At 39.5% G+C, this 484,142-nt stretch overlaps 38 protein-coding genes, 3 long non-coding RNA genes and 1 other non-coding gene across 80 annotated transcripts; 25 read left to right on the top strand and 17 right to left on the bottom strand.

The window, feature by feature from the left end:
• Positions 1 to 8,249: 8,249 nt before the first annotated feature.
• Positions 8,250 to 16,919, top strand: LOC112562165 (collagen alpha-5(VI) chain-like). 2 transcript variants are annotated; one of them, XM_025235228.1, is made up of 11 exons: positions 8,250 to 8,526; positions 10,259 to 10,319; positions 10,836 to 10,883; positions 11,164 to 11,300; positions 11,951 to 12,186; positions 12,422 to 12,618; positions 12,979 to 13,047; positions 13,493 to 13,626; positions 13,979 to 14,188; positions 14,732 to 14,917; positions 16,121 to 16,919. In XM_025235228.1, the coding sequence occupies exons 1-11, from the start codon at positions 8,482 to 8,484 to the stop codon at positions 16,169 to 16,171; spliced, it is 1,374 nt and encodes a 457-aa protein (XP_025091013.1). In that variant the 5' UTR covers positions 8,250 to 8,481; the 3' UTR covers positions 16,172 to 16,919. The 2 variants fall into 2 exon arrangements, with proteins under 2 accessions (XP_025091013.1, XP_025091015.1); XM_025235230.1 differs by having other exon boundaries at positions 16,055 to 16,919.
• Positions 16,920 to 19,402: 2,483 nt separating this feature from the next.
• Positions 19,403 to 25,098, top strand: LOC112563129 (cartilage matrix protein-like). Its single transcript, XM_025236884.1, has 11 exons — positions 19,403 to 19,696; positions 19,997 to 20,027; positions 20,155 to 20,199; positions 20,406 to 20,536; positions 21,121 to 21,356; positions 21,734 to 21,927; positions 22,303 to 22,338; positions 22,673 to 22,806; positions 23,308 to 23,520; positions 24,221 to 24,403; positions 24,852 to 25,098. The coding sequence occupies exons 1-11, from the start codon at positions 19,652 to 19,654 to the stop codon at positions 24,855 to 24,857; spliced, it is 1,254 nt and encodes a 417-aa protein (XP_025092669.1). The 5' UTR covers positions 19,403 to 19,651; the 3' UTR covers positions 24,858 to 25,098.
• A 466-nt stretch (positions 25,099 to 25,564) lies between these two features.
• LOC112562691 lies at positions 25,565 to 28,803 on the top strand. Its single transcript, XR_003098902.1, has 4 exons — positions 25,565 to 25,698; positions 26,194 to 26,599; positions 27,827 to 27,893; positions 28,788 to 28,803. It is a non-coding gene; the product is annotated as an uncharacterized LOC112562691 (long non-coding RNA).
• A 6,499-nt stretch (positions 28,804 to 35,302) lies between these two features.
• Positions 35,303 to 46,502, top strand: LOC112561882 (pre-mRNA-splicing factor ATP-dependent RNA helicase DEAH1-like). 3 transcript variants are annotated; one of them, XM_025234709.1, is made up of 3 exons: positions 35,303 to 35,408; positions 35,776 to 35,929; positions 38,387 to 46,502. In XM_025234709.1, the coding sequence occupies exon 3, from the start codon at positions 38,406 to 38,408 to the stop codon at positions 43,497 to 43,499; it is 5,094 nt and encodes a 1,697-aa protein (XP_025090494.1). In that variant the 5' UTR covers positions 35,303 to 35,408; positions 35,776 to 35,929; positions 38,387 to 38,405; the 3' UTR covers positions 43,500 to 46,502. The 3 variants fall into 3 exon arrangements, with proteins under 3 accessions (XP_025090494.1, XP_025090493.1, XP_025090492.1); XM_025234708.1 differs by lacking the exon at positions 35,303 to 35,408 and having other exon boundaries at positions 35,682 to 35,929; XM_025234707.1 differs by lacking the exons at positions 35,303 to 35,408; positions 35,776 to 35,929 and adding an exon at positions 36,217 to 36,392.
• A 318-nt stretch (positions 46,503 to 46,820) lies between these two features.
• Positions 46,821 to 57,791, bottom strand: LOC112561906 (ATP-dependent RNA helicase DEAH12, chloroplastic-like). Its single transcript, XM_025234755.1, is given in 3 exon segments — positions 46,821 to 54,057; positions 56,844 to 57,054; positions 57,681 to 57,791. A coding segment is annotated over 1 exon segment (6,078 nt). The 5' UTR covers positions 53,833 to 54,057; positions 56,844 to 57,054; positions 57,681 to 57,791; the 3' UTR covers positions 46,821 to 47,754.
• Positions 57,792 to 58,846: 1,055 nt separating this feature from the next.
• LOC112561898 (protein ABHD11-like) lies at positions 58,847 to 63,943 on the bottom strand. Of its 2 annotated transcripts, none has more exons than XM_025234743.1 (6): positions 63,805 to 63,943; positions 63,036 to 63,183; positions 62,475 to 62,648; positions 61,006 to 61,176; positions 60,476 to 60,660; positions 58,847 to 60,191 (listed from the first exon to the last, which is right to left on the bottom strand). In XM_025234743.1, the coding sequence occupies exons 1-6, from the start codon at positions 63,885 to 63,887 to the stop codon at positions 60,041 to 60,043; spliced, it is 912 nt and encodes a 303-aa protein (XP_025090528.1). In that variant the 5' UTR covers positions 63,888 to 63,943; the 3' UTR covers positions 58,847 to 60,040. The 2 variants fall into 2 exon arrangements, with proteins under 2 accessions (XP_025090528.1, XP_025090529.1); XM_025234744.1 differs by having other exon boundaries at positions 60,476 to 60,539.
• Positions 63,944 to 64,006: 63 nt separating this feature from the next.
• On the top strand, positions 64,007 to 75,532 carry LOC112561902 (ras-related protein Rab-35-like). Its single transcript, XM_025234750.1, has 6 exons — positions 64,007 to 64,142; positions 64,898 to 64,948; positions 68,651 to 68,774; positions 68,994 to 69,118; positions 69,329 to 69,453; positions 71,023 to 75,532. The coding sequence occupies exons 1-6, from the start codon at positions 64,091 to 64,093 to the stop codon at positions 71,155 to 71,157; spliced, it is 612 nt and encodes a 203-aa protein (XP_025090535.1). The 5' UTR covers positions 64,007 to 64,090; the 3' UTR covers positions 71,158 to 75,532.
• Positions 75,533 to 79,284: 3,752 nt separating this feature from the next.
• On the bottom strand, positions 79,285 to 84,269 carry LOC112561896 (AH receptor-interacting protein-like). Its single transcript, XM_025234739.1, has 6 exons — positions 84,134 to 84,269; positions 83,390 to 83,572; positions 82,664 to 82,829; positions 81,777 to 81,963; positions 81,186 to 81,328; positions 79,285 to 80,264 (listed from the first exon to the last, which is right to left on the bottom strand). Exons 1-6 carry the CDS (start codon positions 84,230 to 84,232, stop codon positions 80,050 to 80,052), a joined length of 993 nt encoding a protein of 330 aa, XP_025090524.1. The 5' UTR covers positions 84,233 to 84,269; the 3' UTR covers positions 79,285 to 80,049.
• Positions 84,262 to 117,764, top strand: LOC112561883 (GATOR complex protein DEPDC5-like). Of its 3 annotated transcripts, XM_025234711.1 has the most exons (40): positions 84,262 to 84,330; positions 84,610 to 84,700; positions 85,280 to 85,329; positions 85,711 to 85,796; positions 86,247 to 86,330; positions 86,724 to 86,773; positions 86,922 to 86,991; positions 87,465 to 87,675; positions 88,625 to 88,697; positions 90,033 to 90,226; positions 90,543 to 90,677; positions 90,850 to 90,911; positions 91,235 to 91,308; positions 91,642 to 91,720; positions 92,011 to 92,053; positions 92,408 to 92,513; positions 94,148 to 94,380; positions 94,675 to 94,890; positions 95,080 to 95,189; positions 96,115 to 96,206; positions 96,824 to 96,894; positions 97,705 to 97,815; positions 101,293 to 101,409; positions 103,969 to 104,101; positions 104,537 to 104,630; positions 105,190 to 105,312; positions 105,551 to 105,636; positions 106,114 to 106,288; positions 106,581 to 106,666; positions 107,452 to 107,569; positions 107,896 to 107,948; positions 108,172 to 108,243; positions 109,169 to 109,301; positions 109,894 to 109,999; positions 110,240 to 110,485; positions 111,567 to 111,593; positions 114,074 to 114,237; positions 114,500 to 114,665; positions 115,357 to 115,417; positions 115,777 to 117,764. In XM_025234711.1, exons 1-40 carry the CDS (start codon positions 84,288 to 84,290, stop codon positions 116,249 to 116,251), a joined length of 4,719 nt encoding a protein of 1,572 aa, XP_025090496.1. In that variant the 5' UTR covers positions 84,262 to 84,287; the 3' UTR covers positions 116,252 to 117,764. The 3 variants fall into 3 exon arrangements, with proteins under 3 accessions (XP_025090496.1, XP_025090498.1, XP_025090497.1); XM_025234713.1 differs by lacking the exon at positions 101,293 to 101,409; XM_025234712.1 differs by lacking the exon at positions 111,567 to 111,593.
• LOC112561900 (meiotic nuclear division protein 1 homolog) lies at positions 116,274 to 121,878 on the bottom strand. Of its 2 annotated transcripts, XM_025234748.1 has the most exons (6): positions 121,783 to 121,878; positions 121,224 to 121,289; positions 120,387 to 120,560; positions 119,887 to 119,994; positions 119,559 to 119,718; positions 116,274 to 118,847 (listed from the first exon to the last, which is right to left on the bottom strand). In XM_025234748.1, exons 1-6 carry the CDS (start codon positions 121,783 to 121,785, stop codon positions 118,741 to 118,743), a joined length of 618 nt encoding a protein of 205 aa, XP_025090533.1. In that variant the 5' UTR covers positions 121,786 to 121,878; the 3' UTR covers positions 116,274 to 118,740. The 2 variants fall into 2 exon arrangements, with proteins under 2 accessions (XP_025090533.1, XP_025090534.1); XM_025234749.1 differs by lacking the exon at positions 119,887 to 119,994 and having other exon boundaries at positions 121,783 to 121,873.
• Positions 121,879 to 125,163: 3,285 nt separating this feature from the next.
• LOC112561895 (mitochondrial ubiquitin ligase activator of NFKB 1-like) lies at positions 125,164 to 129,161 on the bottom strand. Of its 2 annotated transcripts, none has more exons than XM_025234737.1 (4): positions 128,874 to 129,161; positions 127,546 to 127,745; positions 126,962 to 127,169; positions 125,164 to 126,519 (listed from the first exon to the last, which is right to left on the bottom strand). In XM_025234737.1, the coding sequence occupies exons 1-4, from the start codon at positions 128,982 to 128,984 to the stop codon at positions 125,995 to 125,997; spliced, it is 1,044 nt and encodes a 347-aa protein (XP_025090522.1). In that variant the 5' UTR covers positions 128,985 to 129,161; the 3' UTR covers positions 125,164 to 125,994. The 2 variants fall into 2 exon arrangements, with proteins under 2 accessions (XP_025090522.1, XP_025090523.1); XM_025234738.1 differs by having other exon boundaries at positions 126,314 to 126,519; positions 126,958 to 127,169.
• A 142-nt stretch (positions 129,162 to 129,303) lies between these two features.
• On the bottom strand, positions 129,304 to 132,510 carry LOC112561894 (mitochondrial E3 ubiquitin protein ligase 1-like). The gene is made up of 4 exons (XM_025234736.1): positions 132,230 to 132,510; positions 131,402 to 131,601; positions 130,933 to 131,131; positions 129,304 to 130,607 (listed from the first exon to the last, which is right to left on the bottom strand). The coding sequence occupies exons 1-4, from the start codon at positions 132,413 to 132,415 to the stop codon at positions 130,074 to 130,076; spliced, it is 1,119 nt and encodes a 372-aa protein (XP_025090521.1). The 5' UTR covers positions 132,416 to 132,510; the 3' UTR covers positions 129,304 to 130,073.
• LOC112561884 (DNA excision repair protein ERCC-6-like) lies at positions 130,502 to 146,528 on the top strand. Of its 2 annotated transcripts, none has more exons than XM_025234715.1 (22): positions 130,502 to 130,556; positions 133,354 to 133,453; positions 133,829 to 134,097; positions 134,216 to 134,403; positions 134,676 to 134,801; positions 135,202 to 135,367; positions 135,968 to 136,093; positions 136,240 to 136,332; positions 136,624 to 136,793; positions 137,068 to 137,173; positions 137,353 to 137,468; positions 138,607 to 138,820; positions 139,486 to 139,599; positions 139,996 to 140,044; positions 140,325 to 140,514; positions 141,913 to 142,061; positions 142,388 to 142,509; positions 142,814 to 143,051; positions 143,353 to 143,597; positions 143,805 to 144,774; positions 145,033 to 145,114; positions 145,365 to 146,528. In XM_025234715.1, the coding sequence occupies exons 2-22, from the start codon at positions 133,375 to 133,377 to the stop codon at positions 145,492 to 145,494; spliced, it is 3,942 nt and encodes a 1,313-aa protein (XP_025090500.1). In that variant the 5' UTR covers positions 130,502 to 130,556; positions 133,354 to 133,374; the 3' UTR covers positions 145,495 to 146,528. The 2 variants fall into 2 exon arrangements, with proteins under 2 accessions (XP_025090500.1, XP_025090499.1); XM_025234714.1 differs by lacking the exon at positions 130,502 to 130,556 and adding an exon at positions 132,554 to 132,629.
• Positions 146,529 to 148,910: 2,382 nt separating this feature from the next.
• LOC112561502 lies at positions 148,911 to 166,505 on the top strand. The gene is made up of 19 exons (XM_025234036.1): positions 148,911 to 149,465; positions 151,666 to 153,066; positions 153,335 to 153,534; positions 154,225 to 154,350; positions 154,586 to 154,742; positions 155,399 to 155,524; positions 155,724 to 155,816; positions 156,264 to 156,430; positions 157,003 to 157,108; positions 157,317 to 157,432; positions 157,975 to 158,188; positions 158,451 to 158,564; positions 158,979 to 159,027; positions 159,432 to 159,621; positions 160,124 to 160,272; positions 160,722 to 160,855; positions 161,408 to 161,605; positions 161,907 to 161,939; positions 162,594 to 166,505. The coding sequence occupies exons 2-19, from the start codon at positions 151,678 to 151,680 to the stop codon at positions 164,142 to 164,144; spliced, it is 5,112 nt and encodes a 1,703-aa protein (XP_025089821.1). The 5' UTR covers positions 148,911 to 149,465; positions 151,666 to 151,677; the 3' UTR covers positions 164,145 to 166,505.
• A 2,987-nt stretch (positions 166,506 to 169,492) lies between these two features.
• Positions 169,493 to 174,159, bottom strand: LOC112561904 (RWD domain-containing protein 4-like). Its single transcript, XM_025234752.1, has 7 exons — positions 174,042 to 174,159; positions 173,645 to 173,779; positions 172,472 to 172,552; positions 172,080 to 172,189; positions 171,500 to 171,545; positions 171,072 to 171,176; positions 169,493 to 170,507 (listed from the first exon to the last, which is right to left on the bottom strand). The coding sequence occupies exons 2-7, from the start codon at positions 173,666 to 173,668 to the stop codon at positions 170,301 to 170,303; spliced, it is 573 nt and encodes a 190-aa protein (XP_025090537.1). The 5' UTR covers positions 173,669 to 173,779; positions 174,042 to 174,159; the 3' UTR covers positions 169,493 to 170,300.
• Positions 174,160 to 174,313: 154 nt separating this feature from the next.
• Positions 174,314 to 180,980, top strand: LOC112561903 (uncharacterized protein C1orf50 homolog). The gene is made up of 5 exons (XM_025234751.1): positions 174,314 to 174,416; positions 175,321 to 175,436; positions 175,777 to 175,863; positions 176,078 to 176,209; positions 179,941 to 180,980. The coding sequence occupies exons 1-5, from the start codon at positions 174,395 to 174,397 to the stop codon at positions 180,193 to 180,195; spliced, it is 612 nt and encodes a 203-aa protein (XP_025090536.1). The 5' UTR covers positions 174,314 to 174,394; the 3' UTR covers positions 180,196 to 180,980.
• On the bottom strand, positions 180,758 to 192,316 carry LOC112561891 (replication protein A 70 kDa DNA-binding subunit-like). Its single transcript, XM_025234732.1, has 18 exons — positions 192,173 to 192,316; positions 191,546 to 191,593; positions 190,762 to 190,840; positions 190,221 to 190,323; positions 189,931 to 190,028; positions 189,355 to 189,399; positions 187,732 to 187,788; positions 186,706 to 186,844; positions 186,255 to 186,426; positions 184,380 to 184,572; positions 184,046 to 184,185; positions 183,477 to 183,546; positions 183,205 to 183,348; positions 182,871 to 182,998; positions 182,261 to 182,374; positions 181,631 to 181,738; positions 181,407 to 181,493; positions 180,758 to 181,228 (listed from the first exon to the last, which is right to left on the bottom strand). Exons 1-18 carry the CDS (start codon positions 192,197 to 192,199, stop codon positions 181,127 to 181,129), a joined length of 1,854 nt encoding a protein of 617 aa, XP_025090517.1. The 5' UTR covers positions 192,200 to 192,316; the 3' UTR covers positions 180,758 to 181,126.
• An 11-nt stretch (positions 192,317 to 192,327) lies between these two features.
• On the top strand, positions 192,328 to 199,303 carry LOC112561893 (protein pelota-like). Its single transcript, XM_025234735.1, has 12 exons — positions 192,328 to 192,635; positions 192,870 to 192,962; positions 193,354 to 193,504; positions 193,980 to 194,070; positions 194,659 to 194,822; positions 195,238 to 195,298; positions 195,500 to 195,540; positions 195,668 to 195,788; positions 196,027 to 196,147; positions 197,514 to 197,585; positions 197,803 to 197,909; positions 198,897 to 199,303. The coding sequence occupies exons 1-12, from the start codon at positions 192,598 to 192,600 to the stop codon at positions 198,977 to 198,979; spliced, it is 1,143 nt and encodes a 380-aa protein (XP_025090520.1). The 5' UTR covers positions 192,328 to 192,597; the 3' UTR covers positions 198,980 to 199,303.
• A 291-nt stretch (positions 199,304 to 199,594) lies between these two features.
• On the bottom strand, positions 199,595 to 213,591 carry LOC112561885 (uncharacterized protein YMR196W-like). Its single transcript, XM_025234716.1, has 16 exons — positions 213,287 to 213,591; positions 210,378 to 210,546; positions 209,790 to 209,964; positions 209,147 to 209,319; positions 208,434 to 208,656; positions 207,709 to 207,908; positions 206,875 to 207,099; positions 206,384 to 206,500; positions 205,959 to 206,110; positions 205,638 to 205,758; positions 204,993 to 205,352; positions 204,405 to 204,554; positions 203,805 to 203,934; positions 203,031 to 203,210; positions 202,729 to 202,825; positions 199,595 to 201,756 (listed from the first exon to the last, which is right to left on the bottom strand). Exons 1-16 carry the CDS (start codon positions 213,412 to 213,414, stop codon positions 201,645 to 201,647), a joined length of 2,712 nt encoding a protein of 903 aa, XP_025090501.1. The 5' UTR covers positions 213,415 to 213,591; the 3' UTR covers positions 199,595 to 201,644.
• Positions 213,592 to 214,083: 492 nt separating this feature from the next.
• On the top strand, positions 214,084 to 223,295 carry LOC112561890 (sodium/nucleoside cotransporter 2-like). The gene is made up of 13 exons (XM_025234731.1): positions 214,084 to 214,440; positions 217,123 to 217,312; positions 218,145 to 218,365; positions 218,813 to 218,985; positions 219,238 to 219,379; positions 219,992 to 220,183; positions 220,382 to 220,543; positions 220,896 to 221,021; positions 221,116 to 221,270; positions 221,384 to 221,555; positions 221,932 to 222,090; positions 222,466 to 222,646; positions 223,140 to 223,295. Exons 1-13 carry the CDS (start codon positions 214,291 to 214,293, stop codon positions 223,199 to 223,201), a joined length of 2,085 nt encoding a protein of 694 aa, XP_025090516.1. The 5' UTR covers positions 214,084 to 214,290; the 3' UTR covers positions 223,202 to 223,295.
• LOC112561907 lies at positions 222,708 to 263,897 on the bottom strand. 3 transcript variants are annotated; one of them, XR_003098741.1, is made up of 6 exons: positions 263,759 to 263,897; positions 261,709 to 261,842; positions 256,560 to 256,656; positions 224,965 to 225,009; positions 224,407 to 224,664; positions 222,708 to 223,227 (listed from the first exon to the last, which is right to left on the bottom strand). It is a non-coding gene; the product is annotated as an uncharacterized LOC112561907 (long non-coding RNA). The 3 variants fall into 3 exon arrangements; XR_003098743.1 differs by lacking the exon at positions 261,709 to 261,842 and having other exon boundaries at positions 263,759 to 263,887; XR_003098742.1 differs by lacking the exons at positions 261,709 to 261,842; positions 263,759 to 263,897 and adding an exon at positions 256,934 to 257,420.
• On the top strand, positions 236,440 to 253,811 carry LOC112561886 (protein unc-93 homolog A-like). Of its 8 annotated transcripts, XM_025234720.1 has the most exons (11): positions 236,440 to 237,054; positions 242,301 to 242,730; positions 242,998 to 243,051; positions 243,234 to 244,188; positions 246,432 to 246,555; positions 246,945 to 247,073; positions 248,241 to 248,427; positions 249,060 to 249,165; positions 249,361 to 249,552; positions 250,021 to 250,288; positions 250,650 to 253,811. In XM_025234720.1, exons 4-11 carry the CDS (start codon positions 243,523 to 243,525, stop codon positions 251,435 to 251,437), a joined length of 2,460 nt encoding a protein of 819 aa, XP_025090505.1. In that variant the 5' UTR covers positions 236,440 to 237,054; positions 242,301 to 242,730; positions 242,998 to 243,051; positions 243,234 to 243,522; the 3' UTR covers positions 251,438 to 253,811. The 8 variants fall into 8 exon arrangements, with proteins under 8 accessions (XP_025090505.1, XP_025090504.1, XP_025090502.1 ...); XM_025234719.1 differs by lacking the exon at positions 242,998 to 243,051; XM_025234717.1 differs by lacking the exon at positions 242,998 to 243,051 and having other exon boundaries at positions 243,231 to 244,188.
• On the top strand, positions 260,331 to 266,115 carry LOC112561888 (protein unc-93 homolog A-like). Its single transcript, XM_025234726.1, has 8 exons — positions 260,331 to 261,156; positions 261,702 to 261,825; positions 262,141 to 262,269; positions 262,490 to 262,676; positions 263,314 to 263,419; positions 263,826 to 264,017; positions 264,142 to 264,409; positions 264,758 to 266,115. The coding sequence occupies exons 1-8, from the start codon at positions 260,473 to 260,475 to the stop codon at positions 265,480 to 265,482; spliced, it is 2,415 nt and encodes an 804-aa protein (XP_025090511.1). The 5' UTR covers positions 260,331 to 260,472; the 3' UTR covers positions 265,483 to 266,115.
• A 1,432-nt stretch (positions 266,116 to 267,547) lies between these two features.
• On the top strand, positions 267,548 to 286,054 carry LOC112561892 (zinc metalloproteinase nas-13-like). Of its 3 annotated transcripts, XM_025234734.1 has the most exons (12): positions 267,613 to 267,789; positions 267,954 to 268,020; positions 268,557 to 268,656; positions 269,349 to 269,449; positions 269,797 to 269,914; positions 270,664 to 270,730; positions 271,087 to 271,290; positions 272,016 to 272,139; positions 283,844 to 284,026; positions 284,428 to 284,553; positions 284,786 to 284,920; positions 285,570 to 286,054. In XM_025234734.1, the coding sequence occupies exons 1-12, from the start codon at positions 267,733 to 267,735 to the stop codon at positions 285,686 to 285,688; spliced, it is 1,401 nt and encodes a 466-aa protein (XP_025090519.1). In that variant the 5' UTR covers positions 267,613 to 267,732; the 3' UTR covers positions 285,689 to 286,054. The 3 variants fall into 3 exon arrangements, 1 of the variants encoding a protein (XP_025090519.1); XR_003098739.1 differs by lacking the exons at positions 283,844 to 284,026; positions 284,428 to 284,553; positions 285,570 to 286,054 and adding exons at positions 272,774 to 272,967; positions 273,213 to 273,338 and having other exon boundaries at positions 267,548 to 267,789; positions 284,786 to 284,921; XR_003098738.1 differs by lacking the exons at positions 283,844 to 284,026; positions 284,428 to 284,553; positions 284,786 to 284,920; positions 285,570 to 286,054 and adding exons at positions 272,774 to 272,967; positions 273,213 to 273,338; positions 274,052 to 274,208 and having other exon boundaries at positions 267,548 to 267,789.
• LOC112561899 lies at positions 276,920 to 280,762 on the top strand. 3 transcript variants are annotated; one of them, XR_003098740.1, is made up of 6 exons: positions 277,020 to 277,034; positions 277,197 to 277,382; positions 277,624 to 278,047; positions 278,740 to 278,806; positions 279,365 to 279,464; positions 280,597 to 280,697. XR_003098740.1 is itself a non-coding variant. In XM_025234746.1 (5 exons), the coding sequence occupies exons 1-5, from the start codon at positions 276,923 to 276,925 to the stop codon at positions 280,745 to 280,747; spliced, it is 663 nt and encodes a 220-aa protein (XP_025090531.1). In that variant the 5' UTR covers positions 276,920 to 276,922; the 3' UTR covers positions 280,748 to 280,762. The 3 variants fall into 3 exon arrangements, 2 of the variants coding, with proteins under 2 accessions (XP_025090531.1, XP_025090532.1); XM_025234746.1 differs by lacking the exon at positions 277,197 to 277,382 and having other exon boundaries at positions 276,920 to 277,034; positions 277,815 to 278,047; positions 280,597 to 280,762; XM_025234747.1 differs by lacking the exons at positions 277,020 to 277,034; positions 277,197 to 277,382 and having other exon boundaries at positions 277,735 to 278,047; positions 280,597 to 280,762.
• On the bottom strand, positions 286,052 to 308,966 carry LOC112561881 (transcription elongation factor SPT6-like). The gene is made up of 37 exons (XM_025234706.1): positions 308,812 to 308,966; positions 308,068 to 308,241; positions 307,631 to 307,845; positions 307,120 to 307,327; positions 306,706 to 306,787; positions 306,029 to 306,119; positions 305,743 to 305,835; positions 305,525 to 305,611; positions 304,979 to 305,080; positions 304,083 to 304,196; positions 303,848 to 303,937; positions 302,658 to 302,797; positions 301,922 to 302,154; positions 301,352 to 301,481; positions 301,000 to 301,150; positions 300,372 to 300,467; positions 300,007 to 300,105; positions 299,661 to 299,804; positions 299,065 to 299,198; positions 298,210 to 298,327; positions 297,852 to 298,064; positions 297,320 to 297,457; positions 296,909 to 297,076; positions 296,397 to 296,524; positions 295,967 to 296,174; positions 295,347 to 295,494; positions 294,893 to 295,041; positions 294,517 to 294,657; positions 294,140 to 294,246; positions 293,695 to 293,783; positions 291,870 to 291,985; positions 291,170 to 291,292; positions 290,590 to 290,747; positions 289,917 to 290,107; positions 289,604 to 289,672; positions 287,635 to 287,774; positions 286,052 to 287,401 (listed from the first exon to the last, which is right to left on the bottom strand). Exons 2-37 carry the CDS (start codon positions 308,237 to 308,239, stop codon positions 286,850 to 286,852), a joined length of 5,337 nt encoding a protein of 1,778 aa, XP_025090491.1. The 5' UTR covers positions 308,240 to 308,241; positions 308,812 to 308,966; the 3' UTR covers positions 286,052 to 286,849.
• A 193-nt stretch (positions 308,967 to 309,159) lies between these two features.
• Positions 309,160 to 313,322, top strand: LOC112561905 (coiled-coil domain-containing protein 86-like). The gene is made up of 4 exons (XM_025234754.1): positions 309,160 to 309,367; positions 309,646 to 309,775; positions 311,026 to 311,100; positions 312,321 to 313,322. Exons 1-4 carry the CDS (start codon positions 309,294 to 309,296, stop codon positions 312,384 to 312,386), a joined length of 345 nt encoding a protein of 114 aa, XP_025090539.1. The 5' UTR covers positions 309,160 to 309,293; the 3' UTR covers positions 312,387 to 313,322.
• A 3,568-nt stretch (positions 313,323 to 316,890) lies between these two features.
• On the bottom strand, positions 316,891 to 320,155 carry LOC112561501 (ubiquitin-conjugating enzyme E2 L3). The gene is made up of 4 exons (XM_025234035.1): positions 320,129 to 320,155; positions 319,498 to 319,593; positions 317,383 to 317,569; positions 316,891 to 317,045 (listed from the first exon to the last, which is right to left on the bottom strand). The coding sequence occupies exons 1-4, from the start codon at positions 320,153 to 320,155 to the stop codon at positions 316,891 to 316,893; spliced, it is 465 nt and encodes a 154-aa protein (XP_025089820.1).
• LOC112561897 (probable serine racemase) lies at positions 317,553 to 329,403 on the bottom strand. 2 transcript variants are annotated; one of them, XM_025234742.1, is made up of 11 exons: positions 329,182 to 329,403; positions 327,851 to 327,892; positions 327,350 to 327,516; positions 326,784 to 326,868; positions 325,397 to 325,523; positions 325,001 to 325,051; positions 324,355 to 324,482; positions 323,494 to 323,544; positions 323,024 to 323,203; positions 319,498 to 319,593; positions 317,553 to 317,569 (listed from the first exon to the last, which is right to left on the bottom strand). In XM_025234742.1, exons 1-9 carry the CDS (start codon positions 329,269 to 329,271, stop codon positions 323,066 to 323,068), a joined length of 879 nt encoding a protein of 292 aa, XP_025090527.1. In that variant the 5' UTR covers positions 329,272 to 329,403; the 3' UTR covers positions 317,553 to 317,569; positions 319,498 to 319,593; positions 323,024 to 323,065. The 2 variants fall into 2 exon arrangements, with proteins under 2 accessions (XP_025090527.1, XP_025090526.1); XM_025234741.1 differs by lacking the exon at positions 329,182 to 329,403 and adding an exon at positions 328,139 to 328,380.
• On the top strand, positions 329,361 to 339,561 carry LOC112561889 (coiled-coil domain-containing protein 157-like). 4 transcript variants are annotated; one of them, XM_025234728.1, is made up of 13 exons: positions 329,390 to 329,499; positions 329,647 to 329,703; positions 330,167 to 330,449; positions 330,628 to 330,796; positions 331,167 to 331,477; positions 331,927 to 332,173; positions 332,800 to 332,956; positions 333,431 to 333,621; positions 334,249 to 334,425; positions 336,617 to 336,785; positions 337,143 to 337,300; positions 337,586 to 337,961; positions 338,151 to 339,561. In XM_025234728.1, the coding sequence occupies exons 3-13, from the start codon at positions 330,202 to 330,204 to the stop codon at positions 338,303 to 338,305; spliced, it is 2,358 nt and encodes a 785-aa protein (XP_025090513.1). In that variant the 5' UTR covers positions 329,390 to 329,499; positions 329,647 to 329,703; positions 330,167 to 330,201; the 3' UTR covers positions 338,306 to 339,561. The 4 variants fall into 4 exon arrangements, with proteins under 4 accessions (XP_025090512.1, XP_025090515.1, XP_025090514.1 ...); XM_025234727.1 differs by lacking the exon at positions 329,647 to 329,703 and having other exon boundaries at positions 329,361 to 329,499; positions 338,151 to 339,560; XM_025234729.1 differs by lacking the exon at positions 329,647 to 329,703 and having other exon boundaries at positions 329,362 to 329,499; positions 330,177 to 330,449.
• Positions 339,562 to 347,905: 8,344 nt separating this feature from the next.
• On the bottom strand, positions 347,906 to 354,207 carry LOC112561795. Its single transcript, XR_003098725.1, has 3 exons — positions 354,126 to 354,207; positions 353,471 to 353,712; positions 347,906 to 348,656 (listed from the first exon to the last, which is right to left on the bottom strand). It is a non-coding gene; the product is annotated as an uncharacterized LOC112561795 (long non-coding RNA).
• A 229-nt stretch (positions 354,208 to 354,436) lies between these two features.
• Positions 354,437 to 369,702, top strand: LOC112561793 (fibroblast growth factor receptor 4-like). 4 transcript variants are annotated; one of them, XM_025234516.1, is made up of 16 exons: positions 354,440 to 354,910; positions 356,249 to 356,381; positions 359,831 to 360,009; positions 360,375 to 360,489; positions 360,703 to 360,893; positions 361,274 to 361,406; positions 361,632 to 361,831; positions 362,405 to 362,523; positions 362,741 to 362,856; positions 363,062 to 363,181; positions 363,559 to 363,776; positions 364,020 to 364,133; positions 364,533 to 364,603; positions 364,789 to 364,926; positions 365,099 to 365,207; positions 365,870 to 369,702. In XM_025234516.1, the coding sequence occupies exons 2-16, from the start codon at positions 356,249 to 356,251 to the stop codon at positions 365,900 to 365,902; spliced, it is 1,989 nt and encodes a 662-aa protein (XP_025090301.1). In that variant the 5' UTR covers positions 354,440 to 354,910; the 3' UTR covers positions 365,903 to 369,702. The 4 variants fall into 4 exon arrangements, 3 of the variants coding, with proteins under 3 accessions (XP_025090301.1, XP_025090302.1, XP_025090303.1); XM_025234517.1 differs by lacking the exon at positions 354,440 to 354,910 and adding an exon at positions 354,990 to 355,615; XM_025234518.1 differs by lacking the exons at positions 354,440 to 354,910; positions 356,249 to 356,381 and adding an exon at positions 357,964 to 358,155.
• Positions 369,703 to 369,843: 141 nt separating this feature from the next.
• LOC112561794 (organic cation transporter protein-like) lies at positions 369,844 to 382,985 on the top strand. Of its 5 annotated transcripts, none has more exons than XM_025234519.1 (12): positions 369,844 to 370,770; positions 371,327 to 371,451; positions 371,967 to 372,203; positions 373,623 to 373,773; positions 374,860 to 375,090; positions 375,526 to 375,722; positions 375,940 to 376,173; positions 376,766 to 376,900; positions 377,244 to 377,332; positions 377,643 to 377,763; positions 378,456 to 378,528; positions 378,810 to 382,985. In XM_025234519.1, exons 3-12 carry the CDS (start codon positions 371,992 to 371,994, stop codon positions 379,047 to 379,049), a joined length of 1,683 nt encoding a protein of 560 aa, XP_025090304.1. In that variant the 5' UTR covers positions 369,844 to 370,770; positions 371,327 to 371,451; positions 371,967 to 371,991; the 3' UTR covers positions 379,050 to 382,985. The 5 variants fall into 5 exon arrangements, with proteins under 5 accessions (XP_025090304.1, XP_025090306.1, XP_025090305.1 ...); XM_025234521.1 differs by having other exon boundaries at positions 371,327 to 371,551; XM_025234520.1 differs by lacking the exons at positions 369,844 to 370,770; positions 371,327 to 371,451 and adding an exon at positions 370,794 to 371,238.
• A 2,212-nt stretch (positions 382,986 to 385,197) lies between these two features.
• Positions 385,198 to 401,334, top strand: LOC112561317 (ABC transporter G family member 21-like). Of its 4 annotated transcripts, XM_025233722.1 has the most exons (18): positions 385,198 to 385,256; positions 385,744 to 386,093; positions 386,380 to 386,505; positions 387,146 to 387,377; positions 388,671 to 388,840; positions 389,095 to 389,200; positions 389,636 to 389,736; positions 390,090 to 390,251; positions 390,589 to 390,682; positions 390,870 to 390,933; positions 391,302 to 391,411; positions 391,735 to 391,922; positions 392,582 to 392,731; positions 393,121 to 393,178; positions 394,626 to 394,840; positions 395,019 to 395,109; positions 395,297 to 395,414; positions 395,941 to 401,334. In XM_025233722.1, the coding sequence occupies exons 4-18, from the start codon at positions 387,161 to 387,163 to the stop codon at positions 396,134 to 396,136; spliced, it is 2,040 nt and encodes a 679-aa protein (XP_025089507.1). In that variant the 5' UTR covers positions 385,198 to 385,256; positions 385,744 to 386,093; positions 386,380 to 386,505; positions 387,146 to 387,160; the 3' UTR covers positions 396,137 to 401,334. The 4 variants fall into 4 exon arrangements, with proteins under 4 accessions (XP_025089507.1, XP_025089509.1, XP_025089508.1 ...); XM_025233724.1 differs by lacking the exon at positions 385,198 to 385,256 and adding an exon at positions 385,344 to 385,546 and having other exon boundaries at positions 385,744 to 386,505; XM_025233723.1 differs by lacking the exon at positions 385,198 to 385,256 and having other exon boundaries at positions 385,344 to 386,505.
• Positions 401,335 to 402,117: 783 nt separating this feature from the next.
• On the top strand, positions 402,118 to 406,963 carry LOC112561321 (N-sulphoglucosamine sulphohydrolase-like). The gene is made up of 8 exons (XM_025233730.1): positions 402,118 to 402,298; positions 402,687 to 402,813; positions 403,310 to 403,443; positions 403,761 to 403,911; positions 404,754 to 404,986; positions 405,462 to 405,637; positions 405,795 to 405,971; positions 406,363 to 406,963. Exons 1-8 carry the CDS (start codon positions 402,205 to 402,207, stop codon positions 406,762 to 406,764), a joined length of 1,494 nt encoding a protein of 497 aa, XP_025089515.1. The 5' UTR covers positions 402,118 to 402,204; the 3' UTR covers positions 406,765 to 406,963.
• A 177-nt stretch (positions 406,964 to 407,140) lies between these two features.
• Positions 407,141 to 413,166, top strand: LOC112561320 (N-sulphoglucosamine sulphohydrolase-like). 2 transcript variants are annotated; one of them, XM_025233728.1, is made up of 9 exons: positions 407,141 to 407,297; positions 408,608 to 408,753; positions 408,885 to 409,017; positions 409,517 to 409,650; positions 410,355 to 410,505; positions 410,885 to 411,123; positions 411,315 to 411,490; positions 411,832 to 412,008; positions 412,475 to 413,166. In XM_025233728.1, exons 2-9 carry the CDS (start codon positions 408,654 to 408,656, stop codon positions 412,865 to 412,867), a joined length of 1,503 nt encoding a protein of 500 aa, XP_025089513.1. In that variant the 5' UTR covers positions 407,141 to 407,297; positions 408,608 to 408,653; the 3' UTR covers positions 412,868 to 413,166. The 2 variants fall into 2 exon arrangements, with proteins under 2 accessions (XP_025089513.1, XP_025089514.1); XM_025233729.1 differs by having other exon boundaries at positions 407,158 to 407,297; positions 408,628 to 408,753.
• Positions 413,107 to 421,696, bottom strand: LOC112561319 (collagen alpha-6(VI) chain-like). Its single transcript, XM_025233726.1, has 12 exons — positions 421,401 to 421,696; positions 420,648 to 420,663; positions 420,230 to 420,515; positions 419,748 to 419,892; positions 419,255 to 419,399; positions 418,676 to 418,786; positions 416,810 to 417,019; positions 416,158 to 416,379; positions 415,497 to 415,631; positions 414,934 to 414,954; positions 414,168 to 414,749; positions 413,107 to 413,773 (listed from the first exon to the last, which is right to left on the bottom strand). Exons 1-12 carry the CDS (start codon positions 421,437 to 421,439, stop codon positions 413,751 to 413,753), a joined length of 1,935 nt encoding a protein of 644 aa, XP_025089511.1. The 5' UTR covers positions 421,440 to 421,696; the 3' UTR covers positions 413,107 to 413,750.
• A 5,063-nt stretch (positions 421,697 to 426,759) lies between these two features.
• On the top strand, positions 426,760 to 437,864 carry LOC112561316 (zinc metalloproteinase nas-36-like). 2 transcript variants are annotated; one of them, XM_025233721.1, is made up of 17 exons: positions 426,760 to 427,020; positions 427,516 to 427,555; positions 429,270 to 429,368; positions 429,863 to 429,912; positions 430,255 to 430,330; positions 430,457 to 430,574; positions 430,915 to 431,090; positions 431,449 to 431,664; positions 432,062 to 432,280; positions 432,644 to 432,937; positions 433,213 to 433,386; positions 433,621 to 433,814; positions 433,932 to 434,103; positions 434,458 to 434,658; positions 435,302 to 435,460; positions 436,330 to 436,589; positions 436,695 to 437,864. In XM_025233721.1, exons 1-17 carry the CDS (start codon positions 426,958 to 426,960, stop codon positions 436,776 to 436,778), a joined length of 2,595 nt encoding a protein of 864 aa, XP_025089506.1. In that variant the 5' UTR covers positions 426,760 to 426,957; the 3' UTR covers positions 436,779 to 437,864. The 2 variants fall into 2 exon arrangements, with proteins under 2 accessions (XP_025089506.1, XP_025089505.1); XM_025233720.1 differs by having other exon boundaries at positions 429,267 to 429,368.
• Positions 437,862 to 444,383, bottom strand: LOC112561323 (collagen alpha-1(XII) chain-like). Its single transcript, XM_025233732.1, has 7 exons — positions 442,686 to 444,383; positions 442,234 to 442,249; positions 441,718 to 442,003; positions 441,346 to 441,491; positions 439,899 to 439,913; positions 439,149 to 439,727; positions 437,862 to 438,166 (listed from the first exon to the last, which is right to left on the bottom strand). Exons 1-7 carry the CDS (start codon positions 442,722 to 442,724, stop codon positions 438,144 to 438,146), a joined length of 1,104 nt encoding a protein of 367 aa, XP_025089517.1. The 5' UTR covers positions 442,725 to 444,383; the 3' UTR covers positions 437,862 to 438,143.
• A 146-nt stretch (positions 444,384 to 444,529) lies between these two features.
• Positions 444,530 to 454,425, bottom strand: LOC112561322 (putative transporter SVOPL). The gene is made up of 14 exons (XM_025233731.1): positions 454,273 to 454,425; positions 450,782 to 450,984; positions 450,308 to 450,406; positions 449,839 to 449,910; positions 449,213 to 449,337; positions 448,850 to 448,913; positions 448,263 to 448,388; positions 447,794 to 447,925; positions 447,408 to 447,555; positions 447,044 to 447,121; positions 446,386 to 446,579; positions 445,832 to 445,921; positions 445,586 to 445,699; positions 444,530 to 445,145 (listed from the first exon to the last, which is right to left on the bottom strand). Exons 2-14 carry the CDS (start codon positions 450,911 to 450,913, stop codon positions 445,113 to 445,115), a joined length of 1,407 nt encoding a protein of 468 aa, XP_025089516.1. The 5' UTR covers positions 450,914 to 450,984; positions 454,273 to 454,425; the 3' UTR covers positions 444,530 to 445,112.
• Positions 454,426 to 456,582: 2,157 nt separating this feature from the next.
• Positions 456,583 to 456,654, top strand: Trnad-guc. Its single transcript has one exon. It is a non-coding gene; the product is annotated as a tRNA-Asp (tRNA).
• Positions 456,655 to 457,241: 587 nt separating this feature from the next.
• On the top strand, positions 457,242 to 483,573 carry LOC112561500. The gene is given in 34 exon segments (XM_025234034.1): positions 457,242 to 457,508; positions 458,425 to 458,634; positions 459,421 to 459,513; positions 459,800 to 459,922; positions 460,247 to 460,413; positions 460,680 to 460,937; positions 461,310 to 461,569; positions 462,167 to 462,500; positions 464,729 to 465,074; positions 465,240 to 465,550; positions 466,494 to 466,637; positions 467,020 to 467,619; positions 467,966 to 468,270; positions 468,462 to 468,606; positions 469,446 to 469,697; positions 470,016 to 470,219; positions 470,434 to 470,979; positions 471,356 to 471,506; positions 472,653 to 472,909; positions 473,409 to 473,594; positions 473,926 to 474,348; positions 474,594 to 474,721; positions 474,723 to 474,838; positions 475,235 to 475,440; positions 475,802 to 476,074; positions 476,570 to 476,907; positions 477,343 to 477,665; positions 477,863 to 478,115; positions 478,259 to 478,559; positions 478,974 to 479,497; positions 480,030 to 480,331; positions 481,312 to 481,485; positions 481,598 to 481,697; positions 482,640 to 483,573. Coding segments are annotated over 32 exon segments (8,343 nt in total). The 5' UTR covers positions 457,242 to 457,508; positions 458,425 to 458,432; the 3' UTR covers positions 481,696 to 481,697; positions 482,640 to 483,573.
• Positions 483,574 to 484,142: the final 569 nt, after the last annotated feature.

Here is a 484,142-nt window from a genome sequence, read left to right as displayed (position 1 = left end):
ACTCGGCAGACACTCCTTTACCTACCTCCCCTACTGCCACCGAGAAAGCTGTTACAAGGATGAGAATCATCTTTCCGATTTGATCACTGTCATCGCCACTTACAGGTTTGAAGTCGATAAGGGCTCATTCACCTTTGATAGAATCGTATCCTAGGACAAAGAACCACAACCAAGAGTATATGTAACCTTTAATGATGCATGGGGTGAAGACATTCGCGGTAGACAGTGAGATGGATGAGAACGAAGAGGTCGGTGACGGTTTCACAGTTTTAACTTTAATTTCTTCGAGCTCTATTTTTCAGAAGAAAAAGGTAACGAAGAGAAGCTTTTGTTCGCTTTATCTCTGAAAGACATGGTTGGTTTCTGTGCCTCCGACGGACACCCGGGTCTTTCTCTATCAACTCTGCCGTACTCACTCGGTTCTATCAGCCTTCATTAAAAGTCTCACAGCACTTTTCTCCCATTTTTTCGTTTTGCATCTTCTCCTTGCAAACCGTAAAACTCTTGTTACTAAATGCTCTTTAATAATTGTTCCAATCCTAAGTAAGGGTATCCCGCATCTTCGTTATTAGAGACGATGTGTTGGCATGCGAGTTCTCGCTCTTGCTGTCTGGCCGCAGATACGCGATCTACTGTTGTTGCTTGTGTGTTTGTGTGCGCGCGCGCACATGTGTGTGGATATATTGAAAACTTTATTTAATGTATGAATAAACATATCTGCACTTAGCCATATATTGCTAGCGCATGTAACCTGTAAATCGTGCCTCGAATTGTTCTTGCGGACTACTAAAGTTGTATTCATCTATCATGAATTTGGCGTGACATGAACAATGTGTTGTAGCCAAGAAAAATCAGCACAAGATTCTCTTGAGTTATGTTGATTTTTCTGATAATAACAATAGACACAAACAGAATACAGTAGAACGGTTTGAGAAGTGAAGATTGTATGCATGTGTGTGTGTGGGGGGAGAATCGCGGAGATACAGCATGTACTTGTTCCGATCCAAGTGAAGTAATTGTGAGCTGCAAAATTACGCGTTTATGTAAGACAATTAACTGCTTACTCATAACACGAGCATGGTAAAATTAGCAATCCCTGGCCCACTCGAGTGATTACTGCCAGCACTGCCGGCCATGTCGCATCAGGAGTTCTCCAGCACCACCACTCCTTACTTCTACCCTCGCTCCACAAGCAGCTCCGGCCGTAGGGTCAAGCCTGTGGAGAACTTGTACAGGACAACTTCCTTCCCAATTTTCACATGTTCATATAGAAACTATCACTCTGCAAAATATATATAGGCGAAAGAGCCAAGAAAAGGGCGTATACATATAGTATCGGTACTAAATGTCGGGGACAACTGCTGTTATTTCTTCCAGCTGTGATTTTACTGTCAGCTTTTAATCTGTTGCTTTGTTAAGTCCATATTATTAATGCACGGCGTCAGTGTAACGAAATAATGGAACATTACATGTACTCTTCAAGTTCTTTAACCAAGGTTGACTGGCTGACACCTCAGGTTTGGCAGCGGGGTCACGAAGTCTTGAGCAAAGGGGGAAATACAAATTGCTGTGGTGCCATCCGTCACGCAGTTTACTGCTCGCTAGCCTTCATCCCACCCACCCCCAAACGCACACACATACAAACACACACAAACGCACGCACACACATTAGAGATTTGAATTCCGCTGCTGCAGGAAGTAGTACGTGCCTCCCATTAGGTGTGTTGCGGCAGCATCGACTAATCTCTAAGGAAAAAAGCAGTCGAGAGGCGAGAAGAAATAATAATAATAACAACAACAATAATAATAATAACTCTTGTCAGTCTACTAAAGCGCAGACGCAGTGTGAGCTCATTAGTGTTGCAGGCTGACAGGGGATTTTCTCGGGCAATTAACACCACCCGTAGTTTGACCGTCCTTTGACTGTCGTAAACAGGAGTATTTAACAGCACATAAAAGCTACAAACGGAGCTGGGATAATGTTTTTCTGACAACGGACATTTAATACTTCATTTGACTAATGATGCTAATTACCTCCCCTGTTTCCAAACCCTGGTGATTAATGGAAAAGATATTCAGGGAGAAGTAGGGGTACATGGGAACTGCAGTGCATTGCATCGCTGACAGAATGTTGCAGACGTGACTAACAGTATTTTTAAAAATTTTTTTTTCTATGAAACTCGCGAAGAAGACACGATAGTATTAATGTACGTTGTAGTCACTAGCAGTCATAGAATGATTTATTAATTAAAAGTATTTATGTACTGACGTTATTGACCTCTTCTGGTTCTCGGGTAAAAATCTGAATATTATCATGATTTTTATACATCTCGCCAAGCAAAGATGATTAATTACTGAAATGTAGGGAATTAGAATCGTTTAATGAGCTTTTTTGAAAAAATGCAGTTGGGTTAGAACTTACACTGAGCATAAAAGCGTTTAAGAATCACTGAATATTGTCGGGTCAACAATGTTGTTCATGTAGTCAAATAATTTAGTTTTGGTTTTTTTTCTCAGACCGACAACTTTACGGTATCACTTTACAGCATGTCTTCACTTTTGTTACTATGTCGATTGTTTAGTCCTTGATTTAAAATCCCGTTTATCAAGTGTTTATCTGCGGGCTGCGGGTGTGAAATGCTGCGATATCTTTTAGGCTCGAGCGGTATTTCCCTTGAAACTGCACAGGGGCTCAATCCTGCGACACGACTTTTGACATGCGAGTTCCCTTCGTGCGCCGATAAGACAGAAATTCCTATCCGGTCTGTATGGTCTGGATAACTGGATACTTGAGCAAGACACGAGCCACAACATGTTGTCATCTTCCGCCACATTTCCGGCGGTCGGATTTAGGCACATTGCTACCAGAAACCTGTGGTTACTACCTGGCGTCGTCGTCGTCGTCGTCGTCGTCGTCGTCGTCGTCGCCGCCGTCATCGTCGTCGTCGTCCTCCTCCTCCTCCTCAGACTAAATGGCTAATGTATTTTACTCCTCATTATTTTAATTCTTGTTTTACGAATTGTTAGTGTCCTATTGTTCCATTTAAGTGAAAAACCAGCATTTTTTTCAAAAATGTCCACTGATATCAACATTGTTTTATGACATCATTTATAGCGACCGAGAGAGATGAATTTCGGGTATTGAGTACTTTTTGTTCAGGCGATCATGACGAATGAAACGAAAATGAGCTGCCAGCCTCAATCAGTTAGCCAAGACCAAAAGTTGACGAAAGTTTACAAAAGAGCTGCAAACTGAATGGCTAAAAGAAAAAGAAAAAACAGACTAGCAGACGATGCAAACGTTCAACGCCGGATACCCCCTGCCCTTACCCAGACAAAGAGGGATATATAGATATATGGTAAGACCCGATACCATCAAAATGCTTGATAGGCTGTCAAATCCAGAGAGAAGCAGCAATATAAACTTGCCGACCATAATTATTGTTTCCCCCGTTTTCACTAATGCCTCCCTTCCCAGTCCCTCTACCACCTTGAAGTCGCCCGCCGCGCCGGATTGGCGCCGGATAGGATTGTCTACAAACTGACAGCTCTCATCAACAGCTTATCACCAAGCTCATTATTCAGTGTGCACGCATGTAGTGTGTTCGTTCACATAGTCAAACAGCTTATCACCTGAGAAGGTCACGTATACGGGAGTACTGCAGTGCGCGTGGGTTACGGCGTGACGCTGCAAGTGCAAAGGTGCACTGCTTAACCTTTCGACGAGAAGTCAATGATTTTAAATGCTCTTTAATTTACCAAGTATGAAGTCACACTGGAATTTAAGGTGGCACTTCAAAATTAAGTCAAACTGTTTGTCTGGTATGCAAAATATTTTGCTGTTGTAAAGGCGCATGTGCTGTATTTGTTCACGCTGCCATCCAACCCCTTTGAGGCCTTATAATGCGCGCGTGCTCCCCACCCCCTGACATATATTTATATATAAACACGTGCACTCATCTACACATATGTGTTTCACTGAGACTACGAAAATAACAATAGTTCAGGCTGACTAAAACGAAGTTGAAATGTCAATGGGCTATCAATGGTCATGAACTGATAGGAGCGCCGCCTGCCATTCTGCCGCGGTATTTCCTGCTGACCCTGTCTGTTGTCCCTCACTCCCACCTTCCCCATGACTAACTGCCTGTTCCTTGTTGCAATGATCAACATGTAGAGACCTGTGCCCCTGCTGTCATCTGGACGTGAGGACATTGCTCACAAGACATGAAATTCATTAAGGTTGTTCCACGAAGTCGGGGAATATTTACTAATGACCCCATCACACTATAACACAGATATTTGCAGGGGCCCATGTATTAACTTCACAGATTACAATCCATTTCAAAAGCTAGGCTGAAAAAAGAAGTGAATTAAAACTGAAAGTTTCTGTACAGTAATTAAGAAGCTAAGAGATTTCTGTTTTTCAAGACTTAAGCCAGAAAGTAACCACCTCCCCCTCTCCACACACACATGCGCGACATTGTGACGGTCAGTACTTTACGGTGTATTTTGTATACGTTTTAATGTTGGATTTATTGATTGTTATTTGGAGATTAAGATGTATATGAATTTGAACAAAACTTTGATTTCTACATTTACCTCATTGGTTATATAAAAAGATGTACCACTATATCGCTGTGCCGATGCTACTTTAATTCTTTCAGTAAAGCACTTTCTCGTAGGCACGTATGGCTTCTGATCATACAAACATACATCAATTGTGTGCGAACAAAAATAGTTTGTAGGTCACGTTGTGCGCTATTACTGGACATCTTGTCACCTTTGACCCGGGTGATGACACACAGATGACCTACCGTCCGGTCCAGCGACTCAGGAAGAAAGTTGTTGACCGTAGAGAGTGTGCAACTGATAGCCAACCTCCATTTGTTTGTTGTTATTTTGATAGGAAGAAGAGGAAATACCAAGGATTTTCCAAAATTCTTAATTATTATGCTCCCGTGTGCATGTACGTGTGTAAGCGTGTTCGTGCTCGGTGTGTGTGTGTGTGTGTGTGCTATGGGGGTTCAACGTGTCAAAATAAAATGTTTATAAATGTTTTTCAGATAAATATATTGAGTTCTCTTCTCCTTTCAACAGATGAAAAAAAAATGTTTTTAAATAAGTAAGCGTTAAAAGTCCAAGTTTTCACTTAATCTTTAGTTTGGTTGGATTATCAGGCGATTTTGCACAATAAAGAAGAAGACAGGAGGGACGGGGGATACGACACGTGCTTGTCAGCTAGGGATGAGAGGGTTAATTACTAATCAGCTGGTAGTCAAAACTTGAGTTTCTAGTACAAATCGCAACTCTCTATCTCCCTGTTATGTGGCCTACAATGTAAGCCAGGAAAAGTTCGGCTGCTACAATCTCAATTTCTTATCGCCTCCTCTTTGCCTTGTGTCCTCTACCTCCCCCATCACTTCATCAACGCAAATAGCGCTGTTGTCCACCCACATGCTCCCATCTTTTGGATATTTGTAAAATGGAAATGACTGCTCACCAGTTTGCTCGCATTAGGATATTCATATCTACTGCTTTTTCCATTGTGTTTTAATAATGTATTTTTATCAAACTTGAAACATTTTAACGTTCACACGCATGAACGTACTAAACCTCATGCTAACGTATATGCACGCAACTGTAACTACACACCCACACATACTACAAGGGGTGTCAGTGACACAACTTTATCTCGCTGCTGCTAGGGGTTACTGTGACGACAGACGACCGGCGGTTACAAAACAGGTGTTGGAGGATCTTTATGGTGGTCTGAATCTTCCTCCATCCTCCGATGTCTGTTGTCAGTTACAATGGGTGTGAGCTAACATGTTCCTCTTTGTCATATATTTTGTTGAGTTTACATTTTTAAAAGAGGAACTTTTAACTGAGACTGAAATCTTGTGCAGGAAAGCGTTGTAGGCAACAGAATGCGATGATGCTGGAAGGCATGAAAACACATTTGTATTAACTACATCTAAACTAGCCAATAACAACAGTTGACAATAACGATGCCGGAGAGGACAAGGAGAAGTCCAACATAGTTATTTTTGCACGAGCTGCATTGTGGTAAGTGCTTGCCAGAATCATGTTTTGCTCCACGGTCTCTCGTCAGCCAGACGAAGGAGCGGGGGTGTAGTCGTGAACCCGAGGTACGTGGCTGCTCCCAGGTTTGCTTTACTCCGGTCCATAGCTTCAGCCAAAAGAGCTCTTTGAATCCCCATCATAGACTGCGACACAAGACGTGGACCTCTAGGTTGTGTGCCGACAAACTGATTCTGGTTTATAGCTAACTTGAGATTGTGTGCTAACATGATCAACACAGTTGTAAGCTAACACTCTGTGAAAGCAGCAAGTGTTTAGAGATATATTTCCTCGCTGACCACTTACAAGAGGCCTGCGTTTCCTCTCTCCAACGTATGAAAGCGGCCATGAACCTTTCTGCTGAAGCCGCAATAGTAACCAGATCGAAGTCACGTAAGGCATAAAGATGGAGGAATAGGGGAGGACTGGTGTATCTAATTAGCAGTGGAATTTAGAATAAATTATGACTCTGAAATGATTATCAGCTCCTCGGAGTGGAGAATGAATGTCACGTATATTTACCTCCTGTGGCCCGGATGATTAGGTGACAATTATGAGTAGATGATGTCCCAATTATGTAAGGAGACAAAAAACATATACAGAGGATATCTCTTATGTCAGTGTGTAATAATTACTGTAATTTCCCGTGCCCTCGTTGTTCAGTATTGTCGTAAGTAACATAAGTTAAAGGAAATATTTACGTTTAGATAGTAATATATCTTCTACACTCAGTAACTGTCCTGTTGGAATCTTTCACTTTGCAAACATTTTATCTCCCTGTTGGGTTTACTGTGACGAAAGACGACTGACGGTTACAAAACAAGTGGTGGAGGATCTTAATGGTGGTCTGAATCTTCCTCCATCCTCCAGTGACTGTTCATAGTCACCTGACATGCCCATCTACTTCTGATGACCAGGACAAAAGGGTTATATTAATTTGTCATCTGAATTCATTACACTGCTGCGGAGACGTACATACGCACCAGAGGAACTTTTACTGATCCGCGTAATGAGGGTAGCTCATCAGTAATGACATAACAGTACAGCCCGTCCTGTATTTACTTATTCAATATAACACATAAAAGGTAACCGACATTGCCCCTGGTAGAACCATCTGTTCTCTAGACTATATATAGTATCAAGATGACTCGTGAATAAAAGACTATCTTCCAATCCACAGAAACTAATCATATCAAACTTTCATTTTAAAGAATAAAATTATGTAGAAATCCCTTTTGTTAGTCAGGATGGAGTGACTGTTGTATCTCTTAACCTCTGAATGCTCCATGAACTTGACCTCTTCAAAAACTCAAACTCGCTGTTTTGATGTTTGATAAGTCAAGACCACTTGCCTGCGCCAAGGGTGTTGTAATCGACTACATCGAGTAGCCAAGGGTCGGTGTGTGTGTGGTTGTATGTGTGTGTGTGTGAGTGTGGTTGTGTGTGTGTGCATGTAATTGCTGCGTTCCGCTTGTCCAAACCTCCCCCTCATAGGGTATCTACCTCCTGGCTGCATTATCCAGGACTGGGTGCCCAGCACGCGTGCAGCACCACAGGAATGCTGATTACAGTGAATATGGATTCACTCACACGCTGTCTTTCATCACACGGAAAATAATAATCTGACAGTGTTTAAGAGAAGTTAGTTACGCGGCATTCCTCAAATGACAGCATGGCTAACTCCGCATTTAGTGCCAGCAGTCTCTGAAGTCTTTGTTTTATCAACCTTGTTTAGAGAAAATGATTCTCATCAAGGATTGCCTTAATTTCTCCACTAATTGTTTCAAAATATCACGACTTGTTGCACCAATGCCCTGTAACAGATGCTCCGAACTGTCGCGGGCGGCTTTTTGTCTGACCGACTCTAAATGGTCAAAAGCTTTCCGTTGCCCGGGGTTCGGAACTTTTCCGAGGACATGCATTGGACGAACATTTCCATATGTGGCTCGGACCCTTCCGTACGGACGACGATTGACAGGAGAGTGACGGGGGTTTTGGGCCCAACGTCCCACCCCTTGTCTCTAGCCGCCGTCAGGAAGGGTGTCCGTGATGAGAGAATAGCGCTTTGTACATGATCTCATGTGTATTATCGTGCTGTTCCCTAGCGCTATAGATGCGACAGTGGCGCGGGTTGTTGAAAAGCGTATAAATACGAGAGTGATCGAGGTCTGGTTATCTTGCTGGCAAACAAGCACATCCATCTATAAAAGCAAACAATATCGTGTTTGCTCGATCCTCCTTGCGAGCCTCAGAGTCAACAGATCCAGGCACGAGGGGTATCGTCGGAAGGCACAGCGCGCCATCTTACTCCACACAGGACACAGCGGGTCACTCCAGGGCGAGGGGTGAGCTTTTTTGTGAGTTGGTGCATCGAAGCCAAGAAGTGGACGGTCCATCATGTCGCTTCCCAAGCTACTGCTTCCACTGTTTCTTTTTTCTCAGGTAGGACCTTCGTTTATTTTATGAAAATAAGAACAAATGTTGCAGGTGTGAGATGCCACACCTGTTCAAGGCCTGGCGTCACCAACGCACGTCAGCCTAGACTGATGTACTTTTATGATTCAGGTAAATCAGCGCTCACCTGAGAATGCGCTATTTTAAGACTGATGTGCACAAATCAAAGTTTTAATTCTAGCATAACCATTTGCTTTATTTTGGTACTTGAATGTGCAAAACTGGCCTTCAGGTAAAAACAGCAACAACGAGTTTTTAGGGCGCACACCCAGACAGTCACTCCCAACACCTGGAAAAGAACATGTATCTTCGGATTTGCAGCTTCTCCCTTTACCTGGTGATTTTAAAAAATCTTTATGTTGTTCTTCCCTTTTTTTTTTTTTTTTCTTCTTGCACTTTTTTCTTTTTCGAGCAACGAATTTAATGCGGACGTGACCTGCACTTCAAACCATCTGCTACCTGACGCTCTGTGTTTACCTGGCTAACACTTCAAATGGCAGGTTCATATTTTGAGACTGCCAGCCCCGCCATACTCAGACTACCTATGCTGTGGCCCCCATAGACAATAGAAAAGTTATCGTCTCTGGTTCCACTATGTCAGTCAGGGCACGTGCTGGGCTGTACGCCATGTGGTCTTGCCTCTGAAGTTCCCCCTGATTTGGCACCCCTGGCCACTCCCCGCCTGGCGCCGTATTTGAGTTCAGAGGCTAGGAAGCTGGAGGCGGCGTGGGCGGTTCCACAACGGAAGTGTATATATAATTTCGAGATTCCACTGACCCTCGCTGAGGCAACAGTACAAGTGCATGGCGCGAGTACAGCCCGCTGTGACACAGTTTGCAATCCAGGCCGGATGTGAGGACTGGCCCGGCCACTAAGCTTGTCGAAAGGCCTGTTATTATTTGCCTTAGCAACAATCTCCTCTTGTCCGGGGGTTAGTGGTAACACTCTGTCGCCACTGCAGTGGGGATCAAAGTCTTGTGTTCATGCAGGTAACATAAAAGTAACTTAGCACCTGTTCTCAGGGCTCGTCGTCAGTGGTTTTCGCCATTCACCCCTCTCCTTAGATGGAAGCTTTCTCTTATCAAACGCCAGACATGTTTTCAGAACCAATTTTTCAGGATTAAGTCCCTAGAAGGAAGCACATAAAAATTGTTTCATCCTATGTAAAAATAATTGTGTTTTAGTGACAGCACTGTCTTCAGGATGAAGTGGCTCTTGCATCATGATGGCTCTTTTTTTTTTCTTTTTTTGTCGTTTCCTCGTAGCTAGTTCAGCTTCGAGGATCATCTGCCGTTTGCTTCTTCACCTTTGTGAGACACAATCTGGAAACTTGTGCATGTGCATTATGATTTAGAGTTATTCCTCTATAAATGTTAGTCTACGCAAGACATAGATAAATGTTAGTTGCATTCAAATACCCACTACCCTTTATCAATGTTCTTAGGTATTTGTTGGGTGTTTTTTTTTTTTAAAGACGGTGAAGGTAGTTGGGTTGATTGTTGGGGTTTGAGGTGTTAGAGACCATACTTACATGTCATCGACAAACAATGGAAAAATACTTCTCTTTTAAAAGACTATTCAGCCATTTCTATAAAATGTCAATAAACACTATCGTCCGTAAAATATTTATGAGTAGCACGTCGATGAAAAACAATTATTTTATATGAGTACTGAAACGTGACCGCACCTCACTGCTAGTAATGGCCCGACTATGTCTCAGGTGATTGTTGCGAATCCATCTTACCGTGAGTTGGAGGAGCTGGCGGACCTGCTTGCTGTGGGTGAGTCACCCACATTGCTTCTGTCGCTTATGTTGTTATTTACTTATAACAACAGCGTCTTTTGTGAATTAAATATACAGGAGACCTTTGTGTCGTCAAAGAATGCATTTGATAAACAGACATTTTATGTTAAAGGTTAAGAAAGGTTAATGAAAAGAAAATATGTGCTTTAAGGTGGAGATACATACATAAAGGGAAATGCTGAAGGTGTCTAAAGGTTCTATGGGTTTTTTTTCTTGATGAGACACATTATTGGGAAAGACACAGTTACAGAAAACAAAGCAAAAAACTGCAGATATTTAACAAAAATTCTTCTTAGAAAAATAATAAGAAAAAAAATGTTGCCAAGCTCAACATGGCACAAAGATAATCTGATTTACCAAGTGTTTCGTGGCGCTGTCATCAGACTTAATATTAAAACTGTTCATATTAATGTGAATTTCATAATGTAAAAGGTGTATATTGTCCATGTTCTGATTGATTGATTAATTGATTGATTGATTGATTGATTTTCAGAAAAGCGTCTCTTGCTTGCAAACACAGATGACGACGATTTCATAACAGGTAAAGTGATGAGCTCTTCACTCCAGACTTGTCTTATAAAAATTGTCGGTTTTTTGTGCCATGTCTTCATCACGATGGTGCAGTCCTAGGAGTCAATGCATAAACTTTTTCACAAAGATTCTTTTTCGAGAAAATCACGCTGAAGGTTTACTTTCTGAGTAGTCTGTATGGGATATCCGTGGTTCAGCTGCCTGAGTAGACCTTGGGTGTCGCACGGAAGGAACGAACTTCATGCTCGTTGTATAGTTTGTACACGAGGGAATCTGTTTGTCATGTGCAGTGTGTACACAAGAACCCATCGAGCTGGCCCTGGTGATTGACGCCAGCAGCAGTATTCACCCGAGGGACTTTCAGTTAGGGCAGCAGTTTCTTCACGAATTCTTGAACCAGTATGACATCGGCCCAGGCAGAAACCAGGTGACTTACTAGACCGTGAAAGTCAGTTGTCGTTATTTGTAACTTTATAACAGGTGGACGGTGAGCAGAGAGTCGTCTCCCCGAGGCTTTACTTCATCAGACAACCTAAGTCCTTGGTGTCTTTGTCAATCCTGTATTACTTTTCCCATTACTTTCTAAAAAAATATTTATTGTTCTAGGCACACAGTAAATGAAAAGAAATTAGGTTAATGTCGAATTTGTTGATGTTTAGTCAATAGTAGTGTATATAACTTGAAAGAGTGTATGAAATGGCCCTCCCGAAAGAATTTGAATATAGACAATATTCAGGCTTTTTCCAGATTTTCTTTTTTTTTTTTAATTTATAGACATAATACTGGTGTTACGAAGTAGAAGTATTGGAAGTATTATATAGAAATTCATGCATACTGCATTAAACTCGGGGAAGGGGTTGAGTAAAAGGTCAAGAATATGAGAAGATTGTGTGAATGAAAAGTACTATGCACAGTGATTCATGACTGTAAGGTGGGTAACCGTTATCCAGTAGTTCCTGATGAGCAGTATATAAATAGTGCGAATACAGCTTTGTTAATCATCAATCAACCAAGATAGATAAAGCAAACACTTAGAGGGATGTTTACCGCCTGACGCTTAACCCTGCTTGTGGGCAGGTGCGAGTGGCCGCGGTGACGTTCGGGTACGAGGTGTATGTGAACGACGCCTTCTACCTTAACTCCTTCAAGACCAAGGAGGAAGTGCTCAATGCGGTCCAGAACATGCCCTTCCGCGCTGGCCTGAGGACGGATACCGGAGATGCCATCAAATTCATGCGCGAGAAGCAAATGGTCAAGACCCGGGCCTGGGCACCCAAGTTCGCCGTGGTCCTCACGGACGGCAACTCTCAGAGGTGAAGTGGTTTACAGATGCTCCTGCAACAAATGACTGTTGGGGCTTTTTACATCTTTGTTTTCTTGGAATGCAGTAGAGTTTACGGAAGTGAATTTCAGCCCAACCTGACTAGGTATGGCTTCTATGTTGCTGTGCATTCAGAACCCACAAACCCACCTCTTCCCTCTACCGGTGTGATGCTCATTGGTAAATGATGCTCATGCTCATGACCTATGATCTCTGAACTTGTGCAGGACAGAGTACACGAAGCAGCAGGCCGCCCTCGCGCGTGCCGAGAACATCACGATGTTCGCCTTGGGAGTGGGCAAGGCGGTGAAGGAACAGGAGCTGCTCAACATCGCCGGCGACCCAAGTCGCGTGCTGCGTGCCGATAGCTACAGCGAACTGGACGAGGAAAAACGGAAGGAGCTGACCAAGCAGACCTGCGTCTGTGAGTTCAAACATGGCCGGGGGTGGGTTGGCGGCAATGGGGAGTTACTAAGTTACTTCAGCTGTTAAAAGCAATAACTCTCAACACTTTATTTCTAAAAAAAAAACAAAACAAAACATAAAGACGAAAATCTATTCATCGCTTTTAATGTTCAATACAAATGGTATCTACATGCATGCGCAGTTAGGACTTTCTGTTCTTTGTTAGCAAAGTATGACTAAGGCAGGTTTTGCACAAGCAGTACAAAGAGTCAATATAAGAACATCGTCTTGACAGTTTACTATGACGGCAAATAAAATTAAACACGTGTTTTCTTCAAAGATATTAAATAGTTTTTAATACTAAATTTCATTATTTCAGCAAAACCAAAGCCTACAACAACTACTACGACGACTACAACCACAACCCCACCCCCACCAATGGAAGAACGTAAGAAAATCTTGTTATTTTTCTATTTCAACGCTTTCTTAATTTGGTAGTTTTGGACAAATTTTATGTAAGAAATATTTTTAATTAAAAGGAATACTGCCCTAAAAAACGTTAGTAATATTTTACATGACATCATTCAGATTTTAACATTTCAAAGAAAGATTTTTAAACAGAAAAAAACTGCAGGCTGCGTCGATTGCTCCGAATAAGATATAGCATTTCTTGCTTCATCTGGGACTGGATGCACCACCTGTTGCTTGGGACAAACTGGGCATAAGCTTGGACGCCAAGCAAGTCAGTAGCCTGGTAACGAGTTGCCAGACAAGTAGGTTAGGCCTCTTTGTCTGCCGTGAATGGCGAAGGCGTATAGACCTGGTGTTGTACGCCCAGCCCACAACTCAAAGACAATCGTGATTTCATTTGAACACAACTTTCATGTGTGCAGCTTGCAGTATCAAATACCCGAGTGACATCAACTTCATCTTCAGCCCGGCGGCCCTGGGTGTTGATGCCACAGGCTGGGTCACCCAGTTCATCTCCCACACCATCACCAACGAGGAACTGGAGAATAGTTTTCAGGTGCAGTGTGATGCAGTTTAATGGAGTTTTGCAGAGAGTAGTCAATCTAGGATTAATTGATAAACAACTCAAACTCGCATTTCGTGTCTGGCGTCTCTCTTATATTTTTCCTTACGCCATCAAAAATTCGTCTGGCAAAGTTTTTAACAAATCAGATAACTGAACATTCTTATCACAAACTACTCCAACAATATACCACAGTTCCAAGGTAACACGGTGCTCATTTGTAATTAATTATTGTTAATAATTGTTGTTATTATAATTCTGGTGACAATTTCGTACCTTTGGTTAGTTATACCTAAGACTGGTTGTGTCTACATTCTAATTCGTGAACTCTGTGTCTGCCCACCAGTACGGCGTGGTCAGCGGAGATTGTCCCGACGATGAGGGCTTCCGTCTGAACCAGTACACCGATATCCCTTCCATCCGAGCCCGCTTGGATCGCTACGACCGCAACAACCTTCCAAACCTCATCAGAAGTGCTTCCAACAAATTCTCCGCAAGTAATGGTGGGCGGACCGATGCTGTGAAGGTGGCGGTCATCTTCCTCGGCAACGCCAAGGTCAGGGGAAGGCGATGTCCATTTGGTTCTCATCTACCGAGACTGGGACGAATGTATTTTGTGCACATAAAACTACTGTTTATCACAGAGCAAAAAGAGTTCATCATAGACTTATCCTAATAAATGAGTATATTATCATTTTGGTGCAAATAGGATATATTTAAAAGCTTTGTCACACTTTACATGCATAATGTTTGTTGGATCTCACAGAAATTTTGTAAAACTCTGCATGAACAATATGATTGTTTTGTCAAAAAACATAATTTCTACTGTCTGCAGTTATATGCGCAGTCAATAATAACATTTGTTACACGTACCACTGTTCGTCAACAAGGCCATGAAAGTTTGCTAACGGAGACATAGGCAGAATTTGATAATACTGGAATTTTATTTAAAATCGTTGTGGATGTTTTAACGCTAACTGCATGGAGTGGTCTTAGCATACCGCCCTAGTTATTAAAGGACATCCGTGATAATGTAACTACGGTGACAGACGGTGTGCACGTACATTGCAAAGAAGGTTTGTCTTTTGATGGTGATCAGGTGGACTCCAAATACCTGGACTCATCCATCCAGGAGTTGCTGGCCTCAGGTGTGCAGGTATTTGTGTCACGCACTGACCCCGGCATCAGAGTCAACCTTCCCCCCTCTGTGCGTCTGCTGGAGGAGGGCTCCTCTATCAGTCAGGCAACGGAACTGGTATCGCACATCTGTCACCTGGACGACAAGGTACGAAAACCTTACACCCTCTCCAGACTCGAGTCTTAGAAACTCAGTCTCCAACACAAGTAACCCTCTACTAATTTTAATATATTGAGAATGTCCACGATGGTGCTGACATACAACAAAACTGCCACATGTGCTGTTTTCGTAGTCAACGGATAAGTCTTGAAGTTACTCCTATTAACAGATTGGATTAACAATAGATATAATCTTAAACAAGCGTTGTCTAAAAGGTTTTGTAGTCATTCTATCTAAACATACATGGGGCGTATGAACGCAAGCGAAGCGGATAACTGAGTGGTTAGAGCGTTGGCGTCTGATGGTTCGATACCCGTGTAGCTTCTCCCAGCGACTTAGCTGTTGAGAACGGGTGCCTGACTCCATAGAGTGCTGGTGCAGTTAAGGCAGCGAGGGAGAGGAGCCAGGCACCACCCCTAATTAAAGGCTTACTCCGCGAAAAGCGAGGTCTCTAGTACCTCAATCCTTTTTACGAACGAAATGCGGGGAACTTTGTTATTTGTTCAAAGAAAAATAAATAAGTCTGTAATCACAAGTTACATAATGTCTAAAATCAACAACCATAAATGTCTAAAATCAACAATCGCAGAATGTTTGTAGTCAACAGTCACTTAATGTCCAAATTATATGTTAGACGATGTTTGTCTTTTGATGCTGCGTATAGACAAAAACATTACTTACCTAATGACTGTAGAAAGATGGGAGGGGGAGTCACTATTGGACTAGGATGGATTCTGTCTACCGGTTCGGAGCAGAACATATCAAGCTGCATAAACTTGTAAAATCGTAACCATCGTAAAGTCTAAGTTCACATTTTTGTAGTCGCTGAATGCGTCTGTAATGATATATGTAGCACATGTTGTCTTTCGTGTTATTTTAACATCTGTATTATCAGGTTTTGTGCCACCTAATGTGTGTAAATACTGTGTGATATTGGAAGTCAGATGTTGTACAACCTCTGTATTCAGGTGTGTAAATATTTGTAATATTACACGTCAGGTGCTGTGTAATGTCTCTAGTCAGAGGCTGTGAGACAAACATGTAACGACTGCTGTGTCTTGTCCCCCAAACCCAGTCGTTGCTTCGTTGGTTTTGTGACGTGCACTTCTTTGTCTTCCGTTTCAGGAGTGGTAAGGTCTAGGACCTGTAGCATTTAGGATTTGAACTAAACATCAAGTTTTCGTTTTCAAGGAGAAAGAAAGTTCACCAGAAAATGAAGAAGAAAAAAAACCAGACTGCTGAGACTTGGAAGTAAATATCAACAACATCGCCATCTTCGTCACAAGAACTAAGAAAAAGATCTGTGTGAATGTAGTTGCATACAAAATGTGTTGTCCAGAGCACAATAGCATGTGTCTCGTAGGTCCTAGGAGTAGCCCGCATCACGTGACCGTATCGTCCATTCCTACACCATTACACTGGCATCACTAAACTGAGATCCCAGTCGTGTATGTTAGAGAAACTCTGTAAAGCTTTTTATTACTCTATTTTAGTGCAATACTACACTCCCCTTAATGCATTTACAGTTTTTTTAAATATATAATCTCTGTGTCTTAAGATTTAAGATCACCCGGCAAAAAAAGCGACTGTGAATTTTTTTTAATTCGAAAAACAGTAGTTCGTGTCAGCTTGAGCACTAAAAACTTTGGAAAACGTAGTTTTTGTCAGGCTAGAGTTTAATTTTTTATGTATAATTTTAACGAACATAACGACGGTTAATATGTCCACCTAAAATCTTATATAAGAACTGTGGTGACGAAATGTACATTTATCACTGAACCCGTTTCATGTATCTCGCGAAGCTACTGTAACCACATGTATTACAGCCATGTAGAGAACGGGGTGTTACCCAGACTGAACACACGTCGCACACTGAGGAGGTATGAACATAACCGGCCTCAATGTGTGCAGTGGCTGACCAACCAAACACCCAAGCTTCGTGGCTCCCTGCTAATGTATTTTCATATCAATAAAGATGCTATCTCGTGGATTCTCGCTTGAAGTTGTGAAACAAAGAAACGTGATCTGTCTGTCTGTCTGCCTGCCTACCTGCCTGCCTGTTTGTCTGTCTGTCTGCCTGTCTTTCTGTCTCAGAAAAGTGAGGTTTTAACAGGACGTTGAGGATGGATGCCTCGAGGGACGCTACGCTGTGGGGTTCGCTTCATTGTCTCCCAGGGGCTGGAACCAATGGCCAGCGTCCACAACACCCACGTGACGCTACAGCGCGTGAAGGCTTTTGGCGCCAAAACTGCGGACAGGTTTGGGAGGGGTGATGAACAGTGAACCCCCCCATTGGTACAACAAGCAGCAGACTCAGCATCAAGCAGACGACACGTGACGTAGTATGGACATGACGTCAGGCGTTGCTACAGTCAGCGGAAGAAGGCCTCGACCTTTCCCCACGCGACCCGGATAAAAATAGCCTGGAATATGACGTCAAACGTCGTCTGCTGTCAGCCTTTCTATTTCCGGTGTCCCCAGCGCTGAGAGGCAGGCACAGAAACATGGCTGACACGTGACAACAATAAATAAAATAAAGTCAAACGAAATAAACACTACAATTTGACAAGTAAATTCAGCGTAATACACACATTTAATGGAGAATATTAATAAATTACACAATTAAATAAGAATGTGAAATATTCACGAGCATGAATCACAACAGTAAGTACAAAACTTTTGTGTCACATCTCCATCCTCAGTACACAGCCCTGACGAGAGACCAGGTTCGTGACAGCGAATTAAATGAATTATGAATGGCATAGGTGGGTGGATGGAAGTTCTTTGGGGTGAAGACTAACATTGAGTAGAGCAGGGGCTAGGTACTATAGCTACCTCCAGTTCTGCTTTACCTGTCTGTCAAATTCGCTTGAAACTGAGCCGCCCCACCTACGGGATCTCAATCTTTGTTCTCGTCACACAGGAGCACGAGTGAAGGTGTCGTCATACACACAAACACACAGCCTGCCCCCACAACTACACACACACACAGACACATTTTGTATGTAGTTTATTCCATGTTGTACCTTTATTTCACGTCATACTGTTACACCTTTGATGCTGTGGTGGTGTTGTTGTTTTTGTTGTTTGTGCGTGATTCTTGTTTGCTTCATATTCATTGCTGTTAACAAGTCTCTATATTTACTGATATCTTTGGTTTATATCAGAATGTACGCTTTATGCAATTTGTGTTTGTATTTACATGTCTGTTTTTGTTTGCATACAGCTGATTGAATCTACTCTCCTATTACACTTACTGTATGATTATTTATTACTACTACTGAACAAGAGCTGATCAAGTCTCTCATCTAACATCCTGCTTTCTGATGATACAGCCACACCTGCTGAAGGCCAAGTTGCAGTGATGGTGGTCACTACATAAGCCCAGAATGGATTTGTTGCTGATAGTAAAAAGAAACCCAAACTGCTGTTGTATCTGTTTGCTAACAAACAGCAACTGTCGCTTTTCGGCTGCTCGTGCATTCATCAAGTCCTCATAGCGACATTTGTAGGTCAGGGGACTGAACACAGCTCTTCTCTTGCTTCAACTCTACAGCACAAACCTAGCAGTCAACACTCTTTCTGATGTTACTTATTACCAAATGTCTCTGTTTACAGCGAAAACACACAAACAAACACACGCACACGCACGCACGCAACTACCTGCGCACAGCAAGAAACGCTGACATTTTGCTTTGCAAATGTAATAGGTAATCAGAAAACCTCGCTTACTCAGTTACAAATTTTATTCTTTTTGTTCCACGTCTCCCCAACCACCCCAGCCCTATCGTCGGAAGGATCAAAACGAAAAAAAGTATTCAGCGTACAGAGGCATGGCGTGGGGCCTGTGTTGCTCCCCAGCATATAAATTACAGTCCACTGGTGGCACTACACAAAATGGCCAATTACTGTGCTATTCCCTTCACTTTATTGTAAATTAATAATTTCCCCTGCTGTAAATCACCTTTCCAGCTTCGCCTAAAAGCTTTTCGTCAGTTTTTTTTCAATAGTCCTTTATGCATATTTTTATCAGAAAATGTCTAATACAAACCTTATCATGAACTTTGTATATGACATTAATTTGAAATTCTAACCGGATTAGCCACTAAAGTCGAGCACACGAGGTCACACTGATTGTCCAAATGACATCTTTTCAAGTTACATGCTTCTCTTCCATGCCATCTCCTTTGCTTCGCGAGCCCTCCTGCATCCCCGGTGCTTGTTAATTAGGATTTGTTACTAATCAGAAGAGAATTTTTCTAATTGCCAGCGGGAGCACAATCAGCCACCCCATTAAATTAGGAACAGGGTAATTAAGAGGTGGCGACTGTCGTGATAAAAGTAAAATAACAAGATAATGATAACAATATTTCATTCATTCCTGAACACGCCTGTGATTTTAGAATTAACTGGGTGGGGAGTGGCGGTAGCGGGAGGGTGGGAAAATATCACTAATATAAACTCGCAGATTTACTCCGGGGTGTCACCAGTTCCTGCAGTGTCCTCAAAGAGCAGGTGACAGCTGAATGCATTACTTGTGAACCTGGAGCGACCTCAGCCCACACGCCGACCGAGAGAAAGATTGACAAAGACCAGAAGTTTTCTGTAGAAAACGCCGAGGACAGAACCAAACAAGTTTTCCACCCTCGGAGAGGACACCCGAAGTACTAGTTCTTTGTAGAACCAGTGTTGAAGAATCAACACTCGCCGTATTTTCACAAAATGGAGATTTTCATGTTTGTTCTGCTGTTATCACTGATGTCACAGGTAAGTAGCCGTTGCTCGGTGATGTCGTTAAGCACAGATGCTGCTCGTTGTCGTTAATTTACTTATGAGGCCGTGTCATTAAAACTTGATCCTAAAAAACATGCATACTTTCGGATTTGTATCAACATTTAGCATCTACAACAGTGTGACAATGGTAAATCGAGGTCCACATGTCTTGAGATGATTAAGGGTGACCGAATGTATCAGCACATTTGGCGAAAGGTCCTAATTCTATATCCGAGTTTTATTCATATTTTTAGTTTTATTTTAGCTTTTTTTAAATTTTCCCCTTTGTTGCAGAATGCGGCTTCTTTGGGAACAGCTTCACAAGGTAAAGTCTGGAAATTCGTTTCCTACACAGAAGTTTTAAATGACAGAACATTTAGTCTGTAGTGGAATGAGGTATCCATGTTTTGTGCAATTTTCATGCAACGACTGAAGTCTGACTTACATTGCAGGGAAACGTGATTTGGCGGTTGAGGACATGGGAGACTATCTCAAAAGTGAGTGATGATCTTAAAACAGTAAATCATTTTTTTCAGTCAGTAGTCTACCGAACTGTCAGTTATTTTTCTCTGTTCGGTCTCGATCACTGAAGTCGGAGTAAACTTTATCGAATTGTTTATCATCTCAGGAGCTGAAGCCGTGGCCTTATATTCACTGCTCCGGTGCAGAATGTATGAAGTTTTAAAGTGGTGTTTGGTTTCAGCTTGTCAGCAGCAGCCGGTAGAGTTTGCCTTCGTGATTGACTCCAGTTCCAGCATCCATCCCTCAGACTTCCGCAAGGGCCAGAATTTCTTGATCGACTTCCTCAGCGGCTACGACATCGGACCTGGAAAGGTTCGTGTTCATTTTAAGATACTGAGAGAATCGAGAATAATAATAAATGTCATACCATATTTAAATCATAAAGGGAAATATTTAATACCATGAATCACAACAGTAAGTACAAACTATAAATTAAAGTTTAAAAAGTTAAATATAAATGAAATCTCCATCCCCAGTAGTGTCACCGCTGTACACAGTCCTAAGAAGAGAACAGGTTCGTGACAGTGAATTAAATAAATTGATTTGAAAGTTGATAAAATGATAGACATATTTGATTTCAACTGGCTCTACCTTGATATTTGTTTCTTAAACACTTTAATATTCTCATTAACTGAAAATGCGATTGTAACATTAGTGCCCTCTAGTTCAAAGTTCATAAGTGAAAAAAATATTAATCTTAAAAAAGTTATCAGAAAAAAGAAACACGCGTGGCAAAATGAAGTCATTGTTGTTGTCCCTGAACGAACTCATCTGCAGTTTTTCCTATCCATAAGTGTAGAACTTCTTCCGACTTCCGGAAAGAAGAGAGAAAGGTGAGGCTGGCATCCTAGGGGTCTACCCCGACCCACCATTTTCTTCCTTGGTCATTTCGGCAGGTGAGAGTGGCTGCAGTGACTTTCGGCCAAGGTGTTTACAAGGAAAATTCATTTAACCTCAACACGTACCAGGACAAGGAGAGTGTCCTGGAAGCCGTGCGCAAAATGCCGCACAGGGCGGGCTCCACCACAGACACCTTCGACGCCATCAAGTACATGAGGGAGAAGCAGATGGTCGTGACGCGCCCGGGCGTGCCCAAGGTGTGCATCGTGGTGACGGACGGCGAGTCGCGAAAGTGAGTGAAGCCATCGCCATTTTGATGAGGCTGGCAACCTGGGAATTGCACGAACTTCTGTAGAATAATAATAATAGTAGTAGTAATAAATGCGAAATTTATATAGCGCATACTCATAAGGAGCATGTTATTAGAGAGTCTGCAAACAATGACAGATCATTCTTGAATGGACTTGAAAATGTTATCTCATTTTCTTAATGGCGACAAAAATATCTGTGCACTACGCAGCTGGTTACATTAGTTTTCTGGTGTCTTTTATTTACACTTCAATTTCTTGTAGAATTTCTAGCCTTGTCTTCAGCAACTGTGGCCTGAAGATTGAAGCGAGCTGGTGTTGTTGTTTGAAGTCACGTGTCACATGTGATGTTGGTGTGCAGCACCACGCGGACTGCCTATGAGGCCGAGCAGGCTCGCTCACGGGGCATCACCATGTACGCTGTGGGCGTGGGCCCTAAGGTCAATGACCTCGAGCTTCGCAACATCGCCGGCGACGAGACCCGAGTCCTGAAGGCCAACAACTACGACGCCCTGCTGGACCTTAAGGACTTGTTGGCCTTCAAGACGTGCGTCAGTAAGTCAGGCTCACTGCGCATGCGTCTGTCGCCCTAGTCACGTGTCACCCAGTAAATCCAGTAAATCCAAACACTCTCTGCTTAATAGATGCAGCCGCCACCTTTTACAAAATAGTCGCAAATATTTGTGTATTTTGTAGTTGCTTTGTTGGCAACACTAGCTACAAAGTGCTGAGCTGTAGTTATTAGACATAGACAGTTAATGTAAACAAATAAAGGTAGACATTTATAGGCTTGACTATCGAGTTTCCTAATATGTTTTCTTATGCTGTATAGGCTTAACATTTATGTAACGCGGGAGACTAAATGTTAAATATTTCAATACCCCGAGAGGATGAAAGAATCTTGAATTTTAAACCTTAAATCTGTTGCAGTTGAAGAGAAAACAACTCAACCACCCATGACGCAACGTAAGTACATGCAATCAAGCGACAACAAGCGAACAATTTTGATTAAAATAATCCCCATAATGAGTCCGTGTATTCCAGTCAATGTAATATAATCGCGTGTTTACGGAACTACGCAGTACGATGTAATTATCTACATACGGAACAACTCAGTCTGAGGTAATTATGTATTGCGGAACTACTCAGTATCTTGTAGTTGTTTGTTTATGAAACTTCTATGATAGCGTTGTGTATTTGAGGAACTACTCACTGTGATATAATGATGATGGAACTACTCAATGCGATGAATGGTAGAACTGAGAGACTTGATCACGGCGATGTATTTTGTTAATTGCAGCCTGCAGTGTAAAACATCCGAGCGACATCAACTTCATCTTCAGCCCGGCGGCCCTGGGTATTGATGCCACCGGCTGGGTCACCCAGTTCATCTCCCACACCATCACCAACGAGGAGCTGGAGAGTGGTTTTCAGGTGTGGTTTTCTACGCAATTATGTAAGGTTTTATCCAAGTCGTCAAGGCTACAGCCAACCAGAGAGCTGGAATCGCATATTAATTATATTAACTGTAGATGTGCGCTACGTCACTCCTTTCTGTGCATTGTATGTGTGCAGACATATCTCGCAAAAAAAGAGTTGTTCATTTAGATTCCAGGTTGTTGTATCATGTAAAACTTGCTGAAATGCTCCATACAAAAGGAAATTTTTACAAATAATAACTTTTAAAACTCATGAACTGTAGCAGGCGAACCTTTAACATATTTATTTATTGCATTGTAATTGTTTCATCCATGTTCCTTCATCAATTCATGAGGATGCCTTTCAGCTGCTCACCAGCACTTTCTGTCTCCTCACTGATAATGTGCCCCTTCATTAGTAATGTGCCCCTTCACTAGTAATGTGCCCCCTCTCTAGTAATGTGCCACCTCACCAATAATTCGTCTTCTCACCAGTGACATTTTGTCTGCTTGTCAGTATGGCATGGTCTGTGGATCGTGTCCAGCCGATGCTGGCTTCCCTCTGAACGAGTACTCCAACGTGGCAGACATCCGAGCCCGCCTTGACAGCTTCGACCGCAACAACCTACCCAACCTCATTTCCCGGGCTACTGCTTTGGGGTACTCAACCCAAAATGGCGGCCGTCCCAACGCTTCAAAAGTAGCAGTCGTATTCCTGGGCAAATCCAAGGTAATTTAAATGATTCAGAAAGAAAAACAGAGGGGAAAGGTTTGAGTCAAAGCCAAGTGGTAGACCTACACTGGTGAACTGGCAGAGGGATTGAAAGTTAGCACAACAGTAAACAGAATTATCCAGTAAGGTTGCAGTCAGTTAATTAGCACGCCAAAAACAGAGAAGCAACAATAACAAAATAAATGAGGAAATTTGTTAACAGTTTACTTGAGGAAAGAACAAAAAAAAAAAAAAAAGGGAGAAGAAGACGGGGCTAGCTTGCAAGTCCTGTCCTCAAAGTGCAGATGTCAGCCCTCCACCCGGCAGGTCCTTTCCACTCAATCAACATCGAAAAGCCGTTGTGATCAGAACACACAACCAGTCATAGTACTGTCTGGAAAAGAACCTTACCTTGGAACAGGTTCCATCAATTCCACACTGTTCATTAGTGATGCAACAGAACTTTGGATTCATAGGTGTCGCTTTCCAACGCCTTAACGGCGCTTCGATCAGTGTGATGAGACACTAATTAATCTGCTGTGAATTTCTCGTATGGGAGGAACTAGCGGCTCCATAGAAAGCATAGACTGTGACTGACATTCCTCTACTGGGTAGAGACAGATTAACATTTAATTGTTCTCGGTGGATTACGTTGGCAAAATGTGATGTTTCTTAGTCTCCAGAGCCCTAGTGACCTTTGTCACTGCCAATCTTGCAGGTGGACCAGCGGCAACTTGTCGAGAACTTGCGAGAGATGGTGCAGGGAGGGGTGAAGGTATTTGTGTCACGCACCGACCCCGGCATCCCCGCCTCCCTGCCAGCTGGGGTTCGTGTCCTCGACGAGGGCTCGTCGTTCAGTCAGGCCACTGAGTTTGTCAACCTGCTCTGCAATCCAGAAGAGGTGAGCGGTCTGCCCTCAACAACTTCCGCTATTCGGTTATGAAATAGAAACAACATATTGCGATAAAGCTAACAATAATAGCGCATATCTCATTCCTTTTTTTTTACGAATAATAGCTATGAGATGGTAGTTATGTCACTACAAGGGTTAGAACGATCGGTAGTAAAGAGATGAAAGACTGAGCAACATTTTCTGGTGGGGGGAAAAGAAATACATAACATTAGTGATGAGCTATGATCTTTCTCGAAAAACTCTTTCATGAAATTCTTCAGGACGATTAGGCCAGTTTCAATGTTGACATTTTTAAGGACAAAACAAAAATGAGCGAGCTAGTTGGCTGTTTCAAAAAAAAAATAACCTGACAAAGCCCATTGATAATAAGCTTCCCATTTAGTAGGAAGTAAAAGGGGCTTAATCCACGTGAGTTATTACATTCTTTGTTTTGCAGAGTTAAGCACCTTGATTGCCTTCAGCGTTGGTCATCGTGAGCAGGTCATCGTGGTCTTCTATCGGTAGCTGTCGTGCAGCTCTTGGGATTGTCTCAGGGAAAAGCCTTATGGAGAAAACAGCTACAAGTATATTGCTTCATATGCAGCTCAAGAAAAACTGCAAAAAAAAAAAAATTGTACTTTTGATGTAAACTTTTTTTTTCTTGTGCTGTTGTCAAAGAAATTAAAAAGATGTACAGTCACGTGTCTGCAGTTTTACGAATTTCCTCCTTCAGCTGACTGAGTGTTGATATGTTTGTGTATTGGCTTGCTTTTCTATTTGATGCATCTTGATAAAGATAACAAAAATTCAGACAAATTAAAATAAACAATTTAAAGCAGTTAGAGGCTAACCATGTTTTCTTCTGTTTTAATATATTAAATTTTTATATCTGTATTTTGGAATGACAACATACCTTAAACGCTGTTCATCTTGTACGATACTAACAAGTGTGCTCACATGCAAAACTAAACAAAAGAGTAAAAAGTAAACTAAGCAAACAAGTGCTAGTGACAAGATGATTACAAGATAAGGATAATGTTGTGTGTCTTATTTCTCGTGTAAGCGTAGTTCGCGAGTGTGTGTACCGCGTAGGAATAAAAGATAAAAAAGCGTGTAATTCGTACACCCGTGCAGGAGCACAACTGATGGCACGTGACACTAGAGACGACAGCTCACCTCCACGTTTTTCGCTCAGTGAACAGTGTGTGACATTCCCACCGCAGCCGCCGAGACGCTTGGTCCTACCTGTACAGGTGTGAATACAGACAGAGGAATCTGTGCATTTAGTTCCTTGCCCAATCAAGGTAAACAAATATGTTTTATATTGTCCTGAATTCTAAATTCTGATTTCACGGCAAAAGTATTCTTAAATTGTTTCATGAAAAAAATCTTAACGTCCAATAAGAAATCACGTGATGAGTTTAACTCAGGGAGACTAATAGTAGCAGTGAATGGTAGTCTCATTAATCATTAAGTTACAGAAACTAATGTGCTGATGAGTTTAACTCAGGGAGACTAATAGTAGCAGTGAATAGTAGAGTCTCATTAGTCATTAAGTTACAGAAACTAATGCGGTGATGAGTTTAACTCAGGGAGACTAATAGTAGCAGTGAATGGTAGTCTCATTACCAATTAAGTTACAGGAACTAATGTGGTGATGAGTTTAACTCAGGGAGACTAATAGTAGCAGTGAATGGTAGAGTCTCATTAATCATTAAGTTACAGAAACTAATGTGGTGATGAGTTTAACTCAGGGAGACTAATAGTAGCAGTGAATGGTAGTCTCATTAATCATTAAGTTACAGGAACTAATGTGGAGGAACAGTTATGGAAGACCCGCTGAAACAGATCCCTAACTACAGGAGGGCCTGAGAACCTTCTTCCTACACCGGACCCACCCAGGGGTGACTGTCAACCGAGGGAGGACTGGGTGGCTCGATTTTATCCGGGTAGCCCTGGAGTTTCTTCCCTTGTGGGTCGTCGAGGAATCGAACATCCTGTCAACGTTTCCACTGATGTCCAGACCAAAGAGTGTGGAAGTGTCTACCAGCATTTGTGTTTCCATGGAAATATGTGCAGTGGCTTGTTCGTGTAGTTGCTAGTGTGACAGCGCACCTGCCTGGCAGTGAAAGGGTGGGAGAAGAGCATTCCTGGCGCTGAGGTTCGTGAGAGTATCCTACATCGGGACTGCAGATGTCGGGAATGGTAAGTGTTATCTTCGACTTACTCTAATTTTTCGATTTTTCGATTTTTTATTTTTTTATTATTTAATTTGACCACTAGTCATCGGACATAGTTCCATGACGATATCCCATTCTTCTTATCAGCAAGTAGACAGACGTGAGGACAAATATAAGAAACTTTACATTTTTGGCGAGGAGCTAAGAATTGCGAGATGGTATAGATAGCTTTGAGTTTTCTCTGTGCGAGAGTTATTTGGTATTTGACCGTGTGTTGGGGCAGAGGGTTTGTGTTGTTGGGATGTGACCTGAACCAGCTTAAAAAATACATTTGCCATCTGCCATCGTCTACCATCAACTACCATCATCTATCATCATGTGCCATCATCTATCTGCTATCATCTATCTGCCATCATCTACCATCATCTATCTGCCATCATCTACCATCAAGTGCTATCATCTGCCATCATCTATCTGCTGTCATCTATATGTCATCATCTATCTGCCATCATCTGCGATTGTCCGTGACAATTGGTGACCCCGAAGAGATTGCGGGGCTGTTTGTCTTGTACAGTTGTTGTGTGGAAGGATTGTCCTTTGAGGAGTCTAGTGGTCTTCCTGTTGATGTTTATGGTTAATTTTAACATTTTATTCCCTGTCTCCAGCTCCAGAGGTCTAGTAAGGGCCTCTGTCTCTACTGTATTCTGTCTTTCTTTCCCTGCTACCTTCACCTTACCCCTGAGTGTTGCTTTTATTGGAAGAAGCTTGGTAGTGTCTGAGCGTGTGATTATCTCCCCATTAGCTACTCCATTTTATTGTTTTAAGAAAAAAATTGTTGGCTGTTCCTCAAACCTATATTGAACTTTAAATCTTGATGATGAGCAGTGTTCACATTATTACATTTAAAGAACTGGATTGCTCTTTGTTTGCTCGTTAGGATTGCTTATGTGTTTATTGCATCTCTAGAGAGAAATTGCCATTGTGGACTTGTTTGTGTTTACTGAGATGTGTGTACACTGACTGCTTTGATTTATGATTGAGTATAGTTGTTTCCTGACTAGCCTTGATTGAACGAGGGCTTACACCTGTGTTTACATCTGTAGTTGACTTACATAATTTTATTCCTTCTTTTATTTTGCGAATCATTGTGAAGGCAAGTTTTGATGCTGTGATTACATTTCTATCCCGACTGTATTTGTGAGATAATTTTAGGTGATTTTATTTTATTATTTTTTGCTATCTTTGTGTGCAGCATGGACCGCCACTAGTGTGTGATGTGATCTCATGTAAGAAAGAAGGCGAAATGATAGGATTAGAAGGTAAAGCTTTGTCTTTGACTACATACATACATAATGCACAGTGTCGATCGTTATGATAGAAATGTGGAAAGTAGAGCAAAGAAACAAGCAGACAGCTTAGACATTGTCAAGAAAGGGGAAGCTGATAGAATTTTTACTTGTTAATAAATGTTGTCAATTGTTGTAAGCTGTTGATAGTTGTTGATGAGAGTTGATGATGGTTGTTGTTGATGGTTGATGTTGATAATTGTTGATGATGATGATGATGATGATGATGATGGTAGTTGTTGATTGGTGGTGGTTGTTGTTGGTGGTTATTGAAAGTTGTTGATGGTCGTTGTTGATGGTGGTTATTGAAAGTTGTTGATCGTTGTTGATGATTAATGGTGATGAGTGTTGAGTGTTGTTAATTGATGGTGGTGGTTGTTTGTGGTTATTAAAAGTTGTTGATGGTTGTTGTTGATGATGATGGTTGCTGTTGATTGATGGTGGTTGTTGTTGGTGGTTATTGAAAGTTGTTGATGGTCGTTGCTGATGGTTGATGTTGATAATCGATGATGATGATGATGATGAGTAATGTTTATGATGGTAATTGATGTTGATGAGTGATTGCTGTTGATGCTTGTTTATTTGGTGGTTGTTCTTGGTGGTTATTAAAAATTGTTGATGGTCGTTGTTGACGAATGTTGATGATTAAAGGTGATGAGTGATGAGTGTTGTTGATTGATGGTGGCGGCGGTTATTTATTGTTGATGCTAATTATTGATAGTTGTTGATGGATGTTGATGATTGATGATGATTGTTGTTAATCATTGATGATGATAAACGTTAATGAGTATTGATTGATGATGGTTGTTGGTTAATGTTGATGAGGATTGTTAATTGGTTGTTGCTGGTTGTTCTTTGTTGTTGCAGTAGCTTGTTGTAAACACAACAGAACGCCAACAGCAACAGCCAACAGCCAACAGCCAACAGCCAACAGCCAACAGCCAACAGCCAACAACAGCCAACAACAGCCCAACAGCCAACAGCCAACAGCCAACAACAGCAACAACAGCCAACAACAGCCAACAACAGCGAACAACAGCCAACAACAGCCAACAACAGCCAACAACAGCCAACAACAGCCAACAACAGCCAACAACAGCCAACAACAGCCAACAACAGCCAACAACAGCCAACAACAGCCAACAACAGCCAACAACAGCCAACAACAGCCAACAACAGCCAACAACAGCCAACAACAGCCAACAACAGCCAACAACAGCCAACAACAGCCAACAACAGCCAACAACAGCCAACAACAGCCAACAACAGCCAACAACAGCCAACAACAGCCAACAACAGCCAACAACAGCCAACAACAGCCAACAACAGCCAACAACAGCCAACAACAGCCAACAACAGCCAACAACAGCCAACAACAGCCAACAACAGCCAACAACAGCCAACAACAGCCAACAACAGCCAACAACAGCCAACAACAGCCAACAACAGCCAACAACAGCCAACAACAGCCAACAACAGCCAACAACAGCCAACAACAGCCAACAACAGCCAACAACAGCCAACAACAGCCAACAACAGCCAACAACAGCCAACAACAGCCAACAACAGCCAACAACAGCCAACAACAGCCAACAACAGCCAACAACAGCCAACAACAGCCAACAACAGCCAACAACAGCCAACAACAGCCAACAACAGCCAACAACAGCCAACAACAGCCAACAACAGCCAAACAACAGCCAACAACAGCCAACAACAGCCAACAACAGCCAACAACAGCCAACAACAGCCAACAACAGCCAACAACAGCCAACAACAGCCAACAACAGCCAACAACAGCCAACAACAGCCAACAACAGCCAACAACAGCCAACAACAGCCAACAACAGCCAACAACAGCCAACAACAGCCAACAACAGCCAACAACAGCCAACAACAGCCAACAACAGCCAACAACAGCCAACAACAGCCAACAACAGCCAACAACAGCCAACAACAGCCAACAACAGCCAACAACAGCCAACAACAGCCAACAACAGCCAACAACAGCCAACAACAGCCAACAACAGCCAACAACAGCCAACAACAGCCAACAACAGCCAACAACAGCCAACAACAGCCAACAACAGCCAACAACAGCCAACAACAGCCAACAACAGCCAACAACAGCCAACAACAGCCAACAACAGCCAACAACAGCCAACAACAGCCAACAACAGCCAACAACAGCCAACAACAGCCAACAACAGCCAACAACAGCCAACAACAGCCAACAACAGCCAACAACAGCCAACAACAGCCAACAACAGCCAACAACAGCCAACAACAGCCAACAACAGCCAACAACAGCCAACAACAGCCAACAACAGCCAACAACAGCCAACAACAGCCAACAACAGCCAACAACAGCCAACAACAGCCAACAACAGCCAACAACAGCCAACAACAGCCAACAACAGCCAACAACAGCCAACAACAGCCAACAACAGCCAACAACAGCCAACAACAGCCAACAACAGCCAACAACAGCCAACAACAGCCAACAACAGCCAACAACAGCCAACAACAGCCAACAACAGCCAACAACAGCCAACAACAGCCAACAACAGCCAACAACAGCCAACAACAGCCAACAACAGCCAACAACAGCCAACAACAGCCAACAACAGCCAACAACAGCCAACAACAGCCAACAACAGCCAACAACAGCCAACAACAGCCAACAACAGCCAACAACAGCCAACAACAGCCAACAACAGCCAACAACAGCCAACAACAGCCAACAACAGCCAACAACAGCCAACAACAGCCAACAACAGCCAACAACAGCCAACAACAGCCAACAACAGCCAACAACAGCCAACAACAGCCAACACACAACAACAGCCAACAACAGCCAACAACAGCCAACAACAGCCAACAACAGCCAACAACAGCCAACAACAGCAACAACAGCCAACAACAGCCAACAACAGCCAACAACAGCCAACAACAGCCAACAACAGCCAACAACAGCAACAACAGCCAACAACAGCCAACAACAGCCAACAACAGCCAACAACAGCCAACAACAGCCAACAACAGCCAACAACAGCCAACAACAGCCAACAACAGCCAACAACAGCCAACAACAGCCAACAACAGCCAACAACAGCCAACAACAGCCAACAACAGCCAACAACAGCCAACAACAGCCAACAAAGCTGGTGCCGACCCACCCACCCCGCCTTGCAGCCGGGGTGGTGCTCCATCCCAGTGGTAAAGCTGGTGCCGACCCACCCACCCCGCCTTGCAGCCGGGGTGGTGCTCCATCCCAAAAGCTGGTGCCGACCCACCCACCCGCCTTGCAGCCGGGGTGGTGCTCCATCCCAGTGGTAAAGCTGGTGCCGACCCACCCACCCCGCCTTGCAGCCGGGGTGGTGCTCCATCCCAGTGGTAAAGCTGGTGCCGACCCACCCACCCGCCTTGCAGCCGGGGTGGTGCTCCATCCCAGTGGTAAAGCTGGTGCCGACCCACCCACCCCGCCTTGCAGCCGGGGTGGTGCTCCATCCCAGTGGTAAAGCTGGTGCCGACCCACCCACCCCGCCTTGCAGCCGGGGTGGTGCTCCATCCCAGTGGTAAAGCTGGTGCCGACCCACCCACCCCGCCTTGCAGCCGGGGTGGTGCTCCATCCCAGTGGTAAAGCTGGTGCCGACCCACCCACCCCGCCTTGCAGCCGGGGTGGTGCTCCATCCCAGTGGTAAAGCTGGTGCCGACCCACCCACCCCGCCTTGCAGCCGGGGTGGTGCTCCATCCCAGTGGTAAAGCTGGTGCCGACCCACCCACCCCGCCTTGCAGCCGGGGTGGTGCTCCATCCCAGTGGTAAAGCTGGTGCCGACCCACCCACCCCGCCTTGCAGCCGGGGTGGTGCTCCATCCCAGTGGTAAAGCTGGTGCCGACCCACCCACCCCGCCTTGCAGCCGGGGTGGTGCTCCATCCCAGTGGTAAAGCTGGTGCCGACCCACCCACCCCGCCTTGCAGCCGGGGTGGTGCTCCATCCCAGTGGTAAAGCTGGTGCCGACCCACCCACCCCGCCTTGCAGCCGGGTGGTGCTCCATCCCAGTGGTAAAGCTGGTGCCGACCCACCCACCCCGCCTTGCAGCCGGGGTGGTGCTCCATCCCAGTGGTAAAGCTGGTGCCGACCCACCCACCCCGCCTTGCAGCCGGGGTGGTGCTCCATCCCAGTGGTAAAGCTGGTGCCGACCCACCCACCCCGCCTTGCAGCCGGGGTGGTGCTCCATCCCAGTGGTAAAGCTGGTGCCGACCCACCCACCCCGCCTTGCAGCCGGGGTGGTGCTCCATCCCAGTGGTAAAGCTGGTGCCGACCCACCCACCCCGCCTTGCAGCCGGGGTGGTGCTCCATCCCAGCTGGTGCCGACCCACCCACCCCGCCTTGCAGCCGGTGGTGCTCCATCCCAGTGGTAAAGCTGGTGCCGACCCACCCACCCCGCCTTGCAGCCGGGGTGGTGCTCCATCCCAGTGGTAAAGCTGGTGCCGACCCACCCACCCCGCCTTTTGCGCCATTAGCGTGGGGCACGTCTGTCTGAACAGGTCTGGGCCATCGTGACAGCGGATATGTTGAAAGAGAAACCCCTCTGCACCAGTGATTTTTTTAGGTGGAGGCTGAAATACACGAACTTTGTGTAAGCTGAAGATAATTTGTTTAGATGTCCGCTGAAGCTGTAGAAAAGTGACTGGACCTTTTTGCAGCATGTAGCAGCAGTTAGTTTATGTCTTACAATGAAATCATATATATTGGATTTATTATTACAGCTTATGCTCTTGTAAAATAAAGGACTTGTAAACAATCCCTAATTCACTTTTGTTTCCCATTGAAAGAAAATTGTTGTTGTGTGGTATCCTCATAAGGGTTTTAGCGAAACAAAATCATGTCATGTCTATTTAACTTGTGTTTGTTTCCCGTTTCTGTCTTTTCTTTCTGTGATAAGTGCGTGCTTCTTTGTGTGTGCGTGCGTGTGTGTGTGTGCGTGTGTGTTGTTATATATTACAGTTAAGAACCTAGGTTTGTCGGTAACCATCAGGTGGTGGTGCTCTTGCCCAGTGGTGAAGCAATGCCAGAATCCCCACCCCGCCTTCAGCTTCTCGCCGCGTGGACAGGGCTGGGCCATTCTCCAGCTCCTACTCTTCCTCCCTCACCCCTCCCCTTATCTGCCATCTGCCATCATTGTCAGGGTGATGCCAGCGGATACATTACATTTGAAAACCAGGGTTGTCAGTGACGGTCATCCCTTTCACAATCATTGCGAATGCCCGAGTCGATATCGAAAATTAAAAAAAATTACAATTAAAGACATCATTATATTTGATGTAAAAGTAACTTCTTCTTTCAATAGAAAAGCTTCAGAATGGAAACGGAAAGACTAGAAGACTAAGTGAACAGAAAAAGTCACCTCGTGCATTCTTTATTTTTCCTGTGTTATATATTTGTGTAGTAAAAGTTACATCAGGATGCATCTTGTTAAAGATAACAAAAACAGACACATTGAAATAAACAATTTAAAACAGTGAGAGACTAACAATTTTCTTCTTCTGTTTATTGATTTAATTGTTTATATCTGTATTGAGAGAAACTTTGATTGCGGATAACGTAAGTACCGAAGCGTACAACCGCCAAGACCGTAAACCGTCTCCACCTGTCAGGCAGGTGGCACTAGAAAGCTCGGCACAGCAGTCAGGTGGTCCAGATGCTAACAGTTATATCAAAAACAAGATCTTCCGCCCAACCTTCCATTACGCAAAGTGAATCGTTACAGTCCACTAGTCTTGATCACGTGACTGACACGCTAGGTGTGGTCTGTAGGAGGGAGGGCAACGGGTAAAAATATGGTTGGATAAGTTTGCCACTGCTTTAGTGTGAAAGTAAGGAATTTCACACGTTAGACGTGTTAATTTGTCATTAGGAAGTTTCTTTACAAATCGAGCTAGAGAAAACTAGCTAGAGAAACAACTTCCTCTGGTAGAAGAAGTGAAGCAGACCAGGCAACTGTGACGGCGGTGGAGACAGCCCCAAGACCAGCAGCAGACAGAACCAGATGGAGATCCCTTGTTGTCGCCTCGCTGCCAACGGCACAGAGAGGACAGATTGATTAGACTACTGGTTACATTAGGCAACAAAAGTAAAATTTATTGTGCACAAGGTCATTAAGAATATATGTAGTATCACACAGGAATTTCCTGAAATGATTCTCATTTTCAAATGAGCTTCATCGTCCTTTAAAATGACAGTGTTTGATAATCAATTCTGATTGCCACCTTGGCTGTCTGTTTATCTGTCCTTGTACGTGACCGACATTAAAGTATCTATTTGATCCTTTGGATATAGGACAAGTGTTCTTTTTATCTCCCATGTCTTATCTTTAAATTTAGTCCTTTGTAAATATAAACGCGCACTGATTTTAAGCAGGAGAGCATTCAATTCATACTTGTCTCAGACCTTCTCCATGTGTAAATTAAGAATGTTTCCAATAAGAATCTGTCCCCAGTAAGCTACGTATCATACATTTAGTAGTATACAAAGCATACTTTTAGAATGATGTCTGGAAACAACTGGCTAAAGTAATGATTGGCAGGTGTTTTACCCTGAAGAATCCCAATAACATAATATAAAAGGTGTATCCTCTCATGGATGCTTTTAATGGCAGTCAAAATATGTCTGTTGTGATACTGGTTAAGGACACATAGCACATCTATGTTAATTGCAATCCTCTCTCTCTCTCTCTCACACACACACATATGTGAACAAGTTCACAAATGGACACAAAACATGATAATAAAATTATGCATAACATCATAATCATTCGTTAAAAACAAAACAAAGTAATGTTCAAGGTGTTCTGTGCATAGCTGCTAAGCTTCGTACAGAACGGTATCTTCTCCCATCTGTTGACAAATTATATTGAGACAGAAACATAACCAAAGGTAGGAGAAAAACTAAACCTTTACACTCAAGGAAAAGTATATAAGTACATTCTTGGAATTTTCTTCATGTCTTTATCAGTAAATGTATATGGGTAACTGGGGCGTTTATAAAAATACTCAAGAAAAAGAAATCCACCCACTAGCTTGGGCTTTTGGAACACAACAACGTCGTGCCTTCATCAGCCATCACCGGCCGATGCGACAACGGCAAGAGTCTATTCGACTACGTCATCCTTTAATCGGGCAAACTGCAAGTCTCCACCCAAAAATATTCCTAGCAAGTACCTGCAGGTGGCCAGCTAACGGTCGCCATAACTATACCAACAATTAATGTACGGTCACGCGCTAAGTGTTATCAAAGATGATATATCAGAAAGATCGCTCAGTCGGTCGATTGCCTTCTTTAAACATTCAGTCTGGCAAGCGGCTATATATCTCCCTTCACTTGGCTGTGGATGAGTCGCACATTTATTATACTAGTCTTCATAGATCACAATTATAAGTACTGTTCCATGCAAGAGTGTATATTTAACTGTGTTCGTTACTTGGGTATGTACGTACCATTTCTGTTTGGTGTAGTTTGATACTTTTCTACACATTTTTCCACATATTTCTACACATTTTTACTTTATTAACGAAATGATTTCAGACACATTTTAAAATTCAAATTTTGTTCTTTTTTATTTTTACATTATTTTGTTCTTGTGAGCTTAATATAGTTTTCATATTTGTTTACTGCAATACTCAGAAAAGTAGATTAAAAGATGACGAAACGAAAGGACACACACACACGCACACACTGGAGAGAGGGGAGGGGGAACAAACAAACAAACAAACAAACAAACAAACAAACAAACAAACATGGATTTGCTGAGGTATGAAGTCGGTCCCTTGACCGCCACGCCTTCTCTCTTAGCCTTGAGCAGATCGTAAACAGAACGAAGGAGCAAAGGACTGAACTCTGATCTCGTGCTTACGAAATTCCCCAAGCTGGGTGGTATCGTTGTAAAGTCTTTGGTGTTATCTTCGCAAAGTGAGCCGTGTACGAGGCTACCTGGTTCCTAACTAAGGTGAGTCTCGTCAGCCGCTGTGTCTGTCATTTTGTTCCCCGCGACCGGTGCCTGCACCGTTAAAAGAAATACGTTTAAAAATTCCAGTTTTGCGCGAGCAGAGAAATCTATAAGTCTAAAAGGAAGGCTACTAGACAAAGTTTAGCCTATGCGTTATTAATCAGTTATATTAAACACTTTAAATTTATTTAAAATGTGTTTTCGGATGTTTCGTTGGAAAAGATTTTCTCGGGGATCATTTAGCGTATGGCCTCTGACCTCGTAGTGCGCGCGCACCTCATGTGAGATAACTCCATAAGCAAATCGAACGAAACCAAAAGTGAAAGTTAAAATTCTTGTCAGGGCGTAATTTTTAAGGAAAATTTCTCAGAAAATCGTCATTGATTTCTTTAAAAAGCCACGAGTACGCTCAGACATAACAAATAATCTACAACCATTCAGTCTCTACTCAAGCAACTGTCAGGTAAGCAAGTGTCGCACCGAGCTGACTGAATTTATACGTGATATAATTGGAAGGTTTTGAGGTTTTTTTAAATACATACTAATAAATCTTAGAGTATTTTTCCTTAAGCTGTATTCTCATATAATTATGATGCAGTATAAAAAAAGATATATGTTCCTTTCCAGAAGTTTTTGACCGTAAGGCCCTGCAAATATAAAGTAATGAGGGTTCAACACAGAATATAAATTTTGAATTATTTCCTGAAAGAGAAACACACATACCTATGCACTTTTTAGCACAGTGTTGTTGACGAGTCATATGGCAGATGGCATTGAGTTATTTGTAATGCATTTTGACCTTCTCTTTATGGCAATGAATGTATTGTCTGACCAGAATCACTGAAAGAATTGTGATAGGAAGTGGGAGTAATCCCTGGGACATTTTAGGCTATAGTTTTCTTTAAGAGCAGATGGAATAATGCCTTAAAATTTCAGCATAGAACTTTTCCTACCATGGCTGACTATCTTGTAGAGCCTGGCTCTTCTCCTTTCATTCTTGTTGCTGAAGTGTGCAATGAAAGAGCATGTGGCCTGACTTTGAATGCCTTTCATGATATTTTAGAACCTTCATTTTTATCCCAATTTTCTGAGCATAAGCATATGACTTTAAGATCTTCTAAATATTTGTAGCAGAACCTTTTCTAAACACCAAGACCTGTAATCTCTAGTGGGTTAGGCTTATTTAAAGTTAGAATTACATGTAATGTTGTTAGATTTTAAAATGTTTTTTGAAAATATTTTTGTGCTTGCCTCTGAAGAGGCTGGTAGGATTAAACCACTCTGAGCATCTTTTTTGACTGAGGATTACAGCTTTATATAAACTTATGTAATTGTGTTTTATTGTAAGTACATTTTTATAGATTATATGTGTGTATGCATGTTTGTATTTGTGTGTATTTTTTGTGTCCTTGTTTGTGTGTGGATATATCTGAGAGTGTGCATGCACAAGAACATGTGCATACATGTGTGTGTAAACAAGAAAAGTTTTCTTTCCCCCTGCCTCTTGTCGGGGAAGGGGGGGAGTGATGTTGCATGTGTGTGTGCGTGCGCACGCATATGTGTACATGAGCATATATACATACCTTTTTGCAAATGGTATGTATGCCTGTATGCAAATGTCTATTAAATGTAGCACATTAGGTTTGTTTACTCTGATGAAAATAACCCATGACTGAACCAATTTATCAATCTGCCTTTCTCCATCCCTTGTCAGTACAAAAGACTAACCTTGTGCATCATCTTCACAAATACTGTCAGTGTGTGCCCCTTGTACTTTTTCAAATTAAATTTCTTTCCTGTGATGTAAATTCAACTAGCTATAAGATTTTGGGTGTGATTTACCAGTTTAACTTTTTATGAGAAACAAAAAGGATCAGTTATTATGCACAGTCTCTTTCTCTACATTTTCCTTGTTTGGTATTCTGTTTTTATAAAAACATGGTGTATTTTGCTAAGTTAGTACCTTATTTGCATTTTAACTTGCCATTTATTATATCGTAATGAGTGATGGCACATTTAAACATCATCAGCTCACTCTATCCTATATAAGCTGGCAATTGTGTGCACAACTGAGTATCTTTATTTCCTTCTCATAGATAGTGTAAATCACACCAGGATCACATTTACTATTTCTTAAGCCAGCAAGATACAAGCACTTTTTAAAAACAATACACTCACAAGTTAGTAGTATTTTTCTGTTCAGTTAGCCATACATCATTAATTAGTTTTGGTGTTGTTCACCAAATCCCTTTTCCTACACAACTGAAATACAAATAACAAGTCATGTCTTTTTCATTTGCTGTTCAGGAAGTCATAGGATTAACCCTAAAACAAAGCAGTAAGATTAACATGCAAAATATCATTTTTTTTAACCTTGGCTCAGTAAACACATAACAACTTGGGGGATTTTAATTTATTTTTTAAAAAACTTAAGTAAGCTTAGTGTTGTATTTTCAGATTTGACTGACAAAAAAAGATGAAGGAAGAAGTAAATCAGAATCCTTGTGGTCAATCTTGTCAGCCAATACCAAGAAGAAATCATGTTAGTAGGTCAGCAGACCATAGAGACAGCCAGAAAGAGTTGTGGAAAAAACCAAAGACCAAAACGACTGAACTTTATGTCAAAATCCATGATTTAATTCAGGATGTGGCACTGCTGGAGCAAGTCCTCACAACAAAGGTAAACCTGGAGGGATTTCAGCTTTCGCTTCTTAAAAAGGATGTCATGAGATCAGACACCTGCACATACTGCAGTGTGATCTGTCCAAGTAAAGATCTTGCCAAGAGATTGAAACATCTACTGCTGAAGGATCGGCACATGTTTACACCTCTCATTGACTGCAACTTTACAGGATTTGACCAGAGCGAGGTCTTACAAAGTCGAGCAGAACAGCGTAAAGAGGAACTTAGACAGCAAGCACAGTTTGAGCTGGAAAAAAAGTCTACAAGAGCTTTAAAAGTCCATGAAGAGAAATTGCAAGCTATTATGCTTCAGATTGACCAGGCTAAAGGTAAATTAAACAACCTTTACACAGCCACACAGACTAAAGCTGAGATTTCAGCTCTGGAAGCTAAAGTAGATGAGAACATCAGACAAAAGGAAGAGTTTTGTGGTGCTGTGGATGAGTTTAGAAAACGTGTGGCAACTGCTCTAAACGGCACTAATTTTGAGAAAACGGTAAATGAAGCTCGCAAGCAGTTTGGCATTGAATGCTGTCGGTTTGAAAAGTCTCTCCCAATGTATGCCAGACGTCGGGACATCGTCGATCTTGTGAGAAGTAACCAAGTGTCCGTGATCCTCGGTGAAACAGGTTCTGGGAAAAGTACTCAGATGGTGCAGTATCTTCTAGAGGCAGACTTCTGCAACAAGGGTGCTATCGTGTGCACCCAACCGCGCAAGGTTGCCGCCATCTCCTTGGCGACGCATGTGTCATCAGAACTGGCGACCAATGTAGGTAAAGAGGTCGGGTACAAAGTCGGCAGCAAATGTAGGACCGGGGATTTGACCAAGGTTATATTTATGACCGATCACTGTCTGCTAAACGAGTGCCTTGCAGACCCCACCTTGAAAGCCTTTTCTTGCATAGTTGTAGACGAAGCACACGAAAGAAGCCTGTACACCGATCTGTTGCTGGGCATGATCAAGCGGTGTCTGCAAAAGAGACCGGAACTCAGGGTGATCATCACCTCGGCAACGATCGACCCAGAAGTATTTGTAAAGTTCTTCGGCAACTGCCCGGTCCTGAAAGTTTCGGGTCGCACATTTCCAGTGGATGTAGTTTGGCTAGATGACAATAACGAAGAAGACGAGTTTGAAAACTACATGCAGAAGGCCGTGAAGAAGGCGGAGGAGATCCATTTGAAGGAAGCGCTCGGAGACATTCTTGTGTTTCTCACGTCGCCCTTGGAAACAGAGAAATGCTGTGAGGCTTTTCAGCAGAGTTTGGCAGGACGGAACGACTTCCAGTGCTTTCAGCTACACGGCCAGCTTCAGGCTGATGAACAGCAGAAGGTTTTCGAGCCTCTGGGTAAAAACAAACGTAAGATAGTGTTTGCCACGAACTGTGCTGAGACTTCTATCACGATTGACGGGATCAAGTATGTGGTAGACACCGGTGTTGCCAAGGAGATGCGATATGATGCCAAGAAAAACAGCAACTGCCTAAGCGTGACCGTGGTCAGTCAGAGCTCGGCGGAACAGAGGAAGGGGAGAGCAGGTCGCACTGCGCCGGGAAAATGCTATCGTCTGTACTCTAAATACAGTTATAATGCCATGGACAAAATCACTCTTCCGGAAATCCTTAGAACTCATCTGGGACAGGCTCTCCTTAAACTTGCAGAGTTGGGAGTTGGACCGGATATGTACGACTTCGTTCAGTCCCCTAGCCAAGAAGCCATTGAAGCTGCCTTGGAGTCGCTGGTGCAGCTGGGAGCTTTGTCTACAAACCACCGAATCACGGAAGAGGGGCGTTGGATTGCAAAACTTCCCTTGGACCCACGGTTGGGGCTGATGACATTGAAAGGCAAAGCGAATGGTCTTTTGTTCGATTCTATTGTCCTTGCTGCCTTAACGAACTTCGGGAGTGTTTTCTACAGGGGTAACACCACCAAGGAACAGGAGCAGCATGATAAATCTAAAACCAGATTCAGCCAGACCACTGGAGATTGCCTGACCTCCTTAGCCGTGTACAAGGAATGGCAACATGTGCCTGAAAAAGAAAAAAACAGATGGTGTGTTGCCAACAGCATCAATGCTAAAGCCATGAGATCCACCAGGGACATGGCAAATGAAATAATCAAGACTCTTAAAAAAGAGTACAATCTGGAAGTAGCCAATGAGTTTTCTGACAAAGAAACAACAGAAAACTGCCTGAGACATATGATTTTTGAGTGTTATATTGGCAACCTGTGTCACTATTTAGGCATGGAGAAGGCCGGATACTTTGCCGCGCGTGTTTCAAGGCAAGTTCACGTGCATCCTTCGTCTTGTCTGACCTCCTTAGCTAGCAACCCTGAATGGGTCGTTTACGAGCAGCTGATTAAAACATCGAGAGATTTCATCACAGGAGTCACGCCAGTCGACGAATCGTGGCTTGCTGATGTCGCTGTAGAAAATGTCGGCCTCGATGTTGAAGACATCCGTAAGAAAAAAGTGATGAATGTGTTCACACAGGCGGCAGGATCTCATGCCTTCTTCTCGATGGTAGGTCCTCGCTTTTGCCGGCTAAGAGAGTATGAAGATTTGGGGAGTAGCCAAGGCAACTTCTCTGTTGTGGTGGTAGAAGCTAGTCGTGAAGTAAAAGAAGTGAAAGTTTTCTCTACAGAAAAAGCGAACGAGCGTCTCGTGAAACTGGTGAAGGAGAGAGTGGAGCGGTCGGCACGAGAGCTTGCACGTGAAGACACCGAGCAGCCGGTCGGCAAAGAAGAATCTAATCTTCGAGTTGTTCTTGGGACTGGAGGAAAGGTGGTTGAGCTACTGATGCCTGATGAAAGTCGAAAAGTTTTCATTCATCGCGTGACAGAAAACAGCACGGAAGAACATATCTTGGCAAAGTTCCAGCAGTTTGGCGAGATCCGACTTTGCAAAAAGTTCGTCGAGGGCGAGAAATGGGGTTTCCTGATATTTAAAACTGTGGCAGAGGCTGTCAACGCCGCGAAAGAGACCGGAGATAACGAGGCTGATGCTGGTGAGCTAGAACGCCGACGTCCACTGAAGCAGAACGCAGACTTCAAGGCTCGCCTCAAATGGTGCCGCAGACCTTCCAGCGGATTCGGCTACGCCTCCATTTCGCCAGCTGAGTATGCCACGTGCTTACTGAAGAGTTGCTTTTATGTCGGCAGTAACCTCATCACGATAAAGCCAGCACGGAATCGGGAGAATTCCTTATACTTCCCCTCATTACCGAGAGCATTGAGCGAGGACGTGCTCAGACGTTCGCTTTTGCACGAGTTGGGCTATGATGAAAATACGAAGGGGATTGTCGAACGTGTTACAATCGTTCGCCAGAAACCATACCAGACGACAGATGCTGAGCTCAGGGATCTCGAGATGACAATCGAGAAAACGTTTCAAGCTTATCTTCGCACTTCGCAGGTGAAAGTTTCTGTCGAAAAGCCGCACAAAGAGACGTCCGTCATGTTTGGGAGCGAAGCAGTATTCACCGACCCCATTGAAGGAATACAGGCGTGCAAACGTCTTCAGACAGAATTTTACATTCACGATCAGCCCGTTGATGTGGTGCCTGTAATATATGCTACTCTGACTGTCCCAAACCAGGTACTGAAAGTAGCAGACGCAAAGGTGAAAGATGCCTTGAATCACTTTTCTGGTCTTGCAGAAATTAAGTCAAAGCCGGTGCACAATGACAAACACATTTTCTACATCAGGGCCTCTGAAGTGGAGGACATGGTAAAAGTAAGAAAATGTCTCAGCGATATCTTCAAAGGCGAGGTGTTAGATTGCAGGAAAGCTCCTGCACTTGCTCATCTATTGAATGCTGCGGGCCTTAGTTTTCTGCGAGAAACTCAACATAAAACGAGCACTTACATAAGTGTCGACAGTCGTCTGGGAACCATTGCTATACACGGCACAGAGGCAGCCTGCACCCAGGTTTACATTGAAGTCAACAACTACCTTGACTTGGTGCAGAGTGGTACAGTGGAAGAGATGACACTGAAGGGCGGAGACAGGCCCGCAGGTGTCTTGAAGGCGCTTCTCATGGAGTACGGAGAGGATCTAGACAGGTTCCGAGCCTCCTCGGGTCTCTTCGTTGTCTCAGTCGACTACCGAAAACACAAGCTGCGACTGACAGGATCACCCGAAAGTATCGAGAAAGCTCACGACATAGTTAATAAAGTTGTCGAGAAGATGAAAAGGTCGTCGAGAAAAGATGATGAGGAAGACACCATCGACTGCGTGATCTGCCAGTGTCCCGTTGAAGCCAAGGAGCTGTACCGCCTGGAGCTGTGCGCTCATCCTTACTGCCTGGACTGCCTGAAGCACCAGGTGGCGGTGGCCGTCACGACTCGCTCCTTGCCTGTTGTCTGCGGACGCGAGGGGTGCGAGCGCGAGGTGGCCGTACGCGATCTGACCTTCTTGACCCGTCGAGGTGACGTCAACATGTCGGCGCTGACCGCTGCTGCCCTCTCGGCGTTCGTGATGCGTAGCGGAGGCGCCGCCCGATTCTGCGTCACGCCCGACTGCCCCGTGGTGTACCGCACGACGGCCGAAGAGCACGCCAAGGTGTTCGTTTGCCCCGATTGCAGCGTCCGACTGTGCACCGCCTGCCACCAGCAAGCGCACGACGGCATGACGTGCGCCATCTTGCGGGCCAACAAGGAGGGCTGGCAGGACGTGGAACTGTGGGCCAGACAGGACCCGACACGACGTAAACCTTGCCCTGGGTGTTACACGCCGATCGAGAAAACTGGCGGATGCCGGAGGATGTTCTGCACCGTGTGCAAAACCACCTTTTGTTGGATGTGTTCTAAAAAGTTTGCGTCAGAATGCGCCTGTTACGAGCACCTTACGATAGAACACGGGGGGATCTTTGGTGAAAATGAACTCTAAGAAGTATAGATCGTTGAGCGAGAAGCCGGTGTGGTGGGGGTTGTGTGACGACAACAAACCTCCGACACTCGATCAAAGGCAGTAACAGTCAGCAGGTGTGCGACCCTTTAATACCTGGGCTTGTACAATGGCCACGGTTGCGTCGCATCGCCAGAAGCGATTAAAGTCCGGGCTGTCTCTTCTCTGTCACTAGTCTGTGCTCCCTCTCTCATCCGCCGACGTCTCTTCCCTCATTTCGTCTCAGCCGAGTATCCTCTTTCGCCATGGCTCAGCAGGTCCCTCCAACGACAATCATCCGCGGGCCCCGCCAAGAACTAACTACTAACGCCGGCCTGCCGGCCCTCTGCAATTATGTTTCTTGTACTTCTGCATACACATGAGTTTTTTTTATTATTATTATTATTTAGCTTTGTTTATTTCTTGTTACTCCTCGAGGAGCATAGTGCCACAACACTTTTATTGTGTGTTAATGCAATTTTGTTGTTATTGGGGTTTGGCCACTCCATTATAAATGCATGTGATGTGCTTTTGTAGACGTGTTTACTTTTTTAACACGACACAGCTGTCTATAGGTGACTCAAATGTTTTTATCCCCCCAAAATTCTAAAGATGCACTTGTAAGGTACATATAAAAGACACTCACTAACTGGGAAGCACCGTCTCTCTTGAGATCAAGTCATATTATTTGTTTGTTTACAGCTATTTGCTGGAACATGTTACATTTGCACGTCAGTGTATGTGTAATATATATTATAATTTGTTGTTTGTGTGTTGTTGACTGTTTTAGCTTGTTTTCTGAAATTCAGTTTTCAGTCCCAAAATGATCGCAAATTTCATTGTCTTCCTGTCTAAATTTTCTGAGTTATTCTATATCATTTTTGGAATCTGTCATCTTAATGTTAAAATAAGATGAGATGTGTTTATTTGCAAATTTTGGAAAATGTTAAAAAAAAAAAATTTAAAGTTATTTGAAGTTTTGGAAAAGATATTTAACATTCAGTTTTGGCATCGAGAATGGACGTCCCTAGCTACACGCCTTTTGTTTGTTTGTTTGTTTTTTTAATGTTTCTCTAGAACTACGAGCTGTCGAACTGTATCTCATAAAAATCTTAATCAATGAAAAGATGCTTCATCAGTGCAGTTGCCATTTTGGATTATTGTGATCTGTTGAATTGATTTGGTGCTCATGCAAGAGATTGATATAATTTTCTACAAAAGATTATAGCCGTGTTTCGACAATTCATAAAGCACTAGACCTAGACCAAAACAGCATACGTTAATATATATATATCTGCAACGCATGAAGAAGGATAAAAATTTATACTTTTGTCGAAAATATAATATGGGTGTATTTGCATTGCTTACCTTCCAATAGTTTGTAAACATTGGTTTTTGTCGGTTTTTTTTAATATGAAGCATTTCACGAGCAGCAAAGAAATTAGTCACCCCTGTATGGTTTTTATCTAGGATTGAAACAGTGGTTGTGGATACAAGTATTTGCAGCCTTGATTACAGTTTTCTTTATTATTTATAAAATGCTGTGAGCAAGTTTGTCAATATGTTTACATGCTGGTTATATATACATTTACCAGACTGTGTTAAACGTTGATCCGCAATTGTTCCGTTAAGAGGTGGGTTTAGAGAGTTACTGCCCTCAGAATAAACATCATTTTCTTGTCAAACTGAAACAATAATTTTGTTCTGCGTACTGCCAAGTTTTCTGATGCCTGTTACCTTTATGGTTACTGTAAAAACTGACCTAAAGAATGCAGTTTGGTAGGGAATGACTTTGACCTTAACGAAATGTGAGCGAAACGACTCCGAAGACAACAAACTGTCAAACAGTTTTATTAATCATGGTGATAATTGCAAAGCCTAAAAATCTGAATTCCAGAAAATGCTATATATACAAAATAGACGTCGTTCCTTTATATAAGATGGGTGGATCGGTAGAGAGATAATCATTGTGGGCAAATTTATAGTCAAGGAAAATGCTATTTATGTTGACTAAAACAAATATTAAGTAAGCCTGCCTTGCTATTCTGTACATACCAAAGATTCTTCAGCTGTAACGTGAAATAAGTTTGGCCGTGCGTAATATCATATATATATAAGTTTATCGCTTTTTTAAACAGTTTAATAAAGAGTAGAGCTTTTCTCATGCTTGAAAAACATCATTGGACAGAAGTAGGGGGGAGTAATCCATAGAATATGCTATCGTTTCATCAAACAGTATGATGATTTTAAAATGTTTTTGATAAGAGAAAATTTTGCTGTACGTGCAAGTTTTTTGTAAACCTGTTTAAACTTTCAGTCCTTTTCAGATTTCATCTTACGCTCGATCGTGCATGCACGCACGTGCGCACGCGCGATCACACACACACCATAGATATATCTGTCTTTGAACATGGCTTTTAACAATTTTAACACTATTAGTCCCTTTTCTCTGTCACATGTTCTTTCTTTATCTTTGTAAAACCTGTTTTCTTCCTGAAGATATTTACTTCTTCCTGAATGGGTGTCGGTTTCTTATTAAATTACAACGTTTTTGTAAACTATAAGTTATTGATTGGTTTTACAAATAGTTATGTTCCATTGCATATATACTACATTAAGCGACTGAAATGTAGCATGCAGACCTGTGGAAATTGATTTTATATGGATAAAAATTTACATAATGGGTAGATGCGATTTATTTATGATTTTGTTATGATTTATTATCATTACTAACAAACTTTATGGATAGAAAACACGATGATCGAGAGCTATAGAATAGTTAAATGTGCTAAATAAGCTTATTCTAAGGAAGTTTTTAATGGTTGGTTATTTTGAAAAATGCATTGTAATCTGTTATGGTTTAGGGTTTAAAACCTTAAATGTATCTGGAGAAACATTATTATTATTATTACCAGAAACTGTATTTACTTCCTGCATATTGTTGCTGTCATCAGTTGCGTTCGAGTTAGCCTATCTTATAAATTAAAGGAGGGTGTGGCAAACTGGTAATTTTGTGTTTTGTTCTGTGCGAGACCTGTGCATATTTTCACCGTTTGTTCGATGCTTCCCAAACGTGGCAGGAATATTTGCTGATCACTAAAATTTCTTCTGTTTTTCTCACATTGGCTGCGACCTTCGTTGGCCTCGATAGTAAGAACTGAGGTCAACACGCGTGTTTTTCTTTAATAAAATTAAATTGACTACGAATTATAGTTTAGAAAAAACTATCATGGCATTTGTTTCTGTTGTCGTTAACTTGCCAGTATCATGTTAGACTCAGGTTAGCGGGTAGGACTATTAAACAAAATTCAGAGAAAGTCAGCAAAGAACATTGACATTTAATTATTAATGATGAATACAGATAATAGATTACTCGTCACTGGATTATCTTTTCAGACTTTTTTAAATTTTCAGTGCCCACCTTTGGGCCAAAGAATAAAATATCATGATTACTAGATCACTTTCAGGAAGAAAGAAAACGAGATTGCAAAGCATTAATTTAAGGAAGTGCCTGCATATTTTTAATTTGTTTGTCTGATCCCTAGAAAAGGGATCGCACACAAAAACTGTATACAAATGCTATTATTGTTATTATGTGGGCAGCTGTTTCTAAAATTTGATTGTTACAAACATTTTATGACATGAACATATTTAGTTTGTTTGACATCACTTAAGCAGTTTACAGAAATAAGTTTGCCTGTTGGCATTAGGATTTACAGCATATGGAACACTGCAAGTAACGAATGCTAAAATAGCGAAAAACTTTGCTCAGTAATACTAACATCAATAAGATTAAAATAATAATCATCATAAACAACGTTTCAAAACAAGGGAGAAAAGCATTCCACTTTAGGAAAAAAAATCCAATGTCTAATATAATGTACACAACCAAAAAGAGATCAGGGATCGCAAACAATAATAAATCATCGCAGATGCCAAACATTTCGAAAATCATTAAAATGAAATTAAGAATAAATAAATCCAGCTAACAAATGTGAAGCAGTCATCGAGATCTCTCGGTCGATTTGAAGCAGATTTGTCCTTAATTTTATTTGTTTCAAACATTAAAGCATTATCTCCCAATACGAATTTGCCAATCAATAGGAATCACAAAGCGACGAAGAAAAGCAAAATAAAAAAACTAATTTAAAAAATTTTTAAACTATGTTTGCGTGCGTATGTGTTCAAATGTGAAATAACATTTCAGAGACAAGTTTTATCCTCAAATTTCAATCCTCCTCTGTTGATATGTATTAATCTAATTGTCATTGTACAGGAGGTCCGCCTCGTTGTTCCAAAAGCCTCCATGCCTACGTTTGAGATGAGCGTAGCAGGTTTCATAAGACGGATAAACTTTCCTGCAGAGCCAGCAAAATATCGTTTTGCATGCTTGACACACCATCTTGTTGCAGCCTTCAATCTTCTCAATTGGCATCTTGCAAGTGGGACATGCCTTGCGTCTGTGTGGGTCGAGGCTGGCCCACTTCTCTATGTCCTCCTCCTGGTTCTTGGCGCTGCGCAGCATCGCGCACGTCACGCCATCGTGAGCCTGGCTGTGGCACGCGCTACAGATCCGGACACTGCACTCCGGACACTGGAACACCACGGCTCCTTCCTCGGGGGTCACGCGGTACACCATGGGGCAGTCGGGGGTCGTGCAGAACCGCACAGCGTTCCTCTGAATCATCGTGAAAGAGGAGAGAGCGGCGGAAGTGAGCGTGGAGAAGCTGAAGGCTCCGCGGTGAACCAGGCTCTTGAAGTCTCGCCAGACCAGCGGCCGCTCACAACCCTCCTGGCTGCACAGCACGGGGAAGCTGTGGTCGGCAATAGCGACTTTGACCTGGCGCTTGATGCAGTCGCGGCAGTAGGGATGTGCACAGTACTCCAACCGGTAGAGATCGCCTTTCTCGATCGGGCAAAAGCAAGCTACGCACTCTGGGCAGCTTGCTTCTGGTTTGGGAAGCCGCATCTTTTGACGCACTTCTTCTGCTAGTTCGTCGATCATGGTCTGGGCCGTCTCCACACTCTCCACTGACCCGATCATCTTGACCTCGTGACGCCTGTAATCCAATACGACAGATCGCAAGCCAGCAACAATGCGAAATCCTTCCGCGTCCTCGCCGTGCCGCATGATGAGGGTCTTCAGGAGACCTGGAGGCTTGTCCGCGCCTTTCAGGCACACCTCGGCGGAAGTTCCGGTCAGCAGCTGTTCAATGTACTCGTTCATCTTTGTCCTCATGCGCGTGCACGCAGACTCGCTGCCATACACGGAGACGGTGCGAAGTCTGTTGTCTACGCTGACAAAAGCCTCGACTTCTTTCTCGGCCCGCCTCAGGAACGCCCGGCCTGCTGGAGCCAGAAGGTGCATCAGCACGGGGGTGGCCGAGCACTGCAGCACGTCTCCTTTGAAGACTTGGTTCAGACAGGTCCTGGCTCGGACCACACCCTCCACGTCGAAAGCTGTCACTGCCACTTTCACCATGTTGCTGCTGCCCAGTGGACTCAGTTTAACGTTGATCTCATCGGTTGACAGCATTTCTACCACTTTATCTATTTCCGATCCACAGACATCTACGATGCGCTTCTGTACGATAAGATTGGCAGAGATGTCCGGAACAATCTCCACACGGGAACCAATCAATTCAAAATGTCTGCCTAAAGATGTGCACGCACTGACTCCTTCGATGGGATCCGTAAAAAATGCTTCAGCAAAGAAAAATTAGTCTTTGTCATTTGGTGGCTTAACTTTAACCTCGACGTCTGAAAATTTCAAGTGGTCTTGAAACGCGTTCTTTATTTCTGTCCGAAGCCTGTTTCGTTCCCTCTCGCTAGTCTTTTCAACATTCCTTCGATGTAAAAACGTGTCCTCCACGATGCCTTTCTTGTCAGGCGGTAAACCCAATGCATGCAGCAAGCAGCCTTCTACCAGTTCCTTGGTTGCGCTTGGCTTAAGGTCAGAAATATAAAAAGAGTCATCCTTTTTTTTGTCTAGTCTGATCTTCACAAGATCATTTTCTACATAAAATGACTTCAGGCGACAAACATCGGCCAGGTATGCCGGCGACACGCTGATACATCCTGTGCCACTAAGTGGTCTGCGACACCATTTTAGACGAGCTTTCAGGTTGGCTTGATATTTCACTGCAGGTCGCCATTCGACTCTAGCGACATCGTACTTGTCGTTCTTTGACATCTCTTCCGCCATCTTGGCCTCTTCTCTCGTTCGGAAAATCAACAATCCCCAATTTTTTCCTCTGTCGAACTTTTTGCAAAATTTAATTTCTCCAACTTCGCTAAATTTGGCTCTAAGACTATCCTCTGATGTTGTATCTGAGGGCTTGCTGATGAAAACTTTCCTGCTCTCTTCTGGCATCATCAGGTCCTTGACTTCTCCGCCACGCCCAAGTATCACACGTAGACCGGATGTCTCTTTTCCAACAGTAAGTTCCATGTCTTCGTCGACCAGTTCTTGCGCGGACTTTTCAGCAGTCTCTTTCAGCCTATTGACGAGAGTGCAAACATCGCCTCCTGTTGAATACACTTTGACCTCTCCTTTCTCCCTGGATGCTTCCACAACGACAACGGTAGAGGCTTCTGAAGAAGCCATTTCTTCGTATTCTGCAAGCTTGCAATAGTGAGGACCTATCAGGGAGAAGAAAACATGAGATCCCGCCGCCTGTGTGAAAATGTTCGTCACTTTCTTCTTGCGGATTTCCTCCACTTCAAAGCCGAGGCTGTTGTCGTCGTCATAAAGCCATGATTCCTCGACTACTGTCAAACCTGTGATGAAGTCCCTCGATGTTTTTAAAACCTGATTGTAGACAACCCATTCTGGAGACATAGCCAGAACATTCATGCATGATGATGGATGTACATGAACTTGTCTTGAAAGCTCTGCTGCAAAGTAGCCTGCTCTCTCTAGTCCAAGGTAATGGCAAAGGTTTGAAGAGTAACATTTGAAAAGCATTCTCCTTAGCAAATCTTCTGCGTTCTCTGAATTTGAAAATGTCTGCCTAACCTCAATGTTTACCTCCTTCTTTAAAGTATGCAAGATTTCAGCAACGGTTTCGCTGACGCCATTCAGGACTTTGCTGTTGAGGCTGTTGTCCATGCACCATTTACTCTTCTGATTCTTGGGGATGCTCCACCATTTCTTAAGCACGCTTAAAGCGGTTAAACAATCACCACCACTTTCACTGAACTTGACCTTTGCTTTGTCATGCTTTGCCTGTTTCTCGGCAGTCGTTCCTCGATAGAAGACGTTGCCATCAGCGTTCATGACTGCAGACAAAACAACAGAGTCGAACAGAAGGTTGGATTTTTTGCCCAGTGACGTCAGCAGTCCCAGTTTTGGATCAAACGGTAACCTAGCAATCCACTTGCCTTCTTCCGTGATCGTGCCATCTTTTGCCAAGGCACCTAGGCGCACGAGAGAAGTCTGGGCCTGAGTGATTGCATCTTCGCTTGGCGACTCCACAAAGTCGTACATATCTGGACCTATGCCAAAGTCTGCCAGCTTCAAAATGGCCTGGCCTACATGAGTTCTTAGGATTTCTGGCAAGCTAGCTGGCTTCATGGCCCTGAAGCTGCGTTTAGAATATAGCCTGTAGCACTTACCAGGAGCCGTTCGACCAGCGCGACCTTTCCGTTGCTCTGCGGAACTTTTGCTGACTGGACTGACAACAAGACAGTTCATGTTCTTTTTTGGATCAAAAGACATCTCTTTGGCAACCCCGGTATCAACTACAAACCTTATACCATCAATGGTGATGGATGTTTCTGCAAAGTTAGTGGCAAAGATAATTTTTCTCTGGTCCTTGCCAAGAGGTTGAAACACTACCCGCTGCTCGTCTGGTGGCAATTTTCCGTGTAGCTGAAAGCACTTATAATCATTTCTTTGACCCATTTTCTGCTGAAAGAACCTACAGCACTTCTCCGTCTCCACCATTGACGTGAGAAACACCAGAATGTCGCCGGGTTCCTTTCCCAGATGAATGTCTACGGCTTTCTTGGCAGCTTCTTCAACATAATTGTCAAACGCGTACTCCTCTACGACGTCATCTTGCCAGATGACCTCCACAGGGTATGTGCGCCCAGAGACTGTCAGAACTGGGCAGTTTCCAAAAAAAGCGACAAACACCTCCGGGTCAATGGTTGCCGAAGTAATAACAACCCGTAAATCAGGTCTCCGGGGTAGGCATCTCTTAATCATGGTCAGCAAGAGGTCAGTGTACAGGCTTCTCTCGTGAGCCTCGTCCACTAATATGCAAGAATACTGCGAAAATTCTGGATCTTTAAGACACTCGTTAAGCAAGGTCAGGTCCGTCATGAAGATAATTTTGGTATCGCTGCAATGTCGAGACTTGCTGCCTACTTTGTAGCCGACCACTTTTCCAGTTTGGGAGGCAAGTTCTTCTGCCACGCGGATGGCGAGCGAGATGGCGGCAATCTTGCGAGGCTGCGTGGAAGCTATGAAGCCTGTCTTTGCGAACCCTGCTTCCATGAGGTATTGGACCATCTGCGTACTTTTGCCTGATCCAGTCTCCCCCAGGATAACGGATACCTGGTTATTGGCAACTAGATCCACAATGTCTCTCCGCCTTGCATACATGGGAAGAGGCTTCTCCAGTCGGCAGCATTCCACGCCATACTGTTTCAGTAGGTCTCGCCTCTCTTTCTCAAATGTATCTCCTTCAAGAAGACTTTCCAAATTTTTGGCGAAAGCAGTCCGAGAATTCATAAACTCAGCCTTCTGTCTTTCCATTTCTACTATTCTTTCCTCCAAGACAGCTACTTCGCTTTCTTTTTGCTTGCAGTTAACATCTTTTGAAAGTTTTTTCTTTGCACTATTCAGGCTCTCTTTCATTGCTGTCATGTTCTGGTCATGTTTGGCAAGAACTGCATCGGCTTTTGCATTCAACTCGCATCGTGTTTGCGCTATTAGAAAGTTCCTTTCTGTTTTTCCTGTTTCCAGTCGTCTTTGTCTACAGCTTGTTTCTTCATATTCCACAAAACTGCAATCAATGGCGGGCGTAAATTTATCCTTGTCCTTTAACAGGAACTCTTCCAGCTTTTTGGCAAGATATTTGTTTAGACAGTATATTGTGCAGTAAGTGCACGAATTAAATTTCTTCACGTTTGTTTCATCTGGTCGAACACTGACTCCTTCAGGTTTTAATTTCTTGTTCAGAACCTCCTCAACTTTGCCGATACCATCAAATAGTGCATGGATCTTAACGTACAAAGGAATGTCCACACGAAGGGACTCGTTTTCTTGTAATAATTTAGTTCTGTCTCCTGATATTTTTTCTTGGTAAAATTTAGAACGTTTCAGATTTTCTATTTTCCGCTTGGAAGAGTTTTTACGATCGGTTTTCTCTGAGTTCTTGGTAGTTGATTTTGGTATTGCAGACTCAGGAGAGGGACTCTGATCGTCTGTAGAGTGGAAACTGTCTGTGCTTCTGAACTCTCTACCACTATCTGGTATTGGAACAAAACCTTCTCTACCTCCTGTTTTGACTGTTGGACGTTTGAAGTCCTCATCAGGGCCACTTAGAGTTTGAGACATGCCTTGCTCTGTTTCTTTTCCATCAATGCTAACTTTTTTGTGTTTTCTACGTGGCTTCTTGCTCTTGGTTTTCTGGGGGTCCTTACTTGTTGGTTCTGAGCATGTAGTCTTCTGGGTCTGATCATCTGGAGTAGGTGAACTGTGTTTCTTTGTACCTCTAAACTCTCCGTCACTCCCTGACACATGCACAAAGCCGCCTCTGGTTCCTGTGACGACTGTTTTCTGATATCTATAATTTACCTCAGGGTGACCTGAGAGATCTTGAGACGCCTCACGCCCTATTTCTTTCTCTTCATTCCTTATTTTTTTCTCCTTTCCTCTATGGCGGGCTCGACCATTTTCCTTATTACTCAATTGAGGCTGCCCATAGAAATCTTGTAAAATCTCAGCTTTACCGGAAGCTACGTCAAGGGTCTTACCACAAGCTTTTGCATCAGGTTGTGACGACATTTCCATCACATGACGTTTCTGATGACGTCCGACAAATTTTATCTCACTTGGAGTAAAATTGTTTTGATGACGTGTCTTCTTGTTATATTCAAAATTGTTGGCCCGGGTTCCTCTAAAATCTGAGGACTGGTTATCACATCGTGGTACCTGGAATGATTCTCTTTTCTTCCTGGTGTTTACTACTTCTGGCTTCAGTAGTAAATCCTCAACATGTTTTAAATGTTCTCGCCAGTCTGATGAACAATTTTCATTCTCACTGGAGCTCAAATGATTGTGATTTTCAAAAACATGATTGCAGTAATCTGTTTCTTTCATCATTCTCGGTTCTCGTAATCCCTAGTACCTGTGCCACACAGTAGATGTATTTCAGAATGTTCAATACTCATAGTATTCCGTGTTAAACTGTCAATCTCCAAAACATGAGATCAGTTAAGCTGTCATAAATTTTCTGCAATCTTTTTGTCTGATAGTTCCTTCAAGTAAATTTAGGGTGTAGTACCAAGCCAAACAAAGTACTTTTTCTTGATGACTTTGGGGGCATCGCTGTAAAAAATCAGAAAGAAATATTTATAATAAATACTGCATTAAAGCTGCTCCAAAATTCACTTTTACTATCAAAAAAAAACAACAAAAAACAAAAAAAAAAAAACCTCGAGAAACATAATACAGTATACGATCAATACTTTTTCAAAAAAAACAACAACAAAAAAACAAAAAAAAACAACAACCTTGGGCTAAAAATAACCAGAGAGCAAAGTATTACTTAAAACTGAGATTTATTATAACCTGCTAGCCTAGGTGTCTCCATTGTTACAAGCGGCATACTGTATGTTAGCGCGAATGTTTATCTCTGGACTGCTTGCAGACGAATTTTGCGCGCTAACTTCTAGAATGAAACCAAAGCACAAATTCGCTTCCGGCTTAACTATTAACATCAAGAGAAAGAGCAAATGATGCGAACTCCAGTGTTGATGGAAGTATACAACTCGTTGGAAGTGGAGGTCAAGGACTTTTGCCAAAATGAAAGAAAGAGGAAATACTTCACTAGTACCTTAATTGCGAGTCGATTGCTGACTTTAGGAATTTTATCATGGTTCCCGATATCAAACTGTTAAATTGCTTCGGCGAGACCCGACAGCCTACAACTGAAAGAGAGGCTACGAGTTGGTCTCGGCAGACAGCCAGCAGTTCAGATGGTAAATCCGTGGGTAAATCGTCTTACTGGGTCATCTGGGTAGATAACACGGCTACGAAAGCAAACGCCTACAAGCAAGAAAACCCCACTGTATTGTGAGCAATCTCCGGAAAGATAGAGGCTAAAGGAGTAAACCCCTACTGCCGAAAGAATCTTTATCTGTCGTGTCCTGATTGAAAAGCATCTATCTGGTTAGGATCTTTTTCATAACTTTATCGACTTCAAAAAGGTTTTTGGCGGAGTTTGGAATGAGGCTTTGCCATGTGATGCGAAAATTCAACATTGATAAGGGTCTCTTCCAAACCCTTGAGGCATTACTGTGCTGAACTAAGATGGCCGCTCCTAGCTGTGCGACGTCTGCAGCTCTCACTTCTGATTCAAATTTATTTCAATTTTTCATCGCTTTCGTCTCACCCTGTGTAGGTTAGTTGTCAAGTTATAGACTTAGGGTGTTGCGTCTGTGTCTAGTGATGATGATTTTTACGTTCATCGTGTTAGGCATGCGTTTATCATTTTGGATGGCTGTGGCCGTTACCACTAGCCGACATTATTAAGATGGCGGTCAGCTTATTTCATGCTGGTCCACGGCTTCTCTACTCCCGCGAGCTCTTGCTCCGTCTTCGTTCATCTCCCTCTGTTACCCGGAGTTTTTGGGCGCTGCAAGTCGACATCGCATGGCTCCCTCCACTTCGCAGATCAAGAAGGAGAGGACGCAGAGGCGGTGTGAAGCGGAGACTCAAGAAGTTTCGTCTGGACGATCGACGCAGATCTCCACCTCTTCCTTCTATCCTGCTCTCCAATGTCCAGTCGATTCGTGGCAAGATTGATGAGCTTGAGGTGTGGATACACAACTTTCGATTGCACAGGGATACTTGTTTGTTGGCGTTTACGGAAACATGGCTACACGACGGTGACGCTGATCTAGACATCGCTGGCTTCTCTGGCCCGTTTAGATCTGATAGATCTGCTGCAGTTACTGGCAAGGCGCGTGGCGGCGGAGTGTGTTTCTATGTCAACAACAGGTACTGTACAACGGTTATTCTTCGTGAAAAGATGTGTACTTGTGACCTTGAACTTCTCACAATTTCGCTTCGCCCATTTTACCTCCCGAGAGAATTCCCCCAGCTGTTTTTCACGCTTGTGTATATATTTGCTGGGATCACCGCGCATTGAGCGCATCTTTGTGATGCGGATACTGGCGCGCTATAAAACTACATCATCATCATCATCATCATCATCATCATTCTACAAGGGTTTCAGGAGCTCACTTCTCTTTCAGAACCAGCTTGGAGAGCTCTTCCCGACGACGGCATGTATTCGCAACAGTGCTGTTCAGCATCTTTAGATAATATCAAGCGCGATACACTCCAAGACCATCACACCTCTGTATCTGTCTGACGGAGGCCACTATGTCACCTACGCTTTGCAGATGACACCGATGGCAGGAGTTAACAGCGAGTTGCATGGTCTCACAAACAAGTTGCGCTAGCGAATTAGGGATGGAGATCAGCACAGACAAGAATGAAATCAGGGCGAACACCATCGGGCAGGTGCACAGCTCGAGGAGCTAGAGAGCTTCAGGAACTGGAACGGCATGCTCTGGAAGGACGGTAGCAGCGCTGCAGATGATGTGACTATTTTATATTATTTTGCTTCGGCTGATGTAACTGCCAGGGCGTGGAGTTGTCTGTCGTTAATAAATGGCCTTTAATGAATTGGGTGATATGGATATTTTAGTTTCTCGCATTGGGAAGCGAATGGCTGAAGCAGACGACGTGATTCGGAAGGGTGCAGCTCGTGATTGGCTATACCTTGTGTGTGACGTTGAGTCCCGTGACTATATTTCACTAGCAGACGAGAAAATGGCGCTTACAGCTGTATACGACTGTTGAGAAGTTGAAGGCTGTGGAACAATTAGTAACGCTTAGTTGAAAGACATTTTCAGCAGAGGAAAATGTGGTTAGGTTATTTCTTATGAGTCTGGTGGCAAAGTGTGACCCGTTTGTCGCGTGTAATCTAATAATAACAAAGCAGAGAAATACTATTGAAGATGATTGGCAGTATGTGAAGCTGCATATTTTCTTCAGGTTGTTCAACACAGACAGAATCTTTCAACATGTGACAGCGGACTTACCGTTTAATAAACTTGTTAAATCGTCTGAGGAGGATAAGTCGATCTGTGCTTTTCTGGACATCGTGTCCGGTACCGACTGGGGTAAGCAGACGACATTGCAGGTGCAAAGTGACGTCAAATTTAAGCTCCGCCTACTGGTGATTGTATTTTTGTTTTGTAATGGCCGGCGATCGATGTCGCTCTGTAGAGAAGCTGTGCCGCTGTTCGTATGCTGTTTAGAAAATACAGTAATAAATGACAATTAAACGGCATTCACGAAATGAACTTACAGGGCTATGGTTATACCATTCTAGGTCAGCAGGCTAGGCTAAAACTACACATTTTTGCTGTTTGTATGTTTCATCTGTAGACAGGATATAATTAATACTCGATTTGTTGGGTCACTCGATCCGTATGGGTAGATATAGTGTCATGACGTTTGCAGTGTTCGTAGATTCAACTATAGCAGGTATATAAAGTGTAAAGCCCGTGCTTAAATATCTGTATACACATGTAGATTTCTTGGAATGCTTTTTTTCCCACCATACTTTCAGAGCTTCGAGGTGGTCTGGGTTATCCTGCATCCTGCTCAGGTCAGTCTTTTATAACGGGACATCTACGCTTGACCAGGTTTAACGAACTATTTATATAACCCTATATACACATTGCTCAACTTGGCCAACCTCAATATTTGTTCTCAGTTTAATAGATACTGGCCATAGAGAAGAGTCACTTGCGAGACGGCCGTGGCAATGAACCCTTATTTGCCTTAGTGCCAGAAGAATTAATTTGTATCTACACATGCGCTGCCACGTAACTCTACAAAACATGTCTAAATGAGCAAAAACTTAATATTACCTCAGTTTGTGTTCCTTGGTCGTTTCAACTTGACGACACTGTCACTAGTTTAAGGGATCCTCTCTCCTGATGGTACGTACACGTCAAGCGCCGGAGGGAAGTTTGTTGTGCGTAGAGTTCACGGAAGAAATTGTACTTTCGCTTTCGGATTAAAACACGTACGTTATGTCAATGGCATCATTCAATGCTGTTACTGTTTGTTATTTCTCGGCTGTTAGACGGCCATAGATAAAAGTATATGCTTAGATTCCTCTTATCCATGCAGTCTGCACGCCCACTTATATGTCTCCAATTCACATTATACACGTGAATGGTTCTTATCACTGAAGCGGAAATGTCAGAACATTCGTTCAGGTCACCTATATATACATGTAGAGGTTATAGTTTGGTTGATTTAAGTGCTTTTATAGGAAGTACTAATTCATCATCTTTGCTTCCACCTTAATTGAGGGGATTTCGCACTGTCGGAGACGGAAACCTGAGCACCCGGAGAACCAGCCCTACAAACAGGTGACGACATGCGAGTGTTTTAATTACGAAAATGCATCGTATATCCTTATAGACGCATAGATATACATCCATAGTTGGTTGGTTTATTCAGTAGGAAATACGTGCTTCCACGTTGCTGCATTTCGCACTGTAAAGTGGGAGGAAAGCTAGGGAAGAAACCGGAGAAAAGTCCCAACGCTCAGCCTTGTGGACAAGGTGTCACATACATAGAGTGTCCCGAGACGAGATCTGAACCCTGGGCCGCTGACTGCAGTGGTGATAAGCGAGTGTTTAAACTACTACACAACTGGGCGCCCCTTATATACATCCATGATTAGGGAAATCTGTAATTTACAAGAAGTTTTCAAAGGAAATCTTAGTGTCGAATTATAAGAAGAAATAAGACTTTTTGAGAACTAAAATGCGTAATTTACGAATTCGCAACAAAATTTGAAGTGCTTCAGAAAAACACTTTTTTGTCTCTCATACACACTGACAAAGAGAATATAGTAAGTGTAAGGGCAGTTGATCGGTGTGGATTATCTCTGAAGTGTTCGTATGCATCACCTTGATCTCTTGCTGATATAAAATCGACATGTATGGTAAACGTGGCTTGGCTTGTTTTGTATATCTTATTTTGCTCAAAATTTGTTGGGTTTTTTTGTGTGCTTTCAGGGTGGCGATTGCTTGTTACGTATTCAAGATAGTGGCAGTCCTGTTAAAAAATCAGCAGTGATAGCAAAGGTAAATATCCAGACTTTATCATCAAAACCATACCGTGCTGGTAATCTGAGGTGAAGTTTTACTGAAAATATACTTTTGAGTTATTAATGCGTGCAATATTTTATCATTGGACATATTGCCCAGGACTAACTATTAAGCATTGACATTGTACTCCAGTCCTGCAGTCAGTCATGTTTAACAAATAATTTTAGATGACAAATTTATGTATATTTTGAACATCAATGATCATATATTACAAAGGTGAGTTTCTGAGTTTAACCATGTTGAATTCTAATTATTAAGTGGTAAAATTATACATAGATCTCAAAGTAAGAACTGAAAAAAAGATAATATCAATAAAGGTGTTCATTCGACTGATAGGTATATATGCCTGATCAGAAAGTAATTCTTGAACAAGTCACTAATATATTCAACCTGTTTATCTCCTTCCAGACAAATTTACATTGGTAGTACAGAAATACTAGAAGTATGAATGTACACACTGAATTATAATAAACACTATAGCGTGCAGGGTAAGGTAACTTGAATCAAGTCAGTGACATAACGTAAGTGCCATATGTTGAGAGGGCTTGGCAAGAATGAAAAATAGCACTAACATACAAGAGTCATACTTCTGTAGGGTCTGAGTATGTTATGGGATTCACTATAATAGCATATACAGACTGCAACAGGTTATCCTAGCATTGAATGATTTCATTACATTTGTCTGTTTTTATATATATATACTTTCAAAGGATAAAATTATCAAAAAAGTTCAGTTTCTGCATGACTGCCCTGTGCTGGGAAAGTTGTTTGTTTATGCTTCAAGGGAGAAGGCATGGCGTAAATATCTTGCTGCCTACATAAAGAATATGAACTCTGGTGAAATTCACAAAATCTACATTTGCTGCTGCATGGCTTTGCCTGAAAACGTTTGAAACGTTTGTGGCTCTGAATTATACAGAAAATGCAGAGCTATTAAAATGGCCAGAGACCAAGTAATATGAAACAGTGGCAAACTGCAAAGTATGAAAGGTCAACAACACTTTGTGTAAAATTCTTTTGAAATGAAGTGTGGGTAACTTCAGCTGAATTTCTGGAATCAGCATATTTAAATAAATTTATCCTATCACAATTCTTCAAACAAATTAGCTTTCTCCATGTGTACTATGAATAAATTCTTTCACTTTTTGTAAAAACTCTTCTGGCTTGTCAGCATGTACCCAATGACCTGCATTTGAGATATATTCAATTGCTGCTGTTGGAAAAAGCTTTCTGATGATTGGCTTAGCTGACTCACTGCAACAGAGAATTAATGTATCACCTACAAAATGAAATTAAAACATATTTTATTTATTCTTGCACCCACCATCACAATAACAATGCAAAAATGCTGATGTTAACAGTACATATACACAACCCGAGGGCCAAAAGATATCAAACGTTAAATGATGGAACTCACAACACTTGGGATAAAAAAAAAATTGTGTCTGAATTATCACTCCAAGAGAGAGATGAGCTCATTGTGTTATTATTATTTGTTTAAATTATGTATTTTGTCACTACTTATTAAACACACTCACTGTATATGCTCTGAATCTGATCCTCCAATGAAAAGAACTTTCCTGTCATATGTGGATGCAAATTCTGGAAAGGAACAAATGTCATCAACATTGTCAATGATGGCATCTAAATTGACTCTCCAGGCTATGGTCTTGTTCTCTGACTGTGTCAGATTAGTGAGAAGGAATTGTTGGATTCCAACATCCTGATTATGAAACAGAAAAGAAGAAAAAGGGCCATTATTTATGTCTAAATATTAATCACAATTCTTTTAAAACTCATAACAACAGGTGAGGATAAGCAATATCCTGGACCCACATATAATAACTTTTGAACTAGTTTCACAACTGGTGAAAAAAAAATTATATTTAACATATCTTTTTTTCCACATTGCAACATAAATTTTAAAAGCAACATACTGACCAATTATATTTTTTTTAGCTCTAGCTAAATGTATATTTGCATATACTGATATGTGAAGAAAAGACACAGCAAATTGACGTTTATAATCTTATTATAACAACACCAAAATTTTTATTGAACTACTTACAGAAACAACAGCTTTTAGTGCATTTCCAACTTTATTTCTTGCCTCTGTCAGGGAAGAGATGGATGAGATGTCAGCATTTTTCATTTCCTCAGCATAAAGTTTGAACATCTTACCTCCAGGGCTGATCACTGGTGCAGTATCCACAACAATTAGGCTACTCACTCTCTCTGGCTAGTGGAAAAAAAACACAGCAGCAACAGATGATCGAGTAGAAACACAGCACACTGCACATATGTAAAAGACAAGTCAAAATAGTGTATATCATATTATTATTCCCCTCATGTACCTTACTGACCTCTAACAACAAGAATTTGTAAGAAACAGATGTTTGTATTGTTTAAGTACTCTTGCATATGATTGTCACTTAGTTTCTTTATTGGAATATTAAATTACAGATCTCAGTACTTTCATGGCTCTTGAAGGCTTGAGGTATTGGTGCTTATGACTTAAAACTGGTAGTTTTTCCCTTATTTAAATCTCAAGCTTGTATCTTGCCCATGCTTTTGTATCAGCCACCGCTGCCGCAGTTTTTCAACAAGTGGTATCTTGTTCAATGATAGCTGTTTCTTAAGCTTATTCTTATGACACTTTTGAGGGCTACCATGAGCAGTGTTTACAGCTGTCTTTAAGCACTTGGCATTTTCATGTTCACTGCTTCCTCTCCTTATATGCAGAACTTTGCATTTGTAGCAGAAAAGAAGTAACTGCTCAATCTGCTATGCAAAGCCTGAGGAATTTAGCAATGACGATTACAAGTCAGCAGGCCTTGGTATTAAATGAAGTGATATGTGGTACCTTCCTTACAAGTGCTTTTTTTAAAAAAAAAAAGTGGTATATTTCCAGGTTGTTGATTTGTTGAGAGAGAATGCAACAAAATGGCTATAAATGTTAAGCAGTTTAGTGCTGACATCATGGGGGAGGCCAGTACATCACTGATAAAGAGTGCATACAAGAACCTTTGATGCACAACAAGTAATTTATGGTTGAGATGATGCGAAACGGTTCTTTCAAAAGTGGTTCTATGCTTTACTGGATGAGTTTCTAATACATGTGGAATAGGCTTTCATCTCTCAATGGATATAAACATATATGGATATAAAGTATCTTTGTGCCATATGACATCTTGCCAGCATAGGTTGAGGAATAAAGTTTTGTGTGCAAGAGACAGTAAAAGTTTCTGTGAAGAAGAGTATTCGCAAGTCTAGTCAAAGGAACCAGTTCCCCATGTCCTCACAGGGCAGGATACAGACCATCAGCTAAGGCTGAAGTAATCTCAAGCGCTGTAAAAGGTGCACTATGTTTATGTATATCTTTCCACTGAATGTATCGTGCTTCTACTCCCTCTTTTTTTCATGCTACTGCTCTGTTACATTTTGCTATTGTTTACTAATAATTGCTCTCCTATATTAGTATAGCCAAATAAATCATTTTCATTGTAACTATCCTCTTTTTTTATCCTCAAAACTTACCTTGGAAAGAGCAAAACACATAACCGTTTTTCCACCCATGCTATGACCAAGAAGTATTGCTTTCTCAACACCCATTGCATCCATCATTCTCAGAAGGTCATCTCGCATAAGTAAGTAGTTTATTTTAGGGTCATGGCCACTCTCTCCATGATTTCGGGCATCTAATGTGACAACCTGAAAATTAAGACATTCCATCATAACAACTTCAAAGAGTACATTCAAAGATAAATTAATTTACTTAATAATTAGGCTCCCTTCAATTTAAGATTTCTTTAGTTCATCTTAATGCCATAAAGGCCTTTGAAAATATTGTATAAGCTTGATTCTGTTAGAAGATAATACTGATGTGTAAAATGTAATTAATCCTTTGTGCAGCGCAAGCAGCAACAGAAGTTTTGCTCTTTATTAAACTTTTCTGAGTAGATCTACTATTTATGCTTCACAATGACCTCTAAAAAGCTATGGAATGTAGGTATGAACCAAAACAAAGAGCTTATATTTTGATAAAACTTTAAGTTTGCATTAAGGACACTGGCATTTAAGAAGTGCATTTTTAATTACCTGTCTTTTAGTTTCTAAAGCAATTCGTTTAGCAAGGCTGCGCCAGTTAGATTTACTGCCAAACAGTCCATGGAGCACAAAAACAGGTGTGGGTTGATTTTTCACTAAATTTCCCTCGGGATAAATGGTGTAAGCTATATTCACATTTCTGAAAAGTAAAAAGTGCATGGTATTAAATGTTGCAGCTTTGACATGACGTTGCAATGGACATAAAATATTGCAGCTAAAGATTCTAAAACATATTGTAATGTGTTAATATCTAGATTCAGAAGAAAAACTGGGCACTCAAATCTAATGTTGGTCTTTGTGAAAAAGTTTTTTTGTGTGTGACGAACATATCTGCCATTTCATTTAGTGAAAAATCTACATTTGGGCCTCACAAGGCATATATATTCGATGTTTTCCCATTTGTTTGATTTATCTATTTTGCAGTTTCCCTTCAGGCTACGTCTGAAGAAAGATGTTACGATGTCCGCATTATATTTCTGATGCTGCTTTAATAGGCTCGGATCACAGTCGATCTAGTTTAATGCTCCCTTGCATTCCTTATTCACCTAAGAGAGGTAAGAAGTGAGGGAGAGAGAGCGACAGACAGACCATATAGCGGCCGAAAGACTTGATCAAAACAGAGAAATCATTGATATGTGTCCATGTCTATGGTTGCGCGAAGCAAGCCGAAAACCAACGAAGCATGCCATTATCTCTTTTGTCCCACGCAAAGGACATGTGGTTGCGAAATACTGCAGATCTCAAATACCTCACAGGTTACCTTTGATAATCAGAAAGATTTCGCCAGATGATCTGCACCTGCGATATGTTCTGAGAACGTAAAATAAATCTTCTAAATATCATTACGTTTGATAATGGAAACCAGATCAAACTTTAATCGTCGTAGCAGACGACGACCTATGCATCACTTCGAGGTTATCTGTGCGCATGCGTGGCAGCATTGATCAAGCGCGCAAGAACAGTGGTGACGAAGGTTTGACAAGTTCCGGTCGCCTCCTCTGCTTGACTTCCTGGAGTGCGTTTGTATAATTTGCCGATAGAAGGCAATGGCTCGCGAATACGATCATTTGTTCAAATTATTAATTATCGGAGACAGTGGTGAGTTCCTATTTCTATATATTATTCTTCTATGCACGTTCATACATGTAGTACTGATGTTCACGCCCCTTTCGTCTTTGCTGATACAAGTCGAAAAACCCATCATATTCATAGAACGTACATCTCTCTGTCTACAAAACTCTTTGAAACTTACAATCTCAGATTTTACTTTCCCAGTAATTATGTCTGCTTCATCGAAACAGCGGTACATAGGCTGTGACTCGCCCAAAGATACAAAGACTCGGGCTACATCTACTCCAAATAATACACAGCGTCGTGTGCACAGTTCTGTGAACGAATACTGATACAGTCAGATACTGTAACACTTGTTTTACAATATCTAGGAATAATTGAATAATTAAACTGTACATTTAACAGTAAGTTTATGAAGAATTCCTTCTCTTATTTTGTTCCTTGGGAAGAGGATAGAGTAATTTGTCTATTACAGTTAATATTTCACTATGTAGTTAATCATTGTTTTTATTGCAGTTTGTTATATTTTCGGTATTGCAAATTGATGTGCAGTGTGTATGTAAACTAGTTATGTTTCTTCAGATTTCTTCTCATTAAATGTTAGGATTAAATAGTCAAATATAAATATCCATTAACAACTTTGTTTATGAAAGCTAACATTCTCTTATAAAGCTGGAGTCTGAAAACCACAGGCACAGAGATTGAAATTTTGTTAAAACACAGTTTTATGATACTCCTTTTACATTTCACTTTGTGCTTTTCATTTTGATCTTAACCAACAGGTGTGGGGAAGAGCAGTCTACTTCTCAGATTTGCCGATAATATATTCTCAGGTATTGAAGCCTTTGTTGGTTTTTTTCTCCTTGTTAAACTACCCTCAGAAGTATGTGTTTAAAACACTGAAAGAATATCTTTCAAAAACAGCAGTAGAGGTATTTTTGATTAAGCTGTGCCTAGAACCCTGCTTGTTAATAAACTTGTGGGCATTGGTGTTCTTGGTGGCATTTTTAGTGAACACTATTCAAGGTATCACTAATACATATTAAATGGGTGATTTGTCACTCTCACATGCAACACCTACTTCTAAATTTATATAAGACATAAGTACAAAAGAACTAATTTGCAGATTTATTGAATTAATTGCAGTTTCTGTATAGCAGTTATGTTTGAAAGAGTTATTTGCACAAACTGATATTTGAAAATGTTATTGGCACTTAAATTGATATAATCATGGGCGTAATACAAGTTCATGATATAATACTCCTGATAAAGGGAGGCTAATGCCTCAGCTTAAAAAAATGAACAGTAATTAATTATCTTCATATTGAAATGCTGATAATAATAAGAATGGGAACTTATAACGCACAGCATCACAACCAAGATAGATCGCACTCTCTGAACAGACCAATAATGATAAATGAAAGATAACCAGTCAGTGGACAGTGAGGTACGTATAGGCATACCAGACAACATAAGGATGAGGTACAAGAATAAAGCAATGGATGAAGGTATGAAAGGATATAAACAGTGTAAGATGGAATTGTTACATGACGGTTAGCATGACAGACAATATTGCCAGGGAGTTAAGAATAGTAATTCAAGGATAGTACTTTGTGAAAAGATATGTTTTTACAGAGCATTTGAATGTAGTCTTCGAGTTCGAATGGTCAATGGGATGTGGAAGAGAGTTCCATTGCTTAGCAGCACAGAGGCTAATGTTTCAATGTCATAAAAATGTCATACTCTAGATTTTGACATTTAAAAAAAAAATTATTCATATATTCATTCAAATCAGACAGGTCAGAAAACCTGTCAAGTGTGTGCTATTAGTAATATAGATCTTGTCTATTCATGACAAAATCTTAATAAGCTTGAAACATTATCCTTTCAGACAAGTAAATAAATCTGACTGATTTATTTTTCTAACTGGGATCTAAACCAGATCATCTACTTTATAAATAGGAAACATTTATTCTGGTTTATAATCAAAACATATATAGAAAACATTTTATTCTGTTTTATAATTAAAATAGAATAAATTTTTTTCTATTTAATGTTTGAAAATCTTTACCCATTCAGAAAAATAGTACAAGACTGCATTAAAATGGTGACTTGGAACAGGAACACTAACATGATTGCTGATTCATGCTCAAGAGTTTGCTTTGTGACCCTTAGAGTGGAGGGCAAACAATCAACTTTATTCAGTACATGTAGAATAATTGTGACACACAGAGCATGCTGTCATGTAAGTTCTTTAGCTCTCCTTACTCATGCCTTTATTGCATGCTGCTGGATTTTTTTTTTAATGACTATATTCTCCTATTTAGCTATGAAAATAATCCTGAATATTTCATATACTTAGCAAATTTGTTTGTGTAATGAAAATCATATGTGAACTTTGTTTTACAGGTGATATTTAATTAGGGATTCCTTAAAACTTCAATTTGCAAATTGATTTCTGAAACCTATACAAAGGGCTTGAGTGTTTTTCTGAACTACAGAGCAGTGATAATACTAAAGACATAACATCAGAACACTTTAGAACAAATGGCTGCAGTTTAAGGTTGAAAATTGCAGCAGTATTTGTGATGAAGAAAGCACCATAGTTTTTGTTGTTGTTGTTGTTTTTAGCATATTCCTATTCACCTTGAAGAAGACATTATGAGACCAATGCAATGATATAATGTATCAGTTACTGATGAACTGAATTTTGCTGATTTTAGATAATAATGTCATGCTTGTATGTTTTCCTGTCTTATATACAATTCCAGATGCATGCATGTAACATGCATACTTGCCTTAATTCCTGTTTACCTCTTTTTATTTTCATGATTGGTAGAGTTTGTTAAGACATACTTTTCATCAACTGCATACACAAATACAATGCTTTCTTTATCTCATGTGATGTTTGGGACATAAAAGTAGGATGTGCTACTATTATACTCCTATCTAAACATTTGAAAAATTGAATAACAATAAATGCAAGATTTGTATAGTACACATTCTTACTCATAAGGAGCATACTCGTAGCACTTCAGAATAAGAACCAGACATGGACAACATACAAGGGACAGAAGAACAAAAAAATAACATAAGAATGACGGAAGGATAAACAACAGTACTAATGACAAATGAAAGACAAATACAGAAAATGCAAAGAGGAACAAAGTAACAAGGACTGAAAGTTTCATGATTTGGGAAGAATAGTAGGGAAGTAGCAATAGGCAGAAAAAAGGGGAGGGGGTATTACAAAGGACTAGCATTGTGTGGACTGTTGTTGGGAGCAATGCTTAAAAAAAGAGGTGGGTCTTTAGTGCACATTTAAAGGATTCAATTGTGGGTAGGCTGCGGATATGGAAGGGGAGAGAGTTCATTTGTTTAGCCGCACAGTAACTAAAAAGTCTGTGACCATATGTTTCTGTTCTGATGACAGGAATGTTTAGGAGACAGTTGTCAGATGAAGGTTGTAGTTGTCTGGCTGGAACATATGGGAAGAAAAGTTAAGAGAAATAGGGCAGGAGCCAGCAAAGAAATTAAAACATAGTATGCATAGTTTGTACTGGATACAAGAGCTGATGGGTAGCCAGGGCAGAAAACAGAGACTTGCAGGGGAGTTTTCTGTACCTCCTGGAATTACTTTGCTGTGTGACCTCAGATTAAGTGGACAAGTAGAAAAAGGTCCTCAAAGTAACTAGTCAATACTACTTGTTTCTATTCACAAAGATTATATAAAATTCTTGTCACATTGAAGAAGTTGTGGTTTTTTTAAAGTGTACAGTTTCATGATAAGTAGTTATTATATAATTATTTTGGGGGGAATTTATTGTTGCCTAAGGTTCCTCACTTTTGAAATTTGTTGTGTTCTATCTCCCTAGATCAAAATGTAATGAGATTGTTGCTGCTGAGCATTAGAAAACTGTGAAGACTAGAGGTCAAGCACCATAATAAACATGAATTGAAGGAAGTTAAATGAGCAGAGACAGGTTTTATATGAAATAATGCCTAAAGCTATGGTTGAGAGAACTACACAAAATTCCAGTTATAAAGACTATCCTTGGATAAAGTATGATATTTTTGTATTTGAAAGAAGACTTTTGGAGCACAGAATAACAATGAAGTTGGAGGAAAAGTTGACATCAGAAAACACAGAGCTGTGCTTCTTTTAAAGGAGGCACGAAGTTAAAATATAGAAAGCATTTAATTTTAATATTTCAACCCAGTCACAGACTGCTGTGCATATGATGCAACAGAAAGGAAGATGTGCAAGTGCATAACAAACTGTCTACACTGAACAACAAACCTATGTCTACGCATTCCATAATAAATCTATGTCTACACAGTGCATAACAAACCTATGCGTACACAGTGTGCAGAAATGCATATGCACACACATTTACCTTAGCACAGAGAATAATTGTGAAAAAAAATATTGTTTCGCTGCTGAATGTTGAGTGTTTCAGTTGCTTTGTTGTTGTTGTGGTCCAAGACTATTAAAATATACAAAGAAGCTTTCATAAATATATCTTACTGTTTAGGAACCTACATTACAACAATTGGAGTAGATTTCAAGATCCGTACTGTTGATGTGAATGGAGAGAAAGTCAAGTTGCAGATATGGGATACGGCAGGACAAGAACGTTTCCGAACAATCACATCCACGTTTGTACAGTTTTTTCCATTTCTTGTACACTTCGAAATGGTTGTGTAAAAGGAGATAAGAAGCTATTCCAAAATATTAAATATATTTCAGTTGAATTGGAATATTATAGAAATATTTCTGAAGATGATGAATAAAATGTTAAGTACAAAGACAAGAAAACAAGGCAATACTGTTGAAATGTTATCATCAGTTGTAATGATGATTCTTATTGTTATCAGGTATTACAGAGGCACACATGGTGTGGTGGTAGTTTATGATGTTACAAGTGGTGAATCCTTTGCAAATGTAAGGAGGTGGCTGCATGAAATTGATAACAACTGTGATGTGGTTAACAGGATATTAGGTAAGATCAAAAAGCTCTTGTTTTCTGCTAATATAAGCTTGTCATTTTCTTTGAAAGATATTTATTGAGCAGGGTTTTTGATGAAGTTAGGAATCTTTAATACTCTTTGTATCTGGTTCAAGTTCAATTTAACTGAATTTAAAGTCCTTTTTTTCTGTCAGTTATAATGCACAGTGTTTTTCAAGTGTCATTATTTTTGCTTTGGTTCAGTTGGCAACAAAAATGATGACCCAGAGAGAAAGGTAGTACTCACAGAAGATGCACAAACCTTTGCACAGCAGATGGGTATCCAACTGTTTGAGACAAGTGCAAAAGAAAACATCAACGTGGAAGAGGTAAAAAGAATGCTCTTTCACAAGCAAGATGCTATATAAATTGCTTATTTATTATTATTATCATCTCCATCCTGAATATTTCTTTCATCAGCTCTTGCCTCACATTCCCTGCATTATACTCTGCTTGTCTGATCAATGAGCCTTCGCCTATGCCTGTCCTTTTACTTGGAACACTGTCCACTTGCCACTCCACTGCACTGCCTTTTTGAGCAGTTTCAAGAGGCAGCATAATTAAAACTTGCCTCTGACTTTCAGAAACTCACCCACACCTTGAGCTGTTAAGAGGATTAGTGTGCTGTACAAGTCCCCTAAACTTGAAAGTTATGATAGTAGATCATCTTTCTGAGGCTGAAATTTTGCAAGACTTACAAATTAATGATTAGGGTAATGTGGGTAATGCCAATTTACCAATATAATGAAAGAATGAACTTTTATTATTTTCTTTTTGAGGAAGAAACATTTCTTAGTCTGAATTATTATTAGAAATTATTTGTATTGGTGGCCAAGACAGGAGGGAAATTTGACCTGGTTTCAGAAGAGATCCTATCAGTATGAGAGGAAATAACTAAAACATCCGGATAATTTGGCCACAGGTGATGCTTGAGTGATTGATTCTGAGGGAGACTATAGGGTACTAGAGATAAAACTATTAATAGAATTAGAGATAAAACTATTCTTTGGGCTGCTTTTATAAGAGAGTCAATTAAAGTTTTTCCTTGTTCAGTCTCAAGATTCTGTTAGTGATGCCACTGTGAGTATTTATATAAAAATTGACATTTACTTTTGACATTTATTTGGGGACTCAATAATTTCATTGGTCACATTTGAGTAAATGAGTATATAACAGAAATAACCAGAAACTGAATAAATGACTTGTACATTGTTATCTGTCAAAAGCTAAGGGTAAATAGGCCTTGCGTAATCTTCACCTCTTCATAATTACACATTTTTGCCAGGCTAAGTATTCATAACTTTTTTCCCCGGTCTCATATTTTTTTAAAAGTCTTTTCTTGCTGTATGTCTTAACAGTTGAAAACATTTAGATTAGTTAATAGATTTCATTTGAGATTGTTAGACCATGTCTTTAATTAGAGGTGCATTTTCATGTATTTTACAAATTTTCCAGTGCTCCTGATTGACCAATATTGATAAAAATATATTGATTTCAAATACAACATTTTATGTCATGATTAAGCTTCATATCCACAAAACATTTGCTTTCTTATTGGATATGAGTGCTAGTGGTTGTCATCACCCTTATGTGTACTGTCGTTATGTCCTGTCTGGAAGAATACTAAAACAATGCAATCGACATGGAGACATGGAAATTAATCTTTGCTTAAAAGTAGGAGCAATAAAGTGGGCTACTGTCTAACATTCTTACTTCCTAAAAAAGGGGATCAGTTTTGGTGTTTTTACAGAATGTAAGTTCCAGTAACAACCATTATTGCATTCTGGGATGATAGCTACCAGTCATCTTGTTCTTTACATATTTTTCCCCCTTCTTGATTCTACAACACACTCCAGTTTACAGTGCAATATTGCATAATTTGTGTCATTTTTTTTCAGATGTTCCTTGCCATTACAAAACAAGTACTCCAAACAAAGAAAGAGCAGCAGAGAAAAGCAGCAGAACAGCCAGTGAACACGATCTCACTTACAGACAAGTCAAGAGGAGGCAGGAAAAATAAATGTTGTTCATAGTAACTGTATAGTTTAGATGCTTGCATTTCTACTTTTGTTTTACATTCTTTACCACTGACATTTCCAAGCAGGTACTTTGTGAATAATACAGACATAAACTGGACTAAGCCCCCTCCTGCTCAAGATTTTGTCTTTATAGCCACTGAGTCGTGCACTAGTCTTGTGGGAGAGAAACATTCTCTGCAAACATGTTTAATGTGTTAATTTTTATGATTACTCTGTGGTCATTGATTAAACTGTTAATAGATTGGAACAGTGTAAGCATTGCTTGGAATAGACAATAAAATCATCCTTGAGCTGTGAAGGATTTCCAAAGTGTATGCAATGATAGTCTACATACAATACAGTTTTACTGTCCTATTAAGACTTTTTAAATTGTACTTAAGATATGCATTCAGAAGCATGCAAATACATAATACAAGCCCATATGCATACACTTTCCTGAAATGGCTATTTTGAGAGCACTTAATGTTCCTAGTTTTTCCTAATCGCCTAATCTTCAATTTATATCATTTTTAGAAAGAGTTTATAAAGGCATATTCCAGTCTTTAAAAAATGGACTGCTAAGAAAATAGTTCTTATAGACACAGCTACTTTAAGGTACTCTATTCCTATCAACTTCGTATCTCCAGGTTGTTGGCTACATTAATCTGTTATTAATCTGTTTACATTGTATAGAAATCATAGCAAATAGAAGCTGTGTATAACTTTTACAGAGTTGATGTGTTGTCTTAAATAGAGATGTACATGCTGATATCCCTTATTACATTTTTGGCTATATGTGTGTAAGCATGCATGCATGTGCATGATTATGCATAAGTGGGAGAATATGATATGTTGGGAGGGGGAAGATAAGTGAGAGATGATTCTGTCTTAGTAGCAAACTATTCAGTTCACAAGTACCACATTCTGCTTATTCTTTTTTGAAAGGCCATTGTCTTTTACTTTTACTGGTGACTGGCCACTTATGAAGCATTCATAATGATTGTAAAAACCTATTCAAAGTAAGCATCGTTTCTGTTTAAAAGTATGAAATCACTAGCTTTTAATTCTTTAAATAGCTTACAGGCTGTACTAACAATGCCCCAGGACATGCATTTAAGAGAAATGTAAAAATACCACAGTAGAATGTTTTGTCCTTTTTAATTTTTTTCTTTTATGATGCAAAGGCTTGTGCTAATTGCTTATGCTAAATCGCAGATGCAGATGCTGGAAAGTAAAATTACTTAAAGAAGATGGAGTCCTTAAGGGATATAAATTATGGGGCATTTGTTATTTACAGGCCCCTGTTGCTTGAGAGATTGGTGATCGTGTATTCAGGGCTGGCAATGTGTCCTTTAATCTGTCAACCAAAATGTCACTGACAGTGGAACTTGTTTTCTTAGGCTATATCCTATCCTCCCCAACCCCTATAAACTTGTGGTAACCGTCCATCAAAAATTTATTATTAGGTCTATGATATGGTGGATGTGATGTTAGATGTTGTTTTCATTTTTGCCACTCTTTGGAACAAAAAGAATTCTTGAAAAAATTGCTGCTTGAAGGGTTTGGTTATCCACTGGTCATGGTGCACAAAACATTTTGTTGCATTTAATATTAGAACAATGCAAATTAACATTTTGCGTTTATGTATAATTTGGGGGTGGGGTATAAAACAGTGGGCCGTTGGAGAGTTATCATTTTCTCTGCAGTTGTTGAAAAATTGTATTTTCTTTGCTACTCATAACATAATGTTGCATTCTGGTGGTGTGCAGGTATGCATTAGATAAGAGTGTCAGTGAGAATCATTATCATTATCTGGCCATATAACTAGGGGTTATATTTTTGGTGATTTATATGTATTAAGGTTTCAAGACCTGTAGAACATGCATGTGAAAAGATGTATTCTTTAGCGAGCTGTGTAACTTTCATCATTAGAGCTTGTGTGTTTGTGAGATATTTGTGACGTAATAAGTAGAATGTATATCTTTTCGCTCTTTATAAATTTGCTCATGTTTCAGTGAAACTTGAGAATTCAGTTAAAGGGACCACTATCATATTCTTTTTCACAGCCTCTCATTGACAAACCTTGTGATAATAGAGTGGGACACTTCTGTACATGTCGATGACGAATGCATGCTTGCTTCACTTGTTACCATTTCACATGTTCAAGAATGGTGCATTTCGTTAATAGCTAGAAAGAGAGAAATTAATTCACTTAAAAAAAACAACATGCTTTTATGTCCAGTCTGCCTAGGATTGGAAGAAGTTTTCATCAAGAAACAGTGCTACATTCTTTAGGTTGAAGGTCATAATGTTAATGCCTGTGGTTACCACATTGTTTAGTAATCTTGGGGTGTAATCATTGATGCTTTGTGACAATTTTCTGTGGAGTGTTCTGCAGGGACCGACTTCTTCCTAGATATAAGTTGTTTTCTTGCAGATTTTGCTGTGTATTGCATGTTTGTTGCATTTGCATAAATACTTTGTTGCATTTAGTACTTCTGAATTTTTAAAACTAATTTCAGTTAGTCATTTGCATCTGTAAATATTTTATACCACAAAAAATGGTTCCTATCTGTTAAAACTAACAGACTAACAATAATTGCAGCAAGATTTCAGTGCAAATTAGTTATTATGCAGTAGGCTCTTTAATTGTAATTTTTATTTCAACAAGAAAAAATTACATTCGGTCTGCTTTTTTTTGTTTGGTTTTGTTTTTTGTTTCTGTTGTCACCCTGCCAATAGCAAACTTTTTCTTCTTGCTATCTTGCCTCTGTAAAGCTGAAGACTTGGCTACTAGTATTTATCTTTACTTTCATCCCTCCTAATGTTAAATTTAGAAAGAATGTCTCTGTCATAGTCTTATACTGACTTGTTTAATCTGTTTTATGCAAATGAAAGTGCTCATTGTAGACACATCTTTAAAATTTTGTGACTGGTCTCCAGAGTGTGGAGGGTTTTTTCCTTCAAATTGCACAATAAGCTTGGTAAAGAGTTTATATTGAAACATATAAAGCATCTGCTCTGACCATAGACAAAGCAAGAAAATTTGGCACTGTTTTCCAGACTGGATTTTATAACTGTATACAGTGAATTTCGCTTCTGTTTACAGAGCTTCTAATCCCAAACAACAAAGTATGAAAAGGCAAATTCTAAAAAGACTCTTATTCCTCTGTTGATTACTTTTTGTTGGCAAAATCTGGTAGTTAACAAGTGATGAATAAACACATTCAGGCTTTCTTGGGATTTTTTAAAAGTCAGACGTACTAGCAGGCAAAATGTTCCATTTTGAAACCAGTTTTGGCAAGTCTAAGATCGTTGAAGCTGAAACAAAGTGATCATAAATTAACTTCAAACTTTTTAGTTCGGATTATAAGAAATACTCGAATGCATTTAAACATGCAGCTTTTAAATAAGCAAAGAACATGTGATAATTGATAGAAGTTTGCTACTCAGAATTAGCAACAATTACTCGAATGTCACTCGGTAGTTTCTCTTTTTATGTCAGTTTACATTGTGATATGTTCACGGAGGTCTGGGGGATTTTTTAACCACCTCCCCCTTTTTTTTATGTGTGTGTACTTGCATGCAAACTCTTTTCCTTTTTTCATCCTTCCATCCCCCCTGCCTTTTTCTCTTTCTTTATATGACCTCAGATTAAAGCCTAGCCAGTCATCGTGCTTCACATTTTTAGAAAGAATTGACGGTTGTTCAAAATACTGCAAGCATGCATTATACGTATATTACAAAATTCTTGTTTATAATTTATCTTGACTGATACTTTTATCCTGTGAATGATGCATGCTTGCATATTTTAATTAGCCCTACATGTCCATCAAATGCACTTGCTATATTATTGCAGTCTGTTTGCTTTGCACACAAAGTTAGCTTACGACTAAAGCAATAACTCTGAACTACTGAAATAAAAGACAAAAACATATTTTAGTGTGTTCTTTTAAGAGCATTTTATGTAACTGAACTTAACAGCATATTTTTATAAAGGCAACAAGTCTCACTGCCTTGTTAACATTTCTGTAAGATAATCAGTGTGCAAGATATAGATAATGGATTAACTGAAAATTTAATGTTTCTGTTCAAAATAATTTTGTTAATAAAGAATTGAATCTATAGTTAGTGTTTTTAGCCTATTGACCTACTGCTGTTACAATGATGACTGAATACATCCACTTTGATATGACAATGGATTTTCTTAGTCTCAAAGATTTAGGACACTGGTATTAGCTAAGCTTCTTGCCTGTGCTAGATATTAAAAATTTACTGATGCACGTTGAGTTCTGCAGTTTCAGGCTTCCTGGATGTTAAACAGTTGAGTCAAAGAAGGCCATGCTATAAAGTGTTTTGATTATTGAAAATAGAACTGTGTTTCAGGCAATGTGCAAGTGTTCAGGGTATTTTTATGAGAGGTGTGCATGCCAGAGATGGTATTGTGTTAATCTATGCTTTCTAATGGGGATGTGTATTAAGGGGATGGAGTTTATCGAGTGCAAGTTGGAGGCAGTCATCTCTAAATGAGGGTGGGGGGATTTGGTGTTTTACGCCGTGCCAGCAACTGAGGCTATATTACGGCAAGGCAGCCAGCCCTGTAAACAGATGCCACGTGCAGAGAAAGAACAGCATGCCCGAGACGAGAAATGAACTCAGGGCAGCTAACCTTCACTGTATTGGTGACAGGCGCTAACTGTTGCGCCACCGGACCGCTCTCTAAATGAGGGTGACCAATGTTTTGAGAAGTAATGTTTGTGAGCAAGCATGTCTAATTGTGTCACATGATAAACTATCATTTGGTGCGAACAATGTTTGAAAGCAGGCATGTTTAAATGATCGTGATGTAATAATCAGTTTGGGGTAGTAATATTTATGAGCAGGAATTTCTAAATGAGGGTGACATGATGAACCACTGTTCTGGGTAGTAACCTCATGTTTCTGAGCAAGCATAAGGGTGCCATACACATAACACAGTGATGGATGACCCAAAACAAGTTAAAGCTAAATGACAAAAAAAATAGAAGCTTAATTTTTTTTTTCAAAGAGGAGAGCCAGAGTTTACCCTCAATTGCCTGTCTCTGTTCGGGTACAGGATCCCAATGTTCCTTTTGTAACTTCAAAACGTAACTTAGGTTACATAATGTCTGCTGACATGTCTCTTGAACATGTTTCTCACATCTTTCGCTCTGCATACTATGAGCTCTGAAAGATCAGCTCCATTCACCGTACTCTGTCCTTCTCAACCATCAAAATGCTCATCTGCTAATTTTTTTCTGTCTAAACTAGACTGATGCAACTCTCTTCTTGCTGGCTGTCCACAGTCTCTCGTTGATAAGCTTCAGAAAGTCCAGAACTCAGCTGCTCCTCTCGTTTTCTGGACTCACAAATCTGTACATTTCACACCACTTCTTCACTCTCTTCTTTGGCTACCAGTTAAAGCCAGAATAGACTACAAGCTCTCAACTCTACGCTACAGAATCTTTGAAGGTTCCTCCCACAACTATTTTACTGAAATCTTGTCTGTCCACACCCCTGCCCGAAACCATCAATCCTCATTAAGATTCGCGCATTCTTTCCCTTCCTCCCACAAAGACAATCATATATGGACAATGGACATTCTTGCTCTGTGCTGCTAAACAGTGGAACTCTTTCCTACATCACATTCATCACTCTGATTCCAAGGCTACATTCAAACATTCCCTGAAAACATCTCTTTTCACAAAGTACTATCCCTGAATTGCTATTCTTAACTCCCTGGCAATACTGTCTGTCATGCTAACCATCATGTAACCACTCCATCTTACACTGCTTATAGTATCTGCATCCAGGCCTGACGAGAGGGGGGGACAGGGGGGTCTGGTGTACCCGGGCCCGCGGCTGTCAAGGGGGCCCGGCCTTGGTCAGTGGATATATTTTTCTTCTTCTCCTTTTCTTGTTCTTTTAAAGAAAGGTCTAAGGACAGAATACCCAAAGCATTACACATGCAGAAGTTGAGTTTCAACTCTGTAGAATACAATTTCGGGGTACTGGGGCCTCTGATCCTTTAACATCATTTGTCCTCATTTACTAACCACTCGCATGTAAACAACTTTATGTTCAAGTAGTGATGTAGATCCTAGTGCACTTGTCCTATTGTTTGCAGTCTATATTTCGTTACTGAATGAAGTGTAGATATTGAGATTCGAATTGTAAACATACATTATATACTGGGAAAATAATTTATGATTACAAGTACAAGGGGCCCGGAGAGGTCGTCTGTCCCGGGGCCCGGGCTGGCTCTTGGCGGCCCCGTCTGCATCCCTTCATCCATTGCCTTACATTCTACTCCTGTACCTTATCTTTATGTTGCTCGGTGTGCCTATATGTACCTCACCATCCACTGCTATCTTTTATCATTATTGGTCTGTGCAGAGAATGCAATCTATCTTGGTTGTCATGCTATGCGTTATAAATTTCCATTCTTATTATTATGTATAAATGTAAGGAGTATCTGTGGTTGGGACACAATGTGTGTACAAGCAAGACTTTAGCTACTGCATCAAGTGGGAACCACAATTCAATACAATTTCTGAAAGAAACACAACTGAAAATAGTAATTGACCTCCTTGGTGTTAGCCCCAAGCATTACCCCGGCTTATAATTTTGAAGTAAAAACACTTCACCAAGAGCTTGGATACCAACACTTGGAGTAAATGTCAAGGAGCTGAAAGTAAGGAATTTGATCTTGTCTTCTGCTAGCTTTAAGAATGTTTAAGATTTAATGTGAGCTATAATTTGAATGTTGACAAACTTATTTAGAAGAAAACTTTTGACAGTGTCAATACTACAACAAATTAACAACTTCAAAAAAGTTTAAAATGATTTATCCCTTGTTTTACGATACTGAGATTTACATGCAAGTTTAGGAAGGTTATGGCTAGCAATGAAAGATATAAATGACAGATCATGGTCTTCAATTGCCCCAAAAAATAATGATGCAGATCTCATGTAACAATTTCCAGTCATTTTGGAAAACATATTTCAAGCCTCTTCGGGCTAAACATATCTGATGTTATTTCTTCCTCATTTGTGCTAGTTGATGCTTGATGCATGCAAACATGAAATTCGCATAGATACGTATGCATGCTTATACACTAAAGAATGTATAGTTGTGTGTGAGCATTTATGCACACCCCTCTTCCAAATACACATTCCAACACCTAAAGATATATTAATCGTGACATTTGAAGCCCTCGCTGACTTCTACCATACCAAGGAGATAAGCTCCTACATATGCTGGATGAAAAACACTCCATAATCTAAAAGCAGCCTCACCTTTCAGTCCAGATTGTACATCTCATGTTTTTAACATTTAAGCAAGGATTTATCTCATTTATTTTTAGGTTGAATACAAATGCATGTCTCCGGTCATTTCCCATTTGCCTTTTTTTTTCTATTTGAGACAGAGAAACTGGAGCATAACTTTCCCCATTACATTCATTTCCTTAAGTCTCCACTAAACACAGGGTTCCCAGGTCCTTGCAAGGTCCTTTTAAGTCCTTTTATATTGAATTTTCGCCGAAAGGCCTTTTAAGTCCTTTTATTTGCCATGCGGTCCTTTCAAATTCTCACACAGGTCCTTACATTTTCTCTGTGACCCTTTTAAGTCCTTTTATCGATAAAATATTACCTTAAATTTATTTCCGGAGTCGACTTTGGCGCAAAATACCGACGATTTTTCGCTGCATGTTTGGTCTACACATCTGTACAACACTAGTTGCCCTTCCGTATTCGCAAAAAGCACTCTTTTTTCAAAAGGTCTTTAGAAACTTACTCTTTCTTGAACTTTGATCTTCTAGTACTACTGTGCATAGCTCTATCTCTCTCTTCCCGTTAGAGTGTGTGTGCAAGAGAGAGACACGTGAACTGACTTTTGTATTACACCAAAGAATGGCTTTCAGGTTTTGCAATTATTATTACTTAGATTTCTAGAAAACTTGGAACATTAACGGTGTTAGTTATCAGCGCGCTAAGGACACTTTTTAAGTTATCTAATCTAAATATGGCAGACAGGCATCAAAATTAACTCTCTGATTATTTATTACTAGAAATACATGTATTTGAGAACATAGAGAAGACCACAGATTCATAAATAATACATCTTGCCGACCACACAAGAGAAAAACTTAAGCATTGATGACTGTCACTTAGGTCCTTACGAATGCATGAAAGGTCCTTTTAAGGTCCTTTTTTTGGCACCATCCCTGATCCCTGGGAACCCTGTAAACAACCCTCCTAGGCTTTAGTGCAAGACATACCACAAAAGATTCAGAGTGGCAATTACTCCAAGTGCTCCGCAGAAGGAGAAGTATCTTTAGAATAGAAATCCTGACAGCTGACAAATGAGGTTAAAACATTTGTGAGATTAGATGAGATCAATGATGAAGTAGGAGCAAATACATGCAGATTATGACAGTGGGTGCAATGCAAACATAATTTTCAAATAAGATTTGCTGTTATTAAAAGTCATTCATGTTCCTAGTAACAGTTATTAAAGATGTGACCACAAAGACAGTGCACTTGGACTGTGTTATCTGTAGGTTCGTCCTAAGTGCACTGTTCAAAAGACCTAACAATGACCCTCAATTAATAAGCTCCAATGCTGTTTTCATCACCCTCTTTTGGGTTGATCACAGTCATATAATATCATCCAGTATAGTCTTAAGATCTGAGTACTGTCAACACATTCACATACAGCAGTACTGTACACCATACTACTATTTGCAGGCAGTATTCATGGATACTCTATATCTCTAAAAAGATTGCACCTTTTCAAAATTTTCTTCCTGCCTCTTAATATTATGCTTTCCAATCCAACCCTCGCCACTTTATCACAGTCCTCTTCATTGATAAAAGAAATCAGTGCTATCCAAATATTCCTTTAAGAGATGCTTTTTCCAATTGTTCTTTCGCCTTTACGTTCTCCTCCAGCTGCTTGAGTTCTTTGCTAACTGCTTTGCTGAGGCTAGGGTCCAGCTCAGCTACCTTGTTTAAATCCAGTCTGGCCTCGGTCACATTCCACACTGCACCATGAGCTTTGCCACGTCTGAAGAGGGCCTTCACATGATCACTTTCTGTTACTTCGGACAAAAATAAAGAAAGCAGAACAACAATCACATGCCTGATTATTATTATTTTTTTGTGCATTAACATTTACATCTAAAATAAAGCTACTGTAAGCTAGCAAAGGAAGCAGAGAAGACTGCCTTAAAGGTCAACAGAAAGAAGACTGAAGTGATGAGGATCAAGAACAAGCAGGAACTTCCAATACAACTTCAAGGAGAGAACATCCTGGAAATAGACCGCTTCACGTATCTGAGGAGCATTAATTGTCAACAAGGACGATGGAGCGGACGATGAGATAAAAAGCCGCATCAAGGCTAGGCATGCTTTTAACAGCCTATGCCCCATCTAGAACTCCCGAGCATCGTCCTTCTGCAGTAAGACCTGCATCTTCAACACCAATCTGAAGGCAGTCCTACTGTATGGTTCTGAAACCTGGAGAGTGACAAACACCATCAACAACAAGCTCAGACCTTTACCAACCAATGCTTACGCCATATTCTGGGAATAAGACGGCCTGAAAAGAGCTCCAACAGCAGCCTGTGAAAAAGAAGCAACTAGAATGCCACTAGCAAAAATATCAAAAAGCGCAAATGGAGCTGGATAGGACACACCCTGCGCAAACCAGCTGACACCATTGCCAAGCAGGCACTTGACTGGAATCCTCAGGGGAAGAGGAGAGTTGGGAGAACAAAGCATACTTGGAAAAGAACAGTAGAGAGCGAGGCAAAGGATGTCGGAACCACATGGACCCAACTGAAGGGGGCTGCCCAAAACTGGGTCTGCTGGCAAGGTGTTGTTGCACCCCTATGCTCCTTGAGGAGTAACAAGGACAACTCTAGTGCTACTGAAGCCCATGAAAAATAACTCCCCAGCTAGCCTATAATTCACCTGCATTTTCTTTGCATTTTGACAACTTTTGATTAAATGGACCATACCATAGTCTTTCTGCAGAACCTCAGTGGTGTGAGTAATAACCGTGTAGTAATCGCCTGCTATGAGCTTGCATTGTGAGTAATTGAGAAGAAGTGGGATCTTCAGCTTGTCAAGCTCTATCCACTCAGCATCACCAGGTTTCTCCCTGTACAAACCAGTGCCAATCAGTCTAAACACAAGTAGCACATGACACAGGAGTCTGAAGTCTGTGCACATCCAGTAAATTGTACAGGCCTTTATAGTCAATCTAAGCACATATAGCACACAGACAAGTATTTCTCCATAACTATTACAATAAGATGCTGACCTTCAGTATGGCATGCAACTATGTGAGCAATTAATCAAACTGGTATTTTTGTTTTGATGGAAACATTATTTGCATAAGTGTTTTTCTAGTATTATAAACTGTTTTAAAAGCTTATTATGTAAAGAAATCCATAATCAGAGGTAATTGCATACTCACAAGGACCAGACTATAAAAGCAAGCAACTGTACAGGGACAGAACGGTGGTACACATACACAGGCAAACTTTGTTCATGCAGACTTTCATTGAAATAATATTAAGAGACCTCTATTTTAGCTGAATACTTACAACATTAACAGTTGTTCTAGAATACCAAGAGCTTCAGCATATTTATCTGAAGCTTCTTCATACTGTCGAGCTTTGTACAGTGTATTGCCAATTTCCTTCAGTTTTGGGACTACAGCAAGCTTTTCAGCAGGACTCATAGTCCAGGTTTCTTTTTCAAAGTCATTTGGTCCCTGAAATTTTAAGAGTTCTGAAAAGCAAAATCCAGCAAAGCACATTGAGTGTTTCATAACATGTAACAAAATAATACGAACTTTGTCATATGCAACATCCATCATCATGACCAGTTTGTATGCAAATATCTTCACAACTTTTGAAAGACTTGTTTCAGAAAAATGCTAATGTTAATGCAGCACATCCATGGCCATAGTTATGAAGCAAGGATAAGTCTAGAGAAAACAGGGAAATCAAAGGCAAGTCTTGTCTCCATAGTTATTAAGTGGTTTTTAAACTGCCCTGCAGAATTTTTACCCCTAGGGAATTATGCATAAAGCTGTAGCAAAAATGCCCTTGGGTAAGATAAAGCAATACCTGCTGGGTATGATCCCTGCTTTATACAAGACACTTGCCCTTGATTTCCCAATTTTGCCCCAGGGCAATGGCTTCATAACTAAAGCCACAGAAGGGCCCTTTTATTTACTTTCTGAAATTGAGGGACTCATTGTAAATGTAAAGTTGTCTTTTCCTGCAATGTTTTTTCTGGTATGCATGGTTCACCATTCCTGTTCAGATTTGCAAGATACACAAAGCAGGCCTGTTTTACTCCATAAAAATTCTTTCAATATGATAAGGCAGTAATATGTTAAATAATAAAATACATCAACATCAGTCACCTCATTGAGATGTGTATAAGCTCTCTCATACACCCAAGCAAAACAATCAAAACGTACCAAGCGTAAAGATAAGAGGCTGTGGGTTTTTCAACAGTTCATTAAGGTCATCGTAGCCAACTCCAGTGTCTGCCATCATCCCACAGCAGTGGCCAGTATGGTGATGAGCATGTCCTTTGTTAATGTCTCGAAGGCTTTTTGCAACCATGGGATAGATAGCTGTTTCCTAGAGACAATTAAGGTAAATTAGACAAAAATAATAATTTCGTTGTTAATAAATTATGCATACATTACTACCACTGATTCTTGAAGTGAAAATTAGAAAACACAATCATAAATTTTGTGAATCAGAATAAGAAAACTATTAAAATTAAATTAAGATCTGTTTCAAAACAATTTTCATATTAAAAACCCTTATTTAACAATTACCCTTCCTTACAAATTTGTCTTAAAATGTTTATTTTCCTATGCAAATTTCAGTGTTGTTTCACGGTACTTGGTAGGGACCAATTTGTGCTCAGTGCAGCCAAAGCAAAAAGATATGCTTTTTTTCAATTTTACAATGTTTTCATGCATAAATCATGTTTAGGACATGAAAAAGCTAAAACAATTTGCATATACATGTAAACATATATATATTATGTGTAAGTATAAAAAAGCATATGTCTAAGCATTTTGACCTAATTAATAGTTATTCAGTAAAATTGTTAAGAATAAAAAAACTGACTGAAATAAATTCTTCAAAAAACATTGATGCAAAATAAAAAAGAAATAATGGTATCTTACCCGGATGTTGGTGCACAGAAATTCTGATGTTTCGTTTACCTTCATGGTTTTTAACAATGTCTCCCATATTTCTAACTTAAACTTTTTTCCAATGATAATTTCAAGGGGCTTGTTAATGGCCTTACTGTCATCAAGGACCGTCTTATTATCATCGCATTTAGTGGTACGATAGTTAAAGAAGACCTGGAGAAAAAAAACCGAGCTTCAGTAATGTCAAACTGACATACATCTGGTAACTAGAAGATGTTACCTTAAATATTGTATTCTATTTGATCATTTCCCTTCCAATACTATTATATTAATTACACAAATAGTAATCCACTGACATTGTTACTTTCTGACCTCTCTGTTAATCTGCAGATTATCCCGTCAGCAATAATGCAGTACTTATGTTTTTATTACAGCATGCTTCTTTTGATTTCATTTCTTTAGCACATTCTGTAAAGATGAGTATGCGTGCATGGATGTGTATAGGTAATACAATTACGTGATGCGTGTGTGCGTTCGTCTGTGTATGCATTAGAGAAAGGGAGAGAGAGAAAGACAACATGAGAAGAAAACAAGGAAAGATATTACTCAACACCGTCAGATACCGGTAATTGGTGAAAATTATGTCAATATTAATTTTTTTTAACCTGAAAAAATAGACATTTACAGTAAGTAGCTGAAATTGGTACTCAAAGAATTCCGTCAAAAACAACCTTACAGTAAAATCTTAGGTTTAATTATCTGAATCGTGCGAACCTTTGATCCGTCTATAAAATCTGGAAGATTTCCCGTTCCAGCGTGTAATATTTTTTTGTGAATGCCTCGTTTTTGAAGCTGTGCGAAGATATCTGCCATGTTTGTTTACAATGTCAGACAGTGGGAGTGGCTTCCCTTGGTGTCGACGACAAAGATGTCAAAAACATGTAAACTGTGGGTCCACAGAAATACCAAAAGTAAGTGCCTTATACTTCATATGCCATACGGCCAAAACTGCTTTACAAACCAGAAACATACCATTAATAAATCTGCTCCATAAAATGATAAATTTCATCAGAAAAACATTACTTCTCAACTATATTTTATTATGTGCTCCACCACCATTGCAGAATTGGTAAACTAGTAACTGGTCATTTTTATTATGTATTATATCTTTGCTGCTACCTCTGAAAACATTGTTTTCCCAAAGGTATTTAATTTTGTACATTTTTAAAAATTTCATAATGTAATTTCAGGTCAACAGGATATAATTATCCCACCTAAAGATTTTCCTGGTGTGATGATTGGAGATGTGCTTGAAATCTATCATCCAGAAGAGGAATTCAGGTATTGTACTTATAAACCAATCATATATGTTTTTGAGAGCATAAGATTTGACTTAAATTTTAATATGACTGGATGGATAGGATAAATATATTAGTATGTGTGATGCTTTTAGTGAGGTATTGACTGTTAAGCTATATTTCACTTCATATAGGCTTTTTCTTGCTGTTGATATATATGAACCAGTTAAAGCAGTGTGGTGGAGCATTCGTAAATTCTTGTCACCAACACAGGGAGAAGTGGTTGTTATGTCATTTGGATCTAATTTTGAGTTCACATATTTTTTCCCCTCTGCATGTGATATCTGTTTACATGCCCAGCTGTTGTGCTATGATGTTGCGAAAATAGTTGCTGACTCAGCACAAAACACTAATTTCTTTCCAATTCCACCCTCATAGATACTTATTAGAGCTCTCCATGATAAATACAAGATTTTTCCATCATGCTTTCTTGGAATAGATGAAACTGAACCGGGGATTGTTTGACCTTTAGGTATTCAACTCTAGTCAACAGTTTGGAGATTAATAAAAGTGGTTTATATAATTGCTTTCATGAAAACAATTAATCTATTTTTTATTTCAGCCGTTTGCTTTTACAAGTTGATTCACTTCCAGAGGATTTTCAGCAAAAAGGTATTTTATGTTTTTTATGGCTTCGAAAAGAACGTTACATTAAGAATTTATTATAAAAAAAGAATTACTGTATACAATATATGTATGTGTATATAAATATAAATAAATCATTTTATAATAATTTGTTTAATGTGTGATAATATTTTGGTAAATGTTCTATATATATATATGCTATGTTTTAAGACAAATACTGGAAAACATTGCCAAGTATTCTCAAGTGGAATTCTTACTTTTTTAAAACCAATTGTCAAACTAGAAAATTAAGTAAACTTTATTTTTCCTCCAAAGAAACATATTTTCAGAATTTCACATTATGGATTCACAACATAATTACAATCAAGATACAGACTTAACGTTGATGCTTATTTTTTTTTAAACCAGATACCATCAGCATTGATCAATCCATTGCAAATACCTTCAAGCTTAGAGCTTACCAAGATGTAGTGGTCACCAAAACAGAACCACAGGTATATGAATCAGATGGCTTCTTTTCCAGAAATTGGCAAAAAAAAAAATAGTTGACAAGCCTATTTCATGAATATTTTTTAATAAAGTATACAGACTCTATTATTTGAATTTTGAAAAAAAAAATTTAACAAATGGCTAGCACATTTATTGATTCAACTGTGTTTCAAGGATTTCAATGTTTGCATGCTTCATTTTTTTTTATGGGAATGGGGGGGATATTTGTTGTCCGAATGCTTCATTGTGTAAAAAAAATATTGTGATACAAGATATCTTTCATCATATATCTTTAAGATTATTGTCTGAATGCTTCACTATAGGAAGAAAAGATACACCTGATATCATCCAAGCATATTTCTTATTTTTTATGCTTCTTATTGATTGTTGACACATTTAATTGACACAAATAATTCTACATGCCAAGTTTCAAACTTTTTTTTTTGCACTTTTAGAATGTGGCTTTGGACATGGTGGAGCTACTTTTCAAAGAACAGTATTTTAATCGTAGTGATATGTGGAGGCTTGTTAACTCAGTGGTAAGTATTATTGATCTAAGAGAAATATTGGTTTTTTTTACTTCTGACTTCAGCAGCCTATTTCTTTCTTTTAAATTGAAGCTCACCCTTCTTTTTCAAATTTAATTCAACTTCAAAACAAAAATTGATTACTGTTGCCTGTGTTGCCCTCAAACTGATCACACCTTGGTATACTCCAGCAGTGATTTAGAGATCGTGCTTAAGGATTGCAAAGAGCACTAAGCATGAAAGATATGCATTGAGCTCACCTCCACACAGGAAAATCCTGAAAAAGTTGATGCTGTTGTTGTTGTTTTTATGATAAAAACTGGTAGATGGATTAGGTCTATTATGGCCAATACTACAGATTTGTGGTCTAATTTCATTTTGCTCAGAAAAATTTCTTTTTTCCAGAAAAATACCTGTGTGTACCTGAACAAAAAGATAGAGTTTTCTGAAATGAGGTATGTTTTGTTCCACAGAATTTTAGGTTTGTTTTCATATGTATGTACACATACATGCAGGCATACAGATTAATAAACATAAACAATTCATAAAGTGCGGGAATAACCATAAATAATTCTAAATTTGAGTCTAAATCTGTTGGATTAGGTGTCAGGTGAATGAAATGTGGTCGAAGGGAGACAAAGTCACCTGCGGAGTTATTACTGAAGACACACGGGTATGTCATGATATTCAGAAAATATGGTTGTTAATAAACATGCTAGCAATGGACTAATAGTCTTTTTTAAGTACTTTTAGCAATTTTTATAAAATTATTTTCTTCAGACATGTAGGTATGTTTGTATGGATCAGTTGTATGGATAACATCAACAAAGAAAACTATTTTTTTGGTGACTTAATCTAAAGATGTTAATCTTAAATGCATGAAATAAATATAACAACTTGGTGTTGATGTTTTACTTGATAAAATCAAATGTCATCATTTTTTTTAAGAGCTATATTGCAGTTGGGTCATGCATGAGGGGTAGATGAGTGCATTAAATACTACAATTAGCTGATCTTTTCCAAGAATTTAATTTAACTAGAGGGTTTGCACAAACACTTATTTTAAATATAGTTAAACTATTTTGATGTTTTGATGTAATTCAGTTTTGTTTATGTTTATCAGAAGAAAAGATTTTTTTGTTACAGGTGGTCTACCGTTCCTCTACAGCTGTGGTTCAGATCTTTATCCAGATGAGTTCTGAAATGTGGGAATTTGACTTGAATGGAGATCTTTACTTTGAGAAAGCTGTCAATGGCTTCCTGACAGACTTGTTTGCAAAATGGAAGGAACAAAACTGTTGCCATGATGTCACTATTGTTTTGTTTTCACGCACATGTTACAGTTCAACTTCACTTGGTGAGTGCTTCGAATTCTTTTATTTTGTTTTGCATTTGGATGCATTTGATAGTATTATCTTAATAATCTAATTGGCTTTAAATGCTGTAGAACAGTGATGCCCAACCTTTTTCGGCCTGGGGGCCATATACATTTATGACACTCGTGTCATGGGCCGCTTCACCGCAAAAATACAAAAAAGAATAAAAAAATAGAGCAGATACCATTTTTATTAGAAACAAGTTGTACTTTCCATTAATTATGTAGTAATTAGTGGGATATTTGAAGTTTTTTTTCCCGAAACCAACTTCTGAATGTCTGGCTGCATCGTAGAGACACCAAGTCAGAGCACTGAATAGAAATGTTCGTCCATCGAAAAAAAAGACTGAGAGACGCCCCTACGTAGGGATAAATACTACTTCTTCCCTTTTTAAAAAATTTTTTTTTTTATTACTAACATGCCGATTTTCTGCACTGTAGGCAGAAGTTTCGCGGGCTGGATGGCACCGCGTCGCTGGCCGGATATGGCCCGCGGGCCGTAGGTTGGGCATCCCTGCTGTAGAATTCATGTTGTAAAGTATTGAAATGCCCTACTTACCTATTAGTCTTATGTGAGAGTTTGAGTTGGAGCTATGTAAATTAAGTAAAATAAATCTTGCTTTTAAAACAAATTAATTTTTTTCTATTTAATCACACAATATATAATGTGTCTAAATGAACAGAAAAAGACCTTCCTTTTGAATTTGTCTTATCCACAGTCAGTTGTACATAGAGAAACTGTAGTTTGATAAGCTGTAAGTGTGTATGCAAAGCAAACTTTTTGATTACATAATTCCCGTTTGCAGTTAAAATTATTCAGATCTGCAAGCTATATTTGCAATAAGTGAAGGAGGTCTTTTTTCTGGTACAGCAAAGTAATTTATGTATTGTAAGGACTGGTGATGGTTGCAACCTGTATTATCTGTTGCAGATGATTTTCCCAGTGATATCAGAGAGTGTCTGCAAGTAGATGACTTTGGCAACATCTATGAAGACTATTACAGGTATGTTTCTATGGCAACTACAATTATACATTTTGATTTATTTTTAGAATTGTAGTCAGCTTTATAACTTAATTTTATAAATTATTATATTAAATTGTTAGATTATGAGATTTAAGATGAAACATAGTATTTCAATTTTTTTTAAAAAGTAAAGCAGAATTGCATTTTTTGAAAATTATTTGAAACATATCATCAATTTTCTCCCTTTCAGTGGGGTCTGTAAAGCCCTGCAATAGCATATCAAAAAGACAAAATCAGCCAGTCACATGACCAAAGCAGTAGCTTGTCCCTTAACTGTTTCTAGTCATTGGGTTTGCATCATGAATTGCAGCAAATTTAGTGTAGGCATGCCAGCTGGGCCTATCCTGTGCCTCTTCCAGAATATCCTCCATCTGACATTCAGTTCACTTCTTGATATTACTGTCACCATTTTTTCTGCTTGCCTCATCAAAGTCCTCCCTCCACCCACCTCTGAAGAACTGTCTTGGGCAATGCATCATGTTGAGTGACATGTCCAAACCAAACCAGCTTTCATCTCTTGACTGTGGTAAGCAGGGGCTCCTTTGGACTGATTATGATAATGACAAGACTGCAAACAGTTCCATTTGACTTCTGTTCCATGTAGTAGGTGTGGAACAGTCTCTGAAGTCACTTCATCTCAAATCCCTGGATCTTTCACCTCGCATCAGTCAGTAGAGTTCAAGTGTTGCAGCTATACAGCAAAATGGAAGTAGCCAAGGACTTGTATAACTTGTACTTGTTCTTGAAACTGATACTCCTGCTGTCCCATATTTTGTTAAATCTCACCGTTGCTACCATTGTTGCTGCGATTCTTTGATGAATATCCTCTCTGAAACTGCCATTCATTGAGAGCATCATTCTCAGTTACTTGATACTCTTCAAGTTTTATCCACTTGGCTGGATCTCTGGTTTTTCCTAAACAATAGCATTCACCATTGTTTTACTTTCATCGGTGCTGATGTCCATGTCATATGCACTCGCACTGGTCACGAGACTGTCTGTGAGAGCTTGCAACTCACCATTGCTGCCCACTATCAGATCGATGCTGTCAGTGCATTGGAGGTTGCTTAGTGGTCCTCCTCTGATGGACATTGAGGTGTAGTGTTCATGCATCATGTCTCGTTTGATTTTTTACAGATAGATATCTATAGTGTTGTTAAATACTTGGACTTCATCATAGGATTTTAGCCTTAAGATTTAAAAAAAATATTTCAGTAAATAAATAGAAAACACAGCTAGGGGATAAATATGATATTTGTAATATTTCTTCTCATTTGAAGTCTTCTCTAAGCTGTGTCACCATGCTGTTTCCAGAGTGATTGTGCAGAATGAAAGGTATGAGGAATGGAACAATACTCTCAGACTTCTTCGCAAACTTTTCAATGAGTATCCAGAACGTGTTCTACGCTACCATCAAAACCAGTGGCCCAAGTGGAAATTTCCAGCAGCACGTATCTCTACAGCATCACAGGGAAATTTTCTTGAGACACTGAACATGTCTCTCAACCGTAAGTTGACTCATAACCAGTGTGCGTGCATTTGCATTTACATGCACATATGCATGCATTCACATGCACACACAACATGCATATGTATATATGTGTGTATAGGTAAATACACACACACTGTAAAAGCATTTGCAGGAACATTTGCATATTTAACAGTGACTTGCAGATCTATAGAATCTTGTACAATTGTTAACAATGTTAACCACATGTGACATATCAGCAAAGCTCCAAATTAGCAATGTATCATGAAGAATACATTAAATGACCTGGATGTCATAACAAAATAGTCATATTTATTTCTTTTCTGCCTTTCAAGTGTTTGAAAACTATTACCTCGACCGAAATTTTGACCGGACCGGAAAAGTGTCGGTTGTCATCACACCTGGTCCAGGAGTGTTTGAAGTGGATCGTGAACTGACATTCATTACAAAACAGAGAACCATAGACTGCGGTTGGTAAACCTGTAAATCTAATGATTTCAGTCTGATCCTACTAGTAATTATATGTATGTTTATATTTATATCTGCTCTGCTCTCTTTCTCCTTTTTACTTTCTAATGTCCAACTGGAAAATGTACATGCACATCTGCTTCATTATTTCATAAGCTTATGAATGGTTTTCAGGTGTTGGAAGTGATCTTGTTTGTATGGGTGAGCAGCCTTTGCATGCTGTTCCTCTTTTCAAGGTAACAACAAATTCTATGCTTTTTTTGTCGGTATACAGCTTTCAATAATCTGTCCAATTGCCTGTCTAATGCTTAGAATGTTCCCTGTTTGCCTAAAAAAAAAAAAAAAAAAAAAAAAACCGAACTAATAAATGTTTCCTTTTAATGATTCCAGTTGCTTTTTTCCTATATTTTGACTATACTATGCTTGAACATTACAGTTTGCTGCCATTAGGATGGATATGGCAAATAAAAATGATGATGGGGTTTTTAATAAATCCTCAAGGCATCCATGTGCCTTGCATGAGCGCATTGCTTAACAACATTCCTTTTTAAAATTTCAGTTTCGCAGTAAAAATTCACAAAATTCTGTGGAAGTTGGTGATGATTATAACATTCCTCATTGGATGAACCACAGGTATGACCACTGCTCCTAAAGCCTTTTGCCCTTGTTGTTGTATTTATATTTAGACTTTATTTCAGTCACATTACTTAAAATTACAGCTTGAATCATGCACACCAAATTCATCCATAACACAAGCAGTACAGTGGATGAAAATCGACCTAGTTCCATAGATATGTGATTTGTGAACTTCTTTACCACTTTTGAGAATGAAAGACAGCATTACACTTATCAACATATATCAGTTGTCACTTGTGACTCAGATCATTGATTTGTGTACAAAAACTACAATCCATAGTTGTCATTAGTTCATCTGGCTGTGACAGGAAGAATTATTATTCATTTCAGCTTCTACACATCCAAGAGTCAAATTCAGAATCAGCAGAGTGCCAAATTCATTCCCCGCATAAAGCCACCACCAGAATTTGTAAGTAGGATTTTGTCCTTACTTTCAAACAGGTTTGAACTTTAATGTATACTATTAGCACAAAAAACAAATGTGAATTATTTTCCCCTTAATTAATGTGAATTATTTTCCCCTTAACCAAGTCATTGCTTCCAGTTCACAATATAATCTTTGCATTAAGCTGTATGAAATAATGTTAGGACAGTGTGTCTGGAAGGGTAATGTCATTGATTGTTAAGAGCTTATGCTGGTTTCTGCTTAACATGTTTCATTTTATATTGACTTCATCTTCTTTGTTTTGATTTGTTCAGCTGAAAATGCTGGAGAAAAATCTGCCCCGATCTGAAGATTCAGGTAGTGCATGTTCACTCTTGTCAATTTTTCTCAGTGTATATCCTACACCTGTAGTGTGAAGGTTGGCTGTCTTGCCATGATATAGCCCGATTTGCTGGCACAGTTTAAAACACCAATTTCCCCCCTCCCCTCCTGTATATCCTATGTAGATTTTTCACGACTTTCTTTGCATATTGGTGAAAGAATTTTATAAGAATTTTTTGTAATTGATAAGAAATGCATACATGTATTGGATGAGATGCAAGTACTTTACAATGAGCCAGGTTTTTTAAGTATGAAATTTTTGTGCAAGTTGAAATTTTCTTCAAGTATGACCTTGTGTGGAAACTAGTGTCATTGTTTGATACATTGCAGAGTTTTTGTTGAAGACTGAGGGTCGAGAAGACAACAATTTTCCGTTTGTTGATTATGATGAATACGATGCTCAAGTCTTCAAGCTGCCATCCCGAATGTTCCAAAGGTAAGAGGCACCAACTTTCTTGCTATAGTGTCTTATGATTAATTGCTGCTTTGTGCAAACAACCACCACCATTTGGCACAAATTACCTTGTAGTAGTGTGGTGGCTTGCGTGCCTTGTCGATCTACAAAGCTATATAGGCAGGAGCCTTGTCAGGTCTAACCAAGCCGAACAGATCTGTCAGGGGAGAGGCCAGACTAAAATGTTGCACCCTGGCCCTCCAGGTTGGGGGTTGTGCTTTGGGCTAACAACCCACTCATGTAAAATAAAAAAAAAGGTATTACAGAAACTGCAACAGAACCATAAGGGCCTGGTCAGGAAGATTTCTGTCTAGAAGAGCTTATGAAGTATGCTGGTGAAAGCTTTAGGGAAGCCAGCTTGCCGACTCATCTTTTGACGACCAAGGCAAGAATCAGGATAGGGACCTGGAACATCAAAACCCTCTATGAAAGTGGCAAGTCACCTCAAGTGGCAAGAGAAATGAGAAGATACAACATCAGGGTTCTCAGATTATGCAAAACCGGATGGAAGTGGCCAGACCAGACTAACATCAGGAGAAACCATTATTTACTCTGGCCACAAAGACCTGGACCACAATCATACCCAAGGAGTAGGTCTTCTGATATCAACAGAGGCAACAAAGGCACTGATGGCCTGGGAACCAGTCTCACCACGGCTCATGTCAGCAAGATTCAACGCTAAAGGAAGGAAAATTACCATCATCCAATGCTATGCACCAACAAATGCAGCAGATGAAGAGGAAAAAGAAGACTTCAACAGTTCCCTGCAGTCTCTGCTTGACCGCACACCAAGAAAAGATATGAAAATCATTATGGGAGACCTCAATGCCAAAGTGGGAGATGATAACACTGACAGGGAACTCATCATGGGAAGACATGGCATCGGCACCTGCAATGAAAACGGGGAGCTCTTCACAGACTTCTGCACTTTCAATGACCAGGTCCAAGGTGGCACTGTGTTCCCACACAAAAATATACACAAGACAACTTGGATTTCCCCTGATGGCCAGACAGAAAACAAGATTGACCATATAACAGTTGTTTGAAAGTGGAGAAGGAGTCTTCAAGATGTCTGAGTGTTCATGCATATTGAGGTCTTTGACTATGTCAGATATTTGGGACATAAATGTAAGGGTCATCTTATTATTGATTGCATCAGGGGTTTCACAATCAGCCCTTAGAATCTCAAACAAACCGCAAAGTTTGATTTGTTGTTTTGGTAAACTTTCATTGTCTTGCCTGTTAAAAGTAGCCTCACATTGTTAGGTAATTTACCATTTCTTCATGCACGGTGATATAAAGTCCTCTTCAGTTATAAATCTTTACTATCTACAAATAGCTTGCACATGTCCTTAATAGGTTTATGAGCATCATTTGTATGATGTAGGTCATCATGGCTATTTCTTTTTCAGTTTAAGCAACTTAGGCCATACAATGCAGAACTTCTTATGAGAGATGGGACCTTTTGAAAGTTTTTAATTAATCCCCAAAGCGATGCTTGTTTTCATCAGGAATTTTGATTTTACTTCTTTTCTTATTAAATAAGATTAAGATCTTAAATTTAGTAAGAAGGATTCTTTGAAACAATAAATTAAAACTAAATTTCCTTTCCTCAGGACATCCCGCAGTGCAAGCTGTTTTACCAGCCGACTTGCTGCCAAGCATCACACCTTTGCTGAAGCCCGAAGGATGTGTGGTCCTCGCACTCGTCATGTTTCAGATGACTTTATGGGAGTTACTGTGGATTCTTCAGACAAAAAAACAAAAATGTCATCATCTGCCATTGCCATCCCAAGTACACTCACTAGTCCTGATACCTCCTATTCAGTTGGATGCTATCCTATTTATGGTAAGCAGAGCGTTCAAATCCTGTGCTAATTGCGTAGTTCTTAAATTCATAGTAAATGTAAAATTCACCTTGTTATTGCAAGAAAACCCATCTTTTTACAGTAAGGGTGCAGTAGAAATTGTGTCATGAATGTAATTTATTAAAGCATTTTTGGTAATAATCATCACTTAAGTGATATTGCTTTTATTCAAACTGTATCTTAATGACAAAAATGTATTTAGCTTCCTTTTATTAACATGCTTTTTTGTTTTTGTTTTAGTTCTGAAAAAATATATTGCAAAATATTGTTTACAGAGAAACATATAAGCCAAGAATCATTTGACTCTTGGGGAAGTGATGACATACCATTCCCAAGACCTGTAGTGGGTAGTGCTGGGTCTCCAGTTGGTCACTCACGGCCATCAGGGGGATTTCCTCCAAATCGTGCTCTTATAAACCCATTTGCACCATCTCGCCTTCAGTTTAAGATGACCTCCAATCGACGTCGTTGGGTTCATGCTCTCCCTACAGGTAGGTCTACAATTGCTAACAGTTTGAAGATTTCTTGGGTGAGAAAGTTGAGTCCATGGTTCCAAAGAGAACTATAGCTGTATGGAAGAATGGTGGCTGTGGTGGAATTGAATGGGAAGCTTTTATGCTGATGACAATAATGAGATAATGATGGTGCTGGTAAAAATGATGATTTGATTCTGCCTGAAGATGCCAAGGGACTGACAGTGCAGCCTCACCATGTCAATTCAACATTGACTTCAGTCAGTCAAGAAGCTGAGGAATACACTTGGTCCATACCTACACCTGAAGTTGTTCAGGTAACAGAATTCTTTCTGTACTGTGCTAATGCTGGGTGATGTTTCTTTATATTGTATGTTAAAGGGATTCTAAAGGCAAAATAAAACTGCTTAGAATCGCGTAAAGAATATGATCCATTTGAATCTCGTCTATTTTCGCATCTGTTCATATGGAAAAAGTTGAAGGTTTTGTAGCATGTTGTGTTCAGTAAGAGAAATTACATAGGACTCTTTAGTTTACTTAGACGAAGTCTTGTTCTCCGTCACGTGACCTTATGACATATGACCAAGACTGCTTACCAAGCGAGACAGACTGTTTTCTATAATTTTTAAAACTGTGCTTTGAAAAGTTCACTTTAAAACCTAAATAAACTCACGAGACACCACCAATGACGACGTCAAATCTTCGCAATGACCACAGACACTTCCTGTACGTCTGTGACTGACGTCACAAGCAGACTCGTCTGCTTGACCATCTCGGGAAGCTATTGCTGTTACTCGGCGGAAGGACACAAGGGTCAATTTCACTGGATTTTTTCGATTTTTATAAACATCGTCAACCGAAATAGTGCTAATAAGGGGTAATTAAGTGAGAAATGAATCATTTATTTTTCCTGTATTGCTCTCATGCTCTGTAATTGTAACTAAATATATTTTTGAAACGTTTGACTGTCGCCACAGCCTTATCACAAGCCTTGAGTATCCCTTTAATGTCAAGGAGGTATCAAGATGACAACTTTCTATATTTCTTATATTATTTTTGTTTTTGGTTGTTGTAGGTCACCTGTATTTATTTGAAAGAATGTCTTATTGAACATACTTATGTGTATGTGATGCGCAGGCATTTATGCACACACACATACCTATATGCATACATATGGATACATTAATTCATGCACTCAATTATTTGCATGCATATAAAGAACGAAGCCTTAATCTTATTTAGGCAGCACAGCTGGCAGCAGTATCTCGTGCAAACAAGTCACTCAACTTTGGCTTAAATATTGACAGTCCCGACACAGGACAAGCCAGTCATAGGTTGGTGCTTTTAGGGTCTTCCTGCCTTCACTTGCCATAGTCTTTAGTTCTGTACAGAAAGAATTTCAAGTACTTAACCTCACTGGCATTAACCCTCAGGGTTACTTGGGCTCAGAGTTTTATTTAAAAACAGTTAACCCTGAACATTACTTGGACTTGAGTTTTTTAATTTAATTTAATTTAATTTTTAATTGTTTAACCCTGCACATCAGACAGGATAACCTGATTTGAATCCAGATGCAGTGTTTAGATAAAGTATCATTTCTTGTTAACTGTATTTACATAAAAATTCTGAGCCTGAATATTGAGAAGGAGGTGACTGCTATTTTGACAGTTTAACTAAACAAAACAAGTATACTCTTTTAGTTATGTGTTATGCAGACTGTACCTATCTGTCGTCAGGCATTTGCATGCATTCCTCAGTTGAATAGCATATCACTTATTCCATCTTGAGCATCATACAAAATCTCAAGCAAAGAGCAAATATGCAAATGTACAAATGGAAAATAAAGAAATGAAAAGGCTAAAGAAGGCTTTTTATCAAAGGTATTTAGAAGTATATTTTTAGGTCTTGTGTACCTTTTCTTGGTCTCTGATGGATTGTATATTATCTACAGCGACAGTGATAGCACCTCCAACACATTCTCCAAATTAACTTCATGGACCAGCAGTGGAGTAAGCATTGCAGGTAGGCCATTCAATTAGCTTCAAAAACATGGGCCCCGTGTCCTGGCCAATGTTTCATCATAGAGGGAGTTTGCACAGTAATTTTGTGTTAAGGCATATTTTGTTGTAGTGGTTAACTCTCTTTTTAATTCTTTTTATTTGCCAAGGATAGCGCAATAAGGCCATTGTCCCATGATATGGGGTGGTGCATTTGTAGCAGGAACCTATTGCATGAGTGAGGAGAGTTCTAGACAACTCAAACATCTGGGCAATGTGATCTACTTAAAGCTAATTTTACCCTCATGGGATGTACACAGATTGCAAACATCACCCTCCAACCCCCTTTGAGCACTGGCACAGGCAATTTGCTCATTTGCAGAAGTTCTTAACTATTCAACTACTGTGGTTTTTTAAGATATCTGGTTTGTGTATTTATTCATTATATTTATTTTGTTTTTTTAGAAATAATTTAGAAATAAACCAGGGAATGCTCTTGTCAAATATGGTGATCTGCAGATTCAATTTCATGTTTCACCACTGCCCCTGGTCTCTTGTAAAGCTCTTCAAGCTTGCCTCTATGTGGGGAAATGTGCAATACAAATCCTGTTGTTATTATCATGGAAATGAAAAGATAAGTTTTAGAAAAAAAAAAGTCACCTTCATGTATGGTTCTTTCTCTGAATTTGATCATGCTTATCATACTTCTTTTGCATTTTCTCTTAATGTCATTAGCACATTCTAATTTTAGCAGAAAAGTTTCAAGACAAGCAAAACCATGTCCATTCATTTGAAGTTTCTGAAGATGCATCATTGGTTTTTTTTTTTTTCCCAGGTACACAGAGGTCTATGTCAGTCATGCAGAAAATTTTCAACCAGTCAAAGGATAAACATATTCCATGGGCTCCAACAGGAGATCAAGAATGGACACCAGATCTGACAACAGGTCAGCTCATCCTTTTACCTTAAAATGTCTTGAATGTTATACTAGAATTGTTTATGTGTAAAAAAAACCTTTAAACCTGCGCAAACATGATTTGAAGTATATGTGGGTTTCCGCATCAACCCTGACAATGACATTCTGATGTTTCACTGGACACTGAAAGCTGCAAACCTATATGCTCGACCTTGGTGTGTCACACACTTCAGATTGCATATGTGGGACAGACCATTGAGATTCCAGACCATGTCTTCCTGTATTAACAGAAAATGAAAAGACCCAGGCACAACTGTGACTTATAGAACCACGTCAGCTGACATTTTGTGGGGCTCAGAACAAAGTCTTCAAAAAATTTTAAGTCTCAGTTTATAAGCTAGTATCTGAGGCTCAATCCTGGAATGTAGAAAAAAACAGGATAATATTCATAAATATTTTTAGATTTTTGTGATCCTCACATTTCAACTAATTTTTATATACCTGATCTTCATCTGAAGTAGAAGAAAGAAAAAAAAGAGTTTAATCTAGCAAAATAAAATGTTGCTACAACAGAGTCAAGTTCCCACCTTTCCAAAGCAAGAATTATTTGGGTCTACATGTGGCATCTATGAATGGTTGCTATTTAAATAATAAATTTTCATTTCATGTAAACTATTACCTTTTTATTTTTTTATATCATTTATAATTTTATAAATACTGTGGTTTAGTTTCTTTTCCAGCAGGCAGAAAACTGTGTGTACTACCTAAAAAATTAGTTCTTTTACTTTTTTTAAAGGGAGAACGAGGTTGTGATACCAAGTAGTTGCAGAATAATTCTTGTTTTAGCTTAGCTTTCAAACTTAAGTTGCTGTGATTCCATGCCTTGCATAGCTGCTTGGTCCTTGACCATGAAACTGCTTACAATGCTTTGTTTAACACACTTTCAGAGCAGGAATCTATTATTATTACTGACATTCAGATTTAGGTATTGGAATCCCATGCATGCACACAGCGGCACACATAGCTACACGTGATTCTTTGGCTTTCATTTATTACAATGTGCAAAGAATGCGACAGATCCATTTGAATACAAGGAAAGGGTACCTTCCATCAGAACTGAGAATTTAAGATTAACATTTAAGATTACAGATATCTGGGCATGCACACATGCACCCACAAAAAAGCACATTGTGGGAATCACTTACCAGTTTAATCTGTAAAACTGACTTGCTGTCTTCTTGTCTGTGCATGTACTTCCACATAAATCCTTCTTATTGTATTGTCAGAGCCAGATTAATGTTTGTGGACTTTTTGTAAATCTTGTAGATAAAAATCGGTGGTGTTACTTTGTGTGCTTGGAAACTGTTTTATGGCTTTTATTATTATACAGAAATCTCGCTATTTTTTATGCATAGTGTGGCCTGGCTTAACTTAACAAAATTATTTTAATAGAACTTTGAGAGTGTTTGTGTTTTCAGAACTGAGGAGCACTTTAAGTAGTTATCTAACAAATTGCCTATCGATCTTAACAGAATTGCGTTATTGATAAAGGTGCACTGAAGCTTGTGGCTAATCTCATAGGCCTCCTGTAAAAGTAGGGCACCAACTGCCAGAATCTCTTGTTCACAAGTATTACAAACAGAATCATACTGAAAGTACAGTACTGTGGAATTTCTGTTAACTGGAACACTGACTAGAAAACTGTGGCCCAGTTGCATTGTCTGTGTTATAAAATTTCTTGTAAAGATTTGATGGCACATTAAACAAAATGAACAGATGCCTGTTTCTTAAGTACTGTAGCAAAAGAATTGAATTGAATGATTTTAGCAGAAAATGATACAAGCCAGAGAGAAATATTCTCACACAAAACAGATTCAAATTGAGTACTCAGCATAAGAAAAGAAAATTGCTATTGAAAATAAGAACAGTTTCAGCTGCTGAGTAAGTCACAAGCCTGCCAACATAAAGTTTTTTGCATAAGGTACTCGATACAAATGTGTTTGCCAGGGAGTAAATCATTGATGACATCCTCACACATAACAACACACCACTTATCTGTTTCTGCTATGCTATTGTCTTACATACTTCTGTCAGGGGCTGTTCACTTTGAAGAGATTGTGTCCCATTAAAATATGCAAGTTTCTTATTGTGATTTTATTCTTTATTCTTCATAATATTTTCAAAATAAGTCAGTGCTCCATTTAACTAGATTTCTACTGTATTTTTAAACCAGCTTTTCATAACAGAAGATCGTTTTATATTTGTTCTGATATTCTGGCAAATGTGTTTTGTCATAGCTGCTGTAAAAAGATTCAGGGTTATTGTATTTTTTACTCCAAAATGACTTTGTCAAATAATTATGCTTGTGGTAAATCACATAAAGTCAAGTCAGTTTTCAGTTGTCTTAAACTTGTTTTAATTGTAGATTTTATTTTGTGTGTGTGTATATATATATGTATGGTGCTCGTGCTGCTTTTTTGCTGATTGTATTATAAGTAACTTAATGCTTGGGTTGTTTTGGTTGCATGTATTGCATTATGCTTTTCAACTTTTAATGGTATGGTTTGGTGGATAGGCTTTTGCACTGGCTTTGGTTGCTTCTCTTGATTTTTTTTTAATTTGCTGACAGCTTTCTTGAGTTGGTTGGGGGATTTTATGTCATTTGTGACCAGTGTGTGAGAGAGAGATTGATTCTTCTATTGCTTCAAGAGCATAGCCCCAGCAAGTGAAAGGATCTGTCAGAATAACTACATGAGAGTGTGTGAGAATGAGAGAGTGTGTGTGGTGTTGTTTGAGTGACTATATAAGTACGTATGTGCATGTTGGTGCATGCATATATTTGCACATATGCATGTGTATGTATGCTGACATATAAACTTAGAGAGCTCAAGCAGAAAGTTATCAAAAAGCATTATTTCCTACTCAGAGAACCTATCATTTCTTGTTTTTTATGAGGATAGTTACTGAAACAATAATATGCAGTCTTTGTTTTATATACCTTGTACTTGCATCATTGTGGTTTGCTGGTTTTGAGACAGAAGGGTTGTGGCTTTGGTTTTAGTTTTAGGTTATTTTGGATTTATATGTGTGACTTTGTGTGAAACATCTGAATAGTTTTAACACGTACAAATTTATAAGTTCATAAATCTTCTGTAGAGCATAATTTTATAATGTTTATTGTGAGAGCTAATGTTTATGTTAAAAAGACTTTGCTGTCACCTGTTTGTAACTACTGATAAGTGTATATCTTAAGTAGAGCTTATTTATTAGAATATTTGTAAGAGATGCCTAGAAATTTGTTCATTTCGCTTTTATATGTAACTAATGTGTGTTTTGTCACCATTTTTACATTTTTTTGCTTCAGAGTATCAGTCTATTGTGGTTGTCAGATTCTGAGCATGTCTGCATGTTATATGCTTTTTGTGCCAGGTTTTTTTTAAAAGAAATGTCTAGCCATTTTATCTTTTTTCATTAATTCAAGCATGCCTATGTTTCTTTGCGTTATAGTCGCAGGGTGGGACTGGCGCCCACTCGACCAAAGGGAGGTCAGCAGCACAGAATCCAGACTTGTCAAGCCCATTTTCACAGCAGGCCTTGATTCTGACAATTTCTGTCAAGGCATAAGTACGCTACCCCTTGTGGTACCTCATTGCCTTCGTAGCCCACAGCATCTTTATTGCAGTTTTATTTTGTTAAAATTGTCATCCAAGTGTTTGTTTTCTTTGCAATATTGTTAGAAAATTTAGTATGGTTCTCTCCTTTTTGTTTTATTGTTCTTTTTTCCTTCTCAGAATAGTTGATGTTTTACTTTATGTCAGTCTAAATTTGTTTAATTTCTTGTGGGATTTTGCATACATGGGTGTATTAACTGTGTATTAATACAAGCTACTACTTTCAAGTTTTTGAGAAATTCTCAGTTTCATAAATAGCAATACTTCATCAGTTGATAAACTCTTAAGCAACAGCAGTTGGTTCTCCATCCAGGAACATGAATGAAAGGACGGTTCTCCATCTGTCTGTCTCTTTTTTTTTTCTTAAATGTTATGTTATAGAAGGCCAGATTGTGTGTTAGTCTAAAGAGAAATTTTTGTAATTAAGCAAAAGCTGTTCAGAAATAATTGGCTTTAAAGTATAACATGTCTGTGCCAGTCTGCTTCTCTCATATAAACATCTTAGAGCACTGCAGAATTTTCTGTTTTCCTGCATTAGAACCTGTGCTTCTGTAATAACTTTTGTCAAATACTCTTTTGGCTGACTGTGTGGAAATGTGTGGGTGTGCAAATTCTTCTTTGATCCCTTAGACCATACAGCATCCAAAAGAATTTAATGTTTCTAAATTTTTTAATCTTCTAAAGCAATAAAAAAAAATGGCAGGATGGCTGTTTGGTCTGTATATATTGCTGGCATGTTGTTTTTTTTTCTACACTTTTGCAAAATGGTTGAAACATCCTTTTTAAAGTTATCACTTGACTGGCTAGAGATCTTTTATATGATCATATGTACATTAAATCCCATTTAATCACATTTGTAAAACATGTATATATTGCCATAAAAATTACTACTTGTTTATGTTTGTGTGTGCTTTATTTTGTATGTTTCCACTTTTCACTTTTTCTGTGAGTGTTCATCAGTTTGTTTTCATTGTACTCATTCCCTCTGTTATTTTCTATTTCTTATGATACTGGTCAGTGCAAGTTTTTAACAGCACTGCTGGTAATTAAGATTTTCATCACAAGGCAGTTGCCTTCACAGTTGAACAGAGTCACAGGAGAGGACACAGAAGTTTATAAATAAAGTTGCTAACAGCTAGAGATTGATGGTCATGTATATGCAAATTGAGCTTATTATGTTTGTTGGTTTTCTTACTTCATCTTAAGCACCAGAAAGCTTTATATTGTCAAGAGGTGGCTGCAAGTAGAATCAAGAAGTCAAGGGCTGAAAGACTGTCTGACCTTGTACTGAAAATGTTCAGAAACATCCTTCAGAGTTTTCCTTTTTTGTCTGTGTCTTGTCTTGGGTATATGGACATGGAGTCCGAGCAAGGGATATAGAAAGAAAAATGAAAATCTCTCTCTCCAAAAGCTTATAGTCGTGCCACATTTGAGCTGATTAAAGAGATTGTTTTATTTTGCTTTTTGAATGCAGATCAGGACTGGGTCGGGCTCCTCCCTGAAATATGGTGTGCTAATGGTTATTAATCACTGATAGTGATTTTTAAATTTTTTTTTATCCAGAAACCAGTAATTAATGGCATGATTTGGTTTTGATGGCTACAGTGACTTAATAGCCATCATGCCCTTTGACTTTTCCTTCAACTCCTGGACAGGGGCTTGTCAAAGCTGACCTTAAGAGTCGAAGATCTTTTGATCATGAACATTCATTGATTCAAGTGCTACCACAAAGGCCCAGACTGTGTGTGTTTTGCTTGTAGCCAGAAACTTATGATGTGAAGTTTCCTCTTACCTTCCACATGCTGTTTTCTTTAAATTGCATTTAAAGATCTTTTCTGATGCAAAAACAACTAGCTCTGTGAAATGTTTGGTGAGATGCATGCAGACAGGTGTGAAGTGATGGGAGATGTAGACTGTGGGAATATCTAGGGCATAGACTGTGGGAATATTTAGGGCATAGACTGCATGAGGAAAACAATTGTACATGGCAGCTGAAGTAATTATGAATGAATCGGTGTTAAGTGGACTCCTGACCAATAATTTTCTGATGCATGTGGTGAACAAAAGGCATGCAGATCCAGTAAGCATAACCTTTATGCACTTACCTCCTCCTTGTGTCAGTATGATTTCTCTTTTTTCATTACTGCTACAGGCATTTAGTGTATATTACAATGATTTGAGTAAATATGTCGGTAACTGGTGGTGCTGTATATGCATAAAAACATTAGACAGTCTAAGTGTTATGAGTTTATGAAACCTTAGAAGGAAACTGTATAAGGGCTTACTATTTGAGAAATATTCTTGATAAGTTTTGATGTTTGAGTAAAATTTATTCTCTTGTTCTCTTGCCTTTCATAGTCACAAATGCATTCAAGAAGATTAAAGATCTAGTATTGTGGATTTATAAAAGGGAAACATTGAAAGACCTTTTAAGAATAGGTGAGAGTGGTGGCCATCTATTAGCTCTGGCAGATTAAACATTGTCAGCAAGTCTGTGTTGTATTGTCTGCAGGCGTGGATTGGAAGTCACTCACTATGCCTGCTTGCCTCCCTATCACTACTGACTACTTTCCAGAGAGTGGAAGTTTGCAGTATGACTATGTCTTTGCTGATTATAGCTTGCTGCCAGATGATATCAATGCTGAGTAAGAGTTTTGTTTTTCTCTTTTTTTGTGTGTGTCAGTTTCTTTTAAGCTGTTAATGTCTAGTTGTTTGGGTTTTTTTCAACTGATGATGGGGGATAGTCTGGAATAAAATGTTCCATTGATTTTAATGTTTTACTGTTCTTAAAATCTTAATAGTGAGTGATTTTTGCTTAAATTTAATTAATGCTAAAAATGAATATTGAAAGTATACAAATTGTAGTTTGCAGCTGCATTTTGTTCTACACATATTTGTCAGGAACATAGTATCAAAGATGATAAATAAAGTCTGATAGCATTTTACTTTTTTATTTTTGTGGGTTTTTTTTTAGTCCCATAATGTAGATGTCTTGATTATGTACATTAATTTTTTATGTGAGGATGATTGTTACACCTATCAGTAAAACATACTGTCTCTTTTCCATTGTATGTCTTTAGTCAACTATATGACAAAAATTTGAAGTTTTACCGCCGACCTCCACTTACAACGCATGAGGTTTTCCGGGAGCTGATTTCCCAGCGTTTGGGACAAGTAAGGTTATGCAACTAGATTTCATCATCGTCATCATCATCATCATCAACTTTAGAGATTTGAACACCTAATCTTTTTGCTCTGTTTATATTATTCCATAATTACCATGTGTTGTCTTTTTTTTTATTAATGAAACAGTTCTAGGAAAAGTGTGAGAGTTTGCGTCCTATTTTACAAAGCACCTCTTTGGACTTAATCATTCAAGCTCTTTCTTTCACTATTTCAAACTGTTCACATAAAAGATAAGATAGTATACCGTTCACAAAGGCACTTTTAGTGTCTCACAGGTGCAATACATATGGAAGGTAACTGGTAGCTATGTACTCCCTGCTTGTATAATTTTTTCTTGTGTGTTAGTTGAGCAGTAAATCTCAGGGACAATGATTTCAATGACTCAGTAACACTATCGAAGTTCATATTGCTGATATATCATTAATGTCCAGGCTCAGTGTGAAAAAATAACTACGGCTCTTGATGAGTGATAATTGGTTCTTAATTTTTAAGCATAATATCAAATAAGGCTTTTTGTGGTAACATTATTTCATCGTTTTCATTAAAGGGATTTCAACTAATTGTGTCCAAGAAGAACGGCAAAAAGAGTGACACACCATCAGTGGCCAAGTCTCAGCAGTTTCAGCATGTTACAGGAATGATGCAAGCCCGTCAGAAAGAGGATTCAGAGGTGTTTTTCAGCCCAATTGTCATTTTTTTTGTTGGGTTTTTTTTTTAGCTTGGCTTAACATATACGATTTTTGTCTCTCTTTTCTGACTTACTTTGGTACATTATTATATTATTATTGTGTCTGGACTGATCTTTTTCTCTCTATATATATATATGAAATAATTTCTTTAACAGAGGGTTACTGTTACTGTATAAGTAAAAAAATGTATCGTGCTTTTATCTTTCTGTTTTCCAACAGGAAGAATATTACTTAAGCATTGGCCGTATCTTCCACAACCTACACCTGAAAGGTTCCACCATTACAGTGACAAAATCCTGGCCCCGGTGAGTTGTGAGCCATTTTCTCATTTTAGAAATTGTGAGATGTCAAGGGAATGGCGCACTGACCTGCATTTCCACACTGCAGATGCATACCTAACTAGTGAGAATGAGATTGACTTGCTAAACAGCTGCGGGGTATTGCTCTCTCATCCATGGATCTACATGGAATTTTGGTGTCTTTTGGTGTTCTTCAATGACTGTATAGTCTCCCAATAGACATCTTCATCCACTAATGGCCTATACATTCTGTTCTTTGTTTTGCCATCGTGCTTAATTCTTTTTTTATGTACCTTCTTCACTGCATTTTTTTTGTACTTTTACGGCATTGTGAACCTTTTTTGTTCTATCATTTTCTGATTTACAAACCATGTACTTTCTTGCAGTAGTCTTTTTGCATACATTCATTTTCACATAACACTTAGAGGAAAAGAAAAATCGAGAGATAGTTATGATGGAGGAACCTGGCTTTCATGTCTTCAGGCATCCTCAGCCTAAGCGGACCTACACCTACTTCTACCGCTTCCAGGCTCCTGACTCATACTGCTATGATGCTTCCTCCACCGAGTTCTTTAATGAGCAGTTGGAGAACTACAACTGGAGTTACCTCGATCAGTACATCTGCACTCGTGGTGAGGCTGACCATGGCTTGGCTGATGTAAGTGCTAGTACTTTATTATTACCTTTGGGACTTAAGCAGAGGTGATCCAAGTAGACATCTGTCTCGTGTTTGAGCTTTTAAACTGAATGAATGAATAAAACAGATTCAGGTTAAGCAGTTGTTTAAATTTATTTTACATTATTACAGTGCTCTGATACGATCTGTATCCATCCTGGGAGGATTTGGCCTATCCCAAGTAACCTTAGGTCAAATTATTTAAAGGGCAAGATATTTTCTATTCTTGGAGCACAGTAAAGGTGAAAATGTCAGTCTGGGTCTATTCTTGCAGTTTCTGAAGTACTGGAGAAGTCGATTTTTCTTGCTTCCCTCCAATAATACAGCCACCAAGAAGATCATAGATGGACAGAGCTCAAGGTAAAAGTGATTCAGTTTGTACTGAAGAAAGAAAGATAGACTTGTGGTAGTGTTATTGTTCATAAACAACTTATTGATGCTAACTTGTGAAAAGAGTTGTACGGTGCTGCATACATCTTTGCCTGTGATATATTGAGTACATTGAAACTGATGTTTTAAATGCTGAAGGTGTAGAAACACATATTTCTATTTAAAGATAAGATAAGATAACTTTATTGTCCAGCAAAGGAGATGTGTCTTCCAGCATGCAAGCAGTCAGAGAGAAAATCAAAAACATCAACAATAACATCAGCAATGGCAGAAGTGAGCACACACACCCACACACACACGCCCGCATCAAAAGGACAATACACCAGTTTCCATGACTACATAATAACAGTGATAACAGAGATGGGATTATGTCATCCCCCTTGTGTGTAACACGTCAGGTTCGGTCTACTAGTCGCTTATAGTTTTTTGTTTGTTGAGAGCAGAGATGGCCGATGGAATGAATGACCTTCTATAAATGTTCTTTTTCGCAAGAGGGGCCCTCAATCTCCGTCCTGAGGGCATAGGCTCGAAGCGGGGGTTGAGTGGATGGGTGGGGTCAAGCATGATTTGTTTTGCTTTCCGGACAAGGGCTGAATCGTACAGGTGGGAAAGGGTCAGCTGTTGTGAGCCTACGATTTTGCTGGCTGTGTTTATGACTCGCCTCAGTTTGTTCTTGTTTGATATTCAAAGATATTCAAAAGCATTTTTTTCATCATTTAGATTTGTGAGTTTTGTAATTATTTTTATTCCTTTAGATGTGACATATATGAGGAGAAAACGCCAGCAGAGTTAAAACAGCTGACAATGAGCTTTGTTCGTTTTTGTGAGGTCCTCAACAAGCTGAAACGCCTGCCTCAATCACGACGTACTAAAGTCAGTAAATTGATGGGGGACACTTTTTTTTAAATAAGTGTAGTCATTAAACATGCCTAAAAAGGTGTGAACTTTAAAAAGTAAATACACATGCAAATATTTGCATTGATCATGCTAAGGAAATGGCACCAGCATACACTTAATTTGATGCATTTAATAAATTGGTGAATGGTTTATATTCAGAAAACACTCTGTGTTTTTAGCATTGCTTTTTCTTTGGGGCTTTATGAACATTGTTTGATGCTAAAACAATGGCCATGAGTTGAGTGTCTGCATTTCACCAGCACAGAGAAGTTATCACTGACTGCATTCTGTTTGTACTACAGGGTCAGTTAGCAGGAGAGAGCCCAGAGATTGCATCCAAACAGGAACAAGAAAGGTGAGTAACAAAGCAGCTAAGCAGAAGAACAAAACTGTGCTGCAAACCTCACATTCAGAAGGCATCTAAACATACTTCAAATAAGCCCTAGTATTAGTTATATTCAAGTGATCTCTAATGGTTGATACATTTAAGTGAGCTCTAATGCAAAAGGTTTTAGTAAAGTAATATACATGGGTGCATCCAGCATCCTCAGTAAAGTTTTTGTTGTTTGGGCTTGCAGTAAAGAAAAGGAAGACAGACTAACTCAATCCTCCCCTTCATCTAAGATTGTAGAAGCCATGCTTGATCCACAGTGAGTAACAAATTTCCAGCTGCTGTAGTGTGTCCTCGAGTAACATCAAGACAATGAAAATCTTTTTCTGTACTCTTTGTATTGTCCTTACAAATTTGGGGAATTTGTATGTTGTGCTTATCTTCATGTGATGTGCTTATGACAACATCAGTTTTGGTTGTATGTGCTGTTGAATTTTGTTAAAGGTTTTTTTAAGTATGAGTTGTATTTTTTACTTATAAGAAATATTTGAAGGAATTTGTATCATTTATGCATATCTTCCCATATTGTTTACTAATATTTGTTGAAATGTTTATGCATGTATGAAGTATGTTGTATGAATTTTAATCTAATAATATTAAAGGAAATTTATATAGTGCATTTTCCAATTTAGCAGAAGGCTCAATGTGCCCTACAAGAGAAAGGGTAAGACATAAAATAGGAGGGACACAAAATGTACATAACACACACATAGGAAAAACACAAAGGAAAGATCAAAGACTAAAATCCAGCTGTTCTGTCAGTGACATTAGTGGAAGGCTTGGATCATTGCTCTGCTATATGATATCCTCAATGTAAACCAAGATTATGAATTGTTACAGTTCAGATCTACAGCTCAGAAATCCATTGTGTAGGCCAATGAAGATTAAATCGCCAGAAGACTGCTGGTATAGATGAAATCACAAAGCAGAGAAAACTGCATGAAAATGTTAAAGCAGATGACTGATCCGCCATTTATGGAAGGTCCATAGTAGTGACGACTTGAAACCAGTCTGGCATTAGGCAGAACAGATTGGCAGTCGATGGGAAGTGTGTTAGTCATAGAGGAAAAAATATAAACTAAACAATATTGCACGGCAACAGCGTAAATGAAATTACAATCTGAATATAATCATTGTACTACCTGTGTAATGTGAACAAGAGAATTATTCTTTGATATTACAAGGACTGGACTAAGCTTCATTCAAGGTCAGCCAGGGTTGCCAGGCAACACATTTATCTCAGCAGAAGCAGTGGCTTGGTGTCAGCAGCATGTGTCTGGGGCTCAGACAACTGCACAGGCCACTATGGTGATACAGGTGAGCAATAGGTAGTGTTGATGTAGGCCATCATGTATGTGTTCATCATCAGTGTAATATAATGCTATTGTAGGTACATGTATAACATTGATGTAGGTCATATACATACATGTACAGGGATGATATAGATTGTCAGTAGACTCGTAATGTAAATGATGTAAGTCATGTAAATGTTTGTGTATGTGAGAAAGATTTGCAGTGTTCATTGTTTTCTTAACGGAGACATGTAGTGTATGTCAGACATATGTACAGTGTTATGACCTTTATATATGTTTCTTGTGTAGGTATGAAGTGTGAACAGCAGTGAAAACAAATACATGTATAAAGTTGATGTTTAACAGAAGTGTGTTTTATGTTTGTGGCAGAGGTTTGTATAGTGTTGATGTGAGTCAAAGTATGCAGTGTATTGCAGGTGGTCAAAGTATACAATGTGTTGAAAGTGCTTACTGTAGCAGAGGTTTATAGTGTTGAGATGTTATAAGTGCACACAGTATTCATGCCATGATGTTGATCCAAATAGGACTGCTAAGATGTTACATAGTTTATATTGAAACATAGAAAAAAGTGAAAGGTTTAAAGCACCGTTTTTCAGCGTTTGGTGGACGACCAACTCGTTCTTCATGCCTCAGGCAACCCTCGGCACATGTTTATTTATGGCTTCTATCTGTACTATGTAACACAAGGGAGAGGAAAGACAGGTAAGACATAGGTCATACAGACATGAATGACTATAATACATAATGAATAGAAAAGAACAGCAAAACCATGTGAGATACACTTTGATGGTACACCTATTGCACAAATTCTATGTTCTTAAGTGATTTGCCAAATGAGAAAGCTTGTTAGACTCCAGCACGATGAACCATCTAGAATTAAATTTATTATTCACTTTTTAAAAATCTCTTAAGTTTTTACTACACTTTAATATTTTGTCTCAGAGCCCCATACAGTATACCCGGGATATGGTTATAACACTCTTTTTCAAAATGAGTGGCTGGAGGTGTCCATCTTGCCAGAGCCAGATGAAGAGGAAACAGACACTGAAAAAGCTTGCAAGTTTTTCCTTCCTGCATCACGTGAGACACCTGAGCGCATCATGAGTTCAACACCTCCATCAGTTCTGTTTTCAGAGGATTGGAGAAAACAGACTGGACTTAGCAATCAGGGATGGGGGCAGCAGTCAGGTAAGTTCTCCCCCAGGTACCTTGCAATGGGGTGTTTTTCTTGTATTACAATGTCCTGTGCTTCCAGATAAGTTCCCAGAGACACCAGGGACAAGATGATGCCACTTAAGCTCTTCTCTAAGAGTGACATGGACAGTCTTTGGCATCAAAGCTTGTCATATAATCATGTATGCTAGGAAGAGTTTAAATGAACTGTCAGAGCATGATCACTGCATTGGGAAAGTCATCAGTAATAGCCCTATGCTGCCTGCTGAGAACAAAAGCAGATGAAGCAGAAAAGTGTTGCATATTTGAACTGCTCAGACATCTGTTTTCAGAATTTTCTTAATTCATGGCACCCAGTGGGTTTGCCTTTGTCTTTTTAATTCCTTATGTTTATTATTTTTTAAGAATTTGGTTTGCTTCTTGATGAAATTAGAAGAATACTTAACATGCATGATAGAAAAGCATCTTTACTGACTGCATGAATTATCTTCCTACTCATTTTGAGTAGCTTTGTCACATGGACACATGTTATGTACCAGGATATGCTTTGTTTTGTCATAAAACAGCATTTGATGGGTGGAATGTCAATATCAAGTACAAAATCAACATCTTCTGTGATCTTGTGTCTTTGGCTCTAGTCTGGGATTTATCGTTTTGGTTACCTATGTTTGTTTCTCAAAGCTCTTGAAAAACATCTATTATTTTTACTCATTGCAGTTCAGGGTTTTTTGCTGACTTTATGTTGGAGTGAACTGTAAAGTGTTAATATGGATTTTTTCTAAAAACTGAATTCCAAAATATGTTCTATAAATCAGTTGAACATTTTTAAACATAACTTCAGATAAGTCTTGTGAAATAGGGGTAAATCAATACCAGTAAAAATATTTATCATCATTCTATTTGTAGTCAGTTTCATGTTTATTAGAGCAAAGATATTTATTAACTGATGTCGTTTAGATGATGATTATAATGTACACACGCGTGCAAAAATAATCTTTTTGGAACATTTAATGCATTTATTAGAAATTCAAGAACACCAGTCTATTTACATTAAATAAATCTGATGGCCTGATTTTATCCTGGGGCTGCATTTCAGGAAAAATCAATGTTTGTGCTAACAAAGGTAAGCTTTTTTCCACCCTTCGTCTCAGCATTGTTAGACTTCACTGTGCTTCTTCATTGGGAGGTTTTTTTTTTTTTTTCTATTGCCTGTCATCTTTGGATGAACATTTAGTTCAGGCTTATGTATTAGGATTCATAATTTCTCACTTGCTTTCTTATTGGCACAGTCCTTTGCTTGAGCAGAAAATTTCTGTTCAACCTTAACAGTTGTGGTGAGAGTCATATAGCTGCATGTTTTTAAATGTGCACCACCACTGTCAACATTATTTGCTTACCAGGTTTTTATCATTCTGTTGATATAAATTTGATGCACACATCTGGCACAGTTTATTTTTACTTGTTATTGTACATTTTGGGACTTTTTTTGAGGGGGGGGGGGAGACACTTTCTTTTGGTTGCAGTGATAGCAGACTTGTCTGATGCTAAAGCTGGCTTATTTTTTTGCTCAAGGCCTGCCTTCTAATGCTACTTTTTGTTCCATTGAACACACTGCTGAAATAAAGAAGACTGATAAATGCTGAAGTGTGAGATGTCAGCCAAATTCAGATTTCTTGACTTAAGCAGAAAGTACAATTTGTAACCTACTCATCACATCAACACACACGCACATATGCACACATGCATTGTTATAATGTCATGTAAGCCTTCAATATAAGGCTTAGTCTTCTGGCTGTGTGGCTAAGGACAGTCTACAGTCTAGTACAGAGGGCCTGCACTTTTGGTGCATGGATGCATGCTAGACGCAGAAGCTAGTGCTGCTACTTTGCTGTTTCAGTGCTTTGCTGTGCTGGTTCAGGATGTCTCACACTGGGCTTTAACATGTTGTAACAGTTCATCTTCCTGTCCAGTGTTTCTGCTTTTGTGTTGAAATGCAAGACCACAAGACAGAGCACTTAGTGTACATACAGTGGTCCATGTAGAATGCATGCATTACTCATAAGAGCTGAAAATTACATATGCCATTAAACTTTATTTCTTTTTCCCTGTTACATCCCATGCACTGTTTTAGTTTTGTTTGTGTTTGTTTGATTTCTGCTTCCATGAGATCAATCTCCCAATCTCCTGGTTTCTAGTTTATTTTAAATTTTAAAACATTTTTTTTATAATGTGGTTCGTTCATGGAGAACATGAGTTTGCTCACAGTTTAGATCTGAAGCTTGATGAAACACTTAAGTTTGCTTTGCATTCATCACCCTAAAAAAAGTGGGAACATTGGTTCTGTTTTGTTCTTTTAAAAATTATCTTTCACCTTTTGGATAATAGTTGTGCTATTTCTCCCTTCCCCCCATCATTGGTGAGGAAATGCATAATCGGCTTGTATGTTGGTATGAATTATTATTTCACACACACATAGTTGAATAATGTTTTGTACTGCTAATGCATGATGTATTTTTTAGGCTTCTAGCTGACTCCGCTAGCTTATTTTATATCTCTTCATTTTTTCATAGTTCACTTGACAAGGCTTCATTAGACTCATTTTTCATGGCTGCAGTTTGAGATTGTAAGCTTGTTGCAGATTTAATGCAACATTTAAGACTCCTTTGAACCATGTCGGATGTACTGAAGCATGCCTGAGTCTCTCAGCAGCCTCCATTGAACCTGCACATACATCTATACAGCCTTGAGTTGTATCATTTTCATTATAATCTGCTAAACTGGTGCTGTGATAATAAGGTTAAATATGCTACATTGTTAAACACATACTCATCTTCATCTACAGAACCAAATGTGACTAGATAAACCAGTGACAGAAATCTTTAACCCCTCCCTCCCCTCAAAAAAAATGATGAGAAGAGAAAAGCTATCATATACAATGTATATAGAAAACCTAGCTGTTATCCCTTGTCCACACATACCTTTGTGCAGCACCAAAAAATATATAGAAGAAGCGCAGTGTGAAATAATTTTCACCTTTGTATGCAGTCCTATGTCACACTCATATTTAGAAGACAATAAAGAATGTCTACAATAACTTGACATAACATGCATCTTCATTATCTTTTTGAAACCCCTTATGATCAGGGTGAAGAGCTGCTCAGATTTTTTAACTACAGTATCATCTACACTATCACATTTTTTTTAGCTTAAAAGTTATAAAAGCTGCTGTTTTATCTGTCAGTATGACAGAGTCAGCAGTAAATATGATTTCCATTATCTCTTATGTCTTAAGCATTCTTTGGAAAAAAAATTTGTTGTGATATTTTAGTCTGGGATTGTTGTACATTATAAGTTTTTAGTTTATAAGTATTGTAAATATCAGCAGAGAAAAGTAGAAGTATTACTTATTTTGTTTTAATACTCATAACTTCAGCTTTGACTTAAGTGGACATGTTGCTGTTAAACGGTGTGTTGATGTCTTAGTATTAGTTTTTTGGTGGGGTGTTTGGGTATTAGTCATTTTTTGCATCTGTTTATTGTTTCTTACCATGTTTCATTATTTACAATGCTCTCTTAATATAATGGTATCCTGCTTGTCAACAGCAACTCTGCTGCATAAGTACGTGAATGTGGATGTGAACCCTAGTGGTAAAAGTGATCGGCAAGAGTGGGCCTCAGCCTGTTACAATGCTTACTACAGTCCACTGTGCGCTTTTGAGATCCAGATCCAGTGGATGGTAGCTACTGGCTGTATCCTTGGAGAGACGGTGAGTCAGGCATGAGTATAGGCATGTTTACTGCTGATGACAAAGATACTTTTCTTGGAGGGAGAGATATTTGGCCAGTTTGAATGACTTTAGAGTCCACATGCCTTCAAATGTTAGTTCTCAGCAGTCTTATTATTTTTAGTAAAGGCAGAGACAACTTTTGTATAAGTTTAATTTCAAGAAGAAATTTTTTTATTGTTTTCCATTTTCAAATGACCATGATAAAAGTATCAGTAGTATTTTAATTGTTTTCACTTTTCAGATTTACAGCTGGGCTAGAAAAGCTGGACCATGTGGATTTCATTTGATTCCTGTTCCTGTTGACCCTTTTGCTTTGCCCAACTGTGTCAACTCTGATCCTTTGCGTAGTCCTATTTTTGTGCCTTTGGCCGTGGATGACGTTGAAGATAGCGAGAGCATTTTCACTGGTAAAAGATTTGATGTGCTATGAAGTTATTTTGGTCTAGTAATGGGTTTCTGTAAGTAGTTGTAACCTTTGCCAATATTTATCAGTTATTTCATGTCTCTATAGTTGATGTCTAGCCAAATCTGCTGAATACTTTCCTCAGACTTGTAATTTCTCCCAGGCTCTGTATAGCAGTATATAACTTAAAATGTAAAGATAGGAAAAATATTGAGTATGGTGCATGTATGCAAGGTTTTTGTTCATTACAACAGCTTTATTTGACATTTCTTAAAGAGATCCCCGTTTTTTGTGTATGGTATAGATCTATATGTTCTTGCTGCACAGTTATCCAAGAAACTGCATGTGTAAATTTAATTATGTTCATGTTGCTGTGTGTTTGTTTGCCTACGTGTGTGTACATATTGTAAAGTACATTGAGCCTTAACAGGAATTGTGCTGTATAAGTGCTTTATTATTATTGCAATATGCATATGCTCTGCATGAGTTTATTGTCTACTGGAGGCATGTCCACTGCGTTCAAATTAAGGTGAAATCTCATTTTTGGATGAAGTTTTTAGCTCAGATTTGAAATCAGGATAATAGACATACCTCTTATAACTGATCTACTATTATCAGATTGTTTTTGTAAACCTTAATTTATGACAAACCTTTATCCCTTCTTACGAAATTTTGTCTTTACGTTGTTCTGACAGATTGTTCTTCAGAAGTCAGGCAGGAACGTCTTCTGCTGATACAAGATACTATCTTGAAAAGGTGTGGCTCTTAATTATTTTGTAAATAAATATACAAGATATTTTAAAATGTTACAAAGCCATACTGCTTTATTGTTAGAAGAAATATTCTACCTCAAGATGGTTTAGATGACCATTATAGGTTGAAATATAATTAAGTCCAATTGCTGATATGCATCTGAAGCTTGTTTACAAATATGGTATCAGCTATCCTTAAATAGTACAGAATCAGAATATAGGCAGCTCTCTTGAAATGATATGAAATAAAGACAACTTAAAACAAAGTTTATGTTTACAAATAGTCTAATACATCATAATGTAATTATTTTAATTTTAATGTTTGTATAGCATGACATTGAAGAAATGACATTGTGTCCACAGATATGGATTTGTACGAATCAACGTTCCAGTCCCTGACCCAGGCAAAACTGACAACTCTTCATCCAAATCATTGTCTTCACAACACCTGTACATGCAGGAGTACGTACATCAGTATGTTCATTGCACTGCTGGCATGTTTGTTCTCATTCCAGATCTCTATCCATCCCTTCTTTCAAATGCTCATGGTCCAGCACGGTATCCTCCATCACCTACAGTGTCATACGTGGCCAAGAAGTCCACATCCGACATGCATAAGAACTACATTGCAAGGCAGCAGTCAAGCCAGAAGATGATTCAAAACCATCATGTGGGATTTCTCTGGTCCTGGAACTTTATGTCTTCAAAACGCTGGCGTTCAGGCAGCACTGGTGATGAAGCATTCCAGGACAAAATGCTGGCTGACTTTCGTGAATTTTGCCAAAACAAGGATGGACGCTTGGAAGCATTTCTGAAAGATTTTAGTCTGAAAGTTTGAGCAAAATGGGACAGAAGTGTGCTTTTTTTTTTTTTTAAAGAAGACTGGAACTGGTTAATTAAAATTCCCTTAAAAAGTGAAGATTATCATAATATTAATATTATTGCATTAAGGCATGGCATTAGTCAATTTAAGAAGGGCATTAACATATAATAAGGGCATGACCACTGCAGTTGTGGTTTTTTTTTCTTCCATGTAAAACTGGGGCTTTCTCATGCATAATATTGTTTTATAATCTTTGATATAAGACTATAATTAGCACACACTTTGCTCATATCTTTTAAATTTTTGGCAGTTTAATATGAAGTTGTCTATCCTCATGCTTGTTTTTCTTCTGACCTGGCAAAGGCATCATTTGAAAAAAAATCCCTTACTTTGATATATTATTTTAGCTCTTTACAGTTCAGAGTTTCTTCCTTAACCACTAAGGCCATGTTGTTTTTCAACTGTTTATAATTGACAGAACTGTAAAGAGTTAATGTTTTGATGTTAGATACAAAGTGTATACACTGTGTAAACAATGTAAAACCTGATTTATGTTGTAAAGCAAAACCCATGATTTATGTGGTAAACTACAAAAGATGATATTTACACTTTCAGGTGTGTGATAAACTGTAACTAGGTACTTGTGCAAGTTTTGTGTAGGAAAGTGGGCATGTGCAAGCCTGATCTGTACACCATGCAAGTGTGTGCATATCCCAGGTCCTAAGGGATAAAAAGATTGTCATGATTTGATCTTGAGGTCAAATCACAGGTAATTAGTATTGTGGTAAACATGACTTGTCTCAGGATCAGTGGTAACCTGAGTTCCGACCACAGATTTCTTTATAGTTTTTTAAAATACTTTAATGACATGTTTTCGTCATTTTTTTTGGATAAAACAGTGATTTGTTTTTCATTTCAAAGTGTGTCAGTAGCAAGTTAATTTATGCATTTTAAATTACCATGAAGTTATATTCCAAGAGAATATAGAATAGTTTGTACAGCAAGTAGAGATGCTTTTTGACCAGAAAACCATGCCTTTGCTCAGCTCACCATTTGCCTGGTAAAAGTTTTCAGAATTTAAGAAAATTCTTTTTCAGATTTGCAGACATCAGCTCAGTATTAACTGAATGTTCAGATGTACTAATAATTATATTAGCCTGCTTATAAACTGACCTGGAGATGTTTAATAGCTATTAAATCTTTGGAAGTATACATAAGGAGAGCCAAGCACTGGTAAAATAGAGACTGTCCCAAGTTCGTACTCATTTTGTGTGAGGATGGAATAAAGAGGTAATTATGTAAGCTGATTCTAAACTTTAAAGTACCAGTAGCTCATGAATTTTGTGCCAATAGTTACAACACTGTATATGTTTACCGCTGTGATACCTAGGTGCCTGGCTGGTCTCACAGGACAGCACACCACTGGTTGTCTGTGATAGCGTGAAACTGAGATTTCTTGGTGAATGCACTCTCATGTAATTTTTGTTCAATATACAACAAATAATAAAAATTTGTCAGTTGTAAACAATTTTCTTATCTTAACAATATATTTTGAATGCTTCATCTGTGGTGTCCCATTATTCCTCAAATGTTACACTAATTGTTAATAAACATGTACTTTCACAATTTCATTCATTGCCAGTTTCACTCATGAACTAATATCCCTATATACATTCGTGGTTTCACTTATTCAAGGCATTCACACACTTAACTTAGTTCTAATGGTTGCTATTGTTAATGATGGTTTTTAAATGTTCACTTCAGTCTTCCTCGGATGTCAAAGCTTATGAATTGACTTGGCAGAGGTTGCTGCACTGTCTTGCCTCCCTTCCATCAGAAATTACTGTTGTGACAACTGCACCATCTGTCATAGATCTCCCATAGACTCTGTGGTCCATGCATGCGTGAGCAAAAACTTCTTACATTTGGTATAACCTGTTAGGTCTATGTTACCTTTGTTTCTTCGTGAGAAAGACACTTCAGCAACACTCCTACTGGAGAGTTAAACAACTTGATGGTGGGGAAAGGTGCTATAGAATCAATACTATTATTTCTTCTGGGGTTTTTATTTTTGTAGTTTGTGAACTTGTACTTTTAATGCTTTTGTTTAAATACACTTGAGTTAATACCAAGTGGAAAAAGACTTTTATTAGCATTAATACTGGAGACAGTGTCCCAAAATACCTGTAGACATATTTAGCTAGAAATCAGAGGTAATGATAGAATAATGTACTATTGTTTCATAAAATTATTAAAAGTAAACTCCAACATCTAACAAGAACATATAATGATTTTCGTTAATTATTTAGGACTGAGTACACTACGCACAAGGAATAGGGATGTTTCTCAATGAAAATTTTAACATGCCAACTGCAAGTACTTTCAGTGACAAACATTGACATTTTGTAAGACCCACAAAATATGCTCGCTCAAACATGCTCACAAACACACATGCCATCTTTTACACACATCTACGAACATATGCTAAGAGAAGAAGCTTGTGATCACTGAACATAGTCAAAGTCTGAAGGAATGCCAAACTGTTGGTCAATTTGTTTATCCTCAAAGGAAAACTTTTGTTTGATCCATGATTTTGTTGAAAAAATGTTGTCTGAAACACAAAGAAGTTGATAAAGGCACAATAATAATCAAGTTTTAAAGCTTTTAAACAGCTAAGGGAATGTAATTACTGAAATTAGCAGAGCTCCTTACTGACTGACAGAAAGGAGTAACGTCTGACTGCTTATGACTGAAGTGGCCTCCTGAGCATTTGTAATATTCCCTCTGTGAGTGTGAGTTTCAGTGTGTGTTTGCATGATTGAGTGCACACACACACACACAGACCTGCAGGATATCATTATAAACAGATGAATGGCAGTGACAACTTCCAGACCAGTGGCATAAGATCATTCATCAAGCTTGCTTTTTGCCCTCTTATGCTTACCCCGAGTAAAAAAAATCTAAGTATAGTTATAGGCATGCTCTCATTGGAGGCCTTGGACCTATTAAGGGTCTACAATGACAACAAACTAACCATAGGACTACACTTTCCCGTGTGCTTATATTTATGATAAAACATGAATATAGTATGCCCATCTCAATGCAACCTCCACAAACCTATCGAGAAAAAAAAATTCATGGGGAATTGTTGATTTAAAAGAAAAAACAACTAAGAGTCCATGATTACTAATAGTGATACAGCGTATATATCATGTGTATAATAACAGAAGTATTTTATATTTTCAGTATAATGGTTGCTCTTATTTTATATTCTGAATCATGTATAACAATTTTTATTAGTTTAGCTAAATATTTAACCAACCTGTCCATCGATTAGCAGCTTCGTGTGCCATGTCTGCCTCCTGTTTTAACTTTTCAAGAATCTCAGGGTCACTCTCTTGATATTTTTCTAACTCCTTTCCCAGCTGCTGTTTCTTTTCTTTCTGTATCTTTAGTTCAGTTAACAGTAATGTTCTTTCTTCCTGAAAAAGCAAGATCTAGTCTGAAAGTGTTGTACTTCTTAATACCTCTGCACAGCACACTGAATAACAATATTTTATGAAAAATTGTTTCTAAAATGAACAATTCATTACCCTAGCTTGAAACTCCTGGCTTAATATTTATTAGCATTTCTCAGTAATGCAACTTACGCAGTCTTCTTTTCCTATTTTAGCTTTCACAATCTGTGACTGTAGGTCTTGACTTTTTGCCTTTATCTCCTCCAGCCTAGATCTGATGTCTTGTAGTTTCCTTTTTCGCTGTTAAAAATATTTTTTTTAATCTTGATTTTTTTCCCCCCTGTGGCAAATCTCAAAAAACGTTACATGTTATATCAAATAACTAAACCTTTATCCTTTTTAAAAATACTTTATATATGCTACATGTATGATTGGTTGCATTCATCCTTTACTGCTTACATGAAAACAAATGTGCCTCATTACTATCTTTAACACCTCTTGGCTACATTAATCTGCCATATCTGGTGCCATATAAACTAAATGAATACAAAGGGTAAAGAATGACTATATAATTCATTTGTGTTACTCAAACTATATATGGTCATTACTTATTCTTTTCATGAATCTGCAGCAATTTAGCATTAACTATTAGTATTTCTCTTTGTTTCATTATGTAGCTTTTTAATACATACACTTTGGCTGGCTTTGCTAGGAAAAGACCAGAAGTAAATGGAAGTGCCAATTTTTTCAGAGTCCACTAGTCCATCATTAACCAGACTTTGTAGCACTTCCTTCACTGTCTGGGCTGTGATGCCCTTCTCTTTTGGGGCCATCTTCTCCAAGTCTTTCAACTGGAAGAAGTCCTTCTGCACATTACAGTTTTTGAGTCAGTAACACATGCTCTTTCTCTCTCTGCATCACACACACACACACATATTCATGTGACCAAAAACAATGCTATATGCAGGCATGCACTTACACAACACACATATGGATAAAACGAACAGTTTACACTAAATGTGTGTAAACATGCACTTTCAGATGCACACACAGGTGTGCATATTTGCAAATGCACACACACATATCCATACAAATATATGCCTTATTTTACAATTTACAAGTTCATGAAGAGAGGTTTTTGATGTTTAATAACAAGGATGCACTTTACTAAGCAGATGTCACTGCCAGTGAATTTAGTGTCAAGCTAACATGACACATTTATTATCTTGAAACCAACATTAACAAGTTTACAATTCCAGAATTCAAAGATCAAATTCTCTTTTAATAAATATTTTAGTACTGCTTACATCACTTATGCCTCATTTAAAGCAAAAAGGAAACATGCAGCTAAGATCTTTAGTTACCTTCCCCTGCTGTTTCTTTAATGCTTTAAGTCTGTTTTCTAATGTTTGCAAGTGATATTGCATATTGCCCCACTTGTTTACATCACATTTGTTTCACTGATCGGTAATTTCACCTTCGAATCACCGGTAGTAAAATTATGCAGCACTGACTTTAAAAGCACTTACCTTCTCAAAGAAAAGCTCAATCATTCTGTCCCTTTTTTCGTCAAAGCTTAAACCCTTTTTCTTGGACTGGAATATTGAAAAACAATGTTCACTGTGGTTTTATGTTACTTTTGAATCATTTTCTGGTAAAGATTCCTTTTAAGGTGCTGAAGTATCGATCCCACTGAACAGAGGGGAGTAGATGTGTGCCATTTATAAACTAATTGTAATAAACCAAGTGAGGGGATACTTCAGTTTGATTTGTTATCATCGGCTGCTCAGCAGGTAACGCCTATTGCATGCCACCACCAGAGTAACACATCTGTTCCTACTTTCTTAGGTACCATTTTATGAAAGTTTTGGCAATGTAATCTATGCAGCAGTTATTCAGTTCTGGTAGTGCTTATATAATTGAAATAGAAGTTAATAGAAATTCCATTTTAATTGATGCAAGTCGTGAAAAATTCGTTTATATTAAGAGTATTATGTACTGAAATTCATCTGTGAAAGAAGAAAATGCTCAGATAAGGCAATCACATTATGAATGTGTTTCTCGTTTTCTGGCTGTGAATGATCGTACCATTTCAGTTGATAGTTACAGCACGGACTTGTATCACACGCTCCTGTGGTTGCAGACTACATCGCCTTGCAAGCTCAGAATTCTAATTTGGCGCCATTTACAGTCATACTATTTGGGAATCGTTCCTTTTAAGTCGTTGTGATCTTCATCATCAGCGGGAGCTGAACGTTTTCGTGTGGACAGAAGATCAAAGTAGGACAATTATGCAGACATCGATTTTTTTTCAAACAGCCCTTTTTACTTTTAACTAGAAGGGCTGCATGGTGTTTAGTTTAATAATAATGTGAACTTATCATGCGCAGCATCACGACCAAGGTGGATCGCACTCTCTGCTCAGACCAGTCATGATAAACGAAAGGTAACAGCCAGTGGACAGTGAGGTGCGTGAGGGACACTGAACAACATAAATATGAGGTATAAGAGTAGAATATAAAGCAGTGGATGAAGGGATATAAACTGTAAGATGGAGTCGTTACATGATAGCAGAACCATGGACATGTAATACAAGTTCGTGGCATAACAGACATATTGCCATGGAGTTAAGAATAGTAATTCAGGGATAATACCTTGTGAAGAGATATGTTTTCAGAGAACATTTGAATGTAGCCTTCGAGTCATAGTAGCGAAAATGATGTGGAAGAGAGTTCCACTGCTTAGCAGAACAAAGGGAGAGCGTCCGCTGTCCGTATATGACTGGTTGTGGGAGGGAGGATAGAATGCGGGAGTCTGAGGAGCGAAGGTGTGGACAGACAAGATTTCAGTAAAGTATTAGGGGGAGTACCCTTCAAAGAATCCATAACAGAGTTGCAAACTTGTAGTCTACTCTAACTTTAATTGGTTGCCAATAAATGGAAATGGTTTAACATATTAGAGTGATGCTATCTTGTCATTGTTGCTATATTGTCGGAAAATATAAATAAAAAAATTATGAATATGTGCTTTAAGTTATCTAACACTTAAATATAAAAAAAATAACTAACAACCAATGTCCTTTAAAACTAAATGAACTCACAGTTGGACAGGAAAGATCAGGTGGCTTGCACAGCACTAAAGTCATCACATATTTTCAATCTATACACCCTTAATTGACCTGACAAAAGTCTTTGACATGGTCAGCAGGAATACCATCTGGAAGAAAATGGGGATGTTTAGGTACCCACACAAGTTCATTGGATTCTTCTGGCAGTTCCACAAGGGTATGTTGGTTACAGTCCTCGACAATGGAGAGGAATCCATCCCTTCCCAGTAATCCAATTGTGTCAAGCAGGGCTGTGTGTTTGCCTAAACAGTCTTCAGCAGGTCTCCTGCCTTGACAACAGATGCATTCAATGATTGCAACAAGGGGCTGGAAGTCAGTTATCAAATGGACAGCAAACTGTTCAAACTACGGAGGCTATAGGCAGCAACCAGATTTAAGATCAAAATAAATAGGAAAATATTGTTCACTGATGACTACGGCCTACCAAGTGTGAGATACAGTCTGACATGGACTATCTTGTGATGATTTCAGTCTGACCATCAGAACCATGAAGACTGAGGTCATGCTCCATCCTTCCCCTGGCAAGCCTTACCAGGAGCTGCACATAACAGTAAAGGGATGCAACCTCAAGGCAGTTGAACACTTCACCTACCTGGGCATTCTTTCAAACACATCAAATGAACGTCGATGTGGAGATCAACAAAGATTCATCAAAGCAAGTGCCGCTCTGACGAATTTCTCAGAAACATCTGGGAGAATAGTGGTCTCAACCTTAACACCAAGCTGAAAGTCTACACTACAATAGTTCTCCCTGCTGTCCTTTACACTAGTGAGAACTGGACCCTCTAACCCAGACATGCCATGCAAATCAACCAATTTCACATCAGATGACTCACATCTGCTGGCAAGATAGGGTCCCCGACACGGAAGTCTTGAGGCATGCAGTATTCCCAGCATCCACATCCTTCTGCTGAGATCATAACTAGATGGGCTGGACATGTCTTCTGTTCTATGGAGAGCTGTGCCAGGGTAAGCCCACAATTCGAGAACAGCAAATGTGCTGCAAAGATTACCCCAAAGCCACCCTAAAAAACCTTAGCATTGATACTGTCAACTGAGAGGCCCTTGCCCTTTGCTGCCTATCCTGGCACAGCACCCTCACTCAGGTATGTCGGCAAAACATGGACATGCAGCATGCAAGGCCAGTATTCCAACCCTGGTAACAACCCCTTTTTCTTGCTTATGCTCCACATGTAGGATTCGCTTCCAGGCCTGGATTGGGCACGTCTAAAACCATCACCACTGACACTAGACCAGTGGTTCTTAACCTTGTTTGAGGTACCGAGCCCCCAAGTTTCATTTATGCACATTCACCAAACCCTTCTTTATGTCATCACGAATTGTGAGTGTGTCTTGACCTCCATGGCGGAGGCTCCGCCAAACCCCTGAGATCGACTCACCGAACCCCTAGGGTTCGATCGAACCCCAGTTAAGAACCACTGCACTACACCCTTAAATTTTTGTGTGAAGTCATAGTCATCATCAGCACCCAGTGGACAAACATCTTTGGTAGACTTAATAGTCTGAATGTACCATCCCAATCTGCTGCTATCATATCAGATTTAACTCTTGTAGTATTTTAATCATGAAGCTTTTGATCATGTCAGCTGTGAATTATTGTATGCCTACCCTACCCATCCTTCCAATTAATCTCATCAAAAATGATCACTCCAATTAGATGATTCCGTCAATGCAGAGGAGTATCATTGTGGTTATGCTGCTGCAGGATTCAAGAACCACTTCAGACGTCATTTTTGTGAATTGTCTAGTTACCATTCCAAAATTGATAGATCTCTGTTAGTATATTAAAGTAAGATGGTACATTAAACAGGCTGCAATGTCTAGGCAATAATAGTCAGTCCCTGTTACTACTTGTTATGACATTGTCTTTAAGCGAAATCTGTTGAGTTGGGCATTGCAGATATTGTATTATTTGGTTACATATTTTTGTTATTGCCAGCCTTGCTAAACCTCAAACTTGTAAGCTTTTGAATGTCTCAGCCAGTCAGTGAAAGAAAATAGATTATGTACTGGGAGGTCTTGTGGAAACCTGTATTGACTAAACCTTACTGGGTAATATGCCTTAGCCTCATGATTAGTGCGCTAGAGAGCAGATCACCTGCTTATTTTTGAGACTCACATGAGCCTATGGAAAACTATGTCTCCTCCCTCAGTAACTGAGTACATGATGATTAGGGAAGATAAAACAGAAGCACTAGGGTTAGCCTTCCATATTCTATGCCCAGGACACAGGAGCTACTTTAAGTCACTGCCCCTATGGTTGCTGGATTATGAGACTCTTTGCCTTCACACTGACATACATTGACAATAAAACAAATATGTAATTTTCAGATTCATGTTTACTTTGGTGGCATTAAAAAGTAATACATCATTTACTTTAAACGCTGCATCAGTTAAAAAAATGCCATTATAAAAATATTCTTTGTTGGTGACTTAGGTATTAATCATTGAAAGAATTACAGTTCAGAAAAATTCTGTTATGCAAAGTTATAGGTGTCACCTTTTCTCGTGCTCTCTCTCACATGCACACACAATTCTAATCATATACTTCAATAACTGCTTTCTAAGCCCAGGTGCAGAAACTTACAAGCAGATATTCATTGATACTTTTATCATAGTCACAGTTTCGTGTAACCAAACATCGAATCTACTAAATATGACGTTCATCATATTTATGATGGTTTTTCTAAAGGACAAACTCATCTTGATGTTTACGCTGCATTCTTTGAAACAGTACAGAATTACTAGGTAATGGTTAAACTGTAACAGTCACAAATCCAACATAACACTTGCCTGAAGGAAGCTTGTACAAAAGTGCTTACCAAAAGCTGAGCTGTATCTTCATAACAAATCTGATTTGATCCACTCTCACAAAGGCAGAAAACTCACTAGACTGACACAGCTTTTCAACAAAAGAGAAAACCATTTACCAAAGCATAGCATACATGGCAGATGCAGCCTATCAGTGTTCTCTCCACAATGCTATGAATCAGTGCAGCCACACGGTCTTAGGTAAAGTTTGTCACCCATGATGTTCTACAAAAGTGTTTTATGCTGTTTATAATATATGAAATTCTTGTCAACACATGACAGAATGATTCAGTCCTGACATTTGATTACAGAAATTTAAGTTGATTCCACTGGTATTTGCATTATGGCCTATAAACTGGAAGAAATCTTTCAATAGGATCTCGACAAACAGGGCAGACTTTTGGTTCAGGCAGCCTTTGAGCACAATCTGAGCACAAAGAGATGTGACCACATTCTAAGGTAATTACTTCCCTAGGGTTAGCCAAGCATACAACACACGTTTCATCATCTGAAAGTCCATCCCCTGGTGTCCTGCTTTCTCTCCTTCTTGCTGCCAGTCTATGAATTTCCTCGAACATTCTCTTCATTTTAAGGCGATACCAGTGTCTCCTGGCTACTCTCCAGATAACAAAAACCAGCATACCTACTGCAACATTGCATAGAATCAGTGCACACACCTTATAGAATGTGCCCTTTGATAGGTACTGCCTAACAAGCTGATTCTTCGTCTGCTTGGTTAGAATGTATGTCAGGCCATGTGGTGGCCCTAACTTTATTCGACCATCCTGAAGGAAGATCTCACCAATGCCCAGCATGCCAGTGCCAACCAGCAGCATCCTCTCTGTCTCTTGGATTCCACGGCAAACCTGCAGCAAATGAACCAACAGCATCTCAGACATTTAGTGTCAGAATATTTTTATTCAAAAACATTCAGATCATATCTCTATGAAATACAGGTTTTGTCAGGAATGAAAAAGAATCTTCTGCGAGGAAAGAAGCTGGTAAGGTTTTTATCATGAGGTTAATGCAGTCACTATAAAAAGGAAAAAGAAATATAAAAGAAGAGCCATAATGGTATTAAAAAAAATTGCAACACTTGATTGCATTGATACAGATATTAGATTCAAGGATGAGACACTACAGACAGTCTTACACTTCAAATACTTGGGATACATCATCTCAGGCTGAAAGCCAAAAAAGCTCTTCAGAATAAAGCACAGTGCTCCCTAATTCATTTGGGAATGTGGTAACCACAGACCCACATTATCATGAAAAAATATAAGTAGTAAAATGAGAAGTAGTACAAGCCTCTCCAAAGATGCGGTCTATGCTGGCCTGCACGATGTTTCTGGTTTGAGGAGTGAATTCATTGTGCGTGACCTCCAATTCCTCCAATAGGTTATCTGCTTCTGTTGGCTCAGTTACTAATATCTGACACCCATTGGATTTCTCAGGATTTGTCAGAACAAATGGTGCTGCATCTAAAGTGTGTCTCAGAATTTTTTTAACATCAGACCTGCAAATTCCAATTGCTTATTGATGACTGTTTACTAAAGGGTTTGATTCAATATACTCTGTAACTAAACAGGAACCTGCATAATAAATTTCTTTAGAAAAATCTTTACAAGTAGCTGAAAAAAACCTACAAGCAAATGCAAAAAGCTGATATGCAATAGCAAAAATCTACAAACATGCCTAATCTATTAACCAATAAAATAAAATCAGAGCTAGCCAAAGAAATTTACTTTAGCAAGAATTATATAATGGGTCTGCATAGTTTATACAATGAATACATAAAAATATAAAAAATTAACACCGTAAAAGTACATGAAAAATCATAAATACAAGAACACTTCATGCTATTATATGTGGCATATAAATAACACCATTACCAAAATCCCTGTGTTCTCCTTGATGAATGCTCAATAAGCTGTGATTCAATAACAACTCCTTGTTTGTCCCCAGATTTACTTGTAAATACTTTTCCAAGATCCTTGACAACCCCTTCCACTGCAGCATATGCAATACGATGATCATCTAAGGAGCTGAGCCTTTCTTCTAGTTCTTTACCCAATTTCACTGTTTCTGCTACCTGAAAAAAATCAGTTGTCACAAATTTATAAAAACTGTTCTAACTCAGATACTCAACCACACAATGCACAATTAAACACTCTTTCAAACTAATAAATGAATAAAAATCATATTTCCATTATGTACTGGATGGGAATCATGCTAGTTTTTGGATTCTTTTTTTCACTAATGACTTATTTCTTGAACTATTACCAATTTACAACAACAACAAAAATGTGTATGTAACCAATTCCCTACCTAAAGTTATCTAGACTGTCATACAGTTATAAAAGGGTGAACTTTTTAGCAAAGCAGCAGCATCTTTTGTACAAGCGACTTGAAACTCCAGAGGTAGGCAAACTTCTAACAAATGATATACTCCAATGCCAATTTAGATCATATCTTATGTAATGCAAACATATGGGATATTGAATTTTTAACTAACTTTCCTGGGTCTATCTCTTCATCAAGGATTTGGGAGGCAACATGCAATATCGCTGGGTTTCTAACTACGAGAGCTATATTCTGTCCATCATCTGAGAATGTTATAGAGTCTTCTTGCCTCATTTGTCATGGCAGACTCTCCCCGTGTTTTATTCTTCTATTTCACTGTTTGATATGCTTTCTTAGTGTCTTTTTTTTCAATGTTACAATGTTGTTTCTCTGTCCAGTTCTCCTTTTCTTACACGCTTTCTGCTAACTGTTGTGCAACATTTTTCCCCATCAGTACTGTTTAGTTTTTCACCTCATGTCACATATATTTAATGTCAGCAGTGAACATGGGTTTCTTGACTACATGATGCTGACAAGAGATCTCATGCCACTATTTTGGTATTTTTAAGTCACTCAAAGTCAAATCTGAGTCGTGAGTTTGGGTTTGCGACCATCTTTAGATGCAAGTGGGAGGTCATCACTAGTAGAAATGTGGTCTCTTCCATAGTCTGCTCCAGTAAAGCTTCATACACTTCAAACTGGCATTAACAAAGCAAACAGTGCACATATCGAAACTATAAAAACTCCAACCAATGCCTCAATGATATGATACCATTCAAAAAGACGTGTTATACTGTTGACTACGAGAACGAAAGTTGACAACAATGATTTATATTATGATTTCATCACAGTTCATTTTTTCTTCTTAATAATTTACCTTGATCTGATCTGCAGTTTCATTACTTTTCCTGTACATCCAGTAAACTATAAGTGCAACAATTCCTGAACAGGTACCACTTAATGCAATAATTTTCTCAGTTAGATCCATAGTTTTCCGCTGGTTATTCGTCAGCTCCAAACCACGACCCTGTATTACTGGACTGCTGGCACACTACTTTCTTCCAGTTAACTACTAAAACGAGGCAAATGTATAAAAGCTTCCGGTTTATTCGCATTTCAGATTAACTACCTAGACGAGGCAAGTTTGTACAAAGTTTCCGGCTCAGTCACATTCATTGTTAAGGCTTGCCGAGACTAACAGGAGAACTTCGCAAGAGGCTAGTTAGCGTTGGTCTCGGCATGTCTGCAGTCCACCTACACACTTCCGTATCCAAACGACACCTCCCCTTGTTGTAGAGGGGCAGGTAACCCCCAACAGCTTTCGAGTTTTAATTTCTTTTTCTGCCTTTCTTATTTTTAGCTAATTATCATGTAGCAATTAGATTATGCCAAAGTCGTGAAATTTAGAATTGGAAAATAGAAAGCATTTTACTTTCGCTTTTTTTAAAACTTGCGGATTAAAATAAAACATTCGTAACTACCGAGGTGTGGTCCGAAGCATTGAAACTGAATGTGCTAAGTAATGCTTGAAATTTGGAAATATTAAATCTGATTATTCGGTTTTTTTCGATGGTAGTATTCATAGGTTAATTATGGTTGAAATAAATAAGGAACGCTGTACACTTCATCTGCTTTTTCGATCATTCGATCGTCTGTAGACTTTCTAATGTCGACATTCCTTTACAAACATTATTTTGCTGTTTGTTTAATTATGTTTTTACTGCGATGAACATCTTTTTAAAACGCGCCAAAACATTTAATCATATACTGGTGATATACTGGTCATACAACTGCATTATCTCCAAAAGCGCAAATAGAGATTTTGACGGTTGTGAACGATAACAGTTGAGTCGATGGAAGCAGTGTTATCACAAGTTCGTAAAAGTTTTACTTGTCTCAAGTTGCATCAGTGCTGTTTTTATATTGCCTTCTAATACAAAAGTTTGTGTGCATCTCATTTCTTTATCCAGAAGGAACAAAGTGATTTTTCCCCAAAATAAACTTTATTAAGCCAATAAATATAAATTTGTTGGGCTACAGGAACATATTGCTGTTCATAATGTTACTTTTTTTTTTTTTAGACTGGAAACTCAAACTCCACAGGCAGAAATCTTTCAATATGTTGACGACAAACAGGACACCTGTGAGGATAGGTTAGCCACTGCACACAGCTACTACACATTGCAATATGGCCACACTCCAAAGTGACGACCTCTCTAACATTAACCAGGCATATTACACATATTTCATTCTGCCTCAGATCTTCTGCACGAATCATGCTTCTCCTGGCCGTGAGTGCTAAACGCCGTATTTTTTCAAATCCTCTTGTCATTCTGAACCTTTGGAGACAACCATGAATAACTCTCCACAGTGCAAATCCAAGAACCACAGCAGTCAAGGCACTCATTGCATAACAGGAAAGTTTAAAGGTCGTGGCTTGATATAAATATTGTCTTATAACCTGACTCTTCGTCTGTTTAGTAAGAATATAGACCAGGTCTTCTGGAGGCTGCAGTCTAATGTGGCCATTTTCGATAACTAGTTCACCTATTCCCATCAGGTATGTACCTACATGCAGCATTTTCTCTGTTTCTTGAACGCCTCGAAACACCTGAACATTCCCAAACCCAGAGTAAGGATATTTCATAAGAAAAAAAAAAGCTCTAGTCTGAATTTGTATGTGTTTTATTTCCTTTTCATGTAAATAATATACTTCAGGGAAGCACATAAAACACATACATAGAAAAATGAAGTAACAAGGAAAATACTATGAATGTTATAATTTGTCTTGCTAAGTGCTGTAAATTACTTCTTATTCTACAGAAAGAGCAAAAAATGTACAGATAAACACATGCATCTGTTGTCATTAATATAACATAGACATGGAAACTTAATATTCATTTTTGTTAAAGAATTACACAACCAAGCATTATTACCTCTCCAAATACCCAATCTTCATCATGTAGTGATGAAACTGTGTACGGAATGAAGTTACTGTGCGTAACATCTAGTTCCTTTAGAATATTTTCTGCTTCTATAGCCTCAGTGACCATAATCTGATAGCCATTGGCTGGGTTTGAGAGTGCAAAAGGGACAGAATCCAAGGTATCATGTAATATCTTTGTTACATTGGTCCTGTAACAGAGCATGCAAATTATTGTTTTAACAAATAGTTCATCCATGCTCTGAGATTTTCATGGTTTGCAGCCAATCTGTATCTTCATGCTTTTATGCTACATACAATATTTTTGCTAAGCCATGAAGTTATATATATATATGAAATTTTAAAAAAGGAATTGAACATTTAAAATTACCTTGAAAGATTGAAAAAATATGACAAATATATATAAAAAAGACCTTCATTCCCAACATCTATTTAACTCCAGTCTACACAAAAAGATATACCATATGCCATGTGTTTTTCTTGATCTGTGCTCAGAAAGCTGTGTTTGACGGATTACCCCTAATCCATTTCGTGTGCGACTTGACAAAGTTCTTCCCACACACTGCACTTTTCCTACCACTACCGCAAATGCAATGCGGTGATCTTCTGCTGCTCTTATTTTATCTTCTAAACCATTGTTAAGTTCTACAGTTTCTGCTCGCTGCAAGCAAAAAGAATGCACACTTGGGCATTTTTATCTCAAAATAGGATTGGGTCAGTGCTAACTAATAAAATGTGAATTATTCGTAGCAACTGATAAATGCAAGTGATTTTAATTGTGTGAATCTACAATACTAATTCAATTTAAAATAATGACACATCACATTGTTATATGTGCTTAGGAATCAAGTGCAGGGAGACAATTTTCCAATGCTGTAGACCCTGATATGAAATGGAACGCATCCTTAGTAAAGAAAATAAGGACAGGGTAAAGTAGACAAAAAAGTGAACCACTTTTAACCGATACAAAAAACAAAAAAACAAAACAATATTTGTATGACGCGGTAGATTGCAGATTAATGGGATCGTACCCTATATCTCATGCACCTTAACATGATGCATACCTCTCCGAGGCATAAGTACCAGAAAGACATTTTATGATTAATGTATATTCCAACAGAAACTATCAGTACAGTAGCCATACACAAATGGTTTGTTGAAATTAGTTTTAAAAAAAGAAAATCCAAATAAAACGTTACATCAGAATTGACAACCGCTCTACTGCGTTATCTCAGTAAATTAACAGAAAATGAAGGTTGCTATATTTGTTATCAATGTGTGAAAGACACCTGGATACAATATGCTGCTTGTTGCCAATGCCTGTACTTCCTGTACAAATAAATACTTAGTGTACCAGAACATGCTCCGGTCAAAGCTAAAAGCGTGTCGCACACGTTCATCGCTAAGCTCCCTAACCCAAACAATGAGTTGTCTTTCCCTCGGCAACTATCTTCGGAACAGCTATTGTGAATCATCACTAAAATATTTTTTACATGATTTCATTTTTATCTTGTATAAAAAATCCAAACTATAATATTTACTGAAAATTATAAGGTCAGATGAAAAATTTTAAGTGAACAGTTATTACCAATCGAAATCGTAATCAGTCGTGACTCGGACATGCAGCGGGATTTTCAATTGGAAACTGTGATATCTTATGTCCTTGCCTAGATAATCGCATTTTATAAGGTATCTCATGTTAATACAAGTTTTTATCAGACGTTGTAGTACTACAAGACGCAAATGTTATATATCTATATATATATAAACTTTTCGAATTAAAATTAAGGGAAATTTATAACCGTATTCATTACTGAGTAAGTGTATAAGTATCAAGTATGTTGTGATGTTCATGGTCATTTAGGTTCACTGTTCATTTAAACCATAACATAGCGGAAAAGTTTTATTAGAATTAAGATAAAGATTCATCAGACTCAGTTAACTGTTTATGCCATTTGACGTGTTTTGTTCTTTCGACGATAGGCAGTTAATTCTTGTACTGTCATAATTGTATAATCTATAACATCTATATAAAAAAAAATATATATATATATAAGATCTATATCTCGACATTTAATTTAGTATAAATAGCTAGCTTGAACAAAAAATACGAGGTGCAGCCCGATGGCGCAACGCTTAGCGCCTGTCACAAATAATGAAGGTTGGCTGTCCTGGATTCAGTTCTTTTTCTGCATGGGACATCAGTTTTACAGGGCTGGCGTGATATAGCCTTAGTTGCTGGCACGACGTGAAACACGAATCCATCCCCTTGTCCCCCAGGTCTTTTGTGCACGTGTTTAATTGTTTCTTTTTCTTGTAGTTGTGAATGTGTTTTTGGATATTGATAAGGATACTGACGCTCACACAAGTCTGGACAAGTTGAAGGAAACCAGATTTTTTTTTGTTCTTAAAGGAAATTGTAAAAGAACCAGGAATGCAGTCCAGTTCTGACATAGAGTATGCAAGCAGGAAGCTTGCTAACTTAAGTGTCAGCCAGGCTAGCCCCTTAGAAGGTGAGTTTTAGGGGGTGTTAAATTTATGTTGTGTTGATACTGCTAAGTTGAAATGGGATTATTTTGTTATTTAGATAATTGTGTATAAGGGCTTTATTTCTTTCCCTTTTGGTGAATTCCATGAGCTTTCCCATCAGAGGGAGGCTTTTATATTAATCTCTTTGTCTTGATCAAAGCAGATATAGTTTTATCCAGTTTGATCTTATCAGGACAAAGACTTCATAAAAACTTGTCAAACCACCATACATGCTTGCTAGTAACGAAAAACAAATCTATGAATGAGTGTACAATTAAAAATGGTAAAAATGGTTCAGTTTACTGCAGTTTAGTTTCTTTGCAATAGATCAAGAATGTGATTTTTTTTTAATTTTTCAGATGTATCTAAAAAAGATAAAGAAAGGACAGCGTCAATTTATTCTTCATCATCTTCTTGCTATGACCAGCCATCAACAAGCACGTCTGTAAAGACATCTGGTTCAGAGTCAGAGCATGAACAGGAAGACAAGATTAGATTCAATAAGTTGGTCAAGAAAGCTAAATATCTTGCTCAAGATGGACAAATTACAAAGGCTTTGGAGCTCAACAAGCGAGCTCTTGCCATACATTACCATGAAAAATTGGCACGTAGGATAGCCAAAATGGAGGTAAGTCTTGTATTTTTCATTTCTGTTTGTGGTGAAATTATAATGATGCACTGTTTAGTTTTACTTTCTAGTGCAATGACATGCAATGAACCATATGATTATTAAATGGTGTGTGCAGGAATACCTCAGAAACTATGGTGAAGATGAAAAGCAAGAAACTGATGATAACATGGTTGAAGTGGGGTCTGGATTCTACCTGTACAAGGATCTCCATGCCAAGTTATACCAACATCAGAAGGAAGGTGTCCTATGGCTTTGGGATTTGCACACAAAAAACAAGGGGGGAATTCTTGGTGACGATATGGGGTGAGAGTGACATTATAGTAATCAGTGGGATGCATTAGAATGAAATTATTATAGAATGATGTCAGCACACAAGATTGCATTAGTCATTGCAAACATTTAACGATAATTGTTCTACAGTGACAATCATGGTGGTGTTCAAATTATAATGTTCTTGTCTGTTTCTGTTCTACAGCTTCATAGCAGTTTTATTTACACACACATTTTAGAGAAAGAATTTGAATCTCGAGTCCTTAATTTCTCTTACAATAGGAACTTTTGATTTGCTGTCATAGACTTGGCAAGACCATCCAGGTCATCGCTTTCCTATCAGGGCTTTTTGACATGGGAAAGTTACAACATGCTCTGATTGTTGTTCCTGTCAGCGTCATTGTCATCTGGGAGAAGGAGTTTAGCAAATGGTATGTAAAATATGAAACATTTATTAAGAAAGCTTTGTGAACTGATTTAGATGTGTTTTCTGTCATTTTTATTCTGTCATATCTTAGCAAGCTTTCTTTGGTATCTTTTATTGCTGCCATGCACATGAACTAGCAGCACACGATTTTAGTATTTGAAATCTTTTTGTGTTTTTAGCAGGAGTAGTGAATAGAGTGCACTTGCTAGTGGGGATCTAAGTTTATTTCTTTGATGTAAAAACATTTATAGAGTTTGGCAAGTGCAAAAGTGAAAACCAGAGGCCTGTTATTGTCAGCTGTGCCTAGGATACAGTTCTTTAGAAACTAGCAGTGAAATATTGTGAACTATATTCTTGAAGTCTTTAGGAGAGATTCTCATGAAGTAGTTTATTTTTATGTTTAGGGCTCCAGGCATTTCTGTACATGCTTTCCATGGAAATAGCAAGCGTGAGCGAGAGCGTGCTCTTGAGCGAGTTCGCTGCCGTGATGGTGTTCTGCTGACAACTTATGGCATGGTGGTGACTAGCTGGGAACAGCTTGGTTCTAAAGATGGCAGAGACTTCTTCTGGGTAAGAGGTCTTGTTTCTAGTTTATGTTATGGATACATGCTGACAGGCAAAATGATTCATCTTGTTTACCTGTATGATGCAAGCTCATCAACTGTTATGGCTACCATACCACCCATTACTCATTAGGGAAAATTGCTCTCCAGGTTGAGTGAGTTAAATGCTAATCCAAATACAAATTCAGTTTCATGTGATGAGATTTTGTAAGGTATTCATTTCCAAAATCTAAACAAAAATTTCTGTTCTGTACATATGATACAAGTCTTTAAAAGTTGCAATTCTCACCTGTGTTTGAGAGCGAGGTCAAGACCTTATTTTCAGTTATGTTCCAAAGGCACCTTTCTGGTTGGCATATCCTCATGAACATTTTCTTAGATTATGAAATGCTTACTTTTTTTAACAGCAGTTGTCTCAAGAGTGGAAACAATGATTTTTACAAGCTAGGAAATGGGTCCATGTCTCTAACCGTGGTGAGATTTGGTCAGTTAGATAGAAAAGCATTAACATTATGAAGTCAAATAGATGGTAACATCTAGCAGCTGTGTAAAAGAACTGCCTATGAATTTGTGGGTAGTAATAACAGCTGACTTTATTGTATTACAGGATTATGTTATACTTGATGAAGGGCACAAGATAAAGAACCCCACCAAAACAACAAAAGGTATCAATGCTGTTGGGGCCAAACATCGCATCATCTTGACAGGAACCCCAATCCAAAACAACCTCAAGGTGAATTAACTTCATGTTGTGACCCTAAACAAACTGAGTAAAGGGACATGCCGAAAACTTTACCATGCATAAAATTTCTTTCTTGTGTTTTGATATCTTCATGATATTTTTATCTTTTCTTTTGTTTTCTTTTTTGTTTTCTTTAGGAGTTATGGACACTTTTTGATTATGTCCATCAAGGATCTCTCCTGGGCACACTGAGAACTTTCAAAATGGAGTTTGAGAACCCTATCATAAGAGTGAGTGAAGCTGAAAAGTCTTCGAAAAGGAAAAATCTGCAGCATACTCACAAATTTATGATTTTCCTGAGTTTGATAATAGACGAGGGTTAGAAAGATGGATCATATTTTAGGTACAAAATTATGAAAGTTCAACTGTGCTTAAAGCCCCTCAGATTCTGGTCATTAAAGTGTCACTTATTTCATGGCCTGCTGATTGTTTTGGACTAGTTTAATTATTTTATGACTTATTGTTCATCAAGGACTATGCTTTATTGTTTTTTATTTGGTGTTTATTTTGATTGCCAAAAGGCCAGAGAGCGTGATGCCACAGGAGGTGAGAAAAGACTTGGCATGGAGATGGCCAATATCCTCAAAAAAATAATTAACCCTTTTTTCCTTCGCCGGACAAAAGCCCAAATCAGTCAAAAGGAGATGGATGGTGAAAGAAACAAAAATGAAACCAGCAAGAAATCATTAAGGTCACACAGAATTGGTGTTAAGATCACTTCTTTTTTAATTTTCACAAATTCTTAATTGAACAATGAAATCAAATATCAGATTGCTTTGAAATGGTCATAAATTAGATATCAAAATATGGGTCAAATTAATAATTTGAGATGCTGCCAACAAGATCTGTTTGATAGTAAAGACAAGGTGGGGACGTTCACTGAATTTACTCAAGCAACTGAAAAATGTATAGCTTATCTATTCATTTTCACTTATAGTTATGTTGTTTTACTCTTTGCCTTGCAGAATGCCAACAATGAAGTGCAAAAATGATTTTGTAATCTGGCTTTTCCTGTCTGACACCCAAATAAAGATTTACCAGGATTTCTTAGAACTTGAGAGTGTTAAAGAGGTATGTGACTGTTTGCCAGAAAATACTGTCAGTACATAATTATGTCATGAAAAACAAGCATAAAGGATTTGGTATTAAAAATGGTTCATAAAATAAGCTTATCGAGATATTTTGTGTCGATCCTTCACGTATGCATGACCATAATACGATTTGGATTTTTTTTTCTGTTGTGTATTTAGTTGCTGATGACCTCTAAGTCCCCTCTGGTAGCTCTCACTGTTCTCAAGAAAATTTGTGACCACCCACGCCTCCTTTCCCTCCGTGCTTGCCACCAGCTGGGTCTCCATGGATACAGGTGAAGTAGGGTGGGGCTGGAGAATGTTATGGATCTTCTGTTTCCTGTTACGGATTTAGTTGACAATAGAACTGTGTTAGCGCTTAAAAAAAAACAAAAAACTATTGATTGAAACTATATGTGATAGTGAGGGGAAAACAAAGCAAACTTCAGAAACAATGCTTGAAACTTACTTTTTGATTTTAACATTAAATTATTGGGAAATTAATAAAATACTACTTAAGGTGAGAGTGTGTGAATACTGACATTTAACAAATCTTTGTTGCCTTAACCCTCACCATGAAAGATATTTAAAGGAGGATTTACAGCAAAGACCCATATCAAAAGATTGACAGGAAAGTTTAGATGGACCTCAAATCAGGCAAAATACAGCGAGTCTTCCAAAATGTGTCAAAATCTAAATAGAAAATGCTGTAAATTGCAAAACGTGTTCAGGCATTTCTTCTTTGTACTTTACAAGATGAAATGAGTATATGGAGATTGCCCTAAAATCCAGCTGAGGTAGCTAGAGGGTAATCTCCATAGAGTCATGTCATCTGATAAGTACTCGAAAGAAATTTTACTATCAAAAATGGTATTTTTCGGGGTAAAAATTTCCTCAGATTTTGTGTGCAACTATAACAAAGAGTGGTCGGAATTTTTCAAACTCTTCCTGTCTGGATTGCCCACACTAAGTCCTTGGAACAATTTTGGCTTTCACCTCTGACTAAAATGCGTCAGTTGATAACTTTTGTCAAAGGTAGAACATCAGGTAGATTGAATGTTACAACTTAAAAAGTTGAGCAAATTAAACAATACATCTGTCAATACTTGACAAATATATCTGACAATAGACAAAAAATACTGAGCATGGCAGTAGTCTTGTTGCTACTAATAAAATGGTAAATGCTGCTGAACACTGTCATTTTTGATGGAATGCTACTGATGACAAACTTTGGCTGTTGGTAGGTGTGTATGTGCATTCTGTTTACATTAGGTGCCTGTGATATACCATTTCCCATCCCATGCTATTACAGTTTCAGTAATTACCATTTACTGATTATACATACTAATTATAAATTGTATATAAATTAATTGATTATGAGTTTTATGATTGTATGTAAATCCCATAGTATTTGGACTGGTTATCTCACTACAGAATGAATGAAGAGGAACTAGAGCTGCCATCATCCCTGGAGAGTGCAGTAACCAAAATTGAAGAACTTTCTGATGCCATTCTAGTTGAAGAGTCTGGTAAAATGGGGGTCCTGATCACACTGCTGGATCAGCTGAAGAATGATGGTCATCGCAGCCTAGTTTTTTCTCAGTCTAGAAAGATCCTGGATATCATCCAGAAGGTGCTGAGAAAAAGGGTGAGAGCCACAAACCTTCACTGCAAAGTTGTGTGTAGTCCCATGAGCATGGGTGGTGTGTATGTGCATATACATGTGCACGTATACAAATGTGTGCATGCATTTACATGCTATCGTGCAAGCATGTAAGAACAGTTTTCTATTACTCGTGTATCATTTTTGGTTTCTTGGAACAAAAACTTCGCTGTGATATAACCTGAGTTGCTCGAGTGGTGTAAAACACAACCAACCAACCATTGGAACAAAAACTAGATTCTGATTTTTTAAAATTCTTAATGGATCCATGACTGGCTGGTTGTTAGTGAGTTGGTCCTTAGATAGGGACTAAGACTGATCTGTAGTCTTTAGATCTAATCCATTGAAGCAGTTAATTTTTAGCCTTGGTCATCCCTTGACATTCTGGTTGGAATAATAACATCTCAGTAAAAATTTTCTTTCAAGACCATTAAACAGCTAATGACTTCCTAGCAGCTTTCTTTTCATTGTAACTTATTTCTGATTTGTTTGACTCCTTAATTGCTTCTTGTTATTAATGGCTGGTTATTATTTATTTTGCAACCCTGTGCTTCTCGAGGAGCAACATGGAATAAACTATTACTTAAATTTTCTTAATAATGTTTTGTATATTGCATAGGGGCTGTTAATTCCCTCTGTTGATTGCCTAGGGTCACAAAGTCATGCGGTTGGATGGCACTATAACACATGTATCAGAGAGACACAGTCGCGTCCAAAAGTTTCAAGAAGATGAATCATACTCTGTGTTCCTCCTTACCACTCAGGTTTGAATTCAGAATACTGCTTTGTTTTCCCCCTTTGCATGACGCAGGTGTATTCTTTTCAGCATTTTGTGGAGAATAGTACCAGTAAAGAGTAAAGAGGAGAGACAATGAACAAGTTGGGGCCCATTTCAGGCTGGGCTGCTTAGTACACAATGTTCTTTGTTTAAAGATTACTTTAGACAGTATATGCCTTATTTTGAACTACAGCTATGAAATATTACATATGCTAATTTTACATCTGACACACTGAATGAGGGGCAAGAAAAAAAATGGCCAAATATTGCTTGACAGTTGTTTTTACTTTTGCATGTATCTTCTGAAATATATAATCAATACTCAAAAGGAGTTTCTGTGTCAAGATGCCCTGTAATGATATTTTGATGTGATGTGCTACAGGTTGGAGGTGTTGGTCTGACGCTTACTGGTGCTGACAGGGTCATCATTTGTAAGCAGCTTTTCCTATGCTTCAGTCATATTTTGTCTGATGACACATTTCTCTGACATCACTTCAAGAAGCTGTCTTTAGTCATAGTTTCTTCTTGAAACATTCACACTGATACGGTTAAATGCTTTATGGTTGATCATGGATGTGAAGTTCAAATTTTTTTTAAATAGCTGGAAATATCCAAAGCTCAACTTCTGTAACAGATATGTATTTGTTTAATATCCATAGACAATCCAAGGTGAATCCCAGAAACTGATGTATACTCATTTAATATTTATAGATGATCCTAGCTGGAACCCAGCAACTGATGCACAGGCTGTGGACCGTGTCTTTCGCATTGGCCAGATGCGAAATGTTGTGGTTTACCGCCTCATTACATGTGGCACAGTAGAAGAAAAGATCTATCGTCGTCAGATTTTCAAGGATTCTATCACACGACAGACAACTGGCAATGCACAAAACCCATACAGGTTAGAAATTTTACGCTTACGATCTTTTTTTTCCACACTGGGTGTCAAATAAGCTCAGTACATTTCATCTCTTTATAATGCGAATAACCTGGTGTTCAGGTACTTACCTGTTATCTACCAAGGATTAGCATTTCAGTCTATATATCTATATTCGTGTAACTTCAGATGATGGAAGATGATTGTGTGTCGCTTTAATCTCCAATTAGTGGAAGTTACAGATAAGATTATGTATTTCTAGAATCAGTGGAAGCTACAGGTCATATATTTCTGGAATCAGTAAGACTTAATGAAAGCCTTTCCCCTTCCATATCCCATTATCCGCCACCTATCTACCATTGAATCCTTTAAATGTGCACTTAATACACACCTCTTCCTTGAGCATTACTCCTAACAACAGTCTACAGAATGCTACTCCTTTTTCAACCCCCTTTCTGTTTCTTGCTACTTCCGTACTCGTCTTTTGCAGAATCATGAAACTCTTATTTATTGTTACCTGATTCCTGTGTTTTCTATATTTGTTACATTGTTAGTCATCAGTACTGTTGTTTATCCTTCCATTGCTTCATATGTTGTCCATGTCTTATTCTTGTATCAAGCACTAAGAGCACACTCCTTACGAGAGTAGGTATCTGTTATACAAATCATGCAATTATTATTAAGTTACATAGGTTCTTGGGACCAATGAGTTCTGGCATAAATAAGGATCATTTTCAAACAGTGAAAAACAAGATTTTGAAGTAAACATGTTCAATTTTCATTTGCTTTGCATGCATATGACTCTTTTCTATAAATAATAATAATATAATAATAATAATAATAATAATAATAAAGTTGATTTATATACACTTATCACCACCATCAAAGGCAGGCTCAAAGTGTTTTACTTAAAAAAAAAAATCCAAACACAGACATATTAATAATCAACACTGATCTCAAAAAAACAAGATTATTGTGTGTCCATGCAAATAACACCATCAGTACATATGCAGTCTGTAACCTTGCCATTGCATGAAATCTTTGAAAGTCAACAATCTGATTTTTAAAAGGTAGTTGAGAGTTAGTACGATATTTTTATGGAAGCTCAAATGTCAAGCTTTGGTGGAGTAGCTTAGCTTTTGCAGACAGAAATATGATTCCATAATGACAACTCTTGTTAGGGCATCACACTAACAGTCACAAACTAGTTTCAAAGAGAGGCACAATGTTAGCCTATCAGAGCTTAGTTTGCTGTACAAGAAGCTTACTGTGATAGTTCACCTTCAAAACTTAAACTTTAATTCTAGTGTTTTCATTTTTTAAAATTATTACAGTTTGAACAAATCTTTTGCGGTGTGAGTTTTTGTTATCTCTTGTTTATATTGATTATCTTTACTTTGTGGTCTTTTACCTGCCTGCCAGGTACTTCACCAAGCAGGAGTTGCGGGAGTTGTTCCAGCTGGGAGACACACATAGCTCCAGTACACAACAGCAGCTGGAGGAGATGCACGGCATGGACCGGCGACGTGACCCTGAACTGGATGAGCACATTGCATTTCTCTATTCTCTGAGTAGGTTGAGAGAATTTTGTTCCTATCTTACGTCTGTCATATTTTGGTGTGCAACAAAAATCAATGTATTTATTCCCAAAGATTCACTGGTGTTTAAATAATAAATAATCATGACTGAATAATCAAGGAACTATGAAGACTGAAAATGGGAAATTACTATGTACAAAAGACCTCAGTTGCATAGTTTAAGATTCTCTATATCTTGCATCATTGGTTACAGTTGTTTACATGTATTGGTCTTTGGAGAGGTGCCCGTGGCCACAAGTATGAACCACTTGATTCATAATGTCTAACTATTTTTGTGATGCTGTTTTCTGTTGCTGCAGATATTTTTGGCATTAGCGACCATGACCTTATGTTCTCCCATGAGTTGGATCATGAAGAGGAGTTTGAGGATGGAGTCATGCCTACCATGGACCCACGCAATCAAGAGTACATCCAGCACAGGGTGGGTAAAGAAAAAGTTAAATTTTTTGTTGCAACAAGTCTATCCTTTGGCAATAATAATTTTTTTTGAAGAGATTTCATCCAGTTTTTTGTTTATATATTTATAATGTGTTCAAACACAACTAGGAATTTTTTTTAGCATTAATTTATCCATTTATAAACTTTAGTAAAGAGTTAAAAAAAAAAGTCTCAGCTTCTTCAGGTCACCTGTCCTTATAGTGCACTTGTCTCTTAGCATGTGTCTCCCAACCTGCCATGTTTCTCCCAACCTGCCATGTTTCTCATTCTCTACTACTTTAAAACAGGCCCAAAAGGCTCAAGAAATCATTCAACGCGAGTCCAGCATCCCAGGCACAATGGAGCAGCGAATGGCTACATTTTCCAATAATTCTGCTTCAAGATATCATGGGATCTCAAACGTCCCAATGGCATCTCAGTCTGACCTCCATACAGTCAACAGTCATCTATCAGCTTCCTCTAATCTTCATGTTTTCATTCCAAAACCAACTGACACCCATCGCTCCATGACCAACAGACTGCCTGGTTAGCGTATACAATTGCAGATTTAGAAACCTTTATGTTTAGCTACCATCCACATGTGTATCTAAAGCTGTTTAGAAGCATATACCATCGCCAAACTGTGATTATCTCCTAAAGTTGCTGCGACTGACATAAGAATTTAATCATGGTTTCTCATTTGTGGTATTACATTTTGTAAGTTGTAATGAAAGTCTTATGAAATTTTGCAGTCTTTCATGTCTATTTGTAGTGACCGTACAGCTGAAAGTAAAAATTAATTTTGTTATTTGTTATTTCTGTCTGTGCATTGGTCCTTTACCAACAGATAAACAAAAGCCAGAGCCAGTGAAGACAGGCATTGTCATCAAAACAGAATCTTCACAGCCCCAAAATCCACTCAAGTCAAGGGCTGTAAAACACAGTTCTCTCCCTGAGAACGGTAGTTTAAAAGATATTAGTGATGACGTGGTGGAGGTGAAAGTTGCTGCTGTGGTTCCTGAAGTCATAGACCTGACTGAAGAGGAAGAAAGTGAAGGGTCATGCCAAACTGAGTCAAAACAGCTAGATAAGGTACCACCTTATTTCCTGTGGTTTCTCATTCCAACATCCATGTACACACATAACATTCACCTATCCATAAAGAGAAAGCATGTTAAGTGCATAATTAAGGTATAAAAATAATTGACCATCATTGACATGATTTTTTCACATTTTTGTTGGAGAAATGTTAGGTGTTATGGATGCTGTAGGCTAATCAGCTGTTCCTGTTTCATCTAGCCTAAACCTGAAAGAATCCAAGAACCGGCAGTGGATGCCCAAGATCTTGGGTCTGTCATGCAAAACTTAAGCTCAGAAGATAACCTCCTTGTCAACTACAACCACTCTTATGCTAGTCCTTCACCGCCAGCACAACATCACCAGCCACCTACTGCTGCCAAAAGGCTCATGACACCTAGAAGAAATTGTCAGCGCATTGTGGAGGAGGAACTCATCATCTCGCCAACTGCTTACACCCCGCTGATGGAGACAAGAAAGAAACGCCAACGCAGCCTGCCTGAGGGCAGCTCACCTGCTGCTGCTCTGAGCCGAACCCTGGCATTCTCCTCTCAAGAGGATGCAATCACTGATGCCAAAGAAGCACCTCTGGTTTTGGAATCTCCTGAATCAAAAATATCCTCATGCTCTGGAAACAGCAGCAGGGGGAGCTCTTGCCATAAATCTGAGGGAGAAGGAGCAGACTCCCAGGATGAGCTTCACTCATTTTTGGACAAGGAAGACAGGAGCTGCATAGAAGAAAGCTTTGTAACAGAAGAAGAGGCAGACAAAAACCCAGGCATTCATTCTAACGCACAACTGCTGAGTACTGTAACAGGTACACCTATTCATCCTGATGGTGACCTGTCTCCTGATGTAGGTGTGAGAAGCCACCGAAGACGCAGCGTATGTCGCCGTATAGCCAGAATTGAGAGCTCTGAGGAGGAAGAAGAGGAGGAGGAAAACAAAGAGAACATTCACCCAGCATATAGCAGTTTGGTGCAGAAGCTAGGAAATGATAGTAATGATGATGGTGATGACGGTGACAATAGTAAAGATAATGAAGAGGAAGGAGATGATCTGTTGGAAGAAGACAGTGAGAGTGAAGGAGAAGAGGGAGTGGCGGAGACAGAGGCTGAAGAGGTCAAGGAAGTAATAGAAGGATCTGTTGAGGTGTTTGATGAAAGTATAGTGGAATCTGACAATGACCAAGGTATATAGCTTTTCTTGAATAATGAAGGCATAATTTACAGTATCAGAACTTGACAGCCTTTGGTTTTCCTTAAATTTTAAGTTGACATAATGTACTTAATTTTAATTAACAGTGTAATTTTTAATGGTACAATTCTGTAGTTTTCTGTGGACCAAACAGTGGGGAAAAAAGCGGTGTTGACAGCTTCTTAACAATGAATTTAATGAAAACCCACAAATTCAAAGCCTTCATATACTTGTATCCTTTCCATTTATCTAGATGAGAAAGGGGAATCGGAAGATGAAAGTGGTGATGAGTCGGTAGATGTTGAGCGACTACAAATGCTACTTCAGAAAGGAAAGTAAGTGACTGAATAGATTTCTTAGTCTGTTCTTTTTTCACCTGTCTTCAACAGTCTTGTCTGTTGTGATTATGTTACTGGAAATACTGACCAGGACACATGCATTTCCAGCTGCATTGAAGGTCAAGTTACAATCAGATTAAGGCGTGTTAGTGTGATGTCGTGTTAACACATCAACTTGGCTTTTAAAAGCTAGGAAATTGTTGCAAGCATGAATGTGATGCACTATGTTTTGTGATGTTTTCTGCAGGTTCCTGTACAAACAGAAACGCTATGGCGAAGCCATCCAATACGTGAAGGAAGCCTTGGACGTGGTAGATGATCCACATTTGCAAGCACTATCTGAGAAGATCCAGAGCAAGATTGATGCTGGCTTGTAATCTGAAGCCTACTTTGGATTTCTGGAGAGAAATCTCATCAATTTCTGACACAATGCTATTCGCCTTTTAGTTTGGGAACATTTGCTGTTTTTTCCGCATTCGGAAAAGTGAATATTTCAAATTTCTTATTACTCTTAGCTGTTTGTGATTACTGGACTGCGTTTTGGCCGTGCCTTCTCTCAGTGTAGTTTTTTTAGAAAAGAAAAATACACTCTTGCTAAGCACAAACTCACTTTTGCATTGTCTTGTGGTGGTGTTGGTCATAATCAATTTCAGGGATTTTTTTACGGAATCTGAAGCTCTTTTTTTTTTTATATATATATATTGTGTAGTAATGGAGAAAACTTGTAATAGATAAGACGACTGGCTCAACCTAACCTAAAATCAGAAGCTGAATGTAATTATTTAGATTTTCCTTATAAAAGGATGCAACCATTTTACTAGCTTACTGGTTTCAGTGTTTTTGAGAATATCTCTTGAGTATCAGAATAAGCATCGGGCAATAATAATGTGACAAAGAAATGACTTGATGTTTGTGTGTGTTGAGGGAAGGGGGGTCTAGTGACCCTAGATGTGATTTGATCATAGCAGTAGAAAATCGTAATAGAGGTGTATGTAACATATTTACAATTTTATTTTCCTTATATCCAAATCTAAGACCAAAGACAACATTGCACATAGTTTTATTTTGTTTTAAACGTGTGGGTGTTTTTCACTATATACTGCTGTTAATTGAGAGAGAACAGCAAATTGTTTAAAGACTTTAAAGGTTGGGATCACATTCCAGCTTTTGAACGGGCGGCCCTGTGACAGCGGTTAGCTCCTGTCACCAACACAGTAAGGGTCAGCTGTCCTGCCTTCAGCTCTTGTCATCTGTTTACGAGGCTGGCTGCCTTGCTGTGATATAATCATACTTGCTGGCTCGGCGTAAAATACCGATTCCCCTCACCTCACCTCTTCCAGCTTTTGACCAAATATAAAAGTTTGCTATATGTTGTTGAACGAGCATACAAAAATAAAACGCTCTCTACTTATGCAAAGACGAGTAAAATGTCTTCTCACATTTAAATTTACAGCCCAGCCTTGCGGATTCTCTCCCTTTCTGGCGGTAGGTGCGATTCAGTCACTTGAAAGCGAAGGTCATGAATAACCTGACCGTCTACATATAATCTCATGGATTTCCACGACGAAATCAGTTTTTTTGTTTGTTTTTTGCAGTTGGTCTAGTTCTTTGTCTCTTCGAGAAGCTATGGTCATACCCAGGGTCTCCTTCCCTTTTTCTCGTTGTCTTCGTGTCCTCTTCCTCGTCATGTATCTCCTCCACTTTATCCCCTTTCTTTTCTGCAGTTTTGTGTCGCCGCCTCAAAGTATGGTTTCCAACTGCTGCCGTTGATGAAAATAATATGTACCGCTAAAGCTGGCCAGCGAACAGCAGGCATCAGGATTTTGTAGAGTGGGCATCGCCTTAACAATTGTAACAACTATTGGCTGCGACTATGGCATATCTTTGGCCAGTTGAGGACAGCTTCACCTGCAAGGTTTTAAGGTTTATGTGGGGTGGCACTTAATAATAAAAATAGGATAGAAAAGGTTTGTAGTGGGACTTGAACAACTCGAAATAAAAGGGCGTTTCCCGTAAAGCTGCGAGTCATGTGAATTCTTTAGGTCGCTAGAAACAGTCTGGGGTTTTCCCGTGATGATCTGTAACAGTTGCAGCTCATACGTACAGAGAACATGGCGGGGCTTTAACCTGCTGGCTGCTAGAGGATGTTGCGGGGCTTGTAGAAAGTCTAATCTGCTTCAAGTACTTAAGTCAAACCTTGACTAAATGATGCAGTGTGGGGATCAAAATCCAACCTTGAGAATTGCCGAAATGTTTTTATTATTCTGCAAATGTTAGCCATACCATGAATAAATGTTCATGACTATTGTGATGGTCAAACTATTTTTTTTTTTTTGTTTATCTAAATTAAGCATTGCAACGTGATTTTTTTTTACAGTTGTAAATAGTTTACTGAGTTCTTTATTCAACCTTCACAAAAAGTAAGTGAACGGTTATTGATTACAATTTTCTAAAGTTAATCTATAAATCAGCATCTACATGGTGGGGCTCTTAACAATAGTCCGCCTCGCCTCAGTCTGTGATAGGAGGCGAGCTGCTTTTTGTCGTCCACCCTGTATAACTCAACCGAAAGATCGAATAACTGCGAGAGAGGATGTTTGGTTAGAACTGTCTTATAAGCATTTGCGGGGTGTGGACACTCTTTATAACTTCAAAAACAAGAGGCTTGTCCTTTGAGTCCCTCGTGTTGCCCCAGGGCAACGATTTGTCCTTCAGAACTATGCGGATGCAGGCCGCGTGTCGGGGAGTCCTCATGTGATTCAGCAAACATAAAAGGATAAAGCTTCAGTGCTAGATTGTGTCAATCAGAAACAGAGTATTCATCGACAAGACCTTAGCCCCCACCCAGATGATCACAGGACAGGCACTCAACAACTTTGTGGGTGTGTGGGTAGAGCTATGTCACCATCAACACAGGTCTGTCCTGTTACATGTACCCGCTATTTTTGCTGCTGATGATCTTAGTTTTATTTTCCCGTTACTACAGTTTTGCAAACTTTAGGATAAGGACTATGAACAGCAGCTGTTGAAACTCTCAGACCTCTAGAATTGTAGAAACGAGGAGAAGAAATGAAACAATCAATCACACCGCGGCGTGTGACACCTTGCAAGCTGGTATTTGTAGGTGGTTTCCAGTCTCTGCCCCGCCAGTGGACAAGGAAGTTAGGTATGAGTAGAACGATATTGTCAGCCAGTACAAGTACTCGTATTTCAAGGAGTTTGCACAACTAAGAAAACTGATACATGTGTGTACGCATGACAGGTGGCACGCTACCCTCCGACGGAAGGGGCGATACACTGCTGTCCGTTTTCGTCAGTTAAAAGGTGATACAAAACAAAAGCTAAATAATAAAAAAAGGACGATTTACTTATATTTATAAATGTTTAACAGATTCTTTGGCAAAAGATAAATTTAACGTTCCCCTTCTCACTTCTCTGCAACATTTCTCTCTTCTCTCCCAGTTTTGTCTCCACTACAATTAATTTTTCGCCACCTCCTTCTTAAAATACTTCGACTCAGTCTGTGATGCTGACTATCGCCGTCTGTACTTCCTGAATGTAGGCTCAGCTATCGGTACGATTCATCCTTGTTTTTTTCTCCACCGCTCCCTGCAGATAACATTATTCTTGTGACATTAACACCACCTCCTCCCTTGTAAAGACGGTCTCACGCACTGGCTCACTGCACGCACGCACGCACGCACGCGACGATGTAGCAACTATTCGTAGTGTAGGCAGCACGAGGCGGATGTTATACACACCCTAGCTCGCTCATTGCCTACTCTAATCTTACTCCACATCAAAGCCAAGCTGCTGGCTTTGGTGTCACATTACAGGCAGCACAAATTTGCCGACATGGATCACTGTGTTTGAAATGTGAATGTCAACGACTGCCTCTCGTTTACTCCGAGGATATTTCTGGCAATGTGTTGCTAGATTCTATTTTTAAAACCGGGAATTCCCGTTGCGTCGTGGTTCTGACAGGACGAGTGGGTGAGATTAGTCAGACCTCGATATTAGTGAGGTTCGTGAGGGTGAGGGGCAGGCTTCAGTCTGGAGGGCTTGGGCCGGATAAGCCTAGTCGTTTGTAGCCTACTCAGCTCGTGATCTAGTGAAGTATACATTTCTTTTTGGAGTTGCTGACTTGTTTTCTCAACCAGGAAGTTGGCAGGTTGGTGGTTTACAACGACAGACACACGGATGTATTCCTAGAAAGTTTGCTGCCTGTGCTCTGGTCTGGGTCTTCGAGCAACAAACCAGGAACAAGTTGGTTTTTACTGAGATTATTGTGAAAAGAGACGATGGATTATGGTGGTTGGCTGGATTCCGTGTGTGGTGTGTGATCAAGGTAGGTTTTGAGTTAATGAACCGGTCGGTAACTAGTTTGAGTAATATTGCCAGTTCATCAAAGAAATATGTCGATGTCTCATTGGCTTGAATTATCGTCAGCGAATCTCAATGCGCAGTTTGTCGTGTTTGTTTTATTATTATTTATTTTCCTTCCTCGTAGACTGTATAAAATGAGACTGTAGGCTTTTACAAGGCTTCACTGTACAGTCTGTTGGTATATACAACTTGCTTCACAACCTGCTCATGTTTCACGACATGTGGCGACAGGACAGTTTATAGTGTCTGTGTAGTACAATCCGTAGATTGAGCCTATCTTGACCCTATAGTGTCAGATTGACCTGGGAAACCCAGGCCGCTGGAACTACAGAAACACAATGACAAGATGTTTCCCGGAAAACGGGATGACGGGATGGAAGGTGTGGGTGTAGACAACAGTTTCTTGAAAATTGTGTCGAACACGAGCACGAGTGGACAGGTGAGGAAGGTGCGAAAGGCCGTCAGGTCCACAACAGTCTGTCATGTTCATCAGAAGATGTAGGTTTCGACGACAATGGCAATCCCCAAAAGTTTTGTAACCAGAGTAAATTTTTGTTAAGTTTTGGACGATAATATTTTAAACTTTCGTGTGGCGAATTGTGAAATTATCAGGTGATGATTTTACTTATCGATTTTTTTATTTTGATGATCAATTAGGTGTTTGTTTGTCACAGACACAAACTACGCCTAAACCGACATTTTAATATCAACAACAGTTACAATAATAATTCATATTTTAACAAATGTACATCCCTGAGATTATGTACATTTTGTCCACTGATTTCACTGTAATATTCTGAGATTTAAGTGTGTGGGTTTTTTGTTGTTGTTTTTTTTTCTGTCCGTCCTTTTCTGGTCGCTTGGTCACACCCAGAATCACATTAGGGTTCGTCATGGTAACAAGAAAGGATATTCATTGGTAAATGTTATTTGGCCTCAAATATGCTAGAATGACACAACAGCTTATTGTGAAACTGCGATGTGAAACTGAAAATAAGAAATGTCCATTACCTTTATAAATAGAAGGTTTAAACATATTGAAAATACAAAGAATCTGTATTTTAATTAGAAAGTAAGATGCTGCTAGAAGATGTTCAAACCCATTCATCCAAAATAAGTGAAAGGAGAGAGAAGACAGTCTCGCAACTACATTTTTCATTTTTACATCCACAGACCATAGAATGACAAAATAGTCAAACACACACAAAGACACAAAGTAGTCAAACACACACACAATGACACAAAATAGTCAAACACACACACACAAAGTAGTCAAACACACACACACACATTCACACTCACACGTACGCACGCAAGCAAACATACATGTATATCAATAATTGTTTCGAAATCCACGCACACGAACTTCTGTGTCATATAAATCTTTTTCTCCACCCTCTTTCTATCTGACCGGGTTGGTGTATCCGGTCTGATGTTTTGCTGTTAGGCTGTTTTTTTGTGGGGAAAACCGTTGTGAGAGGTCTATTTTTTTAAGCGTTAAGGATACATTAAAAATAGCTAGCGAGCGTCCAGACCTTTAAAGATATCTTGTCGCACGTCCTCATTTAGTCGGACCCACTTCGGGCCCGGAGTTGTATTTTTTTTTTTAACTTTATCTCCTTTTCTTTCTCTCTCTCTGTTGGAGGGTGGGGACTATTATAAACCACTGAGTGGTGATATCAATAATATAGATATTTATTTAGCTTGCAACTGTTCACCATTTTGTATTTAGATTGTCGATGGTCCTCTCCATCTGTACAAAAATACTATTTTACCCTAATTTGGAAATGTTGACCTATGAAATAACACACTCTCACACACACACCAGTCGTTTTCAGGTTCGTGTCATTAATTTGTGTTCCTTACGATATAGAGAGCACCTGGCATCATATTACTACATTTTACAAAAGATAATGTGGGTGGATACCACACACCTGCAGGGGTTGGCCCGGTGCATATCAATGATTTATCGTGAAGTTATGTCTCTTATTTCTGTTCTCTTCTTTTTTCTCTCCCCTCATCTGTTTGATTTTTTAAATATTTTAATGCGTTTATCTGGTTTTAGCTGGAGTGTTTTGTTGGCATATCTCTCAGAGAAACTTCGTTCACTTAATTAGGTTGATTGCTATCTTATTTCTTTTTTACTTTTTCCCATCGTGTAGAGGTCGCAGTTGATGGCGGGAGTGTTCAGCCATTTTCCACAGCCGGTCAGCTGGTTGAAGTGGCCATCTTCGACAATGAATATTCCTTTAGGGTTTGAGTCAGAGCTACAGTTTGATGGCGATTTGGAGGAGAGTTGTGGCGACGATTTCACGGAGACATCAGACGATGACAGCCGCTCGCACCTGGCAGACGCCACGCGCGTGAGTGAAGACAGGAAAGAACTGGAAGCAGAGAGAAGCACGGACGTCACCACGTCTGAGGAGGAGGAGGTTAAGACGTCTGAGGAGGAAGAGGAGGAGGTTGGGACATTTGAGGAGGAGGAGGAAGAGGTTAAGACGTCTGAGGAGGAAGAGGAGGAGGTTGGGACATTTGAGGAGGAGGAAGAGGTTAAGACGTCTGAGGAGGAAGAGGAGGATGTTGGTACATTTGAGGAGGAGGAGGAAGAGGTTAAGACGTCTGAGGAGGAGGCTAGGACATTTGAGGCGGAGGAGGAGGAGGCTAGGACATTTGAGGAGGAGGTCACGACGTCTGAGGAGGAGGAGGAGGCTAGGACATTTGAAGAGGAGGTTAAGACGTCCGAGGAGGAGGAGGTTAAGACATCTGAGGAGGAGGAGGAGGAGGAGGAGGAGGAGGAGGAGGAGGAGGCTAGGATATTTGAGGAGGAGGTCCCGACGTCTGACGAGGAGGAAGAGGAGGAGGAGGAGGAAGATCTGCATTTACAATGCGTGACAGGGGAGGCGAATCTCAGCCAAACTGCTGGTCAAGAGGACGAGGACCAACTGGATGTTTTAAGGCAGGTCGCTGCCTCGGTGGATGAAGAGTCGGGGAACAATTCAGGATCCGCGCTTTCTTATGACGAACAGGAAGCAGAGAGCCCTCGAAAAGTCGTTTGCCATGAGGGCGAAGAAGAGGTCGAGATCCTCATACAAGCCGCCGCCTCTGCGGACGAGAGCAGAGCGACCTATGGATCTCTTGCTGCCTCTGCTGGTGAGAGTGGCGAGTCCTATGGATATCTTGCTGCCTCTGTGGTCGACAGTAGACAGACCTACGGGTACGTCTCCGCCTCTGAGGACAACAATGGAGAGACCTTGGGGCCTGCAGCCGTGTTTCAGAACGACATGGAAACCAATCTAATCCAACAGACTGAAGAGGATGAGGAGGTGGAAGAAGAAGAGGAAGAAGACGAGGAGGAGGGAGAAGAGAAAGTAGAAATCCTAACAGAATCTAAATCTTGGGAAGACGACGAGGTGGAAAGCACCAGCCAAAGTTCATCTTCCACAGACGAGGCACCCGCGACCCCCGGACACCTCGGGGGTCACGAGGATGGGGAAGAGAGTGACATCATTAGGCAAGCCTCCTCGGACTCCTCCGAGGAGTCGAACAGTCTCTCCAGCGAGATGGTGAGTAGAGTTATGTTTCATTTGTTTGTAAGCATTGTTCTAGTGGGAGCAATAGCCGGGCGTTCAGTAGTTTCACAATAAGAACGTAGACATATTTCCCTGTGTGTGTTTATGTGTGTAAAATCACCGCTCATATAAACAGTAACAGAAGACGCAGGCTCAGCAGCAGCAGTGTAGACAAAACAAAACATTCATAGACAATGTTACCAACACTAGTTAGACAAGCCATCAAGAAGAGTGAGCGCCTCTCACTGAACTATATTTCCAGGAGTCTGACGCAGACCATGGAGAAGAGGAGAACGAAGATGCAGACGGCGATGATAATGCGAGGGTGCCTCTACCCGGCACTGACTTTTACTTGAACCAAGATCTCTTCAACAACCTCTACAGTCACCAGAAGGAGGGTGTTCGCTGGCTGTGGGATTTACACCATCGAGCGGAAGGGGGAATTTTGGGAGATGACATGGGGTGAGAATCACAGCTTTCTTTTTTTTAACTGAGGAGAGTGCACAGTGCTGTCAAAGCTGTAAGCATGGCTGCATGTGTAATGAGCACTGTGGTGTTGTTACAGTGTGGATGTGATGAGCAGAGTGTAAATGTTGTGAGCACAGTGTAGTGCAGCAAGAGAGGTGTGCAGTGTGAATATTGTTAGTACAGTGTGGATGTTATGACCAGAGTTTATATGTTTCGAGCTGAGTGTGAAGGAAGACTCAAGCTCAGAAGTGTTCACACATGCAGGACTACCTTTGATGGTCCTAAAGTCAAATTACACATGGATTCGTAAAAAGAAAGACTATATAAATGCTAAATTACATATGATTCCTTTGAGTCTTATCTGTCATTTATCACTGTTAGCCATTGACAAGTAGTGCATTTTCTAGATGTGCTGGCTCATGTAATTACACAGCTAGAGTTACATTTAGTGCTTGGTCAGTTCTAAATACTTTGCCTGCCTTCCTTAATGTCTCATCTACCTGTCGTCACAAGAAGCCCCGATGTTAGCTCATGTTGACATTAAAAGCTAATGGTAGTAGCGTTCTCTTGTTGCAAGCTCTTGAAGCAGACTCTGAGAAGTTAATGATTAATAAGTTAATGATTAAGTTAAATTTTTGTGGAAAAGCCATGATCATATAATAAATTCTCATAATAAATGTGTAGGTTGGGCAAGACAATACAGATCATCGCCTTTCTGTCAGGCCTTTTTGGGATGAGGATGCTCAGGTGTGTTCTCATTGTCGTGCCCGTGACTGTTATGGCCAACTGGCAGAAGGAGTTCAAGAGATGGTGAGTATGGCAAAGCCTTTTGCCCCGACCCTTTGCATCCCTTCACCAAGATTTATGGTAGACAGCCGAGAGTACTCTTACTGTGTTTAAGATTAATGGCGGCAAACATCACAAGCATGTCAGGAAGCAGTATATATATAGTCAGGAAGCAGTATATATATATATGGGCAAGACCTTGAGGTCACAATCTAGAACAGCAGACCGGTCATAAAACATGTCCTTTGACCTTTGACAGGGCTCCGAGAATAGCTGTGATGTCGTTTCATGGAACTCATCGTCACGGAGCGCTGCACAGTGTTCACCAGCATGGCGGCGTGCTCCTCACCACATATGGCACCGTGGTCAAAAGCTGGCAGCAGCTGTCTAAACGAAATGAACAGGACTTTGTTTGGGTAAGAAAAAAAACAGTTGTTTGGTTTTAAAAAATCGTAAATAAACTACTATTTACTCTGTCACTATAAACTGGGAAAATGAGTAAATATACATGTGCACTCTTTTTGAAAAGGTCCGAAGTAGCGCCAACACACTAACCACAGTCTATGCATGTGTGTGTGAGAAAGAGTTTGTGTGTGTGTGAGAGAGAGAGAGATTGTGTGAGATAGAGTGAGAGTTTTGTGTGTGTTTGTAGTCAACATGTGACAACATGTCTCATGTAAGTGTTCCTGTGTAATCCAAAGTTCTGGCCTTTACCCTATACAGACTATGACGATACAACAACAACAACACAACAACAACAACAACAACAACAACAACAACAACACTCCTAAGGAGCATGCTCTTAGCGCTCAAGAACAAGAACGAAACATAGACAGCATATGAAGGACAGAAAAACAAATAACACATGAGCTATCAAAGAATAAACAACAGTACTAAAAGAAGAATAAAGTCAAATACAGAAAACACAAGATCGATTGATCAGTCGTTTGATTGATTGATTGATCGATTGAGACTGCGTCCAAAGACCTCAAATTATATGATATCTAAATCATGTGTGTCTGAGTGAGTCCATGTGCACGCGACTCAGTTTATGTTTTCGTGACTATTCCAGGATTATGTTATCCTCGACGAGGGGCACAAGATCAAGAACCCCACGAAGACCACTAAAGGTGTCAACGCTGTGATGGCCAAGCATCGTGTCATCATGACAGGAACTCCAATCCAGAACAATCTTAAGGTGATCCAACCTTTCTATTTTTAACTTTTTCTTCGGCAATGACTGTTGCTGATTTTGCTTCATTGTGTGAAAAAAATCCAGAAACACCCTTTCATTGATTGTGACTAGATATGTTTGTGGGCGTGCTGTGTGTTCATTAGATAATCATGCTTTTTTTTAAAGAAACATTTGTTTAACACAATTATTTGGCATTGTACAGGAACTGTGGACACTTTTTGACTACACCCACCAGGGTAAACTGTTTAGGTCACTGAAGTCTTTCAAAAGGGAATACGAGAGCCCCATAGTCAAGGTAAAATATTGGAGCTTTCATTTCCGTGTATTGCAAGAAGAGATAAAATTTATATGAGGGAGTGCTTTGCGGTTGGTGGTCACTAGATCACCCGTAGTAATAAAACAAAATGATTGATATGTCAGTTTTTTTCATTTCGTTTATGATAGAATCAAAAGATGCTTCACTGGTTTTAAAAAAACTTTTAAAAAAAGTATAATAACAACAATAACAACAACAACAATAATAATAACAATAATAATAACAATAATAATAATAATTCCTCTTCACAAAGTTGCATTTCGGTTCTGATTGCCCCTGGAAATATCTGTAGCAGTTTAGTTTTAGGTGGCTTCGTGGAACACCAGGACTCGGGCACGCCCTCGTGCTATTCTGAGAAATGAAAGTTGGTGAACAAATCTGTTCCTGTGACTAGTGCAATGTATTTCCTTCACCTGATGGTTGCAGTCACGTGAGCGAGATGCTTCTCAGAAGGAGAGGAGACTGGGCATAGAGAAGGCCAACAGTCTGAAGGAAAAAATAAGCCCTTACTTCCTTCGCCGAACTAAAGCTGATGTCTCTGGTGATAAGAGTGGCGAAGGAGAGAATGGCCAGTGTGATGCGCAGACTCTCAAGTAAGCCACAAATGAGTTTTTAGCTGAAAAGTCCACCACTCAGCGAGCGTGAATTGTTTGTTCTGCTTTGAATTAGCGGTTTGTTTAGTTTTAACATTCCTTAGTCCTGCACTAAGAAATGTCGCCCTCTGTCTGAAATCTTTTGTTAGACTAGCAGCCCTTGTGTGTTCTCACGTGCTTTCCAACCTTTTATACTAGTTGTCTGCCGGCTACAATAGTTTAGTGAACACGAAAAGACCCAACATTTGTAGGTTGCTCTCAATACATAGTCTGTGATATCATCATTTACTGTTTTTCTGTAGACATCGTGTTTGTAAAATTCATTATAATGTTAAGTAAAGTACTATAACGTATCATGTAAAAATGGTCGATGGTATGTTTACTGTGTGTGTTTGTATGATTGATGCGCTTCTCTGTCATGTGGCATCACTATGGTCTTTACATCTGGTAAAGTGGACTGAGCTCACCTCCGTGTAGTGAAATGTGTTTTATAAATCCTATTATTACTACTACTACTTCTGTCCGCTACATGTACGTTCATGCACACTTCTGCTCACTATGTTCGTGTGTAGAATGCCGGAGATGACTTATAAAAACGACTTGGTCATCTGGCTTTACCTGTCTGAAAACCAGGTGAAGATATACCGGGACTTTTTGGAACTTGACAGCGTTCAAGAGGTAGGTTAGACTTAGTGTAGTAAACTGTACAAACTTGAACTCAGTACAAGTGTGCGGATTTTCTTTTTCGTTATTTATCTCTTTCTTTCTTTCTCTCCAGGCCTTCGTTCGTTCTGTTAATTTTTTCCGTATTTTTTTCTCTCTTTCTTACATTCTTATTTTTTTTAATACGCTTTGTGTCATAAATGTTTTTTTCATTGTTCACCAGCTGCTAATGAAGATTCACTCCCCGCTGGTGGCGCTCAATGTACTGAAAAAAATATGCGACCACCCTCGCCTCCTGTCTGTGAAGGCCTGCCATCAGCTGGGTCTCCATGGATACACGTACGATACATAAGTCAAGCTATTTGGACTTGTACCTAACTTGCATGTATTATTATTATCTACTTCAAACATTGATAATTACTCTAGGCATTCCAGTACAGAGAACATGTATTAAATGAATAGTGCGCGCGCTGCAACAAAAGCCATCAGCTATGAGGGCAAAGGTCGTGTGACGAGAGTGAGTTGCCATCGTTTTACTTCCTATACTTCTTTCCGCCGGATAGCGAGACTATTCAAGTTTGGCTAGAGGGGATAGACAAGAAATTTACGAATACACTAACAAGCGCATGCACGCAGTACTAGTCTATGTTCGCGTCTATAGAAACATTCAAGGATTTGAAAATATTCTCAAAGGGACAAACAAATCTAGAAGTGCCTGTCATCAGCCGTCGGCCTGTAAATAAATTAGGGACAGCTTTCGGTTATTATTACAAGGTCTAGACGTGTGTGTCTGAGAGAGGGTCCTTAATGACAAGCGCCTTTTGATGGAGGGCCTTGAAGATGTTGGCATGACGGTGACTTTGGTCTGTTGCCTGGCGCAGGCTGGACGAGCAGGAGCTGGAGCTGCCGGCGGCGCAGCAGAGCGCGGTGACGAGGCTGTTGGAGTTGTCTGACGACCTGCTGGTGGAGGAGGCCGGCAAGATGGGCGTCCTCATCGCGCTGCTGGACAACCTCCGGCAGGACGGCCACCGCTGCCTTGTCTTCTCGCAGTCTCGCAAGATGCTGGACATCATCCAGAAAGTCCTTCAAAACAGAGTCTGTAGTCCAAGTCACTTCTTCGTATTGTTATTCCTCACCCATAGCCTTAACATTCACTCTGCCTGTGATTTAGTTGTTATTGTTTGAGAAGTGATCTCACTGACTGGCATAAAAAAAAGTATCCAAGGAAGGAGAAAAAATACATTGCAGTCTATCTCTGAGAGATAGTGTGTGTGTGTGTGTGTGAAAACCTGAGATGTTTGTTGTTAGAAAATATACATCATGTAAAATGTCAGCCATCGTCCCTTACACCGAACAGGGTCACAAGATAATGCGGCTGGACGGGAAGATAACTCAGACTTCAGAAAGAGAGAGGAGGGTACAAGAGTTTCAACAAGACCAGACGTACTCTGTCTTCCTGCTAACAACTCAGGTAAGATCTGCCAAACACTTTACACCACGAAACACAACCCAGGTAAGATTCATCAGACACTTAACAACACTAAGTACTTCCAACATGTTTGCTACCCATTATCAAAAAATGTGGAAAGCATCAATCGATGTACACCACTCAAAACAATAGAATCAAGAAGAATCTTTTCTCTTTTACTAAGTACATTTTCTAAGAAGTAAGATCAACTAATAAATGTCAATCTCTCCATCTATCTATCCGTCCATCACTGTCTGTTGGACTGTCTGGCCTTCTAATTTGCCGCTTGTGCTTGTGAGAGACCTGAGCAAAGCCTATTTTTAACAGCTGCACATGTAATTACTAGATTATAGAAAAGTTAGGCTACCTCCGTAAGTAATTCACACAGGTGACAATTTTCATTTCATAATGTTTCAGGTTGGAGGTGTTGGACTAACCCTTACTTCAGCTGACAGAGTCGTTATTTGTAAGTGAGATTCGCTGTTTTTACTTAGCTTTTCCACTTAACGATAATTGAGTTGCTGCTGAAGATTTCTTTACATTGTACACACAAAGAGTAGAGGTACTTTAAGAAAAATTGTCCACTTACACAGTTTTGTGTTGAATTTTTTTTTTAAATGTTGGGGAACAAGTCACTAAGCATGTATGTGTCATATTAAGAGGATTCTTAAAATCATTAGCGCACCTGCAATTATCGCCTTTGTCCACTCAACTAAAACTTAATTAACTAAGCAAAAGAATTAAAAGAACTAAAGATAGGAGTGGATAGAAGCAGGGAAGAGAAATGAAAGGAGAAAATAGAAACAGTTAACATTGCTGGGAAAGTTGTCCATTCCGTTGTACGAGTCTTGCTTGTGACGTAATGCGCAGACGACCCCAGCTGGAACCCTGCCACGGACGCCCAGGCGGTGGACCGCGCCTTCCGCATTGGACAGACCCGCAATGTGGTGGTGTACCGCCTGATCACGTGCGGTACGGTGGAGGAGAAGATCTACCGCCGTCAGATCTTCAAGGACTCCATCACGCGCCAGACGACCGGCAACGCCAAAGATCCCTACAGGTGAGACATCGCCAGAACTTCACCTGAAAGATCCGTACAGGTCGGACACCATCAGAAGGTGTCGCTCAAAGATTTATATTACATACACATTCAGGTGAGACAGCGCCATGCTGAAAGATCCGTACAGGTCGGACACCATCAGAAAGTATCTCTCAAATATTTATTCAATTGAGACAGAAAATCTCGCCCTTATATTCCTGCATGGAAGACACCGTCAGAACATTTATACTCGAAGATTCCCACTTTGAAGACACCATCAGAAAGTAGTTTTCAAAGAAGCATACATGGGACACCCAGTCAAAAAGTTATGTTTGAAGATCATTAACAAAAACATAAAAATATTCATTAAACATACTTTTTTTAACAAAGAAAGTAAAACGATCATTAAGAGTCGAAGCAAAATGTGACTATTGGGCGATGGATTGGGAGGGACAGAGAGAAGGAGGTTGTTACAGTTGGTGTGAAATGGCGATAAACCGGGGCTGGTGACAATGTTTTTCAGGTACTTCACCAAGCAGGAGCTGATCGAGTTGTTCAGCCTGGGAGACCCGCTCAGATCCACCACACAGCAGCAGCTGCAGGGGATGCACGGCATGGACCGCCGGCGAGACCCTGAGTTGGATGAGCACATCGCCTTCCTGAGAACACTGCGTAGGTTACTTTCTTAGTCCTCTCCCTACCTGTGTGTACATCAGGCAACTAGAGACCCCCACTGTGGTGATTACTTAGTCCTCTCCCTACCTATGTGTACATCAACACCCACTAGAGATCTCACCTTAATGGAGTTGTCGTATTATCAGTGGTTCGCTGACTGGCTTCCATTCTATTTCGGAGCTCAGTCTGTAAGTCGTGGACGAATTTGAAATTTGTTTTTCATCACTGGCCAAAAGACGTATGCAACAAATAATGGAAAATATGTTGGGAAAAAAATCACTGAAACCCAACTGCATTCTACGGAATTTTTCATTTTTCAACTTGAAAATAACGCAGTTGTACTCTGTCTTTTATTACGTGGAATATTATTTTTTAAAACCCGCTGATGCTAGCAGTCGGTCAGAAATACCAGGTGCCCATAACAACACCTTTCAATTGTGTTTCAGCTATTTTTGGAATCAGCGACCATGATCTGATGTTCACCCAGGAGGTGCCACAGGAGGAAGAGGAAAAGGAAGAAGAAGGGGATTTCCAGAATGGCTTTGGTTCTGTTTATGATTACAGCGTTTACAGAGATAAGGTAAGAAAGCTTCATTGTAAGAGAACTATTACAAGAGAAATTATCTAAATCTTTTAAAGAGAACAAAATACTGTGATTACCTGAGAAACAGTTTTTATGTGAAAGCAGTAACCTCACTGAGCTCAGCTGTGACACGAGCTACAAGTGAATATTGAGTGTCTGTGGGGACTGTGAGTAGAGCAGGTGAGTGAGTGTCCATCATGCGTGTATGAGTGCTCACACATGTCTGGGTGTGTCTTTGTATATGTCTATACAGTCAGTGCTGGAACTGATAAATAAAATCATCTTATGTGTTTCATTTTTAAACTTACATATAATAGTGTGAGCAGTGGCGTCTGCGAATGTACATGAGAGATTGGTACTTGTCCAGGAAGTGGTGGTCATCAGTAAGACACGGGAAATGTCCCTTGACAAATACATTACTTCTTCAGAGAAGAAAACGAGACAGCTGTACGCGGTTTACAGAGAAGTTCAAAGGTTCTGTGATGTGAAGGAAATTTGTTGTAAAGCTTCTCATTTTTCTTAAGGCTGATGTTGTCTTTCTTGCTACAGGCAGAGTTGGCTCGATTGCTGTTGGAGACAGAATCTACAAACCAACCAGAGAGATCGAGCTACGGGGGCTACGGTGCCACTTATGGTATCGACGGTCTGACAGGCAGACAACAACATGCCAAGGATATTGTTGATCTCACTGGAGACGACGACAATGTTATTGATCTCACCATTGAAGATAACTTGACTGAAGTGAAGGTAAAGTGGACTTTAGTTTACAAAAGACATTCACTTACTTTCAGCCTTCAACACCAGCAAGTCACACTCCCCCTACCCCTTCAGTCAGTGGCACTGAGAAACTATCACTGACATTAGCACTAAAGGCATTTGCAGAAAATAGTGAAGAAATACAGTGTATGTGCCACAGAAATTCCCAGACTTACCTCACTATGGCATTGTTCTTCCAACGATTAGTGATATCGAAATGTGTAAAAATGTGACCGAGATTTTAATTATCGTTCGTTTTTGATGGATTTTTTTCTCTCTTTTTTGTTTGCAGCAGGTCAATCATCTGAGTGGCTGCCACTGGAAGGTATGTCGACCCCGTCGAGGGCAAAGTTTTTGCAGTTTTCCTTCCTAAATTTTAAAGACTGCACCGGGTGGTCAGAGCTATAAACAGATCCTGGGAGGTAGAGACAAAATAAATATATTCTGTAAATTTCAGAGTTTGAAACACAACCATTTATTTATTATCTAATTTCAAGGCTGGCGACTTGCACCTGTAATCAGCAAGTCCTGCAAAATCTCCCTCCCTCGAGCAGATGTGCTACATCCCAGGTGGTTGATGTGTACTCTGGGCTCGTAAATAATGCGCAGTGGTGTGTCAAACCCCTTTGAAGATCCTAATTTATTTTACTCGGCCAGCGAAGAAAAATATAAAATTTTTATAGTTTTGAAGTACATATTTGAGCCTGAGGAATGTAGGGATTCGGATACCCAAATACCAGATGAAGATGTCGAGGTAGCCGACGACGAAGAACGACTTCACTATTGTTAGCACAAGTCGATGTTTGTGAACTTTTGCTAGCTGCAGTTCGCCATTAAGTAAAGATGACAATTTTACAATAATGATTTTAAAATCCCAAAGGTAAAGAGTAAAATGTTGTGTCATAAACTTCAATTTTAAACATGTAAAATTTTGCCTAAATGACAGATAAGCCCTTCTGATATAAAGTGTTTGTTGCAGAAGCGGTACACGGCGGAGTTTGATGAACCGCCCTTAGAGGTTGTGTCCCTACCCCCCAGTCTGCAGAACTTTTTTTCCTCTGGGACTGTGGGACCGAACTCCGTAGACAGGACGTACTTCCGGTCTCTCCCGTTCCAGAATGTGGAGGATCAAGAGGGAAAGATCGGATACAGCTCAATCAAAACCATTTTTGAGGAAGGTATGAACGAAGGCCCGATTCAGTGGGAGGAACTGATCAATGATCTGTCAGAGGGGGCGTCTGGAGTCAACACAATGAGTAACGGTAGCCCAGAGGATTATGGTCCATTCGACCGGTTTATTTCTGCTCAGGATACTCATAGTGGACCTGTGCGAGATCCAGGCAGCGAGAATTTTCAGACCTCGGTCCATCGTCCTCTTGATTTAAGTCTTGGAGGCCATCTTCCTCACAATCCACTCCAGTACTCATTTACTGACTCACTGAGTGAGAGTGCGTTTGACGATTTACCGCAGCACACGGCTGGTCAACATGTTGCTCAAGAGACTCAAGCCCATCAACTCATTGCACAAAGCAAAGACCTGAATATTTCCGACAACCTACCCGTGTTCAGGCCAGTCGACAGTCGAGGCCAAAATCCTCAGACCAGTGAGGAAAGTCTAAACTCTTTTACAGGCTTCAGCAGATATCCTTCTTTTGCCGAAAATGATAACAGGCTTTCTGAAAATGGAACTTCAGACCAGCAAGCTTCATACAGATGGCACAGACCACTTGTCCTCAATACGGAAAGTCATCAAGACCGTCGTGCAGACTGGCAAAGTGTGTCTGAATACCATGACCAGCATCGCCTGCATGAGAATGAAGAATCGCGGGTTGGATTTCAGAACCCAGATGAGCACTCAGGTTTTGAGAGTCGACAAATCCCGACCGCTCTTGTGAACCAAGACCATACCTCCTTCACCGATGGTGAACAAAGTCAGGATATCCTTCAGCACTTAAGTCAAAGAGCTGTGCCAGAGAGCAGACTACTTCAGGGACCCTTTGATGCCTCAGACCCCAAATCTCTTATAGAAGTTGGAGAGAGTCAAGATGCCTTTGAAGACCCCAGCCAGCAGTCGGTTTTAGAAAGTAAACAAAGTCAGAATATAACTGAAGACTCTGATTACCAATCTGCCGACAGTGGACGAAGTCCGTTTGTCGGTGAGAATCCAAGGCGACAGTCTGTTCTAGAAGAACAAAGCGAGGATGTTCTTGAGAATCCAGACGATCACTCTCTTGCAAACGGCGAAGAAGCGCATGTTGTTCTTGAGGTCCTCGATGAGCAACCGACTGGTGAGCGAAGGTCTCGTCCTCTGAAGAGGAGTATATTCAGGACAGAGACAGCGGAAGTCACAGAGGAGGAAGCTGTGTATGTGCCTAAGCGCATGCGCACTTCCACTTGTGCTGACACTGATATATTGTTTTTGTCTGAAGACAGTATGTTCAGTTCAGACAAATCGCCTGAGACAGACTGTATAGACAGTTCTATGCCCCTGTACGATGGAGGTCCTGTGGTGTCACAACACGTGTCCTAGGAAAGATTTAGCACCGCGTTGCTATAGAACCCGTTGCTAGGAGTCGTTTAAATGTATGACTGCTCCGAAGCACCAGCGGTTAAAGGTCAACCCGAGTACGAAAAAAAAGTATTTTAATACCTTAATCTGCCTCATTACAAGATATTAGTTATCCTAATCCAAACTCTGGTCCGTTCAGTGCGCACCTTTAAACATCGTAGTTCTCATCAATGACTTCTCTTGCCCTCGAGTGATGGAAGCTCACCGTTAGCATGACTTCGAAACATTGGCAGTGGCAGCAGACTTCAATACAATAAGTCAAAATTTAGATTGTTCCAGTGTTAACATTTGTGTGACATATTAATCAAGGAGACCGATATTTTCGATGTTCAATATGTTTGCAACTCGAAGCTGTGTGTTGCCTTCAAGTGTCGAGACAGCGTGCTTCCCCCACATAGATATAACGACAGGATGGAATTGATCACAACTTACATTTTTATAATGCTGGATATAAATATTTTTACAAAAGTGGTGTGAGGTAGTGTAATGGATGACAGATATTCCTGGCATCAAGTTTAATAACTTTTGCAGTAAATGTTTAACGGTGCGAGAAGAAACTGGCCCCTTAAAAAATCCTTGATGTGTGTGTGTGTGTTCCTAAGAAATCCTTGATATGACATTCAGACGCTATGCTTTCTATTAATTATTGTTGTTCCTAATGATAAAAAATTTATTTTCAAAACTCTTGAATCTAAAAGTAGACAAAATGACAAAAGGGACATTTTGGCTGCTTCCTTCATTTTTAATCTTTCAGCATAATAGACCTTTACTCTCCGCATGCTCAATAATTTTGTACTCTTGCTCACAGCGCAGTCTCTTATATTGCACTTGGCATATATCAAAGTTTATGAAAATGAAAGTTTAATTCCAATAATAATAATAATAATAATAATAATAGAGTATACTATACTATTTTACAGTATGCTTAGTGCACTTTCTAAAAAACAAAACAAGTACACAGGTAAAATGCAAATAACATGCATATACGCATTGACCAACTCATATCAGCAAACAAATTTAGTGACATTTCAACAGTAATAAATACAGCAGTGAACAAGATGCGATACGATATGATATTTTTAATGATTCAGGCTTCTGGCTTAATTTCATAGGGGTACAACATGATAATACATAATGTAAAATGCATGTATTTAAACTTACATTTGTGCATTTATGATACACATGACTTTGTTTACTTTCAAACATGCATCAAATCATCCCAATCACAGATATGTATCAAGGCAATAATACAATTATTTATAAGCACAAATATGCACAGGTGCAAGTAAAGATATGCATTAAGTCATTCAACACCATATGTCAGTAAAAACACAGGTACAGAGATTAATATTTATCAAAACATCAAACCTGAACAAGAGAAATACAATAAGCAAGCCGTAACCACTCGGCATTAAGATTATAGCAGTGAAGTTCGATAGTCAAGGCGAAGTGAAAATGTTGATTTAGAAAAAAACTTTATTGTGTTCATTACTATTTTTGATTACTTGTGCTCACACTATAAGGTTAAACAATTTCTTGCGTGTCATATCATCGTATGCTATTCTTAAAGTGAATGAATAAATCCAATATCAACGACAACTTTTTCAGACGACGGTTACAAATAAACATGTTGTTATTGTCATTACAGTATAATTATGTCCATGTATACCCGGGCAAGAATGTTTAGAGCCAGAGTGAATTTGGACAGGGGAGCGGAGGAGGGGTAGAATTGAATTGTTGAAGAAGGCAGAGATTTTGACAATGTATTATGTGTGTGGTTGTGATCAGGAATGTCTCTTGCAGTCAACAGGAGCCAACATGACAGCATTGGCATTGTATGTCGCACATGACAAATCTCCACAGCGGAAGGTGCGTTTAGTTCCAGACTAGCGTTGCTCTTCTGTGCTGGAGACAAATAACGTGAAGATGGTGCAGACGACAAACGGTTTTTGTGGATTTTGTGCAGGACCCGTCAACGCCTTGCTATCATTGTGTGATAAAATCCGTCCAAGCGACATCTTTCCGAAGCAGGCATTATTGTCAAGCTAAGCCATTGCTTCTTTTGTATAGATCGCAGTAGCCTCTTCCAAATGAAATGTCGATTTGATGTTTAAAAATGACTAAAAAAGATTTACACTTGTTATTCCGTTGTTTTCAAGCAGTCGCATCGAGACTTCCTGTCTTGTTGGGGGAAGGGGACCACATCACTGCCTTGTTTCTATTTTGAAGACACAATATTTTAAAACCATCTTAAAATAAACAGACTCAAGCCTTCTGTTTAATTTATAAGCGGAAAGTTTGAAATAAATGTGCAAGCATTTTTCCCGTTGTTGACTTTTCTTTATTTTTCCTGACAAAATGCGTCAACAGTAAGATTTTTATAGAATTATGGCAGATAATTAAGGCACACAGACAGACAAAAAGACGCACAGACAGGCAGACTAGGTCCAAATTGAAAAAAAAGTCTTTTTGTTTTGAAATATGTTTTCTATAAAAACAGTAAGTTGTATATAGATATCTTTTTTAAAGAAAACAGGCCTAAGATACAGTTGTTAATAAACATATATTTGCACTCATATTTAAATATTTTTATAAAGGTGCGAACAGTAGTGCTATATTTTTCGTATAAAGGAACCACGTGATCGCTCGATAAACTGTTCGCTCTTCAAATTGCATTAAACACAGGACAACACCTCTGTACAGCAATCCACAGGTTTAGCGAAAAAGGCAATAATAAAACCATTGTGTTGTTAATTCATTTTTCTCTCTTCTATTGTTCACTTAAATAAAATATCAAGTACAATAGTATATAATATATTATCTGTTTTACAAATTGTCATATCCAAACACATGTACTTGGCAGATTTATTTAGAATAAGGTTATACATATTTGCTTCCTTTTTAAAGCTGTTCGAAGCTATTTCAACCATTTCACAGCGCCAAAAGCAGTGTTCGAATGTTTCCTTGTTACGAAATGTAAGTGATGTTTTCTTCTTGAACGACTTATTTATGTTCGTATCCAAATTCTTTGAACAAGTTACATTGAAACTATTTTAATTTATGGTTTTTATTCCCTGGATTTGTAGAAATCGGATGCCTTGGAAGTTAGGAGACAGGATGGGATAATTTTAAAACAAAAATCTGAATGCAGAAATACTTATGAAGGGTATCAGACGTCACAGGTGGTGTTGCAGCATTCAGAGCTGTGGGAACTGGATGTCAAGGTTTGTAAGGTGTGATGTCACGTGTAGTCAAGTACAGCTGTTGGTTTTGCTCTGTCACGGACATGGCGTGCTTGTTTCGGTAAGTTGTGTGGCAGCCTCACTCGAGCCGCACGTGCTTAACGAGCGATTGTGAAAACTTGTGTGTGAAATACTTTTAAGAAAACAAATATAGGTTCTAGAGGGGTTATGGGAGAGGAGAGTGCCTAAATACACCGGCCAGCTCTTCACTTCCGAGGCACCCGATATGGTAAGGTTAAAACACTCGCTCATCACCTATTCACTGAGAGGCCTTGGGTTCTGTCCGTCGGAGGTTTTCTGGTTTCCTCCACTCCTCCCTCCTGGTGCGAAATCACCTCTAGGTTTAAACAGTTTCCTGCCAAACCAACTCTTCACTTCCCATCGCAACGCGGCAGCTGACCAGACGAGATACATCTGCCCAGCAGGTTCAGTAAACTATTTTTTTTTCATTACGTTTGAACTGTTGGAATCGTAATTCGAGTTTTATTTTATTTTGTTGAGACCATTTTAAACGATTGTAATATTAAATGGGTACAGTTCTTGAGTAGTCAGAAACAAAAGCTACACGGGGGAGTTCAAGCGATGTGAAAGCACCGGTGGACAGAGACGGCGCTGTTAGATTGACCTAGGTAGCCAATTCCTATTGTGGAGGCGCCTACTGAGTGGTTAACAATGTAGAGGAGGCACTTCCTTTTTGTATTGTGTGATTCAAGGGACAGGGATTCCAGCTTAAACTAAAAATTCTTGCACAAAATTTTCTTCGCTATAGAACGTTCTTTAAACAAAAAGTACTGCGAATTATGACGATGCTAACATACAAGAAAAATCGAGACATGAATGGATTATCTTTTTTTTTTTGTTCATACCTCCGTACTATCCAGAGAGTTTGAAACGGCTGCTTTGAACTAGTCCACTAAAACTCGCGACCCTTCTTTTGTCCACAGAGAAGCTTTGTTAAGATCTGGTCTTAGTTCTCCTGTATGTAGCCTGCATGACAGCATAAACATGTCCATATATCATCGTGATGTCTGAGCCTCGTTCCGTATACGATTGAATTCTATAATTATAGATATCTAATTTGATAGCAGCTTCTCACCATGATATAAATAATACTTGGTATTACCGAATTCTGGTGTAATTTTATAATGAATTGTATAGCTAGAGAGCAAGTTATAGTTATTTACATAATCCCCTCTTGGCACTCATAATAAACTGTCCTCAGTTTAGTGAGTAAACAGTCAACGATTGGTTTCTTTGTGAGTACCAGTACAAAACAGTTTTCGTTAGGGTTTTATTCCGGGGAAAACTCGGCACTAGCTTGTAACTGAAGTGTTTTTGGTTGAGGCTGTGATTAAGTAACTTGTATAATCAGTGGCGTGTTTCCGTTCCTTAATGTATATTAAGAGAGATCTTTTTATGGTTTGAATGCAGTAAGCGAGTGTTTTATTTTCTTTTTCGAGTGTAACTGTGTTGTACATTTATTAGACAGCGCCTGCACGAGACAAGTGTAGTTTCTCTTAGACATGATCTCAACTGTTCCGTACAATAAAACATCCATAGTGAAGTATTTGTGGATGATTTTGCGAAGTCTTCCGTTTGCTGTTACACGTAAGAAATAGGTCATTGATCCATTTAGAGTTGGGGTCGACACTTCGGCCTGTGGACGTCTTTGTACCGGGCCCGTCTGCCAAAATGTAAAATGCAGTGGTCATATTTTCGTTCAGTCTAGGTTAATTTCATTGAAATTTATCGACTACAACAGCGTTAGAAATCGGTAGTCCGTAACATTCTAACACATAGTACAAAGGTAACAAATAACACTGCTGACATGTCTGATGTAGTTGTTAGAGAGCATCGGGGGCGGCTGCCTTCAAAAGTTTTATTGTAAGCAAATTCAAACAGCTTAACTTTCCACAATAAATTCGGTAAGTGAACGCCAGAGAGTGCGATCTATCTAGATCGTGATGCTGCGCGTTACAAGTTCCCATTATTATTATTTGCTCATTTGTTGTCTATTCCATTTTCACTAGGTTTGTTGTGTAGTCACGTGGTGTGGGTTTTTTTTTGTGGATATTTTACTGGCCCGCCGCATAGCTTAGAATTTTGAGACCGGCCGCAAAAAGAAAACTTTGCCCACCCCTGATTAACGGAAAATAAAATCTGACTACATTATTCCCCGTGTGTTTCTCTCCATATTTGATGTTTCACAGCAGAAGAAGGACGGCAGGCATTTTTATTTATACCTTTTCAAATATACAAACATTCAGTTTGAGAACAAGACTGCGGGTGTGCTATATGCGCACATTCCTTTTCCCCCATCAGTACGCCACTGACCATGCCCACAAACTTTGTACAATTATTTCTCCGGACTGCATAAAAGCGCGTGAAAATAGCAACAGCTCTTGCGTTAATATACTTATCGGTTTCACTGATGACAAGAAAATCTCATTAAATTAAGATATGATAACTTTCATTAAGGACAAAAATTGAAGAAATAAACAAAGGAATAACACTTAATTCAACATTTTTTAAATTGCATGGTTACGTTTGTATGCACGAATCTCGAGAACAGATGGAGGGTATTCAAACAGATTTGGGAAAATATTTAGAACTAAGAATCAAACAAAAATTGCACCCCATCCAACTAGACCTTTAAACGATGGATCGCACTAAAAACATTCTTTAAGTTCCATCTGTTACCAGAAAGTAAAAATAAGAAAACTAATTAACGGGGGAAAAACATCCATGGCTTGCATAATTTTCATTTAAAACGCGCCGAACAAGAGGTTCATTTTTTTTGTTTGTTTTGTTTTTGTTGAAACAACAGCCAAGAACACTCCATCTCGCGCTACTCAGCCATGCGCACTCGTCTTCTTCAGCCGTCGTCCGGCTTGCCGCCTGTCTGGGACAGGTGTTTGATGACGTCCACCCAGTCCCAACCACGCGGTCGCTCTCCCGTGTTGGCGCCGAACTTGTCGAGCATCCGCCTCTTCTGCTGCTTGGACAGGTGCTCCTTTTTCTCTTTCTTTGCTGCAGGCTGGTCGCCATTGGCGCCGTTTTCCAGACTGACCTCGCTACTGACCTGCCAGAATATAAGAACAAAAACCACCGGTATCAGACGTAAGGAGCTGAAGCCAGCTACTGACGTGAGTTCCCTTATTCTGCTATAGGCAGGAACTTCACGTTTTTGATGGACTGCGGATTCATGCCACTTGATCCAGCAAGTCTTAAATACTTAACATTTGTTAGTGTGTGTGTGTGTGGTTGGGGCTGATCTACGTTAATAGACCGCTGGATGTATTAAATACATTTTCCCTCCACCATATTATATACAGCTGTAGATATCAATTAAGCTTTGTTGTTGGTTTTATATTATATATATAACTGTCATTTGCCTTCTTTTTTTCATTTGCCAATATTTTTTATGTTGACATCTTTTAACGCAGCACCTTTCAACAAACTTTATTTCTTATTTTTATTTCTAATTTACTTTTGTAACTGGAGCACCTTCCCGTGTTCCAATTGCCTGCTGGGACTAATAAAGTTGGTCACTGTCATTGTCAGAATACCCAGTCACCTCAGAACATACATTCTAAAATGTTATGTGTTGTGTGCATATGACTTTCTAGAACACAAAAATGTTTACCTGTGTCAAAGGGACATCAGGCTGATTTGTCAACAAGGTGTTCAGATTGTCCTTGATCCACTCAAATAATGTGAATGTCATTGGCATTCCACATAGGTCTGCCATCTGAGGAACATGGCATACAGACATCTGAACACATTTTAAAAACACTGACAACACCGCGGAAATAAAAAAAAAAACTCAATACAGTAATAAAGAGCTCTTGCTGCCAACAGGACTGTGCAACATAAATTTTGTTTTCTTATGATGAACCTTGAGCTGACATAATATTCACATTTATATAAGGTGCATACTTTAATAAATACAGTAGATTACATGCAGTTAAAAGAAATCTAGCTTCAATGATTAGTCTGACCCATAAAATGCATGTCAATACTAGGAGTAATATTAGCATAATAAACATTAAAAAAACCAAAAGAACTTCATACCTGTTCTTCAAGACCACATTTGATAGCTTCCTTCACAGAATCTACACTGAAATGAGTTTAAAATGTCTTGCTTTATTAAAAGGAAAAAGAAAACAAGAATCACTAATCTTTTGTTACACTGATCTTATGCAAATGGTAATATGTCAGAACATCTTTCTTAAATAATAAACTCAGTCTGTCAGACAGTTATTAAGTACATGAAACTCCTCAGTCCCAACACCAATTCTATTACAGTGAATGTTTTATGCTATGCTAAATGCTGAAACTGCCTCATTAGATTAACCGAACTTCTCTGACTTTTCACTTAAGCATATTGTCTGTACTGGAAAGGATGTTAGGGTCTCTTCCACAATTTGATCTTTAGATCTTTTTGCACCTTTGTCCTGGATCAATAACAAAAATAGTCACCTACACTCAACGGACTGTAATTTTACTGAAAAAAAAAAATATATATATCTACAGAAATGCAAGTTTCTGACTATGTAACTAGTGAATGAACAGTTGATTTGATAATGCTTCATCAAAATAAGATGCTTGCTTGTTGCTAAATCAGCTGAACATAAGAGACAAAACTGCTCACATATGCTTATTATAGAAGAGATCGAGGTTGATAGCTGCTGGTTCTTCTGGGTAGTTATCACTCCACTGCAACTCCACCAAGAAAGACTGATGGCTACCATCCTCACCAAACTGAACACACAGCATCAAAATAAAAGTACATGCAGGAAAAGCTGATCAGAAAAAGGACATTAATCTTTTTAAGATAGACAAGACTGAGCAAATCTATATTTCTCAACTAATTCTTGATAAGCAAAACAGGACATCCTTATTTGGTAAATGCATTAGAAACTGCAGAAGATTAATTACAAATTTGGACACATGATACTCATGTAAGCATTATAAATAAAATCAGATTGTGACACCATGAGACTTTTCATTGAAAATAGTTAACACTTTTGCACAAAACAATACCTTATACTGAAAGGTAGTTTCACTAGTCTGCTTGAAGTTAACATCCCCATCATAAATAGACTGCAAGACTTCTAGTTCCTCCTGCAAAACAAAAAGCTCAAAGTAAATTCAATATGCTTTTCCATACATTATTTTTATCTATGCATACATCCCTAGTGCAGTCATTCCATATCCATCACCTACCCACTATTGAATCCTCTAAATATGCACTGAAAACATACCTCTTCTGTAAACATTACTCCAAACGCCCTTTCCCACCAGGCTAGTCCTTTTTCACACCCTTCCCTGCTTGTCTTTTGCAATATCATGTTACTCTCAGTTGCTTGTTCTTGTTTTGGGTTGCTCTTTGCATTTTCTGTATTTGATTTTATTCTTTTATATTTAATATGTTATTTTCATGTTTGTTTTACTGTCCCTGTTTTGTTCTTGTTCTTAGGCGCTAACAGCATGCTCTTTAGGAGTGTGAATATGCGCTTAACAAATTTTGCATTTATTATTATTATTCATAATTTTCTATTATAAAGTAGAAATACCTTCGTGTACATAATAGGAACAAATATCTTTTTTGGAATATCACCTCTACCAAAACAAAAGCATCAGTATCAAATGTTTGGTATTGTTTTGAAGGAATATCACATAATAAATAATTTTAGCCATCGTCTTAACAATGCAAATGATGATTTCCTAAAGTTAAGTATTTAAAGAAAAATGCAGAAATTATTTTTTAATTTGCATTGGAAAAAGACATTGTAGTGTTTGTACTGTGATGGGCAATGGTCTGCACTGGTGTATACATGCCTGTTCAAGTGATGGCTGCATTTGGACTGGGGTGTTTGGCAAGTTTTGACATTTGTATCATTCATGCAGTAGCTAACAATGTTTTTTTTTTCTTCCTTATTTTGATAAATTGTACCAGCATCCACATGCTCCTTAACCAATATTAAAGTAGTAGATAAATTTTTTATATGAATCAAACCTCTCCCTTTTCACTTCATCGTTTATCTCCATGGCTGCATAGAAAGATGTCAACAGCAAAAATGGTGAAAGTGTGTAGGTCAAGATGTTTATCATTATGAGTGTTCTTATAAATTAATGTCCGAGTCAGGTGTATGCTATTTTAAAATATGTTCCCTTTATGTAGGAAAAGGAATAAATGACTAAGTGATTACTTACCTTCTGCTGTTCTTGACAAGCCATCTTTCTGTGTTTTAGACATTACACACAACAGGCCATTTCTATGGTGTTTATAAATATGCTAGGCAATACCGCGATTGCATCCTGCAGCTGTATCAATGTTTTACTGTCTTCCTGTTTTAAAAAAAAAACAAAACCACCCAAATTAAATAAAAGAAGTTTTGAAATCTCTCAAAGAATCTTTTTAATCGAGAAGCGTCAATTCTAAAAATGCTTCGCTCCTTTTTTTTTCTGTGGTACATCGACTATCTCAAACTTCACGATGTCACAAGTGTGGCACACTCGCTAACAGATCATCGAAAGATTATTCTTTGGGCGCAGAAACATGCAGCTAAGAATATCATATCACAATTCTATATCTTAAAAAAATCATCACCGGAAAATGCGATTTAAATCTGTAAATCTGCAAAACTGTAATAGTATTTTTTTTAGATGATTCCCACACGTTTTAACACTGGAACATGGCAATCCCAAACCATTCAGGGAGTACGCATTATGTCACGTACATCATTGCGTAATTAATTATAATTTATCAATTACAGTATTGTTACATAGATAATAACATTAATTAAGTACTATATTGCAACTTTTTATGATCTAATCTTATTGAAAACTAATTCTTCCGTTAGTTTATTACTTCACGCAAGAAGCGATCCCGTCCAGTCGTGACGTAGTCAGAGCTATATATAGGTTGACATACTCCTCCAGCGGCCTCGTCCATTCTCCGTTATGGATACGCCAACGTCGGATGGTAAACTTCCGCTTTACAGTTCTTTTTGTTTTGAAAATAGTGATATGATTGCTTTAGTCTTGTCTGCTATGTAGGCATGCGTTTTTACATTAATTAAGTAAGGTTCTTGGAAAAAAAATTGGTAAGAAAATGTTAGTGGTTATGTGGAGATTCCCCATCCCAAACACTTCTCTGCTGATCGCTGTGATATGTCTTATTGCTGGCACAGCGTAAGCTCAACCAATGTACTATTCCTCTCTGTGAGCTCAGATATCCATTTTGCCAGAGGCGATAGCGAAACAGTTGTCTGTGGAGTTGTTTTTTGACGCAGTAGCCCTCTCTAAGAAAATTTAGTGCCTTATAATGCGTGGTGGTGGTGGGGGGAGGAAGGGAAGGGGCATAATATACACAGAAACAGCTGACTGGGCGGCCTATCGTGGTATGTCCACAGGCTCAGTGTGGCGCAGCAGGTTTGGGGTATCTCCAAAGGTCGACTTTTTAAGTTTTTGTGTTGCTGCACATTTCTAAGTAAACACAATGGGAGAAAAAAGGCCCTATTAGATGTTTTTACTTGTTTGTGCATACAGTTAATCGTGGGGTAGGTGAGTGGATTTAGAGGCAAGTTGTTGCCCCAGCAGTCAGATGAATATAGTTATTTTTTTTTTTTAGCCAACAAAGATGGCTGTATTCCCCCCAAAAAAAAAAACAAACAAACAAACAAACAAACACAACTAATCAACAACAAATTTTGAACCACAGGCTGAGCTGTTTTCTTTCTTTATTTTGGTGACGTGATCCCCACTTCATCTGTCCAAATGCATATGAAGTCAACAGCTGAGTTCAGTAAGATATTGTAACACATCCTTTTGTCTCAAATGAAAGTTTTATCTGTATACCTTTGTTTGGCATCATCTAATATTTGCAGTGGCCTTGGTTGAAAGTAACAGCTGTCCTTTAGGAGTGCAGCTGGTTAACTGTGTGCAAACCAACAAGACATCAAGTCCAAATGATCTTGTAGAGCTGGCGAAACAGGTGCAAAAGGTATGTCATATTTCAGCACTGATTTTTTTTTTAAAACCCTGAGTACCTCTTCAGTATCGGGGATGAGAGGGTCCTGTGATATTGTTTAGTATTCTTATATCAAAGTGGCTAGATTTATTGGCTAAAGCCCTAAAACAGTGTTTCATGATTACATATACAGATCCAGTCTCCTGCAGACCACAACATATAAATCTCATAAAACCCTGTTCACCTGACAAGAAATATAGTGCAATTGTTAGACCATTTATACTTTTTTAAGAAAGAAATGCACTTTGATGCAAATTTCTTGTAGTATCTATTTAAAATTATAAAAAGCTCATGCTGTAGTTTCATTTCCTAGGCAGATGAATTCACAAAAGCCACTGCCTGCAGCAAGCTGACAGTTATTGCTGACCAAATACGTTATCTTCAGGAGCAAGCTAGAAAGGTAATTCTTTGTTTCCATCAATTAAGGAAAAGTAGAAGTCTGCTGAAATAATATTTTTACTTAACCAACATTACAACTCCCTTTTAAAGCTGAAATTATTGAATTTAAACAAAATATAGTATAGCACTAATAACATTAGATCTCAATGACAAAATACAACAGATCTAAAAGTCACAAATTACATAGCATTCAGTAGACTAACACATAATTACAGGTGTTGGAGACAGCTCAGAGGGACAATGTGCTGCACCATGCTGCCTGCAACCTGGTGAAGAAACCTGGCAACATATATTATCTGTATAAGCGAGACACGGGGCAGCACTATTTCTCAATCCTTTCACCTCAGGTTGGTCCTTCAGCACTTCCTGCATGACACAACTTTCTTAGAGAGTCACAGTATTTCAAAGGTCAATACTAGTCAACAGAGGGAAGCAAGTTACGAGTATGACCCATTGTTTATGGGTGAGTGTGAGGCTATTTTCCTGTCGTCTTTTATTTTTTTTTCCAATTTACAATAAACGATATATTTCTGCAAAATGTTTTACCTAGGAAGCACAGACCATCACTGTTTATAGAAATTTAAACTACCAGAACACTTTTTAAATATTTCATAGCACCTCTACACTGGCACATACCCCACCCTTTCTTACACAAGAGGTGACACTAATCTCAAATCTACACAATTTTTTAAAAAAAATTATTATTTTGAGAACAGTTAACAAAATATATCCCCACCTCACTAAAATATTAATTTCATCAACAAAACACTGTTCTGCTGTCTCCTAGTTTAAATTTCCTTAGCAATGGCTCATGCTTCTTCGGGCAAAAATTTTGAAGGAATGTGATATTTTGTGGTTTTATCAGGAATTGAAAAGACAGGAATATATCTTGCAAGTTTTATGCTTACCTTATGAACTGGGTGATAGGAATATCTTAATTTTGTTTTTGCTTCAAGTGAAATGCCTGATTGGGGCAAGCAGACTACAGAAGCAGTGTTACATCATAGCATCTGTGTAGCTCCACCTAGTGGTATGCTATTTTTTTTTGTAATGGCCATCGACTGTTACTCTCTAAGAAAGCTAATAATACCTTTTGTCATGGGTGGGAGCCAGAAATTTTCCTGGGACTGAAGATTTTTCAAGATCCATTTAGTACTAGAGCATATGCATATAACGTTATATGACACATATGGTTGCATACGCGTTTCACGTTTTTCACATACATAACACACATATGTCATACAATGTCTTTAGTAGTTAACAATGACAAATGTCCAACTTTATTAACCCTAATGGGCAATTATAACTTGGGAAGTGTGTTCTGTTACAAAAGTTTAAAAAAACTGCTAGTTACAATATTAGGCTAGTGGTGCATTATAAGAACGTGCATTCTTAAATATAAAACATTCTTAAGGTACACCTATATCACACACCCATGCACACATACAACTGACAATTAATCTATAATCTATGGTTGAGCATGTGGACTGCAGAGGTTGTAAACCATTTCAAGTCCCTATTGCTTTTGCATATAGGCATAGTATGTTTGCCTGCCTGAACTCAATATAACAAATTCTCCTGCTAGGACATGTTCTGGTATGGACAAAATGCTGTAAACTTTTCTGACAATTTGCTGATCATAAAAAGGAATCCAAATTTCTGTGCTTAACACCAATTATCTTAGAAAAATATGGACAGTATGGTTCAAACTGTTCATATCATGGACAGAAAAGTGTAAAAACCAGCATATGAAGGAAAAAAGTGAAAGACTTTCAATGAATGACTGATAAAAACAGCTCAATGTTGCTGTGCTGACTGAAAAACTATTCAGCTATTGAAGGTACACATGCTGATCATGTTTACATCCCATTTTAGCCTGCAATCAAAAACAGAGCCTACGTACCTGAAGGAGTTAACTGTCTCAACAGGTACACAATAAAACAAAATTTTATTTTCCTAAAGTCTATGCCTATCTCTTCTGTCTTATCGCCATTTAATTTTGATAAGGCAAATAAAAACAAGTAAAAACTCCAATACCCACCAAAACCTAACACTTCTTATTTTTTTAAAAATCCAGTGATTGATGTTTGCATTGGCCTGCCTGACATTCTGGGAGAAGGCTTTTCGGGGTATTTGTCAAAATGTCAATTTGTCCAGCTACTATGTTGGCAGGCTGTGTGGTTTCTGTTGGTCTCTTAGCTGTCTGTGTTGATGGCTCAGTTGCTGGATGAGGTAACTGCTGCTTCTTAGTAGGCTGGAAGCTGATGCAGTCCTCCAACTTCCTTTTTTGGACAGCATTCTGGCAAACAGTGTCCTGTTTTTTTGTTGTTGTTTTTTTTTAGCCGGATGAGCCTCTCTTTCCAAATGCACTGTATATGATGCATGTGCAGAAATCACATTTTTTATCATTTGGTCACTGGGGACCATCTGTATGGCTCTCGGTCCTCTGGCCATTAAATCATACTTTATAAACCCAATGGCTTCAACATTTTTAGGTGTAAGGTTGGTTCTGTCTTTTTCAACAATGTCATCCTAATATTAAAGGTTCCCGCTGCCCGGCATTTTATTCGCTTCCAGTAATCGTTTTCTTTGAGTACGGATCAGTGACTAAACTTATGTCGGTGACGATACGAACATCGCCAGTGAAAAGACAGTTAAAGGTGGAAACACTGAAAGGACTTTTAATTGTGAAGTGCAACTTTGACAGAGAAAATTCACGAAATCCTTGTGAAAAAATGTATGACACAATCTTGCAATAGCCGAAACTTTACAAGGAGATTAACGGAGATTACGCAAAGTTGGCTGAGCGGGAGATAAGGCAGGAATATTTTAATTTAAATTTTAAATACCGGTTTTCTATTTAAAATGGAATACTGTAGTGGCGTGGACAGATCTACCGTTGAAAGCATCACTGCTCGGTAAAGTCAGAGGAAAGTACCCCCCCCCCCCCTATTTATCGGCGTTCTTTGTCGGCGACGACACCTTCATCGGCACGTGTCCCGCTTTCGCTCCCGAAACGTCTGGTCACCTTACCCTTATCTTTATGACTTATTGCTAGCTGTGTTATACATGTTATGACAAAAAAATGATGATCAGAAAACACTTCTAAGTTCTAATTAAGCAAATTATTGAACCCATATCTTCACGTTAAGCCCGACAATAACAACAATCAGTTTATTAAGTTATCGTCACCATATTATTTCGCTGTAAGAAAAAGCCGGTACTGTCACAGACGGTGGGAAGGTTACAAACAATTAAAACACTAAATTCGTGCGTTATTTCGCGAAATTAATCCAACCTATCTAACTGTATATGTATCAGTGCTTCCGGCATCATATCAATAGGAATATGGATACACGTACTCCATTACCCGGCCCCTCGCACATGGTCGGCCCCAGGCCCGCGTATTCCTAACGCCGCCTCTGCCTATTACCACTAGCGTATGGTATCGTTCACGATTCGAGAAATTTTCGCTTTTTTATTCATAGTCCCTGGTCCTTCGTAATCAGTGAAAATTTTGAATTTTACTTTCCGTCCCAGTTCCGTCCTGAGATTTTTTCTCAGGACGGAAATCCGTCCCCCGGACGGAGAACTCCCATCCCTGCTTTTGTGTTCTAAATCATGCCAGACTTCCACCTTCTGGCAGGAAAGAATGGTTCAAGGAGAGGTTAATTTTCAAGGTTAGATGGAAGCAGTAGGGCAGCATTTACTGTGTGCGCCTCACATCTTTACCTCCGGGTTAAACCTTTTTTTCCTGCCCTTGCCCTAGATCGAAGTTTGACTTTTAACAAGGGTGTCCAATATCTACATGATTGTCACATAGAGCAAGAATGTTTCTTAGGTAGAAAATGCATTTTGTTTTTGTTTTTTTTCCGGAGCCTCCAACAAAGAAAAATTTCTGTCTCTTGCGACCATAGACAATAAAGATGTCTTGTATGACCACAACAGAAGGGCATCACTTATTAAATTTTTCATTAACTGAAGTTATTTGGAATGTTTGACTGGGTATATTTATTGTATTTGCTCACGTGTAAGTAAAACTATCATCATTTTGCATGTGTTTTGTTGCTTTAATCAGGAATGGGGAGCATCATGTCCACACAAGTACATAGCTGCTTACCGTCTTGAGCATGACATGTCCTGGACATCTATTGAAGATCTTGACCAAAGAAGTACTGATATAGCTGTGGTTGACAAGATCTATAACGCTCGGATATCAGCAAGTGATCCATCAATCACAATAGTAGATGCAATCAAGTCTAGCGAGTTTCTCAAGATTAGAGACATCTCTGACCATGCTGAATGCGAAAAGCTGCATGAACAGACCATGTGAAATGAGGAATATGCATCATGTTGAGGAATGGTTAGAGATGCTTGTCGGCTTGGAATGGGTAGCACAAACTTGCAAGACACCAGCTGCATTTTACCATGTTGCCCATTGAACATGATGTAAAGGTCAGGTCCAAATGATAAGATAAAGATGAAGCCACATGCTGATCACCATCAAAGTTTAGAGCAAGGAAGGTTAGAACTTGAGAGTGAATACAATGGTGCAGATTTGCCTTCAGCTGTGCCAAAATTTCAGCTATCAAGTCATATATGACTGCAAATTAGCTGTGAAAATGACGGCCAGCTCGTGTTTGTACATTTTCATGGGATCCAAGACGAAATTTCCTTTAGCTATTTAGTGCACAATGTTGATGCAACTCATTGTAAACCATTCTATTAGCAGCAAAAACCATTTTGGTGCTTCAAGACACCTTTTAATTCAAAACCTGTACTCTATTAATATGCTTTGTCTTCAATGCAAGTATCAACTGACATTCATGTTTTGAGAGGATGATGCACTTGTATTTTTAATTCGCACCAAATCTCTCCAAAAGCAACACTCAGAAGAACATAAGTCATTTTTAATATGACAAACGCATGACCAATTGTACATTTACATTTATACAGCAAGGCTACTTTACAGATTCACATTTTAACCAAAAATGTGCAGAATGAAAAGTCAACTTTATAAGCTTAAAAAACAAAACCCAGCAAATACCCAGATCTGAAACCACAGAAGTACCCCAAGATTCAAATGGTGTGCAGTTTCACCATCCCACCCCCACCCCCACAAAAAAAAAAAAAATCATTTATCAAAATGAGGCACTTTTCTCCTTCTCCCCAGGCAAGGGTACACATTTGTTGAGTACTATTAAGAAAGGTTGGCAGAGTCCAAAAACTGCTTTGAACATGATTAGTGTCATGATTAGTTAGAATTAATGAATAAAAGACTTGAGCTGCTCTACCAGGTGATTTCCATATTCTACATAGTTGATAGGAGTTGCAGTCATACACACAGTCTTCAAGCGATTTTCTTCCTGTGAAGCAAGAACACAAATTCATGTTAAAAGAATGTTTATGAAAATTATGTTTAACAGGGGAAAATGTACACCAGGGTTTCCCAATCCATAAAAATGCAAGTTTTTTTATTTTTTTTTTTAACCTTTAGGTAAAAATTTTTTTTTAAAGTGTAACTAACAAAAACCATACACTTACATTGTAGGTTTCCACCTTGGCCCTGAGACGGAAAATATACTGCTTGAAAACTGCCCTCTGGAAAACTTCATCAAAGGCGGTTTCATTCTGATATAAGAAAAAAAAAAAATTTTATCAAATACTTCTTGTGTCGTCTTCTCCATTGCAATGAAGTCAATAAGTTGAAGAATAAAATAAAAAGAAGAAATAAAACTTACAGAATAAATATGGAATAATGCACTTACAGATTCCCTTAAATTTCCTAGATCATCAGCTTTAATGCCCAGCATTGCCTCTGCAGATTCCTGAAAACTTGTGATCCACTGATTATCACTGAAGTCTGCAAGATTGGCCTGCATGGTAAAAAAACAATGCCCGTTATCACAACCTAAGATATTCTGGTCATTTTGATGGCTCACTATCTATTTTCAACACCTCTTGTGCCCAAATAACTGACTGTTCCAAAATCATTTGCATGCTTAAAATTTTACCCAGCATTTTCCAAGATTGTTGATTATAAAAAGAGCTTTTTTTTTTTTTTAAATTTGGTACGGTTTTAACTCTCACTATGCAGCTTCCTTGATTTGAAAATATAACCTTGAACTCTATCAACTACAAAATACCACTTTAAATTAAATGTTACTTTATTGCTCTAGGGGTTCTTAAAACTTCTATAGAATTATACTCCAATTCCAAAAAAGCTTTTAAAATACCAAAAATTTACTTTTTATATATTTAGTACTTTCCTTTAGTTTGCTATCAGCAAGACTACATATTATTGATTTGCATTTTCAAAGAAATTGCTACAAGCCAAATCAAAGAAGTGAAAACAATCACTGTAACGAGGCCAGCCATTTCCGGTTGGAAAAACTTACACTCAGGATCATTCTCCATTTATAGTTAGGGAATTCTCGCTGACACTTCTCACAGCGGTACATCCCATTGCCTTGGTCAATCATCTTTTTGTTACAATTTTCTGTTGGACAAGCCTGTAAAATAGTTAACAGTTAATGAACAAAGTTACATGAACAATAAATTTATGTTTTACTAGATAAAAGATGGTATTCATCAAGGAAAAAAAAAAAGTTTAATAATTTATCACTAGATCAGCTGAGAAAAAATTAAGCCAGACATAAAACCACCAAGATTTTGCCACCAAGAATTCCAACTACAGGAATGTACACTACGCGTGTCACTGCTTAAGTTTTCTGAAGCAGATTCAAATTTTAGTGACATTCTAACACTTCCCAAACTCCGCACGTCAATAAAATTTAAGTGCTGTAAGAACACAAAGCAGCATTTTTTGTCTGATTTTTTCAAGAAAACTTCATAAGGTAAGAATTTCACAATACATCACCTATTCTAGCATTTGCAAATTTTTAGAATTATTTTTGTTTTTCTGGATGATGGGTGCTGGTTATTAAACCAGATAATTGAGGCTCCATTGTATTTGTTTTTGATACGTCATAGATGTCTCCAACCCACCTTATACATGCAGTTGTCTTTCTTCATAAAGATGACTGTGGCCTTGCTTGTGAAATAGTCAGGTTTATCACCCTGTCCAAGGTTTTCTCTCTTAGCCTGTTCAAATATTTTCCAGTTGGTTCCAGACCCTGTTTTCAAGCAAATCAATTTTATCAGGAATATTTCTGTCAGGTGACTCCTCTCTGTTTTTATTGTGTTGCATAACATATTCTGACTCATGAAGGTATTCAGATGATGCTTATACAACACTTAAAAAAAATCATACAGGTTCTCATTTTAACAATGCATCCTAAGCTACTGCAAACAATATAAAAAACTATTGTAAGCATCACACCTGATCCAGATGTTCCCTCTCCACGAAATGATGAAAAATCCATGGCAGCACCCTCTCGGTCATACCAGCCCCGAAGAAAGTGTGCCTCACGAACATCAGGGTTTAGAATCAGCTGGCTGGATGCCAAAACTGAAAGGGACCGTCCTATGAAAGACAAGTAAATAAATTATAGTGATTTAAAGTATGACTATTGAACTCATTGACGCAGTGGGTTGTTTGCATCAATTTATAAAACACCTGCCAGAAATAGCATAAAAAGAAAAATTGCATACCTCCAAAATCGGATAGTTTTGCTCCCTTAACAGCAATAACAGGGTGACCATTCCCATTAAACTTGACAGCCTATAAAAGGAAAAATGATAGAAGCAAACAACAAAAACAGCACATTTCAGAAAAGATGTTTATGTACAATGTCTAACTGTTCAGTAATCCCTAAAAAGTTGTGTTTTACATTCCTTATTTCTGGCCTAAAACCAATTATTGAAAACTGATCATAAACATCTCAACACAACCACCTAAAGATAATCTTTGATGTTAAACCTAAACAAGCTTTCATGTGAACCTTTACTGGAAGTAAATAATTATAGATTCTAAAAGTGAGCAGTTTAATGACAGGGAGTATAGTCTTCTGGCAGCACATAAAAGAAGGTAACACATCTTTTTTAGGTGGATGTAAGAAACAGTATTGTCGTACTTTATATTGAATGAATGACAATGATACCTTGAGACTGGGTTAGGGGTGAGGGTGGTGGTAAAAGTATACAGTTAATAAGCATCATAAGATGTAAATGTAATGTATAAAATACGCTTACTATCTTGTCTTTATGTATGTTTTACTTACTTCATCACCCCAGAGTGTAAGGTTAATTGCAACACCTGACTGGTCAACAATCTGCAAGTCACGTTTGGTGATTTCCTTTTGCGTCTGGCGTCCTACCACAGTGCTCACATCATTGCACACCTTCACCACACCAACCACATCTAAAAATTAGAAAAAATTTTTTGCCTTATCAACCAGTCCTTTCTGCAGAAGACATGTTTTCATTTCGAACAATCAGGTTAAGTGGGGTGATGCAATTCTTTTTCTTAAGATGTCTGCAACATGTTGCCAATGCTGTATTGTGAAGATAGCATGCATGCTAGACTTGAAAACTAAAAATAAAAAGCACCCAAACCTATTACAGAATTAGGAGCATGTTTCTCCATCTGGTTGATGGGTACAAAATCAAAATTCATGGTGGGAAGATCCACATTCTCACTGCATGGTTCTATGATGGTGTCATTATTGAGACTCATTTCATAGTCATTTTTGAGATTAGAATATTGTTTGTTAGCTGTCTTGAGGGACCCTTTGCTCACATAGTATACCTGCACATAAAAGAACAGTAGATATTATGGGTGGAAGCATAAATTTCTGGCTTTACTGAAAGTCATATGGCCAGGACATATAAAGTTGAGTGTTAAGAGCAAAATATACTTCATGCCTACACTCCCGTAAATTAATAGGCCAGCATTTAGCTTTTCATGAACTAATCACATGGTCCATACTATGACAAAAACAAAATGCTGACTTTTTCCAGGATAAACTTCATTCCTTCAGTCCATGCACTGATAAAACAGAATGATTTGGAACTTTCATGAGTAATCAATACATACTTCTATATGTCCAAAAATAAAAAATTATTCAAATGCACACCTTAACATTATGAAATACCACACAAAGAGTAAAGGTAATAAAAAACACTTCATGCAGACTTTCACTGCCAGGTGGTTTGTGACAATAGCAAGCTAAAAGACAATTTCAATTTTACTAATGGTGTTCAGCAAGGACTAAATAACGAAGCATTCCTTAAAAACAAAATCATTTTCAGTTCGCTTTCCACAGCTTTAGTTCAACTTTCTTTTCAGACTTCTACATCAGAGTGTTAGACTGTGTTATAAATGACAGTTTCTCTGTCTTTTCATATGTCAAGACATTCTTTAACCCCCTTGTTTAAGGCCTCATTGTCTTTCTCGATTCTGCTCTTTTAACTCATGACATCAACTTCTGCTTTCCTTTTTGTTGTTGTTTCTGCTTCTCTTCTTTCGGAATTTGCAAGTGCTGGTGGTAGTGCTATCTAGAACTCCTTACAAACTGGTCAATATCCTTAGTTACTGTTACCCCTTTAGATCCCCCCAGCAGAAACGATGATGTTCTTAACTAACCACCTTGCTATCAGTGAATTGTGCTGCTGTTTTCCAACATTTTTTGGTTAAAAGAAAATCCTCTTTCCACAGTAGAATGACCACGTCAACAATAGTAAATGTTGGACCACCTGCCATATATATCAAATTAATCAGAAAAATTAAAAATTACTCTAAAGGGTACAAAGCTAATTATAGTTGTTGTTCATGATTTTTCTGACAGGAGTCTTTTGTGTCTGCTGCTTCCTGCTTGACTAAGCGTGGCATTTAAACCTATGTTCGAGTTTCCCTTTCTCGCCACAAATATAACACTTATATTTGGCTTTGTCATTCTTTGATTCTTGACACCACAGCCAAAATTTTTATATTATTTATCTGTAAGCCAAAGCTTATTAAAGTCTGCTTTGTCAAGGATGATGATGCTAGTGAAAATGGCGATAGTCAAATCAGAAGGGGAAATTATTCTGCCACGTATTAATTTCCGGCTCATACAGAAAAACAAAGTACATTAAAAAAATTAATGCCTCACAAATATAACACTATTTTTAGTAAATATTTTTCACGGTCCCCTGATTTTCAATGAATTTCTTAAAATAAGAGTTTTCCAGGGACTGGAACTTTTCTGACCCGTACAGACCCTGTTATTGGAAATTAGCCTAATTTATAAACATAGAAAATAGCACAATATTATCTATTATTCAAACTCATTCTAACGAATGGTGGGGCAATTAGATGCAATTCCATTCACTACACAGGAATCCAAGGTATATCAGTTCAGTTATGATAACAAAGAAGGTACACATGGTTACGTACAACAAAGAATTACCCTACATATGCAATCAGCCCCAGACTCGCTGTGAACTTACTTTATTGACTTCTAGCATGTCGTAGAACTTGTCAACAGCTTCGTTGAACCCTGTTGCACGAATCTCTCCACTTTCATCCAGGAAATTTACATTAAAGAGGCGACCTTCCCCACGAGAGTTACTCCAAGTACGGATGGAAGATTTCTGAGTCACACGTGCCCTGATTCGCCACCTACAGCCATATTTATTCATTAACTTAAGGCAAAAAGCCATCTTTGAATATAACTGACAACAAATGGGTATATTTTAAATACTAGAACTGTAAAGACTCTTCCCCTTTAATGATACAGAAGTTAAAGACCTCATCTTTTTGCCTTTATTTTTAAAAAACTGTTACAAGAAACTGCAAAAATTACTTTGTACAGGTCTGAAATAGATTCCGTCAAAAAAACTCTTAGACAATTGGCAATACCATTAAAATCAGCTCCTTTGAAAAACAAGGTAACAGCACCTGTTCTGATAAGGTGTAAGGGAATTAATTGGATGTACTCGGTTTGAGCCTGGAGTGCCTGGAGTGCTTGGACCAGTAGGAGCTCCCTTGCCACCAAAACTCTTTGAAGTTTGTAAAGTTGGTGTTGGGGTGTTGCTTCCTGATTGTAAGACATTTTGCATTTAAGTACTCTACTTCCAAACTTTTATACAGAAAGCCAATGAGAAGCAAGCACCTTTCCTTAAAGACATTTTGTTCATGATGCTATCCTACATTCCACTTAGAATATGAATTATAACATCAGACTCTTAAATAAAATGTTTTAAATAAGGTTTGAATGTAAGAGATTGAAAAAAAAAATCGCATTGGAATTAAGTACTGCAAGTCACCCCTAGCGGGAATCAATGCATACAAACAGAGAAAAAAAAATTAATTTTAATGATCTCATTCTACCATTTGATAAAAACATTTTTCAAACAAAATACTGCTAAAAGTACTTTCTCTTGTGAGTCAGTTGTGGTTTCATTTTGGCACAATTTGAATATATATCTTTTCTTTGCAAACACTACCACATCATGATCAACCACACACATGACTCACCGCTGATCAAATTTTGTGATGCATGTATTTTATATTTGTTTTCGGAAATTAGAAGTTTGATTGACACTGTATTTCAAGGTAATCTACTTTTAACCTTTTTTGATAAATTTCAGGGGTTTTTTTCTCTCTAAAATATCCCTTTAAGCAATTTATTGATACACTATACAAAGGAATTAATATGCACAACAGAAGTTTAGTATTGTACTGTAACTGTGTCTTGAACACTCTTGGAAGTGATACTTAATGCAATGTCTGAATTTTTTAAAAATAAAGCTATTGAGTAAAATTAATTTGTTGCAGGCACTTATAAACAAATCTATATTGATTGTTATGTTATTAACTGTAACATAAATGCCAACAAAAACTTACATCAAATGGTGCTTTACTACATTTACTTTGCTCTGTGGGCTAAGGCGTTCTTTAATATTTGTATGACTGACAACTTACCTGAGGTAAATGTACTAGAAGGATTCAGGGGTGGCCTTTGTGCCGGTCTGTTCATATCTGGCAAAAGAAAGGAGAGGAGTCACTAGCTGGAAGATAACAGCTACGATAAACAATCTAATGTCCTGAAGGAGTAACTATGCTCATTATTAGATTTTCTAAATACTAATTTGAATACTCAGTTCAAATTTACCTTGATCTTTATTTCCTGATTTGAATGGTACTAAAATACACTTTCCAGGTTAATGAGAGCATCCAGAGCAAATTCTATCTCCTGCTAAGGCCACTAGCTAACTACAGAATACATAAAGATATCATAAACTGAAATCAGGAAACTTTTAGATTTGATTTAATGTTTTTTAGTTAATTTTCATTTAGTTTCAGTACTTTTGAAAAGGTTTGACAGTTTTTTTATGACTGTCTGTGGTCTTAAGAGCGTACTAAAAGTGCAGAACATTTTTGCAACCATACCAAAGGTTCACCCTGAAAAATAAGAACCAGGGCTCCATTGCATAGGTAGTCAAGTTAAAAGTGTGGTTAAGCTAAGAACCTAAGACACTTAAAAAGCGTATTACATAGGCCATGTTAACTCTTTAAGCAATTTCTTTCTTAAAAATTTAAGACAGCTTCCCCCTGGCCTAAGTTCTTGCTAAGAAGACAAGTTGCTTACACATGCACAAATGGGAGTTTCTTATGTCAGTGCTTCTCAAAGTATTTCGGACCGTGGACCACTTTACTAAAGTAAAAACTACTGTGGACTACCAAGGCCTAAAATCACTGGATCTGTACCGCAAATTTCAAATTTAAATTGCCACATTTGTTTCATTGCAATTCAAAAATGGCAGAAAAGAATCGTTTCACCTGTGTAGGTGAGGAGCACATGTGGTGTCAGGTTACCTAGTCACTCTTTGGTAATCGCTTCAATCTGGCCTGTCATGTTTTCTTTCTTTTAAGTTATGATTAATAACAATAGTTACGTCCCCCTAGATGCAGATAGGCCTATGATGAGTTTTTGAAATGTGGAGTAAAGGAATAATGTGAACACACTTTACACAAAAAAGCATCTCTCTTCTCATAAGAACCTAACTGAAATTTATAAGGACCTATTCACTCAAAATAAGCACTTTTAAGACCACGAAAGTAAAAACCCACCCCTAAATCTACAAATCTACAATCACCTTGAGGGTCCGTATGCACACATAACATTTTTTAATTTTTGGCTTCACTTTTGCTAAGGTTGCTTCACTAGCCGCACTAGTGAATTCACTCAACTGCAGTCCAAGACTATGCAGATACATTTCCCACTGATGCAATTCAACCACAGTGCAACCTTGTGAAATCTGACCATTATCTAAGTCCTGACCTCCATAGACTTACCACTGAAAAGCATCAATTTGGGATGTCAATCACTAGTAAATTTTACTTCATGTGATTTAATCTTTAATGGATCTTTCATCCAATCTGAACTTAACAATGTTCTCTCCCAACAATAAGACTTTGGCATTTTGCAAATTATGTATCTTAACTTGACTCTGATGGGTAAACACTCTGAAGATGACAATTAACAATAAAGATGTACAACAAAACAAGCCTGAATAAATCAAATAGGTTGCTAGAAATACACACCTTGAATAGCTGCAGATGAATTATGCACTGAGGGTTCTGTTGAAGCTAAGTTAGAAAATAAATATAAGCAATCAATATGTAATCAATTGACTGCAGTGATGACCTTAGTAAATATAATATATAACCAGCCTTTTCAACAGTAGCTCTGCGTCATGATAATATTCCTATTACAGACTTATTAGCACTAGGTAAACACTGCTTGTTTATCTCAGACAAATTTTCTACAGAGACGATGGATGTTTATAAAATTTTAATGATAAAAACTGCAACAGAATGCTTCTGTAATGTTTAGGACATCCATTCTAAGCTAGTTTCAAGGCATCAACATACAAGTAATTACAGCAGCAATAATATAAACAAAACATTATCATTAATAACCTTGTCTTGACTATGTGAAAACTGATTTACAACTCATGCCAAGTTTACATCTTTAGAAGATCCAACATAGCATTTGTTTTCAGTTACAGTGGTTGAATCCATTTGTATAGCATCTCCACTCTGAATTCTTAATGTAGCCAACAATTTAATGTAATAACTTTTCAATTGTCAATTTCACATCTCAAAATGGTTTCTAACCTGGTCCATCTGCTTTAAGAGGCTGGGGATTTCCTAATTTGTGTCCAATGTCAGAACCCTTTTTCAAGATCTTGACATCCAGCAAAATGATGACTCGTCTGTGAAAACAGGATAATCACAAAAGCCAACCATCACATCACAGATCTGGATGTTGCTTTCAAATTCTCACAGCTGTCTCAATAGTACAACATTACATATTACTTAATTTTCTGTTTCACAAGCCAACTATAAATTTTGCAAAGTCATATTTAATGCTTTGGCTCATTACCTGGCAGGCAAGTCTAACTTACTTGTCTCCCTGCATTCTGTTGCACATGAACTTATCTGCCTGTACAATACACAGAGGGTCAATCTCTTCCATCAGATGGTTCAGCTGGCTAGCCAGCATGGCATCTGGAAAAAAAAAAAAGCCAGAAAAATGTTTCATAATGAAATAAACATTAAAAGTCATTTAATTTTTTTCTGGACACTTCAATACTACGTAGTTGTTTATAAACCTTGCAGTTTGAGAATCTTCACCAGACTAAATTTGTTCTCAAAATAAAATATCATGGTACAATATGTTTTTATTTATGTCATCAAGATGCTCCTTACTACAGGAAAGAAAACACTCTAGAATACATGCAGCTTGGTATATGTACTTTACATTGCTGTTTATAGCCAAATACTAACATACATGTTGTTTCTTCCTTCAATTTAAAAAATCAAGATGCTACTTCAGGTACAGGTAAAATGGGAGTGGAACGATTAGCGGAACTGTTGCTACTTAAGCCCTAAAGTAATGGTGTTTATTAGCATTCTTTACTTTGCATTTTAAAATCTATTACTCACAAGATGTGTGTCTTTGCCCATCAGACAGGATAAGTCTGTAGCGGTCTGCAGTGCCATTTGAAGGTACTTTTTTTGTATTCTGGGGGGGGGGGGGAGGGTACAAAAATAAATTTTAAACCATCAAAATGTAATTAACATATTATTAAAATAATCACCAATGTGGAAAATGAATTATCATCCTGTTTAAAGACTAACCAACCTACTTTTTCAAATGTGAGGTTATTTTAAACAAAAATCATGTAAAGTGAAAATAGACTCAAGTATTGGAAATATTAATATAAAGTCATTCAAGATTCATGTTGATTGTTGGCAACGTTATAGAGTGACATTTTGTATCATTCAGACACTCAAAGTCTGTATTTATCTGCAATTGTAAGGTTTTTTCCAGAAACTGAGGAAAATGAAGTTTTTTTATTTGCGCAGTTTCCTCTTGTTCTAAAAAGCTGCTGCTATAATACGATAAATGCAGCCTTTCATAGTCTGTCTAAATAATCCAGTGTCGCTCATTCTATCTCTAGTGTTGACTTCTGGCAACATTGTGAATGGTGTACTAGTGTGACCTAGTACACTGTTGGTGGTGCTCATTGATCACAGGTACAAATCGCTTACTTTGTTAGTGGATAATTAACAGATGGGTTTTGGAGCCTGAAATTTACAGATTAAGTTTATATCACCTACATCTGTCAATAAATGTAAAAGCACAAACTATTCGAATTAGTCTTTGAATCAATAAATGATTGTGCTATTTAATGACTAATAAATGCTGGACATCAGCCACACTCACAATTATTTGAAATACCGGTGAAACAGGATTTCCTCCATTTAAAATAGCCTGCAACAGAGAATAAAGAAAGGTAAGCTAAGCACGAATTATTAAAAAAAAGGTTTTCAATTCATTTAAGACTTAAGAGTTCTGATCCAATTTAGCAACCATGGAAACTCTTGCAACAATTCACTAATAACAGAATTAGCAGAAGTTCTTACTACAGTCCTTTTCTGGAACTTTTCGTCTCATTACAGCTTTTGTACTCTTACATGAACTATATACAACAAACTTTTTTTTCCCAAAGAAAGGATGGATGGTCACAAATATAAAATCTGTTAAGTTTCACTTTCCAAGTATTACTCCTAGACCTTGCGAGGCATCACTGCAATAATTTACTGAAGTGTGCAGAGAAGTGGTCAGCAAGGATTAAACTGTGCATGTATTTTCACAAAATAATTACAAATCCCATTTTTCAAAAATAATGCCAAAATGACCGGAGACAAGAGTCTATTCTCACCACTGCGAATCAGAATAAATCATTGCATACTCTTCACACTGGGCGAATGAGCAAAAATACGTTAACAACAGGTTCTATTACTCACAACTGTGTTTGTTAAAAGATATTATAACAAAAATATAAACAACCTCCAATGCTCCAGCAGTCAAACTCATTTTGCCAACTGCGAGTTTCTTGACAATTGCGCCGAGCAAAATTCTTCCCGCGTTTTGCGATGAGAAGCTGCGTCTGCTGCGCGCTTCCCTTCGGCGAGAGTAGCGGCCCGCTTCAACCGTCGTCGACGTTTGGCGAAACAGAAAAAAAAAATCGGTTACATTTAGAGTGGCTACTATTTAGGTTTGCTTCGTCACAGCACCAGAAAAACAGAAGATAAAGCCTTGTGGAGTCGCCTTTTTCTGATCGGATTTGGTTGTTGCAGGACTGTCATGCAATCACGGAGATACCTGTCTGTGATGTCATGTCTAGCAGAATGTTAGACCGTGAATTTTCGTGGCCAGAAATTTTAGTTTGTAAATAATATGGTTCAAAACAAGTCGAATTAAAGCCTCACATCATGAAGTTAGTCCATCGTGATATCGACAAAGGGATCGGGTAAGTATGTATTAAATATGTGAAACAAATTTTATTAGTGATGGCTTTACGCCTCGTCAGCATGAGCCGAGGAGGCTGCTTTTGTAGTGGGGTCGCAGTCCATAATTATCAGAAGTAATAAGACAGAATACTGTTACTGTTATAGAGAAATTTATATACACATATGTCCGCGGGAGTTGGGGTAGGGGTTGGGATTCACAAGTTTAGTTGATTCGATCTTGTTATCATGTGTAGGTCTGTTACTTTGGTACCCGATGAAGCAGAAGATATGTGGCACGCGTATAATCTAATTCAAGTTGGAGACACTCTTCGATCTACAACAATAAGGTGTGTTATGGCAGTTTTGACTATTAGAGATCACACTTTGTTAGCATTACTATTTGCCCAAACTTACACATGTTAATTGCCTCTTCACGATTTTTCTTCAGATAAAATTTATGTTAACAGTATATAAAGCTGCTCATGAGCAGTTATGTCAACACGTTTTTAAAAAAATGGCTAGGGAAATGGTAAGTTTGACTTAAGTGATGTAAATACTGACATGAATTGTTTGAATGTAGGCTGCAAAACCATATGCTTACTTACAATTGCAGCAAACAAAGAAAAACAGTAGGTGATATGGATTTTAACATTTTTTTTTTTTCTAGACGTTTGCCAAGTGCTAGGGTATGAATACTTTTCCATTTTAAAAAATGTTTTTGTTTTGCATTGTTTTCAGAAAAGTCACTACAGAATCGGCTACAGGAAGTGTTAATGCCAGTAAAGTAAGAACAACATTGACCATTCAAGTAGAGACCATAGATTTTGACACACAAGCTTGTGTGCTGAGGGTCAAAGGGCGGAATGTATGTGAGAATCAGTATGTGAAGGTAATAAGAAATCTCAGCTCTTAGAAAGTATTATCATTCTTTTGAGTGCTTTGCTAAAGACATTAATGGTAAAAATGTGTGTTCGATATTTTTTATAATAAGTTTTAAGATTAAAAGTTTTAATAAAATCCTGATGCCATATGAGAAATAAATTTCAAGGTACCCTGCTGTTTTGCCTTGATATAGCCTTAGTTGTTGGCTTAACATGAAATGTGAATTAAAAAAAAAAAGTATCTCAATAGACAACTTATTACCCTTTTGAATGCTTAGTTGTTTTACATTTGATGGTTTTTGAGTAGAGAATTTTCAAGTCAGTCCATCTGTTGATCAAAAGCAAATGCTGAGGCCCTACTGAAATTGACAATTCCATATATCAGGATTGAGTTAAAGCCTGTGCTAAAAATCAGAGGATAGTAAGACCATTATGCAGAAATTAAGTCCATTTTCATATGCGTTATGTTACTGTTCTAAACAGATGGGAGCTTATCACACCTTGGATCTTGAGATGAATAGGCCATTCACTCTTTCCAAACAGGAATGGGACAGTGTGACCCTTGAGCGCATTGGTATGTACAGATTTCTGACAACTTTTCTCGGCTTTTTTTTTGTTGTTGTTGTTGCTTAAGTCAGCAAAAACATTGTTGAACATTTAAAAGGGGCACAAGAGTCAAGATGAAGTTAAACTCCCCTGCAGACAATCATGGATTTACTAATTACTAAAAATCATTGACTAATGTGGTATTAACCCCAAGTATTGTTCAGTTATATTTAGATGTAAAAACCATTAACACCGAGTGGCACATAAACTTAATGCTACAGCTGGGGTCACTCTGCATGATAATTATGGTTAACCATTCTGACATAAAGGTTAATGAGGTTAATCCACTCTTAGAAGAAGATAATGTGGTAATGCACGCAGAATATTTTGGTGGCACAATCAGAAACTGCTTGTCATTCCGACATTGAAAATCGTAAGCTGAAGGTTTTTATCTCACCAGCACATAATTTCTATAAATGCATGATGAAAAGAACTCTGCATGATAGTAGGCTTGTACATCAGTTATAGTTTGTTTTGCAGAGAGTACATTACCACATTCATAATGGGGCTTACAGAGCTTCTGTAGTGATCATTTCTATTTTTTTTTGTTTTGCAGATAATGCTTGTGACCCCACACAGACAGCTGATCTTGCTGCTGTGGTCATGCAGGAAGGCATTGCACATGTCTGTCTTGTCACCAGCAGCATGACATTAGTGCGTGCTAAGATAGAAACTGCCATACCGCGTAAAAGGAAGGGGCTTTGCGATCAACATACCAAGGTTACTTGACTGAAACAGTGTCTTCCATGTTACAGAACTCTTTCTCTGCTATTACATCTTAAGCAGATGTGTATATTAGAAAATTAAGGTCACTCGATGATGACCTGAATAAGCCTTCAGTTTCTGCTGCTATCAAGATGACATAGGTTCACAAAAAGTACCTTTTCCCTTCCTTCGTAAGCTTTGCTAGATTAAGAGTGTGGTGGGACAATTTTTAATGTGAATTATTTTTTAAAAATGTGTTTTGAATCAAGACTACATATGAGTATACATCTATGTGTGTCCATTGTGAAGATTTTGTGGAACACATAGCAAACTATGTGCTGTGGTTGAAATATTTGCAGTAAACTTTTATGGTTTTTTAGTTGCATTTTCATGGACTGATATTTCAACAGAAGTCTCTTTTTTTTCTCAGGGCTTGAATAGATTTTATGACCAAATAATCCAAGCCATCTTGAGACATGTCAACTTTGATGGTAAATTTTCTGTGTACATTATTTGTGAATTCATATGCATTCTGTCACACATACATATGCACAACTATAGATAAAGATTTCTTATGGAGTTACAAAACACAGATAAGTTGTTTATATACATCTTATCATTCTTAAGCATTATCATGCAAGACATGGGTGGTCTTCCATGACTTTAAAGTTTGCTTGTTGCTTATGTTGCAGTTGTCAAATGCGTGTTGATTGCAAGTCCAGGCTTTGTCAAGGTAAGATTTTTTTCATGGTTTTCTCAAACTGACACTGTTTTTAGAAGCACAAAAGCATGCCTCTTCTATGAACGTTAGTTACTTTTTCCCTAGACAGGAGCAAAATTTCCCTGGTTTCATGTTTCAGGATCAGTTCTGTGACTACATGTTTGCTCAGGCCATCAAACAGGACTGGAGGATCCTGACAGACAACAAGGCCAAATTTCTGCTTGTGCATTCTTCCTCAGGCTTTAAGCATTCGCTGAAAGGTGCAGTCTCATACCAGACAGGTCTCACAAAGAAATATGCAGACACCGAAGAAGCTTTGATTCTATATATTATAAATGTTGAAGCAGAAATCAGAGTAATATGTAGAAAGGAAGTAGAGCTTTGTGTGATAAAAACCAAGATTTTTGTCTACCACTAAATTATTTTTAATTTTGATGTATGTATACACACACACATGCAGGTATATTTGTGTCTGTTCATGTGTGCTCATTTGTTCAGAGGTTCTGTCAGATCCCATGGTGACTGCTAAACTTGCCGACACAAAGGCTTCAGGAGAAGTGAAAGCTTTAGATGACTTTTATCAGATGCTGCAATCTGACCCTGACCGAGCATTTTATGGGTGAGTTCAATACTAGTGTTGAAAAGTTTGCAGGTACATCAATCAAACACATGCAAATGGTGGTGTTCAGTCTCTTCTGCCATGAGTGACAGACTGTGCTGAAGCACAAATGTGAGATGTTGCAGGCTGATGAAGGACTCACACCTCTTCACTCTTTATATAAAACAGTAGAGCATCAGAAATATTCATATGTTGTTAGTTACTAACAGATTTTAGGTGCTCTAGACCAGTGGTTCTCAAAGTATGGTCCGTACACTTGTAGTCCATGGGTGACAGTCATCATATATCAGCAAAGTGATGTTTAAATCGCCAGATACGCTAATTAGTCCAGTATTGATTTAACAGGAGTTTTAATTTTATCGACGTCCGCTCGTTAGCATAAAACACTTGCTTACCAACTAAGTCTTTACATCCTAGCGTAATCATTGCATCATTTACCTGCATCATCCATTACCCTTAGTAATGCAGTGCACTTCCTTATTTTTAATTTTTATGTTTATTTTACAAAGTATGTAATTTTATGTCAACTTATTACTATACTACTTTCACAAAAGTACATTTAGTTTTGAATTGTAATGAAACAAATGTGGCAATTTAAATTTAAAATTCACGGTTCAGAGTGACTTTTAGGTTTGGTGGTCCGCATATTTTTTTACTTTAGTAAAGTGGTCTTCAGTCCAAAATACTTTGAGAGCCACAGTTCTAGACTATGGTCTATGCTCTTGGTCCATGCTACTTTGTAAGTTCACTAGATGCCCCTTTGCTTTGTTAGCTTTAGTACCCAGGGTGTGAAAGAGTGGAGAAGTCTTTTGTTTCTGACACTTTTAGCTCTCTCTCTCTGGTGTAAGGATTTAGAATGGATAAGTTTTGGGCTTATTGTAAAAATTGTTAATTTACCATTGTAAATGCCTAAAGCATGACCTAAACTTTGACTGCTTTGTTGACAAGTTAGAAAGTTAATTTGCAGAAAAAGTCCTTTATTATACAGACAAATAAGTTTCATCGTTTATGGAATCTGTTTTGTCATGAACATAGAGGACCTTAAATCATAAGCCTACAATGTTATATGCTATAAAAAATATTTCACATGGATATTGGTAAATATTTGTCTTTTATTTTATTTTGGCTTGCAAAAGGACTGAACAATTTAATTATTGCATTGTACCTATACTAGTCCTGCATATTGTGAGTGTATTGTACAGACAATATATTGTTGATGTCCCTTTTGAATTAAGAAAATAAGTCTCTTTGTTTCTCACTCCAAATGTGATGGAAGCCTTAGTTATTTGCATCACGTAAAAACTAGAAAGACTTTTTTCTCATTGATAGCATCAATTATTATAACTCATGATGGTTGTGTGCTCAGGCTTAAACATTGTGAGAGGGCTGCTGAACTCCAGGCTGTGGAAACACTACTAGTGACAGACGAATTGTTTAGGTCAGTGTCCACAGTATTACGCTATTTGTGTGTGCATGCATGCACACGTCAGCTTTGTGAATGAGTATATTATACGCATACATTTACATGTGTTCATAAATGGTTGAATTCTCATCTTTGTTTTCTTGCAGAAGCATTTTCTTTTTTAATTAAGACAATGCTTTAATGATTCAGCCATTTCTGCATAAGTGTGACTTTTTTCTGTTTTATTTTTCAGATCCCAAACTGTTCAGCAAAGAAAGCGTTATGTGGCACTTGTAGACAGCGTACGTGAGAATGGAGGGGAAGTCAAGATCTTTTCAAGTCTTCATGTATCAGGAGAACGTAGGTCTATCTACAGTGCCTGGATACTGTGTGTGAATGTGACCTCCATGTATTAGGAAAATCCAGATTTCTGCATGTGCATGTATGTGTTCAGGCATTTTCCATCTCCTTCAGAAGAGCATCTCTTCCTTCTGTTTTGAAATATTCTCGTTGGCATCATTTTGATTATCACAATCTGGCAAGATCACGAAAAATAAGCAGGATTCCTCCCAATCCACTGTCTAGGTATTGCCTAGAGCTTCACACCCCTGGAAATTTGTTAATACAGTGTTCCCTCGTTTATCGCGGGGGATAGGTGCTATGATCAGCCGCGATAAACGAATTTCCGCGAAATAGGGACATACATGCAATAATAATATATACATGTAAAACAATATCATGTGAGTGTAAAGTAATATAGTAATCATGGTATTAATACAGTACAATAAAAAATTAGTGTAAAAAAAATTATAACTGTACTCAAAGAAACCCAAAAAACTGATGCGAACTGGTTGCGAGATGGGAGATAACAATCATGGCTCGTCGCTTACGAATAGCAATGGATTTCTCATACACAATTATTTCTTTCTTTCTAACTACAAAATAACCATGGTATTTTAATAGAAATACTAATATAGCTACATTTTTCGTCTTTTTCCTGTTGAAATATCTGTGGTATTTTGTAGAACGATAATTCCCAGCACGAAAATATCGATCGATAATTCACTCAAAAAAAACCGCGAAGTAGTGAATCCGCGATATGTGAACCGCGAAGTAGCGAGGGAACACTGTATGCCAGTCATGTGCATGATTGAAATTCTCATAAAAAAGCACATCTATGCATATCATGGTTTTGAATTATGCCTTTTAAGATGACCTTTTCAACCCTATCCCATCACTGAGACCTTGTCTTCATCCTCACTCATCCCCATCCATATCAGTGGTTTGCTTTTGTGAATTATAGCTGCCTTGACCTCTATGAACAGTCCTCACTTTTGTCTTTTGCAGAACTAGGACAGTTATCGGGCATAGCTGCCATCCTGCGCTTTCCTATAGCTGAAAATGAAGAGGAAGATTCTGATGAAAACTGAGAAACGGGATTTCAGCTGCCATGTGTTGTTGACTGTTGACTGATATTATTTCTGGCAAGTGTTCACACTTATATGGCCACAAGTCTTAGTATACATGCATTGAGATGAAGACCAGATACAAGTCCTGTTCTTTATTGCTTCTGATTCTGCATGCTGCAGCAAATTTGAAAAAAAGTCTGGGACATTTTTAATCTGTTGAATGGCTAGGAATTGAGGATTCAGAAAAGTCTTTGAATAGTTGTTGCATCTCCATGAATGACATTATTTATAAAGGATACATTATGGATAAATCTGGACTTGTGGTAGTACAAAGTATTTGAAATATCAAAGTTTTTAAATGCACTACTTTAAGCAGTGTGAAAGACAAGAAAAAATGTCTGTGTGCATGTGCAAGCCTGTGAGAAAGAATAAAAATTCCATAACTGTTGACTGATGAACAGTTTTACTACTTAAAATTCTTACTAAGTATAAACATCAGACTTTTGTCAAGATTCTGGCAAAAAACCCTTTTTAAAAACAAAATCAAGCTATATCACATACAAATACAGTAAAAAAAAATTGCATGCATAAAAAGCAATTCAGTCAAAATACTGAGAGAATTTTTTTTTTTTTTTTAAGAGGGAGGGGGAGTCCACTAACTTTCATGATAAGTTTGAGAGCCTCATCATAATATTTGGCATACATAATACAGCATTCCTGAAAGACTTTGGATGAGATGTAAATGTGTGTGTGATGAGGTGAATTTTGTGATAGTGTCGTGGTCATGGGTAATTTTCATGCAGCTGAAAATCAGTTCGATAAAGATGGTAGCAAGGCACGCATTTCCACTTAAGAAAGTTACTGTGCTGCAGAAGCATAAACTTAAACATCCAATTGTAGAAAACCTTTGTCATATAGATTTCAAATGCTAAAACATAGTACATCATGGTGAGGGCTTTCACATGATGCAAGGGGTGTACCTCTCCATTCTGGTGATTTTGGCATGTTAATCCTTTTCTCATCTGGAATCTCAAACTCAAATTGTGACATCAAATCAGAAATAAATGTTAAGTTACATGCCAACATATCTGCAGCTATGACTGCCAATGAGATCTTGTTGAAGGAGTGAGATTATAACAGTTTATGTCATACTTTGACACAAGTGGAATGATGAAGATTTTATAATGTATCAGAAAATCATTTAAATGTTACAGCAATGCCCAAGGTGGCATGAAATGAAAAGTGCAGTGATACCACAAGAGTAATAATATGTATTTAACAAACAGATCATTTTCTTAAGCAATTATATGTAACAAACAGGTCATCTTCTCAAAGCAATTAAGCTCATGCATAATACTGATAATACATTTGGGGTATCTTTTTTTTCACAGCATAAATATCCACAACAATTGTTGCAGTAGAAGACACTTTTCTTGAAAGAGTTCCAAGGAAATGGCTAATGGAGTTTCCCTCCTAACTAGGTTAACACTTTCTTTGTTAAACTGCATAGTGCAGAACAGCTGTATGTTACTACATATTATAAAGTACAGTAAAAGACAACAAATCCTGTAAAATGTTCCCTTTTGTTGAACAGATAAATATTGCACTGCACTGTAAAGTACAGAAGGGTAAGGTAATGCTGGGGCAACTAGTGATATGTTCCCACCTTGTCACAAAGTAAAAAAAGTACAGGTTGTCCCCTAGCCTTTTCAGATCGTTTAGGGGCTCAAGTGTTAAAGACGTGCCCATCTCTCCCTCACTGCCTTACCTTCCCCAACCCTCTATGGAGTCAGGTACCCATTCCCGCCAGGTGGGGCAACTGGTGGAGGGAAAGTTTGCTGCGCTACTCAGGTACTGAACCTGCGCACCTCTCGGTTCTGATGTCAGCATTCTAACTACTTGGCTATCTGCTTCCCTTGTCACAACCACTAACGCACATCATTAGCAAATGAAGCTAAGCCTATTTTGGAACACCTTTTCCCCAACAAGAATAAAAACGTGACCACTGTGATCACATAACTTGGAGGGAGTGAGGGGAAAGATATTCCACAGATTTAAGTTAAAATATTTTGTGAATACAGCACCAAATAGAAAGTATTTGTTTTTATAATAACAAATTGCAGGGGTGAAATGGCAAAACAATGTTACCAATATGTTTTTATAAATAAATAGAATGCTATATGAAGGTCGAATCATGAAGCCGTCATCATAAAAATATATGTGGTCCACCTTTTATGGAAGTCATGACAAAAAAGTTTATCAGTAAAGTCCATCTTTCCTAAATTCTGGCACACTTTTGGCAATCCATAAACAACCAGCAGTCTTGGTGTGCTCCTCCAAACGTAAAACACTAGAAGACAGCAGGCAACAAAATACTGTACATGTTCACAGTTGCCATCAGGAATATGAATGGCACAAAATGATATTACGATATGAACCAGCAACACTGAATAAAAATCCCTCAGTCAAAAGCTACCCAAACAGCCTCAGCTGTCAATCTCAAATGATTTCATTTAAATTGAATCCAAACAGCAGCAATTTTAAAAATCTAAAATTAAATGTTTTTCATCCAGAGCTTTGCACCATGATAGATAATTATCACCACCCAATGCAGCATCCACATAACCATCAGATCACCAGCACCAAATGTGCAAGCAGTCGTGTTCAGAACTATTATTATAGCAAATCAAATATTGCTGGCAGCACACAATGAGCTGGTACTGTCCCCTGAAAGTGATTTGCGGTGACGTGCACTCTTTAGCAAGTTGACTATCAGTGCTGTCCAGCCAGTCTGGTGGCTGCCAAAATGAAACAAAACATGTCAGCCAAATAATCACACATCTATGGATTTATATATGTATATCTGTGAAGCCAAAAAAATGTGTATAAACAAAATAAAAATCTGTTCATATCATTAATAATGAGCATTTATTTAACACTTTTCCAAAGTAATTTGCTCAGAGTACTTCACAAATTTAAAAAAACTACAAATAGACGAATTCTAAATAAACTTGCACACTAATGCCCATACACATATATGCACTCATTCAACAGACACCCACAGAGTAAATACAGACATGTGCCAGTGCACAGTATGGACATAGAAGGGTGAAATCACTAATTTGAAAAAGCACATAGTATGGATCTGAAGGTTGTTAAAAAATTAGCATGACAAAGGCTGATGGGTTATTTCTTTCAAGTTTGATGGGGCTTGATATGAAAAAGACCTTTGTCAATATATCTTTGTCTACGTTAATGAGACTCAAAGAAGCCCTGTGTCAGAAGAACAGAGCAGTCATGAGGGAATATGGATGGAAGTGAGTTCAGAGACCAGTACCAGAAACAGTGGAACAAGAGTGGAAAGCTTATCGACAAGTTTAAGTAAAGTAACAGATTGACATCTGTCTTGAAAGAAAAAAGTAGAGACTGGTAGACTTTTGCAGCAAGTTAATAGTTTAAGGAAAACTCCTTTTTATTCTCATCAGTTGTCCAGAAGGAATGGTTACCTGAGGTTAAAAACAAAGGCAGAGAGTTTGGCTCCATTACCCTAGACATAGTGAGCTACTCTTGCTCTTTGCCTCTATGGTTACTAGGCTATGGGAAGCTTTACCTTTTTTTTTTTCTTTCTTTAAGAGGAAGATATTTTGGACAGGAGTTATCATGCTATTTTACTTTGATTGCATACATAAAAGCAGAGACTGTGCAATGTCATCTACCATTTTTAAATTATTGCAATTTAAGGTGAATGGGGAAATAAAAGTTACACTGACCTCGCACCACACCCACGACCAGTGTCTCCATCAAAGAATTCATAGAACAGTACAAGATCTCGGAAGTTTGGATCCTTGCTGTATCGCTCTTCTAAGCCTGACAATAAAACATCCAAATCAACCAGACATCGTCAATGTTTATCAACATTTTCTTGTAAAAATCATTTCTCCATTCTAAATCTGAAGCCATTACCTCTAGCACCATTTACTGGAACTTAAAAAAAAAAGAGCGAGACAGGAATAGAGAAAACTATTCAGTAAGAAATAAAGTCAGTATGTCAATCTTTTAACTTAGTACACACCATGGCAAGCACGACTCCCATAGATGTCTGGCAGGAAGAGTCGAGAGAGTCTGAGAGACAGCTCTGCAGCCACATCTTTTAGCCGCATGTACTTTCCAGATCCTGTAGGACACTCTACCTTCAGTGTGTCTTGATAAAAGTAGTCAAGACGTTGAAGGTTTTCAATCAGCAGATAGTTCACTAAGAAGAAGAAAAAAAATATCTGCTGTAATTATTCATAAATTTTAGAACAAATGACTTTATTTATGCTGCTGTCATACAATCTTAAATGTGCTAACAATGTACTTTTATGCAGGAGTCCTATACACAAAATAAAACATAATATTAAAACTAAATTATGTTTGTGTATCTTGTGGAAGTCAAAACACACAAAATTCAGTTTCAAAAGTTTCCTCTATAAGGTTAGGGTAACCAGAAAGACCATCCTGCGTACATTGTAAGCACTTTCACAGTGTTCAGCTGCCATAAAAAATGCATGTTCTGATTCTATGCTTTATGTTTCAATGTGTCCAACATACTGGTACAAAACAGTATACCTTTGCAACAAATATGAGAAACTGTGAAAGCAACTTGTCATCACTTGATATAAAGGGAACAGAACAAATCTGAGTGAAGACAAACCCCTTGTAATTCAAGCAGCAGAAAACTGCTCTGTGGTTAGGTATTACCAGTATGCTAAAAAAAATACAAGCCAAATGTAGATCGAGTGAGCAAGAGAGCAAAGTAGGACAGAAATGATGATCCCCTTGTGTAACATCACAGAAAAAGACTCACTTGGGATCCAGATGGGGCCCCGCCAGTTGCTGTTTCCACCAAAAAGCTTAGACTGTGACTCAGCTGGCTGGTACTGCACAAAATGTGCTTGCTCTCCAACCTCAAATTTAAAGGGGTGCTTGTAGTGGTACTGGAAAAAAATTACCACATTTGAGGATCTACACTTATTTTAAAAGATGCTGCTTTTGTGCATATATATTTTGCCCTGTTGAATCTTCTGGAACCTGAACAGTTGTTAGATTCACAAGATAAAGTCTGTGATGCTCACACTCTGTTCTTGAAACTCTGTATTATTTACTAAATATTCTGTAGGTTCTCAGATTTACTTTCATGATCTAGATTTTTTGATAACATTGGAAGTAAAAGATGGAGAGTATCTGACATTTACTATGTTATTTAGTTTTGCCTTCAAAATTAAAAAGAAACTTAAAACAAAAAATTACAAATAAAAGATGTTTATACTACATATATAATTTATGAGTAAAAGTGATGCTGAAAGATAAGAAATTGTCAAAAGTTATGACTGTCTTGAAGTGTGTCTTGAAAAAGAATGCCACATGGGAACTCACTGAAGTGTCTGTGCCTATATAAAATACACACCTTTGAGAGAGAGCGAATGCCGTAAGGAGAAAGGAACTCATCTTCATCCAAGATATAATGAAGCATGCGCACCAGCTGCTCTCGAGTGACGACCGTCAGCAGTAGGGTGTCATCAGCATTGCCGTTGTCCTCTGAAGCTCTGCACAGGATCTGTAAAACATTTGATACACGACTTTCACTTCAAGCCATGATCACTAGAGAGGTGTGACAACATTGTCAAGATATGATAACATTGAAAAAATTTCTTCATAGATGCTATTTGTTTGTCATCAGAGAGGTAATGGCAAGCCAGAATAAAAAAAAAAAAACCTGGGATGATCCAGAGGTTCAATGTTTGAGCTCTTTTCACCTACACTTTAAGAAACTGCTTCCTGGGTTTAAATTGTTAGTATGCTGTTCTTTCTCAGACATATTCACAAAGCCAGCAGCTTGGCCATGAAATAACCTTCACTGCTGGTTTATTGTAAAACATCAAATTTCTTCTCACCACTTTGCACTTAACAGAGCCTTTAGTTGCTGGTTCAGTAAAAAAAAAAAAAATACCAATTCTATCCTCCCCCAACTCAAACTAAAATGACATCTACTAACTCTTTGTGCCAGATCCTTCTTATGTTCTAAGAACCACTTCGTGCGCTTGTAGAAACCAGGGTGTCGCTTCATTTCCTGGTCATGCAGCACCATGCTGGAAAATAGAGGCACCATGCCAACCATGGAGCGAATTTTGAGAGGCAGGCTGTGGTTGTTGCCGTAGATGTGGTCATAGTAAAAGCCATCGACATCATTCCACAAGCCTTCTCCTGCGACATTGTTGATGGCATCCAGGATGAAGACAAAGTGCTCAAAGAACTTGCTGGCCATGTCCTCATAAATTGGGTCACGCCTAGCAAGAATGAGACTAATCTCTAGCATGATGACACAGAAGAAGGCCATCCATGCTGTGGCATCTGCCTATAAAATGACAAGACAATATTATTATAATTGATATAAGTTTAAACATGTGTAATTTGTTGAAATTGTGTGTTCTAAATATTTGCACAAACCATGAACTCATCCAACACTGTATTTCTCAGAATGCATCTACATGTATGTCATTAAGTGGTGCTTTCCTGTACAGGAGATTGGCCTATAAATATGGTGACCCTACTACAAAAGATTGGGGTTTATAGCCACAGTGATCTTACAAAAGGGACTGCCAAGCTACTACAGCAGTAGTGAGAAATGTGACTAACTTACCTGGGCCAGCCTGCCCCCAACAGGTAAGGGTTTGGAGCGATCAAAAACACCAATATTATCAAGGCCAAGAAAGCCTCCTTCAAAGATGTTTCTTCCATCAGGGTCTTTGCGATTCACCCACCTGGAACAGGATCTCTATTTCATTACTTCTTAAAATTATTCTTTTTTCTTCTTCCCAAACACATTTTTAACCTTCTTTCTTTTCTACCCACCACCCCAAATCTACCACTCTGAATCTACTTTCTAACATCTTCTTGGTTAACTGACTATGACAGAATATGTGACCAGTTTCAGCCACAGATGGTAACAATGACAACTCACCAGGTGAAGTTAAGGACCAGCTTGTGAAAGCACCGAGCCAGAAAGAGAATGTCCCTGTGGTCTTTAGGGCCTGAAGCCTTGTACACCTTAATGACGGCATATGCATGTACTGGTGGATTGACATCTGAGAAAGCAAACTCATAAGCTGGAATCTGCAGACAGTTAAAAAAAAAAAAATGACCAAACGGAGTCCATTTCAACAACACGTTAACAAAACAAAGAATTTAAGAGGGGTTTGGGGAAGGGGATAATTTAATCCAAATAAATCCCTAAAGTCTCAAGAAACACTTGTCACAAAACTCTAGTAGTTATTATCCTACTCTAGGAAGGGTTCATAACAATTTGTGGAAAATGATTTGTACCTCATGAATATCAGTCATATTGCAAACTAAAATATGAACGAAAGGTTCATATATGAAGCTCACCTGTCCATTGGGATGCATGTACCACTCTCTAAGGAAAAGGAGAAGCTGCTCTTTGGCAAACTGTAGGTCGATGTTGGCAACAGGAATCATATGAAAAGCAAGGTCCCAGGAAGCATACTGCAATTTCAGTGTCAGAAAATTGGTGTTTGGCACCCAATATTTGTGACAGCAAATTATTGTTAGGCATACATCTGATGACTGGGTGCGATCTCAGATTTACATGCATGTTATAGCTGGTGTTAAAAAGTAAAGTGCTGTAACACATTTGGTAACATTAATAAGCTAATGCTTATGATAGTAAACAAAATGGCACTAGCTATAGGTATATAAAAGGTGATGGAAATTTACCTCACCATCTGAAGCTCACAGACACGAAAGGACGTTTCTAACATGTGAATATAATTTGAAAGTGTTATTAACACTTGAAGAGTTGGCAAGAACACCGCACACAGTAATAAAGAGTACAAATCATGATAAGAATGTTCTCCTACCCAAGGGTATTCCCATTTGTCTGGTACAGAAATGACATCCCTGTTAAAGAGGTGGATCCAGGATGTGTTGCGACCATAAAGACGTTCTGTGGGTGGGGGAGGTTGACCTTTGTCCCCATGTAGCCACTCTTGTACAACGTAGTGATAGAACTGTTTGCTCCATAAAAGGCCTGCATATGCCTGTCTAGCTACCAGCTGCTCTGCCACTGACTTCAACCCCATTACCTGCAAGCAAATGACATTTGTTAGGTATGTTCTCCCATCTGAAATACCATTTTAATAAAAGAATTATTTTTCACCTCAAGGTCAGTTGCCAGAATACTATTTCATGCCACTCTTTAATTCCTTCTACTTATTAGACTGGCCTGACACATTTCAAGTTGCAGCAAAGAAGTCCCTTTTTCAATTCAATTCTATGTACTTTAATAAATTCTATGTAAATTCTGTGTTTATTAATTAAATTAATTCTGTAATTTTATGTGTCAAACAACAAAGTTGTCTTTGATTGAGTATAGAATATAGTTCTGTGTAGATGGTCATTACAACAGTGTAAACCTCATTATGTTCCTGACACACATAAAAAATGATGATTATATATGTATAAATGCTTTAATTGTTTGTATGAATACGTGTATGCGTGAGCACACACACACTCTCTCTCTGCTTATCACACATTACCACACACATGTTCAGCTCTTGAGCTTCCTCTTCCTCTTATAATGAAAACAGTTTACTGCCTCCTTCCTTGTCTTCTTTCTCTTTTCTGATTACCTGATAATTACAACCCATTATTCAATGCTAGTATGTTGTCAAGGTAACAACAGCTGTACGTACCTCTTCATAGAAACAATCTGCTTCGTCATGTCTCTGCACCATGACTTTGTCAAAGGCAGGTCCAAAGGCTGAAATTGGCTTCTCTAGATGGTGGTAGAGGCGAACTCTGATGGTGACTGACTGCTCACTCCCAACTGTCAAAATGTAGTGAGCTGCACATTTGGTTCCCTCCCGATTGGGGTTGACAGCAGTTTTGTCCCCTTCAATTGAACGTAGAATATAGTTTATCATTGTGCAGTCAAATGTGCGGAACGACACAAGGCTCAAGTCCGTGTTTATGCAAGATAAGACTATCTTTCTGGAGAAAATCCACAAGATATCCGGCATGTATCATTGCATTTTCTCTATTCTTAAACATCAACGACATAGTGTGATTGACCTTATATCTTATGACTTTTCTTCACTAACACTTTTTTGCCACAATCCCATTGCCGTGATATAGCCCTAGTTGCTGGCACGGCATTAAACACCAACCAACAACAACAACAAAAAAAAAAGCCACAATCACAGACTTGACTATTGTTCCCCTCCATACATTTGACCTCTGGGAATAAATATAAACTGTTTGTGAATAATACTTGTTTTAAACTATAAAGGATTCATATAATTTTTACATGAACAAAGTAACTTATTTGCAAGGCATTTTTTTTGTAGATATAATCTCACTTATTTATAAGCAGCCATCTGCAGCTAGCTTCAGCAGAAACTTTATAAACTTTACTGACCTTTCACCACATAGTTGTGGAATGCATCTTTCACATAAGGTGATTTATTGACACATTTGAACAACAATTTGCTGTTGGTGTCATTCTCAGTAAAAAGAAGGGTTGGTACGGTTCCATCTGGTCCAGCATCCACCTCAAATATCATTTCTCCCAGGACACAGTGGTTGAGCAGAACTTTACCAGGTGCCACCTGCCTTAGGTGTGGTTTTTGCTCCAGCCAGGCCTTTTGAAATGAAACAGAAACAGAAATAAAAATAACACAAAAGACTGATGTCCAGAATTTATACATCCCACCTGCCATCAAAATAAGAAAGTCTACTGTCACTTTCACTGCCCTTTGATTATGCCTTGTGCAGTTACATTACACTCACTGACCTATGATAATGCCTAATGGTTAGGCACATAATATGTAACAGGTTCTGCTAATATCTAATGAAAGTTCCTTCACCATACCGAGCTATAAAAATATCCATCGTACCTACTCTTTATCATTCTGAATGATGATGTCTATAGCAGTTACTCACATCAAGCAGAACTGTAATAATGATTTCTAGATCTACTCACATCACACTGAACTATTACGTACAGCATCTACTGTAACTACTCACATCAGTATCTACCATAGTCACTCATGTCACACCGTACTACTACAGCATCTACTGTAACTACTCACATCGCACTGAACTATTACAGCATCTGCTGTGGCTACTCACATCACACTCATCGCCCCAGGACCACACATTGCGGAACCACAGCGTTGGCATGAAGTGAATTGTTGCTTCATGTGGAGCTCTGTTTGTGATGGTGTAGGCACCTAGTACATCGTTTGGTGTTGCCTTGGCATATTCTGCTATGATATCCCAGTAGCAGTCATTGTCAAAGATGCCTGAAGTGACAGCAAAAATACAATGAACAATCAAGGAAAATGATGACCATCAGAAGCTATCACCTTAAAAAAAAATTCACTAATTTTACAAAAGGATCTGTGAAAATACATAAGCGTAAACTGTCACGTAATGCCTTTATCAGAAATAGAAGTATAGTACATTTATACAGACAAACATGGTATGCAGAGCGTAGCCTATAACTTGTGTTTATAATCCACAATCTCATTTTACTGACAGAAATGTTTGATAGGTGTCAAAAACGTTTAGAAGGGTCTATAGAAGTTTGTCGCCATGTGAAGCTTACAGGAACTTAATTTCAATAATTTCATAAGGTCTTGATACTTATAACCTTCATATACCCTAAGAAATTTCAGAAAGGCATAGATGAAAAAGAGACACTAACACAACAATAATAATAATAATGAGAAGCAAAGGAGAAATAGCTCAGCCAACTATACATTCTATATACCTGTGTCCAGAATTTCATACTCAGGGTCCATTACTGTGCGCTTTCCATTCTCTTCAACCAGTTCCTCATAGGGGTATGCAGTTTGTGGGTACTTGTATAGTGCCCTCATGTAGGTGTGGGTGGGGGTGCTATCCAGATAATAATACAGCTCTTTCACATCTTCTCCATGGTTACCCTGCCAAGAAATATATACAACAGGCAGCTCTTCATCCTTTTGTCTCTAATGTGTACATACAGTTTTAACCAGCAAGATCAGATATAGTAACATATAATATAATAAAAAAAATTGTAACGTTTGGTTTTATTTTAAAAAGAGTGTTCTGTACATTCAAAGAAAAATACTGCATATATTTGAAAAAAGAAACCCTCTCATTTTCACACCTGTATCACAGTTGTGAAAGGTGTTACTAAGTGAAGAACAACAGAAGTAAACAGTATCGACTTCCCCAGTAAGTTTAAAGCTTTCCATAATTATTTTGCAAGGTATTTACTACAAACAAAACTAACTGGTATTTTTAAAAATGAAAACAACCTCACAATAGTGCAAGACAAACAATCAATTACAGGCACATACAGCTCTGAGCGTACCTGATGACCTGTGAGCCCAAACAGACGTTCTTTCAAAAATTCATCTTCTTCATTCCACACAGCAAGAGCAAGACAGATTCGGCACTGACGATCAGTGATACCTAAAAGGCCATCTTCCCCCCACCGGTATGCACGAGATCGGGCATGCTCATGAGGAAAATAACTCCAGCTGCAAAGAAATAAAAATGGTGAAGTCTTGTTTGTATAACATACATATTATACATCTTTCCCATTTGTTAGAACTGCTCATGACTGTGATATATTTCTTACATGCTTATTGCTCAATCTGTTTATTCAGCATCATGCATAAAGTGCACAAGAACTATTTGAGAGTAAGATTGAATTAAAAAAGGCATAAAGACATGAAAATTTTTTTTAAAATGTATGATGTGCTACAGCAAGATATATATATATAAACGATGAAAATGGTATTATTTCTAAATGATCTCTTCAAACCGTCTGCTTTAAAAGAAAAATTAGAAAGACAGTTAATCAAAAGCTTACATCATCTGTAATAAAGAGATGAAAATACATGAATCTGTTACATATAAACAAATTTACTAAGTCTATAAAGTTCTTAATATATAATTAAGCTGGTCCCCAGCCTGAGCTTGTTTACAGTCAGCCACCCACATGCCAGCCATCTGGCTCCAAATGAGACTTACGAAAACCTTTCAGCCTTGAATTCATATTGTGCTATGGGTCACATTGAGTAAGACAGACCATAACTTGTCTAGTACACTTGTTTTCATTGTTCTCTTGTTTTTCTCCTTTTGTGCTAGTTAAATGAAGGGTGTAACAGAGGGAGGTGATGTGAAAGTAGAATATGGTAACAAAAAATAGTGGCTGTACACGTGTTCAACATATTTGTTGGCAGCCATGGAGATGTTTGTTAGAGATGATGTTAAATAGCAGTGATGTTGATCTTTGCTGGTACCTTGATGGCAACATTATATTTGTTGGCAGTGGTGATGACATTTGCTAGGAGCAGTACTCATAATCACTGGTACTATGACAACATCATTTATTAATAAAAATCAAGGTTTTTATTGGTAGTGATGGTGGTGTTAGAACTATGGTTATGATGATATTTATAAATTGCACCAGATCATAGCTAGAAGCCACTCCCCATGCACGCACACAAACAAACAAATGCATGTGAAAGAGAGTCAATCTGAAAAGTATTTTTTGGTAGAAAAATGCACTTTAAGGTTTTTTTTTTTTTTGTTTTGTTGCATTCATCTGTGGATATTAAAAGTGCATTGGTAGGGAATTCCAAGATACAGATCACTTGTCAAAGATGGAAAGGGATAATCTTTGGCTTGTGAGCAGAAAGTTGCCCTGGGATCTTTTTGGCAGGCACTGCATGTAAGAGTGCCAGGGCACAGTTCAGATAAAGTGCTGTCTGAAAGCTCTAGAGGAAACTGAATTTGGTGACTTTATTGGCAACATGTGCAAGCCTTTCACTTGTAACAATAAACTCCTGGAGAAAAACCATGGTGAACCGCCTGCTGTGAACTGCATTGTGCTTAGAAACACATGGGTGCTGTATGTAGAGAAAGCATATTATCTCATGTTACATCAAGAATTCAACAAAGAATTGCAACTGAACATGCATTTATTCAATACTTAATTCAATACAATTCCTGACATAATAGATTAATGTAAACGTGATCAACATTCACTTCCTTTTATTAACAAATCAATGCAGCTACAAATGATGATAAAATAAACAAGAAAAATTGGCCACAGATACACCAAAGAAGGCCATGACCTTAAAACTTAGTGGGGGAAAAAGCATACTCCATACTACAAAACTCACAGACTTGTGACAAAACTATTCATAGAAGGGGTGACCCATAAATGCAAGAATGAGAACTTCTGCTAAACAAGGGCACATAAACCGCAGCACATGATAACAGCAGATGTCCTGAAATGCTGGATGAATAGTACATTTTGTAATCTGTCCATCAAATGGCAATAATAGTTACACCGGAGCTACAGAATACAACAAGAATACTACAAACTTAGATTGTATCTCCCCTTTTATATTCACTTATGTTCAAGTTTAGTATCTGTACTTCTTCAGACGTATGTTAATAACTATGAATGTTTGCCACATGCTGAATAGGTCACACCTTACACTTATACACAAATCTCTAGGATTGCATACAGTTTGTGCAGCTAAGCTAGCTATGCATCATGAAGAAAGGTAACTCGAATGAAAGTGTCAAGTCAGCACTGTAATGTGCTTTCTGTGTTCTGTTTTGAGTAACCGGAGCATATATAGCCACCTCCAGCTATCATCAAACACTGTATTCATGAGTGTGCACTATATTCCTGCTGATAAGCATCTTCTGAAACAATTGTTACTTTTAAACACCAGTCTTAATACATAATTATTTGAAACTTGCGCAATTAAACAGTAAGAGCACCACACACACACACAATCTCAGAAACACCAATATATACCCTCTCCTTCTCTCTCTCACACACACACACCCATGACTGGTATGTGTCATCATGCATATATGTTTGTTTGAATGTTCATAAACACTAGTGATCACAATGGTGATATGCTTACCTCGCTGATACATGTGCACACACTGGAACGCGTGTGTGCGCGCACACACACACAAACAGATTTGCACATACTAACACACATACTAACACTGGCAAGACTCTATGACTAGCTTTTACTAAACTCACTGTGGGGTGCATGCGTACTTTTTTTTTTTATTCTGGCGCACGTGTGATGTGTATGTTTTTCCCAGTGACAAAGCCAAGCATCTCGATCCGCCCTCCCCCCAAAAAAACCGCGCGCGCGCACACACAAGTACACGATCCCCTTTGCATTTTTGAAACTACAGTTCAAGCGCTCTTTAAAGAATTTAACTGTGTGCACCTACCAGTCGCCGTCAGCAGAATAATCCTCCCGAACTGTCGCCCACTGCCTCTCCGACAGGTACGGACCCCACCTCTTCCAGTTCTTCGTCCGCAGACGATCCTCCTTCAGACGCTTCTGCTCAGCAGCCATGCTTCAGCTGCGGCAAGAAATTCAAACACTTCTGCTGCAACTGGACTGCAGAATGTAAGAGAGTCCGGCTCCAAGACACCGGAGCCAGAGAAAGGGAAGACTCAGTGGCCACTAGTATCTGCTGCTATAATTTCTCTGGGACTTGTGTGCGGCTGCAGGTCGTCCTCTCAGCCTCACGTTCTGCACGTGTTTCCCCCTCTTACCCTGCGAGTTATAAATAGCGGGGTCGGCGCACATTCGCAGTTTTAGGGATGTCAGGATGTCTATAAAGTAGTTCTTTAGAGATTAACCGACTTAATTGTCAGGTTTGAAGGATGTCTTGCGAAAATTAGTTGAGTAGGGAAGTTTGGAATCATATTACATGCTACACCACGTTAAAATACGAGTCAAACAATGTGTGCAAAATCGGTCAACGATATCTAACAGCATTCTGTCCCCCCCATGACAAATGTAGGTCAAAGCCAAGCATCCCCTACTGTAGTGTCAACAGAAGGCTGGGGCAAGGCCGGGCTCCATTCCACGCTGTGACAAGGAAAACACTGTCCGACTTTTGTATTTTTAGTTGTTCGATGTCTGTCTTTACAGTGCACATCCTGTGTGAAAGTCGGTCACAACATTAGGTCGACCGCTGATGAGTTGGCTGTAAGGCTGCAGCGCACCCTGATGTGACCGTTGGTCACATATCTAAGGTCAATGACCTGAGGGGATCAACGCTGCAGTCACGACCCTACAGCAAAACTGCTGAGCAAGCTTTTGAGGCTGGGTACATTGTATACCCTGTTCCGCAGCCAGGTACTCGGATTTGGATGGGAGGGTGAAGAGAGATGGTATGTTAATTGGCACCTCACCGAGTCGTTGGTCTTTGCTTATCTACACATGGTGACAGCTATACTCGTTGTTAGTATGTCATTATCTCCTGTTAACTTGGTCACACCAGTTCCGCCTGGTCTGCTCAGGCCTGACGAGAGGGGGGGACAGGGGGGTCTGGTGTACCCGGGCCCGCGGCTGTCAAGGGGCCCGGCCTTGGTCAGTGGATTTTTTTTTTCTTCTTCTCCTTTTCTTTTTCTTTTAAAGAAAGGTCTAAGGACAGAACACCCAAGCATTACACATGCAGAAGTTGAGTTTGAGTGTAGATATTGAGATTCGAATTGTAAACATACATTATATACTGGGAAAATAATTTATGTTTACAAGTACAAGGGGCCCGGAGAGGTCGTCTGTCCCGGGGCCCGGGCTGGCTCTCGGCGGCCCTGGGTCTGCTATCGCAGCTTGTTCCGGGTCACTAACGGGAAGATAGGGAGAAAAGAATATGACAGTGTAGAAAACACACCAAGACAAGACTTTGTCTAGCTCAGCACAATTTCATTCAGAGGAATGGAGAATACAATTGAGTAATCAGGCAAAATACGGAACAGAACAGTTCTGTCTACCCTATAAAAGATCGAAAGGGGTAGATTGTTTCCCCAAATATTTTAAATCAGCCGTGGTAGTTTCCTCAGGCACAGCTTCCATATCTCTGCTGGACCAGCACACATCACCACCGGTCCTCTGCTACCCGATACGGAGAGGAGAATCTGGTTTGGTTCAGCCACGTGACCCGGCACAACACTCTCAGGGTACCACGTATAGGGGGTCATCACCCAGGTGGTCAGAGGAAGAACTAGATTGCAAAGGTGAAGGAGTGGACTGAAAGTTTCACGCAGGACTTGTTCATCACCTGTCAAGACAGGTTCGAGGGGTGGGTCTTGTTAGTTACCCCGTGTGTTCCCCCAGCACTGGCGGACCAACTTATAGCTGGTGTCGGTCAAGGGATGAATGAATGGGTGGATGCTGGACCACCTGCCTCTTAGTGCAACATTGATAAATGAACTCTGTAGAGCTCTGTGCGTTAAAATAGACTCATCAATCCGTACTTTCACATGTTTTGACTTCTTGAACAAGACGAAACAAGTTGACCTCACGAAGCCAGCCCTCGCGAGAGTGCGCCAGCCCAGAGGTCACTGTGCTCTCCTTGAATGGCGTTTCTGGCTCGGTATACCTGTAATCCATGTACCTATACCCACCTGGCAATGATCGGTGACCGACATTTGCGCTGTCTGCACCTTGCGGCAGTGGGTGCTCGCCCTTGTGGCGCCCGTGATGCACGCTGACGTCATCTGACGTCCGACGCGCCAGGGGCGATCGAGCGGCTGACGCTCAAATGGCGGTTGGGTGTTTGCGTGACGAGGAGGTTAAATCATTGACAAGAAATAGCCCAAGGGAATTATGCGACCCAGCAGATAATAATGACGATAACTACGACACGCAGGTGTCTAAGAACAGTAAAGCTCAAAAATAGACGGTATTATTTCCCTTTAATTCAAGGGTGGGGGAACCTTTTTTTCTACCCCGAGGGCCGTTTTGATATTTATAGCATCATTCGCGGGCCGTATAAAATTATATACCTACATAAAAATTAGTCTGGCCAAGATGTTTCGCCACAGTGTGTTAACACTTTTGCAAGGTGTCTGATCTCAGCCTGCCTGGAGACAACTCGGTGTCAAAGCACGGTCAACGCTGGGAGAAAATGGTTTTGTTGTACTTCACTTTGCTGTACTTGATTGTTTGTAGTAATAATGTATGATAGTGGGGTGCATTTGTTTCTGACGATATACAGTTCTGTACAAGATACTGTTTCTCACGATACAGTTCAGTACAAGATACTATTTCTCATGATACAGTTCAGTACAAGACACTATGTCTCACAATACAGTTCAGTACAAGATACTATTTCTCACAATACAGTTCAGATACTATTTCTCATGAGACAGTTCGATGACACAAGACAGTTCGATGTACAAGACACTATATTTCCCCAAATGTGAGTGAACAGAGGTAAGACATGCCCAAGAAGTTAATGGGAGACAATCCAATCTCCTGCGCATGGTTGTTGGGCCAAAGGATTTCTCTTTCATGTAAATTTAGTAATATTTTAGATACAACACTTGGCAGTTTATTACTGTTATTTACATTAATCAATTTAAGCCCAAAGAACAGTCTGATTTTGATAAAAAGATTAACAGGGGCGCGGCCACACTCTCCAAGCACTATTCAAGATGGGGTGGACTTTCTTACTTACTTTGACTGTAGTTTAACACAAATATAACTAATTCTTGACATCCATATTTCACAACCATAAGTAAGAAGTGGAAGAATAATTCTGTCAAAGATATCAAGCTGTATATCTAGTGGCAGTTGTGACTGTTTACATTTTTTAAGTAGAACAAACATAACTCTTCAAGCTCTGTCATAAATCTTTTTGTGCTAACAGAAATTTGTTATTATAGTTTAGTTTCAGACCAAGATAGAAAAAATGATCTACTATTTCAATTTTTTCCCATTTATGTATAAACATCAGTGAGTGAAAAGTCTTTTCCTACTCTAGGCAGCATTTGACACGGGTCAAGAGCTGAAATCAGGGCAGCCTTATACCCCGTTAACAGCGCTGGTGGATATAATAAATTCACACCCCTCCCCCTCCACACACACACACTATCACACTATCACTGTCCCCCTAGCCCCTCAGAAACTCTGCTTTTGACAATCTAAAAACAACAACAACAACAACAACAACAACAACAACAACAACAAACCACAGTTGCCGTACCTACACACGGTAGGGTATGTCCCCCACCCCTAACTTCTATCTCTTTCTTGTCATCTGTCAAGTCATCTTCAAGGGCTTGGTGTGGAGAGTTTGCGAGATTGCGATCGAGTGGCTGCTGTGCTCGTGGGTCCAGTTACCGGCCTACTTGTGCGTTGGTCCGTTTCCGAGCTGACACGTGCTTGTTGGTAGCAGACTGGCTGCCAGGGGAAGAACTGATGGAATTAGAGACTGTCAGGAGCGACAGCCTGGCGGGTAAAGTACAGACACAATGTGTCGCACGTGCAGAGCATATGCGCTTTCTTGGCTTTTTTTTTCCTTTGTCCGCTGCTGAAGTACAGATCATGTAATGTGTGGTACATGGAGACGGGTATCCGTCCCCATACCCCATCTCTTTTCTTGAGTCTGTCTTTTAGGTTGCTCACCTGTTTCTCTTCCTTCCATGTCTCCATGCCTAGACGTCATGTTTCTGTCTTGTCTGCTTGCTATATCTATCTACGCTATATCTATATCACACATTCTGCTTGCACGTCACATACCAGCAACTGATGTACCTGCCTGTGTACCTCTTTACCTTTTACACATCCATCTATCGCTCTATCAGTCTCGATCTCTGTGTCAGTGGTGTCATGAACAGCTTTTACTGTTGCTGCTTGTAGATTAAGGTGAAGCTTTCCTTTCTCTCTTTTTTTTTTTTTTTTTTTTTTTTATTCTGGAGGTGTATTGACATTATAAATCACGTGCTATCTTGACAACACAGATCTCGTGTATCGGTCACCATATCAAGTGAGTTTATTATCTACTCGATGCTGCTCTTGAAAACTGTCTTCAACAATTATATGTAGACTTGTTTATAGGTTCATTGTCGACAAGTTATTCTTGAGATAACACAGAGAGTTTCATGTACACACAACACAGAAATAAGCTATCCAAGAATACACACCCTCTAGCACTTACCTAGTTCTCATAGCTAGAGCAGGACTAGCTGCACAGTATACATTGAGCTAAACACACATTCGGTGGCCTGATTGTGTTTTTTCATGTCATCATCATGTGTCCTTTAATCAGCTGTCGTATATTTTACCAGGTCGTAGGTTGGATGAAAGCCTCGTCGGTCAAAGAGAAGCCGTGTCCAGTACCTGTGATAATATTACTGATGGCAACGGTGATGATGCGGAGAAAGGTTTGGCGGCTCGCACTGATGTCGCAGGTGGAAGGTTCTGGGCGAGGAACTTCCGCAAGAAGACGACTGTTGTTGTGTACGCATTGCTTGTCATTGGGTACTTCGTGTACTTCACACTGGCTCTGGTGAGACTAAACATCATTTGTTACAGAGCAGGTCACTCCACTTCTACAGTGTTCCTCACACTGGCCTGGGGTGACTAAGCTCACCTTAGTCTACATAGAGGTTCTAGTGGCTGTAGAGGCGGTGAACTGAGTGGTTCACCATGCCTAGGACATGACATGTGAAAGGAGAGCCCAACCTTTCTTCTCCCGCTACCTTTTACCTCTCTGACAAATTTAGGTACCACCAGCTAGTCATTTTCCATGAGCAAGCCTTGAACTGGAGACCTTGTATTCAGAATTCAAGTGCATTATCCACTAGGCTACAGTGCCTCCTCCCCCCCCTTACCTGTCCTCCTCCCCCTTTGTTCCCCTCTCCACACAAAAAAGTCTGTCGGAATTGTCCTGTCTAGAATGTTCCTGATCAGTGATATAGTGCCAGAGGTTTCTTTGTGTTTGTTTTTTTTTCAGGCCTGGAACTTTCCTCGCGCCATCCCTCTCCTGTGTCTGACGGTCGTCGTGGTCTGCAGTGTTACCTGCTCACAGGTGGCGCAGGTGGACGTCGTCCTACGAGGTCGTGACTTCATCCGTCTTGAAGTTCGAGGTCGTCTGAAGTCTCTGCTGGAGCGGAGGGCAGTGCGGCGGTGAGTGTGTGACCTCCAGTGAACAGCAGCGACTGTCAGTAACCTTTAGTGAACACCACTGACAACAAGAGGCAATCAGTGACCACCAGTGACCACCAGTGACCACCGACCACTAGAGCTAGCGACTACTAGTGACCGTCAGTACTTCTAGTGACTATTAGTTCAAATAAAACGAGATGTCCATCCTTACTGGAACTTTCTATTTCACACACACAATGCTAAAACACAGCATGTCCTATTCCTGTTCCTCAGATCTTGCTACGGACTTGCCGCAGCCGCCATGTTGGCGTACAGCATTGTCATCAACACGGGGCACCCGGAGAACCTGGTGTCGCTGGCCGGTTTGGTCATCTTGGTGGTCTTCTGCTGGATCATCTCGTACGACAGGCGCAATGCACGTATCTACATACACCCGTAGATGTGTCCGAGGACACCCGTAGTGCTAGTGCTTAATGTGGATCTATTGATGCACCTGTAGTGCCTTTGATGCTTGTTGTTAACCTATGTATACACCTGTAGTCCTGTTTTGTAGACCTACTTATTCACTTGCTGGCCTTGATGCATGATATATGTGTGATGTATCCTCGCGATGTATCTTTGATGTATTCTGAACATACAGGGTGGAATTCTAGCACCACCCAGAGGTTCAAGCACGTTATTTTTACTGTCATCTCGTTATGTCGCCACTTTTGTTCCAAACACAAATGCGGGGCTAGCGAGACGGGTGGCGATGTAGAGAGGGTATATGATCCATAACTAGAGGTTATGAATGAGAGTGGGGGGACCTGCCAAAGCTAACTAAATAAAAATGTGGCGAAGCAGGGGTTAACCAGATGACACGTGGCGAGATAGCGAGTTCAGACTAGAAAAACGCCTCGACTCGTGATTGTTGTTAGTCATCTACAATACAAAGCAGTGACATTGTCATGACATCACCTCACTGCCACTGTCCGGTGTCTCGTCTTGTGGTTTGTCTCTCCAAGATGGCTGTCTCGGTGTGGTGCAGGTGTCACTGCGGCCCGTGGTGTGGGGGCTGGCGGCGCAGATGGCGCTGGGTGCAGTGGTGCTCAAGACGAAGGAGGGTCGAGAGGGGTTTGCGTGGCTGGGGCGTCAGGTGGAGATTTTCCTCGACTACGTTATCGCCGGCGTCGTCTTCGTCTTCGGCGACAATTACAAGGACTTCTTTTTCGCGCTGAAGGTGAGTCCATAGAACTGAGTGGTCTAAAAATAGACTGTGGAGGAGCCGCTGTGTCTGATGTTCCTGACATGCTTCAGTGAATGGTTCTTCCTGACTTTCGTGAGTTTCAGCTGATTTTCTGCCGAATGTTTACGACCTGTTCTAGCTTATGTTTGCGACTAGTTGATGCTCTGCCTGATGTTCGTGATTCTGTTTCAGCTGATGCCGACTGTCATTTTCATCAGTTCTGTCATCTCCGTTCTCTACTATGTGGGCATCATGCAGAAGATTGTGAACGTCATTGCCATGACAATGAAAGTTACCATGGGAACCACAGCTGCAGAAACAGTAGTCACCGCTGCGAGCATATTTCTTGGACAGGTAAACATTAATTAGCTCTTACTCTTCGCATAAAAATAATTTAGCTCAGTGGACATGATCATAGTCCATGCTTCTGCACGTTACGCCAGAATACGACAGAAATTCTCGAAGGACTCGTCTATGAGGCATATCGCTTCTTATTGTCCGATAAACCATGTTACTGAACGGAATTACATCATAGGCACTACTTTTTAATTCTCCTTTTAGACTGGACCGTTGACTGTGTTACTGCATTGTAATAAAAATAAAATCTTGACCTGTTCTAGGAGGAAGATCTGAGTACGTACTTGTAGGTATAGTAACCAGTTCTCTCCTCGTTTGGTAATGTGAGTGACCTTGTGACCTTTGGCAGCCGGAAGCCTCTCTGACCATCCGTCCGTACCTGAGCAAGATGTCAAGATCAGAGCTACACGCCATCATGACGGCAGGATTTGCCTCGGTGTCAGCCGACATCTTTGCCCTCTTTGTCAACTATGGGGTGAGAAATGTCTGGAATAATTCTGTGTGTGTGCGCGTGCGCGTGCAGATAGACCCAAAATGCGCTGATGACGATTATTTGTACATTACAACAGGTGTCGTCTGCTCACATTCTAACGGCGGTGCTGATGTCGGCACCTGCAGGACTGGCTGTGTCCAAGATCGTGTATCCGGAAGTCAGGGGAGGAAAACTCACTCGAGCAGAAGAAATAGAAGAGGAAGAGAACACAACAAACAAGAGCCAGGACTCGTGAGTTTAAGTGAATAAAAGCGAACATTGTTAGACAATAACGTCTTACAAGGTTAGACAGACAATATACGCAGATAGAGAAGGACAGAGATAACGTAACCTTTGACCTGCAGGCAGGAGGCGCAAAACATTCTGGACGCTGCGGCACGCGGCGCGCAGGACGCTGTCGCCATCATCTTCGCGGTGGGCGCCACACTCATCGCCTTCCTCAGTATCCTAGAGTTCCTCAACGCCGTCCTTAAATACCTGGGCTCCCTCGTCAACATCGAGAACCTCACGTTTGAGGTAATTAAGTCGCCTTCTCCTTCTCAACCAACTAAAACTGAGCAAGTGTTTTAAAGGGAGTTCCTCTCAACCAACCCCACAGGTTTCTGTGTTTGCTGTTTCGACTTCAGTCTTTTTGTTTTGTATTTCTTTATTTTTGTTTATGTGTTTTTTTGGAGGTGGGCATAATTTTTTTGCACTACTTGCGAGTCAGCATTGGGAAGGGACATAAACACTGTATATTGTTGCACGGTGAGCAACGGTTCCCTCCCTTGAACCATGTTTTATCTTTGTCTACCCCACAGACTTCATAGAGATAATAGAAGTCTGTGGTTAAGCTTGCGACTCTTTGACGACAACTTTTAACAAATGACTTTTTTCTATATTTTTATGACAGTTAGCGTTGTCCTATGTGCTGATGCCTCTTGCTTTTGTGATGGGCGTGCCATGGAAAGACTGCCGCGTTGTAGGGGAAGTAATCGGTCTGAAGACAGTGCTTAACGAGCTGGTGGGTTATCAGCGCTTGGGAGAGCACATCAGTAACAACGCTCTGTCGGTAAGCTGTAAACTCTCATCACCACTGTCATCACTGGTCTCCTCACCAGTTTCTTCACTAACCTTTTCCTCCTCATTATCAAAAATAAAGGCCTTGCACGTAACATCGTACATCCGGGAGTAGTGGTGGTGGTGGTAGTGGTGGGTGGTCTGGCAGTCAGGGGTCACATTCTATGCTGATACACACTTGTTCGAGGACATATTTAAAAAATCATGTAAACAAAAATAATAGAGACAGTCAACAAGAAGAAAGAGATGATGTTAATACTACAGGACATAATCGGTCTGAAGGCAATATTATTGCATTGATGTAGTGACAGCCACCTAGACACTGCTGGACATCAAGTACCTGTCGTTTGTTTGGTGTCTGTGGCAGAGAAAGTCTCAGGTGATCGCAGTCTACGCCTTGTGCGGCTTCTCCAACCCCACCACTGTCGGCGTCACCCTTGGGGGGCTGGGGGCGCTGATACCCAGCAGACGACAGGATCTTGCGTCTCTCGTCATATCCGCCTGGGTGGCCGGCTGTGTGGCCTGCTTCATGACGGCCTGCTTCGCTGGTAGGACGTCTTTTTGTGGTCCGAGGATGCTCGTTCGCACTTAGCTAAGTTGACTGTTGTGCACAATGACGGCGCGGATGATGATGATGGTGGTGGTGGTGGTGGTGGTGGTGGTGGTGGGGAGTGATCTCAAGGACATATTATGACTTTGTGACGAACTCCAGTCCATGTAAGGATCAAGGGAATGAATGAGCGAGAAAAGATAAGGTGGTGGGGGTTGGTGTTCTTTTTATCTCTTATGTAGGAAAAGCATAATCTCTCCTAAGAAGCTGGATACTTCGAATAAATAAAATAAATAAAGTCGTGTGGTTCATATACTTATACTGAGTAATCACTGAACGAAGCCTCTCACAATACACACATCATCTATCCACCCTTACCTTACTCCACAACACTCATCACATTACTACACAGCATCCCACATCGTACACATCACTACACTGCTTGCCATACCCTCCAAGTCACGCTTGACCTTTGTGCACTGTCTGCCCAGGGTTGTTTTACGAGGAGGAGGTGACCTTGACACCAGTAACCAACACCACAACGTTTTTGTAGCCTTTGCAGCTCAGGTAGCTGTCCAGCTGGGATTGCAGTGGGCAAAGTGCAAACTGATTAGCCAAATGGCATTTATAATAAAATTTACAACTAATGCATTGCATCATGTACTAAATATTTACAATGGAATGCATCATGTACTAATATTGAAACTGTTTAGGAATAGGTGCTCCAGGACCCTAGTGTAATTAATGAAATAGAAATGAATTCATGCACTTCATTAAACTTCATGTCACTTTTAACTAAATACAGTCGTTGATACCTGTTTTATGTACAAACACATTCTAAATCATTGAGCACACTCACCCTTCCCCACAACCATCACACAACACATTCACACACACATACATAAAGACCACATCGTATATCTTTTCACACAGTATGATATAACTCTGTGCGCTCGTAGACATGTACGTTCATGCCGACAACAAGACAATAGCAAGGCACCTAGAAAACAAGTCTGTTCGCGCTCGTGTGTGTGTGTGTGAGTGAGAGAGGTTTTATTTGAGTTTGGTTTGCATTTAACACACAGAACTGAACGCCTTCATTTTAGTCTTTGCAAGGCATCTTCACACACGTGTCTCGCTCTTACATAACGGTGAGTCAGAGGGTTAGACGGAACAACGGTTTCAAATGTCATCGCCCCCTGTGCTACCCACACCAGACACTCGGAGGCTGGCATCTAAAGCCCTCATATGCAAATCAAGCTTTGTAATCCTTTGTCACCAAAACTGTAATGGATCTTGCCAGAAGTGACAACAGTTCCTGCTAGCCATCAGTTGACAAATGCCAGTTTATCAAATAAAGGCTTGCACCTCAAGAGGAGATAATGCCGGTGTAAGCGATTCAAATTATCGCCCCCCCCCCTCCACCAAATTTCTCCCTGGAGGTGGGAAAAGCCTATTGTCTGAAACCAAGAACCCTTACGCTGCCCACCCATTTCACATTTGACACTATATGTTTATATATAAATATATTTTGTACAACACCAATAACTACTAACTGCCTGTATATGCAAGTATGTTCGCTGCGAATAACTACAATATCTGAGCAAAGTAACTATCAAATGGAAGCCAGTCAAAGATAGAAGAAATGGATGTTAATACACAATATCAAAGTGATACAAAAGCTGAGGAAACCTGGAAAACAATACATTAAAAAAAATCAAAGATTACAAAATACGAGCAGCAGGGTGGAGTACTTACGAAACACGCGGTTTAAGTGCACGCTGGGAGGCTCCATATGAATACACCCGAAGGCTGCACTTAGGTGCAAATGTGAAGGTAGATATCAGTGGGGGGTAGAAGCTGGGGGAGTACTTTGGCGACCTCTCAGTCACTTACGGGGGTAACTGTACATCAACTCACACGTGGCCCCGGGTGGGACTGCAGTCAACCTGCGATGCACTGTCCTGGACATCCCATGATGCAGCACTGAAGGGTACCCCTTTGAAATAACATTGACTGTGGCATAGAAAGACATTTAGATAGTTATGATATACAGCGACACTTCAAATCGAATGTTTGATATTTCAAATAACATCGAATCGAATAGCCGACTGATGAGAAGAGTGTTTATAGCACGTGACTAAATATTCTCATAATACAGACGGCAGTACTAATGCTGATCATGAAGCAAATGTCTCTGGGTTTCTTTCCATGTTTTCTGAGAATTTCTAAAGTTCTGTTCCGATTGAAACAATTCGTCATCAACTCTTAATTAGACAAATTAAGTAGTAAAATTAGTAAAAAAAAAATTCTTACTTGTTGTCGTCTCTGTATGCAGTGGTATCATTCCAAACCGTGAATCTGACAAGGGACAAGGGAATTAGGAACAGTATTTTTTAAACAAGAACTAAGTACAAACGATATGTAAGTCCTGGTTTTATTCCTGTACAGGTCTTTTGTTATTGTCTTTCAAGTTGTGTCCACTGAAACTTTCTTTTATGCTCTTGATTAGCCCAACATCTTTAATGACTAAATGAAGGTTGCTCGGATGTTTTACTTTTCCTGTAACTTTAAAAGTACACTAAATATAGATTCATATAATTTGTCGCTTTTTTCAACGACCCCCAAATCGTGATTTTTATTTGAATAGCAACAGAAAATCACACATCGTCGTCAAATAAAGGAGGGAATGGCTACATCCAGAGTTAACCCCTGCTCTTTAATTTCAGACAGGATCAAGGGCCTACCCCAATACTCCCTTACTGAGGTAGTTGCAGCACAATGCATCTGAAATGTGAGAAAGTACAAAGTGTAACAGGTGATGTAAGAGACATGTTAACAGGTACAATTATTTCCAGCAACATTTGTCTTGGAGCTTGCTGGGTGAACAGAACAGAAACCAGACAGAGAGGAGAAACGCTTGTTTGTGTAGTTGTGACGATCACCAGTCAAGTTGTGCACAGAAGAGACAGGTTTGTTTGAAAAAAACTCATACTCATACTCATACCTTCCCTCCAGTCACCTTGTCCTACCGGAGTGAAAGAACGGGGGGAGGAGCGGAAGTGGGCCGAACTGTAAGGAGGTCGTCGATCCCCCCTGTCGTCACCAGTCAGTACCAGCTTCAGTTCATGTCTGAATAGCTTTCTGTACCTCTAAAATAAACGCTTACACAGCGAAGTGCACCTTCAATAAAAGGACCTCTGTTTGCGCATAGTCATGAATTCAATTACAGCTTTTAACACTAAGGGAACAGCCCCTGGGTGGGGCCGTGATTACAGGGCCAGGGTGGACGTGAATCGGAGTACACGTGGACGGAGCTGTCGAGCGTTACTCGACTGTTAACATCGCAGGCAGAATGGAGACAGTCGCCATACCTTCTGATGGCCAAGGCTTGATGAAGTTGGATGTTGCTGTCTAGACTGCGTGGACATGATACCTGAATACAATCTTACTTGCATCGTCAGTTGCCACCATGTTCGAACTTTTCTTTGACTGGCTCCAGGCCATCATCAGTTTTTTTCCAGTTGGCTTAGTTTGCGTCAAGAGGCGAACCTCAGTGTTTGTGACTGGTGGCAGATTGTGCTGCATGGGGTTTTCAATCTTTTGTAGGACCAGAGAGTGGGCTAACAGAGTACAGTGGCACAATTAGTCCTCTTCAAGGATCTCCAAGCTTTTTTTATCACTTGACAATTTTACTGATCTCCACGCCTATATTATTACTTTACAGTTTCTCAAAATTAAAAAGTGTAGTCACTTAGCATATCAATGAAAGTTTTTCTACGAGAAAGATTCTAGGTTAAACAGGCGAGATGATGTAGGCCAGAAACAGCATTTAAGATACCATTTGGCAAGGCCTGAAGGAAGAAAACTCACGATTTTGAGAAACCATGACCTGAACAGCTTGATACATCCCCACTACCGAGAGTCTAGACACGACACTTCATGATCAGAGAAGGTTGGGTTTACACCCCATCAGTATTTAATTTAAAAACTCATGTTAGCACAAAACCAAACTTTTTGAGCATTACAACAGCTGTCAGCAATACCACAGCGTCCATGTGTCCTTCAACTTAATGAGAATTTCTTTCAAGACCTCTGCTGGATCCCTAAAGTACTCCTGTCGTTTTCGCATTTATATGGAGAAAGTTGTGGAGGAAACAACTTTTAATTCAACCAGAAAGCTAAACAACAATAAAACTAAACACAAAAATCTCCAATCAATCAACCAATCCAAACCACACCAAAAATCCCAAACAAACCATTCCCTCCCCCCACCCACAAAAAATTCAACTGAGACAAACCCCAACTCAGCCAGCTAGCCAAGGAAGCAAGGAAACAGAAAATCAACACACCATTTATTAGCCGTTCAAGCCAAAGAGTGAAAAGAACTTTATCATCTACTTCGTACATTCTGATTCATTGGGGCCCATAATTATCGAGAACTTTATCATTGATTCTCTAAGGAGGATGACAGCGGCTTATCTTGATGGTCTACTAACCTTTGACATCAGGGGGTCCATCCGCAACTGGTTTAGCCAATGCAGCTTGTAAGGGACTCGGTAGTAGAATGAATGCACGACTTTTATCACAGCTTGTTTATATACATCCAGCCTGTCAAACCCGCAAAAATATTAACTAATTCCACCACCTCAGCCGGTAGTTTGCTGGAACTATGGGCGAGGCCATCAGCTGACGACATCCTCGATACCAGGACATCCTAAAGGCCAGGAGTCGAAACAACTGTTCTACCCTTGTACCCTGGAGCTACCATGGTGCGGTAGAAGGGGTTCAGGTCATGAACCAGTCACTCTAAACATTATACATCTACACGGGACACACACCGAGGCAGCGCACAATGCAGCCAATGTGCAGCCAACGTGCAGCCAACATGCAGCCAATGTGCTGCCCACAGACTCCTAAGCTTGACCTCAGAACTCATACGCTAGACACCTCGTCATCATTTTTTTGTTTGTTTGTTTTTGTTTTCGTTTGTGTTTCATCGCTCTAGCTACTGACAAACTGAGGGGTGTACTTGTCTGTTTATCTCTCCATTAAAAGAATCAATCAATTATCGAATAATTTTTTGATTATTTTAAAAAGGTCGACCATACAGTAAGTGCTCTGTACGTAAGACAAGAACACTTGTCACTTGACCTACCTTAACCCCTTAAGTCACTTTTAATAAAACTGTCTCGCGGACTCCAAAAGGCTGGAGTGCATTTACAGTGTGCACCATGCATGAGTTATTTTAACACCAGACCACAGCCATTGCCTTTTGGAATGGAAAGAAATATGCGCAGCTGACTTCAAAGGCTGAGGGGTCATTAAACTTTTTATGTGTGATACACAATACACAAGCCACAGCTTCAGATTGCTGCCATTGAAAAGGTGTAATCAGAGCGTGATGTCACGTGGTGAACAGGATATCAAAACAACGACTGACAAAGAGCAATAACCACCATTATTTAAAGGACTAGTGGGGTGCAAAACTCACTTTCATGATTGGGTAGAGCAAAATACCATTTCCTCGCATCTGTATGACTACACCCTCATTGTTCTCGAGATTCAGGCTTAAATTATCAAAGAGGTCAACAATACAGACATCAGGACTGTACATGGATAGGTTACATTGTGAAGACCTCACCCAATGGGAGAGCTTGTAAATATGTTAGTGAGGCGATTCTGTGTACAAACGTGACGTCACGAGTTTGCTTTCTGTGAATGGCGACGTTTGTAACATGGTAAGTCGATAACGCAAGGGTGTGTTCACCTAAATTTGTAGAAATAATCTCTTTTAAAAAGTTTTGTTCAATCTTTTTACACTCCACGAGTTCTTTAACGAGTAAAGTCAGAGTGCGGCCACTAATCTCGTGTAGGAAATCTTAATGAGAGCGCTTCTCACACAGCGGAGTTGAAAGCAACAGCTGCCGTTTGCTCCTAAGTGGTGCGAGCCACTCACAAGGCTTGATTACACTTGGAATACCTGTGTAGGATGTGAGATCTCTCTGTTTCGAGATAACAACTTACACTTACGGATGTTTTGATCAGCAGATCTTACTTAAGGAAAATAAATAACGGTCTACCTTAATGTTCGTGCTTGCCACTTAACGACATCAAGGATGGGGGAGTAGTGGGGACATAGTTTTGAGGATTTCAAAAATAACTTCTAAGTCAATCGCAGTCAACAAGTGAAAGAGAGAAAAGGTTGTTGAGAGAGTGAGAATGTATTAATACCAAACATGACGAAACAATCTATTTAGGTGGAGAGATAGATATACAAATAGATGGGAAGGAGGGACAGAGAAAAGAGATGGGTTGGGGATATAGAAGGAGAGGAAGAAAATGAATTCTTGCTGTAACTAGGAAATCAAGTCTGTTGTTGTTAAAAATATAATCGACAGCCCAGTAATATCAGTTAGATGAGCAAACTCATTCTCTGACACTTAAAGTTTTTAAAGAATGGAAAAGAGATGTGTAGGGTCATCGACGTAACCCTTGACATACAAGGCGTGCGCATGTGCGTATGTGTGTGTGGTTTACAAAATTGTTGGCTGGTCATCTCTAACAAACAACAGTTTTTTGTACACACACACACACACAAAGATTCACAAACACATACAACAAAGAAATACACACATACACACAGAACACAACACACGTACGCAATAATAATGAAACATTACAGATTATACTACGAGTCTTTTTAAGGAAGCTTATAAAAGATGAACTGAGGATGAGCATGAAGATAAGACAAACATTAAGTCTTGTTCAGTGGAAATCAGGATTTGCGTCGGAGGTTCTCGAACTTCGAATTTTACAGCAATCAACTAAGTCTACCTGCAACTTGATGATCTGTTCTGTATAAAACATAACGGTTTATGAAATCCTTATTTCCTACGTTGAAAAATACTTATTATTTTATATTTATAAAGCTTGGGGTGGAGTACCGGATAGAACTCATTATATGATTCTTTTATAGAGAGTTTGCTTTAATGAGACAGATCATGGGACATTAAATTTCCTTTTATTGCACATGTTGTGAAAGGTTTAACATCTCTCTTTTCTTATGAGCACTAAAAAAATTAAGGGGTCAAAGTTTTTTTAACATTGTTTTTAAATATTGTTTTGCTGTTTTTACACGTGGTCCGACGCACAAACGCTTTCAAAATACTCTGTTATTCAAGCAGCAGACTTGACAAGCTTATCTCTGCTATTCTTTTCTTTTGAAAGCAAGGTATGATGGTCTTTACTTTATTCTAACATTAATTCCATCCCAACGGTAAGGGATATTCGTGCACCTGGTCTTAAAAGCACCCTGGTATTGTGGGGCAGAGAAAGCTGCACTTCTTGTGCTCCAGTCTCCGACACCCAGCTCTTCACGGACCTGTCTGTCTTTATGCGCATGTCAAGGAGGGACAACAACACAAAGCTCATCGTTAATGGACCAACTGACTGTTTCAGCCAGTGGCACTTGAAGAGCTTAATTTTTAATCTTTATGTAGTCATAGTCTTAAGCACGGAGAAATATGAAGAGGTTAGTATTAGTTATTTTGGCCTGGGGTTGGAAGGCAAGTGTTTTGTTTGAGTTTCAAAGAAGAAGAACCTTAATATTAAGATCAACTTGAGTGCATTTTTAATGTATGAGTATAAATCACTAAAGTATAATACAGTTATTCCCCAGCACCCTAAAACAAATCCCTTATTTTGGCAAGATGTATGTCTGCACTTGTTGCCTGTCTCAACTCTGACGATGAAGACAAAGCAAAGATGCAAAGATGACTGGCACATTCTAAGGATGATAATAAAGCAAATTAAAAACCGTTAAATAATATCAATCATAGATAAAGAATTAACCTATAGCCGTACAGTTGCCGGTTAACTGTGCATTGTGTGCCGCGCAAAATCTTCGAGAGGCCATTGAGAAGGCCATCCACATGAACATGCACTACACACCTACACAAACAGACTCTGAATTATATTTTTATATATATATATATCATTTTTGGGGGGGGGTGGAGGGTATTTTGTGAGCTAGATGTTCGAATAATGGGGTAAGGTATTTTTTAAAAAAAGTTGTTACAAACTTTGGAGAATGAAAATTCTGATACTGAACTTCGATTGTAATGAGCTGAACATATTCAACCAAGAAATATTTTATACTCGAGTTGGTCTTTAAGATCTTTGAGGCTCGTCTGGCTGAGAGAAAATTGATCAACAGGATGTGGGTTGGATTAAGAGCAGGTGACATCCTAGAGACGGATAAAGTACATCAACAGATTAACTTGATTCAGAAAATGTCTGCCGAAAATGTCTCCGTTTGAAAATAAATTTAATGGATTTAACAAGTCTGTGAACCTTATCACAACATACACGCAGACACCTAAGTTCCAGGTGAGTGTTCCAAAACAGACTTTGCCCTTCCCTGGTGAAAAGTAGAACACTAGATAAGATATTCGAACTTTCCTGTTCACCCAAGACTTATTTTAACTGAGACTTTTTTGGGTGGGGACGTAGAGGTCGTTGACAGGCTGAGGTTGAGGTGGGTCGACACCGAGGTCAAGCTATGATCCCAGCAACGGGCTCTCGCTGATAGCACAGGGACCTACCTTGACCCTCCGCAACACCCTCCTCCACTTTTAGTTTATATCATCATTATCATCATCATCATCATCATCATCATCATCATCATCATCATCATCGTCGTCGTCGTCGTCATCGTCGTCGTCGTCGTCGTCGTCGTCGTCGTAGAGGAAGGGAATAGGAAAGAAGCGTCAACAAGCGTTTTAAAAAAGACTAGGTTTTTTTTGTACCTGCTTCCTACAGCTTGTGGCATGTCAAACACAGGACAACAAGATCGCAGTGATGAATGCAGAAATGATTGACCTGCTCTGTCACCACCGCTCCCGCCATTAAAATTAGAATTGCTTAACACCTGTCGTCGGGCGCCCCAAGGGCTGCAACTTTCTGCTGTGTCTATGGGCTGACAGATATTTTCTCTCAGGCTAGTCCTAAAGTTGATATTATTTGTGTTGATTATGTGTTTTCCATGTAGTTTGACATGACATTTCAGCTATGGACGGGTTTCCGCGTTTGATGGCAGTTGTATGTGTTGCTAGGAATGACTGTTACGATGAGAACTTCCGTTTCAGTTATAGTGCTGTTGTTAGATACTACTACAGCAACATGTTCAGACTAATTTAATATCGTCAGGCATACCATGCTTATTTAAGATATAATAAGCAACAATTTATGACCTTCACTAATATGCTTGAGGCCATTATATAAAATGTAGCAGCAATGTAGGGGCACAAAGCTGAGGACTGTTTTACATCATCATAAAAAGTTACACTATCTCCAGCTAGTTCATTTGTACACCCTCTCTCTCTCTCACACACACACATGTTGCTTGATGCAAACCACTCTGCAGCGCAGCTATATCTTAAAAAATTTTGAAGGCATACAAGAAAGATATAAATGAAATTCAAACATAATAGTCTTTGTCAGAGCCAAAGGTCTCACACACACACACACACTCCTTGAACAAGTGAATGTGTTGACTGTGATGAAGGTGCTGTGGCATTTTATTATTAAAATTTGGTTATAATAAAGGGCAGCATGTGAATCTACTTAGGTCAACGAAATTTCGTTCATCTTTTGCACAATACTGCCAGTCTAGTCTTCCATGTATCGTCCGATATTTTGATAGTATTTTGTGTTATGATGTTACATGCCCAGGTCTTGGTACAACAGTAGGATCTGGTAGCCTTAAAGACCCAATAATGGTGGTAAATATCACCGTAACCTTTGACCACGTCTTCCAGCTCCTTGACTCTAGCTTCATGAACTGTAGGCTTTTCATTAGAAATTTGCATTAAAATTCCATCAAAATGCTTCCATTAAAAATCATCAAGAACTACTGTACAATACTTGTATAAAGCCGAGAGTAAACATACAGAGCGAAACAGACAACCGGAGACTTGTCTTCAAAATTCTCAACGGCGGCCTTCACCTTATCTTAAATATTCGCAAAGGATCACAACAACCGTCCATACACGTAAACAAAGGATGTAGATGGTGGACAGGATGGTCTTCACTTGATGTCAGTCCTCTGGCAGGCCACCTGGTGTGACGGTGACGTAATGTGACGAAGCCTTGGTGATAAATAAACTCGCTTCTACGCTCGGGTGGTTTCTAACCACCTTTGTTATTTCAAATTTCCCAGCATGTGGCATCTGTTTACAGGGTTTGCCGTGAAATGGCCTTAGTTGCTGGCTCGGCGTAAAACACCAATCCCTTCTTTTTGTTATTCAAAAACTACATAAAACACTGGCTAAGGATTTGCAACCTCAGGGTCGGCTACAAACGATCATCTCAGACCGGCGTGGATGCCCGCCATGTCCTGTAGTCAGTTCTGAATCATGAGAAGTAGATGGAGGAGGGAGGGCAGCACAGACAGTACAGCAGAACCTTTAAACTCTCTGCGGCAGAACCGTTAAAGGATGTGAGACGGAGGTTAGCGTGTGCATGAGAGCAACTTTAGAGTCTGTGTCACCGCCATATTAGAGTTTACATGAAAGAAACATTAGAATCCGGGGGCAAGAAGCCGTGGAGCCTGCATGACTAGGTGTTAAACACTAGAGCATGGGTGACAAACCCGCGAGAGTATGGATAACAACACAGTACAGTCTGTGTGACCGCGAGAGCCGGGTGTTGGAAGTTTTACTGTCGTTCGTCTAAAGGTGAGATGTTCTGTCACTGGTCGTCTCACTACAAACTATTGCTGTGTCAGGTGTGTGCTGCTCACTTTATTAACCCCGTGTGATGTGCTACAGGAGATGAGTGTGTTTTTCTAATCCACGAGTATGCACTTGTGACAGCGTGCTCGTGTGTGTGTGTGTCTGTGAAATAGAGAGTTATTTTCGGATGTTTGTGCATGTTTGCTGTGTTGCTAAGGTTGCTACACTAAGAAGAAAACAAGATTTTAGTTAACCAATCAAACATGATGATAGTCATATTCCGTTTCCAGAGGCTAGCATCATGTTGGTGAGTCATTCCACATCCTTGTCATCCTCTCCTCGACAGCGACGCAAAATCAGAAACAAAACAAAACATAAATGTTTGAATCATTAACGACCGAAGCAAAGTTGTTTATTAAAGAAAAGACTGATACAATCAGGGAAAACCATCATCCAAATCGGACACTATGGTAACAGCATCCTACTATTCTGTTCATACGAGACAGAGAGATAGAGCGGGGGATAGTGGGGAAGTGAAGGTGTCAGTTCATATGGTGTAAGCTTACCGAAACCAACGAGAGAACTGTAGCCGAGACACCACGAGACGTCGCCATGTTGGTACCTGACGCCATCTTGAGATCAAACCGTTTTGTGATAAAATACTATTAATACTTCTTTCCTTGGTTTTCACTGACATTAAGCGACATGGTCTGGGCGTTCTTACAAAACTGAGCATAAAGGCGTTTGATCAGTATGTGGTCACGTGGTCTGTCAAGGCATCCACTGACCCTTTCAAACTATGTCCTGTACCAACCCACCCCCAACGGCGGGGCTTTCCTGTTATTTATTTGGAACTCACTGCTCCGTCTTTTCCCCTCCGTTGAACCGGACGTAATGAAGGCTGTGTGACGTAGTCCCCACGTGAAACTGTTTGCAGGGAGACATCAGGATTTTCACTTCGTGAGATTTTTGTGGCTTTTTTGTGGTTTCTGGGTTATTTTTAGCTTTGCAACTCATGAGTTTGCCTCGAGCATTAGAATTCTACATCATGGTACACAGTACTGTGCTCCTCGGCCTGAAATCGAAAGCAGAAAATCTGGTTTTTTAGACAACTTTAATAGAACTTTTTTTTTCTGTTTGCTTCCTTTGACTACATAATGTGGATCCTTATTTGTGTTTGACAGTCTATTCGCGTTTACGCTGCACTAGAATGACTAAGCTTTTATTTACAAGATGGCGGTGGTTTTGTCTGTCCCAGAACCGCAAAGTTGAAACGACTTGTCTCTCGTGAAGTCTTGAATCTGTTCACTGCTACTTCGACCTTTACCTCTAATCTTTGTGCTTCCTTGTACTACAACAATAGATAAAAGAAAAAATATATTTCAGGAAAACTAAACAAACCCTCAGCTTACTTGCTGTCTGTGTGCGTGGGCGCGAGCGCGTGTGTGTTGTAATACACTCTTATGTTAAACAAATGTTTTAAGAAAAGTACAAAAGTGAAAATAAATGATTTTAAAGTGAGAAAGTGGACTCAGTTTCACTTAAACATGGACCGAAGGTTGAGGAAAAGGCAGAGGGGGGCTCGACCATCAGTTCAGAGCTTTGAGGCGAGCTGTGGTTGATGTTTTTGATGTATTTGCTGCAGTTTTCTCGTCCAGCCTGCTTTCGCAAAGATAATCTGGCAAATCCCTTCATTCAAATTCGTTCAGCTTAGCTTCTCATTCAAGGGGTTTCACAATAAATCCCTTTGTTGAAATCCCTGCTTTGTTGTTGGCTAAATCGAAGGTCAAAATAAATGTGCGTTTGCTTGTCACACTTTCATCCTTTCTTTCTCTCGTCTTCACTTTTAAAACAATATTTGGGTGGGTTGTGGATGACGTGTGCGTCGTGGTCACGTGAGCACCAGTATTTTTAAGAATCAGTCGTACATAAAGTGTTTTGCTAGACTGACACACTTGTTTGCACAAGCACGCTTGGATGCGCACGCAGCGATGCATTACACTGCAAAGAAAACAGGATGAGCAATACCCTCCCACGAGTATACCCCTTGTCTTCCCCCTCAACCTCTCTCTGGATGTGAAGGTGTTTCCACCACGGACACGAGCTGTCTCGACTAAAGAACTGCATTATTTAAAAGAAACATCAAAGTAATACACAATAACATTCAGATTTGGTTAAGGGATAATTTTTAAGATGTTTGTATTCACAGAACACAAAGTGTTAAACATTCCTGTTTTGTGTGTTTGTGAGCAAGAGGCAAACTTTAAATTAAACTCCTGCCTGTCTGTTTCCCTTATTCTTTCTCATTCTTACTTGTCACAAAACGTGGAAAATGTTTACTAGTGATACAACAGCAGCAAACACCTGTCTAGTCACACGGCGACATTTTCGTGGTGAGTTCTGGAACTTTCCTCGAATTCCGAGGACTAATTACGGAGAGTCAGTCCCACCAGTCTTCCCCACCCCGATGTACACTGTCTCCTAGTCAGCAACCTCCCCTCCCCTCCCTGTCAATCCTCCCACAATCGTGATCTTGGGGAGCAGCATGGCCGCCATGGTAGCACCGCATCTTTCAAAACATTTGCAGCTTCTTTGTTCTGTCTGGCGGAAGGCGGCTGGCGGATGACAAGCGTGACTGCGAGTTGCTACACCCTGGTTTTGTAGCTCAGTGGCAGCTTTGTTTAAACGCACTCAATCGCCGTTAAGGCCGGTAAACTGCCAGGTGTATTGAGATGCCGCTCGAGAAGAAGGCACGTATTCGCGCGACAGACAACGCTGAAGAACACACCGACCGCGCCAAAAAAAAGTTATTCCCCCCACCCTCTGCACCTCCACGCCCGTACATCCCATCCCCCACCCATACCCTCATTGGAAACAGGAATTAAGACCACAACACCGACCGTGTGTGCGAGCGATTTCGACTGACAAGCGATGCGGACGACAGATCCGTTAAGTTTGCGCCGACAAAACGCGACACTTGTCAGCGCACGGATGCGTGCTGACCACCCCACACCCACCCTTCCTTCCCATGCCAACAGATATGTCACCAACCACACAAACATGCGCCGATGTAACATCACCTCTGGTGTGACTACAGCATTTGCCTCCGTTTGACTTGTCGTCACACCTGTACAGGTGAGCGATGAGCAAGGTGCGTGGGGACCGGGGTCGAGGATGAGCCGGTGCAGATGATCAGACAGCAAAACAGACTTCTCACCACTTGAATTTAATTAATGATCGGTGATTATCCCTCCCACACCTACAACCTCTACCCCTCCGCATAGGTCACGGTGACGTTCGCCGACACGGAGCCTCGTTTTCAAAAGCGCTTGTTTAATAGCCGATACGTGTAGACTGTGCCATATGGCTGGCTGCACAGCTGAAGGTCAGGTCTGTCGAAATAAATGAATGGGGAAGAAAAGAAAGAAAGAATGAATGACTCTGTGAGACCTACAGATGTGCAGAGACAAGCTTGTGACATGCTGTGGTCAAGGTGTTGGCTGCGCGAGGTGTAACAAAGTTTAGAATCGCATCCACTGGGAGACAAGAGATTATCCACCGACACTCGGTGTCACCCACGACAAGACATTTCTTAACTCTCTTGTTGTTATTTGTGTGGAACACTAAGAAAACATCAAGGTGTAAAGCTACAACTTTCAACTTTGGGAAGGTAAGAGCCGCATGCAATGAGTTATTATTTTGTATTTATATAATATTATTATGTAATATGTCGACGATTTTAGTTTCTGGTGTTACAAGGAGTGAGTGAGACGAAGTAAAGAGAAATTACTCCTGCTATTTCAGTCAGAAAAACAGTCGAAAAAATATGATACTTTGGCTTTTAGTTTTCTCTTTTCATCCAGAAAACTTCTGTTTTTCAAATTTGAATTCAAACACTGACAGACTAAATTATTATTAAAGTAATACGCAGTCAAAATTTTTGATAGAAAATACAATCTTTTAGTTAATTTTCAGAATTTCCTGAAGCAGCAGCTAGATGAGATGGAATAGAAACCGCTAAATTTGCAACACCATTTATTTGTACAAGCTATTTTAATAATTAAATCCACAAAACACTTTTTTGTGAGTAACCGCCACGAAAAGTTTTCAAGTGAGTTTGTTTCCAAGTTAAGTTCGACTGGCGTTGACAGGTGAGCCAGCTTTGCATTCTTGGTTGTTTTTCAATCAAAGCAGGAAGCTGCTGGCCTCATTAATCTCTTCTCAGACTCTGACAGATGATGAGGGGTGCGTCACGAACTGCACAGTTAATACATCCCATCCGCACAGAAATCTGTTGAAGGGAGGATATTCCTTCTTTTAACGGCCATCTAGTGCCCGGGGCGCAGAGACTAGATTTAGTGATGTACTCCAACACCCCCAACTCCTCACTCCTACACTCTGGCCATCCCCTACCGCCCGGGAAAATCTCTGGTCTAGTTAAAAGGCCTGCCACTGATGAATTCATATCTGGTCCATTTTGTTGGTTTTTACCCAATTGATGATTTTTGAATCACGTGGTTTTAGCGATCATGGTTTGAACTCTCCTTACAGACGCTATGACAAAGAAGACTGGACATTTATACAACATCTGTCTGCAAATCAAAATGTTGTTTTTTTTTACCAGCTAATGTATCTTGCTTTATTTTAAATAATAGTATATTACCTACTGCAAAATCACTCGTAGTTTCTTTTTTTGTAGGAGATTTACTGAAAGTTTGTTTTTCTATCGCAAAGTCTGTGTTAAACGGCGATCGGCAATTGTTTCTCTGAGTTTTAAAAGTATTTTGCCCACCAGGTCAGTCTCCATTCCTCGGCCTGTTTTATGACATATAGTCGCCTGCCTATACTATGACATGACATATAGTCGCCTGCCTGTACTATGACATCATTTTAGTTGCCTGCTTGTACTATGGCATGAGTTTAGCTGCCTGCCTGTAATATGACATCACATAAGTTTCTGATTGTACTATGACACCAATTTAGTCGCCTGCTTGTACTATGACATGACTTAAGTCGCCTGCCTGCAATGTGACATTACATTAGTCGCCTGCTTGTACTTACATTTATATTATTTAGACGCCTGACTGTATTTACACTGACATCATTTTAGTCACCTGCTTGTACTATGACATGACTTTAGTCTCCTGTCTGTATGATGACATCATTTGTATACTATGACATCATTTTAGTCGCCTGCTTGTGTTATGACATCACATTAGTCGCCTGCCTGTACTATGACATGACTTTAGTCGCCTGTTTGTACCTACATTTACATTATTTAGTCGCCTGCCTGTAAAGTCCTTGGCTTCGAGAGCCAGAGAATGACACGTTGCCTAGTGTTCACGACTGTGCTCCCTTCAAAAGAAAGGGTTCAAGCACCTTTTCCTTTTTTGATTCGAGCTCCGGTTGCTGGTTCTTTGATTCAGAGACCAGCTTGACTAAAAGATAATAAATAATTTTCTTGTCTGGGCAAAATGCAAGTGTTTGCCAACAAACGTTTGTTTTCACAGCTCGGGTGAAAAATGGAGTCTTTTCGGACGTGGCAGTGATTGTGATTGTGGTGCTGGTTCTGATAATGTTTGATCCTGATACCCTCCAGACTTTCAGTCATTGGCTGGTTTCCTGGATGTCAATGTGGGCCGTACTCGAAAGTTCTGATTGACACACAGTCTACCTTTACCTAGCACTTGACCTGATGGATTCCATCCAACAGTTTATTACAATGTTCATCTTTATCTACTCCCTTCCCAAAACCGTGACCATCAGTTCAATCCTTCGAATTAGGGTGTGGACTATGCTCTTGTTTTCAGAAAAACCCTTCTTCAATCGTGCGATATAATTTGTTTGTGATGAACACAACTGTAACTAAACGTTCCGAAACTGTTTGAGACGAGTGTTCCTGTGGTCGGTGTAGTATCTCAGACTCTCGGGACTGTAGTAATGGACACGAAAATCCGGCAATGCTCGAGGTTGATGTACCTCCAGCCCATGGCTACGACCCCAGACAGCAAACTGAAGTAGTGGCTGTGTCCTAACCCCAGGTTTCGGACCTACCTTTATCTGCTGACCTCCAAGGTATGCTTGCAGTTAGAGAGTCCTGCATTGTTTCCGGTTCTTAGCAAAGTTTTCCCTGCCCCCACAAACGATCCACGCGTTCCTGTGTCGCCATGATGAAGGCAAAGGGTGTTCCGCAAAACACACAAAATGAAAGCTTGCAATATTGACATGAACATCGAAGGGAGAATAGAGCGATGCTAAAGTTGATAAGCTAGGCTGATTCGCTGGGTCACTGTCGGGGTAGCTGTCAACACCCGCTACATTTGTAACTTGAGCAGAAACATTAATAAAAACACGTTCCTAACGATCGTGACGTTTGTATCACGTGGTGCGCGACGTACCCGCTTTCAGCTTAGGAATGACGAGACGTCACAGCACTCGATTCGGGTGCGTGAATTTTATTTACTCCTGCCTCACCTGTTCTCAACACTTATGTTATATGACACGTGAGGGTGTAACATGTCTCGTGGTACTTCGGTGTCGATTTTAACAGCTGTATGAGAGACGTACATGTCGTGACCTCATTTCTGCTTGTTGTCTCAGAACGAGGGTACAGTGCTGCTTACGGGTGAGATGGGGTGGGGTGTATGAGTAATATCACCTTTTCTTCACTGCCTTTACCACCTAAATACTTCATCACGCGATAGACTCGGGGTTTCATTTTACTAACCACACACTTTGAACACCTCGCGCCACCTGTGCCGGTTGAAAACCAGTTCGTCACATGCGCAATTAAGTAGAGCATCATGCGCGAGAAACAAGCGTTCCCATTGGCTGGTTGACGACATTCCACTGACGAGTGCCTTAACTCTACCCGAGATCAGTTTCTTCCACGTTAATCCGTTGTGTAGAAACGTTGTTATGTCGGGCTTGAAATAATAGTCAACAACAACGAATTCGACATCTCGGAAACGTAGATTTGCGGAGACTAGAAGCAAGAAAAACAAGTGTAAAAATGTCATCAACAAAAGGAAATATTGGAGGAGGTGGAGGAGGTGGAGGAGGAGTGGGTTGAGGAGAAGGGAATATGGAGAGGGGGGGGGGGGGAAATCGTCATTGAGTCTTTTTTAGGCGGTTTTTTCGGAATGTCTTTCCCCTAATCCAGATTGTCAAGTGTTGTTGTTGTTGACGAGATCGGAACAAAAGCAAAAAAAAAAAAAATAAATAAATAAAAAACCCCAAAAACAAACAAAAACAAAACATCAAATATGTGTAGCACTGTGAACCTGTGGCGCTGTGGAACTGTGGGGCTGTGGCGGTGCTGGCGCCGACCTTTTGGGTAACGAGTTAACGAGTTGGTACAACATTGAGGTGGGCCGACACTGTTTGCGAACGGTTGCGTGATACGTCACGCCAGCCCCAGACCAAACACACGTCACGGAAGGCGAGGGGTGGAGTGGGATAGAAAGAGGACGGGGAGAGGGTCTGTGGTTACCCCGATCGCTCGCTGTGCTGCGTCACTCCTGGCGGCAGAAGTGGAGGTTGCCGAAGCTCTTGGTCGGAGTTCACTTCCCCGCTTGCTTCTCTTGCGACCAGGAGTCACACCCCAAGTGCAGCACCGGAAATACACACACAATGTAAGTACAAAAGCTGCTCGGATGATTTCCTCTGCACTGGCAGTTGGAAAATGATTTGAATTTCACAGTTGCGTCTGATGACGGTCGCGCGGACGACTGCACTAGGAACTGTGGCAGGTTAGGGAGGGCTTTGTACATCTTGATCGTTGCCGACGCCGCCTGTTGTCTCTTTACGGCTTGGTTTGATAACCCGCGGTTGCCATGGTAATCTGCACCATCATAACTGTCATTCGCGGCTTGCTGCTGACGCAGTTGTGAAAAGCACACTGCACGCTGCTTGTGTGTCTGAAGAAGGCAGATGTAGGGTGTTAGGGGTATGGTGGTGGTGGTGGTGGTGGTGGTGGTGGTGATGGTGATGGTGGTGGTGGAGGTGGTTGGGGTGATGGGTTGTTGGTTCAGCGCAGTACCTGCGCACTCATGACGCCATTACAGTTACATATTGTCGCGAACTTCGGGGTGAGGTCGGTGGTGGGTCGGTGGAGGGGAACAGGTTAGGATGGGGTGGTGGACACATCAGGTGAGAGATAGGAGAGTAGTTGGTTAATTTATTTTCTACCCTGTCACGGGAATTCGAGCCCCTAGATGACATGCTTTCAAACAGTTTTTTTATATATAGAAAATACACTAACAAACAGTTAAACGTGCTCGCTTGTGCACACACACACACACAGAGAAAGGGAATTGCGAGAAAGTAGTGAGAATGCCTGAAAAAATCGTGTGAGTAGCGGCATGCAGAATGGATATTGCTATATTTTCTACACAACACCTCGCCAGACTTTAAAAACGAGTTGTCTGTGGCATCCTCCCTAACCTGATTCGCACTCATCCTCCTGATCAGCTGGATATCTACGCGTAGTCCCCCTCCATCCTTACAGGCAGTCATCAACTTTTAAATGCTATTTTATAGCTTTTCTATCGCTTTTCTTTCTCCACTGTGTGTGTGTGTGTGTACGAGTGTGTGTGTGTGTGTGTCTCAATATGCAATCCGTTTCGACTTTGATGTAAGACATTCTTGTGGCACTGGCGGCTCGTTTTGCTATTCCAGTATCTAAGACTCACAAAATGTTGGATCTTTGTAACGGAATTACCTTTTCAGGTTAGCATCACTCATTTCAACATCCTAAAACGCTGTATTGTAAGATTAGAAAGTGGCTTATTGTATCAAACTAGGAAGCGACTTGTTTTGTTATGAGATTTAACATGTAAAAAAAGTCACGTGGCGTGGAAGAAGGAAAAACAGTTGATGTTCTCCAATCACAGTGCAGATCTCATTTAATTTCAGGTCACTGGCTGTCATATTTGTATGCAGAGTTTTATTGACATAGCGTCTGCTTCACCCGTCTCTTTTTGAGGCCAGCAAACTCCGTGCATCATGCCTGTCTTACATGGAGCGATCAAGTCGAATGAAAAGTGTTGGTCAAGAACTAGCTTTTGATCGCCTGCAACAAAGCTTTCAACCACTTTAACTCCACAGATTTCTATTATAACCTCTTCGCAAAGGCCGTAGCTAGTGATTACATCTGCTCTGGTCCTCTTTGGATGAAATCACATCGCAAGTTGGACTCATCTTTGTCACATCTTGGACTCAGTTGACTTTGTCGCACCGTCTGAGCCCGGCTTTACCGTCGCACTCGTGACTTCCCCCGACGGCGCGCTCGGCACACGGCAGGAGATGACAATCGTCAGCAATAATTAACCACTAAAACGTAAAGGTATTTTATGACAGTGAAAGGGCAATCGCTTATGGATGAGTGTTTTTCTTCTTTCATGAAATAAGATTCTTTCTCAATTTCCTTTCGCTTGACACTTTACCCTCTCTTTCTCTCCATTTTTTTCTCTTTTGCCACATTTGCATACATTGGCTAGGTGTTTATAAGTCTGTGTGCATTCTAACTGAAATAACTGAATGATATAGTGTGTTTATACACTGTAACTGACAAATTTTGAATTTAAGAAATTCTTTCTGTCGGTCTGTTTAGTGGGTGATGATGTCTGATGACTATCAAAGGGGAGCGCTGCAGCTTTTTTTCAGTGTCAGTGAAGACAACATTACTACATTTCTCCCATTAGTCATTCCTTGATTCTGATAAAACATAAGCCCACAGCTCATTCGTATGCGTGTAATAAAATAAAAGCTTCAGTTTTTTTAAGAAGTTAATCATGTACTCAGTGAACTGTAATGATAGGAATCAGGCTCTACCCTTTTTTTCAGCAGCTGCCTGATTGATGTCAAAAGAAGCTGCCCCCCCGTTACCATGGCGACACCTAGGTAAAGGACACCTGCTGTTCTTCGTTGACCATTCAGCCCACGCGTTGGCGACAAACGAAAATAAAAGAGAGAGGACCCATTCTAAAAAAATCTTTTCAGGAAAATCATCGACCAGATACTACAAGCGAAATTTCTAGAAACAGTTCTTGAAAGTCAGAACCTTGTTCTGCTGACACTCACTCGATCCCCTCTCTTGGCAGGGGAAAAGTCAAAACTGACATCTTCATCAAGTGTGATGGAAGCTTCCGACACAGTCCATGCAGTTGGAAGCCAACCAATGACACATTTCAGTAACAACACGACCACGAATGCCAGAGACTCTGGCGATCAGCAGTCAGGCCACCAGCCCAGTCCCCCCAAGAGATCCAAAGGAAAATCCAAGAACAGAAGGTCTGCCGAGACATCCGTCCAAGATGATCAACAGCCTGGCCCTCAGCTCAGTCCTCCCAAGAGGTCCAAAGGAAAATCCAAGAACAAAAGGTCTGCAGTGACAACCGTCCTAGACGCACAGCACTCCGCTGCAGAAGCACGCGGTCGTTCAGGAAAAAGTCAGCCGTCGTCGTTGCAGCTGGCCTCCAACAGATCGTCTCCTCATGATGTCAGCCAGCCAGACATTGTGTTGGTTGTGCATGCCAACGGTGTGACGGGAGGGGGTTCGTCGTGTCCGGCCTCCATGAATAAGGCGAAACGGTCTGGGCTTCAGCTGCACCGCAAGTCGCCGGCGGCGTCCTCCAAGAAGCGCTGGAGCACGGACGGGGAGTGCGTCCTGGGGTTGCCTCTGCCGCCGAGAGTGAAGAAGTGGCTCACGAGGGACCACAGCATCGAAGGCAAAGAGATTCGCAACATCCTCATCCTGGGAGCCTCCTTCCAACTTATGTTCACCGCCTACTTCGCCATACAGGTGAGCAGGGCTGTCCACAAGCACCGCGTTCTCTACATGCCCTCCGTTCTCCAGCTATACTCCCTTCTCCCTACAAACATGTTGCCCGGTGCAACCGCTTGCACAGTCACCGGACATGCGGCTGTCGCTGCTGCACTGCTCCACAACAGTTACTTTCTTTCGCACGGCCGTGCTGCAACTCTGTCAACTGCTTATTAAATTAAATCTTATATTAATTTCTGCCCTCAGAAAGATGGATGCTGTTTATCTTAAAGAACTTCTTAATTATCTCGGGGTTAGCTTTTGTGAGGGCAGTGCCTATCCCTTTCCAGTCGGGTACCTTCTCCACAAGTGTCTCAACTGGGGGAAGTAGGGTGGGTCACACGGGTACCGACCCCGCTAGTGAGCACCTGCAGGTTTGGACGCCGCTGCTCTAATCACTATGTTTATATCCCCCTTTGAGAAAAAGATGATTGCTTCTCCGTATCTTCGAAGAAAGCAATTACAAAACTCAAGTACGCGTTAGAACTGGGTTAGAAGTGTATCCCAGAAGCCTTGCTTATGTGTTTGTCCTGACAGGCATCACCAAACATTTGACTAAGACCAACAATTTAGGTCGAAACATTTCTACCTTTCCTGATTTGAATAGAGTCTTTGTTGCAATAACACTTTAATGGATGGTGTCAATAGGTAATGGCTATTTGCAATTTTCTTTCTCCTCTGTGTGAGTGTGTGTGAGAGAGAGAGAAAGAGATTGTGAGTGTGGGTTTGCATGTGTTTCTGTGTATAAGAGAGTGTGTGTGTGCGCGTGAGAGAGAGAGAGAGTGCTGGTGTTTTATATATATATATACACATTCAAAATAATCGTGTTCACATATTAAATAACATTATGAACAAACTTTAAACAACAACAATATACAAATAGTAAACAACATCGGACAGAAATACTAAACAAGTACGAAGGAAAATATTAAATACCAAAGTATTAACTATTGCACAGCATCATACGCGATATCAAATAACATCGTATGAAATACTAAATACAATCATCAAGAAGTCACAATATAAAAACAATAAATGATATCACAATGTAAATTTAAACGATATCGTTTGGAAAAATTAAAATACACAGTCCGCGATGTTGCGTACACACACACACCCTGTGTCACGCGCTGTCTGCGAATGTCTCCATCTTTGCCGTCTCATGGTTTGTGAAATGTGAGACTCTTCATACTTCAGACCCTGTCTATCATCGTGCTTTTTTTTGTGCTTTGTGTTCACATACTTTTCCTACACGACACGCTGTTTACCAAAACTCTTACTGGATTCTTTCTTAAAATCTGACAACAAGACGAAGTAGAAGTCGATACCAGATAGACAGACTCGACATCTTCATGTCCTGAGTGTAACGAGTCAATGCACACGTTTGCGGTAAAATGTCTCCAATTACAAAAAACTAAATAAAACTAGGAAAAAAGGTTTGATAATCTGATGTAACATTATTATTTTATAATTTTTACGACAAGGTTCATCATCATCATCCTCATCCTCATCATCCTTATCCTCATAATTCATCAATCATCATCCATCCATCAATCATCATCAATCATCATCATCATCCTCATCATCATCATCGCCGAGGATAGCCAGCCAAGTTACTTGTGCTTCTTTTTAGCTCATTCTACAGAGAAAAAAATGACTTGATAATCAGGACTGATTAACATATGGTTAAGTATGAACTCACGACACATTGTCTGCCGCAGACGCTTGAACAATCACTACGCACACATACTTATGCACAGGAGAGCATAGACAGGGAAGAGAGACAGAAATGTCAACAAAAAGCCTGTTCATCTTACATGCCATTTATGCTTGCACAAATACTCTATTCATGTTCGAATGAAAAGAGATTTTTTTTGTCCTACATTTCTGGGCTGAGTCAACTGTTTGGAGATCTCTGTCAAGGAAACAGTATTGAAGGCGGGCCTTTTCGGGTACACTTCCAACCCAGACCTAACGCCCACCCGAGTCCTGCAATTAGTTCTGACGATTGTATAATAGTTTGTGTACACCCTTTCTGAAGACCAACTCAGTTAATTAAGCCGTTAACCTTAACTTGTGTTAACCTGTGCCGCTGCTCCTACACATAAGCAAATGCTATAGGATCAACCTTCATTGATAGAATTCTCGTGAAGGTCGCCAGTCGCCCCTGTTCTGACATTTTCATCGTCCTGTCCTTTTTTCTATCTCTAATCATAAAAAAGAACCTACAGAGCAGTTTGCACGAGGAGGAGGCCCTGGGAGCCAGTGCACTGGGCTGCATGTATGGCATCTCCATCGTCTCCAGCCTCTTGGCACCTACACTCATCGGCCTCATCGGCGCCAAAGGTAGGTCACTTTTCACGACATGTTTCATTTACAAACCTTTATCATTTGCAAACTGTAAGTTTCTTATGATTTGCGGGTTGGTTGGCCGATTGTGACAAGGTATCACAAGGAGAGAGAGATAGAAATACGATGTCCAATGAAAGTACAAAGAACACTTTTATTAAAAGGAATAAAAAACTGCATTTGGAGTGAAGTCAATTTCTTTTGCTTATTTGGAGTTTAGTAATGACCAGATCAGACCATTCCATGTCTGTTTTGTTTTTCTTCAATCCACAGTCATCGAGTTGGAGGCCGTTAGGTTACAAAAATAAAATGTTCAGACGAAACGATAACTCTTGTCACCATATCTCTTCGAAATGGATTTTATTTGTCGAACCTTCTTTGTGCAGGTTGTTTAGTGGTGGCATGGATCTGCTACATGCTATACACCCTGTCGCAGTTCCATCCGACCTGGGGGACACTAGTTCCTGCGTCTGTCCTGCTCGGGGTGTTTGTCGGGCCCCTCTGGACAGCGCAAGGTAAACGGCCTTGAGGGCTTGTCACGTGACAGTTTCGCAGTGTGTGCATCCTCAAGCCACTCTCCAAACACATCCTAGACATCTTCCTTATTTGTTGAACCTCATATGACATTAGTCAGTCCTACATTATACAGCAGGGAAAAGAATCACCATGTGACGATTGCTTGTTTGGTGTTTCCAGTTTTAATAACAATAAAAACAGGAAATATTTATATAAGCGCACAAAATGCTTCTTTGATGAAGTAGTTCATGGCATTTACAAAACCCACCCACCCCATTCATTAGACCCACACAGCTAATCAGTTTTTACATTTAACGCGCGAACACACACAAACAAAATGAAAACACCTTAACTCTTAATTTGCGAGAATTAGCCGCTGTCACCATATGACTGTTAGCACAAATGGAAAACCCATGCACGCTACCCTTTTTCAGAAATTCTTTTTCTTTTTTCAAAAAGATGTTAACGGCTACGCAACTTCCTTTTCCTGGAACAAAATCCAAACTGCGATCTGTCAGAAACAAAGTTTATACTGGACAACCGCCTATTCTTGAAGACAAAGGCTTAATGTTGTACTCGTCACTAACAACACGCAAAAATTAGTGAAAGGAAAAAAACTATTCGCCTAAGTCTTCGCCAAATAATCCTTTAAAATCCTGCTTTGAAGTTAAAAAAAAGAATGTTTTATTGTGTTCACCATCACACATAATAAGCGTCGTATTAGAGATAAGGACATTTCCACAAACTAAGACAATGGTTGAAAGCTTAGTCTCTCTTCAACTGTCATGTTACATAACTTTGTTAGAAACATTTGCAGTGATGGTTCTTTAATTGAGATCTTGAAAATTCCAATCATGTAGACACGGTGGTGCATTTAAAAAAAAATGATAGTATTTTAATGTGCTCGTCGTAGTCATCGCTAACATCATCAATAAATTCAGAAAAATAAAAGTGCGATACCTAGAATATAAAATCACTTGTCAGTTAAAAAAAAAAATAGTTTACGTCAATGATTTTTGTTTTTAAAAGACGTGAAATACTATTTCCAAACTGTTTAGGAGTAAGTTACTTGCTCACAAGTGTAGAAATGTAAGCTGGCGACCGTAGGTGTTTGGTGTAAATTATCTCTCGTCTGTCAGGTACTACAGGTACTGTGTGTTTGGCAGGTCTCTACGTGTCTGCCTGCGGCTTCTCCTTCTCCAAGCGCTCCCCCCACTCACCCTACGTCATCCTGTCACGTTTCAACGGCCTCTTCTTCACGTTGTACGAGACTACACAGATCGTCGGCAACCTCGTCTCCTCCCTCGTCCTGCAAGACGGCGTCAGCAACAAGTCGGAGGCCATCGTCTTCAAGTAGGTTCCGTGGCGCCCTGGCTGACCCCATCTGTCCCACCCTCCTCTCATGACCCCACATATCGTCTTTTCCCTTACCACTTAAAGCACCCTCTACACCTGTCCTCTCTAGGGGAGGCAATACAACTATAGGAGAGGCAATGCAAAATAGCCAAGCACCGCTGAGTCTGTCCAGGTTCACGTCTTCCCCAATTTCTGGCGTCTATATTTTTGCTCACATGCATGACATTGTTTTTACCTTTATCAATTTTCTTTGAAGTTATCCAGTGAACCCTTAGACCTTGCCAGAGATCCACCAAACGGAGATAAAAAAAATCAATACTTTCCTGTCTGGTCCTTTCCTCATCTGGTACACACATCCTTAATCTATAAAAGCTTTAGGAGCACGCGCGGAAGGAAATGGAGGCATTTGTGTAAAAAAATGATTGAATTAAAACTCATGTTCCTCGCACTCTAAACCCTTGAAACCCATTTCAGAAGGATGGCACCTTTCCCCCACTAAATGCTCACTTGCCTTGAAGGTAGTATCATAAATGTACCCGGATGGTTACATTGGCTTAGTGACGTCACCATAGAAACTGCGAAAATAGGTTGCAAACCTGTTAGTGCATTTATTCTCTAATGTCCTGCAGATTTTGCGGACCGGACGACTGTCCAGGAACAGAAAACGTTACAGACATCGAAGAACCGGATGTCTGGGTGCTGAACACTCTCCTGGCCATCTACATGGGACTTCAGGTAAAAATCATTTACTACACCCTGATTTATTACACATTATTCTCAAGTGTATGGGTGTAGAAAAACGTTCCTAATCCACAAAACATCAAACTCCAGTATTCTATTGAACTTGCTTTGGAATGACTCGTAGACCTTGTTACATTTCTGTAATTTAGTGAAATGAGTGTTGCAACTCTTCTGTGGTTTATAAACTAGGTGATCGGTGTGGTGCTGACTGTTTTCATGGTGACTCCGCTGCCCAAGAGCGAATGGGTGGCTAAAGTCAGCATCCGCGACACAGCGACATCTTGGCTGACCACCCTGATCGGGACGGAGATGTTATTTTTGGTGCCTTTCATGATCTTCCAGTCCCTGCAGCAAGGCTTACTGCTCAGCGAGTACACTAAGGTAAGGACAGAGGCACTCCCCGCGTTGTGATAAAAACAAAGAAGCAAAACAACACATTCCTTAAAAATAAAATAAAAAATGCCCCCCCACCCACTAAAAAAATACTGATAAAAACCTGGAAAGTATATGAATAATGATTTTGATTAAAAATTTAAAATTGTATCCTTTTTGTTTGCTTCCTGATTCCTCTTTGTGTCTTCTACTTTCGTCTTTTATTACTTCTCTGCATTGTTGTTATTCCTTCCATTCTTTGTATGTTGTCCATGTCTCCTACTTAAGGGCTGAGAGCATGCTCCTTTGTGAGCGCGATTATGCGCTGAATAAATCACGTTTGTTATTATTATTGAAGAAGGACTACTCCACCATTTCCTGACAGCTCATCTGTGCCATTTTCTGTCCAATTTTCTAATTTCGAGATATAAGAAATGATTGTTAAATTCGATTGATCGATTTACGTTTTTCGTGCAGGCTTATATCAGCTGTCCCATCGGGATCCACATGGTGGGTTTCGTCATGGCGACATACGGAGCAGTGACAGCCACCTTCGTCTTCATCTTCAGCCGCTTGGCCCGCTTGACAGGTCGCCTGCCCCTCTTCCTGCTGGCCGCCGCCATTAACCTGGTGGTGCTCATAGTCCTCTTCAGCTGGACCCCAGACAGCTCCATGGAGACAATCATTTTTCTCATACCTCTCTTGTGGGGCGTAGCTGAAGGGATCTGGCAAACCCAGACCAGCTGTGAGTACCATGGCGGAAGGTCGCATTTATCTCACACAGCGAGCGTGAAGTTTTAGATGCTTAGAGTATCATCACACCCTCCTTCGCCCCCTTTGATGTCACACGTTGTTCAGGAAGAGAAAAATTAAACATACAAAAAAATTAGATACTTTTAGGGAAGGCATTTAGTTCAGAGTAAGGATCAAACATATTTCAACGGTCCTTCTTCTACTCACGGTAATAGACTAAATGTGTGGGTGGTGCGTGCTTGCATACATGGTGCATGTGAATGATTGTTTGTCCATAAGTGCATGAATGAATAAAATATGCCTAAAACCTGTGTTATTGTTGTCGCACCTCATACTTGATCCATACTTCGCAGCTATGATTGCCGTGGTCTTCGCTAACCGGAAGGAACCCGCCTTTGCCATCTACCAGGCATGCCGCGCGGTGGGCTACACCCTCACCTTCTCTTACCACGGCCATCTCTGTGTCTCCACAAAAATCGCCACCGCCTTAGCCTTCCTTGTGCTCGGGATCCTGCTGTACCTCGGGGTAGAATTCCGCTTCAGATTCCGGCAGACCATCAGGGGCCATCATTCTCATCAAGGTCCCAAAAAAGCAGAGATTTCGTGCCTTTCTGGCCGAGAGGGAAATGCTGGTAAGGACAAAAGTGACGGTTGTGCAGCCAGAGAAGGGAAGTTTTCTGGTGGTCAGCAAAACGATCAGATGCAAACCGGAAGCTTGTCGATTATACAAAGACAGGAGAGCGGGTCCACGAAGCAGCCAGCGGGTCAGGATGGTGCAGACAGCAGCTGTTCTCCAACTGCGCAGACAGTGTTCTCGAAGGGAGATGCCTACAGACTTGGGGAGGAGAAGCGCGAGTTGCCCAGAAGTAACAGCGCGCGGCTCGAGGGCGAGTCGGATCGCCTTCCCAGCGCCATGGCCAGGCACAAGCCGAGTGTCTCGCGCTACGCCCGTTCCATGAGCCTCGAGCGCCCCGCAGCCAAGGCCGGCAAAGAGGGCGAGGGGTCAAAAGTGACCTCCCGGTGCCACAGCGTGCAGGAGATCTACGTGCTGGAGGAGATGGAAATGAAAGCCGAGTGGGAAGCAGACAACTACAGAAGCCACAAGGAGCGAAAAATGAAGGATGAAGTATACGTTTACTGACAGTGAACGCTGTTCATTAATGATGCGAATGACCGCAAGAAGTGTTTTAATATTAAAACAGCTTCTTTAGTCTTTTAGTCTTTAGCTCTTGACCAGCAAGGTCTTGAAACACTGCGTCCTAGACCTGCTTTGGTCGATGATGATGTACTGTGTAGAATTATCGGTAACAAAGTTCGATGGATCACCTGCCCGAGGTTTAGTGTGAATCAAGTAGCATGGACCCCTGAAAATCAGGAATAACATGTCTGTAGCTCTGGCAATTCGTGGGTAAAGTTCAAGGTATCCGTGGTAACCATAAACAGTAAGCTGTATAGCTCTGGTAACCACAGATAGTGTATCCTGCTCATGTGCTATGGCCTGATGGTTATTTTAAACACAATACATCATAATGATGTACAGTATACTATGTATATCAATGGCGTAATTTTCATTTGTAGTGATGCTGGAAATGTTGGACAATCCGCTGATTACAGCTCAAAGTTTGTATAAGCAATCAGCGGGAACAGACATGAAATGGTGTGAATAGTAGGTGAAAATGTGAATGTGAAGAAAAAAACAATCCTGAGTATACACACCATCCCTGTAACAGCCTGAAGTCTGTGATATGTGTCTTCACGTTTAGAGACGCAACTGTATTAAGGAATGCTAATGACAGTTAAAACTGTTCATATATGGTGCTAATGACACTAATAATTGTGTATATAAATTATGACTTCTTGAGTTCCTGCTTCCTCAAGCTGAGTGTTACACCCTAGTCAGGGATCAATGTATGATGGACCAGCTCCTGTTTAGAAGATATTGCAGAACAATTTTTAGGCTGATATTAATAGTCCTGGCATAAATACAAATCACAAAATGAAGACTCATTATTAAGCATAATGTCTTAATCACTTTAAGTTAATCTAATTTAGGCTTAAGTATTTGTCTGATCTTAATATCCTCTGAGGCCCTATCTTTGTAAAAATTTCACATAAAACAAAATTTTTTACAAAAATTGATGATTGACAGCTGCAAGGATGCTAACTCGACACAGACGCTTACTAAACAACTAAAGGGTCAATAACTAAACACACAGATACTTTATTCATGAGCATAAAATATATTTTCGATTTGAAGAAAGAAATTTCAAGAAAAGATGGTTTCTCGGAAACTTCTGATATCAGAGGAGCTAGAGAAAACAAGACATTGTTCTGCACCAAGTGCTTATATGTATGTTTGTTGATTTCTTGCTAATTCCTGATCAGGTGCATGATACCAAGTGCAAAACAAAAAGTAAAAATAGCTTCTTTGGTGTTAAATCAGAGTCGGGTGGAGTCAGTATCCCAAGATATCTATATCTGGAAAAATCTGTTCATGAACTGTAAAGTAGTAGTCAATGGTGGTCCAGTCTATTGCAATGCATCTGATAAGAGATAAGCACGTGGTGTCTCGTGCGACATTTGGCATTCTTTTATGAAATAATCCGGTCTAGGAGCAAACTACAAACCTGTATTTTCAGCCTGTCGTTTCTGTGTGCACTGTATTATCACAGGCTAGTGTTAGGCATCATAAAAGGTAGAAGGGGCAAAATAGGGTACAGGAAAGTGGGGTGGGTAAAAGTGGGGAGCACTTAGAATAGCAGCGTTGGTCCAAGGTTACAAGCATCAAGGCAAGTGACAGTGTCCAGTGCCGGTCACCGAATATACAGACCGCCCGAATGCGGGTAGTCAGATAGAATTACTATGTCCTTGTTAGAAATTAGGGCTCTAGCGGTAGATTTATTTAAATCGAAGCGAGAACGGGTGTTGTTTATTGAGAGCTGCCCTGTTCCTCCTTTCCTCTGTCACCCTTTGACACTCTTTCTCGAACGGTCAGCACGCAGCTCCGTGGTAGTGGGGCAAGTGGCACCCGGTCGTGGTAAACGAGAGAGTCAACTGAAACCTTAAGGAAGCCGACATCAAACAGACGACAGAGTGGTCGCAGCTGTACTTTACGTGAGTCGTGAGCTTATCGTGCAGGGGGCAGCACAGGTCGTATGAGCCGTCTCACGTGAGTCATAAGATGGCAGCCCCACTGCAATTTTGCACGAAGAAGAACCGCCCTGCTGAGGCTATTATCCATTGTCTTTTTTTGTATTCAGAAGAAACAAAACATTGTGTAAATCAACAGGACTGCCTGTGAGGAAGCCAGGAAGCTTGCAAAGCGCGTGACAACTGTGAGTCAGTAGGATGAAGATGTGCTGCGCGTGTATTGGTACACGAGTTAATGGCAAAAGAATTTTTATTTTCTTAAGAGGAAGAATCCATGGAGCAATTTGCGTTGAACAAAACTGGGATTATTTCGAAAATTATGCAAATTTGTAAAATTCTTTGCAATTAAAACAATGCAAACTTGATGATTTTTGTTTAGTTCACCTTCCCTCTTAGTTGCAAAATAAATGCGTTGTGACTGCTACTCGAATCTGGCTGTGAAACTGACAAGAGCCTGGGTGTAAGATTGACTGACAAGAGCCTGGGTGTCAAACTGACTTACTAGCACCTGGATGTCAAACTGACTAGAGCCTGGATGTCAAACTGACTTACTAGCACCTGGATGTCAAACTGACTAGAGCCTGGGTGTCAAACTGACTGACTAGAGCTTGGGGGTCAAACTGACTAGAGCCTGGATGTCAAACTGACTTACTAGCACCTGGATGTCAAACTGACTAGAGCCTGGGTGTCAAACTGACTGACTAGAGCTTGGGGGTCAAACTGACTAGAGCCTGGATGTCAAACTGACTGACTAGAGCTTGGGTGTCAAACTGACTAGAGCCTGGGTGTCAAACTGACTGACTAGAGCCTGGATGTCAAACTGATTGACTAGAGCTTGGGTGTCAAACTGACTAGAGCCTGGATGTCAAACTGACTTACTAGCACCTGGATGTCAAACTGACTGACTAGAGCCTGGATGTCAAACTGACTGACTAGAGCTTGGGGGTCAAACTGACTAGAGCCTGGATGTCAAACTGACTTACTAGCACCTGGATGTCAAACTGACTGACTAGAGCCTGGATGTCAAACTGATTGACTAGAGCTTGGGTGTCAAACTGACTAGAGCCTGGATGTCAAACTGACTTACTAGCACCTGGATGTCAAACTGACTGACTAGAGCCTGGATGTCAAACTGACTGACTAGAGCTTGGGGGTCAAACTGACTAGAGCCTGGATGTCAAACTGACTTACTAGCACCTGGATGTCAAACTGACTGACTAGAGCCTGGATGTCAAACTGACTTACTAGCACCTGGATGTCAAACTGACTGACTAGAGCCTGGGTGTCAAACTGATTAGAGCCTGGGTGTCAAACTGTCTAGAGCCTGGGTGTCAAACTGACTGACTAGAGCCTGGATGTCAAACTGATTGACTAGAGCTTGGGTGTCAAACTGACTAGAGCCTGGATGTCAAACTGACTTACTAGCACCTGGATGTCAAACTGACTGACTAGAGCCTGGATGTCAAACTGACTGACTAGAGCTTGGGGGTCAAACTGACTAGAGCCTGGATGTCAAACTGACTTACTAGCACCTGGATGTCAAACTGACTGACTAGAGCCTGGATGTCAAACTGACTGACTAGAGCTTGGGGGTCAAACTGACTAGAGCCTGGATGTCAAACTGACTTACTAGCACCTGGATGTCAAACTGACTGACTAGAGCCTGGGTGTCAAACTGATTAGAGCCTGGGTGTCAAACTGACTGACTAGAGTGTGGCTGTCAGCTCCTTACTCGACTAAAATTCTCAACACACTGATGGTACACTGCTTCTTTATACAACTGTCTGATAACCGTGCAGTGATCAACCCATATTCACTGATTTTAGTTGTTTTACACGACGAAGTTCTATAGCACTTTGCGAGAGAGAGAAGGAGAGAGAAATAAAGTTCTAGACGCGCGAGAACGAGTGAAACTCACGGAAACCTCGAATAACCTATGGCAGTGGTTCTTAACCGGGGTTCGATCGAACCCTAGGGGTTCGGGGAGTCGGTCTCAGGGGTCGGGCGGAGCCTCCGCCACGGAGGTCGACACACCCGCAATTCGTGATGACACTAAAGAAGGGTTCGGTGAATGTGCATATGAAACTTGTGGGTTCGGTACCTCAAAAAAGGTTAAGAACCACTGACCTATGGTGTGGTGTACAAAAAATAGGTCGCCGAGAACTTCGGAACTGCGGCGACCTGCTAGTGCAGGGGCTACAAATCCATTTTTCCACATTAAGAAAAGCCCAAATTTTGGAGTTCCGTCCCTTTAACAACCAACTTGATTATAAACGGCAATTACAGGAGAAAAGTTATGTCGTTCATCATAAGTCACCATCATTTCGAGGCAGGTAAGTCAGTTTGTCTCAGATGTGTTCCAGATCACTTACCTGAGGGTTTCCAGTTGTGTCCTTAGGTACCCGCCCATGCATCTCTTCTACCCATCGAAAACACACACACCCACACACACAAATAGCATGTCTCCGTACACAAATACATCTTGCTAATACATTTCCGCATACAATTAATGTTGTCTATAGTTACCTTGTCTATATTTATAAATCCTTTCATTTTTCGTTCTACTGGCTGACGTGCCTGTCCGTCTGTATGTAGTCATTTAAGCAAAACTATCCCGTTTCCAATTTTCATACAAACGCGTGAATTTCTTCATATACAAATTTGCAACAGAATAAACTGAACTTGATGTTTTAGATGAGGCAGCAGGATTCTTTAGTTCAATCGTTAAAGTGATACATTTTTCACTGGTGACACTAGCAAACGCGCTCCTTAAATTTCTGCTGTGTATTTTGTCAATTAAAAAAACGTAAAGCACGTTAGTTGGTCTTTAAATATAATCTTAGGAACTCTTGTCCCAAAACAATAATCCTTATCATACCCGTCACAAGTCACATTATTTTCTAGGATATTTAAAAAAAATGTATGACAAAGATTCTTCTCCCGTAAACCTTATGACAATAACTGTGCATGCTCTTGCTAAAAAGGACATTCATCTTCATTTATCAGTAGACAATAAAAATACTAACATAAACGTGTGAAAAGGCAATGTGGAGCTTTGTTTTGCAAAGACACGTGTTCGTTTTAATTGTGTCTCTTTTTAGTAACTCACATACCTGATGCAAATTAACGATGACTTCACTCGCCGCTCATCAGCAGGTACCTGGACCCTATGTTGCTATAATTATGGTGTCTCGCGTGAGTGCTCGGCTTCTGAAATCAGTTTAAAACATCGTGAGGCGTCATTCAAAACAAACACTGGACATCAAACAATTTACAAACATTTCCAGAGGTCAAACTATTACAAATATTTGTGTACGTCAAAAGTTTATCAACATTTCTGGCTGTCAAATCGCAGCAAGCATCAGTGGGCGTCAAATGAACGTAAACCGGTGTCAAAGTCCAACAGGCACATACAGCGGTGACGTTCGTTCTGTCTGTGCTTTACTTATTCAGCTGCTTTGGAAAAAGAAAAACGAGGACAACTCACGGGGACCTCCCCCTTCGCGGTCTGTGCTCAATGAAAGCTCGCGCTCATCTACTTCTCCCTTGGTCAACGCGGTCGTCACTGCCACTGTCACTATTTACGGACACCCTTCAAGGCCTGCTTCTACTGTATCTCCTCGTTAACGCTCGCTGCTGGCACGGCGAAAAACACCAACCAGCCGAGTTCGTCCACGCTCCGCCCCCAACCCCTTCACACGCCAGTGCAAGAGCGGTCTACCCGGGGTACGGGCACTCGAAGATTGTTGATAACGCGCATTTTCTCAGACGGGGGCCTCTGAGGGCTTGAGGGACTTTGATTAACGCCGCCCCATGGCAAAGTGTTAAATGTAACATTGGTAACACATTTTCACAGTCACAAAGTGTCACAGCGACTGATAGCAGACTACCCATTTCATTTACCTGTCATGATTTACACCTGTTCTTTCTATTTTGCAAATAGTATTAAATGTACCATATGCCAGATAAGAAGTCTACCCGCCCATCTTGCCAGAGTCTTCTGGCGTTGGGTACACGAAGATGTCCGTCTGTTTCGTCTGCTTCTTCAGAGTTTCAGCTGAAACGTTTTTATTTTAAATGTACCCTACTTATGAAGACCAATGAAGTCTAACATCGGACAGACGGGTGCCATGAAGACATTTTTAACAGACCTTCTGTTACTAAATAGCAACACCACAGTTGCTAGAGAGGCTATTGTGGGGTATGCTGTTGATAACATTGTGGAAAGTTAACCACGCAGTCATTATTATAAAAACGCTGTAAGAACGCACTTCTTTCAACTGCATACATTGTTTCTTCGTAATCTTCTCAATACCTCATATTCAGTAAACGGGAAGTCTCAAAATATCTCAAACAGCCAATCACCAAACACTAAACCCATTAAAGAAACGCGATATGGTCTATTTTTATACAAGGCACCGCCTTTTAATGCAAATATTAATATCTGGATTTTAACTTTATGCTGTATTAAATATGAGATTAGCAGTTAAATGCCGTTGCGAACTCGCTTTTGATTCACTAAAGCTTGATTTCACAGCCCTATACAACGTCTGTTCTTTCGGTGTGAGACGTTGACGCCGTCTTTTTTTCCCAGCCTTGACCTTCTACTTTCAGGGTTCCGATGCACGTCCCTCTCTGTGCAATGTGCGTATTTTAGTCAGCATGCACAGTGGGTAATGTGCAACTGCGTCTTAACTAAGTTTTAACCGCAATTTACGAGGATTTCAAGGCCTGAGATGCAGATGGCGACACAGTGGCAGAAAGCACCCGACCTCAGCGGCTGTAATCACGACAGGCTTGGGTCTAAGCGCGGACAAAGCCTGTTACCTGAAACAGCGGACAGTTTCTCGACCCAACTGTCACTGTTCCTTCACTGTCTGCTCTTTCACGTGATCGGCTTGAGGTCTAATCTCGCGAGGTCCTCCGCCTCGTCATGACGTCAGCGGCATACGTCCGATGCTGACGAGGAAACAGAAGCACCTGTCGACTGCTACGTCATGTAACAGGAATAAGGTGGAGGCCGTGGGAAGCACACCTTGCTTTTTAACCGCGGTCTCTACTTTGGACAGATGCGACATCTAGAGGCAGTTAATGTCACGATGACTAATTCGATCTCGGTGGACGTTAAATGAGGCGAGACATTTATTCACAAGTTAGAAGAATTCCTACTCACATAGTAACCTCACCTCATCACTAAAAAGTTGACGACGTAGCTTGTGTAGGGAAATAGTTTTGTCTACATGGATTGGCACGTTTCAAAGAACAATAACAAGAATATAATAAATAAAACAAATGATGAAACACTTTTATTTGAACTGTACTAAAAAGATTAAGTCAACTTGTAGCAAAAGACCCATGCAAGCGTGTGACAGGTGCACATAATTTTTTTTTTTTTAAGTTAACGACATGCGCAGTTTTACACTACTTTGATATCTTAATATGTTCGCTACAACCGGGAAATGGAACCTAATCGCGAGCTGCTGGGTGGAAGGTGTGCAATGCTCGCTGCACGCTGAGTGCGTAACAACCTACAGCAGCCTATTCCAGCAGACGACGCAGATGAGCAGGCTTGATGACAGAGGCTTCTGTATAAATTGTGGATTAAATGGAGGATCACACCCACGGATACTCCAAATTACTGAGTCTTGACTATCATACGACTTTGACACAGTCGTTATTGGCTTTCTCTTGGACTGTCTACCCAGTCATCCTATGCGTGCGAAATCTTGTCAAAACAATGTACAGGCACACGCCTTCACGCAGAAACAAACAAACAAACAAATACAGGTGAAAACCAGAGTTCTGGTCTCCTTTTCTACTAAAATTCTTGAAAGACAAATATTCATTTCAGCGGAATTTCATTCTGAAAGCAAAAACAAAAACCAGTCGACTCATGGTAAGCGCATTCCATAGAATCCATTGATTAAATATCAGCATGTTTTAAAATTGTTTCTTCACCTGAAATATAAAGTTGTAAACTATTTAGCTGCTGGTGGCAATTCTCTCCCAATGATTATTCATTATTTCGATCTGTTCTCCCTCTATTTTAAGTTTCACACCAACTGCGCAAGTCAACTCCAGGACACTCCCTCTAGTCTCGGTGATAATTGTTCCCTGATATTCTTACGTCCTCCGAGGATCATTTGAGAATCCACCCGAAATGGCTAATAATTGGTGGTAATAATCTCTCCAGTATCCCAGGACTCCTTTTCCTTGGCACGGGTAGATTGGAATGCAATGTTCACTGTGATAAACCACCGGAGTTATGAAACTAAGGGCCCGTGTCTGCAGCCTTGGGCTCTATTACGCATTTGGCTGACAATCAGCAAATCTCGCAAGTATTTATCTAAGACGGGAAGCAAGCAAGCAGAAAAAAAGGAGATAAGTGTGCCAAAAAGTCTGTCAGTGTCATTTTTCTTGTCCCATTCATGCATAAGCATTTTCAGCTTGCATGGGTATTTTTGTTTGTCTTGTAATAATAAAATAAGTGCATAATGTACTAGCTGCGCCCTTTGACAATCAAAATAGTCGTATAATTTATGCAGTAAAATAAAGAAAGTTTTGCTTTAACTAAACTATACGCGTGAAAATTAACTGTTAATGGCTAGAAATAAAACTCTCCAGAAAGCCATATATATATATACACACACACAGAGATATATGTGTAATGGCATTCGGGTACGCATCTTAATGTCTCTGTCGGTTTCATCATGCGTTGCTATTTCTTGTTGTTTGTGGCAGTTGGTCGTGGTTTAATCTGCGATGCAAACCGTTGTATCCTGCCTGAACTCTGTATGATCCCCTCCCTTGTCCCCGCCGTGGTTTTGATCCTCTTGATCAGCTTTCGTCTCGCGCTGGCGGCGACTATAAGCCCGACTATGTCACACTCTGACGCAGAGCCGTTCAGTTTCATGTTCCAGCTGCTGATTGTGACCAGGACTCACCTGGCCATGCTAGAACAGGTGAGGTGCGACGGGAGATAGGTGACGACACAAAGGCGCAGCCAGCAGGAGAAAACGTCTAGTGATGGAAAAGATAATTATGGGGGAAAAACTTTTTTCCCGATCAGCACCGGGTGCTTTTGAAAAGGTTCTTGCTGAAGCTGCAACTGTCAAGAATAGTTTATGCCACACGGAAGCTGTAGAAAGTTGGACACAAAGGCATGGTAGCTCTGAGCTGTCACCGAATAGCCACCATGCGAAACTAAAACACAGTCCGAAGCCAGCGTCGAAGACAAAAAAGTCTGACTCCAGAACGAAGCTGCCGAATGTTTTAAAACAGCGCACGATGGTGGAAAGACGAAAGCAACTCGCTAGTTTCCTCCAGCCACTGATGTCGCCCAAACACCCGAGGAAAAGCGAGAAACAGGAGAGGAGGGAGCGGCAGCTCCACACGAGCGTCAGCAGTCCGGACTTCCGACCGTGGAGGGTCAACGGCCATCGGAGCACCATTGGAGGTTCAAACTCTCTCTCGCACCTGGCCGATCCGTACTTAGCGTTACGAATTTCTCCGAATGCCCGGCCTCCTGGCCCCAGCGCCAGCCCAGGGGACAGCAATAATGGCGGCGACTTTAAATGCCCCCTGCCCTTGTTGGATAGAGTCTGGAGATGGATCACGAAAAGTTCCAGCATTGATGGCAAGGAGATCCGCAACATTCTGGTGCTGGGCGTCTCTTTCCAACTTATCTTCACCGCTTACTACGCCACTCAGGTGGGTGTACGGTGTTTGTCTGGGGGAAAGGGTGGTGAGAGAAAAATAAAAATGGAGTTTTAGAGGATTGGGCTGGAGGAGATCATTTCATATTCGTTGTCTGTGATTAAGATACGAGTTAAGGTTTGGGTTATTTTAAGGTTTTGGTGCAGTCGTTATTTTGGACAGAATGATTTAGCAGACAAAACGATTGAGGTCACGGTTTGGCTCCTTGCGCATGTCAGTCGCCCAAGTCTGTGCAAAAACAGTTACATCTTGGAAAGGATATTTGAAGTTTTTTTGTTTTCATTTGCCACAATAGTCAGTCTTTTTTCACCTATAATTCCTCACAAATATTTATTGTTTAAAACTGATGTAACTGTTTATGCGTACAATGCAAAGCGAAATGCTCTCGCCAAGGTGTCTTTTGTAAGGATGTCAGAGACCAAGTAATGCAAAATATGTCCTTCGATCCAATTGGATGCACAGTGAGGATGGTTGCCCCTCATTAGTCGAGACATTGATCATGCTAATAATCACAATTTACCATCTGTTCTCTTATAAAGAACCTACAAAGCAGTCTGCACGAGGAGGAGGCCCTGGGAGCCAGTGCACTGGGCTGCATGTATGGCATCTCCATCGTCTCCAGCCTCTTGGCACCTACACTCATCGGCCTCATCGGCGCCAAGGGTAGGTCACTTCACTGACTTCAGACATGCACAGAATGAATAGTGCAGATCTAGTATTTTAGTGTTGTATCCCAAACATATCGAGAGAAGTAAACAAATTAACAAATCATCACTTAACCGGTCATAAAATCGAGTTCATAACTGAAAAATTCCTTTGTTCACATTTTAATTAAAATATGCAACCGCCATCTTCCGGGATCAGATGGAGCAGAGATCGCGCCAAGAAAGACGATAGACAGAAAAAAAACAAACACTCCCCTCCCCTACAAAAAAATCCCTCGTGCTTCATGAAGAATCTCGCTGTCTGTATGTGCAGGTTGTGTGGTCACCGCGTGGTTTTGCTACATCATCTACACCCTGGCGCAGTTTTACCCGCAATGGGGGACGCTAGTGCCTGCTTCAGTCCTACTGGGAGCTTTCCTTGGACCGCTGTGGACTGCACAAGGTAGCATGACATCACGAGACTTATTCAAGCTGACATTGATCATAATAACTTGCCCAATATCTTGCAGTTCTGCTACGACTCTTTATGGAGTCTTTACTCTTATGAAGTAGTGAAGTCAATATTCTACGATGAATCACGTCCGCTAACAATTTCAGCACAGCAATAACTGTCTGGCTAGAAGCATCACTGTCAGGTACTACAGGTACTGTGTGTTTGGCAGGTCTCTACGTGTCTGCCTGCGGCTTCTCCTTCTCCAAGCGCTCCCCCCACTCACCCTACGTCATCCTGTCACGTTTCAACGGCCTCTTCTTCACGTTGTACGAGACTACACAGATCGTCGGCAACCTCGTCTCCTCCCTCGTCATGCAAGACGGCGTCAGCAACAAGTCGGAGGCCATCGTCTTCAAGTAGGTTCTGTAGACGACTATAGAGCGACTCGCCAGTCCACTGTTGTCAGTGGTGGACTAGTATCTCCGCTGTTATACGTGTCTCTAGATGATGTAGCCCTCGACTGCCCTCAATGTCCTATCCATTCTCTTGCAGTCGTAGTGTTCTTGGTGCTAACGGCTGTTTGAACAGGTAAAGGATTGCAAGTGTGACACCCTTACTGAAACAGCACCACTGATCCGAGGAACTCTTAACTCCTGTTAACTTCCAATCATCTTTCCCTTCTTGTTCGTGATCTTATCATCATCATCATCGTCGTCATCGTTGTCGTCATCATCATCACTGACCTTGTAGCACCAACATAATTTGTTATCTAGATGAACACTATGTACCTTCTGTTGAATGCCTCACAATGTATGTCACATGTTGTCTCAGGCATTTTAGTTGACACTAAAGTATCAAAGGCTGTCACGGCCACTGTTGTTAACCTTCAAAGGGCCGAAACTGCTGTGCCCACTTGAATTGCCGTCAAAGAAGGTTCTTTTATCGAACCATTAAAAGTGCTTACTTTCTGCCACGTGATCAGACAACATTCGAGCTGTGAAGATGTTTTGCCAGCAGCGTTAACAAGGACACTGCACTGTGGGTATCTTTCAGATTCTGCGGACCCAATGACTGTCCTTGGACTGAAAACGTGACTGACATTGAGGAGCCAGACACCTGGGTGCTGCACACTTTACAGAGCATCTACATTGGGCTTCAGGTGATTAAGCGCCCTACCTGGATGTGTAACTAACAATAACATTTCCCAAATAGCAAGCAAACATAAACATGAATAATACTAACGTACTCAACTAAATATCAAAAGGGACATGTCTGCAAACAGCACACAATGTCCAGTTATGTGTGCAAATAGTACGACAGGACGAAACCTACTCTCTTAATCCATCTTCCTCTCTTTTTCAAACTCCTCTCTCTCTCTCTCTCTTTCTCCTTTCTTTCTGTCATTCACTATCCCTCCTCCATTGCATCTTATTGTAGTGCCTGTGTGGATAGTTTTGCTTGTGAGTGTTACAGGAGTGCATTTCAGTTCATTACTCACCAACTTTCTTCTCACTACATTGTGATCCAGTAAATATGACCTCCATTTTTTGTAACTACTTCAACAGGTCTTGGGACTGGGTCTAACGGTAGTCTTGGTGACACCACTGCCCAAGAGCGAATGGGTGGCCAAAGTTCGCATCCATGACACAGCGATATCTTGGCTGACCACGCTGCTCGGAACAGAGTTACTCTTCTTGGTGCCCTTCATGATCTTCCAGTCTTTGCAGGAAGGGATCCTGCTTGGCGAGTACACTAAGGTAAGTTGCAAGAGGTTTCATTTATCACAAACCGTGGTATGGTGGTAGTATTCTGTAGCGAGATGTGGTAGAGGTGGCTTGTGTGTGTTTTCCCTTCGCTGTAAAAGTCTGGTGTCTGTGACAGGCTTACATCAGCTGTCCCATCGGGATCCACATGGTGGGTTTCGTCATGGCGGCGTACGGAGCAGTGACAGCCACCTTCGTCTTCATCTTCAGCCGCTTGGCCCGCCGGTCAGGCCGCCTGGCACTCTTCCTGCTGGCCGCTGTCATTAACCTGGTGTTACTCATCATCCTCTACAACTGGACACCAGATTCCTCCATGACAACGCTCATCTTCATCATACCTTCAGTGTGGGGCTTGTCACAAGCCATCTGGCAAACCCAAACCAACGGTAAGTGTTACCTCTTCAGTTTATCTGTTGTCATAATTTACTTTCCATATATAAATTTCAGGCTGTACTTTCCTAACTTTGTGTTTGTTGCATTTTTAAAGATTGTAGACCTGCCTTTATCTTCTTTTCTCTGATTCGCTAATTCTATCCCTTAGTCAGCTCAGTCATGAACATATAAACACGGCTTTTATCTATCAACTTTGTACATTAAGTACAGCTTTTAAGAAACGATGTTACTATTTATAGAATATGACTGTATAGATACAGTGTTATAGATGTAAAGATGTCGTGACAGCACTAATCAGCTTGTATATATTTTTTAACAAAATACTGTTACTGTCATGGCAGCCATGATTGCCGTTGCCTTCTCTGACAAGAAAGAACCTGCCTTCGCCATCTACCAGGCGTGCCGGTCAGTGGGCTTCACCTTGTCCTTTTCGTTTCACGGCCATCTCTGCGTCTTCACCTCAGTTTCCATAGCCATCGGCTTCCTCGTCGTCGGCATTCTGCTGTATATCGGAGTCGAACTCCGGCAACGATTTAGCGAGCGCATCGACGGGCTCAGCAGACGACACTTTCCCAAAAGCGACATCTCCCGGCATGAACCGGAACAAGCCGCTAATGAAACTGACGAGGATGACAGCGACAGCAGCAAAAGACGACCCGAGAAACGACAGAACATCCGTGGCGACAAGGTCAGCGCAGCAGAGATGAGGAGACTTTACGCAGAGGAGGACGACGAAGAGGAAGAGAGGAAAAGAGGGCATCGGCTGACTGTTGACGGCATCTACCTGGCCTCTGGGGAGAGCGCGCAGATGAACAACGACATCAAACGTTTCCAAACGGATTGGCAGCGCGTCAGTGTCTCGTACTACGCACGTTCTCGGAGCGTGGACCCATCCAATCATAACGTGAGGTCGAGCGAGGTCAAGGCTTTCCAGGTCATGCCACGGTCGCAAAGCCTCGACGAAATAGAAATGTTTGACGAGGCGGAGATGTGGATGCAGAGGAACGACGATCCTTTTAAAAATTACAAAGTACAAAGGAAAATGGGAGAGACATATGTTTATTGAGGTTCTGTCCTCGACAACAACGTGTGATAACCTAAACTCGACAAGTTTGCAGCATGCACCAGCAAGAAAGATTGCAATGTCTGTCTCTTATCATGTGATAGTCTTGAGAACAGGGCCTACCTTTATTAACCTTGCCTTGACTAGTCTAAGATCTGCGACAGTACATGAGAAATAGACTAGATATACATTGATTCATAAGTACTATCCTCTTGCGGATGTGCTCTCGCAATGGGGTTGTTAAATAAACACACCGCCCAAAAAAATTGCGCTTACACGAGGAGGTAACACAAGGTTTACATGTGAATTCTTGGGACTTATAAGTGTGTGTTAAGTGATAATAAACACGGTTACACGTGTGGCACTGCATTAAAATGAAAATACACACACACTCACACACACGCACACAAACACACACGCGCGAGCGCACGCACACACACAAACATAGACAAACACGCACGCGCACATATACACACTTGTGTAGGGGCTTGCATTTCGGGTCCATTGGCTCTGTGCTGAGACCAGGAAGGAAAAAATTATTTAATATTTAATATTCTGTAAAGAATGAAGACATAGAAAGGCATTTCCGGTGAGGTCTGTATTTAGATGTCTGCATGCAGATATTTAAACATGTAAATTTATATTATGTTGTTAAATAGCAATGAGCTTGAGGAGAAGCTGAGTGTGATATATAGTATTTGAACCTTTAAAACATCACCATCGCTGATGCAGGCAAGACTTACCCCAGAGGCAAGACTTACCCCAGAGGCTGTGTGTAGCCTTACAAACCAACAAATTACGGTAATCTTATTTTCACTTGTTTTAACACCCAGATGTGTTTTCGTGCTATCATTACAATATTAAGGCAGCACCATATAAAAAGAGAATTAATTTCACAACGAAACTAGCCCTAGTGATTATTTATACTGAAGGTTTTTTGCTTACAATGTTGTTTCTGAAGTCCTAGTTAAACATTACTATTACGATCAAGATTTTGTTTCAAGCTTCAATTTATTCTGTGTATTTTTTGCTCATCATTTGCTTGAGCACCCAGAACAATTGCCTGATTACTGGTACTTCTTACTATTGTTATCATTTTGCCATTCACCAATACGTGATAAAATCAAGATAACTTTAATCTATAGGACAATATCAGTTACATGAAGCCAGTGGTGAATGGATGTACTGTTAATTTGTATGCCTGTATATCAAAGCCTGAATTGTGCTGACCTGTGAATATTGTTATTAAATATGATTTTTTAAAAGATTATGCTTGTTTGTATACTTATTTGAACTGTAAGTAGCTTCAGTGTCAACAGATACTCAGCTCAGCATAAGCTCGAATTTAGATGAGTGTATATGCACACAAACACTGCTTTGAGGCAGCAGCAGCAGCAGAAGAAGAAGAAGAAAGAAGAAGAAGAAGAACAACAACAACAACAACAACAACAACAACAACAACAAGCCTTTGTAAAGCACCTAACCCAATAATCGAGGCTTGGAAACGCAGTCACGTGAGGAAACACCAGCTAACGGATGATAACTAATGAAAATAACGACGAAGAAGTCTTCTATTGAGTGATGATTCGAAATAAAAGAAAGAAAATGGCTATGACTTATGTGAATACAAAGAAAATTCCAAAGTTGAAGTCCATAAGCAGAAAATACGCTATAATTATGTCCGGTGGCTTATGATTTGCTTCCCCTTGAAGAAGTCTGTTATCAAAGGTAGAGAACCCAGAAAGAATGGCAATGGACCGAGGTAAACATGTACTAAACTTGTAACCATGACATTGTGTAGCAGTCTAACGCATGCTGAACCGCGGTAGACATTTCTTGCACATGACAGACTGATGCGTGACGGACCTCTTCAAATAAATTCTCGAAATGGGCCACCATCCTATTATCGTCCGGAAACAGTCACTTGTCCCTAGGGCCTGCCGTTCGACGAATTCTCTTCAACGTGATTTGTTTGTCTAAACGAATGAATGTGATCTATTGTACTTTGGTCCGTTTGACTAAGATTATAGGATGTATAAAGCAAACTACAATATATATATATCATAGATGGGGACAGGAAGGGGATCCTGTTTTGTACCCCCGATGACAAATTTAGATTGGTCGTGTCTGTGACTCACCCTCGCATTTTCCTCGCGCCCGGTCAGATCTCGTGAGACACTATATACATCGCCATCTCATACCCTGAATTCGGCCGCTGCTGTCACCATCTCCATTCGCGAGACTGCAGTTACCATGACGACTCCAGGACGGCTGTCCTTACCGGCGCTATTCTTACTGACACTTTCATCGGTAAAGTTTTGTATGTGAACGAACGTGCATTTCACATGCACAGAACATTTAGAAAAGTTTACAGATAGATGGGACATGCGTGTGTAAAAATGTATAATTGTTCATCCCCTAGGGGAACACAGATTTTATATATTTTTTGTTTTAATACCATTATTTCTATTCAGATTGCATACTCGGATAATGAAGAACACAAATCTATCGACCAAATCATAATGGAAGCAGCTCCAAAAGGTAAAAAAAAATCATAATTAGTAAAATTCAGTACGATTATTCACGTATTTCTCTTATACTATATCCATCACAGTCCTACTTGTCTTCTGCTTTGTGATAAATTAGGTGACGTGCGCCATTTTGAAGGCACTTGTCTTCTCACTTGTTTAAAAGTGTAATGAGTGAGTATTTCAGCGATTATTAGTGGCGTTTCGGAACTTTGCTAAGGACATCGTCTGATTGGGTTTGTTGTAAAAAAAGAAATTTTTCAATCATGCAAACATGTCAACTATACGGGGAAGTAGCGAGACAAATATCTTAAGTCCCCAGTTGTTGTGTTACTTGTTGTTCTTTTGCTTTACTACTATATTTTGAAAACTTACTATTGGGATCCTTTGTCGTATGACGCCCGTTGTTACAATTTCCTTTGACGAAATTTTTCCTTTGCCCCTTGATCATGTGACTTGTTAGTACTTTCCTTTATCTGGCGCTCTATAAATAAACATAATGATGATGATGACGACAACGACGACGACGATGTCCTTTGTCATGTGCAGCGGAAATGTTCGACGTGCTTCACCTGAGTCCAGAAGGTGACGTCATGATGATGGTGGAGCTGGACATCATGATGAGCCTCAAGCAGTACATGGAGTTGAAGTGAGGCACCGCTTTGTGAATGTTTACACTGTACATGTGAAATAAACAAATAAAATTAGTAGAAAAATAATTTAATACCCTTTTATTTCTAATGTACTAAAATGGTTCAAATATTTTTTTCCTTAGGTCTCGGGATTTTTTTTAGTACACATAAATTAAAATATAAAAGTGTGAGGGGCCCTGGAGTATTTCGAGCTGTTCTTTTAACAGTTTCGTGAAATTTTTTAACAAGTATATAGACTTCATTGTACTTTCACTAGTATGGGGTTATCTTAGAGTAATACCACACTTTGATAGCTGTAATAAAATGAATGTATACCTACCTTGCATACGCACGACATATCACACAGACACGCTTGACGAGCCCCCTGCAGATGACGATGAGGATGAAGAGATTTGTTTGTGAATTGAATCAAAGAGGCACAAGTTCAGAGGAATGTCACAGAGAGTTATAAAGAAGATGGCGGACGAAGACCGTTGTTTTTTTCCCGCTCACTTGGCCATCAGAGAGAAACTCTTTTATTATATATGACGTCTTTTTCTGCTTGAAGTGACGTGGTACAAATGACGCACACAAGACGTCAGCACAAGACAATACGAGACGTACACAACTCACTACAATCGTGTCAATCGTGTACACAGGAGCGTGTAGACTTGCTAACAGATATTATTTATGGCCATGCTGGTTCTAGAAGAGTCCCGGAAGTGACGCGCAACAAGCGCAAAGCGCTGAGGGCGACGGACATGAGATGGAGAGACTGCACCGTGTACTACGAGTTCAGCAATGACCTGCGTGAGTATTCCTCCTTCACAGCGTCAGACAATGAGTGAAAGATGGCGAAAGAGGGTGAGTGGGAGGAAGGAGGTAAGTAGGGATGACGACAGACGGGTGGATCGACACCCTAAAGCTCATCTTCAGCTCAGATTGACAGTAGCGAGGCTGGAAGCCTCTCACACCCTGAAACGGTTAAGCCGGCGACTATTTTTTTTTTTAAGTCTATACAAATTTTGGATGAAAACAGTGAGTTTGTAAATATTCTGTTACGCTTATATTCGCACCAAGCCTGAAACTGTTTAACTCGCTTGACGCTGGCCAAGTTAGGTTTATACTTATATTTCTGCTTGCATATTCTCCTTTAGAAGGTGACAGAAATGTGATACACGAAGCAATAGCAGAGTGGGAAAAATACACTTGTTTGGACTTCAAGCAAGCCAACTCCTCCACCACAGATAAAATCATCTTTCAGGACGGCAATGGGTAGTAATAACTGTTTAACTGTTTAAGTAGTACTACAGTTTGAGCTAGTAATATGTTTGTTATTATTATTATAATATTATAATATACATAATAATATTATTAATATTATTGGTCATGTATGTAATATATGATCTATGTGCACGACGTGCAATGTAACAATTTGTTAGTTTATTACTAAGTAAGTTAAATAACTAAGAATTAAATGATGTAGTGAAGTAAGTAACGTCACTCAAGGGTTAAGAAAACTATTGTCTAGTCCGGATGCACAACCTACGGCCGCGGCCATATCCGGCCGGCGACGCGGTGCCATTCGCGCAAACTTTACCCACAGTGCATGAAATCGGCATGTTAGTAATAAAAGAAGTTAAAAAAAACGAAAATAAAAAGGAAGAAGAAGTTATTATCAATCTCTCAATCGTTTTTTCGATGGAGAACATTTCAATTCAGTGCTCCGACTTGGTGTCTCTACGATGAGGCCGGACATTCAGAGAGTTAGTTTGGGAAAACAACTTCAAATATGCCACTAATTACTACATAATTATGGTAAGTAAACTTGTTTCTAATAAAAAATGCTCTATTTTTTTTCCTTTTTGTATTTTTGCGGTAAAGTCGACACGCCTGTCCGAAATGGATATGGCCCGCAGGCCGAAAAAGGTTGGGCATCACTGGTCTAGTCCTAGTTCTTATGGCAAAGTCTGTTTAAACAAGTTTAGTCCATCAGGGAAGATGGTCGTAAATTCTCTGTTCAGGTGCTTCTCTCGGCTTGGAAGAGTAGGAGGGCCGCAAGTTATCGGACTTGGTAGGGGCTGTTTTCAAGTGAGTCTCAACGTTTTTCTAGCTCTGTTTCTAGTTGAAAGAGGCCAGCCAAGCTCTTAATTCCCAGTATTTCTTGCTTATTAATGTTAAGGAAATATTTAGTGTTTTAATGTTCAATAGTTTTAATTGTGTAAAATGCAGGTTAGTTGAGCGTTTTATGAAAGGCGCGATCGACGCTGCTTGACAGCATTTCGGATGTTTTTTTCCAGGATTGCTATTCCAATGAGCATTTAACAACTTTGTAAATTTCATAAATTCTGATAAATCTGTCAAATATATCATCTTTTGGAACCTCGGGGTACAAGACATCTTGAGGATGCTAAGGTTTAGCTAATTTATTAAATCTTTCCCTCCAGAAAGGCGTGGTGGTCCATGAAATCGGCCACGCGATTGGCTGGATCCACGAGCAGGCGCGACCAGATCGAGACTCTTACATCCGGGTCAACTACAACCGCATTCCACAGCCATGGCATCCGCAGTTCGACAAGTTTGAGAGCAGCGTGATAAACACATACAACATAGAATACGACTATCGTAGTGTAATGCACTACAGCGGAAATGTAAGAACACAACGAGACGCACAAAAATCACTTTCGTAGAAAAATAAAATTTACTCGCAAAATGTAAACAATGCTTATTAATGTATGCAATTACTTTGCAATGAGCATTGTCTATCCTTGCCATCAAGTGATTTCTTACCATAGTGGATACAAATAATTTTGTTCTGTTTGGAAGAAGATTGAATATCCCATAATGCTTCATGTGTTCCCTTGAAACGCACTTATGCGTTTCCGTCCCCCATCCCCAAGAATTTCTTTAGAATTTCTAGCGAGTGGCAGATGATGCAGACCAATAACCACTCGCAAAATAGTCTTATTCTTATAAATTTATATATTGCAATATTTAGTCAGCTCACGGCACGCCTACTGCCGATATGTCTTTCTTATTCTCGTTCACACTTTTACGTAATTGTTCGGAGAACTGTCTGGTCCGGTACTTCTCTTCAACCCTGTGGATTTTCTGTCGAAATTACCTCGCTGACCAGGCTGACATTTATAGGTTTGTTTTATATCGCCTATATCTACTGATATCTGAACACAAGCAACCCATTCAGCTTGGTCTTTAAGCACTCGACTCTTTTTTTTCCATGTTTCCAAAGCATCAGCATTCGCCATTGGCGGGGGAGGAGAGAGAGAGGTGACAAGCACTCAGTCGCCCCACCAGTACACTAGACACATCACACGGCCATTTTGCAAAAATCTTTTTTATAAATCTGCTTTTTCAGGCACTAGCAGAGAGAAGCATAGAAACGCTGGATCCGGCTTTTCAAGATGTCATCGGCCAACGAAGCGGCCTGAGTTTCCGCGACATCAAGTTAGCGAACATCATGTATGAGTGTGCTCAGAGAAGTAAGTAGGAATGCTAAACAAGTCAATCACCATGTGGACCTTTTCTTAGTTAATTGCTCGAAACATATAAGCAGAAGTCTTTTTTGTGTTCACTACATTGCTAGAATAATGGAGGTATGAACAGTGCATCATACTTCCTCTGCAGGTTGATGATTTATACAGTCTGTCCTCAATATTTCGTTCAGTGGGGATGCGCCCTAACTGAGGCAAGCGCGAACATTATTCCACGTACACGTCTTCAATAATAAAAAATATAAGCTCACCAGCGTCACACATACACGAGACTTTGCCCATCGTTGTTGTAGTGTAACCGATAAAATTAAATGAAGACATAAAGCCTGAGTTTCCGCTACATAAAGTTGGCGAACGTCATGTACAACTGTGTCAGCAAGTCCCCAGTGTTGAACCCATTGTTTCCCTTCAACAACCAGCGTTGTAGATTGTATGAAGATGACATCCGTATGAAGTTTGTGTTTGTAGTACATTTGTAGAGTGCACTTTAGAGCTGAGATATGGAGTTATAAAAGAGAACCTAGTAGCAGTAGTAGTAGTAGTGCTAATAATAGTGGTAGTAGTAATATGATATGACGCACCCATGTATATGAATCGCTTTTCTCTCTTAAATTGTCTTTAGTGGGCTGTAGAAATACAGACTGCACCTCAATCAGTAAAGAGGCATTCCGGGACAAGAACTGTCGGTGCGTCTGTCCCGGTAACGACACTCACCCAGCTGTGCCGTGCGGGTCGCCGAGTACAACCAAAAAACCTCCAGCAACAACTGCCAGATTTATCACAACTACCAAAATTGCCAAAACTACACTTCGAAACGTAAGTTTATAACACAAAGAGCATGCGATCAGGTATTTGCATGGGATTAGTCTTCTAGATCGAGCTCGTTAGTTTTAGCTCGCTTTTTTCATCTCACATGGTCCAGCCCTTGTTTAACAAACACTGACTCGTCATTAAAGACTTTATCGGTCTACCCAGAGAGTCTTTCTCATTTACTTAATAATTACACGCCATGCAATTGTCGATGACGGGACAAAGTCCTGTTGTTGTTGATTCTGCTGCAGCGGAGCCCATGGCGTGCACGGACTTGCGACCGGACTGTCAACACCTAGTCACACTGAACGAGTGTCGAATGAATCCATCCCAGATGCTCATGTACTGTAAAAAAGCCTGCAACTTTTGTGACAAAGGTTGGTTTGGTTAAAGAAAGTGTCTTGCACGTCCTGAATGCATTTATACATTAGAAGAGTGTGTTGGCCTAACAGTCAAGTCGGTATTGGGAACGTTTGATATATGTCCACAAAGATTGACTGTACGACTACATTCAAGACCAGGACAACGGCCAGCAGAGAACAACAGACGAGGATATTGCCCCGAAACTGTCACCTGTTCTTACTCACTTCCACCCTTACCTCTCGTTGGTGTAGTTAGATGTCCGGGCGGGGAGGGCGCTTTTATTTGGGGAGGGGGGGTAAAGATCTCAGTGAAGGGAAAAACTTCGAGAGCCTTCGGAAGAAGTGACGTCAGCTTCCTTGACAGTCCACGCTAAGCAAAACCTCCCTTTCAAACTTTGCCAGCTATGAAACCTTGTTTTGGGGGCTAAGCTCAACAACTTTTAAACACTATGAAGAGCTACATAAAGTAACTGCGATAGGCAAAATAACTCACAGCCTAAAACTGGTGACAGGTAAAGGTAAAATAAATTATGGCCTAAAATATGACCCAACCGAGACATAAAACTGTTAAGTAAGTTAGACTAGAAAGACTTCCGAGCAAAATTCATGAACGTTCACATTCTTGCCTCCTCAATAAGGGGGGGGGTTTGCATTACGCCTTATGACTGTCCAGTGGAGAAATGTGCTACAGAAATCTGCATCATCATCATCATTATTATTATGTGCAGACGACAGCACCATGTGTATGGACTTTGACCCCTCCTGTCCGCTGATGGCGCAGGCCAACTTCTGCGAACAGCCGCAGTTTGCGAGTTTGATGAGAATGAAGTGCAAAAAGTCGTGCAAGTTGTGCGTTCCGACAGGTAACTCACGTCACCTCCCTTTCCTGAGTGTTTGAGTTTAGTTTCATGGTTGACCCAAGTTCGCCTTTAGATCCACTCCCAGTCTTTGTCTTCTCCATTGACGCCTTGTTGTGCTAGACAGGCGTCGCCTTAATAACCAGAATATTCCAGGAATTTTTGCTAGTAAGACTAAGACGAGCACATATCACTAGGCCCAACGCAATCAGCACATCCCTTAGGGACAACTGAAACACGACGACACATTTTTCAGCTTACACATTTTTAAATTAGCAATTATCCTCCTAGAAGTCTTCATTCACATTGATTAACTCAGACCTGTTACAGGGTTTTTATTTTTCAGATCCGTTCCAGATCAAATGAGAGATAAGGACACATTCATTTTAACAACAGCCGGAAACAAACTTTTCCAGTTTTGTTCTTTGTTTCTAATGATTGCAGCTCTAATAGCCATTCAACGATGGTAGGTATGCTAAATTGCTTTCTCCCAATAGTGGCATCACTAACGTCACGTGTTCGATGATCAGGGGATGACGATATAACTGTTTTACCAGTTGACGAGGTCACTACAGAAGTCCTATAGGGCAGGCAGTCAAACTGACGGTCCCTCCTTGAGAGCTTCTCCAAACGAATCCAACACAACAATAGACGAGAAACGTGGAGCAAGATGCAGGGTGACACGAAAAACGCATCTGAGTGTGAGCGGCATATTTCCTGAGGTTCCTGGACATACATGATGTCAATCACTGGAGACTGGTGTGTACTCCACACAAAGCTTTACTGTGACAGCTCGACATTGTGAAGCAGCCGGAAGACGGCAATCAGAGTTTGAAGTCGACACTGATGATACACACATCTCACATCAAGTAATGGCAAGATGGCGCAAGATGACAGTAGAAATTAAACAAATAGCACAGGAAAATATGTGGATCATGAGAAGAACAACCTCTAATAGGAACATGGGCGTTCAGTGGACCTTCGACAGTTTGCAATAGTTCACCTTTGTCCTCACCTTTCTTTTTTGATGTCACATCACCTTCTACACCCTCTGTCATTTGTGAAGCGCCTTGAGCTGTCCACAGGCCAGTATAAGGCACTGTACAAGCGAACACTTTAATAATGATAGTGATAATAATGATAATAATGCAAGTTAAAAGAAAGCACAATAAAAGTTACAGAATAATATAATTTATTTTTCAGTTATCTGTAAGCACCAAGTGTGTGCTACTACAAAGACAGTTTTTAAAGAAAAGTAAATAGTTCTATATTAAAGCAACTGTTCACAATGACAGCCATCAGATCTTATGCAGGGAAGCAGGTAATATAAATACGTATTGTAAAGAGAATGTACAAGGAGGTTACTTTGCCTCTAGAGGCTAGAGACATTATTTAAGTTGCACAAAATACGATATGTCCATTTTTATGAAAAGAATATTCGTTTCGTTTGTGAAAAGAATCCGCTGGATATTCCAGCTGATCTTGTCAACTGTATCGTTGTCATCCGCTGAAGTTTAATAAAAGCTAAAAACAATGTAAGTCCTTTGCGTCGTCAGCAATGAACATACTATTGCTACCATTTAATACTATTAAATACTATTTAATACTTTTGTTTAGTGAACAGAGCCAATACAACTTAAATGCTACCATGGTGTCTGAAGTAAAGGCGGTGAGATACAGGCAGAACAGTCAATCATACAGCATGGAAGAATTTTAAAAGTAAACAAAATTCCTAAACAATATATCTTCTCTGATGTTCTAACGGTAATCTAACCCCTCCAGTCACATACGCACGCGCGCAACTTACATCCACGGTTCACCAGCATCAAAGCCATCCTGAAAACGCTTTACACACAGAGCACACACCTTTCAGGGTAGACATCAACTACACACACACAGGGTGGAGGAAACGGGAGTAGGCGAAGAAAACCACCAAAGGTCATCCCTGTAAAGCAGACCTGGGCAAAGGCCGGCCCGCGGGCCGGATCCGGCCCGCCTCCTGTCTCTGACCGGCCCGCCCGCCAGTATATATACAGTATTGGGTAAAACTGAGTTAACTATATTAGTCCGGCCCTCTAAAACCATCCCAATTTCTCATGCGGCCCCTTGGGAAAATTAATTGCCCACCCCTGCTGTAAAGAGATGTCACATACAGAGAGAGAGAGGTATGTGCGACACCCGATTCTCACTAGCGGTGTGACAGGTGCTTTACCAACCGCCGCATAATGACACCTAGCGAGGGCTCGTTCTCTACCAGAATTTTAAGGGGCACCCGGTGGTGTAGTGGCTAAAACACTCCTTTGTCACCACTGCAGTGGGTGGCTCGGGGTTCAGATCTCGTCTCTGAACATTCCATGTACGTGACACCTGTCCACAGGGCTGGACGTCGGAGGTTTTCTCCGGGTACTCCGGTTTCATCCCCCTTCCTCCCACCCCTCATAGTGCGAAATGGCCGCAAGGTTGAAGCACTTTCCTACTAAGTAAACCAACCAGCCAATCATCTTTCTCTCATTTTGCTTTTTCTATCAACCCAGCGCTTTCACACTGTGGACAAACATGTGTGCGGTATTATAAACGTGTCCCAGGCTAACCTATTTTAGAAATGTATCACTCGCTGACCCTCACAGTACCAAGAAGAACGTGTCATAATTAACCCTTGTGCTCCTGGTTCAGCGTCGCGTCTGTGACCTACCTCAGAAGTGATCCGCATCCTGTTGGTGACCTCATTAGGATCTTCAAGGCATGAGCTCGAGCATGGACTACTGGTCACGGTGGTCACAACCGGAAGTCACGTCACAGGGAGGACAGGGTCTGGTGTACCCGGGCCCGCGGCTGTCAAGGGGGCCCGGCCTTGGTCAGTGGATTTTTTTCTTCTCTTTTTCTTTTTCTTTTAAAGAAAGGTCTAAGGACAGAACACCCAAGCATTACACATGCAAAAGCTGAGTTTGAGTGTAGATATTGAGATTCGAATTGTAAACATACATTATATACTGGGAAAATAATTTACGATTACAAGTACAAGGGGCCCGGAGAGGTCGTCTGTCCCGGGGCCCGGGCTGGCTCTCGGCGGCCCTGGACACACGGCGGTGTCGCTGGCACACCACAACCCACCCACCCCGGATGTCCTGTAAGTCGTCTGCGGTCGGGAAGCGACGAGGGAAAACTGTGAAAACAAAGTTCACTGATTTCGGTGGACAAAGTGGTGAGACTAATTTCTAATCACGTGTTTTGGTTAGAGTTAGTTTCTCTCGATGAATGAATAAATAATCCAAGCAATAAAATATCAACCTCATCAAAAGGGCATATCTTTGTTGTGTTTGTAACAGACGTGATTCCACTGAAGAAACAAAAAATTATATATAAAAATTAATAAAAAAAAAAGGAAAAAGGACAAAAAAAATTATAAATCGTAAAAACTTATTTAAAATTTATATTTAAAACAGATGATGGGACGAAAGTTACTCTAATAAGGAGACAAAGACGTTCTGATTACTTCGACGAATGCGATGATGAATTTGGTGATAATTGAAGGTGAAGCAGTCGTTTGTTGACTGCCGAAAGAAATCCCGCTGTCTGTTGAAAACGGGCCCGCTGACCTCTGACCCCACGTAACAGTGAGTGAAATAGTTTACAGGAAGGAAGCCAGATCATCACCACCCAGATCCTGACAGACATTTTACGTCCGTTGACAAACTGACCTCCGTTCTCTCGCGTCTCCTTCACGCTTGGTCAGAGCTCGAGCGACCCTGCATCGCCATTTGCACCGCGACTACAGCCATCGCCGCCAGAGTCCAGTCCCAGCCTGCGGTTACCATGATGATCAGATGTCGACTGTCCCTACCAGCACTAGTCTTGGCTCTTGCATCGGTAAGTTTTCATATGGACAGTGTCCACTACAATGTTGTTCTAGGTTCTGAGCAGCTACACGAACAATTATATTGTGTAAAAAATAAACACAGTAAAAGCTATCGGATGTGGAACAGGCTGAAACCTGGGGCCTACTACTCCAGACCTTTAATCCTGAAGAAATAAGTTTTAAGGGCACGTTTAAATGATTTTATAGCCTGAGGGTGTATCACGCAAGGTACACAGTTCCAGCAAGTTGATGTTGGACAAACATTCGCTCACCAAAGGGTTCCCTCCTGAATGGAGGCGAGTATCTGCAGTAGAACGAAGACGCCTGCTAGGAGTGTTGTGAGTTAGGAGGTCAGAGAATGAAGATCTGAGCTGTTAAAAAGCCTGAAGTAGAGTATATATTTATATAAGTTTGAATGTGAGCCTGGACAGCCAGCCATTGGAGACTACAGAGGTCTCATAGCGGCTTGAGTACGGGTCGAGATGCAGAGTTTTGGAGTTGATTGAGTTTGCTGATAAAATACAGCTGGACAATATGTAAATACGGTGAGAAAGAGAATATGTGTAAGAATCCTTATTTTTGCATTTTTCTGCAACGAACGTCTCATATACTTACTGTTAGCAAAGTTTATTTAGGTTTTGCTGTTTTATTGCTTTTATTTTTTTTTTGCTGTTTAGGTTTTTTAACCGCCATTTCTTTTCAGGTAGCATACTCGATTAATGAAGAAGACAAATCTATAGACCAAATCATAATGGAAGCAGCTTCGAACGGTAAGAAAATCGTTAGAAATAAAGAGGAGACTAGACATTTTATTATTTATGTTATATTCTTTATCATATCCTGATAGTACACATCCTTTAAAGTTTCTCTTGTCGTGTGCTCTGTCTGTAGTTGTTGTACGTGTCCCAAGGAGTGTTGTTTCAGCCCTTATGAAAGCCTTGTTTTGAACTGATATTTTTGTTAAAATGTTTCAAGACACAGACAGGCGCCTCACTATGCCACTTTATCCTGTGACAAACGTGTCACTTACGTTATCCTGTGGTAACTTTTTGCCACTTTGACAAGTTATCCTGTGACAAACCTTGCCATTGTGCGACTTTACTCCTGCAATTTCAATGATTTATTCGTTCATTTCTTTCAATTGTACTGGCAAAATAATATTGTACATGTCTCGTATCCTTAAAGCAGGCTGGAAATACGAGACATGTACAGTCTGCTTTTGCAATCCAAATGTGAACATCTGACATGCTGCTACTGATTTATGATTTATGTATGTATATATTTTATTCTCCGACATTCCTTCATAATTCTGTGTGGGTCATGTGCAGTGGAGATGTTCGACATGCTCCATTTGAGTCCGGAAGGCGACCTCATGGTGATGGTGGAGCTGGACATCTTGATGAGTCTCAAGCAGTACATGGAGTTGAAGTAAGATGCAATCAGGAACAGACTAAAATTAATAATTAAGACATATCAGTCTTGTAAGTTGATCCGGTCACTCGAGGTGGAGAAAAAAAAAACCGAGAGATTAATTCTTGCCTGGACGACCAACAATCAACTGAAATGCTGACAAGACTGAAGTAATGTCGGTTGACTCACTCGCCTCTCTCAGTCTTTCAGACAATAGGATCTTGCTGACATTGTAGCAGCTTTCTTACAGCTCGGCAAGACTGTGAACAGTTGGTCGTTTCTGTCGGAAAGTACTACTGCTACACTTTTTTTTTTTTAAATATTGCTAATGCTGTTTAACAAAGGAACAAGGCGACGGATGAGTTCTGATACAAGATCTGTAATTAACATGTTTTTTTTTTACATTGCACTTTAATAGTGATTTTATTGCATTGTTTGTGACTTATTTTCTGTGGGAGATTCGATACACGGAAGGCCCGTATTCAAACGCCCGACTCACCATTACAAAAAAAAAGAAGCAACAAAAAACAAACAAAAAACAAAAACAAAAACAAGAACAAAACAAAACAAACAAAAATAAAAACAAAACAAAACAAACTACGTACATTTGCAGTACACTGGTTCAATATTTCTATAAATTTCATTATATCCTGTAATATGTTCATTAATGTCTCTAGGTTCTACGTGTGTTAGGAAGTCGTCTAACTTATGTGCAGTGTTTATTAATTGCTTTAGCAAGTTGTATTCATCGTAAAAGAGTTCGATGTCCTTAAACTTGTATGGAGTCGGGGGTTTGGGGTGGGTGGTGATAGAGGAAGTTTTGGTGAGAGCGGTCTTAAATCGAACCTGATGTTAAGCGCAAGTTTCTTGACCAAACTTCGAAACACCTTCAAAAATCTCCACTAGTTGGTGTGCATATGAGTCTTGAAAATGAGTTAATATACTGGTGTCACATGACCAGTCGACTGTTCAGACCAAACTTAGCGAAGTGGACTTGCACTTGAGTGTCAACACTCATTTTCAAGCCTCCGCACACACCAGACCAGAAGTCAATGACAAGCATCACTTGCATGTAAAATCTAGTTCCTTGCTTCTCGAGGTGCGTTTAGGTCTCGTAACAGTCGTTATACCACCGCCATGTTGGCTTCAGAGAGGACCCGGAAGTGACGCGCAGCAAGCGCAAGGCAATGAGGTCCGCGGACCTGAAGTGGAGAGACCGCACCGTGTACTATGAGCTCAGCGGAGACCTGAGTGAGTATTCCCTATCACAGGGTCAGACAATTAAAGATCTTATTCAATGAGCGAATGGTGGGGACAGGGGACGGGTGGGAGGAAGGGGAAAAGGGAATGACGGCAGACGGGTGGATCGACAAGTAAATGTTTCTCCGTCACAGGAAGACAAGGGCTATGACTATGAGAGAGTAGAAGGAATGTAGTTAGGCCAGTAGACGGGTGGACAGACGCCCGGATGCTTAGGCAGACGGCAGTAAAATTGATACAGAGTGGCTGGAGGCCTCTCATACCCCGAACTATTCTGTTTCAAACCCTGGCGTAAATGTTCTGTAAAGTTCGTTTGAATTTTCAAATATTTCGTCCAGTTTATATTTACGTAAAAACTTATAACTGTTGAGTAGTCTGTCTACTCGTAATTTTGTTATACCACTAACTAAGGTTTACATTTGTATTTCTGCTTCAATATTTTTTGTTAGAAGAAAGAAACTAGAACAATGCCTGCATTACACGAAGCAATAGCCAGAAGTTGGGAAAAAAAGATACACTTGTTTTGACTATCAAAGCAAGCCAACTCCTGCCGACACAGATAAACATCATCTTTCAAGAACGCAAAGCTGAGTGACTAGACGCTTTTTCATGAATTGGGCGTTATGTGTAATCAGTCAATAGTATTGTGTTTTGTACTTTAAATAGATTGATTGATAGGGACTTATTCGGTTAGTTAGTTTGAGTTGTGTAACTGAATAAAGGTTACTCGCTAACATCTACTGAGTTTTCTGAGCGTACAACGTACATATCATATGCTTTAATAATTTGTTGTTGTCTATCTGTCCATAGAAAATAATACTGGGGTTTTTGTGTTCTGGCTAACAAAACGATGACTGATTTTGACTGAACTTTAACATACGTCCGATATTATTTATAAGCCAGGACTTGCATTTTCTTTCTTCAGGTGTTATTCTCGACTTGGCAGAGTAGGAGGGGGACAGGCAATGGCTCTTTCCAGCGGCTGTTTTCGAGTGAGTTTTAGTGTGTTTCTAGCTCTGTTTCTTAAAAGACGAACAATTAATCTCGAATTCAATTACAAGAAAGGCACCTAAAACTTTTCGCCTTCTTGTTTTCAATTCTACCCAATCAACAGACACGCAACACATCAGGGAACTTAATAAGTCTATGAAATGAATTATCTTCAGGAACTTCTGTCTTCGATAAATCCACGGATGTACAAGTTCCTGATAAATTACTTGTGTTGACGATCCGGTTGAAGTTATTCCGGCAAAATGTTTCTCTGCAGAAAGGCGTGGTGGTCCATGAAATCGGCCACGCGATTGGCTGGATCCACGAGCAGGCGCGACCAGATCGAGACTCTTACATCCGGGTCAACTACAACCGCTCATTCCACAGTCAATGCACCCACAGTTCGACAAATGGGACAGCAGAGCGATCAACCTACACGGTGTAGAGTACGACTATCGCAGTGTAATGCACTACAGTGGCGGTGTAAGAAACCACATCGACAAACACAACAACTACTTTCGCTGGTTTCATAAAAAGAATATGTGAATAAGGTTTTTCTCGGGCGTGCAATTATTGTACAGTTAAACGATAATTCACAAGCTAGACATCATCAGAATGATTCATGCCTATAAGTTATGCAAATATTTACATTCAGAAAACAAAAACATATTGTATTAAGCTTCATCTAATGCCCCTATTGCCCATTTACACGCGCATCCATCCCGAGTATTTAGCACCGGTGAATCTGAACGCCAGTGAACAACCTAGCGAGTATGAAACTGTAAGACCTCTTGAATGCATCTTGATTCCTCCAACACCATGATAGTGTCAAAAAATTCAATTAAAGTTTATCAATAAATATAAATCTAGCTAAACTCGATCATATCATAATTACAGCCACAAAATACAGTTTAATTCAGAGAAGAAATTCGGTTTATTTAAAATTAGTGGGGTTTTTTTCACCGCATAGTGCATTCGCCACCGATTATCTCACCAACCCGGCCTCTCGCCACAGTTTACAGCAGAACTGACTTCCTACAAAGTCGTCCCTTGTCATGGATTGTGTACTTGCTAACCTCGTCTCTCACCTGGTAGAACGAAGACAAATATTCATTTCATGCATGATTCAGATTACTACTATTATGGTATCAGCAATATATCAGAAAACTGAATGTTAATTTGATATTTTACAAAAAGTATCCGTCTTGCAACACAACGAGCAACCTTTATCAATCGCCGTTTTTCTTTTACAGGCACAAGGAGGGAGAAGCATAGAAACGCTGGATCCGGCTTTTCAAGATGTCATCGGCCAACGAAGAGGCCTGAGTTTCCGCGACATCAAGTTAGCGAACATCATGTATGAGTGTGCTCAGAAAGTAAGTAGGAATGCTAAACAGCTCGATCGCCATGCGGACCTTTCCTTAGTTAAGTGCTCGAAACATATAAGCAGAAGTCTTTTTTCTCCACAGAAAGTCTTTGGATGAAGCAGAACAGGTCAGTCATCAGAAACGTTGATCAAATTGTCAGGAGAATGTCACGTGATCACAAAAAAAGCAGACATTGCATTAAAATGTTGAAACACATGACTGTTAGGCACTGATATAAAGTCTATCACATGGACGACTTGTACAAATGAAGAAACTGTAATGGCTTCAGCCAGAAAAGACTAAAGGCGATGAGAGTTGATATCTGGGGAGGAAAAACAAAAGGAAAGCACAGAAAGTACAGAGCTGAGCGTCTGGTGCAAAAGCGAGGAAGCGGGACCATGCCACCCCTCTCCTTCGTTTTCTGTACTGGCTACCTATCCGCTCTATTTTCTCTGAACTTTTCTTACCCTACACACTACTCCGCTCTTCATCTACTGACCGTGTGCTCTCCATCCCTGTCACCAGAACAAACACATGTGGTCACCGGATTTTAGTTACTATGCTTCAAAACAGGGAAACTCTCTCCCTTTCCTTTATCCGCAGTCTATCCTCCATCAAATAGTTTAAACATGCACTAAAACCACATTTGTTCCACGAACATTATTCCTGAACGCCAGCGAATACCTAGCGAATATGAAATTGTAAGACCTCTTTTCAAAAGGAAGACTAAATCAGGTATTTTGTGTTTGTCCCCTTCCCCCTGAACATGACGTGTTACAGAGGGCTGCACAACTACAGACTGTAGTTCGTTCGGTAAAGAGGCATTCATGGACAAGAATTGTGACTGCGTCTGTCCCGGTAACGACACTCACCCAGCAGTCCGGTGCGTGCAACAGGATAGAACTACAAGATCTCCTGCAACAACTACCAAACTTGCCACAACTACAAGAACTACGGAGAAACGTAAGTTTATCTCACAACAAGCGTGTGCGTGTCTGAAGGTAATGTGTGTTTGCGAGAGACAGAAAGAGAGAGTGTGCTTTGTCTTCACCTCGAATACCACCTACTCCTCTTGTCAAATATGACCATTAAATTCTTCATTGGTTGATCAAAGGGTCTTCTTAATCAGTCACTTAATTTGAAATTTAAAATCTCATTACATCTTTTTTTGTCTCCTCGGAGTCTGATAAAAGATTCAACTAGTTTAAACTGCATGCATTCACAAATGTCACAGAGTAATATGCATAATTAATGATACAGCAATAGTTACGATTAATGAGACAGAATAATATACTTGGTTAATGAGACACAGCCTATGTAGAAGGAACATTAACAATCCACCTGACCTGTTGATTCTGCTGCAGTGGAGCCCATGGCGTGCACGGACTTGCGACCGGACTGTCAACACCTAGTCACACTGAACGAGTGTAGAATGAATCCATCCCGGATGCTCATGTACTGTAAAAAAGCCTGCAACTTCTGTGACAAAGGTTGGTCAGAGAAAACGATAAGTACTCCCCAAACTCGTCTGTGCGTATAGTGCACATGATACGCAAGTCGATATTGGAAACTATTTTATCCATGTCCATATAGACAACGACGACGAACATTACGATAACGATCATCACAGACCGATGGAGGACGAAATTGTCCCAACATTCTTATCAGAATTTCCACCTTTTCCCCAACTGCTATCACCGTGCTGGGTACATCTGTGTGCAGACGACAGCAGCTTGTGTATGGACTTTGACCCTTCTTGTCCGATGCTGGCGCAGTCCAACTTCTGCGAGAACTCTAAGTTCGCGTACTTCATGAGCATGAAATGCAAGAAGTCGTGCAAGATGTGCGCTACAACAGGTAATTTCCTTGGCCTTGACTCCTCTAGCATCCTCCTCACAGAATTTTTTTTTTAAATCCACCTTATATTTACTGTACAAAAGAAAATATATTTTATCTTAGTCCACAGCCAGTCTAGCTCCTTGTCTATGTCCATCGTACAAAATACAATCAACCAACCACACATCAGGCCTGGATGAGTGTCAAACCATACAAAGATAGGATCAATGAATTACATAGTTTTATGACAATACTCATTGGAAGTATTTCACTCCCAACTTTGTTACTTTTGTTAATTTTTTTAAAGAATTCTCACTCACTGACGACAAATTTCAGTTGATTAGTGTCACCCTGACTGCATCTCTGGTTCTTTGTGTATTTTTTTTTTAATGCAGGATAAGTGAAAGTTTTGTTTGCTTGCCTGAAGAGAGGTAGCACACTGCCTTTGCATAAAAATTTAATTGTCGGTTATAAGTGACTGTTGCATAAATCAATAATCTCCCTCATTCCATGAATTTTCATGAAAGAGCATGGGTACCATTCAGAGGCACTTGCATCCTTTTGATGTAATTTTACTCAAACCAAATGAACAAATGTCTGGAGGAAATGCACTTATTTGCACATTTAGGATGTTATCTTGTTATCTCAGTGATTTATGGTTGTCTTTCAGATCCATGTCAGATGCAAAAAGACTTGGGACTGGATCAGAACAGTGGACACAGGCTCTCTGCTTTCAGCCACTTGTTTTTAATAATCCTAACTCTAATAGCTAGTCGACACTTCAGCTAAATATTGAAGTCGCCCAAGTGTTAAAGGTGACTGTAGTTTTCTGCATACTGACATCACTAAACCAGTCCGATAGCTTGTCAGTGGTTCCAATTCGTTCATCAGTCAAACTCATGTGAAAACGTGCATCAGGAACAATTCACTCTCTTCCTCGCGGCATGTTTGTAAAGGATTAAGCGCAAAGACATGCTACACGTTTGTTTCTACAAGTTTTGAATAAAGAACCATACAACTGACTCTCAAACTCTAAAAATGCTGCAGAAGTGTCTGGCAACGCAGCAGTAGTATTACAAGGACACAGTATAATGCATACTGCCAGCGTTACTTAAATGTTGTCAAAACACCAGAAAATAAAACAGGTGAATATTGCATTGAATGTTTTTATTATCAACTTACATCTACCAGGACATCTCTCCTGGCAACACAGCATAAAATCTCATTTGCAATGCATTTTGATTTCTTTCAAGTTCAGACACACATGCTTTTACCAAATACTTTTATATTTCACACAAGTGATCAGGAAAACTGTCAACAATGTTTATAGTAAATGCAGTGACCTTTAGTCTTTGTTACCTCTAAGACCTTTTCAGACAAAGCAAGTCACTTGAATTCCCATGGCCAGCCCACAAAGCCACCTTGTACACATTGCTACAGAAGGAACTGTTGCATACAACAGCCTCCTGTTACTCTGTGGATATATAACCTCCTCCTTTTTACCAACACGACATAGAAAGGAACTGTATTGCATAACCTCACTGCATTTAGTGGATGTATGAATCTAGACGTCAGCTATCAAAAACTGTATAAAGGCAAAGGATGCTAACCAATTAAAAGTAATTATAGATTAAGGTTCATAATGAACTTGAGGTATTGAACTGTTGCTGCTAATCTCAAGTTATTAAAAGAAGCCAAGGGTGAACGTATAAGATACATACTGTAATTATTATACAGCTTATTATATATGCATTTACCTCAAATTGTGTATCTTTGCATACAATGAAGACATGTGTGCCTTTTTGCATTCATAGCTCTCAATTTCATAGCTCTCGCGTCTTGCAGTCATAGTCTCACACTAACAAGAACATGTTCACATCCATTCATGTATATACAAATCTCATCCCTCTCTATACACATATAGACACTGCACACAACACCAACTGCTCTTTAGCGCTCGTCTATTAGTGGTGTGCCATCTCCTTGTGGCGAGTCATCATAGGCATCAAATGATGTAGAAGGTAAAGGTGCTGGTGACGACAACACTGGAGCACGTGGGCTCTTGTGTCGTGGTGTGTTTCCTCGTGGGGTGCCACCTCGTGGGGTGCCCCCTCGTGGAGTGGATCCTCGTGGAGTGGAGCCACCTATCTCCTTAAGTTCATTCTGCCGCTGCTTAGCCCACAGTTCAGCTGCTCTAGCCCAATCTGTGCCTGCTGTAGAGCCAGGTTTGGCAACTGAAGGTGAGGCCCCACTTCGTGGTGTCCTTGACACAGGTGTTGGGACTGCTGGTGTGTGCACATTGGCTGGTGTGCGAGACACAGCAGCTGATGATCTTGCAGGTGTGCGGGACACGGCTGGAGTGCGTGGTGTGGCACCTGGCCATGCACTGCTGCGAGGTGTGGGCTGGTATGAAGGTGTAGCAGCAGCTGGGGTAGTTATGTGGGCAGGTGCCACGAATGATGAAGGTGTCATCATCGGCGTCATCATTGGTGTTGCGATAGGCTATAAAAGGCAAACACAAAGATTTGACACAAGATGCAAATATAAGACACACATCAACTTGGTGCAAGACCAAGTGCATTCAAGATGATTGTGAATGTGGTAACCTGGTGCACATTAATCTTTATTACAGGTGCCTTAATTGTTAAACCCACATGCTCACTCTCTTGTATAGTGTTTAAAAGATAATATCTCACATCTCCTTCCAAGGTTTAGCAACTTATCTGCAAAATTACCTGGAAGCCTCCATGCACATTTCCACCAAAAGACCCTGGGAATCCCCGTGATGGGAACTGAGGAGTGGCAGCCTGTGGTGTGGCCTGAGGCAGACTGCCATAGATTCCACTCACCGGCCGCCCAACCTGTGGCGTCATACCTAGTGAAAACCAAAAGCAGACACAAATGTGCAATTTAAAAATCTAAATCGTCTTCGTTTTCTAAATTCTTTCTTTGATACCATATAACCCAATTATTAGAAGCTTAGAGGTTACAACTGCATTGCAAATGAATTACTGTCCCTAGTCACTAGTCCTTACCGCTACAGTCTGCGATGAACCCTGATACATCTGCCTTTGCTATATAAGGCTCTGTAAAAGGAGCTCATCAACAGCTTATACAGGTGCAGGGAATGATGGGAGGACATTTGCACCAAGTTGTCTGGTATCACAAAGATCACTTGGAAGGAACATTTCCTTTTTTTCATGAATCAAACATTGCCAGGCGGTGCGACAATTAAGAAAATAATATCAGGAGATCAGGAGTCTTCCAAAACCATATTTGCTGACAAACCAACATACTGCAATAGGCTACACTGTGCATTATGGATGGAGCTGACCAGATGTGAAACAGCAGAATGAGCTGAAAAGTTCAGAAAAGAACACACCAAAGGAAAGAGAAAGAACCAGCCAGTGAAGAAGTCATCACATTTCAATGAAAGGCAAGGATAGAAGCCACCATCTGCACTTTATGCACTTGAACCTTAAACTGTCAAGACATTGAAGATCACAGCTTTCATAAGCAAACTTGTTTTGGAAAGAGATGCTGGCCTGGATGAGGTTGACTGAAGAGGCTGAAAGACTTTACTATAAACCCACATCCCACAGCTGGAGATGACTGAAGGTGGATGCCAGTCCTAAGAAGGATTCAAGCCCAACTTGTTTGCATTGACCTAAATTCTTCAGCCCCTTTATACACGCATCTTTGTCTCCTAAGCCTTTGACTATCCAGTGCAAATGTCCATCATGTTAACTGGAGCAGTATAGCATGCCGAGTTAATGCAAATAAGTTGAGGATTTGGCTTGGTGACAAAATGAACAAAAATCCTCTCTGGTAATCTTGTTGACAAAAACACTACAATCCAGGTGAACAGTGGACATACAATGTAAAGATGTAGGTGGGAAGCTTAAAAGTATAATGACAATGAAGTGTATGTGTGTAGCATATCCTGTGAGCCAAACTCATAGACTACAATATAAACCTTATATAGCATATAAAAGCTTTATATAGCGGTTAAAGGCAGATGCAACTGGATACAGTGGAGCCCTTTGTAGCCAAGAGCGCTGACACTCCTTACCAGGGGGAGTAATTCACTTAGTTAAAAAGCAGTTGTAGCCCTTAAAAGCCTCATCATGAAGCCATCTGGTTTTTCTCAGACAAGGAAAGCAAGTATCCTATAGAAAATAATACAAAGACATCTTGACTCCCCTCTCCCCAATCTAATTTCAAAATATCAGCTGTAGCTGTAATGTATGTTACATATTTCTTACACAAAATCAATCACTTCTGATGTCATTTCTGAGAATTGCCAGAATGAAGTTACCAAGCACTACGAGTGACAAGAACCAAGAAACAGTGGCGTAGGAAGATGTTCGGCGTTGGGGGGGCAAACTCCCTGCTGACAGTGAACGGCGTTCGCACTCGCACGGTGATGACCGTCTCCTCTCTACGTTCCCCTACCTTTCTTCTGTTCTTTGCTCTTTGTGAGGAATTACGTCTCAAATATTGGGGGGGGCAAAAGGATATTCCTGCCCCCCCTGTATTTTCCTTGGGGGGGCGGCTGCCCCCGCTGCCCCCCTGGTTCCTACGCCACTGAGAAAGGCAACTTCTTTTGTTTCCTCAAACATGCAACCATGTACAAATACCCTTGTTAATGTACTAAATTATGGCCTGCTACTGGATATGTTAAAAATTACAGAAGAAATTAACCTGGTAAGGCCATGCTAGGAGTTGCAAAGGTTGATGATGCAAGTGGGGTTCTAGTGCTTGCCGGTGTCCCTAAAAAGAAGACAAAAAGCATTTGTATGGTAAGCTGAAATAGCACAGGAGCTGTAAAGTCATGACACAACATTATCCCAATTTTTACACAGATAACACTTTCATAATTCCCTTTATCTGTAAAGCTACCATCTTTTTTGCAACTCGTCTTTTGGAATGGCACTACCTTGCACTAACCTTTTGCAAGATGCCAGCATAATAATAAATCTCATTATTGTTCGAAAATAATCCTGCTCAAGGATACCTGGGATTGGATCTCGAAAATGCTCCTTAAACCAGCGGATCATGCTGTTGAGTGAGTTGAAAATCTGCTGGCGGTACTTAATGCCTTCAGGTGTGATCGAGATGTATTCATGTCTTGTCTTATTACGAGGCATGTACGACAATAGGAACTTGCCAGGATACTGAGGGCAAGTGCTGAATGCATATGGAATTCTGCAAGAAATATTGTTAAATGGTTAACTTGACCCCAACTTATTCTGAGGATTTGAGGGGTTGGGAGGGGGCAGGGAGAAATAAATGAATCTTAAATCAAAATCATGGAAGTTGCTTTTATACACTTTTGTCAAAGTAAGAATGCCTTTTTTTTGTTTTTGTTACGATAAATGTACATTATGAAGCTAGATTAGCCATGCGTGTACCAGAAAGGGGAGAGGGGTCAGTGTAAAAAGACACCAACTCCAAAGCTACTGATATTTACCTATCTGGAGACACATTCAATGACAAGACATTATGCACAAAAATACTAATATATTTGTACAGAAATTAACAAAATTATTACACATTGTAACGAAGCTTAGTCTAAAAATAAGATAAACAGTTAAAAATTTGGATGTCATGGTTACACATCGTGCACCTATGACCATCCTGTGGCTCTTATGAATTCAGAGACTCAAAGGCCAAAAATTACTACTGACCTTGAAGGAGTTTTCCTTTTCTCCTCTGTCAACATTTTGTCAAGGACATCACGTTTGCCATCAATTTCACGAAAGTAGCGGTAACTCATGATTTCTCTTACAGTAGCTGCCATTGGCTGAATGTGGCGGGCAATTATTTCATCAAGATCTTCAAATTCCTAGACAGATTCAAGAAAATTGTCCTTAAAGTTATGGTATTTAATCCCAATAATTATCCAGAAACCATACAATCCTGAAAATATTTTTATTGGTGGTTAGTCAGTTGTTGTGGCTTAACACCTTCAGTAACAAGGGCAAGTTCCACATACAAGCTTTATATTAAAGCATTGTGGAATAAATTAGCCTTTTCTTACTCACAGTTATATTGAATAACATCCCAGCATCCCTTCTAACACCAGCTGGTCCACAATCAAGAAAATAACTCAATGTGCACACAAAATCTCTGCATACTTTTCTAGTTGATAATGCAGTCTTTAAGTTACTACCTTCCAGTGTTGAAGAGCACATAGATACAAGTCACCCTCTCCCTATCATCATTTTTACCAACAATACATTTTTTTTAACCTCAGCACAATTTTACCTCTTCACCAATATAAAGTGATTTTCCCAAAGAGAAGGCATTTTCTTTCTTCTCCTCTTTGACATCTATGTGCTGCAGGATGCCATCACACACCTTCCATGTTACTGTCAAATGGTCAGCCCCCTGTACATGAAATTATTGTTGAGAAAATGTTCATTTTCATCACAAAATCACTTCACAAGCACAAGTCTGATAATACTTGATAAGAAAACAGCACTTTTTAAGTTTTGTCTGATACAGTCTGACCCTACATTTCTTCTCCTTCATGAACATCCAAGTAAGGGTTGTGTAGTTTTTCCACACTTATTTAAGACTGAAAGACCTTTACAGACCCAGTGCCATTAAGGTGAATTACTCCTCTATCAGGGCTTCTGCTTACGCAAAAAATTGCGTACAGTATGCATTAAAAGTTCGGAGGACCCCTTCAATTTTCGTCAATGGGGTCCCAGGGGACCCCTTCAAATTTGGGCGAAGAACAAAAAACAAAATTGGGTAACTGTAGTGTCTGACATCGTAGCCCAATTTATTATTGGCTTAAAAATGTTCTGTGTTTTTTAAAGCGACAATTGTCAAATGTGTATTCCTGTGATATATTTTATCAACAGGACTATCATTTGTATACAAACTAGCCAATAAAGTGAGGTGTAGGCTATGAAAGGTGCAATATTCAATCCCCCCAAAACTACAAAATGCTGCATACCTTGCTGCTAGGCCTCACTATCACATCACCATTATCCATAGAGGCCATCACTTTTTCACACTCCTTGTAGCCGATGTTCTTGAAATTAGGATGGGCTATCACTCGCTTGATGTACACTAAGAACAGAAGACAAGTCAAATTTTACTGTCCAAAGGGTGCCTAAATAGAAATCATGCAGAAGGCACTTTTTAGAACACTCATACTAGTTTGAGACTACCATTATTCTATTACAGACACATACAAGGTTGATCACAAACAATTTATTTCAATTCCAAACAACAATCAAGATGGTTTCTCCTTGAAAGTAATCCCCCTTGAGTCAAATGTATTTTTCCATTCTTCTCTGCATGCTTTTGTGCACTGCTGGAACGATTCTTCTGGGATGCCCCTTAGCTCTGTTGTTATGGCCCTCTTTGATGGCCTACATGCCTTCAAAACGGGTCGCCTTGAGTTTGGGAAATAAAAGTCAAATGGAGCAAGATCAGGTGAATAGGGAGATTGTTCCAGTAAGGCAATGTTCTTCTCCGCTAGGAACTGCCGGATGCTCAAGGCATTGTGAGCAGGTGTACTGTCATGGTGAAGCAGCCATGGCTTGTCCAGCCACAACTCTTGTCCAGTAGTGTATAGAAGAATGGAAGAGAAGGATAGAAAAGTGCACAAGACATCATATATCTTGTCTGGTTTCGAGTCTTTCTCAGACACTTAGCAGAAATCACTTTTAAAAAAAAAAGAAAAAAAAAAAGAAGGGTGGAGCAATCACAATTCCTAACAAGGGATGGGGTAATACTGCTAAGTTCAGTCTGAATATCTGCCACTTTACAAATAAAATAATTGGAGAAAAGCGAAAAGAACCGAGTAGATGCTACACAGAGAGAAGAAAGGAGACACTGCAAATGTCTCTTAGATGACTACAAGTTAAATAACTTCTCGAAGAAATCCCAGGTAGAGATTTCATGATGCAGGAACTTAAATAAGAAATGTATATACATAAAGCATAAGAAACGAAAGACCCAACACGAATTTCTCATATGAAGGAGGATTGCCTGAATCATCCCTCCGCCTATCTCTCTCTCTCTTTTCAAAATAACCCACTCCATGATTTTAAACTGCTTAAATAAGCAAATAAATATAAATTTCAGATCAGCATGATTTTGCAGAAATAAATTTTCCTGGCAGATTTATTGAAAAACAATATTACAACAGAAAAAGTATTATGCCAGTCATTCTGTAATAGTATCAACAAGAAAAGACATACTATTGTGTGCTCCTTTGTTGCCCAATTTAGCCAAATTTTTTTATGTGCAAGGTATTTATTTTATTGCATTCTGTTTAAATAATCTGTTTCATGCTCTTGATTTTTACTATTTACTTAATTTAATCAACTCTACTGTAACTTGTGTAACATGTACTCTCATGTATCTGTGGTGCATTCAAGCTTATATTTCTATTATTAAATATTTTAGACTCGCATTCGCGATTGCCTCAATATGGGTACATTTTAAACAAAATGTGACTCTTCTCTGAATAAAATCTTTAGGACACACTGTAAACTTCATTAATCTGCAGAGGGGGCTTGCGCTATTTGTTTCACTATGGCAACAGGAAGAACAATACATAAGCCAGTAATATCTTACATGATATTGCTATTGACAATCTCTTTCACACACCTAATCCTGTAAAGGTACATAGCCAAATGGAGTTAGATCAAACAAATTCTTCCAGCACTAGATGCACCCAGCTACGTAGGTATCAATTATATGGAAAGATCCACAATCTTTCTGAAGAAAAACTGTAAAAATGATAATGAGCCCAAGCATATACTTACTTTGCCTTGCATGCTGTTTTGCTTTCTCCGTTTCTTTCTCCATGTCCACTTTCTCCATGTCAAAGTCATAATACAAGTCTTTCTGAGGTCTGAAAAAGTAACAGCAAAAAGTCTATCAGGTCTGCATTTTCTGCAATCATGCTTCTATAAATGCAATGAACCAGTTAAGCCTTGGCCAGAAGATGAAAAACAAGAAAAAATTAATATCGAGCAGCAAGATGACATAGCTGAACCAGGGCTCCTGCTAAGGCTAAATTCTTCAGATTTTTAAGGGGTCCCTGTTCTTCGCCCAAATTTGAATGGGACCCCATTGACGAAAATTGAAGGGGTCTTCCGAACTTTTAATGCGTACTGTACGCAATTTTTTGCGTAAGCAGAAGCCCTGGCTGAACACAAGTACTCTTATGTCCTTTTTTTTTTGTTGCTGAAAATTTTTCCTACTTACTTCCACTGATTATCCTTGTCAACCAGCTCTGATGATTTGCAAGTCAACTCAACCTGGAATCTGTCGATGTCTATTTTAATGATGCGAGCATGAATGGTCATGCCAATCTGCAATCACAAAATTAATAACAATAGTAACAACTGTAGCAATAATAATGCTTATGTGGTCCAGTAAGAATGTAAAAGCCTAAAGCGCTCTGCCTGATGGACTAAAATACTTAAAAATGAAATATAAAATAAAATCATGCAATCAATACAGTGGTGCTTTCCTTGCTACAATACAACTTTACTGATCTCCAGGGGCAATTCAAAAATAGAATTTGTACTAGCAATAGCATATACATATGCATGATATAAAAGATAATATATTGTTCCTACCTTGACCCTCTCTTCAGGATTTTTTATGTTTTTGTCACTGATGTTTTTTGTGTGGATGAAACCTGATACACCATTATCAAGTCGTGTTTTTACACCAACTGCAGAGCCTGGGCAGTTGCTTCCATCAAAATGACTCCACACCTAGTGAAAATCATTTTCATGAGTCAACTTGACTATTACCAAAATAAATATTAAATAAATATCAAAGGTAAAACTGATAGGTAATTTGTGTGAGAAAGAATTGTGATCATTAAGTTTTATGTGTAGCTTTTGTCAACCTGAATAACTAGTTCACATGGTTCTTTTAAACAAAAAAAGTACACGATTCAATTAAAAAAAATATATGAAATAACAAAAAAGGAGACACATCACATACCTCACTAAGTTCTGGAAAATCATCTTTATGACAAAATGGACATTCCCAGAGTCCAGTTTCATCATTACGGTTGGGATTGGCCTGATCCAACTGCTCTCCCTGAGGTCGTTTGTAGGCAATGCCCGTTACTCTGCAAAGCACCAATTTACCTGCACACCGCACCATACCAGTCTGATCAAAATCTTTCTTCATGTACATTGTATGTTACTTTAGAGTCTGTGTCTCTCACTAACATCTACTTTTCATGTGAACCTCGAATCCAAACACTGATTTCACTTCCACGTTCTCTTTAATATCTCATCTACTTCAAGCAACTCTTAAATTATTCCACTGCAAAAATTTAGTTTAAAAAGACAACTCCCGAGGAAAACATGTATTTCACTTCTTAAGAGCATACAAAACAGCAGAACCTCATGAAGGAATGTTCTGGGACAAATGCTGTGTTCAAACTTACCAACATAAAATGTCTCAGGTGTCTCCTTGGTAAGCATGTTAAATCGTTCTTCGTTGGTTGGCGATCGATATGGTGTCCGCAGATCTTTGTACCTTTGATTTAGCTCAGCTCTTATATCATACAAGGTGATATGCTTATCACCATATTCCTACAGCAAAACAGAAGTTATAGCTAAACATTAAACACAATTTATTTTCCTTTTTCTATGTAACTGCCAATAACTTAAATGTACCATAACAATAAGACGCATATGGATTTGGAACAGCATTTGTTTGCAGACTGATTTATTGATGCCACTGAACTTCCCTTGAAACTTGGCCTCAAAGACAGTTATCACCTGCATGTTTTTAAGCACTGGAATGTGAAAAAAGAAACAAAAAACCCAATGGCAAGTCATTCAGACCCAGCCATTTTGAAGCTACCATCTAGATTTTGTCAAATTAGCATTGAAGTGCTCATAACTTTAGTAAGAAATAATAATAATTACTTGGACAGAATGTCAGCACCTACATTTACACCAGTGACACACATTAAAACAATATGCTCATAAACACAAATAGCAAATAGTGACAAGAAAAATTTGTTGTTGTCTGTGATTGTAAACATTCTCCTCTACTTGCCTGTCTCTCAAGCTCCTCTGCAAAGGCATCAAGATCCAAATCTTTCAATCTTTCAGGAGACTCCAGAATCTCTTCCAAGGCACCAGCTGGGTTGGCATCTTCAGCTGTGTCATCATATTCAAGAGCATCCACTGCCATTTTTCGAGCCCATTCATATGCTTCAGGGTGTACACGAGACCCATCCAGCACGTCAACATATGTGTCTGTGCTGTTCCCAATAAGAATAATGAATAAATTATCAACTACCAGACAAATAAAAAAAATCTTTCTTTTTTTTTAAGAAAAAAGGGGGGCTTTTTTTTTTTTTTTGAGGGGGGGGGGTGTCAATTAATTAGATGTCAATGTTCTGAAGGATTTAATAAAAGAAAAAAAAATCATTAAGTTCATGGCTGGTGAGGGGACCTTAACCACTGAAGCATACTCTGCTTACCTGTCTCCCAGGCTGTTGGTGTCAAGCTTGATGAAGCCGGCACAGTTAATGAACACTTTAGGCCCCATGTGACAAAGCTGAACCAACTGGGTTCGGTTCTCAAGCCGCCCACTGTTCTGCTTCAAGATCTATCAAAAAAAAAATTTTTTTTTAATAAAAAAGGTTTTTAAAAAAAAACCTCAAGAGACTATGATTTGCCAAATCACTAAAGAGACAGAACAACTGTCTCAACCCAACTTAATGTTCAGCTCTGGACAGCTATCAGAATCTCATTATGTGGTATGCATAGAGAACCTCACAGAACGTACTGTCAAATCACACAACCTTTTAATGAAAAGCAAATCTCCTTAACATCATTTATCCAAGTTACAAAACTTCTTTATCTTGAACAGAACATGCCAAGACAGACAACACTGTCCTTATCCAAAAAGCAAGTGACAAATAGGTCTTTGTTGTGATCAAGAACCCTGATTCGAAATGTAATAACCAAATTGAGTAGCCTAACAACTAACCTTTAAGAGGTATTGAGCTTTCCTTGGCCCCAGGCCACATACAAATTGTAATAGTGGAGCTGTGTGTGGGAAGTTGATGCACCGATTGATATCCACACCAACCTCGTTGACACGGTTCACAAACTCCAGGTACAATGCATTCAACAGATCCTCTTTAGAAACCTGATCCTGAAATACCAGACAATTTGAAAAATATTCAACTTCAAATAATGTTTACAGCTACCCAAAGTGAGACTTCAGTGATGCAGAATTTTTTGGAGAAAGTGCCATTACACTGAAAGAACTTTACTCTTCATGCTACATTACGATCATATATTATAATTCAATAACCCTTTGAACCAGATCCAGATAAAGATGGGAACAAAGCTCTCTGAATATGACATACAGTATGAGATATGACTTTTCTCAAACCTGCATAGGGTGATACTTCAGACAAAGGATGTCTTCATCAGGGTTACATAGCTGGGAAAACTCAATCAGAGGATCCTGAAGACGTCTGGCAATGGAGACTGCGTGACGTAATGTAGGAGGATACTCTCGAAATTCAGCCTAAATGATAAAACAAAACTTCGATCTTACTCATCCACAGAGTCATAAGTGCCTCTTTCAAAAATCTATAAAAGCAGAACATCCCCAAGAATAAGAAACTCTCGCTGAAAGCTATATGGCAGCGTGTCTAGACTCTTAACACCTTTTCATTATGCATATAGTTAATACATTACATACAATACTGAGCGATTTTAAAAGCCAAAAAGCTCACAAATAAATCGGAAAATGTTTTAGTTTCATATTAATGGTTATAATAATTAGAAGTGCTATCATTTCACACGTTCCAACTCTCTAACTAAAGCTATCATGTCAAGCAGAAAAAATGCCTAACAGCCACGTCTGGATGTCATTTCAACCTTCAAAAGCATAAATCTTTTCATTCAAGCATCTGTACCTGAGCCTTGTTGCTGTTTTCAAAGATCATAGCCACCTCATTGTCTACCAGCTCCACGCTGATGGGAGGCAAGTGTTCCTCCTGCTCCAGCTCATTAAGAATTAGTTTCACATCATCACAGATCATCATGGCCTCACGTGACTCTGCACTCACTGCTATCACATGAGGCTTTTTGTTCAGGATGAACTCCTTCAGTTTCTGCATGTCTTTTTCCTGTGTAAGCAATGTGAAAAATGCAGTCCTTTTTATTCAATTTCCACTTATACGTTTTCATAAACAGGTATGGTGTGTTCAAACAGAGAAGCAAATGATATTATTGGGAGTATTAAGAAAGAGACACATAGTTTCTAAATATTACCTTACAATCACGTTCCATCTGACGAAAAGATTTTAGTCGGTAGCAGAAGTATGGAAGACGGACAAAGTCTGACACCACACCATCTCCATCAATCATGGCTCCAAAAGCAGATGTGTCTCTGATGAAAATAAAGTCCCATACTTTTATAAATACAGATAGCCCTAAGCTTTCTCAAGGAAGATATTGTCTTACTTACTGGCCAAAACAAAAACAAAACAAAACAAAAATCAAAAATACACTGCTTTTGCACAAAATCTTTATTCAAACATTTTCTCAGGGGTGTTTAAACCAAAAAAAAAAAAGAAAAAAAAGTTGGACCTTTTTTGGGCAGAAAAACACCAAATTTGGACACTACAAAATGACAGGTTTGAAAAAATAATGCAGCCTACAGAAAAATATGAAATTTTCCATGGGAACTGTTTTTTTTTTTTAAGGCCTCACTGAACCAGGTGCATCTGCCCTAGACCCCTATAAAATTCTCTGCAAACAAGAGCTCAGTAGTCATCGCATCAACTCCCCCATGCAGACGCAGAGAAGGCTGGGAAGTCATTTGGGTAGGGTCATCTGCTAAGTAGCAAAGACAGACAATTGACAATAAAAATTTAATTTTTTCTTTAACTTTACACGATGCCTCAACTTATAGGAGAATAAAGTGGGCTTTGCCAAACCATCCTCGCTGATCAAGAAATATACCTGCTATGTGGCCAAGAGGGGGCCAGACCAGATGCACAGCAGTATAGGCAGAAAGATTACAAGGATAGAGAGCGCATAAAGCATAGTCAGAGTGCCACCTGATGGAGGTCATGATGTATTCTGTTACTGTTAAAAAAAGTGTCTGCAGTACATTTAACTTACTTGTCAGGCGAGAATGCAATGCCAAGAACACGAACACCATTGTTGTTGTCATCATCATCATATTCTTCATCAAGCTGCTGCTCAGCTTGATATGGAGCCACTTTCAGCCAGTTGTACAGCCGCCGACTGCATGCCTGTTGCACATTAAAACCCTGCCCTCAGTAGCATTCTCAACCTGATTAAAAATGACTTGAAATATAGATCATATACTGTCCAAATTCAAAATAAAGTTCCGGTAATATCTTTTGCGGTCTACAATACAATTAGCATCACTTAAGTGCACTTGTGTGCAGCTGATAAGTAGTTGCAGGGCTTCTGCTTACGCAAAAAATTGTGTACAGTACGCATTAAAAGTTCGGAGGACCCCTTCAATTTTTCGTCAGTGGGGTCCCCTTCAAATTTGGGCAAAGAACAGGGACCCCTTAAAAATCTGAAGGGTTCCCTGCGACCCCAAAGAATTTAGCCTTAGCAGAAGCCCTGAGTTGTCAAGATGAGTCAAAACTAAAATGATGTATGATGTGACATAGGTTGATAGATGCAGAGAAACCCACACAAAAACATTTCCACAACCTCCACCACACACAGATTACACGAACCTTTACAATGCCTTCTTTAGCTTCAGCAATGAGCTTGCTTCTTAACTCCTTAGCCATCTGTGGGTATAGAATCTTGTACAGTGCCTGCTTGAGGGCCTCACTGCGCTGAATATTCCACTGCTGCACTAGATGACTGAACTCATCCTGCAACCATGCACATATGCACAACCCAGTCATTGATAACTAAACCCATGGACATAAAGCTTCATACAAAACATAAGCTTGCGTAAGATCGTAAGCTTCATCCTTTCATCATTTTAAACAAAATTTGGGCATTTTGAAACAAAAACTTCAAAACTGTTGCCTACAGAAAATAATATAAAAAGAAAATAATTAAAACAATTACCCTGTAGTACAACTGGCGAACTTCCTCAAAGTAAGATGTAGTATTGGAATCCTCTTCGTCCATGGTAATAGATGCAACAATGAGGCCATCAGTCTCTGCCTGAGCAACATAAGATATGTTTTAAGTACACAATATTAGTTTAGTAAACTACATAAATCTGCCCTTTCATCATAACTTAACTCATACATCATAATGTAGTAAAGGGTATGTTAACCTTCTAAATTTTAAAATTGGGACATGATCTTTCCAGAAGAAAATTTCACTCTTAGCTTATCGCTACATAAAAATTCTATAATAATACTGTCTCGAAGATATGGCTTGTTCCACTTGTGCGAATATAAACAAGCTTTTCTGTTCATACTGACTTGCACGATCTTCAGGAACTGCTCATCTTTCAGATCCTTGACTGGCATGTTCCGCAAATATTTCATTGGGTAGCATGAATGGGCTTCGTCGATAAGCTGATAACAAAAGAGTGTATGCAACAGTTAGTCAAAGTTCACTTCTAGGGAAAAAACATGAAAACACCAGATACCATTTGCAATACTGACATTTAAAACAAGAGTAAAATATGACTAATCAATACTCACACAACCATTTCATATAAACTAAATCGATGGGAATCATTTGTTGTGATGACAAATGTTGATATAGATTTCTGAACATCATACAACACCAAGAATTCATAATTTGTTGGATAAATAAACAAGCTGAAAGGAGAAAAAGAATAAACTAGATGAAAATGTCAGTATTCTGAAAACCCATATCTTCCTCAACACACAGATTAAAAAACAAAACAAAAGCAAACTGGCAATAAATGACCTGTAACAAGGTATAAAAGCATTATCTGAGTAACAAATGTAACAATATACAAATATTTTCTGTGCTTTCCTGCAATTTAAAAGGTATCTTCTCAGGTTTTCCCCACTCTTTATGTGATTGTTATGTGCAATAAAAGACACACAAGACATGGTCAGATGTAAAACTAGTCACCTTCAGGCCCTTTTTGGTGGGTCGAACACAAAGCTTTGCTCGTTCAAAAAAAGTCTGTCTCACAGCCTGGCGAACCAATGGGTCGTGAGCGATTTGCATGGCTACCATGTGTCTGGCTCCTATAAGTATGTCTTCAACAGTTGCAAACTGGCTGTAGGATCAAAAACACACTTCACTGTAAGTTGCACAGTGAAGAACTGTATCATTGGAAACTTGTGTTTATTGTAACACATAATAAAGCAGGCTTGAACCTAAACATCTGAATGAGTCTATTAGTAACGCTGGTGCAACGGATAATACCTTCATAATGTACCTTTCCATTTAACACCAAGAGTAGTACCCAAAACTGTACCTGCACACATAGTCTTTTGCCAGCTCCAGAGGTTCAACAGGACATTGCTGTACATCATGTCTCTGGTAGTTGTCTCTCAAGTTTTCTCCAACTTCAGATGGTTTCAGCCCAAACTGACGTGCCATTTCATCTGTGAAAAATAAAATGTACCTTAAGTCAAAGTATATGAGAAAGCAATGCACAATACTATGTTCCAAAAAAAAAAATGTTTTAATAAAATTTAAACATCTATCATTTATTTCGGTTTGCGGCAAGTTCACAAAAAAAACAAAACAAAAAAAACTGACACTATTAAAATTATGTAAAGCATTTAATGAATGACTAGCCATTCAGCAATAATCCAACAGATTTTCAGCAACATATTGACGGGTTACCATTTTCCCACCTTGACAAGAAAACTAATGAAGGAAAACACCTCCAGACCTTTTGGTGGTCCACACTGAATGCACTGACAGTAATTTCACTCCATCGTGATTCTTTTATCACACATTTAAAGCTAATAAATGATGGAACACATTATTTGACCACCCATCTTCAAGCAAAAAAGCCCTTATTAGTGATGGCACTGACCTAGTTTAGCACTAAGACAGATAGAGTAGGCACTACGCCGTGTAGCTTGTTTAACAAGGCTGTCATGCTGATCCTGATCTGGTTGCTCAGCTTCATCGCCCTCACGTTCTGATTGGTATCGTGCTCTCTGCTGCTTTTCTGCATTGCGCATGGCAGGAATTTCATGGCCATAATACAAGATGAAATGCTGGTAAACATCTCGCAGTTCTTCCATTGTCTGCACTGAACGTACTCTGGTAACAAGCAGATAAGATCACAAGATTTAAAACAGACTGATTTTAGTAACACCAAATCTCTAAACTGTTTTTTCATATTTTGTGAATTTATGAGATCATGACAAATCCATTTAAGCATCCACAGGAGCCTCCTAGTATTTCTAGTTCTCAGCTGAGATGACAAGCTCATGGGTAGCCATACAGTCTGATGGCAAAAATGATCCCTCCTATGAAGAGTGTGGTAATAATTAATGCATAACTCTTATATGACTAACACTGATACTATACATGGTAATCTCCCCCAACAGTACAATACTGTCTACATGAGATGCAATTACAAATGGAATAAATCAAACATTTAAGGTCTTAACTATAGTATTTTACTTTATATTTTTGAAATAATAAAATGTGCCACAGATAAAATTCCTTATGTAACTTCCTTATGTAATGTGCCACAGCTTATACCTTGCCATTATAATTTACTGCTTCATAAACAGAATAATAATAAAAAAAAGAAATACCTATCCAAGTCTTGTTCTGTGATAGGTCGGAAGCTCTTGTCCACATTTTTTTCAGCGTCTAAGTAGCGCTCACTCAAAAAATTTTGCATTTTTTCAAAAAGGCGTGTCAGGTTTTTACGACGAGTGGTCAGCTGGGTCCACTGTATAAAATATAAACTTAATGAGATAGATGAATACATTTACAATGGTCAAAACCAGATGCTGACATAACATAAAATTTTGACGCTTTGTAGAAACAATGTGACAACATTCAATGTATAATTTTCCATTAGGATGTAAACATTCACCTGACATAATCTCATAATATCTCAAAACAAAAACCAGTTAGGTCTTAAACAATCTGGTGCTGGGAATACAAACTTAGATTGGAAATATTTTCGTGTAAGAAATCTTATGATACAATAGAAATATGAAAAGTGAGCTATTTTTAATCTTAAAATCCAAAACAATTTTTCTGGGGTTCTGAAAAGGGTAGGAGGACTGCCCAGTTTTTAGATTGGACACAGAGGTTGGTCCAAAAAAAAAATTTTTTTTTTAATCATACAAGAATTCGAGAGACCTCCAGAACCATTCAAACAGATCATGCTGACATTTCATGACTATGGTTCTAAGTCACCAACACTTGATGCAGCTTTTGCTGCTAATGTGTTAGATCTGGGCAAAAAGTGTAACTTCTTGAACACTTTTAGGTCACGAGCATCCTATAACATGATGGAGCTGCCAGTCTTTTCCAAAGATCAAATTGCATTTGCAAACAAGATACACGATTCCAACTTTGGTTACCAGATCTTAAAAGATGCCTTGTCCTCATTTATTTATTATGTCATGATAGAGAGCAGCTGCAGCCGTATTACATGACGGCTAGGGAGGCTGAACAAAGCTGATCAACTGCAGGAAAAATTCTGGTAAATTTGAATATTCAACAGAACAAGAAAGGGCATCATCACAATGCAACTGATTGAACTGACTGCTGCTGCTATATGAGTGGGGTGTCTGGGGCCAATCTTTCAATTTCTGTAGTTGACTGTCTTTCTGCTAAACTTTTTGAATACACTATGCAAATGATCACCTCTTCACTATTTACTTTATTTGAATATTTAATGTGACTACTTATCAGATAGCAGTTGTTACAAATAAAATATGATATACAAATAAAAAAAAAATAACAATGAGAAAACTCTGGTACCTACCTTTTCGTCCCACTGCCAGACTTTCCACAGATCCTTTATGTTTAGTTCCCGCTCCACATACTCTTTGCGGTAGAAGGCGATGAATGGCACCTTAAAGAAATGCCACATTGTTTTTAAGTTTGTAAAATCCTTAACTACATACCTCCCTTCGTCTGAGTAAGCCACTGATAGAAATTTAACAAATCAATCCACTAACAAAAATACTCAAGAAAAACAAAAATATAGTTGTATGTACCTCAAGACGTTGATTGCGCATGAAGTTGAGAGCCTCCTTTATTTTGCTGACCATAGTGGGGCTCCTGCGAGTGCTGTAGTTATACTGGGCACTTTGCTCTTGGTCCAAGTAGGACTGTTGAACCAAAAAACTCAATACTTGATACACTGATGCATACTTTATGTTAAAAAATGTATTATGAAATGAACACTACCTGACACATTTACAATTTATCATGTTTTAATTGGGTTTGCAGCTAGCAGCAAGATATCTTCTGCAAGGTCTCTTGGGGTTCAGTTTTAATGTCTGTGTCCACTTTCTCTTCAATCTGACTGTCAGAAACAAAGAATATATCCCAGCATGCCCTTAACTTTCAGGGGGCACACTGCAAATGCATGTTATTGTTTTTCTGACTGTGGTGAAGGATGCCCGTGAGTGAAATAAACGTCGGATATTTTTTTAAATTTTACATCTATTAACCTACAATACAGACAACTATCTGTGGAACACCATTTCAAAGTGAATTTTAAAACCATTTACATATTGTGAATTTTAAGATTTTACATGTATCGCAGATAGTCATCTTTATTGTAGGTTAATAGACATAATTATTTAAAAATACCAGTCGAAATTTTATTTGCAGGCATTTGCCACTATGTCGGGAAGAGCTAGCAATCGTGTGAACTCGCCGTAGCATGGCAAAAGAGTTAATGCATTTATTCATGTTTGCAAATAAAACAAAAGCAAGAACCTCTCATTAAACTGTTTGTGAAAGTAACACAAGAATGTTTACCTTTCCTCTGTTCTGTGATGTGAAGCTTCAAATCTGAGTAATATTTAAGAGAAAGTATATATGTGTGTGTGTGTATATATTTAAAAAAAAAAAAAAAAAAAAATCCACTAAAAGCACAACTCACCTGGTTTGACACTGTCGGTGTTGAAAATGCCTGCTTATAGATCCACTCAGACTCTTCTTCCAGTTCCCCTTCTTCAGTGGGTTTCACTGGGATTTGGCGAAGCTATGAATGAAAAAAAAGTAGATTCTATACATTAAGATGAAATGAGAAAGTGAAAAAGGGCCAGAAGAACTAAAAACTCTAATAAAGATATCCTAAAAGCTGACAATGAGCGTGCATAATGTTTGTCTGTAATTTACTTTGTGTATGAGTTAATGTATGTTGTAGAAGTGAGTGTGTCTGTTACATGCAAATACGTGTGCACAGTTGTTGATTTAGTCTATGTATGATGTACGTAAACCGCTATGAACAAATCTTTGGAAAGGCACTTTATAAATCCTCATTATTATTATTATTTGGTACATTTTTGCAGTAAACTACCTTTAATGACCATTTTACATATAAAATCCAAGGTAGGAGGATTCATTCGTAATTATAGAAACATTCTGTTGCAGCTTCACATTATGACTTATTGTCATTTACAGCAACATTTTACAAAAATCTTACCTGAAAACGTTCGGGGACATCTGTGATCCTTATTTCATTATCTAAATCTGTGAAGTGACCTCTCTCAAGTTCGCTGGGTTCAAACACCTGTAAAATAAAAGTTTCTGCTAAAATAAAGACCTAATCTAACTGCTGCTTTTATATAAACAAATCGCTTTTTTCTTAAAAATTTCCTCCATTCTTCCATCAACTAGAAAAAAAAAACCAATATTACTCACATCAAAGATGCTTTTCTTTGTGGCACGCTTCTTCTGTCGCTTGGTTCGCACTTGCTGCTCGCCATCTTCTTCCCCTTCTTCCTCTTCTTCATACTAAAATAAATTAACATTTTTCCTATTCTTTACATAGAAAAGGGCGCAACACCAACTACATACTAAAACATGTCAAGACAGCACCAGTTACAAATTAAAATGGGACAAGATATCTACCACAATTTACACAATGAAGCAGGATAAAATGACATTATAGTATACTCTGTCTAAAGACCTCATCATTTCTACCAACCTCTTCATCATAAAGGTCCTCCTCTCCATCCTGGTCAAATTCATCAAAATTGAAATCTACACCAAAAATGTCCTGTGCTTCCTGCAAGGCACTGTAAATTTAGAAACAAAAGTATGAGACAAATATGGTGATGGTTTATGCTGCTAATAGCCTTTCACTTTATAGTCTTCTCTCTTAAACCTAAAGTCATATAAAAGTAATTTTAATGGATGTAAACAAGGAGATAAAAGTATACTACATTTTCAGCGGGTATATAGATCATTTAGTGGACAGAAATGACAAAACTTATGTTTAAAAAATCCTATGAACTCAACACAGACAGTAACTCATACATACAATTATTAACTTTGTATCTGTCAAGCAGCCAGGTGCAACATAGAGAAACTTTTATTGCAGAAGCTAAACAGTCTATAAACCCATCTAATTTTTGAAGCTTGTCCTCCACAGTACAGATGTGTAGACCAAATGTTTTCTTAAATTTCTTTTACTTAAGGTGATTACAAGGAATGCAAAAATGAGCACAATGAACACTACAGGTAACAGTAACCAGACTGAAACCTGTGGCCTCTAATATTCTTTAGTAGTTAGAAACTAAAAGCTGCAATTTTAATAACCAAATTGCTAACCCCTCTATTTTAAGGCCTATTTACAACAAAAAATAAAAAGAAAATACTCACGCATCACTATGGATAATATGCTTTTTTTTCTTCCCTTTGCTAATAGGCCTTCCCTGATCGTCCACAATGAAGTCATCAATATCTGAAATAAATCCCTTGGCCTCAAAACATGGACAAAAACTGAACTAAATCTAAAGGCCTAAGTTTGACCACAGAAGTATTTTTCAAACAATATAAACAATGTATCTGGCACCAGGAATTAAAAAAAAAGAAATTTCTGGGAACAAAAAAACAACCCAATTTTGGTCTAGACAGTGAAACATAAACAGATAAAAGAATGGCCACAACTAGGGCTTTATTTCAAATCCCTTTTCTTTCAATCTCCTTAAATATTTAGGTTGTCTTGAAAGTTTTTTAAACATCATTCCAGGAAAATTGCAGTAAAATATTCTCAGACAAGAAAAGAAAAGTTACCTGATTCTTCTTCTTCATCAAGATCACCAAACTCATTCCTACTCTCTATGTCTTTGTCACGTGCTGGTGAGGTGGTGATATCTTCGCCTACTTCATCGTCGTCATCAAATAGAGTTTCACGGATGGCCTGCTTGCCATCTATGCCTTGAGGAGGCTCTTCATTATCACTACCTTCATCTGACATGACACGAATTCGTTTGTGCTGGTGCTGAAACAAGCAAAGACAAAACTGTTAACTATTGTGCTGTTGACAACTACATTAATCACCACAAAAACAAAACAAAAAGCCCCAAGACTTGTGTATAGCTTGAAAGATACTTAAGGAAATATCAATCCATCCCCCCCCCCCCAAACCACATGCTAGTTTTTTTTTAAAGGAAATAAATCCAGAAGTATGAATCCCTTGGAAAATTTACATGAGGCTGTTGTCCATAATCTCTCAAAATTTCTAAACATAAAAAAACAATTTCAACTACAAAGGATCATTATTCTGTAAATGAATGTCCCTCACCTTTCTGTTGACTTTTATACCCAAGTTTTCTTCAATGAGATCAAAGTCTTCATCTTCAAGTCTATCATCAATGTCATCATCATCATCATGTTTGCGTTTACCCCGTTCCTCGCCTTCTTCACTGTCATCCCCATCATCATCGTCGTCATCCTCCTCCTCTTCTTCAACATTCTCACTGATGAAATCTTTCATCTCTTCTGCAATTCCATCTGGATCTGCAGCCATGAAAACATGGCCTTAAATATTTAGTGCTTACACAAAAGATGTGACAACAGAGAATGGGATCTGCAAAAATTAAGCCTTTAATTCAGTTGTTAGTATGACAGAAAATGGCATGGGTGTGTCAATTTTAAAAAAGAAAAGTAAAGCTAAAACACATTTTTTTTATTTTCTTTTTAGTGTAAACACCGAAAGCATGCATGAGCGAAAAAGTGTACCTTCTTCCTCCTCCTCCTCTTCATCATCATCATCTTCAATCCTAGCACGGACTTTCTTCTTTTTCTCTTTTTTCCTTCTTTTTGGTTTTATTTCTGCTTCTTCATCTGAGGCTGATAAATCTCCCCCTGAGGTAAGGTCCGACTCCTCAGCTTCATTCTCAAAGAAGTCCATTTCTGATTCAAAACAAAGAAAATCGTTGTCAGTCCGACTATATTATTTTCTTATGCATTTTTTAAGAATATTAAAAAATTAAACCATACCTTGTTTTAATATAAGGAAAGAAGTGAACATATGAAACTTTCCATAAATTCGCTAATGACTTCATTTACATTTAAGCTTACATCTCAGCATAAGCACAGTGGGCACACATCTTAATTGTACACGCACACAAAACTGCTAGTCAAGCTGACAGAACACTAACTAAAATCACTGATACAATATAATAAACTTCATACTACCAACCAATGGCGAATGCCATTTTCCCTCTAAACCCTCAAAGCTATGTTGCATGATTCACAGTGTGAGACTTCACATGCGAATAGCAGCATTTGATACTCCGCTTGCATGGAAATAGACAACTAATTCTGGCAAATATTACAAACTAGAAACGAAAAGCACCAGTGAATGTATAAGCCGTACTTTATGACAACCGACAAAATAAACACAATAGATCAATCTTTCCAGTTTCACAACATGACCACTACCCCACAGTTTGTTCTAACAATATAACTCATAGAACTTACCAAAGAATTATCGAGTCGAGATAACAACGTAGTGATCCACTTTCTATCGTTAAAAGAAAAGAAAATGGCCCCGTCTGGAGAGTAGCTCCGCAGATAATATTTTTCAATTATTGGATTGGACCAAGGTCGTGTATAGGTGGATTGCTGATTGCTGTCTGTCTACCAAGACCAAGGCTTAGGCTCTTGCAAAGTGATCTTCTGTTAGTCTCGGCGAACCGTAACAAAGAGTGTGAATAAACCGGAAGCTCTATACACACTGCCTCGTTTTAGCAGTAAACTGAAAAAAAAAAAAAAAAAAAAAAAAATAGTTTGCCAGCAGTCCAGGGATATTAGATCATGATTGGACAAATCGGATTGATGATTCGGAGTGATCTCCCTTAAGAAAAAAAAAGAACGTGTTCCACTAGCGTGGCCTATGCGTATTTTTATCGAGACATTTTAGGCATTTGTGGATACAGAATAGCAATCTTAATAGGTTAGTCATGGAAAGTGAAGCCAATGCACTGAGGGGAAAACCGAAGTCAGGACGTGTGTGGAAAAGGGTTCGAACTAACAGGTGCTTCTCTAAATTTTTCAAGGGAGTAACTTTGCATCTTGCTCATTTTTGTGAAGAGATCATAAGATATAAAAAAAAAAAAAATTGTTCCACGCTTTTGAAACAATTACGTCACTGCAAGATCACTTTACGTCTTTGGTGATATTCATTAATCGGATATTTAAAAAATTATTTATTATTGTCAGTCATAAATTTTGATGTATGAAAATTGTGATGTATTTACAAATATTTAACATTTGTATTCATAATCATTATGGCTGGTCGCACTTTTACATAAGATTTTCAGATTTTCTGAGAGTGAAATGTCAGAAAACATCATGGGAAGAGAAAATGGCGAAGAAAAAAGAACAGCAAGCAATCAAAGACTTAGAAAAAAAGCTTAAAGAGCAGAAGATAGAAAAGATACAGGTATGTAACGACTATAGAACCCACTGAAAAATTACAGATTTCTTTCTATAGATTGTTTTAGTTACAGTATGGAAATGTTACAAATGCTGATCAAATGTCATTTTGACAAAGAGAAGTCATTGATGCTTAATGGATAACCTCAACTGAAGTGCAAAGTCCCAATATCTGAAACGTTGTTGGGTGGAAAACTAAACCTTTACACTCAAGAAAAACTATCTAGAAACTGGCTCTGGCAAGAGAATGCACTGGTAGCTTTGCCTAGTTACTTGGAAACCAAACATTGAGTTTTTGTCCTTTTTTAAAATTTGTTGGAAAGAGATGCGAAGAGGCAATTTTTTTCTTTAATGTTTTGGTGATAAATACCACACATGCAGTAACTATGCACACTTTTTGGTATACTTCATTCTACAATTTATTGCTGCTTCAGTCATGGATACTACATCTTTCATCTGTTTGTGTACTTACCAGTGGACTACACGAGGTAGTGAGCCAGAATTTATTAACATTAGAGGCTGATCATGTTGATAAGTTGCAGCTACCCCACATTAGTCACATTGCAGCAATGTGCATTTTCTGGTTTCCCATGTGTGGCAACATGTGGGAACCATACATTGAAAGTTGAGAGAGATACTATTTTCCACAATCTGAGTGGATAACACTTTTGCCATATATAACATACACATCTTCAAATATAAGCATTTTAAGAAAACACTTGCATGTAAATCTTGATGCATTTATGCTCTTAAGGGCAAAACACAATGAGAGAGTTGGGCAGGGATGTACTCTGGTAATGTATCATACATTTCAGAGTGTTCATGCCAAAATGCAACACTTAACAACTTTTTCTTCCATAAATTCTTTGTGATATTCTTCTGACGCTGACACCAACAACTGCCCTTCAACCAGTGACTTAAATCTTGTAATTAGAAAGTGGTTCCTTGCTCAAATCTTGAAAAGTAACATTTTAATGAGCTAAACTCCTTTAAAATATATTCTGCACTTCATTACACCTTTAAAACTTAAATGCCTTGAGTTTCCATTTCACAGATCTGAAAAGTTTTGATGCCAAAAGTAGGATAAAGTCACAAGATTAGTTCAAGGGACAAACTTAAAAAGTTAGTGTCACTTTCAGTCTTGTGTACCTGCATGTACATTTTAATATTTTGATCAGTAACTGACCGTTTTTAACACTGCATACCAGTTTTATTGCAGTTAAGTTTAACTTACCCTTTGGTCTTGTTTTTGAACAGTTAAAAAGACAGAGACGTGAGGAAAATAAAAAAAGACGTCTTGAAAATGAAAGAAGAGCAGAAATTGTCCAGCCGGTAAGTAGTTGGTTCATGAGCTCTTTTATGAGAACCTAGAAATGCTAAGAGTAATATCACATGTAGAAAGTTTCAAGATTTTGTCAGGGAAAGAAAGAGTGAAAGTGGAAGTATGAGTAAGGAAAGTTGTGGTGATTTTATATCTTGAAGCATCAGAAAATTGTACTTCAGGTAGATTTATGTTTGTCTGTAGCAGGCAATGTGCAATTTATAAATAGGTTTATAGTCGGACAGGGTTATTCATCATAGTCAGTCTTGCACTAGGTGCAGAAGGACGGTCAGAGTCCGTACAAGTCGAAAAACTTGAAAAGTCTGTATATTTTTAAAAATTATGTCCAGTCCCTGGAAATTTGAAAAACAGAAAAAAGTCAGGGAGAATTTATTTATTTTTTTTTTTTTTTTTAAGCACTAAACTACAAAGTTGTAAGACTGGATATTCTAAATGAGCTGGAAATTGATACATGAATTTTGAATAGCTCCTTCTGTTTTGAATATCGCAATTTGCACTAGCATGCTGTAATCTTGCTTGTATACTGATGCCATTAAGGCCAGTATATTTCAGTAGCTGTAGATCACAAATTAAAAAAATAAAAGACCTGTTTTAAGTTTTGTAGCAGGAAGTTAGTGAATTGCTAGCACATTCTACTGTGACTTATCACAATCATTATAGATAACTGAAGGCCCTCCTGATGTGAACAGTATGCGAAAGTTGTTAATTTAGTTGTTTGGTGTTTTTTTTTTTTTTTGTTTTGTTGAGTAGACTAATAACTGTGCTCCAGTAAGTAATAGAGAACAACAGACAAAACCTCTACAATCCTACAATGCTAACAATAATAAATACATAAAAGTAATAATCTACCCATCAGAGCTCACTAGAAGTAAAGGAAAAAGCATAGAGTGAATGGGTTCTGAAACAGGCTTGGCTATCAAAGAATAAAGAATGAAGATGAAAGGTTAAATTTATATTTGGCTATCCAGTCAGCTGGTAGTAACTAGCAAAGAAACTAACTATCCTGGAAAAAGCTGAGAATTTATCTGATGATAGCATAGAGCCATAGACAATGCAGATGGTTTCAACCTTTGAATTTTAGATCAAGTTTGTTGCCTTAACTAGTGTTTCTTTCATGCTCAAAGGAGGATAAAATAAATTGTTGGTGCTAAAACTGGAGGAGATGATAAACAAATATTTTTAGAACCTGTTCTTTTTTCACTTTTTTCAGATAAAGAATACCAGAAAGCTGAAAAGAATAAAGAAGAAGCAACTACGTCAAATTGAAAAACGATAATCATCATTTATTTAAAGACAGAGTTTTTGCTGTCTGGCAGGAAAGAATGGATTCAATCTGGCAGTGGGAGATGAGGGTATTTATCAGGCAGCAATATGTGGTTGTCTGTTTTTTGGTGCACACCTGTTATGGAGATCACATGAACAGATTTGCAGGAAAGAAATGACTGATCATAGACAATAGATCACAGAGGATCTAGTTCATACTTGTTGACTCACATAGATCCAGAAGGCAGCAGGAGAGAAAATGTTGCAAGGAAAATTAACTGGTCTGTAGAGCAGAAAACACTGAACACCTGTAGTGAAGCTGGAAATTATTCCAGAAAATGAAAAACTGGAATTGAGATAGCACAGACATGGAGTTTGAGATTGTTAGACAATGAAGAAGACAACAATGCGGCACAGACTGAGGAAAACAGTCTAGAACAGCAGGCAATGCAGGTAAAAGCATGGATCAACAATATTCAGCAAACCAAACATGAAGAAAGCCCAATGGTACCACCAAAAAAAATAGGAACATAGAGAGTAGTCGCCCTCCAAATGTTTAGGTGATGGGAAATCACATAAAGTTTTACCAGAAATTTTAAGTATGCAAATGATTACCGAACGTGTGTCAAGAATAAAAGATGTTTTTGAATGATGTAAAATGTATTGGTTGCAGTGAATGTCCATGCTGTATGTTAATAAAAACAATGCATGTGATTGTGTACTGTGTCGGTGTGCTTGAATTTAAGACGTTCAGCATGTTAGTCAACATATTCTTTGTCAGCAATATATGCAACATTCAATTCATTTGCATCCTCTTTATTTCAAATCTGAAATTACACGTTTCATTTCTATCCTCGCCAATAATATATCAGTTTGTGCTGCAGATGGCATGGTGCAAACGTGCATGTAAATTATGAAATGAGCAAAATAAAAATTGATAAAACTACCAGCTTACTGCATACCGCCTATAGTTTTAATGTAGTTAGCACTTTCTTTCCTTAAATCCAGTCTGAAAAAAAACTGGTGATGCGACTTTTTTTTTTTGTTTTTTTATCATTCAATCTAGAAATGTGGATTTCTGCCATTTTGATGAAGGGTCGTCAAGTCTAAAGGTGGATTATAACAATGATAGCTTATCTGATATTTACCATTTGCACAAAAGTACTACCACTTTTCCATAAACAAGATTTTCATTTTGTTTGCATGAGAGATGATGTAGTTTGTGAACTGTTGACAATGCTTGCCTCACTTTCCACACCTGGAGTTCTGATATGAGATCTTTGTCTTAGAAGCGTGCCATCTAATTAGTGCTGTAATGAACAGTAGGGCAAGTCACTTCCTATGACAAAAAGATGCACCCAAGTTAAGTTACTGCCGATTCCGCAACAGTTGGACTGTCATCTTAGGACAAGAATCATCAGGAAGTATCTTCATGTTGCACATCATTCCCATTACATAAGATTTGATATTTTTTTATATTTTGTCATCTATGCAGTTTAGATGCTTAAAAAAACCACTACCAAATATGTATTTATGTTTATATTTCATAATGCTTGGCACAGCATAAGTATTTTCAATGGGTATTGTTGCCCTACCTTTACATATGTAGTTTCTATATATATTTCTTCTAGGTGTATGGGTAGGTGAAAATTTGATTGTAAACTAAAAGTTTGACAGGAAAATATATCTTTTATTGCAATCTTTTGATTGTAGTTCAGTCAGGGAAAGCTCTTTAAATGAAGGAATAATACCTTCAATACTGTCTTAACCATTTGTGGCTGAAACTAGTAGGTTTATGATTAAAGAATAAATGATCTCAAAATTGTTTAGTTTATGAAGGAAACAGATTAAAATAACGCTATTTCTTCCGCATATAATAACGCAGACAAGATTATGCAAACATTGCACAAAAGTTGCTAGGTAATGTCTTCTGTTTTCACTGTGTAGACATTTTTCTCTGCTGTTTTGTTTTATGATAGGGGATATCACAATCAAGACAAAACAGGGTACCCAGACTATCCACACAAAAAAAAGGGGCGGGGGACATACAGCTTCAACTTCTTCAGCATCTAATACCATCCACTTGCCACATTTTTAGCAAGTCAAATAATTTCTTTGCACCTAAAATTTCAGCAGCTTGATAGCTTTTACAATACTGCAACCAAATAAAGAGGCATTTCTAGCCCACCTACAGCGCATTCACATCCATTTTAGAACAAGTAAAGTTATAGTCATAATAAAATACTGAGCTTTATGTATCAGATCAGTCTCAGGACAAAAGCTAAGATTGGCAGCTCTTTACACCTTTAGTGTCCATTTTGAGAAGAAATGATGCATTCTCAGTTTGCTTTATAAATCTCTTGCTGAACTATCTGGTAGTTTGCAAACATAATCTACTCACTTAAGATGTTTTGCATTAAATTGCATACTACCCATACTTTATTGCAACATTTACACAGTTCATTTCTGAACTATTAGTACATGGGATAAGAAAATCAGGACAAATGCTAATTACATCAGAGACAATTTAAAATCCACACAAAAATTAATAGTGAAACAGACATGAATAGCAAGATCACAATTTAAAGCATACACAAGGAATCAAATTTTCGTTATCGTTTTCATAGTTTTTCAACTTTAAAAAGAAAATGTGTGGAAGTCATGGAGGTATGAAGTTTATTTTGCATCTTACTCATACAAATTAAATGATAGCAATACTGCTATCATTGTACATAGTTCAAGTAATCCTATAGATTGTTTTTTTTATTTTCCTCATTTGCACATAGCATCAATAAAATCTTAAAGAGAGGATCAAATTAGGAGTGATTTGGCATTTAAGAAGGGGGAAAAGTGGTGGGCTTATTTATGCACTTACACAATTGCAACTCACATTTAAAAGAAACAGCTTCAACAACACATGCTACTGAAAATTTTGCATCCACAGGCTTCGAAGTGTAATTTTTATTTATATTTTTTAAGACTTTGGATCTGTGAGCCAGCATGACAGCACTCCCAATAAAAAGTGGCTCTTGCCCTATAGATTTTCTTGATAACTTGTATTTCCTCAGTTCCAGCCTCTAGCAGTTATTGTATGTTGCTAAAAGACCCATTAGAGACCATTATCATTAATACTTATTATTAACAGAAACATGTGAACAGAAGATAATTAGTGGATTCTCTGTGGCAGTTCAACTTCATAACCATTCAAGCATTTACAAGAACACTGAATTTTATCGGTATCTATGTCTATTTATGAAGTCATTGTACACATTCCTATGGTGCAGATGGAGTATTTATATGCAAGCTATCCAAAATATTACGAAATACAAGGACATGTCCTGCATTTTTATCATATAATTTGGATACTAGATTAAGTGCTTGTTTATCCCCTTCTCCATCAAGGAATGAAAATTACACTGAAATTTATAGTGCAATGCATACAACGGGTGTACAATGGGAAAAAATCATTGAAAAATCAACAAATGCTTTCCATGGTTTGTAAACCCAGGCACACACATTAGCAAAGTAATTAAACATAAAATGACACAAGTAAGGTGTGTTTAAATATGTGTTGGGAAAGCTACCAACTTGTGTTTTTTTAATATTTCATCAAACAAGTTTCATGAAATAATGACATTCCACCTAAGCATTATCTACAGATAAACAAATACCAGAGATCTTCAGCTTTTCAACAGTTTCCTTTCAGTGTTGATGGCTGAGCACTAGATGAGCTGTGCAATGGTGCTGTCTGCTTTTCATCTCGTAAAACAATTTGTCAATTTCACTTTTCACAATTATATTCATCACTATCACTTCTGCTAATAAGATAAGGCAATAACAGCGATAATAGCAGGAATGGATAAATAAAAGGAAGAAAGAAATAAAGATCCAGAGGTGCACGGGGGTGAAAAAAAAGCTGAGCAAATTCAAAGCTAGAGACATCTACAAATGAACTCCCAGCTACAGCCATTTTAACTTGAGGTCTTTGTACCACTTTTAGATAGAATTATGTGCAATATGATGTTCTACTTGACAGCTTTCTTAATGAGCTCATAACCCAGTTTTTCTTCCCTAAAGCTGAAGACATACCTTAATTCACCATACTCTTTTTGCTCTAAGCAGCAGAAGCAGAGAGGGTACCTTCAGTGTTCCTCCTTGATCTATGGATAGCTAATAGAACTCATTCCAAAAAACACAAAGCATCTGTGATGTGACAATGTCAACCCAAGAAAGAATTCTTAAGCTTGTTTTAAATACAAAGATGAAATATTGTGTATCAAATGCCACAAAAAATGTAGGCCTTTCTGTGAAAATCATGTGTTCCTACATTCTCATCATCACAAACAAACTGAATTAACAAAATACTAAGCAGATTAGTTTACCACGACCAATCACACTGCCAAGGTATCCCAGAAACGTGTATGCTCATCGCTTGCCAGAATCATTTCTCCTTGTGAATCTGATGACGTACGCAACATCAAGGGATATAGGGGAGCCTGACAGAATAGAGGTCAATATTAATCACTTGGTCGCTTTTCACTGTGTTTCTTTGTGAATTCCTCAGCATTCTTCAAAAACTTTTTCCTGTCTTTGGTATATTCTTCTGCAAGGTCTGCTCGTAAAGGATGTTCAGGCTCAGGATCATTGATAAGTGCCACCAGTGAGTTTACAACTGAAATAAGTTTTGGGAAAAATTTGTAATTGTGACCAAGAGATACCCTCTGCCTTTTGAGAGATTGTTTATAAATGCCAGGCAAGTTTACAAAAATAAAGTGACACCAATATCTATAATATTTAGAATATTACTATTTATGCTAGCATGAAAATATTCTTTAAGCAAAACTTTTTTTCATGTTTTTTTTTTTCTTTCTAAAAAAAAAAAAAAAAAAACAACTCAGCACTCTGTCTCCACTGTTCAGATTAATATTTATCTACTAATTATTTCATCTGCGAAAATAAACTCACAAATTGGCACAAATGCCATTTGCCAATTGTGGCTAAACACTTACCTTGATCCGTTTTTGTGGCAGGCTTCCAATTTTCAGCACTAATAATAGGTAGGCAAACCTGTCCCTTTTCATCAACATTTGGATGGTAGATTTTGGTTTTAAACGTTACTTTTGGTGGCTTGAATGGATACTCTGCAGGAAAGTTGATATCTATACGGAATGCACCTTTATTGTACGGTGGGTTATCCTGAGAAAAAGGGGGAAAATTCATACCTTTAATGCAAGAAACATAATAATCATAAGCAAAAAAAGGAGACATTAACAGAGGGAAGGGTATGGGAGGTGCTGTAACCTGGTGGTTAATGTGCTCAACTGTGGAGCAGAAAGTTGCTGGTTTGTGGATTGATTGGGCAATGGCTTAGGGTATGCCTCATTAATCAGTAAAGGAAGGAAAAGAAATCTTGGGCTTCTCCTACCACATGCTATGTGATTGTATGAACAACTTACAATCACTGTCCCTAGACAATAGGACTCTTTACTTCCTTTTAAATCTTTATACTGATAAGGTGTCTCTTGAAAAAAAAAAAGAAAAACAATTTTACTTCTAAGAAACAATATATTCTGTCAAAAATTAAAAGAAGGTATAATAAAATTCAATTTTAAAAAAGTCTAATTTATTTAAACCTTTTAAATGTTATCTGAACAATAATAGTGAGTACATTTGTACAGCACATTTCTCCAGCATCTGCTCGACTCAAGGCACTTTACAATCCATTTAAGAAAAGGCTATCATGAAGATATTTGTGGTTTATGTTACCACTTAAGTATTGTTAATCTGCGGAACCACAAAGCTATGCAAAAGTCATTGCCCAAAAGAATATACTGATATCCTTTGACTGTGAAAAAAATGATATCAGATAGATTGGATATCAATCCTTCGTTGCTTTTTCTCTCCACAAGATAAGATTCTACTTTTCTTATTTATGTCTTATGTTCTACAGTCTTGCATGTTTTTGTGTACAAAATATAGAGAGATAACTTTCTGTTTTTGTAAGCACATAGAGCCTCATTTAAAATATGCAGAAATGCGGTATATAAATTCTCTATTGTTAATGATGTTCTTAATATAAAAAATTAACTTTGATTAGTTTTGTGATGTAAATATAGAGCCCTCATTAATTTAATGTTTTATAAGGCTATACTATTTAAATACTTTACTCGTAACATTATAGCTTCAGCATACACTGAACATAAATACACCCACAAGCATTTCCAGTTAAATTTCATTGAGACACTAAATATTTTCCAGTGTGCTCATTTATTTCTGGATTATTCATTCTTGGAAATTTTTCATTCTTGATGGCTATTTTTAAGGAAAAATATATATAGTACACACTAATATTAGGCGGTCTTGGACACATAAGAATTATATCAGCTTATGACAATGAGGGTATGATTCCCCCATAAAAATAGTAAATATCTAACACTTTGTCCCAAAATTTTAAAAAAAGGTCTTTTTTAGATTCCTAAATTTTGTCTTTCAACTGTCAATGTATTTTATTTCAAATCTGAAGCCTCCTGATTTTGCGAGGAAAAAACGCACATATATTATCTGAATGGCACTATGTCTGCAGCCATTTTAAAGAATTAGTAGGTCTATGTAAATTTGTGACTTGATGCAAAATTTTTTAAAACTATATATTGACACAATTTATGCTCTCTTGCAGGACAGAGTATTGACAGTTTATGCTCACTTGCAGGACAGAGTTAGGACCTTATCTGTATATGTGGCAACAATAGTGATGATAGAATCCATTAGTTAATTAAAGTAAATATGAATGGGCAATACTCACCTATTTCACTAGAATATTCAAGCCCAACAATGCTACGGCCATGAGAATGTGGTGATCAATGCAAGATTATAACTTCATGATGTCACTAACATGCATAGCCTCACCCCCTAAACTCCTGAAAGGGGTTTGTGGATGGACTGTCCTTTCTATAATACCTTTGTGCCTCAACTTTAAATCTTCTGTTAGATAAATTTATAAATTTATTCATGAGAAGAGTTCCCTTGTCAACATAGTCCCCTACCCACCCATCAGCAACCACATTCTGAAACCATTTGCGTAATACTACATTTATAAAAAAGCTAGAACGACTATTTTGACTTACAGGTACCAAAAGACCACTCCAACTAAGAATATTTGTTTCGTCCACAACGATATCCCGAAAGGATTTTAAAGATAACTTCTTCAGTTCCTCCAGTTCCTGCAATCACAAATGGATGGTCACACTTACGTTAATACTGCATTAAAAACATAAATAGATTATTTCTAATTGCATCCAATTATGAAGTGAACTTATTATATGCGGTGATGACATAAATTTACTCTTATAAGTTGGCAAAAAAAAATAACGAACCATTTTTTTCACACTGCCATTGCCTAATATTTTGAGAAAGTGAGGATCTCTGAAGTGAACGTTATTAACGTATCTAAATTTAACAGTTCAGGGCTGATGAAAATGAGTCTTTCCTTTAATCCCTTTTATCTATTTTTTCCCCTTTACACGAAAAAAAAAATTCGAACACGCGTATACTACAACGCGTTGCGAAGATTGTTCTCGATCTCCGGAGATTACCGGCTTTTTATTCCATTTATAATAGTAAAGGTGAAACACAACTCAGACAACCAAAATTTTTTTAATTTAAATAAAATATTGATTTATATAATTATAAGGTTATTGTACTTCATTTTCTTTTCATTAAATTCTATAAACGGTAAACTTGTTGGTTGGGACTCACCCTATTTAATCGCTTAGTTGCTGCCATTTTCGTACACTAGCAAACAATGCGCCCCCGTAGCAGCTGGTCAAGGGACGTAACCAATAGATGACTAGAAACATCCTGTTCGCTTGCAGTAGTTCTTCGAGTTATCAGATACTTTTCATTCACAGTAAGGGCTTAAAACGTATATTTGTCTTATTTTGTAATTAGTCGATTGCTTGGGGAAAAAAATATAAGAAATTAGGCACTAACAAAGCACAGTCTTCAGAACGAGAGAGTTATTTCCCTTAAGGTATGCTGCCCATCATTTTGGTAAAACAGGAAGTTTCATCACCTACGTGGTTTCATAGGCATAGGAGTGGTGTAATTCTGGTCGATTCGGTACTTCGCTTATATATTCCAGTCCAAACATTAATCTTCTTATTTTTGCGATTGGGAGTCATACAACATTGAAGTTTCCTCTCAGACATTTCGGGTTATTTGAATTTAATCCCACCAAACTCAAAGCCTTTTACTTTCACTTTAAACTAGAAATACTAATAATTTCTCTCTATGTATAGAATACGGTAGAGTTTGATTCAAACGCGTAAATTTAATAAAAAGATGTTATTATTTGCTCATTAGCCTGATGTTCACGCTCAAAAACGCAGTTTAAAAGCTTGCATGTGTGTGTGTGGCTGGAAAACTCCCCCATGCCCACCCAGCTGGTGCTCGGGGGGGGGGCGGGGGGAATTCCCCAGGGAAGGTATTGGCAGCAGAAGCAGTCTAACCGTAGCATACTAGCCTGACAAAGCCCGGATGATCGTGCACAATGTACTCACTTGGAGCAAATGAAGGAGGAGGCAAGAGATACTGCTACTCATTTGAAAGTAAAACAGAAACAAAACATATTGTTTCACGGACAACAACCGTGTGACCTGTCTTTCGATTTCCTCTCAAATAATTTTGTACATATGAACATTCATTTTGAATCGCCCCCTAATAATAATTAAAAAATGCCTAATTTATTTAACACATTAATATACCTGCTCTTAACAATTGAGAAAAGAACAAGACATGGACAACATAAGAAGAACGGAAGGATAAACAATTCTGATAGGTAATAATTAACAGGCCAAAGAAGAATTGAGTAGCAAACAGTGAGAGTTTAGTGACTATGCAGAGGAAGACAGGAACTAATATCAAAAGTAATAGAAAGGATTTGAAGGTTAACTGGCATATGGATTGTTGTTAGGAGTAACACATGAAAGAGATCCATTTTTAGTGCACATATAAAGGATTCAATGGGTTACACTGTTTTGCTGCAAAGTAACTAAAAATCCTGTGACCATATGTTGTTCTGATGACAGGGATAGCATATCAAATCAAATTTTGTTTGTCTGAGAACGTCCAAGACAGATATTGTCCTTTTGCTCCCAATCACAAACCACACAACAAGTATATATATATACACAACATAACGGGCAGACATACCCCCTACAAGACATTCAGTATACACGAACACCTACATCTCCCACATACTTGTAAACCTCCCAAGAATACCAGGTAATATTGTAGAACTACGAGACCTTGTGCCTTTTATTTAGGATGGTGATGGCTGCTGGCACGAGAGACCTTTGGTAGGCAGTTTTTGAAGTGAAATATGGGATGGAAAGGTGTTTGGTCTGAAATGATTATATACCATCTTTCTGACTGCATGAAAGTACAAGTTAGAAAATGGCACCTGTGATGTACCTATAATTTGTTTGGCCTGGTGGATGAATCTGGACAGCCTTGCCTTGTCTTTGACAAGGTGACCATACAGGCAGCAATGTTAAATATGAGAATGCTCTTAACAAGAGACCTGTAAACAGTCTCCAGCACATCAGAGCCGACGTTGAAGCCGTGGAGTTTCCTCAAAGGTACAGTCTTTGATGGGCTTTTTTGTACACTTGCTTTGCCTGATCACTAAAGGAGAGCCTTTCATCGCTGTAGCAAGGTACTTAAAACCTAGCAGCCCTCTGTACCTGCTGTCCTTTGATTTGAATTGGTGGGGAGAGATGGGTACTGCCATCTCTTCTATCATGTGCCAAACGCCATCTCCGTTTTTTTTCAATATTCAGCTCCAGAAAGCTGTGCTAAAATCAGTCCTCCGGTTCTCTTATGCAGGCCAGAACTGCTCATCTTTGAGGGCCATGTCATCTGCATACTTTACAAGTTTGAGAATAGCATATGGTCATTAGGGGATCTAAGTTCAGAAAAATAGGGCAAGATCCTTCAAAGAAATCGAAACACAGCACAGACAGCTTGTACTGAATAGGAAAACGGATAGCCAGTGCAGAAGACAAAGGAGAAGACTAAAATGTTCACATTTCTTAGCTCGAATCACCAGATGTGTAGCAGAGCTCTGTACTTTTTGGAGTTCATGAAGAAGGCATGCATGGCAGTCCCAAGCCCGAATGAAGGAGGAGAGCTGGGAGTGGGGCTAGCAACCCCACCCGATAAAACAAGCCCTGCTACAGAAACCACAAATACAACACAACCACGAGAGACTGGACGTGAAGATCCTACTTCTGAAGGGCCTATTACACATCTTGGCGAAAGCCTTTGGAAAGGCAGAGGCAGCTGGCATGACATGGTCCCAACTGGAAAGGGACGCCCAGAACTGTGGTGCAGACCACAGCTGCGGCCCTATGCTCCAATGAGGGTGAAAAGGAATACAAGAATGTCTGTAGATGCATAAACACTATAGAAACCTGTTGTAATAGTGTACATCAATTTGTATGTTAAACAGATGCCACATTCACATATAAACGCCCTTACCAGTATGCAAACCTTCCTCCTTTATACTCACACTTCTTATAATCATGCAAATAAAATAGTAATAATTATCTAAACATGCATCAAAGATGATAAAACAAATTTCTGAAGTACTTTATTGTGATCAGATAAGTGCTTGTGCCCAAACTTTCTGCATCACCAAGGTAGGCGATCAATATCGGTGTTCCCTCCACAGAGAATAACTCCAACTTTTCTCAGTGATGAATCCATGGACCTCATTTTTTCTGAAAGTGCTGCAGCTGCGCTGGCCCCTGCCGCTGCTTCAATTACCAGCTAGAATGAAATAAATTCGCTAAAATAATCTTGCTTAAAAAAAAAACCTGGTGAAATAATGCACATAGATCTAACTAGCCACTTCTTGTACTTTTAGTACAGTGGAGTGGAGGATTTGCTGTTGTGTATGTTTCATTTTGAATTGCAGTACTGGTAAAACAGGCAAGCCCTGCTTTTTCAATTTATTTAATACTTTTTGAGAATGAAAAAATATAAAGAAACTAAAACAAACTGTCATAATATTTGAACATAACTATAATAGTACTGTACATTTCAGGTTATAATTTTACCTTCATTCTCTGGAAAACAAATCTCATCCCTTGAATTATTTCGTCATCACTCTGAAATGACAAAAAATTAAGGGAAATAATCTGATGGTAAGTTCAGCTTTTAGTTTGTCCTACATATTTTGATAACCTTGTAGATGGTGCACTCAACTTCAGAAAAGAAGGTTGCTAGTATTTTTGGCTAACAGCAGTGAACAACCTATTCATCAGAGAAAGTTAAAAGGGAAATGCAAGAAGAAGGTTAGACTCTTGAATAGACATTACAGTGAACCACTTACAGTTTACTGCCCATATCATCACTAAACTACAAATCTTAAATTTTTTCATGCTAGCATTACATTTCAACAAAAAGGTTCTGAATAAGAAGTATACACATTTATCATTTCTTTATCTAGAAAACAGTTCAAACTACTCATTCTGTTAACTTTTTCTGCTGATCATTTAATGATGAAAATATTGCTAATAAAAATCTTCCTTAAACTAGGAAGAGTTGAATAAAAATCAAAATCGATGGCATTAAAATTTAAGGTTTATTAGAACAATAAGAAGAAAATGATAATACGTCAAAGTAACTATATTTTAACAATATTTTTAAAGCACTCATTGGTATTTTTCTTAAGCTTTTATTCTCTGCCAAGGACCTTTATGACATCCCTAAAACATTCCTTGGATTATACGAACAATGAATAAATAAAATTATTTCTCTCTGAATTCATCCTACATGCTACTAAACGTACTGGAGCCTACAATTCTAGAAGGTGCTATAGCAGTAAGATTACATCATAGGTGATAGCCAGAACTGACATGTTATTTGTTTGAATATGCTGACATACCAATATAAACATCTAAAAAAAAAACACTTGCCATTTCAAAAACCTCCTTTTCTGCTAGTTGAAGTAAAATGGGAAATGTCACATGGCCAACTGACTGAAGCTGAATGCCATCAGCTATTGTGTTCAGATATTGGGATGGTTCAGGCCAAAGTCGTTCACCTGGTAAATAGTAAAAATACAAAAATGCAACGATATATTATTAAAGACTGGTCTTGATTTTTATTTTTGTGTTTCTGTGCTAATTATAAGCTGAATGCATAAACAAGATATATACCTAGCTGCCGTAGCACTTGCTTGAATCAGGTGGATTTTCATAATTTTATAAAAATACCACTTAAATGATTAAGGAAGAATGTTAATGTCTTGGTCTCTAATTTTTTTACTTTTTGGGTTCCTGTTTTAAAGTTTTATTTGTTGCAGAACTCAAAACATACTGGATGCATACCCAGATCTAGTGGCAAGCCACTGCCCCCACCTTTACTACATGCAGCAACCATCCCAAAAATCACATGGATAGGAAACACCTTGAGCTTTCAGACTATGGTAGCTTTATTTTGCTAAAGGATTGAATGATTTAAGTTATTTCAAATGCATGAGAGCTTTTTTTCACAAGCCCATGTGAGAAAAGTTGCTACCACTATGCTGGCACACTACAAAAATGAAAGGTAATTAAATACCTGATCTTAGACAGTCTTCTAGCATCTTCCCTTTTGGTGAAACAGCAAACACTACAAAAAAAGTTAATTTCACAATACAGAAACAATGGCCATGAAATTGTGTATGTAAAAACATACTAAATATGCACAGATAAGAACACGCACCTATGTATCACATATTTTAAAAAATCTTTGTAATTAATAGTCATGGATACAAACATTTAAAAACAGTGAAGTCTGGTCTAACTAATGTGACAACTAATGCTTCTGAGCTATTTAAGGATTGTTCAATACATATGTTTGACAAATTTTCCAAGCATAATATAAAAATACATGACCGATGTTTTCTATCCATTATACCAAAATCATCTTTACACTTCACATTATCAAATTAGAAATTAAACAACCATTGTGAACCTTTGATGCTGGGTCTAATAAACTTTGCTGCTATAGCGATTCCTGATATCAGTCCACCTCCACTCGTTGGAACTAGTATAGCATCAAGGTCATTCACCTCATCCAGCAGTTCTAAGGCTGCAGTTCCCTAAAAAGAAGCCAGTTTTGTCTCGAATATGTATACAACTTCCTTCTTATAAGACCATGTTAAAAACAAAACAAAATGCTTACTGACTACATCAACAGTAATCAAAAGTGATCCTTCTGACAACAAAATCATACAGAAAATAAATGTTTTATTTTTAGGCAAAATATAATGACAGCAGTAAATTTTTTACATTGTAAGTCACCTGATGAAGTCTATGTAGCCGTAAGTATGATTTCACAGACATCATTTTTACTTAGTTCAACTTTATCAGCGCTTACATATGTTATCTATAATGCTGTTGATCTAGCCACAAGCTACTTGAAACCATTTCAGTAAGCCTATCAGGAAAAACCATTTGACTGAGTGGTGAATGACTTGCTACCTGCTAATGACATGGATTGTATTTCCTTACTATCAATGCTAGGTCTGTGTTTGATACACTCGATAACGATATACTTCTCCAGTGCCTTCATGTTATTTTTGATCTCTGAAATTGTTTGGAACTAATTTCAGTTTTACTTGAACACATCCAGTCTGCGTTCTGCAAGTACATCTTTTGCCTGCAACTTTGACTCAAGGCTCTGTTCTTGGGCCCATTTTATTCACTGTGTACATCTAATCACTAAGTCCCCCAAACTGCCAGCTCGGTCTGCAGTATCATATGTCTGCTGATGATACACAGTTGCTGGAAGCACATGTTAACAAGTGATATCTATATTCAAATATGATATAAAGTTAACATGATGATGTCAATGTTTAGAGCCTTGTATCTCCTAAACTACAAGGGTTGCTCATTCAAGATTTTGGAAATTATTATCTTGTAAGAACTAAAGAAGCTATTGGTCTTTCAAAAGAAAAAGGAAAAAACCCCTGAACTTTCATATGCACTCAAAAACAACTGATCGAAAGAGTTTAAGAAAATAAAAAGACATTGTAATAGCTCTGAAGACTGGAGCTACCTTCTGCTTTCAACTCTTTTATTGTCACAGATTACATATTCATCACTTCATGACCTGTTTCATTTTCTATGGTGTTTAGCTAAAAGGCACTGTATGTCCTATATATTTGAAAATTCACCAGCATCCTAAAAATGTTGGTGCAATAAAAGCTACAATACTTCCCTTGTTTTTGTCTTGATCAATGTCATCTAAACTGTTCAGCATAAATAGATATGCATAATCTGAATGCATATGTACTGTATGCATTATTTCCATAAGCCCTGCTACTTAATTAAAAGTTAATTATAAGGGCTTGATTTACCTGCCCAGCTATCACATCAGGGTGGTCATAAGGTGGAATGAACTCCAGCTGTTTTTCTTGCCTTAGACGTTCACAAGTTTCAGACCTTAATAAAAGAAACACAGATATATTTGGCACACATTTAAAATCACAAGCATGCTGAGTCAAGTCTAACTGAAATTGTCAATGGGCTGTCAAAATTAAGTTTTCACTATAGTCTGATCTTATTGGAAGGCAGACATTTGTGCTTTTTATTAATCATTGACTAACTTTCACATTATGATGCTATGACAGTCCATGAAAACCCGTCAGCTCAAACAAACATGTGAAAGGAAAATAATAATGAAAAGAAGATTCAAACAGTGAAAAGAAAGAAAAGAAGACCAGAACATTAAATATGATGTAAGGTTGTAGCATTAGATGGATACTTTTCTAAAGAAATCAATGCATATAAACAAAATCTATGGTCCATCTTTGCTGTCAACTGCAGTTTACTGATGAGGTGAATGTCTACAAGCAGAGGATTTTTAAAATAGATCTGAATCTGGACTATCAAAACAGAAAGCCACAAAAGGTATAGATTTTACCTGGCAGCTGGATTAGGTTCGCACTCAATGAGGTGTGCTCCATAAGCCTGTATAGCAGCTTTTTTGTTTGCTGCTGCTGTCTTGGGTACAACTACAAAACTTGGCAAGCCAACACATCTTGATGCCCAGGCAACAGCTTGTCCATGATTGCCACTGCTGTGTGTCACCTAAAAGTGACATTACAAAATCAAAATGGAAAAGGAAATAAAAAGAGTCAAAGATAATTTACACAGCTGCTGATGTCACCAACACATATATGTGTACCAATTATTAACAATCCCTTAGTTTAAACCTGTTTCAATATTTGTTTTCGTAATGAGTGGAGCATATTTCTAATGGTTCTACAAGCTGTAGCACAATAAAACTATGAAAGCATAAATTTTGCTGCTAATTAAGCTTTGAAAACAATTAAAAGTAAAACATTTACAGCCTTGTTTACTGTTGTACAACTCAAGCCTTTAAAATGCATGAAACAAGAGAAGAAATAAAAATAAGTATTACTATGCCAGACAAAGATGGGTTTCTCTCCTTTGCAGCAAGAATCTGGAATGAATTTTAAGAAAACATTTTGTAAACACTGGTGTCAATACAAATATATCAGCATGATATATGCTGCACATCTGATGTTTAAGATCTTAAAAAGAATAATCCCTTACATATAATGAAGCTTTACAAAAGTTATTCTGGAAATAGCTCAAAGTCATTTACATCAGAATAACATAATATTCTTGGTTATTCATTATAAGAGTGAACTCAGTTTTTTAATTTGGAGTTCCTCCGTTGTCTTACAGCATTTAATGCACCCCTGGCCTTGAATGAGCCAGTCTTCTGCAAACTATCAGCTTTGAAAAACAGTTGTTTTCCAGACAATTCATCAGCAGTAGAAGATGTGAATACTGGCGTTTTGTGCAAGTATTTTGAAATCCGCTGTTTTGCTGCTATAATATCAGCAAATGTTGCTGGTAGATCGGCCATGATGACTACTCCAATTAATTTTTAGGTTAAGATACAAAGTTCAAAACATTTTAAACGCAATCTAGCTAGAGAAAGACCATGGTTTATAATGTGGGTTTTTTCCAGACTCAAAACACTTACTGAATGTAATCTTCACATTTTAAGCTTCTTCTGTTCTAACGGTAGTAGCAGTAGTAAAAAAAATATTTAAAATAAAATATTAAAGTCGTACGAAGCACTAGCTGGCACGTAAACAGTTCAAAGTTACTTCCCTTACCGGAACAAACCTGAGACGCGTTGCTAGGCATTTCGACCCAACAAACCTTGCACAGCGAAGCTAGCCCCTGCCCGAAACCTTTGCTCCTCATCAAACTCCCGCATTCTATCCCTCCCTCCCACGAAGACAGCCACATAGGGACAACGGACGTTCTCCCTCTGTGCTGCTATAAGCAGTGGAGCTCTCTTCCATATCCCTCCTAGGCTATATATATATTCAAACCCTCTCTGAAAACATCTTTTCACAAAGTACTGTCCATGAATTATACTATTCTAAACTTTCTGGCAGTACTTTCTGCTATGCTAACCATCATGTAACGACTCCTGACTTACGTTCTACTCTTGTAACTCATCTTTATGTTGTTCAGTTTTCCTGTACTCACTGTCAACTGCTATCTTTCGACCATTTAATTATTGCAATTAAATTTGCGCAGAGAGTATAATCTTGGTCATGATGCTGAGCTTTATAGCTTCCCATTATTATTATACTTTAAAAGTATTTTTTATCATTATAAGGATTTTTTTGTTCAACGTTATTTTCAGGTATTGAGATAGAAATGATCGATTACATTAAATCATATTTTTCAAATGCACTTATATACCTTTCTGATACTGAATTTCGATCCTTTGCTGCACTTTTCATGCTTTCCTATGAAAGTTTTGGTTCTAGTTATTATCTGATGCTTATACATGTACCAACTTCTTATCACCTAAAAATTTGCCTCTTCCCATTCTGTTTTCCAACTTCGAAAAATAATATGTTTGCTCCCAATCGTCGACGGCCATCTTGAAGTCTTGTCTTCCGGCTACGGGACGTTGCTCGATAGCTCCGCTAACCGCACGACTGTAGCTCTGCTGGTTTAGCGTCTGGTAGCAACATGGAGGATGGAGCATTGCTATAGCAAACTGTTTCTTGATATGTAAATATGTATATTTAACTTAGAAAAGCGGACCACCCATTGAAAATACTGCTCGTTTCTGCGACACAATCTAACATCTCTCTCAGATTCAGTGAAGTTAATCGAATAGCGCCATACTTTAATTCTTTTTTCATCGTTGTATTTCAGATTAGAAGCATAACCTTTCTAACTGAATATTAAAGGGATACAGTAAACTTTTGAACTGTATGGAAACTTTTTTATTTTATTTTACTTAAGTCATTGTAATTTAATTCCCGATAAATCAACGGTACTATAATCTTATATTAGCCTCATCAACAGCAGTTGGAATTATACTTTATTTAGTGTTTTTACTCTCTTCTTTTTTATGCTACGAAATCCTTTGTTAATTATTAAGTGAAACAAAACTGATTTTGAAATGAACTAATTTAATTAAAAATTTTGTTGCATATTATTTGAAAAGTAATTTTTCTGACAGTATAAATTTGTTATCAAAACCCAATAGCCACAGTTATTACAGATGCAATCCATTTGTATTGCATTGCAAATGTGTTATAAATAATTTTTTTAAATGTCAGAATATCATAACATGGAACATGGTTTTTAAATCTTTTTTTGGTGTTGTGTTTTTCCCCAAAGAATACCCTGTTAGTTTGTTTAGATTACTTTCAGATGATGATATTTGCAGCTCTTTCTAGCTTAAAGAAAACCCATCTCTGAGATATGGCTGATCTTTTGGGCAATCGGCTGTGCATGGAAAACTTACAGAGTGATATCCAAGATGTACAGTGGATAATTAATGATGTCTCATCTCGTACTGGACCTATCAAGCTTTCGTCGTGGAAGTTTCCAGACAAGCTGTCATGGGAGCTAGATACAGAAGAACTACTTCAAACATATGGCTATGCTCCTGATGAAACAGAAGAAAATCAAGTAGCCCACATTGCACTATATGAGCTCTTGATTGACAGGTGAAACATCTGTACAAAAGCAAAGTAACATAATAAATAAGGGACATCAATTTAAAAAAAAAAAGAATTGATTCACTTGTGATAAAAGCTGTTTGTTGTATTTAATAGTTTTGAATGTGTGTCCTTTAACTTTTATAAAGTCTCATCATACACTTGTTAAATTATTTTGACTTTGCAGATTGGTTTCATTCATTCAAGGAACTGCAATCTATCTGAATCAGATTCAACATCTGGACAAGGCTTCTGACAATGCATCTGCACCTCCCACTTCTGTGGGTCTAGCTGTGCGACATTTCTGGGACCAGCTTGTCAATGCACAGACTGTGATTCTGCAACTTTATTCTCAGGTGATAGTTTTAAGTTTAATTTAAAAGCTACCATGCCTTTAAAATGGGCAATGAACCATACAGGCTTCTGTATGATCTAATGATTGCAATATAGTAAGACCTGTTATGGTACAGTATTATATCATGATCTTCAGGCCTTCGGTCAGGACCACTCATTAATAGAAAATGGGAGTATGGATGTTTTGTGCTGAGCCAGCAGCTAAGGTAATAATAATAATAATAACTAATATCACCTTCAAGCTGCATCCCAGCCAACAGGTATGCAAAGAACTAATAGTTTCTGTATTTTGACTGGATAAATGAATCGAAATGATGACAATATTAACAGAATATTTACATATTTGCTTAATTTCATTTTTTTTATTGCTAGAACAAGTCCAATGCCACCAAGATTTCTGAACTGGAAAAAACAATAAAAAACTTGAGTTCACAACATGCTCATCTTTCATCTAAAAGTTCTTTTGCGACCCACTTCCTGGATCAGGAGTCACAATATTATAAAAGCTCAGATGTAAAGACTATATCTCATGATGAAATCAGCAAATCCTGTCAAACAGTGGAAACTGCTTTTGTTCCATGTGAATCTTGTGATCTGGTTCAGAAGAAGATGAGAGAATCTGGTGATTTGATTATTCAAGTATGCCAGAAACAGGGACTACCATCATGTCTCAGAAAATACAGGTAATTATAATGAATTATATATACAAAATTATAAAGAAGCTTCTACAGTTTCATAAGTCAAAAACTGAAAGTTTAACATATACCTGCATTCAATTGTATATCCATGCTGCAAGAATACAAATGTACATCCATTTCCTAATGCACAGTACTTTTTTATTTATATTGTTGATAATTATTAAATTAATTCTGGCTTATGAGCCAGACTATTACCCTTAATTATCTCTGCTGGCTATGCTTATTATGTTAACAGTTGATTTAATGCTGCTACAAAAAGGATTCCTTTTTTTATTGTTATAAAAATCTCCCTGTGTGTTAAGGCTGTGTTAGTATCTCAGTGGTAAAATAAATATGTTTAGTTGTGCTTCTTGTTGTGCACACAGTTTTGTTCTCATACAACTTTGTATGTAATAAAAATTATCAAAATCTATGAAAGATAATTTTGTTCCCAGATCTCAGTTGGCTGATGTAAAGTGGCTGAGCAGTAATGATGTATCTCGCTGGATGGCTGAAGAGAACAAGGATGTTCAGAGGCTGTGCAAACATATTGAGTGTGTATCAAACGTCATAGAACCCTTAAAAGCAGAGGTAACGGCATTTCAGCAGGAGACACAGAAGGCAGAAAAAGTGGCAAAGGAATGTGAGAGAGCATTGAATCTTGAAAAAGAAACACAAGAAGCTATTAAAAAACAATATGAGGCAAGTACTAGGCAGAGAATTTTCATGACTACGATATTTCTTCATACATGATAGTGATGTTTCTTTACAAATTCCTAGATATTTTGGATTAGTAAAGTAGCAGAAGAAATGTTTTATACATTTTCTGTGCTTTCATGGTTACAGCTTCATGGCTGGTAGTATTGAATGGGTACGGGTGTTATCTTTTCACATCTTATCATCAGTATAGTTACACAAAGTACTTGTCACCAGCGCAGTGAGGACTGAGTACCTCAGTTCAGATCTTTCCGCAGGCACGCTGTTTTTTTTTCTGCATGTGACAGCTATGTACAGAGCTGGCTGCTTTATCTGTCATATAGCCATAATTGGTGGCTTAGCAGAAAATACCAATTCAAACACTATAGTCTTTCTTGTGTTGAAACATTTTGAAGAGACAACACAAGTCTACACATGATACAAAAAGCCATTTAAAGTTTTGGCACCATATGTTAAATATTCTCATTGCCATTAAGGTCATTTGAAGGTGTTTTTAAATCTAAATCCATTTTACATGCATTTAGTAAAATGTGTTAAAATCAATGTTTTTTAAAATTGTCGTTTAAATTTTTATAGTAAAGGATTGTTTATGTTTTGGGAAAAACATCCAGATAAAACTGAAGAAGACACAGATCGAGCATGAATTCATTTTGGCAGATCTTGAGTGCCAGAAAAAGGAGCTGTTACTCAAACACACAAACTTGGAGAAAGTCCTAGAAGATCATAAGATAAAATCTTCTGAACTTCAGATCTCCTTGGAGCAAACTGGTGAATGAACATCGCTACTGGTTCAGTTAATTCATTACAGTTTACTCAAACAAATACAGTCTAAAAACTACTTGATTGCTAAGGAAGAAACTCCAAACTTTAATAAAATTGTAAAGAGTTAATTCAAGGACCAATCCTAATAGCAAATGTTTTTCAGACAGCAAAATATCAATATGGCCATAACTAAAATCTAAACTGCAACTAAGTTTGCAATTGATAATTGACGTTTTAACATTTTTTAACCTATTTTTTGTAACAAGAAAAAATATTGCTCTGCTTTTTTACTCCATTTCCTAAAGCAAAACTGGGAAGTTATGCTTCTGGAAGCTACCAGCTAACCACACCTATATGAAAAGTGTTGACATGCAATTCCTTACCTTGCTGAAAGCCACTGAATAGCATTCAAAGCTAAAGGTCATTATAAACATATGTCCAGGTCAATGATAAGTTAACTCAGACTCTTCTATATCACAGAGGCCAAATGTTTGGAATTGAAGAGAGATCTACAAAACAAGACAGAGGCAGTTGAAAGGCTGGAGAGTGTAGAGAATGAAGTGGAAAGCCTGAGACAAGAGTTATCTGAAGTTACATCAAAACTAGAAGTTGCAACCAAAACACTTACCAAAGAACAAGGCAAGAATAAAAGTGCTGCACAGCATAACCAGGTATTTAACCTGACATTCTTTCTTGGTCAGAAACTTCAGCTTTCCCTTAATGCAGTGGTGCCTAACCTTTTCTCACCCAAGGGCCGGACTGGATATGCCAGAATCATGGTGTTAAAAATGAAATTGAGTGGTGTCTGGTTAAAATGAGTGGGCTGGATGAAGCACCTTCGCGGGCCAGATGTGGCCTGTGGGCTGTAGGTTGGGTTTCCCTGCCTTAATGTATATCATTTTCTTTTAAATTTTATTCCTTTAAGAAGTTCGTTGTTTCTTTCCATGCCTTGTTTCATTGGCCATTTGCTACAGTTCACAAAACCTGTGCTTGTCGTTGGCTAAACATATGTTTTAGTAGTGCTATCTTTAAGTAGTATTTATATTAACTCTGCAATCAAAATTATTCAAGTTTCATAAGAGAGATGTTTCCCAGTAATGATTATTACATCTAAAACATGATTGTTTTAATCTAATCATTGTAATCAGTAATCAAGTTAATGTTGTTCCTACAGAATGAATTGTCATTTAGATGTCTTATGCTCAAGAAAAATTTTATTATGGTGCACCAATGGTGATCAAAACTATTCTGTTTTTGATTTGGGATTTTAAAGTAACATATGTTGCGTTATTTTACAGCAAGTAAAAACAAAACAAAATATGCTATCAGAACGCATTAGTGAACTGAATGAAGAGAATGAAAACCTCAGGGAGCAAGTAGGTGCTCTGGAGGAAGAAAGCCAACATCTGGAGGAGTCTCTGCAGGAAGCACGCAGGGAAGCACAGCAGATGCAAAAAGAAAAAGCAAACCAAGAGGTGAGGGAGGAATGTTGTCAATCACCATCAATGTCATCAAAGTATTTGTGGGATAAGGAGAACTGTCTCAGGCTACCACTTATAATGGCACCCATGACTGCTAAGAGGGACTAAACTTCCTTGGCTTGTCTACTGTTGCTATGTTTATTTCCATTTAGCACTGGACTGTAAATAGTTAATCATTCCATTCAATAACCAATCTGCTTGTACTTCTTTGTATCGGATGACATGACTGTGGAGCTCACCCTACCAATTCTAGCTGTCCGCTCCTGATTGGTCAGGGTTGACCAAAGAACAGGGAGCACACAAACTCAACCAACTCACCCTCTATCCCTCCCATTCTAGCCACTGATTTCGCCTCTTCAGTGTTTCGCCTAGCTTCGACTGAGTTAGCCGTGTTTTCAGCCTCTTTTCCTCAGTGATATGTCATGGAGTAGCCTCGTATTACCTGCAGTGTGATAAGTTGCATGCCAACTCACATGTTCACTGTCTTGCAATGTTTGTTGCTCCTGTTTCAAGAATAGATGGGCGCAGATGGTCAGGCACAAACCACAGCTCTGTACAGTCCATTTCTGTAGTTTTGGAGAAGGATAGGTAAGGCTAGACAGCCAGAAATGCTTGGTCTCTCACCAGTGAATATCAGAGGTTTGATAAAATTGCTAAAGCCACCTAAAGGACCAAGTGTGTTGGCGCATCCTTATTTTTTCTCCCACCTTCCCCTCTCTTGTGGGGTCTGGGGTCAGATGAGGATTTATCTGACCTTCTAGCCAGTCTGTCAGCTGTATGGCCTGTGTGTCATTTGCTGTTTTCTTGGAATTGTGGGTGGGTCCTCACCTCCCAGAACTCCCCAGTGAGCTCTGTTCCTGTGCTCCATTTAAGCATTCAAGCAAGTCTTTCTTGCCTTTAGGTAGCAGTTGCCTCAGCCACTCAAATTTCGAAGATTCATGCACTTTCCATAGCCTCTTCTGTCTGCAGTTTGGTCTGATGGTTTGATCTCCCTTCTCATGCACCAAGGTTAGTTTGCTTTTTTTGTTTGGTTTTTTTCTACACTTAGAATAGGCCTTCCACACTGGGTCCTCAGAAGGTTGCTTTGCACCCTCTTCCAAACAGGGAAACTTGTAATCCAACAAGGATTCAGTGTGTGCCTTATGCATCTATCCTAAAAGATGTGCTACTAACAGGAGGGGCAGATCCTGCAATAAGGCCAACATAACAGACAGTGCAGATGGTAGCAGTCATTAGGGATATTTTCCCATGTGCAGATTCTCTTGTACAGGACAGAGCACATATAACTACTTCCTAGGCTTTAAAATGGCCCTTAAAAAAATTATTAGGGCAATATACTGGCGGTCTGATTTAAAAATCACAAGGGACTGAGCAGCTCATTCTGCCTCTGTGAACAGTCAGGGTCATGTCAAGGGCTTAGTATGTCATCAGCAGTATGACTTGTGCAGCCTTCCCTGCCTCTATTGCTATATAGCTAAGCATAGAGTGGCCTTCCAGGCTGCAGTCCGGCTGGAACTGAGGTACCTCTTAAGTTTTTCTTGTTCTGCTTCAGTAACCTCTTATCTTTATTGATATTGCCACCCCCCACTTGTTATTATTCTTGATATAGTTATGTCATCTAGTACAGTATGAAGAAGATAAAACATTTCTGGTTGTAAAATTATTTTCTTCTGGTATTTACCAGATGGCATGATCGCTAGTTTCCTCCCACTTCCCTGCTGTGGATCTCTTCTCAGTTCCAGCAAAAAACTGGCAAGGGAGTGAACTCATTGGTTAGACAGGGTGGGATGGGGCGCATTGGTTACTTTGCACCTTCTTCCAAAAAAGTTGATCTTGAATTCTTGTTGAGTCCACATGCTCCCTGTTCATTTGTTAACATTGACCAGTCAGGAGTGCACAGTTGGAATGGATTAGCTAGTAGGGTTAACTCCACCTTAATTGTTATGTTAAGTACTCAAAAAAAGGAATTTTACTACCAAAAGTAACATTTTTGTCCTGCAGTCATTACATCTTAGAAATATTTTCTTACGCTGATAAGCAGGCTGAGACCTCAGAACAGTAGAGCAGAACATCACTTGACTGTTTACAGACTTTAAACAGAGGTTCATACAAACAGAAAGCTGACTGATCAGTGGAGAAGTGCAGTGTGGGGCTACTTTAACATGTGAGTGCACCTTGTGTTCAGGTCATCATCAAAAATCTGAATGCAGAAAAGGCTGAACTAGAGCGCTGTATTGAGGAGACAGAAGCACAGATAAAGGAGCTTGAGGTCCAAGTGGAGCAAGCCAAAGAGAGGGAAAGGATGCTGATCGAGTATCCAGACCTTAATGGCCCAGTCAATCCAGATTTGCATGGTAGGATTCCCAGTCTTTAGATTGTTCATCCAGGTTCCTAAGAAGAGTAAGAGTTAACTCTTTGGGATGCCAGTACAAATCATAGAGTTTCAGTATTTGAACAGTCAGTAAATTGATAAAAGTTACCTCTGGATGCTATGAATTGTCTCCTCTGTTTGCCAGTCGCAGGCTTCAGAGTGTGCAGTGCTCAGACAATAATTTAATGTGTTCAAGTCAGCCATGAGAAGGAAATAAGCAAAACTAAAAAAACTTTATACACAGAAAAGAGAAACATTTTCAGATAAAAGATGTGTCTGTGAATTACAAAAAATAAAAAGGAAGAAAATTATGGGTGTAACTTTACTCATTTACCTGCAGGCACAGGTGACATAGCAACTGACATGGAGAACCAGGTGAAAGCAAACATCATGCGTATCCAAGTACTGGAGGATCTAAATGAAAGACTCAGGCGATCCATTACAAAGGTGTTATCAGCTGGTCTTGGTACATCAGCTAGCAGCAATTCTGTTCCTAAGGTAATTCCCCTGTGCTGAAAAATTTGCTTTTCATAAACCATGGCTAGATTTTTTCCAGGTACTCTGGTTTTCTCAAGCTTAGGTGAGTGTTGTGCTTGGATGCATGTATGTGGATGGAAGGGGGAGAAGAACTTTGTAATGTGCATTTGAAGCCGGCTTATGTGTGGGTTTATACTAGAGTAAAATACCTTCAGCCCGTCTTAAGAATGTAGATAAAAATGCAATACTGCTGTCTTAAAACCCATGCATATCGCACCATAAATTTCAGTTTGTTCTGTTTGGCAGCCAGTTCCTCTATTGGAGCCTCATCACTTGCACAGTCTGAACCAGCAGAATGACACATCAGCACCAGTAGCACCTTTACAGGTACACTGTGCGAATTCACAAAATGTCATGCCACTTCAAATGCAGGCTTCCAGTGTTACCTCAGAATCATCACAAAAATCCACATCTTCAAAATTTTCAGAATACTTTGTGGTGGGGAAAATGGCTGCAGAGACCGGGAAGAATAAAAAGCCAGCACACAAGTCTTCTGCTCAAAGAAGCAGCAACGGTATGATAAGCACCAGTTTTGCTCCAGTAAACAGCACAAGTATAGGCACCTACAAGAAAATAAAAAAGTCTGTGGGACAGTCAAGACCTGATATCCCAAGTGGCAAAGGTAAGCTGCAAGATGTGAACCCAATTTAATATGTTGTTTTAAATGATAGTGGAGAACTTGCAGTGTGGTGGTGGCAGTGATGATAAAAAGAGGAGTATAGGATAAAATGAGGATTAAAAATAGTAAAATGAAGTAATCAGCAATAGTGACTTTGTTTTGTGCTTAATTAATTTGTGCTTTTGTCCTCAGGAAAAAGCTTACAAAGTGGTCACAGCTCACACGGAATTTATGTGCCTCATGAAGAGGACTATGCTTCTCTACAATGTTACATCTGTGACAACTGTGATAAGATGTACACTAATACAAGAGACCTGACCATTCACAAATTGTACTGTACTAGGTAGACGGCTAGTCCCTCAACATTCTTGGGATTAGGAGTGTACAGAGCATACAGCATCACATCTAGAGCCTTAGGGCAAGATCAGGTGAAAGCTGAAGCTAGTAACTGGAGAATCAATAAGGACTCTGTTCCAGAAAGACATCTCTTCTTATGGTGTTTGGAACTAGTTTACACCATGTCCTAGGACTGTTATAAGTCCACTCAGGACTCTGACATATAACTCTCATGCTGTCTGCAGTTGACAACAGCTTCTGTGGTTTCTTGAAGCTGTGATGTAGAAATGTAGTTTCATAAACTGTAATTTGAAGAATACAGATCTGCTGGATTAGGAACCTAAGTTATGTATAAAAATTTTAATATTCTGCAAATATTTAGTGATTCACAAAATTCCCTTTAGGACTGCACTTTGAGAATAGAGTAATAGAGAGATAACAGGGAACTTATTCCAACGAATTTAAATGACTCCATAAATCTACTTTGCAGAGCAAATTATGACATACTTTTATGACACAGGGGAAGAAAGGGAGAGGAACTGAGGAACTGACAGTCAAATGGACAGCACCCTTACCCCTCTCCCTCCCTCTTACCTATGTGAATGTGCTGTCGTCCTGTGTTATATTGAATACTCTGGCTAGTATGCTATAGAGTTCCATAGCCTAGTAATTGTAGGAACAGTGTAATTAAGCAGTTGACTATGCACAAGGCATGACATGCATGAGGCAGAGCAGAATCCTTTCTTTCTCTTGCCATCTTTTATCAAACGGACAATTGCAAAAACATCTGGTACAGTAAATGACATGAAAATAAGTATCCAGCAACATTTTCATATTTTCATGCTAGTAGTGTGATTATATATACATGTGTATATGTAAAACATGCATAAAAACTTTTTTTTCAGGAATAATTCATTAAAAAGCATTCTTTGCTACTGTTTGCTGTGGGGGTTTTTTCTTCATGTAGGGGTACATTGTTGTACATACATGTACACACTTGAATCTCTTGGAAAATTGCACAGGCAAACCCCACTATTAATGTTCTTTAATCAGGTCTACCGTTGCCATTGGTTAAAAGGAGATTTTCAAGATCACTTTAATTTGTTTGATTATAAATTCAACCCCATGTAGGCTATAATTTATGTGTTTAAAAACTGTACTTATTCACTGCACACTGAAGTGCTCTCAAGCAGATATATTAAGATTAACCCATTTACGCCTTACAGTCCATTATTGGAAAAAATTTTTTTTTCTTTAAATTCGATCTTGTTCCTTGAGTATCTGTAAGTCACATACATAAATTTCAATTACAAATTAAAAAATTTCAACCTCCAGCATAAATGGGTTAACACAACGTGTAATTGTTTATTTTGTAAGCAGTAATTTCAACCATTACAACATCGCTTTTTTCGGAGGTTCTGAAAAAAATTATTCAATATTAAGCTGAATATTCCTTAAATCACCAATCGGGCAGCAGATCTTAAGAGTAACGTTTAAATTTAAATCACTTCTGTCGTGTTATGCAATCGGGCGCTGCGCGCGATTGACTCTCACAGACACGCTCACAATCACACAAATATAGCAGGCACTCGAACGCCCGATGCTAGCGATGAAACCATGCAATGACGATGATGGCAAAATATGATAATGACGAGGACTCCGAAGATTAAAGATGAAGGTTAAAGATTTTTTTACGATCTATACTGATGGCGATTTCACGAAGATGACCTGGACTGAAGATCGAAGACTGATTTGAGCCGGCAGAAAACGAACAATTAATATATAGTCCAGCGCCTTTCGGCCATGAACAAGACCCTCTCGGCTCTCCACCCCTCCCTCCCTGTCTCCCATGTTACCACTATATAGGTGTCCACCCACCTCCCCCAGTGCTTCTCTTACAAAACATTGCTACCAGCGTCGGCGGTTTTCCCGCAACGCTCCTCCGTCACAAACAGCAAATCATCATATCCAAAGCCACGACCCTGTGACAGCAGAGATTAGCATTTAAATCCCGCCCACCCACCCCAACGCACACAGACGCACAGATCTTGCACACAACTGCACACAGGCCAGGGTGGCCATAAGTCGAAAAAGACCAGCGGAAGGAATCGTCCTACTAACTCACCCAGCGGCGCGTGACGCGTGTCTCCCTGTCGCTCACAGAAGACTGGTCTTCAGGAATCAGCTCCATGCACCCAGCTATTTCCTCACGCACCAGTATTCATGTAAAGCGCTCTGAGCAAAATTTTCTTGGAAAGGCGCTATATAAATCCTCATTATTATTATCCTACCGCGCTTGGCAGACCAGCACATGGAGAACACAGGACAGAATATTGGTTGCCGGAATCCGCCCCGTGCTCTATAAGTTAATTCCTCTGCTCACCATGAAGGATCCACAAGTGGCTCCCCATGGCCTCTATCTTCTCCTCGGCTCTGGTTTTTGGTTTAGTAGGAAAGTGCTTCCACCTTGAGGTGATTTCGCACTACGTAGGAGAGGAAACGGGAAAACCCCCGACGTCCAGCCCTGCGGCAGGTGTCACGTACAGAGAGTGTCTCGAAACGAGATCTGAACCCTGAACTTCTCACTGCAGTGGTGACAAGTGTTTTAACCACTACACAATAGGGCGCCCCTCCTCCCCTATATTCATCTCAACTATAGAGACAGAGAGAAAACAAAGGACGCAGGGGCTACTCTGTAATTATGGGAGATAAAACTGGCCGGCACACCGAGGTCAGGAGAAAAACTAGTTTGCCACCCTCCCCCGTACCTAGACCACTGTTGAGCCAGTGTTATGATCTTAGACTATAAATAAATATTAAAATCTGGTTTAGGATCGAGACGGCTTCAAACTTCTCACAGTGCGCAGGCACAGGGGTCAACAGGTCATGTGTGTTCGTGCTTATGTAAGTGATTTAGAACCCTGATCATGAACCTATAGTGTTGTGGGAAAAGCGCTGTACCGATGTACATTCATTATTACTTAATCAATCTTAATCGTCTGTATAAGGTGCAAGTCCATGACAGAAATTTGTTATTTTGCACACATAAGAACACGTGTATATGACCTGTTGACCCCTGCGACAACTGACATTTAGCAAACACTTTAATGCAAATAAATCAACACTTTCAATGATGTTGAAATCCCAGTCCCCATACCTTGGCCCCGTACGTTAACCTATATAATACTGGTGCATCCAATAATTTAAACAAATAATATGACGGTAAATATACACAAGGTGTGATCACTTCATTCGCAAAATGTCAGAAACACTTTTTTTTTTTTTTTTTTTTTTGGCACGGCATCTTCAACAACACGAGGAAAAGATAAGCGTATTGAAAAAAATCATTTTTAGATATTTGTATATTATATATATTTAAGAAAAAGAGTGTGTGCGAGACAAAAAAGAAGAAAAAGACCTGTTTTGTCTTATTTCTTATTTGTTCTTATTCACTCCACTTAATGCTAGTATTTATATCATATCACTCAACCATCTTGGAGTCGGAGTCCGTAAATAGCATTTTGCCTGTGCCCAAGATGGACGCGATGAGACGATGAGTCCGATGAACTGAAGGACCTTTCGCAGGGTTTGGGGTCCTCGTAATCTCTCCGTATCATGGATGCCCGCAGTGATGCCGATCATTAGCGTGGTGGTTTGTGGTAGTTGTCGCTGTCTAAATCGTCGGTTCTGCCCTCGAGCACAGCCATCATTCCTCGATTGACTCAGCTGATACCTTGGGCTGATGAGAGGAGATGAACTGGGACACTTGACTTGGACACTCTCCCATCCTACACCAGCTAAAGGTAGTCAAGAGGTCTCTGAGTGCTTCAGCTATACACTAAGCGAGTTAATACTATGAACAGACTTGAAAACAGAAAAAAATATTGTATCATTCGGTCTTCAGCTGAGATGCATGTACATAAAACTTTCTGTAGGTTGATCTGAACTTTTTAAAACTTGAACATGTGCGTGTGTGCGCTCGTTCAGTCCAGCCCTTGTATTTGTTCAACTTTGTGAACTGAGTCCTGTTCATTTGAAAATATGGAGATTATTATTGAATAGAAAAGGTTATCAGAGTTTTCCATTACATTCCCGTATCCTTCATGTTTCTTAATAAAAATCTTACTAAGTGAAACAAACCTTTTGCCCCAAAAAAGTCAACAAACAAGCAATCATCGAAACCTGTCATCTGCATCGAAAAAAAAATTGATTTCACAAAATATTCCAAGCAGAGGCTGGATTTTAGAATTCGTTACACGATCGTGTTGTAAGAGAATATCTTATGAGTTACTTATCATGAGGCAGAATTTTTTTACACACACACGACAGGTGTACACTGGAAATGATTTGTCGTTGAGGCCCCTCATAGCACTGTCACAAACTGTACTTTGTGTCAAACTAATCTACAGAGGTCGGTATCTAATTCGAAGGTTTCCCCACTCGGCACGTGGGCTGTCAGATATTGTCCAAACACCACAGGATCTCAGGTATGATAACCTCCCATGTCACAGACGGGAGGCGTGAGCTTAATCTTGGGATATTCCACTCGACGAAGTGGAATGGAAACGTACCAGTGGTCTGGGGTGGAGTGGAATGGGGTTTGTCGTGCGTGCATGAGCACCCGGGGCTTTCACGAGTGAATAACTAGTCCTTGCCCTCAAAGGTCACAGCGTCATGCGCGACGCACCAGGCCACGGGGTCATCTGTTTGTAACGTCTAGACGTGCAGCAGCCAATGTTCCTACTACAGAACTACACAATCATCGGAATTTTGTGTTTTGCTCAGTATTTTGTATTTATAATAGATCAACATGGGGCAGACCAGCCATTGCGGATGTGGTCCCTCGAGCCTGCACTGGGATCATGGAAAATTTTCAAAGCGTAAACCAATGAATCCCAGGACACAAGGAAAAAATATTATTAATTACAAACTAAATGCAAGATATAAAACTATAGAAGCTACTTATGAAATACAATACCTTAAGAGTGATGCAGAGAAAATCAGATAAAAATGTTAGAGAAGCAGGGCTGGGACTGAAAAATAAAGGATGGAGAGAAAGATTTGATAAAGAAATTTCCACTACAAATGAATGCTCGTTCGGGTGTCTCCTCGTAAACTAAATGCAACGGAGCGGAAATATTAAAGGGAATAGCGGAGGGTATGGTGGGTGGAGGGGCGTGCTTTAAAAAATGTTCCAAAGGGGATCGACTTTTACACAAAATTCACTCTTGCGATGACAAGATGTTTTTTGCTGTCGCGTCCAAACGGGGACCTGGGGCGTGAAAGGCTCAGGATGTCGTAAACATTATGTCTCTATCCCAATCTTTATTAATCTGTATGTCATACGAGGGGCTTGGTAGATTCTGTAGATAAGACATGGAGTGAAACGAACAGAGGTAGTTCGATCCGTAAACTGGAAGCAAAATCACCCAAGTGTCAACACTTTCATATAGCGAATATTTCATAGTCACACCATCTTGACATGGCAGTCTTTGTGTGTGTGTGTGTGTGCTTATGCTGTTTTTGTTGTTAATGATTCGCATAGTGTTGCTACTACTGTGTGTGCGTGAATGCGTGTGCATACGTGCACGCGGTCGTATATGCGATTTTGCGTATGTGTGTTTGTAAAGAAGCGGGTACATCGGTTGACACAATCTTGCTAGCACACCATTCAACAGTTATGAGTGTAAGCAGTTGTGTCTGTAAGCTAATTTTCTGCTGCTATGTGTCAGCTGTGTTTAACTGTCCCTAATCACGATGCTCCTAGCTGCTCGTGAACAACAAAGAACACGGTGTTCCTGTGTGTGGCTTCTCCTGCAGCAACGCACTCAGGTCTCCGCTGCCGCACCCGAATTTTTGGTACCAGTGGTGTTGTCGCCACAGCGACGTGGATGCATGCAACTGAATACCTGTTACCTGGTACCGCCGTCAAGTCACGTGACGAGTCGCTGTCGCAATGTTGGTGTGATGCGGTTTTACTGTCAGACGCCATGTTGCACCGCCCACTTGGGGTTTTTTTTTGGATGAGGCTATTCTGAGTAATGTTTAGCACAGCTCTTTTTGGGAGAGGGGAGTAGGGGGGTCTCTGTCTTATCAAGCAACTAAGTCTGAAACAAAAATTGTCATCGTTTCATTAGTGCCTGAGATACCTTATATTATAGGTCACAGTAATCACACTAATGTCGACTATTTATCTCAAAAGTTATACCATATTGATTTATTTCTTACTTTATTAAAGCTTTTGGAGGAAGGAAACAGAAGAAAGAAACAAACAAGAAAGGATCTGATTACAGATGATCGGTTTGACCTACTTACGTAATTACCATCACTGGCTGTTATTACTTCTGCTACCGCCATCTTCGCACAAGCAGGGATTGATGCTTCTATGCTACCGCCGCTACTTATACCTAGCAATAACAATAAATATGATACCCTCACTGGCATACTTAAGTAGCAGCCACCACCTCATAGTACTGATACTTCTGCGAGTGTTCGTCTTCAGTTGCTGTGGTAGCCTTTTCGACATTTTCTGTTGTTATTGATATAGCACCTTCTGTTACTATCGATACAGTAGAGTCTGGTTTTGCTATGATCTACTATTACTACTACTGACGGACGGAATGACAAAGAGAATGGGAGTGTGGAATGAAAAAAAAAAACCTAACAAACAAACTCCAGACTGCTCGAGGTAACCCTCAACGGTGACACATCCAGCAAGTATGTCTGAAATCCGAGCACAGGAGTTGCATGGGTGACAAGCGCTAAACCACCCGGCTACCAGGACACCTACCCCATCCTAAAGCAGCGCATTCGTGCTTACATATATATGACTGAAAATTCTGTAAAGCGCTTTGAAAAAAAAAATCGCTGGAAAAGATTTATATAAGTGTTCATTATTATTATTAACATTAAACCATTTCCTCTTCTCCTACCGCCACCCGCTCCGTGTGACTGACTCGGTTGCTTTGACGACCCATGCACCTTACCCTAATGCGTGCTTGCAGTCGGTTTGAAATCATGGCAGCATGGGTAGTATGTCAGTGTGAACACATTCTCTATCGTCAGTAGGGTGGGGGATAGGGTGTGGGAATGAAGGAGGAGAACTGCATGGGTGCAAAGCTCTCGCTAACGGGTCCGAGGAGGAAACTAACGTTAGTTTTTGAAATTCAAAACGGTCGGCACTGCTTGGCGTCGTCGGCAAGGAAGTCTTCATTTTTTTATTTTTTCGGTTGGGTTTCCCAGATACGCCAGCCGCTCATAATGGTTGGTAATGGGAGCTGAGAGTGGGGTGCGGAGGGGCTGTGCGAGAAGAGAGTTAAAGAGTACTGTGCGTGCGGTGTATTTATGGCAGTGTAAAAAACTGGACACCCTGAACATTTCGCAGGGAGGGAGTGGGGGGTGATGGGGTAATTTAAAGCTAGGGGTGGATGGGTGAGGTGTGATGGGCTTGTAATGAGGTTACCGTTCCACATGGCAAATTACACACGACACCTGGGATTTGAAAGGCTGGAAAGAAAAAAAAACTTGCATACGTCACTAGACTCAACAATTGGATAAGAATTCGCTAAATATTGGGGAAGGAAAAATAGTGATATTGCAGAAGAAGAGTTTGCATGGGTAACATGACATGCTGCTCTAAGTAGGGAGTTGAATGTTTGTGGATTTTGGGCCTCAACATTAGTAGGGTGGAGAAGGTATACGTACGTGGTGCTGGTGGCAGTAGCAGCGACGGTGGTAGCTGTAGTCGTTAGCTGCAGCAGAGGTGATGATGTGGCAGCAGCAGCTTAGTGGTAGTGGGGCAGCCAGTGGTGGTATGAATAAAGGACGTTGACAACCGAAATTACTGATTTTTGTATTTGCACGCTTTTCCCCTTCCATTCCCAATTAACAAGCTTACAATTATATACAAGTAGACGCGACTGTTTGTTACTAAGGACAAATTTAAGTTACATAAGTGACAAAATGCACCTTTCTTGTGTTTTTAAAACAAGCATACAGTGATAGAAGTGAGCATAATCTGTTTTTAGGAATAAAAATACGCAGGTGTACAACTTGAGGAACAAGCATACAAGGGAGTAAAAAAGGGAACCTGGAAGGAGGAGAGGAAGTGAATTGAAAACATGTTTCCCTCCGTATTTACCTCAAGCTGTTTGCACCGGACTGCTCTGCACTCTGACTTATTTTTGTTCACAGCACTAACAAATTTCCGTTGCGCACACCCTAAATATAGACTCCTGGAGGTTGACAAGGGGACGTACCAGCTGATCCGTACTAAAGCTGTCGGTCAGGTCTATATATGCTGGAAACTACCGTCATACAGACAGAAACCTGAAAGAAGATTTGACAAAGCCTCGCACATCCAAGGATGGACGGACGTCAAAGCTGCCCTTTCAGACACTCCCGTTTTCTATGATCTACGACTGTGTACATGCATCCGGACGTATGATTAATCAGGACTGCTTTGTTCATCGCTACTTCTTCACACACGCACACGAAGCCCGTTTTGTCGGTGGCTACTTCTTCGCTCACTTATTCGCGTGCTCACACTCGAGTGCACACACACACACACGCGCGCACACACTGCGCACGAACCCACGCACACGTGTGTTGAGTGTGGCAAGGGGGTGAACGAGTTCTAGTATACTCATCCCATCTATAAGGAACTGTTTTCCCAAACAAACACCTGAACAGGAATTGCCGACAATAGAAATCCAACCTGCATTTGTAAACTTCTACGCATGTTGACAACAGCGTCTCCACTTAAAAAAGAGAGAGAGAGAAAAAAAAAAAGTCGTATCGAATATATCCGTCGCCCTACCCGTTGAGCCGGGAGTCCACACAAGCGAGATAACTGCTGGTCGATTCCGACAAAGGGAGATAACCCGCCGACAGCGACGAGCGAACGTACAGATTAGCACGCACAAGCGAGATAACTGGCTGACACATCCAGCGACACACAAGCACGATAACACCAGCGACGCTCGTTCGGACACTCAGATATGGAGGGGAAGGGTAGCTTCCCCCCGGGAAAGTGCTTGACCCGCTTCTCGCCTCTTGATGTAGTCGGCGTTCGTCTGCTCCACCTTTACCGTTACCTGACAGTCATCGACTCGGTCTCGGTGCACGGTTGGTATGGGGATGTCATCTAGTCTCGGCTAACTTGTTGCTGCGGTCATTTGTGTACGTCATTCCCTGCTGCAGCTTTTTGACGTCATTTGTTTGCGTCATTCCCTGCAGCAGCTTTATTCATACGTCATATGTTCTTGTGACCCCTGTTGCAATTTTCTGACCTCTCATTTTATATTGTCTCCGATCTTCTGATTCTCTCTCGATTGTGTGTGTGTTCAACAGTCACAAGTGTCTTACTTTAGTAACCCACAAACATATCGACTGTCTCGTGTCAGCCAAAAGAAATTTAAATAGACGACGGCGCACACGATTTACGATTCGCAGTTAGCTCTGAGGAATGCGTGTGTGACGATTTTAAATGTAGTTGTGACTGTCGCAACACACGTAACTACTCACGTGCACGCACACGCACACAATTTTCTGGATATGCATGCACGACACAATATTCAAGTAGTAACATTTACCTCCTCCGTATTTATTTATCTTATAAGCTCGCACGCGCGTGCACATACACAATGAATAGGATGAGTCAGCGTGGAATACAACGAGGGTCACTTTTACCTAAAGGCGTTTGCGAGAGAGAGGGCAAAACAATTTTGTTTGTTTTTGTGTTTTGCTTTGTTTTTGAGTTAGGGGAGAAGGGAGGAGTGGAAGTGTGTCGGTGGGGTGGGAAGGGGTGGTCATGAAACCCTACCATCGGGTCCCGTTAGACACGTGCTTCTCGCGTGATCGAGGGGGACAGAGAAGTGGAGGGTGGGGGGAGAAAGGAATTTTGTTTTGGTCCCTGAAGATTTCGCAAGCAGCACCTTATAACGGTGAGTTATAACTGTATAACCGGGAGGTCCCAAGGAGGATAAAGAGGTAGGATTGTGGTGTGGGCTGGGGTGGGGACGGGGTGGAGCAGTCAGGTTCGCGAGCTAGTCGATCGTGTTGGCATCGTAAACGTGCGTAACGGTGAACTGTTGTAATCGGACAGGTGGGGTATCGCTGCCACAGGAATGTCGGGGTAGAGGGTAGGAGTAGGGGGTGGAGGGGAAAAGGGCAGGGGCATAGGGATCCGGGTAGCGTGGGAACCTGCTAGTCCTGTGTCCGGGTGTAGCTCGCACTGTCGCATGGATGCCAGTGTGTCACGTGGCCCACGCCAGCGTGGCCGCGTGGGTTTGGCAGGAAGGGTAAACACCCGGCCGTGGTGCCCCTATGATGGTGGTGGTTGTAGTAGTAGTGCCGGCGACCCTGAAACATAACGGTATACGAGTGGTTCCCAAAATAGCAGTTGCAGCAAGCGACAGTAGACCGACATTTTGAGTGGTGGGAGGGGATGACAGCTATAGTAGAGTGCTGTGATATGTGCTACTGGAGGGGGAGCATATAGTGGTAGCAGTGAGAAGCCTATAGTAATAGTAAAACGTGAGTTTAGTCTCCTCCACCACAACCTCTACCACAGCTGCAGCATGCACGACGATGATGCTTATGGATGGTAGTGGCGGGTCTTGAAGTTGCAGGTGTAATGAGCAGTGCTAGCATGGCCGGTAGTGGTGGCGGTGGGAGGAAGTGAGGGAGGGGGAGAATCAAAAGGACCGCTTCTACTGACGCCAACTTGGCAGTCACCTATAGTGCACAAGCACTGTGCTCTAGAATGCAGGTGCATGAATGTGTGCATTTAACTGGGGAGAATATTGCATCGTCCTGTGCAAGTTATTATATACCATGCACAATGTTGCAGTATCACCGAGAATGTTACTGACCATGCCAGCTTCTGGTGCAAGTAGAGAACTAAGTTTCTAATCCTTGAAGAGAGATGTGTCCACTGAGCATGCCCGGCATTAGCGCTAGGTCAGAAAAAAAACCAACTGACTTTGAATGGGGAAAAAACAACGAATGTCAGATTTTAAGCTTATTTTTGATGACAGGAGGAACCAAGGTTATCATCTGCTGCGGAGGGCCCGGAATCCACCTATGGCCAAAAGCGCAAAATATCTCTGCACCGGGTGTCAGGTTAGCGAGTGCAGAGGCTCTCCTGCTTCTGAGGGTTCGACACGATTGTTCTACTTGTTATGGTTGCGAAAGCAATACACATTCTTCAAATTTTGAATTTTTGCTTTAAATATTTAAGCTACTTTACCACGAGGCTGATTTACTAAATAACCATCGCATATGGTGTAAACATCAGGTGCCAAGATCTCACATCTTAAATGCTTATAAAACCATTAATAAGTCTTAACAACTCTACTGAGTAGCAGACGACAACTCCCTTTCGGAGTGCAGAGGTGTGGCAGGCGTTTGTTTGATAAGTCTCGGGTACCCTGGGTGCAGAACACTCAGCAGGGGACTTGCCATATGCGCTGTTCGATTTTGAAATTCAAAACGAGATCCTCGGTGTCGGGTGAGAACGAGGCTGACGGCATTTTATGTGGGTAATACATACCATTGCTGTCAATATTTGTTCACAAACATTATGTAACAGCGTAACAGAAAAAAATATCATACCAATAGGGAGGAGGGGGGTTGTTTATCTCCTCTCCTGTGTTTATCTCCTCTCCTGTGTTATAGCCCTGCACATGGTTATCGAATACAATAACGAAGAAAGTGAACAACAATAGCAGACGATATCATTACGCATATTACTGCATGCCTCTGTATTGATCGTCTTAACTGCATATTTTTAAATATACAAAATGTTTATTGCACTCTTAAAATCTATAACAATTTTTTATTTTTATTTTGTATTCTTTAATTTGATCGGAGTTCTGCGCTGTTTGTGCCTGAGCCATGCTGATAGCAAGCATCGTACATCAACTGAACACCCTCAGACCAGTCAGCCTCCATGTATGTTCTTCTCGCATCTCTTTACATAACGATATGGTAAAGGTAGTCACATAACCTTTCAGTATTTGGGTAGTGATGTGATCGCACTTTGCTCGGGATAAGTTTATTTTGTTTGTTAGGGGACTGTTTATCTTATATCCCCGCACTCGGTTATCGAACCAGTACATTAACTGTACATTGTCTACGGTCCGGTGGACAGGAGGGACGAGCAGGGCGAAGCGAGGTAGGGTATCTGGGGCATCATGGTTTGTTGTCATGGGGACAATAGAAAAGAATAAGCCATAATCATATTCTGGAGTCAAAGGGACTTTAGACTGTAGGCTGTATGTAAATAATGTGCAGTGAGGTTGGGCAGACTGGCTTTGATAGTGTACAAGACTGTCTTGCAGTCTTCCAGCATTACACTTTGTCGGTCACTCTTTTGTGTTTCCGTGTCTTTACATCAACTTTGCACTTATCCTGTAGACTGAGCTCAACCTAGTGATTACTCTTGTAGACCTATTAAAGATGTTGACAAGCAGATACGCAGGCAACGGGGATAATAAAAACCAAACAAGGTCATTGTAATGTACCCAGAAATTCGTGCAAAAATCGCCACCTTCCCCTAGCTTTGCTAGCACCATATTTCAACCCACACAACGCCCTCGTGCAGCCACCCGCCCTCCACGTGAACAGTTCAGTCTCTCTTGTAAGATGCCACCCCTTGCATGCATGAGTGAATTCCCGTTAGTCGGTCTCCACTCCCCATTGCTCCCATCCACACACTTTTTTTTCCTTCTTCATAGAAATCCGTTTGTGTCGTGACGCTTAACGGCATCTGACACAAGAGAAAATATTCTAAGGTCCCTCCCAGCCCCCCAGAGACGCGTAAACAAGACCGACAGCCTAAAAGATGAAAAGGACGTTGGCCAGGCAGCACACCGTTCAGGTGAAGAAAAATACCTTTCAGCCACCTTTTGAAAACCACCAGGCGAAACGGGAGAACGGTATAATAGTGTGCGATAGTCCAGTTTTTGTGTGTGTTTTGTTTTTTTGTCCGCTAGAAGTAGTGGATGCCTTCCTGACAGGCCGTTAGAAATCAGAGTCTTTATAACCGCGACAGTAAGTGTAGGATATCGGGCCATCTGAAGATGTAGACATCCAATAAGCGAGAAGAGACTCTGAGAGGTTGGTTTGAAAACGCGCAGCGAGGCAAGACAGAAATCTGAGTCCAGAGAACTGAAGCTTTAGAGAAGGGGGAAGGTGGATGTAAAAAGTAGCTTTGAGTACAGAAAGGTTTGATTTCGCGAGCCCGGGTAGGAGAATAGAGTTTACTCTAGTTTATATCTTGGATGTGCGTCACAACATTGATCGACACATCCTCTAGTGGTGGTTTAAACCTCTACGAATTAATGTACTGTGCACGGCACTAACATCGGTGTTAGTCACATCTTGACTATCGTGTTAGTCACAGCGATAATGACTGCTGGAGCTTTGACCGGAGTGGTAGTTAATGCCAGTCCTGGAGGGTGCTGAAGACACCACTAACATGTGCTGTTCACAGATATCATATCGCATGGCCCCCGTACACACCGTTCACACCACGTGCTGTGTTATAGCCCTGCACATGGCTGATCAGAGCAATAATACCACTGCTATAGTAATAAATGAAAGCAATACACTTGACACAATGCATCAGTGGGCGTTAATTTGTTGTACCCCCCCTAAAGGTACGCAGAGTAAAAAACATATCGGTTTATTTGATGGTAGTGAGGGGGTCGGAGTAGTGTCCTAGCGCAGGGAGCCATTCGAATGGTGGGGTCATTATTTCGCTCCGCTAATAACCGAAGGGAAAAATATCTACTTCTTGAAGAATTCGCGAGATCACACTATTGCGTGTGTTTCATCTCGAGACAAAAGCGCCTCATCGTCGCTACAGGAAACTGTTTCGGCTACCGTGGCTATAAGACGAATTTCTGCGCTGAGATGACCGACATGTTCACAGTTTACTGTATGAAAACGATGAGCGAGAAACCACATGAACTGTGAAGTATTTTCACTTTTCTGTGTTTCGTTTATTCCTCTTTTGAATGGTACCAAACTTCAACCCACTTAAATCCAGTATCGAAAGTGCATAGCCTGACAACACCAATTCCACGTTTAAAACTGGCTTTAGTCACGCCGTTGTCGGGTTAGTTTGGGTCTACGTGATTCATCAGTATACAATGGGTTAAATGCTAATGTGGACAACTGGAGACCACGGTCTGAGTGTAATGGTCTGTAGAAGTTGTCATCGATTTGAGAGTGCCTGCGTGCGTGCATGTGTGTTTGTTTGGAGGGGAACTAGTGAAAACATCTTTGCACTACGTTTTAAGTACATGGACTACAATGAAAACTCGCCCTCCGTCTTTCTAGAAGGTTTCGGGGCCCTGATAAGAAAAGCGACCCACTCGCTGGCCCGATAAAGAGCAAGCTTTCTATGTACCCGAATAACAACACCCACCCGCTGGAGGGCACTCCAAACGGTGGCAGAAGAAATAAACACGAGTACGCACCTCCACTACGGGACTACACCACAAACTATCTGGTACACTATCTGATACCAACGATAACTCTTCACAAGCGTTTTCTCAGCGTTACCTGCCCTTCTTGTGACTGGCGTACCGTTGACTTTTAGTAAACACTATTTAGATACACGTAAACACTCTCATCTATTTCACAAAGTTCTATAACGATAATTATGATAGGTTAAGATGGTCTAATAAAATGACTGTGTCAGTATGGCGAGCAAAATTATCACTACTCCCAACCTCAAAACAAATTCTTGGATTTCGAAACAAAACTAATTCTTAAAGTCTGATGATGCAACTGATGAGATAAACTTTTAAGCATCGCCGAGGACTGAAGGCAGGGCTGTTAGTAAAACTTTCTCTTAACCCTTCATTCACCTGATTGCTGCAGAAGGATATTGTAGGGAACAGGGCCCAGTATATAATAATATGCTTACAATTCGATTGTCAATATCTACATTACATTCAGTAAGGTAATATAGACTGCAAACATTAGAAAAAAAATGCATTGCCATCTACATGAACATAGAGTTGTTTACACCTGAGTGGTTAACAAATGAGGAAAAATGATATTAAAGGATAAAGCTTGTAGTACCCCGCTTCATATGTCAACTCTCGTCAGTCCTGGTAAGGAAGCACTCGGATCCTTACAAAGAAAATGGGGATTGATACCTTCTCTCATATGGCTGAATGGACGTTCTATCAATGCCTTTGACTTCAGGTGCTGATGTCTTTTGGACTGTTGGTCACATGACTCCAGATTTATTGGCCACTGCGGTCGCCCTCATATTTCTGTCACTAGACAAGGTGTTTAGGCACGTGCTCCAACTTCCCCTTGTGCTGGTTGTTGGACACCTCGACTGCTCTCCCTTGACAAGCACCGTTACGAAAAGAGAGAAGCACTCTCCGTGAACCTACAATTGATGTTTTATATCAGTGCACGCTGAAGGTTACTTCGTGAAGCTTTAAATTTCGTGATAAATCTCTCTGTGTGTTAGACTAAATATAAAAAGAAGCAGACGTTAGGGGCAAAATAGGAATTTGTTTTAATCTTTCATGCAGTGGTATCAGATGCTCGGCTTTAGAGGGACAAACATCATGCTGATAGTGAACGACATTCACATTCTTTCAGTTTCTATTTTTGAGGGGGTGGCTGTCCCTCTCCCTCCCCCCTCCCACCGTTCCTACACCACTGACATGCTAATGAAAATTTTGGAAGGATAAACAGCAATTACATTTCATCATAATACTTCAATAATGCATTCCATTTAAGAAATTTTCGAAAAAAATCGATGGCTGACTGAATACCCCTCCCCCCAATACCCACCAATTTCTCTCCTCGTTCTCTTTGGCCTCTCTGCAAACATAAACATTTCCAGTCAAACATTTTTTTTTTAAGTGACAAGCAGTAACACCTGTAACTTTTGAGTCTAGCCTATATAGTTGTCTTGCCTCACATTCTGAGCCTTCAGATCGCTCTCGTCTGAGCTGCTTCGACGACCCCTCTGTGCTTGCAAGGCTAGATCAGGGTATCAGGCCGCAGGAGGAGCGTTGGGCTTCGCACCCAATCGATTCAGACATGCCGTCGCGTCCTGCCGAGTGTGGGGGACATTTAAACAGCCTGCGACCCAAACACCGCGTCAGTCCTCAACGAGCCGTTGGCGAGTTCTCGACCATTTCGCAAAAATCCACTGCTTTGTGAACAGCCTGCTTAAACAGTGAACGCGTTGAAGCTGATTTACTTTGACTGTTCATTTTCGCAAGTATTTACCGCGACGAGATGTTAACTTTGAAGACCGTGCTGACACTGGCTTAAAATCCGGGCCACCTCCTCACGTCCAAGAAGTTGGTGCGAAAGTTTCGCGATAACAACGCTGGTGACCGCCCCGTTGGGAGGGCGCGTGCAACTGTTGACAGAAGGCCGAACGGATGTGTGACAACAGTGTTCATCAGTTTGTACAGCTCTCGGGTGGCCAACACCGCGGTACGAAGACATAAACACCGAGCGTCTATGCTTGAAACGACATTGCTGGACTGGACGAAATTTGCTGAAAAGTTGATCTCAAAGGTCTTGTGACAACGTGCAGCGTGAGAAAAACTGAATTCGTCAAGGTGAGCAGCTAGAGAGCTAAGTAAGGCCAATTACAGTGTATTTATTGTAGAAAGGGGGCGAGCCTATAAAATTTACGCGCTTCGATTCTCACCTCCCTGTTCCAACTCTTGTTATCTTTGTCGTCTGCTAGCGAGCCTGTCGTAATGTGGAGTGCACGGCGAATGTCGTTGAACCTCTTCAGCGTGAACGAGATTAATCTGTGCAGTGGAGTGCGAAGGAGAAAAGAAAAAAAAAGGAGTAAGGGTAGAACATTGTTAAGACTGATATTCCATATTTACGACCATGTTGGTAACAATGTCACACGACGAAGGGAAAACGTCATAGCACATTAACCTCCACCTAACTGAACATGTTGTGATTGAGTTGTATGGAAAAATTCCACCGAGATGGCAAATAATTTTGATGAAATACTTTTATTTTTTTAACTAAAAATATCTTTCATGATACTTTAACATTTTGAAAAAAAAGTTCAAATAATTTAAGCGCCATCTGGCTAAAGAAACTATTCTACCATGTGGACACACGCACTCACACATTTGTATTTAAAGTGAAATCGCATATTAAGTCGATTACGACAATCTTTGACTGTATGTAACAAAGGACAACCTGAGTGCCTCTATTCAGATCTTTCATTAAAAAAAAAAAAAAGTCATTTACGCGGAACGCATTCCCGAAGCAAGGGCTGCCGATGTCATGGACCCCTGGTAGGTTGTGCACTTTATGAAGTTTAATGGACGACAAATGTGCTCACGTGGAGTGTGAACGTGGGAAGTTTATTTTTTTTTTATTTTTTTTTTTTTTAGTGCATCATTGATTCATTCTATACACCCCAACATAGTAGTCGCTTGCTGGTTAGAGGTTGTGCACACAAGTGTTGCTAAAAGTTTTAAAAGTTGAAGTTAAGGCTTCACATATCCCATGCAGGCTACCACATCACACATCTGACCCACTCAGTGTGATATTAGTAGACAGAATTGTGACACATGCTATTGTGTCAAAGATACCATCTGGGAGGCCTTCAAAACAACAAATCTGAAGTACTTCCTGTGTAAGAGATTTGGCTCACAAGCACGATTGGCTACTACATGATCCATTGTTATAGATATTTTCAAATATTTGAAAAACATTGCAGATTTTTAAGATTAATTGATATAATATATTTTGTAGAATACTTCTCAAAGTGTTTGTCATCATTTGTACTCATTTTCTGTACCAGGTATAAATGATAAGATTATAATTTTGGGGGTTTAGAGACTTAAATTATAGAGTTCTGTAGCCAGATATAATACAATGAACAGTTTAATCACAAGATGCAGATAATTATATTTTCTTTGCAGATGCAGATGATGCTTGCTTGCAAAGTACTGTCTGTTCTGTTGGTGTATCAGTATGTGCTTGCTGAGTCAGGCCAATTGTCCGACTTAAGAGGAAGATACAGGAGATGGTTAAAGGCAACACCAAAAAATGCTGGTGAGTGGATATCTGAATAACACGAATTTGATCCTGCTTTCCTGGTTTGATGAATGTATGCTTATCATTAACTTCTTGTTGTTGTTGTTGTTGTTGTTGTTGTTGTTGTTGTTGTTGTTGTTGTTGTTGCATGGGGTGTAAATAGTATTGTGTTTAGCATGCAGCATGAATTTCATTTTCAGTGGTCTTTGTCTGATGCATTGGCATGTTTCTGATGTGCATGGTTGGTTGTCTGGGTGTAGGTGTGCATTCCCATATAGCTTGTTTGCTTTTTTGTTATAATAGCAACATTCAACTATAAGTTATAGTGATGGATGGAATAACATCCAAGGTAATACAGACCAACTGTAACACTGTTCAGAAAGCTCTGTGCATTTGTCCTGAAGGAATGCTGTAACTACACTGCTGTGAAACTTCCACAAGCTGAAGGGGGTTAATATGATACCTCCCAAACTTGATGTAATCAGACTGGTTTTGGACTCCGCTTATTGAAACTAGTACCGCGGAAGACGAATATCGCGTGTGCTTTAAATAAGTAAACAGAAAGGACTTGAAAAAGTTGGGCGGTGTAGAGGTGGTGGGAACTAAACCCGTCTCTTTGTTAGGTGTTCCTCCTCAGTGGGTTAACGATTCCCAGCATTTGAATGATGACAGTAGACTTACAAACCGGACGACGCTGCTGTTGCTACAGCTGACGTCGGGGGCTGCGTGTACGGGGAAACGGGTGGAAGGATTTTACGGTGTACACATTCGGTGAATACGAGCGAAGCGGTTGAGGGTGGAATGGAGTAGGGGAAGAAGGGGAGAGGAAGATGTGTAACGAAGTGATGGAACGGCGGGGGTAGGGGTGAGCACTGGGGTCACGTCGACCCGAAGGCGTCCGTGGTGTCGGTACGAACTGGCTATTGTGTGACAGTAGCGAGGCCTTTAGGCTAATCCTCGTCCCGTAACTCCAGCTCCCCGTGACAAGATCCCTTCTGGGACCGTTGACTTCTCGAGACACTGATCTGCGAATCATAAAGCCCCGCTAGTCTTTCTCGCGCAGTCGTTCATAGGCTTACAGCGCAATAAAACGGTCATACAAAGATTTAATTTTTTTTTTTTAATTCGTGAATGGGCGACAGCGGTTTTTACATCGTCCGTTTCCTGTGCAAGGCGAGAAGGCTGACAGATCCGCTACCTGTCGACTCTTCTTCCTCGGTGATCTTTTGACCTGCGCGTGCATGGCCTTGCATCGGCCCATTCCAAAGTAATGAATATAAATTTTGAGATGTCTGACGAGGTTTGCTTAGGTAACACAATAAGTATTTAAAAATAATGAAAGTCACAGTTCAGTGAATCCGCAGGTGGAACCCACTCTTGTTCAAATCCCTGTGACGATCTCGGCTGACCTGTCATTTGAGACGTCCGGGCTTTTCCGCGTCGGCCACGGAGGTTTGGGGTGGGGTGGGACAGGTAAGGGTGTCTAGCCTGCTGACACAAACGGTTTTCATTCAAGCGCGCACTCCAAGTGACCTGTCTGCGTGCCTTCTGTACGTGCCTTGCGTGGAGGGGAGAGAGGCGCTTTGATCAATGAGTACGAGAGAGGGTGGGAGCGGGTGGAGGCTTCCGCCTTCCAGCAAAGTTCGAGGTTCGTTGGTCAACGGAGAGAAAATTTGAACTGAACTCTTGCCTTTGAAAGTCACGGAAACGTAAATGGATGGTTGATGTCTTTGTTGGCAGCTCGCCCTGTCAGCGGGGGTTATGAACATGGTACATTAATGACCGATTATGGGTAAGGAGTAGTAAGTCCTGACGGTAGCGATGAAAAGATGTAAATGTCCGATAACAGCGGTTCAATACCCCAGTAGTAAATCGCTTGCCCTAGATCTTTTATTCAGATCTTGTTTGAGGGCATAAAGGTTGGATATGGCCCCCTTTAATCTTGGTTTCCACACCCCTTAGCCATTTACCCGCCCCCTCCCCCCATAAGAACACGTACACTCTTTACAATTTATTTTGTAAAATGGTAATATTTTTTACGTTGCTAAGACAAGGGGTAAGGTATTTGGATGTGACCATGGGCATAGTCACAATGCTGAAGCATCTTTTAGTGATCAGCACATGAAGCAGCCTGTGTGTAGTCAAGGAGGAAAATATCACACGGAGATAGAATGACAGGGAAAGCCATTGTGTGCTTGCCTTTTGCACAGCTCTAGGGTAAACAGGCTTGGAGTCTCCACATACCTGACCTGGGCTCCTTGGTCAACTGGTGTTTGTTCACAGGTGGGCCAGGCTCCAGGGAGCAGTAGTTACTTGCCTGCCCTTTTTGTTAGACGTCACCCCTCCCACAAGCCTTGAGAGAACCTGTATCAGCAAATTGCTGTTTTACTGATTATCCATTTCTTCTTTTATTTTCCCCCATATTGCTTCCCTGGATGAATATCAAAATGCATTCTATATTATGATGAATCTGAGATAAGATTAGTAGATAAAACTCAGAACTGGCATTTTAATGTGCATGGTATATTTCTTTGTGTGTAGGACACAACAGACTATTGAGTGATTTACAGTTATGCATGTAAAGAACGTAAGATTCTGATGTATACTTACATCTACCTAGCTGTGGTTGGTAATGTCTGAAAGAGGAAATAAGGAAGAAATGATGAACTGGTGGCCAGACAGGACAGAAATCTCACTGTGCCTGTTCACAAAGGTCCATACTTGTCTTGAGCTTTTTGCCTCAGTATGATGTTGAAGAAGCATCAGAAAGTTTGTTCAGCGACTACATGAAACAAGGACCATAGGAAAGAAGTTACACTGTGACTTTCCAGATGATTGCAAGGAAAACAATATTTGTGTGTGTGTATGCATTCATGTGTGCTTGCATGTCTGGTAAGGTAGGTTTACATATGTGGCTTTTTATGCGTTTGTGTTGTGAAAGAGGGAGAGAGAACTCAGAGAAAATTTATAGCTAGGCCACCAACCTTTGTGCATACATTTAAAACAAACATTCCATGCAAGTGCTATATTAAGTTTGTATGAGTTCGGTGCAACCTTACTACTCTTTTTTTTCCCCTGCTTTATTTAAAAGTGATAATAAGCATTGTCACTGATCTCATTCTTTGTTTTGCTCTTTTTTTCGTTGGGTGGGGAAGCTAAAAGGAAGGGCAATTCTGGTTTAATCAGCACGTTTCTATTAAATTTCAGATAACATTTTATTTATCCCAGATAGTAATTGTAAAGGATGGGTAATGCTTGTTCATATGGATGAGTAAAATATTTTACAATCTATTTAATTTTTTGTTTGGTAGTAACAGTTAAAATGAATCTCATCTTCATGCTCTCATCTTCTCATGAGTGGCTGCTATACTTTGTATTGACATAAAAGCTAGGGAAACATGTACTCTGATACTTAAATTCCCATTAGGGTACAAGCCTTTCCATTTCTAACTCTTTTCTGTGTGCAGAATCTAGACCGGACTTCACATGGGCCAGCAGCAACATGAAAAAAACTGTGAGTGTGTCAGAACACTCGACTATAATACTTCCATGCGATGTACACACTTCAAATAAGGATGCTGTCAAAGAGATCAGCTGGTTCAAGGATGGAAAAAGCATTCCCAAGTTGCCACAATTTAAAATAAAGGCAAATGATCACTTCTTTCTTTCCTCTTTCACTCAAATTATCCTTTTATTCTTTCTCATCCCTTTATGTCTGCTCTTCCCTTATCTTTGTTCCTTAGTCTCTCTTGAATTCTTCATTTGTTCTCAGTGTATGTGTCTCATTACTGAATTCTCAATAATTAATAGTGACTGATAAAATTTATTTTAAAGGTAGTTATTTTTTATGCCATATTCTTCTCATTGTGATTAAGGCTTAATATTCTATCATAAAAGAATGTTAATCCACCTAATTTTCACTCTACTTTGTGCTAGTTATGGGTATTCATTTTTCACAAGAAATGCAGCAGAGTTGTAGGTGTTGACATTTTATTTCTGTCTCTCTATTAGGACATGGAACTAAGAATCGATTACTTGTCTGAGAGAGACAGTGGTAACTACACCTGTCATGTTGTTGGACTAAATACTCAACTTTCCTGGACTTACCAGGTTGTTGTTACCAAAGGTGAGAACAATTTTTTGTTATTTTTGTGGGGCTGTTTTGTTTAAAATTTTGTTTCAAAAACCTCAAAATAAACTTATAAAGTTTTATGCCACAGGGATTTTATGCGGTACAAGGTCAATTTTAATTTAGTTTTGCAACGTAAAATTCTTCTTAGAATTTCTTAGAGTGTCTTATTTGTTCATAATGCATATTCAGGCAAATAAATTTGTCTAGGAAAACCATCACATGTTCCTTTCATCACAAATGGTCCCAAAAACACAACAGTGAAGGTTGGGGAGAAAGCCCATTTCATATGTGAAAGCCACAACAAGTCTGGAAGCATTACATATCAGTGGATACAGCATCATCTCATCAACAATTCCTACGAAAATGAGACTGGAACTCCATATATTTCCATACTTAAGGCAAGTCAGTCTGTTGAACATTTTGACACAGGTGGTGAAAATAGGTTGCATATTTAAAGGAAAAAAGATATTAGCTTATAGTTCAATCTTTTTTAACTTCAAGTCAAAGTGGTGATTAGACTTATTGAAAACTAAGGAGATCTATGACTTTGAGATGGCAATATGGCATATTTATTAGGGTTAGAGGTGTTTGCATTTACCAGTTTATTAGCTTTGCTCAATTGAGATAAAGTAAGCAGATAACTTCTAGGCCTGAAACTGCAGATTCAAGTCTGTGAATGTTTAAGAATATTTTTAACAGAATGGCATATTTGCAAATTTACTAGGGGTAAGAGTGTAAGGAGAGAAATAAGTTTACATATTTCTTAACATCTATACAGACAGAAAACTCTCCTAAGCAGCCATCCGAGCTTTTCCTGGAAAATGTGACAAAGAGTCATGAAGGCTGGTATACCTGCTCTGCCAGAAATTCACTTGGCTACCATCATGAAAGTGCTTACCTCCATGTGTTAGGTGAGTCAAAGAGACATGTATTTATTCCATAAAATTTTTTTTAAAGTATAATTTAAATATGTTTAACAAATATATATTAAAGCAAAGAACCCTGTGCAGAGTCTTATTTGTCACAACTTTTATATTTCCATATCACTGTTAAGAGACAACAGCCATAGCATGCATACATATACTCTAATGTTCTATGAAGGCCACTTTGTTAATATATTTTATTTTATTCTTCAGATCAGGATGACATATTGAAGTCTGGCGTACCTCGTGAAGGCAGTGCTCACCAAAACAGATTTGGCAACAGCCCTTTCCTTTTGATTATAGGTCTTATTGCAGGTGCTTTGGTTCTGATCATTGTTGTGACTGTGGCAGTGGTCATCTTCAGGTACAAACACAAGCAGCAGGCCATCAAGTATCAAGTCTCCCACACAAAGGTGTGCAGGCTTTCGTGACTTTCTGGCACAGTTTTGAGACCAAATTTAGCCATACAGTTTAAGATCACCAGACCTGAAGGTTTTTAGGTCTTGTACATAAAAGGAACAGTATTTTAGGCAGTTTCTAACTACCTTGGGTATGTCTCTTAAAATCTGACCATTTTCTGCTGACATATTGTGTGTGTTTTCATAAGTTATTTTATGATGATGCTATGAATTACTACAGCAAGAATGGGAAATATATAAATACTTTAATTATTATTATTTATTATTAGTCAATGTTGCGGCTAGATCATCAGTCATCAAAAAATAGTTATGTTAATGAAGTGATTGTATGTCTGGCTATGATGTAACTGTCATGTGGCAATCTTGAAATTTATTTATTTATCATAAATCAGATCATTTGGTACTATTTGATCTAATCTTCAATAACATACTTTTTAAAGAAAATGTTAGCGTGATATAGTGATACTTTTGTAGAAGATCCTGTTTTTGCAAATTGTTGTGCAGTTTAACCTGATCATTGTACAGGCTTTAGCATAATATTGTTCTGTGTTGTTTTGTTTTAATTAGGAGCCTGTTGTTTCTCGGCCATTGATGCCAAAGCCTCGCCGCGGCTGTACAGCTTATCCTCCACCACCTCCTCCTGTTTATGTGCCCTTTGACGCAGAATGGGAGTTCCCTCGGAATAGGTAACAAAACATGCAAATGTGTACTTAAACGATTGAGAGAGAATGGGACATTATCCAAACAGTGGTAGATGGTTATATAAAAGGATTAATTTCCTTACTTCTATGCAATTCAACATTCCTTACAGTCTGTGCACTTAAGCAAAAATTATACTACAAAAGAAGTGTGATTAATTTTAGAACTCTGATGCAGTTTCAGATTTTGCACTATTTTTTCCAGGCTTACTTTCCTGGGTACAGTTGGAGAAGGTGCATTTGGTGTAGTGAAGCAGGCTACAGCTTACGGCATTGGTAAAGTACCAAAAGCCAGCACTGTAGCAGTGAAAATGCTCAAAGGTAAGTAAACAAAAATATAGAAAGTTGAACATTTGAATCTATTACAAAAATAAGAATCATTTTATCAGAAATAGTTTTATCTAAAGATAGGTATGTATATGAGATCTTACTAAGTTTGCCTTAGAAGTCGCCCAGAGCAAGTTAGAATGAGTGTTAAGTTGTTTCAAAGTTGTAATCGCAATCTTCATTTATTGTTTGCATGCAGACAGTGCATCCCGAACTGAGCAGATGGACTTTATCCAAGAGCTTGAGGTGATGAAACAGGTCAAAAAGATGGGCAGCCATATCAACATTGTAAATTTCTTGGGCTGCAGTACACGCAATGGCAAGTAGAATTCTTTTCCTTTGCAAAAAGAAATACAATGTGCCAAATGTGCATGAGATTACAGACAAGTATAGGTGGTATACAGTGGTATATATATATAGGTGGTAAACAAATATACAGCGCTTAGCTTCTTGTGAAGTTCTCTGCTGTAAGTCTTGGCAAGCTTAAAGCATGAATGTGACTAAATCGGAAGCTTTGTACGGACCAGCCTCATTCTAGTAGTTAATTGAAAAAAATTGTCTGCAAGAAGTCCATTAATACAAGTTCATGATTAGATCCATGTGTCACATTGTGTGTAGAATTTATGTTCACATGGAAAATCTTAATGTGGATGAGTGTAGAATACTTTGTCACACTGCAGAGTGTCATGCTTACAGGCCCATTGTTGCTGATCGTGGAATATGCTAAAAATGGCAACTTGCGAGACTTTCTAGAAACCTGCAGGGATGGCATCAATGGCTATGGCAGATATGTTTCTCCTGATGATCCTGCTTGGTTCACAAAGACGCCTGGGGGTCAAGTGATCAGTCGCAAGAATCTCATATCGTTTGCCTTCCAGGTGTCTCGTGGCATGGAATTTTTGTCATCAAAAAAGGTAAAATTTCTGATTTTTTTGTTTGATCATCATAAAACCAGAACTTTTGGTTCAGAAAAAACATTTATGGAAAACATATTACAAGCTTTCACCTCTTATTGCCTAATTAAAGGCTCTAGTTATAATCCTGAACAAAATCTTATAAGTCTCTATATTTATTTATCAACAAGGTGTTAACTGCTTTAATGCCAAGATGCATGCTGAGATTGTTTCTTATTGCATATGGTCTTTTTTCCTCATTAGTGTATCCATCGGGATCTGGCGGCTCGCAATATTTTGGTTACCGAGGACTTTATTTTGAAAATTGCTGACTTTGGACTTACCAGAAATGGTGAATACTACAAGAAAAGATCAAGTGTAAGTGAAAGGTGAACAGTCAAAGGAGCAAATATAAATCAATACAACAGAATTATCAAATTTACATAAACAGAGACCAGTGTGGTTAGACCAAGTGTGAAGTAAATGACACCACTGTATACACATAGTGCTATTTAAAAATCTTATAACCTAGTGGCAGTAGGAGTAATGACCAGTAATTGTAAACCAGTCTAGGTTATCTCAGTCTAGAGTATAACCTCTTCTGTTGCCTTTTATCCTCCCTGAGCAATCACTGGATAGATAGAGGAAGCTTGCAGTTGAATTGGTGACATGCTTGAAAGATGTATACAGTGAGTTTACCTAAAATGTACTGCGTTTTAAAAATAAACTCAGAGCTAAATATTTATTATGGCTCTAATATTTTTTTAAACTTTTCAGGGCCGATTGCCTGTAAAATGGATGGCTCCAGAAGCATTGTTTGATATGCGATTCACCATGAAGAGTGATGTGTAAGTACGAGTTGTAGTTCACAAATATAGCAAGTTCATAAAATCACTGATGTCTAAGAGTTGTTAACCTTTAATCCACCATCTTTGTTAGACCAACTTTTTAGCATTTGAAAGTCCTTGACAGACAGGTAATAGTTACAGTAGCTTCCTACTTTCCCTTGCAACTGATTTTTATTTATTTACAGGTGGTCCTTTGGAGTGTTGCTTTGGGAGATCTTCTCCTTGGGTGGTATGCCATACCCAACTATCCCACATGAAGAGCTGTATAGCAAAATAACAGAAGGTTATCGAATGCCTTGCCCAGAACTGGCAACAGAAAACATGTATGTTTCAATTTTGCATTAAAATTTTAAATAAAAAAATAATGGTGTAATAAGTTTTGGATACTTTTAGTGTGTGCTGAGATCTTTCCATAAATATTTACACCAAGAAAATTGCTGCTCTGTTTGCCTTGTTTTGTAAAATATTCTTTCATGTAACTACAATGTGATGCAGATATGCCATAATGGTGAGATGCTGGGACAAGCAACCTAACGAACGCCCTGACTTTTCTCAGCTGGTATTGCAGCTGGACAGGCAGCTTATGTGTTCTCTGAGTGATGAGGCGAGTTATCAGACATTACTTTTACACTGGGTTTTTTTTTCTGCAAAATATCAATCAATAATGGGACGAACATGATTAATTTCACATACATAAAAATTAGAGATGAAAAGATTATTTATAATTGAACAGCTTTTTTATTTAAGAATGATAAAGAGGTGCAAGTTGAAATGAGAGTAATTTAACAGCCATGTTTCTCTCACTTCTACTGACACAATATAAGTAGATCACAAAAGAATGTTAACTGTTAGATTGCATCCTTAAGTAGCATAAAGCAATATCCATGGTTCAGAACATCACTGAATATTTATTGATTTCCCCAAAGACCTCAGAGCATCTACTTAACCTCCCTTCACAATTACAGCTTTAGGAGCATGACAACTTTTCCGTCAGTTGCTCAGATGTTTTTAGATATCTATCTTTTATCTTCTGGTAGAATTGTAACTTTTTGGAATAATGATTCCACAATTATTTTTTGTTGATAAAAATCTCTTGTAACTTGCTATTGTGGAGACTGAATGAAGGCAATGATATATGCATCTATAAATAAAGAGGTGCATGGGATGTAATATACACTTATGCATTTTTCTGTTAAAATGTGTAGATTATTTAACTTAAGACATTGGTCATTTTGATTTATCACTGCCAATTTCCTTCTTTTGCAGGCTTATGTTGACATGAGTCAAATTGCCGTCTGAATTCTGCAACTTAACTCAAGCAAATCGGATGGATCTGCAACTGCAGTAAACCTGCTAGAAACTTGTAGCCCGGCACACCACATAACACTTTAACTAAAAAGTAGCAACGTAAAAGAGTAAACGCAGCAGATAAGTTAGATAATCTGAAGTTCTCTAATTCATTTTTGTAACACGTAAGCCATTTAACTAAACTACTAGTGAGTTGTGGTTCTTTCATAAGTTTATACTTTCAAATTAGGATTTTGGCAGTTCTGAATGGAAGGATTATTGTTATTCAAGAAATTGATGACCAGAACAGAAACTTAAGTCAATCTGTTGAAAACAAGAAAGGAGTTTGGAGATGTATCTGTTTAAGCAAGGTCAAAGAGTACCTGATTGATAGGGGTTAAACAGGGGAGTGAATTCTATGACCGGCAAGCACTGAATTGTGATGACATGTTTCTTTAAAGTATATAAAAAGTTCTTGTACAAAATACCCTATATTCCTGAAAGCTGTACATTTTGTATTTTTACAGTAAATCCGCGTATAATACTGGGGGAGACTGTGATAAGTACAATAAGGTGATCTTATTGTGAAGTAATGGCATTTGTATGGCTGGGTTTCCCAAGTAACAAAGGAATGTAGTAATAAGAAAATATGTATTTCTGATTTACTTTGTTATATGCATAGTCTTCTTACTTTGATGCACTGTTTTCCAGAAGATGAAAATATTGCTCAAAAGAATTATGACAAAGTCTTACCACAAAGTGTTCTGTTTCATAAAAGTACCACTGTACCACCACAGATTTTCTAAGGTCTGATGCCCTGGTGTTTTATTGCCCACAGGTTGCCATCTGTGTTCTTAAATTTTATAAAAAGTTTCTCCAAGGTGCTGTGATTTTTTTTTTTAATTACCAATTCACATCACTTTTGTCCTGATAATTTATCTACTAAGCTGCACAGTCGATATTTAAAAATTTATTTAAAAGCATACCAGAGATGTTTAGATTTTTATACTAACTATAATTTAAACATGATTTGATGCTAAGATTTCATAACAAGTTTCTTATTTTTAAAGTATTACCACAGGTGTTCTTATGTATAAATATATGTAACATCCCATGTTGTTTGCTGATCTCTACAAATATTGGGTTGGTGTATTGTCAAACAAATTTCCATACATGTTTTATTGTCAAACATATTACTATAGGTTTTCAGGTGTAATCTATATCACCATAAGTGTTCTACTGCATAAGCATCACCATAAGTGTTCTGCTGTTTCACCGACAGCTTACCAAAGTATCTACTGCCAAAGACTGCATAACCTCTGTGTTTCGCTCATTATCTTGTGCCTACAAAAACAAAACTTTATTTGTTATTTTGACTATCCATCATGGCACTAGAGTCTTCAACCACTAAATTTGACTCTTCTTTTTTGTGTGTACCTCCATATTGTGATTTGTCTATTAATAACAAAATATTGCATTAATACAGTATTGTCCTTTAAAATAACTAATCCCTTCTGTATAATAGCTTAAAGTTCTTTGACTTCAAAGAACATTAAGCAGTAAAGCAAAATGATCCTGGGAGAGGCCAAAGGAGTGCTAAGAAAAGGAGAAAAACTTTTCATTGTTCTTTGAAGCCTGTAGGAAATTACTGGGTTCATATAGAAACTGTTCGTAGCAGAAGATTGCTTTGGAACAATTTGTGGACCTAACATCACGAATAAGTAGGATTGTGCTAGAAAGCACATGTTTACATGAAAGAATGCCTATTGTAAGTGCCATATACTAGCGAAGCTTCATCTTACAAAAATAGTTGGCCATTCCTATCACATTATTCATGTTCTGTGACAGGCAAAGGCATCGATGAGCAAACTGTTTCACATGAGTTTCAATATGCATGTTTAATAGATATAAACATTTGCCAAACATATCAAAACACTTGGTATTGTGTTTGACTGTTAACAGTGTGAATAGTTTTATTTTTTTTTTACCCAAGACTACCAATGTCTTGCTTTCTCATTATCATTGATACCACACCCCTGTGTTCAATGTAAAGTACATTTTTTTTGTTTTGTAAATGATCTAGCTTGAACCTACATCCTTTTTGTTTTTGAGTTCTTGTACATTCAAAATGTTCAGAAACAGATGTGTTCATTTTAAAAAAGTATTTTTCATATATTGTTTTGTCCTATTTTAAACTTTCTATGCAAATGTTTTCTAATGATGTATAGTGTGTGCACATTATACAGTTTGCTGGAGTCTTAAATTTCGTAATAACTGTTACACACCCATATGCAGACACATACACCTGTGTGGTGTTTGTCAGTCCATTAACGGGGAACAAAAACAAGATGCCCCCAGTTCCCCAAGGTACTTGATTACAAACCAAAAGATTCCTTAAAAGAATTGCATTTGCAGTCCTCTTACAAAAAAGTGTCCAATGTCTGTGGTTAGTATGGTTTGCACTTATAACTCTGCACCCTACCTCACATGTTCCCAGCCCCACTTCTATGCCTCCCCTAACTTCGGTCCAAACCCTAAACCCCACCCAAAATTGAGACCCAAAGCATAAAACAAATTTACCACTTGTCAAGTGTTCAATAGTTTATGCATGTACACAAAAATGGCAGCTATAAATGATATCCAAGTGCTTTTTACCCCCACATACAAAAAGAATATGCACTACTCAGCATGGAAATACTATTCCAGTATCTTAAATAATCCAGATGTAAAAGTGTTACATGTGCAACGAAGTTATTAGCTAAATACTGTTCTGTTCATTGTGTAGTGAGATGTTGCATTATGCGAATACAAAGTTCTCAATGTTTTGATTTTATAATTTCCTACTTTTTGAGAATGCTTCAAACTGCCCTGTTGAAAAGAAATTTAAAAATCCAGGTCCCAGAAAATATGTTAATAGATTTAACTTTGATGAGACAAAATTATCATGCCAGTGCTGAGAATTTTAGTCTAGGGGTATCAAGTTAATATTACTTGAATGTCCTTGTTTTTTGGGGTTTTTTTTTCCTATGCTAACAGTTGTTTTTATTTTTGACTTGGGCTTCCATGTTCAGAAAGCCTTCTTTCATTCAGTTTAATTGAAATTGCTTTTACATCCCAGATAATATGTTTCATCAGTTTATTCTATTCACAAACAATATATTGTGCAATTATTTACTGATCTTTTCAAGTACTTGTGTTCTTCTATCACCAAAATGTTTGAGTGATTAGAAAAAATGGATTTCTTTTTCTTTGGCCATGGAGATTTTGTATGCATTGAGCATTGACATGTTTTAGTGGGATGCTTTGTTTTTGGGTTTTTTTTTAATACCATCACCGCCATGAGACTAAAATTAATGTAAGCAGTGGTATTTTTTTCCTCAGGCCTTTTAAGAAGCTGATAAAAATTTACTTTGTATAAAAACAAAAATATATATGGAGAATTAGTGAGGCTCTGAAATGTTATTTGACTGCAAATTGGAATTTTGTTCTCTCCTCAGACGCTTGCTCCAACAGGTGATAGGAAAAGATTACTGACCACCCAGTAGTGAATGGTGGGTACCTGTTAACTTGAAAGACAAAACTTTGCATGCTTGTACATTTAAAAGCAGGGGAAAAGTTGAAGCCATCAAGAATTCTGCTGATTTTAGAACAAGTGATTTTTGAGAGTTTGGGGTAGTTTTTTTATTTCTGTTTAATACTTTCATTCATTTAATGTTAAAAAGCTGTAAAAAAATTATAGCTTTAATACCTTTTGTTTAATGATTGAAATATCACTGCCGTCCTGAAACAGAAATAAAAATTTGTTTGATGTATTTCATTTGCAGCTTTGTTTCTTGAGGTATTTTAGTTAGTAATTGGGAGACAAGAAGAGAAAGTGGGGAATGGAACAGAGAGGAAAAACTGGACTGGAGTTATCAGAACTTTTATCATGCAGTGAGGACATCGAAAATTGAGGGGGAGGGGAGTAAAGGCAGTTTATCAGTCAGCTATTACTGAAAGCAAAAGCTGCTGTGCATGTATTCATCATATCTCAATCTGCAAGAATCACCACATACAGGCACAAAATAGCACGAAAATATTAAGGCATTCTTACACATTCTTTGCTGAAAAGTTCAATGCTTTTTAAAGAAATAAGTAAAATTACTCTGCAGACAACGAAAAGTATATACAGTAATACGGTCCACGATTATGTCTAAGAAAGGTAATATGTACTATAAGTATATGCATCAGCATCAATGATCAAAATATGATAAAACCTGAAACAGTATAAGGCCATACATTTTTTTTTTATCAGAGATCAGTTGCATATGTTAATCAATGTCATCGTGCATTATATATAACCGCAGAACTATTTGTCTATAAATGTACCACTATTACAATGGGCCTAGGAGTTGCAATACAATACAACTTTATCAATCCAGGTATGATGACACGCCAGCACACTATAGAGTGAAGATTATATGTAGGAGATTAAAGGGAATAGATTCTGGCGACATACACACACATGTGCGCACACACCCACTCATATAGTAACACAGCAACAGCTAGGAGGCTCAGTTGGCACCCCGCACAAGGTCACCTCGGGCTGACCTGTTTATGAGTGCGATTGCGGTCGGTAATTAAATTGACTTAATTGGCAAAGGCGACCATTCTTGGCGACCAATTTAACTTTGATATTGGTCAAGTACGTTTAAGACAAGTTTACTCAATCAGTGACAGCTGTGGCGTCAGTGTAATGTTGGAGATAGTGAATCACTTGTTTCAAGACAATCAAAAATACTGGTCCTGCCTACTTATCTTTCTCGTAGGGTACCATATCAGCGGCGTAAACATGACGTCATAATTCGTGAACGAGAAGACGCAACGGTCAAGCGGATCGAGTACGTACAGAGAGTCACACTGTAACAGTGTAACAGTCACTCCTATACCTTAAAGCAAAGAGGCAACCCATATTAGATGAAAGCATATAAAGAAGTGTTACTTTTATGTATGTGTAGACGTAAGAATATAAACACATGTTTTACATATTTATATACTTATATAGGTACTTAAACTCCACTCTCTGAACGAAAATCGCGGCGAGGGAACTCATTCAAATATTAAAGAATTTTCATGAATACGATATCGATATGCATATATTTGTTTCCACTACCACAAACTAACGTCACTTGAAATTCAGATGAAAAAGTATCCATCACACATTTTGTTCCACTATAACCGCAAATGTTACTTTCGCCTCTGGCTTTGATGTCCGTGATGTTACTGGATTTTACCGGTTAACCGAGACTTTGGCCACGACTGACGCGAACGCAGAGCAGACGACAAGCACTGACGCAAAAACAACACAGGTAATGCGAGCTTAATATGTAGCTTTTTTAATTTTGTTTTAGTATTGATAAAAATTGGCTTCTATTGTTTAAAGTCTTTTCCATTCAGACGTGTTTGAGTGTTTCAACATTACACAATCTCCGGTGCGCGGAATTCGCTGCTTGTGATGCAATACTAGCTGGTGCACGGTCTTGGGTGCGTGACCCCACGCCGGTTTTTATCGATCGATTCAGGTCACGTTCAGTCATGTTTTCATAATTATTTCTATAAAGTGACATATTTACGAGCATAGATAAACGATTTTTAAACAGTGTGATTTAAAAGACGCAGAAGGTACAAAGGTATCCTTGGGACCACGAACTTGTATTAGTTAACTGGGAAAAAAAATCGTCTGCCAGCAGGAACACGTACAATTATTTGTTCATGGTTATTATAGCACCATTCATGGTTGCAGGCTGTACTTCAGACTAAAATCTCATAGGATTTTCAATGGTTTCTTAATTTATAAAACAGATAATATTTAAGTTTTCTTGTGATTTTTAAAATCTTGACTAGAGTGCAGGGCAACAAAATTTGAGTCATGGCTTACAATACTTCAGTCACAGAGAAAAGTGGGGAATTCCACTTTCAGTTTCATTATTAGATTCTTGGAGGAAAATTATGTGACGTGATACTTTTATTTCACATCCAAGTACTTGACATATATAACACGATTTTTAAGGATTTTGAATTTTTTTTTTCAAAATAGATTTCATTTTAATGATTAAAAGACTATGGGACTGGGAAAGAGTCTCGACCAGCTGGTTGCACAACTGGGAGAACGGAGTCGCTTCCAAATTCTTCTTCTGCTGCTCGTGGGGTGCAATTACATACCCGTAGTCTTCAACCATGTCATCATGGCTTTCTATGGCTCTGCACCAAAGCATCACTGTAGAATCACTGCAGTGGACTCAGACAATCTTTCATACAGCATCAGCCATGAACAGTATGTTATTTCAATTGTCACATGTTAAAATATTGAGATAAAACTTAGTTTATCTGTGTATTGCAGTTGAATATATGTATATTGTTTCACCCCTTTGTATATATGTGTGTTGATGCACACCCACATGAACACTCAATGTGTTTGGAAGGTATTGCAAGAAGGCAAAATATTATTTATTCTACCATGCATGCATGTTCCAAGGGGCTCCGTTTTTATAGTAAAATGATTTTTAGTTAAAGGTATTACTTTTTTTTGTACTACTAGCTTGAAGCTGTTGTGATGGAAAATATATGAAAGGATATAAAGCAGTAGCATTTTTGCAGTTAAATTAACTGATGGCTTCTCACAAGGTGTCAGTGTAATTCATTCTTATAAAAAAATAAACCTGCACTGACTCAGACCATGAAATGTTAAAATGTTTGCCTTAAATAATCAGTACAGAGCAAGGGATATAAAATGAATGTTTTAAGCTACCTATATAGTCATAACTTTCACAGAATAAAGTAGCTGAGAGTTTCTAATGACCTAGTCTAGAAGGCATATGGAAGCATGTTCAAGTATATTCAAAATGAACATTTTGTTTTTAGTTAAACTGTTTTGATCTGATTATTAGGAGCACCAGTCAGCTGCTCATTCCAAGTCTAGTTATGTTTTAAATTCAAGGTCTATGTTGTATCTGTTGCTGCTGGGATGTTGGATCACAGCATTCTTTAGTGACTGTATGTACATTTTTGTAACCTTAAAGCTCTCTGGGACTTAAATAACATCTGGATGATACTGTACACAGCTAATAAGTACATGCAGGTGGTATATAGAGCTTTTTTTCTTTGAGATAAAGATGTAGTTTGTTCCAAAATAATTTTCATCTACATCTTGAAGATTGTGTAGGGACATATACTCATGTGCATTGTGTGCATGTTTATGTGCCCACACACCACCACCCCAACACACACACACAGCTCTCACTAGGGGGAGCAGATAGTTGAAAGTTGAGAGCGCTGGTGTCCGAACAGAAAGCACACTGGTTCAATGCCTGATTAGCATAGGAAACTTCCCCCAGTCAACCCAGCTGGCAAGAATGGGTACCTGACTCCATAGAGGGTTGATGAAGGTAAGGCAGTGAGGGAGAGGAGATGGGCACTGCTCTCATGTAAAGATGGCCTGAGAAGCAAGGTCTTTAACACCTCCCACCCATCGACCCCAACGACCTGAAAAGGTTAAAGGATGACTTTTACCTTACCTTTATTGCTAGTGCTTTACAAGCTCTAGTGGAAGTAATGGCCTTGTACCAGCCCTCCAATTTTATCATTAACTGTTTTTGCATTCTTAAAATAAAATAAGGACATAATGAATAGTCCTTATAACTTAAGTTTATAGTTATTTTTTGTTTGTGTGAATGTTTTGTTTTTACCTTAACAGATTTGGAAATATGACAGTGCTAATGGAGGAGCCTGTTGATAAGTGCACAACACAGTTGTTCCTTCATTCTGGTATCAACAACACTGTTATATGTCAAGAGGGACAGTGGGTGTATGAATCTAATTTTGATGAAAAAACTATAGTCTCAGAAGTAAGTGCAGCAAACTAAATCAAAATAATTCCCTTAATATAGGATTGTCTTCTTTGTAAACTCTTTGAATCAGGAGAATATTGCTTTGCTGAATATTTAGAACATATAGTCATTAAAAAAGTTACTACAACCTCTCATGCACCCTCTCTGTCATGTGCATATTTTGTAGTGATTGGATTAGTTGTGCATTGTGATGATGTTTGTATGTGTGTGTGTGTGTAAAATGTTTTTGTTGACCTTGTTCAATTTTTGCAGTTCGTTCCAGTCTTGCAAAAAAAAAAAAGTCATATCTATGCAGATAATTTTCATTTTATCATTGTGGTCACATAATCAGTGTGCTAAATCTTTCTGCAGATGTCAGAGATGTAATAGCTCCCATACTGTTTGTCTTTTAACTAGTTAATTTTTTTTTCCAAAGTTAAGCAAGTCATGATAGGAGAGTTGTATCTCTGTTCGCTGTTTGGTCATTGTCTTCTCTTGGAAAAATGCAATGAATATACTTTGTTGCTCTTAATCTCATGCATCTTTTTGTGACTTCTATAATATTTGATTTATTCACAGTAGAATGTGACCAGTTCGTATTTCATGTTAGGGCTGATCTGTGGCAGAACATTTATGCCTGTCATCAGTACAGTGGGGATTTTCTATCCTGGGCATACTGTTGTTTCTCTGTATATGGTGTCTATTTACTGGGCCATCTGCTTTGACATGATACAGTTTCTGGCTTGGCATAAAAACATTCCCCCAACCCAAGTTAGATAACTGTGTGCAACTTAAAGAACAACTAAAATATATTAAAGTATAAATATATATATATTATGTAAATATCATTCAAAAGGATGCATATTTATGTATAATTATCTATTTACTTCATTTGTCAATTCATTCTGTTCATTTGTCAACCTGTAGTTTGATTAAAATGGTGAAAGAGTAGTGTCAGGTGAACACTTAACAAATTGGTCAGTATTAGCACTGAAAGATTCAAACTTTTCACTCTTGCTGGTTGATTAGTAGTTAAATTTTTGAGAGAATAACCATGTAGTGATTAGATGTGATCTTTAGCTACATTTTATTTTTTGTCTACAGTGGGATTTAGTATGTCAGTACAAGTACCTAAACAGCCTGGCAACAACAATCTATTTCAGTGGTGTTATGATTGGGGGACTTTTGTTTGGACACCTGTCTGATAATATTGGCCGTCTTCCAGTATTGCTGATCACTCTTTACCTGCCCATTGGTCTGGGTGTTGGTATGGCCTTTGTGCCAAGCTACACTGTATTTGTTTTACTGAGATTTTTTCAAGGAGTACTCATGCAGGTATGTTGTCTGACATCAGCACTTTTTTTAATCATGATTTTTTTTTTTTTGTTTAAAATGTTTTATAATATGTAATTATTTGATTATTATAAGCTACAAATGTTAATCCCATTACATTTATTACATTAAATGCAAATGATATTAGTACATGTACTAAATTGTGCAAATCAAAATCTCAGCTTTAAAAAAAAAATTCTGCTTTTTAAAAAAAAAAATATATATTCTACCTAGGCCCCATGCAGTGTATTACACAGTATCAGTCCATTCTGTACATTGAACAACTTACCATACTGTAATTAGGGGTGGGGAGGGGACATTTTTTTAATTTCTGGGTTCAGACAAAAAGAAATGTATTTTATACATTCAAGGTCTCTTACTTAATGGCCTTGACTTTACTGCATCAGGAAAATCATTTTTGCTAAATTTGCAATGCAGGGTCTGCAAACCTCAAGCTATGTTCTCGTCATGGAGTTTTTTAGCCCACATCAGCGTCCAACTGTAGGTGCAGTGATGGAATGTTTTTGGGGCACCACAGTCATGGTGCTACCTGGCCTGGCTTACCTGCTGCCCAACTGGAGGCACCTTCAACTTGCCATCAGTCTGCCCAGCTTGCTGAGTGTTATTTACATTTGGTAGGTTGTTCATTGATAAAGTAAATATATTATTTCATCTTTTTTATGTCAGACAAAGATATATTTATGTAATATAATTTCAACAACTAGAAATGGGTTACATTCCTTTTTTTTCTTTTTTGTTGTTCAACTATTGACTTTTAACATAAAATCCTAAAGGCAGAACCACTGAAGAGATGAAGTTTATAAGTAATTCATACATTTTTATCTTCAATAGGTTTGTTCCTGAATCAATACGGTGGCTACTTTTGAAGGGAAAGATTGAGAAGGGAAGGATGCTGGTGACAAGAATGTGCAACTTCAACAAGATTCCATTTCCCAAAGAGGCATGGGAAAGTGTCGAAAACGAGGTGGAGATAGTTTCTGCTGCACCAAACTCTTCATACAACATGACCCATCTTATGCGCACCAAACAGTTACGCCAGCGCTCTCTTGTCCTTTACTACCTGTGGTAAGTTTCAGTTACAAATTTATTTTAAAAGTTGTTCTTTAAAAAGAGGTATTCAAGCTCTCTCATCTTTTATTTGTGGCATGTGACTCTTGAAAAATCTCAGATGGAAACTTCATGCATGAAATTTCAAACAGCTGACTTGGCATAACATCTTGCTTTAATCAACAGACAAATCTGAATCTACTGCAAAAGGGTGTGTTAAAATATCTTCTTGTACTGTTTTACTTAAAATTTTCTTATCTGTCTTTAAACTTTGCTAGAAGAGCTGCTTCTCTTAAATTCCTGATTTTAGTCCTACAAGAGTAGCAAATCTCATGTTACCGCTTCACCAAATACTGTTTAGCCTGACCATTGTTGCTGTTACTATTGTGGCCCTGATGTGGAATTTGTCCGCATCTGACCTCTTTGGAAAGGTGAAGCTGTTCACCTCCTTGTACATATTCATCTCTGCTTGGATCTTGTCAGTGCTGGACTCCATTTCATATACATTTACATTCAGTTTCTGCAACTTGCAAGTAGATCAGGGGTTTTCTGATTTGAATAGAGCATGTCTTGTGGTCTGCTTATACAAATAAAGTTTTTATGATTGCAGGCTCACCATTGCAACAGGCTACTTTGGGTTGACATTTCAGATTACCTCTCTGCCAGGCAACAAATATATAAACTTTTTTGTAGGAGGACTTGTGGAGCTGATAGCCTATGCCTTATCATTGTTTGTCATGAACAAGTGAGAATAATTTATATTTTCCAAATGCTTTGCTTATAATATTAGTGAAGATGAAGTATGAATTTTAGTATAGCCCTGACATGATTCTGGCCCTTATGTCAGCTCAAAGTTTTTTGGGTTTTTTTTTTTCACAATGACAGCTCTATCACCAAGATTTAAGGGACTTGCACATTTCTTCAGGATTTCACTGTCTACTCTGTGATGTGCTTTACAAATAAGGTTGCAGAAAAAGAAATTTTTTAATGTTTTTCCATGTTGACATTATCAAATATTAAGCCAAACAAAAAAGAAATCTGAATCAAGTCTTACAAACAGCTATATCTAAACCATGGGTGTATTCCAGATTTGGGCGGAAAAATCCTCTCTTGGCCTGTTTTCTATGTGCAGCTGTGTGCTGCATAATTGCTGCAGCTATACCTCGTCAAGTAACTGGTATGTGTGTATAATGAACATTTTTTATATTTGTTGACTTTGTTAGACATTGTAGGCATTCTGCATGTTTTAGTATCTTTTCCTCATTATTTGCATTTTTTTTTTAATATTCTATAGGTAGAGCATTCCACACAAAAGCACAAGCTTTCAAAAAGGTTCTGAAAACCTTGTTTTAAAAGGTCAGGGTTGTTTAAGATATTTCCTTCCTTCTTTTATTTTTGGAGAGTTTAAAAGTATGTACATAATTTAATACAATCTGGATGAGTTCAAAATATAACAGTATTTCATGACCTTTACCTGTGACTACCAGAAGCTGGATTGAACTTGGAACACATATCTACCGCCTTTGCAATCGCAGGAAGATTTGCCATAGCTGGACTATTTTCAGTCATATTTGTGTACACAACTGAGCTTTACCCAACTGTCATAAGGTAAATAAGTCTCTCTGGTAGCCATACATCCGTACTTAATATTCTTGATCTAATGACCACCAACAAATAAAAGGCAATAATGTGTGTCTATACATATCTATCACACAAACGCTCTCTGAAAACATATCTGTTTACAACGTACTTCCTCTGAATTACTATTCTTATTACTATTCTTAACTTCCTGGCATGCTGTCATGCTAACCATCATGTAATGATGCCATCTCACACTGTTTATAGTATCTATGTGCCTTTATACATCCATTGCTTTACGTTCTACTCTTGTATCTCATCTTTATGTTGTTCATTGTGCCTGTACGTACCTCACTGTCCGCTGGCTGTTAGCTTTCATTTCTCATTATTGGTCTGTGCAGAGAGTGTACCATTATTATTATCTGTATATAAGGGTGCTCAGTAGGTAGAACAACCAACACCCAGTAACACAAATACTGAAATATTGTCACAAATTAGGGCATACATTATATCATGACCTGTGTCATGCAATCTGCCACAAAGTTACACAAAAAGTAAAACACTAAACCACACCATTGCATGATGAACGTTGAAAGACAATTGTAGTCATGTTATAATTGACATCCTATGATGCTGTTGTGCTGTTGCTACCTACTTCCACAAGTACAGACCTTCACAAGGGCTCATTAGTTTCTGAAAATTCATGTACTTTTTTAAAACAGAAATATTGGTATCGGTACTTGTACCTTCTGGGCAAGACTTGGTGGGGTAATTGCACCCCAGATTAATCAACTGGTATGTAAAAGCATTAATTCTTTGCTACTTTTCTTGTAAGTGCATTTCCTTGGACACAGACAAATTTAAGAATACAGCTTTGCCAATTTTCTCATACTACTGTTGGATGTCTCCATACTTTAATATTGATGATACATTAACCAAGTATTTGTATATGAAAAGATAGTTTCAAATAAAATTGCTTTTGTAAACATTTTATTCTGTCTTTTAATAAGTCTATTTTGTATGTTTGATTAGAGTTGGTACAGAGACCACTTAAACATTTTGTGTCATGCTTTTAGGGCTCAGGCTTCTCTGTCTCTGTGCCAATCCTCATCTTTGGCTGCATGATGCTGGTAGCTGGTGGTCTGCTACTTTTTATACCAGAAACCCACAACCGGAAACTGCCAGACACTATTGCAGATATAGAAAACGGAGAGCCCAGCAGTGTTCAGGTGATAAAATCAGATGCATCTGGTGATCAAGAACTGATGATCAAGAAGCCTCCAAATTCTGGGGGTGGTGTAACAGCAAAAGCATAAAACCATTTGTATAAGAAAAAAAAAAGTTAAATCACAGGTGTCAAAAGGTACTGTAGCTTTTATTTTCATCTGCAAGCAGTCTGTAGATTAATCATCAAAAAGTAATGGATTGTGTTGTATTTTATTTATTTCTGCAAGATGAGTGTATCTCCATAGGTACCACTTATTTACTGATATTGATCAGAAAGTTCACATGCTCACTTCAGTTTTCTTACTCAGGTGTTCAAAACCGGTGAAGATTATTATTATTTACTTCTATATTCAATATTCTGAGCAACTTGCATATGTTTACATGACTGTAATGATTTGGTAAAGGAAAGTAACTGGTTGGCAGAATAACCTGGCCATTCTTGGTTAAGAGTATTACGTATTCATCAACAAAGGATGCTCTTGAACCTGGGGTCAAATGTTTGAAGCAGGAAGTAAGGTCGCTGAACGAAAACTGTAGGCTTTGAAGAGGGTGGCTTCACTTTTTTCCCTTTTTGCGAAGTCCTAGAGTAGAAAGAAAAGCAGTGCCACCTGCTTCATACACAGCACTTTTTGTCAAGTTCTAGAGATCAGTCATTGTCCTACCTCCTACATTAGTCCTGGTGTTTTAATCTCTGAGGCTGCATAACTCCCAGATGATTGCGATACTTTGAATTCAGAGGAATGTGCATACATTGTGCATTTTAAGATTACATTTAACAGCATCCAGTTATTATAGATTATTGTTTAATGATTATTAATGATTGAAAAATACTTAAGGTTATATTGGTTATACTGAATTTATTGTAGAATATATTTTGATATTAGAAAATATATCTGATCTATATTTTTCATTTGGGTTTATATTAATTACAAAACCATGTTAAGATCTGTATTAATTTTATAAAGAACACTTTATTTTTTTTTATACTATCCTAAATGCCATATGAAGATTTAGTGTGTGTGTGAGAGAGAAAAAAAGGTAAGGGGAGAGAGAGAGGGATGGGATTGTGGAAATACCAGTTTTCACATACACATCAAGCATTAGAAATATTGAGATCACTTGTAAGTCTGAGTCTTTTAAACCTATCCTTTCTTTTTCAAAATTTCATAATTTACAAATGTTTCATTTGCTTTTTTATGCTTATGGACTTATTAATGACAAAATATAAAGTATCAAAAATGTGAAGAAATCTTGAAAAATATAGCAGGTTTTTGTTTGTTTGGCGGATGGAAAATGGAAAGCTAAATTTTCTTCTGATTACTTAAAGTATTAAAATTATTTAAAATATTCATTATTTAAAGTATTAAAAAGAGAAAGAAGCAAGTAATGATATTTTCATTCTTTTTAACTAATATTAATATAAGCTACTTTTTATGTGTATAGGAAACAATTTGTGGTTGGAAATTTACAGTGCATTTACTAACAAAGAATCTCAGAATTTCTTATGTATTTCAGAAGTATATATATATACACATACACACAGTCATATGATGCTTAATGATGGAGACACATTCTAAGAAATGCATTATTGGGTGATTTTATTGTGGTGCAAACATCAAGAAGCGTACTTACAGAATTTTTTTTTTTATTTTATTATCAAATATAAAGCACTCTACATAATTTTATGCACTATACTTTTATGACTGGCGGTGCAGTAGGTTTTCACCAACATAGCCACAAAAACATGAGTAATGCATTGCATGATGATGTTACTACAACTGTGAAAGGATTTTTTTCATCTCCATTATAATATTATGGGACCATCTTTATATATATATGCAGTCCATCATTGTCTTAAACATTGTGCTTTACATGACTGTATGTATACATATGTGTATGTGTATAAACATGCATATACACCAACACAAAAATTGTACTCTGTTCCATGACAAAATTTCTCTATAGTAGTTACAAAGTAGGTTAATGATATTATAGATGGCGTATAATGATTTATTTTTGGACATAGGAATGAAACACAAGGTTATAGTCAAAAATTGTCAAAATATTTAAAAAGTGTTTTATTTAGCCATGAAATAAGAAATAATAACCAAGTTTAGCATTATACATATGTCCCATTAACTAAAACCTACTTTTTGAGCTGTTCTGTACATTTGTGGCAGAATTGGTTTATTAAGGATAAAGAAAAGTGCCACTAAATTATTGCGTGGCCTAACTTTGTAAGAATTAGCACATGGTTTGTTCTTTACATACCCACCTGAACATAAGTATGTCATATCCATCTGGTCACCAGCATATCATCTGGTCATAAACATGTCATATCCATCTGGTCAACAGTATGTCATACCCATCTGGCCATCAGCATATCACCAGTACACTCAGGCTCAGTGCTACCAAGAGGTGAAGTAGGCAGTTGCTATATTTAGGCTTAGCTATCTTTCCTCAAATGGGAATTAATGTGTCTAGGGCTAACATAATATCAGTGAGGATTGTCATGGTGTGAGCGAGTGCACACACACAAACACAGATCAGTGTAAAATTTCTCAAGTCTAAAGTGAATCCCAGAGATCTCATCTTTATTGTTCAATATAAATTATTAGATACCTACCACATCTAGTGTCACGCAGAATTTTACTGACCATGCTAGCTTTTGTAGCCAGAACAAAGTTTCTAAATATGAAAGAAATTAAAAAATTATCTGAGATCAGCAATGCTCCCTTTACACAACTAAAAGTAAAGAAAGTGAGATTTTAGGCCAGAGATTTTGATGACCAAAATGTATAATTGTTGAATTTGTTTTAATTGCTTTTTGATGGCATGGGGGTAGGGGGTAGGGCACAGCGCAGCACTTTTGCCAAGGTCACAACTGCCTAGCAGTGGCACGGAGTTCACCAAGTGAAGACACTCAACTGGGTCATAGCCTTTAGTTTAATGTAAAACCAGAAAGAAAGGTGGGTACCTGGGTACATACTTCTCAGATCTTCTGATATGTTCTTTTTTTGCAATCTGCTGAACCAAATTGATTGGACATGACTGTTGTATTGGAGACTAAATTATATTAAACCAGCTGTGTGCCATAGATTTTTATTGCATACAGTATTTATTATACTTATTTTCCTCAAGCTACTGTCAGTCTGCCACTGTACATCACATCTGGTAAAAGGAGGCTGTGATGCATGGACATTTCTTGCTTTTGGCTGCAGCTTTTTGCAGAACAACATCAAATATTCACCTCATCATGCTTTTTCTTTGTTTTAATAATATATCTTTGATCATGTCATAAATGTGCTGATTGATAGTATTTTATTCTCTGTGTAAAGTATTTTTACTGTTTGTGAGATTGATACTGTAATGCATGTGGGAAGATTTTGATAGAGAGAAGTAGAATGAGCTTGTAATGTCCAACTCTACAAATCGTTTAATTTTTTTAACAGTCTTGTTTTGAGTTCCCCTTGGTGAGATTGTTTGAAACTGTAAGATGGTCTATATTCATACATGTTCCTCCATCAAAAGTTCCTGATGAGCTTTTTTTTGTCCATGGACCATAGGCCTGTTTCATTTGGATCTTTAACAAGAATAAATAAAAAGCAGAATTAAATATTTGCCTTGGGATTAACAGCATCTCCACAGACGTTAGGGTGTTAAATCTTAGATTCTGCAACAAATATTTTACAAAGATTTCTAAATCAAATAATTTGAGGCATAGGCATTGATGATTTTCAATAGCACTTGCAAGTCTTTTAGAAACTTTATAAAATTCTACCCTCTGGCCCTAAATGGAAACAACAGGTCGCCGAGAGTGCTTTGGCCATGTCCTTTATACCATCTGCAATATCACTTTTGAACAGGACTAACAAATGTACCTAGTGTGTATGTGGAAGTGTGCGTTCTTTGTTTTCCTTCTAAATGTTGTAACTGTCAAGTTTTGAGCATTGTTTACAAATGTTATGTGATTATGTTTCTGTCTAGTAAGTCATAACTAAAAATAAAGAAACTGTGGAAGTTCATTGGTTTTGCCTGTAAAATAGATATGAAAAGGGTGCTTGCACACACATCTGTGCCTCGGGTAATTTTACTAAGCCTGGTTGTCCATTCCTGGGACGGTAGTTATGAAGTGAGGGTAACTCCAGGACAAGTATCTTGTCTCCATAGTTATAAAGCAGCATCCAGAAATGACAGATAGAACTTTACCCCTAGGACCTGGGACTGTAATTTTTAACCAGTGGCAAGAATACCATAGGACAGTGGTTCTCAAAGTGTGGTCCGTGAGCATAAGTCAGGTGGTTCGTGGCTGACAGTCGTCATGTCAGCAAAGTGATATTTAAAGTGATGCATTACTTGCATTAACATGTTAATTACAAAGAACGAGGTAGCTTTGTGTCAGCTTATTACTATACTACTGTCACAAAAGGACATTTAGGTTTGAATTGTAATGAAACAAATGTGGCAATTTAAATTTGAAATTCATAGTACATAGAGTGATTTTTAGGCCTTGGTGGTCCGTCATATTTTTTACTTAAGTAAAGTGGTCCGAAATACTTTGAGAACCACTGCCATAGGATAAGGTAGCATGAAGTTTGTGGGGTCTTTGAAACCGGACACGATGCTTGCCCTTGTTTTCACCAATTTTCCTAGGTGCAGCGCTTCACCACACTTGGTAACTAAGGCCTCATGCAGGAGACCATATAGCAGCTATAGGGCAATCCTTCCTTTTGGATCCCTCCCAAAATGATCAATGGCATTAAAAATATGATACACACTATACTTGCAACATGCTTTTTAACTAAACATAATAATGATGAACATTTTATAGCACTTTTCCAAAGATATATACCACATAAAACGGAATTACTAACACCAGGCAATCATATTCGTATGTAACAGACATGCTCACTTCTACAACAGACATACTCATGCACCTACTCATACACAAGGTAAATGGGGACACATGCTCATGGTCATGACAGGGTCATTGAAGTCTATTTGGAAAAAAATGCACCTTTCGTTCTGGATTAAAGGTGGTAAGAGAGAGTGACAAAGACAGACCGGTAATTACAGATTAACCCGTTCCAGGTTGATGCATGGGGTTAAGTAGGAGAAAGACCTCAATCTGTCTATACATCTTTGTTTTAGTGGGACGTGATCGAGAAGCTTTGGTGTCAGAAGAGTGAAGAAATTGTGCGGGCGTATAGATGGAGATTTGGATCGAGAGATACCGTGGAGTGCCAGAAACAATGGAATAAGAGTGGAAAGCTTATAGGCTATAAGATCCGCAACTATACCAGCCAGACTATAATTAAATGTTTTTTAAGTAAATTGGAAATACGCATACAGGGGGGAAAAGTGTAAAAAACATAGATGAACACATCACTGCAGAGCTTCAATAACTGCTGCCCATTTTGGATTTTAAAGGACTAATTAAAAATGGGGTGCACAAATTTTAATAAATGAGTAAAGTTAATGAGATACTATTTCTTTTAATCTGGGTACGTTAATAACCCTCTCTGAAGATATACAGCTACAAACATCATCATGCACAGAAATAGGTAAAAACCATGTCGTGATAATGCCTAATTAACATATTCCCAACTCTCCCATCGGCTGTGGTCTTCAAAACGCAAACATATCCAAGCACAATATCCTGACATCTGTACTGTGGTGTTAATCTGTATTTTTCGAGAATGGAAGGTGCATGGGTACTCACCCAAATTTGGGGAAACGGTACCTCACCCTATTAGCTTTACCCAAGCAATAGCAAAAATGTTGCTTCTTACTAGTCCTTTAAGTGTATGACCTTCAGCATTTCAAGCGCAGTTCACCCAGTTCTGTAAACAATGATCTGTTTCTTTTACCCACCGCGACGTGTATAGGTGGATTGCTGTCTGTCTACCGAGACCAACCCTTAGCCCAGACCTGGGCAAAGGCCGGCCGCGGGCCGGCTGTCTGTGACCGGCCCGCCCGCTGGTTCGCCCGCCAGTATATATACTATATATACAGTATTGGGTAAAACTGAGTTAACTATATTAGTCCGGCCCTCTGAAACCATCCCAATTTCTCAAGCGGCCCCTTGGGAAAATTAATTGCCCACACCTGCCTTAGCCTCTTATGAAGTTCTCCGCTGTTAGTCTCGGCGAGCCTAAACAAGGAATGTGACTAAACCGGAAATTTTGTACATATGCCTCGTTTTAGTAGTTAATCTGAAATGTGACTAAACCGGAAGCTTTATACACACCTGCCTCGTTTTAGTCAACTGAAAAAAATCGGCTGCCAGTAGTCCAGTAAGACAAGTTCATATATTTACCGAATGATCCAGCGGCAAAAAAGTACATTAGGTGACTCAGCATGCATGTCGACACTCGCTCTTACCAGCACAAGCGGTGCAAATCATGTGTTAAATTCTCTCCCACAAACATTCAGAGCTCGTATAGATGTTTTAGGAATATTACAATGCCGCCACCGATTAATGCATTACATATATACTTTATACCAAGTAGTATGGACAAGCGCGCATCTATGCAGTTCGATCTCATCGATTCTTGTTATTGAGGTTACACTTGTACAGCTAAAGGTGCCATAACAATATATTCATTGACGGACACTTTAATGAATGGGAGATACTTTTAAAATCAAACTTCCGACCAGGATGGAAAATATTAATTAGAATCTCTTAAATAGATTCGTTTATTAGACACAAATATTTTCAGTAATATTATATGTCATCCAAAATTATACGGTATAGCGTTTAGGGTCGTTTAACCTGTGCAGGTTGGTGATTGAGTCGATCGTTCTTCGGGGTTTTAAGCCTGAATGCACCGAGTGCGAGTGTCCCAAAGCCGGAGCACCTCGCCATGCACTGGGCCATGACGTCACAGGAACTCTGTCAATATGCTGTCTGTCGACTCCCTGGCTGCACCATCAGCTTGTGCGATGACATATTACTTCTACTTGCCCCTTCATGCAGTTCACTTTGTGTGCAAATAAAAGATCGAGTCTAAAAGCCTATATTCTATGCTAGAATTTTTGCTTTTACTCTGTAGGGCAAATCCGTGTGTAAGAGTTCTTGTTACCTTGAGAGCATCTCGTCTCGATCATTTATTTTGGGAGCACGACTATATGTGAGTGCTAGTGTACCTCGATGTTATACAGCTTCTCTCCTTCTCTTTCTATAACTTTTGTTGGTATGTGCATGTGTGTTTCGTTCAGCGTTTCATTCGCTTTGTTGTATTCAAGAGACAAATATAAGAATTTGCAATCAATCAGCTATGTATACTTTCCTTCACATTTATAAGGGGTTGCACCGAGCTTCGAGTTCGGGACAGACTATAACTTACGGAATGAATTTTAAGCGAATTTCAACAGTCATCACCTTTCATCCTAATTTTTGTCTGGCTATGAATTCAGAGAAAATTGTGGATCGGGAAATTCCCGCACTTCCATCACGGCAGTTTCACGTCGTTGTGCAATAGGAAAATGAGTATTTAGCTTAAGACAGAATTTCACGATCAGCGCGCGTGACAAGCGAGACTGGTAAGACCATCTTTGCTTTCCAAAATTCTTATCTAAGAATAAATATTGACCTACAATACGGTGGATTGTGTTGGTCATGTTTATTAGAAATAAGAATGCAACTTTTATGGTCTATAAACCTTTTTATGGCGTATGCCTTGATATCACTAATGTGTGAAATGCTTTGAACTTTTGAGAGGCCAGTGTGCTGGAGAAGTTAAATTAGTAACACCAGTCCTGACGTTTAACTGACTCATTCATAATTAAATAAGGCCATTTAGAACATTTTAGGACATTTTCTGTTAATGCGTGAACATTTGTGAAATAAAACAATAAGTCATTAATAAATCATGAGAGAGAGAGAGAGAGAAAGTGAATAAATTTTCTTCTTTCTGACCAGACATATTGTAAAAGTGATAAAACTTTCTAGTTATAATGGAAACAAACCAAGACAATATCTTAACTTAGAGGGCCCTATCTCATAAATAATTTTTTACATACAAACGGGCTTTAAGTTACTGTTTGGAAATAAATTTAAACAAAGTTTAGCTTCATTAATCCATGCTGAAGAAAGTTTGTGTTATTTCAGAGAAATTTTGTTGTTTAATGAACAAGTTGGTTAATTTTCCTTAACACTTACATTTTTATTTTTCACTCTCAGATAGAGGTGGGCACAATGAGTTCAGGTGCAGGAGTGTGCACAAATGGTTGTGCAACTGGAAGTGGGGCTGAAGATGTGAATAAGACAATTGCAGATGTCACTTGCAAGAACCCACCACAACTGGAATTTCTCTTCAAAGATTTAAATATTTTCATCAAGAACAAACAAATTCTTAACAGTGTGAGTGGCGTTGTACACAGTGGAGAGGTGCTGGCAGTTATGGGACCAAGTGGTAAGTTAACAATCTTCTTCTTCTTGTCTTCTTTGTGCATCAGGTTGCACATAAGGCCTCGACCAGAGTCCACCACTGATGTTGATCAGCTGAAACCCGCTCTAGGTGACCCCATGTCCAGCCCTTTCCTTTCATCTCCCTTTCCACTGTTCGCCTCCAAGTTTCCTTTGGGCGGCCTCTTTTTCTTCGGCCGTCTGGAGAGTGGTCCGGTGGCGCCACGGTTAGCGCCTGTCACCAATACAGTGTATGTCGGCTGCCCAGAGTTCATTTCTCGTCTCAGGCACGCAGTTCTTTCTCTGCACGTGGCATCTGTTTACAGGGCTGGCTGCTTGCTGTAATATAGCCTGAGTTACTGGCACGGCGTAAAAAACCAATTCCCCCCCTCCCCCTCGGCCGTCTGGAGTCCATCGCAAGGCGACTCTGGAGAGGTCTGCTAAGTTAACAATAATATATGGTATTTGTAAGTGCCCAATCTTACAAGAACAAGACACATATAAAAGCACTCATTTACCCCTACCCCAACTACACACAATGTATATATATACACACATGAAAAATAAATGTGAGAGTGGGTACACACCCTGTTCCTAAAGATGTTGGAATGTCCGAGCTATTTTTTACCCTTTTGGATGCTTAATGGATGTACCTAAATTCTTTTGAGGCTGACCATCTCAAAATTTATCTTTGCTGAGCACTGCTGGCATCACATATAAACTGTGTCCTAATGGGTTACAGACGTTTCTGAAGTTTCTTTGATGTTACATCGATCAGTAAATATTTCTAAATCTTTCATCATTAACAAATGTTTTATCAGAGTTCTGTGACGTTGTCTTCAGAATGTTTCCATATTTTCCTCCATTTTTTTATGTGGATTTCTAACACTTATCAAAAGAAGTAAATAAAGGATAACTGGCAAAAAGTTCTTCTGAGGTATCAGCATCATTACTAGATATTTATCCAGTCATTTACTGAGTGGACATGAAATATAAAAGGAAGCTGTTTCTCTTTATTTAATGCACATGACAGCTTTGCCTACCTTCTCACCATCCCAGCTGCTGGGGCCTTTGAAATGTGGAAATTATGACTGGAAATGAACTTTACAAAAAAGCCAAAGAATTCAGTGTTATAATTAAATACTTTTGCATAACTTGAATATTGACCTTTGTTGGTGTTTGTATGATGTGTGTCCTAAATTGTCTTGATTAAAGTGGGCATATATTTACTGAATTTCACTAAAGGTAAAGTTAATGTAATTGAGGGAATCATGAACATTTTTGCATGTGAATCTATCAGGATCAGGAAAGACAACCATGCTGAGTGCTCTAGCTGGTCGCGTTTCTGTGCAGTCGGGAATGATTACACTCGATGGAAACCCACTGACCAAGACACTACGGAAGCGCACTTGCTATGTACTACAGGAAGATATTTTTCTGCCAAAACTTACACTTTGGGAGACACTATATGTGAGTAGCATACATCTTTGTCTAAATCCACCCCTCAACTCATTGAAAGGTAGTTTGTGCTTCAGTCTAGAATGAAATGGTGTATGCACACTTGGATTCAGTGATTATATTTTACAAATAAATTTAATTGGCAACTGTAAATAAAGAGTGAAATTAAGCAATTATATTTCCTGTGAAAGCAACTTTTAAGTTTGTGTTTTTATAAGCCTTTATCATCTGGGAATCTCTAACTAAAGTTAGCTGTATAACTTCAGTTTTCAGCTATGGTGCATCTTCCTGAGAAAATGCCACATTCAGAGAAAATGGCCAAAATTGACCACATCATCAAGGTGCTTGATCTGACCAAGTGTAGGGACACAGGTGTGTGTTTGCAGGAATATTTTAAATAATTACACAAATTATATGTTTATTTTATATTAATAGAACTGGCAGACTATTTAATAGTTTCTACAATAAAGTGTAAAACATGCCATTCACAGGATATACCATATCATGTGCATAAAAAAATAAAGACTGAAGTTACCAGGTATATTTAATATTTTTGAGTTTTCATAACATAAATGAAATGTATTCATGGAATGAGGATATCAAGCTCTGCTTATAAGATGTAAAACTTAACAAGATATGAAATATACCAAATAACAAATAGTTCATGTTTGGAGACAATTTTCTACATATAAGTCCAATGTACTGATGATTCTTGGAAAGTACAGCAATTGAAAGGATATAGTAAAAGGTATGAAATATTACTAAAATTGAATCCATGTAGATGTCTTTATTGGCTTTCCTATTCAGTTGTTGGGGACCATTTCAATCGAGGACTTTCGGGTGGTGAAAAGAAGCGCCTGAGTATTGCTTGTGAGCTAATAACAGATCCAGACATCATGCTTCTTGATGTAAGATGCACATGTGTGCTTGTGTCTTAGTAGTAGGAAGAGAGAAGAAATAGATATTTGTGTACTACATCATCATGAGGTTTATTATCATTCGTCTGTGCGCATGAATTTAGCATTTGGTTGTAATGTATACCATTTCAGTTTAAGACTCATTTTATTGGAATGCGTGTGCACTTGATTAAAAAGCTCATGTAACTAACTTGTGTTAACAATATTCCTCAGTTTAAATTAAGATTATTCATGAGTTTGAATTGTATCAGCTAGTTTTGTTTCCAGTTTTATTTTGCTTGACTTTCCATCATCAAAAATTTAATTAATCAGTTAGCATTCTCTTATTTGATTGATTTTTCCAGGAACCAACTTCAGGCTTAGATTCCAGCACTGCATACTCTCTAATGGTGCTCTTAAAACAACTCACAGAAAATTTTGGCAAAGCAGTGGTGGTTACAATCCACCAGCCGTCCAGTCAGATGTTTCACATGTTCACACACTTGCTACTGCTAGCTGATGGCCATGTGCGTGTGCAAGTTGACCTTCATTTTATTCAGTCATTTTGTATAATTCTATATCTTTGTGTCTTTGCATTCTTATATCGTGGAGTGAAAACGTGCTCCTTAACTTTATGACAAACCAGTATTCATTCATTCTTTAGTCAATGTCCCGTGCTCTTTATTTTAAATGTAAATTTAAATAATCAGATGCAATTTTTTTTCTCTGTAGTAGATTGTGAATGTGTGTTCATGTTTGGAGGAAAGAGCACACACACATTTAAATATATGTATAGTGATCATCCAGTCATCCCACACACATTACTAAGTATTGATTAAATATTTTAGTGTAAACCAATTTCAGATAGCTTACTTTGGAGATGGTGGTAAAGTCTTGGATTTCTTTGAGGAACTTGGCCTTGTGTGTGAGCCTCATTTTAACCCAGCAGATTTCGTATGTAAGTGGTTTTAATTATTAGAGCTTATTTGACAGCTGTTTTGTACAATTATAGATGACCACAAGAATAAGTACCTCATCTGCCTTTGTACCTCTGTAGATCTGCACATTTGTGAATAAAAGTTAATTAAGAAAATGGTTACAAGATTTTTATTAGTAAACTTTTGTTTGTTTCATATTTTTTTTAGTGGAAACAGTGAAGAAAGATGAAGAAACTGTCAAAAGAATTATTGACCTGGCAGAAGCTAAGAGGTTTGTTACAATTCGTCTATTTAGATGGATGGTTAAATGAGTTACATCTGAACCCAAAGGTATGCCAGTTTGATGCCCATGTGGCACAGCAAACGTCTCCTAAGTCAACCCAGCTGTTGAGAATGGGTACCTGACTTTATAGAGCACTGGGCAAAGATAAAGCAGCAGAAAGGAAAGCTAGCCCCAGGAAAAATCCAGTCTGAACCCCAGTGACCTGGAAACAAAATTTAACATTTATTGAGATGGATTTAGTTCATTTGTAATATGTCTTTTGTCTGATTAAGACTCATTTCCTTGGAATGTCTGTTCAAATCATTATAAAGCATTTATAGCTAATTAGATGCCACCAAGATGTGTTGGGTTTGTAGGTGCACGGATACATGGCCCCAGAAGCTGCGACACAACCATCATGACCATGGAGCTGAATTTCTATCTGACAAAGATAAAGTAATTTCAGGAAGTGTTTTTCTGTACACAGGTACACATTTTATTTCTGTTGTAGATCTATAACAATAAAAATTCTATAAATGTATACATTGCAGTTTATTGCATTGTTTAAAATGGGTTGACTGTATACTGTTATTTTAAAAGAAAGCAAACAACTTATCATAAGCAGGATAGCTGTCGTTTAAATCAAAATTTCCCATTGTCCTAGAGTCATTCTGCTGCATATTTTTTTTATGGAAGAAAAAGAAAGCAAAACAGGAATAGGGAGAACAGGACATTTATAATTGAAAACCTCAGTCCTACATATTTAGTTGTCTTTTCCTAGGAGTATCAGTCCATTTTGTGCTTTTTCAGATGCAAGTGGTGATGTGATAGTTACCATGGCTGAATCTGATGTCGAAATGCAGAAATCGGTCAATTCAGATATAGATGGATTATCAGGTCTTGCAGAGAATGCACTCCTTTTGAAAAAATCTTCAGACCTTCAGACCAAATCTTCAGCTTCATCCCGCTGGGCCACAGGATTCTGGACACAGTACAAGGTGAGAACTTTTCTTACATGGAGAGGGATGTCCAGCTTAATTGGCTGGAAGAGACATGCTGTCTCTTTTTTTGTCTTGTTCTTGGATCTACGTTGACTTTTGGTGTCTTCTACAGATCTGTTTGTTGCATCGTTTGTTATATCTTCTCTCTCACTCAGCACTCAACTCAGATTGAACGTATATGCATATATTTATTTACACACACATATCAGTCTTATGGTCTGCTCTACCGTCCCATCTCATCTAGTGGCTTCCCACATTCTGTATCTTTCTACCCAGACAGGGTCAAGGTAATCTTAATTGTCCCCTTTCACTTCTGTATCTGTGATTGTGCCATTGTATATGAATTTTCAGCAAGGCTGTAGATTACAACTATTCCAATGACATTGATCCTATTTTCATCATGAGTAGCTACACTAATAGGGCTAAAAATTTACCATTTGCTTTTGAGACCAGCTTTGTGTGCTTTCTTTTTCTACAGTGCTTTGAACCTGCCTTTGACGATTGGGTAAAGTGCTGTATAAAGCAATTTCATTTTTAGTTTATTGCTATTATTAGGCTATTTTGTGTTATCCCCATGCTGTGTTGAGAATGTATAGTTTGTGAAAGTAAGGCACTCTTAATGTGTTCCTAACACTTATTCCCATATTTACTTTTAGATGCTGAACTGGAGAACATTTAAGCAGTCCCGATCACGAATCATCTCCAAGTACAATATTGTCAACAGTATGTCTGTGGCTATAGTACTGGGTCTCCTGTGGTTCCAGATTGAACGAACACATGAGACCATCAAAGAACGCATGGGATACGTAGGTTTTATGCATACATACTTTGTGTGTGTGTATGTGTGTGTGCATGGACATGCAAGTGCACTCACAGATGTAAGAAAAAGAAAGTGTCTTTTTATGTAAGAAGTGTTATAGGGTAATACACATATTTATCAGCATTTGCTCTCATTTCACAGTCCAATTACTCAAGTCATTTTATTGGTTAGTGAGGTGCACATTATGATTCTCTCAAGCTATCTCTTCCTAACAAAAAACCTCTTTCATTAAGTCTTTGCTAGTTAAAGAGTCCAAGTTAATTTGACCAGGTAATCTGTTTTCTGATTATTAATGATTAATCTAGAATTATGTGCCTAACATTTTGTTCCTTTTTCTTTAACCACCCAGTAAAGAGCAGTACTATCACTTTTCAGTTATTCTTCATGTCGACGTACTGGAGTTTTATGCCAATGTTTGATGCTTTAACCTCATGTAAGTTCTGCATGATTTATACTCTTAATATGCTTTATTCTTTTTAACAGAAAACACAGCTATATTGCTTACTTAATTTTGGCTGTTTTGTCTTGTGTAAGGTGTGTAATGTAAGAAAGAAAACTTTTATCATTTTCTATAGGTATTGAGAATAGGGTTGAGAACCACCTACTTTGGACAGTGTAGTCTGAGAGAATATTCAGATAGTCAATGCTTTCCAATGCACCATTTAAACAGACTGCATTCTGAGTTTCTTGAGTGCCATTACACACTTTCCATTCTAAGTTAAAACTCATATGAATGATCATAACAGCAGGTGATATAAATCTGGGCTGGTTTTTATGAATGTTCATATCTCTTTTTCTAATGTGTATAAGTATATGCAAGTCCCCCATGTACTGAAATATGTGATTATTGTTGTGCAGGAAAAGGAGATATTAATGCTGATATTTTTTAGCCAGTCTTTTCTCTGGCATTACAGAACTCCTAAGTTTACTTCAAGGGTGATTCTTGCGTTAGAGTGTTTTCAAGGCTTGTGCACGCAACCCTGTGCTTGAAATATATCATTGCAGCACTTTTCTCCTCTCACTTAGCGAAAACTACTCACAGCTGGCTATAGTGACATAAGAACATTCATGTAGAGGATTGTGGGTGTGAACAACATACAGACAAAACATTTATTGGTAGCCCTTGTGGCTACCAAGGTAATTTTACTAGAAAAAGTAGAAAGAGTTAAAGAAGAGAGGTTGAGCTTTATCAAAAATAAAGAGCAATTTTCCCAACTTTAATAACAGCTGAAAATACCTTTCCACTGATGAAATCACCAAAATAGTCATTCTATTTGGGGATAAATGAGAGCCTACCCTATTCAAGCATTCTAATTGGTTACAACCTGTGCAACCTAGGTCATGCAAGGCAAGCCCTTATGCAAAATAGAACAGCATTCTATCCTTGCAAAATTTGCACACCTTGTAGACTGCAGCTTATTGCAATTTGGGAATCGCCTCTAAGATCAGAGACAAAATAGCTGCAAAGAATACTGACTACGATGAAAACACTCTGAATGAAAGTTTTCAGTGAATATGGTTATTACAATAGACTTTGGGGATTTGTGATAGGTGATTTGGGTCTCTTAATGTGTTGTCATTTTGAATGGTTTATCATGATCTACATTCAATTTATTGTCCAAAGCAGTAGTTTTGAACTAGAACTAGTTTAAGTGATATTGAGTCCTTCTGTGCTGTTATAGGTGCTGCAGTACTTATATTTTGAGCTAGTTTTGTTTCATGAAAGGATAAGATGCAATCTATTAAAGGTCATTTTGATGAAATGAAATGATGTAGAGATGAACCATTCTGTCTTGTTTAGGGTTGTGCATGCACAACAGCAGATGAGTAAAACAAAAATAATGTGTGAATCACTTCACTTGTTGGATGGTTTCTATCAGTCCCACCAGAGCGTCCTGTTGTGCGAAAAGAACGAGCTGCCGGAGCCTATCGACTTTCAGCATTCTATTTTGCCAAAATGTCAAGTGAACTTCCGCTAATCTTTGTCATGCCTTCCTTGTTTATCACCATTACTTACTGGATGGGAGGATTTCGTGGTGTTTCACAGTACTTTGCAACCTGGGCTATACTTGTCCTAAATGTCTTGAACTGCCAGGTGAGACAAACATGTTTTGCTGCTTTTTTGTACAAATTTAAGTAAGAGACACCGGTGAAAGGTGACAGGTAACTGTCAAGCTCCAAGAGCATTCTCCTTAGTGAGTATGATTATACATTATATAAAATCACATTTATTATTATTTTATGTGGCTCTTTGTGTGTGTGTGTGTGTGTAGGGTTTTGGATATATCATGGGCTCTGCTATCTGGGACCTTCAGATGTGCATTACCATGACTTCTGTTGTCGTACTCTTTGGGCTGCTTTCAGGTAAGAAATCTTCACCTGGTAAATGTAAAGATTTACGTTACTAAACATAGATAATTGGATTGATGCTGACTGTGGCTTCAGAAGTTAATAATGTTGACGAACAAATGTTCTGATATCAGGATTTTCTAAAGACTACCAGCTGCACGTGATGCTGCCAGTGTGAACTTAATGATAATTGTTTTGACAGCTGGCTACTACATCACACGGCTACCTACCTGGCTGTTCTGGGTCCGATATTTGTCTATTGTATGTTACCCATATAATGCCATGAGCATCTTGGAACTAGGAGACCTTCCTCCAGTGCCGTGAGTACCTTAGTTCTTCTTGTAATACAATATAAGAACTGAATTAAGCTCATTCATAAGCACTCTGTTATGTATTTACACGTGCCTGTATAACCTCATAGTTTTTTTGTTTGCTGTGTATATTTCACTTTTTCTGGCATATGTTCCTGTTAAACTTTTACTTCTCCAACCTACAAATCTGGAAGGATTATTTCAAAGAAATGGTTGGTGTCTGCATTTTAATAAATGTAGATACAAGCATCCACATAAGGGAAACTTAAAAGGAGAAACTGATATGAAGAAGTCTTGAAGGAAGAAATTATGCCCTAAAGCATGGATTGATGTCCTTTCAGTTAAAACGAAAATAAAACTGTTTCAGAAGAATCAAGATTTCATTCAGTGTGATGTGAGGTTAGCATATTCTCAATGACCCCTTATCTCCAGTTTTGTATTTTACAATTTCACACCTACTGCTGGAGAGCTGCATGGAGCCATAAATGGCAGTAACTGTTTGACATTTTACACTGTGTGGGGCTTTTTGTTCCAGGTGTGCCAACCTGACAAGTTTTGATCTACCAGAATGTCATCTGGGCAATTCAACTATCATCACTGCAGACATGGTGCTAAAACATTTTGGTGTCACTCTTCCTATCTTCTGTTATATTGTAATGATTGTTATACAACTGTTTGTTTTTAGGTCAATAGCATACTTTGTTATGAGGTTCAAAAACAAACCAATTTAAGTTAGTTATTCTAATACTGATAAAACGCACTAGGCAAAGAGGCATAGTGCTGGTCACTGATAGTTTTCAGATAAAGCTAGTGGTTTATTAATAATTCTCATTCACTGATTCTGTTAATACAGCTTTAAAATGTCCATGACATCGTACTTAAAAGAAGATCCTTTTGATATTCTCTCAAAATACCTTTTAGCAATTATATGTGTTCTAATACTTGATGTAACTGACAATGCAAGGTCGTAAATTTTCATTGCTATGAGCAAGATAGCAGTACTTCATATTTTATTATATTTCTCCTCTTGTTTTGTATGTAATGAGACTTTTAAGAACTGTGATAACATTTTCAGAGACAAATATGATATTGTGCTATTGGTTTAGTTCACTGCAACAACTGACTTTTTTAATCTCTTCAGGACATTTTTCAAGTATGCCGATATAGATCCTTGAGTCCAATTACTTGGATCTTATGCATCATGTTTTTCTCCACTTGTATCTTGTCTGTCCTGTATTTTGTGTGTGTGTGTGAGAGAGAGAGATGCACACTTGTCCAGTATCTGAAGTTCTTTTTTAAGTTCTTATTTCTGTTTAATTTATACGATAATTCCTCATTTTCATGTCCTTTATACATTGCCTTTATACAGTGAATTGCCCTGACTACTGGTACTAGTGCAAAAAAAAAAAAAAATTGGTATGGAGGTTAGGGGTGTAGGGCAAAAAGGACATGAAGGTTAATTAGTTTGAATTTTTTTAAAAATGCATTCTATTTTGCTGCTTTGCATATTTGGAAATGTTATGGAACATTAGATTTTCTAAAAGAGTACTCATAATTTTAGAAGATGAGATGTCTTTTACAATGAATCAGGAGATTTTACTTTTTTTTAATGTGTTTACATTCCTTACAAGAGAGACTAAGTCTTTGTGATGGATGACAAAACATGCATGAAGTGCCTGATAATGAGAATTTGTGGTATAATGTGAAAAGGGGGGAGGGTTTACCTCAGAGATACTTGCCTTCTTTGCTCTCATGCCAAAGCTTAAAATTGTACCTGAAGCCATCATGAAAAGGGCTGTATAGGTACCATACAGCATGACATTATTATTGGTGTTTTTAAAGTGATATTCATCTGACACATGGCGCACATGACACATGACAATCTCACATTTAGTACATCAAAGTGTAAGCTGTATATTATTTTCCCACTGAAATGATACAAAAGTGAGTCTAGACCATTTTACATTTGGTGGACAAGCTACATGCTTCCTTTAATAATTGCTCTCTTTTTGTATGGATGTTGATCTGTTGTTTTTTGTGATAGCCCATTGAAAGGTTTCACATTCATTGTATCAGCAAATATAGTTTGTAGCTGCAATGTTTTAAAGCACCATGCTATTTTGATTTTGCTTTGGGCACTCCATGCAGATTTGAAGGGTAAAGAGGCATAGTTCAAAGCTTTTAACAGCCTCCATGTACTTGAGTGTGTGCATGTGCATGTGTGCATCCACTCAATTCTTTGAGTAGTAGATTGATCTTTTTCATTCTTTATTATGGCCTTGTCATATTTTTACTTGGTGAAATATTCACCAGCTTTTCTTTTAATTTGCAATTGGGGAGGAATATTCTAGTAATCTGTAAGTCAGTTTTAATAACCCTCTTCCCAAATTTCTCCCTTGTTCTTTACTATTATATGTTCTAAACTGTTTCACATTTCTTTAACACTTTTATATGCTTGTTTACAGTTTCATTGTTAACAGGGTATTATTAAGAAGCATCAAAATGTAACATTATATTTATCAATAATGTATAGCTGCTAGAATGTTGCTTGTTTTGCAGTTTACATCTGTTCACTTTTACTGGTTTTTAGGGTAATACCATTTATTGGTTGTTGTTGAATCTCAATGGGGCAAGCGTTACCTTCATATTTTTTATATTTGTTTTCAGTTTCATTGTAAACAGCTCATTAGTACAACAAAATGTACTTGTCTATAATGAATAGTTACAGCTAAATTGGTTTGATTCCCAATGGGAGGAAAGGTATCAACATATCTTTTAAGAGTAAAAGGTAAAAAAGTAAAGGTTAAGGTTATCCCCTAGCGTTTTTAGGTCGTTGGAGGGTGAGGTATTAGAGACCAGCTTTAGGTGAGGGCAATTCTCATCTCTCCCTCGCTGTCTTACATTCCCCAACACTCTATGGAGTCAGGTGCCCATTCCTGCCAGCTGGGTCGACTGGGGGAAGTTTGCTGCGCTAATCTGGCGTTGAGAGGAAAAAGGGTATTTTTGACCCAGATCTGACGACCCGGTTGCCCCCGCATTACTACTTAATATTGTATACTAATTTTATGTTTAACCCATTAACTGCCAATTTTTTCTTTCTTTTTTTTTTTTACTTTATTCCTACTCATTTAAGTGCTGGTAGTAAATAAAACATCTACTTTCAATTAAATCAGCAGCATATTTTTTTTTCAGTAGTTTCCAATTTTAGTCCGATCCCCAAACGGGGATCATATAGCATATCATCTATTTTTGATGCCATTCCTGAAAGCAATCCACTTGTAGTCCCACATCACATTTAGTGCCTTTTTTTTTTCTTACACACTGAACATTTTCTGTTTGCCAATTTCAGTGCGTTGGATGCAGTGAAATTCCATTCACTAATTCACTAATGCCATATCAATGGCATTATAGTAAGTAAAGTACCACTTTTTCCTCTGTATTCTTATTCTTTACTTTTGAATGTTCCAATCCATCTTGTTCACCCTTCCTATATGCTATATCAGCTATGAGCCCCAAATGGTATTTTGTATTTTGGTCCATTAAATCCATCCAAATTACAGCGGCACAAAGAAGGTGCTATTAATGCATTCAACACGCACCAAGAATAAAATAAATTCACTGTCTCTAAAATTAGCTTCGATAGTTAAAGCATTTATATTTGCTTTCAAAGAACACATTTCACTTTTCTGATGAAAAACGATGACTGGTCAGGAAAAATGCCCTCTCATGCACAACACGCGACAAGCAAGTGATCACTGTAAGTTGTTTTTCACCTGCAAGGTCCTCCTTGATGACATGAGTATCCAGTTTTTCTGCGTGACTGTCAGATGGCTTTACTAGATGAGTTTAAGTACCTGATCCCCAAATGGGGATCATGGCAGTTAATGGGTTAATCATTTGCACACGGTGTTTAAAAAAAAGCATGAAAATTGTTTTCCTGCATGCTTACCTTGTCTAAATTATTTTCTCAGCCTTCAGAGAAACGTGGGCTGAGTACAGAATTTCAAGAACATATACTTCAACAAATGGCATTTTAGTAGTCTTGCAACTAGCACATTTATTGGAGATTATTAATCTCATAATTTTGTTTCTTCAACATAATTTGCGAGATTGTTGCTGTTTTTGTTTTTTCAACTTTTTTGAGGCATGACTTGTATATTTTCACATTTTTTGTTGTTGGAAATTGACATTTTACTTCAATGTTTCAGTTTTTCAAGCACACTTTTCTATCTTTTGAGATCCCAGCAGTTCTCCCCAATGTGGGTTACTATCAGGTCTTTCTGAGGATGACTCAGTATTTTACAAGACAAGATTTGCACAATCTATTAAGTCAATTTTGTACGTGTTTTGCTCGATTATCATAAAAGATGTTTGATCGTTGATATGGTGGTGCCATAACAAAAATGACACCTCTTTTTCGTCTGTTCAACCGCCAGGTTGTCAACTGTCCAAGGACATGTGCTTGAGAACACACCACTTAGCGAATTGAAAGATAAGTTCTGAAGTGGAGATATGATAAATTCCAAGGTTAGGTGAGGTAGATATGTAGGACATCAAGTACTCAAATATCAAAGCGATTATGTAAGTGGGTAACCTTTCAAACAACACACGCTCGCGCAGACTTTGCAAAGATAACGATCAATGCGTTGCAATAGGCTGTTGATATCTTTATTATGGCGACCACTTGCAGCTGCCTGTGCAACCGCCACGGAACAAAGAAAACTGTGCATCTTGTAAGCCCTCAAGTGGGTTGCTGGTTGAGATGGTGATGTTGCGACTTGTGTTCCACTCTCTCCCAGTTTCTCTCTACGGACTTCTTTCGCCGGGTAGTTGAGGTGATTTCTCATTATGGGATGGGGTGTGTAGGGTGGAGAAAACCCCTGACGCCCAGCCCTGCGGCCAGGTGTCACAGAGTGTTCCAAGATCTGAACCCAGAGCCTCTGTAGCCATACTGTCGGTGGCCAAGATTCACAAAAACCATTTTATACTCAAGCTTCAACAGTCAGTTCACATCTTTTAAAGCCCGCGAGTCTTTGTATTCCTTACTTTTATAGGAGGGATAACAATGTCTGGAGAAAAAAAATCATATTTGAAGTTTTTAAGTGCCTTTTATATTCTTTTAAAAATAATGTAGACCTAGATGGCTTAATATTATCAAGCTGTATTTCACACCAATATGCCATGAAGAACTGGCACTACGCAGACCTGTCGGCATACCTTACTTGTTGTCAGTGGCCATGGTTCACAGAAACATTTCATTCTCAATCAAACTTGTGTTTAGAAGATTTAACAATCAGTTCATACCTTTTAAAACTTGAGAGTCTTTTTTATTCTGTACATTTTATTTCAACTTTTATAGGTGCATGTATCAACATGCCAGAATTGTTCACCTGTTTTTTGTGGATGTCGCAACAATAATATATGGAGAAAAAAACTCATATTTGATGTTTTTAAGTTCTCAAGTATTACTACAAGATGTACGTGGTTTCCCAGTTTCTCAGTTACAGCTGTTTCCCACCATATTGGTTTGCTCTGTTTTTGTTCCTAGCATATTGGAAAAATTTACATTTGTGCCCGGTGAAAGATGGGAACATATCAGTCATGCAAGAAAGAAATGTTTATACGAAGATGAATGTTCTCACTGAATGGAGTTTTGTGGATTACACGCACCACACACACACACAGACTACACATATATTATGATACAAACATGCGCTGTGTATAATTACAAGAACAGCAGCCTCGCAAAGGCCAAGACAAGAGACTACTAGATCATCAGGAGTCTTGTTTGCTCAGTCATGTTGACAATAAATGCACATTTTTTGTGGATGTGTGTTCATAATTGAAGTTTGGCTTGTATGGGAAACGTATCTGTGAGTAGAAACTGTCAGCTCAGTGTCTAGTCGCTACTGACCTAAGATCTACCAATGTACACCTACTTACTGTTTATAAAAGTGGTTTTTTGCTGTTTGTTGATCTGCTGCCCTTTCTTTTAGCCGGTGTAATGCGAGAAGATATCTCGAAGCAAAATAATTGCACAGGCTTGTAGACTATGTAAATAAAAACTGACAATGAAACCCCATTGTCTGTCCTTCCAGTCGCCATGTGTTGGGAGGGACAACAGCGACCGGCCACCATGGAGCCTATGTTGTGCTCGTGGGTCGTGGATGCAACAACAGCAACTAGCATGTCTCAGACCTTACATCACACCGGTCATTTCCTGTCATCGTATTATAGCTTGAAGTATAGCCAAAATATTTCTTTCTGTCTACAAAGGGCAATTACTAAGGTCACTACATGTTTACTAGAAAAAGCACTGAAACTTTAACAAAGATAATTGTTCAGACATTTGTCGGACCGCTATAAAATTGTATCTTAGTGATTATTTACAGGGTTTGAAGGACTACAACTATTTAAAAATAAAAAGTTGTATAATTAGGACAGTTGGTCGGATCGAAAGTTTTGCAAGTCATACAGACGAAAAAGAAAAACTGCTAACGCGATGAGATACGTGACTGACCTTGGATGAGCAGGTACTTGTCGCTTGTCTGTACATCACAACATCATTATCGGTTTGCTCGAACTTTGCTGCTCTGTCCTCGATCCTGAACGATCAACTTCAAATTGAAAGGTTGAAATCAGAAACGCATTTTTCTGTAACCATCAACTCTGTCATTCAGATAACATTAAAAAAAAAAAAAGTACAGCCTTTAAAAGTCCGCACACTGAGGTCACGTGCAGACCACAGCAGCCATACTCAAGACATCGCAGAATCCTCGGGGAAAATAATTCTTGCAAGATGGACGCAAGACCAATGATGCTGCTGCCTCTTCTCAGCCTGGTCTTCGCTGTCGGAGTTTCTGCTCAGAACAAAAATGTTTTACTCGTCGTAGGTGAGTAACGACGATGTACAGACATCTATACAGCACTTTCTAATAGATGGACAAGGTGTGAATCTGTATAAGCTGTATGTCCCTGATGTTATGATATCCAGATTCTAGGGACATTGTATGTTTAGTTAGAGCCGCAGGACGCTCACAAATATCTTCTGGGTTTTTTATTGTTAGTTTTAGTGTTAATAAGGTGCTCATTCAACTCCCTTCTGTTCTTTATTTTTGATTTTTTACAAGTTTCTGTTTTACAATACCCCTTACGTTTTCTACTTTAAAAAAATTAACATCAATTAAATTGGAGGAAATCTTGAACATCCGTGTCGTGAGGGAACAGCCGAAGACTCATTCATTACCGACAGCTGTTTGTGATTTATTTTCAAACCTTCAGCGGAAGATGCCGGAGTTCTGGGAGAGTATGGAAAGGGTGTGACCATGCCTAACCTAAATGCTATCGGCAACAGAAGCGTGGTCTTTAGATATGGCTTCTCCTCCTCCAGCAGCTCCTCGCCCAGCAGGTACGGTCCTCACTTGTCATGCGACCATCTCTGCTCCAGATTTTCAGTCTGAACATGTTGTAGTTTCTTTGGGATGTTTTATCAGTTGTCCTGAGGTTGTCTAAGCATAGCCATGTGATAGTTTAAACACATCGGCATGCTACATTTTGTCTTGGGCATGTTCGTGTTATATTTTAAGTGGGCTTGGTCATGCTGTGAGGTATGTATAGTTTGTCTCTGCCATGCAATATTTTAAGCACGTGAGAATATTACAGTTTGTCTTAAGCATGTTATATCTATGCACAACTGCGTACTACTGTTGTCTAGCCACATAGGCATGTTGTAATTCATAGGATACCGGGAAAATAGAAAGTTTGAAGTGATGCTCTCCATCAACTTGCCAGACAACTCAGATATCTGATATCCTCAGATATCGGTTAACATAAGACTTTACAAATGAGATTATGGTTCCAAAAGTTGTGAATATTCCTCTTTTGTAATCCCGTTTCGACCGCAGGTCTGCCATCCTGACAGGGCTGCCTCCTCACCAAAATGGAATGTACGGACTGGCACACAGCATCCATCACTACAGCTCCTTCCGCAATGTTCAAAGCCTTTCCACCATTTTGTCTGCCAAGGGAATTCACACAGGTGAACAACCAAAAACAAGAAAAACGAGAAAGATTTTTAAATTGCGTAATTCCTTTAAATTATTGTATGCAATATTGTAAGATCTTCTACACAAGAAAGAATATAGAATATATATAAGAGAAGTATTCTTCCATCATTGACACTCCTCACATTATCGTTATCTGGCATATAAATTGCTTCCCTTATAAAATCAACTTTAAAAATCTTTCTGTTGGTAATATTTCGGGGAAGAAATTTGTTTCTTGTAGGATAGTTATTGAAGCTAAAAGCATTGCAAGAGAGACTTGAGCAGAGAACTACATTTTCTCTGTGGCTAGGTGTTGTTGGAGAGAAGCGCATGTCGCCTGACACAGTCTACAGGTTCGACTTCGAGGCTACGGAGGACCAGTATGACGCCGACCAAATAGGCCGCAACATAACGGTCATGAAAGAGGCTATTCGCACCTTTCTGTCCTCTAGAAATGATAAGTAAGTGCCAGCGTGTGCATTGTGGTCTTAAAGGTCTAGTAGAGTACAGAACGTGTCTCTAACGACAGTGTAGAGCTCAGTTCAAGACATTATTTCCACAGAGAAGCTTTCTCTTCTTACCTTCTAGAGAAGCAGGCCTACAAACATCACGCTGCGTAGTAAGAGGTCAACAATCACAGTCGTCACGATTATCTATGGATACCTTTACCCTGTCTAGGCTTGAGTGAGCGGAAGAGCTGTTAATTTTATCTATCCATGGACAATCGTGACGTCACGAGTGTGATTTTTTTTTCTGAGGATACATGTTTTTGTCTCTCGAGAACGGAGAGGGGGGAGAGAGTTTTGTGCCCACATTTAGCGAAAGAGCGTTTTGTACTTTGAGCAATCCAGTCGTTTAAAAAAAATCCCCGTAAAAATGAAAAAAAAAAAAAAGGTTTGCATACTTTTAGCAAGGGGTACCATTGGTTACGTCTTGCTGCTATTATCTCTACTGTTATTGCTAGTGTTACTAAACGCATCTCGGAAGTCGCTAGATTTTCCCCACGAAGTTCTGCCACGTACGCGCAGATCGTTCTTTTAGTTCTTTTTTGGTCAGCCATCAAAATGCAGTACTTTAAATAGATAAACTTGTGACCGAAAATTGTGTTGTATTGGTTAAAGCGAAGTGATGTAAACGCAAAGATTGTAGGTTCGATTTCTCTCGGATACACTTTCTTCTTTAGTATACACGTTTTGATTTTTACTTATTTTTGTTACGTGACGCTTGTGTATGTATTAAATTATGGTTAATGATAAGAGTTCTTCATACCAGTCGCACTTATAAGGGACAATTATCGTTGCAGGTCCTTTTTCCTGTACTTCTCGTACTATGACGCACACAGGTGCTCGAGACAAAAGTACGGCCAGTTCTGCGAAGAGTTCGGTGACGGTGGTCGTAACAACGGGCTGATACCTGACTGGACGCCGGTCACCTTTGGTCCCAATGATGTCAACGTGCCCTACTACCTGCCCAACACGGCAGTAACCCGCCAGGAACTTGCCAACATGTACAAGTCATTTAGCAGAATGGATCAAGGTGTGTGTATGAGGGAGAGAGAGCTAGGACAGCTACCCACCAACACACCAACACACCAACATACTGTCCAACATGTTCTGAATAGGACGACTTTGCCATAAACTTCACAGGGAACTGAGCTATTTGGACTCTATTTTTACACTAGAAGGAAGATAAAAGCACTCATGCAACCAGCCTCTTGCATTTAGCAACTAGTTCCTCTTTTGACATGCATTCCACGAGGCTGGCAGGTAACGAATAATCCAGTCATGATCGGCATCGTTATCGCTCTTATCTGTTGGCGGACACTTGCTGCGTTTTGCAAAACCTGACAGCAGTCTTGGTTACATTACTGAACCACATAGAAAAAAGTATCCACTCTGTTTAACTGTTAGTATTAACTGCATGCATCTACATGGACGCATATATATATGTACTCACGAACCGACCTACCTACCTACCGACGGATTAATTGATTGATTGATTGATTTTTAAGCTTTGGGAATCGTTATTCGAGAGCTGTCGGAGGCCAATCTTCTGGACAACACCCTGATCATAGTGACATCAGCCACAGCAATTTCCTTCCCAGCGGCCAAGAACAATCTGTATGAGCCCAGCACGAGACAACCCTTCATGATCTCCTCTCCTTTCCACAAGGAAAATTGGGGCTTTGTAAGTCTGACATCTCTGTGCACAAAAATATGTCTCCAGTGAAGTCCATAGGGGAGATAACCAAGTCAAATGTTGAATAATATTTCTTTACACACACTTTTTTTTCGAATAAAATTTATATCAGAATTCTGAAGTACAATGCAATGTGTGTGTGTAGGTTTCCGACGCAATGGTGAGCGGCCTCGATCTGTTCCCCACCATTCTGGAGTGGTTCAACGTGCCCTACCCTGACACTAGCAGGCTTCTGACAGGACGGTCATTACTGCCTCTGACAGTCGACCCGAGGAACTCTTCCCTGTTTGACCACGTCTTCGCCAGCCATAACTCGGACGAAGTGAGTCCTGTACACCAATATGATTTGGTTCTGTACCTGACACTACCTGGGGCCGTAGTTATGAACCGAGCATAAATCTTTAGACTAGGGCAACAAAGTGAATTCAAGCACAAGTGTCTTCTTGTCGAAGTTATAAAGTGGTGTCCACACCCACAGATGTTTTACCCCTGGATCCGTAGTTAAAAATCGGTGGTAAAAGTGTCATGGGGTAAAGAAACATGAGGTTGTGACCCCAATTACATAGTCAGCACGATGTCCGTAGATAGACAACACATTTATTGTTGCTTCGTGGCAGGATAGTCACCTTTGTGTCATACGACAGTTACACAATTATCTTTGCACCGGTTGATGGTTGTGTTAGGTGGACATAACCTTCTGTACTCTGTGTCAGGTGACGGCCTACTACCCGATGAGGTCTGTGCGCACGCCACACTATCGCCTGATCCACAACCTCAACTCCGGGGCGCCCTTCCCCATCGCATCCGATGTCTTTCAGTCGCCGACATTCACGGAGTTGCTCAACAACACCAACAACGGGCGCACCACCCACTGGTACAAGAGCCTGGGCCAGTACTACAACCGTGACGAGCTTGAACTCTACGACCTGCAGATCGATCCCATGGAGACCACCAACGTGGCCAACGACCCCAGCTACAGCGCCGTCGTGAAGCAGCTGCTGGAGCAGCTGGTCAGCTGGCAAAACGTGACCCGTGACCCCTGGCTGTGCCGACCAGAGGGCAGCATCGTCAACAGCAGGTGTGTGGCCGACGGCAACGGCCTGGCTTTGGTTTGAATAAATAAACCAGGTACTGACAAAATGGCTGACAAACGAAAATTTATCGTTTGAATAAAAAGATATAGACATAAGAAAAGAAGTGGAAACCACTGTTGCTATTGACTACATCGTGCATGGTCAATCAGCGGATGGGTGTTAATTAGTTGACGTGTTATTAAGTGTAATTCGTGTTTGCAATAAACTGCTTGATAGATCACTAGTTTGTGATTATGTGTGTGTGTGCTTGCGTGCATGTTTGCCCGTGAAGTCTGATAACATCTTTTGCACGCGTGCACAGTTTGAGGTGTTTGTGAAATTGCAAGGTAACAGCTGAGGTTTGTTAAGGGAGCTAGTCACGTGTATCAGTTTCCATTGTGTGTCAGGACCCGTTACACACGCGTGTGAGCCAAACAGATGCTTGCGTTCACATCGGTCTTTGATACTCACCGCCCATTCCGCCCTCGCGACTCCCACAAGACGCAAAAGCAGTGTCTCGCTGAGACCATAATATTGTCTGTCTTGTACGCGACACCTTACCTTGACTTTCACAGGTATGTCATTCGAACGAACGAGCGAGCGAGAGAGAGAGAGAGCAAACATCGTCTCTGGACAATAATTCACGAAAATTGACACCATCCCGATAATCTACTGTCGATAAATTATATGTAGTGACTTGTGGAGACCTTGGACGTCTTGCAACGAGGGCAGGAAGTATTGTGAGCTTGACCTTTTAGACTTCTAGTTGCATGACGATCGAGCGTATTGTCAGGTGAAAAATCCTTGTTGACACCTCGGCAGAGTTAGTTTAGGACTGCGGAACGTGAACCAGTGCGTTTAAGGCGTAGCGAGAGAAGAAATTGATATTCACTAGCACTTTTCGTACGGTAATGACACAGATAAGCATGTATGTTAGCACAGAAAACTTGTCAGAATTCAACAACACCGTATTCAATAACAGTCCGTTCTAATGAAGTATAGGTATAGTGTACCACAGACTGACCATTGGCCGGTGTCTTGGAAGTAATCTGTTAACCGTATCATCTCCTAATAATTTTTGATCTTACAAGCTTGCATGGCCCTGAATACTCACATCAGAGGAACCCTGGAATGAGGTGCACACCTGTGACATATGCCACGCACTGTCCGCCACAGTTTTTCAACAAGTAACAGATTTTAGGTCACACTGATACCCTCATTTTTCTCAAAGTATTTAATCTGGATGTTTTTGCCTGCACTTTAAGCTGAACACTTAGTGGTTTTATGTAAACAATGTAAAGTTGAGACTTTTGTATGACTTAGCATCAGTATTAATATTTCCTATGGTAACAAATCACCAAATAATAATAAAGTCGGTATATGTGCGAAGGGATGGTGGCAAAGCATTCCAGATACTGGGAAAAGGAAAAGAGAGACAGGTGGACATACACTTGACACATGCAGGGTTAACTAAATATAAGGACAACAAACTGTGACCTATCGAGGGATATGATGTCTTTTCAGTTGTTTTTTTTTTTTTATGTGTCCGAGAGAATTCAGCTAATTCACTAAACATTTCCCCACGACTTTTTCAGAAAAAATTAAAAAAGATTAAAATCGAGATTTGATGTTCCCAATATACCACGACTGAACCTGTTGGATTTTTCAGAAAAATGTGTTTTATGTTTACACTGGTAATTAACGATGCTGTAACAGCAGACGCCGCAAGTTCGAGTGAGTAGGATGGCGGACGTTAGTAGCTAGCGAGGTGAGGTCTACAGTATATACATGGACGTCTACAGATTATACAGACCTCGAGGTAGATGAGGTTTATGATGAAACCTGTTTGATCCTGACCTTTACGAAGAGTTGTTTTCCTTTGAAGGCTTTGAAACATTTTCCAAGGCGCAGAACCGGAACGCGTGGGAAGGATGATACCCAGCTTGTATCTTGTTGTCATGGTGATGGTGCTGATGACATCAGCTGACCTCGCGACCCCCACAGTGAAGAGGAACGTGTTGCTGATATTTGGTATGTGTGACAGCGGGAGCATATTAGTACATGTATAGTACAAGACATCGATATTATTTATTCACACACACACACACACGTGCGTGAGCAGGTAGGAACGCTTGCTCTGACACTATGTAGTGGTTGTCAAGGTGACGACGCCGGGTTCCAGATGGGCGCGTACAACAACACGGACATCCTGACACCCAACTGGGACGCGCTGGCGGCCAGAAGCGTTGTCTTCAGACATGGATTCACTTCCGTCAGCAGTTGCTCCCCCAGCAGGTGAGAGGTCGCTTCCAGCAGATGTCTCTTTTGTCCTCAACATGCCTATTGTTTCCCTTTCTAAAGTGCCTCCTTCTTTCACTCTCAATGTAGCTTCTTCAAAAATATGTTGACTCTCGCTGGTAAATATATAATGTACCATCTAGCTGTGGTAATATTAAACCTTCTCAATAAAACGTTATTATTACAATCTTGAAAAATTGTGTTACAAAGATATTACACCGTACACGTCAACAAAATAAATTAAAAACTGAGAAACACGTGCTTTTTGGTACATTATCACACGCTCTGATTAAATAACACAAAAAACTGATGTACTTCTCACATGAGTGTGATTCTGATTAAACGATTTATTGTCGTAAACTACTATATACCTCATATCAAAGGCCACAAAGCGGCTCAGTGAATGTAGCTCTACAGACGCCATATTTGTAGCAATTGTTGTTCTAAGTCAACCTGAGAGTTGTCAAGGGCTGTGTCTCCATCTAACAATCTTCAGATCCGTGTTGCTGACCGGACAGCCGCAACATCAGAACGGTCAGTATGGACTGGCCCAGGTACCCCACCACTTCAGCTCCTTCGACGATGTTCAGAGCCTTCCCGTCATCCTCTCACAAAATGGCGTTCGGACAGGTGAGTGGCGGGCCTGTCTCGTTGCTATTTAGGGGTTGGAAGTTGGTCGGCATACGGGTTTCAAATGGCCTTACAAACCGTATATCATCATCGTGTCCTGACTACGACAAGAAATTCTGTCAGGACCCAACATACGATGGACACACAAATGATTTCCTAAGATTGTAATTGAGTTGAGCTATTAATATTCGTGTAGAGACGATGGTCCTATAAGTTTATAACGGAACAGAATTATTTTTTTCACCTAGTGAGGACAATCCTTTAAGGTTATAACAGAGCTGAATTATTTCTTTCATTTATGAAAATAATCGCATACGTTTATAATAAAGCTGAATGATTTCTTTCACCTACAACGAATACATCACTACATCACATTACAAAGGATGTGAACAATTTCCATCCTATTTACCTTCACATTTTACATTATATTTATTATTATTATATTATACACTACAGCTAGTGCTGCACTCTACAACGAGTATTATGCTCTACATTACAGTTCACACTATAATGTAAAGTTAGGAAAATTCCAAATATCCCACGAATAAATCGTCGGTAAAAGATTCGCCCAGTCAAGCTAAGGTATCCCCTAAATTTAGAACCATTCGCACTATAGTGACGACAGAGACCCAGACCTCGATGATCGTGAAGATGCTCACGACCCTTGCACGTGACCTGACGCGCCTCGTGCTTGTGTTCTGCAGGTATTGTCGGCAAGAAGCACGTCAAGCCGGACAGTGTCTACAAGTTCGAGTTCGACGCCTCGGACGAGGTGTACGACCTGCAGCAGATCGGGCGCAACATCACCTTCATGAAGGAAAAGGTGCAGGCCTTCCTCTCGGCCAACGACAGCAGGTGACGACCCCAGTGACTGACTGACTGATTGGTTGATTGATTGATTGATTGTCATAGAGAGGGAATCATGAAATCTCTGCTGAGTTAACCCCACGATATCGTCTGTAATTTAACCTTTCCTTTGTCTTTCAGATTATTCTTTCTCAGTGTTGTTTCTTTCATTTTTGCATCTTATACAACTTAATAAAACATCATATGCTATATAACAGCGAACGTGCAACATTTTCAATTTATGTTAACCCTTTCTTTTCCTTCCAGATGCTTTTTCAGTATGTGTTCAAACACCCTTGTTCATTTAAAACCCATTCTCCAGTCAGCCTGTTGTTCTTAGACTCTTTTGCACACTGCGGTACAGATGAACCTTGTCGTTTGCTTACAGACCCTTCTTCTTGTACGTCGCCTTCCACGATCCCCACCGTAACCCTGACCTTGCCGGCACCTTTGGTCAGTTTATGGAGCGGTGGGGAGACGGACAGACAGGACATGGACTCATCCCTGACTGGACCCCCGTGCAGTACGACCCTGAAAAAGTCAAAGTTCCGTATTTCCTTCCGGACACGAATGTTACAAGACAGGAGCTGGCGAATATGTATACAACGTACAGCCGGATGGATCAGGGTAAAGTACACTGTACTTCCTGTGGTATATAATACAATGTACTTCACGGGGCATAGTACAACATCGTTTACTTCACAGGGTGTAGTACAAACACTGTCCACTTCACAGATATCAGACTATCAAAATGCTCAACGTAGCCTGGAGCTTTGATGGCGGAAATGATGTTCACGACACTCTCCATGTGTTCCAAGGTATCGGACTGTTCATGAAGGAACTAGAGTCTGCTGGCTATCTGAACAACACCCTGGTGCTGTACACCTCAGACAACGGAATCCCTTACCCCAACGCCAAGACTAACCTTTACGAGTCTGGTATGGGGGAACCCATGATGATCTCCAACCCCTTTCAACAGCAGCACTGGGGAGAGGTGAGGGAAACTACAATACTTCATTCCAGTCCTTTTTATATAAAAATACTCAATCGCACCTGTTAGTTACTGTTAATCGTTTGTTTACAAGCTTATTTATGCTTAGAAAGCAGTTAGGAACACTCATGGTGGCTAATACATCTGTAAAACTAAATTTCAGACCATAAGCATATAATTTTAATTATTTTGCGTATGTGATCGCTGACCTCTTGAAAATATTTTGTCTTGAATAGTAAGCAAATTTATTTTTAGCAAATGTTAAAAATGTTTGGTATCCTTGTATGTAACGAGTAATGAAACAAGTATACAAGAATACTCTCCTTCTGGATGGGTGTGGCCAGTACACTGACGCCTTGGCTTCAACGATGGATTTCACGCCAACCATCTTGGACTGGTTCGGGGTTAACGCCTCTACGATCAAGGCCAAACTGTCTGGCAAGTCATTGCTGCCGCTGACTGAAGAACCAGACAACATCACCAACTACCAAACAGTGTTTTCTAGCCACAATTTCCACGAAGTAAGTAGAGTCTTGGGATGTGAGGGCGAGGCATGGGTGTTGGTGTTGGTGTTGGAGGTGTCGCTAGTGTGATGTTGTTTGTGGCATGAAGGTGACTAGGTCTCGAAGAGACTGATGCGAGGTGTGTAATCGGGTATAGTGTCCGGTATAGGCACGATTGTTGGCAGACATTTTGTCACGTGATTTGCTTAAACGCCCCAATTTCCGCTGAGGACGTCCTCTCGCTAGCAATATTACTTGCCCATAGCTGCCAGATCATGTGTGTTACTGTAATATGTCCTTCTGGGTAAGTAATGTGAAATGTGATGTTGCGCTGACGGGAAATGACGGGTAAAACTGTGCTGTCATGCTCTGTTTGTGTGTGGGGAGGGAGAGAAAGAAAGAAAGATGTTGCGCCAAGGGCGGGTAACGTGTAGTGCCGTTTCATTTAGTCCCGGCACGTGCTGACAATGTCTTCCATCACCAGGTGACCATGTACTACCCCATGCGCGTGATCCGAACTCCCCGCTACCGCCTGATCCACAACATCAACCACCGTGCTCCCTTCGGACTGGCTACCGACCTCTACCAGGCGCCCACCTTCCAGCAGATCCTTAACGATACACAGGAAGGCCACCCCAGCGGATGGTTCAAATCTCTCAACTCCTACTACTATAGAGACCAGTACGAGCTGTTCGACCTTCAGAACGACCCCGAGGAGTTGCAGAACGTGGCCGACGACCCATCCTACCAGCAGGTGCTTCAGGAGCTCAGCACCCAATTGCTGACGTGGCAGAAGGCCACGAGCGACACCTGGCGGTGTATGCCCTCCGCCATCTTGGAAGGCATGACCTGTGATGCCGCCTACAATGGAGAGTGAGAGCCGCTACACATCCGCCAGTCAAAAGGAAGATGGACGCTTGATGGCTGATACATGTTGGGCGGCTATCATCCTAACGACGCTTAAAGTTTGCCTTTTATGTGCGGGAGATAACTTAAAGTCGATACATAACAATATGACTAGAAAAAACTAGCTAGAGGTTTGTAATAAAATGAATTCCACGCACCGAATATATTTCCAAAGAATTCATCAACAACAAAAAAAAATTAACGAAATCGACTGTTTAAAAGTTATTTTAATGACGATTCCACATATTTCATACAAACAATTTTGGTCAATCTCTCTCTCTCTCCCTCTGTGTGTGTGTGTGTGGAGCAAAGAAGAAAGTTCTTGTTCTTTTGAGACTCTTCTTCTTATCCATGGAGAAAATCTGTTACAGTTTTTTTTCCTCCTTACAAGTGACTCTCCATTCACTCCATTCTTGTTCTACATCGCGTCATTACAAATGAAATCAAAATCAAAATATTTCTTATGTACATATATACGGTATGAAATATGGTTCTGCCTCTCCAGTGTAAAATACATCTCGTAAAAAATCTTACAGAACAAATTGTCAGATACGAAACAACGACTACAACTGTCACTGCACAGATGCAGCTCAAATAGAAGACGATGACTAAAGGGTTTTGAAGTTCAGCAAGATGTGGATTTGTACTATAGGTCTACTGGTAGACTGAATAAAAACGTTAACTTGCATAGTACAAAATGTTGATGTCACACGACAAGAGATGTCACGAGCTGAAAACCTGACGGTGACAAGCGACATGACACGTGTCAGTCACGTGATTGTGACAGTGTCTGTGGGTTGAGCCTAATGACACTTGCAGACACCGTTTCCCTGCGCCAGACCCCAGGCAGGGCTTCACTCTTCAAGTGGCACCAGAACTGCGAAACATAGAACAACAACATTAAAATTAGCTTCTGAGACATAGGGTCACAGTATGTACTGTTATCTTCCAACGTTCCTCCGAATTTCAAAATTGCTATCAATTCATAGTATATGTGGAGTATCCAGGTCTTGTTTACATATCTGTGCTGCTAGGGACGTCAGTAAATATGATCATCTGCTTGAGTTTATTTTCACTCAGATAATATTTTGGCAAACCGTTTACTGTTACCTTTTTTCTTCTTCTGAACTGGTGTTTTAGGGAGCAGTCTTTGTCACGCATACTAAATACAGGTTTTAGTCATTATGTAGAAAATTTGCATTGCTGGAGTACTTGATGAATAATTTACATTTTTTAATCAATGCAAATAGATGACCACGAAAGTTTTCTACCTTCACAAATCTCGTTGAGAACATTTTCCCAGGTGAGTTGCAGCTGCCCTGGCTTGTCTACTAGCATGCGGACAGTAGATGGATTCCTCTCCCCGGACAGCTGCTGGAGCTGTTTCTCGTCCACCGTGTCCCCCATCCCCACGAAGATGAACTCCACTCCGGGTTTGTTGGCTGCCGACTTGGCTCTCAGAACTTCTCTCGAGGATAGCTTTAGGTCGCCGATGGGGCCGTGCACGAAGACCACGGCAAGGCGCTTGACCCCTTCTCTGGCCCCCTCCTTTACAACGGTCAATTTACCTCTGGCGCGGTTTAGGATGTTGGTCAGCGGGGTAGCCGATGACCCCGATAAGGTCACGGCATTTGCAAAGTCTTTGGCGGAGTTGGCGACCTCCAGCCCTATGTCACCGACATCCGGGCAGTTGTTGGAAGTCAGGCCCACCCGCACTCGGCCCTCACCGACCCCCAGACCCCCCGTCACGTTTTTGATCAGGTCAAGGTTGCGTCTGACATCACTTCCACCAGCGTGCGTGAAGTCCGTGATGTACATGACGTCAGCAGCATCCGGGGATTTCTTGCAGTTGACTTGAAAATAAACACAATAAATTCAGTCTAAAATCATAAAAGCATGTGTTATAGCTTCATCTGAGAGATACTATTTTAAGGGTCAGGTTTTAAGAATTCATCAAAGGTTAAAAAGGCGACTTTAGCCGGAACATTTGCTCTCCTTTACTATGTATTTCTGGTAAATTGATTGCGATCTACTTACCAAATTTATCTCCAGGTGTCACTGAAACCAAAGCAAAAGAAGCAATTAGTATATCAAAACTAAGTAGCTAATTAATAATAGTCGCTAAATGTGCAAGCGCTTTCTGGCACGTTCCTGACACGGAAATATTTCCTTATCGCTTTTCCAGTTGCTGTGTTCATAACACTTCGAATATATTTATATATTTTTAAGTATATCCAAGACATAATGAATTGACCAGTTGCCGTGTTACTGTAAAATTTAAAATAGAACTTTAAATTACAAATAGATGAGAGCGAAAACCAACCTTTAATTGTTTGCTATTACATCTCTATGATGATAATGATGACTGGCGATTGATGATTATGTATGAGTCGACGACAACGATGATGATGATTGATGGATTGATTGATGGATGAGGATTATAATGATGATGATGGAAAAACTAATCTCTGGAGCATAATGTCATTCGTTAGGTCATCTAGAGACGACACATGAAGTATAACGTAATGGCCTGTCAATCAAAAGAACAAAGCGAGATGCGTGAAACCTTCTGTAAGATCCCCTCGAAAGCGTGCTCTCACCCTCACAAGCCTTCACGGCAAGTAGGTTCTTGATCGTCTGCAAGGCGCCGTAGCTGTTGACGGTGTGAACGAAGTCCTTGGCCGGGGTAGATCCTATAGTCATCAGCTCTGCGTTGTCTATACCGCTTCCCACCCCTACTCGTGATGAGGGACAGGACAAACAACCGAAACTTTATTGAGCATAACCACGACTGGTAACAAATCGGCTTTCAACTAAAGCCAGTAAACGGAAAGATAAAGGTTGAAGGAGTACCGAGATTGCTGCTAATTGACAAACACGGAAGACATACACATTACAAGGAAGTTACAGAAAATGATCATTTGGCGAGAACTAAATAGGTAATCAATAATTGCTATTTTTCAGAGTTTAAAATGATGAAGTGGTAGCAGAGAAAATGACAACGGGATCAACTACACTAACAATGAAAGAAGATTACCAATAAACGTGAATTTCGTAAGGTGAAACATATTTACAGCAATAAAAACACAAACGCTTACCCTAAAGGCGGAGTTGGGGAGCTTAACATGCAAGAAAGGAAGTCCAGGAAGGCGATTAGGGGAGGTGTTCAATCGACAGCTGGCACTTTCAAAGGAAGAAAGTTCGCTAACATCACGAATTTACTTAAGAATAATATACGGTCAGAGATACGCAGGCACATACCAATAGCAAACACATAGGCTCCTCCTTTTTTAACCTCTCTGGCCCACTGCTGTGTTCTGTTGGGAGAGGCTGATTGGCCATCGGTCACCACGATGACCACGTGGGCCACCTCCTTGCGGGCACCGCCGGCAGGGGTCAACACGTGCGTGGCCACGAGCTCCAGGGCTTGGTCAGTGTTGGTGGAGCCAGCAGTGTACTCGATGGCCTTGATCGCCTTCTGAACTGTTCACGGTTCGAAAAAATACACTGGAGTCGAGTAATTGCACATCATACACGATATAGCGACTGATCTTTGCCAATCTCAATCACATATATCAATCAAATTTTAATTTGTACAAAATAGGAAACATGAATATTTTTTTTCAAGGCGTGCCAATGTGAAGAAAGTTTTTTTAAAAAAAAAAACATATTTCTCGCAACTCAAATAGGTCATAGATGCGAAGATTTTGTATGATGGACAAATCTGTGAGAATTCCGTTGAACTAGACTGATTAAGCAGTGTGACTTCTGGATAGGCCGATCAAAGTGGTGATCAACGCTTACCAGTAAACCGTCGAGTCATATTTGTTTTAAACGAAGTAACCCCCCATATCCAACGCGTTGAAATTATTTTGCATTGAAATTAGCCTTTAATTTCAAGCAGGGCACTTACTCTGAGGTGTGGAGTAGTAGTCGGTGAGGCCAAACTCTATCTTGGGGCTGGAGTCAAATGTCACCACCGCCACGTGTGTATGGTTGGAGGCGACGTTGAAGACCGTGACGAGGTCTGACACGAAGTTCAGCTGAGTCTGGAAGCTGGTGGAAGTTATGCTGCCAGACTTGTCCAGTACGAACACCACGTCAGCCACCTTGGAGCTGCACACTATCAGTGAAGATCACGAGACCCGTGTTACACGTTAACTGTCCGTTCCAGGCCACTACCCTAGCATTACGCTAACACAAACCAAACTCTGCTACCCAAGGTCACACAAGTCTAACATTACCTTCCTAGGTCACACGACTAGCGTGTCACCCCTAATTTTACAAGAATAGAATAACGCTTCACAACACTAGCAAGTAGCAACTGCACTCTCGCTAGGTCTCCAGCCTAGTATCTCACTCCAAAGGTCACCAGTCTTGAAAGGCACATTCCCAATATCACATGCCCAACACTAGACATTACATGCAAAGGTTAAAAAAAAACCAACCTTGATTCACATAGAGTGAATTAATACAAGTTCGTGGTCAACTGCGTAGCAATGCAAGCCACATAGTCATGTTCTTGGCTCTACACAGTCTCTGATAGTGAAACTACGTCTGCTACTAGAAAGCTGCCAGCTAATGGCCTGGAAGTCTTGCCTTACCGCATGTGTGTGTATATATAAAGAGAATATTAAGATATATAAAGAGAATGAAATCGAATATTTTATTGCTTAGGCCATCGGTCCCTAACAGGAGAGTGACATCCCAACCCCGACGACTTTATACATTGCTACCGCATTTCATATAGATATGTTGCAACATGTGTAATATTCAGAGCGTAAAATTTTACAAATTTGAAACCTGTGTGTATTATATAGTTGTTTATCAGAGCACATCTATATGGGCAATGAAATAAATGAAATAAAGAGCTAGAATGAGATCGAACGAACAAATTACTGCTTCGGCAAGATAGAGAGTGATGTCCCCTTGCCCAATAGAGTGAATGGGGGAGTTCTGTGTGTTTTTGCTTGTTTGATTTTTGTCTACGATCTGTTCTACTTTTATTCTCATCCACTTGGGATCTACATTCTCATTTATTCATATGTGTGTTGGATTGTCTTTGGCTTTCTGCCTTTTTCATTTTTTTTTTTTTTGAATGGACAAATGAGATTGAACTTTTCGATGACTAACACCTCCTTAGCAGTCCGCGATCTGTAGGATTTATTTCAACAAATATTATGCATCTAAATAGTGCTTTGTAAACACTTGTTTCAACGATGTAATCCTCCAATAATGCTTTAACTTCTTTGCTTGGATGATTTGATGAAACAATTAAACAACAAACAATTATGTTTAGATCTACTGTTATCATCGATTAGAGTGATTTCCCTTTGGCAAGGTGGTTGAAGATGTTTTTCTTGTACATTTTATTCTTCATAGTACTCTCCACCTGGCGTGATGTCCTTACTGCATTCTTTCGCACTGCACCTTTTCTTCTTCCTGATAGTTTGGTTGATTTCTTCAATTTCTCCCGATAATGATGACGACGACGACGACGACGATGATGATGATGATGATGATGATGATGATGATGACAAAGACGATGATAATGATGATTATTCTTATTAACGCCATGAGCTTGTTCAAAATGTTGGGTTATCGCAATGTGTAAATATACGTTATTGTCTATTTAAATAGATACCTATATATATATACACACAGATCTAATATTTACATGATAGAGGCTTAATTATATTTATAAATGATATCAAGACATCTAATGATAATTGGCTCCCTTTACCCACAGTCTTGAACAGTGCTTTTAAGCATACAGTACCTTTGATCGGCTCTTCTGTGGTTGTTGTTGTTGGAAGTGTTGTGGTTGGCAAGGTCGTTGTAGATGTTCTCGAGGTCGTGGTTGTGGTCGTGGTTGTGGTCGTGGTTATGGCTAAAAATTAACATTTACAGAGGAAGGTGTGTACACTGAGGCTGTAACGTATCGTAGAGCATGGTAGCACTATAATTTTAATGGTTGCTATTTTTTTAGCTACACATATATAATGTTTTGCCGGTATTATTGGAGGTGATGGGCTATCTAGCTCTATGGTTTGTGAGCTCGAGTGAGAAGGTCGCTGCTTTGAGGCCTGCTCGAGCTTGAGGCACGATAACTCGTTCCCCGCCTCCCTTGCCCACCCAGCAGCTGCCACAAAGGCAATAAGAAAAAGGAAAAGTTCCTAATTTATCAGGGGACGTAATGACACAAATAAAAGTACCATTTAGGTTCTCTGCCCTTTGGTCACTAAGCTGTGAAACATTTTACCTGTTAGCGTACAAGCGCTAAGAATTTCATTTGCATTGCTGATGATGTTAGCTTTAAAAGCAAGAGTCCTATAGTGTGAGAGTGTTAAGTGACTACCTTTACAGGCCTGCAACACGATGAACGGTCCCTGGTTCCGCAGTTCGTCGAAGTTGGCGACTTTGAACACGTAATCCGGGGTGTTGGCTGTCGCTATCTCGCCCAGCTCCTCGAGGTTAACCTTGCCAATCCCGACAGCAAAGACCTGTTGCCAAATACGAGATTGAATTGATCTAACAAAAGCTTCCTTTATTTCTTCATTCCCTTTTTTTCTTTTCTTTCCCTTCTTCCTTACTTTTTTTCAGTCATCCGTACTGCTTTTCTATCTTCTTCCCTCTTTTCATTTTTTTTATTCTATTTTTCTACACTCTGCCTTCATTCCTTCTAATGCCCATATAGATTCACTTTTCTCACACCTGGATACTCTGCAATCTCATACTAGTATGCATAGTCATGACCTGTCTTGAAACTCTCTCATGACCTAAAAGGACGCCCTGCTTTAAGCTACCTTGATACCTTGTCCTGCCTTGCTGGATGTCCCACTGTTACCTACCTGGATGTCCTTATCGCGTAATAGCTGCGCCTGGTGCTTGGTTTTAGCTCTGTTGGTAGAGTTGCCGTCGGTGGTGACGATGACGATGCGGGGCACGTCAGGTCTTGCGCCTCTCGCTTGCGAGAACATTTTTTCGCGGGCCAGCCTGCCACGTCAAGAGAACGTTTCTAGAAAAATCACGCAATTTCGCCAGAGGGGATTCCCGGTACCACATAATTCTTGGTACTTGGGGGCTGTAAAACGGGTAGACTGGACCCCGGTGTCGACACGGCGAGTTTATTTGCGACATGTTCATGGATACGTTCATTTTGTTAAGACTACAGCCAATGGTAACTATATATAAATAAGGTTTTTATGTGGACAAACGTGATGTCATTCTATGGTGATGTTTGTTGAGGGGAAACAGTACCTTGTACTGAACTTTACCCATCCGGTCATTTTAAAAAATGGCAACTTATTGGGATTTAAACCTTTGTACTTACTCCAAGCCATCAAAGGTGTCCGTAGTTCTCCCCCTAGTGAAGACGATGTTCTTGATCGTCTTCTGCAAGGCCGGGATGTCGTGGTTCAGATCCTGGAGGTAGATCTCGCCCTTGGCGCCTGTAGAGAAGCTGACGACGCCCACGTGTGTGGTGTCTGGTCCCACGTTCAGCTTGGTCACGAGGTCAGAGACGAAGTCCAGCTGCTTTTTGTAGTCAGGCTCCTGGATGCTGCGTGACGTGTCCACGATGAAGACCACATCAGCCTTCTGGCCACAGGTATCATCCGCTAGGCCAAGCAAGGGAAGAGTAAAGGTCACGACTTTTGTGACTGAAAGACTGAAAAAACTGATACTAACAGCCAACACACATACATTCTCTCTCTCTCACTCACACTTATAAAATGTTGCGTTTTGCTTACCAATTGTTGTTCTAGTCTGAAAAAGGAAAAGAAAACAAATGAAATATACTATGAATGTAGCACGTTTCAGCACATATAACTTACGGTACTAAGATACTTCATCTCAAACATGACTCTTTCCAGAACGAAAGAAACACTGAAAGTTATTGTAATTAAATAGTGACTTCTAACAGCAATCTACAATTTTTCCATAAAGATAGATTACATCCACACAATAACTTCTTCTCTCTTTGTTCTGTTTCTGCTTCTGCAAGTACAATAAAGTACAACAAGAAGAAGAAATACAACATCAATAACAATAAAAATAAGGAAGAAGGAAAATAACAATAATATAAAAATAATTTTTCTGTAGCCATTAAGTTTTAGGAACGTTTAAAGAAAGCGACCCGGTTGCGCAACGGTTAGCGCTGTTAGCGCCTGTCACCAATACAGTGAAGGTTGGCTGCCCTGAGTTCATTTCTCGTCTCGGGCACGCTGATCTTTCTCTGCACGTGACATCTGTTTACAGGGCTGGCTGCCCTCCGCCAAGGACGGTCCCAAGCCCGGCTGAAAAAGGAGGAGGGTTGGGCGTGGGGCCAGCACTCCCACCCCATAAAACAAATCCTTGCTACCAAAACATCGACAACAGTTAAGATTGTCGTCGATGGCGTATGCCCCAGGAGGGGCGAAGGGCCTTAAAAAAAAAAAAAAAAAAAGTTTAAAGAAAACGTTAAAACAAAAAGGAGACATAGTCTTCATTGTTTTGAAACTTACCATGACACAAACAAAGAAAGCAAACACCTTCACTATCATGTTGTCCTCGCTTTGTTTTTCTCCAAACAAGAAGTGTTTCTCGAAAATTCTCTTGGAAGGAAGAAATAAAAAATGTCGCAGAATCCGACAGGATTCAACAAAACTTCCCTTTTGTGGTGATGTTGAATGGTCGTCTAGTGACAAAGTGACGTATTCAAAGTGTGTTATACCTTTATACCTCCAGTTAGATAAAGAAACCGTTCGACAGCCTCATGTCAGACTGCTCACATCGCACGAAGGGACGTCGCCATTTATAGTCGCCGACAGAAGGGGAGTGCTTGATGATGGCGCCCTACCAAAGAAACATTCATTTTCGAAGTTTGAGGGGGACAAAAGGCAGTGGGTAGAATTTTTTGGACATCCGGTAACTGAGATGGCAAACTGTTCCCCTGCCTGCATCATTGGATTGGGAGAGTAGGGGAGGAGGACTTCCCGCAGCACCCCCATGTCCAGCGGGGCCCATAGTTGGAGACATTCAGCTCTGTGGGAAGGATAAGTGAGAGTAAGGGAGAGGAAAAAGTGGGAGGGAGTGGGGGTAACAAGTTGCGGTAAAAAACGTGTTTAGCAAACACGAAGCAGGCTGACGACCTTTCAGGAATGAGCTCTTCTGAACGGTTACACTGAAGTGCGATGAAAACAGGTAAAGATCTGGTCCAACCAGAAAGAAAAACTTTCATTTCTTCCATTTGGGATAAAATTGCACAAAGATTTTTCTCTGTGAGAAGGTGCGAGGAAAGGCTTTCGACATGAAAAGATGACATTATTGTTGCAGACGGTCAGACGAATTTTGGCTACGGGTTTCATTTAACCGAGTCACAGCGTGTGGGACGGACATAACAGGAAGTCCTGATTTCTATTTAGGTTTCGTTGAGTCCATGCGTTCGTGGATGTTTCAAAGTTCTGCTGTTTCAGCGGCGTTCAGTTTCCGGAACTTCTGTTAGCGACTTATGTCTGCTGATGAATCATGAATCAAAGTTCATTCTATCACAGCGTTCATGCCTTTTGGTCTTTTAGCAAAATATCTGTTTATCCATTGAAAAGCTAGAAAATGTTTTTGTCATTCTAAGCACATGGAAACATTGTCCTGTTAAATTTAGAAAATACTTTTAATCAGACATTTTCGCTCAAGTTATAGAATTATTGCTGTGGCAACCGTACTCCGCAGACTAGGGGCAGAAAAATGGCTTCAGAATAAACTCACCTTTTTTTCATTTCCTTTACATCTAGAGATCACAATACTAGTGATGTTAGACAGGAAAAGGTCACATCAGGATACTTTATTCCTGAAGTTGTAAATGTGATTCCCGGCTGTCGCAAAGCTGTGGAAAGTAGAGTTTACATTGTGTAAGTTATGCTACGTGCGTTGTATTAATGGACTCCAGCATCAGCACCGCTGTAGAAACAGATAAAGTGTTTCCATGTTCACTAGGAAGATCTGTGACTAAAGAGGTCTCCATGAGATTGGAGACTTCCGGTACACAAAGTTCAGGTACCTGGTGAACTCACAGTTATGAGTAATTATGTCATGGCCTGGTCACTTTGTAAGTGCGTTAACCAGCAATGGTTAACGCCTAAAGTGTTTATCCCCACTTCTCTCCATTTCTCCTGCAGCTACCCTTCCTCTTCTCTCTCTCTTCCACCCTCTGTATGTGTCCCAGATCTAGTCGGAGTGGTAGGATTACGCTCACGTGCAAGGACTAAAGAGCGCGAATGACGTCAGTTTTCTGACTGCGTGTATCCATGACGTAAAAAAGAGGTGTGACGACAGAGGGAGATAGCAGTTAGCCGGAGGAGAGCAAGGGCGAGAGGACGTGAAGCTGGACTTTTAATTGTAAGTGGAATATATTTCTTGTGTTATTTGAAGTGAAGCCATTGCCGGAACAGTATTATAGAGGAGGTACGGAAAGCTTTGAAGTTTGTGGTTAGGTTATTTGAAGTGAAGAATTATCGGCGAGACAGTGTGTCTAAAGGAATATTACAGAGGAACTGAAGAACGCCTTACAGTCCGCGTTTGTGTTATTTCAATGTCTCCATGGCCAGCCCTTGCGTTATTCACTGTTACTACCTCGAGGAAATAGATTGTAGCTAGGTATTTAATAAATTCGTTGAGACAAGTCATTTTGTTTATTTGTGAGAAAGAACACGTATTTGTCTGGCCCCGTGAGTGTGTTCCAATGGGAGTGAGCGGGAGACACTTCGCGGAGTCTTGACTTATCTCACTCTGTGCGTCGGCAAGGGTTTGCTCTGCTATTCTGGGTGTTAGTGTGTCTGCTCAACAGGATATGTGAGTTTATGCTTTCACACTGGCACGACGACAAGAGAAGACAGTCCGTCTTTGTTCGTCAGTCCGTCTATTTTCTCCCTTTGTCCCTGTGAGTAAAATGAAGGACGGGATCAACGGTAAATGACGGCGAAATGTCACTTGAGTCATCCGTCTCGCCGAAACTCTCTTCGGCAATTATACCTCATCATTAGCAGCTTATTAAGTGTTGCACAATCTCCTATCAGACCCCCTGTCTTCCACACTGGTAAATAATTCTCTCTTAATCGTTCATCATCGAAATTAAACATTTTTTTCCTGCTGTGCGCTAATTCCCACGATTGTAATCACCCTGCCAATTATGAGAAATTAATTTTTTGTTATCACATATCCCAGCGGAATGAACATTCCCACACAGCCTGATGGCCGATCAAAAAGCCCCAAATTAGTTATTTTGTAATTTTGTAGAGGACAATGTATGTTAAGTAAAATACTTGACATTTTCAGTTGTTATGTGTAAGCTGAGCTAAAGCAGCTCAAAGTTTTCACATCCCTAGCGATATTACGCTCCGCTTTTTTCACGACATGCTGGCTTGCATTAATCATGTATTGAAATATCTCAGTGGTTCTGCATAACATCATCTATTACACCAATCAACATGGACATAAATGCCTGTGTCGGATTCTGTTACGGCATGGATAAAGTTTTGTTGTACATATGATCTTAGCAAGGAACACTTAGCGCACAGCTAATGTAAATAATCACTCAGCTTCTGTTTCTGAGCTTGAGATATTTTAGAGAAAATTACGAGAAACTTAGATATATTAACTCAACAGACGTACACAACTGTGATTTCCCCCCCCCCCCCCAGGATAATTGCTCGTTTTTGTTTTGTTTTTGTTTTTGTTTTTTTGTTTTTTGTTGTTGTTTTTTTTTTTTTTGTCAAGGATTTTTCCAGTATCAGTGCACACTAACAATACAATTCCGCAAGGGATAATCAAACAGTTACAATTAACCGGGCATATCAGCATCAACCAGACACCCTAACACCATAACCTATCATTCACATTTGCAGAAGGGTTTTCCAGCTCTCTCAACAAAGTTTTATAACAAATTTCATGTATTAATGCACTGTTGACCATTGTCAGTAGATTCGTGTCTCAGAGTAGATCCAGGTTGTTCATACCCTATTCCCTAAGGGACAAGCCTACCTATACCCACAACAGTCGCACGAGCCCCATGAAGTTGGCAGGTAGGAGGTGAGGATGGGGTCAAAGTGCTTCTGTACGCTACTTCCCCGAACGTGGATATATTTTTAAAAATATTCCAGTGTAGGTTTGTTTCAAATGAGTGGCAAAGAGGGCTTGCTAGTTCCTCGGTCACTGTTTGAACAAGTAAAGCCTTGCTACTACCTCCCAGTGACGTGAACAAAATATATGCGCCATATCCTGGAGACACGGGAGGGCACCGACTTAAATTACGTCCCCTTTCTGTATTTATTGCTAGGAGGTTGCATTTTCTCTTTTGTTAGTTCATTTTATTCAGTTCATTCGGTTTGGTTAGATCTGCACCTGACTATTCTTTGGTTATCTGGCTTCTCCGGATTATCGGTGATAGAACCCTAAATTTGTTTTGATTACATCATTAGTTATAAAGCGACATAAAGAGGAGGAGTTCTAGTCAGACAAGCCACGAGGCGTAATGTGGACCTACATGAGAAGGACGTTTAAAGGACTAGTGGGAAGCAATTTTCCTTTAATGATTGGATAAAGCTTAGTGCAAGAATTGACAACCATGTGCCTTCAGTTCTTTTTACACACAACATCAAACCGATTATTCAGACTAACTTGCCTTGTCTGCGAGATCTTGCTCCTCAGCAAATGGGAGAGCTGGGGAAATATTTTAATTAGCCACATAACGATTTAGTGCTTGGTGATGTTTGTGGCGGTGTATCTCGAGAACGGAAGGGGATATTCACCAAGATTTGGGGAAATAATAGTTTGACTGAGCTTTACCCTAATCGTTAGAAAAAAAATTGACCCCACTACTCATTTAAAAACACCTGAAACAAACTCTTTTTGCTGTCTAGACATGACACAAAGACTTGGTATACACCATGTCGTCACAAAGACGAACAATTTCGGGTTGAAAGGAATGGTGGTGGTGCCTGCTTTAATTAGAGTTCTGGTTTGGATAAAAGACCATAACCTGACTTCTCGCTGTGTCACGTGTGGTACGATCCAAGTTGTTAGGGCAGAAGCTCGCAATCGCCTTCATGGAATAATTTAGTCAGAGTTATTTCCTTTTTCTTAAAAACAGAGCACGTGTTTTATCCGAGTACAGAATTTTGTGAGAGGTGTAGCAAGCTCAGTACACCATTCTCCCATCTGGTAAAGTGCCTCCAAATCACTTGCGTCATACGCACGTTCCCCATTGCTCCATGTCCACAGCAGGCAGTTTGTGTATCTAAGAGCTTAAGTAATGATATTCTCATCATGCATGCCTATTCCCCTGTCCGCCCTTTCTCTGTTTATCTGCCCTGTATCTGTCTGTCTTCCTCCTTTTTTTTTTCTTTCATATGTCTATTATCTGCTTACCTAAATGTTTGGCTGGTTTTGAATGTTTTAAGGTAACACATCTTCTTGTCAAAAGATAATTATCTAGCTGCAAACAAAAATAAAACGTTTATATAAAAGTTGTTCAGCCCCTATAACTTGGGTAAAAACCTGCTCATACCCACAACAAGCTTCCCCCTTCCTTCACCCTCCCGCTCCCCCTCCGGCTCAGTTGTGCAAGCACGATGAGGTTAGAAGGTGAGGGTCAAAGTGCACCGACGTTTTGATTTCTGCCGTCATCTGCTGCCTCATGGAGTGTGAATTTTTATTTGTTATTGCAATGTCAGTGAAATACATACATAAATCAAATATATTATAACCATGTTATGTAATGCTCATAGCAAATATTAGTTTTTGAAGGAAACAACCCAAAACAACCATACGTTCCTTTAAAAAAGAAAGAAGAAGCTTCTATGCCTGTCACTTGTAGAAAACCAGTTTACTGTGGCGCTGACTGCACACGGGTGGGGGACGAGTGGGCTTCCCACCCGTTTCACACACTAGGCCTGGCAGCAGCTCCAACTTCACACAGTGGGTCTTCTCAATCGCCGTAACTCGGGGTGTCTCGGGATCGGGAGAGAGAAAAGATCTGAGGAGTTTTCTGGATGAAAGCAGTTACGCGGCGCTTCATAAAAATACAGGATGGTGTATGTTTTGAGCTTGTCCTTTGTCGTGGCTGTCATTTTGCAGGCACATCTAATGCAGGCGAGTGCTGTTGTTATTATTTGAATTGTTTGTTAATTTTAATTGCATAACGATTTTAATTACAAATTTTATAACTTTGACGATTGAAATCAAACGTTTTAGCAGCGAAGTGTACCATAAAAGCGACCATAAAATAGAGGTCTCGACATTGTAGTTTTAAAATCTTTTGTGTTTCTTCTAATTTTGGTTTTGGGAGGAAGACGGGAATAATCGGTCATACGTAAAATAAAAATGAACGATATTTTTTTTTTTAATCAAACATATTTGAAAACCCAAATAAATAACTACCTTAATGATATATCTCTGTACAAACTAAAGAATAATAATAATTTTTTCGGTTAGACTGGTTGTAAATGTGTGCATGTGAAATAAAAAATACAGTATTTTTTATTCGGTATATACTTTTTGACGATACGTGACGATACATTTTGTTAGTAAAATGTAATAAAATGGGAAATTTCAGTGAGTTCAGACATGCTTGCATGATTGTTACAGACAGCAAGTCTCAGGAAGACAAGAGGTGAAAGGTCGCCATGTAAGTATTACACCTGTTCACAGAACTTTGCAATGCTTAAAAAACTAGCGCCAGAAATTATTTTTCGCCATCTTTAATAGTTCTCTAACTTTAAGTACATCGTTCAAACGACTTAAATAGTCATTGCCAGAACTCTGTCCAACTGTTTTGTCTCAAACGTGTTTCTCTGACCAACGTCAACAGCAAGATATAGAGAAAGTATATTCTATAATGTAGTATTTACTACTTTATTATTTATATAATGCGAGACAATACATAATTTTACCACGAATGTTCCTCCTCAGCCAGATAAATTTATTCTTGTATGGTAGGATACGATAATAAAACAAAGGGAATTAAAGAGATATACAAGGTAGCACAGCATGAGAGAGAGAGAGAGAAAGAGAGAGATGTGGAATCCGGCAGTACTGTAATGTTTATCTTTCGTTCACTAACAACGGTTGGTGTCGCCTCCTGCTACTCTTTGATCTTGTCTGCGAGGACACAAAGCGCTGAAAGCCTGTCAGGCAAAAGGACATCACCTGATTGCCACCGTGTTAGTGGACAATAATAGTTGCTACTTACGCACGTAGATTTTTATTCATACAGATAAGTACAAATTAATTTTTGTCCGCGCATCGCTGCATAAGCATGTACCCTTCCATACGTATACCCATCCATCTTTTATATATTTTGCCAATAATTACTGTGACATGAAAGCATTATATTTTTCTGGCAACTCCCTGATGTCGCATTCGTCTCTTACTCAGTCGGTCATCTTGCACCGTGCGTGCGTGCGTTCGTGTGTGCAACAAAACAAATTTTAGGTTCTTTGAAGCGGCAAGTGACTAACAGAAGAATATGAAAAAGCTTTCCAAGTTTGCCTGACATCTTAACGGCTAACTTATTACAGCAATTCAGATTTGAGGGTCCGAGTCCTCACCCCTCCCACAATAAAACGAACATATTTCATTTTCGGGGATTATAATATTATCAAAGTTAATCTTCGACTTTGAGACTACGCCCTGGTTTTAATGCAATATGGCATCTAGACGATAAGATAAAAAATTATACTTTCCCTTTTCCATACGCTCCTGCACTCTTTTTATGTAATTAAATCCTCTTTTACTAACCCCAGAGTGTGACTGAAAACAAATTGCTGAATTTATTTTATTATTTATTTTAAAATGTGTACACGGCTCTTGTTCTTCAGTCCCAAATCGTAGCACCATTGCTATGTCCTGACCTGTTCAGTCCTATTTCTTTATTTGCGCTGATAAGATAACCTTTGTCTGAAATCGAGTACCTCGTGTGTTGGTCTTGTATCTAAAGTGTTTCTTGTCGCCATATATCCTGTCTTAATCCTCACTTGCAAGCAACGGAGTCTTTTCTAATCGTAAAATCACATACACCATACACACTCTGGGAGACATGTATATATATATATACTCTTTCTCTCTCAAAAATATACACATACACACGCACATATATATATATATACTCTTTCTCTGACGAACGGCAAACATTAATATCAAATGAGTTATAATTACATCTGTTGTGATTGTTCATTGTGTATTTTATTTCTATTGATAACATTTCTAAATTTTTCTGAAATAATCAATCAATCAATCAATCAAGCAAGCAAGGAACGATTTTCCCACTTGCCAAAAGCCTTTATTTCTCTCTGGTTATTACAACTATATATCTACTTGTAAACATGCTTAACATTTAGCAGCTTCTGGAGGTCTTCCTCCCAAACTGCAGGCCATCACCAAGTGGTTGGAGGCACGGCCAGACGCCAACATTTTCGACTACATCCTGGAAACGAACAGAGGTGAGACTTGGGGTCCAGCATCACAGGTGGGGCGATGGTCACGGACACTGAACAAGTCTGCTATGGTGACAGATACACTAACTAAACCTCTCATGTGACAGATATACCATACTCGCCTGTAAACACTAGTGGAGATTGTATTTTTCGGCTTCAAATTTGGATTATGAATCTTGAAAATTTGCATCTTTTTGATAATTACCGACAGTGAATTACAGTCTTTGCCCTAAATTATTTATCCATTGTTTTCTTTACATATCATCTCTTCCTTATGATAAAAAAACTGATCAAAAGTATCATTCAGGAATTACCCGATTTTGCTTAACGAGTAATTAATGTAAGTAGAAAAGTGATATGATACGAAGTCCATAGTTGTATTTGGTACCATGATGTTTCCTAAAATAAAAAATTCAACCCATCCAATGTAGTCGTGTAACGGAAGTAAATTTAGTGATGTCACATCGATGTTAAAGACTTGAAATGTTTCTTTGTGTTAGGTATGGGACTGAACCTGTATGAGGGAGACATCAGGGGCTTTAACCCGTGGGTATGTTTGCCATGTCTTAATATCATTTTTTTTAAAGTGTGTCTTCGTTCTTTCTTTCAGTCAATACATTCTATCACTGCCTCCATCATCTCTCCGTCCTTACTCTACCTATCTGGTCATTTGTCTATACACCCTTAGCCTGCCTTTTCCCCCTTAATTTGTCTTTCTTCTTTCTATCTCTGGTTGCCAAGATATACCCTTATTCTGTTGCCTCCTTTAACTCCATTACCTGACGCTTTCGATGATTCTGGTATTAGGTTCAAAGCAGCTCTAGCAAATCACTGGGCTCATACAAAGAGAGTAACTGAACCTTGCCATCATGTCTTTATTTCTGTGGAGTAGCACAGAAGCGCGGTGAGGACTCAGGAGGAACTTTGGAACGCGAGGACTGTCCCATACGTCGTCGACTCCTCTGTCGGTAGGTAGAGGTAGAGGACTTCCCTCTCTCTTTATTGTCCTTCTCTCTCACACTCGCTAAATTTCACTCGTCTTATTGACACCTGTAAATTGTCCCTCATCTTGCTGACGCCTCTGTCGCATGTAGAGCCTGCTGTGCGGGACGCTATCCAGGAGGCCATCCAAGAGTTCCACCACAGAACCTGCATACACTGGGTGCCCCGCATCGACGAAAGGGACTATGTTGTTTTCAAGAAATCGTCAGGGTGAGTGCACAAGATTACCTGTGACACTTACTTCAATAGATCAGCCGCGAAGCTGAATGCTTTCACCGTAAACACTTATCCTTTACTTGAAGATGTCTCCTCGGCTGATCTAAACGTCTTAATGTGTCGGCGATCACTTCAAAAAACAAAGAGTTTATCTTGAAGTATCGCAACGTAAGCTGGGACTGTAGAGGGGGTAATTTGTTGTCCCGGGGAGGACATGGGGAACTCAAGGCAAAGCGTCTTGTCTCCATAGTAAGACATGGTCTCCAGACCCCGGATATTACTTGTGTGTGTGTTTGTTTGTTTGTTTGTTTGTTTGTTTGTTTGTTTGTTTCAGGTGTTTCTCGTCCATCGGCCGTGTTGGAGGGCCACAGGAGGTATCCTTGATGACCCCCTGTGCCCAGAAAGGAACGGCCATGCATGAAATGCTTCACGTGCTGGGATTCTTCCACGAACACAGTCGCCCTGATCGTGATCAGTGGGTTCAAATCCTGCTTCAGAATGTGTTGGCAGGTTCGTTAAACAGTTTTCTGTAATCATCATATGAACTTATTATCTATTATTATTAATTATCCATAATTAATAATCTATTTGCTGTCTAAGAAATGCTTGAATAAGAATGCAAGCAGTTTGCAAGCACGGGCTTTCAAACGTGATGTTTACTTGTTTTAGTCATCTCTCCTTTTCTTTATCACACATGTCATCATTTTTATTTCTTTGAATCTTATAAGGCAATTGCAATAGTTATTTAAAACTAGCTCTATATCCACAATTCCTTTTTCGGCTTTAAAAAAGTTCCATTCTTCGTTGTCTGTGTGTGCCCTATTGTTGTTGTGTCCCCTGGACCCACTTTTGGTATTTTGTTTGACAGGGAAGGAGGGAAACTTTGACCGCCTTTCCGATAACGTCATCGACACTCTGGGCGTCCTGTACGACTACGAGTCCATCATGCACTACTCACGCTACGCCTTCTCAGCCAACGGCCAGGCAACCATCTTGCCCAAACAGGACCCCTGGGCCAATCTGGGCCAAAGGGACGACTTCAGCCACAGAGACATTGAAAGGCTTAACATTCTGTATCACTGTGGTGAGTTACCTAGACGCCATTATTTCTGACGTTCTTATTCAATGACTGGCGAGAATATAGTTTTACTTCTGAAAAATAACATTTATTTTTGTGACAAAAGTTACCATTTGTTTCAACATTAGATAAAAACTTTTCTGTCTGGGTTTTTCTTTATTCGCTTCTCCAAATGTTCATGACTTAGCTCTACACGATTACTTCCATATTTTTAAAAGCAGATTTCACACATTTATATTGCTCTCTATAACACTTTAACTACATCACATATACAATGATAAATATATGGTAAGGTAAGACCTCATGATCACATTTTATTTATTTTTTTTTTAGTTAGTGTTTGTCCATCTGGTGAATGTGCACCTGAAGCTAACATCTGCATTTTCTGAGCTCGTGTTTTCAGAGTCCGTTGGACAGACACATTCAGAGAGTTCAGGACAAGGAGGGACCAGCCAGCCTCTTACTGAAACAGCAGCGCCAAATGGATGGTCGTCCTGGGGCTCGTGGTCAGATTGCGACCTTCAATGCCGTCACTTCCGGTATCGCTTATGTACTAACCTCGATGCAGCCTTCTGCCCCGGAAGTACGACTGAAACTGAGGCTTGCGCGCATCCATGCAAAAGTAAAGGATCCTTTCAAAAAACAAAAAAAACAAAAAAAAAAACACCTAAGTACTTTAAAGACATTTTGTGAGTCCAAGTCTTTGCCCATAATGAAATAAGGCACAAACCAGTTGGATATGCAAGACCAGACTGAAATGTATTCAAAGAAACTTAAATAAATATATTATGGGCTCCAACACAGAGCGTTACATGATAAGTAACTAAGAAAAATCAGTGAAAGGTATCTTAAAAGAATAAGTAATGTGGAGGATGGGGGTAGGTGGCTGGGTCGGTCGAAATGTACTAACCACGAAAACTAAAGGTCCACCATTAGTCTCTTTGAAGAGATGCGGTGTTGAAAAATAATTGTTTTCTTTAAACAGCGGCAGTTTCACTCGGATGCTGGGCCAACAACCCTTCCAGCCCCGCCATCTCATCAGTGGAGGGGCTGTATCCCGCTGTCCAAGACGCTTACCAGTTCAGGGCCGCGGCCGTCAGACGTTGTGCTGACGTCGCGACAACGCTCGGCTATGACGTCTTCGCGCTGTCTGATGGCGGCAAGTGTCTCACGTCACGTGACGCCCTTCACACCTTCAGCAGTTGCGGCCCGTCACAGCTGTGCGACAGCAGCGGCAAGGGGGGACCTGCAGCCATGAGCGTCTACTCCTTTAACGGTGGTGAGCCTAGTGCGTGCGGCTGGTCGTGCGATAGGCGTTCAGTTGAATTTCTTTCTTTCATGTCTTCATTCCTTGATGTATTTTTTCTTCGCTCTTCTTCTGTCTTTGATGTCTTCTCTCTTTGCTCATCTTCTGTCTTTTCTACCATTCTTTCCCTTTCTCTTCCTGGAGGATTTCTTCGTGTTTTTTACGATATTGTAGTTTGTGAATGTGGTGGCAAAAGAAAGAAAGAGAGATCATGGGAGATTAGTGTCATAATCATCTCTGTTTTACAGATGTGGATGGGGGTTGGAGTCAGTGGACGGAGTGGGGGCAGTGTTCCCGCTCTTGCGGAGGAGGCCAGCAGTATCGTTATCGCCGCTGCAACTCTCCCCCACCGACTGGAAGGGGTCAGCCGTGTCAAGGGCACGACGCCGAAAACACCAGATGCGGAAATCAAGTTTGTGAAAGTGGGTTCACCATTGCTCCTGTCTTCATTTGCGACGATTTTTGCTTGGCATTCCTTTTTTTCCAGTCTTAGAATATTGAAAGTTACATCAGCAACAAAACATGTGGCTGGGGAGGCTTGTACGCCTACGTCATCACTATTTCGTACCCCAAGACACCCGCTTGTTCTAGCGGACGTGGCATCTGCAGACGTCAAGTAAACGGACAGGTAATCAAACATGGTTTTTCTCTTGCAGTTGTGGCAAAGTGTGGGGTGCGAAATCACGTGGGCAGCGTCGGTTCAGCGGGTTACATCCACGTCTCTGACTATGACGATTTCATGACGTGTGATTACGTCATCCTTTCCAGTCTGCCTGACGTCACCGTGTCCCTGGAGGCCGTGAGGATGGATATCGAGCCGTCTGTGGGCTGCATTTACGATTATCTCGCTGTAAGCATTCTGCCATTTATGTCACGTTCCCTCGGACTAAAACAAACTAGATACAGTCAAACGACCGTTGCATGGTAGGGTTGCTGTCACAGCTCTTGCTGTCGTTCTGACGCACAGGTGTACGATGGAGTAAACGACACTGTCGGCGAGCTGATGGGCAGGTACTGCGGGACCTCCCCGCTCTTCCGCCTCCAGTCGTCTGGCCCCGCCATGTTCCTCCGCTTCCTGTCTGATTCCACTACTACAGGCGGCGGCTACACGCTGCAGTTCATCATCAACAGTGGCACACGTCAGTGTTACAGCTGCACACAGCTGGGGTGCAAAAACATAATTAGTAAAAACTGAATAATTGTTGTGTTGATATATGGGGCACCAGACAGCACGTGAGTTCACACACAAATAGGGATCACGATGAAGCATGAGTACAAATCACATGTAGCAAACTTTGTTTCGACACTTTAAGCAAGAAAAAGTATCTGTACTACATCTATGTAATATTATAATTGTCATCCGGAAGCAGTTAGCGACGGTATCAGGTACGAAACGTACCTTTAATCTTTGACTTAGTTTCTGAGAATTTTACAAGTCTTCAGATTCACGAGAATGAAGTCTTTAAGCTGACATGATCTCATCGTACCTGCAGGCAAGGCGTGTCCTCCACCTTTTCCTCTGTCACACGGAACTATTGTCATGGAAACTAACTTCGTCGGCGACACTGCTGCCTTCGCATGCGAGCCAGGTTATCATCTGATTGGTCCATCCCTGGTCACGTGTGTAGACCAACCGGGGATGGCGGCCTGGACCGACAACTTTCCCTACTGCCTGTACAGTCGGAAAAGAAGAAGTAAAGACACTGATTTTAGTCCTTTTTTAAGGCTAACCCGAGTGCAACATTATTATCAGATGAGAGGGTGGAAGTCATTAAAAGCAACGGATCTTCAAAGCAAGTAACATTGTACCGTTAGTGAGGCAGACATTTAACATCGCGATTCTCACGTGGATTTTGAAAAGTGGTCAACATCTTAAAGCTTTCGAACTGGTTGCAGCTTTATTTGATATCAAAAGTGAGAATCGAAATCTTTCTAGTAACTTTTCGAAGAGAAAGATTTAATCAAATTTTGTCACAAATGACCCCACTGCTTTACTAACGTGCCAGCACTTGATGTTAGACTTTTTGCACTTGATGTTAGACTCGGGTTGGCCTTTAAGGATGCGGTTTGAGTGAAATGAGGGGATAGGTAACTGTTCTTGTCTGTCTTCTGCTTTTCTCCAACGAAGCTTTGCAATTTGAACTTTGAACTGTACAGATTTAATATAGTCTTTCAAAAGTCTCAAACGAGAGAGCAGTTTGTGGACCCTTGGTATGATTTTACAATGCTCGTCTACATCTGTTTGTTGTGAAGATGTGAGGTAATATCAGTAATCAAAGGACGTCACGAACACCAGCGATTTTTCCCCATTTTAACTGAATGAATTTTCTTGCTAAGGCCTTTTAGAGACGGCAGTCAACTGCACGTTTGAAGGAAATCTGTGCGGTTTTCATCATGAAGGAGAAGGCAACTGGCGCTGGATTTTGCAGACGGGGGAGTCCCTTGCTCCTCACCAGCTACAGCGCCCGGTCAGCGACAGACAAGGGTCAAAGGCTGGTAAGTGGGTGACCTTTGAACTCAAATATCCGTCGACTAGAATCTAGATGATACCTCATAATTATAAACACAATTTTTTTTTAAATCGCACCGTTTAGAAAACGTTTACTTAATTGAAAATTGGTTTCATTCTTCATATGTCAATTTCATTATATCTACCCTGACAATAGATAAAACAAGGTAAATGTCTAAAACTTTTCATTTCGACTAAAAAAAGACAGTAAGAATTCCAAGCTCAGTGCACCTCCCGTTACATTAATAATTTTGGGTTTTGAAAATTAGAATTTGTAAGATTTAATTTTTAGGATGATGTGTTCTGGGTAGGAAATTCAGAGCAGTTTCCTCAGACCCTTGGTCTCCAATGTTTATATTATTTTTTTCTTCCGCTCTGGAGTAACGCATTAAGCAACAATATAAGAATATGCTCAGGCCACCAGGTCGTCAGTGCAATTCTCTGAATTCTTCTCTGTAATCTGTCACAACGGTCAATCAAAATACTGAAAAGGGGAGGGAAGGCACAGTAGACGACTTATCAATAGCTTATCTCCCTTTGACCAGTTAGCCATATACTAGGCTCGCTTAAAAACCGACCCATCAGTTAAGTTGGCTCTACAAAAGCGATGTCCAATTTGTAAAACAAAAGCTTAAATCTCTTCCTTCACCTTTGGCATAGAGTTTTAAAATCTCTACAACAAATTGTTACGGGATCAGCCGCTGCGCACGTCTCCTTGTATTAGTATTAATTAATTAAGAGTCCCCATACACAATAGCTCAGATCATGAACTTGTATTACACATCATTGCTCAGATAAATTAGACATGAAAATTGTTGCTTCACTTCATCAGTTATATGAAGTCTAAACCTTTCAGGATATTTCCTGTACGTGGAGTCCACACCATCCTGGCGACCTTCCGATAGTGCGAGAGTGACCTCACCGCGATATGCGGCTGATGACACCTCACCTCATTGTTTGGAGTTCTGGTATTATATTTATGGCAACGAACTCGTGCAACTGCAGGTCCTCCAGGCTTCTGAAGCAGGCGAACTCCTACACTGGTCCTCCGTTGGGCGACGTGATGGCCGCTGGGCTCAGGCTAAAATCCGTTTGCGACCGCTCAAGTTTCTACAGGTATTTCATGAATAAGTTGGAGCTGCAATTCTTTTCGTATTACTTAAAAGGCAACAAAATAAGGTAAACATTGTGGATAATAAGACTTTGCTAATTCTGTTTCAGATCACTTTCGAAGCAGCCATTGGCCTACAACTCGGGGCTTCCGCTGCGGTTGATGATGTTGTGATCAGGAATGGTCTCTGTTAGGACGGAGGCTGAAAACAGAAAATGCATGCGAAAGCCTTTTGTATTATTGTTCAGATACACTATTTTTCAAGTATTAATTCTGCAGATTTCCCGTTTCCTTGTGTTATTCGTTCCTTCTAAGATTCTGCTAAATTTTAGAGCACGTGTGAGAAAAATGATGGGTAGTTACCACCCGTTTTTAAATCCAAAGTCACAGTCGGACGATCTTATACACAATTGACCATTTTATGTACTTTCTTTATTCCCAGGCTTTTGTCACTTGCCCATGTGCACACTGTAAATCTTCTACTCAAATTATAACAGGCGTTGTGACTGAAGTTTGTAGCCTCAGTTTTCGTTGGGTAGAAAAGGAGATAAGTGTATATTACTTTTACATACTGGCATGGCATTGCGCTTACCTGAGCCTAATAATACTAATTCTCTCGGTAGTACATGTCCAGGGATAGACAAAAGGCGTGAAGCGTTCCTTACTATTTGTTGATCACAGAAAGAAGCTAAATCTCTCTGTTTGATACCAATTATCTTAGAACAGATGTGGACAATACGGTTCAGACTGTTCCATTCATGAACAGAGAGGTTGCGAAAGCAACATACAAATGATAAAGATACAAGACTCTCAATAAACGACTGGTAGAAACGGCCTAAGATTGCTTGACTAACTGAAAAACTATTTAGCTTACACAAAAGGCACTTTCTTTGTTGGCCACGTTTAACAATGTGTTCCGTGTTGTCTACATTTAACTCCAGAAAGTTCTCCTCACACCACTGTACAAAATTTTTTAAGGTATTACCATGATCTTTATTATGTTCCTGCAAAAGAGTCAACATTGTAGCATCATCAGAGAACTTAATGAAGAAGCTATAATCCTCCGTATTGTCAGCGTACATGATAAACAACAGAAGTGTCAGACAATATCCTTGTAGGGAGCCAGTGCTTGTAACAAAGGTATCAGAATAATTACTATTAACATACACCCTCTGCTGTCTGCAAGTCAAAAAATATCCACTACACACAAAACCAGTTGATGTGGAAGATTAAAATAAGAAATTCTGATTTCTACTTCAATAAACTACAAGAAATGGTAACATTTACACTTTTATTTCTGTAATAGTAATGTCTGCTCTTGAGTGTGAACATCTTTTTGAAACCTTTTTTTTTTATTGCAAGACTGGCATATTCATCATTTTGTCTGACAAAATAAAAAAATCAGAATACACCAAATGTCCATATCCCCCTCAACCCACCAGATCCATGACATCGGACCCAGATGTCCTGTGCTGCTAGGTATTGTTGTGGTAGTGTCCATGGATTGAGCAAAGTGACACTTGCAGGCACCCATCCTTGCGCTACACCCGGGCAGGTCTTCATTCTTCAGATGGCAACAGAACTGCGCAACAAAGAATACCAAAAATATAATTAGCTGCTGAGAGATAATTAAAATCAGCTTATTCCATATCTATGTTTATCTATCTACTGTTAAAACTTCGAATGTTCCTTCCAATCTAGAAATTTCGATGGATCCACAGTATATATATATGGGATTTCCATGTCATGCTTACAGATTTGTGCCAACCCATGTGACCGTCTGCTTGATTTCATTTGTATTCAGATAACAGGCATTTTGAAAAAACCCAAACCGTTTACATTTACTGTTTCTTTCTTATTTAAACGCCTTTTAACAAGTTTCGAGGAAGCCATCTTTGCCATGTTCGCTAAACCGGTTTCAGTTGAAACGCATTCCAGATCGGTCGTACTTCGCATGCGCACTTCTTTTGTTTTACATCCGGAAAGAAAGATAATCCAGTAAAAACGCTCTGAAATTTATTTTTGCTGATGCTTTTCTCAACCAGTTAAGTTGCATAGTGCTAATAAACATTGAGAACCACTCAGAAACCTCTACACGTTCGTTAACAAAGGGAGGTACATAGAGACTGGTTAACGATCTATTAATTCCTTTTGTCTGACGCTTATTGTTGCTTCTATCTTTCCTCATAGAGAAACAGCGATTTTATTCTTTAGTCTTTGACTAAAAGAAAATATGACTTTAAGCACAAACTGCTGATACGTATAATTACTGGTTGGTAAAGTTGATATGAAAGTGGCGATAAAAGATAAGTTTCAAAGAAAAACCTTGACGGTCAGGTTCGTTAAACAAGTGTCACGTGAAGAGAGAATGTCGTGTGCCCCGAGAAGAGACGAACCTAGAGTGATGAAACTTGATTGCAAGCGACTTAACTAACCACTACGCTAACGAACCCCTCTAAATTGTGTAGACAATGGGTGCTGCTTATTACAAAGCCATTTGAATGCTTAATGAATAATTTCACTTTTTTAAACAATGCAAATAGATGACCATGAAAGTTTTCTACCTTCGCAAATCTCGTTGAGAACATTTTCCCAGTTGACTTCCAGCTGCCCTGGCTTGTCTACTAGCATGCGGACATTAGATGGATCCTTCTCCCCGGACAGCCGCTGGAGCTGTTTCTCATCCACCTTGTCCCCCATCCCCACGAAGATGAACTCCACTCCCGGGTTGTTGTCTGCCGACTTGGCCTTCCGGACTTGGCTAGAGGCTGACTTCAGGTCGTGGATAGGACCGTGCACGAAGACTACGGCAATGCGCTTGACCCCTTCCCTGGCCCCCTTCTTCACGACGGTTAGTTGCTCTTTAGCGCGTTTTAGGATGTAGGTTAACGGGGTAGCCGATGACCCCAATAAGGCCACGGCTTTGGCAAACTCTTCGGCGGACTCAGCGACTTCAAGCCGTATGTCAGCGACATTCACGCAGTTGTTAGCGGTCAGGCCCACCCGCACTCCGTCCTCACTAACTCCCAGACCTTCCGTCACTTTTGTGATCAGGGCAAGGTTGTTTGTGATCTCGGTGTTATCAGCGTGCGTGAAGTCAGTGACATACATGATGTCAGCAGGAGCCGCGGCGGTTTTGCAGTCTGTTTAAAAATAAGCTCAGCCTTAGATTGTAAACAACATGTGTTACAGCTTCATCTGAAAGATTCCCTTTTAAGAACCAGGTTTTAATTAATTATTAAATGTAAGGACAAGATGACATTAGCTTACAAATTTTCCTACATATTTGGGAAAATTAATTCTGTCCGACTTACCCAGTTTCTCTGGCCCTGAAACCAAAGAAAAAGAAAAAAATGAATATAAAAAACCAAAGCAGCTACTGAAGAATAGTCGTAAAACCTGCAAACGCTTTCTAGTACATTTCTGATTTAGTAACATGGACATACATGTATAGCTTTGCTGTGTTTTCAACAGACAAAATTTATTTATATATTTATTTATTTATTCTTTAAGTAAATCCAGGTCATAATGCATTAAACAGTTGCCGTGTCACTGTACAATGTAAAATAGAACAAGACAGATATGTGAAACCCTTTACAGTTCCCGTAGAAAGCTTTGAAGGCAAGGATGCTCTTGATCGTCTGCAAGGTGTTTTTGCTGTTCCCTCTTATTAAATGCTGTCAAAATGCCCCCCCCCCCTTTTAATACCGGTCCATCCGTTTCCCCCTCATGGTCAACGACTACCTTTACAGGCCTGCAACAAGAGGAACGGTCCATGGCGAGGCAATTCGTCGAAGTTAGAGACGTTGAACACGTATTCCGGGGTGTTGGCTGTTGCTATCGCACCCAGCTGCTCGTGGTCAAGTTTTTGGCCAATGGCGACAACAAAGACCTGTTGCCAGATAAGAAGGAATTGAGCTGATCTAACAGAAACAGATGTCCTTTCTTGCTTTATTAATTCCTTCTTTTTTTCTTGATATCATCTTTTCATTCCTCTTTTTTCTTTACTTCTTCTTTCTTTTTCTCTTTTTTTCTTTCTTTCCTTCTTCCTTCCTTCCTATTTTATGTTCTGTTTTTTTATTATCTTCCTTTCTTTTTGTGGAGAGGCGTTCAGAAGGTTAGAGGTCAGGGCAATAAAAAGGCAGATGTGAAACGAGACTACAGACGTCATAGTTGTAATGACGTCAAAAACCAGGCTGACGTGGCGAAAGACTGACGCAGACGGGGTCAGTTACTGGTCGGCTACAGGTCAAGCTGTCGAGAACAAAGGTCACGACATTTGCCGGTGCTCGTCCTGCGTTTGACGGAGCGCGTGGGAGGAAGTTTAACCCTCACCACTCGGCTACATTTTATTCTTTCTTCATTCTTACAATGTTCCCGCTTTTCTCGTCAAACTCACACACTCTCTTCGCGCAGTATATCAGAGTTGATATTTTTACAAGAAAGTTCTGGTGTAGATGAAAGTTCTTCTTAATACTCCCCTCTAATGATCTACCTCAGTGCATTGCTGTAACCTACCCGATTACTGTCATGGGTGCCATGTTTTGACATATTCTAATCTGTCTGGAGGTCGTATGACTGCCTTAATTCAGACTCATGCTCATACCTATACCCTTCTTCTCACACCTGGATACCCTACTATTGCGTATTTGTATGTCTTCTCAGGACCTGTCGATACCCTCTCAGGACTTTCCTAGATCCCCTGCCCTGATATACCTGGATACCCTACCCTGCAAACTTGGTAGCCTTGCCCCGACCTACCTTGATTCCCTGGTCCCGTACGAGCTGCGCCTGTTTGATGGTGTTTTTTTTTGTCTGTGCTATAGCCATCGGTGATGATGATGATAAGTCGGGGCACGTCAGGTCTAGCTCCTCTGCTTTCAGAGAACAGCGACTCGCGGGCCAGCCTACCACGTCAACACGATTATAGACCAATCATTCCATTCAGGCAATGGGAGACCCGTGGAATCATTGTTAATTAAGGTTAATGTGGACAGATGTGATAATGCGAGTTTGGCGGCTTTCTATAGCGATGTTTATAGAGGAGAAACATTACATTGTGCTAGGCTTTACCCAATAGGTAATAGGTCAATAGGGGTAAAAAACGGCACCCCACTAAACTTTTAATCTTACTTTAAGGCTTTGTCGATCTGCGTTTGACTCCCCCGTAGGAAATATGTGTTGCTGATCCTGCGCTGCATGCCCTGGATGTCGTGGTTCAGCTCGTTGAGGTACATCACGACCCTGGCGCCTGTAGAGAAGCTGACGACCCCCACGTGCGTGGTGTTTGGCCCCACGTTCAGCTTGGTCACGAGGTCCGAGACGAAGGCCAGCTGCTTTTTGTAGTCAGGCTCCCAGATGCTAGCCGAAGTGTCCAGCATGAAGACCACGTCAGCCCTCTGGCCGCAGGTGTCCTCCGCTAGGCACGAGCAAGGGGAGGGTAAAGGTCACGATTTTTGTGACTGATAGACCATCTCTCTCTCACACACACACACACACATTCACTTTCTCTCTCTCCCTTTCTCTGTCTCTCTCGTACGGCTGATTTTGCAGTGCTATATTGGAACGAAGGTATCCTTTCTAAAGAAATTCAAGTAAAATGAAGAACCGAAAATCCACAGATACTATAAAATGTTGAATTTTGCTTACCAGTTGTTTTTCTAATCTGAAAAAAATGTAAAACAAAATACATAATATCTTAATAATCAAATACATTTGAAAACTAGGCTTCACTACATATTACCGATGGTACAAAATAACTTTATCTGATGTATGACTCATCCAAGAACGAAAGAAACATAAAAACTATTGTAATTAAATTATGAAATATAACAACAATCAAAAATGTATTTAAAAAAAGGATAGATCATACCCGAAAACAATAACTTCTGAATTTGTTGTTTCCGTCAGTACAATAGAGCAGAAGAAAATTAACATTAATAACAAGGATAATTAGGAAAAAGAAAAATAAAGTGCAGTACCAAACGGAAGAAATTAACATTAATAACAAAGATAAAGGAAAAATAAAAAAAATATATACTAATAAATGTTTTGTAGCTACTCAGATTTTTAAGAACGCTGAAGAAACTTTGGAGACTTACCAGGACACAAACAAACAAGGCAAACACCTTCACTAACATCTTGTCCTCGTTTAGTTTTCCTCCTAACTTGTTTCTGGAAAATTCTCTTGTGAGGAATACATACAGAGAACAGTTCCAGACTGTGTCATTGTCTTAACGACAGAATGTAACTGATTGATCAGCACGTCACGTTTGTGATGACGTTGAACGGCTGTCTGACGTATTCAAAGTATGTTATACGTCACTGTCGCCAATTAGATAACCTTCGTTCGATAACCTTCTATGAGACTGCTCACATCGCTCACAGGCACCATTTATACCAGCCGATAGAAGGGTGGATTCAAAGAACCCGTGTTTAAATAATCTGTCGAACATTTTCACTCGAGCTATATCTAGAACTTTTGTTAATTATTGTTAATTATTGTTAATTATTGTTATGCCAGTCTCCTGAAACCGCACTCCGCAAACAGGGGACAAAGCAACATCTTAGGTTTTATTTTGACAATTTACAACAATTAAGTGAGTCCCCCAATACACAAAGTTTTGATTCCGACTTGTTTATACAACACTGTATTTAGATGGTGCACGCGTGTGTGGGTGGGTGTGGGGTAGGGGAGGTCATATGGGAGGGGGGAAGAGATATCAGCGTTTCTCTACAACAAAGAAGCGTTGATTATTCTAAATGTAGATATGACTTTATTTATACCAGAGGGAAATCAGAGGCAGTTCTAGACTGAAGACAAACAACAATACCACAACATAATATCTACTGTATCAAATAGTTTCTCATACATTCATGGTTCAGACTTACATAGGAACTGTATTTCATTCTCACACAGTAGCTTTCATAAGTCGCACATCCAAGGCAACGAAGGACAATCTCAATCTGTTGGTCTTTCATGCAGGTACAAAGTCGGTGGGCCGATGAAAGTTGAAAATATTCTCCTCACAGGACATGTCTGTCGTCATGAAGAACTTCAGACACTTTCAGAAGTGTCTGGCTGTTATACAGAGTCTGAAGACCACTGTGAGCTGTGCTAATAACTCTGAAGCAGGTAGATACAACACGATGTGAGCTTCTCTTGTATTTTACTGATAAACTGTTGTAAAAACAGATAAAGGAGGACAGCGCACACACACCCACACTCCCTCTCTTTGGGATGTATAAAATACTAGTGGATTTAGCCTTGTATTTGTATATCACCATAATTGATTCCTGAACTCGTAAACCTGAATTTCCCATTTAAATGAGGTTTGTTTTATAAAGAAAAAAAGCTTTGCTTATATTCTAAGTGTTCTGGTAGTGATCAGACGGTGTGCTTAACGACAAAGGACAAAATGTTGAGAGTCATGGGAGCTACATAAACACGGAGGGTGTCGGAAGTAGGACAACTAATTATCGAAGCTGAGAGGACCACAACAGAAACAGATCGAAGGTTTCGGTGTTCAGTAGGAAGATGCAAGACCAAGGGGGTCTCTTTAAGATTGGAGACTTTTGAAAAATTAATTTTGCGTGGTCACAGGAAAAGGCTGTGATATAAAATATGTCCTATCAGAAAATAACCACTGTTAGAATGGAGACTGAATGTGTGTGTGAGGGTTTTGTGAAGCCATTGTCTTGTTGTGCAGATACATTAATATTGACTTGCAAGTTTTGAATTCTTCCCATTTCCTTGTGTTATCTGTTCCTTCCAAGATTCTGCTAAATTTTTGTGCGAGTGTGTGACATAAATGGTCGAATCCCAGTTCATATTTGAACCATCATAAATATTTTCCTTCCATTTAGCCGTCATTTGATAGTTGCTCCTGAACCATAATTTGAAACACACGCTCGCACACAATGTAGTAAAAAAAGACAGGCATACTTTAGTCTCCAAATATATATTCCATCTCTCTCTCTCTCACTCACTCACAGCAGTCGAGTCATTTAACATTAAAAAGCTTATCATGTAGTTGTAATGGAAATAAAGATTTTACTTTCTGCATTTGATTTTCGTTGGTTGATGTTTGCTAGACTTAAGAAGATTTCCCGACGTTGAGTCCTTGCATCTCTTCATAGGCGTAAGTGTAAGAAAAGAAATACACAGACAGTAAGAGCTGCTCTAGTTCATCAACGTGGAACAGTAACAACGGTGAGAGATGACAGGTCGCCCCCGTCACTGGCGAGTGAACAACTCCCTGAAACAGTCGCCTTCACATCATCCGGAAACCGAGACTGATTGATGACCACACAGCATCATGGATATCAGGATGGACAAACTGTCTTCACTTCTTGATTGGTCCTCTCGACACAGTTTGTCCACGGCGATGTCTTTTTCCGAGTTCTTCTGCACTTTCCAGATGCACGAAAAGCACTGACAGGAAATCTTTACTGGCTGGATGTAAATTATCTCCAATTTTCCTTCCCCTCACCCTTTCATCAGTCCAGGAGAATTGTTTCTTTGTGTGCTATTGCTCTTTAATATCCATCTCCACACATTGCTGAAATAAAATACAAAGACACCAAGTACACTTATTGTGGCTAGCCGAGGCCGGCAAGTTTTATCTGTAGGAAATAAAATAAAATAAAATAAAATAAAATAAAATAAAATAAAATAAAATAAAATAAAATAAAATAAAATAAAATAAAATAAAATAATCAAGTTATTTTGATTGACTTTCCGGAACAACGTATTAAAAACTAAAGTACATTATTATATAACATATTACCATATTTTTTTTTATCTGGAGGATCTAGGGAAGTAAAGTATTTAATCTTGGTTTTTTTTTTCTCTCTCTCTCTCTTACACACACACACACATATGCACGCGCGCAACCAAATATGTCAACAGTTAGTAGTAACTTGTAATATGTTAACAGCTGATAGCAACCGGTGTTGTACCTACAGAGAGTAGCAGCCTGTAATGTGTCAACCGACTCACCGGAAGTGCTCTACCCTTGGTCTCAACCGGCAAGAGAATGGCTGTGGCGCAACACAAAGCACAGACGACGACGTACACCGACAGCGCCGCCGACACCGACTGGTTCAAGAGCACCTGCAACACACTTCACTTTCAATGTCTGCGCGCGCACGTTCTGTTGATGTGCATGGCGTGACACGTGCTCACCAGCAGGCTCTCTCAGTCTCCACACCGCTCACTCCTTACCTGGCATAACGGTCTACGCACCTGGGACACGAAGGGTGTGGTCATAGCCCCGATCCGGGCCCACGTCGAAGCGGAGCCCATGCCGAATGTCCTTACTGATGTGGGGTAGATCTACCCGAAAACAACAGTTGATCGTCAGTGTGCCTTGTACGGTGTTTTCTCAAGCCACCCGATTGACTAACTTTACATGTTTTTTTGCAGACTTAGGCAAACATTAGAGAAGAAACTGCTTACAATAATGATCCATACCAACACAGCACAGTCCCTCTCTCATATGTAAGGTGGAGTTTCCTCTAAGCTCTATAATCTTACCTGTCCCATCAAAAGTACTCCAAACACCACACAGCTAGTGCTAATAGTCACATAGCTTGTTTATCCTGCTTACTATCATTTAGTAATCTGTTATTCTCAGTCGCTTTTTCACATGTACGTAACACCTCCTCTACAGCAAGACTATACTATGTAAATTCAATAACATTTTTGTAATTAAGAGAACTTTTTGGAGGAGGACTGACTTACTTATCTAGCGATTAGACACACACACACACACACATTTTCAAAGAGAAAGTCTTAACCTCGACGGAGTAGAGGTAAACCCAGCTGAAGGTAGCTGCCGAGAAGGCGCGGACGGCGAACATGAAGAAGGTGAGCAGACCCCTGGACACACTCAGCTGCAGCAGACCAAAGAACAGTCCACAGAAAAGCCAGTTGATCGCGCCAGTCTTCTTCCGCCCTAGCCGGTCAATCATGAGGATATTTAAAGGAATGCCTGAGGAGATAGACAAAAATGGACACTGTCAATGTTGGAAATGTGAGAAGTTGTCGTTATTTACATTTCTGTCGAAAAATAAACCCTGGCGAGAAAAGAGTAAAAGACTATTGCTGTAGTTAACAATAACAATAACAATAACAATAACAATAACAATAACAATAACAATAACAATAACAATAACAATAACCAACTTTATTTGTCCCAATGGGCAATTTAAATGGGAGGTGAGCTCTGTTTTCAATACATATAAAAAGTCATTACAATTACAATGCAATCAGTTGTATAACAAACCAAGAAGAAAAAGTCCAGACTGTTGCTGGAGGTTAATTTTGACTAAAGAGCAGATTTCAACTATCTTGAAAAAGTAAAAAGTCAAAATTTTAAAGCACATCCAGAAAATTGAATAAAGTCGTTAACTGGGAGAAACATAGCATAATACAATCAAATACAATGTTACCTACACGCAAACTCTCCAAGTGTTGCCAGGATCATTGTCACGTAGTCGTCGTGTGTCAGGTATGCACACTTGCATGTATTCCCTGTGTAGAAAAAGAAAAATAGTTCAAAACACCAAGAGCACAAGAAACCTGGAATATTTTAACCGGGAACTAAACAGTAAACATATCCGCAGTATACATCCTCAAGATTGTGTGAATAGGCGCAGGCTTTCTCCACCTTCATTGCTTATATTAATCAAAACTTTATCTGTTAAAAAAATCCTGAATGCATGTGCTCTTTCTCATTAGAAAATTTTAATTAAAGTTTAAAAATTTTTGTAAAAACATTGCCGAAAAATATTAAAACAAGCCCAAAACATGTACCAACTTTTTGCGCTGCTGACAGTAAGGACTTGAGAACTGATTAAAACCATCCCATAATAGGTAAACGCTGTACCGAACCACAAAAACCAAATCTGCAATGTGCTGCGTAAATATTCGTTGGAGAACAGATCCTTTGGCTGACCCAGTTTAATCTGAAAAAATAAAGATATTGTTAACCCATTGTTTTTACACGAAACATTCTACCTGTGCCCCTCCTCTCGCACTCCTCGTTCTTTACTATCGGACTGCACTGGAGCGTCTATGTTAGAAATAGGTTTTCATCAATAATAATAACTCTAGTGCAGTCCGATAGTAAAGAACAAGGATTATTATTATTATTATTAACAACAACAACAACACAACAACAACAAAGGATCACCCTCGGCTCACGTTTTGAGAGGGTTGAACAAGACGTCCTTCTGGCAATGACTTGCCGTTGACCTCTGCCCCACGTTTCAGAACATCGTCAGCTTCACGAGATCGGCCAGCTGCTACGAGATATCGGGACGATTCTGGAACCAACTAAAGATCGAGAAAATACAAAACAAAAACAAAAGCAAAAACAAAAAACAATGCCTGAAGAAAATTCGATGTTAGTTGCGGGGTTAGAACAGACAAGCCATTGAATGCTCAATGCTGATTTTGTGTTTAAAATGCAAGTATAACCTGATAACAGATTTTAGTCCTTTAAAAATATACACCATTGAGGGTGCATTGAGTGTTTTAGTAGGGATTAATAGTACACCAAAATTAATCAAATAGAAATAGACCAAACTTTCGTCAACAAAGGACCAGCAACAAGAAAAGACAGATAACAAAGTGCTCGAGAGACTATAGTCAGACTGAAGCAGCGACATACAATAAGAAAGACGACGGCAACGATGACCGGGATAGCAGAAACTGCCATCAGCCATCGCCAGCCTATTTGTGGTATTATCCATGAGGCCAGCAAGATCTCCACTGTGGAGCCAGTCGCCCAAAACACCTGGAATATGGAGACACGAGGCGATGAGCTTTCATGACATTGTGTTCTCGAGCCACCTTCTTCCTAACACTCCTGTCTGTTGCTGATGTTTGCTAGTGCAACGACATTCAACTGGTTTATATGTGATTTGTTTTCCTTTGACATACTCCTTGTCCACACAAACAAGTAGTAAATTATTGTCTGCAGCTTTTGCGCCTTTCTTCTGCCAGGGTCACAAACTGGAAGGATGCTGAATAAAATTACTAAACATGACAGAGTGAGGTCACTGTGACACAGCAGTGCATGCCATCATGCTCACACTTGGTCATGTGACAGCAGCATATGTCATCATGCTAACACCTTGTGTTCATTGTGTGTTGGGTGCAGCCTTTTGTGTGGTTGTATTGTTTCTATCCTAACACCGTACAAGCTGAAGGTTATTCTAAAAATGTTAAATAAAATCAGGTAGGAGAGGTATTCACCTGGTTTGTGAGCAAGATTTTGGCTCTGTATTTTGAAGGTAAATATTCTGCCAGCAACGACGACCTTAGTAAATAAACAACAAACGTCGTGACTTGCACAGAAATGAGAAAAAACAATGTTTTCATGAAATGTGCACTTAGGTTGAAAAAAACCCCTAATGAGTATAGAAAACAGCAAGCAAACAAATCTTCAAAAATGTAACATAGGTACACTTGTGGAAAGTGTTGTTCGTGAATTAAAAACATGTAACTATAAGTAATAGAGCGTGATTGTGATGAGCTCTACCTACAAACTACGATTTTAACTAACAGTCTTTTCCACATACATTAAACCAATGGAACAAAACAAAAGTGAGTCTTCACCCCTGAGGAGATCCTCCCAGCCCAACGCCTACAAGTCCACGTAGAAAAACCATCCAACCATACGATGGACTGAAGGTGGCCAGGAATCCAAAGTAGCCGATGGATACGGTTACGATCAGGAGAGCCTGTCAGCAAAGAAAATAGTTTGCAGAAATTGAAAATATGGGACACATGAAGCAATAACCAAAATGAACGGTTACCGGGAAAACAACGAATAATACAAAAGTGTATCATCTTTCAAAGTAAAGAAAAGGAGTGACTGTCAACCAGTCGGCTTGCGTGTGGCGCTATGAGTGGTTCGCCGTGTCTAGGGTACGGAGTATGGAAAGTAATGCCCAAACCAAAAATTGTAGCAAATCGTTCTGTAATTTAGCCCAGAAGAAGCGAAACAAAACTGTTTTGCTTGCAAGATACTTTTGCATCCATGAAGCCTGTTCATTGAGTTCCTGGAAGTAAAGTTATTAATTAGAGTATGTATTTGACACTCATTCTTGTCCTATAGCATGAAGTAATCTACCCCATTGACCTTTCCACCATTTTATAAAACTCGTTGTCCTCATCTTTTGATCTCGGATGAGACAAAGGACACCAAAATACCCAGAGGTCAAAAGAAACATGTTACTTACAGCTTTGCGACCATACTTGTCACCGATGAGGCCAATGGCTGGGGCGCTGATACCCATCCCCACAAACACTGCCTGGCAACAAGAGTTCAGCGTAAGCTGGTAATCACCATTATCATCATGAACACACCATAAAAAAAACAGTTGGTGGAGGAAAGACACTTTTACCAAGAGTTTCAATAGTAGCGAGCTTCTCAAACTGTGTGCATAAAATTGAATTTACTACGTATATATATATATGTAAATAAGATTGTGAATAACATTATTATGTTAATAGTGGCACAATAGCCAAATTTACAAGCCCTGAGGAGTTCGGCCAGAGTTTAGTTTTATTACATCATTTTAATGAGACCAAGATTACCAAACTGATGTATGCATGTGCTATATAACAGTTCAGCTGAAGCTGATAATTTTAATGACAAGTTTTTGTTTACGCCCATAGTTCTGACCAGTCAATAAAGCTGTTACTCACTGTAGTAATCAGAGCGACTTGCGTGTCTGATAAATACCATTCACACCTCAGTACAGGAGACAAAACTGACAGTAACATCATCTCCAGAGCATCAGCTGCCTGCACGACAGATAAACAGAGAAAAATTCTACTGTAGTAAAACTACTGGAGTTGTTATATTGCTCACCCCAACTATCACTTTATGCTCTAGTTGTTTACAATGTGGGACTTTGGTCTGTTGTTGGCATATTTTCATCTCATTGTTTTTCTGTCATTTTCTCAATCTTGATTGCTAATTTTGGATGATGCATGCTCTCAGTGACAGGCCAGTCTTCCACTATGCAGCTTGTGTGCCCGCGTGTGGACACGTGACAAAAGATTCCCCACCATCACCCCCACATCATCGTCACCAAACAGTCACGGAATTTACAGACGATGGCAACACTATTCCATTATCAACATGTGCATCACCTACACTCAGTGAAGGAGACTCACGTTGATGACACCCGCGACGAAATAGATGGTCAGCTGAAATCTGCCGAAGCCCATGGCCTCCACAGCCTCCTCCACGGTGAACGTTGGACCACTCTCCTCCTGTGGTCTTCTGTCATCCCTCGTGTACTTCATGTTGGGACCCGACCCCACCTCCTCCTCGTCTCACGTAAACAGGTCCTGTTGGGAGCACAGGCTGATGTGCTCTATGGCAAAAAACAAACAAACAAAATAAGCGAGTACTGTCAACGTCTATAGTTCACGTGCACACTGTCGCCTCAGGCCAGTCAAACCGAGAATACGTCCTCCTCATGTAGTGGCCGCGTGTAGACGCATGACAAATGGGGTCTTGATGGCTACCGGTTCATGACTGGCTCACTTGTTGCAGTAGGCAGGGCAAGCTAAACTGGCTTGACATGAATTCCAGCCCAAAGTAATATCTTGTGGGTTAGAACAACTAACCACCCCAGACACTCTTCACGTTTATGTAAGAAAAATACTTGACATCACATCCATGAAGTCAGGTGTAGATGATGATCATGATCAATGAGCAAACTGACTGTGCCATTGCTATTGACGACAGTAGGTGATAGAAGATTTATTCGCACAGACGTCTACAGGATGAACTTAGGAAGAGGTCTGAGAAGAAAGCCCACACCTCAGACCCAGGAATTATTGTGTGTGATGAATTGAGCTGGGTGTCTGTTGTTAGGGCATCGATATAAAGTGCATGTACACTTTCATGTATACATATTTTATGACAAATCTGTATCGCCAACTGTTTAAATTTGCCAAAGACTGTTAAATCGTTACATATGACCTGCCCTACAGAAAGGCGCATCAAACAGCAACATAATTCTTTTAACGTGCATTCAGATACTAGATGATAAGTGCTAGTAAGGCCGTTTGTAAACATAAAACTCTATTGCAACGTCCCATACTCTGACTGGTTACTACAGAACTCATTTTCATGTAACACTGAGCAGTTTCTTCATCGTCTATAATAGACAGCATCGGTCCCTCTACCGCCTTAAGCATCATTTTGTGAGAGCAGGTCAACTCGTCCTGACTCATGCAGTGCCTGTCGCAGTTCGATAACACCACCAACACCACTACCACCCCCAAATTCCCCGCTGCTCTTGCTGAATGACCGATTGTGAACTTGTACAATCAACATATGCACCTGTTTCCGTTGTTTGTCCGCGTAAAATAACACGGGAACTGAAAGTATGTGGGTCACCTCCTGTAGAAAGATCTCTCCCAAGCATGATTACAGGGAGAGAAGTGGAGAGGGTTGAAATATTTAGTACTTTAGTTCTTTGTCGTTTGTTCTTTCGTTCAAAGAAATGAGTGCTGTGAGAAAAACTCTGCAAATATCAGGCGCTAAGAGAATTAAAAGCCAACGACTACTACACCTCGTGAGAGCTGTCATGCTTAGCCATCTTTGCTCTCAACTTTACCCCTGTCCCTACCTTTCATTTTTCATAATTAAAATGATAAACCGAGGTTGCACGACAGTTCATGACTGGATTCCCTAAACAGAAGTGCCCCAAAGTTTCGTAAGGCGATTTATGGGCAGATGGATAAGCAAACACAGATATAACTCATGCAACTCGACCTTTCGTATGTGGCCTGCACCACGAGCTCGTCCACAAACTCTTGTCAGACAGATGCTAACGGTGTGTGTGTATGTGTGTGTGTTTGTTATATGAGATGTCAGTGCTAGCCAACCACTCGGCAATAGCGATCACATACATAGACATCAAAGTGGACGTTCGCTGCAGGTATAAAAGGAATCCCCTTACACTACAGTAAACCTTTCAATTGATTTTTTTATATAAGAACAATGATAACAGCTGTTGCTTTATATCGCTGACTGCATGTGAAGAGTTTTTTTTATGGGGAGGAGGGTGGCAGATCAAGATAATGACCTGCGATTAACAGTAGAAGAGGATGATGCTCGGCTTTGGAGATGAGGTGGACCGTGGAGGGTTAGCTCCATTCTGAGAGAGAACGGCGTTCGCACTCGCACATTGCGATAAAAAGGAGGTGGATGAATGCATCCATGTGCGCGCACACACACACATGTACACATGCGCGCGCGCGCGCACACACACACACACACACATGCACACACGCGCGTGCGCGTACACCGTGGAAGCATCACAACATATGTTGCTTTCAGTGTTAAATAACAATGCAATGCTTAACAAGAAACAAAACTCATTGAAAAATGACTAACCCGGTCATCACAATCCCAAGAACATATATGTAATGTAGATGTTAACTTTAGAGTCATAATGATCACATAAAAGGTTTTCAAGTCAATATACCAAAAAAAAAAATCCACCGTTTTCTTTGATTGATGCCTTTGTAATGTTTTTTTTTCTCCTTTTTTTCAGATCAAGGGCTAGATGTAAATAAGCACAATTTTTGCTTATTCTGTTACCCTCGTAAAAAAGATTTGTTCATGTGTGTGTCTGTCGGTTCCTCTACCTACTTCAGTGCTTTGTGAAGAATCACATCTCAAGTATTAGGCCTAAAAAAAGATATTCCTTACCCTCAGACTCATTTCTAAGAGGGTCCTATTGTCCCCCTGGTTCCTCCACTGCCTCCACCTTGTGGCGAAGAATAAGTTAAGTTAGGGGGAAAGGTCATAATTGCCTTAAGTATATACAGCACACAGCAATAATCACTACCTATTATGTCGTCAGCTTTAGGACTTAATTGGCTGCTCACACACGGTTAGGGTCTTTAACACATTACTAGCTCCAATTTCCGTCATGATCGTTACAACAATAATAATTCTACTATATTATAAAGAGAGTTTCCCCTATGCGTTTAGCTGACAGAATGATTTGTGCATGACACATGGACGGTTTACATCAGTGTGCAACGGTGCGTGTCGGGGAAGGTCGGGAAATAGGGGAACCGCACCCTTCAAGTTTACTTGCGACAGTTTATGTATTTCTTGTCACCCTCACTCTTTTGCCAGACAAAACAGCGAGCGAGAGTCAGAGTGGGAAAGGTGGGATGGGTGTGAGTGATGACTGCTGTACCTGACTAGTTTTAAAAACAACAACAACAAAAAAAAAACAGGTCGTGACTTGAGCAACTAAATTTGCTCTAAGCATTTACACGGTGATAATCAACTCACAGGTTGTGCATGTCGAGTCGTTGATTCCTGTCAGTTACGTTCTTGTCTGCAGTCACCTTTGTTGGTGTTTGAAACACTTTGTGAAATCACTGTACAGAGTCTTTTTAACTAGAAACACATCGTCGAATATGTGACTGCGTCTGTGACTATTTCCGAGCGTGCGTGGGAAATATGTGTCGAAAATGCTACCATCGGCGGTCATACCCAACAATTGCCTTACATAGTCATTCGATATTCGATAATAACACAATCGCCGACAGGGTGAGACAGGGCGAAAGGAATTAAACTCTCATCTCACCTTTCGGAATGAAAACAACTTAGCTGACAACAAACCTACCTGCATTTACTCAAAATAGAAGTGGCTTGACATGTCTGAAATCAGGTTAGCTGAACACCAGTCGAGGTAGGACCGCTTGCCTCCAGGCTTTTGCTATGAATGTGATTGCAAGCTTCACTTTTATGAACGCGCACTGCAGGAGGCAGCTGGGAGGCGAATGTTTCCTCCCTTTACATACGTCATCACACATCTGCTTAACCCTCTCTCCTCTACCCCCGCTTTGGTCCTGTCAGGACTAGCATTCGAATATACAATTTACAGACCCTTAATTTTACCTTCATGAGTCAGAAATTTAAAAAAAATGCATTTATACCTGAAAACTTTAAGAAGCTTTTTAAAAAAAAGATTGAGAGAGCAAACCGAGTATATTTTGTTTATTATAAAGTGTGTGGTCTACAAATGTGATGCCGTGCACTAACATACACTGATTCGCTCGTGTAATTGATTTTGACCTGATGGAAGAGGTGGGGAGACAGTTCTCACTCTACACAACTTGCACCTGAAGTCTGCACTACCCTGCCCCTGCCCCCAGTGCATGTCATCTGCCCTTCGCTTTGTAAGCCTGACACATGTCGCTGCATTGCACACGTGGATTTGATTTCATCATGTCACACCCATTGTAAATAGCTGGGATAATAAAGATTTCTATGATTACTGTCAAGTGCACGTGACACAGACAATTGATCAACGTGAAACTTTCCAATAAAATAAAAAGTCTCTTCTGAGTTTCCCCCCAAACCCCTTTGACTACTCATTGATTAGGAGCAGACGCACGTGACTTGCGCGATGCTGAGTAAACACTGAAGGAAAGTGAATTATAAAAAAACAGGTGCTTGAACAGACGTAACGGATTGAACAAAGGGAAGTGGGGCGTGAAGTCGTGTCCCGTTCCTGAACCAGGTGATACAGGTATTTTAATATTTCTGTACCGGTTAAAATTCGATCCAAGGCTTATAAAGGATGAAGTGTTAGAGTGAGTTTTAGTATTAGGCTATCAACTGGGTGAAGACAATGTGATACTGTACGGTTTTCATAGCTACCCAATCTTCTACTCTGTCAGTTTTTTTGTAATGGCAGGCGATGGTTGCCCTCCAGCAACAGAAAGAGAATAAAGAAGTCTAACACATTTGTTCAAAACCAGCCCGTAAAACAAAGGTTTGTCGAGAATCGTGAGATTTTATCGGAAATCTGATATACATATATATCTTGACTGCGACAGCTTGCACGATCCCGAAACAACCAAGTAAGTAAAAGGATGCTGCAGAAAAAAAAACCAAACTACAAGCAAATCAACATGTGAAGTAACTGTACCAACAGCATATATACTTTGCTTTGACCTTTGAAACAGTTCGTGACAGAGATGTTTGCGGGCGTGAGGATATGGCGGTTGGTGTCATGACAATATACAAGCCATGGTGTTCAAAAAAAAAAAAAAAAAAAAAAAGTAAAGAAAAGGTGAAAAACTTGTATGTCTCTCTGTGTGTGGAAGTGGGTGGGGAATGAATGGCGGTGAGGAGACTGAGCAAATCAAGACTGTCAAGTCTGAGCAGAAGCCTGAAAAATGTCAGAGATAGTGGGTAACAGGTGGATGGTGTGTGTGTGTGCGCACGTGCTTGTATTACTATATTACACTGCATAAAACATAAGAAAGAGATGAGGGCCATCAGGAAAGCCGGACACACACAAAAGCTTTTCCTAGTAAAGGTGTTGTGTTTGTGTTCTTACATTTAGAGAGAGAGGATGGATCGAGATATAGTTGTGCTGATTTTCAGCTGCTTGATTCTTACTTTCAAGCCCATAAGTATACACAGATTTTTATATTCTCTCGACAACGATAAAATCATCGCTAATTTTAAAGTGTCCTTTAATTCGCAGTTCATGATCAGTTATAATTATATATATATTGGTCTCCAGCGCTGGTTTAAGGATTATACTTAAATTTGAACACCGATCGATTACCCTCCTTATATAATTGGATAGGTGGCTATAGTCAACGTGATGCTCAAAGTAAAAGAAAAAAAAGCTATAAAAGTGAAACATAAAAATCACCATAAACTGTAAATAAATAAAGTACTTATGTGATTAATGACGCTTATGTTCTGAATATACCACGTGATTTCTAAGTGTTCAAATGTTTTCTTTTATTTCGTAATTTCACAGCAGAGATTCTGCTTGATTGCCTGAAAACGTACGCCTTATTATACCATTATAATTATGATAAGTAAAAGAACGAAAACAGTGTGAACTGAAGGGTCCGAAAGGATAAAGTATGTAAGAATATAATTATTAATAACACCACCTCCAACAAGCTCCTCGGTAGTATAGTGGTTAGTATCCCCGCCTGTCACGCGGGAGACCGGGGTTCAATTCCCCGCCGGGGAGGTAACTGTTTTTTTGTTTCTCCTCCAAGTAAATTTACAAGATGCAAAAAAATGTTTTTAACGCACCTATTCTTGATGAACTACAGAATGGCGTATTAGGTGATCTCAAATGATTTAATATACTCTATACGAAAGATGCGTTCGATAGTGGAGTGGTAAAAGCACTCAATGTCAAATCGTTCGAGTGGTTCAGATCTCGTCTCGGGACACTGTGACACCTGTCCGCAGGGCTAGGGGTTTTTCTCCGGTTTCCTCCCACTTCCTCTCCTCCCAGAGTGCAAAATCACCTCAAGGTGGAAGCACGTTCCTACTAATAACTAAATAAACCAACCAACAATTAAATTTGCTGTTGGTGACACCGAATGTGTCTGTCTGAATTTGCACGAGTCAGAGTAAAGGTCCGTTTCATGATCGTCAAAGGTAGAACATGTAGATGTATGTGAAGGCAGGAGGAATACTCAGTCCCAGTTTTTAAAAAAAATATATATACAGTATTATATACCACAGACCACGTGACACAGACCTCGCCTACCTATGGCAAGGGAGGCTAATTCCAAGCGATCAAGCAGACGACAATTTCAGCGCGAGACCCAGACTGGTAGAACAGGTTTTCAATTCACGGCCTGCATAACTTGTACCCGGTCTGGCTGTTTCGGGATGACCACGGCGGGTTTTGCTAATTTTAGACACATGTTGTTGCTAGAATTCGAGTTGGGAAGGGTGGGTTCTGGTCTGGGTTCGGCTGATAGATCAGTTGTACAATCTGAGAGCCGCGAGAGACTGGCAGATCTTTGGTGTCCACATGTCAGCCTGACAGCATCACATAGGTTCACAGTACTGCTCGACTTTTCAAAGGTATGTCTCAGTAAAATACATTCCAACCAACTTGTCAAGGGGCAATACAAAATGATTCCCAACAAGTTTAGAAAATGGTTGTAGTCATTGGCTTTCACTGTATTTGATGATTAGTTCATCTAATTAATATAATAATACTATAGAGTACTTTAGTAGCACCAATAGTTTGTACCTACAGTAGTTTTGGCTAATGACGGAATACTTTTAAACATGAACCGTTTTTAACTGAAGAAAGCTGCCACTCAAACTTCAGACTACTATCAGTGGTTATAGGACTGTGAGGAATATGATGACAGTAATTAAAAATAATATAATTATAATACCAAAGTCAAAACTTCTAAGTGGGACAACTAGATTTCTAAAACAATGATTTTAAAATTTTTTTAGTTTGTAAAAGCTCTCACTGCTGTGGTTTGTCATTTTTTCCTTTTGCTGTATAAAAATCAAATTTCCAGATCGGAAGATAATGTAGAAGTTAGTTAGTTGTTAAAAGAAAATATGAAAAATGCTTTTTGTATTTTAAGTCAGCAACTATTTCAATGACAAAAATTATGGTATAGTCATCAAAACAGATAAAGAAAAATCTACACTTTGTGCAATATATGTATTGGAAACACATTTGAACTCTTACCGTTGTAAATATAAAATTCTACAATGAAAGCACAGTTACTTTTTATTGCTCTATATTTGGATAGCTACAAGTTTACATATAAAAAAGTAATTTGATTTCTTTTAAATATATTATTATTTGATATATTTACTATATGATGATATAATATTGATTTTGCTGAAATAAGAAGTGCTGTACATGGAGTGGTGGTGACTGATGATGTAGCAGCCCATTGCAGTCCCCATCAAACTCCATGAACTCACATGTAAACTCTCTCTGCTGACATTACTGTCACTGCTGTCACAGATCTCAAGATGTGGAGAGGTGTGCTGCTTATGGTGCTGTTCCTTGCACCAGACCTCTCACATGGTCAGCTGACACTGCAGCAGGCAACATGTGATGCATCTCGAAGGAGAGTAGATGTGCACATGTCTGGTGCTAATGTTGTGCTGGGAGGACTTTTTGCCATCAGTGAGACTGGAGCTAAGGGTCAAGGTTGTGGTCTTCCCAGCAAAGGTTTGAGGCTAGTTTTTTCTCTTTCTGTTCTATCTCTGTCTTTTTCTCTTCCATACCCTTTTTTTCATCTCCCTTATATATAAATATATGTGGGTTGTGTGTGTGTGAGAGAGAGATAGAGCATGTACAGATTCCATGAAAAAGCACTTGAGTATTAATAATAATAACAAACATAGCGCATAATCATGCTCATGAAGGTGCATGCTTTCAGCACTTAAGACAAATAGAAAACATGGACAGAATTCTAGTATTATCAAACCTGAGTAGGAAATTTCTAACGCAATTTTCTCAAAAGCAGCAGTAACATTTTAAAAGACCAGATTATCATCAAGGATCGACCACATGACTATTTGGGCTGTTGATGTATTTCTTTGTAATCACAATTTTGCTAATCTTGTAAATTTATTAGCTACGTTTTTGTTAAAACCAAGAAGAGACACAAGATAGGGTAATGCTAACTGCCACATAACTCTCTTGTTTGCAGCATCATGCTGTCTGTCACTCACATTCTTATGGGGTACCCATTAAAATTATTACTTCAAATGTTGCTCTGTGTAGTAGATTTTTGCCCTCAGTTGGAACCACACTCTGTTTTATGTATAAGGTAATGCTTTGCTGGTTTTTTAAAATTATAAATAATGGAATCTGTATAACCAATGAGGATATGCTCTGGTGAACATAAATTTATATGGCATTATGCATTTTACTTCTTCATGTGTTTATTTTATGAAGAGGATTAATTGTCATCTAAAATGCATTGTCATTAGGGTTTTTGTTTTGGTCCAGATCTGATGCAATCTTTTGAAGCAGCTCGCTGGTTTCTCACCCTCCTTAACAGCTATAATAATGGAGTGGGTTATGTACCAGGTATTAAATTCGGTAAGTTATATGTGGTAGGGAGTTGTATGAAATGTATCATGATGTAATATTAAATGCAACATGAATGCATGTATCATCTTATCTCAGACCTTTCAGATTGTTCGTTTGTGTGCCCCTCATGATTTAAATTTAATATCTCTAAATCTGCATGTACTGCATAGTACTACTAGCTTACAGATTTCAGTTGTAGCGTTTTGCATAGTTATGTCTCTTAATCAAAAAGCTATTAAATTTGTGCAGTTGCTTGCATCCTTTTTTCATTATTTTTATTATTGAATTATTTTAGGTATGCAAGCATTTGACACGTGCACCCTGGAAGGAAATGCACTACAGTCATTTGAAACTTTCTACCCCAAATCCTCATCAGCGCAGTCATACTGTACACTCCTGAATTCTCCCTACAAGCTGGGTACGCAGTTAATAAAATGTATAGGAATGCATGCTGTGCTGTTGTGCATGTGTGCATGCGTATATGGCTATGGTGGTGGTCATGTTGTATTTCACCATGTTTTTGTGAAAATAATTTATAAACTGTATTACAATTTGTGCATTGTAATTAGTGTGTAAGTTTTAAGGAACTTTCAGTCATGAAGACAATGTGTGAGGTATCAAAACTAAAAGCATTTAAGTCTGAAAACAGATTTCTCAAGTAATATCTTCTGTCTTTCTATAAAGAAAGTAAATATTGCATCATGACCTTTAATTTCTTCTTATTTTGTTTCGTGCACCTAAGGTTTTGTGGGTCCCATGACAACGTGGGAATCTGAGGCAGTGGCAACAAGGGCTGCAGATCTTCCTGCCTCTGTTGTCTCAATGCGAAGTGCTGCTCCAAGTCTCAGCAACAAGAATATGTACCCAACCTTCCTGAGAACTGATCAGTCCGCAACTACGTACGCTAGGGTAAATAGGAAAGTTTATTGTTGGAAGGCTTTTATTGTTGTAGGGGGAGGTAATTTATGATGTCAGAATGTTAATAGAGGGACATATAGAAAGGTTGTTAGGGTTCCTTACTAGCACTTTTATGCACTTAATGCAGTATTTAAGTTATTCTTTGTGTTATCAGAGCTTAGCAATATGCAAACAACAAATGTTTTAAGAAGCAAGGCCTTTCTTGCTTTGTAAATATATTAGGATGATTCGATCTATTGATGTTTTGTTCACTTCAGGCATTGGCAAGTCTGTTAAAGTCGCTGCAATGGGAAAAGATCATCATTGTCTATACTGAAGATAGCTACGGCATGGAAGGCTATACACAGATTCTTCAGGCAGCTTATGAGGCTGGAATCTGCGTTACTGCTGCAATCTCAGTACCACATGATGGGACAGTTGCAGACCATCAAGCTAAACTGAAAAACATTGGAACTCTTGATACTACAGCTGCTGTTTATTATGGAGCAACATCAGATGCATTAATCAGTTTACAGGTAATCAGCAAAAATAGCTTTTTCTGGTATGTTTCATTTGTGAGTGTTTGTTGAAATAACAAAACCATAAAGGTATTTAGCATAATAGTTTTACTCTACACTGGGCATTCATTCTCATTAACTTAAGCATTACATAAAGTTACAAGTAGATGTATATTTATATGAAATTTTTATTACTATAGGCAGAGTAGTATAAGCAGAACATGCAAATCTCTTTAGAAAGGCCTGATTTATGATTTTTTTTCTCTATAAAATCATGAAGAAAACTATAGAATATGATTTTTACTTCTTAAATAAAACCTAAAACATTTTACTAAAGGTATTATAAAAATTACTGAGTTTTGATTTTTGTTTTGTTGTTTCCCTCCACAGGCTTTGCAATCTGTGAGCAACATCAACAACATAAAGTGGGTGTTTGGTCAGCTGGATCTTCAAATGGACATTTCTTCCTATATTGCAGGGCAGGGTGCCATTGTTGGGATGTCTAGTTCTGTAACAATTGATACCTTCCAAGATCATTTTATTAACTTAGATCCAAAAAACCCACCAGCACAAAATCCTTGGTTCCAAGACTGGTACATGAATACCTTCCAGTGTAGACTGGATAATAATGTGAATTATGAACCATACAGGTAAGAACTATCCATTGTTTTGGTGTTTGTTTGGTTTTTTGGTTTGTTTGTTTGTTTGTTTGTTTTTTGTAGTATGGTGATGATTTTAGCAATATCCACAAGTTAGCTTAAAATGGATTTCTGCCTCAAGCTCATCGTGTTCAAAAGGGAAGTAATTGAGGTTTGTGCATTCAGAGATGTAGCATGAAGCTGTATTATATGCAATAGACATCTGGTTGTAAGTTGTTCTATTTAAATTATTAATGTTCAGAGAGCCTATGATTATGCATTACTTGCTAATAATAGCATTTCTTACAAAGTACATTTTTGAAACTATAGATCATTTGCATCTTGATGTACCAGGATGCGAGGCATAAGCAACTTCTTTTCATGCACAAAGTGTCAGTAAAAGTTTCAGTCGCTTACAGAAACAAGAATTATAAATGTTAATTCAACATAGCCTAGGAACATAAACCATGAGAATGCAAAAAGTGCTCCACTAATTTCTCATATGAAGAAAACAGTAAGCTCTCAATTATTGTTTAATAACTACACATAAGTTAGCAGAAGATGAATATTTATTTATTGAGATTTTACAATTTTTTGTTTCCACCACAGAAATTTTCAGCTCTGTGTAGACCAGACAGCAGCCCAAAGACGTGCATCATTTCGACAGAGTCAGTATGTGGAAACAACAGTTAATGCCATAATGGCTTATGCTGAAACTGTCAGGAGTATTTGTACCACAAACGGTTGTCCCCAGTTGGCTTCAGTGAGCCCCTCTGCATTTCATTCTCAGCTAAGCACACTTAATTTCACCTATCCTGGTACTTTCAGTGTTGCTGCACTTCGTGGTCGACGCATTGCATTTGATATGAATGGAGACCTTATATCTTCAGGATACACTTTCTACAACTTTAACAGCCGAAGTGGAAGCTATGCTTTTGAGCAGGTGAGCTTTGTTCAGTCTCATACCATGCTGATGGCTGAGGATTTTTATGTTTGTAAAATTTAGAGATGGTTGGGGAGGGGAGTTGTGTTGTGTAGTGACAATGATAGAGGCCTAAGACTCCTAAAGTTTGCACAGAGTCATTGATTCCCCTTAGTCAATACTCTACACCCTCACAAAAAATCGAGGACAGCAACTTCGCCTTCATTGGATGGATTGGTCCACAAACCAAATTTACTTCATTCTGGTGCCTAGGTGCCTTAAATCCAGCACCAACAAGGCCAAGACAAAAGCCATATCCAGATGCTGTCATAGGTAGCAACATGACCTTGTCTTAACAAGCCTGAAGCTGAGAATAAAGAGCCACTCAAACATCCCCCGAATTTGCTTTATAGATGCAAGACCCAAACGTGGAAATTGTGAGGACCCAAGTTGGAGGTAGATTAATTGCAAGGGTCTTGGTGGACTGTGATGTAGACACTCTTGCTAGAAACATCAGAGAGGTGGTACTGTCAACAGCCTAGGGAGTACTAGAACATCAAAAGAAGCATCCAAGATGTTGAATACTGCATATTGACATTTGGCATCAGTCAAGGATGAATTTTATCACCTGTGCTGTTCAACATCTTTTAGGAGAACATTATGCACAAAACCTTCCATGACCATCAGTGGAAGGTTGATTTGCATCCTACACTTTGCAGACGGCATTGATCTGATAGCAGGCAGTAATAGAGCTCCAAGACCTTACCAACAGACAGTTTGAATTTATATGGAATGGAGACCAGCACTGATAAAAGTGTGAATTCATGGTTATTGGAAACAGCAAAGCAGTTATCTACATGAATGTAGTATGCCTCAAAGAGGTGCATGAACACCTAAAGATGACAACTCCAAGACAAATATCTGCATCAAGATCATGGCAGCAACAGCAGCAAGGCCAGGTCATGGTATGACACAGCCATAACATCAGATTTATTACAAAGTACAATCTGTACACATCTCTTGTAGTACCAACTTTGGCTTAGAGATCTGAAATGTGAATTTTGCTAATGGATACAAAGAATCTAGGCATTTGAGAACAAGTGCTTGAAGAGGCTGGCCCAGAACTCGTACAGGGAACATAAGATCAATGAGGTTTTTTTTTTTTACAAAACATTGTCACCACACTTGTAAGACACCTCAATAATTAAACATCGTGAACTTGTCTGGTTAGGTTCAAGACAGCAGTGAGTGGCAGGTCTTGTCAGCTGCCATGTCTAGCCATGTACTCACCTCAATGACTGGCACCAGCCAAGGGATGAATGCCTAATGGATGACTGATGCTGATGCCTGAGAGTTAAATTCTTTTTCTAAAGTATATGCAGTAAAATCTGGAATTGGGGTTGTTTACATTGTATATTCGTTGGCATGTCAGATAGAATTAAGAAGTCACTTCCATTTTGCGGAGCATTTCACAGGATCTCAGATTTGTTCTTTTAAGGTTGAGGTACATAATTACAAGAAAGTGCCATAGGTATATATTACTGAAGTCATATTACTATATAGCTTTGTAGTAATATCCTTTCTACTTCAGACTGACTTTGTTTGGAGAAAATTGTGCTGAGTTATGTGTTAAGGTTTAAAGTTTCATCATATTTATCCATGAAATAGATTATTAGATTAGATTATTGCCCGTTATGCCGGTCGGCACGTAGGGCAGCGACAAAGGTCCTCCACTTTTGCCTGTCCTGGGCTAGACTCCCCACAGTACCCCAGCTGAGGTTTAGGGTCTTCATGTCTGCCTCCACAGTTCGGCGCCAGGTGATCTTGGGCCGACCTCGCTTGCGTTTTCCTTCTGGCGTCCAGTGTAAGGCAGTTTTTATGATGGAGTTGCTCCCGCCTCGGAGGACGTGACCAATCCAGCGCCATCGCTTCTTCAACAGGATGGTGGCCATACTCTCCTGCCCACACTTATCCATGAAAACTAGGGAAATAAACTAACATTTATTTAGCTAGCCCTGATTCCTCATTAACTTTCTAAATTAACTAATAGACTTACATAATCACTGAAGAGCTTTTTGTATGGTTTCTGCAACATTGATTTTTCTTGGGTATGCTGTTCCTTCTCTGCGCATGGCACCTGTTTACAGGGACAGATGCCTTCCCATGATGTAGCCTTAGTCACTGGCTCAGCATAAAAGACCAGTACCCCTTCCCTCTCTGCAGTACCATGAATCAATTTTATATTTCAGTTTGCAACATACAGCAGCGGTAGCTTGCAGATGACCACAACACCCATTTTCAACAAGAATACTAACACAGTGTCTGCTACTTCCCTGTGCCCCACCACTGGCTGCACTAGCTGCCTTCACCCAGTGCAAGATGTGACACTCGCTTACAAAACTGGAGACATTGTTGTTGCTGCACTCGTCAATGCCCATGAACCTGATGCTGGAGGGCTTGGATGTGGGAAGGCAATCCCTGATCAGTTGATAGATGCTGTTGCTGCACGGTATGCTGTCACAAAGTCTGCAGCTGCATCTGGTCTCAGTGCAAGAAAAGTGTCTGTGGGCTACCTCATTGTGGATGTCTGTCCAGGTATGCAGTCTTGCTTGTACATTTCAGATAACTCTTTGGTGTAAAGCACGATGTCTATATCTTAGTATCTTCCAAAATATCTCAGTATTGAGCTTCAATCATATGAAAGCAGTCTTACAAAACTTCAGTTAATGTTTGTAACAATATTTTTCTTTTTTTTTTCAGGGAAAGAAGTGGCTGAGACCTTTTTATCTAACCTGCTAGGTGGCTTCAAACTCTATGTTAATGAGCAAGGCATCATTATCAACCCCAGCAACATTGTAGCATTTATTGATATCACTGATGGCAACACAGCTTTGAGTATTTCTCCTATTTTAGCCAAAATGGGGATCCCAGAGATCCGGATAATGTCCTCAAGCTCCAGCGATCTTTATAATGAAAAATATCCTCTGTTGTCATCAGCAGTTCCTTCTGAGGAAGTTCTCCACACAACTATAGCTCAAATGCTGTCATTACTCCAATGGTCATATGTACAGGTATGTGCAGAGTTACCATGAGATAGAAACAACTTTGCAGTGTATCCAACACATCAGTCCCTGATGCTACGTAGGGCTGGGCTAGTCACACAAGAACACAACAAAGATAGAAATTGCCACACAACTGTAGATTTTATTCAGAGCTTCACTTGATGGCTGGCCTGCCTTCTCCTCACTGTCACTTCCAAACCCAAAAGCCTCCCACAACTTCAAGCCTGCACTACTTGCTATTCATTTTCCCCATTGTTATTACTTTAGTCTTCACACTAGCACTCCATTTGTAGACATAGCATTAATGCCAGCATTTATTCTGCTTAGCAGAATTTTGTAGCAATTTTCAGAAAGGAGTTACTGTGTTAGTGTAACAGAGGAGATATGGGGAAGTTAACTAGTCTCCCACTTCTCACAAGTCAGCACTGTTGTGGGTCGACCTCTTTAATCTTGTGTCAGTTGCTGGTTCCTGCAAGGGCATAACATATAGTCTTCATATACACATATACAGTCTTCATATACATGTATACAGTCTTTCATCAAGCTACTCAATGAGGTGCTGCTCCCATCCCTAGCCTCTTTTGCTGACTGACTCCCCTGACTAAAAGCTTCCACCCTTTGTCCTCATACCCCTGAATTTGCTTGAATCTTCTCAAAGATACCCTTGCTACCTTCCATTGTAGCCATGTCTTCAGGTGAGCACAGGGTCGCTGGACATCCAACACCTTCCTCATTGTGCCATCTGTTGTCCGCACTTGTGTGCTAGCGTGTGTATGTGTGTGTCACTAGATATCCTCTACCACATTGGAATTAAGGCAGCAAGTAGATTTTGACAATTGAAAAAACCATCTTGAAAAATGAATCCTTTGTGTGGAAAAAATTGTTAGACAATTAAGTAGTAATCTGAATTTTGCATTTGTCTTTTGTAGCATATTAATATTTCTCTTCTCAGATCATTTCTGATGCCAGTGGCAGTTACTACAGAGCTGCAGAGAACTTCCGAAAAGTGGCCAGTCGCTTTAGTATTTGTGTAGCTCTGTGGTCTACCTTTAGTAATGACTTGAGTACCACAGTCTCTCGCATGGCACAGATCAAGGTATGAGGCTATAGACAAATGACATCCCAACACAGTGTATCTGGGCAAAGAATATAATATAATTTAAAATATTTTTTTTAATGTTATTGGAACCACATTGTTGCTTTTCTGGGGGATGAAAGATGAGTCAAGTGTTTGAATTTTGAAAGCTAAACTTCATTTTAAAGTTTTTTAATTTTGAGCCGGAACTAGACATAGCCATTTGTTCCTTTAATAAATGGGTTAACCCCTTATATTTTGTGTTCATTTGCAGGGCATAGAACAAAAATTATCAGATGTATTTGATAGTTAAGAAAATGTCAAATCTTACAAAATGTCAAAAAAAGCTGAATATGAAGACTTTTGTTTTTCAAAATTAATGGATGTATATTTTATCACACAGAATGCACCAGTGGTGGTTGTCTTTGGAAGCAGCCAAAAACTGCGTTCTCTACTTGCACAATTACGGGCAGCTCATGCTCAGAATACCCTAACATTTGTGGCGGGCAATGAAATGTGGGGAAGGTCTCAAGACTTTACTGGGGAATACTTTCAAGATGCTGCAGGATCCCTAACTATCAAATTAGCAGCCTCAGATGACAGCGGTTTTAATAGCAACCTTCAAGGAATGAAACTAGAAGATGTCTCTGCTGATGTCTTCTTAACAGAATGGTTTCAGCAAAAGTTAGGTTGTGCACTCAACTCTAACAGCATGGGCCATTATAACAAAATCTGCAGCAGTTCTGATAAGGTGGACTTTTTCTATCAGAGCTATGCTCCATACATTATAAACGCTGTCAACATGGTCGCAGCAGCAGTCAACTCAGCCTTGCAGAGCATCTGCCCAACTGTCACTGGGATCTGCTCAGCATTTAGGACAGCCAATGTTCGTCAACGAATAGGAAACTATGTCAAGAGTGCAAGCGGTAGTTTTCAGATGAAAAATGGAGAGGGTATTAGTGACCTAGCGTTCTATAACATCAAAAATGGTATCTTTACAAAGGTAAGTTCATCCATTTCTTTCTTTCTGTCTTACTCTTTGATGTATTAGTTCATTTTCTGGTACTTGTGTCTAAAAAGTTCCTGGGCTCAGAGCAAAGGTGCCAGTCCTAGATTGAAAGTGATTCTTTCTCATTTGCTTCTAATATGCATGTATGCTCCTCCACCTTCCCCTTCCACACATATATAATCTCTCTTTCTTCCCCACCCCCCACACCACCACTTGAGATTGCTATAAAGAAGACAGTTCTGGCTACAATGAGGATTTTAAGTTTTGATTTAAAGGTAAAAGACATTTACGGCTAAATGTTGAATTTAGCCTGCTTTAAAGGCAAGTAAACTGTTAACAGGTTGGAGAGTTTGACACTATCAACCGCCGCCTCATGACCCTGAATACTGTCGACATCAGAAGTGCAACAGGTGCTGTAGCAAATACTGTAACATTCAGCTGCACAGGTCGGTGCCTGGAGTGCCAGTATGTCTACCTGTACCAGGATTTTGCTTTTACACCTGGTGATTGGCTGGTGGCCGGCACCTTCTCCATTAGTCAGCCAGGCCCTGAGGGTCAGAGACCATATGTTTGTGGGAATGTTCGCACTACCAATGGGTTCTTGTACAGTGCAGCTATGATGTATGCCATCAATCGTATCAACAGGTATGGTCATTTTAAGTATATCTTTTGCTGAGCTGTACAATTAATTGTTTTAAGCTTTGGCAGTTTTAGAGGATCCTTTTCCAAATCATGGTTAAACTTATTAGTGTTCCTATTTAAGATAATACTAGAACTTTGTTTTTCTAGCATACTGCTGAAACATTGCATGTATACACTTTCTTTATTGTCCTTAGTGGCAGTGCTCCAGTAAAACTAAGGAACATCACCTTAGGTGGCCTTGCCATGGATCACTGCAACAACGAACGTCGTGCTTTTGCCCAGGTCTCAGACATCTACTCTGGCCTGCTGCAGATGGTCTGGGAGCAGGATGGAACAACTGTAGGTGCATCCTTTATCCTGATAAAAAAAGTGTTGTTTTCAAACAATTTGTAATTAACTTCATTGAAGCATTGATGAAACACTTCCATGATGTTCAATATCTACTGAGTTCATGGTCCTTGTTTTATAGAGGTATTTGTAGATGAATGTAAAGTTTTCTCCATTATAATATGTTACTGGTGGCTTCAAAGTAAAAAAAATGCTTTGTAGAAGAGATGTCAACATACATCTTCTATGCAGAGCAAAGTTCAAATTGTTGTTGAGAGAATATCCTATGAGAGCTAAAGACAGATTTCAGGGGGTGAGGGCCGAGAGAGGGACAGAGAGCAAGGGAAAGAGAATGGGAATCAAGAAAGTTGCTTGTACCACCGTAGTTTTTAGCTTTCCCTTGAAAAATTGTATTCCCATTGCTGATTAAGAGCTGTCAACCTGTCAAAGCCAGAAGAAACATAAAAAGTACAAGTGTTTAACTATTTTGCTCTGCTGATGCCACACATAAATAAGCTTGACTCAAAGGAGGTGACAAACCAAAAGTTGACAATAATATGACAGCTGGAAGAGTAAGTGACAAAATTTAACCTAGGCAAACATGGATAGTCTAGCTCGTAAGAACTTTCAGGGTATATAACTCTATAGAGAATATATTGTGCTTTGAATTCAGTGGTTCTATGCCTAAAAAGAAGATAGTTGAATAGAAAAATGTCAAACTAAGTGCATCTGCCAACAACAGCTGTTCATCAGCAACAAGCATTCAGACCCTTTTGAAACTGGCTTTGTACTTATGTTAGATTGACTTAATCATAACCGAGACATCCATGTTGGTTCCTTTCCATGTGCAGCAAAGAAATCTGATGGGTAGCACACAGCAGTTTGCTCCAAACCATATCCTGGCATGGTTGACAGATAACACCGCCAGTAGTATGGAAGCTGCTGAAATTCTGCAGCCTCTGAAAATCCCAATCGTCAGTCCATCAGCCACATCTACATCTTTGAAGGACAATCCTACCTTTTTTCGCACAGTTCAAGGTGATGATACAATAGCTCTGGCCATAATAAGGATATGCAAACAACTTGGCATCCGCTACATTCAGGTATCTAGTTTCTGCCTCCTCTTTTGCTAAGTGTGGAATGGGAAGTGATAAAATGTCAAAAACATCAAAAACAAAAACAAAATATGACATAAACAGTGACAAAAGACAGATTATGCAGATGCAGAATATGAAGGAGACCACTTTTATTATCTGCCCATTTAGTTGTGGTAGTGGTTGCATGTATCCAGATGTCAATATTGATAAATAGATAAAATTTGCAAGCTGAAAGTTTTTTATATTCTGCACACCTTAGTAATTATGTTTTCCTGCATTTATAAATGAGTTGCTATGATGCATTATGTTAATACAATCTTGCAGGTGGTGCACTCTGGTGATGACTATGGCCGCTCTGGTTTAGCTACGCTGACCAGCATTGCACATCGTGAGAAAGTGTGCATTTTCAGCTCAGCAGCAATGATGCAAGCTTCTGATGCCAACAGTGTAGCTAGAAATGTTAGTCTAGCTGCAACAAAGGTTGTTGTGTTGTACATGGGCACAAATCTAATGTCTGCTTTTCTTGAGGTAAATTTTTCATTGCCTTGTATTGTTTCAACATTTTCCGCATTTGTTTATCTAGCTTTGCTTTAAAAAGTATTTGAATCTAGCATCAGATAAAATAATTTGCATAACTCCATAAGAGCACCAGTTTGAACTTGACAGTAAACACATAAGTGCAGTGAATTCATAAGAGAATTTATTAACATTGAATAGAATTTATTAAATTACTTTATTCCAGGCTGCTGCCCAGCTCCCAAACACCCAGCGCCTGACATTAATATCACCAGAACCCTTGACAGAGAAAGTGACAGGCATTGGCAGTAACCTTACCAACATGCTGACGCTACAGCTTCGCAATTCTACTTTGTCTGACTTCAACACTTTTATTAACTCTTTGGATCAGAACAGTAACAACCCATTTTATGCACGCTACTACATGAAAATTCAAGGCTGCAATCTTCCTGGTTATAATATGTATCCAACTAACTGTGGTGCCACTCCACAGCCTTTGAGTTACTCTCAGGGCAGCTATGTTTTGTCTACAGTCAATGCAGTCTACGCTGTAGCATCTGCTCTGGATGCTACTCTGAGAGAGTTTTGCGGACAGTCTTATTACAAAGTGTGTTCAAGCTTTCTACAGTCTGCAAACACCAGTGAAAGATTCACAGAAAATTTGAAAGTAGTTTCATTTATGGATCCCAGCAGTTTCACGTTCATGTTCCTTGAGCGGGAAGGAAATGTCATCTATGATGTCCTGAGATTCACTGGAAACAGCTATCAAAAAGTAAGTAAATGATCTTGCTGCTTGTCTTACATGCAATCTTCTCCTTTCTCCCCCATCCAACCCTGCAGTACTTGTCTCCCCTTATTTATCCTTTCTTCTCCTACTGTTTTAGTGTCTAACTTATATAGCCTGTCCTCTCCCCCTGTCTTTTTATCTTTTTCTGAAAAAACACACACACACATTCAGTTTAGATAAAAGGAACTCATAAACTTTAACAAATTTTGCAGCAGATGGTATGCACAGACTGAATCTCTCAAATAGATAATAATCACTTGCTCATCATCTGCTGCAGTTAGGTTGTTAAAAAAATTCCACATGAAAAGGAAATTACATTTTTACTCATGGCTTTGGTTTTTACCTTTGTCATTGGTTACAGGTAGGAAGCTTTGGCAGCTCCTCTCTGACTCTTGACAGTGGTGTATCCACTTTTTACTCAGGAGTGCAGTCTTCTTGTCAGGACAAGTGTGATGTATGTGTCTTTAATGATCTCACATTTTCTTACACTCCTGGAGACATCTACTTAGGAGGTAATAGTGAGCTTATTTTGTGTTGCTGGTATATCAGTTCCTTGTGAGACTACAAGAAGATTTGCTTTTTCTTTTCATTGCGCTTCTTTCCGTCTGTTAGGGATTAAAGCTTATTGGGATTTGTAATAATAATAAAGATTTATATAGCGAATACTCACACTCATAAGTAACATGCTCTTAGTGCTTAAAAAAAGAATGAGACATGAACAACATGGACAGCATACGAGGGACAAAAGAATAAACAGCAGTACTGACAACAAATAGAAGACAAACATGGAAAACACAAATAGGAACCAAGTATTGAATAAGAACTGAGAATATCATGATTCTATTCAGGAAGAGAAGTAGAGAAGTAGCAATAAGTGGAAAAAGTGGGGTGAAAAAGGACTGGCATTGTGTGGACTGTGTTTTGGAATATTGCTCAAGAAAGTGGCAGATTTTTAGTGGAGATTTGAAGGATTCAATTGTGAGTAGGTGGTGGGTATGGAAAGGGAGAGAGCTCCATTGGTTCGCTGCACAGTAACTAAAAATCCTGTGGCCACATTTTGTTGTTCTGGTGACAGGAATAGTTAGGAGAGGGTTGGCGCACAAGAACGTAGTTGGCTGGGATATAAAAGTTCAGAGAAGTTGTCAGGACTGGAGCCTACAAAGACATTAAAACAGCACAGATAGTTTGTACTGAATGCAAGAACGGATGGGTAGCCAGTGCAGAAAATGAGGGAGAGGAGTATGACCTGGTCCCATTTGCTAGTGAGGACAGTGAAGATCAGCTGTCATGGGTCGGATCACATCTTGGCTGTTCTGTCTCTGTATCTGACACCTATTACATGGGCAAGAGATTTGTCATGAGGCAGGCTTAACTGCTAGCTCAATGCAAAACACTCATTTCCCTTCCCCCTTAGAGTTTATTGCCTCTACGACCTCTATGTTGCAATGCCCTTTACTCTTTTAGTCATTATGTTTTAAGGATTTGGGAAAATACAAGAATTTGAAATTAATCTATAATGAAGAAAGATATCTGTCTATTTAAAGCACATTTTGGTCGTATTTAACAATGTACCTTTTTGTTTTGATATTGGTCCTAACCTAGTTTAACCTAGTAGTTTAAGTCTCATTATTTTAACAAATCAACCCTTCTTTTTCCAGGTGTATTTGATGTTCATGCACAAGGACAGGGCGTTTTTGAATGTGGCAGTATCAACTTGTTGCATGGCTTTCAGCTGCTAGAGGCCTTCCACTTTGCCCTAGAGCAGGTTAACAAGAAGCAGGGTATTTTTGCTGATATTCTCCATGGCGTACAGCTTGGTGGCATTGGACTAGATGCTTGTGAGAGTCCTATTAACACAGGCTTCATTGTGTCCAATGTCAACAATGGCTTAAACACACTGTCTTGGAATGGAAAGGTGAGAACTGTGAAGGTTGAGAGTAATTGTAGTTTCAGTGTTTTATCTTCCACCTGATGTGATCTATCAAATAGTCTTCAGTGTTTTATCTTCCACCTGATGTGATCTATCAAATAGTCTTCAGTGTTTTATGTTCCACTTGATGTGGCCTGGCAAATGGTTGGTGTGAGAGGTAAATGTAGGAAAATCTAGCATGAAAACAAATTCTTCCATGAAATTTAATGTTACTTAAACTGATATCTAATCTTTGTAAATGATCTATTCGAATGTTTTCTGCTGGAAACTATGTTTAACTTAAAAAAAGTTTTTGAGATGCAAGCATGAAGTATCATTGGTTTGCATTTTGTAGGTTTCCTCCGACACAGTAACCGTCCAAGAGGGATATTTCATGTTCTTATGTTTTTCCTATTTAGTAATGTGATAATTCTATTAGAACACAAGAATAACTTAAAAAGCAATCCCTTTTGTGATTTTTTTCTTTATTACTGAATGATTGCAGGTGATAGACCCAGAGGACATTGATGTTTACATTGGACCATACTCCAGTGACAGTGCTATTTCTCTAGCTCGCATTCTCACAGAACTTCAGCTTCCCCTGATTAGCTATGCAGCAACATCCACCACTCTTCAAGACACACGGCTTTTCCCGTACTTTTACCGTACAGTGCAGGCTGACGACAAACAGGTAACCTCAAAACCTTTGTTATTGAAAATATTCACAAGTTGGCAATGCTGGGATGGTTTCTAATAAAGTACATTCCTTTCTTTTGTGATCCATACTTGAGTTAGTTGCTCATTCAAAAGTTTGAAAAGAGTCTTTTAATACATCAGTAATCACTTATCAATCTTTTTATTTAGTCTCCCATCAAGGATATTCTGATAATGCAAAATTATATCTCTTAGGTTATAAAAGAAGTAAAGACAAATTTGTGCATTAGAGGGGTGCAAAAACTTAGATGAGTGCAAAAGTGTATTTACTACAATAATGTTTCTATTTTATTTTGTTATCTGTCCAGGCCCTTGCCATGTTAAAATATCTGGACCAGAACAACATACGCTATGTACAGCTGCTGTATACAGAGACAAGCTATGGCATACAGGCTGTAGCACAATTTGAGCTTATGATTAAAAAGGATGGATTCCACATCTGTGTTGCACAGAAGGTTCTCTTTCCGGAGACTGGTATTGCATCTGATGAAAGCTCCAACAAAGTAGTTAGCTCACTCTTGGTAAATCCTGTGGCCAATACTGTGGTAATCTTTGCAGACACCAAGTACATCCAGGCTTTTTTGAAGGCAGTGGCACGAAATTCAAAAGCAGCAAGCACTTTCAAGTTTGTTGGCCCCACCACCTGGGGTAACTACCCTGATGTCACTCAGGACATTGTAGGTGTTGCTAGTGATGCAGTGACACTGATGATGGATTTTCAATCTTTAGGTGTAAGTTATTAGAATAGTATTTTGTTACATAAACAATCTTGAAAATGTGTGTGCACTCATGCGCATGCATGTTTTGGATGTGAGTGTGGGTGGATGCACATATTTGTGCTTAAACTGCTTGCATGTGCATGAGGGAAAGAATCCATTAAAACAATGTGTCAACATATCCATCTGTTAAAAAAAGATAGATTAGTAGATAGTAGAAACAGACATGCAACTCTTTGTGACACCATTATTTATAACAGGACTTTGAAGACTATATGCTCCAAAGAAGGCCATCCAATGCCTACAACAATCCTTGGTTTGAAGAGTGGTTTCAAACTGTGCTCAACTGCTACACTGCAGCAGACAATGCAAATACATATCCAGCAATGCTCAGTGGATGAGTCACTGTCTGCAGCATTTTCTGAAGACCATGGGGCTCTACATGTCATTAATGCTGTCTACGCTGCTGCGTTTGCTATTGATGCTACGCTCAAGAAAAAATGTGGTAAGAGGCAGTAAGCTCACAAATATGAAACCCGAAGGTTTTTTTTAAAAAGTCTGTTTACATATGTATTGAGATACCAATAAGAATAAGAAGATTCATATTATTTTGGTTTCTAAATGCACTATGAATACTAGTGCACCACCAAGTACACTTCCTATACCAGTGAACTACCAATGTCACTACTCCTTATTTCATCTCAGTCCAGAACCTAATTTTCTACACTTTATCACATGAGCGCTATATGATGTATACCCAAATATGGGTACTTGAGTGTTCATATTGCATATTACTCCTTTTTGAGTTACCTTTTTCTTGATAAAATATGCATTTGTTTCTGCTTTTTTCTTAATGTCATGAAATCACTTATAATTCTATGCACAATTTTTCATTATACAGGAGAAGGATATTCTGCTGTGTGTGAAGCATTTCGCAACAGCAGGAGCCAGAGGCTGGACATTAACAGCAACCTCGCTAACGTCACTTTTACTGACATGACAGGTGCAACTTTTAAGTTTGTGAACAGAGAAGGAAATAAAGGCTACATCCTGTATAAAGCTGAGATGACAACAACAGGCACTTCTCAAAACTACAACTACTTACGGGTCAGTCAGATATGTGTACTTGAACAGTCATGTGCACATCCTATAATGACTATGTTTTTTTGTGTAAAACAACACATACACATATACACATTTCTGCTTATGAGCAGCTCTTAAAAAAATGAAATATTGTGTAGGAGTTGACACATACAACTTGACCCTCTTTAAAATTCATTCATGTATATATTTCAATCAGTTTCCTCTACAAAGTATTTTATTCCATCATCTTAGGTGTGGAACTCACAATGTCATCATCTTTCTCATTGTCATCAGGAACTACACCCAGCGCTTCTGTATTTTGATGCATGTCTGTTCATAGCATGGTAGACGCTATAGATACTGATTTGAACCTCTTCCTTTGCAGATTGGTAATTATGACAACAATGGAACTCTCACTCTCAAGCCCGGTCTGGCTCCAAGCTACGATGGGAGCTGTAATAGACCTGAAGCATGCGCAGAGTGTCCGACCATTCGTAACCGGGGTGTGCGGTATGCATTAGGTGGAGACCTTCAGGGAGATGTGACACTCATTGGTGTGTTCAATGTGCATAATCAAGGTACCGAGCCTTACCAGTGTGGAACCATTAATATGGATGGATTCCAACAGTTTTTGGCCTTCTTCAATGCTTTTAACACGGTGAGACAGTATTTTTAGTGGTGCAACTCAGCACCTGATTGCAAAGGATAAATAGCACTTCAGCACCTGTGAAAATATTTGCCTGTAAACCAGATTCTCTGTCTTCTGCTCTCATATATGTTTCATCATATAGTGACAGTAGCATGCAGTTTGACTTTAATAAACATTACATCTTGACACAGCTAGAATATGTTATTTTTTTGAAGGATGGTGATGGTGGTTTATGGAAGGGAGGAGGGTAAGCTCCCAAACATCTTACTTCATTATCAAAACTGGAATAGGCTATGATTAATCGATTTATACTTTGTACAACATTTCCAGCTCCTCTTTAAATTAGCCAACTCCATGTGTTCAGTAATCTAAGGGCACTGATTAAGTATTCGATAAAGTATTAAGCTGACTGGTCATGCAAGTTAGTGAAACAGCTGTTGATATTCCTTCCATATTACATCATCTGTTCTTTCCCACGTTATTAAAATAAAATTCTCGCTACAGGTTGCTGAAAAGTCAAGAATCCGGCTGCTGGCTTTGGACACCTGCTCCAACAGTATGCGTGTTGGTCAAGATCTTTATGGTCTCCTGTCTCCTGAGGGCGTTCTTTGCAACTCAGAGTTTGATGTGAAGAACCTTGGGCTTGGCCATGTTGGAGGGGTCCTGGTTGCTGGACAAGATAATACCCTGGCAGCTTCACGCATTCTTGAGCCTTTGAATATCAGCTTTGTGAGCCCAGATGCTGTAACTTTTCTCCTTGATAACCAGAAGTTCCTTGCACGCACAATCTCACCAGAGTCAGCACGGTTCCTTGTACTTTCTGAGTTCTTGAGATTCAGAGGGTAAGAATTCAATACATTCAGTTAGCATTAGCACTCTGAAGTCTTCATGGCATGTAGCCAATTCAGACACCATAGCAAAGTCTATGAGATAAACAATTGGCCAGTCTGGCAGTTTATAACAGAAAAGGGTAAGAGCTAACTTCCCAGTTACTGTGAGTAAATTTACAGATTATCATTCTTCAGGTATTATAAAACTTAGCAATTCATACACGAAATAATTATAGCAGTTTTAGCAAAACTACTCAAATAATTTCTTTACCTACAAACTTGAAACTATAGCTTCATAAGATTTTAACTTCTGAATAATTTAATGACCATTAGATCACATTATTTGTCAATGCTGTGTTTCTGGCACATGAAATAATTTTTGTTTACATATTTCTAATATGTAAATAATGCTATAAAATTATAAATTTGTTGGTTTTGCTTTTGCAGTTGGTCTTATATAAACACAGTATATTTGGGAGATGGAGAAGGGAAGCAGTACTACACCACCTTTTTACAACAGTCACAAAATGCAGGCATATGCGTATCAAGAAGCCTGCAGATCCCAGATGGTGTCACAGATGCAGATGTCCGTAGTTTACTGAGAAATTTGGCTGCTGGTCAAGGTGCCAAGGTTGTAGTGCTTTTTACAGATGTTGTCCTGACACTGAGGATACTGCAGCTTGCTCAAGACCTAGGCATTGCCAGGAATTATGTTTGGGTGTTTGCTGTGGATTATGCAGACCAGATTCAGTCTCTTTTTTCAGGTTCAGGTGGGACAGTTTTTGCATTTATTTCTGCAGCTACAAGCTGTAATAGATAACTGCTTCTTTAATATTAGCTATGTTAGCTCCTTACAAAGGCTCATTATACATGAACAAAATTCACTTGGGTCAACCATGCTAAATATACAGAGCCAGTTCTCCAACCTCTTACTCATCAGAATATCTCATGTTGCCTTGTTTTATAGGTCTGTCATTTCAAGCAATCGTTCTTCAGCAAATGACTCGTGATGTGACCTCATTCAATGAATTTCTGAGCACATTGGAATACAACCTGAACCTTACTGACCGCAATGCAGCACAAGTTCCACAAGTTTGGTTTGAAGACTTTTACCAGGCATATTTTGCATGCCACTTGTCTGGTGCTGTCTATCCACTAAATTATCAAGAGGAATGCAAGTTAAGCCTTAGAATCAACAAAGATACCTTCACACAGAACAGGTTGGGCCACTTTCAATTTGTACATTACTGTCAAATGTGTTTGATCAGTGCATATTTCTAGAAACTTTATGCATTTTACTTCTAGGCTGAAATGTCTTAAATCTGAAAAATTAGTTTACAAGCATTTTTTTTCATCTTGACAGGTTTATACTGAATGTAGTAGCAGCCAGCTATGCCTTAGGTACAGGCATATCATCAGTATTGAAAAATTGTAACAGTGGAGAGAGCCTAGAAGCCTGTTTACAGCGTAGAGGTCAGACACGGCAGACACTTCTTGATGAAGTTCTAAAAACAACTTGGACAATCTCAGATGACACAAGCAAGAACTTTAACATTACACCTGACAGTCCACTTGTTATGAAGTTCAATAATATGCGCTACTGGGACATTGGCTTTGACATAGTCATCTTGAATGTTGAAAATGGTCTCATTCAGGAAAGTCGGGTAAGACCCATTATTGATACTATTTTTGTTTCAGTGGTTTATTTACTTTTTTACATTTTCATTTTTAGATTTTTTTTAAATGAAAGAAATATTTTGGTCTGTCTCAAATATTATTCTTCCACAAAATATGATAAACATTAGACTATTTTAAAATATTTTTTGTAATTGCATAAATGTTTATTGTCTCCTTTTCATGATTATTTGAGGAACAGAACATATATATATATAAATTTGTTCACTAGAATATAATCTGGCAAGCAGTGTATATCTAAATGATCTGCAGACCTGTTGCTTTGGTTGTAAAAAGAACCAAGAATATAGAATGCATTAGTCATATAATAATGTTATTATTTAGAGTGTAAGAGTGAAAAAAATTTTTTTTAGACTAGTTTTCATGTTGGTCTTTAATGGCAGGTGTGGAGGTGGTCTGGTGACAACAGCAGTTTCACATTAACTGGTGCAGGTGACATCCTTCAAGGTATCACCTCTGTGTGCCTTAACAACAGTGGTTGTAGCTGTCAGCAACAAATGGCAGACAGTCAAGCCCAGACAAGTCAGAGCCATGGCCGAACAGATCTACGTAATTACTATGAGTATGATTCTCCTGAAAACAAGAAATATGAGTGGCCAATTTGGGCCATTACAGTGGCAGTGCTGACAAGTGTAGGACTCCTGATCACACTGATTGTATTTGTATATTTGCTTATCTTTTACCCCAACCATGCTGGAACATCTATTCTGGGCTACATGACTATGATTGGCATCATGGGTATTTATATGATCAACTTTGCCTTCTTCGTACATGCCTCTGAAGCTACCTGTGGAGCACGGCGATTTGTTATGGGTGTTGTGTACTCCATTGTCTTTGGTGCACTGCTGGTTAAAGCTGTTGACAACTGGCGCTTTTCTGACTATGAATATGGAAACCACTCATACAGGTATTAGATATAAGTCATACAATGGAACAGAAGCCATCTAAGCAGAATTGTTGTACTTGTTGTAAATGAAAACTTTAAAAAAGATAATGTATTGGTAATGGTTGTGGGTTTTCCAATCAGTTGGATGGGGAATTTTTTTGTAAATGGATGGTACTTTGCTTTCTCATATTTATGTAGAGAATGCAGCCTATAATGAGAGTGTACTTTGCTGACATAGGCAGCATAGATATGAACTGGTTTACAAATTGTGCATATTTAATCTGAACTCACACATGCATGTACACATGTGAAAGACATATTTCTATTTTTCACGAAGCACACTCAGCTACAAATTGCCCCTCGCATCACACCCCTCCACACACACACAAACTCTCTTTCTAGCAGACATTAACTGGAGTACACATGCACGCACACACATCCACATACACAAAATGCCTTAGGTACACTCAATACAAATACTATCAGCTATTATTCAGCTGGAATAAAACAATATCTGTCTAATCTCTCTAAAAATCCTCTTGTCTTTCAACAGAGGACTGACCAGCTCCATAACACTTTTCCTAATTGCTGTGGGAATTGTGCTTGTTCAGTGCATCATTCCTATTGAATGGTTGATCCTTGTTCACCCAACGGCACAAAAGTGGACAGACTCCATGGTGCATGACTACTGGTGGTGTGACCCTTATGATGAGTATGATGTTGGTCTTGTCCTCTCTTTCATATTTGTTATGTTCCTTGTTCTCCTGACTGGAATTTTTGCTGCGCTTGCATGGGACAGTGAAAACAACAACAAAGAATCTCGCTGGATCCTGGCTGCTTCTATAATCACTGCAGGTGAGAGAAAAATAAAGACTAATAATGCCACTGATAATGAGATATCATTAAAAATGAAACCAAATAAAATCTAGTTTACTGAGTGCTTTTTTTGCTTTGCTTAGCAAGCAAAATCGAAAGCAAACTAGTTTTATCATTTGTCCATAGTGTGGAGGCAATATATGGTGGGAGTAAAGTGAAATCTTAAAAAAAAACCTACTTCAGAATTTCAATGCTTAGGTAAATCCATCATGATGTCATTTGTAAGAGTGTCTGAAACAATGAGAGACTCTATATGTTGAAAATAAAATTTTGTTTCTGGCCATCGATATCATGATGCTAATTTGATCCCTGTACTTGACACGGCTGGCGTCTGCTTAAGTCTACCCCTACATCTAACTCTAAATCTTTCTAGTGGTCGTGCATGTGCATGTGGCTAACACAAGTCTTGCAGCCTAGAATACTGAGTGTGAAGGAATGCATGCATGAATGATAGTCATAGACTTTCTTTCAAATGAAATACACAAGCAGAGATGGGGGAATACAGTCAAAAAGTGCACAGAGATCGTGCAAGGATTAATTATCAGGCGTGTCGCTTTTAGCCAGCATTTCCCATTGCTATTATGTTACAGCATGTGGATGATGACTGCATTCAGAGATCATCGCATGTGCAAACTGAAGAATTGTTTGAAATTCGAAACAAGTGTGTGGACTTAAAATGACAGAGAGACTGGAACCTTAGATTCAAAGGCTCACAAGCCATTGAGGTCATAAGTGCCAAGGTCTTATACACCATCATTATTAACACCATTATCCTATTGAAGCACTATACACAGAGCTGAAAATGTTAGTGTTGAAGTGGATGGATATGAACTGAGTGCATCAGTGTTACCAATACCCATTTATATATGTAGACTTTTGGCATTGGATAACGATGTCAACTTACTGCAAAAAAATAAGTGATATGTAACTGTTATCTGGTGTGTTCTTCATGATTTCAGGCTGTTTCTTGGTGTGGATGATTGTGTCAACCAGTGCTGGTCCAGTCTATCGTGACCCTGCCGTTACCATTGGCAATTTAATCAATGCAACATTGCTACTGATTTGCATTCCTCTTCATAAACTTCACCTGCTATGTCAAGCAAAAAGGAACGAAAAGTCTGAACCAATCCCGGGTACATACTTATCATTATTAAAACTCAACGTTTTTATTTTTATTACATCTGCTTACTCAAGGACTTCTCATGACTCTGGATCATCATCATCTTTTTAAATGTTTGTTTTCAGATGAGATGTATCCATACAATGGTGGCTATACAAACCAGTCCTTTGATGGAGATTATGATGCATACGGGGCTAGCGAAAAGCAAGATGATTCATTCTGATGGTTTGTATTATAAGATTAGAATTTAACCCAGAGAGCAATTAGCACCAGCTCTATAAGGAAGCAAGGGTTAAAAACATTGCACAGTAACAATCAGCAATACCATAACATGTATACCCACCACACCAGACAAACCCTAGTACAATAATGATTTAGAATTGGATATGATCTACATTCATTTGCAGGGCTTCTGCTAAGGCTAAATTCTTTGGGGTCCCAGGGACCCCTTCTTCAGATTCTTAAGGGGTCCCTGTTTTTCACCCAACTTTGAAGGGGACCCCATTGACGAAAATTGAAGGGGTCCTCTGAACTTTTAATGCGTACTGTACGCAATTTTTTGCGTAAGCAGAAGCCCTGATTTGCACATGGTAGTGCTCAGAAGTCGCACGACAGAACAATGGACAGCCTCAGTCTGTTAATCCTTCATTAGGCACACAGAATCAGCATCCTGATGAAAGCTAGCAGAACTTTCCCAATAGGATGTGTATCATCATTTTTGAGAGTGCCTGTTGCACCCTCGACAGTCCTACTAACCTTTTTCAGCAGCTGGATACAACTGGATTCAAACTATTCTTGTCCTTCACTAGTAAATTGTAGTAAAAACAAATGAATGAGAAGGACAGCACCCAGTCTGGAACTATAGATGAAACATGCTCATCTGGTGACCTCTGAGGTTGAATATTTAGCTAAATGATCCAGCTTTGCTTCAGGCCTGGGCTGCTTATTTGTTCGGGGTTTTCTTTATATCTCCTTTCCTAAGCCTGTCAGGCACATTGGTAAGTTTATGCCATAGGGATTGGCATACTTTACTTCAGAGCTGGACGGTGCTGGTTCATAGTCCCCTCCAGCAAGTGACTTGAAAAAGAAATTTTTGAGGCTTTAGAAGCTTTATTTTCTCTATTTTTAAGAAAATGTTAGTGATTGGAGGTTTTATATTTGTTCCAGAGCCTTATAATTCTTGGATTACTCCTGCTGCTGGCAGTTTATTAAGGAAACAAAGTTACTGAGGTGTGAGGCTATTGAAGCAATAGTCTGTTTATTTTTTCCTGCAAAAAATTTGAGTTTGTTAAGTGCCTGCTTATTTATAAGCAACACAAAATGAAAAAAAAACCTGCATGCATGGTGTGAGCAAAAGTGTGGGTGTGTGTGCATGCATGTAGAGGTGCTCATCTTGGTGAACATTTTTTTTCTGATTGCGCTATTGAAGTGCCATGGCTCTAGATATTATAGCCAAATGGTGGACAGTTTTTAAAAGATGAGTTATGATTGTTGCTATTTTTTATTACAGACAGCACAATTGATCTACCTATTCTGAAAATTAGTTTGTTACAAGAAATTATGAGCAGTGCAGAAAAAGACTCATGTAGGTGTGATAGATGTTCACAGGAGTTTCCACAGTTGTACAAAGAATAACATGTCAGACCTTTAATCCATGATCTATCAATCTAACTTTTTTTAGTTTTGTTTGCCTTTATCTCAGCAAGAATGAACTCATCATTACTATTTATTTCTGAACTGAAACAGTTAAATCTTTAGAGGCTTCACATCCTAGAGAATGCTTTAACTACTGAAAATATGTCATTTGCAAGTTTTTCACTTAAGTCTGTGCTTTTATCTTTTTTTTTTTTTTTTTTTTTTTTTTTAATTAAAATTAATTGACAATACTTCAGCACTGCTTCCACAGTTACTTTAATCACCACTATTATCATATACAACTGTTGAAGTTTCAGTTGTTCAACTCATTAGATTTGGATAAAAAAGGGATTGCTTTTTGTTGTTGGTGGTATTTTCTTCAGTGATTAGATGACTGTATGTATATAGCTACTCTACCTGTGAAAGGATTATTTTTACAACAAAATAAAATACATTTTTCAGTGTTGCATTTGTTTGGTCTTTGACTATGACTGTCATCATCTTTACAGTTCTCGTCTTTGTACAAATGTGTCAGCATGTTTAAAATGGCGAAAATATGTCTTGGATCAAATGTTAAAAGTTTTTTCTTTGAATGAAGGGCTACAAAGGGTAAAAGTATAACTTTTCGTACAATGATTCTGCAGAAACCTTCACTATGAACAGTCATTTAGCAAGCATTTTGCCGACATTACATGATTCAGTGTAATCACTGAGCAAGTCAAAAACATCCTAAACTACCATCTCAATCATATAAATCCGCAGACAAATGCGTATATACACACTATTGTTCACTCTTACATAGTTGAAAGACGTACTGGCCCATATATTTTCAACATTTAAATTAGTTGACGAATCAGTCATTGCGCGTTCTATAATTACTGAATGAATTACACAGCTATAGAATCAATTCTATAATTATAGCAGGAATTGTATGGCTGTAAAATGTGTTTTTATTGAATATATATATAGCTAGTGTGAGAAACAAACACCAAAAAAATCCCCAGTGAGCTGCAGTTGTGCCTCAGTCACATATAT

The sequence above is a fragment of the Pomacea canaliculata genome, linkage group LG4 (assembly GCF_003073045.1).
Source record: "Pomacea canaliculata isolate SZHN2017 linkage group LG4, ASM307304v1, whole genome shotgun sequence".
In the NCBI taxonomy this organism is placed as follows: Eukaryota; Metazoa; Mollusca; class Gastropoda; order Architaenioglossa; family Ampullariidae; genus Pomacea; species Pomacea canaliculata.
This window is presented reverse-complemented; position numbering and strand designations above follow the sequence as displayed.

Bases quoted from the DNA above. Each gene is read 5' to 3' on its own strand.
- LOC112562165 (XM_025235228.1), top strand. From the start codon at position 8,482: ATGTCGCTTCCCAAGCTACTGCTTCCACTGTTTCTTTTTTCTCAG. The intron at 12,619-12,978 runs GTGAGTTCAAAC...TCATTATTTCAG, and splicing joins GACCAAGCAGACCTGCGTCT to CAAAACCAAAGCCTACAACA. The intron at 14,189-14,731 runs GTCAGGGGAAGG...GATGGTGATCAG, and splicing joins TCTTCCTCGGCAACGCCAAG to GTGGACTCCAAATACCTGGA.
- LOC112563129 (XM_025236884.1), top strand. From the start codon at position 19,652: ATGGAGATTTTCATGTTTGTTCTGCTGTTATCACTGATGTCACAG. The intron at 22,807-23,307 runs GTGTGGTTTTCT...TCTGCTTGTCAG, and splicing joins AGCTGGAGAGTGGTTTTCAG to TATGGCATGGTCTGTGGATC. The intron at 23,521-24,220 runs GTAATTTAAATG...CCAATCTTGCAG, and splicing joins TATTCCTGGGCAAATCCAAG to GTGGACCAGCGGCAACTTGT.
- LOC112561882 (XM_025234709.1), top strand. From the start codon at position 38,406: ATGAAGGAAGAAGTAAATCAGAATCCTTGTGGTCAATCTTGTCAGCCA.
- LOC112561898 (XM_025234743.1), bottom strand. From the start codon at position 63,887: ATGATATTTAGAAGATTTATTTTACGTTCTCAGAACATATCGCAGGTG. The intron at 63,184-63,804 runs GTAACCTGTGAG...TTTACTTTTCAG, and splicing joins AATCTTTCTGATTATCAAAG to AAATGTGAATATAGCTTACA. The intron at 61,177-62,474 runs GTAAGTTTTGAG...TTTTTCCACTAG, and splicing joins TGTGTTTTGCTCTTTCCAAG to CCAGAGAGAGTGAGTAGCCT.
- LOC112561902 (XM_025234750.1), top strand. From the start codon at position 64,091: ATGGCTCGCGAATACGATCATTTGTTCAAATTATTAATTATCGGAGAC. The intron at 64,949-68,650 runs GTATTGAAGCCT...CTTACTGTTTAG, and splicing joins TGCCGATAATATATTCTCAG to GAACCTACATTACAACAATT. The intron at 69,454-71,022 runs GTAAAAAGAATG...ATTTTTTTTCAG, and splicing joins AAAACATCAACGTGGAAGAG to ATGTTCCTTGCCATTACAAA.
- LOC112561896 (XM_025234739.1), bottom strand. From the start codon at position 84,232: ATGGCAGATATCTTCGCACAGCTTCAAAAACGAGGCATTCACAAAAAA. The intron at 82,830-83,389 runs GTAAGATACCAT...AATTGTCTCTAG, and splicing joins TTCTGTGCACCAACATCCGG to GAAACAGCTATCTATCCCAT. The intron at 80,265-81,185 runs GTATGGTCCATT...TTTTGTCCGAAG, and splicing joins GGTTCTGCAGAAAGACTATG to TAACAGAAAGTGATCATGTG.
- LOC112561883 (XM_025234711.1), top strand. From the start codon at position 84,288: ATGTCAAAAACATGTAAACTGTGGGTCCACAGAAATACCAAAA. The intron at 90,227-90,542 runs GTAAGTTGACTC...CTGCCTTTCAAG, and splicing joins ACTGAACATGTCTCTCAACC to TGTTTGAAAACTATTACCTC. The intron at 91,309-91,641 runs GTATGACCACTG...TATTCATTTCAG, and splicing joins CCTCATTGGATGAACCACAG to CTTCTACACATCCAAGAGTC.
- LOC112561900 (XM_025234748.1), bottom strand. The intron at 119,995-120,386 runs GTATGTATTAAA...TATTTTTAACAG, and splicing joins CTAGCAAAGCCAGCCAAAGT to CGAAAAAGGAAACTACAAGA. The intron at 118,848-119,558 runs GTTGGTTAAATA...TTTGTGTTTCAG, and splicing joins AGCTGCTAATCGATGGACAG to ACAACATTTTTTCAACAAAA.
- LOC112561895 (XM_025234737.1), bottom strand. From the start codon at position 128,984: ATGGATCTAACTGAGAAAATTATTGCATTAAGTGGTACCTGTTCAGGA. The intron at 127,746-128,873 runs GTAAATTATTAA...GATTTTTTTCAG, and splicing joins AAACTGCAGATCAGATCAAG to GTAGCAGAAACAGTGAAATT. The intron at 127,170-127,545 runs GTAATGGTGTTA...TGGAATTTGCAG, and splicing joins AGGAGAACACAGGGATTTTG to GTCTGATGTTAAAAAAATTC.
- LOC112561894 (XM_025234736.1), bottom strand. From the start codon at position 132,415: ATGATTCACAATAGCTGTTCCGAAGATAGTTGCCGAGGGAAAGACAAC. The intron at 131,602-132,229 runs GTGTCTTTCACA...TTTTGCTTGCAG, and splicing joins AAGCAGCATATTGTATCCAG to CGAGCAGAAACTGTAGAACT. The intron at 130,608-130,932 runs GTAATAATGCTT...GGGAATGTTCAG, and splicing joins AAGATTGGGTATTTGGAGAG to GTGTTTCGAGGCGTTCAAGA.
- LOC112561884 (XM_025234715.1), top strand. From the start codon at position 133,375: ATGCAGTCCAGTTCTGACATAGAGTATGCAAGCAGGAAGCTTGCTAAC. The intron at 140,515-141,912 runs GTTAGAAATTTT...CCTGCCTGCCAG, and splicing joins AATGCACAAAACCCATACAG to GTACTTCACCAAGCAGGAGT. The intron at 145,115-145,364 runs GTAAGTGACTGA...TGTTTTCTGCAG, and splicing joins ATGCTACTTCAGAAAGGAAA to GTTCCTGTACAAACAGAAAC.
- LOC112561502 (XM_025234036.1), top strand. From the start codon at position 151,678: ATGGCGGGAGTGTTCAGCCATTTTCCACAGCCGGTCAGCTGGTTGAAG. The intron at 153,535-154,224 runs GTGAGAATCACA...ATAAATGTGTAG, and splicing joins ATTTTGGGAGATGACATGGG to GTTGGGCAAGACAATACAGA. The intron at 154,743-155,398 runs GTAAGAAAAAAA...TGACTATTCCAG, and splicing joins ATGAACAGGACTTTGTTTGG to GATTATGTTATCCTCGACGA.
- LOC112561904 (XM_025234752.1), bottom strand. From the start codon at position 173,668: ATGGCTTGTCAAGAACAGCAGAAG. The intron at 171,546-172,079 runs GTGAGCAGTTTT...AACTCATTTCAG, and splicing joins CTCTTCTATAATAAGCATAT to TGTAGATTCTGTGAAGGAAG. The intron at 171,177-171,499 runs GTATGAAGTTCT...CATGTTCCTCAG, and splicing joins AATGTGGTCTTGAAGAACAG to ATGGCAGACCTATGTGGAAT.
- LOC112561903 (XM_025234751.1), top strand. From the start codon at position 174,395: ATGGATACGCCAACGTCGGATG. The intron at 174,417-175,320 runs GTAAACTTCCGC...TAATATTTGCAG, and splicing joins GGATACGCCAACGTCGGATG to TGGCCTTGGTTGAAAGTAAC. The intron at 175,864-176,077 runs GTAATTCTTTGT...ACATAATTACAG, and splicing joins TTCAGGAGCAAGCTAGAAAG to GTGTTGGAGACAGCTCAGAG.
- LOC112561891 (XM_025234732.1), bottom strand. From the start codon at position 192,199: ATGAGTTTGACTGCTGGAGCATTGGAG. The intron at 186,845-187,731 runs GTAAGTTGTCAG...TCTTACAATCAG, and splicing joins TTCTAGTACATTTACCTCAG to GAAGCAACACCCCAACACCA. The intron at 184,573-186,254 runs GTAAGTTCACAG...TTTTATGTGCAG, and splicing joins ACATGCTAGAAGTCAATAAA to GTATACTATGTGAGCAAAGG.
- LOC112561893 (XM_025234735.1), top strand. From the start codon at position 192,598: ATGAAGTTAGTCCATCGTGATATCGACAAAGGGATCGG. The intron at 196,148-197,513 runs GTGAGTTCAATA...TTGTGTGCTCAG, and splicing joins CCTGACCGAGCATTTTATGG to GCTTAAACATTGTGAGAGGG. The intron at 197,586-197,802 runs GTCAGTGTCCAC...TTTATTTTTCAG, and splicing joins GTGACAGACGAATTGTTTAG to ATCCCAAACTGTTCAGCAAA.
- LOC112561885 (XM_025234716.1), bottom strand. From the start codon at position 213,414: ATGGCTGCTGAGCAGAAGCGTCTGAAGGAGGATCGTCTGCGGACGAAG. The intron at 209,320-209,789 runs GTATATAGAATG...CTGTCACTTCAG, and splicing joins GTATGAAATTCTGGACACAG to GCATCTTTGACAATGACTGC. The intron at 205,353-205,637 runs GTAAGTTAGTCA...GTCATTTTATAG, and splicing joins TTGGGGGCAGGCTGGCCCAG to GCAGATGCCACAGCATGGAT.
- LOC112561890 (XM_025234731.1), top strand. From the start codon at position 214,291: ATGGTGACAGCTATACTCGTTGTTAGTATGTCATTATCTCCTGTTAAC. The intron at 221,022-221,115 runs GTGAGAAATGTC...ACATTACAACAG, and splicing joins CCCTCTTTGTCAACTATGGG to GTGTCGTCTGCTCACATTCT. The intron at 221,271-221,383 runs GTGAGTTTAAGT...TTTGACCTGCAG, and splicing joins ACAAACAAGAGCCAGGACTC to GCAGGAGGCGCAAAACATTC.
- LOC112561886 (XM_025234722.1), top strand. From the start codon at position 243,523: ATGGAAGCTTCCGACACAGTCCATGCAGTTGGAAGCCAACCAATGACA. The intron at 244,189-246,431 runs GTGAGCAGGGCT...ATCATAAAAAAG, and splicing joins CCGCCTACTTCGCCATACAG to AACCTACAGAGCAGTTTGCA. The intron at 248,428-249,059 runs GTAGGTTCCGTG...AATGTCCTGCAG, and splicing joins TCGGAGGCCATCGTCTTCAA to ATTTTGCGGACCGGACGACT.
- LOC112561888 (XM_025234726.1), top strand. From the start codon at position 260,473: ATGGAAAAGATAATTATGGGGGAAAAACTTTTTTCCCGATCAGCACCG. The intron at 262,677-263,313 runs GTAGGTTCTGTA...GGTATCTTTCAG, and splicing joins TCGGAGGCCATCGTCTTCAA to ATTCTGCGGACCCAATGACT. The intron at 263,420-263,825 runs GTGATTAAGCGC...CTACTTCAACAG, and splicing joins GCATCTACATTGGGCTTCAG to GTCTTGGGACTGGGTCTAAC.
- LOC112561892 (XM_025234734.1), top strand. From the start codon at position 267,733: ATGACGACTCCAGGACGGCTGTCCTTACCGGCGCTATTCTTACTGACA. The intron at 268,021-268,556 runs GTAAAAAAAAAT...TGTCATGTGCAG, and splicing joins AATGGAAGCAGCTCCAAAAG to CGGAAATGTTCGACGTGCTT. The intron at 269,915-270,663 runs GTAGTAATAACT...TTCTCTGTTCAG, and splicing joins ATCTTTCAGGACGGCAATGG to GTGCTTCTCTCGGCTTGGAA.
- LOC112561899 (XM_025234746.1), top strand. From the start codon at position 276,923: ATGAGCTCGAGCATGGACTACTGGTCACGGTGGTCACAACCGGAAGTC. The intron at 277,035-277,814 runs GTCAGTGGATTT...AATAGTTTACAG, and splicing joins GTCAAGGGGGCCCGGCCTTG to GAAGGAAGCCAGATCATCAC. The intron at 279,465-280,596 runs GTAAGATGCAAT...TGTTGGCTTCAG, and splicing joins AAGCAGTACATGGAGTTGAA to AGAGGACCCGGAAGTGACGC.
- LOC112561881 (XM_025234706.1), bottom strand. From the start codon at position 308,239: ATGGACTTCTTTGAGAATGAAGCTGAGGAGTCGGACCTTACCTCAGGG. The intron at 296,525-296,908 runs GTTAGTTGTTAG...TTTTTTTGATAG, and splicing joins AAGCTCAATACCTCTTAAAG to ATCTTGAAGCAGAACAGTGG. The intron at 291,986-293,694 runs GTAAGTATATGC...TTCTGTTCTTAG, and splicing joins AAAACAGCATGCAAGGCAAA to TGTACATCAAGCGAGTGATA.
- LOC112561905 (XM_025234754.1), top strand. From the start codon at position 309,294: ATGGAAAGTGAAGCCAATGCACTGAGGGGAAAACCGAAGTCAGGACGT. The intron at 309,776-311,025 runs GTATGTAACGAC...GTTTTTGAACAG, and splicing joins AGAAGATAGAAAAGATACAG to TTAAAAAGACAGAGACGTGA. The intron at 311,101-312,320 runs GTAAGTAGTTGG...CACTTTTTTCAG, and splicing joins GAGCAGAAATTGTCCAGCCG to ATAAAGAATACCAGAAAGCT.
- LOC112561501 (XM_025234035.1), bottom strand. From the start codon at position 320,155: ATGGCAGCAACTAAGCGATTAAATAGG. The intron at 319,594-320,128 runs GTGAGTCCCAAC...TTGTGATTGCAG, and splicing joins CAACTAAGCGATTAAATAGG to GAACTGGAGGAACTGAAGAA. The intron at 317,046-317,382 runs GTAAGTGTTTAG...AACTTATTTCAG, and splicing joins TGCCACAAAAACGGATCAAG to TTGTAAACTCACTGGTGGCA.
- LOC112561897 (XM_025234741.1), bottom strand. From the start codon at position 328,324: ATGGCCGATCTACCAGCAACATTTGCTGATATTATAGCAGCAAAACAG. The intron at 325,524-326,783 runs GTAAATCAAGCC...GCTTCTTTTTAG, and splicing joins CTGATGTGATAGCTGGGCAG to GGAACTGCAGCCTTAGAACT. The intron at 323,545-324,354 runs GCAAGTGTTTTT...TTGTCATTTCAG, and splicing joins AAAAGGAGGTTTTTGAAATG to AGTGATGACGAAATAATTCA.
- LOC112561889 (XM_025234729.1), top strand. From the start codon at position 330,202: ATGGCTGATCTTTTGGGCAATCGGCTGTGCATGGAAAACTTACAGAGT. The intron at 330,450-330,627 runs GTGAAACATCTG...TTGACTTTGCAG, and splicing joins TATGAGCTCTTGATTGACAG to ATTGGTTTCATTCATTCAAG. The intron at 337,962-338,150 runs GTAAGCTGCAAG...TTTTGTCCTCAG, and splicing joins TGATATCCCAAGTGGCAAAG to GAAAAAGCTTACAAAGTGGT.
- LOC112561793 (XM_025234516.1), top strand. From the start codon at position 356,249: ATGCAGATGATGCTTGCTTGCAAAGTACTGTCTGTTCTGTTGGTGTAT. The intron at 362,857-363,061 runs GTAAGTAAACAA...GTTTGCATGCAG, and splicing joins AGCAGTGAAAATGCTCAAAG to ACAGTGCATCCCGAACTGAG. The intron at 364,134-364,532 runs GTAAGTGAAAGG...TAAACTTTTCAG, and splicing joins ACTACAAGAAAAGATCAAGT to GGCCGATTGCCTGTAAAATG.
- LOC112561794 (XM_025234519.1), top strand. From the start codon at position 371,992: ATGGGACTGGGAAAGAGTCTCGACCAGCTGGTTGCACAACTGGGAGAA. The intron at 372,204-373,622 runs GTATGTTATTTC...TTACCTTAACAG, and splicing joins TACAGCATCAGCCATGAACA to ATTTGGAAATATGACAGTGC. The intron at 377,333-377,642 runs GTATGTGTGTAT...TGTGACTACCAG, and splicing joins TATACCTCGTCAAGTAACTG to AAGCTGGATTGAACTTGGAA.
- LOC112561317 (XM_025233722.1), top strand. From the start codon at position 387,161: ATGAGTTCAGGTGCAGGAGTGTGCACAAATGGTTGTGCAACTGGAAGT. The intron at 388,841-389,094 runs GTGAGTAGCATA...GTATAACTTCAG, and splicing joins CACTTTGGGAGACACTATAT to TTTTCAGCTATGGTGCATCT. The intron at 389,737-390,089 runs GTAAGATGCACA...TGATTTTTCCAG, and splicing joins CAGACATCATGCTTCTTGAT to GAACCAACTTCAGGCTTAGA.
- LOC112561321 (XM_025233730.1), top strand. From the start codon at position 402,205: ATGGACGCAAGACCAATGATGCTGCTGCCTCTTCTCAGCCTGGTCTTC. The intron at 403,912-404,753 runs GTAAGTGCCAGC...TTATCGTTGCAG, and splicing joins CTGTCCTCTAGAAATGATAA to GTCCTTTTTCCTGTACTTCT. The intron at 405,638-405,794 runs GTAAGTCTGACA...GTGTGTGTGTAG, and splicing joins ACAAGGAAAATTGGGGCTTT to GTTTCCGACGCAATGGTGAG.
- LOC112561320 (XM_025233728.1), top strand. From the start codon at position 408,654: ATGATACCCAGCTTGTATCTTGTTGTCATGGTGATGGTGCTGATGACA. The intron at 409,651-410,354 runs GTGAGTGGCGGG...TGTGTTCTGCAG, and splicing joins ACAAAATGGCGTTCGGACAG to GTATTGTCGGCAAGAAGCAC. The intron at 411,124-411,314 runs GTAAAGTACACT...ATGTGTTCCAAG, and splicing joins GTACAGCCGGATGGATCAGG to GTATCGGACTGTTCATGAAG.
- LOC112561319 (XM_025233726.1), bottom strand. From the start codon at position 421,439: ATGATAGTGAAGGTGTTTGCTTTCTTTGTTTGTGTCATG. The intron at 414,750-414,933 runs GTAAGTAGATCG...TTTATTTTCAAG, and splicing joins GACACCTGGAGATAAATTTG to TCAACTGCAAGAAATCCCCG. The intron at 413,774-414,167 runs GTAGAAAACTTT...TATGTTTCGCAG, and splicing joins TCTCAACGAGATTTGTGAAG to TTCTGGTGCCACTTGAAGAG.
- LOC112561316 (XM_025233720.1), top strand. From the start codon at position 426,958: ATGGTGTATGTTTTGAGCTTGTCCTTTGTCGTGGCTGTCATTTTGCAG. The intron at 427,556-429,266 runs GTAAGTATTACA...CTTAACATTTAG, and splicing joins AAGAGGTGAAAGGTCGCCAT to CAGCTTCTGGAGGTCTTCCT. The intron at 432,281-432,643 runs GTAAAGGATCCT...TTCTTTAAACAG, and splicing joins TTGCGCGCATCCATGCAAAA to CGGCAGTTTCACTCGGATGC.
- LOC112561323 (XM_025233732.1), bottom strand. From the start codon at position 442,724: ATGTTAGTGAAGGTGTTTGCCTTGTTTGTTTGTGTCCTG. The intron at 441,492-441,717 runs GTAAGATTAAAA...TTGACGTGGTAG, and splicing joins CAGATCGACAAAGCCTTAAA to GCTGGCCCGCGAGTCGCTGT. The intron at 438,167-439,148 runs GTAGAAAACTTT...TTTGTTGCGCAG, and splicing joins TCTCAACGAGATTTGCGAAG to TTCTGTTGCCATCTGAAGAA.
- LOC112561322 (XM_025233731.1), bottom strand. From the start codon at position 450,913: ATGAAGTACACGAGGGATGACAGAAGACCACAGGAGGAGAGTGGTCCA. The intron at 448,389-448,849 runs GTGAATACCTCT...TCCATATTCCAG, and splicing joins AAATCTTGCTCACAAACCAG to GTGTTTTGGGCGACTGGCTC. The intron at 445,146-445,585 runs GTGAGTCGGTTG...ATTTTATTTCAG, and splicing joins CCAAGGGTAGAGCACTTCCG to CAATGTGTGGAGATGGATAT.